This window comes from Adelges cooleyi, unplaced genomic scaffold, assembly GCF_023614345.1.
Source record: "Adelges cooleyi isolate 19-005CV unplaced genomic scaffold, UGA_ACOO_1.1 ACOO_flye_CR_arks_rails_tigmint_CR_PRNA_376, whole genome shotgun sequence".
In the NCBI taxonomy this organism is placed as follows: domain Eukaryota; kingdom Metazoa; phylum Arthropoda; class Insecta; order Hemiptera; family Adelgidae; genus Adelges; species Adelges cooleyi.
This window is the reverse complement of record NW_026096053.1, coordinates 569,935-1,138,985: the sequence shown is the minus strand read 5'-3', so window position 1 is coordinate 1,138,985 and position 569,051 is coordinate 569,935. Positions and strand designations below refer to the sequence as shown.

The window sequence follows — 569,051 nt, the reverse complement described above, 5'->3', positions numbered from 1 at the left end:
GTGTATAAATATTAATTACAGGCATTTGTAATAGATATTTACATATTTTACACAGATTAAGTGTAAATCCTTAATCGACAAAACGAATTAAATAGGGTTAACGAGTCAACACAAAAAAAAAAAATAATTTGGTCTGATCAGATATTGCCTATTAATAATACCGACGTTCGTGCGTAACACTACGCCTTATTCACTTGGCTCCACGGGCCCGAGTACTACGTTAAATAACTAATGTAAAAAAACATTTTAACTATTCAACTACATTATTTAGGGGAAAAAAACTATTTTGCTCACTTGTTGTCGTAGTATCAATCGGACGTGATGCCAATAAAGACCTCATAAATCTTAAAATTAAATAAATCGATACAATCAGTTTAAACTAAAAAGTTTAAAAAAAATCACAAGGTAAAATCATGAAAAAAATGTTGGCAATACATTTAATTATTACCACGAAATTTACACTCGATTTACTATTTTTATGTCCTTATCACGATGTAGATGAAAATTAGTGAAACTGTCGTTTAGCCATTTTTGCCTTTTACCAGTCTTATGTCTATGCATTAAAGGCTTATTCTGATAAGTATTTGGTATGTATGTTTACACAGCCATGGACGCTAAAACAAATATTGTATCATCTATAGCTACCTTTAGGCTCTCGAAAAATGCCAGCGACCATTTTGATTCAACCCTACGAGACAGTGGCGCCGAAGTCCATACTGAGGTCCACTTTTTCAAAAACTGTGCATTATATACATATATAAACGTTCATGCTGAGGACGCTAAGTTTTGGAATTGCCCGACCACATTTTTAAGACTTTGGCGCCACTGCTACGAGAAATGTTTTTCATTTTTACCGAAATTCTGAGATATTTTTAAATTGTCGCAACCTGCCTAACCCTCCCTCTCTAGTTGCGCTATTGGATAAATGTTTTTGATTTAAATGTTTTTTTTCAAGATAAACTGTCGCTTAAGACGTTTCGCTAAAAACGACACATCACAAATATGTATTCTATTAACACCCTCAGGAATTAGTAATCCGATACACGCAATGCACGGCCGACAGCTGACGTGCATACAGAACAGCTTGGTAATTACTGGTCGGTGCGCCTGTTCTCGATTCGTATCATAATATAATACCAAATGTATATTCGAGTATGGAAACGTTTGGACACGATTTCAAAGTAAAACAACCTGTCAACATACCTAACCGCGACGGTCCATAAATATTATTTCGGCGCAAGTAGGTATAATGATTATGGTAATAACATAATATGCAATTGGTTTTTCGACGGTATTTTTATCCGGTTTACACCGTGCATCTCATGGCGGACGTTTCCGCCGACCGTCGGGACACAGGTAGCGTTTTCTACATATTATTATTATAATATGAACATTTTGTTTCTGTCCGCAGAGAAAGCTCGAGACAAAGCCAAGCCGAAAATGTTGGATGCCTATACGAAACATAATATAATATATCGCGTTTCTCCGATATCGATGGAAACAAAGTACGAAATTAAATACAACAACGCCACTACATAGGTAGGTACTACTACCGCGGACAATAGACGGTGTTTACGGTTTGTTAGGGACTCATAATGGACGCCTGTTGTTCTTGGATCTTTGTTCGGCGGCCGGCGACGGCGAGGTTGGGTTATCCGAAAGTTGTCGATCCCAATTGATTCTCGGCTGACAAATGTGTCTTATTCAGTCGACCGACAAAAAATTAGCCCCGTTATTGTGCGCGCCAACTCCCACGTTTTTGGACATTGGGAATTTTTAATTTTGCGGCCAACGGGTCACGGCGTTACGTGAGTAGAAATACATTTCCGATATTAGTCAAATATATTATATTGTATAGATATATGTGTGTGTGTATGTTTTGTGTCCGTGTGTTGGTCGTTACCCGGCGAAAACGTTCGAGAACAATGTGCGACAATGATAATATTATTGTGTTGTTGTAATAAGAATTCAATCGTCGATGCACCACGCTGCATAATCCGTACGCGACTGATTCTATAAGCGGAATATAAAATTCAACATTGTATTTTAGCCTGGACGTCGGGCGCAGGAGTCAACCGGAATCGGACATTTAAAAATTAAATTTTATGTATAAAAAAAGTGGTTAATTCATTTTGAGACAAGAATTGAATTCAACAAATTAAATAGAATACAAAATTCTGTTTTAAATAAATTTTAGAAAATTATTATAATGCCCAAAACACGCTGAAACCGCATCACAAATTGGTATGTACAACTCTGGAGGCGATTTAAAAAATAACTAAACGTGCTCAAGAAAATGTGAAGACAGATTTAGAAAAATATCCAAAATAATAAATGTAAACAATTTGAATATTAAGATCTGGTCAGAAAATTTCCTAAAAATGGCCCAACTTAAAATATTTTTACAGGGCTAAGTCTATAGCACACTAACATATATTTACATATAAATTAAAAAAATATAAGGATTTAAGTATACATTTCAACTTCTTTATCCCAACTATCTAAATATAATTGATAAGAGTACCTATATACGTATGACACAGAGAGCATACTAATTCCATAATATATTCTATGGTGAAGTTGATGGTGTAATCGATGACCGTCGAATGTTGACAAATTTTGTGAACTATAAATTGTGATAAGCTGAATTCGATTTTTCAGTTGTTTTCGTCCTTGCAGTTAAGATTTTCCTTTTTTGACGTAGAAGTATGCGCGAACCATTATCATTATTTTTCTTAATAAACTTGTGTATTTTCAAATTTATAGAACTTCCTTTTGTATACTTTAACATCTTTGTGTATGTTTTAAAATCAATTTAGTAATTTAATAATAGTTGAACTAAATAATTTACACAATACAAGGGTTTCAATAATAAACAGAGAATGTCTACCATATAAATACAATTACGTGAAATGTAAGAATCTATTGTATTATTATTTTACAGTATTCGTTCTTAATTAATCAATTAACATTTTACCTTGGCTTATATTTTATAATAACTTGAGAAGTTTTTATTAAAAAGCGATAATAATTTGAGTTTGTAGAAAATATGTTTGTTTTAATAAAATAGACTGAAATATATGTTATTATTTTTGTAAAAAAACGTATTGATTTCAAATTGAGACGCATATAGTGTAACACAACAAAGACTATATAATTTCGAGTTGTCCATTTGCCAAAACAAAAACCTACATTTTTTATATAAAAAAAAAAGTTATAAAATCTCTTTTCAGTACTCCTATTAAAGTTGGGAACAGCCTATATGTTCTTAATTTGTAATTATAAAATGAAAAAAAAAGTTGTTTATAACTTATAACGCGTCTTAACTTAGAAAATGTGGACAATTGAAAATAACGCATTTAATAGTCACTTTTAAAGTATATAACTCATAAAAGCAATCGCCGTTTTCAGACTATTAAATAATACATAAATATGCTACATAAGGTTAATAGAATAATAAAGATACAATAAATACAATGCTAAACATAAAATGCCATATAATTACTATACGTTCAAAAAAAGTGAAACAAAAAAAAAGTTTCCACCCCTTCTAGGAGAAAGGTTTTTAGATATTTCTTTAGTTTATCAACAGACATCGAAAGTACTTTATCTAAAAAATATATTGTACACATTTTACTCTAATTGTACTTTTTTTTAAAAGTTTTAACGTATGGTTTTAAACAATATTTATTAGATACACTCTTTAAATAATGTATTATTTTGTGGTTCAGAAATTTTTGTTTTTATATTTTGAGTATGATTTTAATTTTAAAACGCTGTCCTTTTCACAAAAGAATCAACAGAAACACACTTATTATTTTTCGGCAGTCTCGGTGTGATACAGTAGCGCAAACAAAACACTAACATAATGTACTTCACATATTGTACTTTGTTGTAAAACTGTCTCTAAACATATTAGTTACTTGAAAAGAAGTATCGTTTTTGTATTATATTTGGCGATTGAATTTCAAACACGGGTGCGTCTCGTTATTTCTGAAGAAAATACTCAAACGTATTCACTGTACACGAAACTCCTAACTGCTCCGTATTATTCTGGGCTTTGTTCACAGATAACCGTAAACACTAGGTCGGTTCAAATAATATGGACCTAGGTCCCAGTCGGTTAGGTCAATTAAAAGTTAATGCCATTCGTAGTTAATATAACACTATATTATTATTATAGCTGGTACCTTTTGTCATAGCCGCATTGAGTCTTGAACGTTATATCTTCGACCGCCAATGTTGGAGTTAGGTTGGAACTTTATAATATTATTATAAAACTATTCGGATATTACTTTACATTATGTCCCGGTACCTAATGGTGATTGATGATAACTGTTCACAGTTCAACTGAATTCCATGTGATCATTAATGAATGTCGAAGCACCAACTTTAGACGATGCTGTGATAGACGCGGTAATGAATAGACATCGTTCATTGGTTTTCGTCGGGTTCTAGTTTACAGATAGGTAGGCGTTAATTAGGCTATTGAGTCTTCACGATAATAATTACTAGCTACCAAATTTTCTTTAGCCGACATAGCAACGTAACCGTATTTAGAAATTCATAGTTTTCTTAAGGTTTGTTCAAATAGACAATTATATGGGCGCCATTTATAATTTTGATGTACACCTAGATCAAGAGACGCAAAAGTCCAAAAATCATATTACACGAGTAGGGGTACGATAAAGGTAGGTTGGCTAGGTGGAAGTTGGGAGCCATCTCGTAAGAAAATAAAGAATTTAACTCTTGGTGCATTAGTCTCATATTATGATGTCGTACAAATATTGTAATTTCCTTCATGAAAAAAATCTATAGATTTATAATGTTTTTATATTCATCGTACTGATCACATGGTAAATGTTTTTTGTTTCCATTAAAAAAATCCATCTTACATAATTTATACTTACTTGATGATATAAAAAAAATTAACCGGTTAAAAAAAAACATGCATCAAATAAACATTCGATTGCATGTGTCAAGCAACTGTTTTATTTGAAAAGTAAACAGATAATTGCGATATTTTAAACATATGGTTTTAAAAAGTATTATTAGTTACGCTCATAATAGGGTATTTTTTTGTGGTTTAAAGGAAATTACAATTTTTGTACGACATCATAATATGAGACTATACTCACCAAGAGGTAAAGTCTTTGTTTTCTTACGAGATGGCTTCCCATAAAATAATAAGGACTTTACTAGTTGTCGCGAAAAATAGATAAAAAAGAACCTAAATATTCTATTATCATTTAATATATCCTATTTTACTTTTTTTTAATTACACGTTCGGTGCCTCTTCAAAGAATTATAGACAAAATTCGAGCAATACATTAAAAATGTTAAAGAGTACTCTAATCAAGTCCATATTAACTAGTAACTATGGATCCCAGGAATTCTAGGACCCAAACTCCAAATTTCTGAGGAGGCTCTCATCTCTGTCTCGAATTTGCCAATAAATTAAAACTTAACGCTGTCCAGAACCAAAGTTAGGGCTCTGTCTACATTAGCTTTAAATCAAGCACGGTTTTACATATTAGTTTATAGTGACTAAGGTACTAGGTTTAATTGTTTCAAACTAAACATGCGTCGATAATATAATAGTGAATAATTACATTGAAAAATATTTGTTTTTATTGTACAAGTAACGTTGTATACAAAATATACTTATAGTCTATTTAAAAAAACAATTTAACGTTTCGTCTGCAATTACATTTTCATCTTTCTTTTGTTCCGTGACATAAATAATAATATATTTGTAGCTTATAGATGCGCCTTCATTGATGAAAAAAAAGTTCTATTAAGTCATTATTAGTTAATTTCGAGTATTGTTTTAAAAACTGTAAGTAGTATTTTCTCTGGTGAATTTCAAAAATATATATATATATATTTTTTATCGTTAGATCTTCATTGTTTCATAAATTGGACATTATATTTTTCGCGCCTTACTATTGTTCATCCATTATAATTACTTACTATAAGATATTGTACCTACCGTCGGAATTAAAAAGCAAACTGTTGACTCTTTTGCTGAATCGCCCATTTAATTGATCCGAAAATCTGAGTGTTCTATTTAGGTCGAAGGCAAAAGTGAATGGAGCCGCCCAAAAATCCAATGTCACCATATTTCGAAATCATCTCGTGCAAAATGTGGTCGTTTTAATGCATAATTACAATATAGAAAGCACCAACAATAATCGCACACCGGCAATGAACAATATACGTACATATGTTGTCTATGAGCAAATTATAAAACCCTTTGATTGTGACGATTAAATCATAAAATTAGATACCATACAAAACGTGAAAGTACCACTGCCTAAGTATGCATATAAAAACCCCAAAAAACACAAACAAATGCGAAAGCTTAAAGAAACTTTTTTTTTTATAATGCTCGACAAAGTAAACTACTCATTTGTTCAAAATAATACTATCTACTTGATAGATTTCTTTTTTTGATTAGTAACATATTGTTGTTTTAATCGAAAGTTAAAAATTATCTCCCTTTAAAAATCGAAAATGAATTAATTATATAAGTTTCTATTTTGAATGATGATATTGCGTTATAAAAGATGTATTTGTTTTTGTTGAAAACATTTTTTTTATTAAACTAAAGGTAGATTTTAATTTAAATAAAACCCTACATTGGTTAGTGAAAAGTAATATATTTTTATTTTCAAGCGTATTAATAAGACCTTCAAGTGAAAAGTTAGACAAAAAAAAGTTTATTCCATACAGATCGTTTGCCATAATTTAATTTTTAAAAATACCGTCTGCAGTACAGTATTATTATCCACGGGCAAATATCTACATTTTTTATCTTTTATTTTTGCATACTTTTTTACAGCTAAACTTAATTAAGATTTACTACTTCTTTCAATAGCGTTGTTTATCAAAGGTTTAATAAATTACTATTTATAATTTATCGGTCTTAGGCATTTGAGGATACTATCGTTTTTTCCTCGTAATTACTTAATATATTAAATAATCTTGTCGATTAGTCTTCACATTTGTCTTCATTACTATCTACTCGAACAACTGACGTTTTAAAAGTACCATGAATAACGATTAAAACCAGAAAATAAACAAGCTGACTTATTTGTCCTGTTTATTATACTTATTACTTTAGTAAAATTGTTTAATTAAAACAGTACAAAATTATTTTACTGTCTATGTTTGTTTTATTTATTTTAATAAATGTAACAAAAAATTATAAAATTTAAATTTACCTAGTAAAAATATAATTCAAATGTTCTAATATAAAAATATTTTTAAAACGTGTTTTCGATATTTTGAAAAATTTATATTTTTCGTCTGAAAATATACAGACATATTGATTATTTTAATAGCATAGTTACATACGCATTAATTATATATTAGTGTAGCATACTGCATACTTTAAACTTGGCGATTTGCATATTGTTTATTGGCGTATAGAGTAAAATAAAGGTACAGTACACCCTGCGGAAGTATTTCTAATTCCATTATATCCAAAAGTATAGTTTTATTTTATTTTTTTAAATAAAAAAACAACTTTTAAAACACAATTAGCTCGTAAAAGTTTTAAGTAGTTTATAAATAATTAGGTCAAGTCTAAACGCATTAGACCCTATTAAATACAAAGTACAATTAATAGTTCAGGAGGGTCCACGACTATTATATTTATGTTAAGATTACTTAATGTAAAACAAATGTACTGTGCTTAAACAGTAAATATATTTTTATTTTTAATTTTAAGCAAAGCACGGACATTTTTGTTTCTGTGATATATTTTTTTTTTACTAACAACGATATAACTTGTGACAGTAAAACAAAATATTATTATTTGCGTATTTAGAGATAATTGTCTGTTACTTTTTTTAGTAATATCCAGTGAGATAGTACAGTATTTTATTCTTTATAATAGGGAATATGTAGTAAATAAAAAAATATACAGAATTTTCACTTTTTATGTAATCGTAGAGGTAAAGTTCTCTTGGTAATTACACTTTCTTAGTTAGTAATTAAATATTAGTGATACAATTATTACAAAGTTCATCAAATTTATTATCTCATATTGCATACAATGATATATTAGTAATACCTAAATTAATCATCCAAATAGTCAATAACGAATTACATTAGTTTACCTAAAATCTAATATTTATTTGATTTATTAATTAATCATAAACGTTGCTTAACACTACATATTTTGTTAATTAAAAAAATTCTTGATTTTAAAGAGCAAGAGGTAAATCCTTTCAACTTAATAAGTAATAACTCTTTCGGTGTTCGTTGAAGCAAATTGTTAGTTACAAAGTTTCAAATAAATAAAAATTAAAAAAAAAATCTGATTTACGATTTGTGATGTATTATTATATTTTTGTATATGGATCCACGATATCTTCTAAACCGATTTTTCATGTAGCACGTATAAAGATCAGAAATTGTCGTTTAAGTTCCAATATTGTCTGGAATGTTTTTTTGGATAGAGTACTAGCGATATACCTCGACAAATTAAAAAAATATCAAAAACCACCTTTCCCTAAAAACTTTTTCTTCATTTCACTTTGTTGGGCGTAGTTTTATGATTCAATATCTGAAAATTAGATTAAAGGTAAATCGAGAACGGGGTTATAACAATTTTCTCAAACGCCTGTAGTCAAACTTTTTTTATTACAAAAAAAAAAAAACAAATAAAAATAAAATATCACACGTGCCGTATAAAATGACCCTATTATGTGAATGTATTAACATTTTTGTTATATCATCGATAAACGATCAACCCTAATCGCTCATCGTTAATATTGCGGCGTATGGCTTATGTTGACTGGAGTAGGGTTAAGGTGTAAGGTCGGTCGCCTACAAGGAGGATGGTAGTCTGTCTCCCTAGACTGTTACCTGGCTAAAAAGAGAGTCCACCCTCCCTAATCGTACCACTCACACTGTTACTGAAATTACTATAATTTTAAGCACGCATAATTTCGATTTAAGCAGCATGATTTTATAAAATTTATAAATTTGTGTGTGTTTTTTTTTATAGATTACAACGAATTCGGTCACCAACTATCCGCCACGGTTATGCGCGCGCCAAGTTCAACCAGCACTTGTTGATGACGTTTAAGGTGATGGCGCTTGACGTACAGGTGTCAGTGGCGAGTGCAACATATGTATGTGTGTGTGTGTGCGTGCCGTGGCCACAGTGGCCATGCGCGGCCGCGCTCGCGTTTCCAACGGGTCGGTGGTCGGCGCCGTCGAAATGGCAGTGTGATTCTGTCGGCGTCGTCGTTGTCGTAACATGGTGCTGACGACAGGATGGGCCGTGTCCGCGTGGTTACTGCTGCTGCTGCTGCTGGTCGTGGCAGCGGCCCCGGAACCCGTCATCGAGTATAAGGTGGGAGTGCTAATGACGTCCAGACTGGACTCGCCGTTCGACCTGGAACGATGCGGGCCCGCCGTCGACCTGGCCATGGACATGGTCAACGAGAAGTTACTGTCCCGGCATAATGTTAAACTCAAAAAAGTCGAAAAAAGGTATACCACTAACGCTTGTAGGTTTTCATTAAAACGTATTACATATTATGGTACATTAGGGTGTTCCTCAATTGGATATGGCAGAAAAAATGTTGAAAATATGTTTCCCTAATTTGTTCACAGTTTTGTTTCATCCCCCGCGTCTTCCTGTTTTCACATCAAGCTCGTAATAGGAAAATATACTAATATGCATAAGTTTTCGATCGAGTACACTACTAGGATAACTCTTAGGCGTTTAGCATTTTTGTCACTGAAATCACACACGAATCTCCAATTGACTATACATATGCGACAAGTATTTATTTGTTTTTTAATCAAGTTATACTGGTAGTAAGCTTAATTTGAAACTTGTGTAAAATTGTATATTTTTCTAGATAATTTTAAATGTGACATGCCATCGGGGGATGAAATAAAAATCTGGAAACATTTGAAGCTGTTTGTTTCCTATTTAGGTACCCAACGTGGTATTTCTCAAAAAACAATATAAGGACCACCCTATTGTACATTATATAACAGCTATACTTTGGGTCTAAAAGGGCCAAAGCATGTATGGTCGGCCAAAACCGATTAGACCCCGTTTGAAGTGTAAATTAAAATACCTTTACTGTCGTGTACAAAAAAAAAACACGCTCGGAACCGAAAGGAAAATTAAAACTTTTAGCCCACTCGCCAAAAATTACAAATTTACTAATTGTGTACTAATTACAATTCGTACACAAACAAATGAAGGTTAAATGAACATTTTTAACGTTAACGCTTACAAAAAAAAAAATAAAACACAAAAAGTGTTTAATATACAATTTGTTCTATTTAAACAAACAGAACAAATTGTTTCAATTTACAAATTCAAAACTTGACATTAAGTCTTTGGAAGTGGATGTTATGTAATTATGTGCAAAACCCGTGTTAAGTTGTTCCAAAAAATGAATTTACATTTATGATTTTAACAATTTCTCTTTATGTTTTTTTTTTTTTTTTTTTTAATAGCCTTTATTTGCAATATGCTTTTTATGTTAAAGAAAAGAATTTTAACATTCAAAGTTAATCGTTTCGTTAACTTAAAGAATCTTTATATACTCTGGAATGTACTTTGGACATAATAATTTGAGCTGGCTGTAGCATTTTAACATCGGTTACATTTAACTATTCCTCGAGTAAAAGTTTTTAGAATGTATTTAGATAATCCGCGTTTTGGGTAACGTCAAAAACTTTTTGAAATCGTTTAACTCGTTCTACTGAGGTTTGTTAAATTTCAAACCTTTGTGATGTTATTTTTGTGAGTGCTTTCTTTGAATTTATAATTGGTTTTCGCAAATACTCGACTTATTGTTAAAAAATATTTAAAAACAAAATTTAGCATGACAATTTATCAAAGAAAATTCAACAATATATCAAGTTTTACCTTATTAATTTGTACTAATTTTTTAAACTGTCTACCTTGTAAACCGACATAAATGCAAGTTATTTTATATTTCTATCTGGACCCGCAATATCGTTTAAACCACAGAACTTATTTCTTGTGTATTTGTTTTATATATCTTGTATCTATAATTTTGTTCGGAAGTCGATCTTTAAAAGTGTGTGTTATTTGTTATACTTCTCGATTTTCGTTTAATGGGATTTATAACAACCAAAATATTGTTTGCATTAAAAGTTAGCAAGATTAAAGAAAAAAGCATCAAAAATATTATCTAATGGAAAAAGTTTTGAAAATATAAATTGAAAAATTATCTTCATAACTAAAATTGACATGTTTTCCTTTTAAAAACATTATTGCTAATAAATACAGCTTAGTGTTTTTTACAATTTTAAAGAGACTAAAATGAGTAACTTGATATTGATATTGGATCTATTCGCCATTTTGTAATGTTTATCTTCCCTCGGTAGTTGAAATGTATATTACATATAAGCTTTGTTTTCAAATACTAACGTTTATATTCAAATTTATGTCATTACTATAACATATAGATACAATAAAAACTGTAGACAAGTATGGAATTAGAGATAAATTTATGTATTGTACATTTATTATGGCAACAAGCAATAACACCAAAAGCCTATAATAATATATTGAATCGGTACCTAACCGTTATTTATCGGTTGACATATAATGGATTTTACGGCACTCCACTTATGCAATTTAACAGCTTTGATGTATAGAAACATTTTTTATCTGTTCTAATAAGCTACGTTGTTAATTCATTGCAGACATTAAATTCAATTAATTCTTATAATATATTACATAATTAAATATTTTTTTAAGAAATAATATATTAGAGAGTTTAGCTCCTATGCTAAGCTAAAAAGGTTTTAATTTTACAATGATGTCTTTTTTCTATTGTCAACCCATTTGCTATAACTTAGCGAAAAATGATCAGAATGATTAGAACTTTATAAAAAGTATTAATTATTAGGCATGCCACTATCTGATAATGGCCTGAAATCTAAGTTTTACTAAATTTCCTCCTTCACAGGGGTTGGCAAATTTTGTAGTTTATGTTTTTTTAGCGGATTAAAGAACAGTACAACTTTCTGTATGTGATTGTAAGCCAAAGGATGCGTTTTTATTATTTTTAACTAAAATATTGTGTACAATTCATATTTCTTTAGTTAAATGGTCTTGAACAATTTTTCAAAATGTGCATTTGACCGTGAAGAAGATAGAGGACAGAGAGGTATACTTATTTACCCTTTTACTTTTAATGGCACCTCAATTATTTCGGTGAAATGTATAATAAATCAACGTTGGAATTATTATTAAAAAAACTGAATTCTTATGTCTTTTTATAAACATCAAGCAAATTCTGCATTTCATTTTAGGGAGGTCTCTAAGACCATGGGGAGTGCAAATGTGTCAACAATTTAAATATAAACATTATACAGAAAACGCTAAGTTATTTATTGCTTTTACCAGGTAAAGCTTGGTATAAAACAAAAAAGTCGTTAGTCAATAAAATTATATTTTTATCATTTTAACCACTATAAAACTAAAACACATTTTATTATTACAACAAAGCATATCACTTTATCGTGATCGTTTTTAATACTTACAAATATTTTCTTTCAATTCTAAAAGTATACTTATTGTATTCTTCTTTACAATTATATTTATTATTATTCTTTACACCAATTGTTTTTGAATAAAGAGTCTTGTGTACTCAGCTTACTATGCCTCTTCCAGCTTTTCATTTACTGCTGCTTGGGTTAAAATTCGTTGTATACTAACCGAAAACCTAGGTATTTTTATTTAAGTCAATGCCCAATAGCCCTGGCTTAAGACCAGTTTTTTTTTCACACTTAAAGACTTTTTTAATAAAGTTATTTGCGCATCTACAAATGATAAATAATGATTGAACATTTTAGATTTTAAACGAAGATATCCTCCTATTGGCTACTTTGTAATCTTATAGAAAACCAAAACAATTGACAATGTTCTTTCGATAATATTGTTCCTCGATGTCAGAAATACGTAGCTTTACTATAGATAATCGGTTAAGTTAGGTTATGAAATACCGCTGATGATGCAAACTTATAACCAGTATAACTCAAATAAAATATTAGCTTTAGGCGCACAAATGTAATTTGTAATTTATTACAGTCCATCTGGGACAATGTTTGTCCAAATGGCCATTTCCATAATCCGCATTTAGTGACTGCGGCAACTTCATATCCCTTTAGCCATATTGTACGGTAGATATATATTGGGGTTTATTGGTGTAACAGTTAACAAAAACTTTTAAATTATACTCGCGTTAAAAAATTACCACGAAAGACTCAAGTTAAATTTGATTGGAGTTAAGGGGAAGTGATCGCCATTTTCTATTGTAATTATAAAAAAAATTAACTACGCCAATGTTGCTAAGTAATTTAAGTTACTGAAAATGCTCAACATTCCCTCTCCCTACCGAATAACCTAACTGCATCAGCCACTGATTGGATCTCCAGGATTTTGTATGGTTTATCGCTCGGAAGTTTTGCCGTAATGTCTGTGAAAAAAATGTAACCTCATCGAAAAAGTTTTGTCAACGATTTCGAATAAAAATACGCTGACGCCGTTGTGAGTTTAATTTAATTAGAAACTAAATGCAAATACGCAGCTTCGAAAATTTTGTTAACCGAATTTCATTTTGAATCCGTAAATAAAGACCTCGACGATTAAATTATTTTCGTCCGTTTGTAAATATACCAATATAATATGTACATATAATAGATTTACATATTTTGTGTTCAATTTATTTCACTTAACCTGCGTTCAGAACAGCGAGGGACATGTTGCAAATAAAATGCTAATAAATATTTTTTAAAAAAATGTTATATCGCCAATAATCAGTAAGTCATAATTGCTGTATTCAGCTTTAACATAATATTGTATTATTAATACGAAGAGGGTGAGCGGATTATATACAAAAGAAACAAAATGTAACGCAGTTTGATTATAGCGTCCTCCACAAACGAATAGCCTTCAATCGACCACTATATACCGTAGGAAACCAATGATTATAAAGCCAAAATCGCATAATTGTCATATTAAAGCTGTTCGTTCATATTATAATATATTGATGAATGTACGTATACACACATATATAATCACAATTTAAACAGTACGTACCGAACCCCTAAACACATAGGAATAGCATTGCACAGTCTACATAGATATGTAACCCCTATATATTATTTTTACCCATCCCGGTACGTTTTACACAGTTAACGCCCAGCGATTCAGCGAAAACTCCTCTTCAAGGATACCTACATCATATTATGTTTCTAATTAATTAATTTTTATGTTATTTCCCTTCTTCAATGCAATAAAGCACATTGTAAATTCTAACGGCACATCTGCGCCCTGTACCTAATTTAACGTAAAAATAATGTTATTATGAAAAGAGAAATTAAACCATACACATCTATCTGTGTTAAAAGGTTTTTTATTTTATTTTTAGTTTACAAATGACAAACCTTACTTGCTACTAAACTAGAACACAAAAAATATATAATACTAGATATTTTAATCGTTTTGATTGGTTATCTATTTAATTTGTTTATGTAAATGAAATATCGGGTTTTACGCAAAAATTTCTTTATACATTCAAAATTTGTGAAATGAAAATAAATTTAATTGCCGAGTAAAGTTGTCGCAGCTACTAAATAATTAAAGTAGTAATTATTTCAAATAGATTGCGCTGGAAACCAATTGAAAGTTAACAATTAATGGATTGTCGTTCACAATCTACTAAACTATTTAATGAACCGTTATTTAGTTCGTAATATAGGTTACCGTACATTTATTTGTCATTTTAAAAGAGTAGAATTATATTTTTTATAATTAAAATATCACAATATTAAAACTTAAATTATATATCAATTTTTTATTGATTTTCAAAAAAGATAAATTATTGACTGCTTTAAAATAAAAATTAAAACATTCATACAATCAAAAGAATCTTAAAATATTTTAATAATCAATATAATATCATCACTTCTTTGCGATAATTATAATAAAACATGTACGTCTAAATAATATTATTAACAAAAACGAGACAATTGGTTTTACTTTTTATTTTAACTTATTTTTGTTTGAACAGAGAAATGCTTTAGCTTTTATAAATTTCGACCAATATTACGGTTATCTTTTATTGCATTGTCTGTTAAAATTGGTAATTTTATTAACATTTTTATTGGTATTTTACCTCTCAAATCACTTCTATCGTTACAACGAAAAACATGACCACGCAAAGGAAAGAATGCGAAGTAGAAAACTTTTATGTAATCAAACCAGACCATTTTCTTTTATATATTTATACACTGTATACATACATATAAATCAAATAGAATAATTGTATAAATAAATACCATAATACAGAAAAATATATTTGTACTAACTTTTATTTTGTATGGAACGAGTAAAATTATAAATACATTATTTTAATTTATCAAAAACAAATACGCAAGCACTATTTTAATGTTACGCCTCGGTTTTAACGTTCAATACTATTATTTTATCATTTAGCCAACAAAATGTTAGTAATATTTTTTTTTACAATTTTTAGTTTTAAAAACAAAGTTGTTTTATTATCTTAAAAATAAAGTTTGAATATAATGTATATAAGCATCACGATGATGGATTTGTTCAGCTATTCAGTTTCAGTTTACGAATGAGTACTCAAAGTGTAATTTGATTACACAATTATAGTTGTTTCCATGTATAATTATCGAGGGGTAAATTAAATTTAAGAGTTCAAGATCAGTAAAATCGCGTGACCTTTCTTTGTGCTCGGTTTAACCACAAAAACTAACTAAAACAATAACTAAACCTCGTTATTCTATTACTTCTAGCGCATTGGCCTTGGTAGAGCGAACATACAAAGGCATCACATATCCTAACCCAGTTAGCCGTTAGAGCCTTAAGTAGCCTTTGCTGGTGTCGGTCACTAATGCTGTAGAATTTTTACATTATTGCAATGAAGGTAGAAATAATTTTTTAGCACAATATTGGATTATTTTATTTTGTACAGTACGTTTTTTTTTTCAAACACGTCTACCGTTAAACGTTATGTAATTTCGTCACCAGACCTTAATTGGTTGTTAATATTCAAAAGCTATGGGGTGTGCACCTGTTTTGCTCTATATTACAGTGGGCTTAATTAAATTTCCATCAAGAGTACAATAGCACTTTAGACGTGCGCTTATTCGAGTTTTGTTATTAAATTTCGTAAAACGGACAAGAGTTCTGGGTTTATAATCAAATTACATAAATTATGTATTATAAAAATGCATATTATAGTACAGTTATTCCGTAAGGACTTTGAGTATGTACTTAAAATCAAATAGTAGTAATAAGTTATCGTTTTGATTCGACACTAATCCAGTCGGTCAGACTTAGGTGAAGAAATATTACAAATTATTATACTCCCATTAGGGTGAAATCGGGTTCCTGGAAAAATTCTTGTATTCATCATTTTCGTGTCATAACTGTACTCTATTGTATTATAGAAACAGTAAAAAATGTTTAAGTCCACCATAGTATTATTAGAAATCACATACTTGAATAGTTTGTCAAAAACGTTTTACATCATTCTGTACATTGCAGTTGTAAAGAAACAACAAAATTGTATTGATTTTAAATGTAAACGAAATTATATTTGCATAACATGTTAATGTACGTAGCTACGGCATGAGAAATAATCTTTTTTTTATTCAATTTAGTTTGTGATGTAAGCTTTCCCTCGGCGATGAATCTAAATGACAGTTTATTTTTTTTATTTTTTTGTTAATCGCCCGATCTGCATTTAATGTTTATCCTGTATTATTATTTTACACATTATGTTATTTACGGATACTAGTAATGCATTTAGTATTTTAGCCATTTAAAAATCGTATAAATACTTATTATAAGTACAATATAAAGCTGTGTATAAAATGCGTTTTAATGGAAATGTAATATAACAACCAAAACAAATAATGGTTTTTTAATAATTAAACATTTATTTTTACATAAAACAAATATTGCTAATGATTTCAATTTTTAACAACCCCAAGGAAAAATAGTAAGCAGACTGTTTTATGTCTAAATTCTTATTTTATATAATTCATAAAAAATAATAAAAAAGTTAATAGTATTTGAATATACAGTAATCAATAATGCAATGTTATTTTACCTCAAACCACATTCCAATTGCAAAATTGATCAATATTAAAAATTACATTGTAACATTCACGTTTTTTGATACGTTGTTAAGAATGTATGTACTGTATATATATATATATATATATATGTATATTATATTTACGAATTGCGCCCAATTTATTAATAATATATTGTGTCAAATAAGTTCTATAAATCAGTTTGATAATAATATTAAGAATTCGTTTTTAATTTGTGAGTGATTTTACTTCGCCTTAAATATGATTTTTAAAATGCGACTTGAGATCTCACGTTGTGATTTTTTTTCATGTAATCAGTATACATGGATATTTTCTGTCAGTTTTTTTTACAGCATTTACGAAACCAACAAACTTCGTTACTAAATAAGAAATAATTGTATAAAAAAATATGTATATTTACATAAGAGTTCAGTCGAATTTTGATTAAATATATACTATTTATTAAATTTGTTTACCGCGTCGTCCATAGCACCAATATTAGTTTATTAAGGGTTTCACGTTTGCATGGATTATTTTCCTTACCAAACAAGTTTGGATACAGATTTGATTTGGCGAGGTGAAATTAACATTAGCTCTAGCAACCAATCGCCGAACAAACAAATTATTCGGGAACAAGATAGTGGCTATTTCTTAATTTATTATTCTTTGCCCGGATTCTTGACAGTTCTCCTTGTTCAGAAAATTATACCAGAGGCTAATTTTGCTTGGACTGAAGTCGTATTTCACCTGGCAATGGTATTTTTTATTACTTGAGAAGTTATCATTTTTACATTAATAAGTATAGTATCTTGTACATACGTTGGTCATATGTATATAGAAGATTTGTATGAATGACATCTCTTAGAGTGATCAGATTTAAATATGTATAAACAAATACTGATGGTTTTAATACAGCCAAAATATTGTGACACAAATGTTTTAATAATATTTCTAAAATATTGTACATATTTTAATAATTGTATATATTAATTATTTTCAAAAAAATATTACACTTCAAATATTTCCCATCTGACTCCTCATTACAATGTGTAGAGACAATTATTATTTTTTAGCTGCTTATTTTAAGCTTATTTTTTATGAGGTGGTCGCATGAATATTATATATTTTTGTAACATACAAAAAGTATAAATATTTAAAAAAGTTTATATAATAAATTAACGCGATTTCCAATATCCATTAATCATATTTGACTGATCCGAAAAGTATGATTGGTACGCTTTTTAGTATTAATGCGATTCTTTAATGAATAAATTCTGATCACAATAATGCCAATACATAATAAATCAAATAAATAATCATGACATGGTTTAGGTAGATACAATCAATTTATGCAAAAAGTGGCAAGGCAAATCATGTGGCAGGTATTTTATTACGACGGGTATTGTTTACCTATTACACAACGAAAGATTATTACTTAATTTTAAATTAAAGAATGTACTTATATTCATAAGAGTAATTATTTAAAAATATTATTACTCAACCGTTCGTGTATATAACATAAAATCAATAGAAATACTATAAAATATTCCAATTCCTTGGTTGTATATAAATTTGATTTGTGTGTTTCTTAAAAGAAGGTATAATTCACAATTTTCTCAGAAAATTAGGATAAGACGTGTAAAATACAATAGTAAGTTATTATAGTGATTTCAGAAATCCATGGCACTTTTTTTATATTCATCACTTTATCACAGTAAAGTGCATTTAGTAACATGAGGTTTTAGTAGTATTCAGAAACAACATATAAGTTAAAGAGTCGAATTGTTTTTTTATTTTATTGAAACCTAAATGAAATGGAACCTTGTACCCGTATGCCCATAAACGCGTGTGGTCCGCAAGCGAAATGTAATATGCTAAATCGTACGCCAACCTCAAAGTAATCAACCGTTTACCGAGTGTAAAGTCTAGGAATGAATTTGGTTGTTTCTTAGAGTTTGTTTTTCTTCTAGATCCTACAAAAAGCTGTGGTTTACGTTACCTCGAAAAAGTCGTTGAAATTCAATTTATCCAAAAGGAAAAAATAACAAAACCTTAAAATAAAAAACTAACTTGCGAGTTGCTGTAGAATACTATGTACACTGATTGTCCAATGCAGAAATGTTAATTAAAAATATATATAAGTACAAGTGTAATTCAGCAACACCATTTTTTTCCATACTATCATCGGCGTAACTGGGTGGGGGAGACTTAGCTCCTTAATCTTTATAATAGGGCCCTTTGTATGTGACTATTTGTCATTATATGTACATAATTGTTAAGATACAAGTAGAACAAAAAGCTGAAATTAAAAAACAAACAAGTGAGCATACAAAATAACGAATAGATCAATAATTAATGCGGTAGATGGGTCAATTCTAGAAGAATATATGATATTATTAATAATAGATTTTATACTATGTGAAGCAGTGAACATTTGTAAATTTTTTTTTTTTTAATGTCTGCTCAATTTTTTTTTTGGTATTTGAACAACCAAGACTTATGTCATTTGCTCAAATGCAGACCAATCGCAAGGGGAAAATACACAGGAAAAAAACAGCTATAGATTATATAAAAAAACAAAAACATTCATAATCATCTCGACATAGTTTGTAGCCAGACGACGGAGATATTTGCAATTCTTTTATTTTAGTAAACCGTCTCAACCTTCATTTGCACAATCTCAGACAGCCGAAGAGTGATGCGAATATTTTTATCGTATTATCAGTTATTTAAAGTATTATAATACTGAGAGCATAGTGAACATTTTGTTTTTTAGTATTTCACAAAGTTGAAATGTTTAACCCAACTTTAACTTGTTTGAAAAGTCTCAATTATATTATGTAAATTTACACTTAATAATCGTCATGCTGATTTAAAATGCAAAGTTCAAGGAAGTATAAATACTAAATAGTAAATTTCTAAACTATATTATACACGTACATTAGGGTGGTTCTTTTATGAGATTTTGGAGAATTTGTATAATAGAACTGTGTAACTATTTTAAATAAGTCACTCACGGACTCTTATAATATGCTGGGCCCAGTTTTATAGTGTGATCTAGGAAAACAGCATCTTTGTAACATTTTTACTAATTCTACATATTAATATGTTGATTTGAGTGCATATCAGGTTTATGACCCCGGTAACCGGTGTTGGTGTCATCGCAATAACGTTTACTCTGGGTGTAACTGAAAATGTAAAAGCAATATACGTTCCATAATGTACTTAGACGCGTATCCATGACGTGTGGTAACAGATGAACATATTATAATTGTACTTTCAAATCAGTCAACCCGGTAGTTATAAATTACCCTTGAGAGTTTAGAATTTACACACAACCCCCGTTTGTAACAGTTATCGTAGCTTAAAAATAATAAATTATATTTATAATATTTTATAATATACAAATGGAAATATAAGGAGGGTACGCCATACTATAATTTGGTATTCTTGAAATGAAAACGTCTTGTCGATTCGCTATTGTTTCTCACGGGTCGCTTTATCATTATTATTATTATATTTTTTTTTCGCGTTTTATTGATACCGAATAGGGCACGTGACGTTTTCGTGTCATAAATTTTTCCAAGAGCCTCATTTACTGGTCGAATTTATTAGCTCATTCAACTGTGGACGTTTGCAGGTTTACGATGTAAACCCACAGGTGACCTGTCGTTCCGTTCATATCTCGCAATATCATCTCGTTATTTATTTATTTTCCTTCAGGAGCGTCGAAATGAAAATCCGATGAAAAAAAACCAAGCAATGACGTTATAAAAAGTATAAAAAAAAAGGTTCGATTATATTATAAAAAATGTATACCCGGTGTAAAAAGCCTACGCGAAAATAGATGACTACCCTGTCAAAAGAATATGGCCTATGGGTATTATTGCGGTATTACTGGACCCGAATCCTCTTTGAAATTATTTTCGTTAATTTAATCAGAAATTTAATCAACCCGAATAAAACCGTACACATTTTTAAATCATTTATCAAACCGAATTGGCTGTATACAATGTACCGAATCGTTTTGTAACAAACTTTACCGCCAGCTGACCGTTGAGTAGCGTTTGTACAACAAATATCAACGTCAACATTTTTAAATACTTAAATATGTTTCAGTTATCCTTCATGTTCAGGTGCTCGAGCTCCGGGATTGGCTGCGGACATGTACTTTTACGATAACATCATAGCGTTTATAGGACCAGCCTGTGCGTTTGCCCTGGAACCGGTTGCCAGACTAGCAGCTTATTGGAACTTGCCGATTATAACTGGAATGGGAGATCAAGTAAGTGTAACGTTCATTGTTGTGTGTACGCGTTTAGCTGTTTCAATGACTCAAGAATATATTTTATATATAAGCTAATATTAAATGGTCTTAAATGTTTAGCCACCAGCAGAAGGGCAAGTTTCCGTGATGTCTGGAATACTCGGGAAGAAAAACGAATCGGTAACTTTTGACTTTTAATCATCAATAGATACAGTATTTGTATTTTAGAACTTGCACCAATAATTGTACCACATTGAATAAATATATAATATTGACTCCCCCACGCAAAATTAATAATATTATTTTTCCAAAAAATGTCCCAACCCCTGGCCGTTAATAAATCTAAATTTGAAGTCTAGAGTTGGGGCGAACGGTCAATACATTATAATATAGTGTTATATTAATTTTTGTGTTAAATTATGATACAGTTAAAAAAAAAACCCTCTAAAAGATTCTTACTTTATAATACAGCAGTGGCGTATCAGAAGCTATTTTTATTTATTAAATATATATATATTTTAAAACACGGGTCGAAAAAAAGCTATGTCAGTCCCAAAGGGATGGTATATTTCTTTCATAAAAGGTGTTGATGTTTTATGGATAGTGCATCACGTGTCGTCAAACGAATTTTTTTAAGTTAAAAAATCACAAAAACATATTTTTTTAGCTGAAAATTCAATTTATTTATATTCACGTCAGAGGGTTTCTTTGAACATAGCACTGTACTTTATTTTATTTTGTTGGCTAATATATTCATTTTATTTAAAAAAGTTACTTTATAAATATGCTTTAAAAAAATACAGTACAAAAATTCTAGCACAATAAAAAACTTGGACCAACAAATAACTTCAAAATTGTATAATTGCAAGCAAATAATTTTAAATAATTTAAAATCATTATTGCAGACTTTACTTGATTTTTTAAATCTATTTTGTTTGTTTTAATAATATAAAAAAAATATTACAAATGCTTACAGGGAATATTCAAGGACAAATCTGAGTTTCCAACACTAACGAGAATGTCATATTGCCAGTGTCGATTAAAATTAGTGTTTATAAGTATTTTCAAAAAGTTTCAATGGAATCATATAGCTCTAATACAAGATCGATCAGATTTATTTTCTCTGACAGTAGGTAAGTTGTTGACTTAATAGATAAAACAGTTGTTTCACGTTTTACTAAAAGAAAAAATGGGTAACTTAACAGAAATAAACCTCAATGTTTTCTTTTATCATATATTTATTTATATTTTATGCTATAGGGCTAAAATATAAACATTTAAATAAAAACGATTCAGGTCCATAATTATTATTAAAAACTTAAATTACTCTTGATTTATTTATATTTATATACATTATACATATTATACTATAATATCGCTGAAAAACTTTTTTGATTTTTTTAGGTAAAAATTTGGAAACTGGACTTCGGAAAGCTGGATTTTTAAGTTTTTTTCGTGAAATTGATGGGAACGATGAAGAACCTTGTGAAGCGTATCTTAAAGATGCTAGTATGTACGCGAGAGGTATGTCAGTCATAAACTTTCAATTTATACATTATAATAATCATTAAAATGTAGAATAAGAAGATCTGATCTCTTAAAAATACAGACCGTGAACTTTTGCTAAATACACTGTCTTTCGAGGAAGTAAATAAACAAAAATGCCTTCTCAGTTCGCATCAAAGCTAATATAATAAAAAAAAGATTTTTATCGAATATTTTTGATTCTATTACCGATATTATTTTTATATTTTCGAACAAGATACAATAATACACAAACACAAAAAAAAATGCATAATAACAATATTTCTTAATCTATTCGTAGAATCTATTGATTTTACAAGCTACTATGAGACAACATTTTTGAACAACCATAACTGAAAACCCTTTGCGGTGCAGTTTTATTTTATTAGCTACGTTTACAAAGTAAAATTGTTTATTTCTTGGAAAGTTTGGCAAACTATGCTTACTATAAATGATTATCGATTGTTGTTCGTTTACATACGCTATACATATTGCACTTATTTGGATTTGGTAAACTTCAAACAAAATAACTTACTATATTTCTAACGAGATAATAATGTAAAGTATAATCTGACAGTCACAGTTGTAAAGCATTACATACATATATAAGTAGTATAAACACAGTTTCCCACAAAAATTTGACATATTAAATAACTTTTGTTCCAGTGAATATTTTTAAGATTTTTTTTTAATTTGCGCTAGAAACACCACGTTTTTTATTGCACTTAACTGTTTTACTTTCTTTAATTTTCTTTTCAAGATGGCCATTCTATTTAAAATAATTTTCTGAACATTTTCACTGGTCGACAACCAGTTTTAGATAATTGATTTTAAAATGTTTTAAGTTTATTATAACTGGTTGTCGACCAGTCAAAATTTTCAGCAAATTATTCTTAATAAAATGGCTATCCTAAATTTTAAAAAAAGGTAACCAAAAAAATAATTTAAGAAAGTTAAAAAGTTAAGAGTGATTATAGCGCAAATTATTATTAATTTATTTTTAAAAAAAATCTTAAAAATATTCACTAGAACAAAAATTATTTCATTAGTCAAATCTTTATGGGACACCCTGTATATTTGTGAGAAGTTTTAATTGTTTAATCATTTTTTTATCGTATCTACGTGAACTGTGTGTTGCAGTTGTCATCTTATGCGTAAGAGGTACTTTGGTGCGAAAATGTATGTTGGCCGCTCACAAACTCGGTATGACCAAAGGCGAATGGGCGTTTTTGGACGTTGAACTAGATCAGGTAACGATAACGACTACACAAGTGCTGTGCTAGTGCACACTATTATATACATAATATGTATGAATTTAACCGTTTGAGTCCCACTGTGAGATCTAGCAAGTTTCCACACATCCCGGAGTTACCTTTCAATAGCATTGTCCCAACGGTTTATTTTGGAATTACAAACAATTATTTCAATCGATGACTCATAGGTATCAGCAATTTTTTAAGAATTTAAAGGGTCAAACAAATAACAAGGGTGTGAATCTTTTGGTGGAAAGACAGCGACAACATTATTATTGTTTTAACTGAAATTCCACTTGTTAGCTGTTAAATGTTAATACGTTTTTCACGGTTGTTCGAAAATGATTCTTTTCAAGGGTTCTTACTGGGGAGCGCACGGTTGGGCAGCCAACGACACTCAAGACGGTGCGGCTAGAAAAGCCTACGAATCGCTGCTGCGAGTGTCTTTACTGAAGCCGGGAAGTTCGCAGTTTCAAAACTTCTCTAAGCTCATCAAACAAAAGGCGTTGGAAAATTATAATTACACGCTGTCCGAGAACGAAGAAGTAAAGTTCCATTTCCATTGTAGATAATATTATAGATGGACTGAGATTTCCGACAATAACTGGAACCGGAGGACGCTTTACTTATTAAGTATATTTTTTTATTTTAGGAGAATTTTTTCGTCGGAGCGTTTTACGACGGCGTACACTTACTCGGCATGGCAATGAACGAAACTCTGACCAACAACAAAGACATTAGAGACGGCAAAGCAATTACCAGTCTGATGTGGAACAGAACATTTAACGGTAAGCTATTTCAAATCAAGTTCGGTATTTCGTTGAGCGTAAATTATACTATTAATTTAATAGTGGACACTATTAACCCGGGTTATTGTCATTTACACGGTGGTTGACAGCTAACTCGGATGATCAATGCTTTATTTAATACACAGACTTTGAAATTTAGTTATTTCAATTAATTTTGTTAGGATTCGGGAAACCGCCTTGCATAAAAGGATGTGTTTTCATCAACGTCAAAACACATTATTTTAAAAACTAAGATACAGTATAAGTCATACTCATATTTGGCTTCCAAAAAAATGTTGAGATTTTACCGATAATAAAGCTAAATAAGTAAATCGCCGAAAGATCTTCATGTTTATTACGACTAACGAAAATATTGAAGTTAATGTGATAATCTTCAAAAACAAAAACCTCAAACTAAAAAACCATAGACGAGCACTGGGTGCTAAAGTTCTAATTAAGCTTTGCCGACATTATTTTGTTGTTTGAATGTGATGAATGATAGTTTTCTCCTTGGAGACCATAAGTTTCGCATATGATAATATTAATTACTAATTTGTCCAACGTTGAGTCATAATGGGTCGGTGTCGCTTTTTGTACATATTATAACAAACGAGCTTTAAAGTTTTTTAGTTTTCATAACTTTTCAATTTTTATCCTGGTCACTACCACAGGATTAGTCGTCTAATACGTTTTCGTGAACAAGTGACGTTGGCCTAACCCGACTCGACCGAGTCACGGATAATTTGTATTCTGTCGGGTGCGATTTAAGTAATGCTCTGGTCCGGAGCAATATAGCATCTGGCAATTTGTACACCAGGGCCCCACCGTACCGCTGCGGACGGGTTATATTGTGTTCTTGTTATTATTATATTATTGCTATCATTATTCTTGTCGTGCACAGGTGTCACCGGTCGTGTGAGGATCGACGAGAACGGCGACAGGGACGCGGATTATGCGATATTAGACCTGGATCCCATCAACGGCCGCTTCGAGGTGGTCGCCAAGTACTACGGCGAGGCGAGGACTTACAGCCCGGTCGTGGGCAAACACATACACTGGCCCGGCGGCTGCGACGGACCCCCCAAAGATATACCGAAATGCGGATTCATAGGCAACGATCCGGTTTGCAATTCCGAAGGTAAAAACGGACGGTGCCGGTCGAGATTGATTTGATACTAGATTAGGTACCCCCCTCCCCGAATTTGCCCAGCTAACCGAATAAACCATTAACGACAATCGATTAACTATGTAATAGCCGTTTTAAGCAAATAGCGCGTGTCGCATTTACCCCGGATTAACTTCATAATTCGTAGATTATGGAAAAAGAGCGAATTTTTTCTGTTAACATAAACAGCTCGTTGTTGGCCATCAGTATTTCATATTTGGCGGTCAATCGGTTAGTCAAAGTCATACTACTCGTCACGTTTTGATTAAATGTAGTCAACTGAATATTTAATCATAAATCGTCCAACAAAAATTGCAATAATATACTATTACATTATACATTATTTACATAATTTACAGGCCACTACATCAGATTATTAGTTAATCAAAATTAAACCTACATATATAATACAAAAATAAAAGAATCAATTCTACAAAGGAACGAATAAAATTAACAAGTATCTAATTTTAAGTATAAAAATAAAAAATATATAGTACTACAGCTATTATGTGTTAATTTCGACCTAAGAAAAGTTATGCGAGACAAAATAAAAATAATAGTTTTTAAGGAACCGACAAAAAGAATATTATACTTGCCATGTTTCATTTCATTTGAATTTTTTGTTAAATTTAAATTAAAAAATTCTTCCGTGACCTTTGCTAAAAATAACGGTTTCTTCGAAAGCATAAGTATAAGATTATCTTTTTTTTGTTGCCAAAAGTGTCCCATTTTCATTACTCGGTACTTTTCAATTAAAGCTTAAGGAAGTTATTTTTAAAAAAATTTAAGACTAAAAAAAAACATAACGTTGATTTTTTTGTTTAGGTGCCTACTACATTACACTGTACGCGTCAATTGCATTTATTGTGATCATTTCGTTTGTGTGTGTGTTAGCGTTTCTTATTAACAGGTAATTTGTATTTTTTTTCTATAATAGTACAATTTATTGTTGATCGGTAATAATTAAAGTTAGTATAATGAATTGCAATTGATATAAATAAAATAATATAATATTTCGGTTATTTCTAAGACAATTAAAACTAGCAGCTGATCTAAATAATATGAGTTGGAAGGTGAGACCTGAAGAAGTTTTGATTGAAGTCAGCAAACCGTACTCATCACGATTAGCTTTACAAAAACCCACAGAGGTACCTAAACTATAATTTATATTAAAAAAAATTGGTTTTTTATCCTTATTTTCTTTGAACATATTTTTTTTTTCTTTGCTATTTAGATTTTAACACAATGACTGCTTGTATCTATTGCTTTTTTCATAATTTAGTTGGTCTTATGTATCGTTTAAAAAATACAAATGGAACCAATTATTATGATTTTTCTTAGAATACACAATAATTGAGATGGTTAAATTCATAAAATATGTTTTATTTAAATTGAATGCTAATTATAGCCGTGGAAATTGACGCTAAAAGAAAAACTTGCAATAATGGTTTGGTTAGTATGGACTTAATATGGACTTAGCACTTAGTATGGAATGCCTACTGCTCAATATTTTGTGTTATTTATGTTTTGGCTTCTGTTTTTTTATTTGCAATGTTTTATTAAATTATTATATTACGCTGTTAGAAATATTCATATTACAGATATTCGAGCCGGCCTTACAAGAAAAGTTGATCTGCCGAAGAAGATCTGACACGTCGAACTCATCGTTGCCACCAGCGCAAGTATATACAACCGTTGGTATCTATAAGGTGAGAGATAATGCTATTCAAATTAATCTTTTAATGTTTACCTATCTATGAAACGTAAGGGTTTATGATATTTGTATTTTGAAGGGCTCCAGAGTGGCGATAAAAAAAGTCGTGAAGAAAAAAGTGGATTTAAACAAAAAACTACTATGGGAAATCAAACAAGTAAGCTGCAACTTTTAAGTGCATAACATGTGTATTATTTTTATCATTGTATTAGACTATAATAAAAACAATATATTTTAATAATAGGTACGGGACGTAACACACGAGAACACAGTTCGCTTCATTGGCGCATGCATCCACTGTCCTACTGTATTAATAATGACTGAATACTGTCCCAAGGGTAGTTTAAAAGACGTGTTGGAAAACGAAGCCCTTCGCCTAGACTGGAATTTCAGGATGTCGTTAATTCATGACATAGTTAAGGTATTGCAGATTAAATCCGGCAAAACAATAATTGAAGCGTTTCAGAACAAAGTGATCTAAATGCCAAAAATTCGAAATTGGTTTTTTTTTCATGCAAAGTTAACTAGAAACAATGATAATGCTGTGCACTCTTATCCGAATTCATCAAACTTTTATTTATACTTTAAAAGTTAGCCGGTATATCGCCCTGGTATCAACAACCATAACGCATTTCCCTCAAAGTGATCTAAGTGCTACACACATATGAGGTGCATTTTATAAAAAATCGATCTGTTACTTAACAGTTTTTTCGTTTTTCCGCAAATTTGTTTTTTGCCACTTATATAGCTCTTTTACACTGGTACGCTTCGATTATACGTATGTACGCATATTGAATATGACTTACAAATGACCAAATATAATGATTTAAGGGCATGGCGTTCTTGCACAGTTGCGAAGTAGGAGTGCACGGTAAACTTCGTTCAAGTAACTGTCTGATCGACGGCCGATTTGTGCTCAAACTATCAAACTTCGGGTTGCGCACGCTTACCACACCATCGGAAGTCATCCGGGACAGTGTTTACTACCACAGTAAGTCGAAGTCTAGTTATTTAGATTAATTGATTTTTTGACATTATGGAAAATTATGTTTTTTTTAATTTGTTTGCTTTGCAAGAGTTATTATGGGTCGCTCCGGAGCTACTAGGGGAACACACGACGGCTGTGATACAGGCTACGCAGAAAGGAGATGTCTATAGCTTCGCTATTGTCTTAGAAGAAATAGTGGTGCGTGGTGGTCCATACGAGTTCGTTAAAAACGAAATGACAACCCAAGGTACACCGGACAATAGACTAACACTGTCGTTCATAAAATGTACAAGTTCTTTCCGTCCTCCTACTACTTGCCAATTGTTCCTGAAGAAAGTTTCAAAAACCATACCATGAGTATTATATTATACTAACGCTTGATTTTGAATTGATTTTCATTTAGAAATTCTCGAAAAGGTCGAAAAACGTGAAGAACCCTATTTCAGACCTGATATATCTGGACACGATTGCCCTGAGCCGTTGTCCGAACTTATGCAGAGATGTTGGAACGACGTACCAGAAGAAAGACCGGGATTCGATATAATGCGCAGTATTGTCCGGCAGATCACAAGGTAAATATTATTCGATAATAAAATATTTTAATTTCCATATATTCAGCACACCAGTAAACTATACGCCATGGGATACACTATATATTTAATAGCTCGCCTAACAAATCAAACGATATGACTCACTTAACATTTAGCCACCTTACATAAAAAAAATATATGCTGCGTTGTATTGAAAATAACTGAATACATTTTGCATTAAATTTCAGGGGTTATTGTGAAAATTTGATGGACGATTTGGTGTTGAGAATGGAACAGTACGCGAACAATTTGGAAGCGCTCGTCGAAGAAAAAACTGATCAGTTGAGCCAGGAAAAACGACGGTCGGAAGAATTATTGTTCCAAGTACTTCCCAGGTCATTATAATTGATTACGGTTTAGAAATTACTAAATTGAAATTGGCCATTACTCAGGGTTTTATAAATTTGGAAAATCTCAAAACAAAATGTTTTAAAAAAGAATTGTCTGGTTATGAAAATAGTTTTAAATTAGTTAAAAAATTGTAATTTGAGGATTTTTAACATTTTCTATGATGTCTTTGTTTACAGCATCTCAACATTTTCTCTATATTAAACTCTCTTAACCTGCTTACTGTTTAATTTTTTTTCAAAATGCTCCAACTTATTCATTCTATTCTCTATAATTTTCCCTGATATTTACGCCACTTTCAAATTCCTCTTATGTATATATATATATATATTAATCATTCCTTATTCTGTCAAGCCTAGTCACTCCACACAATAATTAATAGTTATCGTTTCGTTATTTAGACCGGTTGCACAACAGCTAATGGCCGGCGAAATGGTTAAACCCGAACAGTTCGAAAGCGTCACTGTATACTTTAGTGACATCGTAGGTTTTACTGCTCTCTGCGCACAAAGCTCTCCTATGCAGGTATGTCAGTACCATAGATTATTCATAGATCCCTTAATAACACTCAGGCTTGCAGGTGGTGAACCTTTTAAACGACTTGTATAGCACATTTGATCGAATAATAGGGTTCTACGACGTGTACAAGGTAAGATTTTCAAGAATACTTTTAATAACAGTATTGTTAAATATAAAATTACATAAATGTCGTCGGTACTCTACCGCCTACATAAAACTCCTACGGGTGCTTATTGTTACATTTTTCGACACTGATTGTGAGTGCAATAACAATTTTATTAAACTTAAATAAAAATAGTTATTAATACTATTACGGGCTCCCGCACGAAGTCATCCAATGGAACGCCATTTTCTTTTTGGATACGAAATAAATTCTTAAAAGGTATTGCATTTTTTTCTTTAAGAGTCAACAAGAAACACTGAAAATAGGTTATCATTTTTATAAATCATTTGGAAAATACATAAACAGTATATCGAATTTTACTCTGTAAGCTTGTTACATTGAATTTTGTTTAAAACCTAATTACATTTTCTTTTTTTATAAGCTGTAGAAATTCCATTGCAACGTCTTTATTATTATTTTAGAATCGTTCGAATTTCATGAAATCAAAAATCGATACTAAAAATTAATTATTACCACCAATGTTATTTTATTATATACAATATACAGGTCGAAACGATTGGCGATGCTTATATGGTAGTTTCTGGACTGCCGGAAAGGAACGGTGACAACCATGCTAAGGAAATAGCACTCATGTCCTTAGCTATATTAGACGCTGTTCAAATGTTTACTATTCAACATAAGCCCGACGCACAACTCAAAGTTCGCATTGGAATTCATACAGGTAAATAGAGTAGCAAAGTGTTAAGTATATAATACGTAAAATTGTATATATACATATAATTGATAAATAAATAAATAGATAAAAACAAAACGCTTCGCTGTAAGTTTGTCATATTTTGTTTTTTTAAAGTTTGAACAGAAAAATATGCGAACAATTTTATCGTAAATAATAACTAATAATAATAATCGGTTTGTTACAATAAACCTGTTTTATATACTTTTTTGGATCCGAGGGTAAACCACCACTGGTAATCAGTAAACACATTTTTGAAAATGTCTACTGATTTTTTTTTTTTAATCTCTGCGATAATGATTTACCCTGGGTGCTTTGGATAGTTAACAAGACTCGAGGGTGACGTTTACACACACACATTATGATTACAGGGCCCGTATGTGCTGGCGTAGTTGGCCAGAAGATGCCACACTATTGTCTGTTCGGAGACACTGTCAACACGGCGTCCAGAATGGAATCCACCGGAGAACGTAGGGCGACTTGCAAATTTTTGTAAAAAAAAATAATAACAAACCAGTATGAATGTCTGATTTTACATTATTTTCAGCTCTCCGCATTCACGTGAGCTGGGCGACCAAAAATATACTGGACACGTTCCAGACTTTCAAGTTGGAACTCAGAGGAGACGTGGAACTCAAGGGCAAAGGCGCAGTGGTAACATACTGGCTAGTCGGATGCACAGAACAGGATCCTCGACCCCCAACGCCTATAAGTACAGACACGCTGGACCCGAATAACCCTTATCCGTTGATATTCCCCGAGTTGAGCAAATAGTCCATGTTTAAATATTATAATAATATATTGCCCATTAAAAAGAAGTACATGTTTTCGTTGTTGATATATTTTTTTCGAACGATTTTTAAAATTGTATAATCGACGTCGTATGCCGAACCGTAAATGTAATAGTATATTTTATTGTGCATACCTACACCATGAAATTAAACAATAGCTTAAAATAGAAAGAAAAAAAAAAGAGGTTTTTTTTTATTATTATTTATTAGAAAGTGTGGAAACAATTTAATTAAAACGATAATTTGTTATGCCCAACTCTTGGCTATTAATAAATTATTTACTATTCAAAACGATTTACAACATTCTTGTCATTTCTGTGACCCGTATAATGTAGATGTATAATTTTAGTTACCTGTCTTAATATTTTGTCGAGTTTAAAATTAGTTATGTGGATAATTCTCGGATGTACCATGTCTTCAATTCTATTAAATTCATTTTTTCTCGATTTTTCGAAATTACAACAATTTTTGCTTATTATACTTAAAAGTAAGTTTCCGGTAAGTAAATATGCATCTATCACTCGCTCTATAATTTTTGTAAGTATTGAAAACACGTTTTTGTGGATAAATAATAACAAATTTATTTTTGAAAAAAAAAATATATTTCATAAGTAGGTCCTACCAAACAAAGACCAAAGCTTCTTTCAAATTCTTTGGTCTGAAACTAATTTGGTTCCAGACTAAGTCTATACAAATAGAAGTTAGAAAAATATTACTTACCTGAGCGACCGCTCCGAAGTAAATTCTCCATGGTAACAAAATCAACAAATATATATTTCATACTGTAACTGTAAAACCCAAAACAAAAAGTCGACTTCTTCTAAACACTAAGACATTTATTATATGATTATACTAAGTTTAAAACAAATTTACAAACCCGTATCTACGTAATTATGGCTAATAGTAAGTACCGACGTTTTTGTATAACGTAAAATTATTTCGCTTAGTCAAGTAATAAAGTATGTATGTATATACAAATGTAATATTGATATTATGGTTTTGTCAATGTCTGCATAGTAACCATTGAACTCCTGAGAAAACGCTGTGAACACAATGAAGGCGAAATAGGTACACTAGAAGAACTTTCATTACACCAGGAAGATTTAATCAAAATCGAACATTTGCAAAACTGGTGCAAAGGATTGAAAATATTACTCTTACAGTCCAATTTGATATTTAAAATAGGCAAGTTATTAAACTTAAAAATTACATTCGTGTAATATCATAAATACCAGTTTTAAAACATATTTGAAAACCTAATATTAATTTACCTCGTAAGAAGATAGGGTATTAGAAGAAGCGTATATTTTGACTCTTAATAAATAGCTGTTTCTGTTCTTCCAATAGTAATTTAGTTCCTGTAGTAAATGGCTTATACAGTATACTATCTATACTGATGGTATATTCTACACATTATGTACAAATATTGTAACTTAAAAGCTACTTTATCAATTGTTTGTTGTTAATGCAAACTTAATATATCAATGTTATACTACTCTACGTTTTAAAATTTATTTACACATTTCACATTTTGTAAAGGAATAGGTGTAATGTAAATGAATAATGTCTATAGTATTTTAATAATTACATAAACAAAAAATAAACATACACATAATAATACAAATATTTATTTTTAGATAGAGGTTTTCAGTTTTGCTAATGCACTCTCAAACGAATCTGTTGTCTGTACAACTTAGAATTTGAATCTTCGTCTACCGCGTTTTTGCTTTCGGCTGTAGAATTTTTAGATAAACCGGTATTTGACGCTAATAAAGGCTTTTTGGCTCAAAAATTAAATAATGGTTTTTCATCATTTTTTCCAAACGAGTTAAACAAAACCGAAGAAGTATTTGGTATAAAGTCCGATAAAATGATCGAGTTTGATTTTATTTTAGAACAATTGGTTGACGGTGAAGTTTTTTATCACTGGACTTTTGTTCTTTCATTAGCAGAAGGCGTTATCTGTAGATTGAATTTTAAATGTCTACTCATTTCAAATCCATTGAATGATGGAGGATCTATAGACTCGGTTTGCGCTAAGCGATTGGATTTATTTTCTTCTATAAGTGCATCTTCATTTTTTTCCGGCATACAATTCTCTTCTCCCGATCCGTTGCATAAAATACATTTAGAATTATTAACTGGACAAGTATTTCCGAAATGAAAAGATAATGCATATCTTGAATGCTTCTTGTCTCGAATACCGTCTGGAATACCTTTTTCAACCATTGCTGAGCCTTTATTTATTTCAATTATATTTTGAGATAAAGAAACGCGATGCGATTTTTTTGAAAATAATATCGAAGAATTCCGTACACAGGTTTTCTGACCTCTACAAGTAGTAAACTTACTTATATGTTTTTCATAATCTTCTAGAGTTGGTATGAAAACACAGTACGGATTTTTTTGTACAGCGTTGGTAATGAATTCGACAAATGCTCTGTTAAGTTTCATCACTTTCACTGGATCTATAAGGGTTCCATTTGATATTTTAATACCTGTATTAGTACTTTTTGGCAATTTTAAACTACTGGAAATCATTAGTGGATTAGTAGCGGATGCTAACGGATGAGAATCCGATACATTTGTTTTGCGACCGTTAAAAGCAATAAACTTGCTTATATGTTTTTTATAATCTTCAAGAGTTTGTGTAAAAACACAGTACGGATTTTTTTGTATAGCGTTGGTAATGAACTCGACAAATGCTCTGTTAAGTTTCGTCACTTTCGCAGGGTCTATAAGGGTTACTTTCGAGCTCAAAGTATTATTGCTTACTGGCAAACTACTGGAAGCCGTCAAAGAAAATGCAAACGGATCATGTTTACTTGAACTGGGAATAGAAGACGTTTCGTTGAATTTCCACGGAAAGGTAAATGCTTGTTTGGTGTTACTGTACGCAGATGGAAACCCGACAAAAGCAGAAAATATCGCTTTGGCCTCTCCATTATCATCCCGTCGCAATGTTCCAGCTTGGATTTTTTCCTCTCCTACGTCCCAACTGTCTTTATTGAGATAACTAGCCGCTCGCCGTTCGCTCGTCATACCGCACAAATAAAACGTATATGTGTTTAATAAATAACAAAATAATATAATAACAAAAATAATATTTCTCTAAAGTTTGAAAGATATCGGTTTAAAGGTATTTTCTCTGCTATCTAAATTATATAATTTTCCAATATTTATCATGATTTCTTCAATTATTATGATTTTTACGATTATTTTTTATTAGAACACATGGATAGAATACTCTTTATTTTTTTCAATACTTCAGCGCCATCTGTTAATTTGACCTGCAAACAAAATATAATCTAAAATCGTGTTGGTCACACTGTATTAAATGTTGTATCCGTTATGACCGCAGATGCTGCTGCTGCAACTGCTCCTGTGTGAAATGTTATCTTGACAATTAGCGATTACGAGTTTGTTTATGAATTGAACTTAGACTATCATGAACTCTAGTGTTTATCTCGTGAAGTCAATGTTAAATTTGACAGTTATTTCTCGTTCGGTTTCCGGTGTTTCTCTTGGCCGTGTACGAAATATATCGACCAAACTAAATAACATTAATATTTCCATTGTTAATACTTAATTATAACCGACTGTTCTAAAAGACCGTACGTGTTCGTATGGTGCATTTACTTAAGCTACTGCAGTTGTTGTACACAGTTGTATGTCGTCAACGTTTTATTTACATTATGTTTAAAAGTTGATGTTTTGTGTGTTGAAGTTACCGAAATAATATATATGTCCTGTTGATAAGTTACGATATTTGCATAGCGACAATGGAAGAAGACATCAAACCGGACATCAAGCCCGTCATAGAAGACCTACCCAAAGAGCCGGACGAAAAGAAAACCAACTTGTGTGTTGCTTTGAAAATTCTTAAGAAATATAACCTGAGTACGACTGCAGAAACATTAAAAAAAGAAGCTAATCTGACCGATGCTGCTTTCAACACGTCCGAGTTGGATGTCAACAACGCTCTTAATGTATATAAATCTCAAGGAGACCCGTCGGTCTACGAAAACGCTTACATAATACTGTCAAAATTTGTAGAGACATCTTTAGATATTTATAAACACGAATTGGGCTGTGTCCTTTACCCAGTGTTTGTCCACATGTATTTGGATCTCATTTCTAACAGGTACGAAGAGGAGGCCGTTAAATTTTTGAAAAAGTATGGGCCGGGACAAGAGTCATACTATCAAGACGATATTAGAAATTTATCAATGGTTACAAAAAAAGAAGAATTAAACGATAGCTCATTGGCGCAAAATTATAAATCAAACGAATTTGTTGTAAGAATGTCGAGGGACACTCTATCGCTTTTAAAACGCCATTTAAAAGAAAAGAAACAAACAGTTCTCCTAGACATAGTACAAGAGAACTTGTTCTTTGATGTCTACGAAGGAATAGCTAGAAATAAACAACAAATAGATGCGGTTGCCGGAGGAATGATCGGTGAAGGAGCCAGACAAGATAATAAGTCTAGGGTATACTATGGATTGATGAAAGAGCCCGATCTGCAAATTACAGCAGCAGTAGTAAACATGGACGAAGATGAAGAAGACACCCAAGAAAATGAAAAACCTAAGAAGAAAAAATCAAAAGGCAATCCTTTACTGTCGAAAAAAACAAAAATCGATCCAAATGCTCCACCCGTAGACCGAATGGCTCTACCACAATTAAGAGAGGTAAATTTGTATGTTTTAAAGTATTTGTACATAGTTTGCAAAACAATTATTTAATAAAAACACAACTATGTTTACTTGACCGGTTAAACTGAATAAGTGTAATTTGCGCTTAACTAATTCATTCTTATTTTGCTCAAATATAGAAAATGTATATATAAATTTAATTAAATAAAAATTAATAAATTATGACCTGATTGGTTGTAAAAGTATCATCTGTTTTTGACTCTTGCAATTAGTGTTTTTATCCAAATTTCAAAGGTAATAGCATTTGTTTAAACTGAAACACCACATTAATCGATTTATCAAGTATTTACTTACTTACCAATCATCTATTTAACTGATTTTTGGATTGGGGTAATATGATTTAATCCGGTCATGTAAAATATGGCGGTAGTTTTTTTATATGATATGTCTAAGCTGGTTGATTTTCTGTTTTTCAGATTGACAAAAAAATTAAAATTCAGGCAGTTTTAGATTCTGCCAAAAGAGTTGCTCTAAGCTCAGAAACATTACCTTCGATATGCTGTTATACTTTATTAAATTGTCCCAACGCTGTGAATTGTGCGACAATTAGCGATGACGCTTCAATGTTGGCTGTTGGTCTAGCTAACAGTAGAATACGTGTTTGGAGTTTGGTTCCTCAAAAATTACGGTCGATGAAAACTTCTGACCAGCTCCAGGATATCGACTTGGAAGCGGACGACGTGATGCATAGAATTTTAGACGATCGATCAGCAGAAACTACTCGTACATTACTCGGCCATTACGGTCCTGTGTATCAAGTTTCGTTTAGTCCAGACAAAACGTTATTGCTATCGTGTTCAGAAGACTGTACCATAAGACTATGGAGTTTATTATTGTGGTCTTGTCTAGTGGCATACAAAGGAAGCTATCATCCTGTATTTGACGTTAAATTTAGCCCACATGGTTACTATTTTGCTACAGCCAGCAGAGATCGAACGGCAAGACTTTGGGCCACAGACAATTATCATTCGTTACGATTTTTCAGTGGGCATTTTTCAGACGTAGACTGTTGTCAATTTCATCCAAATTCCAATTATATAGCTACTGGTTCAAGCGACAGAACCGTGAGGTTGTGGGACTGTGTTACCGGAGAACAGGTGCGGCTGATGACTGGGCATAAAGGAGAAATATTAACTTTATGCTTCTCGAACGAAGGTCGAGTCCTAGCATCGGCCGGTAACGATTGTAATGTTCTATTGTGGGATATTGCCCATGGACATCTGCTGGCCATGTTAACGGGGCATAAAGGACCTATTTATACGATAACGTTTAGCAGAGACAGTACAATATTGGCTTCAGGATCTCACGACTGTAAAATAATGCTCTGGGATTACTCGAAAATCGTAGAAGATCTGTCACTAGATGATATGAATGTACACAATCCGAATGTAATAGATGATAGTAATAAATATTTACTTAGAGCATTTGGTACAAAAAATTCACCAGTAGTTCATTTGTTTTTTTCGAGACGAAATATTATGTTTTGCATTTGTTCGTTTAATACATCTCAAGTCTAATTAAGAATACGTTTCAAGATTGAAAATTAAAATTGTTTTTTTTTTTTTATATATGAATTATATGTTGACTATTTTTGTAATTTAATACTCACAAGGAAATTATTTTATTTTCATAACAATATAATATTATGTATCACCAAATCTTTATCAAATAAATATGAGAAGGGTTACTTAATTATTAATTATCTAATAAATTTTATTTTGTACATAAGCGACTAGTTAAATAGTTCATAGGTAGTTATATATTATTTTCGGGTATTAATATAAAACTTAAGCAATTAAAATTTTTTTTATTACTTTTATATTTCCTTTGTTCCCATTGATTTAAATGTTGTTTAAAGTTCACGAGCCACTGTTTAAGCAACATTAAAGTATTGAACAATTTATTAAACATGTAATGGACATGGCGACATAGTTTGATACATGTTTTCGAATGTCTAGGACAACTGATAAAACACAAAGTGGAAACAATTTATGATGAATTAATTAGAAAACAGAAAAAATGTCAACACTGTCTTTTCCAACTTGGCATTAACTTGTTGATCTAACTAATTTTTTGATCTTTATATATATATAACAAATAACAAAACTTAAAAAATATTTTCAGAAAATTTAAATAAATTGAAACAGTTGGAGTATTTAAATTTGGCTCTGAACTGTGTTGAAAAAATAGAAAACTTGGACCGATGCGAATCGTTAAACAAACTAGATTTAACGATGAATTTCATAGGCGAATTAACTAGTGTGGAAACGTTAAAAAACAACATACATTTGAGAACGTTGTGAGTACATCAACAATAATAATTACAAGTTAAATTTTAAAACTAGAATACAGTAAAAAAACTTTTATATTAACTTTTTACTGTCAAACCGGTTGAAATAGTGTTTATAAAATTTTAAAAAGGAGTTTTTACTAATTCCAAATTTCGCTACATTTTAAAACCATTAATATTATTTTTATGGATGGACGTTTGAAAATGCATTAAATTGAGTTATTGTCAAATTATAAGGCAACGTGTACAAACATTTTTGTTTTAGGTTTCTAACGGGTAATCCTTGTACGGATTATGATGGATATCGACAGTATGTTATAGGCACGTTGCCTCAATTGGACACTCTCGACGGCGAAGAAATCACTCATTACGATAAATTAGTAGCCAAACAAATATTGCAAGACATCAAACAAAAGATAATCATCCAACAGTCAGAATACATTAGTTAGTATACAAAAATTAAAATACATGTATATGTACATAGAAATTGTTGCACGTCATTTCGTCATAAGATTTTTTTTACATTTAAATGGTTGATTAAACTGTTTGAACAATGTCTTTACTCGGAATAGGACGTCAAGAAGAAAAGCGTAAATCGTCAAATAAAAATCCTTTGAAAATTATCGAAGAGAACCTAACTACCGAAGTCGACGAGAACGCCGATAAAGAGTACATACAAACTACAATAATTTGTTTGTTTTAAATGTAGTAATTATATATTTTAAATATACTATAATTCAAGAGTTAGTCAAAAAACTAATAATTGGTAGGGTGAAAGTAAATATAAAAACAAAAATCATATTAACACTACTGTAAAATTAAAAAACACGTTATACTTGGGATTTTTAACATAGGTTTTACCCTTCATAAACACAATATTGTTCAGTATGTTAATAATTAATTATGTATTCAATAGCTTTAGTTAAAATTTTAATGAGAAATAACACAATTTTAAAATAACCATCTTGAAGAGTTTGAAATTTAAAAAAAAAAATTGTTGAATTATTAGTTTCTGTGGAATAAAAAAACTAAAAAACACGCTTAAATAGTAAAATAAACTAAAAAGTAGAAAATAATTTTCAATATAGAAATCAATTAATAAAAAATAAATAGTATTATTGTGAAAAAAGTGTGGGGCGCTTTTCAAGAACTGATATATGTAGCACCCCACGCTTTTTTCACAATAATACTATTTATTTTTTATTAATTGATTTCTATATTGAAAATTATTTTCTACTTTTTAGTTTACTTTACTATTTAAGCGTGTTTTTTAGTTTTTTTAAAACTATATTTATTTTCCACTTTTTAGTTCGATGTGCTTTAAAATCGTGTTTTTTTAATTCTAGTACATACGTGTCTCTATTACTTGAAAACTTCAGGTAAACAACAATGAATACACGCATGCACGTTCGGTTGCCTATCTCTTTTAGTTACATAGTTACATACAAACATACATACAAGTGAAGCTAATATAAGCGTGTTATAAAAATAAATAAATTTTATGAGGGGATTCTCTGTTTTAAGGAGTTTTGTATAGGCAATTTAAGAAATATTAGGATTTTAAACATTTTAATATTTTAAGATTTTAATAAATTTTGACCATGTCAATATTAATTCACCGGTCAATTTGTATAAGCTTCAATGTATTATTTTTAATTTAAATATTTTTTTCTATAAGTAAAAGCCATTTTGGTTTATTTTAGACCAAAACGCCAGACAAAATGTCGACTACATTGGATGGTCCAATTTCAATTCTGCAAAGATAAACGAGTTCTTTGGCTACTTTACTATGTTATGTAGCCGATTTTCATTTAAAAATTCCAGAGTACTCGGTATATCTTTACAGAAGTGAAATCGTACCATTCTAAGTAGACGACATTTTTTCTAGATTTATGGTCTAAAACGTCAAAAAAACAGACCGCGTGCAATCCCCTTTAAAATCAAAATGGCATTAGAGCCGTAAAACATTTTTGTTTTTTGAAGTTTTTGGAATAAACCGAGTGAAAACACACCGGAATGTCGAGTTGAAATGGCCATGCACACTAGAAGGGCTCAGCGAAGAAAAGAATCCAAGGAAACGGCCAAGGAAGTTAAATGGCAGCCTAAGTTATTCCGGGACAACGGTCGTCCTTACAATATCAATCAGGCAAAAGTGGGTTACGACATGGAAAACGAAGCGGATCAATACATTTTGACGGTTCAAGTTTACAAGTATGTTATATGTATTTTTATTTAATAATTGTGTTTAAAATTTATCATAGAATAGTGGATCGTGTTGTCGTACCTAATAAACAACTGAAATATGAACTTTATCATTGACCGTTTTTACAATATTTCATTTCAGATATTTGGACACAAGCGAATTAGATGTGGACGTTCAACCTAATTATGTGCGTGTCACGATCAGAAAGAAAATATTACAATTAGTGTTGGACGAAGAGGTTAAAACGGACGAATCCAGCGCAAAGCGTTTAGTGGGATCAAAATTACTTGAAATAACAATGCCAAAGGTAATTGTTGTCGGTTTTAAAAAAAAATTCTATTTTTCAACAAAGTCATGTTTGCAGGCAAAACCCATTATAAGACCAAACCAAAATAAATGCAAGAATATTGGCAAAGTCGTTAATAATATAAGGTAAATTTTTCTTTTTGCATATTGAATAACAGAGTTGGTAAAAATCAACAAGTGTTTATAGATACTCAAAAAAATCAATTTATTTTTATTTTTTTATAAGTAAAACGGTTCTACTGGACGATATGAAAGACAATAAGAAGCCTATCGAATTTTGGAATATTGTTGATGAAAAGAAAACCACAAATAAATTTCAAAACGCTAATGTTCTCGAAGATTTTATAGATAACTCTGAAGTACCACCTTTGGAATAAGAAGTCTTAGTTATAATCGTTAATACCATTTAACAATAACATTAGTTTATATTATATTTGTGATATGCAGTTAACATAAAATTTAGATTTATAAAAATGTGAAAAAGGAAAAGATTGTTAAAACTTACACATGTTCACAAGTTTGGTGATTTTTTTTCTATACAATTTCTATTATTACATTTAAGTCAATTTCACATCAACTAAAAATGGGATACCTATAATATATTGTTAAAAAAATAAAATAAAATTGTGTAATTATTATTTATGGTAATGACAAGAATATAATATAATATTGCTGTTACCTAACAATGTCGTTGGATTCGATTTAAGATTGTCGTTGACATCCTATTGGAATAAGTTCAACAAAAAAATAATATCATGTAGATATAATTATAATAGGGATAAACAAAAAAAATAATTGAATTGTATTTGTGAATACTTCCGTTCTTTTTAATGAATAAATTAACAAAAAAAAATATATATATATTATAGTGATAAAATACAAATAAAACATAATAACACTAAAAGCCGTATATTGAATACATTTTGACAGTGTTTTGTGTTTGGCTAATAGAATTATATTTTTATAAAATAATATTTGTATAAAAATATCTATAATAAGTAAATAGATAATTTATTTTTTTACAACACTGAGCTTAGGAGCTGTAAGCTTACAGATTATAACAACCCTACGAGCTCACTCGGTTTTCATTAAATTTGGCCAACAGGGACACAATTTTATTGTAGAAAAAAATAGTTAAAAATAATAATAATAAAGTATTAAAAAAAAAACTTCCACCGGACAACAACTAATAAAATTGTTCCATTAAAAGCCAATGAATATTAATTGCCCTTTGCGTTTTTTAAGGTAAATATAATGGTGACGTCATGATTTGCATTAGGTATTTTAAAATTATTATTAATGGTAACATAAATATTTACATTTATTTTTATACGATAAGGAACAGATTTACAGACGACAATTTTGCTAAGCATGGTTTTAGAATTTGAAAAACTGTATCTACTTGAACGGTTTAAAATCAAATTATCTAATTAAAATTATATAAAGGTACACAATATATATAAACATATTAGAGCTTAGCAAAACTGCGTCTCGAGATGTTTTATAAAATATCCGTCAATAAAATCTACTTTAAAATTGTCTTAATCGTCGGCCTAACTCAACAACAACGGTTTGACAATCTATCTGATTTTCTATCTATGTTGATTTTTTCCGGTACGTCTGTTGGCTCACGACCAGGCGTTTTGTTTAATATTGACAATGTGAGGTCCGTAAATGCCTTTTCAATATTGATATTGGCTTTTGCAGACGTCTCCAAGAATGATATTCCGTGTTCCCGGGCAATACCCTCCCCACGTGCCTTACTCACGACACGCTTGTCTTCCATATCACATTTGTTTCCCAAAATCATTTTTTCTACATCTTCATTGGCGTGCTAAAAAAAATAGAAAGAAATTTACAAATTTAAAAATAAAGATTAGTATGCACCCTCTTAGGGGGTGAAAGTACCTAATCATTTTTAGTTTTTTTAATGCAAATCGATAAAACAACCTAAAGAATATCCACAAAAATTTGTATCTAATTGACTATTCTTTATGAAGATATAATTTTTAGTTATTGGAATTGAAAAACTTTACATTTTTAGGGTATATATTTATCTATTTCAGGCCTTATAATATTACTGTACCTATTGGGTACAATTTCTGTTCTATAGACTTGCTACATTAAAAAAATAAGTCCAATGGATAAAAAGTTAATAATTTATCAGTTCTCTGCTGTAAATTGAAGCTTAAATAAATTGTATAATATTGTTAATCGAGTTCAAAATGGCCTCAACACAGACACAGCAGATAAAAGTAAATAGCTTAATTTTTGGAAATCGTTACAATCGGCATTTAAACGAGAAAATTCTAGATAATTTTTATAATAATATTAAATAACATTGAACATGAGGCTATTATTCAGATATTGATAAATATTGAATTAATAACAAATTTAAATGCACTGATATTAAAAATTATTATCAATGTATGGGCAAAACTAATTTATTTAATTATGACAGTGGTGGTATAATAATATATCGCAATTACATCGTAACTACTATGTTACAACAATTTGAATACCTTCAATTAACTTTGATATTATATATATATATATATATACATTTTTACTCGGTAGTATATTTATTTAAACATAAGCAGTTAAGCAAGACGAACAGAACAAAAACATTTGAACGGTCTAGAAAAAATAATAAGTTAGGAGAAGAAGGAAATATGTATTAACATTGATCAAAACTCAAAGACCGTGCAAGTACAATTAACAGTGTAACAAAATAATCAAAATTAATTGTTCCTTAATTGAAGATAATAGGGTTAAATTACTTTTAGGTTTGTGAAAATGTTACGTATATTTGACTTTTTTTTACTTCAGACATTTTTTTTTTTTAACTTTTCACGCCAAAACTTCTGTTTTTTTTATTTTTTGAACTCTAGCCAATATAATTTGTATTATTAATAGATGTTAAATTGCGTTTTCTTTTTTTATTATTATCTGACAACGTCAATAATCCATCGAGTATAATTTATAACTTTACACTCACCTCATTTATGTTACGTAACCATTTTACTATATTCTCAAAACTTTTTTCATTTGTTATGTCGTACACCAACATTATACCCATAGCTCCCCGATAGTACGAAGTTGTTATTGTATGGAATCTCTCCTGACCGGCCGTATCCCTAAAAAATATTTAAAAAATTAAATATACAATGAACAATATTAACAATATATAAAAATGTGATCTAATACTATATCGTTTAAAAAAAAAACGGATAGACATTGGTTAACTTAAATAGTATACTGCCCTAATACGAAAGAGCCGATTTTTCTTACACAGGCTCGTTCTATTATTATATACATTATACCCGTTACATAGTATATATCATCAGGTTGATTAACATAATGCTGCAAGTAAATTTTTGGCAAATAAAAAAGTTTACATTTCAACCGTTAGAAAAATAAAAATAAATGCTCTCTTGTAAAATCATACTTTTGTGCATACAAATTATTTTAATTAGGCCAATATACTAATTATTTCAATTAAAAGTATCTATTAACTATTATATTTTATTCTAATTAAAATTTGTTTTTTTCTTTATTATTATCTATTAACTAACCACAATTTAAACGCTTACCATATTTGAAGTTTAATTTTCTTTCCTTGGAGTTCAACAGTTTTAATTTTGAAATCAATTCCTAAAAAAAGAAAACACAAGAAATTTTAAACTTTTAAAAAAACATATATAGATTTTCAGTTTAAATTAACTCTAAAAGGTTTTATTCAATATGTAAGGGTTGTATTATTTTGATCTGGTTGAACATTTTCAAAAGTAGAATGCATATCTTAATAATTAAAATCAATGTGATATGAAGGAAAAATTATAATGTGTAAATTATAACTTACTTAACTAACATAGTTGTGTAATCTAATAAAATAGTAACTAATCTAATAAAAGTATGCGTGCCTTTCACAAATTAAACCTTGAAATAACAAGTTAATGAAATCATTCTCATTGTTTTTTTGTAATAATATCATCATCTCGCCTTTCGGTTTAGAAAACCAATTAGAAGCCATAACGCTGAGATCGGAAAATACCAAAATAAAATTATATTAATACGAGTCTCATTATCTGTTATTAACATTGGTAATAAATAATTTGAATTTTTTTTTTCTAAACAATTAATTTAACTTTAATTGCATTTTAATAGATGGGTGTATTTATTTGCAAGAGTTTTATCAATATGGAGATCAAACGTGACTGGTAGTGAGATAAATGCCAACGGCTTGCACACAAAGTAATAATTGATGCATATCAGATTAATCTGTAAATTGCATACGACACCTTTCACCGGCCTCGTTACCGGTTTTAGGCGTAAATGCATTGACACTCGTCACTTACAAGTAAACGCGTCACCAATTTTAGAATAATTGTTATGCATTTGTCTTTAAGCGGACTACTGCTACAGTCACACTGGGTTATAAAAAATTGTATTGAATTTTGTTGTTCCTTTTTCAAGTGAATCATCATCATCGTTTTTGATAAACAACAGCAGCTGTGCAAGACTAGAGCTGCAATATTTCGTCAATCCGGAAGGAGTGGGGAAGGCATTAATAGAATATAACATATAGAATATCTATTATAATTAATATTATTACTTATTATTATTATTATTAGTATTGTTAGGACAAATATATTTTGACGTTTTTAGGACGGCCGGCGGTGGCGGAAGAAGTGATAATAAAAATATTATAATAATACGCCGAGACGAATAACGATTATTATTATTAAATAAATCTACATAATGACGACGATAACGGCGGTAGCTTCCGTCGCTGTGTGCGTATGGACATAATAATAATAAGGGCGACTAAAAAAAAAAAAAAAGACAAAGGAAACGCGACGTCCTATCGCGAGTGTTTTTGTCGTGTACGTTTTTAAACGACGTTAGGTGTATTATTATTACAAACATGTTTTCCCTGTGCTCACCGATTGTCGATATGAACGTCGTGGTGAACGCGTCATCCGAAAACCTGAACAGTATACAAGTCTTGCCCACGCCCGAATCGCCGATCAGCAACAGTTTGAACAGCAGATCGTACGTCTTCTTTGCCATGTCTGAACGGTGTCGGTCGTCGTGTGGGTGTGTAAAAAGAGTTTACGATTAAACTATTTTATAGTACCCGTTGGGTTGTTTATGTCGACGGGAAATTTTCGCACGGACCGCGGACTCGTAATATTTGTTTATTAAATTTTTTTGGCACGTTTACGTGTTTTTTTTTTTAAGTTTATTTATTTTTATTAGCCCGAAAATATTACTAGTTACGGATAAACGACTACACAACTTAAGAGGCTGACGGATACGACTGGCACGGAATACGAATAGAAGTTAGAACGCACGGCTGAACGGAAGATCGCATTGTACCGTAATAAAATATATGCGACGGACCTCGGACGGCCGCGGTCGTGGTCATGATTAGTAAAATCGTGTTATCTCGGTACGACCAGCAGTGTGACCAACGGCGCGTTCTCGCGGCAACACTGTAACGGTTATTGAAACGGCGATCATAAAATATCTAACAGCGCAGCGGCTATAGTCATTAGTTATTAGTCAATAACGAACTTAATTATTATGAAATATAAAGATATTATAAAATACGTGGGTTCCCTGTATTTTCCTATTGGTAATTATTGGTCACATCCCTGTAGCCCACGAAGAAGAAGGGCGTTAATAATTAATGCATATTATTCTTGTCTATTTCTTTTCGGCTTTGCAGTTGATCTAGCTTTCGTTAGGTAGGTTTTTAACGTCCCGTAAGCATTATATGTGAAAAAAATCAATATTTTAACTGACATTACATAAAAACTTCAGTAACAAACGATCATAATTATAAAATAAATATCATTATTATATCAGTTATTAGTTATTACTTATTACAATTATATTAGGACGAATGCAACTAAACATTCTCCAAAATAAATTCTCGTCCACTTTCCTCTCCCCCCCCATGTCCCCCCAGAGATTAAATTAACATAAAATTTAGCACACTTCATGGACTACGATTACATGTATAACCGTTGATATTGCATATACAAACCAGTTTATATACAAAAAACAAACATGGGAAATTAATAAGTCAATTTGTTTTATATTAAAATTCTATAGGGGACTTTGAATATTTATAAATTCTAAAAGTTCAGTAAACTGAACTAAACCCAAACAAAAATTCTTTGTTTTTAAGTATTATGAGACAACTTAGACACCTCCATTGTGGAGCGCAATACCTATTAAAATATTATGTGTTGAGATAAAATAAAGCTGGAATTTCAAACAAATCCAACCCCCCCCCCCACATCGTTTATGTATTTGTCCCGGGAAATAAAAAAAAGTTACTTATTTTCTTGAGCTCGTATGACACTTGACAGCTCTTTCTTCTATTAGAACTTTTCCCTTCTTCGTTTTTGTAAAAAAAAAAATTCAAATAATATATTTAAAAATAATTGAAAATATATTTGTACCCTGTGACCTGTCCCTGCCCCTTTCCTTTTTCTAAATTTCGCTAAATTAACTTAGCAAAATGGAAAAAAGGAAAGTTCCTAAAATAGTTTGTATTTTCTTTTGCAGTTGTTATAAATTAAAAGTATTTTATTATAAAATTACAGCGAAGTCGTACAAACCATAAAATTAAGTGAGTATACATAGGTAAGGTATTCTTCCTGTAAAGTGAAAGTGAAAAGAACCATTGCAGCAGGTTGTTCCGATACCATAATTGATCTGTGTAACGGTTTTGTTTTTTTGTTTTCTGTATAACTCAGCGTGAATGAATATAGTTTTTGGTTATTTTTTTCTAAGATAGGTACCTAGTTTCAAAATGAAAATGGGCTACAAAAACGCATTACACCTAGTACGCCTATTCCTCGTGCACGGTATATACATGCAATATAATGTACATTACAATGAAATATAAACACAGAATACTCGGTTAAGCAATGTTTGGATCATATGAATATGCGAGGTCATTTACACTCGTTATATCACCGAAAAAATGTTGATTGTTGATGTTTACAATTTAAGAAATTATTTTGTTTTATTTTCGTTAACGACTGTTTTCTAAGAAAGAAGAAACTTACTGTACGCGATGAATATTAAGTTTTGTAATAATGTGAGTTTTCTTATTCGACGGTGGAACACCATTAACAAGTCTAGTTCGTTAATACAAATTCAAAAGAATAAAAATATGTTTTAAGTACACTTATTGATGTATCAGATTTACCATTTTATAGTTTAAGCTGGAAATGTCGTTTAACAGTTAAAGAAACGAATAACACAAACCATTTCCTATTAAATAAAAACATAGTAAAACGGGCAGAACGAATATAAACCATATTATGAGTTTTCATATAAATTAATAAATGTATTAAAAGAGAGAGAAGACGAAAAAGTGAGAGAGAGAATAGATAGAGAGGATTAAATTCGATATACTTGCCAGTTGCCGCTATGCTTGAAAACACACGAAATGGAAAAAAGAAATGGACTTGATTGTTGTCCGATCTTGGAGTGTATATAATTATTTTACTCACAGTCACTTTTGAAATGTTAATAACAAATTGAGTTTCGTAAAAATTCTTCAACCTTCGTGTTCATTAATCACTTAATAAGAAAGAGATTAAAGAGATAAAAATTACTCATATTATTGGCGGGATCCACCAAACAGTAACAAAATGTTTCATTAAAAAACTATAATGTCCCCTTTAGTTTTTTTAGATTCGGCAATTGTTTCTTGTAATAGACTTTTATTTACATTTCATAATCATTGTTGTTAAAACAAAATTGCAGAACTTTGGAACATTTTATTGGCCTTGCTGCTATGAACTTGGCGATTAAAGATACCTACATGATATTTTAATTGGATTTTCTTCACATTATATTAACTTACATAATTACATTAAGATTATTTTATGGTCTTTTACCGTCTAAAATTAGTTGTTCAACAGCTTTGCCACAATGGAATTCGACGTCATTCTTACAGTTTCTATAGTAATATTGTTGCATAGGATACCGCCGGGATAATGTTCGATAGTATTACAAGTACAATCGAATTCCATTCCTTTTTTCTCATTGTGTTCATCACGTTTAACATATTATACTGATTCCTTTTATCCCTTTTCCTGTGAATTATTTGATAATCTGTAAGGTAATATGATGTGTACAGGGTGTTCAATAAGTTTGGATATATAAATTAAATATTATATGTGTATATCAAACACTATAATATGATGTTTATGTAAAATATTGTCTTTTTTGTATCCCGCAGTGCTTTATCTAATGTAACTAATAAATGTGATTAAATTATTCGATTTCAATTTAACAAAAATAATGTTTATTAAACTAAAAAGTGTATACCTATACCTACTTGTTTAGTTATTACTTCTTATAATGGCCAAAGGATCCAAAGAAAGTACAACGATTTTATTAGCTCCAGGAGTTATTAATTTTGTTTTTACTTTCCAAATTGTATTTGTATACTATAATAATTCGTTTACGGTATACTAGTAAGTAGTATTGTTGATTCTTTTTGTAGGTAGTGTTAAACGGTTCTATGTTAGTAAAATTATTCTTATTATAAGTTCCACGGATCATATTTTTATAATGACATAAAACATTTTTTTTTTAGATAAGCTAATACAAACATAATTTGAGCTCTACTAAATGTAATTCATGAAATAATATGTAATAATATGAAACGTGCGGTGTTTTGTCCGTTGTCCATCGTATTTGTTTAAATAATCTGATAAAAAAAAGTCGATTATAAATAATCTATTGTCTTGAACGATTGTTTTCAATTAAAACATGGCTCGCCTCCCATTTTACTGGTTAATCGCAAATCGCTTTAATCTAACTCACTGTACATAATATACCTCTTCGCGTTGTACATTGATGATTTTTAATAACAAAATATTACATACTTTACTGAATAACTATTTAAAAAAAAAAAACAATAAAAAAATATATGTATTTGTATACAATTATTCTACATATAAATAATTTTATTATAAATACCGCCAAGTATAAAAAAATATGTTAATTGTTATAATATATAATAGATATCGAACATGCACATTAAACCAAATCGTGGACATACATAAATTTAGAACTATCAACATTCCCATCGTTGGATAAACATTGTTTGGTCAATATTAGATGACTTTTAATTAGTTTAATATAACGAAGAAGAAAGGCCATACGTCTATGAATAATTTATACATAGCGTACTCTTGTTATAGATATTTATAATTTATACGGTTTATTCTCGTTGGATATTTTGTCTTCTCGTCATTCACTCGTGTTTGTTTTAGTTAAGATTTTAAATTCAAAATTGTTACACGTCAACAGTTGGGTATTATATGTATTTAAGGAAATTTCCATTTTATGCAGCGTTTAACGTTCTCACTGGGACAAATATTGTAATCTGTTAATAACAGTATGCAGAACGCCAAAATAAAAAACTCGAGAAAATATCCATTGCCATTACTAATTAATTACCCACATATACTAACCGCTGTTCAATATGATATTTTTGCATATTATAGTGTTTGATACCAACTTCATCGATTTCTACTTACTATAAGCAAACTACGTGAAAACAGTGCATTTATAGATTTGCGACCCAATGTAATATATAAAGTCTCAAGTCTGAAAACGATTTTTATTTTGTTTATTAATAATATAATTATACTGCGGTTATTTTTAATTAATTTTTTTGACTATTTGGTCAAATCAAATGATACACAATGATATTTTTACTGTACAAATTAAAGACATACCCTACATTTGATCTATGTGTTTCTGAATGCAATTTCTGTGTACTTTTTCCAATAAAAAAACCATGGAGTGTTCATTATACTATAAAACATTATTATATCGATAACAATATAATGCAAAGAAAATGTTTAACGTAGGTACCTAATTAATTTACAGGAAAAATAATAATGGTTTATAGATTAAGAAATGGTCACAAGTCTATTATACTGCACAGTATTTTCGTTGATATCGAACGAGTCGTTTCTAGCCATTTTGCCTATTTCCTCCGAGACATAAATTATGAATGTCGTAGAACTTAGTAAAACTAACAATTTATTTGTATACATAGGTTATTATGCTAAACGCAAGGATTTAGAATTTGCATATGAGAGAGGCAAATCTGGATCAGACCATTGAAAACAATTTTTAAAAATATGCATTTTAATACCAAAAGTGAATAATAATTGTTTTTCGAAAAGTGACATCACGAGTATTATTACATTTTGTTTACATAGTCAGGCGGTTATCTATTATATTTTTTTAATTATTTATAGGTAATAAAACGTTTATTTTTTTTATCGTGACCATAATATGGGTAGCGCGGCTACAAGCTGATTCATGCCCCTGAAATAAACCGGTTGGCCGTCACATACATAACCTTTTTTACATATTAACTGCTATACGCGTAAGTGGATAAATATTATATAAAAAGAAACGTAGATTTAATATTTACATTCATACATATCCTACCGAATGAAAATAATATCGATAAACGATACTACACGAACTCGTCTAGTCTATGAAATCGGTGTAATATTTCAAAATCATTTGACCTTTCTCGATAGACCTTCAATAGTCAATAAGATATAATTTGTATTATATTTATAACATTATTTTGTCTTACAACAACTTTAAGAAATGGCTAATTAACCTAACCATACCTAACAAAGCTCAGTTGTTAATTTCAGAAAAAATCTACCTTCTTGAAAAATACTGATGAAAATTCACAGTTAAGTAGTGTCGTGAAAACGGAACAATAAAATTTAACATCGGAAATAATGTTAAAAATAAAATGTTTGCTCATTGATAACAAAAATTCATTAATTACATAACACGTAAAGTTCAATCACAAGCGTTTAATTAACTTCAAATAATATTATAATTTCATAATTTACATCTTCAATCAAATGAATTAATTACAAGGAAAACTATACAGTTATAACTTATAAATAACATGCGATAATCGTTTGACACTTATCAAGGGCGTAAATATCTTTGAAACTTGCATGGCTTTCAAGTTGATTACAATATAATCAATTTAAGAATTGATGGGAAACAACATGATTAATACTATAAACTATTACACTATTATTTGTAGTAACTGTGATAGGAAATAAACTTGGCTAAGTTTTAGAAGAGTTTAAGCAGAATTGTTCATTAGTCGAATAATTATTATATTTGTACTTCGATTCTAACGTTATTCGATTTGTTTTTAGTTGTTATTCGTTGTTTAATTACAAACTTCCCAATTTCGTGTTTAAGTAATTTGAAAATACATCTCTTTGATTAATTTACATAATTTATGATTCATAAATTACGGTAATTTGTTGGTATAAATACACCAGATTGACGTTTAGTTTTTTGATTGATATAATATAGTTGTAAAATTAATAAAATCAAGATTCCTCGAATTTCGATTTGTAAAATTTGAAAATAGCCAAAAAAAAGTAAACTTAATATATTTTATAGATGTTATTAATTAAATATTTAAACAAAAAATTCTAACTCTAAAAAAAAAATTTGATAAATAAAATATACGATTAAATTGATTAATACAACATAGAGGATAAACATTGGTAAATGGCTAAGGGACTAACATTAAGGAGAGTTTGATAAACTATGGAGACACGTTTTTATAAATGTTAATAAACAGGTAGAAAGACAGAACTACAAAAAAAACCTAATTCATTTGTTCTTACTTCAAGCTGAGTCGGTAAAGCTGCGAATGAAAAACGGAGGTGACCAAAATTAATCGACTGAAGTTTGGTCCAAAACATTTGACTAATTCACAAAAACCCGATGAACCTTTTATGTTTTTGATACATTTTACATGCTCCCTAAAATCGATAGTCTCCATTTAACCGCTTAAGACCCAAGTAGGAATAACATAAAAATAGCATGATATTGTATTGTTATTATATGCTTAACCTCGTAACAAAATTAACTATAAATATTATATTATTGAACTCGAGTTTATTTACGGCCATTAAAATATTTATTATAAATCAAAATTAGATAATTTTACTTCAGTAGTAAAAAAATAACATATAAATGTTGGGACAAAAACGTGGTTGATGCCGAACACGAAACTAAATAACTAGTTTCAGTAAACACATTTGTATCATCTATAAAAACACAATATGCCAGTTGTACTAACATTGCTTACTCGTGGTCGTATAACTTGTATCAGCGTACAAACTACTGTTAAATAAGTATCAATGACGGTGTAAAGTTGTACGACATTAATTTATTTCTAACACAAGCGGTCTTCTACAGTTTTCACGGCGCACCAACTAACACAAGTGACAAGTATAATAAACTTTTAATGTATAATTTTTCAGTAGTGTTCCAAAAACAATCGCACGTTCGCCGGTTCTTCTATTGAAATTTTATTTTTTTGTTAAGATACTTAAACGAATGGTTAATAAATAAATCGTTCAATAGAATAGTACAAAACCTATACCAAATTTGGACATTTTTTATTTAAATAGTAAATTTGAAATATTAATGTAAAAATAATGAGTTATTTAAAATACATTTTTTTAAAAAAAATTGTTTTTAATTTTAATTTTATTATTCGAATTAAAAAAAAACAATTAAATAATGTCCATCTTTGTTATGTAATGGTTACTAATGTTAGCATTAAGGCAATCTTTAATTAAATATCTTCAACTAATCAAAGGACGTACTCGATAACTTTATTTCAAAAATTTCATTTAATAATAACAACTCATAGACACTCTATTTTAAGTACAATGTATAGAAAATAATCACATGTTATATATAAAAAAGAAACAAAAACGTTATTGGAAATTGACTATTATTAGTAGTACAAAAAATAAATATAAAATTATCGTTTAGTTGCCGCTCATTTTGTATGGTAATGAACATTTTTTAAATATTTTATAATATTATGTTGATAAACTTATACACTATTTACAGGCAAAGTACACATCAATAATTAATTGTTATTATAATATAATTCTTATTATACTAAATATGTATCAGGGGTATTGCGACGGCTTAAGGTACCATATAATTTACAGAATACAGAATAACGGCGAGAAGTCGTTCGTTACAAGAGTGATCAAGAACAAAATAATATTATTTTATATGATCATCCTGTAAACTTTATTCGTTAGTTGTTAAAACGTTTGGAAGCAAGTAAGAAACAGATAGATCAGCCACAAAACGACGAATATTCCCACGGTCAAGTATCGTCCTTTTTGTGGGCCACCCAACTCGGCTTTGCCAAAGAATTCCATGTTTCTTCGGACCATCAACACGGACACAGCCAAAATGGCCATAATCGAATACAACACCACGTTGGTGCCGATTTGGTTGGACGGAACGTTGAACACACGGTCCTGGAAAAAAACATAAGTAAAAAAATTGAGTAAACACTATGAAAAAGTAAAAAATTACCCCTCAAAAAGTTGCTACTGTCTTACATATTATAACATAATGTTCATACTCCAAAAAAACGTGTCTTTTAAGGGAACTGGCAAAAGCTGATGTCATACTATCCTAATAGCAGAAACATTTTTAAAAAACACTACCACGAACGCTGTAATAAATAAATGTTGAATATCGTAATAATTACAATTTATCTATCCTTAAATTGTTTTTTTAGATAGGTACTATTAAAATTGTTTAGTAGCCATATTATGACATGAGAAAATTTTAATTCCGTCCATCGACAGGTTTGGCGACATGTTCTATAACACCTCAAAATCTACTTTTTGCACTTGCCTACATATTTTGGCCTTTGAACACAGAATTATATAAGTAGGTAATAAATATTAACAGGGTGTTTTTTTTATGGAGAAAACAATTATTATAAGATAGTCAGTTGACAAGAGACAGACAATCAACTGATCGTAAGTGATATTCATGATCTTATGTTTTGCCTTCAAGGGAAAAATTGTTTTTTTTTTTTTTTTGTGGGGGAGTTTGGTATATTTAAAGAATTTGCCGGGTATCTATATACGTGTGACCAATCCATACTCACGTGTTGATGGTGGTATAGTGCGGCTATAAACCAAGGTAGACCGACACCCATCAGGACCTTAACCGCTATCGAGCCGGCAATATGTATCATAGCCTCGTCAGCGTGGGTTTCCGCCCGCGTGACCATGCACGCTCCCAAGATATCCGGCAACGACATGCCCAAGGCCACGACCGTTATGGCTACAAAAACAAAACAAAAAACAATTAGGCACCTTAATTATCATCGTCAAAAACTGCTTTATAGCTCAAGTGTTAGTCATCGCATTTACACCGTCTCCGACGGTTCAAAAAATAAACATCAGTATTATTATTTCAGGTCATACTATGTTTTAAGCGCACTCTCCAATTAACTATCGCCCCCATGTACGTCGTGTCGCAGTCTAACAGTACATCAATTATTAGTCGAGAACTTACAACGCCAACAGTCAGCTATATCGCACTTGACACAGTGCCGAAGATATACAATAATTAAGGAATACAAAAGCGTGTGTTTGTATCGTAACACTTAAAAGAATGGAATTTTTTTTTACTGGTTACATTAAATAGTGATTGAACTCGGTTTTGTTATTAGTACTTGTAACATAACTTCGATTATACAGCAAAAGGTTAGCTTTGGAGTGAGGAGGAAACCGGATGACAGTCATATCAAACACAGTTTGTTAATTAAAAAGTTGAAAATGCCTATCCCTCCCACGTAAAAACCCGAAAATTATCTTTAACAAATTAGTACGACTATGTTTTTTACTTTGACACTCGACTACTTGAAAAAAAAAATCTGAAGAATTCCGAATTTACTTTACAGTACTCGCTTTAGAACAGTCCCCTATCATAGTACAGTAAAACAATAAGAGTGTATCTTACCCTACATCCCACTTCATTACAGTGTTGAAGTTTTTCCTTTATATTTTTTTATTTTAATATTACATTAATTATAATTATTTTTTCTACGCGTAGTTTTAGGACTTATGATCTGTAAAGTAGATCGTCTTGATGGGTACCAAGGTTAACCAGAAAAAATTTATATAAAAATATATGATAGTTTAAAAACATATTTCCCTCTCCCCTAGGGTATAAACAAAAAAACAAATTATAGGAGTTTGGTTTCTGAGTTATTGAGCTTAAATAGTCTAACCCACGATAAAAGTTATTCTTTAACTTATTTTTATATTCTTTTATTTATTTTATTAACGTTTTTTATAAACTACCAAAAAAGTTATTATTACTACTTTTTAAATAAATGTTTTTGGGATACTGGATACCAAATATTGTGTGGCTTTTGTCCAATCGCCGGCTTTTCTCTAAAGTCTTTAATACATCCGTGTGGCGTATAGCTTACTATAAGACCACAGCATAAATGAAATCAAAATTAAACCTATTGTGTAAACAAAAAATGGCGGCCATTTTCTCAGTGGAAAGAAACGAAAGTATAAAATAGATATAAGAATAAAAGAACAGCCACTGAGAAAATGACCGAAGGTCATAGATAATGCGTCATATATTTCTCATGTTAAATTATGTTTCTATTCGGATTTCACTTATTCCGTGGTAAGACATCGTTACAGTTAAGAGGACGCCACACAATTTTGGATGTAAAACTAGATATTTCTTACAGCCGTATTTTTTTGTAATAGCCGTACAGTCATTTTTTAAAACGTATAGAAAATTATTATGCATCAACATTTGTACAATCGATAGAGCAAAATTTTCAAAGTAGGCACATTCAATGCTTATTTTCCAATTAAGATGTTGACGAAAATTTTCCAAACAAACTAACCCCCCTCCTCCAAATAGTTTAAGATTCGGATCAAAAGCATTAATCATATTATACATGCTGCGATATATACCTGTCACGATGTCGTCCAAACCGATCAGGCAACCGAAAATAGTCGCTAAGTCACCGATCGTGGTGGCCATGATACCGATAAGTATCAACGAGCTGAAGAACCTTGGCCAGCCGTAGAATATGGTCGCTGGTGGTATAAACGAGAACAGCACTTTCCAGAAGAACGAGAAAAAATGCATCACGTAAGTGGCAGTAGTTGCGTTTTCCAAGTCGCCACCGTTTACTGTCATGGCTGCCTTTATCTGTTCCGCCCAAGTCTGTCGGTGCAACTCGATTGCATGAATATTGATATTGGTCAGCAACATCAAACGGTCCACTACCGAATCGAAGTCTGCAACAACCAAGAGTCATTTGACTACACAATGATCAACCTAGGTCATATCGAAGGTACGTCTAAATGTAAAAACAATAAGGAGTAAATGTGTATAGGAAACCTTGCGGATAAAAGCAACAGAATTGGGCATATAAGTTCTATTGAATGGATTTTAAAAATTCTAAACTTGGAATTTTGAATACACGTGTTTTTTTTTTATAGGAATTTGAACGATTATTTCAGTGTAACTGAGGTATAAATATTTTAAGTATAATACAGTATTCGATAGCACATTGGTTCTACATTTATTTAGTTGGCAAAAAAAAAAGCCAGTGGGTTTTTTATTTAAGCCCAGCAAATGTTTGGTATTTACCCGAAAGTATAGTTTTGTTGGGGGAGTTTATGTATACCTGTAAAAAATGGCCAAGTCGGACATTAAAAAAAAACCCGGTTTATAATTTTGATGTTCAATGATTAAAAGCTAACATGAGGGATTTATTAAACTGACCTGAAATATTTATTATTTTACTAAACGTTGTAACACATCATGTTCACACGATTAAACGCTTTTAATAAAAATGTATAGCCGTTGAACTAAACAAAATTTGCATTTACCTTAGTATCTTATAATATTGTAGATCATAAATATTCGAAATTTAATTTGTCTTTTATTAATTACCTTAGTAATTAGAATCGCAGTAAAATAATTAAATTTAAATTAGGCTGTAATTTTTTTCTGAAAAATTAGAATTTCGATTTTTTTTTAAATTATTTAAAAATTGCGTTGTTTTAATAAGCAATAAAAAAAATCACTACGACTTATTTAAGTCAGCTTAATTTTCCTAGAAATCCAATCTGCACATAGAAACTTTCCGTGTGCAAGTTTACAAAATGTCACTTCCTATTTAGTTTTGGGATTAAGGAAAACAATACCTAAACACAACAATAGTGTTAAAATTTAAACTTTAAATGAGTAACTTTTTGTACACTAAATGAGCGTCAAGTATATCAAACCTTAATATAAATCGTTATTGTATTATAATTTCATAAAGAACAGGGATGAAAATTCGGGAGGAGGGGATTTGGGTCCCCGAGCCAGGTTTTCTCTAGTTAACAAGTGAACTTGTCAGCGATTCGGATTAAAAGATAATGAAAATTTGCAAAACAATTGTTTTAAACCTACGGTAGTAGTAAAAACCGTGGTCCTTGAAGCTTTTAAAAAACAAAATAATTAAGTGATTTTTTTATGTGGCCTCGTGAAACTTTAAATGGCGTGGCTTCTAGAAATCTCGCAAGTATAACTGTGAATTGTTAAAGAATCCTTATTACTATAACATTATATTTTGTACGGTCTCTAATAATCTAGTTGCACCTTCTGCTTCCTGTGAACTGAGTTCTTAGTATGAACTCTAATTTCCTTAGACTGAATCAAATATAAATATTCTTATAATTATTAAAATACATTTTCGTAAAATGCGCAACACATAAAAATAGCGGAAATCCGGTTTTCCGTTACTTAAGGGAAGACAATTTAAATTATAAAAGCCAAATAAAATCAATTGTATTTGTATTTTATTTAAATCAATTATTATTCGAATGAAATATAATTTTTTTATTTCAATTTATACGTTATTCGATTGGTTTGTTTTAGTTGTTATTCGTTGTATATTTACATATTGCTCAACACTAGACGAAAAAATCCTATAAAATAAATGTTTTTTTGTTATTGTGTCATTTTAGTTTTGAAATATGACTGATAAGTGATAACGTTTAAAGTTGATAAATGTTTTACTCGACCTAGAAATTTTTAGAGTATTTGCGGTGCAGTAAGATTAGGTCACTGTACATACCTTTTTATGGATGTGCTAAACAGAGGGGAATAAGGTTATGATCTTACACGGTACACAAACAGCCATCGCTGTCACCCTTCTAGGAAAGGCTTTGCTACCCTATAAGTTTTTGAAAATGTAAAGATATCGTCACATTAATTATAAATACGTTTTTGTTACAGGACAATGGTCAGAGGCGAGCATATTTTATTAAGATAAAAACGGACTACCAAAGGTATACCTAGCAACTCTCACATGACGGGTCTGGATCAATAACTAAAAGCTATTGGCCGTTATTCTAATAGCCTATGACATTGCGTTTCGGACCGAGGACGAATAGAGGAGCAGATGGCAGAAAAATATATGCACATAAAAGAGCACTTACCATCGTCGCTGCTGATGGTGACAGCCGTTCTGTTGACGTTTCCTATTTTAGCACCTCCGGTAGCACCGTACAGTTCGATTTCGAAACATTCGTCTTTTTCCGGGCACATGTCGTTGATGATTTCGATTTTCAACACTTTGGCTACTTCTTTGTCTTTGAATATGATTTCTCCTTGGCCGCCCACATAGTCTCTTCCCGAAATGGCCGACTCGTCTATGGTCCTCCATTTGACCGTGACCTCACTGTCCGAACCGTGGGTTCTGACAATGGGAACTTCCACAAACCCTGCGCTTTCCTTGACCAATAGTCCTCGTTTGCCGAAACTGATGATACCCGGCTCTGTGCGGTAATGAATTATATTAAAATACAAATATGAACTATGATAATAATCAACAACACAATATTGTTACAAGGGCATACCGTCGTTGTCGATGATCGTTACTTCTATAATAGATATGCTACCGAGTTTCACGAACAGGTCTTTTTGGTGTACGACCGACAGTCTAAGGAAGAACACTTCGTCGGGTTCCCATTGGTTGTCGTCGAGGATTTTCACATTTATCTTTGAGTGATAACAAACCATAATGGTATTATTAATTTTATTAGTAATAGTGACATAAATCCGAGTTATCCAAAATACCAAAAAATCCAAATTTTGTATTTTAAAATAGAATTATAAGTTATTTCAAATAAAGTTTTATTTATAAAAAAAAAGATGTGTGCAACGTCATATTAATTATAAATTCAAAAATGTTTTATCTTAAGTTAGCATTTTTTTTTACAAAATATCAAATAACATAGATCCAATTTTAAAATTTTAAATTCTGATTTCGAAAAATTTCCGAGTTTTACCCATCACTATTATTAATACAAAATTAACGTCATTAGTTTCAAATCGAAATTAGCGTTATTCTGACCTGTTTTTCCTCTTCGTCTTCTTCGAACCTGACGATTTCTTTAACTTTGTCATAGTCTTCGCCTTCTTTGGCCGTTCCGTTGATACTGTCGACCCTGAAAAACGGCAAGAGTATCCCGACGTATTGTACAACTCGGTCACACAAATAAATTGTTGTTTATTCAATGCATTATTACCTGACGATAGATTTGGTTTTTAAATTTCCGTGTCTCCAAATGGTCACTGGAAAAGTGCCAATATTTTCTTTGACGGCAACATTGGGGGAATGAAATTCGACAATGGCAAATTTGTTGTCGACAGCAGGAACGGGCGGCAATGCGTCGAACGCTCCTCCTTTTTTATCGCTTTTTAGTACGGCATAAACCTTTTCAACAGAGATCACATTTTGAGTGAAAAAAAATTAATTTATAAAAAAACTGCTACGAAACAACAATATTTCACCTATCAAACCTAATCCGAGCACAGGAATTTTAATGAACTGCTTTGGACACAACTTAGTTTTTTTTCCCTCAAAACATGTTTTATGGGCAAAAAAAAATCAGTCTAGGAAGGGTCGTCCGTTTTTCCATTAAGTATTTTTTTAATCACCAAAACGACTAAAACTAATTAAAAACTTGAAAAAACCAACAGCTGTAAACACCCATAAGCTATTATAAATTACTCGGCGAAAACAAATCGACGCTACGTGATAAAATCTATTTAAATATACTTATTTTGTCCAATATTGCCCTTCAATAACGTACATTAAAACAACATTTAATACGATAAATACAATTTAAAGATAATCGTACAATTTAAAAATAATTCCTTGAGTGGGACTTATATAAGTTAAGATCATGTTTGAAGGAGAGACATGTGTTTACAGAATCCTAACCTTTGTTTTTGCAGCACAAAAAACGGCACGTGCGACGTGCTATTGAAATAAAAACTCCAGAAATAGTCTATTCATTCATTTTCCCGTATTTCGGGGGGAAGTAATTGACTATTTCAACTTTGAATTCCGAATGTATTTTCCGGATACAATCGAGATGCCGGTCGAGCTAACGGGTACAATGATATCGGTTACACAAATACAAACGCATCATTGAAAACCTTTGCATCGCTACTTTATCGTTGAAAAGATACCATTCATTACCTGCTTTAGATGTTCGGTGAGCACGGGTTCGATTTGCTTGCCACCTGTAAACCGTCGAACGGCGCCAATACGATACCACATGGCTCCGCGGTGAGACGAATCCAACAGCTTGGTAGCTGCCAATTTAGCCGCGTCCGCGTCGGTAATGCCGGGATACTTTTTCACGTTCCTCACGAAATTCAGTAGGTTTTCCTTGTCCAATTTGCCGTTGTTGAAAATCGGCTGAATGTGCGGTTTATCTGGTGCGCGGCAGAGCCGAACCAAAGGAAATCGAATGCTATAGTCCAGACATTTACACGCATACAATAACAATAATTGTAAAATATACTCACTCTGATTTTCCAACGTGACCAGGTCCATTTGGTGTTTGTTGTGTGCGACGCTTTTGCCGCACCATTTCGTGTCCGTCGCGTAAGCGAAAAACATAAGAATCGGAAACAACAAAAAAGTCATTGCCGCTTCCCATAGTTCGATCACGTTAGGCGAAATCACATCAATGATTAATAGCAGCCAGATATAGGCGAAAAAACTGAACGCCCCGATGACTAAAAATACCTAACAAAGACACTCGATTAATCTTTTCACCTTGACACTAGACAGTTTGTCACCCAAAAAATGTACATCTGATTACCAAATAAAGAAATACAATATACTTCACCGCGTCTAAAGTTATCAAGAAAAAAAATTTTACCTATTTAATTTAGCAAAAATTGATCCAACGAAGCAGCCTACCTAAGCGAAAGAGAAAAACTGATAAAACTACAATAATACTAACAATGATATAAAGAAACGAGTGTTGACCGTCGAATAAGAGGAATGAAAGGAAAATATAATTAACCGAAGTAAAAATAACAAGATAGAGTGACTAAAAAAATTATAAAAGAGATATTTTGGTAGATGCACCAAAAGCAAAACAATAAAATAGTAAAACGAGAGTAAAAGAATTGAGATATAGAGATAGATCGAAGAATAATAGGATAGATAGTGGATGTTAAACAATGGAATTGATTTAAGCAGATAATAAAATGTGGAAACTAGAATGGGACTAAGTCAAAAATATTTTAGTAACGATACCAATTTTAAGTTTTACTTTTTAATTTCTACTATTGTCATTGAATTTGTCGTTTGAAGAGTCTCAAATTAAGGTGACGGATTCGGATAGAATGCTTAAATTTATTCGCTTGAGTTCAATTTGGGTCTCAGCCCTTAGCATTACAATAAGAATGAAAAGAAAAAAATGTTAGTTCCGTTTTAAAAATATGAATCTTTTCGCATTTTAACTCTTTTTTTTCCCCTATTACACAAATCCAACATAATCGAAATTTATTTTTTAACCAGTGGGTGACAATTTGTTCGCGGTCAATTGGTTAATCGTAGAAACATTATTATTACTTTTAAGTCGTGTATTCTTCTCTTTTCGTCCAGTCCCAGCGTCAGTGTACACAGACTGGTAATGATCAACAAGTTGAAAGCAGCCGATCCAACGATGATGTTCGGCCCGAGTTTTCTGGCTTCGAAATGATGTCCGACCGTCTCGATAATAGACAGCAATATTTCGGGCGACGAAGTACCTATTATGTGAGTGGTGATAACATATTTAATACTATGCCCGTGTAAAATTCATACACACGAGCGCTTATTACTAACCCAAAGCCATTAGAGTGAGATTCGCTATTGTCGGGTTCCACACGCGGACCTCGATCACTTCGGGCTGGTCCGGTCTGAGAAAAGCGTTCGACCCGTTTTCCGTCAGTTCTTTGGCCAGGTAAATTTTTTTCGTATGACTAGTGATTTTATCAATGGCGATCATGAACACGTCCGTCACGATCGATATTCCCAACAGCGAATACATTAACGCTAGTATATAAATGACCACTCGTAATTTGATGGGCCATAGCCGTTCGTCGAAAATCGGCAGGATCAAACCACCCGGGCAAACGTCCTCTGGGCCCCAAGGATATGTGCTGGCGTTACCGTGACCCATCTTCTCAACTTTAAACACAACAATTTAAAACTATTAAAAAATGTACTAACACAAACGTTTTTTACAGATAAAAATATATGCATGTGTACACAATACATTTTGCATGTCACTGCATAAAGATAACACATACCGTGAGTTTTATTCAATGTCGGTTGTCATCACTAGGTCGACGATACCGAGAGGCGAGAACTTAGAAATAAATAATTTGGGCATTATGTCGTTGTTAAATTAGTGAAATTATTTCAATGGTTACAAATCATAAACAGTAAAAATGAAAATAACTCAGTCTTGTCTTTCTTGTTATCGATGGGAATTTTAAAAGAATTGGTTTCTTTTGTGTGCATCTTTCCTTAAAAAAACATTATTCTCCAATTAAATAAAACAAAAAATTGAAAGTTTTTTTATTTTTATAATCTCACACATGACACTGTGGCAGTTACATACAGCAAAGGGTTTGTGGGGAATCAGTTATCCTATGGTAATAATTATCCTTACCCAGACGCTCACGTATATTCAAGAAAGGGAGTACTAAATGCACTATTTTTGAAACCCTTTTAACAGTTAATACCTCCTCTTATAGTACTTAAATGGATTGAAACAAAAATGTATGTATAAAAGGAATGTTGACTGTAAATCCTAACAACCTCTGTTTTAATATATAAAAACATTTTTTTTAAGTCTGTTACAAAATAAATTGCTAAATTATTAATAAAATAATGTGATTTTAAAGCCGGGTTCACACGACTCGTCGAATATATAGCGAATACCGAATGTGTAGCATCCCTTTGACTTGTGTCGCATTTACCGGCAATCCGCGGGAAGAGGACGAATACCGAATATTCGGCGAATAGACGAACAGAGTCGTGTGAACCCAGCTTAAGACAAGTTCTTGTTTTATAAGTGCGTCCGGTTTAATGTACTTTTGGAGTGAAATTTGGTTAAATCGCCATTGAAATAATAATTTTCGTAAACTATCGTAACTACAGATACTAAATTTGTGTTTTTTTTTACACATTCCTTCAATAATAACTTTCATAAACCAACACTTATCTTGAATTTGGTTTTTTTAAAACTTGATTAAATTTGTATTTTATATCCAACCGATTTTTATAACCTAGTCATATCGGTAACGTACAATAAAATATGAGAGTTGGTAAATAAACCGCATTCGTAAGTATAATTTGTACGCACCTAATTTAAAAATATAGTTTTATCGCATCATCCCTCTAAATTATATACGAATCAGCAAAGGGTTACTACTTTAATAGGTTCTTTTTGCCTCTAAAAGTGTTAGAAGATCAAAAAAACACAAGACATTATAAAAACATTAGACTCTAATTTGATTCCTTTAAAATATTCAAATATATGTTTATAGTAATAAGAAAAAAAGGGTCCCTTCAGATTTATTTCTATCTTTCTACTACATCTTATAAACGAAATATGCAGAGTAATAAGTCACTGAAGAGTTATAAGTTAACTTCTTTAGTTTGAAAAAATATTTAAACAAATTATTCATAACAGAAGATTGAGAAGTTAAAACAGTTCACGTCACCATTACCAGTTGTGAATTGTGATTTGTGTGCACTACAAAACGCTTTCAAATAATATTTTAAATCTAAGCTGAAAGTTATTAGCAACTTGGTAACATCGCTTTATTAAAAGTTTCAAATAATCCATAATATAATTATATATTATGATTTATTAAAAGTTTAAATTACTTCTATATTGTAAAATATACCTATTATTCACCAAGTATGTCTGAAGTAAAACTTTTATACATTTATTTCTCATAACAGGATCAAAATACATATTGTATTACTACATTGTTAATGTAATTACAAATTTTCTTTAATTTTGATAGTCCTTGTTATTATTAAATTAACGTAGAAAAGATATAATATACCAACTAAAAAATATTTATGTAATTATTCCGCTTATATAACATGGTATAATAATGTATTTAATTTTTTTAACAAATACAAATTAACAAGGTTTGTTGTAATAATAACTAAAAACATGCGTTATCTACTAAAAGTACTTAGTTATACCAATTTCATTTTCATATAAAATTCAAATGATAAACTATAACAATTTAGTAATTAACATTTTAGTACAATTAAAATGTCCTTCTTAAGTATGTATAGAGTTTATCGCAGGATAATTTATAATACGTTTTAAAAACAAGAAAAACATACAAATTTAAATGATTTACATAAAAAGGCTATATTATTTATAACGAAAATAAATATGATAACGAAGAAGTCTTGAATTTTAAATATTTCTACTATTTCAAAAACCCTGTTTCCTGTACAAAAATATTAATTTATATTTATAAAGCGAAATAAAACTCGCATACCCGGGTTTCCGGATCATAAAATTAATGCATCTGGCTGTGTCTTTTAATAAATTCGCACGCCAAAAAGTCTTTCTTTGACAAATTTGAAGGAGACGATGCGATGGCCTTATAAATATTATCTTTACAAATTTTATTGGTCTACGAATATGCATGCGTTACTTTATAATAGCTATAATTAGAAGTTCAACCGTCAGATGAACGTAACCGACGGTAGCAGTTTATGAACATCAAACAAAATAATAAAATGTCTATTATAAGTTATAAGTTTTTGAAGTTTTCAACAAATTTAAAGTTTATTAGCATAATATGCATTTACGTGCCAAAGCGTTTGCTGAATTGTTGAATTAAAAACTTCTGAGCGTATTTTTATGATGACTATTAGAAAAATAGTTCATTTTCAATTGACGGATTTTGTCAATTAAAATAATAAAAGATTCCGCGTTTTGACTATTGAGTATTAAATTTCTGAAATTCTAAACGATGATAACGTATTAGCGTATATTGTTACTTTAGCTTAAGTTTTTACTAACAAAATATCTCTAAACTTTTTTTATGTAATTTGTACAAAGTCAAGAGTTTGGAAAACGGTTCACTTTTCTCGTCAGACGGATTTTACAAAAAACAGTATGTATGGGGGGGGGGAGAGTAGGTACAGCGTTATTTTACTAGAAGTATTATATTTCTGAAAACCTAAAGGCTAAACGACGATAATCGGACATATGCTGGAATAACTACAAGGAATCGTTGAAACAAAATTGTATATAGCCATCATCCTAAAAAAAGAGTGGTAAGAGGTTACTGGTTTTAATAAATATGAAAAAGTTTCAAAGTAATACTATCATTAATAACCAACAAAAAACGCTTTGGTGGGGAATCTGTATTATTTAATTCATGGGCATTCTTGAAGGGGACGTGGCAGGAACGACTCTCCTGGGATTTCTGTGTTTGTGTTTTTATTTATACTTCAAATTAATTAAAATCTATTATATATAATTATTGTATTTATCTTTATCTGAAACTTTATATTTTATACCAAACACAAGTATAAAATATATGTTATCATATTATTTATCAATTAATCATATTTAAACTTGATAAGCAAATATATAAAAGGAAGGTTCAGCTTTCATGGTGACAACATAATACTTTTACCCCAACTTGATGAGGTATATATGTATATGTTTATTGACACTTCATTGAGCTAAAAAATGTCGTTCCTCTTCCTGCATTTTTACAAATGAACGCCTGTGGGTTCTTTTCAATTATAAATCACTCCGTATAATCTTCAGACCGTAAATTCGAAAATTCCGAACATACATATTGACTAATAAAGAAAAATTCTATCCCTTTTGAAGTTAAAAGTTGATGATTTAGTTCTTGCGTTTACTGTCGTTCTGTGGCTATAATCATATCCAATGAAATTCTAATAACTATTAGTTTAATTGTATAGACTACATTATAAATTAATACATACAGACTAGTTACCTTCAGTACCTGTGATGAATGAACTATGGGCTGTGGTATATAAAGAACCGTTTGGAAAGTTAAAAAAATATCTTGGGTCCAGTTATAAAAAAAAGGCATAGCAAAACCGATACCTTTTCAGATTTGCTGTTAACGAAAAAAACTGATATTCAACGTAACATCAGCTTCTGTAAGTATTTGGGGAACAAAAATACCATTATGATAATACAGTTGACGTTTTTTGCCTCAATAAACCGTTTATTGATTACTATGTTGTGTCTATGGTTTAGTGATTTGTGAACCGTACAACGAAAGTCCAGCTAGTAATGCAATGAAACATTTTACTCTTACAATCTTCCTAACAGGGACTGTAACAACGGCGTTAAATCCTATCAACGAAATTTAAATAACTGATTTTCGTCAACGGGGAAATGGTATTAGCGATTAAGTACTTATGTTCGCACTTCGCAAGAATATTGTTATTTGTAGTAAATTCACTACGTATCTAATAATAATAAAATACATCATCACGTCATTATTATTTTTGCGGTGGACGACGCGCAAATGCATTTCTTTCTCTACGTGTATTAAGTTGGGATAAAGCGAAATTGCCAAAATTGGACAAGTAATAAATACGACACTCGAGTTGGAACTCAAGACGATAAATTGAAGGGAGTTTTGAAATGAAGAAAGCCGAAAATTATGGCAAGCCATTATATTTTTATTAATAACATTAGCCGCCTCTGTGAATCCTTGACGCACATATTATTATGATAGCCTCTGATGTCATGCCTAACAGTAACGCGCCTTCCTACTTGTTGCCATGTATATGTAAAAATATAAAACACCTTCCGACCCATAACTGGTTTTTTTTATCACTTTTTCAATAATGCTGAATTTAATCAAAACGTTAAACGTCGACTGCATTGAAATGTCGTATTGCTGCACTGCTATTTAATATGCGAACGATTCGGTAAAATTGTACGACCTTTCATTTGTCTACAAATATAAATATTTGAATAAAATATGTATATATTTTTTTTTTTTTGACAGATTTGTAATTTTTTAAATTATAACATATATTGTTTTAATTAAAAGTGGAACTATAGACATTAAAATCAATTGGTTCGGCCATTTCAAAAACGAATTTTTTTTTAACCTTCTAAATCCTTCAGATAAGCTGCTGGTTGTCTATTTACTTCATTATTATTTATTAATAATTAAATTTAAGAAACTTCTGTTACCTATAAATACATTTAATTTTTTTACTTAATTTTCAAATAATAAATTGCTATTTCTTGCAAAACTATATTTTTAAAACTATAAACTATGAATACCAAATCTTAAAAATGTAAAGGTATATTTAAGTTGCAAAATAAGTTTTATTACTGGAATAATCATTTTTGGTATAATCAAGTTATGTTTATAATTTCAGTTTTGTGAAATTCAGTCGTTAGCGCTGAAGATTGTTACATTGTTGCCGAAATACGTATACGCAGAAAGTGTATTATTTTATGGCTATAAGGGTTTTAAATATTAATTTCATTATTATAGATAACCATAATTTTGCTCAAGTTTTTTCTAGACTAACAGAAACATTTAGCAATGCACATCAGTGAAAACTGATTTTTCATGTAATCATGGAAACCACAACCCCGAGGAATAAGCGCATTTTTTTAAGATTTTCAACAAATTATGAATCTACTCAACGTGTATTTCATCAATATATAGTGTTAAATGAATTAGATGCGAGTGGTGTGTTCCTTCCCTAAATAATTAACATATAGCTGATAAGTGTGGAAATAAAATAGCCTATTTAATAATGGGATTCATGACACACACGATACGCAAAACGCCTATTAAATTACATTTTATCACGACACTATACCTAGAAAGGGTGTAATGTATATATTTTTTTTATAGACCTATACAGAATCTTCTCAATTAAATAATTTAGGTAAATTATTTTCTATAAAAAATTGTATTAGTTTAAATAAACATTTTACGAATTATCCGCGTTAAAACGGGGCTACGTTAGTTGTGGGACAAAATAGTTTTTATTTTTATAAAAATCCGTTTTTTTCTTATGCTTTTTTATTTTGTTTAAACATTTAAAAACAATTAAAGATTACTTTTTAAATCGTTTAATTTTTTTTTTTATTTGTACGTTATGAGTTGTATTTTAGTTTTAATTGTAATTTTTGATATATTTAAAGTATTAATTTTACATGACAAGTTCTTACTAATAATATTCATACAATAAACAATGTGTAAATCGATGGAGCATTTTGGTTTCTTTCATACTCGGGCAAATTTTACGGTTTTACCAACCCAAACTCGGACGATAAGGAGAGGGAGCATAACATATTTAATTAATGGTAGTTTAAAAATTAAACTTACATTTAAACAATATACATTTGTTTGATTTCAGCGATGGACCATGTCCTATAGAGTACAGACATAAAATATTACATGTAGTCTAATGTTTTATCATTGCCGAATCAGCTATGGGAATCAGCTAACTGCTAATGGTAATTCGTACATTATTTATTATTTGACAAATAACGCCAATAACTGTAAAAATAAATGTTCACATTTTTCAAAAATGCCGATTAAAAATAAAGTTCAAATTTAGACTGTAGATATAAATTACTTTTTTCCCTAAATGACACCGCTGGTAATAATTCTGAACACATAAAATAAATCACTCGAATACACCAGATATGTTTTATACATAGGTACTGGTGATATAGTAACGCCAATTGCAATTAGTTTTTATTTAAGTTTTCTCTGTATGAGTTATAAGTTGAAACATTGGTTTTATATAATAATATTTAAAAATATTGTTTTAATTATTTTATTTAACCTCGAATAGCCTCGTATAACCATACGTTTAAAGGTTATACGTTATATGTTTACCACAAATAGGTAAACTTCAACACTCGTGATATTATATAATAAAACAATATCCTTAACGCCACAATGTCAAAATTTGAACTTTCTCTCTCTATCTCTCTCTCACACATACATAGTCTCTCAAGAGAATAAACTAAGTTAATCTATTACATTATCTTATCTTATAATCGGTTTAGTGTTAAACAAATATTGAATTCGCTTCAATATTTTAAATCTCGCCTGATAATGGATGAGTTTTCCGATGAATATGCGGAAATTTAGGAAGACATCGTAAAGACGAAATATAACTACAACAAAATATCAGTATGACGTATTAAATCTATAATTATTATTAAAATTATTCTATAATAATAAAATGTATGATAGCAATTAAATGTTCTTATATTAATTATTAATATTATATTAATGTTATTATATTTTGATAATATACAACTATGTAAAGTTTATGTGCTTGTATTTATTTAATTAACAATGTGTAATAACGTATTATTATTTACTCATATTTGGATAAAATAATTATTCAAATAAATCATCTTAGGTTTGTAGAGTACAAAAATTATTCGTTATTCAAAAACCAAATGCTCATCACTGCTAATAACATGTGTTATCCGCCAATTCTAATTCGTTTGATTTTAATTGAAAGCTTTTTCTGAACAAAAAACACTAGTTACTTCATCGAAATATCCTAAGTTTTCCCCCAAAATAATAGAAACAATAAAATACAAATTATATAAATTTATATTTTTAGGAACTCTACTTAAATCTGATTTGCTCTGAATTATCTGTTTTTTTAATAACTTTTAATTTAAATTTAGAAGGTATTTTGCATGGGACATTGTCACGCTTCCACGCGAGTTCTTCCAGCGAGGCCCAGTAATTGTTATAAGATATAATTAAATAAAATAGCTCACAATGGATTTATAATTACTTTTTCTTACCTTGTAATAACTTATGTTATTTTCAACTTAACAAACTATTATATTTGGTTACTAATTTATGAAAATCGTTCAGCACAGAAGGAAATAAATGAAGAGTGATAACTTATATACCAATAATATTTGCTTAAAATAAAATGTCTTCTTTAAAAAACACAAAAAAAAAATGTTTTTATTTTAACTGATTTGTACATTTTATTGTATTTAATTGTTATTTGTTAATTGTGCTTAAAAATGTGTATAACATTTTTTCATAGTGACATTGTCATTGTCAAAGCCAACTTTCCAAACGTTAGTAATGCATAGTACTTTCATTGAAAACACATAAACCATATTATTCTAATATTATATTGTGTGAATGGTAATTACCCTTGGTTACAGTTTTAAAATAACTTTTGTACTTTTTCATGTTTATCGCTTATTATCAATTATTATATTATTTACTTAATTAAACGTTGGGAATTCTATTGAAATAGGGAAAGACGGGCAGTACTGTATGGTTAAGAGAAACCCGGATAATACGGTTGTGTCCCGTTTACGGATTTATCCTGTTTTCCCCTACTGTAATGTAATTTCAGTTCAAGTTATATACTTATACCTATTCATATATTATTTATGGCAAAATCAGTTTATGAAAGAGAGTGCACTTGTGAACACTAAATTAGCACTTTGTCAATAACAGGCCTATCTCAAGATATATTTTACCTGAGTAAGAGGAAACATACTCATATTCTAACAATATTATTATTTATTACAAGCATAATTTATGAACAATAACTTAAATATAATATGTTTTGCGTTGTTTCTTTCCTACGAACTTTTGGTTTATAATAAAAAAAAAACGAGAAATTAGAAATCTCTAACTTAAACTGTAAATAAAAATATTTTAGGTCATAAAAAAAAATGTATACTACAATAGCAGCTACATCAACATAATATATTTTTTTCCCTTGCAAAATCGAGTTCAAGTGTATTGTAGTATAATATATTGCAGATAACGCTAATTAGTAATTTTGTTCAAGGTAAATATCAACATGGCTGTCTTCTTCTTATTATTATTATTATTGAAAACGCTCGGTAAGCTCAAAAACTACTAACTCAAACGTAATTAATAGTAATTACACGTTGAAATTCCCAAACCCGAGTCTTATCAAGTTGTGTTTCATGGTTTCAAAATCGAAAATGTTGAAAAAATAATGCCAATAAATAGTATAAAATTTTGCGGTTAGCTAAAACCCAGTTCAACATAAAATAATAATAGGAAATTAACTCTGTAAACGGTTTGTCACTTATTACGGTTTACATTATCGTTTATCGCCGCAATAAATAATAATCGCCATTTGAACTTGTAAAGTGTAAACGCGATAAAAGGTTTGCCGCCCGAATTACAGTACACTCAAGTATTATTATATCTAAGCAAACACACGTTTAGATTGTCAGGGAAACTAATTCGAATTTTATTCACTGGAGAATCGCCAAGCATTGTTTTTTTTTTTTTATTGTGTTACTCTTGTTGTACAAACACATAACTACAGCATTGCGAGTGCACAATTATTTACTTTGGTCGCATCTAATTCGCGTACCTACTTGAATAATTTCTATATAAGTAACGGTTTTTGAAAAAAATAATCAAAATCAAATATCGTACGGTCCGCGTTTTGCCCGGCAAATGGCCGGTCGACACGATAGTATAATGCATGTATAATGATACTATGTAATATTCATTCGGCGTGTACCTACCTATTGTGTTTTTCCTTTAGAAATCTGCAATACGTTTTATCCGAACGAGACGCCTCCGCCGGTCTAGACAATCTTCTCTGGGCTTCTTTCGTCGACCACCAATTCGCCAACTTCGCAATTCGGTGCATACTGTTTTTTACATTTTTTAAAAATTTTATTTTGCTTCCGTTGCCCGTAACGAAAAAACAAACAGAACACGGCGATTTTCACTGACCAACGTAAACGACAACGTACATTCGCGGACTGGAATCCGGACAACGTCGTGCGGTATCCATCGAGTACGGAATTCGACTGGCACACGATAAACGGCCGACCGTATCGTTACCGCCGCCGGTACACGTTTCGACATGCACAGTGTGGAGGGGGTAAGGGGAAAGCACGCGGAGAAAGTGTAATGCTAGTATTATACATATATACATTGAATGTGTACAACTGACAGATCATACCACTCACACCACTTACCACGTATAATTGTATAAACCTATGCTCTAAATTCTAATAGTTAGTACAAGTTTGGGAACAGTGTTTTGTTTTTTTTAAATAATACTCTAGTATTTAAAACGCTTTTTAACTAAGTATTTCAGTACAATATTTGTCTACGTGTATTTAAATGCCTCTATTTAAAAAAAAACTCTAAAACATAGATTATCCACGTGCATATGAAACACGGCAACCGCGTAACGATACCGAAATGAGCGCAGCAAACACATGGTCAATATGGGTTTGCGTACATAATTGGGTTGCCGAAAAAGTATAATATGAAGTGATCTATCTATAAATGTTTAAATTAGAATTAAAATTGCGCTTTTCATCATCATTAATAACTCGATTCCACCCGATATTCCTCATCTCCTTTTGTAGTCGACCATGTTTCACATGCGTAAGTCGAAACTGGTAGTAGGAATCTTAAGTAGGTACTGACGTTCTCCTTTGATCGTCAGAAATTTTGACTTAAATAATTTTTCCAAAGGTTCTGTAGTACACATTGCTGAATCCACATTCCCGACAAGCTCATATTTTTTTTCCCTGACACCCATATTCCGACAACACAAAACGATTCCCTGGGCTGACACATTAGTTATTGCCAGTGCACAGTGGTGGATCCAGGATTTTATTTTGGAGGGGGCCCAAAATTCAATATATCGAATATGTATTACGTATTAAGTACATAGAAATTTAGTTACCATAAAAAATTATAAATAGTAATATTCCAAGCGTTTTGGTCTTGAGAGTGAACAGTTTAACAATCAAAAGTAAAACAATGGCGCAAATTATCGAAAAAGAATGATCATTGATGGGTTTATTTACGTTAAATCGCGGCAACGAAATACCCGTGTATATTAGGATTGCCAAACAGTAGGGTTTGGCGAATGTACTGCACGGGCAATAACAAATGCGGCAGCACGTAATGAAGACCCAGTAATGATTTTCAAAGGGCCTACCGAATCGCAGCATACACACCCGCCTAGTCAAAGCTTTGCCGAGCCGAAATCGTGATGGATAAAAACAAATGGATGAAGAATACAAACAAAATAACGACGAATTGGCTTTCTTACGAGTTATTGCTCACTCACAATATTGTTACTCGTAAATTAACTGATCCTCTTTTATTATCTTAATAAAAATAAATATAAATTGTCGGGAGTTGTCCATTCGGGAAAATGGGTGTCGGGGAAAATATTTCGGAGAAATGGCCTGTCAGGAATTTTACTTGTCGGGAATGCGGCTTCGGGAATCTGGTCCACTATACCTTTTCCAAAGCATAATAACCCTTGTTTTCGGCAGATATCCTGAATTCGAATTTATTTTGCATATAATTGTATTGATTTATATTCTACCAAAGATATTTTAAATATTTTACTTGCTGAAAGCTATAATTGTCTACTACCAGATCCGTTGCTCCACTATATAAGACTAAATACTTTATTTTGTCATGATTTACTTACAGACCCATTGGCTTAGCTGCTTTTAATAAATCATCAAATGTTGTCGCTAGAGGAAAGAATTTATAATTACGGCACTCTTATTGGTTTTTATTAGAGCGGACGATTCTACACGTGTAATTATAAATACACGTGTTGGACAAGGTTCATGTAGTTCGAACTGACGTGTAGAAGTTCGTGTAATTATAAATACAAGTGTATTTTAAATACATGTGTAGGACAAGTTCGTGTAGTTCGAATTCACGTGTAGAAGTTCGTGTATTTAATACAAAACACCTGAGATTCAACTAACTTGACCCAATGGCTATAATACTTCATCTTAGTGACAACCAATTTAGCCGATGAGTCTATGGCTGTCAATGTTTTAGTGTAATGGTGGTATTGGCTTATAAAACAAATAAATAACTTACGATAGTATTTTCTTTTTGTTTTTAACTCATATGTATTGATTTGTTTAAGACAATAGTGTGATTTAAAACTCAATACACCATCTAGTTATTTTATAATATATATTATATTATGTGAATATAAATAATGTAAATTTCATAAAGTGCCCGTTGAACGCGTCGCTTCGTCTCGAAATTAATTATTTTAATACTTTAAGTATATCAAAAAAACTAAACACTAAATTAAAATTCTGGTTCCACATTCTTCAGTGCAAAAAAACACAGAAAATACTTATAAGAAAAATTCAAAAATATAGTTTAAAGGTAGGTAATTTATCGTGTGAAGTGAGCAACCTTTACATGTGTAAAATTGGCAATTACGACAAGGTCGGGCTAATGACGTCACGTGGCTTTTTTCAGTTCCTCATAAGTCATAACTCATAACTCATTAAATAACATGAATAGAAACGTGAAACCTACACCATTATTCTTAGAATTGAACATATTTTCAAAGTAAAATAACTTATTTTTTTGTATTTTGTGCTCCGTCAAGGGTCGAAATAAAAGAAATATTTGACAAAAAATAAAATTCAATCAATTTCGACATTGATCTTATTTTTATACCAATTTAAGAATAAAATTACCAATAATAACCTATCCTTTTTGTTTACCAATTATAGCCATTACGACGATAAAAAAATAACTACGGGAATAGAGTTATTAGGGGTAATACCTCACCTCACATTGGATTTTGAAATTGTTTTCTTCTTGTTTGAAAGAGGAATGACTTTATCCTAAAATAAACCTACAATTTTTTTTTAATCGTCAAAAATTATAAAAATTAAGTTTAAAAAACAAAATAAAAATGGAAAATTCAAACACAACTACGACTTAAGTAGAAATTCAAAATTCAAATATCTTAGGACATTGCATTCTAAAAGAAGTTTTCCTCTTTCATACAAACAAATCCGATCACTTCGAGTCTTCATCCCTATTCCCGTAACTCGTAACTCGTAAGGCATGTTTTGAGGCAAAATAATGAGACCTCATCAGTTATGAGTGACTCATATCTTTTTATTTCAATTAATAATGTGTTCTTTGAAATGTTGCAGTCGTTATTCGTTATTTATTACTTTGTCCAACTCTTTTTAGAGTTAATTTTTTTAAATCGTAGCATTGTAGAATTGAGGAAACTAGTGGGTTTGGATGGAGCTATTTAATGAGTCACTCATAACTGATAAGGTCTCATTATTTTGCCTAAAAACATGCCTTTAGAATAAAAAAACGTGGCTAATACAAATTTAATCGAACAACATATTATTTTATTCTATCGACCAATACTTCAACTATAACTTGAGTAACAAAACACCCTGTATCCTTGTACACTTGCAATAACCGTTCCGCTGGAAGAACCGTATACTCCCTCCGGTTCGTGCCTTTCACAGCTATTATACTGAACGGATGTGTGTGTGTGAATGAGGTGGGGAACACCTGACCAAAACAAAAATCAGCGTTACGCTACGTCGGTGTTTTTTATTCATTATTATACATTTTTTTTTTTAGGGACGGGTAGACTTGAGCTAACCGGAAACGGTTTTAATGATGTTTTCTCGACAATAAAATCCGGTGTGAGACGTCCACACGAGAAGAATAACAAATTCGCATCTCGCTAGTAATAATATTATTGTTGGTTTTACTATACATATTATACTGACTATAGAATAACGATAAAAAAACCACAGTTTACTTTTTTTGTAACTACGAGATCAGCAGGTCAATCTGATACTGCGTGGGATGTCAAAAATATATCAAAATTATTATCAAGTATGATAAGTATGATAATAATATACAGTATAGGTATTATTTTATGCAATGTAGTGTTGTTATTCAGCGTATATTGTTTACTCTATTAAACATATGTATAAACTGACTACTGTAATGTAATATAAATCGAATTTCCATTGCATTCGATTCGAATGACGGATTCGTGTTTTTCAGTTTAAAAATTAAAATACAACAATCGACATATGTATGTACACTATACCTACATATTTTATAGCTTTTTATGTTTAAACCTCTATGCATGTTAAAATAATTATAGTCTAAATAAAATGTACCAAATGCATGGTACTATACACGGATCCAAGATCAGAAATAAGCTAAAGATTAAATGACCAATACTCTTGTCCAATACTTGTCTAATACTAATTAGAGTCAAACACCCGGGTTTGAATTGAAGGCAAACGCGTTGGGACAAATCACTTTTAATTGAAGTCACTCTAAAAAAAAACCGCTTCGATACGAATCTGTACATAGTACAAACATTAAATATCAATAAAACTGATTGGTAAGACAATAATATGCTTAAAATTGTTTGTTTAGTGTTAGGCTGGATACAATAGGAGGTAATCGTCTAAAAAAATTTGTTGCCGTTGTTATTCATATATTATCGTAATTAACAATATAATTAAAATATTTGTCTGATACATGTTGACTGTTAAGCGTATTCATTCAAACAAAGCTGTAAATTTAATACTGTGCGAGCGTGATTTTTCCTTTTGAGTAATTAACCTAGTCAAACATGAAAAACGAATCTCCCAAGCAACCTCTACAACTCGCACGTATGACTAATACGTAGTTGAATGCTTGAGTAACTTAATTATAAAACCATTTACATTTTATCTCGAAATTTTAATAATAGTTTGCCTATTATCTAGGAAAAATATTAGTCCAATTACTATATCACTAAAATGGTCTAGAAATACAATTGTGACATAATAACATATTTAATAGTTTTTATAATTGGAAAATGAAGTCGCAGTAAAATTAATTTTATATAGTAGTAGACGATTTTAATACTAAGCTATAATTGGAATTGGTGTTTTTGTGACTAAAGAGATGTTACTTTTTTTCATTTAGACCAATTTACTCGAGTAGGCTCTCGCATCAATCAGAAATTGCATGCGGTTTTTACTTTGGTGGTTAAAAAGATTAATATATGTAATTTAATCTACACCCTTACGTTTTACAAGAGTGAACGTGTTTTTGGTATTTGTTTTTTCACAAAAAATTTTATGATTTAAAGTAGAAAATTATACTAGATATTTTTAATGCACAGAGCTATATCGGTCATCTAATTTTTAGCTATTAATTCCAAAGTAGTTTATCGTGTTAAAGTAATGTAAATTATAAATTGAATCGGTGATTGTAAAAACCACACTTGTCACATTGAAAAAAAAATCTACATTATCCGTTAATTTATAATGTTTTTTTTTTTTAATTTGTATTTTAAGGAGGGAAAAAATAACATATTTTTATTTTTTATCTTATGACCTTTTGACTCTTGTAAGTATGAAGCAAATGGTCTAGCAGTGAAATAGTGACCGTAGGTCATAGTTTGTTTTGAGGTTCATAATATGAAAAGGAGCTTATGGGTGACAAGGGACGTGAGAAGCGACAAAACCTATTAATATATTGTCTTTTAAACTATTTCCCCAGAGAAAAATTGTAAGTATCAAATTCTCAATTTCAACCTTCTCTACACGCCCAGTTTTAGCTGTTAAATGGCTAGACAACGTTTGCGCTTTGAGGGGTCAAATACCAGCTGAGTTTCACTAGCATAGCACCAGGATTTTTTTTTAGTAATTATACTTATTGTTTGAGATAGTTTAATTGTATTTTAAAAATTCGAAATGGATTACATCGCAAAATCTCTACAGGTGGTTGTACAAACATTTAATCAATTTAATGGTTCATTAAAATTAAATGGACCGATTTACGAGGCACTTTTTTATGTTTAAGGGACCACTGAATGTTAAAAGATCCATTAAAGTAAAAAGTATAAACTTTTAACACAATATTTTTAATTATATTGTATTTTCCAAACCTCAATAAGATATCGCAATGTAGAATAAATGGTTTGTTTGGCTTACATGCTCTCCCATTTTCTCTCAGATCTTTTATCAACGTCTAAACCGATACTATCACAATTATTCATCTGGTTAGTTTGTAAATTATTGATATTGAAAATTAACATGTTCTTACTCCAATACTATAGATAAATTTATTCGCAAATTAAAATACACAAAATACATTATAGCTATAATAAGTACTGTACTAATTAGTGTAAATAGGTTGATTGGCGCAAGAAGAATCAATGTTAATTTAACCTAAAACAAGGTAGAAAACAATCTTTGTAGTAACATCTCATTGTCAGTTTGCAAAAAATTCGAATTTTTGATTTTATAAAAATTTAAAAAATTATTGTTAAGAATTATAATATGATACAATTCTTCAGTACAGTTAATACTAAAATAAAAAGTTTAATATATCAATAAATGTTTACACGCCAAAAATTGTATGGGACATTGCTAATACACAAGCTTTTGTACTTCAGATTTATTAAAAATACACTGTATAGGTATTCAAAACCGAATTATAAAAACAATTTAGGATTATTAATAAAATTTGTAAAATATATTCAACTAATAAAAATATAAAAAAAAAGAAATTTCTTTGTAAAATATTTATGGTTTTAATAATAAACTTTTAATTAATTAACTTGTTATTTTCTTTTCAAATAATTTTCAATTTACCACGTTAAAGTTTTTTTTGTAATTTTTAGATAATAAGTTTTTATTAAATTTAATATTAGATTTTTTTTTTACAAATCAACTAACTTCAAATCATTTTTAAAAAAAATTACTTTGCCCTTTGCTCTCACCTATGTCTTTTTGAAGGACACTAAATGTTATTGATTATGACTATATTATTACTCACATTTGTGAAAAATTAAACATACGTGCATAGGAAAATAACAGCAAAGTATAATTCATCTGTTAGTTCTGACAACAGTTTACTATAAATTATAATCATATTCATACTAGTTCTAATTTTGCATTGCCTGGCACTGTCAACTCCTGTGTATTTCCATTGCATACACAGCGATGTCGTATACTCTAATCGACCTCCAAAATCAGAATGACGTTGGTTCTTCGTAAACCATTAAAACTCGACTTGGCTGTCAGTTCCAGCCAATTTATTTAATTACTAACATTTTCAGCCCAACGCATCATTTTAATAATACATTTAAAACAAAAAAATAAATCTCATTTTTAAAATCTTTTTATCCCTATTAATATAATACAACTATATGCTACTGTCTACTTTGTTAGCTTTTGGCACGGTTTTTTTATTAGGGGGTCGGGTATGGTTTAATATTAATAATAAGTGCTATCAAAAAAAAAGTTGAACGTATACAAAGTATACAATAATTATAAAAAAAAGCATACTATAATGTACGTCTTAATACACAGTTTATATATTTTTATCAACTATAATTATACCAAAGTACTTAGGCTACCTAGGCGATTCAGATAAGCCTTTCTTCTTTTTCTTTTTTTTTAATTACAAGTCCATAAGAAGACAAGGGGGGGTCACCTTACAGTATTACTTACCCTGTGTTCCCGGCACCGTTTATTGATGACAAAATTAGAATACAATATTATACAATTTAAGTACAAAAAAGAGCGGACTCTATTCCACTAATCTTTGGCCTTCAGCCCACATTAAACTGCTAAATACTATACTATTTACACTTGGAAGCTCTAAGAATAAAACACAGACACGAGGTTTGCAGTACGCAAATGATATCATAATTTACACTGAATAGAAGAACACACACATAAGTATCTTCAAGTTCAGAACCAGTGCAAAAGTAATACAATATACTCTGCCGGTGTCGACAGAGAGCGTCATCCCGACATTACCGTTTCGGCGGCCAATAATAGTAAACATTGATACTATGCTGTGTCAGCATTATCAAACCGTATTACAACCATTGTAAATTGTTGGTCGTTATTGCTCAATATTTCTAGTACAAGTTGATTCTATTAAATGTAGTACATTTCATGGGACATAGTATATTTCAATGTTTTTCCCACTTGAAATTCTTCACAAAGCTCGTAGTACACACTCCTGGGACATCTTATACTGGGTAAGGGTAAGTTCATTGTACTGAATCTATTAGTACATAATATAATATTTGAATAAGCACAAGTTGTGCTGCACAACAGATTACACCACTCTTATACGACCAACACGCACACAAGAGCTACAGTTGTATAATATTATGCTCTTATGATCCCGTATGGGTCACTGCTATTTACAACATTATAAGGCGGCTTATATTTATAATAAAATTCTTGCCTATAAAGCTATTTTCGTTCGAAAGCTTAACATATTTTCACACAGTACACGTCTGGTTCTAAATTTTATTTATGATGATTGATGCAAGGTAAACATTGCTTCGACTATGATTTAATTTGTATACGCTAAGAATATGAATAAAAAATGCCTGCAAGGTCTTTTACATATGTTTTATTTTTATAGACGTTTAAAAAAACAATACTTAATTTTCTTATGTAAACACACAGATGAACTATCAGATATTTTATTGTAACGTTCAAGAAACTCTATATCTATATTTTATATATTATTATTCTATTATTCAGCCAACATAACCAATTTCCATTTTCAATTGTATATCACGAAATAGAATACAATAATAATTATGATTTCCTTTTTTTTATTGAAATAGCAAATAGTTGTTGTCCCATTAAATTGATAGAAGTTTCGCAAAAGTTAATCCGTAAAAAAATTACAAAATATACTCATTTAAGTAACATTGAAAGTTAGAACTTACGCCAGTGGCCTTAGTAAAAATATTATTTTAGCGTAGAACAATTAATTAAGAAGGATTAGTAAATGACGTTGTAACACACAGGCACTACGCGGTTATCTTTTTTCCTAACCAGCAAACCATCTGATAAACTTCTCATTTTGTAGAATAATAACTGGTTACAATACCTTACAATTACTAAAACAAGAGAGTATATACTACACTTTAAAGTCGAAGTGATAAATTGCTGTATTTAAAAATAAACGATGTCAAAAAAAAAATGTCCTTATGATTAATGACAACTAAATTGATATTAATTTGTTTGTCTGATGCTGAAATGCAAAATGATGATGGTTTTTTTTAAGGTGTTATCAATGAAGAAGTAGAACCGATTGTACACGGTAAAACTTGTAAGGTGTTCATTCAAATTTGAATATTAAGTACTTGGTTTATAGAAATTAAAGACGTAATACAAATATCATGTCACGTCGTAAATAGATATATTAAAGTAAAATATTATAGTAATGAATTCATTATTATTTTTTTAGTAGGTCAGATCAATCAGTATTGCTACCTATGGACCGTGGACTGTGAACTATGATACAAAATAGTTTCAATGGAAAATCAGATAAATACTTAAAGGCATTTGACTTTATCTCTGGTTCGGAAAAATGGAAATAGAATATAATTTATTATAGGTACTGTTTAAATATTAAACTATTTTATGTGTTTAAAATATCTTTCCATTAAGGGGTAATAGGTATTCCAGTGAAAAATATATTCCTAAAGTTTTAAATCGAAATTCTGAATATTCGTGTAATTATTATTGCTTAAATATAAGATAGCCTGAGGCTGTTTAATTTTAATTAACATTTTTGTTTATGCGGAAAAGACAGAGAAACCCCTATTTGACCATTTGATTTGCTTCTGATATTTATAAAAATAAAGTACAAATCTGCATTAAAAGAACCAAAAAATAATTTTATTTATTAATTTTTTAAACGCTGTTAAAAAAAAATTATCCCTATAACGTTAATTCCTCGTCATAATCATATTTTAACATTTTTTAATTCACTTAAAAAAACTATATTATAAGTAATAAAATATATTTTTTCTTAATCAAAAATTGAATGTTACATTGACTAAGCAATGATGTTAATTGCTAATATACCTACAACTTTGATCAAAATGATTATTTGTAATTACATACACATTTACAATTTAGATGTATAGTGTGTATACATTAAACTTGTGTTAAACTTTAAAAAACATAGACTAAAAATATTTTGTACGGAAAAAAGAACAAAATTTACATTTTTTAAGTTTGGTAAACCATGTCCAACTCAAGGCTAACTAACGACTAATATTGTATATTCATAGAGTTCACACAGTTTGGACAACAAATTATTCCATCAAATACAGTATCATAATATGTATTGAGAAATAAGAAAAAAAATTAATAAATAAAGCGATTTTTTTTTAATGCGTATGGTTAAGAAAAACTTTTGTAAGAACTTGAGTTGCTTTTACGGTGAAATACCGAATTTATCAGGCGTAAAATAAGCTGTTATGACAGCTTTGCCTGCGCGCCTTTGTGAGTTTTTACGCGACAAGTAGGGTTGTTTAATGTACTGTGTTGCACCATCAAAAAGCAGCGGTAATGACATACCTCATAAATTAGAGCATTACCATCTGGTTAAAAAATATTGACCAACTCACGCATATCGGTGACTGTGAACAGCTGTATAATGAGCTCAATTCAATAACCTACATCATAATTTGGCTACCTAATCGGAAAATCTACCATGTGCTAAAACCTGATTTTTTAAAGGAAACAAAATTCATTTGAAAAAAAATCTAAACAAAAAGCATAATAATTATGTTAATATTTAAGTATTAGCCAATGTTTAACCAAATTTTTCCTATCATAGGAGGTATTTCATAAACAAATTATTGTAGTAACACAAGAGAGGTTTTATTTTTTACTTATTCTACGATGATGAAAGCACATAAAAGATTTGGTTAGACTAAACCTTTTTTAAATCTAGAAGTACCATAACTTCAAAATCATAAATTTGACACAGGATGTTTTTTTTATGTCAACGACGATGTACAATTATTTATGTACAAAAAGCTATTATAATTATTGTTAACCTGTTTTTTTTTGTTTTTGTTGCTATTGATTATGGCATATTACAGAAAACAAGAGGATTGTATGTTATGTGACTGGGCACTTAATCTATGCCCTGTACGCGGTTAAACATTATAAGCTAATTGGCATTTGCCATCTAAAACAGACGATTTAACTATTTATTTACTTTATAAACAGCCACCACGAAACGGAACTTAAGCTCATTCATAAGGTTAAAGAATGCTTTATAACGTTGTCTTTGCTTTAAAGATATAAATCCGTAAGCAAATAATAATAGACAAAAAATCAACAAAATATATTTATTTTTATTGTAAACTACATTATACTCTCTGACACTATATAGGTACAAAATATTTTATGAACAAAATAAAAACTTTAGAGTGCACAGCATTATAATAAAATATACATTTGGATTTTACGACGTAACCATCGGTATTCAATTTGTACATCCAATATAATTTAAAGGAATGTTGGAGAAATTAATAAACATATTTTATAATACCCTTTCGATGTACATGGAGTATGCCTTGATGTGTGTTCATTTATCAATATCCACAAAATGCTGAAGGGCGATTGCCGTCCAGTTTGCATGCCAGGTGATGAGGCGGAATTCATCGCTTTCTTTCGAAAATATTTCTCTCTGTTCGTTAATTTTCGATGGAAAACCTTTGAACCAAGAAGAGATCTGTGAGGCCAGCTGTTGCTCGTTTGAAAATACAAGACCGTTTTCGTCGTGCCGGACCAGTTCGTGCAGACTGAACACGATATACACAGTAAGCAACAATGATAATAGTGATTAAAATTGGGATTAAAAAAAGGGAAACGAAGAGTGGAAGAATTTTTCTTCCTTTTCAGACTTCAAGGAGATACATATATTATATTATTACAACCCCCATTCCTCCAATCTAAGCTGAACATCTTACACGATTCACGTAGTTTATAATAAGAATGAGTGGTAAAGAAAAGTGAAGATAAGTAATAAGGAGGGAAAGGAAGGAGAAACGCTGGCCAAAACGTTGTAGGTGCAAATTTGGATCTCACTGAAATGTGGTACACGAATTTTGAACTAATCCCCAGGTCCCAGCTATAAAACATACGTATTTATGTTTAAACTATGACAATGACAATAATGATTGAAAACATTTGAAATTTGTTTACCATTTGAAATCGTATGCACACACCGGCAACCCAACGCCGAACATGTCTATCACCTTCATTGGCAAGTCGAGGCCGCTGGACGAGTCGTGCAGACAAACGCCTAGATCCGCGCTTGCTAGAAAAAACGAAATCATATCAAGCACTTATTAACTCCTCCAAAGCCAGAATATCAGAAAAACAATACCCAACACTGTTTGTAGAAATGTGATCTAAATGCCATCTGCCAAGTATAACATCGACACAATAATAATTCAAAATCGTCTCACACACGAAAACTACTTACAAACTTAGTTCTTATAAAAGTGTAACGAGGTAAGCAATAGTGTATGAAAGTGAGTATTAGTCTCCGAACAAGAGGAATGATCCAAAAGAGCTTTAATAGATTACTTTTAGTTAGGCAAACGAACTATAACTTTACATAAATATGTACATCTGTACAACATTGATTTAAAGTAAAAACCTAATCCTTTTATTTTTTTAGATTTTTCGATGAATCCGAATCAGATTCTTCAAAATTGATCAGCACGTTTAGTTATCTTTTTAATTGCCTCCATTTTTTTTTTTTTTTTTTAACCCGTTTTTATGTATTTCCACAACGTGTTTTGAAAGATGATTACAACTTTGGAGGCGATTATAAAACATGCTAGAACAATTCTGAGGCCTTACTTGGATTCAGCAAAAAAATAAAAGTACATTGGTTTTTATTAAAAAGAAACGGTTTTAATGTTAACGGTATAATCAACAAGTAGACTTGAGAGTACACTATACAAGCCATACAAATGTTGACGTCTCGATTTCAATTTAAAAAACGCCATGTGTCATGACACAAGCTAATTTGTAATTCACAACAGAAGTGCCATTTGGCACTTAGGATTTATAAACATCTTCAATCACTTTTTTTTTCCGTCAGATAACATGCTGGATTAAAAAAAAAGTAAAGTTGACTGGACCAATCAACAGTCGAGGGAACACTAAATAAATACGTTAAACTTTTAATGAACGTTGATGAAATCTGGAGTAAATATTTTACAAAAAATCGTGTGCTAGTTAAAAAATGAGTGCCCCGTCATCCTTAAATAAGCCAATAAATAACAATACATAAGTTATGACTAATTAATAATTGAATATTTACCCAGTAAAACCGGATACTCTTCGTTTTCCAGCCACGGTGTGACTATGGTAACTTTTTTCCATGAGAATTTCAATATGGTTTGCTGATAGTGATTTTTCATTGGCCCTTTGCCTGTTATAACGCACACAAGTTTCGGATGGGTGTTATCAGTCTCATCATACTCTGCGACAACACAATAGGAATGATTTTTTTTATTAAATAGCATGTTCGAACGACATTGAATGCGCTCTGTAATATTAGTTTCCGAAGCCCTTAATTGGTGGAATCCCTTTTCCCGTTTTCTCTTACATGTTTTAATAGTATAAGCAAACATTTACTTTGCAAGGCTCCCAGAAGAATGGCAAAATCTTCGTCGGGTGTCCAACTAGTACTGGACACAAGCATTCCTGGTCTGTCCTCTTTCAACTGTACGTCTCCCGTTTTGGTGACTTCGGCAAAGTCCGTCAAACCTAACTTATCCAGCACTCTATTCTTATCGGCTAAGGTGAATTTGTTGCTGAACTGCGGTCCCGGTCGGTCGTACAGAGTGGTGGCCCTAGACAGCAACATCACGTTATTTAGTTATGCAAATTTCTTTATGGTAGTCTAATGCTCTCCCTTCATGAATATGTTTTATAGCTAGGGGGGTTGTCAAAAATGTGCGTGACTTTTGTGATACACAGAGAAGGAGGAAGTAAGAGAAATGAAATAATAAAGGAATGAGAAAGGGAAATAATAGTGAGATGGGGGTAGGATGGTAATAAAGGAAAATTGATAATTCTGGATAACTAATAAAAGAATCAGTCGATAAGAGACCGAAAATCAGCTGATCATAAGACATTTTTATGTACCACTTTATTGACGTCGCTTTTAAAGAATATTAATGTTTAACTCGAACATCTAACTAAATCAAATCATAGACTACAACTTTCCTTATTTTATGAGTCACGTGAATTTTTCGAATTTCACACTTGTTATAAATAATTTAACACGCATAAAAATAACAAAACATAGCGTTTCCTGGTTATGAAGCTAAAAGTTTAAAATTTGGAAATTTGATGTGATATATTAAATGTAGAATTTTAAGATGTAAGCAAATCTAATGTGGTGGTAATGTCTAACGATAGATTGAAAACTAAATTTTAAAACAAAAATAATATTCATCAAATAACCTTAAAAGTCTTAAGGATTCAAAAGCAAGTAACATTTTCAATTCGTCTGGAATCGATACACGAAATTTTTGAAACTCTCGTTGCAAGGGGTGCACGACAAGTAAGTACCAGAACTGACCTCTACCCTCATATATAACCTTATGGGACTGCTCTTGCTGTTATACAACAATTGTATCATGAATGTGCATATTGATGTGGTTTCTCGTTGGTTTCCGTACTAAAGGAGTGTTTTTTTTTTCCATACGATTTCTCAGAGAAAGTAAAGTCGTCCCTGATTTAATTTTATGATTTATGTACTTGATATTCCAGTTGGCAGCCAAGTCTTCTCGCATTGCTTTGGTGACGCAAAAATTGGCGTCGGCCAACTTGCCAAAAACCTTCTCGTACAGCATCGAAAGCTTGACCAGAGGAGCTTTCCGGCCCACGGTCAAAGCTAGCACCGTGTAAGCGTAGTTGTGCCAGTCGATCACGAATTTAGAGTTGACCAGCAAACAATAAAACCAGCAGACAGCCAACGTGGGAATTGCCGGAGGGTTTTGTACCAACACGACTTCGGATTTACGTTTAGCCAAGATGGCCCAAAACAACGTTAACGCCTGCCAAAAGACTTTTAGCACGAATGCTAAGGTCCTTGGTACGTCTATAAAACAATCAACCAAAACCAGGCTCGTGAGTACATTTTTTTATTTTTTATTTTTAGAACTAAAGTTCACAAATATCTTCTACTCCTCTTTGGCCAGATGCGAATTCAGGAGGGGGAGGGAGCGTCTAGGAAAGTTCAGATCCTTCAAAGCTCTCCAAGCTTTCGCGAAATTCGCAGATAAAAAAATCCTTAATAAGGGGCTATGCTGGTTAAGTTGCTGGTATTTTTCGGGAGCCTTGTACCCGCGCCTGCCTTTGACGATCAATTAAAACCACCCTTAACTATATGAACCTAATAGCAGTAAACACTGAAATATTATAGACACACTAACCCTGAGGATAGCTAACTCTTAGTGATATTACTGTCATAAAAATTACTCAAGTTAAATGTTTTTAGTACCTACATCAATGTTTTATACGAAACTCAGAATTAGTTCTCTGAGTTGCCAAACTAACATTTCACGCCAATGCTTTAAAGCAAATATAAACTTTTTTATCGTAATATATCCAAAATATTATGTAATACAGTGTCTAAAAAGTGATAATGAACAAAAAAAATTTTAATTAAACAAATATAAATAATAAATACTATCTATATAAGAAAAATATATTATAACTAATAACTTAGGTTAGACATGGTTTTAATTGAAGTAACTAGTAATTAATTAATGATTTTTTTTAAAAAAATGGAGATTATATTGTTTCTTGTAATTTTTATAATATATATTTTCTATTCATATCAAATAAATATTAGACATTTTTGTGGTTTACAGTTTTAAGGTTTTTACTTACCTAAAAAAGTTGATTCCATATCACATTTTAATTAAGTAAAAAAATAATTAATAATAATAATTATTAAAATGTATTACAGCATTAAAACCAAAAACTATATAAATGTACCGTGATAAAAAGATTAAGCAAAAATTCTAAAATTAAAAAAACTGCAATTAGCATGTCGAACAACCGTCAGCCTAGGAGGAAAAGTAACAAATTGAGAATAATTTAATTATTAATTATGTAACATTGTAATTGTATACCTCTTTTCTATGTTAATAACCATCAGGATCATTATCCTGATTTCAGATGACAATTCAACCTTTTTAAAACGTGGGTTACCTACTCTAAAATCTAAAGGGAATTACTCCATACATCTAATTTTAGAAGTCTGCATTGATCGTTATAATATTTAATAATACTTTTCTTTAAGTAGTTACAATACTTACGTCTATCAAATGGGGGTGGTTTCTTCAAATTAATAATTTTTGCTTTTTCTTGCAGATCGTTCAATACCGGACTGTCCAAATATCCAATAATATCCACATCAAATCCTTCGCGCAACAAAGATTGTGCATGGTATTGCATCCGTGGGCTTCTGCCTATGTCGCCCAAAACTATTACACAAACGTTTTTCTTTTTGTCCGTCATATTTTTTCTACTCAAAAATATCAAATAATATACAATGTGATAACATGTAAACTAAAAGTCGGAATAATACATTATCATAGTAGAAGAAACATATACATGATATAATTACTCATCAAATAGCAATAATAAAACAAAATAAAAAGCGAACAACATCAATTTTGAACTTGTCTTGGTCGTTTTGAATTTTAGTTTGATTCGTGTGATAACATCTAAAATGTTATCATTTCGATTCGTCTATTAATGGAAGAGATTGCGACTTATTAATATTTTCTTCCACGGAAATTATTATAAAAACTCGCCAATTGATAACACTGATGAAGTTATCATTTCTCAACATTCAAGTCCATGCCAAGTTTTTTTTTCAAAAATATTTTTATTTTTTATGATAGATAGAAATAATAAAAAATATGAAATAAGAATTTACTTATTAAAATACCAACTAGCTTACTCGTCGATACTCCAACATTAATTTAATCATTTAAGTGAAATGGTAATTCTTGTGTATGGTAAATAATAAAATTGTCTTGTATTTTTAAAAACAATTTTTTTCAAATAGGCTTCCGCCAGTAAAAATTACGAGGGAAACGAAGAGAAAGAACTTAGTGAGAATTTATCCAACGTAAATATTGATCAGGACAGTTCTGAAGAATATACCAATTCAGATGATGACAGCGGTTAGTTAAAAACGGAAAATTTACAAAACATAATGACTATTTTCTGAAAAATCAGTTCATATTTTGGTTTCTGCATACCTTTTTTAAAATAAAATTAATTTTTACAATTTGCTTTTAGATAGTGACACATCAGTAGAATTGGAAGTACCGTTTAAAGTTGGCATGTGGGATTTAAAACAATGTGATCCTAAACGGTGTACTGGTAGAAAATTAATGAGAATGGATATGATCGATAAACTTGGAATGTCGGCAATGTTCAATGGCATTGTCCTATCACCCGTAGCTACTGAAGTAAAAATTTAGTACACAAATCATGTATTCAAATTCTAATTGTAGTGTTTGTAGAGCGTATCGGCTAAAGACAGTACCATTTTATCAAAATATGGAGTGGCTGTTGTCGACTGTTCATGGGCACGTCTTCAGGAAACACCATTTCACAAATTACAGCATAGAAAAGCCAAGAAAAATCTCAGGCTATTGCCGTATTTAGTTGCCGCTAATCCGGTGAACTATGGGCATCCAAGTAAACTGTCTTGCGTAGAAGCATTGGCTGCAGCCATGTATATAGCCGGGTTTAAAGAAATCGGAGATTTATACATGTCTAAATTTAATTGGGGACCAACATTTATACGACTAAACCAAGAGTTGTTAGATGGCTATGCCAAATGCCAGGATGGCAAAGAAATTGTTCTATTTCAAAATCAATATTTAGATACACTTGGCAAGTATTGTTCATATTTTTCATATATTGATATAAACAATTTAAACTGTACAAATTAACATTCGTTGGCTGTTATGAAATAATTAATATAATACAAGACTAGTAGGGTTATACGATTGTTTTTTATCTGATCAATTCCGATTTTACGTAATATATTGAAAAAAAATGTGATTAATCAGAAGACAATAAAGAAATTATAAAATAATCAGTTTTTTTAAATAATCCTTATATTAACAATAGTTGATCATGCTACAATTAATCTATTTTTCTTAACTCTGTAAATTTAATTAAATTATCGATTAACTCGCATGGTTTTCAATGGATTGTAAAAATGGCATTTTAAAACTACATATTTTAATTTCAGATAACGGACGCCAATATTCCGACAGCAGTTCATCCAGCGAGTCTAGCGATGACTGAACTACTGACTACTACTACATAAACTTTTTATATTATATCGTTTATAATATCATTTAAAATTGTTTAGGTTTAGTACAACTTACACAGACAAAGACTGATTTGTGAACTCAATATTTTATAAAAAAAAGTTTGTATGAGGGGTTCTGTTCAACAAAAGAAAATTAAGTATAAAAAAAGTTTTACTTTGTAACTTTTAACAAAACGTATAATTTTTACTTTGCCAACTAGTATTCTAAAAACAAAAAAATAATGCATTTTTTAGTTTCAAATATAAAATACCAATTTAAGACAGTACTATTTACCATTAATGTCACAATTATTTACCTATTTTAGGATATATATAAAATAATAAAAATTTTTTGAGTTGATTGGACGGACTGCTTATAGAAACTGTATATATTTGATAAATATTGGTACTCTTTTCATAAAAATGAATGCCCATAGTAGATCTTATTATTAATAAATATAGACAATTTTTAATGCATCCAATGTATAAGCGGAAAAATTACCTTATTTCAGATTACAATGGTTTTAATAATTATAAAATATGTATATATATATCATTAATGGTAATGTGTTAAAAAACACAATTTACTTAATAAAATATGAACTAATCTAAATATTACAAAAATTCAAAGATAATCATGTTGAAGCTAGTCGACAATTTCACACACAATCAGTATTTTTAATTATATAAATGGTGTAGGTAACCAATACTAATTACAAATGATTCATGTGCTAGTATTTGAATGCAAAAATAAAACAGATAAAATAATTATTACAAATTATTAATGTCAATACAAAATGAAAAGGTAGATTACTAATTAATGTAAAAAAAAATGAATTAAAACACAAAATGTAAGGGAACAGTCGTACTCTTAATTATTTCACAATATATATATGTATATACTACTTTACGCTTCATCTTGTTCTTCGTCCTCCTCCTCACCTTCTTCTTCTCCGTCTTCTTCCTCCTCTTCATCCTCATCCTCCTCTTCATCTTCTTCTTCGCCAGCAGCCAGTTCAGCTTCTTCATCTTCCAATTCTTTTTTAGCTGCTGCTTCTACTTCAGGATCTCTAAAAATTTTAATTTATTAGTTAGATACAGTAATATCATGTTGAAAAACTGACTTACTTTTCTATTTTATCTTTGTAAAATTCTATTATGTGTTCTTTACGAGTTTGCTGTATAAATGATACCGGAGCAGAATAGTATTGCTCTTTAACATTGGATCCCCATCCGGAATACTGAAATTTTTTAAGTACATTTTCCAATTGTTATTGTATAGTACAATATAAATTATAAAAACAAAATAATAAATACTTACAACAGATGTGTTTTTGTACAACGTTTTACCATCTTGTTCAAAAGGTATATATTTTTGTAATAATGCTTTGCCATCAATTTTCCAAACTGGGGGGTTACCTTCACCGATCATGTCAGTTTTCAGAACAACAAAAGCTCCAGACTGAAATTCAGTATGAATAATTAAAAAACTGTTCAGGAAAAATTGATTTCTAAACATAAGGCGAGGGTGCATATTATAGAGTATATGCAAGATACATATTATAGTAAAGTTAGATAGAATTAAAAAAAAAAAAATCTGTTAATGACTATTACACAACATAAAATAAAATAATATTAGTCCTAATTCATTTTGGCTGTAGGCACAAAAATATGTTTGGTATAACAATATATTAAATATTATTTAAATGTAGTAATAATGATTTACCGTAAACTCTTTGGCGGGTTTTGCATTTGGCCCTTGATTAAGTTCTTCTTCTTCTTCCTCTTCGTCATCTTCATCTAATTCTTCTTCATCCTCGATTTCTTCTTCTTCTTCTGGCTCTTCTTCTTCCTTTTTAGATTTCCTGGCTGCTCTACCTCGCTTTGAAGGCGTTTGTGTTTTAGGTTTTGGGCCTCTTTTCTTTTTTGGAAGCACTTCTTCTTCTTCCTCTTCCTCATCTTCATCAGTACTCCTAGTTTTAGCCTTCTTTCTAGCAGCTACAGCTCTAGTTGGTCGTCCTCGCTTACCTGGTGATTTTGCCTATAAATATTTGATAGCAATTAAAGAACTGAAATGTTATATCAGATTATAATGGTCAACTTACTGCAGCACTGGGGGCCCATTCATCATCGGAATGATCATCAACTTCTTCAGGTTCGTCAACGTCAAATTCATTTTCTGAGTCACCAGCAACAATGTCCTTACTTTTCATTTTAACTATAAATAAAAATAAACAAATTTATTTAATTTCTGGATATCATCAGACTTTATTATTTTAATATTTTGTATGGAGTCCATTAAGGGAGGATTTTGTCAACATGCCATAAAGTGACCACCCTAGTCCAGTTGTTCATAAAAAACAATAATTTATTTTTAAATCTTCAAATTTTTTTTAAGATGGAGATATAATATAAACACTATTTGGGGGGAACAAGCATATTTTTTGAATACTTGTGCTTACCAAAATTCGCATGTTAAAAAGTAGTGATTGTAGATAATAATAAAAGAATACTGTTGTTGATCAAAAATGAACACTTTCCTTTTAAAATTAACAGTGCACATAATATTGTTCGTTTCGGAACAACACTTTAAATAGACTGAGAAAAATTGTATTATTTGTCTTTAGCTAATACAATTAAAATAAAGTGTATAAATGTAAAACCTAACCAAAGTTGAGTGGACGAAGGGGTTAATTACTTTTAATCGAAGAATGCTAGAGGTGAGGGGGGAGAGGTTCGGAAAACCTATGGAAAATCCACGTATTGTGAATTGGAGCGCAATTTATAATTTATCCGGCAGATCATCAAATTAGATACCGACCGACGATGACACTATGACAATAATAATAATGAAATGTGCGGGTTCCTTTTTTTGATCTAAAAACCGAATAATCGTCTTCCGACAGCGGCGTGTACGCCGGCCAATACGACGTGCCCGGCCGGCGGTGACGGTGACTTGAGATTTAAAAATATTTGTTGAATCGCGGGCACTTACCGTTCGAAGAATCTTGTAAGTATATGCCGAGTTTAACGGGTAAATTTGGACTATGTGGTCAAAAGACACTTCGGTCGACAGCAACAACAATATAATAATTAGTGAAAATCGCAAAAACGACGCCGAACAGCAATAAAACGCACTCGGAGTAACCTGACGGTATATAATATAATATAGTAAAGTGACTGTAACGTAACTCACACAACAACCGCACGCTAGGTATGTAACGTTGAACCGCACACGGCTCAACACAAACAAACCGCGAGCAGTGCGCGCCAATTGCACTCTAGTTGGTTACCCTGTACGCCGGAACCGCGGTCGTGGTATACACACACCGTCCGACGGTATACCAAGGAGTATATTATTATAATGTTATGGAACATGTCATTGGGCTCGTCCGCACACCGCGACGATACGGAGGTAATCCGCCTCCGCAGCAGCACTACGGTAATATTGGCAATGCGGCTCGAGCCTCAGACCGTCAGTTCGGTGGTCGGTCGTATGATAACATTGTTGTTTTTATTGAGAATTTTAATAATAATAAAAATTTGTGATTCTGTAAATTCTTGTGTATCGATTTTGCGGTACGGGATACATTGCATTTAATTATTATCGTGCGAATATCTTGTTGATTTGGGTTTTAATTATAAAACGATACTCCGTCGACTTCGTTCCGCGATTTGTTTTGAACTTTTCGTCCGTGAAAACATTGTTTTACGTTGTGCTTTTTATGTTTTTAGTTTTGGTAAGTCCATAGCGAAATGGACAATTTCGTATTCAAATACCTATGGTTCTTAACTTATATTTATAAATGGCCAATTCAGGACGTGACGAATAACTTTATATAAGCGCCAGCTACTAAACTAAAACCGATGGAACGGTGTCTGAGCGGTTCTGTTGAACACACACAACTGCAAAGAAGGTTTTTTTAAACTAGTCAACAATGTGGTTTTTTTATTCCGTTGTTTTGTGGGGAACCCATTCAATCTATACATATAATAATAAATAACAGATACAATCCTACTACATAGCTGTTACTTGAATAATAGCTGACTGATACTGCCGCTTGATGATAAACGATCTCTTATCTGAATAGTTAAATGTATATTTTTTCCTTATGATCCTTTTATTTTAATACAATGAAATAATCGGTTGTTCAATTTAACTAGTGGTTATACACCTGTAAAGGTTAAAGATATTACTAAAAATACATAAATAAATAGTGCAATAATAAAAGTATAAAGATAATACCTTCTTTTATTTTTTTTATTATTTAGAAAAAACCAACTATTTATTTACTATTTGAGTTGTATGAACAGTTAACTTAAAGCATTGCTTAAAAAAGTAAATTTTACAGATGACTGATGTATTAAATGTTTGATTAAATCTTATGAATGCTGTATAAGGCTATGATTAAGCAAGATTTATCAAGTCTTATTTCTAATATACTAGTTCACCGACACAATGTTATTGTTTTCATAGTTATGCAATGGACGAAGATTCGATTAGTGTTCACGGTTCTACTGCTGATTCAATAGAAGCATTCGACGATCTAGAAGTTCTCGATGAAATCACCGAGGAAACTGATAACATAGAAGAGGAAGAACAACAACAAATCGAAGAATATGATACTAGAAGTGAAGCCAGTTCCAGTTCAATTGACACTTCTTCTAATCGCCCAAAAGTGAATGTTGACAGACATATAACAATAGATGGTGGATTACCATCGGATAAAAAAAAACCATCTAAAGAGTACATAAATCAATTAAGATTCTTGTTCAAAGATGCTCGGTTTTTTGTCATAAAAAGTAATAATTCGGAGAATATTGAGTTGGCCAAAGTCAAGAACTGCTGGTCTACTAGACCTTGGAACGAAACGAAACTAAATCAAGCATTTAGAACATGTAAAAATGTAATTTTAATATTTTCAGTTAAAGAGAGCGGCAAGTTTACGGGTAAGTAATTATTTGTATTACTCGTCTTATTATTTTTCATAATAACATTTGTGATAATTTATTTTAGGATTTGCTAGAATATCTGAACCAGCTAGATATGATTTGTCGCCTGTCGGTTGGGTACTACTCGGTGGCCGTAACTTCTCTGGTGTGTTCAAAATAGATTGGATATCGAAAAAGGATTTAGATTTTAGCGACACTTCTCATCTGTTCAATGGATATAATGAAGGAAAAACAGTGAAAATTGCCCGTGACGGACAATCAATAGATCCCAAAACTGGCTCAAGATTATGTTCAATGTTTCCAGAAGATGAAACAATTGATTTACAATATATTTTAAACAAATCTATAAATCACCAACCTTCAATCAGTACAGCAGAGTTACGACAACGACGCCGAGTCCTTGGGTTACCTGATGATGGTCCAACTACTAAGGCTTATATAAACACTTATAGATTGGGAATACCATTCAAACAGACTAGGATGATGTCCCATCCTTATTATGTGCGTCCATCTGTATACCCATCTTACCAGTATAATATGGGTAGATCAGCGATGGTTCCACGTTATTACAATGATGTGCCGCTTACACCTTTACGGGTTCCTGTTCAAGTACCTGATACTTATACGAGACCCATTGAAGGTTACTACAAGAGAGAAAGACTAGGTAATCTAAGAAATCATCATAAAGACCACAGACGCGATAAAGATAGACCCAGACAGCGTTACAATTAAATTCAACTTCTGTTCAATCATAATCCTCATAAAAGTTACTGATGTTTAATATTAGTATCAAATTGACTAGTCTTTAATAGTAATTTTATTTCATATGAAATAAATTTAATCATTTAATGGTTGATAAACGACTGGATTTATGTTCATTCTGTTTTTAAAATTGGAGTATAAATTAGGTAATAATTATTCAATTTTTGTGATTTAAATAATGTTGCCTTTGATGCATCCTTCATTTTTGTTTGTTCTTAAAATGAAGTATAATTTATAAAATTATTTGAACTTCAACTTTATACGATTTTTTTGTAAATAAACTTCAAAAATTACATTTGTAAGCAAAATTCAATATAAATATTGGATTGGTTATAAGAAAAAATTTTCATTGTTGCCATTGTATAAATAAAATTAGTAACTCTACAAAGCATACTTTAAACTTGAAAAAATGTTTTGATGCTTCTTAAGTATGAAAAATTATGTATAAATAAATAATTTGATAATTTTTTTTATATAAACCATTTTGCAGGAACTTGATTAAATAATGGAAATTGTTTGAAAAATAACATTAGTCATTTGTTAATTTTTCATACTCTTCTTTTTTTTTATGGTACCATAATTTAAATTTAGAGCTATATTTAAAATTAAGTATATTGTTTTGAACAGTGTATTTCGAAACAATAATGAATTCAAATTTAGTTAATTTTTAAACGTTTATAGAATCTTTGTCCTATTAAATCGTCTTACTTTTATGATAATGATTTAAAAATATAATACTATACTAAACAGGGCTGTGGCAACGGTTTTGGATGCCTTGGGAAAAATACTTCTGGGGTCCCAAATACAGCATTATTATGGCCCTTTTCTGACATGTTGCTCATGCTTGATGCAGTCTTAAATCCTGATATTAGTTGGTTACATGGTAATCTAGCACCCCCAACATTATTCTTCCAATGGTATGATTATTTTTGGTTGATAATAATTTTTAATATTTATATTCCAATAATGCGGTTTCCAATTACTAGAAGTTAATGGTGAATACTGAAAAATAATTTATGAAATAATTGTATTTCAAGTATAGTTTAGATAATACAAAAAAATGACAAATGAAATTCATTTTTGTAACTTGTCCCCAAGTTCTAACAAAACTAACCACAGAAGTGACTACAGTCCAGTGCAAACCTATGATTAAATTTTTGTTTGTGGGTAATTTTGAAAATATTTTTGCCTGGTATACTATTTTATTAATTAACATGCATTGCGTTCCATTTGTAATATCAAACGACAATGAAGTTGTATGAAACAAATAAAAGACTGTGGGTACTATGTATTATTCAATATTATTTTATTAGAGTCTACTGTTATTTGCTAACGTGATTTTTAATAATAACAAATCTAGCTTTACCATAGAAATTTTATATTATCAAGTCTATGAGCATTATGACCTAATGAAACGATATGTAAATATTATTTGGGAAAATCATTTCTGATGAGAATATCGATTGAAATTTAAAATATTTTATTATATTATAATATTAATTACATTACAAATTATATTATGAGTTATCACAACACTGGGCGCCGGTATCACTATTTGAATTTTGATAAGATAATTTATAAACAAAAGTGGAATTAATAAAAAACACTATTGAAAATTTAAACCTTTTAAATTAATGTTATAGAATACCTCTTGTTCTTCTTAGCCAATATCCACAATTTATTTAATATTTTAAATTAAATTTATATTATTATTATATTCCTTATGAGTATAATACAACATCGTTCAGCTTTATGTTTAGCTGGTAAGTGTTTGTCTTCTCTTTATTTTAAAATTTAGTTGAAATATGTGTAAGTATTTTTAATTGTTGACAGAAAATGTTTCACTGTAGGATTATAAATTAGTGTGTTATAAATATATAATATGTAAATATTTATTAACTATTACTATTATTAACTACTATGTACATTAGGATTCAATACCACTCTTTGTGGTAAGCAAGAATTAAATTCTTCTATGCTTGAAATATTGTTATGTACTGATTGAGTATAATAATATATTCTGATTAGTAATGTTATTTTTGCAGGTCAACCTTAATGTAAAAAATCTACAACCAATATGAATATCACCAATCGTATAGTAGTAACTCCATTGGGAGCTGGTCAAGATGTTGGCCGTAGTTGTATTTTGATAACAATTGGTGGTCGCAATATTATGCTTGACTGTGGAATGCATATGGGCTACCAAGATGAGCGAAAATTTCCTGATTTCTCGTACATTACTACAGATGGTAATATTACTGATATTATTGATTGTGTGATTATTTCACATTTTCATTTGGATCACTGTGGTGCGCTGTCATACCTTACCGAACATCTTGGTTATCATGGGCCAATTTATATGACACACCCTACTAAAGCTATTGCACCAATTTTGTTGGAAGACATGCGTAAACATTTAGTGGAATATGAAGAAGAAGCAAAGTATTTTACATCGAGTGCAATTAGAGACTGTATGAAAAAAGTAACTGCGGTGAATTTACACGAAGTCGTAACTGTGAAAGATGATATTGAATTGAAAGCATATTACGCAGGACATGTTTTAGGAGCTGCCATGTTTTATATAAAAGTAGGTACCGATTCCGTAGTATATACTGGAGATTTTTCTATGACACCAGATCGTCATTTAGGAGCTGCATGGATCGACAAATGCAGGCCATCTTTGCTCATAACCGAATCGACTTATGCTACAACTATAAGAGATTCCAAGAGGTGCAGAGAAAGAGATTTTTTAAAAAACGTTCACGAGTGTATAGATAGAGGTGGCAAAGTTTTAATACCAATATTTGCGCTGGGAAGAGCCCAAGAACTTTGTATCCTCATTGACACATATTGGGATCGTATGGGACTGAAGGTTCCTGTTTATTTCGCTGCCGGACTTACTGAAAAAGCTAATAGTTATTACAAGATGTTTATAACTTGGACAAATCAAAAAGTCCGACAGACATTCGTACAACGAAATATGTTCGATTTTAAACACATCAAACCATTTGATAAAACCTATATGCATAATCCGGGTCCGATGGTTGTGTTTGCGACACCTGGTATGTTACACGCAGGGTTGTCTTTAAATATATTTAAAAAATGGGCTCCTGATGAGAAAAATATGTTAATTGTACCTGGTTATTGTGTATCAGGGACAGTTGGCAATAAAGTGTTAAGTGGAGCGAAGAAAATTGAAGCCGAACCAAATAAATTTATAGACGTGAAAATGTCCGTAGAATATTTATCGTTTTCAGCTCATGCCGATGGAAAAGGTATTATACAGTTGATAAAAAATTGTGAACCACAGAACGTCCTATTAGTGCACGGAGAAGAAGAAAAAATGAAATTTTTAAAAGCAAAAATTATGCAAGAATTTAATATAAATTGTTACATGCCTGCCAATGGAGAAACTGTTGAAATCGAAACTGCAAATGTACATACATTTAACATGAGTACAAAACTCATTAAAGAATTACTAGATGATCCAACTAATAATTTGGGAAATGGAAAACGTTTAGTTCATGGGGCATTTCTTTTAAGAAAAGGAGTCCCAAACTTAGATGCTATGAGTGTAAAGGACACGTTTAAAGAATTAGACATCCAACGTCACACGCTAAGGTTTGTTTGTGTTTATGATAGTTTATTACTACATTTTTTAAATATGTATTACATAAATATTTACTCTTAGGCAGTAGTGGACTGGGCAGATGAGTGAGAGAGTGATCAGAGTTAATTCTGCCCTGCTAGCAAAGAAGGCAGTGTATGCCATATTGATAGTTTTGAGTAAAAATTATAGTGACTAGAATATAAACAATACTATAATTTTACAAAGAATCTATGGCAGATCAATCATTTTGCTAAGGACATAAAAGTTGCGTCTTTAAATTCTGAATATTTTTTGTATAAAAATCTCATTTTATGATGTTTGATATTTAGACTTACTGCCTTCTTTGCTAGCAGGGCAGATTTTTATATTAATAGGAGGTCAAATTGTATAATCATCTGAAATATTTCCTCTGTCTCTTATAGTATTGTATTAAAGGTAACATAATAATAATACATGTGTATTTTTAGATTTACGTGTACACTGGAAATTAATGAATCGTCTACAGTCCAAAAGACCAAGTCAAAACTCTATTCTTTGTTGGAGACCAAATTACCGTTGTTCAAAAATAAACTTGCCATGTCTGATGGGTCAATATCTTTGGCGTCAATTTTGATCAACGTCGAAGATGGTAATGATAGCAGCACTAAAAAAATTGTTATTTCATGGGCTAATGAGGATGAACCGTTAGGAGATAGTGTTGTCGATATGGTGCAAAATTTGAATACACTGTGTACATCTTAGGAATAAAAAAAAGAGATTTTATAGTGTCAAAAATCCTATAGAAAAAATAATTATGTTAATATTTTGTATATTTGTATAAATTTAAATATCAAAATGCTTTAGATTTTTGTTTAAATGAGTTTGTCTTTATTTTAATTGTAAATTATAAATACAACTGTTGTAATACGGTGCCATCGTGGACTTCCAAGGTTCACACTCAGTTCAAATCACAATGATCGAAGTTATCTCTGAACATATCAGAACAAAATTAACTGGAATCAGATGAAGGTAAAAATGACTTTACTCTCCAATCTCTATATTATATTATGATTACAATTAAAATTTTTAAAGTCTCAAGTTTATTATCGTAATAATTGTTCAAATGTTTTACACTTTAATTATTTTATTGACATAAATCAAAAATCTTCTTTACTTATAATATTAATATCTTCGTGTGTTATCTCATTTTCTTTGAATATATCGGTAATATTGTGTTCCATCATTTTATCAATTATTGGTGGAATTCTTTGTTGAATTTTTTCTTGAACGTTGACCTTATCTAAAATGTCTTGTATTCTCTTTTTTATTGGTAGTTCCATAGCATCTACAATTTGATTCCTCAAAATGTTTGGTATGATATTAATTAGCGCTTCTGCTAAGTAATCCAGAGATCCCGCTCCATCCATACGTAACTGGATGTTTCCTACTGACAGTCCCATCTCATTTAAGTATGGTGCTAATCTCGTGTCCATCGGCTGAGTTACGTTGGCCTCTACTCGTATGTAATCAATTGAAAAACTCATAAAACCGGTGGTTTTCAAAATGCCCGCTGCCCCGATTTTCCAATGACAATGTCCTTCCAATTCTTGTGTTCCAATGTGATACACTGATATAATAGTTCTATTTTGTATACTGACGTTAATATCTCCTAGTCTATATATACTGGACAATCCTGTTATCCATATGTTATTCACATCTAAACTGAAGATGTTGAAATTAAACGCATTGACAACATCTTCTATTCGCCATGGATCAAATCCCAGAGATTTTATTTGTTGACGGCTCTCGGCAATCAAAAGATCTACTGGCGGAATTGTATTTGGGAACCTCTTGAAATGTTTCATTTTCTCGTTGAGTTCGTCCTTAATCATTATGTTGACCAGTTTCATAATAATCGGCTTGATTGTCTCGACAACAAAATTAGTGAAGGTGTTCACAAATGTTTCGTATAAAGGAATATTTTTATTTACCTTATCTGAATCTATGTGCAGACTTTTGTAGTTCATATTCATATTTATTTTATTGGTTTCAAGATGTCCCGAGTCGCCTACTTTTAAACTTACATGCCCGTCAATATGCAAGTCGACCAGCGTCACATTGTAGTATCCCCGGTACGTGTGAATTACTTGCCATGTTGAATAATTGCCCACCACTTCTAATGTATCGATTGATATTCCAAACTCTAACTGTTAAAATAGTATTTTTTATTAATTTGAAGGTTTAACATAAATGAAGTTAGTGTTTAATGCTTACTTGTAAGTCGACTATATTCAGGTATAGTTGTTTGAGTCTAAATTTCGAATGGCCTCTCATTGTAGAGTTGTATATATTCCATCCCATGTTATCCGTGTCGGGTATAGGTTCGGGATCTGAGTATGGCGGTGTAATTGCTTTAGGTAACCCAACCGGATCGGGATTTTGATAATGCTCAAGAACATTTTTAGTCAGCAACGTCAAATTAATTAAACGTTCATCAGCCTCCGATAACGTTGGTCCATCATCGTCGAATGCATAATGCACTTAATTAAACAAGAACAAAGTTAATCATAGGATACATAAATTAAAAACAATTTAGATTTAATCAATTAAATATTAAATAAACACTCACATTGACAGTCGACGTTGAAAATCAGTAAAAAAACTATACTGTACAATATTAACACACTCATTTTAACATAGTTTACCTTAACTATAACAATGTTAATATTTGATTCTAGATTAACCTACTATTACCACTACTATTTGTTAGTATTAATTATTATTTGTTACCTCTTTTACCTTTGACCTGTTGAATATTTTTATAATCAGTAATTTGATAAAAATTATGCCTTAAGAAACATGACATGCATTGTTGATATAGCAATTTTACATTGTTAGGTATAAAAAATGACTAAGAAATAAATACCTAATTATACAATCAAGTAAACAAAATGCTGAGCTACGTTTTAGACACCATGTGTATATATATATATAAATTGTTGGATTTCAAAATCCTAACAGTGAGTTTTTATTTCAGGGTTAACAGCATTTTCAATTGTTAATTTTATAAGATATTTACTAGGCAATCGATTTCATCCATTAATTTTATCTTTTTAACATGCTCACTATTCACGACTTCCGAGTAAAAAGGGTAGGAAGTATATTTTATAACTAATATTTTTATCAATGTTATTATTTCCAATTGTATAAGCATACACAATAAATTATTTGCACTCCTTGTAATCAAACCTGAGCATTATTTTATTTTTATTTGATCAAATTTAAATAACAAATAAGTAATAAGTACATTTTTACAACTTTATATATCTATTTTATCTCTAAAGATTTTTTCATGTGGGAAATAAATGATTTAAATAAAAGTAAAGCATTTTTAAAATTTTAAGTAACAGGTTATTTGAAACAGTCAAATAAATGTATTTAAAGAAAATAATACTTGAAATTATACGTACAAAATTATTTTAGATAATTTATTTGAAAACAGTTAAATGCAAATGTGTTTCAAATATAAATTTATTTCAAATAATTGGTCGTTATTTAGATAAGAAAAGCCCAGGTTTAGATGTAATATATAATATGGTGGGCTATTTATACCAGGCTTCACCAGGGTTAATAAATTCTGGTTAACAGAGGTGATACATTTTTATTATTTGTTTTGTATAGATATAAAAATGTGTACGCTTTGGATACATTGGACGTGACCCTTTTACTTTAATTTGTTCTGTGCTAAACCAACGCCAACAAAAAAATAATACCGCACTCCATCGTAACGTCCACACCAGCCGACTACGGATTGTTTTTCTGACTTCAAACTTTTTTTTTAACAAAGTATCTACATATTATACACCTAAACCTTGCTCGTGAAATACTTTATCCATTAGTAAAAACTGAAATTAGATGTGTTAAGTAGTTACTGAGAAAATTATTCATAACAGTAAACAAATTAATTTTATACTAAGAGATACATGTTTAATTATTTAACAGTTTTGATTTGAAGAAAAGATATAAATATATACATATATACATACTAGTTTTAAATATTGTTTATTAGGTAAAAAAAGGTATAAAAAAATAAAAATAAGTACAGTGAAATTAAACTTAATATGTTAGGTCAAATTCATATTTGGACATCACAGAATGTATGATTTACAAGTTCAATAAATATCTCGATAAATAATTGAATGATTAATATTATCACAGGGATTAATGTTTTGCTAAGTATAAGCATTCGAGTGAAAATAATTAATATTGTTTTTTTGTTAATAAAATTTATGTTTTGCAGTAAAACTTTTTGTTCAATAAAAATAGTAATAAATTAACGTTGACCTTGGCCGTACCAAATATATCCATTATTGTTGCTCCTTCAAATTGGCGACGCAGTAAGTCCTAAATATAATAATACGGAAATGAAGGTACATTAATATGTCAACTGTAAATAACTTACCTGTATGTCAATGTTAACAGTTTCCATTTCTACACCCATAAATTTTCCTTTGACTAAAAATATACCGTGATCATCAGTCGGACTTATTTCAAATTGAGCATTTTTGAATTGTCCGTCAGGAAGTCCTTCCACTTCAATTAATACACCCTTGTCTCGTAATTTTGCGGCAGAATAACGTATACTTTTTTTAGTTTTCAGTTGTTTACCTTTTGATGGCCGAGACGAACCTTTTGATTTCCTTAATTATATCAAAATATTATTTTTCTATTGTAAAAGAATACGCCAATGAAAATTACAATAGTAAATATCATTACTTTTGTCCAGTGTTTTGTTTGTCTAAACACGTCTGTATATATTGTTCATAAGATTTTATTTTCTCGTCTAAATATTTAATCTTATCGTCCAATCTTTGTTTTGTAGATTTTACCATTTGTAATTCCTAAAAATAATAATTAAAATTAAATACAGGCATAAATATTTTTCTTCCCCCCCTCCCAATTCAATTTTAGTTTACTTTAATTTGTATTTGACGATATTTGTTTCGATTGCAAATATCTTTTGCTACTGATGTAATGATTCCTTGATAACCATCGTCTTTTGACACAATGCCTTCGTCTTCTAATATTTTTAAGTTTTTTCTCAATTTCACTTTAATATCTCTCAACGTTCCACTACAAAATAAAATATACGTATTTATCAATTAATTTTATATCAAACCTATAACTTCTGAAAAAATATTTGAATTACTACCAAACTTGGGTGGAATATTTTTTTAGACAGTACTACTAGATATAGAACTGACCTGACCGATATGTTACAATTTTTCAGCATATAGTAGTTTTTACCATTTACATTGTCACATCACACTCATCAGTGTTTATTAAATAGTGATTCTATCACTTACAGTTATATTAATTCTTACAGACCTGTGACCCATTTCCACTATATCTTACTGTGTTGGTTATTTTTTACTTTGTTATAATAAAAACTTTAAATTTATTATCAGGTAAAAGTTGTAAACACAAAGAAGGTACCAATCATTATTTTGTTGGTCAGTAAAACAATAAAATATTAAATTTATCCGACTTACGTTTCATAGTCAGTACATTTACCAGAATCCATTATCTTTGCCTCTCTATCTGCAAATCGGAGTTCTTCGTCGGGAGTAGAATCAATTCTTAGAGCTCCGGGCAACGTATGGCCGCTGAGATATGGCAGTACTCTAATTAACAACTCCTTTGTTCTAAAATAATAATAAATACATGAATTTCTTAACAAACATAATTAAAGGTTTTTTTAATATTTACTTGATAAACAGTTTAGTAATAGACGCTGTTTTTGTATTGGGCTCAAACTTGTCAGACAACGTAAGACAAACTTGAACAGTAGCAATACGCCTTTGAACCATAACGTCTTCATCGTCAGCTTAACATACATACATATATGATGATTTCATAACAGTTAAAAATAGAATATAGTTTCAATAATATATACTTACATCCATAAAGTTGTGAAATCGTTGGTGCCGAAGGACCTAATTCGTCTAACAATTGGTGAATGGGGTCAAAAGGATCAGGTGCAACTTGATCGATATTATCCAACAGGAGAGAATGTGTTTCTTGTATTTCCTGTTAGCATATAAGAGCGTGTGTTTAATGCTGAATAATACAATGTTTTGTATTTTATAATAATAACCTGTAGAGTTATATTTATTGTTGGTTTGGTTAATAGAGTAACATCTGTAAACTCGTTTATGTTGTAATATACTTCGGGATCGTCTACATTGCAGCAATTGTTGAAAAACAATTTTAACTTATTATAACAGTCCAAAATGAACGGATTCATACACTTCAAGTGGATTTCTTCTTTGTACTAAAAAATATATTAATTTAACAACAATATTACAATTTAATAAACAATTTTAATTTTAAAAGAATGTTTACTCCTTTTTTATTTGACGCGTATTGTAGAATTTTCGCAACACTGGCCAAATTATGACGTTGACGATAAGTTATTCCTTCTTCAATTTTAGGTTCGAATATACCATATATTTCAGGAGTGATGATTGCCGGATTCATGTACAAATTATAAACAAAATAACCAATAATCTAAACAAATACATTTTTTTTTATAAAAATAATTTTAGCCACTTATGATATAAGTTTACAATGATAAATTTATGGTATGGTCAGTTTACCTTGTAAATCTCATTGTCTCTAGTATCCGGAAACAGTTCTTGTATTGTTTCACGCAATACACGTGCCGTATACAATATAGTATAAGGTATTAAGGGTTTAGAATCTAAGATTTTGTTTAAGAACTCTCCAGTTACGTTTTGAAGCTGTTCTAAATTATGTGCCAATCGTTTCTGGACCTCTTCGTATGTCAAAGCCGTTTGTTGATCGACTGAACTTGGTAAATCTCTTTAAATACAAAATTGTTATTATTATTATTTTTCATATGATTTAACTTTCTTACGAAATTTCTCCAGTGTTAGTTTCCTGCTCGTTTCGCCATGATCTATAAATAGTCACCGGATTGGTATCGATAAACAATGTGTTTCTGTAGTGGATCAACTAAATTTTAGACATGCCATTAGAATAATACATAAATATTTTCATACGGTTATAGACAAAATAATATACCTTTTCTACGACTGACTTGAAAATAGTCTTTAAACGTTTTTGATTATCAAAACATCTGGCTTGGTCTACAATGGCTTTTAGAACGTTAAGGTTTGAAGTTTTGATTTCTGCTACTTTTGTACAATTTATTTTTATCTCTTCTTTTAAAGCCAAAGTTAATAACTTTAACATAAAATAAGCGTCACGACTATTGCTACCGGCATTGAAAACAGACATTAAAGTTTGTTCCAAAAACCTAAAAGTATATTTCAATTGAAAATTGGAGAAATTCTAACGATATTAATTTTTTAAAGAGTATCATTTGGTTAAAAATTTTATAATAAATAACATTACTTGGAAATGTGACGAACTGAATATGGTAAACAAAATACAAGTTTGCTTAAATAATGCGGTTTTGTTTGAAGCATGTAGAACAAATGTTGGTAACATTCTAAAAGATGTTTGCTATTTTTATTAAGCGACATTAAACTGATTGAATTTTGAGTGTTATTCGGTTGTTGTATTTTGTTAATGTCCTCATTGTTTTTTGTTTTATGACCAATCACATCCTAATTGTGTGAATAAATTAATTAAACAAAAATAACGAATAAATATTTATTTTTGTTTATACCTGTAAGGAAATTCTATTTTGAATGAGGAGACCAATTTTGATGTCTAGTTCGTCAGCTTTGTGAGACATTTCATTACTTTGACGAATTAGTTGAGTAATTTGACTGCGATGGTTCTAAAAAATAATAACAATTATTTTAATAACTGAATTAATAGACATTTTTCATTAATATTTTTAATAATAAATGGTCGACCTACCTGAAGTTCTATTTCTCTTCGATAGTCTTCTAAATTAAAATTCAACAAACGAGAGAAATGTTTCACTATCTTGTAAGGTGGATTTGTCGAGTGAAACAAATGATAAAAGTGCTTACGCACCATTTTACCACGCCACAAAGCTTGTAATTTTATTATTGTTCTGACCTGAAAATCAGTTTGAATTTAGTTCAACTTATAGACAGTTTGAAAATATAATTATTACTTACTTCTTTATTAGTGTACACTCGCTGTGATGGTTTTAATTTTTTCCTCATTTCTTTAACAAAACACTGCCATTGTCTTTGAAATATTATGCACCTCCACCATTTCTGAAAAAAATAAGAATGGCGTAATAAATGTATTTAACCAATTTATAGTTTAGGCAGCCCATTGAAGCCTCTTTTGAAGAGATGGTTTCCTAGCAGATTTGACTCATTTTCACTACATGATAGTATTAATTAATAATCAATGACCATAGTAAACAATAGTGACTGAATATTGAACCGGTCAATTAGGTTAAGTATTAAAAATACCTAACCTTTTAATATAAATATATTTGCATATTATAAATTACTAAAAAAATATAATTTGGTGACTTACTTGTATTTTAATAGCAAATAATTCTTGTTGGCTACAACATTGTTTTTGGTTCTTTATTTCACGACGAACTAAATAACCACGAATATGTGCTTGTAGCTGGATAATAATTTTTTCGAGCTCTTCGTTTTCTTTACGGTGTTGGTAGCTTTTTTTCATGTTCATTATTATAGTCTATAATAAGTTCGACAGGTTTTTTTTATACATTGATTAAAAAATGTACAAGCACTTTTAATGATTTACCTGAATTTCCTCCATGTTGATATATTTTGGAGTAGAAAAAAAAGTAGGTTTCTCCCAAGAATAATCTAACGTGTCTAGATTCAAATAAACGCAGCGACCATATGGAGATTCGTGTGTAATCCATGGGCCTCTATTCTTTAACTGGAAACAAATAAAAATAAGAAAACGATTACAAAAGAGATAGTGCAGTCGCCAATGTTCACAGGTCTTCAGGAATTATAGCTAAAAGTGAATTTACCAGTTTCCAAAACTACTTGGAGAACTGTTAAATATAAAAACAAATACATTTTTTTAAGGATAAATGTGTATCAATCGTGTAATTTGATTTTTCTCAACAAAAAAAAAAATATATATACATTTTTGGAACTGTTTTAATCAGTAATCAGATGTTATTAAGAGGACGCTACCCACCCGTAATTTATCCGCAAAAAATGGCTTTGCGGGGGACAAGAATGTGAAGGCGGTATTTACAGTAGCCGTATACAATTTTTACAATGAATAGAGAAGAACTTTATTTACGGGGTAGCAATTTTAGTTTTTTGATAACTTAATCACAATTAAAATTATTTCTTCGTGAAGATTCTATTTTTTTTTCAATTTTTATTTGCTTATAAAAAAATATTAAGTATAGATATCAAACAAATAAAATCGCTACCCCGTAGATAAAGTTCTTCTCTATACATTGTGAAAATTTGGTAAATCTACTGTTAATACTGCCCTCGCATTCTTGTCCCACCAAAGCAGTTTTGATGGGGAAAAAATTGTAATTTATCCTATAGAAGTGACTGTGATAGTCTGACGAAAAAAATGGCAATCAATAAAGTATCCTCATTACTGTATTAATAAGTATATAATATAGTTCAAACTCGAAAAATTGCCTATACTTTACTCCTTAAAAATGGCCTGGGTAGCGTCCTCTTAATAAATTTTATTATTTAATATAATTGTTTTATGATATTATTGAAGATTTTTTTTCTTCTTTTATAACAACATACCTTTGATTCTGCTACATGTAATAAGGTGACAAAACTTTCTTGTTGTTCTGACTCGTTCATTGGGACAAGTTTAAGTAGTTCTTTTATAACTTTCCGTCTTTCATTTTTTATTAATGACACATTTACAGATAAAAGCCATTCAGCGCCTGCACAAATATTTATAAGTTAACATATAAATACTTCAATCCACTACTGCACTTACTTCTTTGAATACTGTCCACTTCATCAATAACTCTTTTAAAAACGTCTTCAACGTCGTCTTTCCATATTTCTACACCATCTTCAGAGTCATTCTGTCGGTTCTGCTCAATTAAATTACGGTTTTAAAATAAACGTTTAAAAAAAAAATCAAAAGCCTCAAAAGCGATTTTATTGTTATACTTTCTGTTCATACCAATAACAATTCATATGCATACTGCAAATCTTTGGCTTTAACGGGATATTCCAGTTGCAATACTGGATTGGTAATGCACTGCTTGACAATGTTCAATTTTCGAGATTTTAGTGCATCATTTAATTTTTGTAAAACATTTATAACTGAAAATATTTATTGTTAGCATGAATAATAATTTAACAATGTAACATTTTAAAGTGTTGATTTACAAACCTTCTTTGTTTTGTTCCAACTGATTGTGAACAATATCCACACAATCTTTAATATTCATAAACGTCAGTATTCCGAAACTTGCTTTACTTCTAATTTTAAATTGTCTACAAGCATCGAGAGCACTCCAATATTGTAACTTTAATCCAGCATCGAGTTCTTGGTCCTATATAAAATGTAACATTAACCTGTCTCAAAAATTAAATTCTTCCAGGAAAATTTTAATTACCGAAAAAAACTTCTTCAGCTTTGAAAGACGATCCCAGGTCGTATCAATATTTTCCGATAGAACTGCTTTAGTGACCTCAGCTATGGGATTCAAAACTTGTAAGCTTTGAACAACGTCAAAATATGTCAAGTCTTGCTGTAGGGAAAAAAATTTATATTTAAATATAATAATCTAGTTTTACATTTATTATCGTCACACACTTACGTTGACATCATTTCTATCGTCTTTCAGTTCTTCGAAATACAAAGGAATAGCAAATTCGTTAACCAGATGGTTTAAATTTAACATAGGTTCTTTAAGAATACACGAAAAACCATCCATGTCATCAGTTAACAATGTGTCATTTAATTTTTTAATCAAACTTTCTCCTGAAGGAAAAATAAAATTTCATTAAAACTCTCTGCATAAACTTTCAATGTAAACTATTTAAGTTGCATGCTAACTTTTTTTGTCTGTTAATGCTAGTTGATTGCCACCGTTAATGACTCGTTGTAAAAATGCTTTTTTGTCAACAGAATTAAAATTTTTTGATTGAATTGCCATTGATAAATTTTTAAATTCAGATGCGTAATATCTTGATTTTTTTTCATTCACGTCCTAATAAAGTTTAATTTTTATAAGTAACTACAGAACTATTTAATTAATAGAATTATAATACATACCATCAATGAAATACATTTTGATTTTAAGATATTAACAATTCCCTCATCGGTTTCCGCTTTACACAGTTCATTCCACTTTTGATCGACTGCAAAGAAAAAGAAAATTACCGTAAAACATTTATCAAAAATCCTAAAATAAATCGTTTTTAAAAATCAATTATTCATACTATTAACAGTAGAAATATATCCTTGTATTTCATTTTGCGTTAAAATTTCATCAAAAACGTCCGGTTCAAAACTTTCGCTTAAAGACTAAACCAAATTGTAGAATCATATTATTATTGATAATAAAAATATTGTAAAAGACATAAATATTTTTAAATTTAATATTAACAAATTATTTTTATACTGCCAAATCATATTATATCAAATAAAATTATTTCACATAGTTATATATTTCCATAAGAATACCTTATTCATAGTAGATTCTTCTTTAGCCTGTTTAGCATCACGTAAGATTTCTAGATATTTTTCTATATAATCCAAATTAATAAATTGTAATTGTGCAACTCTGTTAGTAAGACATTTTGTAAAATGATTCATGTCCTAAAATTTTAAAATGTACACACTTAGTTTGAAGTAGAGTAGCCATTTTTCTTTTTGGTAATAATGAAATAAAAAATTATGGAACCTTTGAAATGATTGCATTATTTATTTCGACGATAGCATCATATAATGTATTCGAGTCTCCTTTTGTTCCTTCTGATAAAAGTCCTGCGATTTTTTGGAACTTAGGTAGTTCAACACCACTTTCAGCCAATTCTTTTCTCGTTGCAGTGATTGTCTCGGCTTAACAAAAAACAATATTATTAAAACTATATTGTTGTATATTATTTTTATTTATTATGAATATTACCAGAGAAATTAACTTTTCCGTATAGATCTAGAATTAAAGGAGCTTCACCACGTTTAAACAAATGAGTACTTAAAGCATGAAGACAATAAATTACTTTTGGCATGTTTTTCTTATCATAAACATCAGTGGTTTCCGGATGAAAAATCTAAACAACACAATTCCAGGAATTAATTTAATGGATGATTTAATTCAAAAAATATTGATGCTCTAAATTTACAACGAAAAGAGTAAATTAAAGTATGTTTTAATAGTTTTGATTTTTTTTATCAAAATTTTTTGTTATAACTCAATATTATTCATATTATGTTATCTGAACTTAAATAACATAAAATCATACCTTGGGTAGATTTACAGCATTCAACGATTTCAACCAATAATTTATATTGTCTGTATGGCGATATTGAAGACCAGCAGACTTGTAACGTCTCTCATCGCGATCATAGATACAAGATAGTGATACAATAGATGGAGCTATAAAATTTCCCAATTTCGCTAGTAACACTCCATTTCGTAATCTATCTTCTAATTCCATAACATTTGGAAGAGTCATTTTCAAACAAGATTCTAACCATCTAAAATATTGTAATCAGTTTATTTTACACAGTACTGTTTAAAAACGTTAATAAAACTTACACTTTGGTTTCTTCTAAATGACATAAATACTCGTAAGCTAGATTATCTTGCCTTAGGATGTCAGCTTCAATTAGTCCACCATCTAATATCTCTTGTGCACTACCATTAGAAAATAATCAAACCACCAATTTAGGTAAAATATATTAATTTATGTGTTTAAAATACTAGAATCAGTTAATGAACATTACAAGTATGTCAAGTATAAAAACTTATTATTTATAATAATCAATTCATGTTAATTTAAATCGCGTAAATTGTATTTTTCTAAACAGAAATAACAGTTATAATAAATGTTTCGCTACTTCAAATCACTTAAATATTTTCTGGAATTGTTAAACTATATTATGACAAACTGTACTAAATTGTCAACGTTAGTGAAATTAATAAAATTTAACCCAAACGTAATATCATATAGATAAAATAAGTTTACTAATGCCACTAGTTGTCACAATCTTATACACAACACATCACACTTACTACTTATTAAATATGATCCATGTTTAATAGTAACTAGCTTGTAGTTATGTTAGTTTACGTACAATGAATAGTAAGTATAATATTACCTATTAGCGAGCGCCATGATTTTGGAATATTACACTTTTCTAAATAATATGACAGAAAATTTTTAAAAAACAAAAATTGTTATCGTGTTAAAAGTAAAACGCAAAATAATACACAATAAAAACATATAATATACATGTATATATGTGACTGGAATGTCAATAAGGAGGATTATTATGTTATAACTAAAAGTATATATATATTATGAACTGTAAATTATAATATTAAGTACTAAGTGCGGAAATTAATTTAACGGTCGGCAAATCAACACACGTTATCAGCAACAACACAGGGTATTGTTATCTTACCGCCAAAATGTCTTAACCTCAAAATATATTTTAATATTAGTTGAAAGAAATTTTTGTATTTTGAAATGTTTTAAAAATTATTGAACGACAGTGATAATTTAATCAATTTTCAAGAAATTTTTAGGGAATGGACGTTTTTTTGCGAGATTTTTACTTTTTCCAAGGAGTCAGTTGTCGGGACAGCAAAATTGTTGGTCACACCTGTGCGTTTCACCCGTAGTGAAATGGTCAGTGGACTGTGGAGGGGAGAAAATCCGTTAAACATTTAATTTTCCCTGTGGCAACAGAACTAATGTCATATTCATACAAAGCAACTCACAAGTCTCACCATACGATATTTCATTCCGTTACATTATTTTTATTTCATTATTACAATTACATTCCTTTTTGTTACTTTATCGTAATTCTCCAAACGTCAAATACTTGTTTTCTATTTTTATAGACATTACACATTGGTTTTCCAAAACTATTTTTGTTTTCACACTGTATATTTACATTACGCTGTCGTCCGTTCAGAAGACTCGAAAACTCATCCAAGACAAGTTTAAACAAAACGGACGACTACAAATTTTTTTTCTCGAGCACAAAAATTATTGTTATCAACTGCTGAAAAAATGGCAACTGGAATTAGACGTGACATTCATTTGGTAAGATACAATTTTTGTTTAAACACTAACGATATTTGTAAAAATGTTAACACGGTTGTTAGCTGTTTTCATATTCTCTAGTGTCTCGCTTAATCTTATGATATACTATTATAGTATGATGCGTTTTTATTTCATGCAATGTCTTGGCAAAATCTTACTTATTCCTGGTTAGTATGTGAAGAAATTTAGAAAATTACCATAATTCGTTTTCGTTATAACCTCTTTATAGATATCTGAACATCGAGAATTGCAGCTACATATTTACCTACTGGTTCTGGTAACTTGACGAGCCACTATATACTTCCAAGGCCTCAGGGAAATAAGAAACTTCAAGGGCTAACCTAAAAGCGCCATTGATACCGTTATACCATTTAATTTAAACTAAAGTAAATTTACCTACTTAAGGTACTCATTGAGACTGTATTTTTTTGTTAGAAAATTGACTGTAATGTAGTATATAACATTATAACTTATACTCTAGAACAATCATGAAATAAAGTATAAGTGTATAGCAGTAAGTAATATTTTTTTTAGATGATTTTACCATATTTTTTTACAAAAGAATTACATTTAAAAAAAAAAAAACATTTTATATCTATCATCCCTCTTACTGCTTAACTCTTTGATGAGCAATGACATTTAGATACGTTTTTACTGCCAATTTGTTTTTGTTTTCTCTATTTCATAGGATGTTTTTTGATTAACCGTCGTTATAAAATTCAGGGCAAATTATGTGCTTTACTATGATCTGATATGAGCTATAATTTGAACTATGTTAAAGATGAGACATTTAAAATATAAGTACAAAATTTTAATTAACATTGCATTTAAAAAAAAAAAAATCCATTCCTTATCCCGCTCTGAGTAGCATCTGTGTATTCTTAATTCGCTTGTGAAAGGGTTAAATAAGCAGAACTTATGGAGGCAGATAACACCTGTTATGCAATGTTGTGGTAATCAAACACAATACCTTTAATACCAAGTTGCACTCCTTTTTCACTGCTTCAAACCCGTTACATGTTTGTACTTACATTACATACCTAGAAAATAAGCCAAGTATGCAGTCAATTATACTGGTTTTTTTTTTCATGATGGCAATATTGTCTAGGTGTATTCTATTAGTTTTTATTTCATCTAAATAATGTGAGTACTTAAATAAAATTATAAAACGTTTAAATACAACTTATATTATTCAAGATTTTTTTGTATGATTAAATCTGGATTCAAACCGTAACCTAATACATTGATTATTAATACAATATATTAATCAATGCCAAAAATATATAGGATCAAAATGAAATTATATTGTTCTCCATGTAAATTTAGTAACATTTTTAATCCCTATTTTTTAAATATTTATTTGATTATTATATTTACTTAATTTTTTTTTTTTAATAGCCAAAAACTAATTAATTAACGAAAATATATGTTACAGAGACAAGATAAAGTACTCTCTGAAAACATTTCTCGGGGAGCCAAAGATTTGAAAAGCGGTATAACAGCCCCAAGAAGACCCGTGTTAAATGATATTAGCAGTAATTTGCAACCAACCCAAAATGCTAATCAAAAGGGTAAAATCGCCGTTCCTAAACCATCTACTAGACTTACGGCCAAGTATGTATCTTTAATTATTGATTCCTCTGGTTATTGAAATTTAAATAATACAAAATTGCTCTTCATGCATAGTTTAAACCGTACAACAACAACCTTGACAGCACCAAAACTTAACTCAACCAAAACTGTAGTTAAAGTCAGTTCTACTCTCAAAGAAAATGTATCAAGCATTCCTAAAGCTATTATTAAGCCTAGGCTCACTAGCATGGTTAGACCCTACAAAGGAACGTTGACCAGGAGTTCATCACTTCGTAGCAAATCGGTAAGCATCAATCTACCTACTATTGAGATTTTTTACATTTATTTAATATCGCTTTTTTTTTTTAAGATTAATTCCTTAACTGAAGTTCAAAAGAAAGAACAAGAATGGCTTGCTGCTTGTAAAGTGGATGCTGTCGATAAGAATGATGAACATGACCCTTTCCTTGTTGGAATTTACTCGAAATCTATATTTGAATACTTATTGACTTTAGAAGTAAATCATTTGTTTTACATCTAATATTTAAAATTTTAAAAAAATATTTTATATTATTTCACTATTACAGGACAAGTACATGATTTCGCCAGATTATTTAGCCAATCACAAATATATAACTCCTTCCAATCGTAGTGTGGTAGTGGACTGGCTCGTTGAAGTGCAACAAGAATTCCAACTTATGCAGGAATCGCTTTATACTGCTGTCGGGATTCTAGATCGCTATTTACAAGTAATAATCTATTAAATATTAGTTACATTCTGAAACATAGAAATTCATTGTGTGATTACATTTTCTAAACTGCCTTTGTCTAAAGTATGATTTTGGTGTTATGAACGTAGGATAATGTAAATGTTCCACGAAACAAGCTACAATTAATTGGAGCCACAAGTCTTCTTCTTGGATGCAAATATGAAGAAATTTACGTACCTGAAATCAATGACTTTGTCTACTTATCGGACAATGCATTCACTAAAGAAGAAGTCAAATCTAGTCTGGTAGACGTTTTTCGTGTTTTAAACTACTCGCTTTCCAGACCGTTTTCTTTAACCTTTTTAAGAAGGTTTAGCAAAGTCTCTGGTGTAAGTATAACTCTTGAGTTGTGCTGTGTTACTGAAAATGTAGGAATTATAATATTCTTGTGTTTCATGTGTTTAGGCTCGATCATCACAACACTCTTTAGCTAAATACTTTTTGGAATTATCGTTAGTTGACTACAATCTGGTACATGTCAAACCGTCTGAAATGGCAGCAGCTGGTTTGTTGTTAGCAATTGTGATTACTAATGATCCTCAATTGGAAGATGAACCTGAAGATGTCCATTCACTGTTATCATTATACTGGACAGAAGTATTAAGAAAACACTCAACCTATAAAATTAATGATATTATTCCTACCGTTCAAGCACTTGCTAAATTAGCTCTGAATGCTCCTGAATGGAAATACAAAGTATGTACAATTATTAATACTGCCCATTTACCGCTTAGGCGTTATGTATTAAGTATTATTGTGATTGAGGTATTAACAGCAGATATTTTTATATTAATTTACAGGCTGTCTACAAAAAATATCAAAGTGCGAAAATGGGAAGAATAACAGGAAGTTCCTTGCTATGTTCACCGGCTATGAGGTTTATTGCGCAGATGAGTTAATTATGTTTTTTTTTTTTTTTTAACTTAATTGGCCTCTTAATAATTTTTTTATTATTTTTTTTTTTTATATATATTGTTTCTATCGAGTGTGGTTACACCACGTTTTTTTGTTTTTTTTTTTTTTTCACAAGATTTTTGCATTATGATAACAACAATAACTCTTTTTTTATATAATTAAAAATTTTACGCATTAATTATGCTTGTACATATTAATGGTTTTTTATTATTATTAAACAAAATATTCCTATAATAATTATGATACAAAAAAAAAAAATTTAGGTTTGTTATGTATTGTGAGTGTTTTGATATATAACCATTGTAAATGTATTTATAAGTAACAATTATTTAACTAAATTAAATGAAAGAATAATCATTTTACTATTTTAATTGAATCCAAATTTATCGCTTTGAAGCGATTCAACATATACTTCACATTGTTATGTTTCAGTTCTGTAAATATTTACTTCTGTGGCGTATACATTAATTTTATTTAAATTTAAGAATGTTTTAAATTATACTTAACAACAATTGACTGAAATATGTTCGATTTATACAAAAAATATGAATTTTATATTGTCTATATACCGTAATCAGTATGACTTTAAAATTGTTACTGTTTTAACTTGCATAAGTAATTCTTGTACTGGTATTTCATGCTGATTTTTATATGTGTATGCGTTCAATTGATTGTATTTTATTTAACAAGGTAACTAATAAAATGATTTGTAATTTTGATAACTGTTTTTCATTATTTTTTTTCTTTGCCTAATAATCTCCTTTTTTATTTTATAAATAATTACACTAAATAATATTTATTTTGTTTCCGTGGCTATAAGTAAGTTAATGCTGCATTAATTTTATGTGCTAATCCTGGTCTATCTTCTACCTAATTGTACTGAAAAGTTCCAGTTATCTTCTCAACTTCCTGGAATAAATAGGGGCTGTGATCTTAAAAATGTACAACTCTTATATTGTTTATTGGTTTTCCTAGATATACCTACTTTCACTTGCTATATGTTCTCAAAGCAATTTTTCACTACATAGTGACATTACCCACTCAGTTTACTTAACTGTAAAGCATGATGTACTATTTTTAACTACAAAATCTATTTTTTTTTATTAACTACCCCTAGTGTCTTCTCGTTTCTCTAATTTTTCCTGATCCTTTAAGCTCGGTCCACACCTATTATAAAAATATAAGCTGTGGCCAGACTAAAGATAAAATTTTTAAGTACATTTTACTAAAAACAAAAAAAAATTTGCTTTGAATTCACTAGGGAGTCGAATATGTTGACTATTTTGGGTTATTTGGAAATTTTAATAATGCCTAAGCTTGGTTTTTCACAATTTGAGATTTTATTTTATTTTAAAAATGAGTTATATAGTTACCGAATTTAGCAAAACTACTCTTTGTACAAGGTCAAGGAGTCGCATCATTTTTTTTTAGAATTGTATGACGTATCCTATTAGCCCCAGCACTAAAAAAATCAACACCATTAGAGAATTGATTGGCTCTTAAACATTTTATTATAAGCGAAGAGGAGGAATGACATTTTAAAAATTGATTTGGTTTTAAGAAGGCCAAAAAGTACGGTGTCTGAGTGTAACCTGTTTAGAATATACTATATTACTCCACTAACACATATAAGTTATTAATTCAATAAATTAAACATTTGTCTTCTTATAATTATAAAACGAAATCATATTCAAAACATATGTCTTCTAATATATGAGAAATCATATAATAATTAAAATACAGAAAAAAAATGATCATGTGATTGTTATTATTTATTTGTTTAGTAATATTAGACCATTCAAGTTGTGTCAGAGATCCCAAAATAATGTAAAATGAATTGTTATAATTCGCAAGAATTTGCTAGTCCACTTTTTTCTAAATATGTTCAGAATCATATTAAAATACAATTTACTTCAAATTTAATTTACAATTTGGAAATTTACAAAATGGGCAAAATATTTTCTACTTTTTTGTTCCTTAGTTAGATATACCTACCTTTTAATTTATTACACGGGGACCGATAGTTTGTATGAATAATTGGTCAATAATTATTTTTATCCATTTATATAATATAATATAATAATAATAATATAATATAATAAAAATCAACGTTTTGTTTTAGTTTTGAAAAGTTGTTAATTTTAAGATGCTATTGGAAGTTTATCAAACTTTTTTTTAATTACCTACTTAATTGAGACCAGAAACTATACGATGAATAATGGATGTTGAATGAATAGAAAAGACACATAAGGTATTAGCTGATCATCTGAATGGGGTATGTAGCGTACATTAAAATTATTATCGCTATTACTTTTTTATAAAATTATTATTAACATCTAATATAATTATTATATTTCGTGTCGGTATCTAACACACACTATTATGCTTCGATTTACGATTTTCTACTAATAATAAGATAATGTACATCAGAAAGGACCCGATTATGTATTTTACTTAACTATTTGTTCATTGGAAAAAGCTACATGAAGTATATTATTATGGTAATAATTTGAAAAAGCCCATATATTCTATAAATGTTTTTAAGGTCATAACTATTTTAATACATTTGTTACGATTATTAAAGTAAAAATTTTTTACGATAAAAGTATTGAAACATTTTATTTGGATACTTCTCAAAGCCGTCATTTTGCATCCTTTGTCCGGAGAACGCCTCAATATTTGTCTGAACCAATAATAACCAATAGATATAATATTTCTATTCTTTGTTTGTCGTATGTTTTACGTATGTTATGTCACCCTGTATAACATTTTTTTCCGTTGGCTCGTAGGAAAATCAAATGTTAATAAATTAGATAAATCATATTAGGTACTGTATTTTATTATTATTCGCTTACAAACATTTGTTATGTATATCCAGGCAACGTGTAAACAAATTGTTTATAATACATTGTGAATAATTTTCCATCATATATTAAACATATATTTAATTTTTGTTTTTTTTAATTTTATTGTGCTACAAATATTATGAGTTGAACACATTGTATTTTGTTTTATTTATTCGTACGATATTATTATCCTTTGTAGACTTTACGAGAATAAGTATCAGTATCATCTACTGATCCAAGAACCAGTTACCAATGATGATACAAGAGGATCCCGAAAATGTATAGTTGTTGCAGGGTTGTGAAAATTGAAACAAAATGTGTCTTTTAAAGGTAGGTAAAAACTTTTTCAAAACTATAATATAGTGAGGCCAACAATGGCGAATAGCAATTTAGTGTTTTGCATTAGTTACTAATTATACAAAAAATGTAGGTTTTTCATAGAGACTAGTGTATAATTGAATATAATGTATGTATATATAAAGGAATATATATATTTATATTCCTATACATAGGTCCAGAACTTGGATATTTTAAATTCATATAAATTAAATTTGGAAAAAAAAATGGTTTTTCTAAATTTATTTCCATTACTCATTTGTAACTAGTTAAATTTACTAGTTGTATACTAGTTAAATAAATGAATAATATACATTAACAGTTTATTCGTGTAATAATATATAACATTTTTTGTATAGTCGTTTGATTTTTTAAGTATTAATATCGATGTTTATATTTGTTGCACTCATTATGGATTTTCTTGATGAAAAAATGTTTTACATAAAACCCGTTTCATTATTATCTATGATATAATACATGACCTTAACGACCAATCAACTTCTGTTAACTCAAACATATTATAAATAAATAATTTGATTGTTTAAAAAAAAATTGTTGACGGTTGCTTAGTAAATTATTGATTGTTTTTTAGTAGTACAATCGGTGAAAATCAACGTTTTGAAAAGTTGTTAATTTTTAACATGAAAAGACGCGATTGATTCTCCAATTGGAAGTTTATCAAACTTTTTTTTTAATTACCGACTTAATTGAAACCAGAAACTAGATGATGAATGATGGGTGTTGGATGGATAGAAGAGACACCTAAGTAACTAGCTAATCATCTGAACGGGGTAAGTAGCGTACATTAAAACTACCTATGTTTGTTATCGACTATCGTTATTACTTTTTTATAAAATTATTATAAGCATCTAGTATTATTATTAGTGTTATTTATTACGATAATCTATTTTATTAGTGGCGAAACGTCCTAGAAGACTATGCCCACTTGTATTTAATTTAAATATCAAATATTTGCTTACAAATTTTTAACACCATATTTTTTAATCGTTTTCCCGAAGACATATACTTACTCCTGTTTATATATTACTTTTTTTCTATACAAACATATTTTATTCCAGTATATAAGGGTATAACTCGTTGAGGTCCCGGCTTGAGATTGTCGACAGTTCGTAGAGGACCGTGTGATGAACGTGCGAGGTGTTATGTGAAGTAAGACTTTATGACCGAAAAATTTTGTGTCGCGCGGAAGCGGGTAACCGCTTGTGGAACGCGATATCGGAAAAGAGTAGTAGGAATTATCGCCTGAAAAGCTGACTCTTGCACAGAATCCGGATATCTCGAACGACTGACGCTCAAGTTCGGCTGGCTTTCGACGTTATAGACCGGACTATGCTGGAATCAAATATGGTATAATAAACACAACAGGTTAGGTCATAGCTATGACAAGAATAGCGAAGACGTCTATGACATTAACGTGCAAGAGGTTCAGTTAGGAAGTTTGGATATGGAAATTGGAATACCAAGCTGCTTGCGCAATAGCACCACAACAAATAGATAATAATAATTTTAGGATAAACATAATTTTAGTTTAGACCTGAGAGTACTTTAACGGATCGGCGGACGATGAAGACTGATAAATACAATAATAAGAGCAATGATCAATCTCAGTGGCTGTAACAATAATTAGGTACTATAATAACCAGAAGGTTGGAACTTGGAAAGGAAGCGAAGGGGAGGTATGGGAATCATCAAATGACAAATTGACAAGCCACAGTCTTCAGTAGAATCAAGATGTAAAGGTAGCTTATAAATATTATTATAATTTAGTAAAGGGACTCGAATTACACCAGTCCAAATTTTAATTTTACTATATATTTATTTATATAAGTTGTCCTGTATATATTATAGTATACTTATTGTGTTTTAACTTTTGTGTAAAAATATTAATTGCTTATTTATATGTACAATAAAATGTTTACTAGATGATTGACTTTTTTCACTTAAGTGCTTGACTCGGAAAATTCATAAAAATTTAGTCGTCTTAATGAACATTTATTTTTCATAATGTTATTAACTGTCCATAATAATTCGTGTATTTATATTGTTTAAAAGAAATCTAAAAATTAGGTTTGGGTACCTTCTCATATGTCTTTTTGTTGCGCATTATGCCTCCAAGTCAAGTACTCGTGGATTAGGTCTGTGTATGATGATGTAGTTAGGTCCTGCAATTTGAAATGAACATTTTTGTTTACTAGGTACTTATCCTCCATTGAAGTAATCACAAAACTAACCATTTATTTAATATTATTACTATGTATTCACACTACTCGTTTATTTACAATATTTTTCCCCCGTTAACAATCAGTTGCGCATTAAACGTTTAAACATATCCTTGTAAAATTTACAAATATTTCATTATTTTGAAAAGACAAGCTTTTCTATACAAATATATTTTATGCCAGTATATAAGGGTATAACTCGTTGAGGTCCCGGCTTGAGATTGTCGACAGTTCGTAGAGGACCGTGTGATGAACGTGCGAGGTGTTATGTGAAGTAAGACTTTATGACCGAAAAATTTTGTGTCGCGCGGAAGCGGGTAACCGCTTGTGGAACGCGATATCGGAAAAGAGTAGTAGGAATTATTGTCTGAAAAGCTGACTCTTGCACAGAATCCGGATATCTCGAACGACTGACGCTTAAGTCCGGCTGGCTTTCGACGTTATAGACCGGACTATGGTGGAATCAAATATAATTCGCACATTAGTTCACGTATAATTTTACTTTTTCACTAATTCTGTCACATAAACTACTTCCATATATTTGTTATGGGTAGTAGTGGACTTAGGTACTTATGTCTCGACTGTTCATAGAAGCGCATATGATGAATGTGCGAGATGTGCTATATAAGACCAGCGAGTACATATGGTACATATGCGGTCTGAATAGCTTACCCCACAGACATCGTATGCCCGTTGTATGAACGTCTGATGATATTATACCTAAGTTAATTTATCTACTAAAGACACCTCCACTATACATACCATTGAGTTTTCTCTACCACAATAATTAGAAACATCATCATACATGGAGATACCACGTTAAAAAAAACGAGCCAAATACTCTACCTCATGGGTGGTTTGGAAATGAGTATGTATAAATAAAAAATTATGTTATTCTAACGTCAAATAATAGATATCTATATATACCTACTCATTGACATTTTTTTTTATATTAACTTGATAATTAATATAATATCATAGATCTTAATTCAAGAAATTCTACCCAAAAATATTTTTACAAAATAAATTATTTTATAATTTTAATGACAGTAGTTAATGATTTACAATACAAATTTAAGCAATTAAAAACATTTCAATTTTTTCAAATCGTTTTAGTACATATTTTATACTTTAAAAATATATTATAAGACTTTAAAAAAACATAATTATAATAATTGATTTAACATTATTATAATATAAAACTGAATTAAATATTTAATTTTAATTTCGGCTTTCGCTATAAACAAAAACCGCAGGATAATAAACAGCTGTTTCATGTTACGGTGATGTTAGTAAAATTACAGAATAGATTAGAATAGAATTTAGATTTAATAAAACCTATAAGTTTTAACTAGATTTATTCGATAAATTAAAAAGGTAAAAATTATAGATTACACGTTTTACAACCAACCGTAATTTATGGTCTAAATATAATATACCCATTCCGTTTTAAATGACCAAGAGGCCGGTGGTGTTATGTTTTAACAGACACTCTTTGGAATCATTATTTAATAAACGCATACTCTTTGGTCAGAACAATTAGTTAATACATTCTTATCTATATTTTGTACTATATAAGAAATAATCAAGAATTTGTTTGAATTTTGTATTCTGATTTCTGCAGAATCATTTAGACTTCAGTAGTTACTACTTTTCAATACTAATAATATTATACTATAATTATTTTCATCTTTCGTACTTACCATTTTCCGTGTTATAATACCAAAATTACGGACCTGTTTTGGGCGCAACTTAATTCCGTTCAAAATGAGTGCTGAATTGGGAACAGAAGCTTTTCCAGTTTCGGCTTTGGTGCCTAAAAAGGAAACTGGAGTGACCAACTTCCTAACAAAATATCCAACTTATGACGGTCGTGATGTTACAATAGCCGTATTTGACTCTGGCGTTGATCCTGGAGCCCCAGGTCTTAGGGTAAGATTTTTTCATTTTAAGGAACTAATTTAAAATATATAATATGATTTACATAAATTATGTTTAAATAGGTAACAAGTGAGGGAAAACCAAAAGTTATTGCCAGATACGATTGCAGTGGTGCTGGTGACGTCGATACATCGACTGTTGTTAAACCCGAGGGCAAAGAAATAAAAGGGCTCAGTGGACGAACCCTTGTTGTAAATTAACAAATCAATACTTGTACTTTTAATAAACAATTTTTTTTTAAAGCGAAACTACTTTTATAGATTCCGAGCGATTGGAAAAATCCTAGTGGAGAATATCATATTGGTATCAAAAATGCCTATGAGCTGTATACAAAAGGCGTGCAAAAACGGATCGAGGAAGAAAAAAAGGAAAAAGATTGGGATCCGACTCACAAGCCGCTTGTATCAAAATCAATACTTGAACAAACTAAATTTAACAACGTAAGGAACATTCTACTTAATATGTTAAGTGTCATATATTATTATTTGCTATATTGTTTTCTCTCATTTGTTATAAAAACAATAAATACTAACTAATAATAATAATATAATATTAATAATAATTACTATATTATATACTCTTTCTTTTATGTTATCTGTATTTAAGGAAAATGATGGTTCTAAAGTTCCATTATCGAGAAGCCAAAAACTAACCAAAGATGATTTGGATAATACCGTAGAAGCTTTGCAAAATTTAGAGAAGAAATATAAATCTATTACCCCGGTTTACGATTGTGTTGTTTTTTATAATGGAAAGCAATGGGTGTAAGTTTTTGTATTTATTTATGTATCGACGTCAGTTATAAAATATTAAAGTTTTTCCCAAAAAGTATGTTGATCTTAGAAAAGTCTTAGAAAGGATCTTAGGAACCACAAACAATTTGGCCCAATATAATGTATAAAGTATTACATTTCACGGGAAAGAATGAAACTTACTACTTCTTGTAACGGGTCAATTGATCCTAAAATTTAAATATTATACACTATTGAATATCACCTGTATTATCATGCATTGTAAATATAATCAAGTACATAACTTTAAAATACATATTTTCTTTAGTGCTTGTTTAGATACATCAGAAAAAGGTGATTTAGCTCAATGTAAACTCATGGGAGAATTTAGTGAAGACCCTTTGAATAATTACGATTACATTACTGAGTCTGACTGTATGAGTTATTCGTTCAATATATATAATGATGGAAATTTACTTGAAATTGTATCTCTTGGTTGTAAGTACTAGTTGTATTCTATAAATTATCATACAAATTATAATTAGCTTAAATGTATGGGTTAAGATATAAAATGATGTGATATAAACTCTTTTAGCGTCTCATGGGACCCATGTTTCTGCAATTGCGGCTGGATGTTATCCCGATGAGCCAGAAAAGAATGGAATAGCGCCTGGAGCTCAAATTGTCTCGCTGACAATAGGCGATAGTCGTCTAGAAACTATGGAAACTGGTACGGCGATAGTTAGAGCTATGATTAAAGTAATGGAACTGCGGAAGAAATTCAACATTGAAGTGATTAATATGAGCTATGGAGAACATTCAAATTGGTCTAATGCAGGGTAAGCTGGCCTCAATTTTGTTTAATTTTAAATTGTTAATCTGCGAAAAAAGGGGTGGCAATTTTTTAGTACAACAATTACATATTTTAAATAAATTTGTAAGCTTTATAGGATTGTTTATTTTAAGTAAGTCACTCCCAACTCTTGGTTCTTTCATACACCTCTTATGAATTTGAAACTAGCTAGCTGCAAGTTTCAATCCGTATCCTTCTCCTAGATGTAAAATGTTATATTATTACATTCTATTACACCAAATTGAAAAACGGGTGTAATAATGTGCAAATGTAAAATGGGACTAAAATATTGATTTTCACGCACGTCCATAAAAAAAATTTTGTTTTGAATTTTTTAGGAGAATTGGTGACTTGATGAATGAGGTTGTTGATAAGCACGGTGTTACATGGGTCGCATCGGCTGGAAATCATGGTCCAGCGTTGTGCACTATCGGAGCTCCGCCAGACATTTCCAAAACAACAATTATAGGTATAAAATATTTCCCCCGATGAATGATTATTTGATTTTTTGATATACGATTATTTGTTTAAGGTGTTGGAGCTTATGTATCACCAGAAATGATGGCTGCAGATTATTCGCTGTTGAATAAACTACCTGGGTCTACCTATACGTGGTCGTCCAGGGGTCCCACTATCGATGGTGGCCGAGGTGTGAGCGTTTGTGCACCTGGAGGCGCAATTGCTTCTGTTCCAGGTTATTTGTTAAGAGGTACTCAACTAATGAGTGGAACTAGTATGGCTTGTCCTCATGTAACTGGCTCAGTGGGTAAGTGATGATCTTTTTTTTTAGTTTTGACAATGTGTCATTTATAATCAACTATTTTCAGCTCTTCTAATTTCTGGACTTAAGAGTAAAGAAATCGAAACATGTCCGTATTTTATAAAAAGAGCATTAGAAAATACTGCACAATATCAAGACAAAGTAGATTATTTCTCTCAAGGGCATGGACTATTAAAAGTAAATAAAATTCTGTATTCACATCCATAACATCTTTATTATTACAAGTATAATACACCGTTATGTAAACAAAAAAATAAATATATACACTTTAATTATCATTAAATAAATGGGTTTTTATGGAATCTTAAATATATTATTAGGTGATAACAATAACTTTTATATATTAATGATCATGTTACACTACATCTTACAAATATAATAAAATATTTTGATAATAATTACAAGTAGTTTACTATTTCTAATTTTGTAGTTGAAAAAAAATTGTTTTATATAATACTATATGCGGTATTCAATTTTAGGTTGAAAAGTCGTTCGAGTATTTATGTGGAAATTATGAAGAACAAGAATCATATGTTAAATTTATAGTATCTTGCGGAGCCGAGGGCAAAAAAGGAATTCACATGAGGAACGCAATAGAAAACATAACAACCGAGCATTCTGTAAATGTGGAACCCATATTTTTAAATGAAACCGAAGTTGGTAAGTAATATTTTAGATGTGATGCACATTAATTTAATATTGTTAACATAGATTTCATAATAATATTAAAAATAATGAACAAATATAGTTTTAACTATTAACTATAAAGTATAAAGAAAAGGTGGAGTCAATTTTATCGAGCCTAATATTTATAAATATAATTATTTACAAGTTTGATTCAAATTATCTCAGGTCCATTGATATCCTTTTGATGTATTTTTTTCATATTTGGCTCCTTCGAGTTTGTCCCACATGACAACGAGTTTGACTCCATGAATTTTTTCACCTAAATGAGTAAACAATTATATTAAATAATAGGAAAATTGCATAAAATAAAATATATATATTTTTATCCATGTTGAGTTTTAGGCAAATTTTGCACAACCATGTTACAAATAAATTATTTTTGGTCGAAATCCTAATTTTGAAAGGTTACGTTTGTTAGATGTTATAACTTTTTATTTTCATGTAAGAAAAAAGGCTTCCTTTTTTGTTTTATGATAAATGGTTTATCTTATCTAGTCATATTACATGTGCATAATTTTTAAAAAAAAATGTTACATTATTTTCTCTATCCAATGAAAAACTTATTAAACAAAAAAGTATAATGTAACTATGTGCTTACCGTCAAGGCTTTTCCGTACGAGATCAGCATACTCGTGTCTAGTGAACTCTATTCGAGCACAAGTGTTTTTTTTCCTGATAAATGATATATTTTCTCTGTCAACATATTTAACTAGATAATTAATTAAATCTGCTTCCGTCGTTCGAGCGTTCATGTTTTTAACATGTAATTTTTTCATCTGAAAAAATAATGTTTATTTTCATTTAAGTGCATTTGAATTTAATTTTTTTTTTTTTACTAATAAGAATAACTTACTCGTGATAAGACTGAATGACTAAATACCGGTTCACTGGACGCCCACTGAATTGTAATTGATGCTCCATCTAGAAATAGTGGATTTTCTGCCATCGATCGTCGAGCCAATGCAGCACTTCGATGGTCCTTAAATATAACAAAACAGAATTCCCTATTTTGGGTGGGGTCATGTTCATCATTAAACACTCGAACTTTCTTTACACCTTCAACTCTGTTTTCAAATTCCATTTGTAACTGTTCCTCTGTCAAGTCCTTTGGTATAGACCGAGCAAATAGCGTTCTGTTATCGGTAGACATGTTGACCGATAACTGACTTTTTATACCGGGCAAACGAAATTCGTTTAGCTTTACAAGAGCTTCCTCCGCTTGAACAGGATTGTTCATCATAACATATCCATAGCCACGATTAGAACCCGTAAAATGCATCATTAGGCGAATCTGGTGAATCTCTCCAAACTAAAATAATATAAAACATGTATTTTTTATTAGTAAACATCATAACGAAAAATTTGCTAATAAAATATACTTGAGAGAATATCGCATATAAAAATCCTTCCAAACAGGATTTTGGCAAAGCCACGTATAATTCACTACCCCGTTTTGGTTCTTCTTTCACAGTTGGCAATAATGTTTTTTGACCGTTGTTTTGGAACACATGCCTATTGTCCGAAGAAATCAAATATTGACCGAACTCTTCTATTTCAGCAATACTTTTAGCATTCGCAATTGTTAGTCTGATAATATCCTTGCGAGTTGGCTGAAATTATTATACAAAATAAGTTGCATAACAATTATATTTGTAATTATTTAAAAAATACTTTAAATTGAAATAAACACTACTAACAATATAAGATTCTCGTGGATCTGGAAATTTGAAAACATTGTTGTTGAGTGTCATGTCCTGAGATTGAGATATAATTGAGGTTGTGTACGGTGAAGAAAGTGATGAATAAGGTGACAGTGTACTTGACATGTACGATGATTGAGTATAAGGTGACAGCGGATATGGAGAATCTGGCAGCTATATACACATGATAATACAATTATTTATCACATCAATAAATAATAAATTGTTATATTAGAACAGAAATATTAATTAATTCCTATATTACACATTAGGTGAACAGACAGAAAAAACCTCTTTCCAATCACCCTTAAATTATTTTTAATGAACCACCTTTTTCCTGATAGTTTTTTTAAAAAAATGTTTAGCAAATCGTTTTTTTTTAGTTAAATCACTAATAAAATGATATTAAATAAACAAGTATTTAAAATTGTTAATGATGATTATTTAAAGAATACAAACCATGTAATAATCATTGTATGCACAATCTTGTTGAGTCATGTATCTTAAATCCATGTTTCTAATCTGTACTTAATTCGTAGACAGATGTGTTTATTATTTGTCTTACCCTCCTACTGAAAAAATACAAAATAGTTATTAGTAAATTTATTGATTTAAAATACTTGAATAAAAAGTAATAGTTTCTTTTAAAAGACCAAATGCAGCCCTTAATTATATTCGAGAAACCCAAGTGTATTGAAATACCTTGCAAAATATTTAAGCATTTGAATTCATAGCGCTTTTAAATACTTTAATTTGTTTTTCTTGTTTCATTAATTTTTGTTCGAAATAATAATAATAAATTTGCACTATTAAACAATTTTGAGTTCAAATAATTTAATAAATAATTTTCATTAATTTGTTTACAAATTTATTATACATAGAAGTGTGTAAAAACTTTTTATAATAAAAAAAAAACTAATTTTGTTAGTGAAAATTATTCAAAAATTATCAGACATAATCAACTTCTGAAATTTTACTTATATCAACAACATAAACTGGTTGTTTATTATTAGTTTTTTTTTGGAATAATAACAGATAACAATACATATCAGGAAATCATAAATAAGGTGAAGGAACCAATTAATATATCTGAAGATAATTTAATAAATCTGTTGAAATACAAAAGTAGGTACTACCTATTATCTAACAATAATTGAATAATCGGAAATTAACACTACCTAAATATAAACCTTCTCATCAACAAAATTATTTTATGATAAATATTTATATTCTATAATGTGTATACATTCCATCATATATTATGATAGGCCGTAAGAAAATAATAGCAACACAAGATAAGTCAAATGAGGTTTTTCAGTTAAAAAAAAAATCTTCCGAATTACCGAGGTTTAAAGTTCAAACTAGGTATCTTTTTTAATAACATTACGCATAAATAAAATTATTAGATAAAATCAAAATTGTGTATTTTTTTAAAACCCAACCAAAAATGAAAACTGGTGTTGTGCAAGGCAACCCTTTCGTTTAAATTAAAAAAAAAATTATACCTAAATCGTATCAAATTTTGTTGAAAATAAAAATAAATGATATCTAGAAAAATAAATTCGCACGAAATTACTCATAAATAATAAAAGTAGGATTAAAATTATTATTATTCATTAATGGACTTAAAAGCAGGTTTTGTTAAAAACTATATAAACGTCTTGATCTTTCGCATTATAAGACAGGATAGACTAGTTAGGGGTATTATAATTAAAATTAGATCTATCTTGTAAGAGAAATAGTTATACAAAAAATAAGTTATTAAGACGACCCGGATTAAATTTTACAATCGTATATAACTTTATAACGCTCACGATGTCTATATGCACATGTACATGTGTATAATATATATTGTTAAATAATAAAGTAAAAAATGATCATGTTAAATATGCAATCAGAAGAGAATACAACGAGGAATGACGTATTTAAAACGATAATAAATATCTTAAAAGGGACCGTGAACGCGCATTTTTTGATTTCAAGTGCGCGCACAATGTTTCCTAGTGTGGACCCGGCTTAAAGTAACAAAAATACTGTACCGATTTAATTGTGATATACTATGCAGAGAATCCGAAAAAAAAATGTTATAAAAAAAGTATGTTTAAAAAATCATTGTGGGTTTCATTGTAGTAAACGGACGAACACTTGTGACTTTTTATTATAATAATTAATCAACGGCGCTAAGAAAAAACAAATTTTTAACACATTATTGGTATTAATATATAGCTTTTAATATTTACAATATTAAAATGTATACAGTTGGCTATTATGAAAAAAAAAAAAAGAATAAATAATTATTATTATCTTCTTTATTACATTTTTACAAAATTTAATTTATTTTTTAAAGGGAAAAATTTGATTCGTAAAGTTATGTTGAATAACGATATTCAAAATTAAATCGGATAGTGAAGAAACAAAAACACAAATAATGCAATAACTTACTTATAATGAAATTATTAATGTCTACTGGTGGTGGAGGAGATTCGGCTATAGTGTTTTCGCGTTAATTCGATACAACGATCTTCTGCGACCAGCGTCGACTAAAGCCAAAACATTAATAACGTCTACCGAGTGCAGCTACACACAATATGACATAGGTCACACTTCTCAGACCACGGCGACAAGACGTATCATGTACCTCGACCCGACGGCCGGCGTGGCTCGTGCACGGCCGATAACATTTTTCTAGGAATATCACATTTTGATCAGGGGGGGTGAAGCGTCGCAGGGGCCAATAATTGTTTTATTTATTTCCAGTTTGGCAGTTTATACAGATTACAGACACCACAAAAGCCGCAGGTGCGTGAATCGCGCGCGGACCACCCTAACCCGTCCCGTCATGTCGTTTATTTTTAAAAAAATATTTAATATCGAATCTGTTACAGACATAAATCATAATATTGAATAATATTATATAATTTGTTACCACGGGGATCTGTCTAAGGACTAGAGTAATCGTGTAGTCCGAATACATACTTTCAATGCACGATTAAAATCGTCAAATTAATTTTAATTAGCTTTCAACTTGATTAACGATTAAAATTAAACAACTGAATAGCAACAGCATATGTATATTCGACAAATTTAAATTTAAGATTTGAATTTTTGTGCACTTAACAAAAAAAAAACACGATATCTACCCAATTGATTTTTTGTTTTTGTTTATCCCAGTTAACGTTTGATGTTCATTCGAAAATAGTGTTTTATTGTGTTTAAGTGTACTTCCGATATGGATAGGCGGAAAAAAAGCCCCTGGTTATACCTAGTCTAATTTATTATCATTACATGTATTTATTCACCGAAAATGAACGATTATGCATGAAAAATAGTGATTATATATTATGCGATTTTAACTAAAAATAAGTGAATCATTTTTTTTTAAACGATATAAAGATAAAACTTCTGTTTTCTGAATTTTTACGAAAAATGTATACTATGATAAGTAGGAACGAGACCATATAAATTCAAATTTTCACAAAAACCGTTATATCCAGACATGTTAAATTCTTACTAATTTTGATTTTAGATACAATTTAATTTATTATTTATTAATCTTGATTTTAGATCAAATTTACGAATATGTATACAAAATTAAAACATTTGCTTTAAATTTAAAAATAAATCAAAACCAAGTATTTAGATTTTTATATTTTACTAATAAATTTAAAAAACTTGAAAAGATATTAAGAAACAACAATATGAGAATATACATAATATATTTGTACTTAAATCTGTTGGTCCTCACAATAATTCAAAATAATCAAATTCAAATTATTTTATTAATAAAACAAAGGGAAAAAGTTAAGTAAAATAAACGCTAATATAATAATTTCCCTAATTAAGTTTATGATTCCACGCATTATTTAAATAAGAATTGCTTTTATTAGTTGATGCACATAAGTATATTTTTTTTATTCTGATTAGCAATTCATTTATTTTTGGACGTGCTTTGGTTATTACTTATTGAAAATATCATAATTTATGGAATGGTCAATTGTCGTTATTATTTATGTGTCCAAATTTTATAGTTCGTCGAACTAAGTTCGACATAGGGGTTTCCAGGACTTTGGCGAAACAACAAGTAGTGTTATTGAATAGTGGTTAGAAAAAATTACTAGTTCAGACGAATTTCCTAGAATTTCTTTTGGGGCACGATTGACCTTTGGACCATAAAAGTTATAATTAAATAAGTACCGCTGATTCTATTGGCGAAAACGTCCATAGACAAACGTAATAATGATTTTTGGATTTTCTATATTATTTATTTTTGTACAACTGATGTTGCACTTTGGTTTTTTAGCCTTAATCTCGTTAGATATGAATAGGCAGGCCGCGAGGCAGGTAGAAAACCCATCACGTACTAGAAATTTAATATTGCTCAATATTGAGTTAATAGTTCATATTCTACCGTAGCGTGACAAATTTTATTTAACGCGCAAAATATATTATGGCAATTATTACTTGTTGACTTTGTGATGTTATTAAATATTGTTTTAATATCTTATTGAGATGAAAGATACCAAATTAATAGTTACTCGTGTAAACATAAAAAAATACTATTGATTAAAAAAAAATATATTAAATAAAATAATATATAAATTGTATAGTATATAATTAGTAATATATATTTTTCCCCTTTTATTAATGCATCATGTCAAATAAGATTTGTTCATTTTGTAGAAAAAAATTACTGGAATGGTACTAAAACGAATTTATTCTCTAATTTTATATTTGGAATTATTAAAAAATCGTATTATTAATACTTAATTGGACATGGTTTTTAGACGCTCAGAAAAAAATCAACTTCCAAATAAGTTTATGTTTGGTGTGCGACGCTCCTTGGGTACAAGTCCCCACGCACTTGGAACTAATGTACATGTCACGAAACTTCAGCGTTAAAGTCACTCCCAGCGGATTGCCCGACGGAGTTCACACATCCACGTGAGACCAATAACATAAATAAATTACAAAAAAAAGCACAATATATTCAGTAGGCAAAAATAACTCAGTTACATAATCCAATAAAACAAACCCCTAAGGGTTTTTTTTATGTCAACAGAATATTGACACGATGTAACTTTGTGAGCTGGCTTGACTCTAATGTATTGTGGTTATTTTCAGAGTAAGGGCTTACGACACTAATAATACACGTAAAGGTCCGGTGTTTACTTTTGAAGTGACCGTGGTTCGTCCCACAGTGCCAGATCGTTCAGGAGAAATGCTTTTTGAAAATGTTCCATTCGAAGTGGGCACCATAAAGAGGCATTTTATCTTAGTGCCCAGAGACGTCACTTGGGCCTGTAAGTGTTCGGTTATATTCCAAAAGAAACACAATCGATCCGCTTACTATTTTTTTTTGTTTTATTCTAAGCTGTGCACGTGAAAAACTCAAATGTCGACACCAGCGCCAATTTCTGGATGCATGCCGTTCAACTGTTGCCTCAAAAATCGTGCAAGGCAAGGGAGTGCTATAAAATGTTCAACATGAAATCCAACGACTTCCAGGCCCAATTTATCGTTGAGGTATGATTCGAACATTGCTATTAGAAAATAATATTATTGAAAAAAACTGAAATAACTTAGCATTTATCTCCAAAATGTATTTTTAAAGAGTAACGAATAGCAACTAGAACAATATTAATAGAATAACTTTTATGAATTGTTGAAACAAAAACAATATTTGGTCGAACATTTTCTTCAAACAAATAAATAAGATAATTCGAAAATAAAATGTATTTGGATAATTCAAATATACACACATATTTTGTAGTGTTTGTTATGATAACAGTTACCTAATTTAAAACAGTGCAATTTAAAATTACAAACAACATTATTAGATTGAAATTTGTAATCGATAAATTAAAAATGTTTGAATGCCCATTTTTGTAGCTTTCTGTAATGATATTTTATAATTGAACTGAAGCAAACAAATCATTATTGTTAATATTAATATGGCGGAAGTCTAAACCGTTTAAAATCGATAATCACAGGACATTTTTTTTAAATTAGTGACTGAACACCACACTGGAAAACAAAACGACAAATCGTTCCTTTATTATTTCCCAACAAATATATATTTTTTAAAATTCCATTTAAATATGTTACATGGATAAGGAGGGCGCTTAAGATTTTAGCGAAATTGCTTTCTTGAACACTCGAAACGTATCGGAAGTAAAGATAATGCGTTTAAACTATTTGGAATATTTTTTATGTAGTGGAAAAATTTATTAACTGCATTTCCGTATAATTATCACTCCGTATCGATATGAGATTTTATGATATTGCGTTTCAATCGATTAATACGAACACATAATGCTACCTTTATTGTGTTCGTTATGGATAACGACATTTTATAATTTACGGGTCAATTCGTCGTCGCACAATAAGGTCCTTGATATCGTAAGAGTTATGATATTTCCACGTGATGGTAATATAATAAAAAAAAAAAAATAATAACAATACAACCATCATCGGTATACAAGCGAACGACCGGCAGAAAAAAAAAATTTAAAAATAGAAATATCTTTTTACTTTGTCCCTCACACACAATTTATTGAGACGACCACAAAACCGGATTCTATTTGTTTTTGTTATTCGAGTTCAGTTGGATGACAGGCCGGTAGGGTACAGAGTACAGTTTTTAAAATAAAAAACATAAGCACCCAATGGCCAACGTTATCGATGAAAACGACAACCGACAATTAGATTACAAAACTGAAAATATCTGCCCTTGAAAGTGTACACTGCAGATTTATGAAATATTGAATAAAAATATATCGTGGCAAAAATATAAACTCATAATAAATTAATATAGCATTACAATATTGTAACAGGAATAGCCAATAGGGTAAACCGAAAAGGCAAATGGTAATAAAATAATTAACGGTTTATAATTTTAATAGAATGCTTTTAACTATGAGAATTTTAAATGTACACAGAACATTGTAGGATTTCCTATACTAAAATAATTTAATTTACATTGTCACCATACTTTGCTTAATCCTAATTAAAATTTTAATTTATTTTTAGTTAATTAAAAATTATTAATTTAGCACAATTTATGGCATAAAAGTATAATAGACAACAGTGTAATACCGAGTTGCTAATTTCAAATGTATTTTGTTTTTTATGGTCGATCGTGGACGCTATTTGCGTTCGCTTTTTGTAGAAATTTCCCATCTAAGGAAACGTAATTAAGAAAAAACCTCCATCCATTCAAGGTGTTAAAGCTTATGATAAATTTTTGGTTTTTTTGGGAGGGGAAATTTCTGTTGTTTTTTACCCGAAAACTTGACGTTGGAGGCTTTGCCCCCTCCCCTAAACTTACATTGTGCAACCGAGCATCAAGAAATAACTATACATAGGTATCCTATTGGTTTAAATTTTTAATTTATAAACTTAGAACGTATATTAGATTAATTTATTATATAACCATGTCATTAATACCTACATACATATTCTGTCAAGACAATGAATATTGTATTTTTGTATCCCAAAAAATTAGTTAATAACCTATAATAAAGCTGTTAGCCTCCCCCCTCTTAAATAAGCTTATGCAGCTTAAGTCTAAATTCGATAAAATATTTGTTTTGATTTTTTCTATACATTTCTATACATTTTATACCTTTAGGAAGATATCGAATAAAATAATCTTATTTTTTCATTAAAAAAGAAATCTATGTAACAGGCATTTTTTGTTTTTTAGGAAGATGTTGTGCTGGAGTTTGTATTGGCAAAGTATTGGTCGAGTTCTTCAAATATGAATCTCACGTACAAATTGAATTTCCGAGGTGTTGTTCCTTTAGCCAGAAGTTTGACGTTGTACCACGGAATGGGACTTCAATCATTAATGTTGAGGCCAGGCTTAAGAAATGAAGAAATCCAACCGTCAATTTCATTGAAACACCTCTCTACTGTTCTTAAGTAAACAAATTTGTCTATTATATATCATGTAAATTATTCAATAGTTTTTTTCCAATAGAAAAATTAAAGATTTTCTTTTTAGTTAAACTGTTGTTCTGAATGAAAATTTATAGGAATTGGTTGTAATAATGAGTTATTTTAATAAATTGTAATTTAGTAATAAATTTAACTAATGTGAGCTCGTTTTAAACATTTTCTAGGCCGACCGAGGGAAAAATAACCGTTCTGTCTTTACGTGATATCATTCCACCTCAAAGACCAATCTATCAGCTGAATTTGTCTTATACATTCTCATTGATAAAAGCTACTGACGTTTATGTGACCTGTGGATTGTTCGGTGATCTCTTGTACGAATGCGAGTACGAATCTCAATTATGGATGATTTTCGATGCTAACAAACAGTATATCACTTCTGGTGATGCCTATTCTAGTCGAGTAAGTCACTTGAAAGTTTCTTTTTAATAGATCATGCCATAGGCGAATAGGCCTACCGGAATACTGGCAAAATTCTCGTAGCCCATTTCTCATAAGCCTTTTTTGGTATGCTTTTTTATATTTATTTATAATACTGTATAGTATTACACTGTTCGCTACTCAACACATGCAAAAAATATATGCAATGACCCAATCAATTGTAACACCTATCAATAAAAACTAATTTATATATTTCTCTTTAGTCGAAAGAGAAAAGAATAACTAAATATAACAATATATAGAATGTATATTTATAGGTTTGTAAAATACAGGATTTACACTTTTTATATTTATTTTAATATTTATTACATTTTACATTTTCAAGGTTAAAAAAAATCAAATTTTAATAAAAATTAAAAATAATGTTTTTAATGTGTATGTTATAAATAATATAAAGGAATACATTTTGTATAATGTATAAAAGAAGAAGGTGTGCAGAGCTGAGTCCCTAATTTTATATTTTCCCAATAACAAAAATTTTGCCTCTGGGTCATGAAGTAGTTTTCCTCAATAATCCTTAAGTAATATGATTTTGTAAATTTCTAGCATGTGTATAAACTAGATAAAGGAGAATATAACATAAAAATGCATGTACGACATGAACGTAAAGAACTTTTGGATAAAATTTCCGAGCTACAAATCCTATTAGTACAAAAACTGCAGAATTCGTTAACATTAGATGTATACAGTAATCATTATCAAGCATCTATTTTTGGGAAGAAGTGCTCAACATTTGTGATGACTCCCAGTAATGATTTGGTACCGCTGTACTTTGGATGTATTCCCAACGAAAAGTATGGTGGCCGAATAGTATTTATCATTTTACTTTCAGAACTTTATCATAAATGTTTTATAATTTCAGATTAGTTTCATTAAAGTTGACTGCCGGACAATGTCTAAATGGTAATATTGTTTTCGTCAAAGATGAAAATGGAAAAAAAGTAGTATGTATTCATAATATAATAAAAAATAATTATTCTGATAAAAAATATATATTTTACTTACTAAAATATATGGGATTTAAAGGATTACTATACTGTTAAATACGTAATTACGGATACGATAAAATCAAAACCGGGACCAAAACCAATCGATGAAAACAAGTCAAAATTAGAAGAGTTTAAAGAAGCCGTTTGTGATGTAAAAGCAAATTGGTTAACCAAATTCGGTATGTGTTATTTCTGTAGTTGGGCATTGTTTGAATATTATTTTTATCTAGATGAAGTGATGAAGTTTATTACGTGAACGCAGTATAAGTACTTAAAGTGATAAAGTAATAGATTATTATTTTTATTTTAAATTAATAATCTGAAATCATCCAAGATGGTTTTTTATGAATCTAATGAATAAACTACTTATATTTTATTCATTGTGATATGAATAATGTTATTCACAAATAAAATTATCTATTGTCTATCAATTTATTAAATATTTATTATCTAGTTCAAATTTTACTCAACTTTGGTTATTTATTACAAATAAATATATTTGTTTTTCATTAATAAGTATTCAAAATGTTAGATTTAAGAATTGAACTTTAACCATTATTAAATATTTTTTAATATATTTTTTTTGACAGAATATGGTCCTGAGTCAATTAGTTTATACGATAGTCTAGCTAAGAAATTTGGAGATAAAAACTCATCTGTACACACTTCGTGGATTCAATGTATCGAGCCCGATGACAAACGAAAGTTTCCGAACTGTTCTGCCAAAGATTTAGATTGTGATAAGTTAAACCTTATAGTCTCGGCAGCAGACCGGGTTTTATCCATTGTTAACCAGAACGAACTTCTGGCATACTATGGAATAAAATCTGACCAAAGAACTGAAGCCTTTAAATTTAAAACGTAAGAGAAAACATTTAAAGAAAGTTTTAAGCTACAAATATAAAAATATGTAATAATATTGTATAAATATACAATTTGTTAAATTCGTAAATTTCAGGGCCAATGATAAACTGAAAAACAATTTGGTCGAGGCGCTCTGTCGCAAAGGAACAGCACTATGTCAATTATATTATGCCGATAACAAGCAGTTGGTGGAAAGTAAACAAACGTTAGAAGATATCAGCTTAGAAGCCATTGACGACATTTGGCTTCAAGTCACTCGGTTCATTTCACCGGATTCCGATTTAAAGGTTTAAATTATTAAATATTTATGTTTTAATTGTGTTTACAATATTTTTGTGGTTTGTTTGTTGTAGAGTTTCAATTACTTTAATTTGTGGCACGGAGCTGTTTACAAACACTATGGGCGCGTTATGAAAATACTTTTGAAGATGTTGGACGATAAGAACATTAAAGAAATCGAACAGTGTTTGCTGTGGGCTGTAAAAGAGCAGTTTGGTGAAAATCGGTCTAAACACTTAGTCGATGCAATTTCAAGTGCTCTCATCGTGCATTACCCAAAAGCGTATCGTCCATTTTGACTCTAGCAAATTTTAACAATGGTTTAACTTGTTTTTTTTATTTTTGTAAGCCTCGACTTACTTATTATTATATTTCGTATTAATATGACTGTGTTAAAGAAAAAAAAACCACAATAATTGTAAAACATTTTTGTGTTATTAATATTTTTTTGGAATTATTCAATTTTTAAATACACATTTTTTCCCCCAATACTGCAGTTATTACTAACATTTTTAGTTTTATTATGTATATATTTATATTATTATATTTACATTATGGTTTATATAAATAATTTTGTCTACTATTAATGATATATCAATTATATAGTAATGATTTAATGGGTTTAAAAAACATTTTATATGTTACACAGTATTTATGGTGTAAAATATTTTAGGAATTCAATTGTCAAACCAAAAATAGGTTAAGTAGTAAAATTATAACAATAATGTAATTTATTAAACATTATTTTAAAAATATTATTTAGAGTAGTTAATACATTATACATGGTTATCTTTGTATTATTTTAAGTTACAAAAGACATTTTCGTCAGAATAATGTTTATTTACAATATGCTTATTTTTTTAGCTTCAGCGTGACTCTAAAAAAATGCTTATGATTTTACAATAGTTTTTAAAACTTTAAAGTGAAGGACATGATTCCTTTCTATAGATAACTTTGTCAACATGATAAAACTGGACTTGTCCACTTCTGCATTATTTTTTCCAGCAATTCATTTATACAACTGTCGTATTGATAATTTTTTTAAAACTTTAAATGTTGTTTTATAGCTGTTAATAATACAGTTATTATTGAATTCTTAGTGTTAGTTTCATTGTATTTAACAAAAAAAAAAAATTTAATATATTGGGGTGAGAGAATTTTGTTTTTCCAAATAAGCTACCTAATCATCTACTCCACATAAAAAACAAACTGTTAATATGCATTTCTGCAAGTATAATATTAAACAATAAACAGTTATAAACAGTTTTTTTTAGTATAAATAATAAAAAAAATAAAGCAGATTAATGTACAAATTTTATTGAATAACTTAAGTATTTTCAATTTAAAATCATTCATTTAATACAATTAGGCTGTAACTTTTTCTACTGTGTTAGCATACTGAAAATCGGAGCAATTTTCATACTCGCACATATCCAAAGCTACCTCGCAACTTTCTTTTACTACTACTTTTTGGTCGTCGAGGTATTTCTTTAATATTTCATAACAGTCGTCTGTGGCGATTGCGCCCAACGCTTCGGCACATTCATGTCTGACCATGTCATTTTGAGTTTCGTCCATAAGAGATTCTTTTAGATATGGTACACTGAGGGGTGACTGTAGTTGTCCCAAGACGAAGGCAATTTCGTGTTTGAATAGGGCACTGCCATAAGATAGCGCTGAAATAACACAAAAATGTCTGAAAATTTTTATCCATTTGTACAATAAGAGAAATGTTTACCTTTAGAAAGCACAGTTATGCTCTCGGGTGATGCAATATCTCTTAATGAAAACATTGCTCGATATCTATTAAAAAGGTTCTCGTTTTCATCATTCAGAATTTTTTCTAGTTCTTCTACACTTTTAACCTCCGAAGGCGGTGCTGGATCGACAGATCCATAGATATTTTCTACATTGGCTTTGTTTTTAGGTAACAATAGTCTTCCTAGGGCTAACTGACATGTTTCAGCGAGTTCTTGAACGGGATCATTCTTATATTCGTCAAGAATTGGAATGACATCAGGCTTGCCGATAGCTCCTAAAGCCTCAGCTAGACATTCAAAAGTAAAAACATTTATTTATTTTAATAGTTGCTTATTATAGAATTTACATTTATTGTGCAATGTAGTCAAATTTATATTTTTTATTTACGTCTAAAGATCATTCTCACCAGGTTTAAGACAATAGTAGAAAATAGTTCAAAATTGTAAATCAATAATTTTAGAAGCTGTCAATTTTATAAACATTAATTAATATGTAGAAAATGATCACTGTACAATTTTTGTTTTACATAAGAGTAAATTTTCATTTGACTAGTTTTTATAACACTATCAGATCATATTATACTTTTTTAGCAATTACAAGAAAAATAAGAGGATTTTTTGTAATCTTACGACTGATTTCCAACCATTAATATTGTTATTTGAAACTCAATATATATCATACATATAGTGTTACCCATTTACACCCTGTGCCATAACTGTAGATCGCCAGTTTTTAATTTCTATACCAATATTATTTAAATTTATTTATCAAATTAGTATATTATATTATATATACCTTTGGGCATAAATGGGTTGAATAAATGTGTATCACATGGGGTTTTACTGTTGTGTTTTAGCAAATTATATTGGACATAACTCGCATCCTAGTCGATTTAAAAATTACATTTTATTTATACTTATTATTTTATAGGACTGCTTTTGTACCAAATTAATCAATTAACAAATATAAGAACGGTTTTCTTGTACCTGCTTCATGTCGTACCATAGGTTCTTGTTTAACGTCTTTGAGCACTTCTATTAGATACGGAATAGCGTATTCGTCTCTCATCTGCCCCAAACAATAGGCCAGCTCATGTTTCAATAGACAAGACTTGTCTGTAAAACATTTAGCTATGTTGTCTATTGCCAGATCACCGCCTATATTTTTTAATGTAAAAAGTGCTCGAAAACGTTCTTTCATCGGCAACGCCGTGTCCGCCAACACTGTGCCGATTTGACAGATTGTTTCTTTTGAGGTAGCAGCCATCATAATATATTATGTTAAGCAAAAATCGACAAACCGTCAGACAACTAACTCACTAATAAGTAATAAATCAAAAATTGCATTAGCGTAATTGAATTTAAAAATAATAAATACATGTGTGTGTGCATGTATTTCTCTATCATCAATCGTGTTATCAGACACGTTGACGAGCCGTCAGCGCAAAATGGAATTTCCCTTTTTTTCGAAATTAAACCCTTTTGCCATGTTGGTAATAATAGTCTATTGATTTTTTTAATGTAATTCGCCCGAAAATGTACATTGGAAACTGGTCAAAAGAAAACACAGTAACGCCTATATTTTAGTGCTGTTAGGGGTTGATTGTGTTCTTTTTAATCACGTCTTGTTTCCGTACTAGGGCCAACACACAGCCAAAACTCCCGTCAATTTCGCTCAGTTTTCAAACATTCTATTATCTAACTTTGAACAATTTAACTTTTGGGTGTGTCCGTTTCGTATCAGTGTTCAGATGTTATCGAAAACAAATGATCATACTGTTAACAAGGTCTCTTTCGGTTTAGGCGTGTTCCAGTTCAGAAACTGTCCACTTAATTAATAAGAAAATTTGCCTCTAAAGCTCATTTTTTCGACTTGAAAGTAAGTGCATTTTGTTTTAGTAACGTTAAGGGCGTTGGCCTTTGTGTTTTGGCGATCGGGTTTGGTCAGCTGTCGGATAAAACACAAAAATCCAATCTCGACCCTGCCCTTTTTTTTTTTCGTTACACATCATTTTTTAGTGTCCCGTTTGCCAGAGTATTTTATAAAGCGTTGTTAGTATTTCTAGTTATTTGGAAAAAATGACTGAATACTGGCTAATATCGGCACCCGGCGACAAGACCTGCCAGCAGACTTGGGAGACGCTCAACAACGTCACCAGCAAACAGAACAGTCTGTCGATTAACTACAAGTTCCACATACCAGACCTGAAAGTGGGTACTTTAGATCAATTGGTCGGCTTGTCTGACGACCTGGGAAAATTGGACAGTTTCGTTGATACTGTTACCCATAAGGTAGCGTCTTATTTAGGCGAAGTCCTGGAAGACCAACGGGATAAGCTGCAAGAGAATTTGATGGCCAATAACGGTATGTATCACATTAAGAATGGTTTTTTTCCCCCCATCCCATTGAATAACAATGACGATATCCGACGTAGTTCATGTGACTTGTCTCTGTAGTGTACCTACCTTGTCCTACCTACATTTTGAAACATTATTATTTTATTTCCTGGATTTTTATTGGTCATTTTAGTTGAGTTTTTCCTTTACCCTTTGCATCCATGTGCCAACATAACTATACAATAAAACTGTATACTTATTTAACATTTATACTATTGGAAAAACCATAAAAAGCTAAAAAGGCCAAACAAATATTACATATATTTATAATATATATTTATTATCTTTTAATTAATACATTAATGTGTATTATTTAAATTATGGTACTAAGTAATTAAAAAAAAACAAATTAAATTAGATTAAAAAAAAAAGGTTAATATTATAATTATGGGCTTGTGTAAAAAAAAAAAATGCCAAAGTGAAGAACTAAATGCATCCTGTGATTCCATGTTTGCGTGATTTAATCATTTATTTTTACAAATATCAAACATTTAAAAAATTTCTGAAATATTCTAATATTTTTTTCTTTTTCTACAGCTAATTTTGTATTACTATTATTTAACTATCTTTAATGTTATAATTTTTTTTATTTTACCTTTTTATCGGTCACAAAGAAAAGTGCTTGCAACATTTACATTTATTAACATATTTAATTCATACATGATTTAACATTTTCAATGCACATTCAAATAATAAAATGCGGATCCAATTTTAATCTTGTTCATACTTTTTTTGTCACGTAGTGTGTGCAATTGGTAGTTCTTCTTTTGGTGGACCATGAATATAAAAAATACGCTAGTTAATGTCTTTAAATGTTGGTACTTTGTTAATCATTATTAATCAGTATAACTGGGGATGCTGGAAAATTAATTAGATTTGTAACGTGGTTTGTTCGTCATGAGCTTGTGGATTATGATGGATTAAAAAAAAATGATATCAGCATAAATGTCAGATGTCTGTTGTTTAATTATATTATTGCAATGATAGTGTAATTAAATACAAATAGATTCTTTCATTTTTGTACCTTTATATTTATTATTTAATTTGTCATAAGTGCCTATGGTTCTAATGAACTAACCACGACAAAGTCTAAAATTTACTTCCTTTTTATTTTAGCGATCGTTTAAAGAAAGTATCAATCAATAATTAGCAAAAATATATAAATATACATTTACGTATATATATTTTTTTAAATAACTATTTAATACATTTTGTTGATTTTGTATTTACCAAGAGTTAGTTAAGATTTAACTAGGACAGACATGGCATCTCAACTTATAAAATTACAACATATAATAAATAGATGGCCATTTAATTTAATTTCTTTTTTGCATAAAATATATTGGCATACATTTTTTTTTCTTTAAAGGCCAGAAATAATAATTGACTCGAATACTCTATTAGCTATAAAACTGTTCAACACGCTATATCATAATTTTATTACATTAGGGTGGTCCTTATATTGCGTTCAGAGGAATTTGAATAGTTACACCCCAATAGGTTCTTACTGATAAAAATTAGACAACCAAAATTTGTAGGTCTTAATTTCTTTGTTAAGAGTATCCCTAAAACGCTAAAAGTCAGGTAAAAGGTAAACTTTTACCTGAATGTAGAGGCATTAAATTAAGAATGTTCTGAAATTAATATTGCACTATATCGGGTCATAATTTAAAGGGAGAGCTAAGTAAATATATTTAGAATTTGTTTTTCCGTCTCATCAATTTTATATTTTATTTCAATTTATTAAGGAAAATAATGACTTATAAAAAAAGTAAAGTATTCTAGAATGTTTCTTGAAAAATCGTTTTTGCAAATTAATGTGTCTCTCAACATTTAAAACATTTTATTTTTTAAAATGTCTGTGAATTTTCAAAATGTTGAGTGACATGTTAATTTGCAAAAGGACTTAGCAGCAAATATCATGGAATAATTAATTTAATGATTACATCATTATTTTATAAAATACACTAAATTTTGACTTGAAACACATGTTAACATACAAATTAGAACCTGAAATTTTTGGTGGCTTATTTTTTTTAAAATCTATTTTGAACCAGTTTATAAGTGTACCCATTAAAATTCTATAAAAGGCAAAATAAGAACCACCCTATTATTAAAGAAAAAAAAACTTTTATAGATGTTTTGCTTAGTTTAGACATATAATTTAAAAGGATACTTCATGATGTTTTACTATAATAATAAATTTAGCATTTTTTAAACAGCCCTAGTAAAGCCTAGATATTTAGAGAGAGGCCCAATATATTATGATTGGTCTACACATAGTGCCATGTAGCCATAGGTTTAGTGAGGTAGGCCTATGACTTTTTTTCTGTTGGCGATTGCAAAAAGTAAAAGCTTTGTTATGGGTTTGTTGTGTGTGGCGTTGGACACAGCATTGTCTTGAGAGTCGTGGGCCGTGTGCTGGGAAGAGCCCGCCTTGAGCTATTCAAAGTCCAGATGGCCGACAGGCGTGTGTCTAACGTCCCAAGGTAAGCGGCTGCTTTTAGTAGGATGCTTCATGCAGTGTTGGCTTGTGGTTTCATTTTTCAATATTGTAGTTTCCATTTATTATCGTTTTTGAATGTATGTATATTATCTCCTGAAATTGGCATTTTTACGTTTATTATTTTTTATTAATTTATTTGGCCATTGGTGTTCAATGGTTATATTTTCACTATAAAATAATTTTGCTGGCAAGCTCAACTCTATTGATAATTTTTCATTTATGGTAATTACTAACATCATATATATGTATACACATATACACATAAGTATTATAAACTGGAGTTAACATAATAATTATGACTTTTCACGAGAATCTAACTATGTAGAATAGTTTAAATTTTCTAGCCATTACCTTATTACATTTTATAGCGATTGGAGAAAAGTTATGTATTTTTATATAAAATAAGTAAAGTAAACTCATGTAGAACAGATATAGTTATTTTTTACCATTGATTTTTAATATTGTTATAATGTTAGGGGTAAAAGAACCTATAGCTATATTAATAAGGAATAATTGAAAATAACAAAACTATTATAATTTATTGTTTTTAATAATAATAACAATTTGTTTGATAATTATTTATAAAGATAAATCATCAAAAAGTACTTGAGCTTGTAATTCAAATTTATATTTTTATGTATTTATTCTGTATGTTTTTTTTAAACAATTGACCACATTGAACTGATGACAGTAACTTCTCATTATTCATATTATATTTAGTAGATTTTTGTTGTTCCCTACTTTGTTAATTCCCTTACTATTTTAAATATTTAATATATATATTTTAATCAATTGTACATTGGTAAATATAATCAATAATTGTAGAATAAGTATAATCTGTAAAATTTGATTTACTTAGTTTAAACTTAAATTTATTCCGGTCAAAAACTTGTTTGAAAAAAAAATTATCAAAAATAAAAGCAGCTTTATTGCTAAAAGTTAATTAGTAGGTACGTTGATTTGATATGCACACTAGGCTTATGCACATAATACTGTTTGTATAACCACAAAAGTTAATTTTACATTTTACACGTGATTTTTTTATTTTGCCTTTTTTATTTTGAGTACATATATAGTGTATGTTATTTTTAAATTTAACGTAAGAGAAAAGAAAAATAACTAAACAATTCCTATATATATATATATATATATATATATATATATTCATATATTAAATATACACAAATATTGCTCAATTTTAATAAATTATCGTGAATAATGTCTGATACTTCACAGCAAGCTTATGTTATTACGGTTAGCATTTAAATCATAATAATTTATTCTCTAAGTAATTGGCGATGTATTGCCATTTTTTATTTGAAGGGGGGGGGGATTTTTTCACGTTATTATTATAATATTATAACACTCATATTTAATGTAAAAATTGACTAAGATGAATATTTAATCATATTAAACTAAATTTAACGACCATAACTATAACTAACTGTATAATATAAAATAAAATGGTAACATTTTCAATGCATCTGTAACAGGGCATGGAACAGTTTTCTATTGTTTTTTTTCAATTTGGACTTTCAAAAGTTACTTAAAATTATCCTTAAAACTTAACAGTATTGTCTATTCTAAAATAAATATCTACTTTAATTCTAAGAACTTGTAATTGTTTTCAGATATTTTTTTATACTAAAAAGGGTCAGGTAGTTAAATAAATACTACTAATATAATGTTAATAATAAATAATAATAACAAGTTTTCACTTAAAACATATTGTTTTGTATAATACAACTATTTAATTTTGACGTTTATAAATAATGTAAGAACATTATAATTTTTATAACAAATGAAAAATGGTAGTAAGATTAATTTGATCAGTTACGAATAATGTTTGCTTTAAGTAGCTTTTGAATAATGAAAGTTTTATTAATGTAAAACAATGAATGTATATATTATACAGATATGAATTAATGTTGATTTTTGATAATAATACAATTATTATTTATTGCCCAATAATAACAGTTTTCAATGTAAATGTTTTGTTTACCAGTAAATGAAGAAACTTAATTTAATTAAATCGCCAGTGACAAAAGGGATAAATGTATTAAATGCTACATTATTTTAATTTTTCTTTTTTTTTCTTCATTGTTACGATTTGTGTCTGTTTCATGCTCTGCATCAGTTGATTATATTGTTGTCAAAAACAAAAAACATAAAGTGTATAGCAAATAATCACTTGCGGCTGAGTATAAATTATTGTTGTTTTAGGAGACCTTGCCGTCTACTTAACCCATTTTCAATGGGACATGGCTAAATATCCAATCAAGCAATCGTTGCGTAATATAGCTGACATAATCAGCAAACAGGTTGGGCAGATCGATGCAGATCTTAAAACCAAATCGTCCGTTTACAATAATCTCAAGAGCAGCTTGCAAAACATGGAAAAGAAACAAACAGGTAGTTTGTTGACAAGAAACTTGGCCGACATAGTGCGCAAAGAGCATTTCATACAAGATTCAGAGTATCTGACCACTTTGCTTGTAGTTGTGCCCAAGTAATGCAGTTTTTCTACATTAATTTAACACTGTATTCTCTGTCATACACTACAATGATTAGTGTTCTTGTACTCATTAGATCTGCTTTTTCCGATTGGAATCAGAATTATGAAAAACTGACGGACATGATTGTACCGCGTTCCAGTCAGTTGGTTAGTCAAGACAACGATTACGGTTTGTACACCATAACCTTGTTCAAAAAAGTGGCAGAGGAGTTCAAGCATCATGCAAGGGAAAAGAAGTAAGTACAACTTATTTTCTAAAAATGCAGTATGTACCATTTGACTATTTTACAGTGGTGAATTGTTAAGTTTTTCCTTTAATTTGCTTACAGTATTGAATGCATTTTTTCCTGCATAGATTATTTTATTTACCACGTTTATGAAAAAAAAAACTTTCTATTTTCATCAACTTATACAGTAAACCCAAAATTGTACTTGCAACATATTTTAGTTGAGCTGTCGACACCAAAATCAAATAGCTAAAGGCCATATGTTTTAGAAGTATAATTCCAAGATTTTATAAGTGATTATATTAACACCTCTTATAGAAATGAACACAATATTCTTTTTTTGATAAATACTAAAACATTAGTTTTTTTCTGACAAAAACCAATTGCCTTAACTTCTTTACAAAGACTAGCACATTTTGTTTTATTTTGACAAGGATAATATGTTTGCTTTTTTCCATAAAAAACCATCACTTATTTTTATCTTTGTCTGTAAAATCCAAATTTGCTGTTTATGTGCTAGTTTTTGTAAGATCAATTGATATTAAAACTTATTATTAAATCCCTCCGCTTAAAAAAAGATTAAAATTAACCATTTTTTGTTTATTTATACATTATTTTTTTAATTTAATTTTTAGGTTTATAGTTCGTGATTTTACCTATAACGAAGTTGAACTCGCTGCTGGCAAAAATGAAATAACCAAGCTTGTTACTGACAAGAAAAAACAATTTGTAAGTACATTTTACGTATACTATTGTTATTAAATACTTATCTGTATTATTAAATGTAAACAATTTTTTTGTGTATTAGGGGCCGTTGGTTAGATGGTTAAAAGTCAATTTTAGCGAATGTTTTTGTGCCTGGATACATGTTAAAGCTCTTCGCGTGTTTGTTGAATCTGTGTTGAGGTAATCAAACTCGATTAAACTTAATAAGCCGGTCCCATACGACTGGTAGTACTAAGGGAAGTTTCACTTGAACAATTGTAGGCCTTTACCGATTGATTTTGGGTAAACTTGTTACAAGTCATAGCAACGCCAATGTTGGCCAAATAAACCAGTAGCAGTGGACCGGGTTTAAACAAAATATCTAATCAGGGTTCTTGGAATACTAAAATTGATTGTTGTTATGTTTTTACAGATACGGTCTACCTGTAAATTTTCAAGCCATGTTATTGCACCCGAATAAAAAAAACACTAAACGGCTCCGTGACGTTTTGCACCAATTATACGGCCATTTGGACAGTAGTGCTCAACAAGGTGGTGCTCCTGGTACACACGATGTATGTTGTAATATGCTATGTATGTGCGATTTAAATTTCTGTTTAATCGTCCTTTGTTTGATTTCAGAGTGTCGACATACCCGGACTTGGTTTTGGACAAGCCGAGTACTTCCCGTATGTCTACTACAAAATCAATATAGATATGGTAGACGCTAAAGCGTAAGGTTTATTTATTTTTAATTAAAAATCATCCCATCATTTTAATGATTTTAAACCATTACATTTTTTTATAAAAACTTGCACAATATAAGAAATAATTATTATCGATAATTTTTTTTTCGCTGTCGGAATTACATTTAGTTTGTTGTAAAATGTTTTCCATCCATTCGGTCTATCTTCATGTTTAATATTTAGCCTATCTGTATACATTCCTTTACCATGCTATTAATTTTTTAATTAATTATTATTTTTAAAAGCAATATTTTCTAAACATGTTTTAGTACTGTTACGTTGTTTGTTGTTTTTTTTTTTGAGTTGTTGGAAAATAATATTTTATATTATTGAATTTAAGAGAAAAAAAATGTATTTATTTTAATAAGTAAAAATAGGTTAATGAAACTAAAAATATTTTAATTATTCAACCGTAGTAAATAAACATGATTTGAAATTATTGTATTTTGTAAATATAATTCATTCATTATCCTTTAGTAGTACTGACATTGTAGATATCGCTCTTGTTGGAGACTGTACACCTAATTTACTTATATTAGTATATAAGATTTATTGAGGGTTTCAGAGGTACAATTCATTTATAATATCCCCTTTTCATAATATTGTTGATTTATACGCTTAAAGTTTGCAATTAAAGCTTTAAAACATATTTCAAGAGTTTTGTTTAGTTTAACATACTACGGATAACGGAATGATAGTACACAATTTGGATAGCTTCATAAATGTGTGTATTGTAATGTTGTTTAGTAATACGTTATTTGATATTATCTCACTGCCAATTATTATTTTTTCATTCACTTGTTAAATTCAACGCATATTTACTAAGTTCTACGACAAATAAATGATTGTTAAAAGAAAAAATTGCTAATTTAGCATTACTAATAGCATTACTAATTTAAAGGAACCAAATTTCATTTCAGTATTTCCATCGGTAGTAGGTTTGATCCCACCATTGGCCGTAGTAAATTTTGTGTATTGTTTTGTGTGAAATAATTATGCAAATCAATGTGATACTTTTTTAGTTCTACAAAACGAATAAAAGAAAAAAGATTTTACTATAGTCATTTGAAATAAATCACCTTTTTTTATTATTGTAACTGAAAAAAAAAATGTTTTTCAACAATATTCTTTCACATTGCAAACACAATTCAAATAAACTACTCGAAAATGACTCTGCTTCTGATTCCCTCTAATGTTATTATTGTATGCAAGTGATTGTTTTTATTATAAATTATTATTATTATTATTATATAATTAAGATAAGTTCATAAGTATTAACAATTATTTGGGTTTATATTTATAATAATAATAATAATAGTGACGTGTTATAACATTCCTACGAGCTACAACTTTTTAGAACATTAAAACCAAGTGATAGCTTTGTGTTGTACATTGTGGTTTATTATTATTATTTTTTTTTTGTTGAATTGTGTAATAAACTATTTAAAATGAACAAATTGCTTATAAACGTTGAACTATTATAACAGGGTTATTGTTTACACATAAAATTTAATATTTCATTGAAAAATCTAATTGGATTTTAAAACTAAAAATTCAAAGAGCGTAGCAAGTTGTAACGAAAATAATAATATTAGTTTTAACACATTTGTAACTTCTCGTAGTGTTTCTGACTACTACTTCAAAAGCTTATAGCTTGTGCTAAAAATATAAATTTAATTAAATAATGTATGTAATACAAATTAAGTAAAAAAAAAAACACTTTTATATAATATTTATACAAACGGTACATAAATTAATTTATTATTGCCAAAAATGCGGCGATTCTAAAAAAATTAACTAGTTCATTATTCTGTTTAAATGTGTTAAAATTATTGTCCTCACAGACTGCTATCTTTATCACTTATTTTGAATGTTTTCATGCACAAAATTGTAAAAAAAAATAATAATAATCAAGTGTTTATTTTAGACTTTTAATGGTAAAATATAATAAAATTGTTAATTATTTTGTATAAGCATTTTTAAAATCAAATTAGGTACACTCAATACATAATATGTATTATTTAAAAATTGTTTTTCTCTCATAAACTGTTTAAAAACAATAAATTGTGATTTAACATCTAGTTCTTATCGTTTGTGTTTTATTGATATATATATATATTTTTATAAGTGTTCCAGGCACCTAGCAATAATTGGTATTTATATTATGGTTATAGTTTGAAATTTAAAATTTCAGGTTAACTAAAATTTTATTGTTTGGATTAAAATTTTTGTATTTTTTTGCTATTTTAAGGCAGACTTACTAATATATACTACTTACACGGTCAGAACGAAACCTAAATCGCAATTATTATGTTTTCAAAAGTAAAGGTTAGGTTACCTGCATGTGTTATTTAAATATTATTGCCGATTAATTTTTTAGAGTAACTTGATTTTTGTTAATTAAAAATGGAAAATTGTACCAGATTTCTAGAGGGGTTTTTTTTGTTGCGAATATCTACTTTGGTGTGTACGAACAAATCGTCGAGTTGCTAAAATGGTACACTTATGCGATTTTATTAATCATTTTGATGGCTGAAAATGGACGAGATACCGTTAAAAAGTCATCCAGACACAAAGAAATAACTAAAACCAATACATTCTGAGATCCACGTGGAAGTTTAGAGGCGTCTATTGGTTCATATCCTTGAAACAGTTTGCTATGAACTTTCTTTGTAAAAAGTTTCTTTGTAAAATTGTTTTATTTTAACGAAGAAGTAGTGACGAACAGTCTGCTATTAATTTCGTTCCAGGCTTGATTTTTCGGAAATTTAAACACACTTGAATAGTTTCATTGTTATTTCGAATGCCGTACTCGGAATATACCTACTTTGAAGTCTCGATAATTTGAATTCACTCGTCCCTAATTATTATACAAAGGCATCGAGTAATTAATATTTATGAGATGAATTCCTGTTGAACCGAATGTCTCGAGACCACGGGCCAACAGCTCCAGGGCAGATGGGATTCAATAATAATCAAATGACCCCAAATTTGGTAATTATATTAATTATATTATCCGCTTGTGATGTGTAAACGGACCGGGCAAACCGCTCGCACCGGCTTTAATAATATAATGTAATTGCTTGTCCGAGATTTAATTAATTTGAGTTGGGTCATTTGTGGAATCTCGATTGGGTTTGGTATAGCACGAACAAGAAACAAAAAAAACAAAAAAACAAAACCTTAACCGCATTATCGCGGTGTGACGTATTGAAAGTGTCTACCCCCACGTTCAGGCACTTAAATTATTTTAAATACTTCAGATGACTTATCGTTTATCGTAACCGTAATCTCGAATGCTCGGACAGAATCGCGCAAACCACTGTGTGCCCCTGGAAAGCTATATAAATAATGTTATAATTTATTTTTAAGAATTTGATCGTCGATTGTAGTTTAAACGTTTGTGTAAACCGGGTTGGCGAAAAACGTTTGGTATTTGCTCAAAACTTGGAGGTTTTCAATTTTCAAGGCTTATTCAAACCTAATGACACTTAACTGGGTCAGAACCCTAGGTTTTTTGCAAACTCGATTTATTATGATTAGCGTTGGTGTGGCACGGCACGTTCAAAAAATATTGGTTCCCTTTAATGCACCTTCTTGGCGCAAATGACAGCCCACCAAACATTCCAACTTTGAGTTGTAGTTTTCCTTATATGTATTTTCACCCTTATCGTTTGAGTTTTAATCGTTCAAATACCAAACATAATTGCCCAGTGCCACGCTAGGTCGGTAGTAAGTCTGCTGCAACATCTACCTATATATTATAGTCTTTGTTGAGTTAAAAAATGCTAAATGGATGCTTAGGTATTTCCATAGGCGCAATTTCGCCAAAATAAGTGGGGTACTTTATTACTGGATATATATTATAAATTCATCTCTCCATACTATTAATGGTAAGAACACAAACAGTTGTAGGGGTGTTATTTATGCCCAAGCTCCCTTCAAATTGCGTTTAGTTTATTTCTTAGTTCTAACAGAATAAACAGAAACGCAATTTTACTTAAAGAAAAATTCGAGTGTTTAATCAGTAACGATATTATATAGTAAACGATATTATAAATTTAATTTTAAGTATTAAGGGAACGTTGACCTAACTACTTCTAACTGTATGCACGAAAAAAAAACCAAGAAAATATTAGTCAAAATTATCTACATAAAATATAGAAACTATAAACGGTCTGCTATGTACTTTACAGTGGTCTTACTGGTTTTTACTGTGAAAAAAATCGCACTTGATGTTTAGAAAACATATTTTCATATAAATTAATTAATTTAATATGTATTTATATAATGACAAAAATTAATTATGTTTTTACCTACATTTTTAAAAATGTAAAATGTTTGTATCCGCACAATCCCGAACACCGGGAAGTTGCCCTCTGGCATTTCCTGGATTCGGTGGGAATTATTAATGCTATATATTTACATTGCACTCAGTAGGTGTATTTGTGTAGCTTTTACACAAGCGCCCGTTGGCATTTCAAATGTTACCGGAATACTAAACGGTTTAGATTTAATTTTCAGTGTAAATAATACATGATCAGGTAGGTAGGTAACCAAATGAAGTTAAACGTTTTCATTTACGCCTACTTACTATTGATCGTTATAAAATTTCACGTTTACACAATTCGCCCGAATCCTGTACAATCTCGCAACCGAAATATGTTTTAATTAGTTTATTGCTAATTTCATTAATTTATTCAATAGCTGTTGAATTCCAACTAAAACTAAACGAACCTGATTCGGAATTCCCTATCTAAATACACAGGGACACATTCTTGAGAGAGGGCTACACCAGCATATTTATTTAAGGGTCCGGGATAGGCAATTTGTTTTGTACAATTTTAGTTTTAACGTAATAGTAACTATAGTGTGTAGTGTGTATTTATTAGTACATCAATGACAATTCTTGTTTGGTAATAAAATTGTTTTACCAGATTTTAGCAGTGGTGGCCATACCGTTTTTAAATATTTGTGAAAAAAATTGAGTACATAAGCAGCTGATGATGGTCGCGTTGTTATCCAAATATTATAAAATAATATAATATATATATATGGCCTACTATTTATTATATATAAATAGCTATAACTCCGTTACTAAATACAAATTCGAAAATTCGCTAACGTACAGCCCTTAAAAATTACTGTACTGTAAGATTTATTATTAGGTGATTTTTACTGTAATACAGAATACTATTCGAAATTCAATACAACACTGATGTGCGTGCCCATGTGTTTTACGTACAATTTAGGTAAGCGATTTCAGAAATAGTGATACTAATTCCAGAAAAATATCATTTTTATACCTACTAAAAACTTTTTATTATAGTATTGGTTTTCGATTTCGGGCGTTGTTTTAGAAAACCGAAAATAGACAGTCAATGTATTATAAGTAACAACACAATGGATCCCGTTTTAAAAAGCTTGCGAAAGGTTGCATTTGAACCGTGTACGAGCAAAATTGTCCGTTTTAGAAAAATGTTGTTCGTACACCGTTGAGCCCCACACACTACATTGTTTTCCGGTGTTAATAAAACGGTGACCGTTTTATTCGTACACCGAGTCATCCACACACTACGTTACCATTAGTTTCAAAAGTTGTTATAAAAATAATTAATTTTAGAGGGAGGTAAAACAAAATTTTTTTTAAAAATTGAGATCGGATTGTATAAAAACTTTATGCAAACAATTTTTTTATATTAAACCTTATGGGCTATGATGTAACGAGTGGTTTACGATAAAATGATCACCCTGTATAAGATATTTGTAATAATGTATCTTAGTTCAGCTAGTTTCTTACGTTATTGTCAGACCAATATTTAGTATGCAATTTGTATACATTTGTATGACAATATTCAGAATTTGTACGATTTTGGTTTATAAGGAAAAACGAGAAAATCATGGCAGGAGCTGGAAAAACGTTTCTCTACCCCCTCCCCCAATACAAATACCAAGATAATAATATTTCTTTTGACAGTGATAATTACACAATTTGTATACATTTTTATGACCATTTTGGTATATATTATTATATAATTTTGGCATAGATACTGTTATCGATCAATAGGTTTAACTCCTTTCCCAATTTTAAAGCATATTTTTTTAGCTTATGTTTTCAAAAGTTCTTAACTATATTTTCTACTTTTTTTTCTTGTTGTTATCAGTTATGCTCTATAAATTTGTATTATTTATTCTCATTTGATAATAGGTACATGTACAGGTGTACTTGTAGGAATAATACGCAGCATACAATCTACATAATACCACCTTTAGGGATTGATAATATTGTAAGTGCGACTTTTTGGACTTAGTGAAAAAAAACAACGCTCAGACGTTTTTAATAATGAATTTTTAATTATAAAAAAACATAGCAAACTAAAAAAACTACTATAGTATATTATTATTTTATTAATGCCGTTTTCTTATCTGTTTTTGTTGCTCGGAGCGCTAAAGAACGGAGAATAAATTAATTTTAAGAGTTTTAGCCAAAGTGTTTTTAAGTGTAACCTCTCCATCCCCTCCCGTGTTCCTATTATTTTCAAATATCATTATTATTATGTACCTACAAATAAAATACAATCGTTTTCTTACATTAATAACAATTTTTCAACCCCCTTCCCCACCCAAAAATACAACTCTGGATACGCCACTGTACTCTGGAGTTTGTTTTTTAATTTTTCCATTACATGGCCCGATCATCGACAACAAGTATGTGCGTTTAATAAATTTATGCTAAACCCAGTGCTGAAGTTCACCGAAGAAGAATACTTGTAGACAAACTCGGGTCAGTTATATTTATTAGGTATTATCATTATTATTGTTATTTGGTACCCATAAAAGCGCACCCCGATATAAAAGTCTGGCGCACACGGTGTACGGTGTTTTCGTCCGTTTTAAAACCCACACACTATCCGCGTACGGTGTTCGAACTTCGAACTACACCGTACACGGTTCACCGAGGAATACAACTGTAGTGTGTGGCCACCTTTAGATAATGTAGTATAAGGTTTGTAACATTGTTTTGTTTAATTATTATTGTCCATGTTTTATAATTTGTAATAAGATGTAAAAATGTTGTATATGAAAATTAAATGTGTATAAAAATTAAAAAGATATTTTGTAAAATATGTTATAGTTTTGTTTATTAACTATTGTTAATGTTTCCTGTGTTATTATACCTAATTTGTATATTACATGTGTACATTTTAATATACAAATGTATACATTTTAATAAAATCAATGTATTATTTAAGCAAATTATTCATTATTCAATTAATATAATAAATCGTGTCTATTATTATGTAGATCATGTGAATATTATTTAGAGATTATTTAAATACAATTATAAGCTGACACCTAAAAACTGCACATTAGAAATATGCATACATATATTTTGTAATACTTCGATTATTATTAAAACGGATAGTGATAAAATTACTCTTAAAAAAAACTCATCGACGATAATTTTTAGATGGTAGAACAATTTGTAAAAGCAATAATTGGGGCAGATGCGATTAGGCGGTTAGTCGTTTGTCTAGTTGTCACTTATGTATCATAATTCATAAACAATAATGAACATATTTTTCAGATACTTATTGACTGTTGAAGAATATCAAAATTTTAAATAACACAAAAAATATGTTATATATCAGAACATCTGGTAACATCCGGTAATCTGGTTGCATGTATTGCCTACTCGATAATCTGGAGAAAAGGACGCGAATAAGCGACATTAAGGAATACACCTTCGACTTTTGTGTCGACATGCTTGAGAGAAACGATTGTGGTGGCCGATGAGATGGAGTGAATGGCTTACACACATTATACGTTATTTATGAATAATTATTCGCCAGGGGTAAAGCGGAGCCTAATCTCAATATAATTGATGGTCTTAATAAGTTCTAACTCTGTCGACAACTTTTCATACATAATATTTCTGTTTAACTTTTACTCAAATCTATATCTCTGTGTTTATGCTTTAAGAAGTTGAGCTCGTTAACAGTAAATTTAAACTTATACGCGCGTATAGAAAATGAAAACTTTAACGCTTATTAGGCAAAAGTTATTAAATATGAATTCGGCCTTTAGAGACCCACGATACAGATATGTTCGGATAATATCGTCGAGAGTGCAAAGCTGAAATATTTGATTATTCGACAACACAATAACATATATATATATATTATATTAGCAGCCGAATTTTCACTATGAAAGTGAGTGTAAAGAGTAAAAACTGAATAATGATAATTATACAGTATATTATTATTATTATACAAGTTGATACTTTTTCCAAAAAAAAAAAAATGTATTTTTCTTGACATTTATACAATTAATAAGTTTTTAGTATGTATTACAATATTAGTAAATTGAACACACATAAATTACAAGGAAATTGTATAATTAATGTATCAACTTGTTTTTCTGTCAAAGTAATATTCTACTTGTTTAATTGTGGATGGTAAATATCTAATAAATAAATTTACTGTTTTTAATTTTTCCCGTAGTTCGTTCTTGAATGTCAGTAAACATTTGTAATTTGTTAAGAAAACTGTGTTGGCTCTTTTAGCTGTATTCGTTATATATAAATAAATATGAAACTATAATGTTCATTCTATGAAGGGTGTCCTAAAAATAGCGCAACCATGTTAAAAGTTGCGCTATTTTTGGGACACCCTATAGCTGGGCTGTAGGAATAAGATGGACTAAGTTTTTTTTTAAATAAACATTTACTGTACTTGAAATGATTATCAAGTGTATCGTTTATTATAGGGTTCAAATAAAAAAAAAACCAAAGCCATTATTGGCGAGGTTGTAAAAAACGTCTTAGGCGACCACAAAAATTAGCTTCTGATTGCGATGTATATGATCAGCACTGGTTTAAGTCGAGAAATATTTTTTTGAGCCAACGGCAAAAAATAATCACAACTTTATGGTTTTTCTAAAGTGAAATAAAACGGAACCCGTAGTGCTTGTCCGGTTTTTATAATTATTAAAGACACAATAATGTATTACTGCTTTTAACAGCAGTAGTATCAAAAATATTTAACGATTTTCATTTTTGAAATTAATGCGATTAACTTGGTCTGGCTAAACAATTTCTGGCGTTGTCGCATTTTATTACACACTCTTCGGATATAATCGACAGTGAAAACAATAAACAAGCGAGTAATAAAGTGCCCGACCGAGTTTCTTTTAGTAAATTATGATCTTAGTATACACACCAGCAGTCCGAGGTTTTTAAATCAGGAATATATAAATATTTCCAAATAATATAGTACCTACAGCAATTACGGTTTTGCTTTTTAATTTAAAAGCTTTTATGTACGCAATATATAATATGCACTTCTTCTTTCCTGAAACTTTGCACGTCGTATCTACTTTAATGATGTCAAATTGTCCTTAGACCGCGCGCTTTTTTCGAAAACTTTACTCATTTAATCCGAAGGAGTGTAAAAATAACGATAAACTTTTTAGAGCGCATCAAAGGGCCTATTGAAATAAGCGATATAAAAGCGAGCTAGCCAAATGCCCATCGAAAATAAACGATTATTTTCAAACGGTATCTAAACTGATCATATCGGTATCAAAAGAAATAAAAAAAACCCACCTTAAAACCACTTTATTGTTAATTAATTTGATCAGATTGTTAAGATAAAATATCAACATATTGGAATTTGCATTACAAACTTACAGACTTCTTCGCCTTATCCTAACTTATGGGATTGACCATACTTTCCTCTCTCTCGATCGTTATCTACGAACAATTACATAGTTTTCTTCGGTATTACAGTGTCTATGAGGCTAAGTCCCCGTCCCAACAGTGTGAAGATAATTAAAACACTGATTCAATTTAACCTAGTCGTTTCACCCATTCTCAACATTCTCATTTCAGCCCCTCTTTTAACATTTACACCATTGCTTGCTTAACTATAGTTCTATAATAATTTCCTTATACCCTAACCGACGCCTTATGATCACACAACATTCGACTCTTTCCAACTGAACCGACCGCATTTTATTTTGCGGCTAATTTTTCAAAGATCATGTAATTATGATATAAAATTTAGAACGTATGTAGTCTAAGAAATTACCAAACAACGTATGTATAACGTTCAATCGTTACAACCTTACATATTTACCTCACAATAATATCACTTATAAATGTATTTCTGCACGCCTTACTTTTATTTTTAACGATTTGTATTATTCTAAAATATCCTACTTAGGTGAAACAATGGATATTATACATAAATATTGTGTATCTATAAATACTAACGTTAACCTTTGTCTGCTGCACACATTGTCATTTAGCACCACACACGTACGTTGATTGTCGTCGTCGTCGTCGATATTGAAAACCGTGAACGGATTTAAACATTGTTCACATAAAAGAAGTAATTTTAATCATTTTTTTCGTTAAAAAAAATCTATAGGTATAATTATAAAAAAGAGGAGGATCGGATGGAAAATAACAAATTAGTTAATTGAATAAACTCTGAAAACCGTAGTCTGCGGGCCTTAGACGGGTAGTGTATTTTAAAGTTGTCGGAATGTCACGGAAAATATCACCGTTGATTTTTTTTTTAGCCTTTGGATATTGTATACATTGAAAGCGTAATCAGGTCTCTTGTCGCTCATTTGACGGGGATAACGAAATTACTTTTGAGATGATGGAAAATCTGGCGGCCGACTTGAAATAATATTTATACATCATCGCGTTGGCCAAAAGAAAATGTGTGCTGTATAAGTAAACCAGCCGCGTTGCCGGCGTGTAATCGAATGACGGCCGACGAATTCATCATTCTGGATAAGCAAGTTCAAAACTTACAAACAACAAATTCCGGTTGTAATGACAAAAAGTTGTTTTTTGCGTGCGAACTGCCAACACTTTTGCCAAGTCTTCTCACAACTCGCCGAGAACAATGCGGAAAACATTAACAGATATGAACTTACACGTCTTGACGAATAATGCGCTTCGACGGCATTTCTCAGTTACATTTTGGTGTATAATTTTAAAACTTTTTGCTTGATTTTAAAGTACTATACATTTACCGCTAACGCACCAAACGGCATTCGTCCCGCAAAGGTAATTTGTTACACCAATATGGTATTACTTTTCTTACTACGTCGGTAAGTTTGCACGGTTTGAAGGGTTCGGTGAAATTTAAGTGAAACGTTGTTTTCTTTTTTTTTTTTTGTTATAGAACGCAAATTACCCTTAATTAAAAGTTTTTATTAAATTCTAATGCTTTGCATAAAAGTTTTAACTTTTAACGGACGGGTTTAACGAAAAATATATATTTTTGATCTGTTTTTTGTTAGTTTTTTGAAAAATGTTTACGTTTTGTGTAAACAAATAATTTGAACAGTTCAATACGGGTGAGGATAGGGTATTAAATTACAAATCTATACTTCTCCAGAGAAATGTTTAGTCTGATCAAAATAATAATAATAATATAACAAGCGTTCGTTAGAATATCTTATTATGTCTGATCAAACTACAAGAATGATTGGAGGTTGCAGCATAGAAATAGTTAGCAAAGGAATATTTTAAGTGGTAACACAATTACCCCCTAGCTATGAAATATGGCTTATCACAACAATAATAGAACAAAGTCCTTTGAAAACAAGATACTGCGAACGATTTGCGACCCTGTCTTTGACACGGGCAATTGATCGTAACCACAAGAGAAGAAGACGAAAAGAAATTATGAGAGTTGGCAGACGTGAATGGGTAATGGAAAGCGAGGAGGAGATACGGAAAGGAAAAAAGTAATCTTTTTCAGAAAACTGGCTTCGATCTAAAGGAGAAAAAAAATCGATGATTATTAAAAGTAAAAAACGCATAAAAATATGGAAGAAATGGAAAAAACGGCTTTAGACAAATGCACCCGAGACAGTGATAGGTAAAAGAGTTTCGTAAAGTAAAAGTTCTTAACCAAAAAAAATATACTATTTGGCCAACCACAGCTGTAAAATACAATTTCAAAATGATAACAAATTAGGTTTTTTTCTTTACATTATAAAGTACATTTAGCCAAATTCTGCACGCCACAAAAAAAAATGTACAAGAGAGCCACTTAATTTTTTCAAATCGCTGTGGTTTTTTTTCTACATGCATAGCATAACATGTACCTAGTATTGAGAAGTAATATATTGTCCCACAATAATAAATCGTATGTGATGATTTTAAAATAAAAATTGGAAAAAAGAATAATAGACATGTTATGGATACAAATTGTATTTCTTACCACAGACAAGTATTATACTAAATCCATTTTATTGTCTATACATTTTAATGTATATTTTAAATTTGGGTTTAATGTAATTTTTCGGATATTATGTTATACATAATCTAAAACCATTTTATATATGTTTAGTACATTGTATATCACATTTGCTTATTTTTTGTTCACTCTTTTATTTACTTAAATTTGTCATATGTTATGACTCATATGAAATACCAAAGGTCAAAAGTATTGTGTAAAAATAATGGTGTTATTAGCAGCGTTTATATAGAAATTGTAAATGTAATATTATGTAAATTTGACCTGCGGGACTACCTTTGATGTAACTTAATGCATGTAACGTAGACAAATTTGGGGTTGCTTGTGTCAAAATTGGGGGTGCTAAGCACATCCAATCCTCCCCCTCCCCAAATGTTGCCCAAGAACGTAAGACTTAAACGCAACTAGGAAGTCATTTTCCAATTAATTACACCAAAAATCGGCCTTTTAGCTCCCATAGAGAAAGTCATAAACTTCTCATAAAATAAAAAAAAATAAAAAATGATATCCGTTTAAAAGATACGGTAGAAATACTTCTACAACAGTAATTTTTGTATCAAACTTTTGCCATAATACCTACTCGGAAAAAAAAAACTAAAATCTGGGCAACTAGAAAAACTTAATATTCGTTTACACTTACGTTTGGCACATAAATTGGCTCCTAGAGTAATTTATGTCAAACATTTTTCTATCTTTTGCTCTTTACTAAATTACTATTTCCGTAACCCTTAAAAGTGAATTGCTTCAAACATATCATTGCAAAACCAATATACTTTCAGGTGTTTATTGAAATTTTATAAATAAACAGATAGACAGAGGCGGATAGATAGTAAACAAACCGTAAAACACAGAGAACCTCTGGTTTTGCGTTTTCGCGCCGCCGGTGCTGTGCCAAGTTATCTGGCAACGATTGTACTTTTTATTGCGCCCAGGCCGCCGTGTTTCGTTGCAGTTGCAGTGCCGAAGAACGAATGGAAGGGGGGGGGGAGAGGAGCGATGATGAGGTTGAGCGACGATGAGGTTTTAGCCGAGAAGTGTGTGGGTGTGTATGTCTCTGTACGTAGAGAAGTGACTATGTGAGTGCTGTTGTTGTGTCGCTGTTGAACGCATACAGTCGAACGAGCGGAGGGTGTCTGCAGTACTCGCACCGACAGTGTTGGCAAAGCGTATCATTGTCGCGCGCGTATATGATGTACGCTAGTCCGTGGCGGCCGTACCATTGTTATGGGAAAACACCGATTGGCCGCCGGTACACGCAGCGGAGAGTGAGAGAGCGAAAAGCGGCCGCCGTGAGTCGTACCGAGTTTGTTATTATTATTATTATTATTATATTGTACAGAGATGATGTTGACGAGGGAGAGAGAGAGAGAGAGAGAAAATGATAGGGCGGGGAAGGAGGGAGAGGCCGCTAAAATAGGTCGAGTGCGAATAAAGGCCGACGGTGGCGATCGCATCCCTTGCCGTCACCCGTTCGCCGTTGGGAGCCAGGTGCTCGGCGGCGTCAGCGGCAATGACGCACACGCCGGTTGTGCCGCCGCCACCGCCGCAGAGTAGCAACGCCGGGTCGACGAGACGGTGCTGCGTCCCGGCGGCTAAAACCGGCAGCTTTCCCCTATCCCTAGGCGCCAGGGGCGGCTATAGCGCATGACCCGGCACAGCCGGCGTATCCCCCTGTCGCTTAACGGAACGGTCGCCGCCGCTGCCGCTAACGTTTGCAGACGCAGATCGGCGAACCGTACGCTGTGCATCGCTGCTGTGTTGCCGCGCCGTCCCAATCACTTCCGCGGTATTACGTTACAGACTCGAAATAATTTTTGTTTTTTGAACGTAAGCGAAAAAAAAATTAACATATTTTCGTTGTAAAAAAAAAAAAAAAAAAATAGTAAAAAAAAAAAAAAACCACCGCACCGCAATTATTTATTATTATCGTTATTAATTTTTTTTTTTACGCGTACACGAGTCATACGGTCACTCGCGGGGCTAAGGGGGGACCCGTACGATCCGCGGCCGCCGTCGGCTACACGATGGTACGTATGTGGTGCGGTACGTGCGGTGACGGCGTATGATAACCGCGCCCGGTGAGGTATCGACGACGCGTGCCAACGTCAACGATGGTGGTCGGCGGTCATGTGCGCTGCAAATGAGCCATGCTGTCGTCGTACGTGCGGCTGGGTGTCCTGCTGTTGTGCGTCACGACCGCGCCGCCGGCCGGCCGAGCTGTTACGTCGTCCAACGTGCACAACAAACGAGGTACGTGGTTTTTTATGTTCTTATCGGCCGACTCGTAGTAAGTTTGTAGTCGAGCCGATCGTGTACCTGGCACGCCTTCGGGACATCGCGGCGGCGGCCAACCGACACGTGCGTGTGTGACCGATTCCTCCGGAGATTTCAATTCCGCCGGTTCGCCGCCGCCACCGCTCACGAGTTACGACGAGCTAGAGTGGTCTCCGGGGACAGCAACTTTTGACGAGTTACAAAAGTTGTTGGCACCGGTGAGTTTCGATCTAGGCTATTTATAAATAATTGAAATGCTTAGAAAAGTCCAAGTGTCCTTGGCTTATTAGCTAAGGTTTATTTAATACAGGTTCCCTGTGAAACTACTTGTACCCCATGGTTTTAAGGCCCCAAATTATTTAAGGGTCAAGTGGATAAGGTGTAGGCGACAATTTAAAAGAATATATATTTTTATTAAAGTACAATAGTAAAATATGTTAATTAGCAAAGTGTTAGACCGATTAAATTTATTGTTAACTTCTCCTCAACGTTTCTGAAAATGTCACTTAACACCCTATTCTACTTGACCTGTCAATTATTATTACATTACCAAACAGGTGAGAACATACAGGTCAAGTACCTTTTTTAATGAGTTTCTGACCAGACAATTTCCAATAAAACTTATTTTTCTGTATTATGTTTCCAATTAAATGATTTGTCATCGGTTTCTAAAAAGATTTACATTGAACAAATAACTATAAAAAATATCACTGAAAAATAGGTATTAATTTTACACTCATGTACTATTTAAAAAAAAAAAAAAATCATTTATATATCCTTCTGGTCTTACAATATCATTAACAAATTACAACAATAACTAAGAAAATCAGTGTAAAAGTATTAACCCATTGATACCTGTTGATAATATCAATTACATTAAATCGTGTTAGTCTGATGACATACCTAATATGTATTAAGATTTACCTAATGTGTTTATTTGTGTTTAACAATCCCTCTTTTGCCTTACACATGTCATGAAAATTCAACTGACAAAAAAAAATATTCAGTCAACTGTGACCGTCTTAATAATGTTTTTTTGTGGCTGTCTATTATTTATAAATATCAAATCGGGAGCCGGTATTTTTGAAAATTAAAGAACGTATTGCTGCCAATTTTACTTTTTTTCTTATGAATTAAATACCGTTCGAAGACGACTGAAATAAATTATTAAAAAAAAAAAACGATGAGATTATTAATTGGAAGCTTGTAATTGGATTGCAGCGTTACACAAAGAGATGCTATTAATACTCGGACCGGCTTTAATAACAATACCATGTCAAATAAACAACCCTATTTCCAAAGATCTTAATAAACCATAGAATTTCACTGCTCGCATCGAATATTCTGGTAATTTCGGCTTCTGTGTATTAAATTAAATTGTTTGTCTTGAAATTTATTTTCGTTCTACCGTATTTCATGTTAGATTGTACATTTAAGAGGGTTATTTTTAACACTAGCCGTTATAATGAAAAGGGTTTGTTCACTTGTTAAAATAATGCAATAATAGCATAGCAAATACAAACAAGTACCTCCAATATTTAGTCAATTATTAAACAGCAATTCATCAAAGTTCAACTGCGTTTTAAATAATATATTTTGTAGACAATTTATTACAGAAAATCATTGTTGTCGTTTCGTTGGTTTTATTCGAGAAATTCTGTTATTCGTCTTTCGGACAGCAAAGACAGAGAGAGAAGAGAGAGGGATAGAGATACATCAGAATCGACGACCTGTCAGACGCAATCGCGTCAAATGTTTGTTAAAGTGACGATTAGAAAAATATCGGCTAAAAAATGTATATATATATATATATATATATATATATATATATATTTATGATGTAACGCCAAATAGATTTATTAAAAACACACTGTGAACATGGCAATCGACGCGCATAAAAATAACCAGCATACATTAAGCCTGACTGAAGTGCTTGCTATTATGTAAAAAACTATCGGATTGTAATACAGCTGTTGTGCATCGACTTTAGATTCTTTTTTTAAATATATTTTACACAAAAATGTATAGTAGTCTTCGTCTAGCTATCGCTCGCTCCTACGGCGTCCGATGGTTAAACATATTCGTTGTTTTAACACAACACAAGTATTCACGAGATATGGTTTAGCTCTTTAAATCTTGCAAAGTTACAATGATTGTATTTTCATATTTTTTTTTTTTGAATGTTTGAATGTTAATAGTTTATACACACGGTTCAGATTTGCTCTACAAATTACCGCTCGTAAAAGTATGTTTATTGGATGTGTACATAAATTAGCCATGTACATATATAAGCCATAGGGAAATTCACCCCCCCCCCAACCTAAAAAAAACCTTATTGACTTATAATTTAATAACTATATTTGTACAGCATCAAACACGTAAAAAATGTTTTTATGTCAAACATGACATACTGTTATTTTTTTTTTTCACCATAAACGGTTATTAACGTTAATATTATACTTCAGATGAATAAAACCGAGTAACATAATGTCGGTCTCTTTTTATTTGTATAAAATAAGCGTAATGCATAATTATTTATCCGGTGTTTTAAGGACTGTCCTTAGAAAATGTAATGTAAACCCTGCGGTACGATTGATAGTATCTGTAATATATAAACTAGTTGTTTACAAATTTAATACACTAAAATGTTACAATCACTAAATAGATAATATTGTCACAAAATTCAACAAATATAAAACGTGTATCTGAAATTGTATTTGTTGCTTACCTAAAGAGTACACTAGAAATGAACACACATATGATACAAGTAGTTATCTATCTAATACAGCTTGTTTACACACCCGAGGTTTTGTATTTACAAAATATATACTTATGTGGATAGGTATCACAAAATAATATGTCCACAGGACCGTTTAATTGTTTGGACCTCAATTCGGACAATCGCCGGTCTCGCGTGTCAACGGAGCTCGCAGGAAATTTAACAATAATTACATTAATGATTACATAAACTCAGGGGGAACAAATGTTTTTCACATTTTTCCACATTAGTCGGGGCGACCTGGTTTAGGTTGCAAGTATTATAAAAAGTAATTTTAGGGTTTACCCGCCGGCGCTGGCCGTGTAAACGTTTGGTTCGTTTTGGCCAAATGAAATTGAGCTGGGAATACAAATACCGCACACACACACACAGACATACACACATTTACCTCTCTGCTGGTTTGTGTCACCGTTAATTAGTGTGATTGTGATTTGTGCGTTGTCAAATGTTTACACGACTAGATAATGTACGGCAATAACACTGGCTCTAATATAATTACTATTATTGTAGACGGTATATTATTAAATATAAATCATCGTCGTGACCCTGTTTTTATGACGGTCGAACGCATACGTTTAGGAGAGAGGAGGAGGAGGAGGTGAGAGGGACAACAACTATAAAATGAAATATATTTATTATAAAATGTTAATAATTTTACATATACACGACAAACGTTTATATATATAATATATTATGCATAAATATAAACGGTCCAATATGCGGCCACGGTTCGGGGACGGGGTCGACTGTATAACAACGGTCAGAATAAATAGAATGTCCAGATTTTTTGTTCGGCGCACATAAAAAAACACCAAGAGAACCACCGCTGCCGTTAAAACAACATACTTGGAAAATTATACCAAAATATTGTACACCGTGACAAGACGTTTTTCTATCTACTTCCGGACGACCATCTACCCTTTTATTAACTGTTATTATTATTTTTCGTTTAAAGTATGACGGCAGTTGCCTAACCTAGCCCGAGGACCTTATGCGAATATATATATATATATATTATTATTATTGTATAATATTTTCGAGGGGAGAGCGAAAAAAAAAACCACCGTTGTTCGCCACCACCGAGGATATACGTCAGTATTTTTGCGGTCGTCCATTGATCGCCGTTCCGGGGGTTGATTATGATGTATGATGACAAACACAATATACATGCAATACCTTGTGGGTGGGTGCGGTACACTAGTCTGTGGGTCTCGGTACACGGTGACTTCACATGGGTCCCGGAGAAAACAATGAAATAAATGCCTAAAAACAATATTAATTTCGGTTCACTCGGATGGGCGCGAAAATAAACATGTCCAGCGTATTGTTTCTAGACTACTTACATTCGACGTTGAATGAAAAATCCGATTTTTTGTTTTTTCGATATTAATATAGTTGCTGCCAAACAAAGACGAGTCGTTCTGACTTAGTAGCAAATATTGCAAGTATAATATGCTCTATACTTGACAATGGTGTCAATTAGAAGATGCAAGACATTTTTGTCGTTACAACGCTGTGAATGATGCTAGCAATCTGCAATATCAATACTATGCTTGAAGCGTTGGGAATAACTGTAACCAAGCGGGTTGGGTAAAATATTAAAATTCGCCACACTTCAAAAATGTAAACATAAGTGCAATAGTGGCATTCATTTACCCACTTGGTTGTCATCATTTACCGAGACTCCTCTGTAATCTAATTTGTTTAGTTTATATGGGTTATCTGGCCAAAATAAATGAATAAATATGAGTAATAAATTGTCGATTTTTGGCAACAATGTTTCTTCCAATCCGCAATACCTTCGGTCTGTCTTGACCATTCGTTGGACATTTATGCAAAACAAAACAATATAACATTTTAACAACCCTTTGCCCTGACGTGGCTTGCATTGTTGTTATTGCACTGGTATTTCCGCGACCATTAGCGCGTTCGGTTGAAGGTCTCTTCTTATTTCTACCACGTTTGATTAGAAATGATTACGAATCGCTGGATAAATGTTTGCGTCGTCGGTCGAACGGGCAGAAAGGGACAAAATCCATCCGAGTCGGACAAAACGAAAACGTTATAAGTATTAAAACACACGGATTGTCCGGAACGAGAAAAAAAACAACAACACACGACTCGAGGTGGCGACGTAGAGGGTAGGAAAATAAGCAGTAATATCTCAAGTGGTATTGTTTTGTATTTTTTTTTTTCGTCGAACACAATAAAATCCCAATGGGATAACATTTCGTTACACAATCGAAACGACTCGTTGTGTGTGTGTGTGAAGTACTCGAAGGAGATGTTTTGTTTTGGAGAAAGGGCCTCTTCTCCGTCTGCTCCGGGCCGTGTGGCTCTGAAAAGCTCTCGTGGCCAATCCTTGTGTCCGAAACACTAATGGAACGCTAATGGAAAACATAATCCCATATTTCAACCGACCCCTCCGCCACCGCCGCCGCTACAGTTTCCTCGTCCCCACCCTCTCCTCGTCACCAAATCCACTAAACCTAGTTCATTAAACGTTAAACGCAAAACTCTCGTTATTTCGTTTTTCTTCTTAAAACGCGCACAGTCGTTTTCGTTTAAATTATCGTTATCGTCATTTTGTATTATTATTTATCATTATTGTTTTTGATCCTGTCGTTTGTACGTACGATCTGTATATATATATATATATATATATATATATATACATACGAATGCGCCTACTCCAGACACACGCCGTGCTTGCACCGCCACCATTATAGGCGTTATCATAAATCATCGGTTCATTAGACGTCCAAATAATGCTCGGAGATCTGTCACTCAAGAATGTCGTGGCGTGCGCAAGAAAGGTGAACGTTCAACACACACACACCTATCATACATGCGAGCACTTATGTAGGTATTGTAGTTTTGCTGCCATTCCTCGAGTTTTCCCGTATAATGGTCTTTTCGCACGAACGAGGGTAATAATTCTCTCGAGAACTATTTAGTGTAAAAAATGTACATAATATATTTGCCAACTAATAATGTGTAATCATTAAATAACTATAATATATTATTATCAACCCAAAGCGGTACGCATGCGTTGCCGTAGCTATATTGCCTACGCTAAACGCCGTATCATACATACTTACATGATTTCCTCCCATTACATTACTATCTCTTTAATTAATATGTTTAAAGGTGTTCGCCGGAAACGACGCCCTAACTTGTATTTTAACTGAAAACAATTATAACATACTTTTACTATTTTATCAATTATCTTCAATTGTTTAATTATTGTACTAAACAGCAAACATATCGCATATTATACATTTTCTCTAATAGTTCAACCCGCGTTCGTATACCAGAATGAATATAATATATGTGTGACGTTAAAATTTGTCTTAAGAGGTTTTCGATGTGAACATTTGTATTTTTGTACTTATGAGTTTTTTGTTGTTCTCGATTGGCGTTCAAAACATTTGAAAATTTTAGTTCAAGAGCGAGTGAATCGCCGCCAAGTCTCGTGTTGACAATATTGTTTCCTGGAGAACTGTTTTTGCTGTCGCCTTTCGTTTTGTCTTTTACGCGCCGCCTACATGGTGTTTGCGTTGTCTTGAAGCGAATAATTTTGTTTTCAACGGTGTTTGTAATTAATGTTGGGTTCTGGGTAGAATTCCGTTTGAAAGGCTGTCTACACGTAGGTTCGATAGCCGTGAAAATACCCAAAATTCCATACTGTTTCTCATTAGCCGTATTCCGTCTCTTTTTAGCCTTTTCCGAGAAATTAATAATAATTATAATTCCTGTTTGCTACGACTTACTGTTTGTCAAATTGGCGGGGAGGGAGAAATACATAACGGCCAGGAGAGCTGAAATAAGACGTTATAGGTCTGGAACTGTGTAGTCTGGAACGAAAGAGCAACAACGACAGCAGGAAACGACGAAAATTATTACAAAAGGGGATTAGGTGAAAGTTTTATAAGCGAATAAATTATGAAAGATTATGTAGGCAAATTCAATTTCGCCGGTAACTTTTTTTAGTTTTTGTTTTTACCCTTCTTCTAATCCTGTCATTAAAACTATCGCAGTTTGTGTTTAACGAGTTCCGACACTGCGCGTTGTTAGTATTATACTATACTTTCAAAGGTAAGAAAACGACGATTTGTTTGCACTTTGCACGCCAAGTTATTAACCGAGAACCTCGTGCGTATCACTATTATTGTAATCATCACCGACGCCCGGGCTGCTCAATTACCGAGCAATACAACTGCGGCCCCCGTACATCAAACAAACATCATCATCATCATCATCATTATTATTATTATTATTAACATATACGAGCGAGGAAAGTGCAGTTTTTAATCAACCCGGCTATTGTTCGCCACGCAGAAGACACGTTATAACACATAGGAAGAAAGGAATCGTCGGCTCCGATGCGAACGCCGAGAAAGTCTGTTATTATCATCCCGAAACGTGCTCGTCGGTGCCGTCGAGCTGCGTTCGTCTTCGGATTTGAATAGTTTTCCCGAGACAATGCAAACTTGTCTTGTAGGTGCTGTCGACGGAATATGTATGTAATATTTTAAACAGAATGTAGCTGTGGTGACTTGTGGCGGCGGAGTCTAAGTACACACGTATACAGCTGATGGCGGCGGGCGTGGGAGTCGTCGGAAGATTCATATAATACTATACCGTATCGCACCTCCTTGTAAGCGTGGTACCGAGTTCAACGGTACTACTTCAACCCCAGTCCGTCCGTGTTTTCTCCGCAGTGTAATTTATTCTGTTTCGGTAATGTGTGCATATAGCAACAACAATGGTAGTACTTACCGGGGAATACGGAGGGCGTGCATCGGGGTTCGAGTAAAAATTTGAATTTCTAATGGCTTCAGCAGTCATTGCCGCCACCTCGTTCGTTAGCGGCGACCACCGAATCTATTTTCTCTCATCTCGACCGGTTTTACATTAATTGATGCCATAGGCCATACACCGTCGCCGTTTTGTAGTTTCCTACAACACTTCCCCCATCGGCGCGAGCGAATATCGGTCCGCCACAAGCTGCGGTTTTCCCAGGATTAAGATTGATTCTATTCGTGAATAATTCAACGGCACCGCTGCCGCCTTTGCCGATTGTAGCTCATAAACATTAAAAATAATTCTAGACGTCCACTGGGATCTCGCATGTATGCGAGTGTTGGCTAATCTATGAGAGACTTAACCAAATTGGGTTTCGTCCCAATATACATATGTCCCACCACATTCTGCAACATTAATAGTATTTGGTGTATCATCAATATTTATCATGCGGTTTCTAATAGGTCTTAGATGGACGTGGATCGCATAGAGGCCGTTAATAGTCGTTACGTTATCACCGATACAAAATGAATTAATAAAATAGCGCTGAACTTGAAGCAAAAGCGGTTTTATCGAAAATAAGACGTTTGACCGAAGCCGTTCCGACGATAACGTTTCAACGATGTCGTTTTGGCGAATGACGTTTGGGAGATGTACCAGAATATGGGCGAAAAACAACTTATCGGCGATAAAAACATATAACTGAAAAACCCCCTACTTTATTTATTAGTAGATAATACACCAATGAGTGTGTAATTAAAAATGTTATTAATGTAATAATTGTAATTGTAATAATGTTGTCGTATATCTTTAGTAATGGTACATTTACCCGAATAATAATATAATTTTTTTTATAAAAACAAATTAAATAGTGATTTAGTATTCAATGAAATGTTCTTCAAATTTAATTACCTTTAAACATTAATGATTAACGTGATCATAAATATTACACGGGGTTGAAGGTAAATAAAATCTTGGTGCTTAAATATATTCAACGGTTAACCGTTGAAAGTCACGGTCCCTATCTATTATCTAGCTATTATTAAAAAAACGTATTTAAAGCCGTTTACTCTAAATAAGGGTTTATAAGCATACAGGAAATTTGATATACGTACTATAGTAAGCCCTTGGGAAATAAGCGGCCTCAATTTTCACACCAAGTAATTGAAGTAATGAGAACCAAAAAGGGAGGATACAAGTAACAACTTTTTTCGACTTCTAGATCGGCGAGTATATTTAACTTAACAAACACGACTGTAAGTAAGTGTCAATACAATCGGGAACGGTTTAATAAACACATGTCATGCTATTACAGGTATTTCGTTAAGAACCTAACCTGGTATATGGACTGCGTGATAAGTATGTACCAACGCGTAACGTGGAAGTGCAGTGATGTTTTTTTTATCCGTATCTTAATTATTTGAGGGCGAAACGTATAATTTAATGGTATGACATGAATGAATGTGTACCGGTCGCCTGGGGACCGTTTTATTATCCGGGACAGTTTTGAGCGTGCGCGAGCAAAATAAAAAAAAAAGGCATGATAAAATACGGCTGTGGGACGAAAACGCGTACTCCTAACGAGAGGGAAATATAAAAAAAAAAAAGTAGCTAAAAAAATATCATAAAGAACTATAACGTGACAACGAAACAAAATTATGAAAACCCAAGCACAACAAAAAAAAAAATATATATATATATATATATATAATGCGTATGCGTTATGCGAGGAGAAACGTGTATGGAAATTCGCTGACTGAATTATATTATTTTACATTAACATATTGTGCTCTTAACACGGCATAAGAAACTGCTCAGGTTGTAAAAACAAAAATTACTCACAGCATTCTTTTACGGAGTTAGTTCAACCGTTTGAACGAGAATAACATACAAATATTTGGAATGCTTTTTAATTATTTTTCCCTCCTCGGAATTTCCAACCAAACTATTTATATTAATATAATAATTGACCAATATTGATTACCATAAAGACGTAGTATCTCGTTGTTTATAATAATAATTCCTCCAAACTTATTTCTCGTATAGTTTGTTAAACTTCTCTAACAAGTTTCCATATAAAACAACATACCTACTTTACGCAGTGAAAAGTTATTGGTTTTTTTTTTTGTGTTTTTTTTTTAATCGAAACAAGTATTATATTCATTTTTTTTTCGTTCGGTAAAAAAATAGCGGGAGGAAAACGTTTTTGGAACCGAGTTTGTTGTAAATCACGATTCACGTCTAGTAATAAACTTGTAGGAGACGAGGAAAAATCTATCGGTGAGATAAATTATAATGATGTACAATATTTATGGCAGTTCGAAAGCTCTCAGAGCATGCCAAAGCAGATGATAATAATTTTAACGCGGTTCCCCGGCATGCGTGGAATTTTTCTGCCGTTTGTATTTTTGCTTTATAAAAAAAAAAAATATATTTCCCGGGCACAATAGTAAATGTAATAATAATAATAATTCAGACAGTGGACGACATTGCTTTATGATGTTTTAACGAGTGATGTCGCGACCGTGTTAATTATACTTTTTCGGGTATCGGCCGACGCACAAATTTTGCTCATCCGTCATTCAGAAAAGTATTACATTATATTATAAAAAAAAAAAAATGATAAATGCGAACAAAACGCGCGACACGTTGTGGTGTTTGTAAATTTCCATAAACCAGTCGTTTATTCCGTCTGTCAGTTTATAAATCCTCTTCGCCCCGGCCCCGGTGTCTTCTTATTTTTTCGTCGAGACGTTACCGCACAAAAAACAACACACACACATACTAAAGTAAAAACAAATCTCGGAGGTTCCGCACTTGAACTTATCCCGTGGATTGACGACCGTAACCGAGTTGTATAGTAATTTCGGGATAAAGTAAATTGACTTTTCAAGTGTACATTAAATACCCGTATAAATATCCTATGCGTTGGGTCTCGAGCACACACATTGTATTGCATTGTCAATCCGACCACGTATGAATCCACCAGGAAAATCGAAAATCTATTACATCGATATTGAAACTAAATAACACATAATACGCACACATGCGGACAAACAGCCGTCCTCGAAGGGACGAAACACAAAAAAAAAAAAAAACGGTCGCCGCCGATGGAAATTTATCGACGAAATTGAATTTGCCGTGTTCGAATGAGAGAATTGCGTTGAGCTTTAAGTCGTCCGGATGAAAAAACAAATCGCCGTTCAAGATTTGGTCAATAATCATTGGGGATTATTTATAATTGGACTTGGCGGCTAAGGTTTTAGTCACAGCTAAAACCGCAGATATCTATGTGTTACGCGCTGTGATCGTTGAAACGACAGTATCGGTTTGCTGAGGTTAAGTTATTTTAGTATTTAGTAGTTTCAATGATTGCGACGGGAAAAAATATATAGTTAGACGAACTAAAATTACGATTAATATAGCGACACCATAAACGTACAGTTGGAATAACTAATTAGATAAATAGTTCGGCCAACTATTCAAAGCAACTATTTATTAAGTTATTCCAACTATACATGTATTGTGTCCCTATATTAAACAGGAAGCGTTCATCAGAAGATTATATTGAAGAATAACAAATGGATTACCAATTTCAACTTACCACTATCCTTTCGGTCTTTACAATGATCCAATTTTTAATTTGATTATTACCGATAAATTAAAGCGTTTAAGAATAAGACAAAAACCATTTTCTTTGACTGAAATAATTATGAATCTGAAAGAATTAAGTTTTTAAATGTTATATAATCAAATTAAATGTGTACAATAGAGATTTGTATTATGTTATTATTGGAAAGTAATACTGCAACAGAAATTTGGAATATTCTTTTTTTGAGAAAAATTCATAAAAGCAGAATGCCCTTTTTGCCGAAATTGTATCGACGAATTCGTATTTTATTTAAACGGAGTTTATACCGCGAATATCTTTCACTCTGTTTCTCTCTCGATTGAAAGCTTTCTTGGGCGTGACAATTTAATGGGTTTCGGTTGTTTGCTGAGTTATTTATAAGCGAACGAACACGGTACAGCCGATTGTTCAAATTGAAAAGTGTTCTGCATAATAATAATAATAAATCCTGTAACATTATCACCTGCATTATTGCAGCAGCACTTAGAGGTTTCTTTACACCATATTCCTTCGGCGTCGACGCCACTGCTCGGTATTATTATTATTTATTTATTTATTCACTCCCAACAGAAATCATTTGCCGGAAACCGTATATTCAATTGAAATACACTCTGCGGCGACGAGTACTTGTAATTACGAACAAAACGAGAGCTTTTAGGTGCGGGGGTAAACGACCGGGACGTGGAGCAGGAGAAAAATCAATTAGCATTTTGATATTGGCAATATTATAATATATGACTGCGCCATGCCAGTGTGTGTTTGCAGTTGGCGTTTGCGCGTGCGAGCCACAGTGGGTTCAAATTTGAAATTCCCGTTTAATTCGATACCGTTTAATTTATGTTCGCCCAGAAATTAGTATTCCGCCGGTGTCGTGCAAACGAATAGGGCAGTATGCAGATCGATCCGGATTGAAAGTTTTGCCTTTTTTTTTTTACATAAAACACTAACTGTGGTGTTCTATGCAGAAATAACGCATCTGTAGTGTGGCTAGACACGCGATACAGTTGGTACGCTATAATATAGTATTATATTGCAAAATAACTTTCCTATTATACGAAGATGAGATACCACGGACGAGTCATAGTCTATTATCTAAGGACATTTGTCTAGACAACGCCTTCAATTTTAACAATTCAAACATACCTATACGAGCAAGTAGGGTGGTGCCTGTTTATGTAACACACATTACACACTTTACTACTTGTAACGTTCTTTGGAGGGATTGAGAAAATATTAATGTATATCAAATACATAAGCCGTCAACTGTAGGCGCTCAAGTCACCTACTCGTTTAAAGTGAATATTTTTTATGAATAGGGCTTTTATTTAAGAATACATATCACGTGCTTATCAAATATAAACTGTACGCTCAACTAACGCGTTAAATAGCCTTTCTTTCATTAGAAGTGGTCGAGAAAGCTTTAGGTGTCCCACAAAAATGACTGTTACAACAGTTGATGACATACAACAAAACCTATGTAAATCTCAGACTAGTCCGGTAATGATTTGTCAATGAATGAAAGTAATTGTAAGGCAACAAACAAGAGACACGAAAGGAGGATTCTCGAAATGAACGTTAATGAAATCAGTGTGTTGAGAGACTAGGTTAAGTGTATAAGAGGTAATTTGGGAGTTGCGCCAAAGGAGGTGAAATTAGAGGGATGAGATTGATATGGTTTGGGATTTGATTTGGGAACGAAACATATATTGAGAAACGGTAGAGGAAGACTGAACTAGAATTATCGCGTGACCGTGAGTGGATCGGAGGTGGATGTTAGAGAAACGTGGAAAGAGATGATTAGGGCGACCGACCCTCGCTTACACGGGACAAGTCAAAGAACAAGGAGATCAGAGATGTGTAGCGTTATCGCTGTTAAACGTTTTAATTGAAGCGTCATACCGGCTACGTCCGGAACGTTTATAATGTAATAGTTATGTGCAGACTACCAATAAAACGAGTTTGTCGTGTTGAATTATTTGTCTGTCGCGCATGTCGTCGAGGACGGTGAAAACGCAATTATCAAAAAGTTACCGCCGACACGTCTGTGACATTTTCCGGTGGTTTCCCTTTCGAGACATATAATAATTATCTGGGCCGTTGAAAACTCGATGACAGCGCCGGATCGTGGGTCGGCCCCCCCACAGGTGTACACACGCGGCAGTGACGTTCCCTTACAACTTCTATGTAGTTTGTGTTTAATTACGGCGGGCCATGTGACGGACGTTGGAATAATAATGACGAGGGGTCGAGACGTAAAACCCACCGCCCGATAAGGCCTACGCAGCGTGCTGAGAAAGGGTTAACCAGATTTCGCCGAAAATTCGGCGACGGACCGCCGTATTACTTCTAGAGCAATATTATATTAGTCGCCAACGCCCGTCTCTGTAGAATTACAACGTGTCCATTATTTTATCAATTCCGTTTTTGAAATAAATCCGTCTCACGGCCCTGGGGGTCTGTCGAAAATTGCTTTTGTGACACAAAGTTGAGGGGACGGACGCAGGGTAAGGTTAAAAGGATGGGACAGCGATAAGTGTGGACGAGGTGGGGCGATGGAATGGTGGCGATGAAGAGAATCGATAATTTCTGGATAACCGTCAGAAAATCAGCTCATCGTATTAAGACACATTCGCGATCCAATGTCCTTCCTTCAGGGGGAAAGATTAAATATTTTTATTACCATTATCGTCTTGGTTTTTGTTTCAGTTAACACGCATGGGTGTAATTTGGTAAAAAAAGGGCGGGTAATTGATTAAAGCGAGCAAAATGTATCGTTATGCCCCGTCTAGTTTCTAAGTTGTCTACGATAAATTATCATCAGACTAACCATCCGCCCCGGTATATAAACGGTTAAGAAATAGTTATTATAAGTTTTACCTTAGCTATTATAGGTGTTAATGGACATGTTATATGGATCGAATTATAATTAAATACTAAAATAAAAATTTACCCAATTATTGTTAGTAAAATGATGTTGTTTTTGTTTGCAGGTGAGTTGAAATCAGACTATTCAAACGTCGAACGGCGAACGGTCCATAAAATACAATCTGGTAACTTTTATTACTTTTTAGTTTCCATCTGTGTTGACCAACTGCAATGCTTGCATGTACTGTACTTATATCTGAAGCGTCGGTTAAGTAAACACTGATATCGCGACATTAAGATCTTGATCATGTGTTAGCTTATCCCGGATAATTATGCTTAGTAATAATATACAGTAATAATTCTCGGCGTGAAATTACAGACGGAACTGGTTGATATCTTAGCGTTAAGTTTAGCTTAAACAACTAATCATGGCTTTTATATTCCTGATGACTCTGTGGTTTTTTAACTACCGTATAATAATTTTATAGCCGTTAAAGTTGCTTACATTAACATTACTTTATTATGTATTTGTTTTTATGGCCGCGCTTGAGCGGGTAACGTGAATTTATTATTTTAGGAATTAAACGATAATAATTTATAAATTTAGGTTTTAACGCGCTTTTGCTCACTTGATAACCCTATTATTATGATTATCTACTAACATATTCACGAGGCCGTTTACTGTTTTTGTTATTAATTTTGGATTGGACTTTTTAGTACCTACCGCTACGGATGAAGTAATTATGTTTATATTGCGGTCAACTTTTGATAGCTCATAATATTTTTTTTAACGTTCAACAATCGTTTTTTTCTCTCAAATTAATATGAAAGTTGAAGTATACGAATAACGCTTGAAGTTTATGTGATTTAAGTATCCGTGTAAGTGCACTTTGAACGCGTCGACGCTACTTACAAACTACACAGAGAAGTATTAATAATTTATTTTCTGTGATAATTTGAATGTCTGTCACGGCAAAAGTAATTAACGGCAACAGACAGCAGAAACTTTGATTCGTTCGAAAGCGCGTAGTCCGGAATAACCAGGCGGCGTATAACGGGAAATGGATAATTGGAGAAGTTTTCGTTCCTGACAGTATTTAGAACTTTATCATAGTCACTAACAACGATGGCATTTAAAGCAAGTGTATTTTATTCGGAATGTATGTTGCGTACAGTAGTAGACATAGATTTCTGTCGCTCGCAGAACGAGATTAAGATAAGTGGCACCCCTAGAAATGGTGTAAACTCAATCTTTTCTCACCCGGTCGTCTCCCCCCTCCCGAAACGCATCCTCTACTAGATTTTTGGAACGGAACTGAATTGGGCCAAATAAACAAAACTTTTACATGCAGAGTTGTATGTAACTTTCTGCTACTTCGGCTGAGCAGCTTGGCGGAACAACCAATTCAACGGGAAAACTTAATTTTTGTTTTAATCTCGAACATTGTATATAAGCTACACTCGTGTAATGCGAGATGATTTACTGTTATCAGTTAAATGATACCGTCTTTAGTACGCCCCGCATTATTCTGTAGAATAGAAAAACATTGTTTTTATTGTTGTATAGAAGTAAAAATAAAACAATCTAATAAATATTAATAACTAAGCTTAAAGAGTTTAAACAAACACAATTCGATCAAGCCAAACTACCAGATTGCTCTAAAAAAAAAGCAAAACGAACATCGGATACTTATTCCAAAATTGCAATACATATTAAACATGGCAAATAGACAGCGGAGATTAACTTGTCTGTGATTAGAATAAGACAGAAGTTTAAGAAAAACCAATATGTTTTTTGATTCGCGGTAAACCGCCTTTTATTAAATAACCAATATACTCTCAGCTTAGCATCGAATCTAAAAAAAAAATGCTCGTCTCTCCCCAATAATGTCGTTTCATCCCTTCAGTCGGACGTGGAAGGCCGGTAATTTGTTGCACATTTAATCATCAGAGGGAAGTTTTTGAATTGACTTTAGCATTTTGGCGCTCACTGTGTAACATACTAAATTGACACAAAAGTTTCCCGGTTCCATAGTTTGTAAATTGTTTTGTGTCGGGTAATTTATTGACATAATTGTCGTTGAATGCCCTTTTATTGATTAATGTTAATTATATTATTATAAATTTGTATATTTTAATTTGTCAACGGGTAAATCGAAATAATTACAACATAATTAGGCGTGTTAATAAAAATGTTGATCTATGCATATTTAACTAAATAGAGAGCACTCTAAAATTAGGAGTCTCGGTTAACACATGTTGACTGAATGTAACATCAGCACCATCAGTCGATCCGATACTCAGAAAATCTTGTTTAATTTCTTTAGAGTTGTTCTACAGCTTGTAACAAATCACCAACGTTCATCCACGGTAGTTTTATACGGTATTCCGGACAATATGGCGATATCCTTTACTCAATGACCATAACCACGTCTAAACTAACTGAATACCTGTTTTATCATCTTCAGACCCGGTAATATATTTTTTTTAATGTTTCATATGCAATGAAATTAATTCTAAAGTGCTTTCAATGATAAGACTCACATTTGAATTGACTTATCAAGGATACACTATAGTGACCAGGAGGTTTGGAAAGGATAAATGCCAGTTATCATATTTGTATAGCGTGGGGATATGACGTTATATATATTTCCTAACCATTTTTATTAACGGCAGGAACATTTGTAGTTGTAGTCATATTACAGTAATATTTATATCCATATAATATTGCAGGCGCACAAAGCATTAATATTATACATTATTCTCTTTCGTTTTTACTCCCAATGCCAAAGTATTTTCTTTTTTATTCTTGGTTATAAACAAAATTACTCGGCATTAGCCGACTCTGCTAGAAATTTAAATATTACATTTTATATTCAAGTTAAAAAGGTAGCAATCGTTGAAAACGTATGAATTTCAATTTTCGCCACCCTCGCGGTCTCTTTAGACTGTTGATTATGGAAACGCGATAAAAAAAACACTCCATAATGACTTTCCGCTACAAAATACTATAAGAATGCCAAGGTTTGTATTAAAATAGAAATACTGTATAACTTTTGTGCTTCCACCGCGCCGAGCGTTCCTTTTCGTTGCACTAATGTAGTATTTAAAGTTCAGATAAATACTTATTAATACCCGCAGTCCCTCTTTTACTGTCAGTTTTTTTCGTTCTCTAGTTATGTTTTATTAATAACTAGCTGCCTGTGTACCCGGCTTCGCTCGGGTTAAGAAATACAATTGCAACAAAGTACTCTCCTCCCTAGCTTCTCTGCAAGTTAAAAAAAATATATCCAAAACTCGCAAAATCCATTACATAATCATGGCCTTCCCCCCTGAATTTTTACCTGCGGGTGCCCTTATAGACACTCGATAATAACTATTATGAATACAATTTGTAAATGCCAAAACCTTTAAAACAATTAAATACAAACGTGTTTAGCAGATGTTGTTCAGCTTCGATGCGAATTTGAGGAGGTATAGAAAGAAGGCAAGATTATATACTTAATTAATCGGTACTTAGACTTAATTTTAAATCGCATTTAAAATTAAACTAAAAAAGAAGGTTAGCGATTTACAGATATCATACTATATAATACAGTTAATACTTATCTGCATGGTCAGTCCGATTGTTTTAGTACATTGAAATTCACTAGACTTTTCTTCTTAATCACTAAAGAACGAAAATCCTTAAACGGTAAAAACGTGTAGTCGTTCCTATATAAGTCAAGATTCCTTTTTTTTTATTGTTATTTGTCTATATATAATGTTTGTTTTATTGGTTTTGTTAATTATTTGCTTACCTTTTTCCCTAATATTTATCTTCTATTTTTATTAAATATAAGTTCGCATAGTAGCGGCAACTCTAAGTATTATTAATAAATCTCAAAAAAATATCGTTTTCGTACAGTTTTCAAAGGTTGTAGTCAAGCTCGCTGCGAGTTTACAGCTTGATCAGAGATGCAGATGCTTTCGAATAAATAATAATAATAATGTGGGGGAAATAAAAAAGGCCTATAAACCAAATGCCCGTACAACGGTAAATACCCTATACCGTTCTTATGAGCGTGTAAAAATTATCGGGTTTCCGATTAAAACTGTAAAAAAACAAATTTTAAACGGCCTGTATACAATTGCAATCCCAGTTACGAAAAAAAAAACACCACAAATTTATAATAAATAAAAATTAACCAAAAGTAATGATCACCTCCGATGGTATAAAACATGAATATTGTATGATTACGATTTCCGATTGTCATTGTGGATGTATTATATTCTTCGAGCCATCAGAATTGCCAGGTATTAAATAAATAAAGGCGTTTAATATTTTATACGTTTTTTTCTCACGCGGTACTTGCCGGTTGGAGAGTACGGGCTTTTCGAAACGCCAACACTTCGCCGGGGGTTGTCGGCAAGATGTGATTTCTTTTTTGCGGAAATTGTTTATTTCCAGGCGGCTGTAAATCTCACGGCGGTGTGGTTAATGTTTCATAGTCGCAGGTTTAGGGGATGGTCGACAAAAAAAAAAAAACATAAATATTTCGAAGAAAAGAACCATCCCGGCAAGGTGAATAATTTATGAAAACGAAATGCCAGTTTTTAGAGCTTTGTGCTCAGGTGCGACCTTTTCACAATGAATCTGCGCGCTTGGCGACGTGTGGAACAGGTAAGGAGAGGGCCAGGTAAGGAAGAGGGCCGTTTGCGCCCGAGCTGGAGGCTTTTAAGGCGTTATTTACGGCGTGTTTCCACCCTCCTGCAAACCGGGTCTTATTATTTATATAAAACGCCACCCGGGGAGAGTGCGGCGGCTGTTCCTTAACCCGTTATTTACCGCCGGACCTAACGGCCTGTTTATGTAGTAGGTAACAACCTTCCGCGTTTTACACACATGCACTACACGCACTAAACGGTCTTGGGCTTACCGACGAAAAAAATAAATGAGCAAAGGTCAAAGGGTAACGCGCGGCAACACCTATTGTACACTATATTATATACATCCAACACCGTAAGTGCTGCGTGAAATTTTGTAGCTTCCACGGCGCGTCGGTTTAGTGGGTTTTTAGGGCGCCTGAGGGATGGCGAGGCAGATGGAGAGAGAGAAACAAAGCTAAAATATCATCAAGTGCTTCTTTTGTGCGACCTAATACGACATTGGGTGAATTGAAAACGACTATACTTGCGGCAGTGCGCAGAGATCGGGCGTAGGACTTTTGACGTTCATTTCCTTCGGTCCGAGACACAGTGTGACGGGGGATGAGAGGCGGAGACGGAAAGCTAGTGAGCGAGTAAGCGAGAAAAGGAGGATAGTCATAAAGTAATAGAGGAGAAAAAAAAGGGACCGGAGACTGAAAGGTGGAATAAAGCGCAGAGTGCGGAAAAAACGTTATTTCGCGAGAAATACGGTTAGATTGGTTTCTTTCTATTGCGTATTGATTTGTTTGCCAAACAGTCCTTTCGGGCGACGGATTAATGCAGCCCTGGGAATAGTTTTGTGGAAAGAAAGTATGTTATTGGGGGTTGCGAGGTGCGGTGAAGACGCCACCGGAAAGTCTATTCCAGCTAGATCTCGTACTAATTAAACGCTTCTCCCGTACATGCCAACGCCAACGACGGTGTCTGCGTTTTATACCCTATTGGCCGAGTGGTCGTGGAAAGTTTGACTTAAAGCACAGCTTAAACTCAAAATAACCGTATTAATCAGTTAAAACGACTCATACAAACTCTAGCTTAACCAACGTCTATCACATGTCTAGCTAATCTAAGTCGAATACAAAATCTAAAAAGTCTTAACTTCGTGGGTTTCGTTTTAATTGTAAGTAGGTATAGTATATAATATCTAAATGCTACATTAAACACGGGTTTTTCTCGTAAAACGATAGGTCGTTTAAAACAATTTCTCACTCACATCAGTAAATACTTGCGGTTATTTTTAATATAACCAAGAATAATCTTCCGCTCAAACGCTCACACTGTTCATTGTTATGTTAGTGCGTCTAAGGAAATTAAAAAATATGTTTCGAGTAACTTAAAGGTTTTTAGAGAAAAAATTGCGCAACAATATTATCATGTTTTATTTGTACACCAATTACCGGTGAGGGAAAACGTGAAAAGCACAAAATAACTTTTTTTTTAAAAGCGGTATTTTAAACTAAATTCAGATACATTTTTAATGTTTATTTTATAATATAATATACCGCAGAGAATATTAAGAAACTATATTCATTTGTATTTTTTAGGTTATTTGGTTATACGAAATTTATGGAGTTTACAGCTTTGAACTCAACGTAGTAAATATGTTTTTTTCTTATAATAATAATGAATTGATTTCATCTATTTCCTTTAATCATAATAATATATTTGTTATAATACATGTTGGCTGAACCTAACCAATGCGAATGATCATAGTTTCTTAATAATTCTTCAATGAATCAAAACGCTACTTTAAACTGTTCTGTTTTGTTTTTAAATAAAGATTTGTTCAGTTTATACGTGTAAGTGGTAAGTTCTGTATCTTTTCGAGATAATTTTGAAGAGATTTTTACTTCGTTAAAATGTCCATTTTTGGCTACTTGCGCACGATGGATCTTAAGTTTACAACAAATATTTAGAACCTTTTATTTCAAGTGGGATCATTAGCTTTGACACTCGATAACGTTCTTCGTTCTTGACTTAAATCCACTTACCACTCTTCAAATAACCTCAACGAGCATTCCATTGAGAGGTTTTGGTTTTTTGTACGTTTTGGCTATAATAACAACTAATTTTACAACCGTCAATCGATTTAAGCCTTACTTAACGGATTGCTCCCGCAGATAATATAAATAGTAAACACCCATTTATAACCACTGTTTTAAAACTTTTTAAACCATCGTTAAGTCTGTAAACAGGCTCTCGTTAAAATATATGTATCCTTATTTCCTTTATAATAACATTGTTGATGTTAAAAAAATACTTTTAAAACATTATCACGATATTTTTAAAAAAATATATTAATTTCATAATTTTGTTGTCTGAGAATAAGACAAAGGCGGGCGAATAATAATTTTGTTTGTAATAGGAAGTAGTTAACCGTCCTCAGACTAGATTATTTCATTTACACGGTCAGGTTAGGTCGCTGATATACGTATAATAGTATTAGTATTAAGTGAATACTTGTAAACATAATTTTTTTTCGTAGTGATATTATTTTAAATTATCGACACAAAATAACAGTACAAGGGCAGTTAAAATAGACCTACGGCAATCATTTTATAACTGAAAATTTGTTTTACTTGTTTGTCTTGACTCAAAACTAAGGTCACAAAAAAGTGCGTCTGTTTCTATATTATATGTATAGGACTTTTTTTTTTTTGAAATGCATTAGGAAACGTCTCGAGGCCCATTTCCTAGTATGTGTTTATAATGCAGTATTAGTCGGGAAAAAACTTTTCTCCCAAACTTTTCCTTCTGCGTCATCAAATTTTTACTTTTATAACCGATTAGGGCTGATTTTTGGACGACCAAACTTTTATTCTTCGTCGACGTGCGTGCGACATCTCTGAACTTGCCACGTAAGAAGTTTTTAGTGTATCGCACGACTTGCCATCGACGTAGCATAATGACTGTGGGGATGTATTGACTCGGACATGACTTGGTAATAAAATATAAAAATGAAGAGGCTTTTTTTTTTTCAAACTGTTCGAGATGCTCTCTGAGCAATATTAGGAAGATCGTTTGCAAGAACTGAATATCTGAACTATTTTCTTTAATATTTTAACGTACCTCAACTTCTGTCTTTTACTTTTTAATAACAACCCATTCGACACTAAAACAAAAAACAAAATCATTATTCCATTATTCCCATTAGAGTTACTACAGTTGTTGTATATTTGACCAATGATCGTTATCACACAGTATTTATTTATTACACAAGTGGGTAACTATAGGCTACAGAGATGATGAATAATCTGAATTTGTTTTTATGCTAGTCCACCGCAGACACAAGCACATTTTCGTTTTGTCATATTTTTTGTGGCGGGCAGCAACGCCGCTATATCGCTGAAAAAAACATTGTAGTTGACATAGTGACATCGGCATTGCCATCGGGGTTTCTTGTCGTAACCACAGTTGGTTATTGTTATACGGCTTTTCCCCTACATGTGTGCGTGTCGGTGTTAACTGCGCTTGACACTGACGCATTGTGGCTGTAAAGCGCGGGTTTTCTCTGCCCTCTACTCCGTTGCACTGGGTACTCGTGGCTGTTTGATAGACGTGGAAAAAAAATACAAAAAAAAAAAACAACTATTGAATTTTTATTCATCGACAAACGCGGCGAACGAGACTTTTTTGGTCGAGGTGTGAGTGGTAGGGGGACATGGAGAAAAAAAACGCCGGCAAACTAGAAAACAGCATGGGGCACACGGGAGGCAACGGACCCGCTGCAAATCATTGGAAACACGAACGAAAACTCGGAGCCAAATTAACGCTGTGAAGTTGAATCGTAGCCAAGGGAATATAAAGCCGCGGGTTCCCCCTGTAAAGGGGGACAGAGGGCGGAGACGGAAGAGTGGTAGGAACATGTGGTAGGACAGGAAGGGAACGTCGGGTGAGGGGCGGGTTCGATTTATTGCACTCGGAAAATCCGGCTACGGCGGCGGTGCTCTGTTTTGAGAGCCCCGTCGGGGCTGCACACACGGCATTGTGTGATATTATAATAATATAATATTATCATGTAAACGGCCTTGTACAACAAGAGCTTTCCGTATATATTATGTCATTATCGGTGTACAATAATATATATATATATATTATCATTACGGTTGTTGGTGTACGAGGTAGGGGCGGGGGCGGAGGCGGAGGTCGCAGGGGTGTTACAGTGGTCGGAGAGCCGGCGAAGGTGTATCATGTTTTTACAATTTGCACTCGACGACAAACTGAGGGTCGAAACTCGACTTTGGCAACACCGGACGGCTATTACCGTCACGTGTCTCCACGGTCGTACACGCAGTAGCTTCTGCTTTGGGTCGTAACAACTGTAACGGTTTCACCTCTCTCCGTGTAAATAGATTTAGAGCACGGCTGGGATGTTGCGGATACGTATAGCATCCCTATCAAAATAGGATTTATAGTTAAACACCACCGGTGGCTGCACGTGGTTTCATCCTGGTCTTAACTTCGCCCGGCGTAACGAGAATAACATTGCTAATTGATCGGGTTTTAAAAGGATATATGTATATATATATTTTTTTTTTGTTGTTATGCTTTTTCTCTTTTCCGCCATCCGTACATTATGGCTCTAGTCGACACCTGCGGTTATTATAGGACCTACGGGGTACCCAACGAAATAATTATTTTTAACGACGGCAATTTTAGCCGTGCGTTAGCGGTGATACAAAAATCAATAAGTGTATTTGTATTTTCTTCTCAGCTCTGACAACGGTCCCGCGGGATTCGACAAATCCGTCCAATCGCCTTATGTTTTAATTGAAACTCGAACGTATATATAGAATGAAAACATCCCGGTTCAATTATTTTATACCCACTAACCGCACGGAAGATTCTTGGGAACTTGAACGTGAAACGGAATTTAAGCATCTTTTACCGCACGCCTAAGCGTCTATTATCTTGCAATCAACTGCTAATATGCTTACAATTTCTGTCATCCTTTGCCGTGTATCGCCGGGTATTAAGTGCTGCGCGCTTGTACAGGTGTACAGCGGCTTCGCTCCGCGTTTACGTTGGATTATGCGATGCGTTTTTATTTTTAATTGCAATGTTATTAGCAACACGACCGCGTTATCGGCACAAAGTCCTCTGTGGACGCGATCGGTTGGCGGAAAAGGTTTTTTTTTTTTTTTAAAGCTATTTGTAAAACCTCTGTGTGTGGTATGGCTTTTACCGAATATATAAATAAAAAAAAAAATCCTCTCTCGATAAATCCGTTAAAAAAAAAAATCAAATTCCCATGGTATAGTGGCGTTCGGTAATCTCTGATCCCAATGCGTTGGCAAATATATGTATGTGATATTATTGTACAAACGCTGCGGATACCTTTAAATCGGCTAAACTCATTGCATGCGGATTGCGGGCATCATTACTCGGTGGACGGCAATAGTACACATACAGTAGTTGTGCGCTGAATAAAAATATATATCCGGGGTTGACTGCGCGTATCGGCCGAGGACGTGATCGGCAATCGCAATCGGAAACCATTTTCGTTTAATGAATATTATTACTGCGTTTGTAATGTTTGTTTTCATTATCTGCCAGCGGCAGTGGCTGTGGCAGGTGACGGCAGGAAATTGCCCGGAATCGCCTTGGTCCCTCCGCACTGGTCACCGGCCCTTCGTCCTTTACCTTTATGTAATATATTATGAAAACGCCAACGGGCAATGCTTATATCAATTTACTTAATTCTCTTCCCGATCCCCTAGTTTTGTCCGCCGTCTCGTCACTTAATATCCCACCGCGTATACGGGCCGATTCCGACTAAGATTTACAATAGGAAAATAATTTTAAAAAAAGTCAGGTCAAATGCAGACGCAGTATACTCAGGATCGAGACGTCTCTAGATATTTTCTAGTAATTAACGTGGTTGAAAGCGATAGAATCGCTCGCTGACGATAAAACGCATAAAATCATTATTATAGCGCTTTGTTAACATTATTTATAACCGTGTCATTATTAATGATTTTGGCGAAAAAAAACACACACATTTTTTTTTTAAACATTTACAGATAAGATTCTTGTTGAAGGTAAAAAATATTTTCCCCTCAGAGCACAAGGTGCAGAGTGTACTCGACCAATTTTAAATCGTTTTGATGATAGGTACCGTATTTGCTATTTATTAAAGTCGACAGTGCGTTTCCTCTTAGACGGGTTCACTTTTAAGGGCGTCTTTATTTTTCTGTTATTTTCCCAGTCGTTATTTGTTTAACACCGGTGCGTATTTATTTTTATTTTTTGTCGACTCCGACGAAACGAGGACTTCTGTAAGCCTTTAGCGTTTAATGAACTCGCAAATACATTTAAACTAGGTGTGCGAATTCATACCTACCTACCACTGCTGTGTATTTTATAGTTTCAAAAGTGGGATTAAATGCGCAAATAAATCCCCTTTTTCCGATTGAACAGGCAAATTAATTCGGATTTCTATTGATTTTCTCGATACTCCCAAGGACGTTGCTTAGATATAAGCAATTAAAATACAATGTATAATCTTCACTTTTATACACGTATATCAACATAGGCAGTAGTAGTTTTACGCTTATTCGTCGAACGTCGTTACAGTGTTCAATGGCAAAAAGCTAGTAAACAAAAATGTGCAAATTTTTCTTATTATTCTTGTTTTTAATTAATATTAAACCTAACCGTTAGACACACAAATACAAAAATACATTCACTACTATTTACTGATCAAGTAATTTACTATGCTGTCTCAAATGTTCTGAAAAATTGGCCTCTCTGTTTTCGTGAGTCGTTGAAAACATACGTTTTATTGTTTCTTAGACTAGGTAATCCACACCGGATTGCACCAGCAGAATGAATTGTGTTAATCGTCCAATAACTTGTTAAGTAAAGCAATTACAGTTAATGAATTGCCTCTAAACAACAACAACGTCGAGCGCAAAGGTTTGATGTAAGTTTTACAAATAACGTTTGTCGTTTTTAGTAATTGACTAAACTAAACACTTAATAATTACTGCTCGAAGTTACAATTGCATCGAAGGTATTCAGTATAGTATATAAGTTTTTCTTATACTATAAGGTACAAAAGCGGACTCCTTGTTATCAGTAAGTCAACTCTTTTCAATAATTCATCCTTTATCCGATCTGATTTTCATCAATGGATCACCCCATTGAAGAACACCATTCTTTATAGGCTATTCTACTACATTGATGGAACTGTAGTTTAAAAATTCAAAACCTAACCATATTCTGTTAGTTTTATAGCGTTTACAATTGGAGCTGCCGAGATTTTTGCACATGAACTCGACAACGCGGTATTCAGATTACCGGGCAAAGTCGGCAGAGCAACATTGGAGTAGAAATCTACTGTTGGGAAAGCGGAACACGTTGGTTTTGCATAATATAGCAGAGGTCGTTCGTAGATTTTGTAATGCGGCAAAATACTTGTACGTGCCGATTAGACATTTATGAAAACTTTGTCGGTCTATGATGAAATTTAGTACGGCGGTGCCGGTTCTAGTTTTGATAAATTCTACTCGTTAAAAATAATTCACTAACTGATCTTAAGTCCGACACCTTGTATAGGTTGAGGATCCGATGCACTAATGTGATTAACTTCTATAGAAAATCAAAAACACCCGTCAAAAGCCAACCTCGAAAACTTTTGAAAACTATTAACTGGACTAATTCAGTTAATGTTCGATAATACATTTTACTGAATGGTTACATAAGTACTTGTTGCTATATGGGCGCAACGTATATGCCATTTTTTTGGGGGCTGTAGTTTTTATGATAAGTCGGTTTATACCGCACCCTCAACGTGATAATATATCTACCAACCAATAAATAATAGTTTGTTTCTATTATAAACGATAACCATTTTTAGAGTTGCAGTTATTAATATAGTTAATTTCGATTAGAATAGTAAATTAAAAATTTCAAATCTGATTGATGTTTGAAATATACTAAAATGATTTTTTTTTGTTTTTTACAGGTAAGTTAAAATTGTGAAAAATGTAAGTTTCATACGTTGACAGAATGAGATGAAAATCATGTACTTCGATGTTGGGATCGGTAAGACGTTTATTTTAATCACAATTAAAAAAAAAATCATTAGTTTTGTTTCTCGCGTTATTATTGAAGTGTATTATAAAAATTAAAGTTTTTAGAAATGCAAACTCTCCGGTATTGCGCTGATTATTGTCTAGTAATTTTGCTGAAGAGGATAAATCGTCGAGGGGCTTTAGGGAAACGTAACATACCTAGCCTAAGTTTAAATTTACATAATTTCAATTAAAAAACAAATCTTTTCCTAGTGGTGTGTTCACTATTGATTGGTTCACTCTTTTACAAAATAATATTAATATGGATTCTGGAAAGTGATATTTATGTAATTTAATAATTATTAGGGACGAGGATATTCATATTACTCACTCGTGTATAATGTATATGGAATTCAGTTGTTTGATCATGCTTATTTTATGTTTAATTACCATTCTGTTGTTTCGTGCGATTTAGTTTCTATTGCACTGATTGCACCGAAGTAGAATTAATTCGAAAATAAGTTTATATTCTCTTGTTTGTATATACTTAGAACACAATCAGTTATACATAAGGGATTTTTCAGTTCCCTCACACATGACTTTTCATAAAATTTACATTTTATGATAACAGATTTTTTACAAACTATAGTATGCGTTCTTACCCCTTAACATTTCTATAGTTTAATTATTTTTACACTGTGTGTAACTTTGTAACTAACAGCTAACTTCAGTAAGTATACCGTGATAGTTATAGTGTTAATCGATTTCGTTAAGCGAAGTTCAATACAATAATATTAGTTGATCATTAGTTTATTTTTTCAGCTACTGGTATTTTTTTTTTAACTTTTAATTGAACTTTTGAAATTTATTGTAAATTTAATTCAATTTGAACACGTCGCTCAATTAATAAAAACTTTTTTCCGCTAACGTTTTCATACTCTTAAACAATGTGCTAAAAACGTTTGCATCGTCGAGCCCGATCATTCTGTTGGGCATGCAAACGACCGTATGATATAATAACTATATATATATATATATATATATATATATATATATATATATATATATATATTATGTGTGTGCTTTTTCATTCACACACACACACACTCTCTCTCTCTGTCTACGGCTCGTGTGTCGCATACGCTTTTGCTTGGATAACGGTCGGATGACAGTAGCAGGGTTACCCGTTTTGCCGAGGATAACGAGGCCCGGAGGCGACGTGTGATTGGGTGACGCCTTTCCCCGTGTATAATTCAATTGCCCGCTGTTTACATGCAATGTACGCAATCGTGAAACAACAACGATTCCAGCTCCAGGCTATGCATAGAGCCGATCGTTGTACAACGTGTAAAACACACGTACGTTTCACTATCACTTGTTGTACGCAAATTATATGCAATCAGGATCATAATGATCGTTTAAACAGCCAGCCTCCTCCCTCTATCCTGGAAACGGCCGAGAGTTGAAAGAAATAACACCGGAGTGGGTAAAGTATATGATTTAGAAACGAGGGTAGGTAAACTGACTGATACTGACTGATATCGATCAGAATGTTGGTGAACTGATGACTACTTAGGAATTGGAATATCAAAATACCGTAGCTACGGAGAAGACTGAATGGGTGAGTTGGTCAGGTGTTTTGTATGATAAGCCGAGAACAAAATGTGAGTGTAAGCTAGAGAGAGGACAACTAAGGCAACGAGCATGTAAACGGTAAACTAAGCGTGGCCCTAATTGTAGAAAATATAAATAGGAACTTCGGTATCGACATGCTACGGAGAGAGAAAATAACAATGAAGGTGTAAAGGTGGGAGTAGGAGAGGTAGCGTAATATACCTCCAAAAAGTAGGCTATTTACACAGTCGTTACAGTTGGTTATTTTTTGTTAGAATAGACACCTACTTGAAACCTTTTTGGACATGGATTTTGGACTAACCTAATCGTTTTCAATTGTACGGTTTAGCAATTTTAAGACAGTAGTTTTTAGTTTTAATCGATCAGCATTCGAGTTGAGCATCTGTATCCGGTAAACAACCCCAAAAACAGTAACTACTATATGTATTTTTTTGCGGGGTTTTACCACTTTTAAAACAACGCCCGTTCATAAAATATAAACATGCGTTGGTAAAAGCAATACATTGCTGTAACGTTCCGGAAAATCATGGCGCCACTATATTTTTGCCTATCTCATCTTGTGTGCGCTCACTGCTTTCTAAAATGGAAGTATTTTGCGTTCTTATAACGTTTTGCCTTTTAGATGTTCAAACACGCACTCTGCCGTTTACTCAAAGAAGAACTGTTAGCTACTCTTAGAAATATATTTACAAGTACAAATGTTAATGTAAATACAAACATGGGCGGTGCGATATTTTGATTACTTCATACGTAGGTTTAACTCTGTGTTAAAATAAAAATCAACAACATTGTTTTTATGTCGATTCCATAAACATATAATGTAGACCTAAGGAAAATGTCTGGTACTTACTTCTGAACTCATTAGGTAAAAATCATCTGTGGTTTACAAAGTTTACAGACAAAATCATCATGCGTTTTTTTTAATTTTCTGAAAAAAACTCATTTACAGGGTGGAAACTTTTAAAATTATGTATATACATATATAAAGCTACTATTATCTAGTTACTTAAAAATATGTCTTTATACACTGTTCCTTAAAGACAGAGTAAAAACAGTGATTTTAATTAAATTTTTGTTGGTAATTTTATATCATATTAATTAATTTAGAGTCGTTAATAAAATGTGCTCAACCTTGTGAAAGATATTTTCCCAGTAAATACAAAATATCCTATGTACTTTACCTGTTATAGAGTCGGTAAGTTTATTTTGGAAAACGAGAGAAGTTCCAAACATGTATAGAGAAGATTTTGATTTAAAACCGAGATAAAAATACGCTCTCTTTTGATGTTCACCAAACTTTGACTAATTTACCAGTGGCCAGAGGTTTGTTTTTAATTAAATCTCGCCGACTCCAAAATATTCAACGCCACGTCTTGTAAGTTGCTATCTGACGTTGTTCTGTCTTAGCAGCTATTCTCGTCAGTTTACAAACACAACAAAATAGTTGTAATTAAAGTCGGCCGTTAAACTTTTTTGGAACGGTTCGTAAGCATACATACGTGTATTTACCTAAACATTTTGTTTTCGTTTTTTTTTTGTTTGTAGTTTAAAATACCAGATCAAATAAACAAATAAGAGTCATTTGGTTTTTTGCTTCTAGACGATTAAACGCGGTATCGATATGACAGTATAAGTAGGCTAAGAAATAATAATAGATTGAAACCAAGCGAGCAAATTCAAAGATCCAAGTCAAATAAAGTCACTTTTTATCGAATATATTGGCCATTAATAGAATCGGTAAAGATTAATGGTATGACCATCGAGCTTAGACTGATTCCGTGTCCTGTGGTTATAATATATATATAAATAACAACAATAGTTTTTATACGATATGATTGAAATCGGTTGACTGGTACGTATGGACGCCATCTAGCTAAATTTTAAAGAAAGCGTTAAACGTTGCGTACAAAGATAAAATGTCGGAGTAAAACTGTTCAAAAGAAAATCGCTAGAGTTTGTCTTTGGGGCAAAATTAACTTATGTTTCCCTTGCACTGAGTTGAACCGGGATCCCTAGGGAGTAGGGACGCCGCCTCAACCTCTCATTACGTGCCGCACAAACGTTTAAACAGTTGTTTGTCCTTAAAGTCATTTCATCAGTCAACCTTGCCATTACCCAAAAACCGACGGGCTTACTTTGATGAAAATAATTTCGGTCTTTAATCAACTAATTCGATTTCACGCATGGTTTCAGACGGCTCGTGGTTTTTCTTAGGTATTGCCTTCGACAAACTTATGCCTATTGATAAGTTGCCAGTTGCGGCGTTTCTTGTACGGTGAACCCGCGTGAAACTCTAAGTAAGGTGGCAATTTCTTTGAACATACATCCAGATTAATCATTACACATAGCCTAAAGGTACCGTTACACAGGTCGTTTGTAATGTGAGAAAACCAGAGAAATTCAAATCTTGTACTGCAATATTGCCTTCTCTACTTGTCATAGCATAACACGCGGAATTCCATTGGCATCCCTTACGAGTTACGACAGCTTCCCCGAGGAGACCCAATGATTTACCGATTTGTAATTCCCTTTAGAGGAGTACAGCAGGTTATGATAAACATAGGCCTCTCTGTGTATTGTAGGCGCCACGACTTTGTGTACGCGGAAGTCTTATTTTACACATTTTAGGGAAACTTATGAAACGGTCCCACAGGACTTAATCGGTCAGACACTTTTCTGACAAATTGCCTACCCTGCTGCGGAACACTTAAAACCGAATGGCCACGGACGTATAAAACGGGACGGACAAGCAGCAAGGTTTCGCAGTAAAACGGTAAGTTGACAGTGGCTAAGAAGAAGGGTGAGGGGGAAAAAGTATAATCAAAGAGGAGTTCACGCTCGGATTGCGTGACCCGCACCGTTATCGCCGCATTTTATCGACTGTTGTCCCCTGGCGACAACTCGCCACCTACGCCTATGTGCTCTTCTCTTCTCTTCTCTCCGCCAACGCATCCGTCCATCGAGCCATTTCCAACGAGGTCGGTCTGCACACCGCTGAAGTGATGGCAAACGGCTGTGACGTCAACGTTGCGCGTGCAAACAACACACGGCGGTGGAGATTATTTAATTAAAAATCCAATCGTCGCCACGGAGAAAATTTTCCCGGGTACGGTTAATTTGTTTAACCACGTCGCGCCGCCTTCGATAACCGTAATTTTTCTACACTATTATTATTATTATTATTATTATTACTACTGTCATTGGTGTTATTACAGTAATCGCCGTTACCGCGTCTGGCTTGTGTCGTCGACAAACGCACACCGTGCACGCTTGTACACGTCACGTCAGTTATTATCACGTGGTATTTCGCAAGCGAATGGTGTTTCAACAGAACAACACTGTATCGTTGGCTATTACAAGTGAAATACATTTCAGTTTTTTGGTTTTTCTGGTGGTCTAAAATATTGTAATCTTTAGACTGGCGACACCCGTTAAGTCACATCTCTATTATTGACTTAATGTATTTCACTTGTGAGCCAACGATATTATATTGTTTAAAAATCGATGTAAATTATCGCGGGACAACGGTACGGAGAGAGCATACCGATTGACTTGGTTTAACCAATAAACTTGGCTCCTAGAAGGGTTCAAAACCGGATTGTTTGACTTATTTTAATTTAAAACCCTAAAGCCTCACCCCCTCTAAATTACTACGCCTTGTACGAGATGAAGGCAAACAACGTCTGTTCGAACTTGTCGCACAGTGGTAATTGTTTTGGAATTAAGATTAGAGCCTAACTATATTATGTTTTGCTTTAACCCAAACAGAGTGATCGGCTACCCTAATCTATATCCAATCTACTATCTTATAACTAATCTACATTTCTAAATCGGCATAAAGAGACCAATAGAAATAATTCCTTTGCATCCTTTATAAAATATTATCACCAATTGTACCATTTCCTCTCTAAAAGTGTAAGTGTTTACTTTTAAAACTATTGGATATAATTAAAAACATTATTTGTAGTAATACTGTACGCTACCGCTTGTCAAATATTGCTACAATACATATTATGTAAATTGAAATGTTTTTATTTACAAGAAAGTTTGTTATAATTTAAAACAAAAATCCTGAGTGTTTTAATAGGACCTTCGAGGTTTTGTATAATTAAAACAGCGTCCTATGTTATTATTAAGTGGTAAACCAGTTAATGAATCCTTAAATAGGTAACAATGAAACAAGGGACTAATAATAATTGTAATTATTATCCGCGTAAGTCTGTCCTTTGCATTGGCGTTGTCGCCGACGGGTTTTATTAAAAAACATGAGTAAACTGTAAAACCGAAACTAATTTCCAGAAGTAAGTTTTAATTTAGACGGAAAATTGAATTAACAGCGACGACGGACAATAAATATTTATAAACCGTAGACATTTTCCATTTCAAGTAACTCAAATCTTACCAACTGTCGAGTTAAAAAATTATAAGAAAATTAACACGGTTTAAGTGATTTTGACGATTAACATTTAAAATTAACCGTTCGAATCGGCGGAGTTTGCAAAATGACTACATATACATGCATCTTGCATAACGACTATATAGTTGTAATTGTTTTATTGGCTGGTTCGTTTGCCTAACGAGGGCTCTCCGTTGCTCTTTAATACAAGAACACGCAAATGCCAACGGTGTAAATGTGTATTTTTCCTGGTGTTCACGCTTATATTCGTACTTAATGTAAATTAATACATATTTATATATTATGATAAATACAGACGAGAATGGTTTTTGACGATTTACATTTTGTATTGTTTAGACAGAGCACAATTTGTCCGTGCATAATAAACGAGAAGGCACGTTGTTGTTTAATAATAATTGGACAAACACAATTCGTGCAAAGAAAACTCGGAGAATTCTAATGTATATATATTTACTTAAAAAAGGTCCATTGTAGATGACGTTTACAGGAAACGAAAGGGCAACGCCGCTATGGTGGCGGAACTGGGTTGCGCTCTTTAAACCTCTGCGCCCTGACCCGGTCGCCACCACCTCTAGAGGGCGAGCTTTTCGGGCACCTGTACATGTTATTAGGGTGTAGAGGTACACACGAGCGAGGGCGTGCTTTGTCAAGTACAACAATGCGATGATATATGTATATAGTATATATATATACATATATTTTTTGGTCGTTTCATTGTCATTAGGTCGGACGGTTAGCATGAGAAAAAACGGTTATTTTCGGTGTGTTGGCGTCGCCCACCCGCACACGTGTCGAGACGACCTTTTGCGTTTCAATTATACAAGTTATATATTACAGTAATAATAATTATCATCACACACGCCGACACCTTTTTATACATATATGGATTTATAATAACTGTACAAATGTATAAATCCGCCTAATAATGTTTCTGAGAGAATTTTTTTTTTTAAATACCCCATGCTATTTTTTCTTTGGAGAGATAAGAGACGAACTTAACTAATACTGATGGAAAAAAGAAGTGAAATCACTGAATGGGCCATTTTTGTCGGAGGCACGAGCTTAGCTCACTAATCAAATGTATACAATATGGCGTTATAAGTTATAATTATTTAAATACCAGTAAAATGATTTACCATCACTGCGCATACGGTCTTTCCAATGGTGGCTTCTATGTATGCCACAGTGGTCATGTCTATTGAGTTTTAATTTTAGATCTGCACGTTAAAGGGTTAAAAACATTGAACTGTGTGTCTGGGAGTCGCGATGGTTTATTTCTTTCCAGGGAATTGGTGTCCACTAAATCGAATAAAGTTTTAGATTTAACTCTGTCGGGCAAGTCGACGTACATCCCTTAAGGGTTACCTAGAAACCCAAACCAGCTTTATAAACGTCGCATCGTCCGTTACGTCCATCGTTGAGAATTGAGATTAGCCAGAGGTCGTTTGTTTTTCTTGATTTAAGTACCGTGAACATCTTGGAATGAGTAGGAAAACCGGAGTCCATTTCCTGCAGTGGCGGTCCGCCGAGCACGAAATCTAATCAATCTAAACTTTCAAAAGGATTTAGATTCTTGTGTTTAATAGCACGTAGCGGTAATCGCAAATGTCCATAATGAGTCAAAACCGTTTCCTTTGTACATTTTACAATGCTACTTGCCAATTGATCGTTGTTTTTATCGATTTGTCTTATGCACAATATTTGCTACAATCTGATTATTATTGTCACCATAATCCCAAAATACCTCACGACCTTCCAAATACGATCAATTATCCTCTTAATACAAACCTATTTCTACCTCGAATATGTATAACAGTTCGAAAAAATATATATATTATTTTCAGTACTTTTTTTTTAAATTTGAAATGCTAGTATACAAAGGCCTAGTGTAAAATAATTTTACAGACTTTATTTGGTAAACTGTAAACCAAATTTGTTTTTAAACTTATATATTAATGGTAAAAATTTGTTCGATCAACCTAGAAATGTACACTTTTAGCTACCGTACTATTTTTTTATTTATGATACACTACACCATAACAGATTTAGCAACTTAGCCATTAGCTGCATTGAAGAGCTTTTAGAAATTAAATTCCAAAACGTGTTTGTAAATAACAACAAAAGAAAAACAAAACTTAAGAAATTCATAGAACTAAAAACAGTTTTTATGCTTAATTTCGTTTTTTATTATTTTTTATACTGGTACACGTGGGAGGTTGAGGGACCTCTGCACGGTTTTAGGGTTAGTCGTGCCACGTGTTGTTACAGTTGAAATTTGAATTTAAATTAGATAGTATTTTCGTGTATTCTTCTGTAGGTATTGAAAGCCCTCATCACGGATAAGTCATTACAAAAATCATATTTTATTATAAGTTTTTAAAAGCTAAAAGGCGGTTTGTAACAACCGGAAATTCAAAGATATAAACTTGTAGATTGAGTGGCTTCATTCGCCTTCGGTTTACGACTTACGGCCGAACGATTCGGAAACAATTTTCATTTTAAATACTTTTATTGACACGGGAACATATATTATAACTATAGTATAGAAACTGTGCAGGACTTACACAATATTAAGTATAGTCGACGGACATAAGGGATAGCCGCCTATTCATTTTACAACCAAAAACCATAAATGCATGGTTTCCTCGGTAAATATCTAGTGCTTTGAGTGGTGTACAATGATAATTTGGATACCGTGAACATAACGGTACTTTGTTTACCAAACGGTAGTCGGTTTTCTCTGTAGGCGCCAATAAAGTCGTTAGGGAGAGGCTGGCTTATGATGTCGTGTTTGACGTGGTACCATTTTTGCCGGACCAACGCAGTAATACATTGTATTGACTGGCTATTACCGATTGGGACCAATCATCTTGCTTATTGGGTAGACTTATCGTCACTCGAATTTCGATTTGACAACAGTATAATGTAACCAGCAGACGTGTGCTTTACGAAACTGTTTTACGATATATATATATATTTTTTTTCCCGGCTTCACTATCCATTGAGGATCTTTACCGCCAAAACTACCTCCTCCCATTTCTCACTATCTTGTGCTATAACTTGCCAATCCGTCCCAACTTCTTGGGCTACCGCATTCCATATCTCATTTACGCTGTCTATCCATCTTCTTCGTGGTCTTCCCCTTTGTCTCCTCCCCGCTAACGTCCAAGTTATTATTTCTTTTATCAGGCATCCGTCCGCTCGCCACGCATGTCCGGCCCATTGCATTCTTATTATTATTCAATATTTTCTCTTTTGTATAGATTCCCCAGTTGGGAATTCGATCTTAATTCCCATTGTTGGGTTTCGGTATTAAATACTGGACCATGTATTCTTCTAAAGATTTTCCTTTCAAATAGTAAGTAGTAGTCCTCTATCAAGTGACCAGGCGTCCCCGTTTGACATTTCTCGGACCACACTTTCCAATGCCATTTTACGATATATATACATAAATATATGTTTAAGAAACGAGCGGGACCTTATTTTTTATTTATATCACTCGCGCGACGGATGTCACGTGTTTTGTATACAAACGATATAGGACCGAGGCGCTTAAAATAATTTGATAGGTGTGTATACTAAAATATATGTACTTTGGATAATTTAAGCGACCTTTAAATTGTGAAAAATAATATGATAAACCGTTTTGTAAACATATTTAACTGGTCTTATGGAAAATACAAACTGTAAAGCTCATTTTCCAAAAGTTACAATACGTGTGACTGGCCCTTTTTTTACCATAGTACATAATACATGTATATCTAATATATTTTGACAACTGTAAGAAAGTGCAATTTATTATACTCTCGCCGATGGTTGTTTCCTCGTATCCCGGTCCCTTACCAAGTACTAATTGCGCATTAAACGCAAATAGGTTAGGCACCCGGGCCGACGACTGTCTTGTAAAATAATTACATTTTGAACAACGGATCCGTAACAATTAATATACATTTAGCCTCCGATGCAAATGGTTTACCGAATTACGAACCAATATTCACTCGGCTAAGACTCGTTTGCCATCCATCGGTAGTTGAATACCGTTGAAAAAAAATAACAATTCTTATTCTAATTTAAATAAATATACAGCTTTATCAAAAAGTCAAACGGATGATAGAACCATGGTTTTATAAAAACCAATTTTATAGGGTCTTACCGATGAAGTTTATTAACTGGTACACAAATCGGGATAATAATTTTTTTTGAAATTGTTTTTTTTACATAAATAAACTGTAAAAAAACAATTTCAGTGTCAAAATCATGTTTAAATAATTACCATGCAGAAATAAGTGTATGCATAATGCAAACCTCATGAACATCGACGATATTTTGAATATTTTTGATATTGATTTACCATCATCAGGTTATACAGTAAACCGTCGTCTTGTTTTTTTAACCTATTGAGCTTTCATACACATTACAGCTGTATATGGTAAACATTTAGATTTAAAGAGCCACGTGTTGAATTATTAGCTGCCGTTTCGGATCCAGAGTAGAATTTCACTTGTCATTAGGTACTCTTTTCTCATGCCACCCGTCGTTGCAATATTATTTTATAGGCAGTCGCATAATGTGTTCGTTAACCGAGGGATCCGTAACGTCAATAACTATTATAGAAACGCATATGGATATAATCGTATTATAATATTTGACTATATTACTGAAGATTAAATAACAGTAGCGTGAATACTTAAAGGCGTTCAGCTGCAATGATTGTCGTATTTTATACATATTATATTCGTTGAATAATTATCAACGAGGTGTGCTCCGAGATCGATATTATGTCTGAAGTCTCTCGCGTGCGGCTGTGAGTACTTCATAACGCAATAACAACATTATTGTTTCCAACGGGTGTGCTCGAACGAAATATGCCATTCAAAACGGATAACGCTCAACAATAATTGAAAGCTCCTTTGTTGCCCGAATCAAAATCACAGCCGTTTTCGTCGTCTGCAGCAGGATTATAATATAATGTATATATATATATATATATATATATACATATATATGTACGTAGAAACTAATAATATGCCTGCAACCCCCCGTCTTAGCCTGGAGGGCGCGTTAACACCCGCACCCTTTTTACCTGTCACCTATCACGTTCCAGAATTATTATTGTTCTCGTCGGTTCTTGACGTTGATTTAAATGGATACACGCTCTGCTGCCGGCTAACAACTCCAATATAACAATAACAATTACTACTACTGTGTTAACGACACGACTGAGTTACTCGAATCCGAAATTCCTTCAACATCCACACGACGGCCAGAGAGAGGCCGGGAGTTTTTAATTTTTTATTTGATTTAGTTTTCCAACAGAGGCATTTATAATTGGAATAAATTTAATAGGTACGGACAATGCCGTCCGTATAGAGAACCGCACTGATGGAAACTAACGAGACCCAACGCACAAAATTAATTATAAACGAGAGCGTACATTACAATAGTGCACGCGTTAATGAGATTTCAAAAGGAGAGCGTATGAGCATTTTTTTTTTTTTTTTTTTTTTTTTTATATCGATTTCGAGAGGCTGTCGTGAGAGGCTTTACTAGTCGGTACACGGTCAAATTGAATTTATATTGTAGCCGACCAGTGGCAGTGCACAATTGGAAAAAAATAGCCAAGGAACGCAAATAAGTAAAAAAAAAAAAAGGAGGTTTCGAAAACATCTTTTTCACCCCGTCGTATTGTTGTGAAGACTACATACTTTTTCTTATACCCACTACATGGCACGAGTCTATGCCAATATACTACACGTGTGTTTGCCCGGAGTGCAAGTTGTGAATGGGGGTTAGGAAAAATTTAAGCATTTTTAAGCAAACCTGCAAAGGAATAAAAAAATTGAAAAGTATATGCAGCGAGTATAATGAGGTGTAATTAAACGAGAAAAGAAGAAGCGACGGTTGTGGTGTGGTGTAAATACAAAATTAGGTTCAAAGGATTTTTATTTTTAAATAAACTGTGTTTGCTTGTGTGTGTTGGACACTGAAAAAGATAAATTTGAAGTAACTGAAATAAGAATTTGGAGATAGACGTGTTGAATGTTATGCGTCCATGGCAGAAAATAAGAGAGAGAATGGGTTGCGTTGGTTTGAACGAAAATTCAAAATAAGGAAAGGAAACAAAATAATAAAACTGGTTATAGAGATTAGAGTAGAGTAATTTAGAACTAAAGGTAAAGATAAGAAAACAGAGTTGGTAAATTTAGATCTCTCGAAAATATAACACTAACGAGCGTTGGAGTTTTATTCAATTACACAAAAGTATTCTGTCGCTTTTCCAAACTAACTTACACTCCTAAATTATTGGTACTATAACATTAATTGAAATATATTATACTATCTATACTCAACGGTTCTACGTCGACTGTCATCGAATATAAACTACTTTATAATTACTTTACGGTTAAATGCAATAATTTAATATTAATGTCCTCGCAAAAGAGAATATTTTTAACTTTTCCATTCAAAGAGCAAACGGTCTGCGCGCTAATGTCTGTACATTTCTGTTTTTCCTTTGTTCTGAAACACTTTATGAATTTATAAAACGAGATACAATCTTTTTTTTTTCATAAGCCGTTTTTTTTTAAAGTAAAATTTTTGTTCTGTATTTTTAATTTAATTTGTATAATTTATATTTTTATGTACTTGTATTTAATAAATAAATTTAAAACGATTCTAGTCAGAGAACATTTTAAATCGAATTAAATTGAAAATAATTACTAATCCCTGTTGTTCGGGTATAATATCACAGAAATTCTACGAAACAGATAATATAATGAGATTAAGTGGGATACATCTCCTTTGTTATCCCCTTATATAATAGATAGTTTAACAGGTTTGTTGTAACGAGATTTCAGTTCTTAATACGTCGTGTTAACTATACCAAATCGTATTACACTTAAACCACTTGCCCGCTCAGGCCGTAGACAGCGTATATACACATATTATATATTAGTGTGTATATATATACACACTGGTGTAGAATAAGTTTGACATCATACAATATTGTAATAGGGGAAATAAAACGAATAAGAAAAAAAGGAAAAAGGTGACGTTTCTCCGAAAGCTATAAATGCTTTTTGTATAAAAAACTGAATATTATTTTTGTGGAAATCTTAAAAGATGGAAACAATACTGTTTCTAAGTAGTATTAGTTCTCTAGCGAAATTTAAAGCAAAGAGTAAAGTATAAAGGTGTCGTTAGTTTGATGCTTTGGTATGTTTTTGTATGATTCAAAGGAAAATACTTAATAATACAAATAAAGAAATAATGAAAAAGAATAATATCGAAAGATCTTATTAGCTGTTGTTGACGGTGTTCGGTTAACGTCTTCAGCAGGAACAATGTTTAATTTTCACAACGCCAGATGTTTGCTATATTATTATATACTGCTGAATATTGATTTTTTTTTTTTTTACAAGAAAGGAGTTTCGTTGCTTAATGGTACTTTTACCTGGAAAAAATTATTTGTTTAGAGTTTTGAATTACTATAGCTGAGTGTTATTTATTTTCTGAAAATATCATATAGGTTAGTACAAGTGCAATAAATAAATACAATCGTTTCTTTCTGAAAAATATCCATTAGGGACAAAATGTAATGGAACTTCTTGGAAATGCATACATATATCAGAATTTCTCTATACGTTAAAAAAAATGTTATAAGAAATGTACAAGTATAGAGCTTCAATATATATATACAAATTGGCAGGTTAAATGTTTGGTGTACCAGAAAAACAAATAGAGTGTGAATGAAATAAACGAAATACTTTTATAAATGTTGTCACTAAGTGAGTAAGGGTAGGGCAAGCTAATCAATTCAAATACAGTCCATCTGGCTGGTCTTTGCTCTCCTCGTGTCTTAGAAATGGAAACAAGTGTATGTAAACAATCCTACCTTAATCTAACCTTATCTTTCCCGCTGTCAACCCACGCGAGTTTAATTATTAATTACAAACGGTATTATAAAGTTCATAACATTACTAATTAGCTGTGGAGATCCCTTGAACGTTATTTTCTAGGGCCCAGAATTCATAGCCCAGCCTAACCTAACCTACCATTTGTAGAATTGTGATTCGCGTTACGTTATAACATTGGCTGTAATATTTATATAAAACATTTTTCAACATTTTTCGTTACACCTCATAAACGCCTGCAAAAATTAACCTGCTCATCGAAAAAAAATGTAAACACAACGCAATAGAAAGTTTTTGTGCTAAGAGTGCTCTGAGTTAAACCGTATCACGTTGTAATCGTTTTACGAGTTTTATTAACGATAAGTTTAAAAGTTAAAATGGAAATTATTATTGTTGTAAATCTTACTCCAGATTGAGATACAAAATAAAAAAAAGAAAAGAAATAAAACTTTTTTTTTTTGCTAAAAGCCTTTTAGTTTTATGGTCGAACCTACGACGATATATAGCGGGGTTTTCAGATAAAAACTCCGACTATTTAGTTGGAAAACAATTCTAACTGGTGAGTGGTGGTGAATTAAGTTTAAAAGCAAAAAGTTAGTCGACTTAAACTTATATTGTTGTGTTAAAAAAACATAATGTCTTATAAACGCCGTTGTTTGTGAACATCGGGCCGTGTGAAACAGTCGATTTACTCTAATAGTGCTCCGACTTCGTATGAGTACTTTAAACTTAAATATTAATATAACCATTAATCGCTAGTGAATCAGACGGGACAACTTAACAACTGTGCAAGCTGTGCCTTAGCGTAGAAATTCCCGCCAGAGTGTGCTCTTAAATCCAAACTTGTTATTTAAATTCAGAACTAATATATTAGGAATATAATAATATATTTTATAATTAGGACGTGCGTTGTATAATATCATACTAACTTACTTGTGCTAGAAACATTGAAAACGTATATTAAGGGTCTGAAAGTTTGACAACGCTATTAATACTTGTTAAAAACGAGGTCCACTAACGGCATTGTATTTAGGATTCCATTTATTTTGTATCTAGAATATTTTGTTGTAATAAAAGTATTAAAATTTGTCGTGCACAAAGAACTTTCACGTTAGATCTTTTTTTGGTTCGTTTTCTAATAGTAATACCAAGAACTCTGAACAACGACACACACCGCGTTTTGTACCAGACTTAATACTTTCCACGCGAGCACTGAAAAGTAGACGTACTTAGTTTTCTTTTGCCAAAAATCTTTCTTGACAGAAGCAGTTTTCCACAACAATTATTGTGTGTATATGTGTGTGTACACGTGTGTTGTGTACTTATTTATTTATAGTATATTGTTTACAGAAATAAAATACATTTCGAGGGTTTGGTGTTTTATTAAATAAATGCGGGCTGTATTAAAGAAACGACTCGAGGGCTTGACTTTGTTCGGGTTGAGCTGCACACGACATAATAATATCGCTTCGAGGTAAGCCGTCGTAAACGGTGTAACGTCTCCTTTGATGTATAAACGTAAATATAGTTTTATAGAGGCTCATCTCGTTCTGAGCCGGGGTTTCTTATCGGCAATCAAAGACAGGTACACCGACGAAAATAACATATTATATAAATTCAATCTCGCTTAATGCTGGAAATTCAATTTTTTTAGAAACGATTACTTTTGTACGCCAATCGCGGCGGGAGGAGTCGAGCCCACAGCATGGTAGAGCCGGGTCGAGGTGTACGGTATATAGACAAAGGAAACGACGAGCTGGTCATGTGTGTGTGTGATCTCCTAGTATCATACGGACACGTACGTTTATATATTTATATATATACATGGTGTGTGTGGTCACTACCCGGAGCCATTAAAAACAGTTTAGCCGCGGCCGCCGCCACCGCCGCCGACCAATTGAATGAAAGTCAATTTTTCAAAAGCACTCGGTCGGTCGGAGTATATAAGAGTATATTCGCAGGAACGTCCATTTTCCTAATTATATCCGAGGACCTTCGGGTGGTTCCTTTCTCGGCCTCACCGGCCCCCGGTCTCGTGTTAAGGGAAACTGGCAAGCTGGCACGTTTATGTCGGACACCCGTCCGAAATAAATTAAATCGAAATTCCCGATAGACCGGATAGGAGGATTGTCCGGGCGGCGGTGGCGGTCCAACGTTGATTGATAACCAAGCCGCGAGGATTGATTGATAGTCAACCGTCCGTGAAAAATGAAAGTAGAGCAATATATATATATGTATAGATTTTTTTATTTTTCCTTCTGCCTTACTCTTGGCCGCGCGTTTCCCAATAAAGGGGACATTGCATTTTCTTCGTAATAATATTATCCCAACAATTATTATTGCTACTGTATACGAAGCCCACTGCAGCCATCACCGGTGGACATATATGGTGGAGCCTCTTTTTAGAAACCTGATCGAAATACCACTTTTGCTTTTTCGTGGAATAAAATGACTTTACCTCAAGAGACCGGATGCCGGTTGTAAAAAGTTAAGTAATAATCAAAAACGATAAACAATATTTCTAAAAGCCATGACTGTCAGTGGGTTCAGAGCTGTGGTAACCGCGTAGCACTTATTATATTATGTCTGATAGTGATATGTCAAATGCTTAGATAGTGAAAATCTTTCGAGTGAAATCTTTGTCGACTTCAGAGCCGTATTTGTCCTTACTATAGCTCCGGTTTTCTTATTTTATACGATTCTCTATTTCACCTTTTTATGTTTTTCCACCATCCTATTTATTTTATTTTATTTTTTTACCTCCCTATTTCGGGCTTTTCCTATTCATGGCGATTTCGCGTAACGTCCGTGACGCCAATCAATACACCGAGGCTTTGGTAAACACATATTTTCTATGTCAAACCGATTCCAAGGGAAAATGCGTTTTTGCGACTGGCCTCTGTCGAACGCACTCATGCCGAGACACCACTCGCTTTATTTATCCGACTGCATAATAATATTATTATCTCCAAGTGGGCAAGCGGTATTGTCCAGCGTGCGGGGTACCGTTAAAATTATTATAAAACAACAACACCGTAGGACAAATTTATACGGCTCACACGGTGTATGTAGAGGAGATGTTCTCCTCTTAACGTACACTGTTTTTGGCGTTTCGGTCGCCGGCAAAACAAAAGCCATTGTGTGTATGTGTAGGGTGCGGCAGCGAAGAGTAGATCGAACCCATTGCAAAACGATGGCGGCGGCGGCGATGCCAGCGCATCCGGATTAAAGGTCTATGTGGATAATTCATAACGAATGTGTACGTCGACCGGACCAGATTAAACGCGAGTTTGCATACGTAATGATTTCGTTTGGCTGAAATGCGCACACACGTACTGAGTGAAGGAACAAAAGAGAGAGAGAGAGAGAGAGAGAGATAGGTATAGGGACGTGAAGTGATGAGTGTACAAAAAACAAAGCTAAATTGAAACTGTACACGAACGTTAATCTAATAATACAAAACGGTCGACATTTTGCCTGGTTGTAGTTTTGTCTGTGGATAATTCGCGTTTCCCAATAAAATGTAACGTACCATAATATACCTAGTTGATCGAATTCTGTACATGTTGAAGCGGCTGTATTGGAAATCATTGATTACCCTGTAGACTTATATTGAGTGACTAATGTGTTAAGTGATTTTTTTTTTTTTATTGATTGCTATTCTTTTATATATTCAACAAGAGTTGAGTAATAAAGTTATTGTTTAGGTTTAGTTTGCCTATTTTAACATTAATCGATAAAATCATTGTCTCGGGAGGTAAAATCATAAAATCAAGAACAAAATAAAATATATTAATATCAGCTTTGGTATTTCGTTTGGAAATCGATGCCCTCGGGCTTGGCCTGCCGACATTATGGACTGGTTGGTGGGGGAAGGAAGAGGTTTACAAGTCAAACACGTAGTAGCGGGTATGAAACGCAGGTAGTATACATGGCTTTCCTCATACTCAGGTTAAAATGCTTTAACCGCGTTTTACGTATGAAAGCAAAATCCACACGCACCCACAATTTTCAAATTCATTACCTCTGCGAAAGTCTATACATATGTATATAATATATATATATATATATAGAGAGGGGAGGGAGAGGAAGAGAAACGTGGACGAGGATTTCGATAGAAGTCGGGGAGAGTGAAGGACTCTATTTCTTGGTTAGCTATTCTCTATACTGGTTAACGTCTCTCCTCTGTCAGGTCTGACATCGTCTCATTTGTTTGCCAGCGTATCGTTCACCAAACTGATTCTCCCTTCTGAGTTTTCCGCATTACCGCGTTCACCATACGTCACGCGGATAGCAATACCTGTCGTTCTGCCCACCCACCATAGTTTGACTTTGTGTTGTTGTCAATCATATAAAGTATACATCTCTCCCTATCTATCTTACACTTATCTTACTATTGGATATCGGATAGGCATTAGACCAGAATTAGATAGTGAGGTGGGTTGGTTTATCAATGTAGTTATTTGGCTGCCGAGTAATCTAACAGGCAACTGATGTTTTCGACTGACGTCGTTCGCACGGTATATCCATTAAATTCTATTATCTTACCTGGATCACTATCTGACTCATCGTTGTGTATAAAGACCTGGCATTATTGAAACTTGTAGAGATAAAGACAACTGACTAATTACCACAAAAGCTATTTTCCTTATTTATTCGCCTAAGTTGTATCATGAATGTTTATTCTATAATGCTAGGAATGAGCGTTCCTAAAGTCGTCTCTCAGAAACGACGAGAATATCATTTCACATTATTTTTTATTAGCGTAGTAAATAAGCTATGGGTCATATTATATATGATTTGCATTTCTAGATGTTTGCTAGAAATCTAGAAATGTGCTCACTCGGTGGTTCAGCTTTACCTCATTATCCATTCAGTTAATGTATTTCATTGCATTTCGCTAGCCAATACCATAATTTTTTCAATGCGACCCTATGTAGACTTCTTGTATTATATTGTACCGACTTAACCTTCACTCACAAAAAAACACGATTGTATTGATTACATCATTTTCTCGAGTCCTCAGCTTTGGTTTTAGCATTTTACGCGTTGATTCGCGGTGTCTGCCGATATTATGTGCTATTGTGCTTGGACCGTTATTACATAAGTCTATTTGTGCGGCTCGGCGAGCAACATTATTGCGTTAGTTACGGTTTTGGGAACGGTTTTGTCGATTTGAAATTTTGATATTTTATAGAGGCGAACCCACCGGTGTAATTTACAATATCAGCAGGAATGCACTGCAGTGATTATGGTAATATGGCCCGGCTGAGGTGTGACTTACCGCCAGGCTCGAGGGCGAGAAACGGCGGAGGACCCCCCGTGACGACCTTATTTGTATACGCTCTAAACGTAAGGATCGCTTTCCTTCCCTCGTCCGCCCACGCACCAGCTATGTACATCTTATACGTATATATATAATGAGCAGTAATGCCGTTATACGGGGATTTGGAGATACACGGCCAGAGGAGAGAGTGCTTGCTTTTAAACGACCTAGAATTATGCGAAACGTCCACATGGAAACGTTGTCGCCTAGAGCTTTAGCTAAGTACTGTCTCAAACAATGCATTGTGTGGGCGTTTGAAAGAGCAAAACTAGCGTATCTAGTAGTACGAAGGTCGGAAAAATAAATTAAATTAGGCCCAAACTTATGTTTTGATAAATCGTTTAAGAAATCGCTGACGTCTTACGAGATATAATCTCGTTTTTACGGTACGGACTATCTCCATTAAACGGTTTTTTGGCCAAGTAGAGGGTTGAAACAAAAAAAAAAAAAATCCGATATTAATCGAGTACTTAACTCTGAGTTATTTGTGGTCTCTCACCCTCTTTGGAGTTTTAGCGCAGGTCATTAATTATTATCGCACCCCCCCGATGCGGCAAGACGTTTATGAAGTTTCTCGCGCCAGTGTAGATCATGTAACCGTAGCATGCGGTAAATAAACTTCACGCTGCTGACCAGAGAGTTTATACAAACAACACTTTACGAATTTAACTAATTCAATAAAAACACAAAATTTGCTATCTGAATCGATACGAACATTCGACCGCATTAGAACGAATCTAAGATCAGTTACTATGAATGTAGCTATTGATAGATTCACCAGAGCTGATAACAATAGTTGTTTGGTTGAATACGATTCAAATTCAGATTAACACACGAAAATTTCCACATGATTACTATTGAAAACACGGATAATGAAAAAGCGTTCAACTGAGTCATAGACGATTGATTTGATTTAGAATAACTGTTGAGTTATCATATGATTAGACGAATACATATCTGTACTTCAACATCAATGATTACCGTGGCGTTGTTGTTTAAGAGATTCTAAACCACATTTTAAGAAGCTCATGCAAATGCTTCCGTACATTACTTCCGCATTCTTAATAGATCACAAGCAAACTTGCGCCAATATTATTATAATAATTTAATCATTACCAGTGTTGGACAAAGCTGGGTTTGATAGAGTTTTGAAATACCAAACCAAAAAGCTTTAAATATAAATTTTTGGTTAAAAAAATATATTTCGATTTTCAAAATCCCAAAAATCTAGATTTTGGCCAATTTTTTTATTTTGTCTTTATTATTACCTATAGGCATGTCTTGTTAAGCTCTATCGGTTGCTTAACATTAATATTCATATTTTTTACAATAGTGTGTCAACCAGAAGATGCTATTTCTCTCTGACGGCCTTACCCCTTCCCATGTATACATTATTATATATTACCAATACAATTTACTATCGCATTAGGTATATTTTTGTAACTAATCAGAAAAGTAAAAAACTAACCCTATATATTTTTAACAGGTAATTAAAATGCTTAGCGTTGTTTTTCCGTCCATGATTGTTAATTACAGTTGGTTTAATGGACGCATTAAAAGTTATCACTGTACAGATCCTCCTGAGAAGCTTAGACGAAATCTCGACTTTACAAACATAATAATTGCTTTTCTTGTATTAATTCTCAAATGGTAAATAGTTATTAATGCGACTCGTTATTCGGAACGTAAGACAAAATGTTTTGTTTTTGTTTCACAAGAAATAAATTATTTTTTTAAAATAAATTATAAAATGTGTTTCATACATACAAAGTATTTCTAGTAGTACATAATTATACGGTATACGGCTTTAATATAATGTATTATTTTTTTAGTAGCTTTTCATAATATAAAAGAGGAAGTATTCGAAATTTTGTATTATTTCAAACATCAAATAATTATTACAATCGTTTTTTTTTACTTTCTGTAAACTTGGATACAAATAATAACGAGAGAAATATTAATCACGACACTAAAAAAACAAAAAAGTTTATTCCTTCTTTTTTTTTTGTGTTCTTATTATTATGATTACTTTTTTGTTACCGAACAATGTTCTCTTCAGTAAATCTGAAGAGAAATACTATAAAAAACTACAAAAGAATAAAATATATTTCGGTGTTCAAAAGACACGATTTAACATTATTATTATTGCTTGTTTGTATTTTATTGTCATCCACTTGGGTTAAATAATCATTGTGTCTCGTATTCAATACTGCGAAATTTTCACTACGTTAAAACACAATACAAATCAGTAAATAACCGCACATTACAAAAATAAATGTAGTCAACACAACGTGATCAAGGAATTTGTTTTTTGAAAAAAAAATACTGTAAAATTAAATGTCTATTTTTGGTTTTAGTTGCAAAATGTTCTTGTGAAGACTGAAGTATCATTAGTAGTAAAATGTCTAGTATCTCCAACGATGCTATGTATTTCTATTTTCTGTCCCCAATATATATATTTTTTTACTTTATGGATCTAGAAAAATTTAAAAAAAAGTTTCAGTAGCATTAAATTTTATATAAACAAATTGCAGGCGATTTCGTAAAAGTATTTATTTTTATTCTGTAACAATATAATACCAGAATTGTGAATAATAACGTAAAATAAATAATAATAATAACTTATATTTTGTTCATTGCAGATAATTTAGCTTTATAATATAATTCAAATATTCCATTTATATTTTGCATGTGATACAAACGATAATATTTGTATTTAATAAATAAAAATAACACACAATAAATATAAATGATTTAAGATACACAATGTCTTTGTTAAGAGATCGCAGTTTTAATTTTCTTCAATAAGCTATAAGTATTATGAGGGTACTCTCGATATATTATAAAGGTGGTTTTTTTAAGACACAAGTGCTCTTGCTTATAAGTTGAATTTTACTTTTAAGACGAGTCTAAGGCACTAAAAGACATGATCCGTGTACTTAAAATTATTTCAATAAACAATTATGTTGTTGAAGTGAAGATCAATTCACTCGCAGTACTATTTCGGTTAACTCTCGATTGGATTATTCGATTTCAAGTACATTGGCATGGCAATTGACTTGTTGCTACAGCACAGATGCCTCAAATTAAATTATATTCGTTTTATGAACAGGTGGGCTCTGTTTTAGAAGCTTAGAACTGTATTCTATTAATATAAATAAACAATGAACTAGAAAAATATGCGTTCAAACTTATGCCGTTGAAGTGTTCATCAAAGATAATTTTAAAATACACTTTTTATAGTAGTAGATATATTTTTTTAATTTCTATAGAATTAATTCAGTTAAGCTCAGCTTAAAAATAAATTACATAAATCTTATTGTACTTTTGATTTGATGGTTTGGGTTTTAACTTCTAAGCATTATTGTTGGCCGCTATTAATAATGCAAACATTTTGTATGGGTTCTCTGCTAACATATTGATAACAGCTGTAAGTAGAACTTTTTTGCAACGAAAGCCAATCTTTACATTATAACATTATTGAATATAATTTAGTGGGAGGTTTAAAACAAATTAGGTTTTAAATTTTACTATACAAATATGCTTTACTCTGACCGTGTGATTCTGACATGATTTCCGATATGTTGCGTTTCTAACTTAGAAATAGAACTTGTCGTCTGCAATAACTATAATACTTGTTTACCAATTGTTGGTTACTATTTTAATACATTTATTTTGTAAAAGTTTTAAATTCAGTTGTACTGTTTAGTGTTTAATTTCTTATAATGTAGAGTTTGATAAGGGATCATAGTGTTATTTCAGTGTAGGATCGATAAATTATTCTAGGGTGGGATTATCGAACAAATTGTTTTGAATATTAATTTTTTTTAGCAGTGTTTAACGGCTGATCCGATTAAAATATTAACACGTTTTGTATTTTGCTCGAGTTAATAATTCAGCGAGGACCCGAGTTATAATAAAGTATAAGTGAAATTCTTCGTATAAAATAATCATAACAACGCGAGCGGAATGTAGCAGCTTATGGCTTCTTTTATCAAGATACAAAAATAACATAAAACATTTTTGACTCGACAGCATTGCGTACCTAATGGAAAATAGAATATAAACAACGACAAGTCCATAATAATAAGACGATGCGATTATGTTGTTTAACAAAAGCGTCAATTTTCTTTTAAGCTAGACAATGGAAAGACAATTATTCAATCGAAAATTATAGTTTTAGCGTACCATCGAGCGAAGTTTGAAATTTTCTGTACTTGAAGTAGAAATAATAAACAAACTAATGTGTAAATAGCTACAATAATCTGTTTAATAGCAAACTAGTTGTACATTTATTTACTGTATCCTTAAAACTGTTAGACAGGTTATTCCATTTAGGCGTATGTATTTAAGACGGCGTTTAGTGTAGGCAATTCAGTCACGCCAATGCAAACGTGGCGAATAAAATAATATAATAAATTACCGTGTGGGCGTTAAAGCGACACTATGTAACACCGGGACAATTTTTCCTAGAATTTACAGGAAAGCCAAGACAAAAGAAAACACAGTGTCTTTTCTCGTGGGCAAAATACAGAATTGAATGGTCCGACAGCGTTATTAAAGACGATGTTATAGGTACTGCGAAAAATTCAATTTCGCAAATATGCGACTTAGCGGCGTTCATTCGAGCGCCCACCGCGTTTATCGGTGTGGGCGGTTAGGGTTTTGTTGTTGTTATAAATAGTAGGTTTTTTCTCTCCAAAGTCAGCTTTACGTTTTTTTTTTTTTTTTTAATCGGTATCGTTTAATTATTGTTATTCATTGCGCGTGGACCGGCTCACGTGGAAAAGTCCTGGAAAAAAAAATCGCCTTGTCTCGATTATGCGCAGGCGTTTTTCGTTGTTGTTGTACACTTTTGCAAATATTATGTCAGTTAATCCGTCACGACTTGTCTTATCGTCTCCAGAAGAAGTTTAAGCGACAGCGGTACCTAAACTTTGCTGCAGCAGTGGCAAAGAGGGGTGGGAGGGGGGGGGGTTGTCGATGATTTATTCAACGGCATGCGATTCAATCGATCCTGTCTGACACCGCCCAACAGCGGGTCGTGCGATAGTACTTGATTATAATATAATATACATTTTATCATCGTATTATAGCCGTTGGTACTGTGGAATAATATTATTGTTACACAATAGCCTATATTTGCCGAACTGTGGAGAGCACAACAAACAAAATATATTGCGCACATTAATAAATATATATATATATATAGACTAGTCGAAAACACGATTATAATAATACCTTTTACTAGTACTAGTAGAATTAATAACAACAATTATAATAATAATGGTATTAACGTTAATGGAAATGTCAGTGCAGACGGGTGGCAAAGTCGAACGGCCGTTCGCAGGGTCGTTCCGGTAGTGTAATTGAAAACGAATAACAATAATAATAATAGTATAATAATAACCACAATATTAATAATATGGCGCACAAACCGTACGCGACAATGCTTTTTTAATTACTATTCATGTCGAATAAACAACAAACAACGAATTGTTTGAAATATAATTTTCCGGTAAGATAATCAAGTGCGACACTCGACCCGATTTAACGCTAGGACCGATTTATTAATTTTTTTTTTTTAAATCCGCAGTTCATATAAAAAAAAGAAACCAATTAAAGGATTTTGTTAAACTCTATTACTGTGTGTTTATGTGGCGTCTCTTCGTGGAAAGTCCTAGAGGTTTACTTTGAGATTTTTTACGGCTCGTGTTGGTAAAAATAATAATTAATAGTAATAAAAAATAAAAGATTTTTAAACGCCGACATAGTAAAATAAAAAAATTTGACGGCATACGGATTTAAGTGTGTTTGTGATAACTTAACCTTTTTATGGGCACGTGCCGTTTTGGTCGTGTTATGCTTACTTTATATTACCGTTTATACATTGCAAAACTACATGTGTGTTTAAAACAGTAGAGACGTCATAGACATAGACATATTGAGAACCGGTTACGCTTAGAGCAATGCATAAAAAAAGAAACCATTAAGTGAGAGACACCTGATGAGTATAATATAATATCGTAAAATCATAATAAAACAAACGCTTCTCTGATAACAACAAATTATAGCAATGTCAATGACAGGTCCCTTATAGTATTAGAGGGCCAGTGAGATTTAAAGTTAAACATTTTTACCCATCTGATAGGCTTGTATTGTTTAATTCTGGATTTGACAATAATATAAAATAACATGGAAATTCAGAAGTAGAGCGCTAAAGTAATGAGTCATCGTAGTCAGTCGTTTACGAGACTAAAAAATGCAATATTATTATAACTACTTTTATTTACTGTTATTAATTTAATACAAATTACAGAAAAGAGACTTTAATGACTTAAAGTGAAACTCACTAACTTATCGGTATAACGTACATTGTCGGGAGAATAGTGGGAAAGCCAAGGTATTTTCAAGAGAAAAACATGACCCTATGTAATTTTTAATAGCTGAAACCCTCCAGTTTCCATTTCTCCTCTCTTACTCAATGGTCAATTTCGTCCTCTCTCCTAACGCGCCAGTTAGTACATATTACATCATATGGCCTCATCTGTGTTTTATCGATACAAAGTATTATATAGACCGGAGGAGCTGAGTTATAATGCATGTATACGTTTTGAGTAGGGGATTTTTTTATGAAAGAAATCATGACTTTACGACGTGTAATTTATATAGTTTTAAAATCCTATTATCGTTGCTTCGATCGCAGTAAGATGGACGGATTTCGTGCCTAAATAATTATATTGTCGGGTGAACGAAAGAGGGGTGGATAAGGTGAGCGTGGCGTGGACCCGGGGCGGGTAGTCGGCGACCACCGAATGAGTGACGGGAGGACTTATTTGCAACGAACGACGGTGGTGGCCGGAGAGGGTGGTTTGCCCATTCAACAACGGCAATGGCAGAGCGTCGTCGGTGTGTTGTATGGGAGACGAACCGATATGCTTCCACGTTGCGCCACCGGCCCAACCGGCAAATCAATAACGGCGACGGACGAGGCACACGCTGCTGAGGTGGTCGCTCTCCCTGCCCGATCCCCGGTCGTTGGTCGCCCTCGTCCCGGATGCACACACTGTATATTGTAATGTGTACAGGGTACTCGCCAACTATCTACCGGTGCGTGTGATTTACATATAAAGGTCCTCCCCCTCCCCCCACACCGCCGCTGTCTCGTTGCCGGACTAAACCACCCTACCCGTCAAAATCTATAATCAGGTTATCGAATACCGTCGCTATTTACTTCATAAAAAAAAAAAGAAAAAGAGGAGCGATGGACATTGATCAAGGAGGACGTTAAATTGGTGTATACGGGTTATGCAATTAGCGAGTAAAGCTAAAACGTATAACAATTTTGCGTGGGATTGGTATTGGTTTTTTTCACGGGCGTCAGGTGTAGTGTGTATGTAAGCACATTCCATTTGTAGATTGAAGAGTACGTCCATACGGTAATTAATTTGATCCGGAGCGTTGGAGGGTGATGAAGAAAGTGAAACGACCGACGACAAGTTACTTAGAGGTTTGTAAGTAGACATAATTGGTTTAGACGACACGAGCATGGTGTGTATGAACAGACGACGACAACGAGGCTGGAAAGGCGGTGACAGAGATAAATGTGGACGCGGAAAGACGGGAAAACAAAGACGCTGAAAAGATGCTCGAAAGTAATAATTGACGATGATGTCCCGAGTGGAAGTCGTGGAGTGAATAGCCGAATCCGAAATTGGCTTTGCACGATTTTTAGCTTTCTGTGTCACTGCTCGGTAGTTATCGGTGAATTGGCCATTGTTATTCAAGTGCAAATCGGTCGCATTATGCGCGAAGACTATTGGCGTTATTGTTATGGTCGTCCAAACGAGTATTGCGAACAGCGTTCCATATATTATTATGCAAATATAACTGTCGTCGACGTGTTACATAATGTGTACGGTTGTTAGGGGTTGAGCGAGACACAAAAATTAGTCGTTTTATGTATATATAAAAAAAATTATATACATATATCAAGTTAATATAACCGGGTGGTTGTTCACGGCGACTATTAAACCCGGACGCGAGGTCGCCTTGTAACGGATAAACCGTACCTGAAATAAAAGCCCAGAGCTATATTGTTATTAATGTCGTCGAAACCGCTATATGTGTCGGCTGGAGGTGTTATTATTATTTTTTTGTACGCTATTACGCCGCCAACATGTTGTAGATATTGCAAGACGATTAGTAAAAGAGATACAAAAGAAAAGAGGAAGATAAAAGTGGAATTCCTACGTGTCTCGTCTATGGCGCTGTCGGGCCGTTTACGAAAACTCACTCTGTCGCCTGCACGTTATTGGCATATTTACTGTTGCGGAAAAAGAACGGCGGCAAAGGAGAGGAGAGGCGCTTTGAAGAAGTATGACGGCGGGAGAAGGCGGTGTAAAATTGGAAATATAACCGTGTACGATTTGACGACGCTGTTCCGGAAATCTCATTAGTTCACTATACCTATAGGTACCGATGGCAACAATATTACCGGAGTGCCGATACAACACACAGACGACCTTTATGCACCGGTACATTCTGTTCTATAAGCTCATCACGTCGACACACAGCTCTAATCAATCGCTCAACCCGAGTGCCACGCGGTAGTTGTTCCTCCGTGGCTAGGTGTATATATATATATGTGTGTGTGTAATACATCTCTTATATATAGTATCAATAGGACACGGAAATGTGTCAAATGAAAATAAAAAACTACGCCGACAACTTTAGCGGGCGGGCCTATATGTCAAACGTCTTTTTCGCTCCACGCCAAAGGATCGGCGTAATTGCTCGTTTCTTATAAGACGGCGGCCGCACTTTTTATTTTTGACGCGTGGCAAACATTTTTAAGGGTGTTCCTTAGAAACGTGTAAGCCGAATCGCGTGGCAAATGATCACGAACACGCACAATATTAGCACGTTGACAAAATCATATATATTTCAAATTTACTATACGTTATCTGTGTACAAATGCAACTTCTAGCTATTGATGATTTGGTACGTTTGGTAATTACCATTTACATGTCAAAAGGAGTACAACGGTATTATAATATGTGCATACTTTCATGTTAAATCCGAACACCTCCTATTCCGCTTTTGATCACCATATATAGACATGTTTCTGAACAACACTAGCTCGACAACTGTTCGCGTTGGAAACAAATTGATATTAATTACCAAATGATGTTTGTTTTTGTTTTTTTCCACAGTATACATAAGTCACGTTTTATCGAGAAAAAGGGTCGGTATACCGGTCGCGTCCCCTTAACTTGTTCATTAAGTTTACTCGATACACAACAAAAAAACAAACAACATGCGTTTCGTTACCTTTAAATTTTAGGGTTGACTTCATTAGTCCTTTAGAATATTGTCGAACAATTAAATTTAAATTTTGTTGTTATATGTATTTTAATACTAGATTACATACTGAATTAGGTACTTATACTTTTGTGATTATTGTATAAAAACAAATCTCCATATTCATAATTAAATATTTAATTTGTTTATCAAGAAAACATAGTTTTAATCCATTATAAAATTGCTAAAATGTTACCACAAATAATTTTCGAAAAGTTTCGGTAATTTATTCATCCATTTTATACATAAAAAATACTTTTTCTCACATTGTTTATCTCGAATTTTTATTATTTATAGTTCGTAGTAATCTTAAGAAGGCTGTATATACAGACAGGAAAAAATTACAAATAAAACATTTTCGGAAATGAATATTTTTAGATAACAGTACGCATTGAATAAATTTAAAATAATTTTGGAACTTTTTTTACCAACTAAAAATATAATAAAAGTCCGATAGGGCTAAATTTAAAATATTATACTTATAGGATAGGAATAGTTTAAAATAATAAACTACGGTGTATTCTTTAGTCTTAAAAATATTTTAACTTTGACATTAACCGATTCAGAATAGACTTTACAAACTCCTATATCTATGTAAAAATGCATGTATTTGATAGAATTCCATTCATGGGCTTTGTTAAGTCCATTTATAAATTCGGTAGCTAAGTACCTATGCTTGTTAATCAAAAATGTCAATTTGCATATACAAATAAAAAACCGTTCACAGAGCACGTCATTAATCTCTGGTAAATAGTACCCACATTTACCATAAAGAATCATTGTGAAAATAATGATAAAAAAATAATATAGTTTTATAATTGTTTTTCGTGTGTTTAAATCGAATGTTTACTACTGTTCTTGTTCGGTTCTTTAACGTTAATATTTTTATTGGAGTAAGTTCATAATTTTTGTGTGGATGTAATTATAATTAAGAAAGTAGAAACACGCTAGCATATTTTTATGGGGGACCGCCACGTAAAACTTTTCTCTCTAACGACAACTGTAAATGTAAAAATTTGTATGATATAAACATTAATTAACAATCCGTACAGTGAGTTCAGTTGGTTTTGGCACAACAATTGAAACAAATTAACATCTAACTTGAGATTTTATTCGCTAACTAGTTGGTTTCTATAGATCTTCGAGAACAGTTGTATTTCCTTTTATGTCAAGTTGCTTTGTATTTGGATACTGTATATAAGCGTTTGGGTACATGGACAGTATTAAAATGAATAGTTTGCCGTTAGGCGCTGTCGAGTGACAAATGCGATGTTGTCATGCCGAGTTCATAGCGATTTTCCGTGTACAAGAGATTATGTCGTCTTGTAACGGTAAATATCTAACGCGGTTCGTGAAATTAAAACTGCAATCGCATATTGTTATTGTTATTATTGTTGTTTACATTGCTGTAAACTTTACTAATGACCGCGAGTAAGTCGTTTGTCGCCAAAAGGGAAACAACGCACAAACAAAACGCACTCAGATGACCGGAAGCACAAATTTTCGTAGTATGGATTTTTAAGACTCTATTATTTTTGATTCGCAAGGCTATTAGCAAGTCGTCGTATGGCAGTAATTTAGTTAGTGTTATTAAATTATTTTTTTGTAAATGGTCTGAATTTATGCTGTAAAGAATAACTAGGTTTGAACAGAGAATTAGATTCGTGCGGCAGAGAGTGTTGTAATTTTTAGGACCGTTAAAGTTACAACGAATCTTATCCCTAGCTAAGCAGACATTTTATACTTATAATTTTTGATTATAAATAGACTGAATTTGATGGGTTACTTTGTCCATCGAATGCCACGAGATCAGTGTTGAGTTTTGGTCAAGATAGTGATTTTGTAAATGCTATCGAGTGACCTGTTTTCTAGAGGTACTTCTTGTAGCTGGAATACGATTTTGTGTCCTGTATGTGATCAGAAGTATTATTAACTCGTTCTAAACAGTGTTTTAATGTAGCTTCATTGTAGGAGAGGTTTTTCTCATGCATAACACAACACACTATCCGACAGCGAGTATTATTTAAACGCAGCTGTTTGTTTTTCCCAGGTCGTACAAGTGAATATTGTATTAACCGAAAAGACGGTCTCGCACGCATAATAATAATATGTAATATAGGATTACGCGGGGTATTGTTGCCGCCGCCGAAGGATTCCAGAGAGTATAATAATATGTGTGTATACTACATGTATAGGCTCCAAATCTCGCGGAGACGTTTTACACGATTGATTTCGTCGTTTTGCCAGCTAATAGACGTGCCCCGCCGAGTCTGAACGTTTAAGAAAAACACATCCCGGCCGGTCCGGGATGTACGAGGTCTGGAGCGGGTTTCCTTCAAATCCGTTGAGCACGCCTTTTTGGCCCGAGCAAAATAATAATATAGCACGAAGATACCGGCCGAGTTGAAGAAAAAAATCGGTTCCATTAAAGACCTCGGGGGGAGGGGCGTGTGTGCCCCGAGCTTTAGAAACTCTCGGCTGTTCGGTGACAGTCGTCATTATTTCAAATACTCGTATAAATCTTTGACGTTAAAAATAAGGAAGATGGGCGTCACTTATCCCACACCCGGCATATGTGTTTCCCTATATATTATATATATATACACACCACGTCCCACGGACTGGTCCAAAGTTGATATTGAAGAGCTTTCGCCAAAATACCTTCCGACGTGTGCGCCAGACGATAAGGACCGAAAAAAGTACAGTCTACTCGGTACGTCCTAAATTAAATATGGCCAACGAACAACTGAAGAGAAAGGACTGTTTACAAAAATAGATAAAAATCCTAAAACCGAATAATTGTACACAATAGTAACACACCTGAACCAACACGAAGCACATCTGTTGAAAATATTTTCTATTACCCGCAACTTGTTATTTATTGCGAGAAAGATTTCTAGATTATTTTATTTTTTTGTGGGGTTTTTCCCGGGAATATTATAATAATATTATACCTACGCACTTTCCGGAACTTTACTTCGACGTCGGCTTAAAAAGTTTGATTATAAAAGCCAGACGACAACTTAATTGTCGGATAAGACCGTTAAGGGGAGGAAAAAAATATGTATATACATATATAAATTCAGAGATATGTTGCGAGGGCGAAGGGGTGTAACGAGTGGCGCTTAAGGCCAAGAAAATTTTGCGGAATTTGATTTTTTTTTCTTCTAAGTAACCGATACGGGGGCAAAGAAAATATAAGAAAAAAACTTGCCATCGCCGCCGTTAACGAATTACGCCTGGCCTTTTTATTATAATGGAAAGCTTAAACGCATTTCATCCGTCTAAAGCGGTAATGAGAAAACTACTGGACCGAAATATTCATGGAATTTTTAACAAGGTGCCGAGTACGGATGATAAACAAACAATTAATTGTATTTTAACAAGTTGTTGAACAGCTAACGTGCGTCAACGGGTTTGCGCAGTCACTGGTCCATAAAATATGTGCAGACGTGTACGTGCCGTCGGGTGACATCATCAGCATTCTTCCACGTGAGAAAAGTTTCACCTGGATGTCTTTGCATAGGATTATCATTTTAATATGTTCGATTCATTTCTGATGTCTTAGGAACGAAATGATATTTCGTTGTACAAGCAATGTATAACATTAATATAAGTATCGTTATTGTTTTTGTTGCAGGTGAGTTACGCATTTGAAATATCTGTTTTTACATAAAATCACAACGAAGCGACTGTTGGGAATATGGTGAGTTAAATTTTAGAAAAAATTCTGCAGATGTATTATATTGTGGACGCGATAAGATGGGTATAATAATAACGTTACATACTATATAGGTGCGCATACACGCGGTGGTAAACATAAATTACGGTGATTCATTCGAACTTACTGTATAAGACTAATTACTAGTGTTTGTGTTAACGTTGTTTTACAACGAAGCGAGTTGCCTGGCGGTTTGATCGGTTATAATTAACTTAAGTATTCAGACGTACGGCGTCTTATGTGTACGTATATTACATTATAATACGAGAGACGGGAGCCGAGTTAAACAACATACGACCTAGTCAAACTAGAAAATATTATAATACCCGTTTTAACGAACACCTCGAGCAGCTTTACACAAAACGTCTTGAACCGACCGTCTGAAAATTATTACAATTATTTACCCTCGTGTGGGTTTTTATCGAGTAGTTTATAGCACCGTACTTTACATCCAGCTGCGCCCATAATTGCCTTGCAGCCGCAATTACCATGTGAATTGTGATAACACTTGTTAGGTAGAGTAAAAGTTCAGCGTCCAGAGGTTTTTAATTAATTTCGCAGCGAGTGGGACCTATATTTTAATGAACACATCAATGGAAAAATCCATCCATAACTGTCGGTGTGTGTAAAATGTAAATATACGACAAATAGCTATATATATATATATATATATACGTTTGGCCGAATTAGGTTTCCAAGGCGACAACGCTGTCAATTAATAATTTCAAAACGAGTATCCCAGTGGTAGCTGATTGGTAATTGACAGGAGTAGACCATATCTGCTGAGTCGACACATATTATGAGAGCCACAAAACTGTTAATATTGACGCACCGAAATTTTCATTTCAATATCATTACAATGACGGTTGTCCAGAATCGTTAGTTGCTTATTCAATTGTATTTACTTGCATGTTTCAGGTCGGTAGTCGTTTACCAATTCAATTAAATTCTACCACCCTTTTAAAGGTGTTTGCATAGAAAATACTGTCGGTATTTCAACCTTCGCGACTTTAATTATAATATATTTTTTTTTTTAAATGTGCTAGAAAATAAAAATTATCACACAATTAAAAATTATTTATATCAAAGAATATAAGGTCCTGCTTTACAAGTACAGTTAAACAAACAAATTAGATAAAATATAATTGCTTCGCTCTTTTTGACCTAAGGAACTTGGACCGTGCGCTATCGAAGATCTTTTTCAACATTTACAATGCAAAGAGATCATCATTTAAGTATAGTTGGCGAGTGTTGGACATAGAATAAAATAAGTTAAATATGGTAAATTACCAACAAGTATATGTGAGTAAGAGTAGTTTGAGATTTGCATCAATATGATAATTATGAGAAGTGGTTTCAGAATGTTAAAAGAAGGTCGAGGGATTACAGGAAGCCAAGTGGAGTAGCTGGCTGATCAACCTAATTTGAATGGGGTATGGTAAGAAAGTTTAAATCAGAATTTTTATCGAAGAAATTCTTTTTTATTCTTTACTTGGTAGTTGGTGCTAAAAAAATGTTGTCATGTTAAAAGTAGTCTCTTCAAAGAGAGTGATCTTGAATAGAAAAATATATTGTTTATGACAGCCTTATAGCTCATATTACACTCAAAATAATGTTTTTTTTCACGCATGTGAACATAATGTCAGTCTGTTATTTTACACCTACAGATTGCACGAGCTCTCTTCAAATCAAAATTAGTTGTCAGAGTTACAGTGATTTGTAAAGATTTCATAGTAAAATTCTGTAAGTTATAAGATTCTTACCGCGGAGATGGCCGACATAAATCTTTATAGTACAAAAATTGGTCCTTTCTCTCAGAGTGACAGCGAGTGTAGATACTGATCGATAGGAAGCGACGCGCAGAGAAGGTAAACTGCACGGTGTTTGTGTCGGATAGGCTCTAAAATTCGGTATTCTGCTAACTCTAAAAAAAAAAACACATACATAGTACATGCGTTCGAGGCCTACCCTTTGGGGACCGAAAATCCCCCAGGGCTCGTAGGAATTAATCGTTTTTACCGACCAGCAACAAAGGCATAACGAGTTGTTATTGTGCGCGTCTGGCAACATTTCCCTACGCCGAACAAACGTCAAAATCAGAATGCCACGATTGTCACGTTATTATAATATATTTATTTTTGCTCCTCTTCTTACTTTTTTTTCGGAGAAAAAAAAAACGACTGTTAGACATGCGACTGTCGATTATGTTGCAAACGTAGGTATTATTATTATTATCATTATTTCTATGTGTATGGTAAGAAAAAAACGCCAACATGTATTTTCATCCGAATCGATTCTGCAGAAACGGTTGTCATGTGTAAGTTTAATCGGATCGGTCGCCCGTTGTTTTGTTAAAATTGGATTTCGACAGGACTGTCTCTCCGTTGGTGGTATATCTATATTTTCAAGACGCTGTACATTGTTATGGACGACATTAAATCACATTTCACCCCATGGTCGCCTGACAGTGTTTTATTATTATATATAAATATATATAAAAAAAAACAATACTTTCTCAGCCTTGCATCGAAGCCAACATAGACTCAATAATGAGGATAACGAGTCCAGCTATTAGTCAGAGGATAAAAATTGAAATTAATTTGACTAATTGATTGTTCAATGGTACACTTTAGCCGTGTCGACTGGATATTTGTTTTCATGCATCGAGTTGTTTTTTTAAACTTTTATTTTCTTCTTACTCTTAGCTCGCGTTATTTATTTAAAAATATCGAGGGAATTTTATGGTGTGTGTTACCTTAAATCTCCGTGTAATAGCAAATTCATGGAAATATCAAGGCGCCGCCGTAGATTTAATATTTATATACCGTTAAATCCTATTTCCCAATGTTATTTAAAGGAAATTCGTATTATTCAAAATCTTTTCGATAAGCGTTGGAATATTGTTAATATTCATGATAAGTGCACGTTTTCAAAAATAAAAAAAAGTTTTTGAATTTTTATATTTTATAGATTGTACAAGGTATAATAGGTATCTTATTTTAACAGCATTCGCTCAGTATTCAATCACTGCGTAATTGTTTTCTTGGCGAACATTTATGTAATTAAGACCTAACAATGCTTGGTATGAGCAATGGTACTTTTGCATTACAAAATTTGAAAATAAAGCATTGTTAAACCGATCCATATGTGGGTCGTTTGTCGTAATTCTTGACCAGAACTCATTTTCTTTGTCGGGTGACCTCAACCTAACCTTTCATGATACACACTTGTGGGTGTCTCTTGGTCATTGCAATATCTAGTCTGTATTTTCCACTACTTCTCATCCTTCTGTTCCGATTTATTCGTTTTGAATATTTTATTTTAGGCATAATTTTCCAACCAACTCAAGATTGCTATAATTTTCATTTGACAACAATTTACTTACACCACTGTTAGGACACTTTTATTTTTTTATTTATCAAAGAGCGAACGATGGCAAAATATCATCAACCATTTGTACGGATTGTCCCTGAGATGCACTAAACATTAACCAATGTTTTTTCAGAGTGCTCCCGAGTGCTTCGAGTTGTTGTCCGGCTTACCAAACAATTTACGACGCATACAAGGCGTGTTCGAATAGCGTTTCCCCAGTGTACACACTCTTGTGGCTTTTAAGGGGTTTGTTTTTGGAATACTTCTCACCTAAACGTTGCTGGACCTCCTGTAGGTCATTCTGTGTACTAGTATGACTCCAAATGCGAAAACATGGCCAAGATCTCTGCATTTGATAGACCTTTTGTCGGTTTATTTATAGCTCACAAGGTTCTATTTGAGTGTTGGTTGTGATTAAGAACGATTTATATTAAATGCATGATATTCACACAACATTTTATGCAAAATCTCATTACATCATGTCGGGGTATCACTTTTTAGTTGTTTTCGCAGTTGGTATTTTAAGACTACCTTATAACTATTGTTCAAACGCTGACGCCATACAATAATGAATGTTTTTTCCTATTAAAATTACAATTAATCATAACTGCTCTCGAGCCAACAGGGACTCTTGTTAATTTTGATTTTCAAACGGTAATATTATCTCCTTATACGTTTTTTATATAAACATGTAGAAGCGTTGCAGCGCCGCGAAACGTCGTCTCACACATTTTATGGCTCTCGTATAAATCTAACATAAAAATATATTGTAAGATTATCCTGCCTTGATCCGATTTGGAGATGTTCGTTTAGGTCTTAGCATTTGTTTGGAGCAGAAGGTATATTGTTATGTTATTGTTTCCTACAATTATTAATTTTAGATTTAAAATAAAAGTAAGGCAAGAAAACGGCGAGCAGAATGCAAAAATTGAGCAATAACGTTAATGTTTATATTTTTTTATTATATATATATATATATTATTATAGTATTCGTATTTACCGTTAATGTTGCTGTATTTTATCAATGTTGTGTATTGTGTTTGGTAATCAGCTAATACTTGAACTTGTGTGTATTTCAGAACGTTAATTTAATCCTCGATCTACTTATAGCAAAAAAAAATGTTGTGAACTTGATTTGATGATTTGACTCTACTGGTCTGTCTTTATATAATAAACGCTAGTCGCTACACCATTGACGTTAAATTCAAGATGTAGTTCTTCGGGCGGAACAAAGTGATATCCAATTAAAATTGTATTGTTAATAATTTTTATATGTGTACAATTTTTCGTACTTTATTTAATAACGTTCGGTTAATTAATTTTAAGTCATTCTATTGACGTAGAAGTTTGAGAAGATTTCTTCGAAACTTGTTTACGAGCTACTTGGTATTAATATAAAATTCAAATTACTGTTTTAACACACAAAGTGCGTTCAATTATGGCGTTTCTTAAACAAAACTTGAGCAAGTCGGTTATATGAAATTAACATAATTCAACGGGCGCATAATAAAATATTCCCGTAATGACGTTAGGTCAGTGAGTGGGTAGACGTCAAATGAGATTTACTTTCGCGGACGAATATTGCATTAATTTGCTTTACTTGTTGTTTATGAAATTCAAAAGTATTCTGTAATTATGATCAGTGTTTTGAAGTTAAATATCCAACGGGAAATATTATTAGTACTGGCCCAAAAATGTGTTGTGTATATGTATGAAGTATACAGTGACAATAAGTTGGATATATTTAAGTTAAAAACTAAATGTTTCCAGGCTTACAGAGGAGTGAACGATTGATGGACTTTGTTACATAAGAGTAGCATACAGATGAATGACTAACGAGTGCTAAATAATGAAATACCTGTGGTAGTTGTAATATGCGATATTGACTTGAAGACCGCGATGGAATTCTCTAGGGAACATTATTTACATAGAGAAATATTACTTTCATTATAACGTATAGTTAACGGCATAATTTATCACCGACATAAATTAATTTATACAAAGTAGAAGCTTTCTGACAGATGAAAATATTAAAAGAAATAAATATACTAATACTGAGGCTGTGTTTTGTAGATGACATAGCGGTAATAGCTAAGAGGGGCAAATAGGACTTGGCAACCTTTTTTTGAGCAAATTATGATAAATATAGGTAAAACAACCTATATAGGCTTAAAACTTAATGGAGCACATAAGAGGAAAACCAAAATAGTAATTTAACCTAATCAAGTATTGGAAAAATGTGTTCTTTTATTTAAAACATTATTAAACTATCAATTAAAAAGTACAATATATTATCATCTAGGCAAATACTAATATTCATAATAATTGTATAAAACTACTCGGAGAGAGTTAGTAAGAAACTTATACTTTTATTGTTGTTTAAGTCAGTTGCTTTAAACTCTCCGGCCAACAATAACTTGTTATTATTATTATCATCGTTGAAAGCCAATATCTTACAGTGGTGCGGTGTGTATTGTATAATCCTTGCTTATACTTTTTTAATGTTATTTACAAGCCATGAAATTCTCGGCATTAACGACTGCAAGATTAATCATTTCTGCTTTTAACAAACTTGTTGGTACGATGGTTAATGGTATTATTTACGTACAGCTTTTATAACTCTATTAATTATTTACTTGCACGGTGTTTCCAATGTCGAGAGAAACTAATCTGACGCGATTGATATAAATAAAAACGCGTGCAGACAATAAATGCACAAAAAGGTTCGGTCGTCCTTCCTATTGTTCGTCTCTTTCTGTCAAACAATAATAATTGGTCATCACGACGCGACTGGTACGGTTTAAACTACATATGGTAATATTATGGAATACATAAACACATAATAATTGCACCGTGAAAAATTGTAGCTACAACACTGCAAGTTCCAGTCGCAATTATCGCGACTTTTATATTTCAAAGGGGGAAAAAGTCGTTTTAGTAGAACGCTCCGGCTGTTTTTTGAATACCACTTAGGCTGTCTGCAATCACTGCAACTGAAACGCAGCAACGGTTGTTGCTCGATTTCTGACTGTATATAGTTGCTCCCTTGGGTCGTAAAACCAACGACGACGGCGGTGGCAACGATCATTTCCCTTCATATTTCCATTTACACCTTAAGAGTCGACCCGAATCGAGTCGGTCGTGTCTGGGTTTAAATGCATTTTGTTTGCCGCGCGTTTGACCTTTTTTTTGAAATAATAAAACGAAAACATGTTTTGGTGTATACCACTGTCTATAATAACTATATAGTTGGATAAACGTTCCAAATAATTATTCATTAATTATAATAATTTTTAGTTTAATTAAATTACCGCGCAGTATGACTTATTTATCAAAATAGTCGAAATAGTTCCAAATTTGTGTAGAACATTCTTTAGCTATAATACTATCGACATATCAAAATAATACCAAAAACTTTTTCTATTTCATTTTATCCAGAGTAGTTTTGGGACTTAAGGTCTGAATTAAATTAGACTCACGGTGTACGTCATTGAAAAATATTCGTTCAATTTTGTTCGTGGACGCCCCCCCCCCCCCCAAAGATGAAAAAGCCTCTTTGACCGTATTAAATTTCTAGGTCGCTATGTGAGATTGAATCAACAGTCAACGGGTATCAGAAAATATGTTCATTATACATTGTTAATTACGTTACTCGAGTAACAACGGCAACAAATTATTATAGACAAGCGATCAACCCTAATCGCTTCCATCATACTACTAAAAATGCAATTTCAAGCACATTACTACTTTAAGATTGACTTTTACCGATATTTTGTACCATCTATACAGATTAGCATTGAAGCGTTTATTTTCTTATCACTTTCAGATAGAATAACTCTTGTGACCTCCCCCGCCCCAATTTGCTACGTCCCCGCTATGCTCCGGCCAGTGGGTTCAGCTTTTTATAGATATTATTATCACGGTCATGAGAATCGGAATAGGGACAATTTGTCGTCGGAGTTTGAAGACGAAAATGCGTTGTACGATTAAGTTTTCTCTTTGGGATTCTTGTGGATTATTTTTACCTTTGATGCGAAGCGCAGAAGGCATTTTTTTATTGGCGGCCGTTAGATACGGTACACGGTGTACATATATATATATATAAAGCGGACGATAGAACTTACGCTTGGAAAAACTACTACGACGCCGTCGCCCCGTCGGATACCAGTCGCAGATTTAGTAGCACTCTATAGGGCACATGCACGCCTGAGTGTATGTGTGTGTGTGCAAATGATCGATCCTCTTTTCCTACCACCACCACTACCGTTATCCACAACAAGCTCAGTCGGCCTCGGCCAGGTTACAACCCTATCCCTCTCCTCGCGAAGTCCCAGGGTTGGTTTTTATACGGTCGAGGGATGCGGTCGTCGCTGTCGCCATTTATCCACCCCCAAGTCCTCGTGACTTGGAGACACACTTTACTGCCAAATTTCCGTCCCGGGACTTTTCCGCTCTCCCCTTGCCGTACATCTCTCATGTACATTCGTTCGTCCGTTCTAGATTTGTAGTACACCGTGTTTTTTTAATACTATATACATTTTTTTATTCATAAACGTTCAGCACGCCCGTATCGATTTTTATGGCCGGCCGTCGGTGGCAAGAAAGAAATAAAAGACTTAACGTCAGAAAAGTTTTCCATCACTTTTTGTTTGTGTTCGTCTTGTACTCTTTGCACCACCAACAGCCACGTTAAAAATATGATACTCGTCCAACAACAACTTTCTGGTAGCGGTTTATTTTTTTTGCACAGTCGGTCTGGGCTTTCGGACGAAACAAGTTACGCCGGCATACAATAACAAAAGTAATAATATTAATAAGCAACGAACGGTACGATTACGGTAGACGACGGAACGAGGGTATTTATTTCCCTTCCCGGACACTCGACAAGAAAATAAACTCTGGGTTATTTTTATGTTTAATTTAGAGACCCAAACGGAAAAAAAATAATAATAATAGAGGAAAAAGTATAATTCATTACCTTAGTTCTTTTTATTGTTATTACAATACTTAAAGTGATGTTTTGCCGAGGTAAAAAGTTCCAATTTCGGCTGTCGCAAGAACTGGCGACCACCGTTAAAGTCGTCCCGAGACGTTTCATGACAATTTATTATTTCTATACGATGAACCGCACAAAAGCAATACAATTTATTATCGTGGGACAATTGTGGCAACGAGTAGACAAAAAACGAATTATATAATATACATATATATTTTACAGTATAAAGAAATAAATAATCGACTAACGTATTTTTAACGAGCTTCCGGACCGGAGAACAACTGTTTTCTCGATAATTGGCGACCGCCGACAAAATATATTATGATTATTCCGTGTTCTTTTCCCTCGCTAACCGTACACGCACGGTTAAACATAAACGCAGTCACCAAGTTTCGCCGAATATTGCTTAGACACAACACAAGTATTATAATAATTTAACAAAAAAAAAAAAATCAGCTAGACAAATGTCTGGCGTAACTGGCCAAGTATATGTTTCAAAAGTTTCCAGACTAGTAAAAAAAAAAAAAAAATTAACTTATGCAGCTCAATCCAGCTTGGGTTGCACAAACTTTATTTGTTCTGTGAACCCTCAATAAAAGTTTTGCGATTCGTCCAAATACGGTTTATGAAACAAATAAAGTTTTGTGTGTGCCAGTATTATAGTTATTAGACTTGATTGTTGTTTGTACCGACAATCAGTATTTGTCGATTGATAATGAGTGACGGGTTTTAAAATCAATACATTTTTTGTCGATTAGTGTTATATTATTAGTATATTATTAGTAACAATAAAATTTTGCGTTAATACCGACCAAATTTTTCTTAAAATAGGGCGCCCGTCTTTGTCCAAATTGGACTAGAAAAACTATCAAGAACTTGGTGAATTTTTTGTCCATCGGTTATAGGAAGTAGTAACATACTAATTTGAGGTGATAAAAAGACCTGTTCAGAAACTCATATATATACAAATTATATCGAAATAAATATAAATAGATATAAATTATATCGAATTTATTAGTTTGGTCGTCTGCATTGCAATTCAACGGTTCGTCAACTTATTGTGAAAAAAAGTTGTGAATGATTTTGTTCAATGGTACACATTATTTTCTTAAATTGTCTTCCCGAAGCCGAAGGAACAATGCATATAGGCATTTAAAGTAACAAAGGTCTCAAAGAAGGCGTGACATTTAAGTGAGGATGATTTAATAAAACCTTGTCCTCGAGGAAAGTTAAAATTTTGAATACTGATTTGGCTAAGGTGTTAAATGTGAATCGACCTTTTTAGATTGTTGGTTTAGAAGAAATATCTAAGCTGTGTAGTGTGTACCCAATGAACATATAGCAACTCCCATAATGTGCACATAGCTGTGTGGATGAGGAACGCTAACCGAATAAGATTGGATTTGAACGATGCAATGTCAACTTGGATAAATGAGAAAGTAATAGATTTGCACACATGTGCACGTGGCTCGGAAAGTAAATATTATACGACATTTCCAAATTCACCAGAAATTCAACGAAATCGACCGTTAAGGAGTTTATCGAAAGCTCGTTAACGTAGATTTTCAACAGGTACAGACCCCTCTTGTAAAAATATTGGGCGAATAAAAAGAAAATTACTATAGCTTTTTGCAACTCTTACGTTTACTCGTAAATATTACAACAGATAGAATACGCACAAGGAACACATTTCATGCCGTATGTTTTATAACACGGTGTGTGTCTGTACCTGATGTATTCACTCAATGGTGTGAAGAACCGATAGGAATTAGGAATACAGGCTTCGTTGTCACGTTTCTAATATCTTTGGTGGGATCTCGTTGATTGCAATTTTTATAATATGGGTTGGCATGTACAAACAGGTTCTTGATTTCTTTTTGAACACCGTTAGGTTAAGAAAAACGCGGTATGCGGTATGGTAATACAAGAAGCAATAAAAGTTCTACCGGAGGAGGTGGAGGAGGAGGGGAAATAATAAAATTCGTGATAAACTTTTATATGAACGTTAATTAAGTTTAAAACTTTTGTCGAACTCTTCATTGGCCGTTGTAAAAGTCGACTACTGCACATGTATAGGTATAGGGCTCGCCTGCCCCCGTGTCAGGGGTTGTACGGCAAACAGCCGCTTTAGTACCGCCAAAATGCCGGGCAATTAACCATTAACGTGCCGCCGTAATTCGATTTCTTAACACCGTTCGGAATAAAGAACATTAAACTCGTTTCGGATACTCTGCCGATACAGCTAAATGCGAATCAATTAGCCGCAATGGAAACTCCAAAGCCCGCTGTATAAAAGTAGAAAGTTTCCCCATTCCTCTTGTCCGCCAGACGTTTCACGTTAAACGGTTTTCCACACGGGCCGCGTCCGTTCGCTTCTTTTTCAATTAGGCTAAACACATTACTATTATTGTTATTAAACGATAAAATGTAATATTATTATACAGACTTGGTATTTGGCAAAATCGTTAACAAGATAATAAATAATAAAATAATTTAACGCTAAATGTACATGTAGGTATATAGGACGAACGATAGAAAGTTTTTCGTTCTGAAATAACATTTCTTATAACTCAATAAATTAAAGATAATAAATGTATTTTGATGGATTATTTGGTAAAATAAATGTTTTTCTTAGAGAAAACGTATTGTATTATTTTTCTTAAATTAGTAATAAAAATAAGTACTGTAATAATTATGTATACATTATGTTTAGTTTACCATTTACTCTACTGCGATTTCTGTTCAAGTGTAGACCTTTAATGGTTCATTAGCGCGTTCTATGGTGGTTAAGCATTCATACTTACAAAACTATTTAAGAGACTTCAACAAAACGATGGTAGATGCAATCCGGACTAGATAACAAGTTTATGAATTTGCACCATGCATGTAACTACTAATAGGTATTATCATTTATTCTGTCAATAATATGTACACAAGGGACACACGACTCAACATTCAAACGTCATGCAACGTATTAAGATTTATACTAAACGGTTGATTTAAGTCATAAAACCATCCGGTTTAATTTATAATTATTGTATATCGGCATAGAATAGAATAGCTGTCAATAAAAGTTGTTTCAACTAACATATATTTGTTATTTTTTTGTGTTTCAAGTAATAAAAGACTTGTAAAAAAAAATGTAAAAAATTCAAAAATGAATCTGTTGGTAATAGCATTTCCGATCTGTGTCAGAATTGTTACTAAGGAAATCAGAGTCCTAGTCAACAGCTATGTAGACCTATTGCCCCGCGGCTCAGGTTGTTTATTCTGATTGATTTAAGCTATTTAAACAAATGAAATGATTATATTTTGTACAATTCTAAAACTAGAACCCGGATTAACGCTAGAGTAGGCCTTTTTTTCCATTATAAAATATCATTTTTATAATTTAAGTATAATTAAATGAGTATATTATCTAGTAGAAGTTAGTAGTTATAACTTTAATATTATTTCTACTTTAGCAGTATGATTGATCATACTGAAAAAGTTCCAATTGAGTTAAATAAGTTAAACGAAATAGAAGAGATGTTAAAGACTTTTGCATTAAAAAAAAAAACAATTTTTTTTAAAATTACTTTTATTATTATTTTTTTTATAAAAATAAAATATTAATATGAAGGTAATAATGCTTGGGTACAATAATAATATAAAAACACTATAATCATTTTAATAGTCAAACGGGGTATTGAAATATTATTGCACGGATATGGCCATTCAGCAATAGCAGCGTTTTTACTTTACTATTATTGCATATTATAATGTATTAAAACGCATAAGTATTATTAATTGTCGTGTTTGTGTTATACGGTCATCGACAATGTGGCAAGCAGAATTTGTGAAATTACACATGTACTGTGCTATAGCTACCGGTTATAGCCCTGTAATTCACAGATTGGAACCGTCATTATTATTGATGTATAAAAGGTATATATTATATTATTTTATTATTATTTATTACTTATGTACTAATGTATTATTTATGTTAAATAGTAAATAATATATAAATTTAAAAAAAATGTATTTATACATTATACGTCACAGTTATTATTAAAAAGTTATTAATTATACTTTTGAAAACCAATTAGCAAGTTTTTGTTCGTCGTTGCCGACAGTCGTGTGTACCTATGGCGTCAAGGCTGTTTTTATTGAAATAATTGACTTGTCAGAAAAAGCGGGTATTTCTAGAAGAAAATGTCAGAATTGGCGAGATGTCAACAATGCGATATGAGATTTCAACGGTGTTTTATTACTATATAATACTTATAAAGTGGAAGTATATTTTCTTGTCATTCGTCCACTAGCCGGCCAATTATTTTAATGGCGTTTTAGAACGTTTTAGAACCGAAGAAACGCTGAGATATACTACTCGCTCACGTTCTCTGCAATTTTCCGACCCGTCTGGTTTTCTAAAATATAGTATCTCTAAAAGTGAAAATACAATATTATATAGTTCTTGTTTTTATGACACATTAATCAGGTAAATGACGGGACGCAGTCCAAAAACACCAGACTTTCATTTTAGTCCCAATTTGTTTTTCAACCTCACTGCGCACTGATCCAGACTAGAGTTGTCTTTTGGTATTGTTTTTTTTTTTACAGTTTAACGAACAATGCCATTCTGAACTTTAATAATACTAATGTAATAAGTTATAATATCAATAGGAATTTCGATTATTTTTTATTCGTCCGATTTATCACCGAGATCCAATGTTGTTGTTAATAATAGTAAAGCCATTTTTTTTTAACGGTTAACGCTTTAGACTGATCTCTCCAATCGATTCTCGGTGACCTTTAGTTGAGCCAAACCGCCTACTTTACAATATGATAGATAACGTCTATTCTTCTCACATTCCAAAAACATTGAGATAGACAGAGACGGAGATTGAAAACAATTACAACTTTTTGTATTCTGCAATTAAAGGGCTAATGAGTTGCCACGAACGGCGCTATATTATTCAAATTAATAATCCGTTTTAAATACAAGACGGCGCTCGACTCGGCTTTTGTTGTATTATATATTGTCTCAAATCCGTTCATTATTCGCGGTTCACGCATCTTAATAATATTCTAATCAACTGCAGGTATAGAGTATAATAGTATATGGTATAAGTAAAACTAACTTTGAGTAGGACAGCTCAAGCGAAACAAAATTTAATTCAATAATAACACAATATATTCGTAAAATGTTTTTTTATTTATCAGTATAGTTAAATAACGATAATTCTTGTATTTTTGTAGAGTAAAAGAAAAATGTTAAGCTTGAACGGTGAAGTAAAACAGTTGTTTATTTCAAACTAACTCGATTTTATATGTGTACATTAAATGCTATCATATTTTAACTCTTTTCTTAAGTAACTTTAACATTATCATAATTAATATTATTATTATTAATATATTATACTTCATTCAAATTATAATCAGTAACTTCATAACCATTTTTGGCTATGGTTGGCCATGATTATCGACTTCTGTTTGGCCGATCTGATTTGGGATAATTTTAGAAACCATTTTTAATAGTATAAAATATGCAAAAAACATATTATAGTACACCGAAGCGATAAATTCGACTTTATTCGGGTAAAAGCCACGTCGGAACGCAGACACCGTAAAATCGTTTTACTCTGATGTAGCAGCCCTGCTTGTCACTCAATAACCGAATCTTTTCAAAGATTACCAGTCGGATCAGACGGCTGTAAACGGAAATCATTTTTTCCTCCTCGGTAATACATTACAATGCAACATATTATATTTGATGATTGTTTTTATAATTAAATTTTTTTTTAAATATTACATGTATTTGCTATAATAAAAAAAGTACATTGTTGTTTTCTATAGTTTATATTCGCTATTAAAATAATTAAAATTTAATAAAAATAATATACAAACACTGAACTTATTTTTGCCGGAGCTACACATATCATGGGTGTACAGGCTTTGTACGTACCTACATACTGTTGACGACAAGGGTGAGATTATTTGAACAAGGGGAGTTAGTACCGTCGATTTACGAGCTCTAATTGTTATTATATAATTAAACATTTTGTGCTGATGAACGGACGACGATCAAGTTTCCACTCACCCCTATTGTTGACCACATGTCCGCGAGCACCTCATTTATAAACCCTTGACCTTTTGTGGGGTTTCTGTACTGCCTTTGATAATTAATCACTTTAAATTTATGGGTTTCCTACGTTGTTACCTAAACTCATTTATACGATTGTCTAATCAATTATACCCCCTGTATGTTATCACCTTTAAGAGAAGATACATGACTCTTACCCTCCTAGGAAACTCGGTGAGGTACGCGCACAAATGATAGATACATCTAGCGAAAATTAAGCCTCAAACCTGGTTTGAAGTTGGGTAACTAACTGAATGCTTGGTACCTCTGCAGTAACTGCAGTAGCAAAACACATGCAAATATCAGTAACATTATAACTTTTAAGTTAATTGTCTCGTTAGTGGGTTATAACTCAATGAGTCCTATTAAGAACTGATGAGAAGAGTGTTTGAAACTGCTAAAGAGTGGCGCGATGAATGGAATAGCTCTTCTATATTATATAAAAACCTAGTGCTAGATCCAAATCAAAAGGAGTTAAAGGAATGGAACTGTCTAGAAAGGAATGGTCCGTACTAAACCAGCCACGACCGCTGTGGGGACATGATGTACAAATGGTGGTTTAGAGATAGCCCAGAACGTGACTGCGGCAACGAAAGACAAACTCATATTATAGCGGTATGTCAGGAAAGAAAATGTAGTCAGGGTACCGAAAGTATTAATGTAATTACACCAGAAGCATTAAAATAGATCAAGGATTTGGACCTGTGTTTGTGAATTAAACCTATATATATATATATATATATATATATGTACATTAAAATATTTTAGTTACCATTACTTATTACTAGCTGATTAAGAGTTAAATTTTATATATTTTCTAAATTTGTATTATCATTTAATTCAGCATTAGACCCTGTTGTAACGTTGATTTGCTTATAAGCCATACGAACAAATAAATAGAGTTTGTGTATCTATTAATTTTGAAGTAGCATACTTGAGCATTGACTTAGATCTCCATACACGTGGGGATTGAACGTAATCTAACAGCTGTGTTACGAATAACCGGATTAGATTTGTTAATTTTTTGTCTGCGGTGAACTTACACAGTATTATACAGCTTCGCCGTGTGTCCTATACGACGATGGGTTGTGGCGGTACGATCTGTCCACAAGTATTACTGTTAAACGAAAAACGCGAAAATGGAGCGGAATTTAACGTGCAATATTGCAAACTGTCATTAAAATTCTGAGTGCGCGTTGGCCTTTGTGTGGTTTGTGTATGTGTTGTTTCCAATGTCTGTCTCGACACACACGAGCGTGACGCGGCAAAACTTCTGTTCGCCGGGGAAAGGAAAGAAATACTTAAACGAATGAGAAGGGGTTCGAGAAGTCGCAGGGTAGGTGCGTGGGGACGCCTAAGTAAATTTGAACAATACAAGTCGTTCCGGTGCGTAAATCGCGAGCGGTCTGGAATTTCGCCTAACTGAATTGGTCCCACGAGTTTCGCGGCATATGTGTGTGTGTGTGTGTGTTTTGATATCAGGCTTTTTTGGAAATTGTGATTTCTGTTCCGAATCAAATTGTCGTATTTCGTCCTTTTTCACACCCTTGTTTGACTTTTACCTTCCACTTTATACACACACGTGTTCAAAACGAATTTCGTGTTACGTCGAAAAATCCGCCGATAAATCTTTGTGTACTTACCCGAAGAATTGAAAAACCATTTTGACTTGTTCTCGAGTCGTTTTCGCAGTAAAAGTCCTCCCGGCGATAGTAAATCCACAAAAAAACGGAAACGACTCAAAGTCCTTGACTTTAACCGACAGGCCGAGATAGCCGTCGTTGATGAAAAAGCCCGTAAAAAATTGTACACATTTTTATAATAGAAATCGTGCCAAAAATCATTGGCACACCAAGCAAATCGACCCAGTTAGGTCTGGTATATAATATACATATTATTGGTTGTGTAAATTTTCGACCAACCGTGGCGTACCGTTTTAGAAAAGACGTTCTTGTTGAACAGGCCTATTATTATACGTTGTGCTCGTTTACTATGGGAGATCACAAAGCATCGTCGTCGGGCTCTATGATTGATACGTCGTAGCTTTTGTGGAGTATTAATAATTAATAACTTCCCCCGGGCCACTGCGGCTTTGTTAATTATATAAAACGTTTCATGGGATTTAACCGACAACCCCTTCTTCTCGCCGCACTTAAAACTCCCACGCCGCCGTCAAAGTTTGTCACTCCGCTCGATAAGTTCATTTGTTATTCACACGACTATTCAACGATGAAAATATTATCATCTTAACCTTTTCCCGGTTACGAAAATCCAATAGTTTTAAAATCGGTGTTCGTAGCACTCAAGAGCCTAATAACAGTTACTTGGTAAACAACCAGTACTTAATAACGTTAGGTACCTATACTGATAACATTTGCCGTAATTATGTACTCCGATCAAAGCATTTTAATCGCATTATCGAATGTGCTAACAAAATAATAATTACATCAGTTAGTACAATGTAGTCCTATAACGTAATCTTAGTAGGCAACCCGACAAGTTCTGTGGGATTACATTGACAAACCATATAAGTAGATACATCAACTGTTCTGACGTATAAGAGGTTAGTATTGTTTAATGGTACATTTAAGACGCTTCTCTATAATCTCGGGGTCCTCTGTTTTTTCTTACACTTTTTTTTTATAAACACTATGGGTTCTAATATTTTGCAAAATTAACGTTGTGTAGTCGAACCAAACTTGTTGACAGCTGTTATTTTACGGTTCTCGAGAGTGTAAAGTTTTGTAAGGAACAATAGTGCATTGTCAATAATATTGTCTACAAGAAAATCTTACTCTCCTGTATTAACCCGTCGTTTATATATTTTGAGACGAAATAATTATTTAAAATTAATTATCATAAAAGTTTTATTATTATTTATAGAATTACCAAAATTCTATAGTTAAAAAATATTAGTATAAAAAAAAATGTAATTTAAATGTATTTGTGATTGAATTGCGTTATCCGAAAATTGATGTCGGTATTTTTATCCTTTTAAGTTATTTTTACATATTGGGTTGGCTGTGATAATATTAAAAAATACTAACGTTTCTTTTGTGTTCTGTTTCAGGTAAGTTAAAAACCACAAAATCAGGTTATTCAATCAAATATTAGATTGAGCAAGAGGTGGTAAGTCATAACAATATTTTAACCGTATAGCTAATTTCAAGGTTGGACAAATTTAAATAAAAAACTAATACAATTTAAAAAAGTCGAATGAAATGGAGTTCGGGCATCAAGGCGTTGTGAGCAAAATGTGCAGATGCTGTATTTTATGATCGGTAGTTATATATTGTTTTTCTGTATATGTATATGTATTGAAAAAACATTCAAAATGTTTTAAGAGATAGAGATAATTTTTTTAAAATTATGTTAGGTGCAACGGAATAATAGAAAACGACACGATTTAAATCAATCCGGGTAATCAGAAAATCAAAAACTGAGATCACTCGATGTAACTCGGGAAAAAAACACTGAACACTTACTCCATTTAGTTTAGTTGATCGTTTTTATTATTTTACATTACCGACTGTCCATGGTGTCTGGAAATTATACTTATAACGGGAAAATGACGTTCAGACATGACAACAAACTATGAGGACGGTATTTTTTCATAGTGACGCGACGGTAAAAAAACATCCGCTATAATTTTTTGGTCGGAAAACATTTTGGATAAAGTAAATAATCAAATAACGTTTGATTGGAATTTTTATTTGAATTTAAACCATTTTTTACAACAAACTAACAAATTGTGTACTTCGCGGAAACTCGTTTGCTAGTAAAAAGCTTAAATGTTATTCGATTCTTGTGAAGTCACTGAGAGTTGAAATTGCTTTTTTTTATGTCTTTTATAAAATCCCAACAAGATTATAATTTCGTTTTTAGTTAATTGAAGTGGAAAAACGTTATATACATTTTTTATTTTGGTTTTTCGCCGAGTACGATTGGCGTTAATAAATAAGTTAATGATTGATCTACTTCAATAAAGTACAATTTTTAAAAAATAAATTGAACCCTCTCGTTGTTAATAGTATTTTCGATATTCAAAGCAATCCGGACACTTAACATTGTTTATCCAATAACAGCACTGTTCAACGGGTTCTAAAAGTGTCAATCGCTTATCCAATGTTATGGCGACTTACAGGAATTGAGCGTAAAAGTTTTTCAATTTCAATTTCTGTGTGTTTTTTTTTTTTAATTTATAACAACTTAAGTCTGACAGATGTGTGCTTTTAGTTTTGCTACGACGTTCTGTAGGTAACCGTATGCATGGGAAATAGCGTTAAATTTTAGAAATTACTTTTAGCGCACTTTAAGTACAAAATGCGTAATTTGTATCACTTGGCCAACACGAGTATAATAATATAATACGTATCGTGTTTACTTTTTATTGTCTCTTAAACCGTGTAAGTGTGAACGAAACAACCGTGCGTTAGGCGATGCCATTCACATAATATTATATTATTGTACTGCAGCTGGTCGTTTCGTCGCCGGTACAATAAAAACCTAGTCCGACCGAAATTACACGCCAATGTTTGTCCCTATAACAACAACAACGACCATGTGACGAACGAATGGCGTTTCCATTTCCATCGCATTTCCATTGTTAAAAGCATACCGGGATTAACATTAAAATCCTTCGGGAGCGTTACCCGGCCCTCGGCATCTTCGGCGACAGCCCCGGCAGCTTACCCCCCCCCCCTTTGGTCTGGGTTTAACTAAATTTTTAACGCGACACCTGCACCGTTTCTCGCGTGTCTATTCACAGCCATTCCCTCCCTACCTCCCCTTAAGAACACTTACCTGACGTCGTCCGGTCCACGCGCTCGTACTTGAGAAACTGCGAGCAATCGAGCGCCGCTCCCGTGTAGGATTTTATCGTTTTACGGTCACCCGGATAAAAGGATTCGGTGCTAATAAAAACATTTTCGGGATTGAGATATAAAGTAAAAAGACATAAAAGTGTGAACAAAAAAAAAAAAAAAAATACAGCAAAAACACGCATAATGCGCGTACCGTACACTAGACCCTTTCGCCACTCGAGGATGCCGCATGGGAAGCGAGGGTGACGGGCGGGTTTACCCTCCCCCCCCTCGACAACCGTATAATAAAATAGAATAAAACGTTGCGCGCATTCGGAGAGGCGAAAATTATCGAGCCCGTTTTCGTCGCCCCCGCAGATAATAAAATCCAATCTATTCGCTACCATTTTTGCCCACCCCGAAGGCACCCCTTCCCCTACTTGGCTGATCGCCCATCGGGTAAATATTATATCCGGACCGATGAATATTTCTCGCCTCGAGATTTCCTACATAAACGATGCTCGAAAACGCTATTTATACGTCGACGCGAAAAATACACGCAAAATATATGTAAGTACACACCGCCTCCGCACCCCCCCCCCTTTCCTCTACAGTTTTTACCATAAAAATCTTTCAATATTGTTCTTCTCCCTCGCGTAGGTATCCAGTAAGCCGCGGCAGTCGTTGTTCGTATTCATCCGTGTAATAGACCCATAACGTTTCCCCCGAGAATCGTCAAATCTACCTACGCTTTGCCGAGGGGGAGGGAGATTTGTTCGGAATAGATAACTATACATATTGTTATGGGACTGCGAGCATTTAGCATAATATAACGTTATTACGACGAAACGCGGTACAACCCAAGTATAACTACTCGCGCACGACCGTCACGTGGCCGGGATAGCGTTCAAACCTGAAATCACAATGTTTTTCTTGTCGCTAATCTCCTACGGGCAAGTATTTTCGACATTTTCGGCGAATGGAAAAGAAAACCCGGGCTCATTCGCAGTTGTCTGTTGGCGGTCGAGGTCAAAGGAAATTGTCTGTGGCGAAAACCGTTTCGTCGCACGCAAACGGAATGCTTATGTAGATAAGAACAACAAGTGTGTGCGTGTGTGTGTGCGCGTCTTAACTTGGTGATACCGTTCTCGCCGCCGAATGACCCGGGGGACAGGTATGGAAAGAAAAAGACCACTCACTTTATTTCCACGGCCAAGCTATTGCCATTTGTCATCATGTATACGGTGTATGTATTTATTCGGCGGAAACAAATCACCGTATCAACCGCGCAAAGCCGGGGGCGGACAGCCGCGTGTACGCCGATGTCGTCGCTGGAGACGGTCGTTGTATGCATACGAAATGTAATGCGGATGAATGATAGCGAAAAGTCTAATAAATGCCGAAGGAAATTACACCGGCGCGGCCGTCCACGTTATTGATCACCGTTTGTAGTCGGGCTTTTTCTTTTTAGGTTTTACCTGCAGTCGCGTTCATCGCGTTTTGAAGATCACGGAACATCGTTTGAAAACCTGTAAACCTGTGTATGGTTGTTGTTGATAATTTATATTATATACAAACTATAGTACAGTTCGGTATTCGGGCGCCCATCATCGTGGATTTACTACACAGCGTGTAAACGTTGAAACCGCCTAAATCCAGTGGCGCATCACCCAAAAGTGCCATGTCCGCGACTTAAGCCCCGAACAATCCTCCGGACAAGGTTTGGAAATTAACATGCCGTAAACAAATGACCGCAACGGCCGACCCGTGCATAATACTAAAATACAGCGTGTATACTTAGTGAACCGTAAGCCGTAGAGCCAGTTTTACACGCTAAGTGCTACAGCACACTATATCTGTATATTTTACTCGATTGGAAAACAAATCTGGAAGAGACAGCGCGATGAATTAATTTTGGTTGTGAAGTCGTTCGTCAATTTGTCACATGCAATGTGAACAAAAGAAAAGTGAGTTAACAAACGCGAGAGAGTAGGGACAGATTAATATTATGGTTTATACATTTTAAAAACAAAATAAAAAGTAAATGAATACCGAGAGAGAATGAGATGTGAATGATGAGATGAGAGTGAATCGCATATAGGTAGACATGGACTGAATAAAAAGTGTTGAGATATTAAAAATAACGTCATGGAGGTATATGCGGAGTGTCGAATAGCTAAAGAAATGTTAAGTACGACAGATAATAGTGAAGAATCTTCCTTATTCTCTTAACGAGGAGGTCTTATATGCTTAGGTATAAAATGAAAAAAAAAATACTTTTGCGATTATTTAAAATCGCATTTTACAAACGACAATAGAAAAATGCAGTATTAAGTGGCATTTGTTAAGTAGGTACCTCATAAGAATAAAACAGTTTTCGAGGTTTCAAAATTGGATAACACAACGGTAATGGGCAAGTTAAAAAAATGTATTTTTTATATACACATAAAATGTTCATCACACCACATATTATACAAGTACATAAATTTCATTGTGTCACTGTAGTGTTTTGTACGGTAAACTAATTGTTTTCGAAACGAGCAGACCAAAGTTTTCGCGTAAAATTAATTAAAATTCTGTACCGACAAGTGTGTATAATTTTGGTTTATTAAAAACACCATGCGCCGTGACGTATCATTGCCAGTTTATTCTCATGGTTTTCAATCTAAAATATTAATTACTTATGGCAACTTTGCGACGTGGTTAGGGAGAAGGGGGGGAGGGGGCGGCGACGTGACGCGAACACTACCGTCTTTCCCAGAGTTCCTAAAGTTGCTCGAACTGATTCTAAACGGTTATAAATTATTATCATTATCATTGCACCGGGTGCAACCTGCGTTCAAACGAGAAGAGCTACTACGGTGTTCTTTTTTTTTTCAAACGGAATATAATACATAATCCGTCTTATGTAATAATAATGTACACGTTGTGTGTTCTACAATATATCCGATTGTGTGTAATACGCGCCGAGACGGTTTCCGGCCGTACATATAATATTATTATAGTAAATAGTGTTCTTAGCAGTGTATACAACTGGGACGAGATGGAGAGGAGGTGGAGAGGGCAGGGTGAACGGCGGGGGGTTGGGGGTAGGGAGGGTTAAATGAACTCGGTCGGTCGGTCGGTCGGTTTATTTCGCATAATAGAGACCGAAGCTGTTACACAATGCGACAACGGGGGCGGGTATTGTGTTTTGCAATAACTTAATAGTATATAGGAAGCTTTTCGGAGTAGCTACCATTATTATTATCATTAATTGTGTATTGTTAAAAGATCAAAAGACAAGACGTACGGAAACAAGATTAGAATTCGTTTTGTCGAAATACTATCAATTGTCCACACCGCCGTCACCCTTCGCCCGTCCGCCCGGCTTAACAATATTTAAACGAATTATTATTTTGTTACCAATATAAACGTGCCACTGTAAAATCTCTCTTCTTGTAAGCGCACGACATATTATTATTATACACATTGTGCTGAACACGAACACGCACGGTACATTAGTAAATTATTATGTTACTCTTTAGACACCATTGTCTGAACGTACTGGCAAATGCAAACCTTTCTCGTGATAATAATTATGTACATATTATGTATATAAGACTTACTGTTTCGGCGTACACGTTAAAAGAATAGCTTAACGTCCCGAGAAAACGATATTTTATAATTTAAACAAAAGGTTTATTTTTTAATAAAAAAAATTGTTTAATTACAATTTACAACTCGAGTTTAAACGCGTTATTCGTCGAGTATCGCGCATTGTGTGCATTGTCTGATAAAATAAATTAATACATTTTAATAAACGCAATAATTTAATTATAAGAGTATGGTACTAAAATTGTTACGGTAAACTTGGTTGAATTATCACTGTGTAATGGCAATTGGTAACAAATAGGTGGAATATTCATGATATTGGAGGTTATTATAATTGAAATTCTTTTAATATTATAACAAATGATGTTATTAAAATTTAATATTCGGGTAGAAATATTCTAGGAAATGCGTTCATTTATTTGAAAACAATTCCCATGTCAAATTGTTGACTTGAAAAATATGTTATGCCAACAAATAATTTCTTGGAGGAACAGCGAGTTATCCTCTTTCCAATATTGGAATTACATTCACCAAGGAATTCAGTGTAACTGGCTTACAAGCGCAGAATTATGAGGGCATATATTTTTATATAATACATCAACGAGCATTCCATAATAAATTATTATTTTTTGATATTTAAACACAATATACTGACATTAAGTACAATAAAGTTTTAAGGCAACAGACCAATAATTATGTTCAAATAATCATTGTCAATAAATACATCTACAAAATATGGTTGTTAGGGATGCAACCAAACCACCTGTTAACGCAACAATATATTTTGCTCATTTAGCCCCTAACAAATAGACCAATGAAGTAACAGCGTTGTACAACAATACTTTAGGTACCTATGCTTATGATTGTTGTATAAACGTTCATTTTACAGAATTATCAAACACTTCATTTTGCGGGGCAATAGGTACTAGTTCTTTGGTTCTAATAAAAACTAATAGCGCGTTTACTATTGAAAAGTTGGTACTAATATCGTATTATTTGCGGTATGTGCTTACATACTTAAGTTGTCGTCAGAAAGTTTTGCTCGTTACGCTGCAACAATAATTTCGGTTTTATATATTTTACAAAGTGCCTGGTATCGTCATCAAAAACTTTTCCGTGTAAGCCGTCGGTGTACAATTGCCATTAAAATGAGATCTACATTTTTTCCCGTAAAACAATTTAATAAAACGTTGAAGTTGTGCGAACAATCTGTAAACGTTTCGTCTCTCGAAACGTACTTTGGAAAAGTTTATTATTATTTTTTTTTTATTACAGTTTAAAATGCAGTTCGCAACGGCTTAATGGTGCTGTTAGCTGTTTCACGGTTATTACTCGGTCGAATCGTTTCCATTGTCCATTCGATATTAATTATTTTATTTCGACCGCGTGACGCAAACAGACATACATTCACAATATGACAAATTATTAACATAGGTCAATCGTGTAAAAAAAACTATCTGATGTACTGTAAAAAAAACAACTACTTATTATTGGACTGTAGTAATGAGCGATTAAAAGGGCCGAGGGTATAGTTAGTACTGATAGGATTACGTTGGGGGGACAACATACCGCCGTAAGACGACGGGTTTGACGAACCCGACGGGGTCTTATCAAAAGCACATTATAACAAAATGGAAACTCGAAAGCACCGAGAAAACCAATTATTGCTGCGACTAAACAGAACGGTTAGTCGGCGGCGGACAGCGGTACAAAGGGCGGGGGGGGGGGAGCGGGTTAAGTCTCAAATGGGTAAGGAGAAGGTTTTCAATTTGTACAAGGTAGTCGTAATTATTTTCCTTGTCGGAGAGAAGGGGTGGTATGACGTAAGCGGTTTGACGACAAAAGGTGCGTAAAGGAGGTATGTGTATATATATATATATACATATATGAGCATATAGGAGCAGAACAGGAGGGCACACGTTAAGGTGGCAAGGTGGAACCGCGCTGTGTTGTCGACGAAAAGACCTGTGCGTTCAAATTACTGCCGCCGATACGTGTTTAACGTGATTTATATTGGTTTCGCCGAGAAGAAGCCCCGGGGGTGGTGGTGGTGGTGGTAGTGATGGGGTAGGTGATAGGGTAGGGCAGAACAAATAAGTGAAACCGCCGCCTTAGTCGGACATATTGCGAATTCACGTGTACAGATTAAAATAACATGGTTGGATTTAACGCCGAAAACGAATACACTTAATAACTAAATGCTTCTTCGGATTCGCGTCAAGACCGAAATAAGTTACCGGCCGGCTTTGATTTGCTTACACAAAAGTAACTCAATTGGCTGTTGTCTTCAATTCAGACCAAGCGTTTGAGGCGAATTTTATAACGATAAAAGTAACCCAGTTAAATATCTACTATAAAATAGGTTTGGAACGATTCCACCTTAATTGTTATTTCCTCAACTTGGTTAGATCTATACTTACACAGCCTACACTCTCCAATTTTACCACACAACTGTGTGATAAGTAAGACCTAACTGTAATGGGTGGATAAAACCGTATTTAGTATTTACTACTTATAATTACGGTTTTCATTTTTGCACGATAAGTAAGTACTCCAACACTATTGCCTAGTAGCTACTGTAAAAAAGGAATAATGCAATCGATACGTATTTAACGTGTTGTGTCAATAAATATTTTTTACATTGTGCCTACACTGTTTTTACCGGACTGCGGGAGAAGGAGGGTAACGTGTTTGTTGGTTATAATAATGACTAATCAATCGCGACCAGCCTTACGCGTTATAGATTTTCGAATACACGAACGATACCGATTTGATCAGCTCTAAAAATAATATTTAAGTTGACGACTATAATATAAGTTAGATACTCGAAAAACGTTTTATTGGAAAAGTGTGTTTACGACAACGATATTAAACTATACACAGCACATAACAAATTTAATAAAAAAAAAAAACCCTCGCAGTCACTTTGTCAATAAAATGTATATATATATATATATGTATACAAACTCAATTTTCTTCGGTACCAAAAAGACTTTTCCGCTAAAGATTGTATTTTTTTTTTTAAACACTGCGATGGATCTTTTACACCAGCGGTTCCCAAACTGTACACCGCGGTGCCCTTAGGGTACATTCAAAAATAAAAAAATATGAAATTTTACAATTGTGTGCGCGCTATTCTAAAATGTAATGTAGACGTTCGATAAAATTATTTGAACTGGTCATTATCAATGTGAAATAGTGTTCTCGCTGCTCGTGGTATTCACAGCGGGGCACCACGGTTGAATTTAGACAAAAAAAAAAGGGGGCACTGCTGACCAAAAAGTTTGGGAACCGCTCTTGTCCTTCTTGCTTTATTTAGATAGGATTTTTTTCAATGCCCTTTCGCTTCACGAATATACCACAAAAATAACGGTATATTATGTATTCTCGCCAATGTAATTGTGTTTTTTTTTTTTTTTTTTTAAAAGATTTTAATTCTCTACATATACGCTATAGGGTGTTACAATGTTTTTCTCCTATACCGGCCATATATATATGTATTATATATAGTAGAGGACACCGATTAAAAACCTCGCCCGGAGCGTATAAATGATAAACTCCTATCCGCGTCAACGGGCCAGACGATGAGGTGTGGAGACACCCCCCCGGGAGTGGCGGCAGCACACTCTGAATTTTCACGGCTCGCCGGACACGTCCACACCGATTGCACTGGCGGCGATGAGAAATTCGATTTAAAACCCTGACTTACGTTTTCGTTCTGTGTCCGCCTTCCTCTTTTCTTCTCTCGGACGAAAAAAAAAAAAAAAATACACCCCGAGAATTTATTAAAAAAAAAACCCCCCGCCGATAGAAATAAATAAGTTTTCCAGAGACGCTATCCTCGTGCGGTACCTGTCGATAAATTAGGTTAACCTGCACTTTAACATTTTATTACTTTTGGCGGTCCCCTAAATGCGAATTCGACGGCCGTAGGCTCATTATAAATTTCTATTACACCCCCTTTGGTAATAATATCCGTATGCACGTTATATGGTAGTATTATAAAACTGGGAACGTGCACAATATAAGGTACCTACGTCCTACACATAATATGAAACGCTCGTATAATACGCATTAGATGTAGGTACATGTTCGTTTCTTGTAAATGTGATTTATCCAATCCGGGAAAATACCAATGTAATTTTTTTACCCATTTATTCGCTTTGTCGTTGCCACGCACACAAACTTCATTTTACTGACTTCTGGCGGTAATGACTGTAATAATGTAAATCGCCATAACGGTGTTGGGTATTTTTGTGGGAATTTCAAATAAAACACATAGGAAATAGTAGAGATTTAATTTTTTGTTGCATAAAAATAAAAGTAACACTGCGTCGTTATGAAGAACTATTTTCTATCGCTTGCTTTTACCGTCTAGAGACTCAATACTATAAAAAAAAAACAAGTTTCCTATTTTAAAAATGTCATTAAAACATTTCTAACGGTTTATGGAAACAAATTAGTTTTAACGATATTATAGTATATTTTTTCATTATCAATTTATATGTACTTCTCTGTCTGGATTAGCTGCATCACACACTTCCTTCACTTATCTATGTTCAACGTCACTCCCAATAATCGTATCTCTAGATTTTCTTCGAGAACTATACTTGCTCACAGTGGTAAGTCGTTTCACCCTCATTCCTCCTGCGCCATAGACACGCATAAGTCATCATGTCATTACTTGTTAGCACTTTATAGAATGTTGTTTTGATGTAATTTTAAATATTATATCGCCGCCCCGGTAGAACAATGTCACAACTGCAATAATTGAAATTTTACAGGAGACCAAATTATTTTTCACTAAAATGTTAATAAATCATGAATGCAGAATTAATTATTACAACTACAGTTCCGTCGTTTTTCCACCTTATGCGTTCACTATATCTAAACACATTGAAAAATTTAGTCCATTTTACCAAATTTTGCAGTTGTGTCATTGTTCTACCGGGGCGGCGATATTAGGTATGGCTGAAACTTGCGCCGTTACAATGGTAGAAATGGGTAGTGATCCCTTTTCTAACTGTTTTATTATGGTAGTCAAATAATTGTAATTTTTCTAATAACACGATATATAAAAAAAACTCAATAGGTAAATGCTCCATACTTTTGTTGGTACTATATCACATCATTTATATAACTGACAAAAAAATTCAGATAGGTATGTGATAGTTTTTAATTGTGAAAAGTTAGAGTTTAGTTTAAAGAAGTATTTTATATTAACGGTAATTGTTGCCAATATAAAAGTTATAAGTCTGATACCATCAGTGCAATTTTTTTATAATGTTTGACAAGTATTGAAAAGTACTAACTTAATTAAAAAAGTTACTGAATAGCACATATCCAATATTGTATCTATACAAAATATATGTGCGCTTATTCTGTAATCAAACAAAAATTGAAACTTAAATGATTGGATACATTTTATTTGGCGGAGTTATATAATAATATATTATTATTTAATAATCGATTTGAACTTCAACTAAGGTAACGTATCAAGGTCTGATAATTTAAACTTAATTTTTAATAACATTTTATTTTACTTAATTAATTACTTAATGGAAATAATTTATGTCTTGATGTTTAAAAAGGTGACGCAACTACTGAACAGGTGATATAACAATTACTTGAGTGTATGTATAATGTTAAAGATGGCGTCAAATAAATTAATATAAGGTCTTACAGTTATATTATGCATACTGTAAAACATAAATCATAATAAATTGTAACTTAATATATTATATTATTATGTATACCGTGTAGATTACAAATGCACCGACACTGTAGTTTGTAGCGGAGGCCTTTTAAGCTATAATTGAATCTATTATGGGGAGAGTATTAAGATAAAACGAACGGTTTTGTTTGTAAAACGCTGTGACTGCATTGGGAGGGAGAACGTTTTTTTTCTTTCGAGTTTATGTTTTTATGGTGTACTAAAAGCTATAAAAAAAAACGTCTTAACGGTACAAAAAAAAAACCATCGGTTACTTAAGCGTTTGGCAATCGTTTAAGATGATTTCGACGGGGAGGGGGCGCTAACATTTGACTAATTTCGCGGAATGATGATGCATTGGGAACCAATGGTTTGGATGGTAATCGACCCAGGCGTGCGTTCAAAAATAGGACGCCCAAACATTTTGGCCCTCCCCCCCCCTTGAATGCGGTTGTCTCCCTGCGACCGACCGCTGATAATGCGCGGTCCCTAATCGATATGGACGTCTTGAGTGTCGTCCCCGGTGTAATGTAATTCCCAAAGGCTCGACGTGTATATGTACGTATGTGTACGTATGTGCGGTGTATACAATATAATACACACACAACTCGCACTGTCCACTCGATATCTCCGCAGCCGGTCCAGTAAGTTGTATACACATAAAATTTGACAGCGTTATCGACTTTGTCTGTTAATTGGCAAAATCTGTTCTCCCTCTCCGGTTTTTACCGTAATTGAGGTCACGTTTAACGTCCGGCCACGGTCGCAAAGGATTCCCCGGGCACCAACCGCTTCCGGTCGGCAGTGCATGGCCCGGTAACAACTTTCATGTCCATCCCCAAAGAGATCATAACCGATACGTAGGTATATAATGTACTCGCATTAGGTCTCTTTAAAAAGGAAACATTAATTGACCGCGTCCGCGTTACGGCTCTTCTCCGACGTTGGAGGCTTGCTTTTTTTCCCACGTTGAACTTCCGTTCTACTCGGACGTTTCCACTATATCGGATATCCGCCGGCAAATATGCCATGAACGTACAGGGGGGGGGATTAACCGTAATAACCCCGGAGATAGGGTGTGTGTATGCAAGAGAAAAATCTATTGACGCGCGTCCGCTTGTTAATTTGCCTGCCTCCCCTGCGCAGTTTGGAAACGCAATACGGGCACTAATGTTTTGTTAATATAATATATGCGCGTATACACATGCTGCACGGTTAATCTTATTATCCCAACGTCGGAACACTAGATAAAAAAAAACTATCACAATGTGCAGCTCCACGTTGATCTCACATTGAACTATGATCCGCTAAGCAGTTCCGTTGAAACATCATACAACAAAACAATACAAATAAGTGGTAACTCGATAATTCCTGGATAACTGATGAGAGACAGGATTGTCTTTTGTTTAAGGGAATCCTTTTTTTCAGACACACAGGTCGTATCTGAATGAAATGCCACACTGATGTGAAGGGAGTTTTTTTTTTTAATAACTTTTATTGTCTTTTAAACACAATTTACAATATATGCACAATAAACGTGTTGTATCTGATTGGGACATTTTTTTTTACGGTTACGGGGAGAGATCTTGTGTTTCTTCAAATGCCACAGGCCAATAATAGATCGTCGAGTTCGGTCTCGGAGTTTTCTCGGGTTTTTGTCCAACAAAATATAATAAATGTGTAGGTAATAAACGTTGATTAGTTTTCTTAAAGTTGTAATTTATTCCGACCTTACGTACCACGCGGGTGTTCTTGAGGGCGGTCGACCTCCCGCGGAATGTGTTTACAACAACAACAGTGGTATGGCACTTAAAAAAAAAAATTCAATTGCTGAACCGAGGAGTTTGAGGTATTTAAGCGTTTACCCTGATGCCTGTGGATGGTTATTGCACTCGGTACATATACCCGCGAGAAGTCTGCAGTCACTGAACTGAATACATGGAACGCGTCTTAGACCTAAACGCTTGTCCTACCCTATGATGCAGCCGTTTTGAGTCTGTTACACACGGAACAAAAAATTCATATTACAACGTTTTAGACAAAATACTATAATAATCAACCGAAACTTCACTATATTTTACATACATTATTTAGAATTAGCTGGGGTTTTAAATAAATGTTAAATGTACAATTAAAAATATAGAAAAATGAAACAAATATGGGTAATGATTAAAATATTTGTTATTTCTAAGTTTTGCGATAAAAATTAATTTATCAACGCAAATAATTCACGGAGACACTTTTCAATACTGAAATCATGCACATGTATTCGGTTCAGTGTTTGCAGTATGTCGTTTAGAAATCACTGCGGTCCGTCACGAACCGTGCATCTCGTTTTGGATTTTATTTGCATAAAGCACGCGGAATGCATACCGTCCCTCGGAAAGCATATACCGTGCGTGTATAGCCATTTTACACACGTTGATAGGTGTGTTTTATGATATTAAAATTAAAACGGACATCGCTGTACACCGGAACACGATTTCGCTTTGAATAATTAAACGAATTTCCATTTTTTTTTTGTCCGGTCCGTTTTTATTAACACAACTACTACGACTGTTTTTCCGATTCGGACACAGATATCAATTAATCATAGAAATATATTATTATTATTAGTGTTATACATATTTTTTGTCAACAGAAGTCCCGTTACGATACGCTGTTACGTTGTACTTGATTTAACATATTATAATTATTATTGTTGAACAAATACAAATAACTCATTTGTGATTTACCCGGTTTAATTTATTTTACAATATCATAAAAAACAAAACCAGTAGATTATTACACACATGTATTGTGTTGTAGTTTCTATACGACGCGACGGGGATACATAATCATTATAACAACAATTGACTTTTGAGCATACCGTGTTAATAGACCTGTCATAAAATGCACCGCTTTTGTTGTATTATAAACTTGTGTATTATACACTTTATGATCACAAGTATCATATATATATTTTTTTAATAATTCATTTTTAATAACCTGTTTTTTATGAACGTGTAGTGTGTATAATAATAGTCGATTAAATACTTTCTTTTTTATTCGTGTATCTACTCTTCATCAATTAATTATTCAAGATGTAGTGTGAAAAAAGGCTAAAGGTTTATTCTAACCACTATATTATGTCCGCGCGCTTATTTTTTCACAGTCATTATACTAATGACTAAACAAAAAAATATTTCAATTTCTTTGAAAACTACTTAAGCGATATTGTCAGTGAGGCGTTGGTCGATCATTTTTAAATAAACATGTTTTTAAAAGAAAATTAGTTTTTTTTTTAAATGATCATTTTTATTTATAATTGGTCTTTTAAGCAACTTGTTACTTGTTAAGACACGAGAAAAAATGTTTTAAAAATATTACAAACCCGATAAATATGGTAACACGAATTTATTATATTTTAATTGTTTGTCTTCTTATGATTCAACGTACCAAAAAGTGTGCTCCGAAATTATGACAAAATTCTGCCTTTCAGTCTTTCTCAGCTTACATATGTGTAGCACTTATCAGCTCCATGAGTCATTAAAGTATTGAACACGATTCTAAATGGTGAACTAGAGATGTTACAACGTTAAAATGCCTCATTAAAACTTTAAAACCCATCTCAAACCTTCTTGGTCTTTGCTTGGCTTCTCGGACACTATTCAAATATAATTTCTAATGTGATTTAACCGTTTTAACTTTATCTTTCATTGAATGATTTCAAAGAAAATACTATTCTGTTTGTATGTTTATTTTCTATTATTACTGTCGTTACGTTTGCTTAATAAATTATGTACACAAACGTGTACAAACTGTAATTGTTTTTTAGCTTAATAAAAACAAAAATGTTTTTGAAAGAAGAAATAAACTGTCACTTCCTGTACTCTTAGCTTACCGTCTGAATAAGATGACAAATAACAGTTTAAGTTACACCATTCCATGGCTTCAGTGTGAAAACGGTGGCAAAGGGTTTTTACAAAAATCAAAAGACACGGCACGATTAAAAAGGTCCGCGTGGGGCCGAAGCGCTTTGTTAACAGTTTTTGTTTTCTTCAATGGAAATGACAAACCGTCGTGTTAGCTGCATAGCGGACTTTTCGCTCTGTTTGGGTAACATAATTATTATTCACAGTCTACCGGGGAATGACTGCGGTTGACAGATTATATATAGTTGTTTTTTTTTTCGTTCCTTACACGTTTTCCAAGTGGGTGGGTAAATCTTGCACAGCGCAAAAGCCAGCGCCAATTAAAACCCGGCAATTATATTATATAAGTGTTTGAATCTTGTAAATCAATTTAAGAAATTAAACCGGAGCGCATTGCTTAATTCCGAAGACTGCCACCCTCTCGATGCTTAAGGGGGGAGGGGGAAGGCGGGTGACACAGACTACCAGAATTTAAGGGGTAGGGGTGGGGCGGTACTGGCCTGCGTTTGTTTTGTAATAAATCTTAGAGAACACATGCGCCGTGATAGGAGCGACCTTTGGGGTTTGGGGAAGGGTAGCGGGGAGAGGACAAGTCCAACTCCGTGCACGGATTATCGACGATCAAGAGGCAATTTTTTTTGCCCCGGCTTTGTTTACCCGTCAAAATAAATATTAAAAAAAAAAAACAGAAACGGAACTAATTTAATTGTGCGATTTCACCATCGATCCGTCGTTTTAATTAAACAACTTTTTTTTTCTCCTCACTCGTTCAAGTTGAAAAAAACCAATCCGATCAGGTCATTTTCGATTATTCAGATAATTCAAGCGGCATTTTGTTACCTACTCGAAAGTCAAAACGTCAATATCAATATAAACATTAAATAACTATACAGCTGTACTGGTAATAAATTATCAATGGATTGTGCTAAGTGAAGATTACTAATGTATTTTAAAACTCCATTCGCTGTACTCTGTTCAGAATGACAGTTTACCGAGTTAACAGCAGCTAACAGGGAGATCACTTAATGTTTCAAAGTTATGCCTGGATTAAGCTATAAAACATTAACAGTGTGCTTACGACACCAAAATAATAAAAACTTGTTCGATGAGTTTCGATCCGAAGTCCGGTAAAATACTAGCACGGTAAAAAGTAGTACATTAACAGTAAGTAAAACTTTAACAATGGCGAAGAGCATAAATAATATATATCATTTATCAAGCTAACATTATGGATATTTGTGTCGGAGATACTAAATTTGCCTATCTCTGTTTATATATTAAAAAACCAAAATACATTTTATCAAAAATGAGTGCCAATTCAAAAAAATAAAATGTTTGTTTGTAAATTTGACGTCTAAATCGTGTTGGTCCATTTGCCATTTTTTTTCAAAAATCTGCTTCGATGCGGGTCTGAGAAGGTAATGGTTTTACAATACTTTGCGTTTTTAATTCAAGTACACTGAAACTTTTATACTTGACCGAATAACTCAATACACATCTAAGATTACAAATGTATCTAGTTGGTACTTTTAGGGATAAAAGTTGAAAAAGTTTATTTCATCGCTTTTAAAATCGGGAGAAACCAAAAAAAATACAATTCGACGATTAGAGATTTATTTTTGTGGTTAAGGGATATTTCATTATTTTATTTCTTTACTATAAATACCACAAGTGCTTAGGTTTTTTTCTTAATTTGACCGATATTTTAACTTTGACTCGCAACAAATTATTATAAAATCAGATCGAGTTGAAATTTTAAAAAAATATTTAATGTATGTATTTTTTGTTCTTTTGCAGGTGAGTTTGAGTCAGAGTATTATCGATCCTCCGACGTCGGGTGGCAAACGGTTCATAATCTACAATCTGGTGATGTTTTATTACTTATAGTTTCCATTTGTGTACCAAAAAAAGCTTACATAAACTGTAGTTATATCTAGAGCACTCATACCGGGACAATATTGTTTTAGTAATGGTCACCTCGTTACCTCGGACGATTATAGTAATGGTATGATCGTTGTTTGTATCAAAAAACTAACATATTTAATTTTTTTTCTTATAAATATTGCAAAACAATCAATTAAAACAAAGTTGTATTTTAACCGTCGTAAAATACAAGGTCAACTTATATTGTATATAAATTACATGTCTTATAACTTGCCATCTCCTGTACTAAAAATACCTGTAATGCTTTAGAACCAAACCGGAAATACATAACACACGATGCTAATAGATTTTCTAAATAATAAAAAACAAATACACTTGTATCGTGTAACTGTCGTCAAGCGATTTAAGAAATTTTAGTTAAACTAAATTACATTTTGCGACAAAGTTCTGCGATATCAATCACCAATAAGTGTTTATTGTTTATAAAATATATAAGACAAACTTTATTTTTACGCATGATAATAATTTAATATTTTATACTCAATATAATGCGTTAGTTTTATTGGAAATTGACTAATATTATTATGTATTTATCATATTAAATCCGGGATTTCAGCGTTTTTGACTTATCAGACGGTTTTGTGTACTAAAATCCAAACGATAAACTGGTAGTTTGGAAAGTTACTGCGATTGAAAGTTTTTCGAATAAAAGCGAGGTCGATGCCTTTGTTCGCCAGTATTGCAGTTAATACTTATTACTTAACCGCAACCGTCCTGTACACTGCTGGTTGCCCGCAGCTGTACATAAACTAATTATACGATATTGGATCAATATACATATACATCAAAGCGATCGGGACGTACTCTTTGTATATTATTACACAACAGTGATGTAGAAATTCGGTTTATTAAAATATTAAACGACACGTCTGGCCGGTTGTTTTGTGTGTCCGGATTTCATTAATGAAAACCCACTGAGTAGGTAAAATATAATTACCGAAAGTCAGGCTATATTATTATTATTATTATTATTATTTATCAATTATTGGATTATCATGGCATAAGGCGTGCGAAGAACAACAAAACAGATGTCTGCGATTTGTTCTCAGTGCAATTTAATAAAGAATTCCGTCTAGAAAGTATAATAAGAACAACGGTATAATAATTATTTTCCGGTCGGCTGACGCGACAGAATGTTCAGACCACTGCGTGACACGCTCCAGTACAACGGTATTATATAATAATATGAATATGAATAATATATCACGAGCTGGTCCATCTAAGTATAGATAATAGATAATATTATATTACATGTCAAGATATGTCGCGAGTGTAATATTTCAACCGTTAACATTTTTATGTACTACGTGATAACATTTGTGTTATGCGATCCAAACGCACGCAGCGACGCCATTACAATAATAATTATTATTATTATCGGCTATTGGTAATAATTATTTTCGGATCCCGTGGAAAAGCTGCCGGCAATGAAAACAACGGTTTGGGTTTTATGAGCTTTACCGTTTAATCGGACACGGTCGGTAGAATATATGTATGTATGTTATGGTTTACCGTTGTCGTTGTTATTATTATTGTGATGGTAATGCGTTCTCACTACGGACCGTTTCAAGCATAAAAAATAAATTAACTCTTTTATTTTTTATCGCTTTATACCACCTACCTATACGGTAGGTACCTACATACTATCGTGTCGTATAAACGTTTACGGCAGCTCAATCGATTCAGATCGGCAACTGTAGGATTTTCGGCACTAAATATGCAAATTCGAACCCTGGAAATTCATAAAACCGTCCTCTGAGTATGGTTTGCTTTGCTACGCTGAAACTGTACGCCCTGTTTTCAGAGTGTATCAGTTCAGTGCCAATTGACGTCACTCTCTGACATAATGGCCGCTGCTTTAAAAAAAAAAATCATGTCTTTTATGCCTATGCCTAGTGTACAATATGTTATTACTAAAAGTTAGTCTAACCTAAATCTAAGCAAAATTCTTGATTGTCCTACGGTAAAATAAAACGGCTCGCCCGTTTTATAGAGAACTACAAAAATAGAAAAAATCATCATATTCTAATAAACAAAAGCACTGAATACCACACAATGGTGATTCGGAAGCTTTTCGTAACGGTCGGTCGGCCAGCCGAATGTGACACGTGTGATACAGTGTAACATTATAATCTTAGCTTATGTCTCCAAGGAGGCGTCACAGACATCCGTCTGGTTGGATGCTCTCTTATATGCACACGTCATATTACAAGCGCACACGTATCATATTGCATATTATTATTATACAGAAAATAATATATTATAACATTGTCAGTCTGTCTGTTGCATTCGCTCTCCGCAATACGCACATGTATCGATATTGCCTACCTAATGCGCCGCCACCGTAAACGACTTGTATAATAATATGAGATCTTTCGGTACTGAATATTGTTACTATTACTACAACGGTGTGGGAAACCCGAACCGACAGCTTATTCAACTGTCACAGTACCCTCGAGGATAGAGAAAAATAATTATCGGTCCAAAATCGATTTTGTCAATAGCTTTTCGGCACCTACAAACCGTTAAACGTCACACCTAAATGACAACCTAATATGACAACCGTGTTTTGGTCTCGTTACTAAACGTAGACTTACATTTTGTCCCAGCGAATCACTATGGTACGCTAACTATGTATGCGGAAGACACAAAGTCGACCACAGTAAGTTTCGTTCTAATATTGCAATATTGCTAATTTATGCATCATGTTCCGCGTGCCATTGCCGCCCGAAAAACTATAAAAAAATAATATTATTTTATCATTGTGCAAATAATATTTTTGCATAAAACTCTAGAAACCAACACACAAGTTAACGAAAATAACATTTAACAAGCAGAGTTTTCCAGTTAAAAGTTGAATTCACATTACTTTAAGTAAACGAAAATAATAATATAACTTTTAACAATTCTTGCGCTGTACTTATTTTCGATCACTTCAAACTAATCTCTAAACGTTAAGATTATTCATATTGTATGCAAGTAAATCAACGTCACTTTACATTTCTTTATTTCCGTTTGAGTCTAAAAATAGGGGGGGGGGCTGTGTTCTTTTTTCCAGCCCAAAATTATGAAATTTTCGGTTTATTTAAAAAATAATTATGTAAACAAAAAATTAATTATTTCGTGATATTTCCTGTGAAATAATCCTCTTACTGATGTCACTCGACAACAATGTTAATTGCCAATTACTGAGAATAATGGGTATTTTTTGTCAAACATTTATTTTCTCAAAGAAAACATAATTTTTTATTTAGCGTAAAAAAATAGTATCAAATAATGTTTTTCCTTTTGAGGAACAATATATATGTTATCACGTTAATTTACCTACGGTACACCATGTGTACAAAAGTATATATTATGAACAATTAAACTTTATTTTACTCTGATAAATTAAGATCACGCAGTTAATTTTTTTTCACTCCATACAATGTCTTACCTGAAAAAATCTCACGCCTCTAAGTGAGGTTTGTTTTTGATAGTTTTGTTTTTTGTTTGAAAGAAGAAGACTCCATAGGATACATTAATCTTCGATTCTCCAAATTACAGTTCTGAACGCCATATTGTATAGAAGTTTAACTACGAACATATTATTTAAAAGGTCTAAATAATATTATTTGTATTAAAGCAAATCAAAGTATATTTTTTTTGGCACCGTTTATTAAAATATTAACTTACTTCTCCAGCTCTTCTTCCTATTTCTCCTTAAAGGGAGTACCTAAATGGACCACTTAAGCTTATTCCATTGATAAACTTACTTTATTCTAGAGCCTAGACGATAATCTTACAAAATCTAATGATTTATTTTATATTATCATAATATTAGAAAAGCAAAAAACAATTTCGCTATTGTCCTTATCTCGTAGACTTCACGGTTCCTTATCAGAGCAAGAACAACCGAGATAAGCCTACCGACACGATTAATTCAGATTTCAGTTTCTGTCGGGAGTGCACGATAGGTATGTAGACGTGTGAAGAGCCAGTTATTATTTTAATGGGAATTTCTCGTTCATAACGGTCTACTTAAATAATTAGCACTAGCAATATTATTTTTAGCGACCTTCTACTTGACAGTAATGGGTTAATCCGTTTCGCACGAAGCATATCGGAGTAGGGGATCCAAAATTCACTGAAAGGGGTAGAATTCTCAATATCTTTTCCTACCTATACGATCAAATTATAAATAAAATATAACGAAACTTGTGGCAATGTAGTTATGTACAACGGCTGGCCTTTACCCGAATGCCGCCCACGTGTTTTGTGTGCGAGTGTGTGTCCTTAAATCGACTTAAGAGACTCGCGGCGATTAAGAAAAACGATTTTTATTTTGTTTTTGGGGCGTGGGTAATCGCAAAAGGGTGGCCGGCAGCAGTACGGCCTCTGAATACGCATGTAAGGTGTGCCGACCAGGAAGACGGGGTTAACGACAGTAGGCGCAAACAAAGAACAAAGGGATGAAAGTCGGAGGAAAAAAACAACAAAAACTAATTCCTTATTTGTCGCAGTCGTCACGGGACACGGTGACGTGGGCACATCCCTGTTTGTCGTACCTACGTGCTGAGCATGGAAAACCGACCAGAAGTCCGTGGACCGAATAAACGATATAAGGATTTCGTTTAATCGCGTGATTGTAAGACGGATACATCAGCAATAATACCATAATGCTAATATGCTACTGTTCGCTGTTTTGTTCTCCATTCGTGTGGGCCTCGACCATTGAAATTCCGCCGTTTTACCAGAATTCGATGGTATTTTTTCTTCGCCGTTGTTGTATGGCCACAATTCTGCGTGATGCTCGAAGGCGCAAATCACTATTACTAATTATTACAGTAATATATACAACGTGGCATATGATGTAGGACAGTGTCTTTCTATTATGTATGTACTCCTCCAGCTGGAGACCCGGAATATGGAGAACTGAAAAAAAGAAAGTATATATTATGTATATGTATATTGTATACATTATACATGCTAATCGATTTAACGCAAAATCATTATTTGATCATTCAACGTGTATAGTCACAAAATGTACATAATGAAATCGATGGGTCGTGCAATTTTCTTCATCGGTGCACAAACAGAATAATACCGTTACCTGTTACAGTAATAAGGAACGACGGTTGTATTTTATATTTTAACCAATTCCAGATCTCATAAGCTTAATTAAAAATAATAATTTTCATAATTACTATCATCCAAAACGTCAAAAGTTATAGGAAGAGACGTTGAAATTTTGAAAAAGAAACACTGTTATGTCGGTTAAGTTTTCCAGAAAGAAAATAAAATATGACATCTAATAAATTCGATTGATAATAATAACATTAAAAATTAAATTTAAAGTTGTTAATAAAATAAAAACTAAAATTGAAAACAACCAGCGTAGTATTATAGAACTCTTCAACAAACATAATCGCTTCTCCTTCTGACCCGTAATAATTGATTTACATAACATATGATATTACATTTAACTATTTCTCACAAGATCGTTTGTCGTTATTATATTATGATAGGGTACGTCGGATTGAGGGTAATTTATTACTGGTCGATAAAACACCAGTAACATATAACAATTAAATACAGCCTGTCCTACAATTTGAATGGAATTGCTCTAGTGTAATTTAAACCCTTCCATTAACTCTTATCTCCCTAAAATAATATATGTATTGCTAGTCGTACTGCAGTATTCTAATAGAGCTGTAGTGTGTGTGTGTGTTGGTTCACCGTGATCCTCGTGGCTATACAACGTTATATTTTTACGGCCCATAAACAGTATAGTAAACATGTAAATATGTACATTCCCATGGTCATTTTGCTCGGGTGTTGGTTTGAAATAAAAATTGCCAACGGCGACCACACTTGTTATTTTGGACATAATACATTTTGAAAATTGATGACAGCTGCTCAATTTAATGTTTGAGAACGAGAAAATAAAAGCTTAGACTTTTCATACAAAAATGTATGGGCGTGATACTCATTGTTTATTCAAGAAACCGGATGTCGAATCAGTAAGTGAGAGCTGTACAAATATTGCAAGCCGTTTTTCTTCCGATATTAAAAGTTATAAAATATTGAACGATGAATGTAACTATTTAAAACTTATAATCTCCACTAAAGATTCCATTGATTAATCGTGTAGAATGCTATTAGATAAAAAAAAAAACATTACTTTGAAATTATCCCTAACCTGGTCCTGGTGGTTTTGATAATTTACTTGTCTACTACACTTAAAACTCGTACAGGAAAATGTTCTTTCAAAGCTTGGATTATTCCGATATAATAACCGAATTTGCCATCAGGAATTCCAGAAAGCCAATTGACAATTATTTTTTATTTTTAAAATAATTAATAAAAAATACCAGTTACTAATTACAGTTTTTTTTCCTTGTTTTTATTGTACTTTGTTTTTATACACTTTGTTCATGTAATAAAAATGTACGTTAAAAAAAAATGAAAAAAAGAAAATTGCAAGCGAGCTGCACAGGAAATTGAGTATGTGTATGTGAGGCCATGAGGAAAAAACCTTCTCGTTCCTTGTTCATGAAGAAAAAATTAATAATGAGGGCGCCCCGAACGTCTTAATCCGGCACTGTTCACATGATGTGTCCACGTGTACGGTTTTACGCTGACGTTTCCTACTATAATTGCAGATTCTGCAGACAATATGGTATAACTGTATAGACTGTATATAGCGACTGTTGTTCTGAGACAATCTTTGCAATTAGTTCAGCAAACACGTGCGAGTGTCTGAAAGTGAATTGGTACCAATTTTCGATTGGCGGCCTTACATAACTATTTTTATATACCTATTAAATTGACTTGTGGTGCTATTTCTATCTTTCTCGCAGTATATTATGTCAGGTGTACTAATTACATATTCTTTTCAGAAAACACGCCAGCAAATCGATTTTTGCCGTTTAAAACACCGCTGTATTATTAATTTGTTTTTTATTCGATTACACAACGAGCACAGTAACACTGTTACCTCAATACTATTTCGATATTTTAATATAAGGTGTACTTATCTGAATTCAATATCTCACTGTATTATCAATAATATGTCATACTCTGTGCGGTAAATAAAAAATGCCGAGCATCAAAAACATGAAACGGAGTTAAATCAAAATGTTCATAATATTAAAGTAAGTTGATATAATTTTGACTTAACTGAGTAAACTAAACTCATTAATTAAACGGAAATTGTGTAACTCGATTAATAATATTTAATTTGGCTCGGCATAATTGAAATTGCTCGGGCCCTGTAAATTAAATAAAGACCCGACAAGACGGTTTTAATTTAGGATTTTCCGAATTTCCCATCAAATAATAGCGTGCGAAAAATGGGTCTTGTAAGACGGTAGCCATAATAGTCGAAGTGGAAACGCATTTTTCGCGTCAACAACAGTCGCTCCCGTTCATGCACGTTTCTTTTCTTTATTTTTTATTTTTTTTTTGGTTTTGTAAACTTTACAAGTACGCAATGGGAATTTAAATGTTTCTTATGCACAAGCGCGTGTAGCATAATATATTATTGTAATTTTTGTTTTTGGGCATGTGTATTCAATATATTTTTAACTTCGATGCGGTTGGTTTTTTAGCGTTTAATCCGACGTTTGACGAGTGAAAACGGCGATACCCGTCAATTGGTAGGTTCGAACACACCCTGTATACAATGACAAACCCGGCGGAATCCGAGTGTTTATCGGCGTTTTTTAATGCACTGAAATGCCGGTACGTTCCGCGGCGGTGGCGGACGACAAATTGCTTTATTGGAGGATGCGTTTATCTCGTTTTGCCGGGCCTTTATTGCCGAGTCGTACATATATTATCTGTAACGGTCGTAATTTATGTAATTTCAGTGTGTGTGTATTTTTTTTTTTTTTTTTTACCTCTCCGGGGCCCACGTTCGCCCACCACCGCGGGTTACACACAAGGCTTGTATAGGTCCCGGGCACACGCTAATGTGTTTATAATGAGTTTCGAATACACGGGGTCGTGTTTTCGGTCTCGTTACGACCGTGTTTAATACTTTTCGTTCTCTCTGTGTACCTACTTTTTTCCTACCACCAACCCCCGGTGCATCCATGACTAGTTTGGGTTTCGGGGTTTTTCCACGATTTTGTGCAAGGAAGTTGTAGTCCACGGTAGACACGGGAGCCGGCCGTCGAAAGAATAATAATAACAGTAAAAATATGTTAACGAGACCCGCTCGGGGTAAAAATAATAAACTCGAAAACACCATAGCCCGCGTTGCGTGTCGTGTCGGCCGTAGAAAAACATCGGATAAATCAACAAAGTATTTCGCCATTAAGCTCTGGGTCCGGCGAGGTTAGGTGTCGGTATATCCGTCGTTATGAAAACGATTTGAGAACGCCGACAGCTGTTAAAAAACAAACAAAGGGCGGGAAAAAAATGTAAAAAAAAAAACCGTTTCCTTCATTTTGTTTTGTTCGGGGGGGGGGGTTCTCCTCCCCCTTCCACCTCTGCCGGTATCGCTTACATAGTATTATACTCCACTCTTCTTGTGGATGCGACCTCGAGCCGGTGCCGAAGAAATCTCTTAAGCCGAATCCAATAATGTCCCACATAAATAACACCACCCCGTGTAATATTTCCTGTACAAGAGCCCGTACTTGTTCGCCGGTGTACAGTTACCGGTCTGTGTAAGCGTACACTACCGAGTGCTGCTCGACGAAATCGATTTCAATGCGAAAATATAAAGTATGATTTTTTTTTTTTTTTTAATAAAGGTTTGGAAGAAATTGCACTGTCTTACGAATTAACCGACGACAATTGACCAGTATAAGTTTAGTTACTCGCGAGAAAAGAAATTTAAAAAAATCCTAAGCAACTTTGTCGTTTCATATTGTTGTAACTCGGTTCATTTATCGATGCCATTATTGCTTAGGTATTTTGTGTTACCGTAGAAAAGCCATTATTTGGTGTAAAACGATTAAACGCATAACTTACGTTAACGTTTAGAAACTCACTCGTTCATTAACTACAAGTTTAGTTTCTATTAAGAGTTGAGAAAATCGCAAGATCATAATATTTTATAAAAATATTTCAATTAGACCCGACTAATCCATGTCATATTAAATGTAAATTAATTAAAACATATTTTTTTAGAGGTTATTCAATTCTCAAAATATGCTTGACAATAAAGTACACATAACAATCAGTTAAAGAAAGTTTACAAAATCTGTACTTTTTTTTAAACTGCATAGGTACCTATTAACAGGTGATTACCTGTTATTAAAATATATTGAAATAAATATAGAATACATAAAAATTAAATTTAATAATAATTATTGTAAGTATTATTTTTTTTCTTAAAAAAATAATTTGTTGTTATTTTTTAAACTTAATTATTTTAATTGTGATTACAGTGATTTTTACTGTTAGTAATATTTTATTAAAATACAATGGGTTACCCATGTATAAATGTTTTTTAACAACTTTAAAAATAATAAATATTTTTAAAACGATGGCAACATTTTTACTTCGGAAATACAATATAATATTATAGGTAAACAATAAAATTATTCATTTTTTTTTTTAAGTGACCAACATATTTTGTTTGATAAGATACTAGTAAAATTAATGTATTTCAAAACATGTTTTCCTCTCGTTTAGATTCTCGCCGCAATAACACACACATACGCTGTGCTCACACTTCCAACTCTACACTGAACGCCTTTATAAAATGTTTATTTACACAGGAAATAACAACATATTAAAGTAAACGCGTGAAAGTCTTTGTTATTTTCACACCGGACTCGTACGAACTCGCACAATACAACCTTGAACCTAATTGGGTGTTGTAGGACTCCCCGGGCCTTAAATTGATAATGAAAAGCAAATATGTTTTGGTGGTTTCCGCCGAATATAACAAAACGCCTTACCGCAGTCGAGTGTGTGTGTCGGTATAATTTATACTACATTATTTTATGTATGTATATATACATATTTTGTTGTGGGCGTGTATGGATACATGTGAGGAGCGTTGTACGATTATTTGTCAGCTGTCGTAAACCGAAAAGAATTCATTATAGATGTATTCCCGGACGAACCTTGAGGTATAATGAAAAAACAATATCCTGAATCCTCCCGCAGGATAAACTTGCCGGTCAAATCATCTTGCTACTATATACTTTGTATCTGCCCGTTATTGTCGTCTTCTGTATATATTTAGTATACATAAGTATAGTCCATAGTAATATAATTATGTAGTTTATTCCAAGTCAAACGGCTTGTCGATTTATTTATTTCCAAGTCTCCACTTAAGCTCACAGCGACAATATTATTATATTATTGTGATACGGTTTACGGTCCTAACCCGTATTATATATTTTCAACGTTCTTCTTATTTGTCCTTTTTACCAAAACCGTGTGTTTTGACTATGCAGCACTCGCATACAATACATACGGTGGTGGACTTTTACACGGTTCTGTAATTACTACTTTTATCAACTGACTCTATGCCAGCTGCCGCGTTGTCTGAAAGCAGAATGTTTGCGCTCCCAAAAACAATAATAAAATATTATAAAATAAATATAACTGCTGTACAATAATTTTGTGTTTACAACAACACTTACCGAACATCTGTTGGGAATGTCGACCGAGTGCCAGTGTTGTCCACATTTAACAACAGCTTCATTGGCTGTTTTGCCTAACACACACACACACACACAGGAAACAACAGTCGAATTACATACAATAAACGGATGCTTATATTGCTTACACAAGTATTCGCCAGATGCGGACTTATAAGCGAGTAACAAATTATTATGTTCTGAAATGGAAAAAAAAAGTTGCTCTAATCTGGCCATAACCACGGTTACTTACTCATCTCGATGTAACTAACTATATAATGAAAATGTTTAATATGAACTTTGTTTGAAACATTATCATCCTGGTCCCTGAGTATATCTCGTCGTTTTGCGGTGTATAGATGAGCTGTTTCAATTTTGCTTTCTCAAGTATGTCTCCTCTCATTGCACAACCGTACCTTGTATATTATGATGTACCTGTAGATGACAAATATGTACATAATAGGATTTCTTTTTTAAATTACTTTTCGACGAAATACTCAAGTATTACTCAACTAGACAATTTATGTAGAGTATTTGTATTTGTTGCTGACAATGTGACATTAAGTCGAAGAATTCGGTTTAAATAATTATTCCCCATTTCCATTATGGTTTCGAAGATTAAGAATCTGTGACGTGTCTATTTAAGTGGGTCGCAGATGTTGATGTATATATATTTTTTTCATTCTTAAGTATGTATGTATTATATATATACGTATAAGCCTGTGAGTAATAAAATTGACAAGCGGACCGTTGTTTACTTAAATAATTATTTCAGTAGAAACGACCCGATAACGGTGTTTATTCTGTTAAATGGAAAAACGATTGTCTGCCGCCATTGCGCTGGTATTAGGTGTTTGTTTACTCAAGTGTGCCGCCGTCTTGCGGTAAATTGAAAAAAAAAATGTTTATCACTGCACCCGTGCTTATTGCAGCATGCCCGTATTTTATGTGTTATATTATACCAAAGTAAATTAAATTATCTTGTATGAAATAAGATTAATCGAATAGCAACAAAAAAAAAATATAAAGAATTTTCTATGCAGTAACTTTAAATAATAATTATGTGAAAACTACAAGTATGCTTGACATTTCACTATAGAAAATACAATGTGGTTGGAACTATATACGGAAAATCAAATAATAATAAAAAAAAACAATTTCCTCTAACCGATTTAATGTATCCTGTTCAGATTTTTATCGTGTCGACATTCGAGCTCTTAACATTTGTGTTTAAAATAAAAATAAAAATATAAAAGAGAACTAAACAAAAAAGTCTAAAATTACAAGCTCTAAATTTTAAACGATTATTATTACGGTTACAGTTCTATTTAAAACACAAATACGGTTGTTGAATCTTTAGTAATTTTTTTTTCGTTTGTTGTTTAAAATAAATCACTTATCTTCAACACGTGTAAATTTGTAATTTTATTGGATGGTTTTTTTTTTATAATTAAATTATTAATAAATGTGTTGAAGTTTCTCGGATTTACAACTGTTAGTCACATCGTTTGCGTTGCATTAAAATTGTTTAGTAATAAACTTTCTTTTTAATGTGTCCACGTATTCAGTCCGCGCAGACGTTTCAGACCCAATTAAACCGTCAATCTTCAGAACGTGCAGGTGCCGATTTACTGCTGAATTGAAATGTTTGCATTCGACTTTTGCAAACACTTGGATGCATTAATTTATTGCAGTTCACTCCTGAATTATAATTATTGTACTTCTTATGAACATTAAAAATACAATGAAATCAAAAAGTATTAACAACTTTTCGTCAAGAAACATACAAATGGCGTTAAAAAAAAAAATCCTAAAAAACAATAACACCTACCTATACGCAATTCCGTATGATGATAAGTTCGTTGTCTACGTTTACAACGCGTCGCCTTGTTACCGTCGGGTTGGAATAATAATAATAATTATGGTTTAATTTATGGGAATACTAACGAAAGCCAAGGGACGGATGGGAACGAGCCTCCGTCAAGGTTTTCGGTGTAGTTATGCGTTCTCGTGGCGTGTGTGTACACATAAGACCTTGCGCTTATTATAATTACAACTGGTATCGAGGGTGAAGGCGGTCTGCTCGGTAAATCACTGTACAAACATACGTATTAAATTATTATATTATATAGGCTGCCCCTTCGGTCGTCTTCCCGCCCCCGCAGACTTGCTCCCGCGGGCCACTCGTCTATCCCCGTCAGCGATACGATACATGTAATTAGAACGTTTCGCCGCCTTTGGCAAGGGTGCGGAAAACGCTGTACACAGTTGCGCGGGCGGCAGACGTTCGCTTCTCGCTGTGTACACCAGCACACAATACATACAACACTTATGTAATTTAATAATTATAATAATAATGTACACCCCGCGTATGACGTGTACATATTCATGCGGAGTTTTTTTTTCGCCATCCCTTCGGTTTGTCCCCACGCGTTTCTCTCCTCTGCCGGCACGGCGGATGACCGTTTTGCTTGGTCGTTCGACGAGAGACCTTTTGATTCTTTGCAGCAGCCAGCCACACCGCTTTTCTGTTGGACTCGGGTTTTGTCGGCAAACGCAGTCCGGTCACGTCCGTCGAAACGACCGGCATAACGAAATTGTTATCTCTGTGCACCGCCCTTTGACACTGTCCGCGGTCGTCCTTTTTTGCGGCCAAACTCCATTCGGGTTTGGCCGCACGCCGACTCCTCTTTGATTTGAAAAGCCCGTCTTCGGTTAGCAGCTAGCTAGTATCTAGGAATCTAACAGAAACGAGACTGTCGATACGAATACAAGTAGAGTAGGTACAGTGATGAGTAGGTAGTACCTTTTCGAAATGGTTTCAATGAATGCGATAGAGTAGATATGAGAAGTGTAAATAGACTGGATTAGGTTAAGCGAGATCACTTTTGTGAAATAAAACGAAAACTAATTGAATGATCCCACGCAAGAAGAGTAGTGTGCTAGTAAATTATTTATCATTTTCATATTTTGGCGGTTTCTAGATGCTGAGAGAAAAAAGGACATTATACGCATAACAGCATTACACTAGAAAGCTGATACTCGTTTTTGTATTTCATGCGAAAAGGTAATTTAATCCTTTGATTTTTTTTTCACAAAATATATTTCGGTAAACTGATGCTCTTCTTGCACGAGACAATTCAGCTGACGTGATGAGTTGAATGTGTACGTTCGAATTCATAGTTTCAACGTATTTTTCTATTAAATTTAATTCTATTAAATCTAACAAAAGTACTGTAGCTATAGATAGCCTATACATCCTGATCCTATTGTTTGATACCGTGTTTGAATAGCATACTGACTACTTGTGTAGCAACGACGATTATAATATTCTTAAATTTGGTAGCTTATATTCTAAGTTATGACACAAAATGGCTCTAACAATTACTGCGGTATCATGAACATGCTCACTATGTTTTGTGTTGTAGGCATTCTCGTGGTTATCTTGATTGTTCTCCGATTTCCCATGCGTAAATGTCTTAGAATTTCTCAGTAAGCGTTTACGCTGTTGCATTGACGACCTATACCTAAACAATTGTCATTTCCACATTTTACTGTTCTTTAATGAATTCGGTTGAATTATTATTATAATTATATTATATATAAATTTCAACTACTATATTATAATGATTATTGCGTTACCTATACGAGAGAGAAAATAAAATAAAACGACGGATGGCGTGACAAGTGGAGGTTATCGATGGGAGGTGAGTACATGTAGACTGTATAGTAAATACAGAAATGCCGTTGGATCGAGACCCTGGCATAGAGTGGCCAACCCCAATCGTGCTGGACAAGGCGAACAAAACGAAGCATAAACTTATTACTAACATCTCTGCAGTGATTTTGGCATATTTTACTAAATGCTTCGTTTTGCATTTGCATTTTTTTATTTCAGTGCGACGATCCATGGATGAACTCGCTCTGGTGAAAAACGGTAACCTATGCATTTAGTTTAATTTTATTTTTGTGTGCCTCGGCGTTATCACATAGTCCTTATTAGTTATCACCGCAGAGACCTCGATAAGAGCCGTGATCGCGACGCACCAATTAGGTAGTTTTTAACTGTCAATGACGGTTGGCATGATAAATGTTTTAGTTATAAAATAAAGTTGGTTGCAAAACATACCGAGTGTGTCTAATATTATTTTAAAAAGTAAGAAACTATGAAATACATAATATTGACATTAAAGTAGTTTTTTTATATAACTGTTATTTTTGTTAATAGAAAGTGCAACTAGTATTACTATTTGGGCTTTGGCCACATTTAATCGCCTGGTTTAAAGTTGTTCCGTCGTCAGTTTTTAAAGTAAACATACATTTATATCACATATATTAAAGTTAAAACGAATGCGTTATATATTTTTCTAATTTTTTTTTTTTGCAGTTTAAGAGGTTTTTTTTGGAACACGAATTTGATTTGTTTGTATACAATAATATCATCGTGTACACACAAGCAATAATAATATAACCATTTTATAAAACATGTAAATCGTTTTCATCGGATTCCGCTCTCCGGCCGTTTAATAAAAACTTTTTAGATTAATCGCATAACATTATTATGGTAAAATAATAATATGTAAATATATTACTCATGTGTATATATACATTCGACCGATACCGATACAACAGTGTACATTATAATATTATAACATTCAACAACCGATTCGGCGGGATGGCGCACACGTAATAATATATGTTTGGCGGAGCTTATCGCTTTAAATAAATTTAATATATTTATTATGCCGTCTAGGCCCGGGCTAGCGCTGAGAAGCGGCAACGATGACCGCTATAAGTTACATTTTGTTTTTTCGGCTAACGGCTTTTATCGGATTTGCGAAAGTAGTTCCGTTTGTTTCCTTAACAAAATACAGCGCCATATATCATTCCACCACACTTATCCCGGTGCGCGTTACGCTAACTTTGGTTATTCAATGAGAAACGGCCCCATAACTTTTGTTATAAATATATATACATATATACGTGTATATTTCTTTTTGTTTCGTAGTCCAGCGTTATTTTGAATTGCCTGAACAAAAAACGTTTTTCCGGTATTAAAATATAATGTGATAAACGCGTACCGTGTTCCTTTGTCTCCGGACCCGGGCGGCCGTTTGAAAATTTAAATCATTATAATAATTTTTTTTGTTAATTATATTTTTGCTTAATATTATTCAACAATACATTTGAGAAATATACCCAATAGAATTAGAGCTAGAGAGAGAGAAATGCACGGATACGCTGTATAATATTATAGTCGATAAATCGAATTATTGTAATAGTATATTAATTATTAAGTATAGTGTATTATTATCGTATAGAGTTCACTGGAAACAGCATTGTTACATTGTAGTAATTATTAGTTTAATAAACAAACACAACCAGACACGCGCGGTATTTGATGTACAATGCAAACTTTATACAAACCAATGTAGAATTTAACCATTTGTGATATTTGCAAACGTACTCGCGTGTTCTGTTTCCCGTTTAGTTTTGATCGCCGAGTCCATCTTCAGCTGAGCTAGTCGAAAAGTGTAATATTGTAGTCACATCAGTCGGAGACAGACCTACCAACTATCAAGTTGATGTTGTTCACTGATTTTAGTGTAACAAACGGCTGAAGACGTGTGGATACACCTGAAACCGTTGAAAACAAAATTCATAATAGGTCATTCAATCCTAAATAGTAATTTCGCTGTCAAATACCGCCTGATATATTATTATATAACAACTGCCAGCACTCGGATACAGTATTTTGTATGCTTACGTTGAATTTTAAAATATTCAAACATCACTTGAAATATCCGCATAAGTCGTGTAAACATAAACATACATAAAGTTTTAAATTATAAACGGGAATTTATACCTAGGAATTGTAGGCACTATACAATATGTATAGGTATAATAATGTAAATACATAGTTTTTGTTTACAACAACAAAAACGTAATGACGTTTTGGGTTGTTTGACTAAGCGTTTAGGCGCACACGTGTCGCCATAAACAGTTCTTTTATTCCCAGTTCTGCGACACATGTAAACACTCGAGTGTCGATAAGTGTTTTTCGGCAGAAAAGATGTTTTTTAAAAAGTTTTCGAGACCAAAGTGTCACGGCGTCCTGGAAAATTTAAGGGTTTCATCTCCGGTCGTGTTAGGATTTTCCTACTTTTTCCCAAACAGCACTTTAAGCGCCACGAGTTTTTTTACGTTCTCGTGTACGCGTTTCCGGCGAAGAAGTTCAAGGGGTCTTACTGCCGTGCACGGACCACGGTTCAAAAGCAAAACGTCCGCGGCACCACCACCGTTAACTTTTAGCCCGGATCGTCCCCATTATTGTGTGGGCAAAAAAATAACAATAATAGCAGTAATAGTAATAGAAAAAAAAGATCTCCCCGAGGGCCGCACGGAAAATAAACCTATGGAATTTTTCACACATATATATACGTATTTATTTATTTACTTTTTATTTTTATTGGGGGGTTCGCCCAGCATCTAACGCTTAGGGCCAAAGGGCACATCATCTTTGGCCGCCAGCCGTCGCGTTTACCGAATAGAGTTTTTCATCTGCTGAAAAATACCATGCCGACGTGACTCTTGCAAAGGTTCCTTTTGAATTTTCCCCTTTTTCCAGTTAACCGTGTGTGTGTGTTTGCGTGACATTGTGTACTCACATTGATTAAAACGGTCGCCGCTGATGGTTAAAGGTTTATAAAGAGAATAAAATATTTCTCGCCCTCTGGATTTTTATGGCAGAAAATAGGGTTTTTATAGGTACAATAGAAAATATGACTTGCAGTCATGCGGAACCACCGAGTGTGTTGAGCGCGTTATGAAAAAAACGACCTTTCCCTTTAAAAAAAAACTCCCTTAATCTACCGGCCATACCGTTATAATATATTTTGATATCATCTTAAGTGTAGGTACTTCAACGTGGAACCCAGACGGTAAAAGTTATAAAATTATCAACAATATTATGTTTTTGTATTAGTGTTCAAGTCTGCCGTCTGCGGTTCCTATTAACTATTTATAACTATTTTCAGAAGTACTTATAAAAGTACTTCTGATATACTTCCGAATATACTCGAGAACCCATAGACGGTATCGTGACGATCATCTTTTATACTTAATAACAATATGAATTCTCTTAATCAAAAATCCCATTAAGACAGTTCTGCAGTTAAACGGTTGCCAGTTCCCACTAAAATTATGTAGATATTTAATTGTAAACATTTTTTTAAATACAATTTTAATATGTATTAACTTGATAACGTCAATGGTCATGTTTATGTAGAAATAAGATATACCTAGGTAAATATTAGATTGATACAAAACTCAATTTTCTAAAATAAATAGCAGTATTTAAATTCAAATCCTAAAATATATTTCGATACCTATTAATGAATCAGTAATAAGTTTTAAAATACACGATTTAAAAAAATATTTTTTAAAAAATGCCCTATTTAATTTAAATTTATATAACACAAATAACATACAATAGTATAATATACTTACAACTAGTATACATTCGTTGTTGGTAACTAATAACTATACATATAATCAAAGAAAATGTTGAGAAAAAAGGGGGGGTATAACCCCCCCCCCCAACGTCTATGCATTATTAAACCTATTTTGGTGTTTTTGTAAACTCATTTTTGACTAAATATGGTAAAAATTATCTCGACTTTCATCTAGCCGAAATAGCTCAGTTGGGAGAGCGTTAGACTGAAGATCTAAAGGTCCCTGGTTCGATCCCTGGTTTCGGCATAACTTTTTACTTTTTTTCAGATTTGTTGTTGTTAATATTTCATTTTGTTTTATAAAAATTGTTGATTATTATTCAGACCTAATTTTCATTTATTATTGAAATATTACTGAATTGAAATAATAAGTAAACTTTAAACTTTTTTCAATGATCAAAGTATATTTCTATTATTTTATAATAACTGAAAAAGCTCTAATAAAGAGCTAATTTACGAGTTTTTTGAAAGTAAGTTAGTAAATTCTGGTAAATTTGATTCCATATTGTTACACCTTTATGTGTCATTATTACGGTATACTTTTAAACGTGCCAACAATGTATATTAAGTACCAAAAAAGTATTTTTTGCATTACAAAAACAAAAATGGTTTTGGCACGTGTGAAGGATAACCAAATATTTTTCGGTTAAATTGAATTAGGACCACCTGTCTGGCTATCTGTTTATCTTTGCCTGTGGAATATTTTAAGGTCTTATATTTGTTCTTTTTTTTTCAAATAGTATCATACATGAACTTTACTCACAAAACGTCTATTTCACGTCTTAAAAAGAAAAACTGTGTACAAATATAATGTTGGATACCGGAAGTCGTTATAAATCTCGTAGACGTTTTGCCTTTTATGCGAAGAAAAATAAAAACTTAAACAAGAAATAACTCGCTTGGACCCAGATGTTTTTTTTTGAAGATGCGCAAACCCAGTACCGTTAAAATATATACAACATATGTACGTGCAACCCGATTCGTGCTTAGAACCAACGGTAGACTATCTTGTGAGAAATGTTTATTATTTTCTACAACCCTTTTTTTCTAAGTGTAATTTATTCAATACGCATTTATAAGCAATGCCTGTTCAAGCTGCATGCTCTCATTATGTGTTAAATTAAAAATGTTCATGTCTTATTAGTATGGATTGAATGCAAGTAGACGACTATAGACTCTATATAGTATACTGTTGCTGGCTGAACCTATCGCTTTTTCATTATATTATAAATAATCATTATTATTAAAAACCTATGCTAATTTTATGAAAGTTTTTATTAGTTTTCCCACATCTTCGGATGTGTCCCCACATGTTCAGCTTGTATTTAATCAAGCATAATGTACAGACAGTGTTTGTCCATACTGTCGATGTAGCCTTAATGAGTGACTTAAGATGCTCTAAAGCTGATCTCTAAATTAAGTCCGGTCAATTAAAGTAAAATCCACCCCCCCCCCCTCTCCTGTAAATACGCCACTGACCCACGACCGGACTTATTATAAGCAATCTGCGGTGTGTGTGTTTATTTTTCACTCTTATCTGTCATTAGAGTAATAAGAATAGTCGTTTCAAGCATTTTATCATATTTTATGCACCTTTTATGTTATTGCACATTATTATTACCAGTCGTTTAATTCAAATTGAGTGTGGATAACGGTGTAGTAATTCGTTATAAAACGAAGTCGTTTAGTTTTATGACCGCACGTAGGTACCTGACCTCTTCATGTATACAATATGTAATAATATACTATAATAAGAATGTTATACTAAAAATAACAAGTACCGTGTTAAACACAATGTACACACGTTCCAAACTCAACCGTTTAAAATTATTCACCAATAATTTAATAACTATATACTATAATATTTCAATAATATATATTTGTGTGCTATTACAAATATTTGAACTGACGCGTTATTAATATTCTGCAGTCTGCACATTGCAATTTGCAGTAATGACACTAAACATATGTGGAAAAATATACTTTTTTACTATTATTTCATTTAATAGTAATAATATTTTCTTTTCAATATTATTACCTTATGTTTCTCAAATTTTAATTACGCATTTTTTTAATTATAACTCAGATATTATAAATTAAAATGTTATAATACTTTTCACCAAACTTCACCAACAATATTTAGAAAATATCAGTTTTATTCAGTGCAGTGTTTGGGATGAATGTTTATTGGCTACACAAATCTCATTCGCTTTGTTTTAAATAATCGTTAACTATTTAAAAGAAAAAAACATTTTTATTTAAAACAAACAAACGGTTTATGTACTAATTACACGGTGTTTCAAAAAATTGAATTAAGCCGTCCAGTATAAACTCCATCTGGTTTTTTTTTTTGTAACGCTAACAAAGGAATATTTTCAAAACGCCAGTATTCAAGTAAAATTAATACCGTAAATTATAATTATTAATTTAAAGTATACATTTCTAATTAACGTTATCTCTGTCCGGGAGATAATAATTTTGCAGTAGGTACACCGTACAAGAAATATTTAGCTATTTTTGTAAAAAAACAAAACGTTATGGTCCAAGGACTTTTTTTTTTTGATAACAAAGATAAAGATAATAAATAACGACATCGGACTATTCAGAGCGGTATTTTTTTATTATCGTACAAAAGTCAAGTTGATAAAACAGATTTGGCCGAGACGCCGTGAACTACTCGACCACAAAGTCGAACAACCAAAAAGCAAACAAATCAAGATGAGCTTATTGTCGTTGTTGTCTTTTCAAAAATAACGTTTCTCTCGGTAGTCTCGACACGACAATAAAAGTTTATCAATACATTTTTGTCTCGACCATCGTGACTACATATATCTAATAAAATATATTTAATCTATATTGTTTTTTATTTTCGTAGCTCTTTGTTAAAAAAAAAATTGCCGTAATCAAATAGACGAGAGGGATGACGAGATTGGTGCTATTATATCTCTCTATAATTTTTTAGTGTTTTTTATTATTATTATATATTTTTTTTTTATTGGATTTTCGGTTCACTTTATAAAAAATATTACTTCACAGCGTGCGTCCAAAGTCTGACGAAATTATTGTGTCCGGCGTTTGGATTTTTTTTTATGCGTAGGTTGAATAGGATTCGTAACGAGTCAAATGTTTTCTGGACTGTGTTGGGCGGAGTAGGGGAGAGGTAGCAGCAAACACCGGCCGGCGGCGGAGGAGACGGCAGTTGCCAAAATTAAATATCTCGAGCTCGATCGATTTTTGATTCGTTTCTCTTTTGTGAGGTGCGAGACTAAAAACGGCTGGCAAAGGGGAAAATGTATAAAGTATAAACGACGGTTAGTATGACGAGAACGAGAGAGAGTCGAAGACGGAGACTGAGAGACAGACGTCGTCGAACACCGGCCGGCCACCTTAACGAGGGGCAACGACGTCGAATGTAATTTCCTTTCGAAACAATGATAAAAGAAACAAAAAAGATTTGCATACTTAACAAGCAGAAACGAGGCCGTGGCGCAAATGAACAGTTGCCAGCTGTAATAATTATGTTTATTAAACACCGTCACTGCTAGTAGCCACTGCGGGGTATAGATTTTTCCGTTACAGGTAGTGTGCTATATAAATATAAATATTTATAGATATATTTTTTTTATACCACATTTTAACGGTCCTCAATAATAAGTAATATCGCGCTTATTGATACTCGAGTCGAACGGAGGTTAGTCGACCACATGGTGTGCAAAGTTACTGAATGAAGTTAGCGTTCTTTTACAATAATTGTTCATTAGAACGCGAGAAAAAGCAAAAGCTAACCTACCAAACTTCATTGTTATGCTTTTGAGTTTAGACCTAATGTAAGTTCTAAAAATGGGCAAAGAGAGTCCCTTTATTTCTAAGTTCTTTGACGGTAAACTGTATCCTGCCAGCGTGATACCTTCATTGTATATACGGATATCTTGTTCGAATTAAATAGCTAATATAGGTTAATATGTTGTCTAAAGATAAGCATTTTTTTTATGGATTTGATATTAACTTGCTAATAAGGATTGCCTGTAATCTCGATGATCTTTGTGTTTACATTTTTTAGACAAGTTGAAGTTTTACATATTATTTTTCACGACCGACATTATCCCTAACGTCATGTTAACGTTGGTCTATGCGATGGTAATAATAATTATATTCAACCTAACCTGGTCTATACTGCGGTACCGGTCGATTTGCTAAAGCCGAGGGCGCACAGCGGTCGTCTTAAGCTTGGTGCCCCGATTGTATTAATTTACATCTCATCCGCGGCCGACCATTTCGTAAGCTCTCTCCCTCCCTATATTATGTGTTAATTAGGATTCAGCTTAGCTGCGGCGGTTGACCCAATTTCGACCATATTTAACTTGGCTGTAAGCAAAACAGGAAACTAACTTTGAATATTTTAACCACAACACTGGCTATAGACGATCAACTTGTTTAACGCCAAAGGGATTGCGATATTATAAGTCACGAGTTAAGATGTTCAAGATCCGCAGCGCTACTTTATAATAGATGAAAAACTATGATAACTGATAATTACATCAAATGACAATCACTAGGTTCACTCAAGATTGTTCACGTTGATCCTTAAATAACATCAGCATTTCATACTTCAACTATGTAAGACTCGTTGTGCATTCTGCTCATCTTAATTCAAGATGTATGGATATCATCATGTACAGTAAAATGCCAATAATAAATACTTAGTAGGATTGTAGGAATATAATCATCTAGCCCCTCGCACGGTTTAATCGTAATCACATTAAAATATAGTTTTGCCAAAAGGGCACATATTGTACATTTAAAGCTCACTGACTGGAAATTGTGTACGGATTGCTCATCTAACCGGTAACGGAGCCGAGCCTGTAGATTTCCTTTATGGCGTCGCACTCCTGATACTTCATCGAAGCAATTACACGTGTCACTCGGCACGAATGCACTCGCACGAGGCACATACGTTATGTTCGGGAGACGGTCGAATGATTCGCATCCCTCTGGATATCCCTATAACCTTATTCATGACACATTGCGAAAGCTCACGACAGCTGTATGCTCTTGCAAAATTCATAACCGAATGGATGCCATTAACCTTATTGTATAATAATGTTTGCCATCGGGATTCGCTAATAACTGTGACGACGCTCACAATAACGATGGATGTTTTTTTTATTTATCCAAATCATTTTCCAACCCTGGGTTTTGGCCAGCCAGAAACGTTAGTGAATAAAAATCATCTTCCATTCGAATAAGCGCATCGCATATTATTATATTATAGCTAAATTTAAGCTTGAATAGTTCTAGAAGCCCTTTTGGAATCCTCTTAAGGTAAACACCGCACCGGTTGAATAAACTCGGTTGTCTGTATGTTTTTGGGGATTTTTAGAAAAAAATATTTTAAAAACCATCTGTCGACTTCTTTGTGAACTTTTCGCGAACACTTGACAATAATGTAAACTACCAAAATCTTACAGCTCGTTGAACTCTATCGTTGTATTTTCTATTGTAACAGCTTGAGTGTGTGTCACATATTTTAGTTTAAAAATCAAAATGGTGTGCGATGCGGTAAAACCTAAGGTGGTGACTGCTTTAACTCTATATGCGGCTTTTAGGATTGACTCTTACGGAGGAGTGGAAAAGAGTCGAAATGGGTTTTGTAAACGTATTCCGCCGAGATAGATTAATGATTCTTCCGGAATACATATATCTCTGTTAGCCTATTCTGACCGCCGTCTATGGCGGTGTGAAGAATTAATGTGGTGGCGACGAGGGGTTTGGCGAAATCAGTCGGAAAAGTATAGCCGTGGCCAGTGAATATTTAATGCTGGCCAATGTAAATTTATCACGACCAAGGAGTCGTTTAATTTAGTTTGCACATCCGGGTTGAAAAAAAATCTCCAACGTATATACACGTTCGTGCATATTTTATATTATGTTCGAGTCGACGTTTTCGTGAAATATATGCACGGCTATCTGGTTTTAATCTCGCTTAGGGTAAAAAAAATGTAGCGATAAGGTTCGTTGCGGGTACCGAAATAATTTTTATTTATGTTACCGAACTTGCAATGGGCGCTTACAAGTCGTGGGAAAATGTTTATAACTGGAACAGTTGTTTGGTAGTTGAGGAGAAAATTAGAGCTTTGGAGTTGTCTCAAATTCAATACTAGTCTAAGGGGGAATAAGTTGAACTTCAACTATATAACGATAATATGTGTCTTGTAGCCGACAAATGGGGCAAAACTTGTTTCTTTCAATTAACTTATCAAGTAATATGCTTAACAATTGCTAAGTTATCAGCATATTTTTGCGAATAATTGGATTTATTTAGTTGTTGCCTCGTCAAGAAATGGACGTATCCAGTGAGAGGAACACGGTTCTTGGTCGAGTAAGACAATTAGATATTACTTCTTATTCTGTTAATTGAGGAACAGCCATAGGAATTACAAATAATTTATCCGTTAGAATTGTTCCATAATAGAATCTTACTTGCTCTATGTTCATTCCAAGTTAACTTAAGGCAAAGCACGAGTATTGTGCAGTCTACGTGGTGACGCATAGCGAATTTTTCCTTAGTGTTTCAAGGAAAAAACCTTATTTCGCTAAACACGGACTTGCACTGGGCCCAAATTGATTTATCCCTCTCGACTGTTGTTTGTTCGGAGCGATCGTAGTATGATGCCTCACATACGATGTACGTTTTCGTTTAATGTTTAGGCAAACAGAATTACTGAAGGCCAGACGGTGCCGGGCGTGCGTTATAATTAAATCACTGGCAGAGTAACAAAAGCAAAGGCCGGATACTTAATGGCCGCGCACGTACTCGTTGAGCAGAATAGCACACACACACAGTCACAAGCAGACAAGTCGGTTTAAGAACAAACTATAAGATGCCTTTAAGTTGGCGACGCCGAGCAAAAGGGTACATAGAGTAAAGGCCGAAGACGTGCAGCCTACCGTAAACGCCTACTGCGAACAGGGTTTATTCGTGTATGTATACCTATACACATAATGGTATTTTTATTCTACTGGAAAACTTGAACCGAGCCTAGCAACGTGCGCTGTACCTATAAAGCATATGTCGTTTTCCGATTAAAAAAAAATATATTAATTACTTATGCAGTGAAAATAATATCGTATCAGGGCATCCTAACTTCAACAACAGATATGTGGTGTGGTTGTCAAAATCAGAATTTCGTTGGGAGTTTCAATTTCTTATAATAGAAACAGACAGAACGTATCAGGCCTGGAAATATATTGTGTAGCATTTAACGTTTAACGCAACAAAAATAAATAATTCATCGGCAGACACATTCGTTTCGACAGTGCGGAATGTGGCGCTGCGCAGTGACAAGATAATAATTTTTTTTCCTTTTACATTGCGGGGAATTCAAACAATGTTCGATAGCCGGGATAACTCAATGCTCGAACTCGGCTGTCTTATATATTTTATTCTACACATTTATGTATGTTTACATTACAATTCATTTCATTTTTTTGGTTCCTCGGTCGTTTTCTTCTTAACGGTTGATTTAACGGCGGAGAAGCTCGTCTCTATCTCCCTGCTAGTACTCGGGACCGAATAGAAGTAATAACAGTGTGTATTTTTTTTGCAAAAATACACATCCAACCGCAAGAAAATAGAAACTTTTTTGAAAAAAATCGTCAACGGTTAACGCTGTGGTAATGCTAAATTTTTTTTACACGCATGTAAATACATAATAATAATTTTCTATGTGCAATGATTTTGGTGTCTGCTACTTTTGCCTCTCTGACATATATAGTAAAACTAATCTTTCAGCTAAAAAAAAAATACAAACAAGATTTGATGGTTTTAGATATTGCAAATACGAATATAAAATCGCATTTAAATTCAAGGTGTGTACAGCGTTGATTTCTAAAAATGATTTGACATGTTTGTGATTATTTTTTTACATCAGTATAATATAATATTTTCATAAACCGCCAGATGGAATATAAAACAGCAACAGCTATAGTTTGTTGTCACAGTTTTGACGGGAATTTTCATCAAATACACACTCCGGTGATGATCGATTGGAATAATATCGTTTCGAATGGGAATTTACTTTTACAAAAAATAATATATATAATACAACAGCTGTCTAATTATTGCGCGAAACACAGACGGTGTCAGTATATTTTACCTAAATCAGCGTTATGATGACAGAAATCAAATTTGTTTCGAGACTAATGTACTATACTATAATATTATTATGTTCTTAATTTTAGAGATTTGACGATCGCCCGAAGTAACCTTTACTCCTGCTGGAACATTCTGCTTGCACATTAATGGATGTTAAGTGTTTTGCCCGTGTCGCTTATAAAGCACGACACGTACATCAGTCGGCCATGGCAGTTTTTCATATTAATTTTTAATAATTCAAGCTATAAAGAACAGTAGGTACCTAGTTGTACCGCGTGTCGTTATTATTATTACTACACCATAGTCATACATGTTTGATTGCGAGTTGGGCGTTTAATAATTCTCGGAATAATTTCATCGTTTTAAAAAGCTTGGAACTTTTTTTTTGTTACGACATTTAAGCGCGCATTACATTGTTTGTCACAATGTAAAAATAAAATAAAAGACGTATTATTCCCTAACGCACAATAGAACCAAAAAGACACTGAACTACCGTCACTTATATAAGCGGTTTTAAGATGAAAAAACTGACTACACTTTAAAAGTATTAAAGTAAAGTAGGTATATTCGTACCTACCTTACTTTAATACTTTCAAAGTGTAGTCTGCGCATATTATTTTCATAAGTCATTCGAACTATTTTGATGAATATTAAATTAGCGTGCCGTATGCATTTTAAAAGGTCGCGCACTTGCCTCGTTTTTATTATCAGACTTCATTTCTAATAAACTTCCACGGTTATTGAACACTCTATTGTACACAAATATCGTGTACAATATCAGTTGCAAACATTTTTGTTCATTGCATAAGTGTATGTCTAAAAAAGCAACATTGTTGAGTGCGCTAGACCGCGAGTTTTAGCTTTTATGCTATATCTTTAAATTTGTCTTCATGATTTTATAAAAAGCTTAAAAATATTATTGCGTCAACTTAATTCCATTTTTTAATGATAAAAGAATTCCAAGCAAATTACTTAAAAATAATAAATAAAAGCTGCGTTTCGCCGAATCAATTTATGTTTACAGATAAATTGTACATTTATTCAGCAAATAATTTGTGTTGGTGTTCAATGTTTATAATATAATATAAATTACTAACATTTTTATTAAAATATTTTACGTCTCCTTTGTAGTAAGGAAAGTGCTGATCAGCTGACGGGCAAACAAAATAAATTATTTACCGAAGTTTACCTAAGTTTATCGATATTATTCAACATCTATACTGGTCGAAGTCGTTAATATCTAAGGATTAAGTATACTTAATTTTCACTTAATCAACATTTTTCTTGGTTATATTTTAAACATAACAAAATACATATTACTCAGATTATAAATATCAATCAGAATATCAATCAGTGGCATATTAACTTCAACTGTAATAATATATTTACCGACACAATATAATATTATAATGATATATTATATTTTTATGAAACATAAACAACATATTTGTATACGACTTTGTAGATGATAATATGGCGTGTATACGGAATGTACGTATTTATTGGAATGGATTTAGATAGAAACACTCTTTTTTGAATAATATCCGGCGTTTCCATAATAGTAAAATATACAAAAAAAAAAAGAAACTGCATGGACGGCGTTTCCCTTTTCGGCACAAAGCGATCGACGGCCACCGATTTACAAATCCTTTGAGGGAGGCAGCCGGGGGGAGGAGAAGGGGAGGGCGTTGGAAAGGAAATGAAAAATCCGGTGCTTTGCATGAGGCTTTATAAAAATAAACATATATGTATACATGTCTAGGAACCAGCGGGCGTTAGAGGGGTTAAGAGGAAACGGTTGCGGTGGGGCCGAAGCTCAGACTTGTATACTCTTGTGTTCACCGCAATATTTTCCCCGTCACCGATAGTAGTATTGGGTCGCCTCGGCGCCAACGGGATATTGTTAATAATAATTTACAAGCAATGTACATACAGGCGGACCGCACGATATAACATATTTGTCGTACAAACGGCGTACGCTTAACCTGCTGTGTGGAGGCTCGGCGATCCGGACAGGTAATATGTTTTGCGGTCTCTAGATTTCAGACACGACCCGTCTGAATATTGATACACGGTGTATAACATAAAAGTAGAATATATATGTATATATATATATATATATATATATATATATTATATACGTACAAGATTCGATCAAAACACGCACTACCGGCCGGGCTTTGTTCCAAGTTGGTCAAAGAAGAAGAGAACGGCGACGTCGACGATAAAGCAGCGGTAATACATCCCATTGCGGTAGACGGATTTTCATAGATCGAATAAAAAACCCAGACGTACGCATGTTGTATAATATTTGTTTTTTATAGTTTGTCTGAAGGTTATTATTATGTTTTTTTTTTTTCACACACACAGGCCACAGCACATAGACTTCAGTCGAGACAGAGTCACGGATACGGCCGAGCGTTTGATATTAGAATTCCTACGCTTTACCGTGCGTTATCTTCGGCAAAGCGTTCGAATCCTAAAACCAAACCCCGGCACGTTTAACGTCATAACAAAGACGTTTGGATGACGGCGTAAACCACATTTTTTGTGCAGACCGCGAAACAACTCAAACCTTTTTTTTTTTATGTAAATTATAATTGCGTTTTACGTACACGTGTTTCAAAAGTGACACCAGTAAAAAAAAAAATTGTGTTTTTCAGTTTGGGTAAACAATTCTCTAAAAAAAAAATCATATTTTTTAATATTTGTTTATTTTCTGACTTGTGTCACTTTTAAAACATACGGGCGTTTAGTTATGTATTAAATAAAATCACATTGTATTAAACACCATCAACGGCTATGGTGTCTAATACTCTTGATAATGTTAAGCATTTCTTTTTCTTGGATTCAAAATTATATAGAATAATCGTTAATATCGTTAATATGATGTACTATTATATAGATGAATATTATCAGAAGTAATGAAAATCTAAAGGGTATAAGTGATTTTAAATTTTATAAAATTTCACCGAAGAGAATTTATGAAAAAATATTCGTTCAACTTGTTCTTGTGGTTAAAGTTTATTAGTTTATTTCAAAAATCTATGACAAATTATAGAATTAAAACATATATAAATATGTCTCATTAATTAATACCGTATGACTAAAAATGATTTTTGTTTTGATGTCACTTGTACCTTTTCGGTCTTATTCCTTCATTTAAATATTAAATTTATTTTAATTTAATGAACTTATTTTGTTAAAAGTTTCTTTGTTTACTATGTAGATTATTAAACTTAATTAGTTGAGTGTTAAAAAATATTATGTACCTATACTAAAAACTATTTGTTTCTTTTACTAAAACAAAGTACCCATACGTACCCATAAAAGATGTATTCAAAAAATTAACGTAATCCAATCTTTAAAGTGTACTATCTAGTATGTACTGTATGGAATGTACTTCTGAAAACTATTTGCGGTAGAGACCTTAACAATAACATTTTGTTTGACATAACTGACTGTATGCATGGAAAAATCTGTATGAGAAAAAAAATTATAAAACATATTATGCAGTAATAATAAAGACATCAAAATATACAACCTACATATATGTATATGCGTTCTCAGCTTCGTATTGAAGTTTAAACGATTAGGTTCCGTGCCTTACCGAGAGCAATAAAAAAAATATGTTTCTAAAATTCTATTATAATATACAAGCCGATTGGAAAATAATAATGCAACAAGAAAGATTTGAATAAAATCGTTTTGTCGAACGATTTGGATGCCAAGTGGTTCTTTTTGGTGTTTTTAATGATTTCTTATTTGAAATATATTGGTTTCTCAATAAAATTGGACGGCGAAAAGGCGTTTTAAGAACTCAATTATTTGTTGTATATATTAAAAATGAAAACGAAATAATCTGATGGAATTCGAGTTTGAATATATATATATATATATTTATTTATAAGTGTTTTTTTATAAGCCACCAAACGAACAAAGAATACGATTATTAATGTATGTATAGATTTTTTTCTGGCTCTTTAAATAAATATATATATATACACATTTATATTCATTTATTTGTAAAAAAAAAAAATAATAATAATAAAATATTTCAAAACGGCGTTTCGGGGAAAAACGAGTACCGATAACTGATAATAGCAGGTAAAACGGTTTTTTTTTATTTATTTTTTCAATCGATTGCAACGGATGCCGTGCCTTCGGAGAAAATACAACTTCGGGCAGGCGAGAATAACGCGTTAGGTTAAACCCGTATTCGGCCTGACCGAATCGGGTAAAAGCCTTTGAACGTGGGAATTGTGTTCAAAACCGACCTTGCCAACTTAACAAACGTCACAAACCGATCGACTGCGCCATTTCTCTCGTCCAAACGAATCGAGTCGAGTCGGTGCGGACGCTTAAAGGGAAAACCTACACGTACACCAAGCGAGAGCCACACAGGAACCGAAGAATCGCATTATTCGCTATATCCGAGTTGATGGTTTTGTCTGTTTGTATGGAACTTGCTATGCATTTAGAATATATACACATGTAAATATATGTATATAAATTCGTGCGTGTATGTGCGTTTTAAGTGAGAACGCCATTTGTCTCCGGAGCCGTCACAACTGGTGACACCGATTCGAACATATCCTGCAATTACCACACACACAACGTCGTCTGGCTTTTTGTCTCTCCGTCGGTGTTAGTGTTCGATACAAATCCACAGAAGGCTCTTGTCGTCCGTCCGTTTTCATTGTGATTTTAAATAGCGTATCGTCACCAAACCCTCCTCTACTTTTCCCATTCTGCAGAAACCGCGCAAACGTACTACTTGTCTTTCCCGATTTTTTACCTTCCCCTCGACCAACGACATTGTTAAGTATAACATAACGTTGTTATCGTGGCGCTAATAATGTGTAATGTAATATATACATAGATATGATGTGCGCACGTTAATCTCCGGGCACCGCGTTTATTAGGTGCACCACTAATACACGACTCGACGTGTGATTGACAGTTATGACTGAATAACGATTAATTTCCACTGCATGTGTTCGCCATGTACCGCGGTACATGATTGATTGTTATTTAGCGTTTTGTGGCGAACCGTGTCTTTTGTAAATTATTGCATTACCGCGGAAAACAAAAGATCGTCGAAGGCTTATAAGTGGGCGAGCACGATCATTTCAAACACAACAATTATATTATTAAAAACGCGCGATTAGTGTACGAGATAAAAAGAAAACTATAAACAACTAAGTCGACTCAATATTACACGATACGCGTTTATAAGTAAGGTTTTCGTTTAGGTTTCACACTCAAATGTAGACTCTATGCAAGTTTAAAAGAATTCGCCAACTCTAGTATGAATGGCTCTCGACATACTTTGAGCGGCAGCTGCTTTTGAAAAGAACATAATATATTGTTTCTAATTTTCTACAATATATATATATGTTTTATGTAAACTCGACCGTATGACGTGTTTTTGTAATTAGGTCGAATCAATTTTCTTTTTTTTGTGACAAAAAAGAACATCAAACACCTTAAAAAATTGATTTAGAGCGCGGGTACTTGACATGAATATACACTGTACAGTTTGGCAACAATTAGGTTGATTAATTTGAAATATATCAGCACAAGACAGCGTTTTTCTAAACTGTACAGCCACCGAAGATTTATAAGATAATCACGCCATTTTTTTTTTTTTGCCTTGGATACCACTGGCCAATTGATGTGATCGTATTGCTGTAAACTAACAAAGGCATTCGGAACTTATTTTGTTTTGTTTGGTTTTGTTCTACTACTATTTTTTAGAACGCTCGATACGTCCATACATAATTCATGAATACCTATGTGTACGGAAATATAAATCCTCGCTTTTCTTGTTGAATACAAAACGCTGTTTGCCCGTTTAATATAAAATATTTGGACACGCACATATTTTCTTTAACCTAAAGGCCGACGAGGAGTTTGAGGGGGCCGCGTTGGCTGGTTTTCCGGTTGTATCGCAATATCTATCAATATTTTTGTTATAATTTCCATTGTCATAAATTCTAATATTATGAGCCATGTATTATTATGCTGGGCAGCTCCTATGTTTACGACCTCCCGAACATGCCATAGTATCTCATAGTCTTGTAACTGTTAACGTGTACGCACTAGATTTGCCTACCCGACGCGCCGTTTAATCAGTACAGGACTGTCACAATTATGTCCGGTATACAAGTAGTTGATAAATATTTCACTTATTAAAATAATTTGTTATTACTGTATTACTATACGACTATAAACAGTCGGCGAAATGAATAGTATGTTGAGAGATAACAACTTCCACAAAATATAATTATTTGTATGAAACATGAACACTGCAGTTATGACATGATGCATTGTAAAGGTATATCTGGATCGAATAACACAGTATATTTTACCTACATATAAGCATTATATTGGACAAATAATTTTTGTTTTTGTGAATTTGATACTTAAAATTTGGTTTTTAATATTGATTATTTATCTATAAATAAATAAAATACATTCTACGATGTCTCCTATGCAAAGTTTTACACACGAATTGACATAATATGACACCCAAGGTAGATATTTTTATTTTCTTGTTATTACAATTTAAATAAGTGTACGCGCGTGTACGGAAACGAATTTCGTTCTACACGGAATTAAAGAAATACCGCTAGTATTGTTGTTATACAGCGTTGGGCGAATTTATCTAGATTAATTTATTTAGATTTAATAAATAAATAACTGAAATACCGGACATTTGTTCGTATATAATATACGACTCCGTGCTAGCGAAGATAAATATGTAAAGAAACGGAATGTCCGAGCTATGCGAATAAAATATTCATAACATACTAGTAATGATTTGTTTGTCCACAATCGTGTATAGGTATGTCCAACTAACTTGGGTTGGAATAGCTGTTATTCGACATGGTATTTGCCTACATGCACGTTACACGGCTATTGTAATAATTAGCGATATTGTTTAATATTAAAATATGCAACATTAGCTAACCGAGTCGTATCTGGTTTGTGTTTCAGAAGCTGACTACACGCTGGACGACTCGTACTGGAACGAAGAGAGCCCCGTCGGTGAGTTTCAGCCAATGTATTTTATTGTACATATTACTATACAAAATTTGCATAGGGCGCGCGTTTGGTCGGGTTTTTTTTTTCACTCGGTCCATTTCGGTATTTTAATAAATTTCTTTTCCGTTTTTTTTTTTTTTTTACTGCGACGATTATTGTAGGAATAAAAAAATATATAAATTAAAACCGCGTCTCCCGTCCGTCCGTTATAGTGTATGTGTTTTGTATATATTATATGTTTTTTGCCGTGTTTACTCGTGTCGACCCGTTCACCCTTCGACCCCCGTCCCCCCTTGCCGTCGCTAATTTATGCGTTCAAATTACTACTGACGCCGGCTCCTCTTGGCTATTAATTCATTTCGCTCCATAAATGTGTGTTGTGCGTATGTGTGCATTACATATATATATATATATATATATATAAATATACATACACACATACAGGGTGTTCCAGCATAATACAACGCTCATCTATCTGTTCTGGCGACGCGTATCTATGTGTTAAAAACGTATTAAGCTCTCTCGCACAGTAGATGTACATATTTTATAGTGCGCGCTTAGGTACGAGATGTGTGTTTACAGTAACCGCATATACACGGGTATAAGTATATATCGTTGGCAATTAGTGCTTTGGGTAGTAGTCCGGTCGTGGCTTTGTATTTTTTTTTTTTTGGAGGGGGGGGGAAGGAGATGTGGTACTCTTCCTTTGACAAATGACAAACTACAAGGCGATATTTCCTCTTGGCGTGCGCCGCTTTTTCGGCAATCGAACCCGTCGGATACGCTTATCATAATGTTCAGTTGGCTGACGTTATTAAGTCGGATTTCCTATTGTATATACATATATATATATATTACTGTTCGTATAATCGATTGCCCGGACGTTCGTCGTGGAACTTGCACAGTGGAAGGTCGCCCCTCAGCCCCCCTTCTAGTTTCGCCTCTACTTTCAACTGCGATGGCGGCAAAGACATTTGAACCGAAATACACATATAAGACTAATATGACCGTTTCCGGGTCGATTGGCCATTTGTTTTGACAGCGAGAGCACTAAATGGGGAGACCGCGGATCGGACGGTGCCGGAGATGACGGGCACTTTCGGACAGCACAATATTGTTCGGTCGATGGAAAAACCCATGAAAAAAAAAACAATTGGGAAAAACAATTTTCCTCTTTCGACCGGCGTTCCTGACCACGTTGTTCGTATAACGCCAATACACACAAGCCGGCACAATAATACATTCTGTCAATGCGTTCCATTGATCTAAACTACGGTATAGGCAGAGAGATCACGAGCGAGGGGCTTGGGTATTTTTAATTATCTTTAATATTGAAATTAGTGTTGAAATAAATGCAATTTAACTCCCGAGAGCTTATCAATTTTTCAAAGGCTTTCATAAACCTAAGACGGTTTAGCCTCCCCGAGCCCGGGAGAATTATCCGCCAATGGCAAATCGATTCATCCAAACGTATATAACATTATTGCAGTAATTCTAATAATTTAATACGCGGTAATTTCTTACATTTTTATGTGGAGACCTTACGCTGGTATTGTGGAAATATCAACTGTTGCGCGTAAAATCACGTTGGGGTTTCTCTATCGTCTCCCTTTCCCCCTCCCTTTGCGTCTAATCTTTAAAGAAAGCTATTGTAATGAAGTATAATAGTATTACACGTTCGATTAGCTTATTTTGCTCATTTGTAAAGTATTCGTTACAGAAGCAAAAAGTAATTCAACTTGCGTTTTTCTCCCTCGAGTCCTCGTCTAATATGTACATACACCGTGGCGGTCAAAAGTTTCAGCGGATTTGTTCTGTCGCTTTTAGAAGCCAATTTTGTTCGTTACAATAGGAAATCCGACAGATTTGAAACGTATAATTTATTTTACCTCCCTTCGATTTACTTATGTATAATAATATATTATTTTTTTCGACGGTTCGGCATTGTCGTGTAAGTTCGCGTCTGAACGCACGCACAGGTATGTATAGAATAAGGAATGATAGGACAACCGAGCGTGAGGGTGGAAACTTGTGCATTGAATTCCGCGACAGCGTGGCACTTGCTGATAAGAAATTTGATTCTCCGGCAACGGCGACGACAAAGGGCGAATCGCATGTGCAATACTACTTTGAAAAGTTTGCCACACAGATAACGATAAGGTGGTAGCCTGACTCCGTGATTCGGGGCGCTCATGCGTTTGCCGCCAAAGTTGTGTCTTCTTCTTAAACACCAAACGGCGAAAAATGTATATAAGGCGGCGATATGCGCCGTTTCTGTGTACATACCTATATATATATTATGGGTACGGTTTACGATTGATGTATTTTCGCTCGTCTTGTGAACACCGGGCTGCCAAATCGGGCTCCCTTTGAATTCCGTTTAGTAAACTTTTGCACGAAAACGCTTAAATTTAGTTTGATATGATTTTTTTCTAACGCTCAAAACGACAACGACCGCGTTTCGCGTCGAATCGATACGTACCTACCTATATAGCTACCTACAGATAGATTTAACGAATCCTTTAAAGGCCGCCGGGGCCCTTTAAGCGTTTTAGTAGGTGCTCGAGCTCATTGCGGTCAACAAGTATAGTATACAGACGGCAAGCGTTGAATCAAATGGGCCGTAAAATAAGGGGGGAAATAAATAAATAAACGAAAACGTACAGCTACGTCGAAAGCAAGCAAAAGATTCACTCCTCCGTTTCAATCACAACGGTGTCCATCTTCATCGTCCAAAAAATAAATCAAATTAATATAGTTGGATATAAATAGTAGTTTTCGTTCAAATGCCAAAACCTTTAGTCTGTACATAGTTAATATTTAATACAATGCAGCAGCTCGCCCATAGTATCATTATATCAACCAGTTTGGTTGATATAATGATACTCTGGGCTAGTTTAGCATACAAATCTCAAAACAAATACACGTTTGACCATTGTTTTACCTACTTATTAACCAAGTGGGAACGACGTCATTTGACATTTCCCCGACGGGGTAACATTTTTAAAATTGTTTTAAAATAGTTTTCGTACAAAAATATTTCTAAACACTAGAATAACCATGGCAAAACTAAAGAGGCAGATTACCCCATTTCTTTGCTTTCTGTGTATAAAAAACCGCTATTGTAATATAATATTTTGTTTATTTTTTTCTTAAAATAAGATCTCTAGTCTTATTGATGGCACGTTCGGCGACCGCCGGCTGAACAAAATAATAATTATTATTTATAATACGTTATATTGTTTTTCGGCTGGTGCGATAACGCAGCTTGAAGACTTAACGTTTAAATTAAAAAAAAAAAATAAAGGCTCCCGTTCAACTGCTCTCGGGGGCAAACGTTGGCACGTATAAATCCCGTTTTTAATTATGTTTTCTCGTAAAATTAAAAAAAAAAAACGGCATCCTGTTTACACGGAAATCTTTTTTTTTTTTTAACTAATGTATTATTAATTTCGTGTTTAACGCTGGTAATCAAACAACGGCGCTGTTTGTTACTTTATTTAATTTAGCTCGTTGCCGACAACAACGGTCGTCGAGACAAATAAAGATTAAAACGAGTGCTCCAATATGAATTTTTAACGAGACTATCCAGAACGGCTACACTTACTACTACAACTACTACTACTACTTGCTCTGACTTTACACAAGCCGAGCAAAATAACATCTACCGAGCGGACTTCTGAATACTTAATGGCTTCTTAATTATATTACTACGTTGTTGGACGCGTCACAATAGTCAACTATTAGTTAACGACTGTGCGAAAACCTGATATATTATTAATGAATAGTTGAGTCTGTGAATTTACTTTTGATATTTCCCGGACGACTTAATTTATAATACGGGATAAGGTATACCTAACTGAAAGAAAATTACAATGTACCCAGTACCAACTATAATTATTATGCTGTATAAATGTTTTTTTTCCACACAAGTATTTACTATAATATTTTATAAGGTTACTATATGAACTTATAAATTACACAATATTATTATGAAATGAAATATAGTCAATAATTACATCTTGAGATTGGTTTGATCAAAAATCGAACATGATCCTTTTAGATCCGAGGTTCGTGAATTTAACTTAACATACATTTGCTTCCGTTTTTTTGTCAGTTATTTTGCACACCGAATTTGAGAAGTGTTTTTTTTTATTAAGATAACCGTGTTTGTAAAATGTTTTCAGTATTTTATTTTTTAACAATTGAAAACGGACAATTTATAAAAGTACTCGATGAACAGATACAATTGTTATACTTTGATCTAATACCAAAAGTAGTAAATCGAACGTTCAATTGAAAATCATTGAGGGTCATTATCTGTACTTTATAAGAGAGCTGTATACAATACATAAAATATACATACTTTACATCCTTATAATTATTAGTTTTTTAAATATTTTTTTATTTATTTATAACAAGTTCAAAGAAGTTGTACGCGTACCGTGTAAAGATACCATTGTGAACTATGACAAAGCAAAATTAATTTAAAAGCAAAATTAAATAATTCTTAAATGCAATTCGAACGCCAAAGACATATTGAAAATTATCCAAGAACGGTAACGATATACATATCGTACAATTGCCGGCCATGCGTCAACTCTTATAGGCAAGCATCTCGTTAATGGCTTATCTAGTCGAGCGTGTATCAACCGTAAATATAACGTCGTTGAAGTAAAGTAATGAAAAAAAAATATATATATATGTCTATTGAATCCCTAGACTAATGTAAAGTCGGCTGTTTTTTCTTTTAAATCAAATAAATCGGATGTACCCGTGCGTTTGGCGTGGCGAGTATATGGATAAAAGTAAGTAATGAAAACGACTGATGTTCACTTAGTAATATATGGTCGTGGATACGAGTGAAAAGCGAATCGTTTGACTAGTTCTAACGGAATTCCGCTGTTTTATATTATATTTAATAATATTATACTTGGTACACACATGTATATAAAACCTAGTATGTTTTTTATTTGAAAAAAAACCCCAGCACAGTTAGGGTCGAAGCATAGTGGAGTATATAGGGGCCGGGAGGTCATGAGTCTTGAGGAATTATTATTACTAAATGTGATAGACTTACTTTCGAATAAACGTTTCAATGCGAAACTGTAGATAGTAGAACTATTAAATGTCGATAAAAGCGTTGCAAAAGCCATAATTTGCAACACTGTATTTTTACTATTTGGATGGATCAGGACTGATTTAATAATGTACAGTGGCACCATGCTCATGATTCATACACAAATAGCAACTTGGAAATTTAAGAAGTGAAAAGTACGATTTCCCCATTTTTTTTTGGTAAGTCGTACATTTTATAGTCTCACATGTCTTCAGTCTAATTTTTAGCCCTTAAGCTTTTGAGTTTCGGTCGAAAAAAAAATTTAAAAAAAAAATGTTTCCACCAGTTCCGGGAAAAAATGTTTTGATACTTTTTTCGGTTTGTCAATGTTCATGTCGAATTTTCAGTTGATAAATATGTACATTTTTTTTTTTTTTGGGTGTTTTTTCTCGATTTTGAAAGAGAAGGGGTTATGTTAAAAACACATACTATGTTAAAACAATACCACACAGCTCCGAAGCTAAAATATATATTTATATGTATGTCTTGCATGTGTGTAAGTGACGAGTGACGGCGTGCGGTATTTATGTACTCGAGAGAAAGAAAGGCGGAGAGAGAGAGAGGGAAGGAACGACGGCTGCGGCGGTCAAAGAGCTCTCGACCCGGCGAAATTTCGCCCTCCCCTCTGCCGGAAACAACATGACTGTACGGCCTAGCCGACGGTTGTACACACTCGTGACATTTTCAACAATACAGGAAGTCGAGTGGAGTGCCGTTGGTGGTTTGGGTCGGGCGCGGACGGAGTTAAGAACATAAAGAAAAACGATACTCAGCCTCGGACTTTGGGTGTAGCAGTCGTGGCGCTGGCACTTGACTGTTATATTACACATATAAGACAATGGTGTCGCACCACAAAATCGTGTGACCGCACTGCCGACCCGACCCGACCCGACCTACTATTGTTATGGCGAACAACGAACGAGAGCATTTTGTAGATTGTACGTATATGACCTTTTCAACGGGCCCAAAGAGCTTGAAGAGTCCGCTCGGTCGAGCACCGGCCGAGTGTCTTCGGAGGTGCCTCTTATGCCGTACCTTAGGTTTTTGGGAGTAGCCCCTACACGCTGACCCCTATGAATGTTGTTCGAAATTCGGCTGCAGAAAACAACACTTGGACACAGGGCGAGAGTGTAAGAAGAAAAAAAACGTCTATTTTATTCGGATATTTTTTATAGCATTACGGGTTCGCAAAACCACCACTGTTCATTGTTTCAACGTGATTGCAATGATTCAATACAAACTTAAGCTATAAACAGTTATAGGTCAACGTTTATTTCGTTTTTAAGTTATTGAACTATACGAAAGAAATGCTCACGTTGTATAGACTAATTGTCGGTTTAGGTATTTCTGTGGTATTGAATGGTTTTGAAAAAAATACTTACATTTAAAAATAAAATAAATCCGTTAATTATCATAATGGAAATTTATACTTGAATGGCTCAATTCAAATTTGTTGTAAGTACAGTTTTGGCCAAAACGTGTTTCTTCTTCTTGCTAGTTGTTCGGTTTCGAAAGTCGTGACTTCCATGCAAATATAGTGGTCCGTTTGTAATGTAAATACCTACTGTATAATCTTATAAAGAATAGAAACGTTTCTTGATGCAAAAACGTAATAAATGAATTAGTCGGCTATTTCAATCAAAAAACTTTAAAATGCTTTCCTGTAAAATCATCATTTCGTACGCACAACATTTTTTAATTAACCTATCGGTTTTGTTATAAAAAAGAAATAGTTAAAGCTTTTGTGGATAGTTTGAAAATTTCAGTGATATCCAAAACCCATCCAAGTCTGCTATGTAATGATTGCAAAATCTATCGATTATCGACTAATACGAACCTAAACGAGCATTTTCTAAATTATGATTAACATTTTACATTCGATAGGAAGATAAGATTTGATACAAATTCTTCTATTCGGCGTTCTATGTAATAATAAATTAACAGTAGCTTCCGATTAAATTTCACCTGGCTGTTACATTAATGGTAAAAATGTTGATTTTAAAATAGTTGTGGATCCTACACAAAATTATATTATTGTTTATTAAGTGGTTCGCTAGTACCTTATATATATTTTGCTTTATATATATCAGAAACGGGGAATAATATCAAGTATATTTAAAAAATAAAAAGTGCTGATATCGCTTACACGACCCAGTGCGTAAGGTTAGGTCGATTAAAAACCAAAAGGAAATATTTTTTTATATCTGTTTTTTTATGTTGTCTAAATCGTTAATCTGATTTTTTTATTTTTACAGAAAAACGTTGTACATATTTAGTAAACAAATGATTTTGAAAAATTCTAACATTTCCGCCTGTCATCGTTAACATTATTAGTGTAAATATATTATTTTAAGTGCTAGTGATAATTTGATTTTGGGAGAATTTTTCATCTACAAGCTATAATCTGTTATTAATCAGACGCTTTTGCTTTTAAATAAATTGCGTTGGCCGTGTTTACTTATGGACTGTTCCCCGTGTAAGTATAGTTTTATCACTTTCCATTTGAATATATCAAAATATTTCTATATCGCTAAACATTTTTCACAATTCCATATAATATATTATATATATGTTGTTGTTGCTGCCAGTGGAGTATTTTTTTCCTCGAATCGAACTATGTATCTTACTTCCACTGAACGCCGTCCATCAATATTGTGGTCTGAGAGGAATTCAGAAAACTAAAAGTGTATATAGCTTCCGTTATTTATGTGATAGTTCCTCTATCAATTGTTATAAGTCACATCACGATAGTTATTAGATAAACACAATTCAATTTGCTCTTCTGCTGATGATACTGGTCGACTAGCTGGGGAGCGGTTAGGCAAATTCCCCCCTTGGCTGCTCCCATTTTAAGACATGTGGTTTTTTTTTAATTTTAAGGACCGCTTTTAACCTATTCCACCGGCTCGTACACCGTCCAGCCAGACACTATTATTAGTATCTGCTCTTTGCGGGCAACACTTACTTATATACACAAATTGACAAAGAAAACAATTCTCGGTTGGTTATGTGTTTTTTTTAATCATGCGAAATTTACCATCGCCCCATAAGAATATATTTTTATTGTTGTGTTGTTTATAGGACATATTTGGTATCGCGGGCTTAAAACGCTAAATCTTGGAAGTTTCTCCATAAAATTGGCGGAGTACTTATACGTATACTTGGCAGACAAAAGTAAAAAATAATAAATGTGTTCGGTCGGTGGCAAGTATGAAAAAAAAATCTACATATATATATATATATATATATATATACTTGAGTAGTTTATTTTATGTTTAAAGTATTCGTGGAGAGAAAAAAAGTGCGAGTAAAGTTCGGATGAAATCGGGGAATGTATATCTCATCTCAGAAACAGCAGTTGCCGGCGGCGTTATTAATACGCTTAAGTTTGGTAAAAATAATGTATTGGCATGAGCAGATATAGATACTGGTGGTCGTTAAATACCGGATTTGGCACGCTGGCTAATTCGGCGGCAACCGAATCCAAATTATAAATTATATTGTATACTTATTGTTGTTGTTGTTGTTCTTCTTCTCCTCCGAGTCATATCTATCGAACCGATCAAACCCCCTTATCGCCGCGGCGTCCACGGTGTTGCTCTTTTTTGGCATTAAGCGAGATCCCGATGCATCGCTAATTACTAGTAGCCATTAACTCGTTTATATAAGTAAATAATATCCGGAGTAATATCATAAAATACGTTTCGAACAATATTCCAATCTGATGTCCGAAAACCGCACGGCATCGCTGCCACGTCTATATACCGAGGGGACGATGAGATTTAGAGGGTAATTTCTCGACTCAATAGCTGCTGCTGCTACTACACCACACTGTACTACAGGGACTCGCCTCGCTCGGATTTTAGGACGTGTGGAAGGAAAGAAAAAAAACGTTGTTGCCTAATAAAAGTGTCCCGGGAGGCCGATTGACGTTGTATTCGAGGTGATATGTGTACCTTAACGCAGAAACACGGCCATATTATATGTTTATATATATATATATATATATTATATTATATTACCGCGTTATCTGTACCTCGCAAAACGAATGATTAATGCTCACCGCCTAATAGTGTGTTGTAAAAAAATATATAAAAAATAATGTTTATTTGAATATAGAACGATTGAATTTTTTCATCCACCGTTAACGCGGTTTTGGGATCTCGTCCAAAAACTGGGCTGTAAGTCACTTGCTACACGATTTAACATCTAACTACGAGTAGGTCGGTGCGCTCAAACCAGGGAATAATGTAGTGCGATATCCCTCATGACTCTATTGGAAATCAAATTTTTTGTACAAACATATTTATATATTTTATTATTTTATTTATATATCATTGAAATAGAAATATCATTATGATATCCATTTACAACATATTTTTATCATTATTGTGTTTATAACTTGAGTTAAGTTACAACACTTAAATATAAACTTATTACTTAAGCAACAATAAATTATAAATAAAAATTATATTATTTGCCTGAATATAAATTTTTGAAAAAAAGGTTGTCGCGATAAACTAAATCAAGAATCAAGAGAATGCGACCCTACATTTTGGTAGTCACCAAAAGCATTGGCCATTAACCCAACTAATGGGTGTACAAAAATGATTTATACATTTGTGTAATTATATTGTAGTTTTTATATATTGTATGTTATGCGCCTATATTTTATGTTTTTATTCGAATAATGATCAACATTATATACATATATGTAAATACAATGTACATTGTACGTTAAATTATAATGAATACATTCGACCCTTCTCAGGTTCTTATCGTCCGATAAATATATCAATGTTATCAAGTACTCATAAAGATGAACTTTAGGCTGAAGCCTCGTTTTAACCCCTTAGGAGTGACTAATCAAATTTTAATTTTAAATATTAATTTAAATATATTCTGTCAAAATGTTACTATGTGTAAGAAATTTAAGGAAAGTGACGCTTGTTGCCTCAATGTAATGCTGATATTCCACAAAAATCCTGATATATTTCTTAATATTAATTTATAGCATCCATTGGACAATAATGTAGCTCTGATCAGTAAAACCATTTTGTTGACTGAACTGTATAACAGTAAAAAATATTAATATTCCCAAAATGTTATCAAATAAATAGGTTAATATTTAAAAATTGCGTTTTGGTAAGAGATAAAATGTTTTTAAACTATTATTTACAAAACATTGTTAAATTATTATAAAAATTGTTGTAATGTATTTTGAATATTATGATAATATTTTCCACATTTTAACTCAACATATACATAAATAACATAGTATAACGGTTTTTAATGTTTTACCTGTATTAAATATTATGATAATATTTTCTATACTTGAACTGAGCATAATATACAATATCAAAAACATTTACTTTACCGACAAACCTTGATTTTATAATATTTTTAATTTATTAACCAACTTTTTGAAATTATTAATGTTTTTTGGCTGTCCGGGAAAGATTTCTGCAGGACCTTACAACAGACGGACTTTATCTAAAATCTAATAAAAAAATTGAATCGCTTATAGTATAAATTCGGCACTACATGGCACGTGGAGGAATACGAATATATATTCAACAGTCTTGTTAACGGTGTTTCGCGCCCGCGTTATTATCGCGAGAAATTCAATTTGCATTCGTAAAACATGTACTCGTGTAAATGGATTTCGGTAACTTTATGTTTTGCCCACGTACCTATGTACATATACACATAATGTAATTTGTACCCTTATGATCCCGAACCCTCCGAATGACCGCGAGAACGCAGTAAAAACTGATGGGTCACGTCGTTTTTTGATAAATTTCTCAAGAGACCGTACGCAGCAGCCTTTGTATGTACGGCCAAAGGACGGGTCGATTGGCTGTGTAGGAATGCACGTGGTAGGCTGACGCTTCGATTGGACTCCAATCGAACTGAGAGCGTTGTTCTCCGCGCACCCCTTGCCTGACTATATGGTACGATAAACAGTCACTTAGACGATCCAGTCAGGTCAGGTCCCGCTTTGAAAATACCATAAGGTAGGGGAAATGAAAAGAGATGGGGTGGGGGAGTAAAGGAAGGGCAGGGGAAGGGGAAAATACGATTCCTGGACAACCTGGATTTCACGCTGATTTTATCCGATTCTAATGTATGTATGTCTTAAAAAACAGCATCGAGTGTGCACTCGAGATGCACACGTGTAAGAGCACATCATGCACTGCCTTCAGTCGGTGGAACATTTATGACGAACGTTCGGGAAGGTAAAACAAACCCCCCCCCCACCCACAAAATGTATCACCAACTAAATAGCGTCAAACCGAGAGTCGACCTTTATCTCTCTCTATTGCTTTAATTGCGCCACTGCCTTCAACCGTGTAGGTAATGCCGGCCAAACGGGGACGGAGGCTAAGGCACTGCGCGCGGTCAACTCGACCCACCACGGTTGCACTACTACAGCCCGTATATATCGTGTAGTCCGTGTAATATCTAGAACACCAGGTGCTGTGTCGGTCCGTCAAAAAGGTTTAAACGGCACGAATTTGTATAATTCGGAAAAAGTAAGTTTGCGTACACTTTGACCGGGTCCGGCTGCCAAAACTTTGCGGTTCGCCAACGGGGCTGTTGCAGTATTAAACGACAAACTTAGCGGTTCAAACGGGGTGCGTGCGTCACGAATTCTTTACGGGAAACCCCTTAAAACGTTTTCAGGACCAACGCAAGTCATCGAGTCACCCGGACATTGTTTGCCACGACACAACGCGGCCAATAACAATAATAATATGCTATGTTCGTCGGTGGTGTAGGTATAATAATAATAATAATAATAATAATTTAAAACGACTCAGGGCCCAGGTCTACTATTAGCATAAAAAAAATGAAAAACCTTGAGTATAATTTCCAATTATGGCAGCCGAGACATAGCACCTCTTAAAAATCGTCATTTACACACGACGCGCGTTTCTTCGGTGTTCAATCAATACCGATCGGGTGGTGTATCCGAAACGACACCCCCGGGATCGCTATGCCGGCTAAAAGTTTTCCACGCAAATTAATAATACCAAGAAAACCGTACGTTTACAAACGGATATTCAAAGACAAACATAAGTTTGAAATCCCACACTAAGAAAAAAAACGGTTCGACTACTATAGAAATACGTTTGTACGAGATGGAATTGAATTCTAGCAATCGTCTCCTTTGCTGATTTCTCAATTTCTAGAACTGAAATCATTAGTTAATAACCATACCATAACCAAAGCAATAATATAACTGCACTGCATTCGTATTGTATTCACAGAAAAAATAACTTAAACCAAATATATGTAGTTACTTTTAAAATGCAATGTGAATGACAATTTTTTTTAAGCAGAGGTCGATCGCCCTTATCGCCCCCCTAAAGTATCGCTTATGTAATTTAACCGCGAATGGGCGGAATTAAAAAAAAATATCTGCACGTGTTTGTCACTGTTTCACTTCTACCCGCTGCGACTCAGTACGGAATTGACTGTAAAATAATTCCATACTGAACAAGTGCATCTGTAAATATTATACATTATAATATAATAAAAAAAAACCAGTAAGGGTTTAACAACTTTTTGATATCAGAATAATTTTCACGGTGGATTATAGTATAATATTTTATTATAATTCATTATAATTAATGTGTGTTGTGATAAAAACAAAATAAATTATACAGCTTTGTTATTGCGAAAAATAATCTGTTTATGTAAATGTTTAAATAGGTCGCAGGAAATTATCTTATTACGGGTTGAACGAGTATTTGAATTGAGTTCTAAAGTCATTTTTTTCTCCGACGTCATCCTTTTTTAATACATTATAAAAGACCCCAAGAGTAATATTCTAATATCCGCCAAGTGCTTTTTACGACTAAATAAACGAGTTACCTTGACTTTAAGATTATAAGTTACTGTGACGGCTAGGACATTTACCGTGCGATATTTAAATTTTATAGTTTTCACTGTAAACTACTGCATATACTTACTATACGTACTGTCGCAGGAGGAAAATATTGTTTAGTAATGGGGGCTATTTTTAACAATAGACTTAAATGCTTTCGTATTTCGAACACGCGCTCGTTTTTAAATGGTACGTCCGAAATTATTACATTGGCTATTGGCCACTACAACGACGGCAAAATAATAGAGGATAGGTTTTATTATTTCTTCTTATCTCCTAACTTTTCCGGGGAAACAAAATTACTGTTTGGAAACCATAATAATATAATATAAACGACCCTTAGTATAGGGTCCCTATAATAAAAAACACTGAAATAAATGTTCGTGACTAAAAAAATATGAGTGGCCCATAAAGACGGACTTTTGAAAACACCCATTGATTTTCGAGTTAAGTGTAAAGACAAAGCCAGCGCGCGCATTAGCTGATGTCTTACATTGCAAACAACTCTGATGACTTTTGAGTTTAGCCAATGCTTAATTCCTTTTTTTTATTTATATCCGTACATTGTAGGGTCTACATAAATAACCAAGTATAACGTACATACATTATGAAAATGTAATTTGAAATATCTACTCGGATTCCCATCGAAGATAATAAAAAAAAAACTTAAAATCTCGCGTACGTTGTAATTATATTATAAAAATGTGACTAGATCATTTCAATTTATTTTGTTGTTAAATTATATTTTCATTTAAGCACTCTTCTACGGATTGAAAAAAAATTATAATATATTTTACAGATGTTTATATCATAAATGAAAGTCGGATTTTTCAAGTCCCATCTCTAACATTTATTTTTTCAAGTGCTGATAATTGTTTAACGCGTTTCGCCACAGACCTACAAACACCGGGCAAGGGTCGGGCGGGTCGGCGAATGAGTTTTATAATATTTTCTTAACACACAATAATGGTAATAAAAACGGTCCGTATGAATATTATATCTGTATACGTGTATGTTGCCGCCTTTACAATACCGACGACTGTGAGCGCGTGTGTTATAACACGGCTGTGATTTATAGCAAAGTCCTAAGCTCTGCGCCCGACAGCCTAAGTGTGCGTATAAATCTCCTAGCGACGGTGGCGTGTGCCTTGTCTTGAAAGCGACAGTCCGGAAAACAATACTACACACATACAATTCAAAGGCAAGGAGAGGGCAGTTTCTATGTTAATAATCTGGAAAAGGCGTACAACGACAACAAAAAAAAAAAAACAAAACGAAACGAAACGTAACGCGGCGCCGAAATAATATAATATACATTACAATATACTTGGACGATATAATTTATACGCAAGTAAACAAAAAATAATAGTAATAAAAACTAAACCGAACGTTTAACGCCCGGATAAATTATAGTCCAGCTTTGCCGCTTAGAGGTTTTTCACCCGAACGCGCCACGTCAGTGTTGCGATTAGCGAGAGACGATAAAAGAAGTACCGCCCCAAAAATATAAAGATATGGATTAGTTTTTTTAAGACAATACAAATATTTACACGGTCCTCGAAGTAGAAATTGGTTCACACCACAACCAGTGCGGTGTGGCGGCGTATAAACTTCTTATTGTGCGTTACGTTTACTCTACAAACAAACCACATATGTATAATTTATCTGCCTAAAAGGGCCAATTTCGCGAATAGCAAAAGTAAGTAAATAAGCATTACACACATTCGCACGGGTACCGAAAAATAGCAATAGAATTGTATAGCAACATGGACCATTAGGAATATTATACAACGCTGCATACGAGAAAAACATCAAATTCAAAATGCCAATGACTGTACTCCGTGGAGATATTGGACTTGTGTTAGACAATGCAATACAGAATACAACCGATAACCGAGAGATTGATTACAATATTGTATAGGTCACATGCATGTCATTAGGGTTCTGTAAAATGTGTTTTCTGGGTCACACCGAAATCGCCATACAGCAATGCAAGTACAGCTGATGCAGAGAGCTATTGTTATTATTATATTATTGTACGACGACGATGACGATAAAAATGACCAATTATTTTTATTATTATTTAGATTTACCCGTCAATTTCGTATGAGAAAATAAATCATTTACAAAGAAGCGATCTCGTTGTAAAGCATATAGTATTTCATTATTTATGATGACAGCCAATTTGAATATTTGTGTATATAATATAAACTACATTGTAAGTAATCCAATGAAAATACAATGTTTGAAAAAGCTATTTATTATATTAGCCGACTACCGGAAAAAAAAGGAAAAATACATCCAAAATTATAATAATAATTCCTTGAAAACGAAACAATTATTTAAATAAAAAAAAAAATGTAATAGAATTAAAAATCAAAATACTTGTTATAATTCTATCATTCTTGCTACATCCATTTATTATATTTTAAAACGTTTAGACTAATTAGAATCGAGAGGGTTTACAACATTGAACAATGTTGTCGTTTTCTGTAGAAACAATTTGCCCTAAAAGCATTTTAAATTAAACAACGGTAATATGATAAAACGGAGAAATTAAATTTTTCTCGTGAAAACTTAAGGATTACTTGAACTTTGACGTTACTACAAATACATCAACATTTCAAGCAAAATCGGTATGCTAATGCTGAACAATTTTTATGTTATTTAGACTAGTTTCCCGAAAAAAAGTTTGCATTTTAGCTCTACGAGTTGCTTACTAGTTAACTTATGACTTAACTATCCAGTCAAAATAATTATTATGTCCACTGCGCGCGAAAACAGAGTAGTTACATGATTATGGCGTTGCTGTGGTCGTTATAGTGATCTAAAATATAACATGTACATTTTGTTTGAAGATCGTTTCAAACAAATACTCCATAGAGTAGCTGTAGTATTTGAGTTGTATACTGTTTTTATTTTGTATTAGTACATTGAAGTTACATATTACATTGTCGTCGAGGAATTAATATCGAAATGGACTTTATTGGCAATTTATACGATTGATTTAACGGTTTTGTTGTTAAAACGAATTAAATTTTATATCATCGATCAAAATACTCGTATGTCAGATGCAAGATGTCTATTCGTCCAATTGGTAACTACCGCCTAATAAAATCAACTCCAACTGTATCACATAAACGTTTATTATTATTATTTTTTTAGTTGGGCTAGTGATTTAGTACGGCATGTACCTGTTTTTTTTATACGGATCAATATATACACAACTCATCCGGCTCGTTGTACTTTTTTTTTTGTTATTGAGCACAATAAAGGACTGGTTGTTCTCAAATTATTCTTCTCGTAAACATACCATTCGACCCCCCCCCCCCAAAAAAAAAAAATCTGTAGTTACAATACGTTGTTATTTGACCGGAAAACTTGTACGTATATAGAACGAACCGCCAACATCCTAAGGCGAATACGAAACCCGCAACCACAATGATAACTTGTCGCGTAATAACTTCCCAGAAGTACGCGACGGCGGGAAGTATTTTTGGATTTATTTATTCCAGTCGATCGAGACGCGAATGCAAAATGAGCGCCGACGGTGGTGGGAAAAAAAAAATGTTACCGGCGCGAATCTACCCAAAAAAATTTGCATTCGCCTTCCGGGAAAACTTACACACGAATCGATATTGTTTTTTTACTTTTTCTTTTGACTCGGCATTAGAGGTCAAAGTGAAAACCTGGGTCCGATTTTGCGCCCTCCCCTCACCCCCCGTGTGTGCGGACGACTTCTCCCTGGAGACACATAAATTCAGAGGCGGATCGGTAACAGAGGATTTCTTTTTTGGCCATACCGCCCAGGCTCGGGCAAGATTGAGTGGTCGTCTTGCCAGATAACCCGCAATAAATACCGAATCATACAACCATAAATAATCCCTTGTTCCCTCATTCATGTCGCCTCTACCTCCCCTTCCTACTCCACGACGTTTCTCGTTTCCGAAATTCCATGTAAAATTGTAGTCTTTAAAAAAAAAAAAATTGTTTTTGGTTCGTGAACCCAATCAAGACACTTTTACACTAGACGTCAAAGTCTATTGTGTTGTTCCTCTCATTTTGCTTTTTCTCGTTTCTATTGTATATTATAAAGCCCGTGTCACGATAGGCCAACGGAGTTATTGTCAGGATTTTCTTTCTTCTTTTCATATTATTATTATTATTTTTTTTTTTTATCATTAAAATCCAAGATTAGTTTTCAAGAAAATGTACAGTCATTTTCTTGGGAACTAATCAATATCCAATATACCTATATCCACGCCCACAGCTGTACGTCGGTTTTCTTTTTCATGTTTTCGCCGACTCTTTCTCTCAGCCGGAACGCGTTATGAAAACTATTTCTCGACTGTCTGTCTAACATAATAATATACAAAAATGACAAGGTATTATTTTGCACTTAATTCTTTCATAAAAACGCAGCAATTAAATGTCGCGGAGGTCTTCTTTTGAATCGCTAATATATTCAATTTTTTAAAATAAAAACAATACTAAAATCTGAACATGAACTCGTTGGCATGCAGGCTACAATGTTTTTAATATATAAATGTTAAAATACAGAAAGTGCTATTGGTAGACATTATAATTTGTAAAATAGTTACACAAGAGGATTACACAATATTATATCATCAGTGTCGATGGACTTTGAAACTTTTTGTTCGATTTCATATTAATTAATTAACCATACAGACATATTTTCAAGTTTTGCCATTTCATGTTTGTATATTGATTATATACAGATATTTTAATGTTAGTCTAGTACAATAACTAATGTTTTACCATTAAAAATTATTGTATCATGTACATATATATATATATATATATATTTATGTTTTTCCTTTGATCTGTATGTTAATTATATATGATTTCAGCAGTAGTAATTAAATTATTCGTTACATCAAATTTTAATGGAGGATCCAAAAATAAATATTTAGAAGAGAGAATATACAGAATAATATGGGTTAAATGCAACTTGTTGGAAATTAAATAGCTATGAGTGGGAAGTGCATTTGAATGTCAATCAAAGAGCATAATATAGTAGAGTGGCAATTTGAAATTGAAATTTTGAAATAATATGACTAGGGATTATGTGCCCAGAATTAAGTGGCGAAATTCGTTGGGAGATTTACCCAATAGTCGGGTTACATTTTCTGACTGTTTTTTCTAAAGAAAGGCTAGAAATCAGCCAAGGCCAACGAGCAAAGGCGATAAGGGTCAAAGTATCGCAACGATTGCGTTATATAAAAACGGTTCATATCTGACCAGGAATATATTTAAACGTGAACTAAATCATCAATAAGTTAATGATCCTAAAACATTACAATATTTACGGTATTGGTAACTTCTCATTTCAGCATGTTTTTTGATTTTTTTGTAAAGTCATCTTATTTAAAACTAATACGATATTGAATTCGTTTAATCCCCCCATATGCGTATAAAAAAATCTCAGCCAATATTACAGCTTAAAATGTCGACGGTATACGCGTTTTTTTGGAATCGATTTTGGGTATTAGACTTACACAGTCGTATCTACACTCGTTTTATTCTTCATGATATGGATATTACAGGCAAAGTATATTATTTTCAGGTAGATATGACCGACCAAAGCTATTTTGGTCCGAAAATGCTAATATAAAATTGCGAATGTACCGAAGAAGAGATTATATATTTGGTCTTGGGGAAAAAAATACACTCGTGAAGCATTTTCTGGTAATACATTTTTATTTTTGAAAATCCACCCGTTGGTATACACACACACACACAATATGTATATAATATTTTGTTCTCATGCTACACTAGTTGCGCTGAAATTATAATATTTCACAGGTCACATGGCACGAATGCACAGATGCGCACAAATAACATTTTATGGGCACTGCACACTATGGCTATTATTTCAGCCGTTTTACTTAATGTTCGAAATAAATTGTACACGTTAAATCGTTAATGTATAGCATTCGCTAACGTTGTAAATTCTCAGAATACGGTTTTGTCTTTGGCGAGACTAATTTTTTCATCATCAAAAAACGTGCAGATATTATTTCCTTAATCCATAAAAGAGAACCGGCGAGTGTCATTAAAAAGTTTGAAAATGATTGATGTAAAATATTTTTACCACTGAAAAAACGTTTGGTAATCCAATATAAAATATATTATTATGATATTACGTTTTCCATACAGCTAGCGTTAACCACGGACATAAAATTACCGTTATTACAGTTTTAAAACTAAACATATTGATGTATTACCGAGTGTCATGGTAGAAAATACCCGTTTAATATTTTTTTGCTGTCTGTTATTTGGCAAATAAACTTTATACATATATATAGATTTTTTTTTCACTGTCATATAATGAACTGTATTTTATATTATTATTATTAATATTTGGCTGTTCGAAAAGTAATTTCGAGTTGAACATTTTAAAGTAATTACTTTAAATTCTCAATTGAATTAGTAGATGAGATTTTTAAAATTATGGAAATCGAGTTCTTACAAAGCTATACGGTATACCTCATGCAAGATCATGGCCATCGCATGAACGATAAACGTTATTAGCTCAAAGAGAGAAAAAGTTCTATACAGGACAACGACCAGATTTTAGAAACACCCAAGGTAGCTAAAATCTTGTAAATTCATGTTTAAGCCTACGCATGAAACAGAAGTGATTTTTTAGTAAAGGTAAATACTAATTGTTTTGGAGACATTAAAAGTTGACCGATAACGTAAACCCTTGACTTAGTGAAAAACGATGTGTCATATTGAAAGACCAAAGTTAGTTATTTTCGGTCTTTTAAATTATAATTTATAAATCATATTATATTTATGTATAGAGAGAGATAAAGCATATGTTACACGTAACTATGCATGCATGTGTGTTTACCAAACGACTATTTATTATGTGGGTGGCTCAGGTGCTGCTATAGGCTTATGTGTTTAACGCGAAGAAACAATGGTAAAGTGCAGTTTATATTAAAGTTTATAGGTGACATAATATTATGTATGTATATTAGTAATTCATCTAGTTTGAATTTCAGGAGGGTTCGATTGCGCCTGCTTGGATTTTATAACCGTATTATTTATAAAATCAAAGACTATAGGTACAAAGATATCCGTCCAAAAAATAAAAACAATTTGAATAATAGACTATAGTTCCTTAAAATGGGTTTGAAAAAATATAATCCCCCTTCCTTAATTAATTCAATTATAATAAGCATACTAATAAATGTATTGACCTAATTATCAGTTGTTTAAATCCGTTCCAGTTGTATATGTTACATGAAGAATAGTATCGCTATTTGTGACATTCACATTTTTTGTGATTTACGACTAATAAATTGTAATATGGTTTTAGTTTCCATCCATACTATTATGTTACTTGCATACTTATTACAAACAAACAAATGTAATACTATACAACATGGAAAATATAACTACTTCTAACTAAACTCGTGTTGCTGTATTAAACTGCCATATGAATGGGTAGCTGTTTAATAAACCATTTGGTAGACGGCTGCAAAGAAACACGTGTAATCGATAAACACCGTCCATGTTACCTTGGATGTAGTTTAATTACGACAAATAAAACCTTAAACATCCGTCTAAACTTTTATAATTAAATCTACTCTTATACATTACGGTACTTTAAGTTTGCAAAAGCAATAAGTCATAAATTCGTTTCTCTAATGTTTAGTAGTTGTCTACAAATAAATTGAGTATCTTAAAAAAAATATAATTTTTTAAATTGTTACCACTGGTGTTATTCAAAATTAATTTTGCCTTAGCAAATTATCAACAATATTATTATGTAAAGTATTATTGGCACAATTTCCTAAATAGAGAGCCGGCGATTAGTCGCTTTTTGAGTTAAGTATCAATTGAAACAATTACTGAAGCAGTATTTTTGAAACCATTTGCAATTCTGCGTACCTACTATGTAAAAAAAAAACAGATCCTAAATTTATTTTAATTATCTAGGGTTATGAATGCGCAGATAATATCTCCATTCTAGTGTTGACGCTTGAAGTTTTAAAATATTATACTAAAACGGCCGTCTCAAGACCGATCGGTTCATTTATTTTCGCCATCGCACCGCACCGCGACAGTAGACACAAACTGATCGACGTCGTGGTCGCTTAAAAAAAAGGGGTAAAGACTAAAGACGGGGAGGGGGCGAGGGTAATTATAATTAATATTCCTCTCGGAGTGTTCGGTTTTCGCGGGTCATCGATTAAATACAATACATAGTGTTTTGCAATATTTGTTTATTTATTAAATTGCGGGCGCTCCTGAAACGGGAAAATTATAGGGTCATTGATAAAAATAAATGCTTTAATTTATTAGTAATCCGAGTATGATCTCGCGGGGAAGCAAATTTTAAGCCCCGCAATAAATTATGACCGCCACCGTGTAATCATACCGAAATCTAGATCTTGTTATAAATTATGACCTCATTTATCTGTTTTTCGTTTAATTCTAAAGTATTCGGTAATAAAACACGCCCGTCTGTGTTTACAGCGAAATATCGGATGTCCGCCCTCAGGTACACGGCCGGAATATTTTATTTAAAAATGACATGTCAAAAATATAACAGCTGATACTCGTACTTCGCATATACACTTGCGAAACATGCGACGCTTACACGTGCGGTCAATACACAAAACAGAACAATACTGTTTGCCGAGCATGAAATACTATTCGTTTAACGTACACGTTTTGTTTTTCATCCTTATTAGTAATTGTGTATCGAAGGACCGAAATACCGATCAGGATGTATTGGTCTCATAGTATATGAAATTCTATATCAGAACTTTGCACTTTTCCAATTTGTTTAGTAAACATCTCTATCGAGTATCGATCACTTGCTCCAGACTACTCATTGTCAGTATGAACTATCGGACTTGGGACACCGCACGTTTAACGCTATGGTTTTATTTTTAAATTAAATTAAATGCAAACCTCATGTTGATAATAAACGCAATAACCGGATAATAGGATTCTATAAAATGAAAAAAATGTGTTTTCATTAAACAAAGAGGATACCCGTACATAATTAAATTGAGAGCACTTTTAAAAGTTATTGATCATATTATTATTATATTACAAGAAGTGAGTGACGGTACTCGTAAAACATTATTTACATTGTTTCCAGTACACTATAGTGACTTCATCATCATATGATACCATCGTGTCTGTGCTTTTGTGTTCGGGCAACCTCTAAAATGATTTTTTTTTTTTGTGCCACAAAGAATATTATTATACTACACCTGCAAATTTTGTAACTTGCGTATTTACAATAAAATATAATAGTTAATAAATTGCTTCTCGTTGTTTGCAGACAAAAGGCACAAACTAACACCGCGTCGTTGATGCGATTATTGTATTTTTTGCCGTGCTCATTTCGTGGCCAAGGCAATTATTTATCATTTTTACATTTATAAAATAAAAAATAAAAACCGTATTTTAGCGTTTTGAGATTATATCAGCGGTAATTTTAAGTGCCATTTTGCTCGGTTTTTAATAACACGGTCGGCGAATCAACCGCTACGCGGGCATGTATATCCGAAAATAACGAACCAAATATTATATTATAGTAACATCATGGTATAAAAAGCACTGCCCCTCGAAGTCGTAAAAAACATCATAATTATTTGATTAACCTTCCAAAGCGCACTTGATTAAATATTTTTGATTAACGCCGACACCGTGACGCCGTTAAAATAATACACGTTATAATGATAATAATATGATCGCCGTTACGGCAGACCGATTAAACCCACTCTAGAGCTGCTTCAAAACGCTTTTTAATGTCCAACACACTGATTACAATATCGTAATAAACACAATATTATTTCTATTGACACGATCAAATAATATATAGGCACATTTATTATAAATCGAGTAATTTATTTTTTATACCATCTGTACACTTTCGAAGGTGTTGTTGTTTGCAAGAGTTTTGAAATTGTTATATAATCCCTGAAGGCCTGTGGTCCGACCCAATTTTAGCTGATTTTTTTTTTTTTCAGTTTTCTAAATTAATTATAATCTCGAAATTATTATCCACGGTCAGACCGCCGCCGTCTATGTCGTACGGTTCGGTTCTGACAAAAAAAAAAAAAACAGCTAATAATTGCCAAACGCCCGAGGCTCGAGGTTCGGCGGTGCACTTCAAACGGACCAGACCCTCCCCGGAGACACGTGTGGCTTGACAAAGGCCGAACCGGCGTTGTTTAACAATATGTAAATGCCACGATTCTATTACAGAATAATATAACCCTTTTATGTGGGCGCCATTGGCGACCGGCGAGAAAACTCAAATAGAACATTTTAAATAGCTCCGGGCAAACGCGCCGTGCTTGGCTCTGTTATTTAACTAATCCAAAACGGGCGTGTACCCTATATTAGATTTCGCAGGGTTTGTCGAATAGTGCGCCTGTGTGTCAGTACAAGTAAGTCCCGGCAGCGGTATCGTATGGTGTATATGCATGATAATAATAATATATACATATAGGAGATGCGGAAAGCGGGCGCTATTAGATTTTTCCCGATCGGATTTCAAAAGATATGCCCGACATTGTACTCGAATATTACCATAATAATGTAACAATGTATAAAATATGGCGGTGGTAGTGTAGAAATAATGCACATTGCACTTTAATCAATGAGGTATTTTTCTTTTTTTTGGTTTTCGTCCATCTTGTATGTTTAGTTTATTTATTTATTCATTTTATTTTTTTTGTTATATTGCCCTCCTAAAAAAAAGATAGCATGTTCATTTATTTTTGACTTATACAAAATGTATAACTTCCCCTATTGCTGTTACCCACAGTCGACCGCTGATAACTCGAGTGCCTTCTTCGAGGAAAATCTTACATGCATTCTTTGTGTCGTTCGCTTCCACAGGGGTGATAATAATAATCTAACATTTTTTATTTAATCCGCTATTATTTTCTATAGTTATTTTATTCCCTGGAGTACCAGACTTAAATTATTTCTAAACGGTAACGACGCAAATCCCCTAGATAATGCTTAATACTTTTTATCATTTTATTAAATCTTAATTATTCAAACATCTATAGACATACGTCGTATGATCTATTACGATTAAATAACCCATTAACCCATCAATGTTTTTTTTTTTTTAATTGAAATTTGACAAACGTTTGTTGCATGCTTTCAGTAATTGTTTATGCTATTCAATTATAATAAGAAATTGAGGAATTCGCAGTACTTTTAAAGTTATTATAACTGAAAGCTAAAGCGGGTCTAGACAAGGATAATATCGAAAAAAACTCTAAAAGTATTAACGGGTTTTTTAATATTAATAAATAAAGAGTTTTTATACTTTTTATAGTTTATTAGAGTAAATCATTTTAATTCGAAGAAAATATAGTTATTCATTTAATAAATAAATATAAGTTTTTTGGTTTTTATCACACTTTTTATAGTTTATTAGATAACTGAAAACATAACAGTTAAACACCCGAATTAAAATATCGCCGTTCAATAACCATTAAAAACTCTTAATTGCTTACAACACCTCGGAAAAAAACAAAAGCCAAAAAATATATTTCTGTTCAAAGCTCTGATTAAGCCACACCATTATAAAACTTATACCTTATCCCCGCTTGCATTGAAGCTGAAAAAATCGCCGAGCCGCCGATGTCTGGTCTATTGAAACTTTGTCGATAAAACTGCTAGAATGAACCGGTGAGAGAGTCTTGAAGATGCTGCAATACCAATTTGTGAAAATCGTCGAGGGGTAGACAAATTACAGTCGTCTCCTTGTACGCGATAATCAACACAAAAGATATATTTATAGATATATACGAAGGCAAAGAACAAATGATTCTTTTGACAAAAATAATTCGCAACTGTTCATCCAGTAGTAGTAGGCCGATGAGAAAAAACAATTAATACACATGTGCCGGCGCGTGAGTCTATTCTATCCTGTTGGGACTAATGAGACTAAATCTCTTTGGGTCTTTGTGTGTATACATATATATATATGTGTGTGTGTGTGCATTACACTTAGTTTTGTCTCGTTTCATCTGGTTTCGCTTTGACAGCAAATGAAATTATCCGAAAAACGCCGATCAAATTACTATTTTTTTGAAACGCATCGGACGTGACAAACCTAATATAATAACTGACGAGTTTAACGGGACATTCTCTCAAAGTAAAACACAAAATCGTTATTAATTCCATCTTTTTATTGGTGTTTGAAAATGTTAACGACCGCGAGTATTGTTTCCTCGAGGGTAAGAAGAAAGAAGCGAGAAACAAATAGCCAAACTTCTAACACGCGGCCTACGGTCAACAGTATAAACTGGCAAACCGCACTTTAACTCATCCGCCGGGTGCATAATAATCCCTTAACGACCGCTGCAGAAACAGTTTTCAGAAATTATTCTAAGGTATGCCGCATAATAATATTTGGAGATAAAAATCATAAGCCAACGTGTTCGTACAAAGCAAGGGTCAGCGTAAACACTATCCAATAAATTTAGATATTATGTTTTGTTTAAAATAATCACAATATGTTTAACCATCGTCAATAAAGTCGGTTCGGTCAATTTTAAAAAACTCACTATATTATATTTTAGTATGACTTCAAAAAACAATTTGACTTTTTTTCTTTTTTTTTTTTTAAACTATTAAATATGATATTTCAATTTTAATGCTTTACTTTTCTTATATTATAACTTAGGTATAACTATAAAATATAGTAAACATTTACACAAAAACATATTTAAAATGCATTGATAGGAACCTTTACAATACATGATATAATATACTTTACAAGTCCAGGAAATTGTAATAAAATTGTCTATGATGTTATATGCAACTACTTAAAATAGGTATTGACTCCATTCTAAATGTTTCTATTGTTGTTTCTTGCTGGTTTTTGAAATGTCTTCTGACAGTGATTACCATGCATCCTGTTTAAGTATACCTAACATTGTGTATAATCAATGATAGTAATAGGTATATAATATTACACTGTTACATTATTCGCATTATTATTATATTTTAGGGGAACAAACGGTGCGCAATAAATTTATGGAATTTCCTCGCCTCAATTATATTTTATCGAGCGTGTAGAACCTTCTTGGACAATAAAAATATTATTCCTGTACATATCAATATATATTTTTTTTTTTAATCATAAAAAACCTCAACCGAGAACCAGTAGCATTAGTTAACGCGAATTTTTTCCAATAGATAATTGTTTTAATTTTATCTGTAGCTACCTCAGTGCTACAAAGACTGAGGAGAGAGTTTTCATCCAGATAGGTCGCCACCACCGACGGGCAAATCGATAATAGTCCGTTATTTTTGGGGCGCACGTGCTTTGAAGAAGAATAAAATATTCCATTTTTTTTTTTTATACTGGCTTGGTGTTTTACGATTTTCATTATTATTTATTATATAAATATATATATTTTGTGTTTTTTTTTACAGGAGAAGTGGAGAGGCTCCTGCGGGACTATCGGCAGAACCAAGAGCTGGTGCGGAACATCGGAGCCAATTACTATCAGATCATCTACCCAGTGCAAATCAGACATCATGACAAAATGGGCATCTCTACCCGAGAGGTAGGGTCGCAGAAGGTAAGCTTAAAGGAGAGCAAAAAAAAAAATCGACCTTGTCGTATATGGATGTATGTATTCGTTTGCCGTGCTACTACAAAGTGTATATAAATGTGTATATTGGTGTGTGTTATATTTATGTGTTCTATCCTTTGACGTACAAACGGCGTGTATTTGCTTTTTACGATTATTTTTCCACACATCCTGCGTACATGTATTTCTGTTGCATTTCCAATATTTGTTTATCGTGTCAACTCGTTTGCTGAGATTTGTATTCTCGTTTCCTACATACTCACAAACAAAAAAGAAACCCAGACTGAAAAAAAATGTCAATTGCCATTACCGGCACGGAAAAATTGTTGTCCATGTAAAACTAAAAGTAATATACTGAAGTAGGAGGAAGGGGGTGGTATTTTTATCGGCAATTAAATAATTTCAAAAAAACTACTCTCTTATGTGAGAATTTTCGTTTTTTTAAGTATTTTCTTTTTAATTTGTAAATTTGAAAATTGCCAATAAGAGCATAACGACAAACTTCCGGAAAGGTAAAAACAAAACCTTTTTATCTTTAAACTTCAATAATATATGTACAAAAATATAAGATATACAACACACAAAATTAAACTTAAAAAAAACATGTTACTAGTTGTTGCAGTTTATAATCTGCTACTTAACCTCTTTATAAATAAATGTCAGAAAAAATGAATAGCATTAGTGACTAAACTTTTTATAAAACATTTTACTACTTCATGTTCAAGTAATATATTATACAACTAAATCATTAGAAAAATATTAAGATTTTTTTTGTTTTGTCATTAAAAGCACTAGAAAGAGTAAAAGTCTACACTACCATTAAAATACCTGTATTATATTATTATAACTTAACAAATACAGCCAAAAATGTTACTAGTGTTATGTACATTTTGATAATTCTGAGGTAATGTTTTCAATTCTTGCTTAATAGAAGATTATGTTTTTAATAATTATAATAAATATAGTGTTGTTTTAAAGCGACGAAATGTGTAATTATTTGATTTTTACAGTTTCCCAACATGGGACCGCACGGATCCAATGACGGATACTCTTCCGGTGGATCTTTCCGGTCAAAATCTCGGGCAAGTATTAAAAAATTCATTTTTTTTTTCAGTTTATTACCAACTCGCTTGTGCCTATTTATATACATTTTTATGTATGTATATATATATAATATTATAATGTAATATATACGTGCTCGCTTTTGTGTGTGTTTTTGTGCGATGTGTCCCAAGTTCTATTACAAAATGAATGTCACCCCTAGCCCTTTATATTATCAGCCAGCGGGGGTGCGGCGTTATATAGATAACGGGCCAAAGGTCTCCAGAAAGGATAAATCGCACCTGTCCAACGGTTGGCATGTGTTGGCGATAGCGTCTACTCAGCATGGGGCTAGGCAATGAAAGTAACGAAACGACCGCCATTTTATGGATCAGGGATGTACTGGAAAAGAAAAAAGAAAGTAGAAGATATATCGCTTATATGTATAAGAGTGTAATAAATTTTACTTTTTTTTTATCCCTTAGCTTTATTCGAAATACTTAAAAGTCAATTTCAAGGATAACTATACGTATATACTATGTGTGCGAGTCGTAGACTACTCACATCAGCCAAGGGATACTATACAGGACCTAACACGAATAATAGGGACTGACATTATAAGAAAATAAAAATAAAAATCATTAAGCAAATACTATGAAGTTTAAACACAGACGCTGGTTAATTATTTTATAATCACTGGGTTCGAGTTTGCTTTGAGAAAAATGTCTGTTTGTGTGTGCCCTGCTAACCTTTTTGACATTAGCATCTGCTTTTAACATGCTAATCGTATCTCATAAATGTTTATAAACTAATTAACGTAACGACATTTGTCAAACTCGTTCCAAAAGTAATTAAAATGATTCCACTTTTTTTTTTTTAAATACCAAGAATTTTAATCAATGTAACCAAATATATACTTTATATTGGTTACATGATTTACATGATAAATATTATTATAAATTGGCGAATAACAAAACTTTACTTCATATCATATTTTACTGAATTAATGTCACGAGAAGAAATATGATATCACACACAATTGTAATTGCTGGTTTTATATTTTAATACAAAAAAGAGTTATATTGACTGTAGATTTTCAGTATAAGATGCAACATAGATATCTATGTTTTATTCTTCTTCGAAGGAAATACATTTTTTCTTAATGAGAAATTTCAATTATTTAGTAGATCAAATATAGTATAGGATATAAATAAAATGTCTGTTATTTTATCTTATTTTAAAAACTGTAAATAGTTTCAATTTTTTAATTACTAACCCACAAAAAAAAACTTTTCGGGGAATGTATTTTGTAATAAATATATATTTTAAAAATCAATTTATTAGTGGCGCAATACTATAATTAGAAAGTTAATGGTAATCCAAGAGTATTCGATTTTGGAACTTGGCTGGCTTTTGGCGTATACTCATACATCATGAAAACGTGATCCCGTGAAGAAAATATACTTACTTCTTTTGAATAAGATTATTACACGTGCCGACCTTAGGGTATGCCAACGTTTTTCATACTGTATTACGCCCTTTTCATCGTCGCACCGGCCACTGTATATAATAACCTCTCGTATTATATTATTACTATAATAGCCCATCATCGACTTTATTTTCATCTACAGAATATTCCATTCCAAATCAGTATATTTATTATATACTTTTTTTTTCATACCACACAATGTGTTTGTCTATTTTGGGGAGGTCGAGCCGTGCAGTATACTTGAACGGACAAAAACAAAAGTCAACACCGACCGGTGTATTTTTTATTTACTCGCGCGGTATTTTTTTTCTCTCGAAATTGTCCGAACAAAAAAATAAACACTAAACCGAAAACCGAGCTGCACTACGGTGGTATATAATAATAATAATGACGACGCTTTTAGTAACGGTAATCATTAGAACAAGCGAACCGGCGTAATGTGAGGCTTTGGAGCAAACAAAAACGGATGCGCACACCCTTTGATACTATCTGTATTCAGATTAGTCATTGTCGACGATTTCAACCTTTTGCGGGAAACAGAAAAACTGCGTCTGTATGACCGCATATTTGTCTTCGGCCTTCGGTACGCCATTGTTAAGTCCGACGAGTGGAGAGGTAAATCCTGATAAATTACTGGCGTTTGCTAACTTACTACTATTGCCCGGTCCGGACCGTATACCGACGGGCCAAGCACAGCTCCCGGTCGCTTTATATATATATATATATATATATAATCCACGCTATTTTCTTAAAAGTTTTATTCGGCTTCGGGATAAACAGATCCGAGTGTGTGTGTTGAGCGTAGAGGATTGTTCGGACTACATTGACTTAATGCTCTGGCACATCGATGCAAAAAAAAAAAAAAAATAAGATAAAGAGCGAAAAACCGAGAGTAACCGTTTTTTGTACTTTTGTTTTCGCGTCATTTGTTTTCCGAGTGTTTCAGTCGAACGCTAACAATAATAATCAACCGTTTCAGCATGCTCAATATAAAAACGTCGCAGTTAAGTTTTAAGAGACCCGTTTGAATTGTCGACGCAGATTAGGTGATCCGGTTTGTCCTTAGCTCCGACAAAATTACACTTAACCCTCCACTGCATGATTTTTTTTTTCATTAATTTCTCCATTCGCTGTATGATTTTTTACTTTTGTTCAAAGTGTGCTTTGAATATTCATACTTAAACTACTTGAAAAAAAAATGTTTTTTTTTAGTTTTAGTTTCGTGGAAAACGCCAAATTTTTAATTGTTCCAAATAAGGCAAACATTGTGCAGTGAAGGGTTAAGCGTTTAGCTAATAATATACCGATTTAAAAATACACGTCTTTACGCGCGTTTTTCAGTGCTAAATCTAAAACCACTTGGATATCATCCAACGAAAGGGTTCGGATTGAGCGTTTTGTAATTAGTGCGTTCACCGTGCCAACTGTTGTAGTTTTTTTTTTTATCAAGCGTTGCTCGTGACTGGTTTTACTTGATTTATTCTAGCCGTGCGTATTCTGCAAAGCGATTCTTTTACCTACATCAGAATTTCATATATTGGCCGGGTTTAAATGTAAAAAACAAAGGAACACTAGTACGCGACAGCCGTCGCCGCCACATACATCAATAGTATTGTCTGACAACAACACGAAAGGCCTAGTATTTGATCGTTAGGCACCATGTCCATATTTTTTTCATGCACTGCCAATGATGGATTCGCTTAAAAAACGGAGCACCGTGTATATTTTGTCCCCTACGCAAATGGCGTTCTCCTCGGCTGTTCTAGTTTCGCCGTTTTTCATAGACAAATCCACATTAGTGGTTTCGCGAAATTCATTTTAAGCACCGAGGTGGTTAATATTGACGTTTCGGAAGCTACTTGCTGACCTAACGGCGCGGCTATTCAAAACCATTCTTCTCTCGTGTAGAATTTTCGCATCTTAGTGAATTGCTAAGTAAACGGCTAAACAATACACCGAGTATAAGCTAAACTGCGCTGCTTGAATGGTATGCCACACTGGTTAGAACGGCCTAGATGTTTGCACGTGTTCAGTTGTTCTCGACTTTCCGAGTTCGTCTTCAGAGCGAAACATAAAATATCGGCTAGGTAAACTATCCACGATGGCTTTTAACACATTCATAGTGTTTTCTCATTCTTCGGCAACATTCATGGCCGTTATTTCGACGAGCAACACTCAGAACAGGAGAACACGGCATCGCCGCCTTCGGCTGTTGTTGCTTTGGTTGTAAACCGAACCCAAGTCTCTGCCGCGGTTAAGAGAAAAAGTCGAGGCGCTGTGCTCGGGGGGGGGACTCGACAAGCCACTTAAATCGGTCGTCTGGACGAATTAAATAGTTTACGGTTTCTCCGTTCTTTTTGCCACTATATACGAGACATGAACGTTTTGCTCCTCTCGTCCTCTGCCAGCGTTTCGGGACCGGCCGGCACAAAAGTTTTAATTGAAAACACTTGGAAGTGTTTTGCGCATAAGCCGCAGACACGGTCGCACATAACACCGACAAACAGGCCGAAATCGCCTTGCCGACGTGCCGCAGTGATTATACATTCTGTGTATGTATTATAAATAGTGATTTCGGCGAATAATGTAAATCCGGTCTATGCCCGGATCCGACCACTCGACGTGGCCCGCCGAAGAGGAGGATACGGCTAAGACAAATAGGGTAAACCGAATAATCAATCGCCTCACTCCCATTGGCGCTATTAAAAGCATATTCTGTAAACCCATTAATGTCGTCGTCGTCGCACAACAATAATACTACAGCCATTGTCTTCGCGGTGTGTATAACTTGCTTCTTCTATAGTTGCCGTCAGCTCAAATCGGATATCCGGGGGCTAAAGAGTTCAAATTATATATTTCATATGGTCCACATATGGAAGCATGCGATCTCGAAAGATGTAAGTTTGACATTATCCCTCGGATTGAAAATCGCCGACAGTCGGAACTAGTTCCGACTGGAATTTTTTTTTATATCAGACAATAGGTCGAATTTATAAAAAATTATTTAAATATTATTCTTGCCAACCGTTCAATAAACGTTTGGGGCATTACAGCCTACAACTGGCCACTCTTTATTGTTGAACATCATTATGTAGTCGCCGAGGGCCATGACCATCGCCAAATCCTACTACGTTGACACTGTCTGACTGGCTAACATAAGGGTGGAAAGTGTATGGCATGTGCATTTGACACAGGTCGTTTAATCGTCAGACCTCGGCCTTTCCTCTTTTTTTTCTTTAAATTTCGACGCCAGTTTATGATTTTATAGTACTTCTGTCCTCCGTTAAAATTACAAAATCATTATTACTATACATTTTATTAATGAAATACGTATACTTTTCTAATTAAACGTCCATTATATTTTTTCAAAAGCAAATCTTACCTGTTAAGTGTTGTAAGTTACCAATATAATAATATTAGGTACACTCTATGGGGCTTTGCTTTTGCGTAGTTTTATGTATATGTGTATGGTAGATTGACTAATAATATCACTAATGTTTCTGAAATAAAAAATTAAAACATATTAAATTTAAGTTCCAAGTAATATCAAAACCATAAATTGTTGTCGACACTAACAATAACCTACGATTACCACCGAAAAACGTTTTAGTTTCTATGATAAAATAACGATATTAAAATGTTTATTCAACAATATGGTTTGTCTAAGCTTTTAGTAGTTAAACTATAGCATTCTAGTTCAAAGCTAATGTAAATTTTGGCGTTTTATAGTTAGTAAAAAAAAGAACACTTAATTCGGCAGTTAAGTATAAAAAGTTTAAGAAAACGACTGAAGAAGTATCAATAAATTCAAGCAATTTTATACACCCATAAAAATGTTTGAAAAGATAGACGGCCACATTTTATATATAATTATACAACCTATTTCGAAAAACAAAAAACTTTGTATTATGTTATGCTTTATAGTAGAAGGTTTATGTAGATAACTTATGTAATAGTTATATTTATTACTATCATAAAATTTAGAATAATATTTGTATGATCTATATTTAAATCAACCTAAATATATAAACCTAAATATGCTTTGTCGCAAAACTCTGAAGGTATTGCTTTTACAATAACGTTTTTTTTTCAATTTTGTTTCAGAACATTGTTCTTATTTAACTAAACAGAAATCACATATACGCGATTCCTTGACACTAAAAATACATTAATAAACACTTTGCTTTGTATCATAATGAACGACATGTATCCTTCGAAAGTACAAAATAGATTCGATACAAACACTTTTAAAATAAATCGGTTCGACGGTTAAAATGTTTGACCCATCAGATACAAAAAAAAAACCACACAATATTAAAACCAATAGAGGTCCAAACCGTAACCCAAAAAAATATCTCTGTCGTCTAGTTATATAGGCTTTGACAATATAAATTTAAACAGTTTTTCAGTAATGCAAGTCGAGTGAACATAAAACCCAATCGCATTTTTTCCAAACAGTTTTCAAACTGTAGTTGTACTAAGTGTATTACTTTGAATTTTCCCCCCTTTGAAATATTAACAATGATGAGAATTGGGTCATTTCGGTGAATATCGGTTGCCTCCTTTCGAGTTTTATGCGGTAAATTATTATAATAAACACTGTTTTACACAATTTAGTTTTATCACTTTGTAAAAGTTGAAAATCGTTTTCAGCCGAAACGGCTATTGACAAGTAGTTCTTAGTAATATTACATTATGCTCCGCCAACAGCTATTGTGTACAGTGCAGTTCTCGGAAAAACGTTTTTGTAAAGTTTGGAAAATCTGTTTCGATTCTTTCAATAACATCATTCATATAATTATTAAAATCTTGGTCGTTGGTTCGTTATTCCTACCCACGCAGCCGTGTCTCGTGCCCATAAATGAGTCGATGCACAAACGACCAGGTATAATATTTTCAAATAATATATTTTATACCGGCGACGCCATAATGAACCTTTGTAGAAAATAGTATGCTACTTTAATTCAATTCGTCTGCAACAAATAAAAGGGTTGGATACGAAAACGCGCTCAACGAAGAAAACTTTTTCCCCTCTTTCTAGTTGATCATTGCTCCGTTATTATCCCTCGTGTCTGACTCGAACTTACATTTTTTTTTTCATTTGTTCTATTCCACCAAGGTTCAATCCTCTTTTAAACACACACATGCTCAAAACGCTACAGTGCTATCTGAAATCATTTTTATTTTATTTTAATAAAAACTTTACATGAATAAAATAATATAAAATATCATCGCACGCATAAAAATTAGAAATTTTATGAAAACACACTTTTACCCTTTGGTTAAGTACCACTTTACAGACATTATTGAACAGTATACGCATAGAAGAAAAAATCTTCTTCGACAAACTATCGAAACTAGTATGCAGGTCTAAAAACTTTTCTCATTACCAATTTTAAAAATAATACAAATCCTCCTTATTCTTGAAACGCCAGGATGTCAAACGTTTTTTTTTTTTTTTTTGGAAATGTTTTACAATAGCGATATTTTGAGATTTACTAATAGCCGTACTTGAGTATTATCAAAGTTTCAAACTGGCTAATTTAGATAGCCTCTTGTACAGTGAAATGGTTATTAGATTCGACCACTCTTTTTAACGATTATGTTAGTTCCTAATTAGTTTGTACAATTTCAACGATTATCTGTTCTCCGGAATTCTGTTGAAGTTTCAAAGGTGTTCGCTACCATTTAACAACCGTCTCGTTTAAGCTGAACCAGCTACGAATAATTTAAATATTAAATTATCATTATCGCAGCGATAAAGCGTACCCGGTTAAGTGCTAAAACGTTGTTGGGTCAGGTTCGAATTGAATTCAGTGTAGACCCAAACGATACTCATACGGTGACGGAAAAAAAAGAGAGAGAGAGACTAAATCGGAACGGGAAGCGATAATATTTTATTGTCATGACTATGGGAAATACCGGTTAGAATAATGAGAAATTAGAAAATTATTGCGGAAGTTATCCTTTAGAAAAAGAAAAACTTAACTTTAGTTCTAAAGACGTCGTGGGACAAGGATCAAAGCATAACGGTATAAATATATATGGAAAAATACAATTTACTTTACTCTGAAGTCTGAAGGGAAAAAACTATAACTATATATTATATACATTTATATTATACACATTAATAGAAAATGAAAGGGAGAAATAAATCGTGAACCGCTTTTAGAGCGTTCAGGCCTTGGCCGTTCTCCTATGATTTATTATGAAACTAAAATACCGACCGATTCGCCAAATATGATCCGGTTTAAATCTCTTAAGATCCAAAATAACAATATTTAATTAAATTTTTTTCCATTACTTTCACGAAAGTATCAGTTTTCCGATAATTTATGTAAAGGCACGTCCATCGTGTTTCCGAAAGTAATTTTATTTGAATATTAAAAGCTGACACAAAAACACTATAACTAAAAAGTAAAACTAATTAGGCGGTCGATAACCAGTTTTAGCTTCAAAGTAATTATTTCTCAAATTAAAACGAACTTTAAAAGGGAAATGTAGTGAATTGTTTTAATACTGTTTTGTTTTTCTACCTACGCGCAATATTATACCGAGCGCTTAAACTAAATACTTTCAGCCTAAACTTCAAATTAATTATAAATCTAGAATATTATTTGCCACGAATTATAATCGACTGGTAGTTATTTTTACAAGGTAGTCAAAATCATTCAAAGGTTATTATAATATTCGATGTCAGGGTGTACACAAAATCGTGAACTTTTAACATTTTTAGAATTAAGTGTATACATAGCGTTTACCTTTCAAACAATTCCTTGATAAAAAAAAAGTACCATTAATAATATTAAGACAATTTATAAATTGTACTAACGTTTCACCTGGTTTCGATAATTATTATTTTCTTAATTCTAGCCAATTACAGAATACGGTTTTTTTTTTAATTTACTTATAATATTCTCAGAGTTTCCTTTTCTTAGAGCTGCACAGTTCTTTCTAACCTGCAATGGATAAATGTATGTTTTTTTTTTTTTGCTTTCTTTTTAATCTCGGTCCCGCGTTAAAGTTTTGTTTCATGTTAGCGCATACATTTAGCTTATCTGCGGACCAAGGGACGATCTTCATACTTTTCTTGCGCATAACCTATAAATCCGTTGCCCGTGATTTATTAGTCTTGATTTTCGCGCAAAAGTTTTGACATTCTTTTCTCAAATCGTGTAGCGAACGTGAAAGTCCCGAGAAAAACTTTTCGGATTGGGTGACAACAAAGACTTTGAATTCAAATTGAACGCAATTTTCGTAACAGAAAAAATATACTCTAAATAACTGGGTACACACGGCAAAATAGCGCTGAAAATAAGAAAAAAAGCATCTACACTCGACGTGGTTCTTTGATGTTTAAACTTTATTAGAAATTTTAATATAACAAAAAAAATCCCAATGAAGTCGAATTTAAATGGAAATAGTTCTTTTCCTGTGTAAAAAAAAAAAAATGAATCTCTGCTCCGGTTGAAGGTGTGTTGTGTTTTTTTTTTTAATTTTTCTTCTTAGTCGATTCGAAATGCATTATAATAATATTTCAGAGGTTCGTTTGAAACAGCGTCTCGAGAAAAACATGGCATTCACAAAACGCGCAATAACTGGAATTATAACGACCGAACACGAGACATGATAAAAACGTCTGAAGTAAATCATTTTCTCACTAATTGGCATTTGCTATTAGCTGTGTGGAATATATGTTTAAACGTACCACTTGAAGCTTTTGCCTCGATCAAAATTAACATGTCAATTGTCAATATTATGAAGGAAGCACACAACTCCAACTTAAGTTAATGATTACACATTCAAATTAGTCATTTGCGATTGCGGTGGCACCATAATATCATTTAAACGTTTTACGGCTGCGCGTGTACTTTGTTTATGAGCCTTTTCAACCGATAAAAGATGTCGGTTAGACGATATAGACTTTTTTTTTTAATCCTCTGGAAGTTTAAAAAAATTCAATTAGCTCTCCAGAGACGATAGACCTACTTGTTTTCATTTTATCTGTATAACTTGTATAGTAAAATCAAAATATCAAACACTTGGCCTCATGCCAATATTAGCGGTTTATAAAAATAATAATTTACACATAAATTTTGAACATTCATTTATAATAACAATAATAAGTGGGTATAGGAAGATCTTTTCGCTGGACGATAAGTCTCGATAACGTTATATAGGGCCTTTGTGCGTTTAAAAAAAAAAAACATCAAAGAGCGGCAAGAGAAGTGTGGGAAAAAAGAACAACAACAAAATCATTTTTAAACAAAAAACAGGCCATTTTGTTTCTCTTACAACCGTCTCTTACAGCCTACTCTACACGTGGTGTGCGACTCGAGTAGAGTATTGTTCATAGAAAGTTTGCCGTGCGTTGCTAAAGGCCACTTAAGCTTTGTCACATGATCAAAGCTGTCTTTTACAGATGACTATGTGCGTTTCCGGGTTACATTATTCGCCCTTTGAGAATAGTCAATAAACTGTGCACGGCAAATGTCAATTAGAGTCTCCCCATAGAATTGAACTGTTCCCGTTCTCTTTACACAAGTGTAATATAACAATGTGTAGTCCGGTCATATAAATTATATTTATCTTATATATAATATATACACATCGTCGAACTCGGTAAACCCGTCCGTCTGAAGCTTTTAGCGAATTCCAATTCGCATTGTATGGCCAATTTTATAGTTACAAACTACTAGTCGGTTGTGTTTAGGTACAATCATATTATATGCGCGCTTGTACTTATGTGTGTTGTAAATTATATGGCGAGCTTTAAACCGTAATACGTGTATCGCCGTATTAAACATTATTGCTATTGTTGTTGTTGTCATTATAACGTTGTTTTTTTGTTTTGCAGATGGGGAAACATTTTCACAGAACTTCAATACTAATAAAAGCGTTCAACCATAAATTTCGTCTCGACCTGGAGCTCAACACGTAAGTAAAATAAATACTACTATAGTAAATCCTATAGTAATTCATATGCGATGCGGAAAGAGAAAAAGAACCTCTTTTCGGCATTTCCCAAAATTATGTTACTGCTATTTTCTGATAGTTCATTGATTTTCAAACAATTTGATACCTGGTACATCTTTGTAGCCAAAACAAAACTGACAATGTTATTACACTTTGAAGTTTGCTAATGTTTTGCCGTTTCTCTCGACATCGACGTTACCGGCAAGAAGTCCCATTTCGCTTTCCGCATCACATATAATATATCTAGTATACATTTTTTAGGAAATTCAGCTTTTCTATCAACAACGTATAAACGTTATAAAAAAACGACATATGATTACATAAGTCTTAAAAATATGAAATATTTAGTTTTATAATAATCGTTTGTTTTAAAGAAAAATATCTAAAAAAAAAAAACGCTTAACCATAAAAGCAATGATACACATTAACGTGTTTGCGTATTTCGGTAGCAATGCTATTATCATCAGCGCTCACAACAGACTTAGACCGATTACGGTTAAACAACCTCCTATTATACCTTTATAGCACCGGCATATCGGAAGTAATGACTCATCGTCAATAAGTGTATTTACAAATTTTAGTAAAATATTTTGTAATTGATTAAGTCCCGGTTAAACATTTTTTTCTTATTTTTTAACATTTCTATTGTCCTTTAATATAATAAGTTTTTTAAAACTATTTGTTTATCTTAAGTAATTTCCCTGATTTTATGCTATGGTTAGTATCCGCTCTTGATTTGTATGTTCCTTATAATAATTATGTTCTTTGAAGCTGTATTCGTTTTGTCTGACCTGCATAACATTTACCACACTCTTCACATTGCATTTTATAAATCCACGATTTATATCCTTGCTCTATTTTATCTTTGTTGAATTCCTTGTGATAACTGGAAAAAAACCGTAATCGAATTTAAAATGTTTTCTTCGCCCCTCTTACAAGCGTGGTTGCTGTCCTGACTTCCCTTAGCTCAAAGCACTACAGCAGGTGTTTTCATTGATCAATTTAGTTGAAATTTGGCATGCTCGCGGTCTTAAGGATAGTAAAGAAATCTATGAGATGCCAGGGGCAAAAAATAAAATTCGGACTACCCCGGTGTACATATGCCGACCTATGGCCGATCGCCACTTGACCTCACCATAATATTATCGATGACAGTCTTTGCAGACCAATCTCGATTCATAATTTTACGATTAAAAAAAATGTTGCCAACAGCAGTTTCCTATCTTGTAATATTCTGATGTCGGATTACAAATAACTGTTATTATATTTTATCCTACTTGGCAACGTTGAAAATCACAACAACTGATTATCATGTTCATATTTCGTGAGAAACGGTAACTGCGTATTCTTTTATATTATTTTATACGCTTAGGTTATTGTTTTTTTTTTTTCAAATTAACGTTAACAATGGTCTGTACCCTATATAGTTGTTAAACAGCTCAAGAAACGCGCGTTGATCATCCGGTACGGTATGCTGGGACAATAGCATTAACGTGTACAATGTCTTAAAAGCAGTTCCGTTACCGAGCCGAAGAATATAAAGAGGGGGAAAAGATGTATATGTATAATATGTATATATATATATATATATGTGTGTGTGTGTGTGTGTGTGTAGGTATGCGCCGTTTTCTTTTTTTTTTCACTGTTTCCTCTCCCCTCTTTTGTTCCATACACTCTTGCCGGAACTTTTAACATATATATATATATACATATAATTCTGCCGACAATTTCCCTCCGTTCAGAGTAACGGACGGCGACGGTGCAAATGAGAGAACGAGGCTGGTGCTGAATTAAAAACGCAGTGCAGCCGATAACGATCAAATCATTGTGTCTAGGTTGAAAAGAGCAGTAGGATTTTAAAATGCGAAACGTTGAAATTTATGCGTCACTTTGGAATTACCATATTTTTCATTTTTTTTTCGCCTCACGCCCTACCGGCCGTTTGTTCCCTTTATATTTGGCCGTTCGTTATACACATATATATATATAAATAAATGTACACACTCTTTCATAATGATTATTTATGTATTCCAAACGTATTTCGGCACTGCAACTGTTGGGGGATAAAAGAGAAATTACGTGTTATCCGAACGGCTAAGAGTGAGACGAAGAAAGAGAGGAGAGACTTACCTACAAAAAACTTAACTTTAAACCGCGAAATCCTGTATAGCGAAGTCATAAAGTCTGATTATTTTATTATTCCCCATTAGCTTATTTCGATTTCCCCGTTGGATTTTCTTCGCCGACTAAATACATCGAATGCGTTTTTTTTTTTGTTAACTAGAAATGCGGATATAAAAAGTTAAACGTTACCAAAACTGTAAATCACCCGACAAACTCGGGATTGGCCATTTCGGAAAATAAAATATGTGCCAATATTACCAGTTACAATAATAGTTGTAACTTTGATAATTACAAATTTTAATGGGTTAGGTTAGGTTAGGCTATATAAAAAAACACCCTATATATAAATACATAACTGGTGTAACTAATACATATTTTATTGTGTAGTTAAATAAATCACCGTTTATGTGTTTTTTAGCGTTTTAATTTTGAAAAATTATCATTGTCGATTTTTATTAACATTTTTGGACATTCGTCAAATGACAAATCCTAATAGTAGATGTGTACTCGTATTTTCTATTGAACGCATTTTTTATACATTTTTTTTTTAGTATGTATTAGTACGTTCGTATGAATATTGCATGACATTTACGGAGAACGGTCGCATTGCTCGGTTTGATGGATAAAAAAGAGAAATATTCCTATCCTCATGTTTTAAACAAAACTATTTCATGACGATTCTAGTTTATAAGCAGCTGCGATTTTTCTTTTACATGCATCATAAGAGAGACACATTTTTATTGTCTTTCGTTTTGAACGGCTTCGTTATTTCTTCAAGTTCTCCACACGGATATTTTCTACGGCGCGGCGATCCATTTAAATAATTAAATATTTTCCAGTTATAGGTATCACCATTTTGAAGTCGTTGTTTTAATGAGGTTTGCTTAACTAAAATTAAAATTAAAAAACATTAATAAGTTTTTACAGAAATTGTTAATTTTTCTTATTAAATTTAACTTTATGAAAAAATATTATAAGCACAGATTTACAAAATAATTATATACCTTTATATACATTTTATTGTATAAAAATCATATATTTTTTTTTTTTTTAAGTAAAAACATACTTAGACCATTAATGTAGAATTTAACATATTGAACTATCTTTTTCAATTCCATCTAGTATTACTTATTTAATTAAATGACCGTTACGGTTTATTATTTAATGAAACTACCATACGCTAAACAAATAATATTTAATTAAGATAAATATAGAGACCGAAAAATTTAATAATAATTATGGCAACTCCCAAACCATATTTTACTATTTAAAATGTTTGAATATCTATTCAGATTTTTGTTCTACAAATTTAAACACACACTAACAACTATCAAAAAAAATATATTTGAAAACCCGTCATGACGTCAAGACAGAATGGGACTAGGATGTTATTATAAATAGTATGTTAGAGATATAATAGGTATTCGGGATAAAGGTAGTGTTTTTGCTTAAAAAAAGGCAAATCGTTTTTTAGAATTCATTAAAAACCGTCAGAGTTAAAAAAGAAGAGTAAATAGTTGGTTACTTATCACGAAAAAATGTTCTTTCCAGCTCAAAGCTCGTTGCTAGCAGCTGTCGTCCGGTTTTTCTTTCACTGGCAAACCGACATTATGCACATGTCGCTCTCGGTAAAAAAGTAATTCTCGTTTCCCTTTTTTACCATTTTTTTTTCCTTTTGCGTCCGAATCTTAGTCGCAATATTCGTTTTATTATTACGGGATCACGTACGCACACGTCGGGAGGTGCGTTAGGAATTCTCAATCAGGTCACATAGCGGTAGAGGAAAAAAAAATAATAATATTAAAAGGAAATCCATTAATCGTATAGGTCGCGTCATCGTTTTGCATGCATTCCAAATGACAGTTGTATTATTATATACATATAGTTAAAAATAGCACTTTTGCCAGTATATCGACAGACACACGGCCGCCAACACAACAATATCTTATTTCTTCCAAGTGCCACATACACTTATATATATAATGCATCATAATGGATAACCGGCAACATCTCTGAAGGAAACGCACGCCGCCGACGGGTTTCTTTCATTAGTCTTGCGTGTGTTACGAGCGGTAGGGGAGGGCAGAAGTTCGGACAGAAGGGGTAATCAATCATCGTTCTAGAATTGTCGCTTATAACTACCGACGAGAGAATGGCATTAGCGAGTGCGAAGTTCCCCCATCCCGCCGACCTCTCCTACCTTCTCCTTTGTCCGACTCGTCTCTATATCCTGACCCGCCGCACGGCCCTTTGACATGTAAAACATAATAATGGCTTTGTCATCCCTCCCGTCCGTCCGTCGACCCTATTCTCTCTCTCTCTTCTCTCTCTCTGCCTGATATGGAAATAGGTGTTCATTTTCTGACACACACACACAAAAAACCCATTCTCGACCGAGGCTTTTCAATAGCAAAAGGGTTTCCCGGGAACACACACACACACACACACAAAGTGTTTAACCCGTCTGTCCGCGATTCCATTCAAATTTGATCAAATTTATGGCGCGTGAAAAGCAAAGGAATTTAAAATATATTATACGCATTCCGCGTACGGTACTTTATTATATTATCGTCGTTTCTTTTTATTTATTTTTTTGCCGGCGTCGACTTAACGCTCTCGTATACATAATTTACACGCAAATCGCCTTTGATCACCGCAAACATTATTATATATACCGGAGGAAAGAGGGAGGGCTTCATAAACAACACTCGAACGCAAATACTTGTACAGGCCGGAACGATATTAATTCGACTTCCGGACTGTGTCACCGACAGTACACATACTACATAAATATATAATATATATGTATATATATATATATATATATACACGCACACGCATACATACCATATACGCACGACCCTGTAAATCCAAAAAGTTTGCCTTGTTTGCTCGTGTTCATAATATAAATATATATATATATACATACATTATGCGCACAAGTCAAACGTAACACGAGTAAATTTGCCCGTCTTTGTTTAACAACTCGTAAAGTAGAATTACACCGTGTAAATAATCTTGTCTTCAATGAGTTTGTTATTATTTTAAGACGATACGTATATTATTATACAAATATTAGACCCAAAGAGGATAAAAACTTTTTGATCTTCAATTACACGCGGGTTTCGGTAAATCACACCGGTGTTCCCGCACAGAAATTGACAAATTTTTCGCTTCTTCTTTTTTTCGCATCATTAGTTAATCGACGCCCCCCCCCCCCCCCGAATTACTTACGGTTCAAGAATTTATAAAAAGAAAATATATTAAAATTATTAAGTAATGGCCATCATGCACAAATAATTTGTTAGTAGACTACCATTATTAGTCATTTACAGTGATAAGGAGTGTAAATATGTGTAGAGCGTCATTTACTATTCTCAGATAAACACGTACTACAAAATCACTTTAGACACTGTGGACCTGTGGAATATCTAAAGCGGATTGAATTTGATTCTTTATTGTAACTCTCTAACCACTCTGCCATTCTAGACACGTGTCTGCCAGTCTGCAACGTGTGACCAACTAAACTAAACTAAACGTTTCTTTTTCGAATTTAACGCGATATACAGAAATATTAGCTGGAGTTTAATAAATAAAAAAAAACAGTCTGATCAACAGTAATATTTATTATCCGAGACAACTAATATTGACGTGTATCGGAATGATAAAAGCTTTTTTGGTTTTCGTTGTTTTCTTGTCACTAATAATATCGTTAAATCGCTTCTCCTGTAAGTACGTATTCCTGTAACGTGCATTAACCGTAAAACGATAATATATATTGTATCACGTTAGATACCTGTATGTCTAGAAGATGCGAGGAATTTTGACGTTTTCGATTACGCGAGCATTACGATGCCGAAAGCTGAGCGTTTTATTGATTTCCATTTGAGTGTGCAATAATACATTATAAAAAAGTAATAATAAAAAAAAAAAGATCAGCCGTTTTTCCATGCGTTTTGTTTTTTCCCCCGCTGTTAGCACGTCGTGTATGCGTAAGCTCTTTTTTGGCCAACGTCACTACCACTGTCGATCAAAAATTATTTTGCTCATTAAAAATAATACTATATATTTACCAACAGTACGCGTGTACCTATGTGCGATTCAGCAACGACGTTAAAGATATATATATATATATATTTTTTTTACCCCCAAACTTCCTTACGGTCGTCAGTCTGTCTGCCAGAAAGAAAGAGCTCATAAAATATAATATGTTATCCATCAGGATTGAACGAATAAATCCTATTATTTGTAGACCGATGTATTAGTAATCTGACATGGCAGCCCAGGATTATTCTCCTCCGGCTTCCTTGTTCTTTTCCTGCCTATAGACAGTTAGCTCGAAATCTCTTACTGCCGTCTAATGACGGATTATATATTTATTTATTTGCTTCACTTTTACTCCCGTTTTTTCTCCTTTTGGTCGGCCGCCGTCAGAAACCAAGAAGACTGGGACGACAGTATAGCTACGACTCGAGTCGTTCTTTACATTGTATATATACAATATATTGAATCCACTTCTAGCAGGTACGCTTTTTCGATTTGCTGAAAATCAATGTATAGATATAAAGCGCAGTGGGCAATCGGGTTGTCGTTGTAATGGGGATTTAATTGTTTTCAAAGGTCGTCGAAAATAAATTGCACGAAATCGCGTTATAGTTATTTGAACAAATCACTTCCAGCAAAGGGCAAAAGTAAAAATAAAAATCTCGCCCATAAATAAAGTAAATACGCCTGTAATGAAATAAAATACATTTTTTTGATGTCCTATCAAACCAAAAACGCGCGTAAGATTAAGCAGACTTTCTGTAAATCCAAAGAGTGCTCACCCTATATTAAATTTAATTGAATTATCTATTGTATAATGTGTATTAACTTATTGGTAATTTGTAAATTATGTAAGTATTAACTATTAATCATAAAATAGTATTTATTGTTTCATTTTATCGTCTTGTAACTACATTAAAATACAATTTTTTCTTTTTTTTCAGTCAATTACTAGCACCGAATTTAGTACAGAAACATTTTTTACCTCACGGAGCTGAACAGGTGTCCAAACAAGTATGTATATCATTATACCAAAACAATTTTTAAATATATTATAATGTATTTATAAAAGCAAAAATCTAAGTATTTGATGTATATTATGCGATCGTTTGGTCATAAGCTATTTTACCAACGTACGTCGATAGTACTATATATTATAAATAAATCACAAAAAAGTTGAATTAAAACACGTTATTGTACGAACAATAACTTGTCAGCGTAGCTAAAATCTAACGAGATACAAATTTCATTTAAAAAATATAAACTGCAGTTTGAAAATATTGGAGGAGTTATTTCATTAAAACATTTAATCTAACCAAACCCTTTTTATATTATTATGGATTATTTATTATAACTGCAAACTTTTATTAGTGGTGACTTTTCAATCGAGTATGCGATACTTGAAAACGTTTAAACTGCACAACGGTTTAATCGGTATAATGAAAAGCCTCTTGACAGGTAATCGCTGTTCTCTAACGTTGTATTATATTTTTTTGTATCTAGGAAATTGAACATTGCTATTATCACGGTACAGTGAAGGACATACCGGGTGCCACGGCTGCGTTCCACACGTGCAACGGTGTCGCCGGAGTGATACACATAGGCAATGAGACGTTCATTATACATCCGTTCTACGGTGGAGACTTGTCGGTCAGTATCGCCATGTTACACAGTATATTATTAACAATATTATTATAGTACCAAAAATCATTTGCGTTTCATCAATTAATTCCCCGGATTTTGCCGCTTATTCGAAACATTAACGTGGGAATTCGTGGAAAATCTATAAAATGTAATTACCTTATATAAATGGGTTTTAACGCCCGTTATTAAACAATTTTTATGGTACAATCAAGATCTCGTTATTACCGTGTTTGACGTCTAATTAAAATACCAATAATAAAACGCATAATTACTTTGGTGCTCGAGTTACATACATTACTTGAGTTCCTCTTGTTTTTTATTTAAGCCGGACAATTTTTTTATTTACCAATTAAACAGTAAGCAAGATTTACTTATGTGTAATGTCAAATGAAGTAATTGTAAACAACTACAACAGAATTACAAAAAAAACTGTCGATTACTTTTTCCTCGTTCGTTTACAACTACCTCACTTCCCAAACCTTATATTTTGAAAATACTTTAAAGCCTGTTATTTAACGTTAAATTTTACCAAATTTTGTTTAAACATTTTTTAATGTAATTTTTACAAAATGTATAATAATAATATTTATATGTTTATAATGTTGCCGACTAACAAATTGCAAATAATAATTTTGGCTTAATTTTTTTCTTTAATCCTTTGAAAGCATTATAAAAAATAATATCACTTTACCTTTTTTGCATTTGGATTTTTTCGGGAGAGAAGAATTTTTTTTTTTATCTTCTTTATCATGTCCAGTTTTTATTCATTAATCGGTAGACTTATCGTAACACGGAGTAACGATTAGGCAATTTAGGGGCATGCGCGCGTATCTGTCTCACGGCCGATGGACAGTGGAAAAAGTAAAATGGAATCTTAAAACGCTATATAATATTCTTTTGTCATTTTATTGACCTAAAACGTACCTCCTACTCGATGACGTGAACTGAGCGAACTCTTTCACCTTGTATTATATGGTCGGGTCTGAGACGACGGTTCATAAAATAGATATAACACTTCACTGTGTACAGAATGGAGTGGACGTGCAGGTGATGGCTATAAATACCGGAATCCCGGAGCGTTTCACTTTTGAAGAAGAGCACCGCCGTCGCTATCGTCTTTTTTCTGCCCCAGAGGAAATCTTGCCCACCATTATACGCCTAGTATATCCACGGCCATTAATCATATCCATACTGACAGTCCCCGTGGGAAGAAAACATTATTCGGTCGACATTTCTGCCATATATATATGCGTGTGTTTAACAAATAAATGGCCACTTGGACAGTGTGTGTGGTGTAAAGTATAAACTGTGCTAGCCCGTCGGATTGTAGCGCTGCAACTTTTTACTTTTTTTTAAATTCATAACGACACCGAAAGTCTTGAAAAAAAAAAAAATATTTGTTGAAAAGAAGCAATACGTAAAATATACATGTAAATAAACCATTCAATGACTACAATGATGAGCTTTTGATTTGCTATATTCAGATGCCTTCGATTGAATGGAGAACTTAATCAACCGCAAAGAATAGACGACTATAGGTCCAGTTTATAGATTTTTTTTAATCCATCTTAATATTCACCTATTTCTGTATACTTTTACAAAAAAAATCCAACGTTTAGTAATTATTATAATTTGTGTAGGTTATGTATAATTAAAAAAGGTTAATTGGTCAATTTAAATGTATTATGCGAGAAAAATAAAATGAAAACTAAAACATGTTACTTTTATTGATAATATGACAGCAATATAACGCGACATTTCATTTTATTCCACTGAAATTTGACTGCATAAATATTACTTGACATTATTTTATTGAATAATGGATATTTTTATTCATTATAGCTATTACTATATTGTTTTTACATTAAAAGTAAATAATATGATTACTAGTGATATAATAGTTGTCGGCATATTGGGATAGTTAAACGGTTGCCTTAAATAAATACAAAAAAATTGTATATAAAGTATATCGGCTTAAAAATGTTTTAAATTATTTTCGTCGTATAACGTGATAATAAGTTATAACGACGTAGTGCGCCTAACACTTTCCTATAATTATATAAAGGGTTTAAAAATAATAACGTAGGAAAAATAATTTGAAACAAAATTAAATATACTCGGCTAGTCACAACTTACACTTTGTTCGTTATATCTTGTGACATTTCCAAGCACACAAAAGTGGATAATGGTTTTTATACTCTGACGTTTATACACTTATGACGGGAATAAGATGAGAGGTTAAGAAAACACATTAACTATAAACGATTTCCCCGTGAGATCGAAATGGCCCCCGGCGAGATCGTTTTATATCCATTTCGCGGAATAAATTGCAACAGAAGCTGCAGAAGAAGTTTTGACATTTCTAATTTTAGTACCGAAGGCAAGGCGAAGAGAAAACAAAACTGAAATAAAATCGCTCTCGTGTAACTCAAATTCCGATATTATATGAATGCTTCTGCCTTTGTCTCTTTAAAAGCTTACACGTGTATTTCTCCTCACGTGACGTTATTAAGCAAAAAAACACACATGAGAGAAAATATATATATATATATAACACAGTCTTTTTTTGGGAAAAGGAACATGCCATTCAATAACAAGATGTTATTTTTATAGTGAAACTGACACATTTCCAACGAAAGAGTGGGCGTTCAGCATAGCGCCCATACTTGTAGGCACATATTGTATCTTTGTGTTGTTTAAGTTTTACTATCGTTAATATGTTGTATTCTATATTTAAATTTGTATCGGTAACACTTTTTACCAGCGTAAAATATGAATTTTATCTAAAAGTTATTGGCCAATTACAGCGGGTAAAAATGGGTAGCAGCTAGTATGATAACAATATACATTTAAGTGTTTAAAACGATGCCCGTTTATGGTTAGCAGAAACATCCTCATGTGATATTCGAGGCCAGGGACAAGGCGAAACGCGGATGTGCCAATGAGTCGAAACTCGACCGGAAGAGCAAATACGTCAACGGATTCATGGGCGGCAGGTTCCGGAAAAAGAGGCGGCTGAAACGAGACGTCCGGGAAGTGACCAAGTACATAGAAACCGCTCTGGTTTTGGACAAAGCCATGGTGAGTACATTCGGCCCTACACATCTGTAAAAACAATCAACCAAATAATTGTTTTCAGTTCGAAATGAGAAACGGCAGTACCAGATCAGAAGTGATCACCGATGCCATCCAAATAGCCAACATAGCCGATTTGGTAATTTGGAAATACTCTTAATACGATATTAATAGCAAATATGAAAAATCAATTTAGCTGCTAAACAAATATTGTGGGCTCAGACAAAAAGTATAATATGGTTCTTACTTCTTTATACCAACACCCAATAAGTTCTTAGCTCTGCATCGAAACTATAGTGAACAATAAACACAACTATTTGAAGTTATGTAACTAAAGATTCGTTAAATGAATTGGCAGTCGTCTTATTGATTCGCCAAACAATGCATTATGGTGTAACCGTTAAGATGTATCTATAAGGGTTTTGCCTTTAGTCCCGAAAACCTTGTTTACTTTTACTAAGTCGCTATAAAAGGTAAGAAAATGATGGATGCGAGACCACTTGAACACTTTTTGGTCTATTTGATTTATTGACACTTACAGCGTCGCTTAACTTCATAACACTATTAGTATACGACCTATATTATGGCCTTAACTCTTCTGAAGGGTGACTTCCATGTCCACTTTTATCCCCCACTCAGATTTTATTTAATATTTATAAATTTATCAAATCCATTGATATTGTCACGGTTAGCGTTATCACAAAATATTAAATTATGTCTTTGATAGGCTAAAATGGATTCTGTACAATTATATTGTTTTTTTTTTAAATACCTAATATGTATATAATTAGTTCATTATGCTCTTTTTTTTTTATCAATTCCCCCAGTATTTTCGAACGATAAACACCCGAGTGTCGGTGGTGTATATCGAAACGTGGCAAGGAGCCAACCAGACGCCCATTGACAAAAACCAAGAAATCAGCGCCGCACTGCTCAATTTCAACGAATATTCAACGCGAGGGCTGTTTAACATTGGCAAAGACACGGCTCAATTGCTCTCGTAAGTAAAACCCTATAAACCGTAGCTTTCAAAACGAAAAGGAAACCCAATCGATTGTAAACGGAATTTCCCCTATGGTTTTCGCGGTGTCCGTATCGCGTTTCGTTGATTACCGCGTAACTCGCGTAGATCCGGTAGAACTTGGGGCTTAGTATTTATTTAAGAATAATAATATGTACATGTTAGAAAATATCTCGCTGTCATAAACTGACAAGCGCAATCTCTGCGCAGGAATTCCCGTCGGGGCGGCCGTCTTCGCTCAGGTTTTATCTGTTGGCGTGCGCTTTCTAAGAAACTACTCTTTCGATTTCCCGTCGCTCCCCATCAATCAAACACACGGGTTCCACCGGTGTCGCTCCTGTGCTGCATATCTCCCGTCCGTCCAAACTACCACTCGAGTTCTCTGCTGCGACACTCATCCATCACTAAATGAAACGGGCCGCCCTGTTACGGCTGCAAACGTGCGTCCCATGCACTTAAACATTTTTTCTACCCCGCCTCTTAGTCCGCTCTTTCATGCGTCATCATCTGCACATAACATGCAAAACATGCGATATCGCTTGCCTCTACCACGCCGGCAACCCTCCCCTTCTGTCGCTCCCCCGTGACCGCGACTGGCCAAAATCTCTTTTGACCGTACCTGTCCGTTTTTGTTTTCTCAGGGGCGAATACTTTGTTGGCGGCGAAACCGGCATGGCCATACACGGTACGGTTTGCACCGCGAGATCCGTGGGTATCAGCGTGGACGTGAACGCGTACGAGCCGCACATCATAGCCGGTTCGATGGCTCACATGATCGGACACAACGTGGGAATGGGCCACGACGACAAAAGTGAGTATATACGGATTAGGTCGAACTGGATCTGCATTGTAGGGGTGCTAGGACGTTCGGTCCAAAAGCAGTTATAACATTATATTATCAATGATTTCGACGTGTACTCTTTCAAATCAACACAAACAAGCGGGACAGTATCGCTCCCACCCTTAAAATTCAAACTCAAGAGCAAAACTGCCGTTCCAACACCTCGCCGGCCATTCGGCGTAAGGTCGTTTGTTTATATCTAAATTACCAAAACAGAACAGGCAACTCAGCGGCATATATATATATATAAAAGGCCCCGAGAGAGTTTTTAGGGTGTTCGGCGAATGACCTTACCCGGGGATTTAGAGCTAGCCATGTAATAATACTAATAAGTGCGATGATTACGCTTAACGAGCACAAGACACTTAACGGCGGTGGTTAGGTTAGAAAACGACCCGACCGTCGACGGGCGGAGCTCAAGGCTTTTAATTAATTACGAGAAAAATAAAGAAAAAGAGGAGAACTAAAGCTTTGAAATTAAATCACGACCACGAGGCACAAACATTGTACAGTAATTAAAAACTGCTAACATCGGATAGCTGAACGTAATGAAGTCCTCGGTATTCCACGTATATATCTCTTGATATCTTAAAATTTCCGTTTTAAGCCTTTCGGTTTCTCCGTCACTTTAATTATAATTTTAAGAATAAACCGCCATTTCACGGTGTACCCGTGAATTACAATAGTAACACATAGTAGACATTTAACGCTATCAAGAATGTTTAACTTACAAAACAGGAAAGATTTTAAATTAAGTAAAATTGTATTCAAAAAACAAATGTTGTGTTTTCAGTAATTTCGTATAGTGGATCAATCCTATTGTAATTAATAACGGACGTGTGTATTTCTTTTTCGTTATTTGTCTTACATCAATAGCTAATCAACAAAGTTATAAATTATTACTCAATTGTTATAATGTAGACGAAAAATAAAAATCATCACATCCCCTATAAAATTGTATAGACATAGATTAAACATATTATTATTATTATGTATTTGTAATTGTTATTGATGTAAAATTAATGTATGCTTATAGATAATAGATTATATATTTTAAAGAGGGTATTATTGAATAATTTTAGACTTGACAGTGTTTTATGTATATTACTTAATAGTTATTAATGTGTTTAATAGATATTCATAGATATTACTATAACGCTGTATAACAAAACAAAACTTATCTTTGGAAAAAAATTACAATTCACAAGTTGTATTATATATAAATGGCATGCGGTAACTCGGAGATGATGTAGTTTCAAAATAAACGATGCAAACGTAATCTCTTTTCCGCATCAAATCTCGAACTGCATATTTTTATTTTATAGAATGAATAATCTCATGCATGTCAATTGAGCTACTATCTCTTGGCCTCGATGTTCGTTTCTGAACCGCATTATAAAAAGCAGACTGCATTATCCATTTGAAAAGTATATAGAATATAGATATCGAACAAAAACATATTTAACCATAACAACAAACCCTCGTTGGAATGTATACATTTGTAAACGACTTCCATTGAATCTTTGACATTACTATTAAATCACATTCTATAAAATACTATTTGTGAAAAATGTCATAGTTTACAGACTTTTATTATCGACTATATAAACATGATACCGTTATTAATCTCAAATCTAAAGTTATAAACTGAGAATCCGGCCTTTTTTTCACACAATTTTAATTGACCATAAAATATAGGGTACAAAGAATGTTAATGATTTTTAAATTTGTTTTCAATAGACTAAACATAACCGTTTTGAAAGTTGACACCGTCCGTATTTTACAGTGATAGAATATTGCAACGATAATATGTATATAGGTTGAAGTCAATGGTTAAGGGTGAAAATTAATTGTACTATTTTAAATTAAATTTAGAATGAATAAAAGCTGTAGTAAATTAATTAAACCTATAATATTTATTTATTAATATATTCGATACTACAAAATATTTACGATATTTTAAAACTTTGAATTCTTTATTAAAAGTATCTATATATAATGGGTTTATTATTATTTCTTTTTTTTTATAGGCGTAATAAAAAAAGAAATATATACTTTGAATAACGTTTTATATCTGAGGCCAATAAAACGCTAAGAGCTTCATGGCTCGTATATTATTACTCCATCAAGATGTTAGAACCTATTTTATTTCAAATAATAATATGATCTCTATACGATATAAAATCCTTTCGTCGTAAAACTATAAAATTAACTGCGAAAATTATCGCTTTTCAAATAATACCTTTCCGTATATCATATCAAAAGAAGTTTTTGAATTGCTTGTAACAAATTATAACTTATTAGTTATTACTTACAACTTATGTACTTTCATTCTTAATGCACTATGAATGTTTTTATTGTGTAAACAATGTCTTGCTATGGTGTAACTAAAAGTGTTGTACAATGTTTGTTATTCAGGAGAGGAATGTGTCTGTCGGGATTGGCACGGGTGTATTATGCAACAGTCCATCGTGGGCATGGAGAACATACAACCGTACAAATTCAGCGAATGCAGCCTTAACGACTATATAAACGAATTCCGGGACACGAGAAACATGTGCTTGCTCAATAAACCCAACGAGGTAAGGGATTCAAAACGGATTTCGTTGCAGCTATTTTTTCATTATCCCGACCATACACGCGACGATAAACCGACTTCTAAACGCGGTTTCATCACAACAATATTAACAATAATAACGTATTGAATTATATTTTACATTTCCGTATGACCGCGAACAGGTCGCCAATCTGCAACAGAAATGTGGCAACAACATAGTAGAGGAGAACGAGGAATGCGATTGCGGAGGGTTCGACAACTGCCAGAAGAACGACCCCTGTTGCGATCCGATCACGTGCAAGTTAATCAAAGAAGCCGAGTGTTCGGCGACCGGCACGTGTTGCAAAGACTGCAAGGTAACCGAATTTCCTAGCATAAACTCATCCTACCGTTGGTATCAAGTCGGGCCAACGGAGGGGTGTTCGATGAAAAATGGAAACAACATGCTAGTTTTTACATTCAGCACTGGAGATAGAAATAAAGTAGAGTAGTTTGTCGGAAGGCGAACTGGCCAAGTAGAACATAGAGCAATTTCCCATTGGGCGTTATGATGAAATAAAAGAGTTTTGCTGTTTTAACATTCTTCCGGATAAAGATCAACAGGCCAACGAATTCTATTGTATCGTTATTCGTTTATTACCTGTGTGCCGTACATATTTTCGAACAATGTATTTCTGACTATAGAATTCCGTCTTGTGCAAATTCTATTACATTCCGTCGCCGAAATTTACTTAATGGTATTTGTTATTACTATTTCGAATTCAACAAACTTGACATTATTTTGTATGTTCCGCAAAACAAGGCGTCTACATCTCTCTCGAGACTTCAAAATTCCAATTGCCCGCAGCAATCCGTCAGGTAAACAGGATGATCCTTCGGCGAAGCACATCGTTCAATTAGGAGTTTAGAATATATTATGTATTCAAAGTTTTGCAGAATAACAAAATATGACAAGTTATTCGGATTCCTTAGGGAAATCCTCGTTGGAAAATGTTTTGAACGCTTCAAATACCGACGGACTCTGCGGTCGCAATACTATAATAGTAATTTCGTTTTGATATTTCGACAAATGAAGCATTTCTAGGCATAGCGGTCCAAAACCAAACAAACTGTAGCCCATTGCCATCCAAGCGATCCAAGTGTCTTAGTGTACTTTCAAACAATATCATAATATGTTGTTTTTTTTTTGTCAACCATAACGAGTTTTTTCATTAGAGATACTCTATTACTGAACCGTCAGGGTAGGTTATCGTTTTCCCGCAAATCCGTCCACGTGTATTAATACAAGCTATTTTGCGCGCATTTGTATTTCAGCTCTTGTCCAGCGGCACCCTGTGCAGATCGTCCAGCAGCGAGTGCGATCTGCCCGAGTTCTGCGCCGGCGACAACGGGGAGTGTCCGGCCGACGTGTACAAAAAGAACGGCAGCCCTTGCGGTATGGACGGCGGATTCTGTTACATGGGCGAATGCCCCACGCTCAACAGTCAGTGCGAACAAATCTGGGGATACGGTGAGTACCATACAACAATTGCAACTGCGGTCGTATGTATTGTATTACACGCAATTCACATACATAAGCCTGGTCGCTGAATTATTTAATCAAGTATTCGTCGTCCACACATGTCATACCCACCCTCTGCTCTCTCTCTCTCTCACCCTATGTAAACAACGACGTCATTAGTATAACCGTGTTTGGCGGGCCGCACGATAATATACCAACCAGAAGTTCGGTCGGCCGAAACTTTTACGTCGGCACGAATCAACCGTATTTAGATTCAGCACAGACTTTTCAACTTTGCGTGTAAACAGCGTCGGAATAACGCGAATGTGTTTAGATGTTTTGAATTGGTTAAAAAAAAAGTCTAGGGCTTGGACTTTTACGCGACGATTCCAGTCCGTTCAATAGTAGGTCGAATTTGTAATTTTGTTGTTCGGCTAAAAACTTGTATTTTTGCTATTAGCTGGTCCTATACAAGTAAGGTTAGAGGTAATAAGACTATTAAAAAAAAAATTATAGGGCCCCATAATTTCAAGTTGAAAATATGTGCGTTTTTGGGTGGCTTTCTCGATTTTACAGGGAAAGGTGGGAAATTTTTAAATGTTTGGCCCCTCAGAGTACCTTTAAGGAACGTTATCTGGTCTATAGACTTGCTACATGAATAAATTGATACTGTGGCTTAGGAGGTATCGTTTTAATATTTTTAAAAAAACACAATATCTTTGTAAATATAATACAATTTCAGCTAAAAAAAAATTATAAAAATTCGACAATTCTACGAACCCTGACGCCTATTTCCGTGGACCGTGTTTCAGAGTAACTAAGACGAAGGCACCGGGCGCCTTAACGTTAAATGTTAAACTCATATATTCCGAGGCTTAATGAACTCCCCTTCGTGTGTGGGCCCGATTCAATTTCCTCCGGACCGTTATCTGACTTTCGAGTAACTTTTAATTATTGCCTTATGCCATTGCCGTTTACTCGACTTACAATGAACGAGGTCAGCCGAAAGACTATTGCCAGCACGGAAACGCTTTGTAAATAAATATAATCTATTTTACGCCTCGCACATATAAATCATACCGCACCGTGGCCGTAGGGGAGCGATTTATTTATTACACGTGCTCCCGTATACCTACGTGTGAAAAGTAAATTAATATTAGTGTTAACATAACGCGAATTGAGTGCAGTTTATATGCGTGATAGAGCACAAATCCTGTGGCCCCCCTTTACCCGTCGAGATGAGACAACTAGTCGCTCAAGTTTCGGTTTGGAATTTTCTTCCCGCCTCCCCCTCCCCCCCCCCCCCGACAGCTGGTATGTTTGCTTAATGTCATTTGTCATTTATTCCTAGCAAACTGTGGCAACACCAAAACCACCATTGTGTTTCTACAATGTGCAATTTATCTTAATCAAGTTAGCACCTAGGAAAAAACTTGAAGGTACTATAAGATACGATTACCTCAAATAGTGGCCCAACATAGTTATTGATTTAAATTACACCTCTATTATAAAAAAGCTAAAAAATATTACAATACCCGTTGAGTTTTATTGATAATAAAATCGAATTTAATTATTAAGAACGCACGTAAAAATTTCAACTATTATAAACTTTTTTCAACATATTAAAACGCTTAAGTTAGTCTTCATCTCGAATTAATTACACTTTTATATATTTTATAGCACAACGGCATCATAATAAAACTGTTAATTTAATCATATTGTTACCTCTGGCTTTACTTAAAGGTATTTGAAGAAATCAAGTGTGTAAACAAAAACTTGAAAAAGTAAACCATGTTTATCGTATTAAAAGTTAATTAAACTACACCCAAATATTAAGACCTCAACATTTTCAAACTTAATTTCAAGCTAATTTGCATAGCGGATTAAATTTTCATACACTTCGATACTATAAGTTTTTGAACCAAGTCAAAACTAATTATTCACAAAAGTATTAAAAAAATACTTAATACGCATTAACAATATTACTTACTGATACTTAAATTAAAAAAGTAAAAAAAAATTAACACGTTTTTATTACTAATTTTTCAACCAAGTAATATTTTCTCCGTCTAAGATTTTTTTGTGTTTTTTTTTATTTACAAATGTTTTGTAAATATTTTGTTTTCAGCGAACTAAAACCATTTATATCTAATCTTAAATTTATTATCTTATTTTAGAAAAAAATAATTTTTTTAATTGTAATTAGTGTTATTTTATCGTTTTACTTTTAGAACTCTCGTCTAAAGTATATAGCAAATAAAAAGTTAGTTAATTAATACGGTTAAATAGAAAAATATAACGAATAGTCAATTGAGTTAAAAAATAAATTGTGTTTTTACAAAATGTGTTCTCGCCAAAATATAGTAATGTAAATATTCAGAATACACTCAAAATGAAACTCATCCGCACATGTCACTCCATACTGTACTTATATATATATATACGAAAATACAAAGTAATGATATCTCATCCGTGACACTTGAATTTTAAGTCAGAAAATTGAAAAAGTTTTTAGTAAATTCTTAAAAGCGGAAAGTTTTAAAGGAATAATATTATTATAATGATGACAAGCACAGGCTTTGCGAAGCCGCAGCTTTGACGAAGGAAAACGAATAAAATTTTAAACAAATCCAAACATTATATTAAAACACCGTCTAAAAACATAGGACATATTATATATATATATATATATATATATATGTTTCTAAAACCAATTAATCGAATTTTGGTATTGTTTTACAGGCGGAGTGTCGTCGGACAAACAGTGTTATGACGAGTTCAACACCAAAGGATCGATGAGCGGTCATTGCGGTATGGTGGTCGATGAAACGGGCGCCACGTCGTACCTGAAATGCGACATTAAGTCAGTATAGACCGCTAGGAAATACCCAATACACTAATATACTATTATTATGGTATTATATGAGCTGTACACCATGAGAATAATAAAGTGGACGGGTGTTATGGCTAGATAGATGGAACAAAACGAGCAATGAATGTGTGCGGAATGAGTGACAGAGGAAGGACACAAACAATATTGATAACGACTGGTGCAAACGGTTGTAGAGGACCTTTTGGGAGAAGTGGGAGGGGGGGAGTTATTGAAATCAGTAGAGTAAAGAAACCTGGACAGTCGAGACTCGGTAGGGATAACGGCTAGGTGAACTAATAAAAAGACTAATGTTGTTACATGCGATTTGTCCCACTCGCTTAACCCCGTTGTGTTTTATTTTTGCGCAGGAACGTGTACTGCGGATCACTTCAGTGCCAAAAGGGTAACAAGTATCCCGAGAGCGGTCTCACCCAAAGACACACCAAAACGGTGATTTCCATACACACGATGGATTACGAGTGCAAGTAAGTACAATATGCACGTTAAACGTATACGGCATAGCATTCGCCTAATGGTAAATTCTACCTGCAAAGTGCAACCGTCTCGTTGAATCCACGCCAGTGGTGTGTGTTTTTGAATTTGATCTGAAATATTTAACGATTAACTCGTGTACGTATTATTCGTCAACTTGTTTTTGGATCGAATAATGAAAAGTAGAAACTGGTAGTTTTTGACTAAATAATCTAACTAGCTGCCCGTGTACCTGACATTGCCCGGCTTCATAAACACATTTGCAACTCATCTCTTATCAGTGACCCTTATAAACCATCCTATGCCCATCCCTCCACATTACCTCCCTCCCAATTTTCTCTTCATCAATACTAATAAACTGAACTAATATACTGTTAGTTTAGTAAATGTGCAACTTAATACAGTAAACGATAAATTTGATTTTTATAGTTTATCTAATATTTGATCGTAAATGGACGTATTATAGATCACTAATCAGAAATACACTCCATACTCAAACTTCAGATGTACAACTCGGCCGGGTAACCCTTAGAGATACGTAGGGCAGGGTGGTGAGACAATTGGATACTTACACGGCCGTGCATTTAATGAAACCACTGTGTGCGATCATCACGGTCGCAATGCGGTGATTCAATAAGCAAATATACATTTTTTGGCTTAACACGAGACCGGCCAAGTTTTAATTGCACTTTAGCGTTCGTTAAGGGACCTGTGTGGACTTTTGACGTCGGAATTTCCCCTCCCTGGCCTCACCCCCACTCGATGATCTCGAGCTTCCCCATCCCTTCCAGAGCTATTCCCCGAGTATACCGGTTAAAATAATTACAGCACGTGTTCGGTAGGATGTTGGCACGAAATTCGTTAAAGAGTTTTAGAAAGTTCATAATTTATGCAATGGGAATTTAAAACTTTACCACAACATTATCTTTGTATGTATCACTTATGTATTATATATATTACATAGGTATGTGTTACTACCCGGTGGCGATACCGTACGTAAACACGGTTCAATTACACATTTTGTTTGAATTGTTACGGTTTATATGAAAAACAAATTGTACGCATTTTGTTCATGTCCCAAAATCAAGGTTGTACAGGATTATGAAAAAAACCAATCATTGTGTTTCAAATACCGTCAACTTTCGCCCAACCACTTCATAAAAAAAAAATGTCCTCTTCAAGGAGTAACATATGGTTCACGAACATGTTTATAATTATCACCGATGTAGCCCGGTCTTTCCCTCTTCATGGTTGTACAATCTATTTGATAAAAATCTAACCTGCGTACGACCGACTGTTGTTCGAGTTTAATTATTTATTTATAAAACCGCACAACTTTCGGTAATGTTATACGATGAGTTTCTTAAATGCGCGCAGATTTGGCTTAACACGTTAAATAATTCATTTAAAAGGTAAAAATACAGTGCCTTATAATAATCCAACAAGTTAGTATGCCGTTGTGATAAGAAAAACTTTTTTAAGTAACTTTTTAATATTTAAATTATAAAAATGTACACTCGAACCCGTAAACAAAAATAACAGTCAATGTACTTTTAAAATATGGACAATACCAGAAACATTTTTTTAAAGGAAAAATTCACATTTTGAGAAAATAACAGTTTTAATTTTTTCTAACTTCACTCGCATGGTCTTCTAAATAAGAAACCTATTTACCTAAAAATTATAAATTGGTCTTTAAATATGTAAGTAATTATAACATTATGTATGCTCATTCTGTAACTAAGTAATCTTTTAGAGAATTTTCATTCATTTTTCTTGTCTAAAATAAGCGTTTTTATTTATAGTTTCCAGTTATATTTTATTTCTAAGACCCTGCATCCCCCCCCCCCAAAATAAAATAAACAAGAGATTATGTTTGAGAGGAAGAACTTTTATTTCACAGTCTTTAGGAATCCGGTACCTCTTAGTCTAACCTATTAAGAAGTTGCATTCAATGTACCAGCAGTGTTTAGAAAAAACCTCAAAACTAAATTAATCAAATTTTGTTTCAGATCAACGAGTGGGTCCAAGAAATTTAGTTTAGTTCAAGACGGGACCCCGTGTGGTGAAAACATGGTATGAAATATATCAGCTAAAAAATACATTCTTCACGTCTAATCTCAAAAGATATAGAAATTCACTAAATCAATTATTTTTTTACAGATTTGCATCAATCAAACGTGTACTAATATGAATCCGTTCGTGGAACATGGCAAATGCCCTAGTAATCATAACAGTTTAGAATGTTCCTCGCACGGGGTAAGTCGGCGAACTTGAGTATTTTTCTTGTATCTCTAATGCGTTTTTCTTTTTTTTTTTTACAAAAGATTTGCTCAAACTTAAACCAGTGTTTCTGTGATAACGGCTGGACGGGAATGGACTGTTCTATCCAGTTAGAAATTTCGCCCACTTCGTCCCACCCGACCGGTGAAGTGACGCTGTCGCCAGAGGATGCGAAAAAGGCCAAAAGTGACCTGGAAAAGAAAATGATAATGAAAGAAACCCCATACGGTAAGACGGCGTAATTAAGTGTTTTTACAAGATGGATGATTTTCCGACTTGTATTATAACCTCTAAAATCTAAAATAATATACAGTCTATCCGTACTCGAAAAATCTAATAGTACATGCCGCCAACAAATGACATAATGAGATTTATTTGACAATTTAAAGATATTATAAAGTTATTTCATAAACTTAATGGCAGCGTATACACGAATATATATATATATAGCCATATGACGACAATTTATTAAGGGATCAGCTTAGTATTCAATTAACTTTTTACAAAAAACTTAATTGAAGAATCGGAATTCGACTTGTAAAGACGACGGAGATATTATTTCCTGCAACTGCAGGAAGTCAAATAAATTGATATGATAAAGCTGCCGCCGATGTGCTTTTTCCTACGGATTCGGCGGAAGGCCGAACGCGGGCCATTGAACTGTATTCTTGTGTACCAATAAACATGGATATAAATATAATGCAGGTTATATAGGATACCGCACATGTCGGTATACGTATACATAATATTATACAGGTCATATTAAATATAAATATGGGGGAGTTTCGAACATTTTATCTGAAAGGGTATTACCCGAGGGATGGCAAAAGTTTGAATTGGAATGCTTTTAGATACTATATCTTTTTGTATTATACAGGTATGGGATCTGTATTTTATTTCATTTTTTTTCCCGTTAGCATTACGGAAATTCGTGATCTTTGCACATACTATTAAAACACGAGTTACGTACGTTGTGTTTTTTTTTTCGATGATCCGCAAACATCACTTGAAACCCATAACAATAGCGGTTTACAAGTTGAACACTGTTTGCATCCGCCATCACTTGGTGAAACAAGAAATATACATATATTTATTTATATTATATATGTATACATAATGAAGTATTTTCAGTGCTTTGTTTCCTCAGCAGGGGACGTGCGTGTCCACTGTACAGTGCCAGGGTTTATACATACTATAGTGTAGATATATTCGAGTACAGTAATAATAATATACATGCGTTTCCCTAGTTTTATTGCTTTTGGGTCTACAATTTTCCGGACATTTCCCATCGAAATTCCCCCGCCGTTATCAAATATACCTTTTGTATTATGACCATCACGACAAACACATAAATTACTAATAGTACTAATGGCTCCAAAATACTGTTTCGCTTTTAGGCCCTGGCTGGCGTACGACTTCCGAGAGCGACTCTGCTGTTTGTCGATTATTAATTTAATCCATAGGTAAATGTTGGCAATAAATTTTCATATATTATTGCCCACCCGTTCAACTCGATAAACATATTAGTAATATGTTGTTCATCATTTAAATTGAAATTAAATACAAATCGTAAAGAAGCGCATCTAAACGACGCCAACCGAAAAATAAAGACCTATATTTTAGTGTTAGAAAATAATGCAGTCGAATTCCGCGGAAATTCCTCGAACGCCATTTGTTTTTTAAACGAGTGCGTTCATGATTGCAGTACGTATTTTTAGTAAATATCACACATCAGTGCATTCCTGTTTGAGTAGAATGCGAATGCATATTTTTAAAAAATCAACTCTATTCCCACTTTCTCAAGTATTCCTGTGATATTTGTTTTTTTGTCAACTGCCACTTTTGCCCTCAAATTTTAATTACGCAATGACTAACAAGAACCGTTTATGACCTAAAACTAAAGCTTAACAGTCTAAAAATAAATAAAGGTACAATACGGTAATTATGGAGATAGGAGCGTAGTATATGAAGTTGCGTTACTTATTGGTAAGCTCATAATTACTGCGGTCGTTTACTATACTGTACAATATCCTTTGACCCTTTCGTTACTGACATCCTCGTACGAGGATTTAACTTTAAAATCGAATAAAATATTAACAACGCACGATCATTATCAAAAATGTCTTTAAACACAAGTTCTAGTATAGATTGATGATAAAAAAATCGACACAGCTATATTGATAATCAATATCAGTCCGATACGTAAAAAAATTGTTGATTTTTTTTCGAGAAAAAAAAAGTCCCAGGAACGAAAGGGTTAAATGACTCGCGAAAATTCTATTGTAAAACGTACTGAGTCCTTGTGCCACTTAAAAGCCGCAAAACCGTTTTCATTGAAATTATTTATTTTTATTCGATTTACTGCTGACAAACACCGTGAAGAAAATGTATATGGCGCGGGAAACCTCGTTATTTTCCACGCTAGGGTCTATAGTTTACTTTGCCAACGGTTTTTACGGGCAAGGAAAAAATCTCTATTGGCTTCGCGCCCAGCTCCGCCGATGCCAGGCCATGTCCTCGAATCCGTGCAATAGAACAAATCGATTTACATACAGCACCAATTAATTTGTCCATGAATAACGGTACTCTGCCGCTAAACCCGAACCCTCCCCGTCTCCCCCCCCCCTCCATTACCACCTCTATCGGCCCTCTGGAACTTAACGTTCTCGCATTGCCGCCGGACACCGGTATTGAGACTTTGATCGAGTATCGTTGTGTGGAAATGACGGAACGAGTATCAGCAGCAGACCAAATTTACCTACGTCAAATCAACGGACACAAACACGGTCGGTTGTTAATAGTATGTGAACAAGAAAAATCAATATACCGGCTGTGTCTCTCGCCGAGACCGGTGCACTTTGAATACAGTGTCCGCGTAGGGGGTCTGTACCTTTCCATCCGAGAGCGGGGAAATCTGATTGAAAAAGAAAAACCCTTTTACGCGCGAAAACATCCTAACGTCGCAGACTTTATCAGCTATATATATAGTCCTATACCGGGGCTTATCCCGAGCTACTACTCGTCGACACCGTAATAGAAAAATGTATTAAACCTAGAAGACAGCGTCCAAGGAAATGTCTAGAAACTAGTAAAACAATCGCTTTAAGGTTAACGCGCAAAAAAAAAAAATAATGTATTTTTAGATCCGCGGCTAGAAAGGTATAAAAGACATAATAACTGATTATTGTTTAATGTAATATATTTTATTCGTTTGTTGTATACGCCAAATGAGTTTGTATAAATAATATTTACAGGCCCGAATGTGTAAGCTAGAGCTAAGTTTCTACTTTCCATTTTCTCTGTTTATTTAATCGAGGCCAGACCCGCTGGGCTCGCGTACACTCCGGTTTAATCCATTATGGAGATTACCATTCCGCCAGCGCTCACAACCACCCCGGCCCCTCCGATAACCGAATTTTCTTCGTTTACCTCTCGACGTACTATAAAACCTCTTTATTAAGTCAACCTAGGAGATACCCACCATAGTGTTGTGACTCCATTGAACCGAGCGCGCGTTCCTTGCCGTTTAAGCGATTGTCTTGCCGCCGTTTATCTCCAGATCTCTCCCATTGTGTCGTCATATACTCTCTTCGCACTTAACCGGTGACATCTACCCGTGGACTTTAAAACAAACTTTGCCCGGTCGCGGACGTCGCTTCCGGCGTACAGCGCCGCAATAAACATGCCCCGGTGCTCTTGCTTAAAATACAATATCCGGAAACGACGGCAGTTTCCATCCGTTAATGTTGTTTAAAAGAAATATAATAAAAAAAACTAAACCAACATAAATCTTCCACGCGAATAAATTACCGGGGGCAAGCCCGAACGGACGTCGCGTCGATGGAAAATAGCATAAGCCGTAATTAACGAACGGATTACACGTTTAATAATTATTTTAGATAAGATCCACGAGGACGAACGGTAAATACTGACTTTTCATTGAAAAGATTCCTTGCGAAGTGACACATCTGGCAGATGTTTGCTGCAGTGCGTCTCGTGTTAGCGCACATACACTAATCCATTGCTTCTTGTTTTTATTATGTGCCGTTTATTTTTCTAACATGATTTTTACTAAACGAGAAAAACAACCAAACGAATAATTTCCAGATGCACAATCGGAACATATCAGCACATTAGGAATGGTCGTGATATTATCGTTCGCAGTAAAGTTCGTCTTCATAAGTTTTGCTTGCCTAGCCATTTGCTACAGGTAGCCAAATAAACATAAAACGAAAGCAATGCAATTTTGTTTTTGGGTTTTGATGTATTTTTTTTTTAAACTATTGTTATTATGTTTTATTTTCACGAGTTTACTTATTAACATATTTTAATTTGAGGTGTGCAAATTTGGTGTTCTGTTTGTTTTGTTTCGAGCACGCATCGTAATACTGTTTTTTTTTAACAAAAGTACGTTTTACGTTTAACCAAAAAAAAAAAAAATAAAAATAAAAAACAAGCTCGATTTAACTAAATTCGTAATAATAATTTAAAACAAATTAACAATACTAATGATAATACCCGTCCCCGATTAACTAGTAATTAGTAATTAACTAAGTAATTAAACCTTCAAATATAAACTAAACAATAACAATTCCATCTACTACAAGACGGCTACTTACAATAATAATTATAATTTTTACAAAAACCAAACATACAACGCTTAAGTTTTATTTGTTTTGTGTTTGATTTTGTGCATGGTGGATGATTCATCTTCACCTCGCCTGTGTGGAACCTGTAATTGCTGTTCATTAGTAAACGCTCACAGCACCAACACGGGTGTATTGGTCATGATACTCATGACCGCGGTCGGAGTGGTGTTTCTGATTTTCACATGTTCTGCTTTGTGCTATCGTCACGTGGTTGTATACAAAAAGAACCCGTGTTTTTGCTTCAGGTTAGTCAAAAGATCTGATTATACAATATAATAATAATAATAATAATAATAATAATATCGGTCACAATTTGTATAGAACTCTCATAAACAATCGTTTAGCCTTACAACATAATTATTATTATTGAAAATAAAAAAAAACATACAAAAAATACATCTTGACAATAACTTTACTACATAATATTAACCGTATACACTACCTATGTAAAATCGGGTTTAGATTTTTTTAAATATAAGTTCATATACTATCACATATACATAATTTTAATAAATAAAATTACCCGGACTTCGACGCACCTATAAAGCGCATGTTATCTATTTTGTAGTTTTTTTTTCTTTTTGACCGGCTCAAAGTATGACACTTAAATATATATATATATATAATTACATATTACCTTATATTTTTGCTTTGTAAAAACGCTTAATAATTGATTTCATTCTATTATCTGTGCCACCTGTATCTAGAAATATCTCGATTGTTTGTCGTTGTAGCGGTTGATTTAAAAATTAAACAATTACATATTAATAAATAATTAAGTAGAAAAAAAAGAGTTTAATCAAAATTAAAAACATCAACGTTTACACTAAGATTGATTTTGTATTATTTCTGCATCCTTAAAATAATTATTGATTTTTAGTTTAGCCAAATGAGAATATTAAATGCAAAAATATGTTTTTTATTATTCTGTAGTGATGTTTACAAAAACTAATTAAATGTACATAATTTTAATCAATCTATTTTTTTTTTTCAATTTTAATCAAATAATATGACGGTACATTAGTGAATTATAACAACGTAGTTTGTTGCAGTTAGTGATTAGTTGAAAAACTCCGTTTATACACACTTAACATAATATAATTTTAGAAAAAGATTAAAAAAAAAAAATAAAAACCAATTAAATTTTCCAAATATTATCCGTTTAACTATCTTTGAATTAATTGTAAATATTTGAACAGTCCGCGGCTAATGTTTTAATGAAACCGAATGCATGAATTGTTGCTTAGTTGTTTCTTGTAATTTACTTTTTGTATTTATCTGCTTTTGTTTGTTGTCTTTTTTTTTATACTACAATATAAAATATAATAAATCCTATAAATATTCAATAGTATTATTAACTAGATTTTTGTGTTTGGAAAAAAATAATAGAAGGGGTAGTGAAAAGCAAGGAACAGACAAACAGAAGCCGTCGACCAGCACAACACCTTTATCGAAGCCGTCGAGATTCGACGCACCTTCCGAAGATTCGGTCGAAGAAATGGCAATGGTTAACATGAATAGAATGCCAAAATACGGAAACCAGTCCCCTTACAGGTAAGCTAATTTGTTACTATAATAATAATATAATATGTGTTCGTGTCGCGCACTAATTGAAAGTTTGACACTAAACAAAATTCTTCTCGTTAAATGAATACGAATATAACTGTTCTAATTAGTCATAACTAAAATCAAATAACTGCATCATAAATCATAATACAAAAGCATCATAGTACAAATGCATGCAAATTACCATACAGTATTCGAAATGCCCCTCAATGTATTATATTGCACTATGGTTTATTAGCTAATGTAATCACAAGCGCTACGATAATAATAAATAACAAGTAACAACCCACAAAATTCTCAAAAACACTCTACTTCAACTTATCGCGTACAAATCACAATGATTTGTCGCTAATGTTTTCTGGTCATTTTAATGCTTAATAAAAAATAATCTTAAAATCAATATCCTTTCGATTATGCGTGGAATATATAACTTGATTTAACCTTATAAGAGACGCCATGATTTATTAATTACTTATTTGTTTTCAGCCGTTCGGAAACCGGCTCCCATAAAATGCTCTTCCATTCAAATAATCACTTATCACCGAGCACTTCTGGTATTTCAATGTAAGTTACAGGCTATAATACAATACGAGTTTAATATTTTTTATTTTGTTCTATTTATCATACACTTCATATATATAATTATATTCTACAGGGACCACAAGCCTCACAATTTGTCCAGGCTAGGTTTGTGTACCGACGACGATGATATGAATATTCCAGGTGCGTTTATTATCGTTTAAAGCTTTTCAATACCTTGACTTTTTCAATTTATTCATATTTTGGTGTACATAATATGCTCTTTTCATGAATGTGTAAAACACACAGATCATAATGGGCTACACGGTTACAGCTATAAACTTATATTCATTGAATACATTACAAGATAACAGTGCGTTTTGCACAACGTGTATGATCTTACGAACTCGTTTGTTTTTAAGATAATCATCATATGGACGGCCGTGGAAGTAGCTGCGGATTACAACCGGGATGTGTGAACATATCCGAAGTAGAAAGAAAGATAAAATCGTTAGATGGGTACACCGGAGACTTGTTGGAGAAACTTATGACTGCCGCGCACAGTCAGAAGTCTTCTTCGGGTGCTAGGTCGAGTAGCGAAGAGTTGTTATGGCGTACGTTGGCCGAATCTACCTACAACGGTCGTGTGGCTGCCAGCCAAGAAAGACTTTGCGAAGACCGTAAGTAAACTATCTTTAGACAAGATAACTAAACGAATCCTTTATGCACAATGATTAGAGCAACTTTGCTAACATATTTTAGATTTTTCCATAGCAATCGTTTTTTAAATACTTTTAGTCACTCATTTCACGACATTTCAAAAACTTATTATTGTTAGTGGAAAGTCTCTGCGCTAATAATTTTTTTTAGGTCCAAATATTTAATAGTTTTGCGTCTTCAATAATATTTTCCTGATATTATGTAGACTATGATGTTAAATGAAATAAAGATACGTTAGGTATTCTTTTGCGCTACCGTTGTTTAAACCCAACAACATGCTGTTCACAGGACACGGTCTACCGCAGAGCAATACCGTACTGTCTGAATCTGGAGCACCCACGTGTCATAGACATCCCCATCGACGGCCCAGCAGGCGTTCGGATATCGGTAAGATTCGGATCGTTTGTACAAACAATAGACGAATAACACGTTGATAATGTTATAACGGTAATCGTTGGGTGACAGGCCTGGAAGACGACGACGGGACGAACAAGGAACCGCCGATCCGCATACGAAATCTCGAAGACCTGTTCAAACGAATCGAAGAATACACGGTTAGACACAATAGTCCTACCGGGTCAGACGACAACCGGACGTCGGAGCCAGAAGTGGATAGGCATTTCAGGCACGATTCGCACGCCGGGTAAACTTATACGCCGCTTTTGTTTTCGCTATTACAATAATTATTATAATATTATACGGACCCGAGCACACTTGAACGAAACTCGGTGCAAGTCCGAGTACTCACCAACAGTGTGTCTGAACTCTTGGCCGCACTTGTCCTTTTGTTAAAACTTTCATTGACAATATATTATTATATTACACACACACACACACACAACAGCGAAATTTCATCAGGGAGACAAACAGATCCGTGTAGACCACGCCCCGTGTTCAGACCATTGATTAGCGCCCGTCAAACTTACCAACAACAGGAGGGAGAGGGTGCCGGCGTAATAATAATTGTCTAAGAGGGTGCTTTAACCGAAAATCTATTCCTGCAACACCATTTCCTAGGTTAAACTATGTGGACTCACGCGTGTACAACCGTTAAGCCGAAAAGTTATTACTTCGGCGTGAACCGACCACCGCTCCCGCCGTTGATTGAAAAAACCCGGATCAAGGAATTCTCAGTTGTACATCACGAACTACTTCATCGAAAATCGTCGATAACCATGTTTATTACGCAAGCTTTTACACGCCGAGATTTTTTATTCGAAATGTGTTATTAAATAATCCCCAGTCAATCTCGTTACTCGAGATCTAGAAAATAGCCTGAGCAAATCACTCGTGGTATGTGTTTTATATTTGACTTTGTTCTGTAATTCGGGATTTTACCATAATGTGTTTTAATTTTTTTTATGAAATTATTATTACACAATACAGATACAATGCCCCAAATATACAATACGTTTTTACAATAAGAACGAGAAATAAGGGGTCAGTATAAGAGTTACGTTTGTGTAAGACTTATGATAACTTTTTTAACCTCCGGGCCAATTTAATTCACAGATTTTTTAAAAGGATTTCATCACTTTGTTAAAAAATAACTGACATTTGAGAAATCCCAGACTCGACTGTGCTGGCTTTTTTATTTATTTTTTCTATTAGCATGCGTGAACTTGAATGAAAAATGTACTTAGCCAAAAATTCGTGTACATTGGTCTCGACAGCACCATTTTAATGGATTTTTGCTTACAGTTCTTGTTGTTATCTGAATGCTCAAGTTTGTTGTTATTCGTTTTATAGTTGCGAAGAACCGAGATTCGTGAGAGGCTGGTACAGGCCAGCAAGCAGGGCGACCAGCGGTTCGGCTTCCCCTTACCTACAGTCGGCCGCCCGGGCGTCGACGACGGCCGCCGTCCACGCGACAACAGGTGAGGAAAGCATCTATGAATCGGCAGACCACCCGCCCTCCTGTCGGAACGCGTGTAATACCCCCGACAGCGAAAGGTATGCACCAAATGCACCAAACCCGTCGCTAATAATAATTAGTTCCCGTAAATAGTTTAGTCGACAATTTATTTTTATCAATATGTATTATTTAAGCGCATACGCAAAGTGTACGACACGGCTATTTGAATATAATTGCAAAAAGGGTTCCCCCAAAACTTAAGTCGAATCTTATAGAAGAGCAATATAAAACTGAGAACGTGAAAACCTAACCTAACCTAACCGGGTAAGGCCTGCCAACGAATGACTATATTTCACAAGCCGTGCCGTACACCTTGTGTGTATTAGTCTATAGCTGTTCCTTCATACAAAGCGGTTCTTTTACAATAATACATTATAAAGAGTACGATTAACAGTACATTTTTTTTTCCAAAGAAAACGTCATCTACTACGCCCGAGACAAATAAATCTTAATCTTAAATAACAGATTAATCTTTATGATTTCTAACTCACGACAGCCAGTATTATCAGCCCATTGAAATCAGTAATAACTTATTTACAGTAACGTAACTTTTGATACATATTTTGAAGAGAGCTAGCTAGAAAAAATACTTTTTTATTTTATTCCTAGAGATTGGAGGTTTTCTGGAGAACATAGTAATGCCAATTTTAAATTTACCATCAACTCACTTTGATAGTTACTAGATACTGTTAACCCAAGGCAATTTTTTTCTAGCCGTTGTAGTTTTCACTTATTTAATCTATTTTTCTTCCTATGGTCACAATTTTCCAAGCTCAAAAAAGTCCTATACACTTTTACATGATCAATAACCTTTTTTTTTTTTGTATAGTATCTTTCACAGTTATAATATTATTTCATATCATAGTAAAAGGATCGCTGTTAGGCTTAGCGTTTGGGTCTAGAAACAAGTCGCAAAAAACGAATGTATATACTTAATGTAATAACAATGTGTACCTATTGATGAACGCGTAATAGAACTGCGCTTACAATAGAAACGACCGTTCGATTGCGTTTGTTTTAGACCCAAAGATGGAACGCTAAAAACTAACAAGTTGATTACTGTTGATTGTATACAATTGTAATGGACAAATATTAGACTGTAGAATACACACACGATGACACGACCTGTTGACTTATTAATATTATGGACTACTAAAAAAATGAAAAAAATCCTATAATAGCGTTTTAAGACGCCGCGAAGCATACCCTAAAAAAAGAGTATGCTCTGCTAAAGTATTGATTGTTTTCTTGTTTTTTTACTTACTCTGGATATAATGTCTTAATCGCAGTTCATAAATAATTAACATAAGTCGACGGCTTTGCCGTTGTTATAATAATAATTAATAGTTATAGTGGCGTATATTATAATACAATAATAATAATCAACGCTATTTCGGATTTGTTTGTACGTGTCAAGCTCATCGTCCAATAGCGCGGTCGGCTAGCTTAGACACACCGGCGGCGGCCACAGCAAACGGCGGCGTCCAAAAGTCGGTGCCAGTGGCGAAAGCGGCGACCAGGGCGTGCAACAGCGCCAGGAGCAGCCGCCGGACGCACTGCGGCCAACCGTCGCCCCAGCGTCACCGCCGGAGCAGCGCCACCGACAGCAGCAGCAACGACGCCACCGCCACCGGTATCACCGCCATCGCCGTCAACGGACGGCCTGCACTGCTCAACAACAAATTTCCCGAGTACAAACACTAACAGCATAAAACCTCCTAGTCGTCGATTCCTAGCTCCTCGTTCTCCGTCGCCATAGTGCCATCGCCACTTAAAATTATGTTTCATTATAATACTATTGTTCTACTACCTACAGTGTACTATTATTATGTATGTACTATTTAACTGATTTGTCCTAATATTGTGCCCGAGGCAACGTTGTGTTTTTCGATTTTTATAAAAAATAAAAAATGTTTAAAAAAAAATATATCGTCCCGTTACTAAATCGCGTGCTATCAATATTTAACAACGTTCTCGTTGTAACGTTTCTAAAAAAAAGAATATGTTATGTAAAACAATGCACCATGCCCAGACTTAAATATTTTACATTGCCAAATGATCGCAAGAGGTAGCAGTGGCGTATCTAGTTTTATAACTATTTCAATGGGTCTTAAAACAACTTACGCATCCCTGGTTACGCCACTAAGCCAAACTGCCTTTGTCGAAGTAGAATTATTTCAATTTACTTTTTTAAGGCCGTTACAATACGCGTTCGCCTAAGTAGTACTTCCAAGCTTAGGCGCCGACGACAGAAAGAAGATATGAGAACGTCATAGTTTCACCGAATTTTCTAAAACACATTTTTTTCACGCTAAAACTTTCTTAAATCTTGTTCTGTAATTTTTAAAGGTTTTACAGGCGTTTTTTTTTCTATTTCCAAAATACTATGTCTATAGCTACGAAAAGCGAAAACTGGCACGAACAATAAAATAATTTGATTAACGTAACAATTAGTGTAATTGAATTGATACAATTAATTCGTTTTAGATCGGTCGACCGCAATTATTGTACCCGTCCAACGGAATTTCTAACTTGTTTAGTCTGTAGGTCTTATATACTGTCCGTTAAATATTCATCTGATTATATTATATGTTATTAACGCAATACCCTCGACCTCCAACCTTTCACCCGCATTTCCGCACAATTATTTGTCTCTCGGGTCTACAATTATTATTATTCTACTCGTTCAATATAATATGTTTACGTCGGTTTCAGTATATTGCCATTTTTTGAGCGAAACCACAACGAAACCTTTTCAATATTTCGGATCTCAGCTCTCTAGACGAGCAACATGACAACAACAAAGTTATAATAGTTTAAAATATACAATAATAAATAATTAATAACAATAACAATACTACTAATAATAATAATAACAACAATAATAGTAAATAACATTTTATTGCGACTATTGATATAATATAAGGTATTACTGTACATTTAAATAATATGATATACATTAAAAAATAATGTTATACGTCTTTGTGCTGCAATAAGTATACAATTCATCGTTGTTATAATATTATAATAGTAATTTTCGTTTTCGTGTACATATTTTATCAGGGTTATTTTTTAAATATACCAACTAATATACTAATACTATCTATACTATACGAATGTAATATTGTAAATAATATTAAACAATAAAATATGTCCGCGTTATGAGTGATATACGATACGTTTTGTTTTTGACTATTTTAAATAATCACCTGTATACAATATTTTCTCCGCGTAGAAACATAATATTTATGATTTTGTATTAAAATATACAAAAACGAAAAACTTACTAATTGTAATAGCCCGTAGCTATGAAAATTTCATTATAATAGAAAACAGTAATTTGAAAAAAAAAAATCGTTATCGTCACCCAAAGCCGTTGCGGTGACTTTGTGAGAATATAAATAAAATATATTGTTAGATATACAACGTTTTATAATAAAACATGTGTTTTGTTTTATAATAAAATGTTACGTAACCGAAAATTTGTTATTAGTTACTTGTTGTCATGTCCACGCGTTAAAAATGTTTCTCATTTAATTAATACCGAAACATATAATATTGGCTAATGGTTTTCAAATTAAATCTCTTCTCGGTATCGACAGTTTAAATTGTATTAGTAAGCGATTATTCTAATTATTATTATAAACTCGACCCAAAAACATTATATTGTTTTCTTGTCCTCGGTAATTATTTCAATATTCAAATGTGTTTTATTGTTACTGATTATAATTTATAATATTTTTTTGTTGTACATATTAACACCTATATGTTTATGACACATGTACTTATATTGAGGAAATAAATTCTAAATTTCAGTTAACTACTTTCGTATTATCGTATTATGAAGTCGTGTTTTAATTGTAAATTGTGGTTATGTTTGTGATTTTTTTTTTTTTTATTATTATTATTAATACCCGCAGCATCTGAGGCTATTGGGTCACAGGTTTGTAATTATTATTATTTGTATTATTATTATTGTTATTATTATTATTACCTATTCAAATGCCATTTTGAATTTATTTCAAAAATGATTATTATATTCCAATCGAATTTGCTTATAATGCAAGTATATATATTTTATATATATATATATATATATTTGCTATATAGAGTATAAAATATGTTTAATTCTTTTTCTGATTTGCAACAATATTTAGGTATTGTGCGTTATTCAAATGTATAATTTTAGTTATTATTATTATGATATTTGAAACACATTATTGTTATTTCTCGAACATGTGTCATTTACGTCATATTGTTATCGTTTCTTTGTTTTTTTTAGTTTCTACACTACGACCACTAGGGGTGTGTCAATACTACCCCGTCCAGTGACTTTTTGATATACAATTTATTACCCATTTTACCTACTATCCATTACTTTGAACTAATTAAATTTTGTGTTCACTATTATTTCTATATTATACATTGTTGTTTCCATATTATATTCGTGTTAAATAAATATAAATCATTTTAATTTTACTCGTAGTCTTGTGCAGGGTATTTACATAAAAGATACTTTAACTCGTGTTGGGGGTAATTTGGATTTCCTGCATAATCCAATCACATAATATTTGGCACCAAAATATTTAGTATAAAGCGGCTCAGTCGAAACGCATTTCTATTGCAAAACCAATTCATACATACATTATATTTATATATTTACTCATAATTACAATACAATCATTCGTTAATAATTGTTATTGTGAAATCTATAGTTCATACAATTTCTTTATCATTTCAATACGCCTGCCTAACTACTAAGTATACATATTTTTGTTTAGTATTTACTACTTAAATCATTTTAGTACTGCGAGTAATTTATATGCATTTAAATGTGTAGATATTGTGTATAAAATCTTTATTGTTTATTGTAATTTTTGTTTCACCACACCAAATAACCGTGGCGTGTAGAGTTATCAACGAGTATATTGTTATGAGTCGTTATCGTATAAATATGTAATACCGATTAATATTTTAAGCGGATAATGCTGTATCCACTGAATGAAATATATTATTATAATGTATTGTATTATATTAGTCATAATATCGTTGTAAATTAAAATTACCAGTATTGACTATTGAGTAATGGAAGCTCAAAATTATTTTAGCTATCTAAGCTATAATATAATTAATATCTCTTTTTATAGAAAAATGTTTTAGTAACTGTAATATTAATATAAATTATAATAAATATTACGATTATTATTATAATTTATATTAATCATTACAAATTGAATATATATATATATGTATGTATGTGTGTGTATGTATATGTATATATATATCCCTATACATACAAATTGTAAATAATAAATTAAATGAACATCTCATCCGGAGATAATTGTATAACATACAATACTTGTCTTGTGATGTAAAGAAGAAAAATTAAAGTTGAAATTAAAAATTGTGTTGTTTATTCAATCATGTTGCCTTATAATAATCGTAATATTAAACTATACGTGACCTCTAGATTCTCCAAACCTTCTGATGCAAAAAAAATATCACTGCTGATTATTTACCTATTTTAAGTTACTGAGAACATTGCAATGTGTATTTGATGAGCTGAGGAGGTATTCGTTTTATACCTACTAATAAGTTTTTTCGGTGGTCCGATTTACTTGAGTAGCATCTCTTTTAATCCGAAATTATACGCAATTGGTACTTCGAAAATGGGTAAATCTTCTACTACAAAATCGTAAAAGTTACCTCAATAAAAATGTACAAATTTGTCATCTAAATTATATTCATCTTAATTATAAAAATTGCAATAAGCTATTACTTTTTAAAAGTAGTCTAGCTACTTGTAAACTTATATGGGATATTCTTAGACATACTACTGATCAGGGGTGTGCCGAGGAGGTGGTTTTAACCACTCCCAAATTGACTGGCTTTTTTATTTTTTCAATCTATGTCATTACAAAATCTGTTTTGTTTTTAAAATTAATATAGTATATACTTACATTTATTTGAATGTTATTATTCTAAGTTTTGATGTTTAACTTTAAAAATTTAAGGTTTCGCTAAACCACCCCTAAAAAGAAATCCTGGGCACGCCCCTGCTACTGGTATACAGTGAAAAACCAAATAAATATCATTATCATTTTTCTCTAGAAAGAGTCAAAGTTTCTTTGTGTTTCATATGTGTGAATTAACAGCAAAAACGTAATTATCAGTAAAAATTGTTTATTATATTATTGTTGATTGAGATCTATGAGAAAACAACGATAACCACAACCTAACCGAATCCACCTTAATATTAAAAAATATACAATTTTGCCTAAGCACATTTGTTTAACAAATGTCTATAGATAGTATGTATAATTGTGTTGATAATTTTTAATTTTTTTAATTAATTGAAATGATTCGGGTAGAAATAATCACCTAACGTATAATTACTTCGAAAATAATTGAAAAAAATTTAAGTATTTTAGATAGTTTCATAGAGTGTTACACGCGTACAACAAACTTTTGGTGTCTGTATACGCTGTAACTTTTTTTAACACTGGACCAATTTTTTTAAGTAGCAACTTTATAAGTAACAAATTTCATCTAATTGATACTTAAGAGGGGGTAAAAGTTAAATAAATCTACTTCTTCACCCTTAAAATTTGGAAAAACAAATAAAAAACCATACTAGTTTTAAAGTTCCAACTGGCTATAATTTCAAAAAAAAAGAGTCAGGTCGAGTTGAAATCTACGAGGAATATTTATTTGGTATGCCCCTATACGTCAATAGCCTCAAATTTAAATTAAACCCATTCCCCCCTCCACGGGAGGTGCAAGTTTTTTGTGTTTTTTAGCCGTAATTTTAGGACTATTTACTCACATGATTACATAACATATTAAACGAAGACAAAATTCGAGACTGCAGAAACGATGATAAATATATCACAATATAAATAACAATTATTGAGTACTGAGCAAATAGGAGCAGGTAACGTTCATTTAGATAAACTAAATTCCTTCAAGTACATTGAACAAATTTTTCCCTTTTCAAATTATCGTATTTTTTTCTATAAACAACAAAAATATTACATATAATGTAAGAAATCGGTATTTATTTGAAAGGAAAAAGTGATTTTGGAGTCATACAAGTCGTTTAGAAGTATTGTAATTTGAAACATTTCTTTTAAAAACATTTTTTAAAAAAAAATTTTAACGTATTATTATTATTATACTAATCGGAAAAAAACTCTTCTTTGTCATCGCCGGTCCAATATTAAACATAGTCCCATGTTATGCTAAGAAATCTGGTAATTCCTTTGTTGACGCTGTATCTATCCTTTTTTTAACATAGTCTTCTACTGATACGATTTTTCTCTCGCAAACGTATTTTAAAAAGTCCCCATATCGTTCTACATTTAAAGTCACTAAAACAAAAAAATTGAATTAAATATAAATAATATATGTTATTATAGGGGCGTGGTGTGGTGCATTGGTCACCTCAGCTGCCACGTGACACCTGAGGTTAAGCTGTGTCCGTTGCTGCTTGATCCCGGATGGGTGACCCGGGATTTTTAGCGGCGACCCACACCATTAACCCCGGCTATGCATGGCAGAAATGCCAAGCGTGGATGCGCCCACCCAGGCGACCGAATAGGCATTGTTACCTATAAAGTCCCTAATCCCGGTCAATACGCCATACGAATATTTATTTATTTAAAGATAAAAACATATTATGAAATGGTACATAACGTATATTATAATTAATGTTTACCGTAATCATGAACGTTTTTATTTGGATGATCTTCAAAGTAATCAAGCAAGATAAATTGAATTTCTTCTGAGTTGTTACCCATATAAACAATAAAATGAGTCAAATCAATTTCCATAGTTTCTTTGTCTTGGACAGTATATTTGATCCACCTTAAACAATCATTGAACGAATCTTCTATAGCCTGAAATTGTTTTAATCAATACAAGGTTAAATTCCATAAAAACTTTTATTATAAAATTTAAATACGTATTGACTTAAATATGCGTGCTAATTAACAAGCAAACAAAAATGTATTTTTATTATTATTATTATCATTTATTATTATTTATTACAAGAACTTTACTTGCAAGACTTTATGTTATAATAATAATAATTTCCTAGATAAGAATGACTATTTAGGAAATCTTTAACCTTTATATTATAAATAATTCAGCAAAATATCGACATAAACCTAATAGTTTTAAAGTAATAGTATAAATTACCTTAGCTTCAGCTATCTCTATCTCATTTTTCAGTTCGGCTATAGTTTCCTGTATAAGTGAAGCTGAACTAAAATCTTCATTTTTATGTTTTTTAAGCTCCAAGTCTTTAAGCTAAAATAATAATAGTTTCCTAGATAAGAATGACTATTTAGGAAATCTTTAACCTTTTCATTATAAATAATTCAGCAAAATATCGACAAAAACCTAATAGTTTTAAAGTAATAGTATAAATTACCTTAGCTTCAGCTATCTTTAACTCAATTTTCAGTTGGGCTACAGTTTTCTGTTCAGATGGAGCTGAATTAGAATCTTCATTGTTAGGTTTTTTAATCTAAAATAATAATAATTTCCTAGATAAGAATGACTATTTGGGAAATCTTTAACCTTTTCACTAAAAAAAATTCAGCAAAATATTGACAAAATCCTAATAGTTTGAAAGTAATAGTATTCATTACCTGAGGTTCAGTCTCAAATTCCAGTTCGGTTATAGATTTTTGTTCAAGTGAAGTTGAACCAGAATCTTTATTTTGATGTTTATTAAGCTCTAAGACTTTAAGCTAAAATAATAATAGTTTCCTTGATAAGAATGACTATTTAAGAAAACTTTAACCTTTACATTATAAATAATTCAGCAAAATATTGACAAAAATTAAATAGTTTTAAAATAATAGTATAAAATACCTCAGCCTCAGCTTTCTCTAACAGCTCATTTTCTAATTGGGCTTTAGTTTTCTGTTTAGGTGAATCTGAAGCTTCATTTGTTTGTTTTTTAGTATTTATTTCTGGTAACCAATAAAAAAAAAGTATTACTAATAATAATAATAATTATTATTATTATTATTATGATGATGTTTCGAACCAAACTTTTAGGGTTTTTACTCATTATTAGGTGATTGTACATTTGCCTATACATATCTGTTATTTGTTATTAATTACTGCTTTTAAATAATTTTCAACTTATAACATTATTTCGCTCCAATTTGTTATTTTTTCTGTGTTTGTGTGAGCACTTATTATAATAGCTTATAAAATCGAAGGTTACACTATGATATATTATCATAAGTTTAAAAAAAAATTCATCTGGAATAAAAATTGCATTTATGTCTCAAATTTAAATAAAATACATTATTATATGTCTGCTTAATCAAATAACATGTTTTCAAACAAAGCCCAAGTCTGTTTCAAGTAACTAATCTGTTGAGTATTTTGTTACATAATATTTAAATTAAATTTATTTTAAATGTTTTTTTTCCTAACCATCAACTAAACTATATTTAATTACCATTTTCCGGTGACCCATTACCGCCACACCTGAAAAGTAAACGTTCATTTTTCAATGTGTATTTTACACACCGAAATTCTAGGTTTGGTTACATTTTTTATACAAATTTGAAACCAAAAATAATGTTTAAAAAAATACTTACAAAGCATACGCTGCTAGACTAAGTAAAAGAATAATCTTGATATTCTTCATATTTAATATCATACCGGTAAAATGCTCAAATATTATAATAAACTGTTTAACTCGTTTGTAATATCATACTGTGTGTTACTACAGTATTCGTAAGGCCAATTGTAATTATTATTCTACACTTTTTTGAAAAAGTCATTTTAAGTTTGTTTTTGGGTTTGTATACGCAAGTGTGTTATGTTTTTATTTCTATTGCGCTATATCACTTGATTATTTACAAAACAAAATATATCAAACTTTTCATAAAACCCGTGTAAAACGTTGTTATCTGCCTTGTCCTATAAATTTTTTTGAGTACCATTGGTTCCTGGAACGTATTAGGTGTGTCCCAAGAAGTTTCCACCCATCCCAGAGTCCTCTCAATAACGTTAGTATAATAGTTTAAAAACAAATTTCAAAAATAAAAGTACAAATCATAATACAATTTAAATACCTATAAGTATATAATTTATAATATAAATAATATTAAATATAATATAAAATATGCTTTTTTTGGACAGTTCATTTTTTTATTTATGCTACATTAGAAAAATTATAGCATTTAGGTATGTATCTAAAAAAAAGCCAGAGTGTGATGTGACTATTATACATTTTATTCTGACTACTACTACATACTGACTAGTCAATAAAGAAGACATGATCAAAACGAGTTAAATGACTATAATTATATTTAATAGCTGTATTATTATTTTTTTATTACATCAAATAGGTTTTATATTCTATATAGGTCCTTAGTCTCAAGAGGAGGAATCTGTTTTTTATATTTGTCATTGTAAAGCAGAACAATGTGTTAAATCTTTAATAAGAATTTTATTTTTTTTAATAAAACTCGTATTTTGTTAAAATCAACCAAGTCATAATGTTCAGTTCATGTACAAACTGTATAAACATTGTATTCGAATTTAGAACTTGAAAAACATAAATAATACAACAGTAAAATAACTTAAAAAACATATTTAAAATCTTAAATAACAAAATATGGTTTTTGAAATGACTTGTGTTAGACAAAAAATCAGCACCTTTGTTTTTCGTACTTGTGCTTAACTGTACAAATAAAGTCTGTTTTTAACATGTATTTCAAGTCATGAACATCGCAACACTCGCATTGTTTACTGATTCAGTATTATTTGTTTTTGAACCAAATCAACTTAGGCACAAAAATAAAAAAAACAAGAAACAGATCTTCTAGTTGTAACAAGTTATATTTTTCTGTACCCAAAACATTTGGCTTTAATGACTATATTTTTGTAATACATACTGTGAAACCCTTCTATCTTACGGAAGAGTAAGATATTACTTTTTTTTAAAAAACAACAACAATTTTATTATTTGTTTTTAACCTAAACATTAAGACGAAAACAAAACTTGACCTATATTGTTATATCCATATGTTATTTACTTAACTGACTTCGCTAAATTTACACTTAATGTATTTTTTCGAAGATAAACCTGCATCGATTTTAGAAGCTGATATTTAAAAATTATTTATTCTTAACATCACGTTAAAAATATGAAGGTTAATTATATTAACGGTTATTTTTTTGTAACCAAACCTTTTGGATCAGACGACTTAAATATATTATATTTAAAAATTATAACTTTAAATACCTTTTAATACAGTTAAACCTTATTACGTACCTATAAGTATATTAGAAAAAAAAGTTCAATATTTTAAAAATGTTTATTAAGAAGATTGCCTTTTTGGTTGCATATTGCAAAAGTACTAATATTAATAACATAAAATTCAATTATATTATACATACATAATATACGATACCTTAATTATAAATAAAGAATTTATTTATTTATTATAAATAGCCACCCGAATACATAAGTAACAGTGTACTATAAAATATACATGGATATAATCAATAATTGAAATAAAATTACGTTTACACAAACTAATTGGTAACAAACAAATTGCAAAAATAAAGTACAAAACATAATAAAATTAATATACCTATACATATTAATTTATAAAATTAAATAGAATGCCAACCCGAATATTATGTCTGACTTTATAAGAAATATCAACATTGTTGAAATTATTACATGAGGCTAATGACCTGTTTGGGGGGGGGGTGGAGTAACCATAGAGGTTCTTATGTTTAGAAAGATGGAATTAAATCGGAAAATTTCTAAAGTTATAGGAACGAGCGTATAGAAACATTAGTCTTAAAAGAAAATAATAATAGATATATGTAGCTAAAAAAAGCCAGGGTGATGTGACTATTATTAAAAAAATTAAATTAATACGACAAGAGGATTAAAAGTGGTGTTTTTTTAAATATTGTTTTTAATCTCATAACTAACTATAATATCCGCAACCAACTTTTCTGATATTACTTTTGTTAAACTATTTTTAGTTTTTAATTATTTTATTTTTTTATTTTTAGGCCTTTTAAACTTTTTCGAAAGATACAATATCTACAGATTTTAGACAATTTCTAGTAGAAATTAGAATTGAAATACTTTCTAAAAATGCCTATGGAAAAAAGTGGAATTTGTTCACCATTTTTTGAAGCTATGCTTTTTATGGAACGCCGCACTTGGGCGCTGGAGTTCAACGAAGAAAAACCGTAACGTACGTACGCCGTATGTCTGTTTGGTTGTCCTTAACGCATTACTATTATTATACACCATTCGTCCGATCGCCATGAAACTTTGGAAAGTTGTTGAGTACCCTCCCGGGAAGGTTTCCGGCATAAAACTTTTTGAAAATTCCACCCCTAAGGGTAGCCTTATTTAGTTGCTAACCCAAAATAAACAATTGGTTTGTAACCATGGCAACCCCGGCAACCATAGTAACCGTATGATTCGCATAGCTTCTGCCGAGGGTCCCGTGACCCACACAGCATTTGGTTACTACTTACTAAGCAATATAATTCACCCCGTCAAACGAAATAAAACTTACATACCGTAGTTTACTTTGTTAATAATTTTGATGTACACAACTAATTTACCATTTTCATAATATTTCACAAGCATTACGCTTACATTTATTTGTATATACACTTAATATTTTGTATAAGTACTGTTAAGATAACTTATAGTTAAATCGTATTAATAACATAAGAGACTACCGAAAGAATTTTCTCTACAAACCTATATTCAATCATGTTTAAGTAATTATTTCCAAATGAATTACAATTATTCATCATACTAAGACGGTATATTGTTTATATTTTTTGTTTAAACTACAGAACTGAATGCGTTGATATCAAAACGGAACCGCTTGATAATGAAAGCGATGATGTGTCGAATGCGTCGTATAAAAGGTACGTACCTGCTATTATGTCATTAATATTTGATAATTGTTATTAGTTATCCCATTGTAAGACTTTGTTTTAACATTGAATTTCGACTTAGGTCTATATGATGATAGATCTAAAAATAGGTTTTTTTTTAGAAAATCCAAAAAAACTATAGCCATTTTTTATTAACTAATTAATTGATTAACGTTATTGTAACAACGTAATTTAAATAATTCATATTTTTCCTATCTATTGTTTCGCATCTGCAAATGATTCGCAAATGTTTTGTCCTAATGTAATACATGTTATAGGTATACAAATATACAATATATTTTTTATGCATACTAATTACTTACACTAGGTTTATCTATATAACCATCGTCCATCGTCCTAAATAGTTTCACGAAGCGTGTAAATATAATAAACGAAGTTTCACTATAATAAGTAGAACAATAACTAATAATGTAGACAAACGATTAAAATATTAAAATAAATAATCGCAGTGGTTGCTCGTGTAGTATTTTTGGTAGTACTCATTAAAAAAAAGTCCATAGATAACATATGAGGGGCCTAGAACACACGGGGTATAAGTGACATTTTTACAAAATCTGAGTGAAGTCCACAGCTAAACTAATCTAAATTTATGGTTGTTCAAATTTGTAAGCGGCACTTCGGCGAACTATATTCAAAATACTTCATTTTTTGTACAGTAAAAAGCATTAAAAAAAAGTTCTTTATTATAAGTTTTTACCAGCTTGTGATTATTGTGGTCTTATAAAATAGGTTAACAGTGGAAGTTATTGTCTACATCTAGATTAAGTGGGGGAATTAGCATAGTCACTATCATTTGTTCGTTCGTAAAACATAATTTCAGATTCGATCTAAAGAAAAACAATTCGATGTTTTTACTAAAAAATAAGTTTTTCACGCAAAGTGTACAATAATAAAAAATTATAAGTATGCTAAAAATTACAAATATTAGTACTTAATCATGTTTTTATTTTGTGAGGTTACAATTATGATCCTGTAACTTCATTTGTTTTCAATTTAATTGATTTAAAAAGTTGTAAATTCTTATACTTTCGGTTTCGTACTTGGCCCTTTTTCAAATAACCGATTCATTTTCATTTTAATCAATAGTAGTTAGTTAATGTATGTCTAAAATCGAAATATTTTTAATTTATAGTTCGCATTTGAACAACAATGCGGAAGTAGCGGAAGTCAAGCATATCAAATCTGTAAATTACTTCTACCCGGAAAATCAAGCTAAATTACTCTTACAAAGTGACAAGTCAGTATAATTTTATCCGCGGGAAAAATGAGTTTTCTAAAATAGTTTGGACGTTAAAGAAATATAGGAATAATATTGTGATACTCATGAGGTTGAAAAACTTTGGCAATAGAATTGTACCACTGTGGTTTTTTTTTTTTTTAGAAGTAATTGTGTAGGTATTAGACTGGTGCTTACGAATTGGGTAGATTGAATAAACGGTACAATGTCCTTATAGGTTTCTTAGGTCCTTACTGATTTGTATAATATACTTTGTTTGTACAGTACGTATAATGAGACAACCTATGGAAACATTGGTGGTTTATATCCGACGGCAATGGCAACCGACTCGTTACACAACTTCGACAACGGACACGACGACGACGATTCCAGCAACACGAGTCTTGACTTGCACGTGTGCCAGTCTGATAACTGCGAAAAGTCTCTGCTGGGTAGATTCAAACTATCCACGTACGACGGCGGTTGCAGTACAGGGCGAAGACAGTGTTGCAACGTCAAGACGTCTCCGAAACTCTACAAGTGCCAACATTGCATTAGGGAATTTCATCAAATTGCCAATCTCAACAGCCATTTGAAGTACACGCACAAAGCCGACTTTAACCGCTGCGACGAAAAACTCCGGAATCCCGAATCGTCCATGAAGACTAGAGTCGGCAATAAGTATCAGTGCAACGTAAGTGAACAGTTCCGTAGGTACTTTAATATAAGTCCAAAGGCGCTGTTTACACGATTGAGTGTACGCACTACCCTTTGAATCGATTTTATTTGTCGAAAAGAAGACATGTTTAAAATTTTAACCTTCCAAGACAACTCTAAGTAGTGCTCACTACAACTCTTAGTGGTGAGCCAGATATTCCCCTTTTGATTAACACCTAAACAATTTATAATTTATTAAAATCGTCATAGCTTCAAAACTTATGAATCTTTTTAAAATTAAAAACAAAAATTCTGAAAGTTCAAACTTACACCTTCAAAATACTTTACTAGACATTTGATGTTGTTAATTTTTACTGATATAAACAATGGCTTAATGATACATTTTCAGTAATTGTTTATTGTTAAACTGCCTAACTGTAAGTAATTAAAAAACGGACAAAAAACAATAAATGTATTTATCAATATTTTAAAGGTACATACTGATACTATGTCAGCTTTCCGAATCTTTTTTTAAATTTTAAACATATTTAGAAGTTTTGAAGTTCTGACGATTTTAATGAAAAATATATGTTTTGTGTTAATCATATATGGGCAAATATGACTCCACTTAGATTTGAGAAGACTAAAATTTTAAGTATTGACAAACAAAATCTATAGAGGGGGGGGGGAGCAACAATTTTAAAACATTTTTAATTCAGTCAATTATTGCAAAATATATTGTTTTCAGGTGTGTTCGAAACTATTGTGTTCAGCCTATGTACTCACCGAACACATGCGACTACATACGGGAGAAAAACCGTATAAGTGTAAACTGTGTCCAAAGCAGTATACTAAATCGTCGACGCTGACCAATCATTTGAAAATAGTACACCGTTTAATCAAACGGAATGTCGCCCAGTATCATCCGACTTGCAAAGAAAAAATCTGATGTCCAAAAACCCCGTGTTTATAATATGGCTGTGTTTATGTATTTTTTGTTTCAATCCTTATTTCATTCCCTTTGTTGTGTTTTAGCTCTTTCAAAATAGGTATTTTGAAAGAGGAATAAATTCGAGACAGCACTAAAAGGTAAAAGGTTGTCCTATATTCTGTCCTTTATCTTCTTTTTCTATGAACCAATTCATATATATCATTGTATAAATTATTATATTAAAATCAACTTAATTTAAAACAGATGTGTGAAATAAAATATTATTAAGATTAAAATTAAATTGCATAATTATGTTTTGTTTTATCATTGATTATACATATAAAATATTATTTATAATCAATGGTTTTTTATTACGTACAAAGCGGTCTGCGTGTTAAATAAAGCTGAAATATCAAACTTTTCCAAGCAGCCGAAATAGCTCAGTTGGGAGAGCGTTAGACTGAAGATCTAAAGGTCCCTGGTTCGATCCCTGGTTTCGGCATAACTTTTTGCAATTTTTTCTAATTTATTAATTGATTTTATAATTAGGTATAATTAATAAATATTAAAACATTTTAATTTTTGACAAAAATTAAAAAAGTTGAGAAGTTTTCTAAAATACCCATTTAACGCGAACTCTTAAAAAGTAGGTATAAAAAAATAAAACTTAAAAGCTCATTTGTCAAAAATCACAAGTGAAAATCGTTTGTTTAGTCCAACGTAAAAAAGATTAGGTAAAGAAGTCTGATTCAAAAAAATATATTGATACAAATGTACTCCATATACATTTATATCTATCAATAATATATTGTTATTTATAATCTTCGTGTTTTTGTACTTTGTTTTTCTCGGTAAAAAAAAAGCTTCAAAACATATTTATATAATTTTTTACCTACATTTTTAAAAATACGCTAGATATACGCATAATTGATATTTTCGACCATAAATCTAAAATTGCGAAACAAAATGTAATAGAAGCTGTAATAATTATTCGTCAAACAAGTTTTTTTTTCATATTAGGTACGTAAGTAAAATACTGTGTACCTGAATAACTAATAATAGTTGATACCTGATATTTTCTTTAAGATTAAATCTGTTCTCATCCGGTTAATATTACGTACTAGTTTTCAATATGAAAAACAAATTGCACAGAATACGTCACTTCCCTTTTCACATGTAAATTGGCTGCTGACCTCAAAAACTCAAACATACATTTTCTATGGATTTATTTCTGAGATATAAATTATTTCTTTTTGGCGTTTTTTTCAGAAGTAGTCTTACATTTTAGTAAATATCTCAAATTAAAATCAACCAATCTAGCCACACGAGCTGTGAGCTGACAAATCCAAGGTAATTGAACTACCGCAAACACATAATAGTTTTCAAACGGTTCAGATGATAATAAAATGCAATTGATCGAAATATGTGGAAAAAATAATTTTTTCTTACACAAATACAAATCGTAAATTTACTGTATCAAATTTTAATATGTTTTTCGAGGTCAGCAAACAAATTAAATTTAAAAAAAATTGCAAAAATTTTAAATATTTGTTAAATTAAAACTAACCATATGCATATTCTAAATTAACCAATTGATGCATGATATGGTTCCCACGAATTATTTAAGCTCTGAAGCTCCAATTTTTTTTCTATTTTTGTGATTCTGGTTTCATTTTATAAACCCACGGACCGATATTTCATGTAGTAGGTCTACCTTTATATTAACAGAAACTAGAAAGCTAGTTTATTGGGCCAACAATTTTAAATATTCACCGCTTCCCCTTTAAATTCGAGAAAATTATTTGAAACGATTATTAAAAATATTATACCTATTCTTTAGATATAGTACCACCAGTGTACCAGTGAAAACCCAAAGAAAATACTATTAACCTTTTTTGTCCATGAAGGATGGGACTATACCCCCTGTGCTATTTTTTTTTTAAAGTAAATTAAATATGAATTATGTAAGAAAATTGTATGTAAACGAAAACAGGAAATAAATACAATATGTTTGCAGTATGATCAATAAAAAAAATGTTTAACATTTTTAACACAAAACATTTATTTTTTATGGCATCATAATACCATGCGATCTCACACCACAGACCCGAAGAGGTTAACTATAAAAAATGTGATGAGTAATACCTTGCATCTGTATTGACTTATGCAATAGGCTGTGTGAAATTGGATCCCATATCCAGTAACCACGATGTTAAACGATCGTTGACTGCTGCTAAAAAACAATAACCATTCAGTAATATTTAATTTGTGTATGTACACTGGCACATAATCGATTCAGAACTTTGGCAACACTGTAAAACGCTATCAAATTCTCTATATACGTTTTGTTATTGTTATTAGGCAATAGATTATTATCAAAAAATATCAATTTACAATTAAGTTGTCTGTAGTCGATGTCGATTGTCGACGACGCGACGGGCTGTTATATTAACGTTATATTTTATGCATGCAGTTGTTAAATTTTAAGGTAATTATTTGATCGATATTCAGTCATGTTGTTTGTTCACTGAGTTATGTTAATGTAGAAGTAAACAGTCTAGTTTTGGTAATTATTATGAACGAAAATGATGTTTTAATTTTAAAAGTAAGTGTGTTGTTTTATACCAACAAATGTAATATAATAAATTACTTCAGCCAACTTAAAAAAAAAAATTGATGATAACATTTAAATGTTTTCGTATTGAGTTTAATATTAAGAATAATATACTAAATACAAATACTCGTAATGTATTAATGCAAAAATAATTTATTCCAATTGAATATTTTTTAAAGCAACTTCTCAGTATAATCTCAAAAAATAAAATACTATAGCTAAAGTCCCCCTCCTCTAAAAATCCAATTAGTTTGCTTAATTTAACTGTTAAATATTTACCAACATAAAATAATGTAGATAACCCAAATTGTATGCATTATATTGTTATTCATAATTCAGATTATAAACTAGAATATAATAAGCTAGTGTTCATAAATCGTTTTTTCATTTACATTCTTACTAAATTTAATTAATTACTTTGAATGAGTGTTGAGTGACATGTTAATATAAAAGTGTACTCTAACCATACTTAGAGACTAAAAAAAACTATTTGAGTGATAAATAAATAGGTATCTATAACTAAAAAAATATGTTAACGATTTTACGTTATTGAAATATAATAATTTATTATTTTATAGAAAAAATAATTGATTTCTATACGTTTGACTTAGAAACTTGTTTAAATAAAATATGATGATTAAATCCGCTGGATTTTTTTTTTAACTATAGAATATAGCTTTAGGTCCCGTAAATTGTAGCATAAACCATAATAATATTTGTTTTGACTATTGCGTTTTATTTTATAATGTGATAATAATGTAAAACAAAGTCTTTGAGTGTTGTATACTTTTTTAGGTAACTTCTATGACGGTTTAAGTCTTATAAATAAGTACACTGAACTCATTCAGTGGTGATCTTTATCTTCACAGTATAAATAAATAAAATATGTCATGTTAATTATTTTTATCAATACATTGTGTATAACTTGATGATTAATAATTTTTTTTACGAAACTAGTAGTTATTCAATAAAATGTTGTACCAGTCTAAGACATTGTTTTTACAAAATAGCCATAATATATATATATATATTTTTTATTTATACATTTTTCTTATTTTTTATTGTTTTTTTAAGAAACCAAAGGTATATCTAGTCATGAAGTCCATCAATAATTTGGCGATCCTGGCGATTGTTTCGGAAACTCTACAATGTATGGTCTAATATTTTTATACTATAATATATGCCACAATTAGATGAACGCTTCTCTTCTGGTGTCGGGGAAACAATCTTTTTAAACTATTAAGTACAAATATAGTAATAGATACAGATGAATTAGAATAAATAACAATTTAACTGTAAGAAAGATACTGTAAGCATGAGTAACACATTTAACAGTTAATCACAGTGCACGTTTGCAACATTCGTCATGGGAGTGGTAAAAAAAAATAAAACTGTGGTTAGAAAAAGTCCCAGGCAACATCAGTGCAAATTCTGTTATAAGGTATTCCCTTTTCCCAATGTATTAAAAAAGCATTACAGAGTACACACTGGTGAAAGACCGTACGAATGCGATTTGTGCGGTAACAGATTCACCCACCAAAATACTCTACGCAATCACAAGTTGTGCATTCATAACTGCGGCCGAGATGAAGACTTTACGTGTGGTCATTGCGACAAAAAATTCCCTATGAAGGAACGTCTTATTGAACATGTGCGCATTCATACAGGATATTATCCTCACAGGTATATATTTCACTTATTAATTGCAAAGTTATATTTTGACAATATGAAACAACTTGTTTTACGGAATTTTATTAATTCCGTTTAATGAATAATTCAGAAAATAAATGTAAATGTTATTCATTAGTTTTAAAAAATATTATTTAAAACTTGATGGAGTATAATTAATAATTTATAACCAGAGTTGGCGATAACCTAGTTTAAAAAAAAAAGTCTTTAGCCATTAGGTTTTTTTGGGTATAAATACAACATAACTCATAGTTTTTAGTGAATACCAAATATTTGTTGGGCTTACACTAAAAATAAAACCAGTTGGGTTTTGTTTGCTGACTTTGCTTATAATGTATACCTTAAAATTGTACTTGCTACATAGATAATGTTTAATTATATTATACTAGTTCAGTTTTATCATATAAATTGTCATTGATTCATTTATCATTTCATTTTTTGAAAACATCTACCTAAAATACTATCGGTGTCTTCCATTCAATACTCGATTGATCATTAAATATTTGTTTACAATTTGTTTTAATTTTTTATTTCACATATTTTATCTTAAAGTTTCATACATTTTCTAGATGTGACAAATGTTTAAAAACATTCACACGAGCCAGTCAGTTATGGCAACATGCGCGATCACATAATAAACAGTATACATTAGAATGTGCCATATGCCATCAGTTGTTTGCCTGCCGTTCCGTGCTACGAGGTCACATGAAAAGACATATGGGTCAAAATGATTTTGTGTGTGAAGTTTGCGGAAAAGCTTTTTTACGTAGGGATGGTTTAACGAAACATTTATCGAGCTATCATAACAATATCAGAGCTTTTACGTGTAAAATTTGCCACAAGCAATTTAAAGGTCACATGATACAACACTTAAGAACACACAGACATGAAAAGCCGTACGAGTGCAAAAGCTGTGATGCTCGTTTTGTTCAGCGATCTCAACTGACAGTCCACGAAAGAAGGCACAGTGGGGAGAAACCGTATCCGTGTCCGGTTTGTAAAGTTTCTTTTGCGCATTCGACGGCAATGAAAATGCACGTACGACGACATACTGGGGAAAAACCCTTTAAGTGCCTGGTGTGTATGAATACGGCGTTTACGCAACTACCACATTTAAAAAAGCACATGTTGACCATACACAAAACAGACAAGCCATATTTATGTGTAAAATGTAATGCATACTTCAAAACCAAAACCCAAATATTAACTCATGAAGAGTCGTGTTCTCCGAAACAAGAATCAAAAGAAATAATTGCTCCAAGCATGGCTCTAGATCGTATGCGTATGTTGTTGGCTGTTTTGTTAATTCGCATATCGACTACCGAAAGGTTAAACGCACTAGGATTTGGTAAAAGATTAATAGATTTAGTGTTATGCGACTCCATTGAGAACTCGGGACGTAGTCCATATCGTGACGTTAAGCTTAGTGAAAACGATTTATTAAAAAAAAATATAGAAATACTATTGGATTGGACCATCCCAAAAGTTTATATGGATCGGTTCAAGAGCGAACGGCGCACGACTGAAGAAATTTTAGAGGAACTAACGTCATGATTTTTTTTTTCAATTTATATAGCATGCTATTACTTGTAACCTTTCCCTGTATCATATTTTTAAGAGACATTCTTATCACAAAAATGTTTATTATTGTTTTGACAAACATTAAATTTCTTGTGAAACACCAGACTTTGATGGTGTTGTATTCTTATTCTTTAAAACTATTATTTAATCTTTAATTTTACGATGATGATAATACACGTTTTTGTGGTAGAAGAATCAATATAGGCAATGTTCTACTATTATTTTTATACTGTAATCTGCTATTATTTATTAGCTCCTTGTTCTTCTGCAGCTATCTTGTAATCGCAAAACTTAAAATATTTATGAAAGCTCATAAACGGTGGTGGTTGAGTTTTATTTGATATATACCTCTGTATCTAATATTGTAAATAATCCGTTAAAGCCAGTTGTAGACAAAATTTTAGACATTTTTCATTGAAATATTTACAAGAGAAAATTAAGAAAATGTACTGATAAATTATTTGCTTTTCTTGAATATATTTCAATAGGTAAAGGACTATATCTATCTATAACTTTGATATTAAATTGGTGTTGGTTTTCACAAATGTTAATATTATTATATATTACTATATACTTGCTTTTCGCTGTAACCAAATCATATTTTATAGTTTAATAATGTAAAATATCTAGTTAAATTTTTTTAATTTATTGAGGTTAAATTAATTGTTTTTTTAGGTGTTGCGTTAACAAACTGGACGCCAAAGTAAAGTTGTAATTTTATATTAATTTGTTCTCTTTTTTTAAATATATTTTAATCCCATTATAAACCAAAGACTCAAAGCGGATTACCAAAGAATAAGATTCTAGTCACGCCAGAAGAATGGTAAGAACCGCTAAATAAAATATTTCTTTATAGTTAAAAAATAATATATTGACATTAAAAAATATGTAATAATATAAATTTAAAATAGTCATTATATTTTTTTAATTTACATAAAAAAGTGACTCAGCTATAATATTTTACCTAACTATTGTGCCATTTTATTATTTAAATTTCATTATCCTATCCACTTCGAATTAGCAATGCCCCGAAACTAGTTTTTTTTAAGATGTAATTAACTCTCGAGTATGACATTGTAGTTAACTCGACCTAAATTGTATTTTCTATAAGATTCTATAATTTTGTTATTTTATTTTAGTTAATAGTTAATAATAATTATCTTATAATTAATGTTGTGTTCAATCATTTAATCAAATTATTACATTATTAATAATTTTCTATACAAGAAATTGTGTAAAAATGATAGTGTGAAGTTAGTGAATTGGATTTTTATCTATATTATTGTGTTTTTATTGTTTAGTTTGTTTTTTTAATTGGGTTACCAATAAAAAGGCTAATTCAGAATAAATAAAACAATTTTTAGGGAAAATTATGTTATTGTGTGTCTTATTGTTTGAATATTATAAAATTATTTCATTTGAGATACTATACACTGTGTTTTTTATTTACTTCTATGCTTCTATTTGTATTGACTCCACATGTATACTGTTTAAAAATTAATTATTTATTTTATTTTATAAAATTCAGTGAATTTAACATACCGTTTCACTAAATTGAGTAAATATGAATTAAAATTTATTGAACACGGAATAATATGTTTTTGCCAGAAAGAACACAAGAGCCAAAACTAATAGGCTGTTCTGAGTGATCATTAAATTTGTATAATTTATTTTTTTTTCTAATGTACGATTCAAACGTTGTCGACGGACTGTTTTACACAAGTAATTTTTTATTTTACACAGCTTATAGAATCAACAGTGTAGTAATAATATACATGGTTATGTATTATGTATATTAAACTTTAGTCTGGAATATTTTAAAAGCTAAATTATCATATTAGTAACTTCTGTTATAAGTAAACATTGAAATTTTTATTTTCTAATAAGTTTGTAAAATTGTTTACAAACCTATTCATAATTCGTTCATAATATTTTTATTTATAAATACGAATTGTTTGGAAACGAGTACATAAAACAAATTATATTATACAGTAGTTACATATTTGAATTTTGTCTAATTATGATTGGCAGGGTCACACTAACATTAAAGGTAATCACTATATTTTACTTTGTGTTACAGAACATACTTCCTAGAATTGTTAATCAAAATACTAAAATTATTATGGGTTGTCAGGAATTTAAATTTTCTTTAACAATCATTTTAAGGCTACATCATTTTTTAAAAACGTTTTATTAGAAACTTAAATACTTAATAAGTAAATTAATTGTCAAATTCATTGCTAACATTCCATTTTTGTGATACAGCTTTTTTTTTAATTTGAATACTAGATTTTAATTTTTTCTTTTGATTGCCATTAGATACACTTTTTCGTTTAACTTTTTGTAAAGTTTCTGGTTTTTTCACACCAACCACTATGACTTCTGGTTTATCTTCAATTTCTTCTTCGGATTCACTCTTAACATCTTCTTTTTTGCTATAAAATAAAATATATTTTTTTTAAATTTATTATAGAAATAATTGTAAATCACCGCTTTGAGACTACTTGAGAATAGTTTAGAAACCAGTAAACAATATGTCTCCGAATTGTTTTTATAATATTGATACAAGAATATATTATATATATATATTGTTATAACATGGATATGTTTTTGGGCTGGATACACAACCGAAAATTTTGTGTCACGAAAGAGACGTGTGAGCTGAGTTGGGTGTGTTTAGTGCAACCGATGTATGGTTAAACCATGAATGTGAATCTAAAGTTTTTGGATTTTTTGACTGGTTATTCTCGAATTATTAACTAAAATTATCTCTTATAATAATACTGAATGTAGATTGCAAGTCATTGATTACATGATGTTTATTTAGGCAGGAGGCTACATAAAGAAGCTAACCAAAAACATATCCATAATTCAATGTTTTACTGTGTAGCGAAGAAAATGAATGTTTTTACGAATTTTAACTTGCCTTGGAGACTTGCTGGAGGTCATACAAGTGACTCTACAATCCAAAAAAATGGAACAATTTTTAACAGGTTCTTCATCGCTCTTCAGATCCCATAACGTAATATGACCATCACTAAGTGCAGTTATAAGCCATTCATCGACTTTACTCAAACATTTGACTCTTACATCTCCTATTTTCATGTTCCATACAAGTTCTTTATTAATTATATCATAACATTTAATAGATCCGTTTTCTGTACCAAAACAAACTAAATGTTCCTAAAATAACATTGATTAAATAATAAATCTAGTGAAATTGAATGGATTATACAAAACAATTACCGACAAAAACGTGATTCCATGAACTTTCTGATCACATTCAATTGTAAAAGCAATGCCTGCCGTTTCTACACTGTAAATAATCAGTTTCGTATTGAGAGGCAAAGCATAAAACTGTCCGATGGGAGACCATATGATTCTTTCAAAAAAATAATATGCGCCCAAACTAAAACAAAACAAATAGTACAAACATAAATACTTATTGCAGATAAATTATAATTGTATTGTGTTTGGTTTACTCACCTTGAATGATTGGTCGTATATGCCGGTCTACCTTTAACTAAATTCCAAGTTCTTAAAGTTTTGTCTTTACCAACAGATAAAGCTAATTTTCCACTTGGGTGTACAGCTAAGCAAGATACACCTATAATAATGGAATTCTTTAAATAAACTTTGTTTCGTTCATAAGGTCAATTGTAGCACAATTTTTTAAACTTAATTCTAACCTGATCCTTTGTGTGCTTTATCCCAAAGTTTTTTTATTTTCCAAGTCCCTGTTTCATATATTGCAATTGAACCATCATCGCTAGTGCTAATTAAATGAGATTCGTCAGGAGTAAAAGACAATGACGTTACCGTGCCAGTATGCTGCAAAATAGTATGTATGTGGCAGCGCTTGACCATATTATATACTTCAATAGTCTCGTCTGTACTACTGGATACCATATATTTTGATGAGCATGATACGGCTCGAATACTGGCTTGATGTACGTGATCATTAAACGATTGAACGAGTTCCAATTCTTTTGACTTCTTAATGGTAGAACAGATAAAAAAATGATAGATGTTAAAATATGTGTATAAATTTAAATTTAAAAAAAAGTAACTACCTCATTTTTAACGCGGCATTTTACTCCTATGACAAACGATTCGTAACAACCAAGTATAATTTCAAAAACATCCATTATATTGCGCGTGAAATTATAAGTAACTCAATTAAATAGAATGTATTTAAAATTAAAGCACGTTTATTTTCTTTAGTAAATTTAAATTTAGTTGAAGCATGTTCACAACAACATTCGAATTCAGTATTGACTATCAGGAATCATGTGCTTACTTAATTTATTAATACTGATTACTGATAAGACAACAAGTGATAACAATAACAAATTTATTACACATTTGGATTAATACACGATGTAGAGAAGATAAGGTGACGCCACTCCAACCAAATCAGTGGGTCAAGAAATTACGGCATTTTGGTAGTACAATTTTGTCACGTAGATAGCGCAACCATTCGCCTGGAGGCCGACTTTTACATGGAGCTAATAGGATTTTTAACATATTATTATACGTTACTGTCATTTTTATTGCTAAATAAAAATATATTACATGTAATTTTATTTTATTACAGGACTATAGATTATATATTATTTAAAAAACCACAATATTATTTATTCTAATTCCTATTCCACAAAAGACGTTTATAGTCGAACGATGACTATCCTTTTATAACAATATATATAATATATAATAACACATATTATGTACAAGAAAAAAATTGTCCTCAACCCCTCCCCCCTCCTATATCGAATTTTAAGCACCAGAGAAGTTTTTTCAAATTGAGTTTATAGTTGTTGAAGGTCTAAAGAATTCATTATAAAGAATAACGAACATTTCTTTAGAAAAATGTAGTTTCCTATAAAACCATAACTGAAACTAGAAATGTTTGTAAGATAAAGCTTATTCTATGGTAACTAAAGGGACTTATAAAGTAGGGTATATTAAAACAGGGATCGCATAGATAATATCGGCTTCCGGGCGAATGGTGGCGCCGCCTGTACAGCGAAGCTGAACTACCAAAATGCTTGAAGCATACAACCCCAGATTTTTACTGATAAGAAGTTTAGTGGTGTCACCTTGTCTTCTCTACATCGTGATACGAATAAATAAATAATGGTATTGTTATGATTTCTATTATCACATTCAGATAAGCCTTTGATAGTTTACATTAAGATCCGAAATCTGTTAATTAATCATGTATTTCAATTTTTGTTAGTATCCATTATATTCTTCAAATATAGTATTTTTTTAAAAAAATGTTTTCAAATATATATTGTTGACGTTGCTAAAGGAAAAATTTCGTTCTTAGAAATGTCTAATCTTCACACGAAAACTGCACTAACGGAGTTTACTCCGTTAAGCCCCGAAGAAGAACATTCATCAGTCAGTTCTTTTTTTGCAAAAGTCTTTAGTTTTAAATCAAGTACAACAGAGAATGAAGAGATTAAAAACGAAAACCCAGTCAATCATCCCGTCATCGATAATAATGTAAATACATTTTCTTAATTATGTCTAATACTTATTTTTTTAATATTATGCTCAAAATTGTATACAATTCATAATTTTTTTTTGTTACCCAGGAACAAATTGAAAAAGATAATACTACACAAGCCTTAATGACCATAGATGCTAGAAATTTACCTAACTTACTCAAAAGAGTTGGCAGTTTATTACCAGTTTATTCTGGCGTAAGTTATTGTTTAATTTTAATTACTAAACAATATTTAACTATGCCGTTTGAAATCCATTTACCAATGTGTTTTACTGGTGTATAGGATTATAATCCTTCATATAAAAATACAGATTTGAAACAATATTGGATGCCCGATTCGGTAAGTAAAGAATGTTACGACTGTTGTGAGAAATTTACAACCTTTCGTCGTCGTCACCATTGTCGTGTTTGTGGTCAGATATTTTGCTCTAAATGTTGTTACCAAGAAATACCAGGCAAAATAATGGGATACTCGGGTGAGAAAATAATTTCAGTAGTTTTTAATATAAATATTTAAATTTAAAAAAAAAACATTTTCTTTTAGGCGATCTTAGGGTTTGTTCATATTGTAGCAAAGTGGTATTATCGTATTTACAGTCTGCACCTGATGGTGTGGTACTTTCCCCAGATTTAGTAGCATTAAGAAATGAATTGCAGTCAAAATTTGGCTTCAGTGATGTTATAAAAAATACGAGTACTAGTTTAAAATACGTCGAAAATACTACAGAACCGTCTAAATCTCCTAGTAGAAAAATATCTGTTGGATATCAAGAAGAAAACTTTGCTCTATCAAGGTATCTATTAGACGTATTTAAAAATTACAATAATTTGCATAGTAGAGAGGCATTTAATTAAAAATTTTTTACTTTCATTAGATCGAATACATTAAATAATTTGTCTCCTATTGCGTCTGCAGAAGATCCCTACGCTGCTTGTAATTTGATCAGTTTATTTGAAGAAATGACTAAAATCAATTGTGGATTAAATCTTAAAACTCATCGATATCGTCTAAGAAATTATCATTCATGTTTTCTCGGACATAATCTTATCGATTGGTTGTTGAGTCATGGAAAGGTGACGAGCCGGTAAAATTCATGAACTTCAGTGTATATTATAAATAGATTATTTGTTCAACTGTAATTTGGTGTTTAGAATGCACGGTACAGCAATTGGTCAAGTGCTTTTAGATGCCGGATATATAGAAGACGTCATGGAAAATCAAGGAGACTTTCTTGATGGACATTCTTTGTACAGGTTTTGTTCTGTACTACCAAATTATTCCAATACAAACTTAAAAAACACTAGTGTCACACCAAAGATTTATGGTAATTTATTGTCGTACTTAATTACCGTTATTGTTATTCTTTTTATATTTTAATAATACTTGTACATTTTGTTTTCTAGAAAAACAAAATTCAAATGTTTCTAACGGAAGCTTTAAACTCGACTTAGATCTACATAATAATACTGTTCAAATATCGAAACCAAGTTCTCAAAAAATGAAACAAAGTTTAGGTACAATTGTAAATATTTTTTTATTATTGTCTAATTTGTTTATTTGAAATGTATTTTAAATAGCTGCCGAGTCACGTCCAGTAGATATATTGATCCAAAAGCTTTTAGCTGACATAACAAAAACATATAATGTTACAAATTTTGGAGCCATGAAAAATTGGAGTGCTCCTAAACATTTAAGTGATGAAAATAATGAAACGAAAGTATTCAACGATTTAATGTTAGTACCACTATGTTTAACAAAATTTATGTTGTATAAACTATTTTTAAAAGTCAATGTGTCTAAATGCTATATTAAACTTTTTTATTTATAGGGATATTTTCGAAAATCATAAAACAAAATTTGTTATACAATCATTAAAAAAAAATGGACTCTCTGAAAATTGGGTCGATACTTTGATACCTTTGGCTAATTTGGTTGTCAACGAAGTGTCTCCAGATCTATCTGCTAATTCTGAAAATATGAATATTTGCGAGTAAGAAATTTAAATTGCACTATTAGTACAGTGACACCGATCTAAGACAGACCCTGAACAAACCAAGAGCTGTATTGAACGTAATTTTAAATGTTATAACGTAATAACAAGTGTTACAGTAATTGAGATTGGCTTTTTTTAGATTTAAGATACAGATATATTTTCAATTTTTTTTTATTTCAGTTTTTTTTACTTCAGAACTTTAGTGGGATATTCTTTTAATATGTTATTACCGAAATACTGTGATAAACCAATAATTTTATTCATGTATATTACTTTTTACCATCTTTAATTTCACATCAATGCGTTTATTTGAATGTGATTTAATCACTTTCAGTGAACGATTTCTTCATTTAGCAAATTTATGAGAAATTTTATCCAAAAGGTACTTTATTGGTCCAAAAATTCAAAAAGTTCACTCCTTCCTCTTTAAAATTAAGAAAAAATCTTAAACAATGCTTTTTATAATACTATTTTATTTATAACATAATTTAAACATAAAACTTCAATTAGGTATGTACAGGTCAAAAAATTAGAAGGAGGTGAAAGTAGCGATAGTTGCATTGTTAGCGGTATTGTGTGTTCCAAAAATATTTCAAATAAGGCTATGGCGTCAAGGATTTCTGGTCCTAAAATTTTATTACTTCAATGTTCAATTATTTATCAGAGAGTCGAAGGAAAATTATTATCCTTAGAACCAGTTATAATGCAAGTAAGTATTATGCAATACCTATGCTCAACCAATATCGTTCTTTAATTTTCACCTTAAATATAACTTTGTATGTAATGAATGTTTAGGAACATGATTACTTTAAAAATATTGTATGCCGGATTGTGTCGATGAAACCAGATTTAGTTCTAGTACAAAAAAGTGTTTCGCGAATCGCACAAGAACTTTTTAATCAAATGGGAGTAACGCTTGTATTAAATGTCAAAACATCCATTTTAGAGCGTATTGCCAGATGTACCGGTGCTGAAATACTAACTTCAGTCGACGCACACATGGGGAAACCGGTGTTAGGCACTTGTCAACAATTTTATGTGGAACATTTTGGTGTAAAATCACTTATGTTTTTTGAAGGCTGTCCCGTACCAGAACTTGGTTGTTCAGTTTTACTCCGAGGAAGTTCTGTTAAACAGTTAAAAAAATTAAAAATTATCCTCAAACAACTAATACTGATGATTTACAATTGGAAATTTGAAAAATCGTATATCATGGACCAGTTTGCCACTCCACAAATAAGTAATGAACAATTAAATAGTTCAAATAGTGAACAACCGACATCAAAATTATTAAATGAGAGTTTGAGTATTGACAGCTCAGATATAAGTACTCATTTAGACGTATCGGATGTAAATAGTTCAGAAATATTATCCGACACTAACAAAAACGAAATCAATTTGTTTCAACAGATGTTAGATAATTCACTTCTTACATTATCACCACTTGTTAACGTAAGTGATCAAAGTAACTGAAATATTGAATTTATATTATTATATTTTACCTCCCAAACAAAACAAAAATTCCTGTTTAATATTATATAATAATGCTGTTTTGGCATGAATTTGCTGTTACAAAAATGTTTAAAATAATATAAATATTTCAATAACATTTTTGAAACATTAAATTTTGTGTCTAAACATCATCATAATTATAATATAATTTAAAAATATTGAAAACATGCTTGGCATTTTGAAAATATTTACACATTTTCACTGTATGGGATTTTTATAAGATATTTATTTATTTATTCAGTTAATTTAAACAACGAAAATAATGATTCATAATGTTGGTATTTTTTATAAATTTAGTTTTAAATTCTAGTTTACAGTACCGTACTTGGAATCAGACGTTGGAAAACTGTGTAAATTAAGAAAATATTTTTCAAAACAAATATATGTGTCAAAAATGCTGAATAATATGAAATCAACAGACTATATTAAACAACAAGAAAAAATTGAATCTGAAATTAATGTAAATTAATCCCATTTATGATATATTTTTTCATTAGGTTAATTTATTACTAATTTTTTTTTTTTCTAATATTTTCTAACAGCTAAAACCTAAACACAATTTTATAACATCTAAACTCACCGAAGACATTAGCAGTAACAAAGTACAAACCATGTTAGCTTTGTTTCGTGCTCAAGGTGGCCGTGTACAAATTACCTCGTCAAAAAAGTCATTGATAAAACCTAAAAAATCCGTTACGAAAAAAGATAAACTAATTGATGTTTTTGATTCCGTCAACCACCAAAGATTGCCTATGATGTTCTATAGCTTTTGTCAGGAGTCAAACAATGCTCCATCGTTTTGCGTAGAGCCTAGGTGTGTTATAGGATACAATATTTGAAGAATAATGCCTACATTAAAACTATAACCTAATGTATTTATTTTTGTACACTTAGGTTTGTATTTATGGAGTTTTACGGAATTAACGACATATGTTTAGGCAAATTTTTAGAAAGATATTGTTTTCGTGACACTTATGAATGTCCTTCCGAATCGTGTGACAGTCCGATGGTTTTGCATGAACGTCGCTTTATACATGACAAAGGCTGTGTTCGATTAATTCTATCTAAGATTAAAGGACGTTTGATTGAACCTCCATATAACGAAAATTTAATTTACACCTGGTCATATTGTAAAAAATGTATGCTGGTAAGTGTAAAATTGAAAAATCTATGTACTTAAATTCCAATCAAACTCAATGTTTAGTTGTATGATTCAGAATTTTACCTGGGAAAAAAATTGCAATTGTTTATCGTATTTGTAATAATTTTAATTTGGGTTAGGTTCGACATGAACAAAATCAAGGATTGCCACATCGCTGTTTATTAAGTATTTATTATTTCTAGATATCTCCCGTGGTACCAATTTCCAATGATACTTGGTCCATGTCGTTTGCCAAATACTTGGAGTTAAAGTTTCACTTTCAGCCTTCTTTGTGTCGAGCACTACAACATTGCACTCATTGTCTTAACCGTGATTTTATACAATTTTTTGTTTACAATAAAACAATAGCATCTTTTGAGTAAGTCTTTTACAACAGTTTAACTCAGATTTTATTTGTTTTATATTTTTTTCTAAATTTGTTGTTTAGATATTCGGACATTAAACTGTGGGAAATTAAGTTACCGAGTCTGAAATTGAAAATAGTATCCATGAAAGTAAGTAGCTATCGGCCAGATGTATTGGAAGAAGTTAAGCAATGGGCGTTGATGGGACATGAAGTGTTCAATGCGGTTATGACAAAAATTTGTTCTTTGTCTTCAGAAAACAGCGGTAAATAAGTGTTTATTTATGGGAAAAAAACAATTTAATTTACATAATACATATAACAAACCCGGGTATTTTTTATTTAAATAACAAATAAGTTTACCTGTTTAGCTTTCATGATGATGGTATGAATTATTATTTCCATTCTTTTTTTAATAAACAATTTTTAATTGAAATTAAAAATATATTTAAATTAGTTTTTTATTTTTTAAATACGCTAAAATAAAAAATTATTAAAAAAAACTTATTTTTCATTTAATAATTTTTTGTTTATTGTTTAAATAAAAATGAAATGTTATTTATTACTTATGTTATCATTTAAATAATGCCCAAGATTTTTTACATAATAGTTTTTAAATTTATTTTTAAAAAAACCCACAGCCAATTTTTTGCCGTTAAAACAACAGTTACAAAAGGACCAAGGGACATTTAAGCAACGAGTTGATGACATTCAACTGAAAATAACATCTCCATCATTAATCGACAAAGATTCAAACTATGGTAATTTTTATAGTTATTATTTTTCAATTATAAGATACAATATGATTTATGTGAATAACATTTTTTTTTTTAATTTTACTAGCCACAATATTAAGTACAATGTGGCGGTTGGACGATTCGATAGTACTATTGAAAAAAGCCGTGTGCGAAGCAATTTTAAATTGGAATTCTAGGTTGTTGAAAATAGATGCAGCTATTAAAAAAGAAGATAAATCGCAGAGAAAGAGTGAAACAAAGTCATCAAACATGTCTGATATTTTAGAAGAGGTAATGAACTTTGAGAATGCCACTTCTCAGTTATGTGTTGACGTCGAAGAATATGGAGTTGCATGTCATACCAGTCAACAGTCATTAGCGTCAGAGTCGGAAATAGCTGCCGACCATGATTTCGACAATATTCAAGATGGGGATACCATTCGTGGCGACAAATGCTTTTTGTCTGTACCACAAGCACAAAGTGATATTACTACCGATAGTGACAGTGACGCTGTCGATGATTGTCAGTAAAGTATAAATTAGTGTATTGACTTAAGAAATTAAACTAAAATTAACATATTCACAGATGATAATAATCTACACAACGAACCCAAGTCACAGTCGTCCATGTCACAATCTGATAAGAAAAGCGTGAAAACCATTCTTTCTCAGTTTTTACCGTCGTCTGCTCCGCCTACCATTATACCAGTATGTTGAAACAAGTATTATTTTAATTGCTCATAGAAAATGTTGTAAGATCTTTTAATTTTACAGAATCCAGTAGAATGTACAGAACATCATGTTTTAAATATCAACTGTCGCATACCAATTTCTGTTTATGAAAAAGAACCTAGTTCGATTATTGCTTTTACTCTGAGCACAACGTTGTATCAAGAAAGTTTATCTAATTCTGAATCAATGTAATTTTATTAATATGTTAAGATAAGTAGTTATTATATTTTTTTTTTTTTTTTAAGATCAAATTTTGAACAAATCGAGCAAGACAATATTGATCAGAAAGAAATTGATGATAAATCAAAAAACAAACACCATATAGAGGTCAGTACTATGAACATTTATAAATAAAATAAGTGTTTTAAAATATAACTTTATTTTCTTATAGTTAAGTTTTTCTGATTCTACGACAAATTTTTTTGTCAAAGTGTATTTTGCTAAAGAATTTGCAAAATTAAGAAGTACATTTTTTGTATCCGGAGAAGAAATGTACATTCGTTCACTAGCAAGGTGTATTTCTTGGTCGGCAAGAGGTGGCAAATCAGGTTCCAACTTTTGTAAAACAAAAGGTAGAGACACGATTCACATATATTTTTTATTACTATTTTAACAATGACAATCACTTTGCTAATAACTATGATTGTAATTCATAGACGACAGATTTGTGTTGAAAGAAATGTCTCGCTTGGAAATTCAACCTTTTTTGGAATTTGCACCGCAGTATTTTAATCACATACATTCTTGTCAATCCAAAGCACGGCCAACATTGTTATGCAAAATTGTCGGGGTGTACAAAGTTAGATATCGTAACTCTATCAAAGGGTCGTCGTTCAACTCAAATTTATTGGTCATGGAAAATCTGTTCTATAACAAAAATATTTCTCATATTTTTGACCTTAAAGGATCGGTTAGAAACAGATTAGTTGACCCAAACTCACAAGACGGAGAAATTGTCTTGTTAGACGAGAATCTTATAAAAAGTAATTATAACAAAATTGAGTTTGTCAACATTAAAGCCGGGTACATATCTATGCGGTTTTCCCTAGCTGGCTTGCCTCGGTGTTATTTTCTGCGATCGGGTAGTTGAGCGGCCTGATCAAAGGAAAGCCGTATTGGTATGAAGATCCGACTATAAAAAAATAAAGTTTACACAATACCTGTTTTTAAATAATAATATCTATTTTTATATTTCTTAGTGTCATGTGAATCGCCAATATACGTTTTTCCACATTCAAAAATAATTTTGAATCAAGCGATCAACGATGACGCAGAGTTTCTCACTAAACAACTCGTAATGGACTATTCACTACTAGTCGGACTCGATGAGGATTCCGGAGAATTGGTTTTGGGTATAATAGGTAAATTGTTAAAGAAACATTTCTCACTATATAATTGAATTAGGGTGTTTAAAAAAATCTTTTCTTTAAAAATATGTTTGCAGCACTCCTCCCCCCACCCGTTTTTTTGATGATATAAAAAAATTTTCTGTGAAAATTTGGATTCGATTACTCAATCACTTCACATGCTCTATTGGGGTTGAAGTTTAGCCAAAAAGGGTAGTTTTTTAGAAAAAAAATGGAGAGGGGTGCTGCAAACAAAATATTAAAATAAGGATTTTTAAACCATCCCAATATATTATATCTGATGTTAAATATTATCTTATAGATTACATTCGTACGTTTACGTGGGACAAAAGGTTAGAAACTATGGTTAAGAAATCGGGACTTCTTGGTGGTCAGGGCAAGTTACCAACTATAATATCTCCGGAAGAGTACAAAAATCGTTTCGTAGCTGCAATGAATTTGTACTTCTTGTCTGTACCAAACCGATGGACAGGCATGGCTAAAGGTTTTGAGTATCATTTTTAAGCATTCGTTCTATTATCCTATTTACTGTGATATTATTGAATGATTATTGTTATTTTTTTTATGTTATTTTTTATTAACAAGTTGAAAATTTCTTATTATTATTGAATATGTATATATATTTATCTATTATCATTAATACGATAGTAACTGGAACAATTTTTTAAATAAATAACTACTATTGTTATATAGAAAAACTATAATTATTACTATAACTACAAATAAGAAATTATAAAATATTTATATTTATTCCTGTTTTTACAGATTGGTATTTTTCTTAAAGCTTGATTTTATTTATCTATCAATTAATTTATTACTTATTTCTAATCTGTAGCTTGTCCGACCCTATTACAGTAAATTCCTTTGATGTGATAATGTTTATAACATGTCTACATTTTCGATTGTAACCCTCAAAAAGACATCTAACAAATTAACAAACTTATATTACTAGAATTATATGGTTTGAACTCGGAATTTCAAACATCTTATAACTTATAAGTACTGTGTAATTGGGCTTAACAAATCAAAAATGTTCACAACTATTATAGTTTTTATAGTATTCAAAAAATAAGTTTGTTTGTGTGTACACATTAAAATACAAGTCTTGTAGATTAGAATTGTTTAAAAATACATTTGAAGTGTCCTTGAAACTTTTTAAAAAATACTTATGTAGCGTACAGACATTTTCCTATAGTATGAAATTTTCATTTTTATAACAATAAACAGATTATATAAAAAAATATAAAATTAATAATTTATTAGTAAATAGAATTCAGTTATTTACAAAACATTTGTAATATACTTTAATAGTAAAAATAAAATGGCGCAGGTACAGTGAAAAAGTAATATCAAAATACAAAATAGGCTGTTCACAAACATACAAAAAAAAAATCAAAAATAAAGCTAAAATTATGAAAATTATGTTTAAACTGTTAAATTAATTAATGGCCAAATGTATTACAATGAAAAATATTGGACTATTTTGCTATTACTGAGGTTGTCTCTTACGTTTTCTGACGACTTTCTTGTACGCTTTTTCCCATTTTGTACTCTCTTTGTCATCTGTACCAGGTGGATGAAGACGCATCTGCAAAAAAATACTCGCTAAACCTCATATTCATGTAAATCAATTAACAAGATGATTTGTTAACTGTAAAGAACAATAAGCTTGTGAAAATATTATAGTAAAGTGTATGAAGGGTATAAGAATATTCCTTTGAACAGCCGTCGCTAAACTTAAGCTCAAATCACAATTGTTAATAAGATAATATTTAAAGTTAAGTTGGTTGCTTTAAAAACATAACCGTAGTAGTTATAATTAACCTTCTGTTAACTATAACTGATAATTTGTTACAATAACGAATTGTTAACAGATAAGATATTATATGATTACATTAGTGGTATCTCTATTTGATTAAAATTCTCTATTTATTAATACAATTTTTTTATTTTTGCATGAGTTTGAAGTGGAAAAAACGCGAATAAGTAGAATTTATCTGTAGTAAAAAAAAAAAAAGAATCAATTTATCATTAATACCTAATAGAATCAATATATTTCTGCAGACACTACAATTTAAAATTATTTTATTTTTAATTAGGCCAAGTCTAAGCGTTACTTTAGAGTTTTTAAGCAAAGCGAGGAAGCTATTTGTTATAATATGTTTTGCTTTACGGTGTTTTTCTGTTATTAATTCGAATCCTCAAAAAACTTTTCAGTACAAGATGTGCATTAAATGTTATTGAAAACCATAATATTATAGATGATAGTGAAGATTTTGTGACCATGCATAATATGACTGTTTAAATTGTTGTCAACGCCAAGGCTAAAGAAATTATTTTTGACACGAAATGTTTAAGACGTTAATGTATCCGCAAGGATTATATTAAAAAAAAAAATCCATTAGGATTATCCAACCTCTTTACATTATTTTGTTAGCACTCTTATATTATTCTAGTCGTTATTTCCGAATAAACTATCCAATTGTTTCTTCGTCAATCTTTTCTGAAAGTTATAAATTATTATTACATTAATATGTTATGTATATAGTTAATACGATTTTGAGTAACGTATTTTTTTGTCTTAATCATATACAAAGGCATCTAAATTAAAGTTAATGCTTTTTATTTTATATGTATATATTATTATATATATTATGATTAAGTATTCAGTGTTGATTCAATTTTGAACTTCGTCTCGGTATTCGGCTTTACCATTATTCTGTATTTTTCTTTGCACGCATATTCCGTCTCGTCTACATCTTGGAAACAGTCCGACTTGTAATCTTCAGGCAAAGGTTTACCGTCAAATTCACATAATTTTTTCAACGGTCTCGAATTCACGTACAGTTTATCAAATCCTAAAACGTGTAAAAAAAAATCGTGGTTAAAAAAACAATTATTATTAACATAGTCGTAGCGTTATGCCTAGTGACGTGTTCACAATACAGCTTATGCTTTAAATAGGCATAATTATAATTGAGAAATTACCGGTGGGTTTGTTCAACGGACAATAAAATACATTAGGCGTTTTTTTATCGTACACAATTGATTTCCTCATCATGTCGCCCGCCAAAACTCCACTCTAAGACACACAAAAAAAAAAATATTATTTATAAAACCCGTTCTGAGCAGACTTGAAGCGTTTCGAATTTATTTTAGATTTAAGTAATATTAAGGACATTCTAATTTATAGGTATACCGTAAATGAAATACAATACTGTTATAACAAAACATTACCTATTTATTCAGAGGTAAATAAATATATATATATTTTTTATATTAATTAAATAAATGACTCATATCGGAAAACTACAAGATCTGCTCATTTTTCATATGCTACAATTGTTGCCTTATTATTTTTCTGTCGTAAGAAAAGACTTTCTCTGCTCCTGTATTCTATGTCTAAAAATGTTTGTATTGAAGTGCCTTTTAAAATATTGAAATTATAAAAACACCTTAAAAGCTAAATCTTAAAAAAATTATGTTAGGATGACCTAAATATTAGCAGTAAAGAAGAAAAAATGAATTAACAACACGACTTCGTAATAATTAAGTGTTGTAATAAGTAATGAAATCACACCCGTATTTCCACTCAAGTCTCAACCATACAGGTACAACTACCATCAGGAAAAAACCTTAACCAGTAAGTATCTAGTTTCACTCAGTATGGACACTGGTTTTAAAATGATATAAAAACACTACTTGTAAATTATAAATGATTGCACACATGATTTTGAACAATTTTTTTTCAATTTGGAAACTATTTAGTGATGTATTGATAGACGTATATACCTACAAATGCGTAATTTGGTTGTATTTGGCAAACATAGTTTTTAAAAATTGTTTATTTTTCTTACCATATAAATATAACGGTAAAGAGACTTTATACTTTCAGTATATTATTAAGTATTCCCACTTTTTTTTAGCGAAATGGCGATCCTGCATCTAATACAATACTAATTATTCATTGGTAGCCTATTTCGATATAATAATTAGCTAATTATTATGTATTTTATGTACATACCAACACCGAGAGCAGTATGAGCAGAATCCGCATACTTGGAGATAAATCTATAAAAAAACAATTAACAAATAATTAAATAGCTAAAACATGTACTACAATGTATTTAGCGAAAAAAAACATAATTGTCCAACAAATTAATGTTACATGAGTTAACTCATGTTAGTAGAGTATATAATTATACAATATATACTCAATGTGAATTTATACATGTAGATAGATATAATATATTCGATGTGTAAGAATAGCTTTATTATTTAACTTGGATTACAAAAATAAAAAACAAGTCCGATATCGGATACCACATAGGTACTTTAGAATTCCTGTTTTCAGTCTTATATCCGTAGCTATTATATTATACATTCGTACTTTTTTAAAAATGCTCACGTTCTATAATCTCTTGTACATAATATACAGAAAGCACACAAGGGAAATTGATGGGATAAGCTCTATAATAACTTGTTTTTTTTATTATTCAAACGTTAACTTTTAGTTTCGAAAGAGTATTACAATATTTTATTCATACCACATATTTTTGTTCGAGCTGCCTCTCACAAGTTTTATTTCAATACAAATTTCCGTCTACATGCAAATGGAGAGTTATACAAATTAAAATCAACTTACCATTTGAATTAGTCTCCTTACAAATAATACATTTGTTTTATGCGTATAAGAACTAAAAGGTATGTTATATTATTTTTCTAAAGTCAGTTTAAAAAATATATTTATTTAAATTGTGAACCTAAATATTCGCCGACTAATGCTAAATGTAATATTTAAATTTAAAATCACTGCGCCCAGAGTACCTAATAGTTAGTTATTATATGCATTGCATTTGAAACAGATGTATGTGTGTAGGAGGTATATTTTTTAACAATTTACACATTACGCAATTTTTGCAAATAATTTTAAGAAACAAAAACTAACGTCCTTGTATAGTATCCGTTGCATTATGCACATAATATCGCATTTGTATTGACTAATGTTGTAATTATTTTTTCTCTATAACTGTTTTATAACAAGTCGTTACTCCTTCGCCTCTCTGTCTTGCGGAAAGTACGTATGAACAATAAACTTCAAATAAATATTGTTCTGTACCATACTGGCGGTCATGGGAGAATTAATATTAAAATTATAATTTCAGTAAGTATACGTTGGGTGTATATAATATGTAACCAAATGAACGTAACAGCTCATAAGCTATATAAGGTCATCGCGGTGCTCAACGTACCTACCTATATAATATTTTGTATATATGTCAATATTATGTTCTCGGTGGTGTTGTACTTATTATTAAAATTACAATACTCTAGTAAGTCGGTTTTACTTACCCATGGCTTATGTTATCCTAGTGTACCTATACTTATATAATGATATACACACGGAGTAGTTTTTAATCGGTATCGAGCATCACACGGGTGTCGCACAACTCGATGGTGAAAGGACACTAAACGGCTAAGCCAAGACGAGAACGTAGTACCTAAAAAGTAGACGCTTCCACATAATGACATCACATAGAGGTATTTGTGAATTGTGGGCGTTAACCCCTACGCTAGCCGAGTGAAAAACCAGTTCTTCTTACGCGCAATACTGTGTGGACAGGAAGAATAGAGGGGATATTCTAACTGATTCTTGGGTTCACTGATTGTGCTCAAAACAAAATAGGTAGCTCAACAGTGTGCGCCGCCAACACAACGGACTGGTCCGCTCAATGTTTACTCGACGGTACCATAGGTCTGATCAAAAAGGTTATAGCTACTGTATTGTGTCTAGTTAGGTACTAATTTGTTTGCAGCGCGATTTTCTCGACTCTATAGACTCAATTGAAAATGTAATTTTATTTGCCTCTGGTACGGAATTGAAAATATATAATGCGGGGTTTTAACCTTTCCGTTTACCCACCGGGACATAAGGCAAGTTTCCACGCTTCCCAGAGACTATCAGTTGATTTCAAACAACGTTGACAACATGACCTAATGATTCATTTAGAAATAATAAACAATGATTTTAATTGACGGTACTTAAGCTCTTAGGCAGCAGCAGTTTTCGAAATAAGAGATTATACTTAAAGGGTTAAATTATTTTTTTTTTTTTATGTTTTCACATAGTAAGTCTATGAACTACCAATCCTTAATTCAAAACTATGTATAGTGTTGATAAAGTCACTACTCTCCTCTCGAAAATTGAGTAATACCGATTACGTCCTTAAAATATACACAGTTTTCAAATTTCAACTTTAAAAAACGAAGAGTAAACTATTCTTGGTAGTCAGTGTAGATACTAGATAAATTTTTTCAAATCTCAAATATCTGATAATCTTAAGTGATAGTTATACATTTCTGGTAATGTTGTGTAAAACATAATACGACACCGATTTTCAGTCTAAAACTAATAAAATAAATAAATCACTTTTCCCCAAAGTCTTGAAAATTATATAAGTCAGTTTTTTTGGAGAATAGGCAATTTTTTAATGTAGTGCCTGAAAATTGGCCTAACGGTAGGCTTAACGACTAACATTAGAGTATCCTGTACTGAACAATTGTAAAGTTATTATTGTGTGGATACTAATCAGTGGCATCCATACTTAGTAGCACCGATAATTTTGACAAACATTTAAAAACATTACCTAAATTATAAAATATTATTCAATTTTGACTAGTTGTGCAAATATACTCGATTATCGCAGACAGACATCGTATACGTAGATATGAATATACTTAGGACAAGAAAAATATGAATGTTAGATACAATAACAACAGAATTACAAATGTATTGTAATTTTCTTTTTTAAAACTCACAATACAACAGTTAATTTAAACGAAATAAACGAATAGCTAACGAATATTTTGAGACATTTTCATCGGTGCGATTTAAGCCCGCTCAAAAACAAAAATATACAAATTTGATTTTAAAATTGTATAAAATGTTCAAACGTGTTTTATGCGTAGTAGGAATAAGATATAAAAAAAGTACGCTGACCAATCTCAAGTAAACTTCATGACGAATTCAAATCTGTTTTCAGATTACTTATCGGAACACTGGTTCAGTCTGTGCGATGGAAAAAAAATGTACTATTATTTTAACTAAAATGGCTTTTACTCATAGACAAAATTATTTAAACTAAAAATAATACCATGAAGCTTATATAAATTAACCGGTAAATTAATTAACATGGTCGAAATTTATTAAAATCACTTTTTTCTTAAATATTGTCTATACAAAACTCCTTAAAAATGGTCGGTATCCAGGGGCCTTAATAGGTCATTGCGTACTGCGTAGTCCGTGATAGGGGTTTTTTTGGAGGGGGGGAGGTTGGGGCTCGGTTTTTTCTCTAGACATTTCTAGATACGTGCAGTTTAAATATATTTTTTAAATAAAATACGTCTAGACACTAGACAGTTATCTGTAATTATTTTGTAAGTACCTGTATTATCAGGTCGCTGTACATTTTCTGTCTGTTCTGTTAACAGCTTACTCGTCGTTTTTCCGGTCAGATTTCTCATAAAATTTCTTTTTTCTTTTTCGTCTTATACTTTCTTTTTTTTCGTCACTGTTGCTGGCCACGGTTATCCCTGTGGACAGGGGAAAAAGAATTCTTCCAAGGGTCTCACACCTGTCGTAAAAGGCAACTAAAGTGACGCCTAAGGCCAAGTGGCCTTTCTACAGGACCACTTCACTTGAGACACACCTTCCCCAGCCCGCAATTAGGGCCCAGCAATACTAGTCGGTCCGCGGTCGTAGGGGAGCACTTCGGGGTGAACCACTAAAGCCAAGGGTACGCCTGTCAAGTCAAACATCTGGACAAGTCGCAATCATAGACCTATTAACTAGTTAATAAGTCTAGGTCTATGGTCGCAATGATATAGAATAGACGAGGTAGAACAAATATTTACAACATAAAAAACCATTAAATTCGTAAAACATTGGCTATTATCTTGATTATATTGCCATTTCCACAAATACCTAGACCACGTCACGTAATAAGATTGAGTTTAAATTGTGCAACATGAAAAAATTAGGTAAAATTAAGCATACAACCCTGAACACACCTCAAAAGAGAGAATGTCAATCGGAATATAGTCTTTAGATACGGCATGTGGTTACACGCTCTATGGTTTGAAACTAACTGTAATTTTTTTAATGAAAACTCTAGAACTGCATGAGTTTAAAGGATACCTAAAAATGCACAGTTACATGCATTTTCCTTTTGTTAATTATTTATTGAGTGCTATTTTCGGTTGAACCAACACAAATATCCGACTTCGACAGTAATAACTTCTACGCCTACAATACCTAACGCACTGATTACAGTGTTCTCGAATAGCACGCAGCATTTATTATCTTGTGTGTAAATTAATAAAAGTGATCTTATTAGAAAACCATATTATCTAATATTTGGATACTAAAAAGAATACGGTTTTATTTATACCAAACAAGGTACACTAGACCAACTATTATAGCGTTAGATTAACGAATTCCTACCCATAGACCACTCACATACAGTGTACGTCAAACGGCGGTTTTATGAACTATTAATTTCAGAATAACTAATAATATCACCATTCTTGTTATCCACCTACTTAAAACGTAATAGCTATGACAATACCTAACAATTTTTTAGTATTATGTTATATGTAAAATGCAAAGTGACTAAAACTTTCTTTCCTCCGTATATAAAATGCTAAAATGAATAATTGCTTCCAAATCATTTTTGAGCTTTCAAAAATCTATAAATTCGAACTATAAAATTGGAGGTTAACAAAATGAAACAAAACGGCAAGTTTATTACCGTATTGTATTATCACATAAAAGATCAGTTTCTAAGGTCATATTGTATTTATTTATTATTATATAGTAGTATAACTTATATTACCATAGAAAAGATTCAATTTAATATATTTTCATCTATATTCTACTCTGTGCACGCCACACGGCCTTAGAAGAAGCCAGAACGGCTAAGGCCATGATTTTGTGTTATCAGTTTGATATTTTTGAGGTTATATTTTTCCGGTATACGAACAGCAGCTTGTAAAATAAATAATAATAACTAATAGGTGATATGAAAACATATTTGAGTTAGACTTAAGTTTCGTATTATTATTTATTAAATAGAAGAGAAATTCATCTAATTCAAATTAGAATGACGTCATTTACTAACAAATCTGTCTTAAATTTACTTAGAAATTTACCTAGAATATCGATTTCCAATCTAAAAAATAATGATGGTGCTGTAAAAAAGGTAATTTTTAATAACTACAAAGTAAACAATTCCAAGTATTTTCATTTGTACTTAATCATTTTTGTTTATCCTACACGTAACTCTTTTTAATCATCAATATCATCATATAGCTTAACTGGCCATGAAGGCCCAACGCTGCCATCATGAGATCATGAACTCTTAAAAAACGAACCAAACTTCAATTATTTTTATTTTTTAATTAGAACAAACGCGGACGAGCACAACACGGTGGTGATAAACATGGTGCCGGTAATAAAGGTTCAAAAGCTAGGCAAAATTTCATGAGACCTGGTTATGAAACCGGAAACAACCCGTTTTATATGAAATTTCCTCGAGAACAATATTATAGAGATCATCAGTATGTATTAATTTGTGCAAAAATAAACTTGAAATGTATTTTATACAATTTTTACTTAAAATATTTAATCATATAAAAATAGAAAATAATGTGTGCGTTGAAATATTAATAGTTGATAAATATGTACATTTTTAATTTATAGAGTCAGAAGACAATATCCACCATTATCACTGTACAGTTTACAAAAAATGATTGACTTGAATCGCATAGATGTTTCTAAACCTATCGATTTATCTACTTTATGTAACAGTGGTTTGTATAATATTAAGCCAGAAGACAAACATTTCGGAGTAAATTTAACCGATGAAGTGAGTTTTTTAAATATATAATATTTATAACATTTGAGTTGTCATTAAAAACTTATATCTATTACATTTCTTTTAAAATCAATTTTAGGGCGCCGATGTATTTAAGGCGAAAATTAACATTGAAGTTCAGTGGGCTAGTGAACCAACCATAGCAGCCATAGAAAGAAATGGGGGAGTCATTACAACCTCATTTTTCGATGTTAATAGTCTGTTCATTTTGATAAATCCATTAAAATTTTTCCAAAGAGGTAATTAAATAAAAACATATACAGTTATATTATATTATGTAATACAATGGTAATCAATAAAAACAATTTTAATAAAAAGTAATTTTTTATTGAGGAAAATACTGAGAAACAATTTATTAAGTTAAACACTTTGTTTTGTCTTCATTAAATAAAATATGGCAAAAAATATGAACCTCATGCAATGAACTGAAAAGTTAATTACTTTTATTATAAAATAATTGTTTGGTATTTACCTTTATAAATCATTGCATATTTTTTAATTTATTCTTTAATGGAAAAAAAAATATTGCAATATTTCAAATTGATATCAATATTGTAAATTACTGATAGAAGTGGCAATTTTAGTATTATATCATAATATCAATATTGTTGAAGACTGAGAGTCCTCTAATAGTTTTTGTTCAGCTAATGTATAAAATAAGACCACAAAAACTTTATGAAACTATTTATTTATTTAAAAAAAAACTACTAACTTTTGATGTTGAATATATTTTAAAAATTATTTTTAAGGTGAAGCAATTCCGAGACGTATGATTCCGCCCGAGGATGTAATATTGTATTATACAAGTGCCGCAAACCGCGGATACTTGGCAGATCCTGAAAAAGTATCTTGGGAACGATTTGTTTTAGCTCAAAAGTATGGCTATGAACTTCCGAAAATTGAAGAAGATCCTGACTATGAAATGCTCATTGCCAGAAAAGATCAGAGACAAATTTTTCATGGTCTTGAACCTGGATGGGTTGTTAATCTAAAAGACAAAACTATACTTAAGCCAACCGATCCTGAACTTCAAGAATTTTACAGAAGTTAAAATGGCAATCTACAATTAATAAGTTATTTGCTTTTAGTTTGTTTTTATGTTATAAAACAATATTGGCTAGAAATTATATTGTTATTTTTCGTGTATAGTTATAGTGTACAAAATAATAAGCAAATAATTATAATCGAAATATAATAATTTTATAATTATTGTACATTAAATATCTAACATTCTTTCGTAAGGAAATAATCATACAATTGTAATTCTACTTTACTTACTACTTTTAAAGTTATTCAGTGTCTCCCAAAAAAACAAACTAAAAAAATTGTAATAATTGTAATATTACTTTTTAGATAAAATGAAGCGTCTTACAAGTACTCTCAGCTGGGGCATTACCATAGACTTGGGTAATTTGGAGAATTCTTGAACTTTACGAGATGTCGGTAACAATTATTGGCCATAATAGGTCAACTTGTATTTCAACATTTTTCTCTTAATGCATAGTTTGAATTATAAAATATGTTGGCAAAGAAAACTTCTAGTTCAAACCATTAATTTTATGTAATTATATTTATGGCCGTTCCCAAGTTTAGTCTTTTTGAGGATAACTTGTGGCGTGTGTTTAATATTTTAGAAAATCTTATTTTAAGCTTATTAAGGCCATTTTGTGGTAAAATGTATAAGAACAATAATTTTACACATGAGACTTAAAGAGTACTTAGAGATTTTATGTCTATGATACTAACTCCACAGATTAGATAATACCAGATGGAGAACTTTGTCATTTACTAATAAAACAATTTACAATCATTTTGTGTAGCGTTATTATGTAAAATTAAATTTGTATAATATATTGATGATAAAAATCTGATTCATGTTTCTTCAGTTCAGTCTAGCTCTGAAGGTATAAGTTATTATTACTTCATGACTCATATAAATCATAACATATTTTTTTTACATTATTTACATAACATTAAAACGATGTGTGTAGAGTGAATAAATATATTTATATATGCATATATAGTATTTGGTGTAAACTGCAAACCAATTTTACCATAACCAAATGGCAAATAATTATTTTATCTTTTATGTGCTATATTATAAATTATAATCACGGTTATCTACAGATATAATCTTCGGATAACCGTGATTATAATACATGATATTAAATTAAATAATAGTTGATAGAGGACGCTACAGGCAGAATTAGGTAAATCAGCTGATTTTAAAAGATTGACTCGCGGGCAACCCATTTCTTTCATGAATCATTAAATAGATAACAAAATATACTGCTTTGTGTCATGATTATATTTTTACTTCTGTCGAAGATAAACATTACAATTTATTTACATATACATTCTAAAGCCCTAGAAGAGCCTTACCTTAACTATTGTGTTGTGTTGATAAATTATAATAATAATAGTCGTAATTGTCAGTTCGCACTTCGCAGTCGTAAGATAACAAGACTCAGAAGTGTGGAAACGAGGAGAATCACCAATCGGTAGATTTCTGTTAGTGTTATTAATATATTACATAACAACTATTGCATTTATTGATTTCCAAAATCTAGCGAACAGTCAAATTACACTCTTTAAACGGTATTAAAAGAAACGTTTTATCGAAATGGACAGCTTTTATGGGAATTCGTACCAAAGCAATGGAAGTGAGAAAGATTTCCAAACATTGGCCCAGTCGATCGGCACTAATATCCAGAAGATATCTCAAAATGGTAACTTTTAAGTGGATTTTATTTCTTATATCTAAGTGAAATTATTTATCTCAAACGTTTTTGATGGCTTCGTACAATTATGTACTAGTTTGTAGGTTTGTCCAAAGGCTGGTACCCAAAGGGTCTCGGATTTTTAATTTCTAAAGGGCCCCCAAAAATATTGTAATATTTGTATAAAATGTATAGATAAAATTGCATTGTATATATATAACACAAATATTACAGTTGTTTTACTCTAATAAATCTCACATATTGAGTTAAATGACCGGGCCCAATGCGTTTGAGGCTTTTAGGTTCTCGACATGGCTGGAAACCCACCCTAGCCAGGCCGACCCTAAATTTGTCATTTTGTTTTTGAGCTAATTATTCATTTATTTTTATAAAGTCTGATTCATAATAATTTTTTGTAAACAGAAATATAATAATGTCATTTCTACATTTTTTTTTTTTTAATTACCACAAGTGCCTATTGATTTTTTTTGCATAAAAATGTTTATAGTGAATTTGTTATGGTAAACAGAGCACATTTAATACTTCATAGTGTAATTTTTTCTACTTCCTATGTTTTTTTTTTGGTATACAACTAAACGGGATTATCATATTTTATTTTCATAAATTCTAGTATTTGAATAAAGTTGTTCAGTTGTTGTAACTTGTAACACTTGTGTGATGTTCTTGTACAAATGATCTCTTTATATTGAACTATTCATAAGAAGCTTTAAAAAAAAATGTCTCTAGATAATTTCTTTTGTTCCATATGTGTAAAACCTACAATGTTTCAATTTAATATCATATGGTTCTAATGAAAAAATTACTTTATTTTTATAGTATCGTCAATGAATAGAATGGTTAATCAGTTGAGTACTATGCAAGATGCTACCGAAGTTAGAAAGCAATTGTAAGTTTTTTTTCTACTAAAAAAATGAGTTAACATTGAACATAATTTAATTATTTTTGTTAGATTTGTAAAATGGTACTTTACACTGATTATGAATAATTATATAATAAAATACATTTCTTTCATGTAAAACAACTAAGTTTAATACAAACAAGGTTAAAAATAAATAAAAATTACGGTGAAGGGTTATTTTTAAATTAAACATTAAGAAGTTTTTTAAATTATTAATATTGTTTTGAAATGTATTAAAAAAATGTTGTGTTCTTGTCAGGCATCAAATATCGCATTACACTCAGCAGTTGTCCAAGGATACTAGCCACAATTTAAAAGAACTAAATGAAATACGTAACTACAATTCTCAAACTGACCAAGTGAGTTTGTATATTTATTGAAAAACATAAATTAAAATACCGTGTGAATTTACTATCGAGTTATTTCTTAATAAATGTAGAGACAGTTAAAAATCCAGAAAGAGCGTCTAGCAGAATCGTTTACATCAGCGTTAAACGCGTTTCAAACCATTCAACGAAAAGCTTACGATAAAGAAAATGCGGAACTTCTGAAACGTACCACTAAAGCTGCAACGGGAATAAATTTACCTCCGCCACCTGGCTCAAAACACACAAATGGTTGTGTATATATTTTAATGTATTTTTTTGATAAAGTGTTATTATAATATATATATTTACTTAATAGGTTACGCACAGCCATCGGACAACCAGAACGATCAAGCGCAATTGCAAATATTGGATGAAGTGAATTTACAAGTGGTTGAACAAGAACAAGCCATTAGGCAACTTGAGGTTAGTAAAGGTTACATTAAAACGGCAACTGTACAGCAAGTTTATTCAATAAAATTAGCCTTCGTTTTTGTCTTGTATTTTTATTATATTCCGTTTGGCGAAAGAAGACTTTCCAATTACATAATTTCTACTTATAGCCAAGTCTCAAACTGTATTGTTGAACAAGCGGGACTGGTGCAATCATTGGTAAACGTTGCGAAAATCCAGTCGCTGCCACAAAGTCTTGAATGTTTAAAGTTTAAATGGAGTGTACAAATTAACATTCATTAAATGAATTGTTGAATTTTTAAGTTATCTGTATTTAAAAAAAAAAAACGACTGTGTCTCAATTTACTTTAAATAAAAATAAAAAATGTTTTTTCGGTTCTTTAATTCTGTTTTCAGCCACAATACTTCTTGTATTATTTCAGCTTAATCATTTTTAACAACTTTTTTGTTTATCTAGAATGATATAAGTGATGTGAATCAAATCTTCAAAGAATTAGGCACTTTAGTTCACAATCAAGGTGAGATAATTGACAGTATTGAAGCCAATGTTCAAATTACAAATGTGTCGGTTCAAGAGGGAGCCAGTCAACTCAGAAGAGCAACGGAGTACACTGTAAGTTTACAAAGAGAATTTAAAAAAAACAATAGTAATACATTTTGAACACTATTATTGTAATTGTTTACAGAACAAGCTAAGAAGAAAACGATGCTATTTGCTAACCATTTGTTCCGTGATATTATTTATTATTGTTTTGACAATTTATTGGGGGGCTAATTAGTATTTAATATATTTTTATTGTACCCAAGTTATTCCATTTCGCCAGTTTGTACTATGTATAGGTTAATATGTATTTTATGAAAAGTGTGCAGTATGTTTTAATAATAATATTGCTAAAATTGTATTGTACACACACACAAATACATATGTAAATGTTATTAAACAATATTTTATAGATTGTAATAATTACTGTATTTATACCATTTTTTAAATTAAAAAAAAAAAGTGTTATTTTAAATTAATTGTAGTAATTTGCTTATGATACATACAATTTAATTTTACTTATAATATCTTTATATTATATATTAAATATTTATGTAAATAATGTGATTTATAACTTTACATTACAATACTATCTAATACGAGAAAACATATATTTAACAGAGATCATATTTTATTAAACTATTGAATTATGTTATTTATTATTGTTTGCAACTATTGTTATGTCTAAAACCGTTGGATAAAATATAATATACTTAAAGTTAAACTATTGTTATTCAATCAATTATATAGGATTACTATAATCATTCAATGAGGCATCTACGTTGTTTATAATTTTTTAATCCAAGTTTAATGAATACTTAATTTAAAAATATAATTAAATAGTTTAACTAGTATTACCAGTATATTGTAGATTAAACTTTTAAAAATGTTCGAAAAAAAACAAATTGTATGGTTTGTCAACTAGAAAGGTAATTAAAAAATTGTTATCAACTCTTTGTACACATCTGGTATTTATGAATGCATTCAAACTAACAGAACAGTTGAAACTGAGTTTATTTTGGATAATAAAATACATTGACTAATATGCATTTCTAAGTTAAATTAAAGGAATATGCAAGAATAATATGAGGTATGCAATAAAATACATTTTTCAAAAATAAAACAAGTATATTATATAAACAACAATAAGAACCAAAAGAAAAAAACATCAACATTTTTACTTTTCTTTTTTTAAAGGCTCCAAAACATCGGTGTGGGTGTTGTACTTGAAACTCTTGATCGGCTCTTTACCGATCTGAGAACTTTTCATACGATCTAAATGTTCTCTTTCTTCGAGCTCTTTTACAATTTGTATATTTTTCCACGCTAAATTAAAAAAAACATATTTCCATGTATATATTATATATAAATATCAATAAAATGTAAACGGCATTGGCCGAAATATGTAACTCATACAATCTTTAAAATCGTCGACAAAACCTTTTTGCAAAATTGGTTTTGCAATTTTCACATCATCTTCAATATTAAAATAATGTCGTACGTTTGGAATTTTCAAAAACATTACTTGACCAAGTGTTATAATATTAGTCGATGCCCAATATAAACAGACAGCCTGAGAAAAATATTGTAAATACTAAGTACACAGTGCTACTTTACTTAAACATATATTTTAATTCAAATTCTACTTACAGCCGGGAAGTTCATAATAAACGGGAAAACAATAAATGGTAACACTCGAAATCCGTATTTTATAAATTTTCCAAAACCAATAGTTGAATTAAGTTTGCTGACGTCGACTCCAAACTAAGACAAGACCAAAAAAGAACAGTAAAAACAATTTTACTTTGCAAGTTTTTTACAATTTATTATACTTCTAATGTGATGGCAAGGGTGACAGAGGTTATGATTGGCAATACAAAATACGGATCAGGTATTGAGAGATCAGAGAACCAATGAAGTCCACCGTACGTCAAACTTTCTAGAGGTAGCATAGCCATTCCTCGCAAGCCCCAAAACATGCTTAGAAATATAGGTAACTGAAAATAAAATTAAAAAATAAAAGTATGAAAAATATTTGTTTTATACATATGAAAAATTAAAATACCTGAACGAGTGGTAAAATCATACCATTTAATGGATTTACTTGATGTTTTTTCATATATAACATGAATTCTTGCGACGTTTTGGACACTATTCATAAAATTGTATGTTAAGATGTGTTGGGTAGGTTACATTTGAACAGTAATAAAATGTAGTAACTCCCTAGAATATCTCTCATTGAAAAAAAATCACTTTTTGTTTCTATTTGTAGAAGAGATAAAGCAAAAAGGTACAGCTAAAAATAATATTTAAACTTATAATATTTTCTACTAATACTTATTATACCTAGTGAATAATTTTTCAGTGTTTTTAAAAAAAATGTAGGTATTATGTTGTGAAATTACTGATTAAAATTAAATGCGATAAATTAATTATTGAATATTTGAATTATGCTACTTTTATGTAGTGTTGGGCAAAACTTAAATTAATAATAAATATACAGTATTAATTGGTAACTTGATAGATTATAAAATATATGGTTATTTATAGAAAATATACATCTTTGTTAATTTAAAACGATTTTAAAATACATTTTCATAGATAATAAATAATTGGAAACAACTTAGTCAGCCTATGTAGAGACATTACTGCCTCCTCTTAGGGAGGAATTTTCCTGACAGATTTGCTACACAGGACAAGTCATTAGTCCACCACTGGAGTAGGGATGGCATCTACTTTTAATCAGACGATATGGCAACAAATGGAGCACCAGTGACTGAGTATCAAACCAGCGACAGTGAACATCAAACATACAGATGCCTTACTCACTCAACCACTTGTTCGCCTTAATAATAATTAAAACATATTTTTGAGATAAAGATTGATAGAAATTTTAAACATGATTTAATGTAATTTAAAATAATTAGACATTCAAACATAAAAAAATGTACCTATTCGTAAATAAAAAATAAACTGTTGATGGAATAATAAGTCATGAGTAACAAAACATTTTGTCTAAAAAATGGAATAATAATTGAATGAATAAAAGATAAAATTGTTATTCACCCCTTCATCTAGATAAAATAAAAAATGTTTAGATGAATGTTTAACTCTACCCTAAGTTACATAAAAAGTAATTGCATTATAGTAACGAGTAATTTGCTCTACATTACTACCAAACAACGCCAATGAATAATAAAAAATAACAATTATCAATAACTTTACTTTCATAAGGATTGCCTTGCATTCTGTACTCAGTTATTTTTTGTTGGTATGCTTGAATATGAGGCAAATGATTGTTCATTTTTACAGAATTACGTTGTGATGCGATGACTAAAGGGAACATCAACAAACGCAAAACTACAGTACCTAGAAGAATGAAACAGTTGGAAAATTAATATATTTTATTAAAGATCATTGACATAATAATACCTGCTACTATTGTTAGCCACCATGGCATATCAAATGTCACGTGTACTAATTGTAACGCGTTTTGAACTAATCCAGCAGGAGTCCAAGAACCTAATCCTGCACTTTGTAATGTTTCTTCTCCTAATACATTCTATAATATTTGAAATTTTTAATTTAAATATGACTTATGTCAAAAAACTATAGGTAGGTTAATAAAATAAGCATATTGGACATGAATACTTGCCAACAATTTTTCGGTGGTTACGCTGATAGATTCAACAGGTAAATCTGGAAGCTTAGAAAATAATTCTTCAGTTAAATCTTCTTTTCCACTATTTATGTCCAAAACAGGCTGGTTTTGAAGATTTTCTCGAGCATTACTATTATGACGAACAAAAGTGATACAAGCAGCACTTAAATTTTCAATTTTATGTTTACTAAATGCATTATATTTCCATAAGACACTATGCTTGGCAGTTTTTAGGGTATGAAAACTGGATTTTTGTCCAATCTATAAAATATGATAATATTTGTACAGTAATAATAGATTTTATTGAAAATATATTATTTAAAAAACTCACATTATGTTTCCGAAGTAACTGCAGTACTCCTGATCTGTTCATTCTGGAGGACCACATAACCGAAACTTTTTTTTAAATTCAGATGTTAATAAAGGACTAACAACCAAGATTTATTATGATTTCTAGATGTTCAATTTAAACCTTTCAAAACAACTACATACTAAAAACAGAGAACTTAGAAAAAAATAATTATACTCATTAATATAGAGTAATAGTACCTAAATAGTATCTTTATACTTAGATTACAGTCTTAAAAACCAAGTCTACAATATTAAATGATTTATATTTTTAAAATGTCGGCACATCGCATAAGCCATCCTTCAATGATAAACCTATTGGCAATCACCCGAACAATATTTGGAAAAAATAAAATTGATAACAGTTATCATTGTTATCATTTATTTGTAAAAAATATGCTCGGTTAGTCTATCATCATGGTTAATAAAAATAAAAATAATGTTTTAACTATCTGTCTATCATATCCCTTTAACGGACAGAAGTTTCCCAGTTCCCACTTAGGCTGCTCAACACGTACTAAGTTAGATCCAGACTCCAGTACCGACTGCAAAAAATTCGGGACCCAACCTTTTTAATTTTTCTTTTGTTCATCTGTTTTTAACAAACATTTTAGTGTATTTTTTCATAATACTTCTATCATCTATAAATAAATACGAATTGTAAATCTTTTTACAGATAAAAACATTATTCCTTAGATTGTACCTATCTACCTTATTAAGTTTTTGGTAATTCCCCTTATGCGTAAGACGCGTTTTAAACGTAAATATTTTTATTTAATTATTATTTATTAATAATAATAATGTGTAGCCTGTAGGTACATATGTACAGTAAAGGCCAAAAGTTTGAATACACACGTGAAAACAATAGTTTTTTTAGTTTCATAATTTATTTTACGAAAACAAATTATTTATTTACATAATTTTGGTGTGTACATTTTCTGATAATTCTCAATGAATTTTATAGAAATCTAATGAAACAAATTAAAAAAAAAAAGGAAGTGTTACTTAAGCTGATTTTTTTGAAAGTGGGGGTGAAAACCACCATTTGCTTTAATGATTTTGGTACAATTTTTGTCATTTTTTCGACAAGTTTCAACATTTAAATATATTAAACACCTTTTTATAATAGTTTGACAAATATCGATTTCATCAATGATGTTATCGATGGTACAACATTACCCTAAATCTGGTTACTCTACTAAATCTGGCAGTTAAATTGAATGGAACCTAGTTAGTAAATTACTACAATCTACATGATACAATCAATGTAATAAAAAATTGAAACGTTCAAATCGTATTTGTACAGCTTATCTGCAACAATTGATTACGATTACTCGTTATGGAAAGCCACTCTAAAAATACCTCTCGTTCACGTGCCACTCTTCCAACAGGAAAAGGATTCTTAGACACGCAGTGAACGAAGAAAGCTGAAGTATACGCGTTACGTCGCAAACGTGTACATCAACTAAACGACATCACTTCTGAACTTGAAAGTGTGCAATGTCCACAAGAGAAATCATACGGGCCTTCAAATCACTTGTAGTAGCCCCGGGCTACTAGCCCGTAAAATTGATACCAACATCAACCCGAAAAAAAACTATTAAAAAGCTGCCTAAGAAGGTCCTACGCACATCTTCTTCGACGTCATCTTGCGAAAGGAATTCGTTTTTGAGTAATAGAAAAGACCCCGAGTAATCATGTTGCTCAAACCCGAGTACCAAAAAACCGCTTGAACAAGCCTCCTTTTATCGACCGATATCACTTCTTCAAAGTAGGTCTATACTATTCGATAAACTTCTTAAACGTCTAAACACCCGCTGACTAAAAAAAACCTCTACCAGATCACCATTTTGGATTTTGTAATAAACACTCGACCATCGACCAAGTTCATTGTATTACGAATGTAATCAGCAAGTCGTTGAAAGAGAAGGAGTATTGCTGTGGAGTATTCCTTGTGATATAATATATCCCAAGCTTTTGACAATGGTTGTCAGTTGTGACAAAGGTCTACAATTGACACTACATGAGAAACATCCACATACGTGGTACGTCTTCTCAAATCCTATCTGACTAAATGTCAGTTTAGCGTCATGCACGAAGAAAAAATAACTATCTGGAAGAATACAAGGAAGTATCCTCGGACCTATCTTGCACCTACTCTACACAGCTGATATTTCAACTAATGGCGACTCAGTGATAGCTGTTTGCCGACGACGTGGGAATATTATTAATTATTATCAACCTGAGAAGGACCAAGCTGCAACTAACATTTTACAAGTAACAATCACGTATACGATTGGACAAAAAATAAAATTAATGGGGACAAGTCGGTGCATGTTGACTACACGTTACGTAAACCAAAACATATCAGTCACGCTGAATCAACAAATTATCCTACAAAATGATTTAGCCAAATACCTGGGAATGCACCTTGGCCAATGGCCTATTTGTAAACATCATATTGTACGCCAGAAAAAGTTGCAAAGAAAAGAAAAAAACCCCAAACTTTATTGGCCAATAGACGATGCGCTGAACAAGTGGCGTAGCTACCGTGGATGCAGAAGGGTGAGCTGCCCCCGGGCGCATTCTATTTTAGGGCGGTTTTGCACGGTCTACTATAAAAGTAAAAAGTTACATGTAACACAGAGCGAAAAAAAATGTCTTGCACCTGGACGCTTTAGTCTCTAGTTACGCCATTGTCTCTGAACTAGACCTAACAAGCAAACATCTTTTGTGCAGATAAATCGCTGAACCGCTTTGAATCTATGGTGTACAACTATGGGTTTATATTAGTAAGTCCAATATCGAGACCACGTAACGTTGACAAAACATCGTCCTTCGTTCTATTATCAAAGCATATCGGTATGATAGGAATCATAGTCAATCTTATTACACGATTTATTATTATTATCTTAAATCTTGGTAATAAGTAACATTAAGTTATAACAAAAGTTGTGTCACCACAAATATTTACTAATTACCGTATTAAAATTGGTTTATCTAAAGTGACTGCACCATAAAGAGGAGTAACTTGTCGAACAAAGTTGTTGACTGAACGGCTTCTCTACAACGCTCAATGATCCAGTTCGGTCATGGTGCTGCCAACATTTTGCTTTCGTCTCTCTCGCGCGACACCCTGTCAAGCTTATTTAAATTTAGTATTGATCGCCTTTCGTTCAATTATATAGTGTACATAATATAGTTTGACCTATAAAAACAGCAGTTGGTTAATGTTTCAGCGCCACAAGTTATTACTTACTGGTCAAGCTTCGAAGTCAGAAGAGCCTCCGCCATTGTATGTCACTAATAATTTTAGTCGACCAATAAGGTATTTAACAAGTATTCATCTACAGAGAATATCATACTGTCAAAAGTAAGTAGGCAATTACACTTAAATTGTAAATTGTACCAGATTGAACGTCGTAAGATGGCGAGTGGCTTTGGGAACATAAAAACAAACTCACCAGAATCTCTTTTCTTTTTGTGCTTAAAGTATTTAGCCGGCAATTTAGACGTTCTGTGTCAAAAAACCCGCGAAGGGTACGCGCTGCGTGAAAATGTTGCTGTGCCCAGTGTTTTTTGGAAATTGATTATCGAAACCTGTCAAAAGAACGGCATGGATATTAATGACTCTTTTGCAAACATATTCAAAAACGACACAAAAACCAAATTTAAATCGTTAAGCCTGCGTAATTCTAGCATCAGCATAAACGGTCTCGAATTGTTTTTGCGTCATAATTTGTACGAGCTAACATTAATAGACTGTGACAGTCTATCGTACGAGATGTTTAATATACTATTTGATTATGCTCACAACCTAGAGATGTTGAACATAGATGCTGGTATAATAACCACTAAGCACTCGGAAAACAGTTCAAAACGATTGTGTCGTATAGTTCAAAATATCAATCTAAAAGCGCCAAACCTTAAACATCTGGTTTTAAGAAAACTTGTTATTTCACCTTACTTTTCTCTGGACAACACAAAATTAAATCATGAGTTCAGAGTGCTGATGATGAAACTTGAAATATTAGATTTTTCATACAGTTTGGGAATTGATTGTTTTTATTACAACATGTGTAATCCTACTAATTTGCATACATTAATTCTATTTAATGCACAGAATTTGGAAAAAAATGATACTATTCTTCATATTTGTACATTGAAGACATTAGTGTAAGTAGAACACCAATATTTAAATTCATGTAGATATTAATCAATTATGGAATTCCAAGTGTTTTAGATATTTCACAAAGTAATTATTCTCCGAATCGTGGTATATTCAAAGATGAAAATAAAACACTAGAACATATTGTAAAAAGTCTTCCTGAACTCATGTCATTAGATATATCCGGTACAAACTTGGCTGGAAAAGGTAATTTTTAAATTTAAATAATTTAATATTATTTTCACATATTATCTTTATAATAAATGAACATTTATTTGGGACTGATTATAGACTATAGTCCATATCATTATTAAAATAGTCTTAAAGTCAAAATAAAAATCATTCAATTTAATGTAAAACATTTTTTGATATAAAGTATTTACGCAAATATTATGTAGGTAATACAAGACATTTTTTTTTGTTACAGTATATTGTGTAAAATAAGTATTTTAAAATTCAATATGATTACAGGTATTGCAGAAAATCCAGTTCATGAATCGTTGAATGGAACTCATGGAAAACTATATGATATTCCTGGCTTACGAACGCGAGCTAACAAGCCATTCGAATTTCTAGGCCTTTATCATACAATGTATAATGCTTGTCGTCGACAATTAATTCCAGCAAAAACTGTATTATAAAATAAAACATTAGTTTTGTTTTCCTACATTTCCCTCCATAAATTATGATTTATTACTATTTTAGATAAGCGGTAATGCTAACGAAGAACAATTATTAATAGCAGCTGGTTTGTATATGGATAGACCAAGTCAAATTAAAAACATTCTTTATGATGTCAAATGTTTAGTAAAGGAACAACAGTGGACAAAAATTGATGAAGTTTTGGATATCGTTCTAGAAGTTTTCACAAGATATACAAATAAAAAATCAATTCAAATGTTGTGCATGTAAGTAAAAAACTTTTATTTTAACATTCATTTTTTTAGACATGGAATTAATTTAAATTGAATTTTTTTCTAGTATTACAATTAACGACATTGTGGTATTCTATAAAAACTCTTTACTTTTAAATAACATACATGTACAAAATAAAATCATTAGAGCATTGTTAACGGGAATAAATTGTTATAACTACAGTAATGATTTGATTCGCCAAGGAACTATGACTTTTCTTCTATCATTGGGATTAGGTTAGTATAATTAATAAGATAGAAGCATGGATTAGATACAATTTGTATAACCTTTTTAATATAATATTATCGACTATAATTTATCTTTTATTTTGATTCCTTAAAATTTTGCCTCTTTCCACCTTCATCAACTACAACCAGGCCTACAAAGAACATTTTTTTATTTTTCATTTGTTTCTTATCTGTTAACAAAGCTATTCACCACTATCGTTTTTCTTTTTTGCACAACTTGTTAACTTCACTTCTAAATTTGTACACCAATAATAATAGTGTGTGTATGTGTGTTCGTGTGTGAGATGTATGAGTCTAACAGTTACTGCACAAATCACAATCATACATTTTACCAACATTTATCACTTTTTTCTGAATGCAGTTACATGGAATTTATACAATAAGCAGAAAAATGAACTAAAAAATTGTAGAGTCATTAAGGTATCAATTAAAGTAATTTATTTACTCCAGTGTTCAAATTAAAAGGGTTACAGAGGATAGGTTAGGTTCTAAATCAATATTTTTGACACAATACTATTTGACATTGAAATCACTTCTGTTTTACAATATTAATAAGAAATCCAAGAGAAAGTACAAAAGCTATTGAGTCTAATTTTAGCAAACTGTCATCACAGATCTCAGAAATACAAAACATAATATATTGTGTTAAAAACTATTATTATCAAGTACTATTTTTTAAACTCCTAATATTATATATTTAACTCTTAATTGGCATACAACTTATTTACAAGATGCATATACTACGTTGTTACTTGTTTTTTAATAGTAATTTAATCGTTAGTATATCATTATCTAATTTTAAAAGTTTCAACAACTAACTTGCATTGAAGAATGATAAGGAAGTATAAAACTTCTTTTTACATATTTTATCTCGCTTAAAAACAACCTCTGCTTAAAAAAAAAAAAGTATGTTATTTCTGTCTCAATTTTAACAAATTAATAACTTTTTTTTATCTAGCACATAATGGCAATAATATAAAACAGACTGGAACAAGATATGTATGATGACGCTCTTAAAGTAGTGTGGTCTATACTGTTGAATATAATGGATGAAGTACTGATCAATTGTAAAAGGTTTCTTGATAGAAATGTCATTAAGGTCTTCTTTAGATGCTTAAGGATTTGTTTAATAACTAATTTAGTGACAAAGTAAATTATAATATTCTTCTACTTTTGTAGGCCATTGAAGGCACAATTTGTATTTTTATCTTCTTCTTTATCTTCCCCCTACACTCCCAACTACATGGGGTCGGCCAAATTTGTATTTTTATCTAATTTAAAAATTCATATATTTTTATGCTCAATAAAAAGTTGAACTAACATTGAAGTTGGTTTATAAATTATGCAAGATTTACTCAATGATAATGATAGTATGACCAATCAGCCTGGTATAATATACCGCTAGCTCAAAGAATCATTAATCTATGTCTCATATACAATATAAACTGATGTAGATAAATCTGCTAAGTGAAATCGGTAAGAACTTTTTTCCTTACTCATATTTTGGATAATAAGAGATTTGTATCTCTTTATTTATTTTTTACTTTGATTCCTTAAAATTTTACTTCTTTCAAGCTTATACAACCAAGTCTACCAACAACATATTTTCTTTCCTTTATTTTTGTCTATTTATACCACTATCTGTGAACTTTTTGCACATTCTTGTAAACTTCTCTTTTAGTTGTAACTGATAATTAATTTTCAGTATTTTAAGCATCAATAGTCCTTAAAATTTGTGCAATGATTGGAGTGTTCACAAATAAAGAAAGCATTCAATTTTAAATGTGTTTCTTCGTAACACTGATATTGTTATTAACTATTTCATTTTGATTAATGATTATGTAAGATTTTCTTTAGCATATAATTCTTGTAAATTTATTTTTAAATCATGTTTCAACTTTTAGTAATTGAGTTTTATAAGTATGTACTCATATAAATATTAAAAATAATTAAAACGTATAGTCATTACTATTAACTCAAAAATGTATAAGTTACATATATAGTTGTGTATTTATAGTAATATTATATTAGTGCTATATAGTCTATATGTGTAGTACGTTTTACCTATCTTTATACTTTTACTTATCTATTACTTACAACGTGTGAGTCATGTAATGGTGAATAGAATTGAACATAGTACTACTATTTGTGTAATGTTTGAAAAATATTTTATGTACCCATATAATTTTTTAACTTATAATATTTAGAAAAAAATTATTCAAATAATGTTTGTGTTATAATTTCCTGTTAAAACTATACCTCTTATTAAAACTATAACTATGATGTAATTATATTCTGGTAATATTAATAATGTTGTAACAATTATTATTAAATATTTCTGTTTTTCGTAGTGTAATATATTATACAAGTTTACTTTAATATAATAAATGTTAACAATAGAAATTGCGGTGTGAGGTAGAACCGTAAACCTTATACTAGCTTTAACCTATTATACTATGTTATGGATAGAACTAGTCTAGTAGTGTAGGCAACTACTATTTAGTGTATAGCTGTTAAAATGATATTACTATCTAGTTATAATATTATACATTGTTATTAAAATTAAAACTGTGGATTTAACACATTAATTATTTATCATAGTGTGAGCAATAACATGTATATGTTGATTTAAATTTTAAACTAATAGTTTGCATGGTTCAAAAGTAATACAATTATGTATTATACATTAAAAACTATATAAATTTACCCAACTACATATTTATATTACATAAATGATAAAATAAATAAATAGAATAATATGTATGGATATATCTTATTTATTAATTTTACATTTTAATGAGTCGGTGAATTATATTGTAACAAAATTTTTAATTAAGTATTTACCTAATTATTATACAACATAGAATTTAAAATTAATTAAAAAATAATAATTATTACTCAGAATATTACATTTCTTACGCATAGAATACTTACAGTTGTACTTAAAAGAATATTACAGTGTTATCATTAAATAAAATTTAACTGTTACGTACATACAAAACTGCAAATATTTATTTATGCATGTTATAAGTTCACTATCGCAAATCAAAACCTTTAATTCCTATTTCATTACCAGGTTATCTTGCCACCTAAGACTCTTACAACGCTAAGAAGAATGATTTATGTTAATGCTAAAAAATTAAATTATATTTTGTAATTAAAGATTTATTGTGTTGTTTAAATTTCGTTTTATCAATCTATTATCATATATAATACCCTAAAATTTAGCTTTATACATCTTGATTCAGTTTTAAGAGGAAAAAACAATGAAGTATGTATACTTGCTTCATCCCATTAGAGACATTAACAATGAACTATTTTATATTAAAACTATCGTATATCACCCTATTTACTAAACAAGTTGCATTAAAAAAATTGTATATGGATGCATTATACAGCGTAGAGTCTATAAATAGTATAAAATGTAATATTACCTATACTATATTATCACTGATAACTGATAAGTTCATGTTCTATAACCTATTTTTTAATTTAAACGGTTAAGTACTGGTTATCTAATGTCAAACAAAAATAATAATTGTAATTGGTTTGAGATAATTAGCTACCTAATTATACATACAACGAAAAGTCCATGACGTGTTATTATATTGACAGCATATATTTTTAACAATAATGATTACCTAGGTAAAAATCTACCTAAGTTGTAAGTACTCACACTAGTAAGTGAATTTTATTTTTGATAGGTTTTTACTTTTCAATATTGCATTCTGTATGCATGTGCCTACTTACACATATATTGTATAATATTTATTCGCATATTGTACTTGTTTTTAAACAATAAAATACAAATTGGATTATCATGGACCACTCTTTTTTTAGGAAGTTTTAACCTTGCACTAGTAATAGATGATGGTCATGTAATAAAAAAAGAAACCCAGTTTAGGTATATTAATATAGGAAGGGTTTTAATAATTAATAATTAAAACTTTATAAACTAAAAACATTTGTATTCAATTTGAACGAAGCCAATAATGAAACGTTTATAGCGTATAAAAAATAATTATTGTCATATTTAATCGCAGGCGTTTAATTTATTAGAAGTATTCAAAATTTATGACATTTTTTAAGTATGTATGACATGAAGTATGTCGTAGACGTTAGAATAATTGTAAATGCTATGATTAAATATGGGTAAAAAAAAATATGGTAAGATTAGGTAAAAATTTTAATTTTTGAAATTAGTGTTTTAAGAAGTGAAATAATTCAGTTATTAGCCAAATGACAAACAGTACCGCGTGACGCGTTTATTTCAAATTTTCCCGCCATTGAACAAAATGACTAACGTAGTAGTCCGGCAATGTACGTGTTGTTTAAGCGGGGTTGGTTGTACAGTGCTACCTTGTCAGCGATATCGCAAACTATTTGATTGTATTTCATATTATAATGTCTACACATCAACATACTTACCTAATATTCTTCTTCAATTATAACTAAAATCAATGCTAGGTACAATCGTAAATTAGCCGTTTTAAGATATGTTTGACCATATAGCATAGATAGTCTATCGTATAATAATTACCAGTAATTTAATCGGTGGCAGTACTGTATACAGCTGATAGTTGGATGTTATAACTTAAATATAAAAATCAATAAAGTACGAGGTCGCAGGATGTGGTTAATGTCCAATGGTGTGTTACGTTTTCTCTCGTTTTGACCGTGAGTAGTGAAGATTCAAGATTTATATTACAAACAGTCACTGTTCAGTGTTGTAGCAGCGGTTCGCGACCGTCGAAGACATACAACAGGGCATTCAACCTAACCATATTTACGTGAAAAACGGGCAATACGTCGAAACGGCAATATTTGTAGTAAGATAATTAGAGGCGTACATACTGTTGAAAAGTACGAGATAAATTTTTTTTAGAACGGATCTTATTTTAAAATAATAATAACAATGAAACAGTTTCCGACTACTCTGTTTAGTTTGTGTTTAGAGTCTTTAGCCTCTAATTTGAACATCTTGGGTACTTACAGTAGCGAAGGATATACTCTGCACAAGGGGTTGTTTTTGCATAGATTTATTTGTGAAGAATTTTTAAAGGCCTACCAGGACAGCGGCAAAGATATTAATGACTCCGTGGCACATCTTTTCAAAGATGTTACTAAAACCTCCCTTAAATCGGTAAACATACATGATTCTAGCATCACTGGCGCCGGCCTTAAGTATTTTTTGCGTCACAATTTGTATGAACTAAATTTGAAAAACTGTACAAATTTTGATTCCAAGATGTTTGCACGTATATTTAAATACTCCAAAAACTTACAGTCGCTAGTTATTGGTCCGCGCGTCCACATAACTGGCCCATTACCTTCTTACAATTTAATATTCAGAAAGTTGTCAAAAGTAGTTAGTTTAGGCGGCAACAGACCGCCGAGCCTCAAGCTCTTGGCTCTAAAAGGGATGAAAAAAAAGGACACAAGCAACGTAACTTGGTTTTTTAGGTGCAACGACTTATCACAACTTAATACACTAGATTTTTCGTATTCTAAAATCGTAATTTGTCTTCAGTACACAAAACAGCTACCCAACTTGCATACATTAATTCTGTTCGAAGTACCAACACGTAGTATGGAACAAAATAAAACTGTTCTTCATGTTTGTGAATTGAAGTCCTTGGTGTAAGTAAAACGTAAATAATTTTACAACATTTGCTCTTTTAGCTATAAATTAATTGTGGACTTTCAGTGTTTTAGACTTATCAAGATGTTCGTCTACTCAAGAACAAAGGTTTAAGAATATGTTTAGGGACGAATATACGTTAGCACTCATCGTAAAAAGCCTTCCTAATCTTATGTCATTAGATATATCCGGTACAAATTTAGCTGGAAGAGGTAATTTTGAATTTTTATATTATATTATTCCATTATACACGATCCATCTTTCATTCCGTTTTACCAGATCAATTCAACTCAACAATTAATTATGTGCAAGAAGGATCGTCACATATATTTATGCTTGCTTTTTACAGTTAATTCAGTTTTGTTTCTTTTTTTCTCCGGTTATTGTTATTCGTTATATAATTTATACAAACAAAAATCTAATTATATTTTTTCGTTTTACGGATGAACATTGAAACATGGCTATGTTTTTGGGCTGTAACGAGGTGTAAACATACCCCGTAGTTCCGTAGACTAAGCGAGGAAAATACGATTTTTGACGATTTCTATGACGCAAAAACTTGTCCCGAAATTCCGAAAACTCGTAAAAATGATGTACCTACTAGTTGCCTGAGAAATAATCTTCGAAACGCCTCCGCTGACCTATATTTGTTATCTTAACATTTTGGTTTAAAAAGAACTAGTTGTCTTCCGTGTCAGGTAGTCAATATTTTTAATCCGAGTTACATCCCAAGGATATTCGATTTTCGAATTCCTTTTAGTGATCTTTATTACCTTTTACTCCGATAAAAAATATTGACACACTGGCATGGAAAGCCACTATATAGTAGTTTATGACCGTAAAAGTTGCGATAAGAAAGGGAGGCAAATCGTATGCGCCCACAAAATGTATGACACAAATTAATTTTGTTCATAAAGTCCAAAAACATAGCTAAGTTAAAAGTTATATTGTCAAAATGTTTATAGTAATAGCTTAACAATGATATTTTACCAAGAGTAGTCAATGTGTGGTTTGTTCATCGTCAAATATGAATAAGTATATAGTCTGCAGAGCCAAACCAAGTCAGCCAACGTGATGAATACAAATTTATATTATTGAATTTAACGAAAACTATGTTTTTCTTGCTCTTTATAATTTTAATAAATATAATATTTCAGATGATTAGTTTTAAGTTAAGTTCGGATGGCTATGAAATTGCATTTTACTTATATTAATCTAATTCAAAACCTAACCTTGATACATAGAGAATAATTCTGTTTTTATTTAATTTAAATACATAGCTTTAGAAATCTATACATTTTAAAAATTATAGGAAAACTAATACGATTAGTTTTGAAATTTTTTTATAACAGACAAATGCCCAAAACCCAGGTTGCCAATATTTTTACAAACATTTTTTGATTGTTGTGAGAGTGCAAAATCAGAGTTATTTTCTTCGAATCATCCTTATTCATGTTGTAAAATATTTTTTTTTTATTTAGTTAAATTTTTATACTTATTTCAAAATTCCAACAGTTTTTTACTGTTTTTAATTATTTTTTGTTTTTATCCGAATGCCTTTTTATTAAAATGGCTTCGTCCGTTGGTTCCTGTTTAAGTAGAGCATATAATAATGCAATACACTTTTCGTAGCTTAATTTACTTATATATATTAAAATACAATATTGTTATAGGTCCTGCAAATAGTCAAGATCTAGGTGAATCCTCGAATGGATTTTCGAATGGAAAGCAGTGTGACATCCCCGGTTTAGAATCTCGAGTTGAAAATCCATTGGAATATCTTGGCCTTTATCATACAATGTATGACGCTTGTAATCGGGAACATATTCCAGCAAAAACTGTAAAAATTTAAATTATTTTTGTCCATAATCTAACGTGATTTCAATTAATCTCTATTTGATATGTTTATAGATAAGTGGAAATGCTAACGAAGAACAATTGATCACTGCATTTAATTCATTTATGCACGATAAACCTGAACTGCTAGCAGAAGTTCTTAATGATATAACAAATTTTATTGAACAAAACAGGTTTACACAACTCGAGAAGGCAGTTCACATGGTTATAGATGCAATCACAACAAATATAGACAGTGATGAAGTCCAAAAATCAGGAATGTTAGTAGTCAAAATAGCTTTTTTTTGTGCGAGTTGTTAAATAATTATAATTTATTTATTCTAGTTCCGCCCTTTTCCGACTCATGTATAAATTTGAATTAACTTCGCTTGATATACCTGCCAGAAGACAACTCTACCACGTACTGGAAACTGGAATAGGCTTAAACATTTACGATGACGATGTAAATTATAAGCTAGAAGAAATTGTAGCTGCTCTAAACTTAGAATAATCCGATAAAATGCTTATTAAGCTTAATTCTTAGTACCCAATTTAAAATAATTTATATTTAATAGATTTTAAGTCAGGATCAACATTATTTAAATATATTATTAAAATTAAACCTGTCTATAATGGAATCATTAAAAACGGAAAGAAATACTCCTTAATATGCAGTTATTATTCAGTGTATTAACATGATATAATAACTATAAGTAGTAGTAAGTACTCATACTTATATGGAAAATAATTTGTACAGAAAGTATTATCTAAGTATATTTAAGATTTGTTATCTTCCGTATTTTTAGCACTAATAGTCGTAAAATGTCGCGTTGTGTTCAGATTGTTCACTTATAAAGAAAGCGTTCAATTTTGAATGCGTTTCTGCATGACACTGATATTATTATATTATTTTTCCTATTAAATAATCAATTGCTGTATAATATTAGAAGTTACATTTTGAAGTTTTCACTCGACGACAAAACTCTTTTAATGTATTAATTCAAAATAACCTAAGTTAATGATATAGATAATAATTAATTATTTAATTTATATTAAAGTATATAAGATTATAATGTGTCAATAATTGAGTTTTTTTTTATAAGTGAATACTTATAAAAAAAAACTAATTCATACTTGAATAAAAAAAAAAAATAGTTATTATAATTAATAGCATAGTATATAAGTTATTTATAGAGTGTGTAATTGTATTAGTGTTCTAAACTCTATGTGTGACAAGTATTACCTGTGTTTACTTATAGTTTTGATTTCCATAATTACTAATGATGGTTTAGAATTACGGAAATCAATTTACTATAGCTATTTACTATAGCAATTGCTTATAGTTGTTAAAATATATACCTAGTTCACATGCTTCGAAAATATTAATACAATTAATAATCCACTTTATTATATTAGTATAATTTTTCTTACACAATACGTGTTGTATACTTAAAGAACGAAATATTTTTACCCGACTATATTCACATAATTAATTTATCTTATATAAAAATAAAGATATTACCATTATTAAATACAATTATTTAATTAGTAATGTAGTTCAAAATAATTAACAATTTAATTTTAATACCTTATGATAATTATAAAACAAAATTATAGTTAATTTTTGTAAATTAACATTATATTATAATTAAACTACCTATTATATAATCTATATATATATAGTACTTATTATTATATAATATAGTTAATAATAAAAAAAACAGTATTATTACTTTTACCTTTAATAGAATAGTTTTTCTGATCTTTGGTATAAATAATTTACTATTTAGATACTTGGCTTATTATAATGCTATTAATGTACGTGTGTATTGTGTTATTTTCTTCTATATTAACTTCCATATTTCCATGTTAACCATTTTTTAAAAAATCTACACATTTGTAAGTGTTCATATAGATTGAAAATGTGTAGTCTTATAAAATTAATATATGGTTACATTTAACTCTTACTTGAGTGTATTTTATTGCTATCACTTTTTCCAAATAATCCTTGTGCCACTATAGCACCTAACAATTAAAAATTTCAAATAAAAGTTGGACTTACTAAGTCTTAGTCTAAATGATGAAAAGACTTTGAAAAGTACCTACTGTAGTAATAAAAAGAAAAGGGGTAAGCAGGATAAAGGGTTTGAAATAATATGCCTAAGATGGTGATAGGTGCAATTAAAATATCCTAATTCCTTTCGTTTCTATTATTACAATAATTATGTTGTGCTTATTAGAATTCCACGTACCTTGTAGTTGTCGTGTCCAACGACGATCTTTTGGAGTAGCAGCTTTGTATTTTAAGTCGATTTACCACTTAGATGTTTTAAAAGAGACACTGAATCTACTCTGAATCAGTCATCCTTTTTAGTCGCTGAATGTAATGACAAAATTTATATACCTTGGTTTGAGATAAACTCAGTACACATGTATGTGTAATATTTTAATGTGTTATAATGTGTATGTGATACCTTGATTAAATAACCACTTATGTGTAAATATTTCGGTTAACGGATATCCTCGTCACAACAATTTTAATTTTATGTCGAGGACTACTCGTAACTCGTCTATAATAAATTATTCAAACTTTGAACCCACACATAGCTTTGGATTATAGTAAATCTTTCATCACTTCGTTCCGGGAGGACCGCCTGAATAAGTTTATTATAGACACCTTATTATAATTATTTAACTAACACATAATATTCAACAGTACTCAGTGTGCTTCAGAGTTGCCCCAATTGACTTCCCATGAAGACACAACACAGTAACTCGAATTGAACTATTAAAGAGAATCAGACTTCAATTGATCTTAAGTATCCAACTGTATATAGTACGCTCTTGGACTGCCTCTCAGTTATCCAAGAAACCGTAACATATACGAGTATAACTCTAATTGGACTATTAAGACGAACTAAGCTTCGATTGTCCCAATTATTCAACTGTATCGGTGCGCGTTTGATGTTGTCATAATATACCCAAAAAGGGTTCACGCTTAAATAGCTCGTATCGAACTTTTTGATTATAGAAACTAAAAATATATTATTTAAAAAAAAAGAAATAATTGAATACAGTTTTTTAACTTGTGCAGACAAAATATTAATATGTATGCTGAGTTAAACCAAAACAGAGAGAGCACTAGTAGAATGTTTAGTTGTAGATACTTGCCCCAAAGATTTGAGTTGCAAGCATAACAACTGAAAGACTGGGCTTAGGAAATTGTCGTCGGACCAAACGCGTTCCCACTGACCAATAGGCCATCAAGGGTGTCAACGCTCAGTCGACGACTATTTCGAATGAGTGGCTATAGAGAACTGGTTGAAGTGGCTGACTGTCTTGTTATAATAGGTTATAAAAGGGAGAGCTAGGCGCTTTTGTCCAGCGTTCGTAGGTGGAACTATTTTGTACGTCACTTTGTGCCCTTCTGATTGGCTGACCCGCAGTATATACATATATACATGTTTTGTTTTATTTTATAAAATTTGCATAATACATGTCATATGTGGTGCAGGTATTATTGTTTGCGTACAATATCAATGAGTCATATACATTTAATAATTATATGCATGAATACTATTGAGTTCATACAATCCTACTATGTAGTTAATATAAATATATTACAATACTCTTATTTATAAAGATAAAATTGATAGTTTTAAAATCATAAATTAAACTATTTATAAAATTATAAATATTTTAGCCGACAATTTAAAAATTCACCCCTTTCTCTTTTCTATCGAAAAAAATATATTATTTTTAACTTGAAATCACGGTGCATTAACGTTAAAAATGTGTATGAATTATTATTTAGATATTCTGCTATCAATCAATACACCAAAAACATCATAAACCTATTCCCTTATAAAGGGTAGACAATTTTTCTTTATTTAATTTTTTTAGGGCTTAAGGTCTGAAAATTAGAGAAGGTAGTTCTAGAATGGCCTATACGTATACAATTTTAAAAAATCTGTAATAAAACTTTTTTCTTTATTAAGGAAAAACCAAAAACACAAGGAGAAAATTACTCTTTTACTGTAGTTAGCTCATAGGTTCCTACGTGTGAGTAAATCAACAGTCAACAGGTAAAAAAAAAATATTATTTTGTAATTTACGGTATATGGCTAAAAACAGGAATGAACTGTTATAAGCAGATGATCAACCCTAATCGTATCCACCCTAGTACTAAAAAAATAATTTTAAGCACATTTTTCGCAATAATGTTGTATGTATCTACAGATACGCATCGAAGCGTTTCAATATGTAAAAAAATCTTTACGCTATCTTAACTACAACAACCAACAACAAGTGGTACAATTCGTAGTACAGAAAGATTTGTTGTTACAAAACTTCCAAAAACGCATAATTTATGCTTCACCTACAACGGAAAGGCATTCCAATCGCCAATTATCACTAGGTTTGTATCTATTATACTTTGATTGGCTTTTATAGACATTTTATTAAATGGACCGCGCATAAAAACAAAGTTATGTTACCAAGATTTATATTTTCGAATGGGACATAGAGCGGTCAATTGTATTATCAAGTCTAAAGAACTTCAGGAGAAGAAGGCTGTCCATAATCATAGTCGAAAGTGTCAAAATATTGTTTTTTTAATAGACTGAATAGGTATCTACTAATAATGAACATGTTGTTTTTTTTTTGAGGAGGGGGGAGTTCGCTCTATCGTTTATTTTCTTTCCTTTGTTAATAAAGTGATTTTGAAACAGGTTAAAGTAAAAGAAATATACTCCGTTTTTGCTTGAATTCTGACTGCGATATCAGAATTAATGATTGTATTTCTTTAATGAATAAAATAAAATAAAATGACTCCGTTTTTTATTTTGTAAGTTGCTTACAAATTTTAAGGAAATTATAAGGCTAGATTCGGATATTCGGACTTGAAAGCATACGGAGGAATCGTTAAACAATTCAGTCGAAGCTGAATCACCCCATCAATTTAAACATCATCATCATCATATACAGCTTAAGGGACCATTAAGGTCCAACGCTGCCGCCACAAACTTATTCCATTCTTCTCTATTGTACGCCATGTCTATTTGAGCCATTTCTTGAATTACTCTTAGATCCTTCACGACTGAGTTCCTCAGTATCTTGTTCTGGGCCTGCCCAGAGGTCTTTTACCTCTCATTTCGGCCATCTGCCCTCCATACATGTCCTAACTATTCAAGTATTTTGCTTCTCGTATATGAAAGAATAATTGGTCTTCCGTATAGCTCTTGTAATTCGTTATTATGTCTTCTTTCAAATTGTTCTGTTTTTCTGTTATAAAGAGGGTCATACATTTTTCTTAATATTTTTTTCTTAAAAGTAATTAGGCTCTGGTGGTTTCCCTTGGTAGTTGACCATGTCTCACACCCATATGTTAAGATCGGTCTAAGGTAACTGATGTATAGGATTTTCTTTGATTCATAATATAGATTTTTTTATTTAAGTAAGTTTAATAAACTAAAATAGCACATGTTAGCATTTGTTAACCTATTTTTTATTGCATCATGCATAATATTTGCACTGTCTATGTTTACTCCGAGGTACGTGAATTGATTAACTTTTTCGAAAGTAAGATTATCTACCTTTAGATCTGAGTTATCTGCCTCTGTTTGCGATATACACATATATTTGGTTTTCTGTTGGTTCACCTCTAGTCCCATCCTTTTGCTCGACTTCAGCAATTTTCGAGTGGTTTGTATAACATCATCTCTTGAGTTTCCCATTATGACTATGTCATCAGCATATGCCAGTAGTATTGTTTTCCATAGTTCTTTCCTGCTTATTGAATCGTATGCTTGTTTAAAATCTACAAATACCAAGTGCAGATCTTTTTTATATTCATAACAACATATAAACAGATCATCGGAAAGCTATTTGAATAGTTTTTAGTTTTTACCTTATAGATCATAAAACATAATATAGTATTTGACAAAAAAATAGATTATATCTATTTAAAAAAAAACTTCAGAAAAATAGTATCATAGAACAATATGTTTACTGGTTATCTCCTACAAACCACTTCAGTTGAACTAATTAGTATTTAGAAGGCGCGGCGTGGACTCGTTAATTAGGCAAGGGATTAAAAACGTTTTGTAAACTGCCGGCTGATACACCTATATCTTAGTTACACTAGTCGAAAACTGTGAGGTCTCTGTATATTACTAACAATAGTGTCGTGGGTGACATCATTACAATTTACAATATATTATATTAGTATATATCAATTAAAATGTGATGTCTTAGATAGTACTGCTCGCGTTATTAGATCAAAACTAAGAGTTGCCGAGTACAATAAACAGTACACTTTAAAAAACAATAAGAAAAATTGCAGTGGGGGTGGTCTGTACAGTGTACTACAACTAACAGTAAGATTTCAAGCAAAATAGGTCATTCGACTATTTGAGTATCGAATGGAAAAATGTAGAGAAAAGTAATGTAAAGAAAAATGTATACGCCGACCAATCATCAGAGCGCATTAGCGGGTTGACCGCTCTCTTATTATGTAGGCTACCCAGACAAATGGCATTAAGAGGATGCTACGGGCTACCCAGTACCCATCCATTAATTAAGGAGTAAAGTATAGACAATTATACGCAAAATTTAGAGCTTAAACAATATAGAGTATACTTATGTAGTTATACAGTAATGAGAATTAATTATTGGTTGTTAATTTTTTGTCAGACTATCACAGTCATTTCTATAAACAAAATTACAATTAATTTCCATCAAAATTGATTTACGCGAATCAAAACCAAACTCGTCGTTTAAAGTGCAACAGTGCATAACTCAGATTTTGAATGTTTACATGAGAAGCAAAAAACACATTTTTATCAATTACAGTGTAACCATTAATATGACAGACATTTTCTGTCTTACTTAAATTGTTGGCAACAGCTCACTTTATCAATGTTGACAATAAACCCATTTTATCAAATTTTGAGATAATATGCAGTATGCACTGTTGCATTTTAAACGACGCAATGTGTCTTGGAATTGTAAAATCACCAAATTTTCACAGTAGCTAGAAGAAAACATTATCTGTCCTTAAGCGTTTTTTAATTTTCTATACTCAATGCACACATTTTTAATAATTTATTCAAAAAATCTAAATTTTTAACATTTACAGAAAAAAGAAATTTGATCTATCAAAAATAGCCACGCTTAAGCACAGATATATAAATATATAATATTATTCTCCTCTATTTTGCTATGCAATTTGGGTAATTCTAGTACCTACTACAGACAAGTCAGTAGTCACCTTTAAAAATTGAAACTTTGCTGGCATTACATTCATTTTGACGTACTGCATATCTTTAAACATGTATTTTCTTTTTCTTAGATTTAAAAAAGGTGATTTTTTGCTGTACCATTCGTATGTGATAACTGATAACAACGAACTATTGTTATCAAAGTTAATTTCTTAACATTTCATAGTTTCACATTTTATATTCACTCTGAGTGATCCCGTTTGTGATTGAGTTTAAATTGAAATTTTGAGTAATTTAATTTATCATATTGAGTACGACTTACACAAATGCATACTGGAGAGTTGGCATTTGACCATTTAAATTACAAATATTCCCGGCATGAATATTGATAACTGTATCCGGGCTGAGCGGTTTGTGGCCCGTTCATTCGGTGCTCTCTTGACGGCTACACTGTCACCGTCATTGATAATAGGTCAGCTGATAAATTGTTATTGTTCGACGTTCATGAATGTTCGCATTTTATTAATAAAAACACATTCAATAATTTCGTTGTGTTTTGCAATTTTGCCGTACTGTCCGAGAGTAGTGACATCGGCCGTCCGAAATAGTTTACTTAAACATATTATTAGCATTTATTTGGGTGACGACATCCAAATTTGGCATTTACCCGTCAAGCAAAAGGTCGCTGTTGCGAGAGCATTTAACGGCCGCCGCTGTTGCCGTTCATATTTTAATATTTTATAGACTTGAGTAAGATTTGTCGTTCAACCGCGAGGCATTGAAACGACGTTCCGTTTCTTCATCAGACAGTAGTCGCCGAAATGACATACACTCGTAATGCGATGATCGGTGGCGCACCATTCGACTTACAAAAGGTGCAGAGATCATAAGCTCTCGCAGTAAGTAATTGTTCCTACTATGTACCAGACTGACCATCGTAGAATACCGATCAAATTCAGGCACAAAGAAAAACGGGTGCCAGAGTCTCTGTTTTGTTTATGTTTAAAGTATGTAGCCAGCCATTTAGACCTTTTGTGTAAAGAAACACTTGAAGGGTACACTCTGCACGAAGGGCTAGCATTGCCCAGTGAAATTTGTGAACCGTTTATCGAAACATACCAGAACAATGGAAATGAGATTTACGACTGTTTCGCACATCTATTTGAGGACGTCACCAAAACGAACTTGCGATCGGTACACATACGCAACTCGAGCATTACCGATGATGGCCTTGAATACCTTCTGCGTCACGACTTGTATGAACTTACACTAACCAATTGCCATTACCTAACACATAAGACGTATAAAAATATATTTAAACACGCTAATAACCTACGGTCGCTGACTATCGGGCCTAATGTACAAATAACACCTTATAACAAGTTAACCAATTGTTCATTGTCATTGGATGATGTACCTATACGTATCAACAAAAAAGCACCAAACCTCAAACACCTGGTTCTTAGAGCGATTGCGGAATCTCCCTACAGCAGTGATAACATATTTTTGGGTGTTATGCTGGATAAGTTGTTACAGCTTAGAGTATTAGATTTATCATATTGTTTGGGTGTTGGCAGTCTCCGATATTTGTGTAAACTTACCAATTTGCATACATTAATTCTATTTGATGTACCTCATTTGCAAGATAATGAAGCCATTCTACATATATGTACATTGCAATCACTAGTGTAAGTAACATAAATCATTAACATTCGTGTACAGTTTTTAATGAATGACGGACTTCTAGTGTTTTAGATATATCACAAACCGAGTCTTATCCAGAACAAGGCGTATACAAGGATGAAAATAAAACGTTAGCGCTTATTGTAAAAAGTCTTCCTAATCTTATGTCATTGGATATATCTGGTACAAATTTGGCTGGAAAAGGTAATTTAAAATTTTTGTCACATCTTGTAGTATTGTGACTAATTTTCCTTTCTTTTCTTTGAATTTATTTACCCAACTATTCACCTGTCCCTGAAAACTTCAAGGTTTGGACACCTTTTAGTAAGAGATTATTAGAGTTGTTAATTTAAAATAATAAATGTCATTAAAATGTTATGAAAATTAACTTGATCTAATTTTACATCTCTTGGTCTGTTTACTAATTTTTTGTATACAACTAAACCGCGTTACTTTTACTATGATAAATTTACTAAGACGAGTAGTTAGTCTCTCTCTACACTTTTAGTTTAACCATAGAGATTCAGTTAAGGTCTGTTTATGTAACAGGTGCCTTGTTATATAATAGAAATAATTAATTTTAATAATATTGGAAAAAGCCAGAATTGAATGGTGTATAACAATAGAAGATTTAATTAATATTTTGGATATTAATAATTGAATATTATAGCTATTTAACTGAATTTTTGTATTGTAATTTAAATAACTTTATAGTTAAAATTAGGTTATTACATTCTTGTTGTATATTCTATATTAAGTTTTAATTAACAGCAATTTTTTTCAAACAAAGCATTCAAAAAATGTTTTATTTGAGTACAAAATATTTAGCTGTGTGTTGAATACTTGTTTTAATATGTTACATTTTTTTTTTTTACTTAATACATATTTTTTAAATTCAATATTGTTACAGGCACGGCAGAACACCCAGTTGGTGAATCATTGAGTGGAAAACAATCAGACATTCCTGGTTTAGAATCTCGAGTTGATAATCCATTAGAATTTCTAGGCCTTTATCATACAATGCATAATGCTTGTCGACGGCATGATATTCCTGCAAAAATTGTAATAGAAAAACTAATGTTATCTATATAATTATTAACATTTTATTTTATTTTCCATAGATAAGTGGTGATGCTACTGAGGAACAAATATTTAATGCAGCCGCTTCTTGTATGGATAAACCAAAACTACTACAAAACATTCTTAACGATCTTTATCATTTGTTGAGGTATGACCAGTGTACACAAATAGACCAAGCTTTGGATATAGTTTTAGAGGCACTAACAAGATATGTTAAAGAAAAATTAATTCAAATTTCGGGCAGGTCGGTAATCATTTTACTTGTTTACTTTACGTTATGTTATACTTATGGTATTAATTATAATTATGTTTTTTCTAGTGCTACTCTTTTCTATATCGTAAAAAATAAAGAAAGGCCTTTACTTTTAAATGATATAACTGTAAAGAGGAGAATCATTAGCACATTGTTAACTGGAATGGATTTTCATAATTATGATGAAACTATGATGCGCAACGGATGTCTCACTCTTTGTCAATTGAGAATTCCTCAAGACGTGGTTAGTACAATTAAAAAATGCCCAAATTAAATAAGATTCATGCATATTAGAGGTTAATCAGTTTGAATTTTTATGCAAACAATTTCATTAAAATCTTAAAAAATCAGGTAGGTAACAATTGAATGAAGAAAACACTATTAAGAGGGCATCGCACCGGTGATTTTCAGTGGTAAAAACATGTTTAAGCAGACTGAAAATAACTCGCTTAGTTTTGGTCTTAGAGTAAAAGCACCCATTATAAAATTAAAAGAAAACAATATTCCAGAGGGCAAGACGGTTTTAAAAAAAATTCATTTTTTGAAAAGTTACAGTCATTTAAAAATGTTAAAATAGTCGTTATTTCTAAACTATGTATGTATTGAGCATTTTACTTGGAATAATGAAAAAAACGCACCGTCTTGCCCTCTGGAATATTGTTTTCTTTTAATTTTATAATGGATGCTTTTACTCTAAATCCAAAATTAAACGAGTTATTTTCAGTTTGCTTAAAGAAGTAGAGATAAAAAAACATGTTTAAATCGCTTTCAAGGATGCTGTGATAGTCTAAAAAATAAATTAACTACCAAAATAGAGTCTTAGTTATTGAACTAATAATTACACATCATAGTTTAACCTTTAAATTTAGATTTTTTAAAAAATTGCCTATACTTTACTCCTTAAAAATGGGCGGTGCGACCACCTCTTAACAGTAGTAATAACTGAAAATGATATATTAGTGACCTTAATCTATTTAGTGGGAACTAAATGAAAAAGAAAAAAAATTGCATTTTAAAATAAAATTATAATACTTTTTTATTAGATTAATAATAATTAACTAAACTATATAGTAAATAATATTGTCATGACATGTTAAGTCTTAATTCAGAAGTTTGAACCTACTGCATTACATTCTGTACTTTGACTCAATAATTATTTGAATTATAATCCAATGTCGGGGACTAGAATGTTAATTACCATAATAAATACAGCATACAAAAATACACCAGCAACATATCTCTAAATTAGGGCACTACTATTTAATTGAAATGTAAGATTGTATTTATACAATAGAAAGTATTAAACAATTTTTGTTTGTTTTTTATGTTATGTTGTAAAAATAACCGGGCAAATGATTGGATTTTGTCTGACTTGGCCATTATGTTGAACTAAATATAATTTCCAGCCAAATTGATATGCTTATCACAAAATAAAAAATCTAAAAAAATTTGATTCATAATTTTGTTTGTTACGACCCATACTCTTGGCTCGTTGGCTTCCAACTTTCAAGCTTAAGAAAAAAAACACTGTATGAAAAGATTAGGTTGAAATTGCAATTAATGTTTTCATTTTTATGACATTTTCATTAAATCTAAATCTATTTTCATTAAATAATTTATGTTAAAAGCTATTGACTATTAAAAAAACTTATAATATTCCCAACAAAAAATACTAGAAAAATATATGTGAAAACAGATAACTGCTTATTTATGTATAACAATATTCTTAATAATGATTATATATGTATATATTTGTAGATGTTCGAGTTTAAACGATTAGTACAAATGTTGCTGCACATAGTGTCGACAAGTGATCAAGAAGGGTTTGTTCAAAGAATCGGCATTTATTTATTGAACTCAGTTGCATGTCAAGTTAACAATAAGCAGAAAAACGAACTAGGAGATGCTGGTGCCATTAAGGTATATGTCGTTTAATTTGTGATACTATTTCTGGTTTACAATTTGTGTATTTTATATATTGTTATCTAGAAAATGATGGCTATAATAAAAGATAGACTTCATCGGCGAGTATGTGATGATGTTCTTGAAGTGGCGTGGTCTACAATGTGGAATGTAACGGATGAAGCGCCAACCAACTGTAAAAGGTTCCTAGACGGAAATGGCATGAAGTACTTCCTAGGATGTTTAACAGTATGTTTAAAACTAATTTTATTTTAATGTATATAAATACTAATTTTGTACATTTTTATTACATAGACCTTTCCAGACAAAAATGAACTGATGCGTAATATGATGGGTTTATTGGGTAACGTCGCAGAAGTAAAAGAATTGCGACCTAGGCTAATGCAAGGTCATTTTCTCAAAGTATTTTCTGACCTGTTATTTTCCACCCAAGATGGAATTGAAGTAAGTGATAGTAGATTGTTTAAACTGATTTACCCTACTTATTAAAAAAAAAAAAAAATTAGGTCAGCTATAATGCTGCTGGAGTGATTGCTCATTTAGCCTCGGATGGCAAAAAAGCATGGATCGTAAAAACTCCACCCAGAGAAAAAGTGTTAGAACGAATGACTCAAGCTATACAAAACTGGAATCTAGATGCCGATCGTAACATTAACTATCGCTCTTTTGAGCCGATATTGCAGCTCGCTCAAGTCAGACACACGCCTCAGTGTTCTCATTGGGCAGCTTGGGCTTTAGCAAATCTCACTAAAGTATACCGTAAGTTTGAACAATATATTTATTATTCTTCTTAGACACTTATGGTGTACAATGTATGCTTAAATAATGATACTCAATTTCACAACCCTCTCAGAACGGCCAATGTATGTAAGCCATCCTAAAAGGATGAATTGGTTAAGTTTATTATAAATATTGGTAAAAAGAGTTTACAAAGTTTTAAAAAACAGTTAACAACCAAAAAACATTTTTTTTTAAATTTTAGCTGAAAAATATTGTTCTATCGTCATAGCTGAAGGTGGTTTGAGAATCATGGAAGAACTGCTTGACGACAACGATAGTATGATCAGTCAACCCGGAGTAATACACAGTTTGGCCCAAACGGTCATTAATCAATGCCTGATGTATATGAAAACCACTGTAGACGAAACAGCGCAGTGACGTCAGTGAGAACTATATTTTCCTTTTTTTATTACCTTAAATGGTTTTACCAAAACTGTTATTTAATTTATGCCAAAATCCCTCCTAAAAACATATTGTAATGAGGGTTCTGGTTTGGTTTTTGTGAGATATTTATTATTATTGTTTGTATTACTATTTTAAGATATTTTCTGAGTAATATTGTACATGACGATGACCCAGATAAATAAAATGAGAACCAATTACTAACTAAATAAAATAGGCGAAATTAAACAAAAATGTTTCTTTTTTTAAGCATATAAATTATTACCATTGGTCGATAACAATATTATACAACAGTGTGAATGATGTTTATTTTGAATTTAATGTTATTTGTTAAATGTTTATATGTGTTATATATATATATATACATGCATATCTACATATGTGTGTTTATATATATATATATAAATATGTCATATTATTACTATTTTATAATACACCATGTCCTTTACCTAGGTATATAGTCTAACTTTTGAATATTGTTTATTATTTTTTTTTTAAATCTAAAATTTTATGTTTATTATTATTATTACTCAAATGTATTAACTTGTTTTATATGATTTAAGTCATTATGAATCACATGAAATCTCAAACAAATAATTTTGCATTTCAAAACATAGAGGAATGTTAAATAACTCGCAGTAACATTGTAATGTTTTCCAAAACGAATTTTGCTTATAACTTTGTTATAAAAAATAAAACTATAATTGATTTTTAAGCAAAATTTGTATGAATGTTAATTTATATTTGTTGAAGTACCCAAACAAGCATCATCGAAATATTGAAAATTTACTGTGTTTTTTTTAGAGTTGAAAAAAAATGATATAATACTTTAATCTATCTGTAGCATCAGGTGATAGGATCATGATTTACTATTATAATACAAGTTATTAAAATTCGTTTTGGATGTTACAAGTTATCACATAATTTAAATGCCTTCCTCAAGAGCTGTGTTATCATCCTTTCCTCACGTATTGTTCAGTTATCAAAAAATTTAGACATTGTATTACATTCCAGCACAGATATTTTAGTAGCAAATTACCAATCTAATTTTCTGTGTTTTCTGTATTTTGCTTTAACGGCTGTTGTTGTACTTCGTATAGTTTTTCTATTGCAGATGATGCGTCACTAATGGAAAATATTAATCTTTTAATGAAAAATATTATTTTCTTTTTGTAAAACGTGCCCGTTCATGCTATTCAGATGAATACTATTTGTTGTTGCCACTGTCAGCTGTCATCAAACTGTTCTGTGAACTTGATTATACGTAGTACATTATATTTTATACAAATTTTAATGTTAATGTATTACAGAGGTGCCCAGCATTTGTGTCGTTACAGCTTTAAATATTGATAATAGTATGTAATATATTACCAGTAATGGAAAAATGTCGAATCGCTTTTATTTATTTTTGTTTATAAATGTTAAAATAACAAGAAAACATACAGCTGTTTAATGAAGTATTGTCTTAATAAAACTTCACAAAGTCATTTATGTTTTATTAAAATTTAATTATAATGCATAATAGGAATTGACCTGAAACACTTTTTTTCTGCTTACCGTTTTCTAGTAATATTATTGCAAATGTATAGTTTTTTTGGATTATATTATATTTTCTTAAGTATGTGCTTTACAAATATACACAAATATCTTTTGAAGACCTATCTGCTTTTAAAATTTAAAAAACTACTATCAAGTAAGATGTTTCAAAAAAAAACTGTTGCGTTGCAATTATTTTTAGAGGAAACAACTTTCATATAGATAAAATGGATCACCCTGTTAGCTGGCATATACATAAATATGTATTATAAAATTTTGTATATCTCATTATTTTTGTACCTACACAGGTTTAAACAATGGAATGTCTGTATTCTATAATATATAAAAATGAAATATCTGCGACAATAATTTGTATTATCCATTTTTTTAAATTTGATTACTACTTTTAAATGCTAGAAAATATAACATTGAGAAATAAGTATTGAATACTAACAGTTATCAAATCAAATTAACATTTTTTTTTAGCTCCAATATACATTTGAGATTGCATGAGTCCTACAGTTATGGGAGTGCTACGTTAATTTGAACGTGCAGTATATCTATTGAATTAAAATCTGTAAAAGTCTTCTATTCCACTTCCCACCCTAGATCTTATTAACGACCTAAAAAATGTATAGTTTTAAAATGTGATTTTGACATGTTATCTCTAGTAGGTTAAGAAATAAGAAATATTGTGCTATATCTATTTATGTAGGAGAATCCAAACGTCAAAAAAATATGTACACAGGCACACAAAATTTTTTTGGATAAGCAAACCAGCTCATGTTTTTATCAATGAATGAATTAATTTAATTATTTATAAATTGCGTATATTATTTTAATGAATATGAGATACTAAACGTCAGCTGATCGCATAGTGTTCATTTGATAAGAATGTGGTGGGAAAAATTAATTTAAATGTTAAGATCATTAATAATAATATTATTATTTTTCGAGCTTTAAGATTATATTTTATAATATATAATAATCAAAATAAAGCAATTACAGATAAAAAAAAATACGTATACTAAATTATTTTGTTATAAAACAGCAAATTTGTACATTTAATTTTTAGTAGTCACACAATTTATTTTAGTAGATACTTACAAAGGTACTGGTGTATTATACGACACCCCCTATTCTTTACAATGTAATAGGGTAATTAGATAAAATAATTCACACTACACATTAATATAGTAACTAATGAAGCGATTACTTGACCCTACCTCACTATAGCCCTTTATTGGACGACAGGACACCCAGTGTTTTGGCACTCGCTCACTTTGCTTCGCTAAACTAAATAATGCTAGGTTTGCAGACTACTAGGAGTAAGTCACAGGTTTAACTTAATGATAATGATACTTCAAATGCCTCGACTGGACTCTAGGACGTAGACGACAAAATCAATCGGGTCATCGAAAATCTCCAGGCAAGAGAAATGAAAATTAATTTCGCCAGTATTTGTGTTATATAAATTTAACACTGACGCATATTTCCCCACGCTTTAGGTTCGCGACCATAACGTTCATGTGCGTAGGTACACGTGAATATGAATTAATATATTGAGTATATTATATTATATATATATATATATATATATATATATATATAATTAATTATATAAATACATTCATTTATGTTTAATAATTATTATCATAACCGGAAAACCGCCGAACAGTTAAAACACAATCATAACAACATATTACATAATAAAATTGATTTAGCGGTGATTTGACATGGCAGGGGGTTGTCCCATTAAAATTGGTTTAACGAAAATTCCTATAGTTATTGGGATAAGTCACGGTATCGCATTCAGACATAATAATTATTACATACCGTACATTATTTTGTATTATATACAGCACTCAGTAATACCAAGTCATGTGAATATAATAAACAATATTGTTTTTATCCTTGAAATCCAAAGAAAATATGTTTGCGCTGCAATCTCGTGTACCTACCTACCGACTTACGTCACGTCAACGCGACTTTGAAATAAGTAAAATAATAATAATAATAAAAAAAAAAAAGAGAAAAATACAGTCACCGAATATATAATATTTTTTCTAAACCGCGACTGATGGGACTTGGTAGTTTTAAGTGTTGTGTCTTGTGGATCATAGTCCAGAGTAGAGTATGATGCATAATATATATAGTATATATTTATATAAAAAAAAAAAATATATATATATATACTACGCTACCGTTCGACAGAGATAGTTATCTGCACTGAACCCAATTATTAAATTTATATACTTTATACATAATTTTATAATTTAATGTTTGTTTTCGCAAGCGCCTCGTGATACGAACTAGGTGCAAAGTCCGATTGGTACCTAGTACAGTTGTATGTCGATTTTAATGAAATTTTTTTTTTTACTTAACACCGATCGCCGATAGGTAGTTGAAAAAAAACAATCCTTTTCGCAATCTTAGTAATTTTAGAGAAATATAATAATTATAAAAAATAAAATGATAAAAAATTATGTAGACCGTTGATACCTATATACATCGTTTCCGGGAAGAATAAAATAGTAGTGCCCATTAGCTAAACCATTAGTGTGTGTGTAATGTGAAAACCAAACAACAGATTTATAATACTGTTGGCAAAAAAAAACGTTTATGCAAAATCTTATATTATAATATCTTGCCAGGAACCAGCGGTCTTAAATTTGCCAGAAAATGTATTAAGAGGGCCGCAGCATGGGCTTTATAAACAAATATTAAGTAGAGAAATCAAAAAAATAAAAACGCCACCACATAGATAAAGTTTTTCTCTATACATTGTGAGAATTTGGTAAATTTACCCCTTAAGGGGGTCGGAGCACAATTAGTTTTCATGCGTTTTGACCAATAAGCGGTGCTAAATTAGACATACTTCCCAATGTTAGATATTAATTTATTGTAAAAACAAGATTATGTTGAAACAATTAAAGTATAATAAATAAAAAAAAAAGATATTAATTGTTTTAGTATGTATGCATTAATTGTTAACAAATTTTCTAGGTTTCTTAGGAAGGTGATTTTCAATTTTCTCTTTTGAAGACCTTCAAAATTATTTTTTATTACTTTTTAAAATTCAGTGATAATTCCCAAATTACATTTGAGTTTATTTTAGGCATACCAAATTTCAAATCGAAAATCGTCTTCCTAAGGAACCTAGACAATTTGTCAGCAAATCCATTCATACTTCAAAAATTAATATCCAACATTGGGAAGTAAGTCTAATTTAGCACTGCTTATTGGTCTAAAACGCATAAAAACTAGTTGTGCTTCGACCCCCTGAAGCGGTTGATTTACCAAAATTCTTAAAATGTATAGAGAACAATTTTATCAATGGGGTGGCGTTTTTATTATTTTTATATCTATAGGTACTTAAAATTTTTTTGTAAAAACCATGCTGCAACCCCCTTAAGCTTGAACTACTTGAACTACCCAATAGACGATAAAAGAATATTAGTGCTGATGACGTTTTAAAAAGTACTTATAATACGTAATAGTAGTAAAAGTACTAATTAAATACGTTATTTTGAAGTAATCAATATATACAGGTTTATTAAAATTCCAAGTTATAGTCATTTTTTCTATGACATAATAATTGGTTTAGCTAAAAAAGTTTCAGACATAATCCTTATTATAATGATCAAAAATTGTATCTTAAATGGTGATTTTTAAAAGAAAATATCTACCTATGTATCTAATCGGTTTACCAATGAAAAGCAAACTGATATAGATACCTAATGAGTAATGAAAATAATGAGTAGTTAATATTATAAACTTGATAACAGTTTTAGATACATACTTTTTGTGTTATAAGCATTTAAAAGTATAGACTGCTGACTGCACAAATCAACCCTACTTCCTTACTTGCCTAAACTTTAAATGCTAATAACTAAAAAAATTACTTATTGAAAGCTGGTTAACGGCCATTCATTGTTTCCATTAAATCATATTGCTTCTAATAGATAATTAAAATATTTGCTGTTTGACTTTTAACAATTATATTTAAAAAAATACCTTTCGAAACATTTTTTTATCATAAAACACACAATTATTTTATTGAACTTTGTAATATAATATTTGGATAACACTGTACGTTTTACATCTCGGATAAAAAGTCGAATTCAGCACAATTTACTTTAGACCGTATCAGAGAGAAAAAAATTTCGTGTAATTTACTACTGACCTAATTATTTCTGCTCAATCATTTCAAATTGCCTGTTTTTGTGTATGTTATTTAGGGGTTAAGTCTATGAACAAGTATTCAAGTAAGTATCTAATCCACCAGGATTACTTTTTTTCAGTATAAATAATAAGAACCTTTTTGAATTGTTGAACGTTGCGATATAAAAAAAATGAAACCAATGAAAAAAATTAACACTATTACAGTGTGATCGGAGTACATGACCGTATACAGAGCCCTATTGTAAACATTTAAGAAAATATATGCTTAGTGCTTACATGCCAGATATAACTTCAGTTTAATTTTTAGCCACAAAAAAAGAGAAATAATGTTTTTACCCCATATGGGTGAACTGATAAGATTTACTGAAAAGAATACCTTGATCGATTTTAGAACTATTTTAAGTGTAGTATTTTAAAGTTTTAAAACATGCTTGGTGTTAGGTTTATTTAATGCGAAGATTCTACTATATCAATTTTTAGACTCTTATAATTAAGTAATTTCTGCGTAGTATAGGATTCGGTTCTATAGTCTGGTATATGAAACAATTAGACTGGATGTAGGTTTAATTGCGATTTTAATAGAAAACATTCGGGTATTAATGTATATTTAAAAAAGGCAATTTTCATGATAATAATTTTCTATTTTAGCTCAATATTACAGTATAACATCCCAATTAATAATTTTTAATCAGATCAAAGTGACCTACAGTGTGAATCTCATATTTTAAATCATTTACCTATTAATTTCTATGAAATAATTTTGTGTTCTATTGTAATTAGTAATTATGAATTTCGTCATTCGTCAATAATCGGCACATATTTTAAATCCTACAATAATAGAAATTGCAATTGATCTTCCATAGATATTTAGACTTGGCCAGAGTTTCCATCTTTTTTTTTATAAAACTATGGTATGTAAAATAGAAGAAATTTAAAAAAATACTCAGGTAATAGCTTTTCAGAATTTAGAAACATGCATCCTGACATGTTTTGCACTCCAAAGAACAGTAGTGACAGGTGAAACGCTCTCTTAAGTTTTAATAAAGTAAGTACAATAATTATTTTTTAATGTTTTTGACATAAGAAATATTATCTTATTTTATAACCATTTAGTAAATAAATTTATTTTTAATTATTTAGACTAGATTATAAAGTTGTGTATTAAGTATTACTTTCAATAATTTTGTAATGTCTCGTTTAGAACATAATGTTTTAAACTTAATAAACCCTAATCAATTTTAAGAGCAATATTATAAGTTTATAGTAGTTAACATATCAAAGTTATATTCAGTGAAAATTCAATAAATTAAAAATTTATTTTATTATTCAAAAAATTGTAATATACCTATTTATTATTATTGATAATCAGGGCAGTCATATTAATATTATTAATTTACGTTTGATATTTGTTTTTTACACTAGTTACTGATTGCCAGTTATCATATAATAAATAAATATATAAATAGATGATTTAGGCTGGGTTTGCCGACAAGCGTTTTGCTGACAACTTTTTTCACCTACACGCAAACCGGATTATAAGTAACACAGTAAAAAAAAACATTTAAATATTTAATAATACTAAAATATTTTGATTGATAGAAAAGCATTCTCCTCATAGTTGAAAACTATCAACAGTTTTAAAATTGACGAAAGTTGAGGGGGCTGGACTAGGATATTTCAATTTTTTTTAAAAACGTTCAGGCTTTAAAAAAATGTGAGCTACCAATCAGTTTTTTCTAAAAAAATTGAACTTCCATAGCCCCCATCTTGCGGCGCCATTGAGCTTTTTTCACTTGTAGCATTTGAAAATGGAATAACTAAAATTCGTCTGTTTACTTCTTCAAGTTCTAAAAACGATACTGCCATGCCTTTATTAACCTGTAAATTTCCTTAGAATAAGATTCTAAATGATTTTATACAACGTCTGGCTTACTAACAAACATTATATACTCAAAAAGCTTTTCATTTAAAACTGATTGTCGGCGAACCGGGGTGACACCATATAGATGTAAACATCGGTTAGGACATGAAAGGCATGGTTTTTTTTGTTGTACAATTTTTTTTCTTTAAGGAAAAAATTTAAATTGATAAAAACAAATTATACCTACACTTATTCGACAATTATACAAACAATTCTGTTATATAACTAGGGTTTAATAAAAATCATGGATTTAAATAAAATGTAGTTAATTGCACATGCATGATCGTCATTTTGTTTAGAGAATAAAAACAGGGTTTATTATGGAGTAAGAGTTCCCTATGAAAAAAATCCATTGTCTATGTGACAAAATGTCCATACTCTATATTATAAATAATTATCATATCAGCCTTTCGTTTCCAAACCTTTTAATCGATTTTTGCATACTAAGTTTGAACTACTTACTTGTGGGAACGTTATAAATAAAAATACATCAAATAATATGTAAACATTTCCTTTTAGATAGCTGTATGATCGCTTTAGAGGACGTCGCCTATTTGTTATAGAGGTTAAGCCTTTATTGAACAAACATGTCCAGAGATGTTTGTACTGTCTTATGGAAATATGCCAAATTAAATCCGTCGTTTTCATGTACAATTTTTTATTAATTTGTTAATAGTTTTTTAATTTTAAAGAAATCATAACAATATTATGTCGTTTTACTGCGGTGGCGGTTTTCAGTTAAGTTTCACGTTGACCGTTGTTGTTATTACAATAATAATTGAGAATGAAAAGAGAATAATAATAACAATAATATAATATTTATTATGTTTGTGATCAAACGCACATCCCGTATACGTGCATAATAGGCTGCGCGTTATCTCTACACACAAGACGGTATAAAACATTATTGTATAATAAAATCTGTATTATTATTGCCGCTGCGTACTTTACAGGGTGGTCGTATTGCCGCAGACCATCGTGGATTTCTGAAGTCCCGCTGGAACGTAAAAGTGTCCACTGATGTATCTTTTAGAAATATTAATTTTATTGAGCGTTAAAATTGTTGCCTATACTGTTTACCCGGTTTGCCCGTGTCGAGAAGAATTGCTGAATTTAGATAGTTATCGAATTTGCCGTCCATCAACGAACGGTGTATGTCGATTCTCTCCAGCTATTGCAGGCCAAGTGAAACTTGTGACCATACTCGACCACACTTTGGCTGTGAGATCGAATCCTTTTGCATGGCACGACGACCCGTAGAAACGAAACGGGACCGGGGCTTGGTGCAAAATGTATCACGTCTGGTATCACCCTGTACATGGTAATCTCGTGTGTATGTGTCTATGTGTCGTCTCCCTCTCTTGGGTCCGCGCCGTTTTCGGTTAGCGTTAACGGTTGGCTCATCTTAGCGGTCGCTTCCTTTGGTGCCGCCGGTCGCGCGGTCAGTCGTTACATATCATTTGCCGCGCGCGTTCAACGTTCAAATTGTTACCGCACACGGTCAATAGTTGTACATGCAAACCGACTTGATGTAACCGATTATTAAAAAAAAATATATATAAATCATTACAACGTCAAATATATGTAGTGCGTGCCGTGGTTTTATTTTCGTTCGGTATTGTTGTCGTTGCGTTAATCGGTTAGCTTGACAGTACCGTATCTAGTAGTACCTATCAGCAGCGGCCGCGATTTTCCAGTGTATCTATATGTATATAGATTATATATCGTCTACCCGTTGATAGTGTAGACTAAGGGTACTTTTAAATCGTTTAAACGTCTTTCGAATACAACCGAAGAGCCCCCTCTACCCTCGTCGGCGGACCTAGATTTGAGGGGCAACGGATCCGAACAGGGAACTCGCTTTTTCCCCCTTGGCCGTACATCATCGCCACCACCGCGGCCGTCGCCGCCGCAACCGAATGACGTGCAGTAAGTTTGGAAATTCGTTATTATTTTCAAATTATAATAGTCAACAATTTATACTAATTACACTTTTGAGTTTTGACGGTTATTAAACGGCACGATTTCAACAGGCACTTCGACACGTGCCTGTACATCATGTATACGATTCCCATTTGCAGTATAATACAACATTTTCGGTTTTACTTACTTTAATAATAATAAAAAAAAAACATTAATGAGATATACGGTTACAACAACCGTATTTAATTATTGCTACTTTATGCGCAACGGTCAGTGTTTCCAAGTATAATATTTTGTTGTTACCCACCGCTCGCTTTAGCTATTATAATATATAATATTATTATGATAACTATTAGTATAGGTACTACAATAATATTATAGGTACCGATCAGGTTGCCTCGACGCGATAACAAATGAATTTTTCCTCTGTTTTTAGCACGTGATCTAGAAGCGGCGTTTACACATCCGTCCGTTTCATCGCCTCCGTGGTTTTATATTATTATTTAATAATAGTGTACAACAATTTACCTATCGAGTTGCCGTACTGACTTGGCGCGATTACGCCGATATCATAACAATCCGTTGAAAGTCTTGAATGTCGGGTGCTGTTATCATAACGTCATGCAAAGTTTTTCTAAACAAAAAATTGCACACACACACGAGATAAGACATAAGAAAAAAATAATCGAAATCGACCGGTGGTCGTTGGGCAGCTTGTTAGGGAGCGTTTGATTATGTAACTTTGGCCGTGCGTCCTTTGTGCAGCTCCTTGCGACTAAGCGAATTCTGTAGATTAATAATTGTGCGATTTGCAATGTAGTACGCCATGTTTTTCTCTTTGGACTTGTTTAGTATTGCCATCTGAACAAAAATACACTCACGCTGTACTAATAACTATCATGAATGTTAAGAACACTTCATTCCGTCTATTTTATTAAGAAGAACAAGATGTAGAAAATTGTTCGATAAAATTTGACTTGAAGCTAAAATTTATATTGATACTTATGTTTCGTACACGATACGTAAGGATCAATTTATATATTTTATAGCGTAGTTGTCCGGTAGTTTTGTCTCGGGAGGTGTAAGTTTCTGCAAAACAGAGCAGTTTTAGCCACTAACAAAACTAAAAAGGAAAAGTTAGTCTACAATTGTTGAGATAGGTGTTTTCGATAATATTATACTGCTGAGGAAATTGAATTTTGGATTTACCAAAACTATTTATACAGGGTGATTCTTTTACCACGAATCTGTCAATATCTCACTGGGTTTAATTAATAATTTTTTTCCATAATGTTTTTATACAATGTGATCTCAATTTCTCCTATTTTTTTTTTGGTTTTTACTCTCCTCTCAACTTGGTTTTTTTGATAGCAACTTTTGAAATTTAAATGGTAATGCCAGTTTTGGATAACTATTTTTGAAGTTATTGAAGTTTCAAGTTTTGGGCAGGAGGAAAGGCGGAGTGTAGTATTATTTTTATCTGCGCGCATTTTCTAACCGCACTTCACCCTCCCATCCTAACTTTTAAACTATTTTAACTTTAAAAATAGTTGTCCGAAACTAGTTATCGACCAGTCAAAATTTTAAGTACATTATTCTCAATTTAAAAAGTTAATGAAATGTATCCATTACCATTTAAGTTTCAAAAATTGCTATCAAAAAAACCAAGTTAGGAGGGGAGTAAAAACAAAAAAAATTGTGAGAAATTGAGATCACATTGTATAAAAACATTATGGAAAAAAAAATTCAATTATTAATTAAATCCAGTGAGATATTGACTGGTTCATGATAAAAGAATCACCCTGTATTCATTAAAAAATATTTTATCGAAAAACCGCTTCTGTAAAAATTTTAATTTGAAAATTAGTTAACATAAGCTATACCCAATTGCTCAGTTTTACAGAAACGTGCAACTCCGGTAGCATTTTGCTCTCCAAAAGCTAGGTAGTGGTATAAAATCCTATTAAGGACGTTGTTGGTCTTTTTTGTAAACCAATTATTACTTTGTTTTCTTAGTTTTATTTTCGATACAAATTGGTTTTTGTAATAAACACAAGTCCCGACTACTAATTACGCTTATGTTTTTTTTTATCATTAATTTATTCCCTGTTGGTTTTCATAAAAATAATTGTTTTTATTTAAATTTTAGTTACAAAGGAAGAAGATGAGGAAATATTTTAATTTTGTTTTTACATTTTACAATTGTATTCTAAATACGTTTGAGAAAAGTACAATTTTAATAAACACATGATTTTGTAGCGAAAATAATACGTTTGTATTTTAAGTGCAACGAAATCTTCAATAAACATAAACACATATAATAGTACAGTTTGAAAGGTGATAAGTTCTACTCTGTTTAGTTGGAATTCGATTACGATAATTGTAATTATTTTCTATCTTATATGCAAATAAATATTACTATATATTATAATATATTTGATAAGCTGTAATGCTCGCTTTTTAGTATTATTTCCAACAAAACATTATTGGACATCTTCATCTTTCAAATGGTAAAATCTTTTTTGCCTTTTATTCACTTAATACTTTACTATATTTCAACTACGAAAAATGATCTTATGGAAAATAGTTGTGATTTTCGCTATAGAAATTACTCATGATTGTGATAGTCTGACAAAAAAAAAATAACAACCAATAAGGAATCCTTTATTATTGTATTAAAAAATTTAAAAAAAAACACCAATGCATTACTCCTTAATATTAATACTATGGTGGTTTGGCGTTTTCTTAATAAATAATAAGTTCACGGTTATAATTGATTAATATCTGTACGGGGTACTATTATTATACAAGATTTTTTTTCGTTATAATTGAAAACATGACATCATCACGAAATAATATAAGCCTTCATCAAAGTATTGATATTGTCGGTTTATTGCAATGGAAAACTTAAATGTTGTTATAGTACTTGTCATATTCTTGCAAATCAGTCCACTTCGAACTATTATTTGATTGAGTTAATATTTATGGGTCCAAACAAAATGTTTCTTATTTAATATCAGTACATCAGTAATGAGTAGTATGCAAACTCAACGTTAATGATAATATATTTGTAAATCAATAGATATTAAAGACATTGTAAATTATATATTTTATATTTATATACTAATGTACTCATAAACCACCTTTTTTTATATTTTTATATTTAGGCTCTAAAAAAGAGTGTCAGAAAGTACTTTATTTATTCGATCTACTTGTAAACATAGATACACTTGTTTAAACATTTTTTCAAGACCAAAGTGATTTTAATACATTGTGTACAGAATGTATTATCCATGTGCAATGATAATAATAATAGTTAATTATAACAAAAAAATATTCGTATTTACCTTGATCATTTTGACCCCAGCGACCCGTGCAAATACATGGTATCCTTAGGACATCCATAATATCATGTTATGGACAGAGTTGTGCAAATTCTTATTCGAATAATTATTTCACAATTCATTTGAATAAAAAATTGTCTTTCTATGTATTATATATTGGTTTTATATAAATTTTAAATATAGTAGATAGATATTACGTTATACATTCGATTTAAAAAAATATAGTTTTAAACTATAACTACTTGAAAAAAGCACTTACAAATTATTTAAATAATATTTTTAAAAATAATTCGAATAATTATGTTTGGAATTATTCAGATAACTTTTACTTGAATAATGTGTTATCTACAGATAATATAGATAGTTATAGATGATTATTTCGAATAATGCACAGGTCTTGTTACGGACAGACATTATCGTCGTTTTTAGAATGGTAAGTTCATCCGACTCGTGATATAATTTTTTTGTTCGCCTTTTGTTGAATAGCTGATGTTGTTATTTATTTTAAAAACATCTATTATTTTAAAAATTATTTAACTCTATGTGGTTTCAAGAATAAAATCATAATAGTACAAATAATAATAATAATATTGTTGTAATTATATTATATTTCCTCTGCTAGGAATTATCTAGCTTTTTAGGGAAAATGTGCGTGGCCGGTTAATAGTTTAATTAACTCATTTTATTACACTCGGTTAGATTGTAAACGACCTAATATGATTTAATGCGGACTAATGAACGTAAAAACACATTATCATAGTTATAAAAAAAAAACAAAGTTTATTGGCAGCAAGTCCAATGTAGAGAATACAATTTTCCCGGAATTTTTTCATTCACGTTGATGATAACACAAATTATAATTCGAATTAGAACAATAATAATAATTTTTAATCTTACTACCTGTACCTAAATATTATCGTTGACGTTAATTATAATTATTGACCTGTGTGTTTTATAATACTTTTAATTGATGATATACAATAGAAAAAACCTAGAAAATAGATAATAACTAAATGTTAAATAACGTGTACAATATTTTCATATAGCGAAAAAAAAAATATTTATTTTATTTTAACGTATAAAATTAAGAAATAAAACTTGGTAACCAAAAAATATTTTCATGATGTTATTGAAATGTAAAATTGATTTATGAAAAAATATATGCCCCTATTTATTAAAGTTAGGTATAGACAATTTTTTTGAAAAATTTTAATTTAAAGCTTAAATTGTAATGTGTAATTATTAGTTTAGCAATTAGAATTCTTTTTTTGGTAAAGTATTTATTTTCGGTCAACCACAGCATCTTTGTCAGAGATTAAAAATATTTGTATTATTTAAACATAGTACTTTACTTAAGAGGGCGTCGCACCGCCTATTTTTAAGGAGTAAAGTATAGGCAATTTTTCACAAAATCTTAATTTAGAGGTTAAACTGTGATGTGTAATTATTAGTTCAATAACTAAGACTCTATTTTGGTAGTAAATTTATTTTTCGGACTATCACAGCATCCTTGAAAGCGATTTAAAAATGTTTTTTCATCTCTACATGTTTAAGCAGACTGAAAATAACTCGCTTAATTTTGGTTTTAGAGTAAAAGCACCCATTATAAAATTAAAAGAGAACAATATTCCGGAGGGCAAAACGGTGCGTTTTTTTCATTATTCCAAGTATAACGCTCAATACATACATAGTTTAGAAATAACGACTATTTTAACATTTTTTAATGACTGTAACTTTTCAAAAAATGAATTTTTTTTAAAACCGTCTTGCCCTCCGGAATATTGTTTTCTTTTAATTTTATAATGGGTGCTTTTACTCTAAAACCAAAACTAAGCGAGTTATTTTCAGTCTGCTTAAACATGTTGTTACCACTGAAAATCACTGGTGCGACGCCCTCTTAAACTTAAGTGTAAAACGTAAGTTAGATATTGCCATTAAAAATGATTGAAAAATAAAATTAAAACGAGTTTTTTTTTTGAAAGTTTGATCTGTCGGACAGTTGAGTTCATTTGTCAACTGTAAATTATTCTTTCAAAAAATAAATTACAAAATTGTATTAAAATATTTTACGGCTTTTTAAATGTTCAAAAATAAAATATTTCAAAGTTAAGCTTGCACGTTAAATATTTCATACTGGTATCCTTAAATATACCTAAAGAGTAAGTGCCTTAGAAAAATTAAGAACTATTTTGACTATTTTTCTGTTAGGCTTTTTTAGATGAAAATATATTTACTTTTATGTTGTTTTTCGAATTTAAAAGGAAAGTACTGAATTTTTTAAGTTTTGACTAGCATGTATAGCTCTTTAATCTTTCGTTGTTTGATTTATGAAGAAATTAGTAGTAAAATAATTTGTGGGTAGTATAAATATATTGTAATTTATTTATGTATAAAAAATCGAATTTGTTAGACCTATCTAATGTTAGACCGTATAATAAATGGTTAACATTTTATATAATCTGTTTTTATTGAGACGTTCTCTCAAATGGGAAGTACGAACAAATTCAAAGCCTCATAATGACAAGACTTTTTTTGTCGTATGTTCAAAGAAACAAGTGGCCAATTATGTTCAATAATCATTTTTATAATAAGTGTCGACCGTCGTTAAAATTTGTAATAGTACTTTATATATCAATTATGGGTATATCCAGTCTGCTTCCCCTAAAACGAGCCTCAAATCCGTTTCGGTCGTCGGGACGATGGATATGTGTACACTGTACAGTTTACACTCTACACATGGCAAGCGGACAAATATTCCAACGAAACACAATAACAAGTACTGGTGATAAGTATTGATAATATCATATGTGTAATAGGTCAGGGCGAACGATTTTAAAAATACACTCAATTTAATTTTAATTATTTTTTCATTATGCGAACATTAAACACCTAAAGTATTATGACCTTTACGTAACTCTAAACGACCGTTGTGCTACCGTTAATAGTTTTTTTTTTGCTATCACACCCATTTAACCGCGAATGAATTTATTGACATTGCATCGATTTTACCCGTTTGCAGTGTTACATAAAACTGTAAAATGGATATCCCCTTAAAAAGATGCCACACACCCAGTAGATTAAGGCGTAAGATCTTAAAACTCAAATATGACCCGAATTAAGTAAAACTGATTAAACCAGATTAACAAAATGTTCAGGTACATTTTCTAACTCTAAAAGTGTGCAATTAACGGGTTATGCCAAGCGTGTAAGCGCATTATTAAGTTCGATTAATCGATGTATACATGTTGAATGCTTGCATATAAAATAAGTACATAGAGGACATACATAGTCCACACATTACACTAATTCGGTTTTGACTGTGCGTGTAAACATCAGTAATAACTAATTGCCATTGAAAATGTATAAAATACAAAATAATAAGTATAGTCTCGTGATTCTATCACGACTCACGAGAATCGATTAACGCAAGACCAATACCTATTTGCATGTATTTTACAATTATCAGTAAACATTATAGGCAAATAAAATATTATGTTTCCATACGTAATGAAATTATCACAACATGGTTGGTAAACGTCGATGAATACACAATTTGTGTAAATGACATAGTCCAATATTCATAAACGGCTATAGCCTTGGTTTAGCAAATAGTATGAGAACTCGCGAATACGCGAATACAAAATAGTTTCGTTATTAAAAAATGTAAAAAAAAAAAAACACTTATGTTGTTGCCTGTTCTGACAACTTTATCTGATATTTTATGCTTTTGCAGTAATTATCATTTGGGGAATGGTGTGGCAATTGGATTGAGTCAGTGCAATGGTTTCAAGCATTGTTGCGTCGGCTAAACGGTGGCCACTAGAATTTAATTCTTAACTATATCTATTCTCTGGAAATACATGGTTTTTTTTAACATGTATTATGAAGACTAATGGAAAATTAGTAAATAGATATAAAGGTACGTTAACTAAATTATTTGAGATTCTTCAGTCTCATCGTCAGTGATGGGTCTCAAATAGTTAAGCTAACCTACTTTTGTAACTATATTTACTAATTTTTCATTAGTCTTCATTATACTTAAAGTTGCTTAACCCTTAATGAATTTTTTTAATTTTATGTAAAAATTAGGAATGATTGATATTATAATAAAAATATGTAGTATGCCATTATTATGGATTTACTACACAGTACACTATAATGATAAAAATCGTAACAAAATAAATATTACCCATAATCAATAAACGATATCAATACAAATAATCTAATGCATACATGCAGTGAAGGTTTAAAATAACATGTATTTAGTTGATAGAGTTAGAAAATCTTAACCCCGCATCCATTATTTCAAGAAGAATTAAATTATAATTTTTTGTATGCTATTATTAAAATAGCATTAAAAAAAAAAAAAAAAGTTCGGCCACTTAGTGGATAAGTTTATTTTTAGGTTTTTGTCAGTTTGGTTTGGAAATATTATATTATGCTAAAATATTTGATGTAATAAAATCAAATTAATTTTTTTCTGGCGCTATGCGTCTCATATGACGTCAATCAGCGGATAATAATACATATATTAAATAATCCAAATGAAACTCGTCAGCATTTGAAATGTGAAATTTGATTATAATCGCTTAACATTTAATAAGATAACACAATTATTTCTATAATTCTATGGATATAAATATTCTTTATGTTTGTCAATCAGTAATTGCATAATCAGCATTTCTGGCTTCTGCAGTGTAGCAATTGAGATTTATATTAATACTCATATATAAAGATTTACACACATACGTTATTGTCATTAGACAATAATAATATGTTCTTATGTTGGTTGGAATTGCGTTATTCAATTGGTCGTGTGCTCTCTATTTATTAACTAATGCCGAACACTTTTTGGGTTCGCTTGACCGTAGACAACAACAATAGTCAATAAATTGTTTGAAGTTTAAATTACCGTTACATCAACTATTTGAAGTCTTATTCAACATTAGTATGTACAATTTTGTGTTAAAACTATTTATTTTTATTAATTAATAATAATATAATTTATTTGTGTGCCAAAATTTAACCATATATTCATTTAGCCGACGTTAAAATAAACCGTGTAGGTTTTGAAAAACCGTTATCGTGACGTTTAGGAATGATAGTTAAGGAAAAACCACAAACTAGGAAAACTGAAAACGATAATAATTTGCTACGCTCGGCAACTGGCGTTTAGGGTAAAACACAGCTGTGTCTATGCGAAAAATAATCGGGATCAACGGGATCTCGATGATATGCTAGGTTAATTTTATCTAAAGATAGAAAAGTCGACTGCCGGTGCGGCAACACGACGTTTCTGCTTGCAAATAGTACAATACACATTTTTTTCGCAGTTTTTTCACAACATCCGTCCGGCGCGCGTCACGCAATGCTACGATAACTCCCCGGCGGGTTACGCCGTCATCTTGGCCAGACTTACCGGGTATTGTTTATCACACGAGCGCGTCTGTTGTGACGGAGAGGGCAGAGAAGGGGCAAAAGAAATTAGTATAGTGCGTGTGCGGTGTGTGTTAAGAGCAAGACGTTTGTATTCAAGCGATCCGACGTGCGTGGAGAGGTTGTGCTCTGCGGGGCCGACGAATAGGAGTGACGGTTGTCGTGTACTTGACCCGACGGGCTAGCGTCGCCGTCGGTGTCAAATCGATCAATATAATATTGTAGAAATAATAGTAATAATAATAAAAACTGTTCTTGTCGACTGTTAATTAACAACTCAATGAATTGGTGCCTCGTGTGTTGCAGCAGGGATGCGGGGTACAACCGTGACGTCACCATCAGTAACATCAGCATCCCAAGCACCAGCACCAGCAGCAGCAGTACCCACAGCATCGTCTGTATAGCTGCAGCAACGACCACGTATTTTAATACGCAGCCTCCCTCTTCATCTCTTCAATCTCTCTGCCTCTGTCGCTCATTTCCGTCGATACTCAGTCGGCGATACCGTAGGCGACGTGAAAGTCTTGCGACCGCCGCGAGCTTCGAACCTTCAGAGCTTCAGAAAAGTGTTGTGTGCTGACATTCGCGACCACTTCACGTAGTCGGGTCGCAGCGCAGGTCGCCATGAACTGGTTATACGTGTGCCTCGTAACCGCCACCACGCTGATCGTGGGCGGCGTTTGTGGCCCGTTCTCGCTGGACGACACGCCGCTACACTGTTCAGTCCGGCGGAGCATATCGCCATGCACGTGCAGCTACTACACGGCCATGGTCAAGCCCCGGATCCTGGTGGTGTGCCAGAAAATGGAGTCGTTCCAGAGCGTCATCGAAGCCCTGCAGAACAAGTTCGACGCACTGTTCGACTACGTGCTCAACATCGAGTACTCGGAACTGCACGACCTCGATTCCAGGAAGTTCAACGAGCTGGGAATTCCCATTGTCGACCTCAAGCTCAACAACAACAATCTCAGGTGAGCCGGGTTATCCCCATCGCTTAGACGTCACTGGCTTTCAATGTAACGTAATCGATAACAAATAATCAGAAATCCTTGTCAAACGATATCCCTAATATATCCTACTTCGGTGCGCGCAACTAGGCGGGAAGGTGGTTGGGATCCCTCTACCCCCAAAAAATGTTTTGCTTTTGTTGTTAATTTAGTTGTACAATAAGCGGATACAATTGTTCGACTCGTTGATGGTTGGAAAATAATAATAATGAAAAAAAAATGTTGATGGAAAATACCCCCCCCCCCCCTATCGACAGTTAAGCGATCATTCCTAACGTATGAGTGCCTCATGTCTAGCGCTCCTCCCCTCCAAATAAGCAGAGATATGTGATCTGGAGGCAGTCAACTTCTATTACGAAGATGTATTGTGTGGCCTTTAGAATATGGGGTTTATTTGAAAATTAAATAACAAATATTAGGGGTAGATTATAAAGGACGATACTGGAAGCTGGACGTCTTCATGTTTTTCAAAGTAATTTAAATTAGGGCTTCCAATTTGTAGTTTGTATTTAATTTAGTATGGTCTCAGAATCCTATTATATATGATCATATAATTATTTTTACCTTAATTTGCACTTTAATACATTATTTTATTTTAACTAACATTGATTGGTACCGTTTCAAAATAGCTGGCTATGTTAACGTGCTAAACTTTATTAAGTATAGTTAAAATCGTAAATCTTATGATTGTAATTTCCAATACAACTTATTATAATTTAGTAGGGGTTTAATCATTTGTTGTACTTATAACTTAATTGGTATAAAAAAAAAACGATTTGTTATGTTGATATAAGTATAATATATTTTCTTGGATTTAAATTATGGGATCGACTTCCTTTAAGTACACTATACATTTTTAAATTAGCAAACAGTAGCTGTCGTTTAACTAATAGTATATAAAATTAAAGAACAAAAAATAGATTATGATATTAGTTTTTGTGTTGGGAGGAGGAGGAGGAAGAGGGGTATAAGTTTGATAGATTGTACAATCATTAGGAGTGGTGTGTAAACTTATAAACTATAATTAACGACAAAATAAAGAATTGATCAAAAATATGATTTACGTGTAATCTATGTTCAATAATTAGTGCCTCGATAAATAACAAATAAATGAAATGAGGGGCCTCTGTTATTTGATCAAAAACGAAGCAATCAAATATTCAAATCCGTTTATCATTGCTAATATCACATTAGGCATTAATTCAGTTAAAGTTTTATTTGAAAATAAGTTATATTAGTCATATTTTGATGAGTCACAGTTAAACCTTAAATGTATTCTTATCGTATCAAACTAGGCAATCTTGTTTTTTTAACTTTTATCTTTCCTATAGTTGTATTTTTAAGATATTTTATCAAATCGTATACGTCTATATGAGATCAATTATTATTCAGACGTGTTTGCTCGCATGAATTTCATATACACAATTATTATTACCTCTGTTATTTGTATGTGATTGAATTCATTAGCTGATGCGTCGACGTTGCGTTCTTTCTATTGAGGTCATTAAGAGTCTTTCTATTTGTGCGCATTAACAACGTGTTTCTGGCGGATAAAATTCCATTTTACAATGAAAATCGTTCATAGCACAGTAGAGTTGTTATTTTTTTGATAACGAACATAATTAGTCGCGCGAAAAATCGCATTCTCTCCATTAACGGCTATTAAGAAGTACACTTCATCTCTATAAAAAATTAACCGTAATGGAGCAGATAATGTTTAAGTTTTTTTCAACGATTAGGTTCAATTATGAAAATTACTTGTACAAATGATTGCAGTTAAATGATAAACAACGTTTAGACTAGCCGTTTTTAAAGAGTTACTTATTCACTGAAAATTCCCACGTTTTGACATTAAAATGAGGACAGGTTGTAAGTAAATTATTAGTAATTTTACAAAAAAAAAAAACTCGAACGCTTGTACAAATAATTTAAAATTGTGTTCTTGTACCTATCCCCTAGACAATTTTACTTTACAGTAACACGTTAAGGCCATAATGGCTTGTATAATATTCATAATAATTTTTCAGTTCCCTGCCGGAACAAGCGTTCATTGGTATGAAGAGGATAAGAATACTATACTTGTCAGACAATCGACTGACCGAGGTGCCCACTCAGATATTCAAGCACATGACCAGCATTGAGGTGCTCAACTTAGCCAGGAATTCCATACACAGCGTCACGTCTGGAGATTTTCAGGTACGTAAGAAAACAAAGGCTCCGAGGTTCCGGCTGAACACTTTTCACTATTTCAGAACAGTTTTTTTTATCGCTTTAAAATGTTTTCCGTTCCATGATTAGGCAGAAATATATTATATTTAATTTTAAGGCTGGAGTTTCAAGGTAGGCTAAACAAGGTATGATCCATCCAATGATTGTTTTGATAATAAGTAATCATTTCAAAAAAACGAATCGAGAACTTTTGGTATGAAAGGCACAAGTGCGTTACATACCGTACAATTTATAGTCAATATATTTATATACCTTACCCCTATAATTTCGTCGATCGGTTTCAAGAAGTATTACATTAATTTACCGGGTGTCATGTACTTGCAGAGTCTGTCGCTGATGAACACGTTCGTGATGGCCACAAATAACTTGACCGATATCACTAACGGATCGTTCCCAACGACTTTGAGAAAAGTGCAGCTAACCGCCAACAACTTGACCGAACTGAACGGGAATCTAAGGTAAATATATAATCTATTAGAAATAGATAGGATAAATCGTTTTCCGTAAGATGTTTGACAGTTTACATTTTTTTTTTACCGTTAACGTAGAAGTATTTCAATGTCTCTCCTGCCATTTTAAAATGTCAATAACGCCGCGGTTCGAAACAAAGTTCATGTTGATAATGAAAACACATCACTGATAAAATTAAAGTTACAGTCGCTTGTGTAATTTATTATTATTAAATAAAAACTCTATCCACAAAAATATTCACGAATACGTCTTTCGGCGACTATGTTGCCTTCTACAGCGCTAACAGCAGACAATAACGATAACGTCCGGTATCATACATTATTGTAACATAATATAGTTTACAGTGAATTTCTCAAGGACTGTTATTCATGTATTGTAATCGATCGCAGCGTTAGAAAATTATTATAGGTACTATTATCGCTATTGTCGTTTGTTGGAATAGGAATCAAAAGGGTTTGGAATGGCTGTTCCTGGACAACAACCGGATAAGGTCTCTGGACGGCGAACTGCCAGAGGATAACGACAGCCTGATGTCATTGGCGGTTACCAACAACATGCTGGACCACCTGCCCCCCGAAATGAGCAGTCTGAAAGCGTTGAGATATTTGTACTGTTCTGGCAACCAACTGACGAGTTTAAACAACACCCTGTCTAGGTCGAAAAAGCTCGTATGGCTCGAGTTGGCCGGCAACATGATAGAAGAGGTAAGACGTTATGATTTTGGCGTACGTGATTTTGCAGTTTAATAATAATGTAGGTATTCATCATAACAACGACCATTGCAGTTGTCACCAAACGAGTTTCTGGAGGCCACGCAGATGGCCACGTTGGAGCTGAGCCACAATCGCATCAGGCACCTGAACAAGTCGCTGTTGCCCCTCAGCATGCTGTCCGAACTGAACTTGTCCCATAACAACATGACGGAATTTTCGTTTGCCGAAATCAAAGGGCTCAAGGATCTCAAGACGGTCGATTTGTCGAACAATAAAATATCAAAACTCACCGGACACACCGAGGTCAGTCCGTCCGGCCGAGAGTGTCTTCTCCACAAAATAGCGCGTCTCCGATTTGTCATGATTACTTATCCGTGTTACTCGTTTGCAGATACTGAGTGAACCGGTCACTGGCGCGGAACACTTGAAGTTGGACCAAAACGAGTTGACGTCGCTGGGCGGCACGTTGTTGGGCATCACGACGCTCAAGAAACTCAACATAAGTCACAATAAGTTCACCGAATTGTCGCCGTACGACCTGACAGGATTGAATTTGGAGGTGCTGGACGTTTCGCATAACCTTTTGCACGTGCTCCCGGACTCGTCTCAGGTACGTAGCTGTATGCCCGGCCCGCTGGACTGTAGGTAATGATATTGGTTTTATAGATCCATTTACCGGCTCTCGAGACGTTGGTGGCATCGTACAACTCTTTGACCAGCCTGCACAAAGAATTCCACGGATATCCGGTGCTCTGCCACGCTGATCTCGAGTACAACAGTATAATGACCATACGCGAAGAATTGGTCGACATGACTCAGTGCAAATTGCACGGAGTTAACAGCACGTTGAGAATTTATCTAGAAGGTAAATATGACTTGGTCGAGACGCCAGGTCTGCGGTTGGGTTGTATCAATTATCGCAATCGAACATGATAAGATATGCAGATAGTAATTTGATATACTGATCGTTTACGGCGGTAGAGATACGGAAGGGTTGTAGACAATGTAAAATATGATTGTAAACGCTAAATAGTTTGGTCCTGTATCTATTAAATACGTTTTCTAATTAATACTTAAATAGTAAAAAATAAAAATAATCGAATAAAATTACGTCATATTCACTAAATAATGCGTAACAAAGTTCACGTTATGATTTCGCTTAAACTATTATGAACGTCATAATCGATGATTTGTATGTTGTAACAAAATAATAATTTGTTACCTATTGTTGTTGTTGTTCAAACACAGACAGAATATCTCCGACGCGTTATCGTTCTACATTTTTTTTGTTTCTGTGTCCAATTGTCGATTTTAGGTTGCTGTACTCACCAGTTAGCACATTTAGTACGATTACCGTGTGCTGTAATATGTTTACTGCGTGAGTCACAGGATTGGCAGTTAGACTTGAGTGTCGACTACCACTATATAGTATATTGGTGCAGTTGTTTCCGAATAACATCATCAGCATAGTTAGCAATGAGCATAACTCCAAAATACCAAATTTCACACTAAAAGGAAGAAAACGTTTAAGTTATTCTACCTATTTATTTCAATAACAATTGCTTACTGTTTATCACACATTTGACGGAAAAAAACACTGAAATGTAACAATTATTAGACGCAGTTTTTTTTATCTATCCAAATAGTGTAATATACCGAAAATTGATTTTTTTGAGATACGTCCTTTGCTAAATAGGCTGACGATACATTATGATGATTAGTGATCACTAGTGATCATCAGATTTTGGTTATAGCCACTAAAAAACGTTGACTATTGCAGTGAATATAGTAACCTATAATCTGGACTTTTTGTTGTGTTTACATAGGCAATCCCGTGCTGTGCGACGACGGCACGAAAATCATAACGAACGCAATGGAACAAAAGCACAACGCTGAGGTAAGCGGCAAGGCCTCGCCCAAGTGCGCTTTGGTCACCAACGACATCAAATCCAACTTGACCGACATCGACACGTCCGGCATCGCCGTGATCGTCGCCTGATCCAACGCGTATTATCCCTCAAGAGTTATTAATATAATTAAATAATAATAATAACGATAAATATATACAATATTTATATATATTATATTACGATAGTATATATATAAAGTTTACCGTGTTAATACTAGAATTATTATTATTATTGTTTATAGACATACACTACTTATATTTCTATATATTTATTTGTTTTTACCTACCTGTTAATAATGATAGTTTTTTTTGTTTTCGTTTTTTATTTTAGTGTTTTTTTTTTTTTGTTCTCATCATTGTCTTTTAGACCATGTAAGTCATTTCCCTGTGACCTTATAACTATATATATATATAAAAATTAAAAACAAAGAACACCTTTTTGTCTTGTACCTATAAACATCTATAAGCACGACGTAACGCTTAGCTTTAATATAATATAAATTTAAATATAATAGAATATAATAAATGTAATAAACGGTCTAGTCTAGATTGCATCGCGACGGTATATGATTTTATACGATATAAATTATAATATATAGATATATAATATACGATAATTATTATTGTTGATAGGATACCACGTGTGTGTGAAAATATTTATGTTTGTTAAAATAATAATACATATTATTATTATTATTATTATTACACATTTTTTCATTGTTATCAAAAAGATAGAACTTGAAAAACGCGTTGGATTGTTGTCGGTTTATATACAGTTTGAACGACGAGGAATTTGACGGATGTGTTTGGAAGCGGATGAGCGGACGTTGAGACAATTATGTCGAACACAATATTATGATAACGATTAATATACACTTCAATGCAACACCACATACACACAACAACTATACTTATACTCCGTGTGCCGAACGCAGTAAATAGTATAATAAGGACTATTTTTTTGTTGTTAAATTTTCATTTTATTTGTACCCCTGTAAAAAAATACCATTGTCTAGTTTCTAAAAAACACTACGAAAATTATATATTAGCTTAAGCCAAATATTAAACGCTAAAAATTGTTTTATACATGACAGTTTTTTTTTTACAGAATATATGTGACCCAAGTGTGTTTTTTTTTGTGTCATTTTGATGATGCACGGATGTAGTTTAATGCAAATAATAATAAAAAATAACAATGAATCTTTTATCCGTCTGTTGTTTACAAAAGTATTGTTCATTTTTTTGTTCGTTTTTGTGTGGCATCCAATTATTCGAACAAACTTCATCTTGGCTAATACGTTGTACATCTGTTCAGTTGCTGTTCCAGTGCTAAGACGATCCGCCTGGTCTGTTTAAAAACATTTTTGTTTTCGCCTCGGCGCACAGACTTAACGAGCGACTACTCTCCTCTGATCGGCGAGCAGAAAATATTCGCTTTATTTATTTTTTTTTAAAGTTTTATTTTTCTCCGAATAATAATGGTGCTCTTAAAAAAAAAGGGTGGCCAAAGCGGAGGAAAGTCCTCTGCGATATGGCTTTTCTCGCTTGGCCTACATCTTCTCAACGGACGAACAAAGCCGTTTGGAGAGTGCAAAAATAATGATCAATTTATCAAAGAATGTTCTTTCTCTCTATCTCAGCACGCTCTTTAATAGCACCAGAGGTTCATCAGAGCGAATTGTCCAGTCTCCTCTTTTTGTCGCAACGTTTACTTACAGTTTGAGGGTGAAAATACTTTCCACTAATATATAGTGAAATTTTAACCCACCAAAAAAGGTTTTTTTAACGTTGTTTTATTTGAATTAATTATATTGAAATGCGCAGCAGTAAAACGTCTACAAATAAATGGCATACTATTTTAGCTAATAATACTATATTTCAGCAGGGGAAAAATCAAATACCATCTAATTTACTACGCTCTACGCTTCTATGTTTTAGACAGCACCAGAGGCGGGTAGGCTAAATTTTTGTTACCGGGAAAATATAATATAAAATTAGGCCGAAGCTACACGAGACCGACTCATAGGACATTTTTTTACAAACACCTTCACCTTACACAAAAGGTATTTGTTTTTATTGTTTTTATCATGCACACCTCATACATTTTTTTTCGATTGAAATTGAAATTATAAAATTAAAGATTTTTTGTATTAAACCTTAGAAATGTAATTATTAATACATATACCCTGTTCGCCGAGAGAGCATGCCGCGACCCGACGAAAATTAGCCGTTCTGCGCATCCCCCGCGGCACCCAGTGTGACTAGCATTCCCCCCGAAGTCCGCCCTGTCTGCTAGCCTTAGTCTTGCTACTTAGTCTTCAGTCTACATGCGCAAACCTGGCATACTCTCTCAGCGAACAGGGTATATAAAAACTGTAAATCCCTTATTTATAAATATAAACATACATTAAAAAAAAAAAAATTATAAGCTAATTAATAATAATTTATAGATAACTGTAGTTATTTAATTTTAATTTTTTTTTTTTGAATCAGAGGAAATATTTAAAATTATGCTTTATTAATAGGTATTGCGATTGGTTGGGTCCATGTGTATACATGTTATGAGCATATTATAAATATAGAACAATCCTACCAAGAAAAGGGCCTACCGGCATTTGCTGGGTATCCCGGTGGACTTATTCGCTTATGGACAGCTCGCTTTAATTTTAATAAAGTTTATTTTTTACATGCTATGTACAATTAAAAATTAAATACGTTTGACTAAACGAAAAAAAGCCTGACCGAAATAAATCCTTAAATGTGATAATTTTTTAAGAAAGCCAAGTTGAATGTACCGATACGTAGAGGGCGTGGCCATAAAGGAAGTATAGTTTTTGTTCGTATCTTTTCAAGTAAAATGACGTTTGCCGTTATTTATAAGACATGAGTAGCAAACCGAAAAGGAGCTTTCAAGCGGCGTGTCCAATGTGTGTGAACTGAAGCGTGGTGACTGGTGAGTATACAAATTGCTAGCGTTTTCGCTCAGTTTATTCTAAAAACCATTTGTTTTAGATGCAATACTAAGCGTTCTAGGCCGGTCCGTTTCATGGGTCATTGCTGCGCGTACGGTAAGGCACATTTATCAAATTTGTTCGCTTTGATTTATATGATATTAAAAAACTATACAAACGCCACGTCGTTAATTCGGTTTTTTCGAGTCTTTACAATTTTTGTTGTTTTTTTTTTCATACAATATTTAACACAATAATTAGGAACGAACATGGAACAAATACATATTACACTGAACGCAACCGCAGTCGGTGTATACTATTTCTTGCATGTAGCTTGTAATCGTTCTGAGATATCTGTAGCCGAGCAATGTTATTTTAACGAATTAAAAAAATAACACAAATTCCCATTACGACTATATTGTAATATATCTTTTTTTATCGAAATTAATCTGCTTTGACGTTTTAGGAGCAGACTATAATAAATAACCATCAACGTTGTACACAGTACACACATACAATTTTGTTTATTTTATTTTAATTTTTTATAAGGAATATTAAAATAATTATACTCACAGTGTATTTTTATTTAGCGGTTAAATCTATTTTCAATATAACATCTGTTGTAGTAATATTTTAATTACTTTAACTTAAATACTCATACATTATAGATGTTTTTTTTTAATGTAGGTATGTGAGTCATTTTATATATATCGTTATATATGCTTCGATTTATTAAATAAAATAAATAATAAACAAATACAATAAAAAAAAAAAATTATTTTGAATCCATTTAACATTCAATAATAAATAACACTAAAAAATTAAGAGATAATCAACATTTCGTAGTTATTCGTTAAATGCATGTTTTGTTAATAGACATTTAGTTAAATTAGTTCCTTGGAATAAATGTTAGACGGGATATACTGTAAAATACTTGATTGGCACTTAAATCAACCAATTTTTTCTAAATACCACCAAATTCCTTATGCAGAGAACCGGCGTGGTGCCGACGGGACGCGATCTTGTAGTTTTGCAATATGTGTGAAGTACACACTTTGTTTAAGTACTGGATGTCTCACCTCTATGTCTGACTGAGCGTAGTCGACAATTAATGTTCATGAAAGTTCTGCGGGCATGACCAAAACATGCAAATGTTATGCGAGAGATGTTTAACCCAAAAATTGGTTCTCAGGTCGTAAAATATTGTTACACCGCGATAAGTAACGAAATTAATGGTCTGTACTCATATACGGTTTATAGCAATAAAATGTATTATAATAATTATGGTATAAGGAACTATAAAATAAAACCCAAAACACATAGTATACTATATCTACGTCCAGAAATCACCAGTAATTAAAAACTTACCCAGCGCGTTTGCCTAGAGTTAAATAGCCGTTATACACTGTCCCCATAGAAAAAAGAAATGGTTTGACAAGAGAGATAAAACCGGAACAGAAACGTAAACTCGCGTCCGGTAATTAATCATTACGATATTATATGCATGCCTTACAGTCCAAGAGAATTTTTTTTACGGTTCTGTTATTTTAGTGTTAATATAAATTAATTTTCACGCGCTGCCCTCGTAAAAACAGGACTCCCGGTTCCGGCTTTTTTTTATCAAGGAGCAAAAATTTAGCTGATATTTGGAAGAAACATTTATTGTAAAGAAGTTCTATTGCCTTTAAGTTAATTTGTATTATATATATTTGGCGATAAAAATTACTAGTGTAACGAGGCGTCTAGTTGAGAGATCGGATAATCCATCTTATCTCCTATTTTCAAGGATTGAACCGCAGAAGTTCCTTCTTTTTCTTATATATTGCCTATATAAAACGCCTTAAAACCCGCCCGGTTCCCAATGCCCCATAATACATTTCTGTGCTCTATTTTCTTAAATCGTTTTGGAAACGGCTTTTGGCCCCGGCTGTGTGTGTTATTATATTGCATTGTGTTATCCTTACCTATACATAACAGGGTACACCGGTTTAACGGCGAGTATATAATATAAAAAAAAAAAAACAAACAATGGAGACGGTTTTACGCCGTTCGGGCTTCGACGGTTATGTTCTTACAACAGACAGAACTAAAATAAACTACCGAGCAGTGTGGCTTCTACGGATTATATAGATTGTAGACACACTATACAATATCGGCTGTAATATATTAGTGTGTAAGTACGATATCGGAAGAGCACGGTGGGATGGGGGAGAGAGGGGAGGGTGGGAAGAAGACACTGGAATCCGAGGAAACCGCCGAAAACGCATAACACGGTAATCGATACCGGTGATCAGTATGAGGAGAAGACGGTCGGAATTTCTTCCCAATTAACAAACGGATAATTACAACGTCGTATGGGACAAAAGCGCCAGTCGACCCTCGTGTGTCACACGGTTGCCGTTTATCTACCGTCCGCATCGCACACGTATAGCGTTATATTGTTCTATTATAATAATATGCAACCGTGAATATATTATATATTATGATAATAATATTAACACACTGTACCTATCTATCGTGAGCGCGTTCCTTATTGTTTAACGCAGGAACACGGTTGATTTGTAGCCATTTGTTTTTACTGCGTTTGTACTTTGTGTGTATTTTAGCTTAGATGCGAAGCTGAGAGGATATTGTTTTTTTTTTTGTATGAAATGTATTTCACTATACAAACTACCGTACTCGTACATGGGATCCCAGAAGTTTATAATTTTGGAAAGGGTTGATGAGTCAACAATGTTTTATTAGGTAAGCTTATGGTTCGATGGGTAACGGGATTGCCAGTTATTGGGGTCGCTTTGAAATATACTGTCGTTAAAAATAGTTACGTCTCAACTGATGCACGCCTTGGTACGGTAGCTGTGTACTAGATCAGCCTAAATGATCTTTGAAAAATAGGAATGTATTTACGGTTTTTTTTAAAGGACAGTTAACCATTTTTTCAATGTTAAAAGACGTGTGCCGTTCACGACAGTGGTGTTCGCTCGTTGTGAATCGTTATTTTGATTTTTTTTTCATCTTGGGGAGGACGTGACAAATGTGTCCGGTCATTTACAAGATCCGCCATACGACTGTTTTTAGACACACGCACCGGTCGTTGTTAGGTCTGTAGAATAAAATAACTCTGTTGTTAATAGGAACGGGAGGAGGATGGAAAAATAAATCTGAAACATATTTTTTACTCGTAATTACAATCTCCGGAATAGAATATTTTCTTTATATTTATAAATTATATACATATTTTTTTTTTGCACCTTGTCTATAATATCTACTTCTTGTTTCTTCTTTAAGTATCCCGCCTCTCGTACAATGTGTCAACAAGATACGAATATAATGTATAATGAACGCATATATTAAAATATATTATAATCGAAATAAATTACATACTTAATCGATTACCTTAGATTATATTTTAATGTAATTCGCCTAAATATGTGTACGTTTCTATAATGATTTTTAAAGCGGTTATTTGTGTTTTTGTATTGATTAACTCTCATGCAAATGTTTTAGTAGCAATAAAAAATAATAGATCATCGCAGTAGTATAATTTTTCAAACAAATCATTAGGTTATCAATAGTGAATCTGACGTTATTAAAACGATTTAGCGATTACCTGTTATTCACAGCAAACGTATATATTGGGTACTGGTTTTCAATGTCGATATTTATCTACAGTGTGAATTAGATTATAAGCGTAAAACCCTTTTCAAACACCAAACAACGGTTGTAAACCTGTGATTTTCTGATAAAGCATAACTAGACGACTTATACACCTCATTACAATATCTACAATATAAAAACAACCTACCACATACAAAAGCAAAAAAAACTATATTTTTAATAGACAAAATATTCTAATCATAATATTTTGGCTTTTATTCAAATATGTTCTGTATAAATATCCTATAGTAAATAATTATATGTATATGTATACATTATAATTATACAATTTTCAATACCCGCAAGTAAGTTATACTTGCGGTAGACAGTGTATAATAATTATTAATATTATGACCAACGAATATATAAAATTAAAATACATATCTCTTACAATACCTACATTAGAAGTTTATGTATAATAAAAGAATATATTATAATATATATTCCCATTATGTTATGGTTTTAATAACAAAGTCATATATTTGTAAGAAATAACTTTTGAAAATTACAGTTTTAATTAACTACTATACCTACGGGATTTAGCAAGCTACTGATTTGATTATTACAATGACGACTTATGACGGGTTATCTGAGTTTAAAAAAGTTATTTTTAAATGAAATAAAACCAGATAACTATGTGTATTAAATCTATAACATTGATCAATGATTGATAATGTTTTTTCGAATTATTGCTATTTGAAAGTCTAAAATTATTTTAGTGTATCACATGACCTAGTTCTTAAAATATTAAGTGCATAGAGATTGAACAGTTTTTCTTTTTTCTCAGAACTTTTTTAAAGTACGCATATACCTAATTAGCTTTTATTTATCTTGATGTCGTCAGTTTTAATTTGTTTATAAACTTTATTGACTATAAAAATATCGCATAAATAAACGGATAAAACTATAAATAAATAAATATTAATCTTTATGAGATGTGACTGCTTAGGCTATTGGCAACTTAATGTTGTTTACATTAAATCGAGTTCGGTTTTTTCGAGTAGTTTTGGCAATTCCTGCTTCGAGTGCTGATGATAATTTTATAACATAAAACATAATGTTATACCGGTAATTAACAATAATAATTATTGTTCGCTAAATGTCTTTAACCAATCCGAACCGTATAGTTCCGTTTCAGGGCACGTTAGTATTAATTATCCCAACAAGAACGCTTCGTTATCTCTGTGTAAATGGTCACTAAGTAATAAAAATAAACAAAAGTGTTTTAACACGAGCGGCGAGCATCATAAGATGTGATATAATGTGGGAACTATGTTAAAATACCAGTACGTGATCTAAATAGTATATACCGTTGCCGACACATGAAATTTGTGTAAATACCTTTACCAATGAATAGCGTCATAATAATATGTACATATTAAAACAGCCGTGTAAAAATATCGAACTTCAGATTAAACTCGCGGCCGTTTTTTTAATTAATGAAGTAACTTGTTTGATTGATACACATTCACCGATGCGTGTACCTACTTATCGATATCAACTGATACATTTTTTTTTGTATCAAAAAATATTTCCATCTCTGAAGAAAATACATACATTATCTACGGCCGGTTGTATAAAACTATATAATATTATTGTATCTGTGTTCTTAGAAATTTCGTTTGCACCGTCATCGTCGTTCGAGACGATTTCAATATAGGCACGTTTTGCGTGAAAAAAAAAACACATATACAGGTATAATATTAACGACTACTATTATTATTATTATATTTTGTAAATACAAAAAAAAAAGAGTATTTTTGTTTGTTACCGGTAGGCCGCCGGGGCGGGTCGTACGACACACCCTCGGCCCTTGTGCCGGATAGAAAAAAAATGATAATAATTACAATTATATTATTATTATTATACAATCGGAAAGGTACATAATATTATACGAATGGGTACAAATCATTATGTTATTTTCTATGTACAAATACCTATACAATATAATATTATAGCTGTTGTGTGCAGAGATACCGAAGACGGAGGCGCCCTGTAATTCACACTTGACCTAACCGTGGTCGGGCTCCCGGGCAATGCAACCCAACGCACGCGGGCGCATCGATTGAAGCCGATTCGGCGCGAGATAACGACATTGTTACAACGGCTCGTAGTCGGTATATAATATAATATATAATAATAATAGTAGTCTAATGACGGCCGACCGTGTATATAAAAAATGAAAAAAAATTATATTTCGTCGAGTCATTTTACACAATGAAAATAACAACTTTACACCGTCGTCGGCATAGATTCGTATATATTTTTATTATGATTATTATTATACACACACACAAACGTCTTCATCGTTGATTTGAATAAAGGCGTCCGCCGCCAGTGTGTACATATTATTGTGCCTACTGCGCCAGTCACGGCTTCCAGGCGAAAATTATAGGAATTATCTCTTTCCATAGACACACACACACACAATTGACAGCCGGCGTATCGTTTGTTTTCGTGTGTTGTACCAGCTGAGAATCGCTTTGAAAATCAACCGACCCGTCACACGTTATATAGAAATAATATAATGATGATGATGATGATAATAATAATCGTATAATATTAAGAACCCGCCACCGCGGCCAAGCAGGCGACGTAGATTTTATATTATTGATTAAGATACACATTCACTACACACTCAATCCAGTTTTTTTACCTACTTTATCGGATCCCTAAGCGGATTAGACGGCGCTATGGTACCCGTATAAGGAAGAGATGTGTAAAATCATAAAATGTGTTAATTGACAATTTGCTATTTAAATTAAACATATGTACTACGCGGGATTAAGATATGATATTTGAAGAGTCGAATTTTTCAAAATGCCACTGTAAATAACTTTTCTCTTAGAAAAACGTCGTAGAAAAAATCTGCTGCTCTATAAAATTGATCGTCAATGTTTATAGCGTAATGAATTCTCAAAAACGCACCAAGAGAAAAGACTACAACACTTAACATTATATTTTTGAAGGACGTTTTTACTTAAAAAAAAAAAAAATCAAATTCAAGAATTGTTTTCTTATTTTTAAGCGCCCTAACTGGGTTTTTAAAGAAATGTCATAGATAAATTTAATTATAATATATAATAATTAATATATAAATTAAGTACAATTTTTTTTTAAAATTTTTTTTCATAATATTTATAGCTTGTTTTTACTTTGAGGTACATAAATTCACAGCCAAGGTCATAAGTATTTTTATAAGTTGCTTGCATAATTATCGCACGTGGAACACAATGTTCTTAAGCACTTTACCCTGACGCAATTTAAATAGAATAACAAACCAAAATCCACAAAATAAATATTTTAAAAATAACATTTTAAGTATGAGTTTACACAGCAATAATATGTGTGTAAAATTGTTGTGGCCTGTGTGTGAGTACTTAAAATATGTTTACCTTCAATAGAAACGTTGCGTTGTTCTGCAAATAATAATAATAATCGTACAGTAATAATTTATTTAATATTATAACAATAATTAACTAAAAAAAAAAAAAATGTCAATTCATGCCCAATAGCTAGTTTGTACCTATTTGAAAAAGTTTATTTCACTTATATTATAGATACTATAGTTTAAATAAATATTGCAAATGTTATTTTTTAGGAAGAACAACCTATGGAGTACGGAAGGGAGGGAGAGTTTTCAATATAGTAATGAAACTATTAACAGTACATATTAGGTCGTAGGTGCAAGCAGGCATACCAAAAGTGGCACACAATGAATCAAAATAGTGTTGTAAATAGCACTACAGAAATATGTTTTATAGTCCGTATGGCAATGTTCTTTTAACCTATTGGACACGGCTAATTATAAAAATGTATAATAATTATTATATTATCATTATATGTGAATTGTCTAGATCGTTTCAACGGGATCAGAGGCGTAACCGGGTGCGGACTTGACAGACCTCGGACCGAAAGACAAATTGTAACTAAAAAAAAGTCTCTTCTTGTTTTATTTTAGAACCGGCTCCAATAAATTAATTTGCTGTAATTTAGCGACCCTATAAATTAAAGCGAGTGCGGGTCTAACGCGGGCATAGTTTGCTCTCCTGTCACGTAGCCTACACTCGGTTGTGTTGTGCAATATTATAATATTATGTGTTCCAAAAAACTCAAACTCTCTTTTGCACTAGCCAAAGATAGATTGTTGCACACCCTGCGATAAGGCCGTATGTGTACTCTCGAGATTATCAAATCATTTGTAGCGTATGAAAAATGTGTTTCTTTTATGCGTTTCACGTCTCGAGTTCGGTTTCACACGACCGTTGCGGTGAAATAACACGTTATAGTACTATTTTATTATATTGTACAATTTAATAATCGCATAATAAATGCATTTATTGAAGAACTCGCTCGCGCTTAAGTACTGCGACGGTGTTTAGTCGACGCCCGTTCACTTGCCTTTTGTTTATACGCCAGACAGTGCCGCTTCATTATAATATGAAACGGCGCGGCGGCCGATAACGTTTTTTCGCAACACCTTGGTCTTATATATATAAATATATATATATATATATGTATAGGTAAAGTCTACTTAAAGGGTTCACACGGAAAATCACGTACGGGGGCGCAGCAGTGTATATATATATATGAATATATATACTTGTAATATGTTTGATGCACGCGCTCAACAGCCGACCACTCGATGCACAATATGAACGTACATAATCGTATTATGCTGAAAGGGAATCGAGAAGAGGTTTTCATAACAGCGTATACTCATATATAGCCATGTATGGGATTATTATAATTTTGTACGTCATAAGCGGTTTTGGACTTTGGGTCCCCGAGTTTGGGAATAGAACAAGTCGGACACCGCTGACTTGAAATAAGCCGATAGTTGTATTTGCCGTTAATATGTTTTGATTTGAGTAATAATGTAATAAAAATAATAATTATAATCGGATCGTCGCTCTCGCGCAAATATGGATCCGAAGTGGAAAATGTGACTAAGCGTAACACAAATTTCGAATTACCTACTTATAAATATTATGATCGTTATAATAAGCAGTACCTAATGGCGGCAAAAAGATTCAATAAGTCAAGTTGAACGATTATCCAAAATATTGATGGATATTGTCATTGTAAATGTAAATAATAAAAATATCAAGACTTAATTGCATAGGTGCTTATGTTTTATGGGTGCATCGAGATTTTTTTCTCCAAATTATCGTTGCTTACTGTTGATTATATAGTTAAGTGAACATGAGTAATGTTCGATTATAAAATGTTGAAAAGAATAAGCTTACCTAGTAAAGGCGAACCTTGGGAAAAATGTCTTTCACAAATGAATGGTAAAATATAACAAGTATGCATTTTTCTATTGGACATATTATATTGAAAGCAATGGATAAAATAAGAAAATAAAACAAAACAATACAATACAAATAATAGGTAATAATAATAATAATAATCATTAAAAAAAAAAAAAAGCAATTTGCTATTTTGTTTTACAATAAAACACAGTTTTTAATAATATACTTTTAACATCGAGTTTTACATTATACTATAATATTAGGTACAGTAATAACCATAATATAGATGTTCATTTTTATTTCTTTGTTGATGTCGCGTTTAAAAATCCAACAAAATACGCGTTTGTACAATCACGCATAGCTAATATAATTATAATATAATTATTTCAACTAATACACACATCAATATTTTGTCTACGTATATCTATACTATTAATAAATAGTAACCTTAATATAATAAATAATAATTTGACTAGAACGTGACAAGATCAATATAACATAGCGTTGTGGACAGAAAAAGTTTGTAGAATATTTTGACGAGAGAGCTTTTGAAGACGTGTGTACTCAGATGCAATAATAGACAGCAGTTCCTCATTTACTGATCTCAACAATTTTTTTTTTAAATAAAACAATTATAATAATATAACTACTGGAAATTTATCCGTTTCCCCTAACCCTCAACACGACTCCGACAGTAAAGCAGTGGCGTAATTACGGCTTTAGCGCCATGATACAAAACATAGACTTACGACCTAGGCAAGTGTCCCAGGTGTAAATGTTTTGATTTCGTTACAGGTACGATTTGTGAAATACAAAAACTATATGTGGCATAATTTTCTTAAGCTTTTAATACAACGCATAATCTTTGGTTTAACGCCCAACTCATCGTTGAGTCTCGACAATATAGGTACCTACCTACTATTGTTCCGGCAATACATAATAATGCTAAGATGTAAGAAAATATGATATCGATTTAAACATTACAGAAGCTCTTTATTTGTAATAATAATAACTATAAATCCTAGAAACAAACCATACGGTGGAGTAAAACTGTTATACCGCCAAAACAAAAGCTCTCTCCCATTACGGACAGGATATATAGGTAATAGTATATAGTATAAGTATAATATTTGTTCGAAAGATATGTGCCAAAAACATACCGCGCATAAATCTGTACGCTCTGTTCCGTTTCTTATAGCACAGAGGTGCACGAGTCACGATAGTAAGAATATAGTTTTAAATTAAAGTAGTAATAACAATAATTATTTATGTAGAGGACAAGTGGTTTCTCGTTTGAGGAACACTATACTTTTACGTGTTTTGTCGCGCTAATAGGATCTATTTAATATAATATTTGGTAAGCGTATTGGGTTTTCTCTCCTAAGGTTTTTTGAATATTATTGTATTGTTACAAAATTGAAATACAAGAAATCGCCGTTCGGACAAAGACGGTTTCAAAACAGATCAACAAAATTGAGACCCTGCGAACCCTGAGTGTGTCCCCGGATGAGGTCGGGATCGGATGGCGTCGATTGATTTTGCCCGGAAATGGAACTGGCCACCAGTTGATTGTTCTCCTGCCTTGTGATGTTTCTCCGCCATTTGGCTCTGGCGTTTTGGAACCACACCTAGATCATAAAACAACAACAGTCATTGACTAGTATAAAAAAAAAATATTTGTAATGCAAAGTTTTCAAAATAATTCAATCACATCGTACACAAATCTGTATCAAATAATGACCAACCGCTACTCGAAATTGGATATTTTAATTAATATTAAAAAAAAATTCTTTGTTTTAAAAACATTAAGATTTTGATGATACCGCTGGGCGCTGGCCAAAGAAATACTGTACGCCAGAGCTAGATATTTTTGTATGTTTTTCTTGAATATACGGTTTGAAAACGAAATTGAAAATGAACTTGTATGCGTAAAATAAATTAAAGAACGACAAACTGTGTTGCAATTTTATAAGAACTATATTATTTTTAGTGATAGAAAATCACAAATAATACATTTTTTTTTGTAGTTTTTTTCATCAAACCTACATAGTAGCACTGAAGTGTATTTTCAGTCAAAATAACATCCCTGGTCTTCTTACACAAACTTTTTATTTAAATATGGTACATTTTTAACAACCTTTTATACTTGTTTTATATTGTTTTTTTTCTGGGCTTTTAAAACAAATTACACGGGTCTTTTTGAAACGCTCAGACGCCGGTGTACATGATATATAATTATTATTTTATATAAATGTATGGATATAGGTGCTGTGTTTTTATCAGCGTATAGTTCGTGTACCTGTAGTACTCGTTTGGACAAGCCGGTCTTTTGGGCCAGCTGTTTCAGGTCTTTGGCGTCGGGGTTCTGGTTGATGTTGAAGTACGACTTCATAGTGCGCAGCTGGTGGTGTTTGAACGAAGTACGCATACGCTTAGTACGGCCCTGCTGCTGCTGGTGGTGTTGCTGTGACATTGCGCCGGCCGTCGACGGATTGGTCGGCGAAGACAAGCTGGACGTCTCGTATGTCAACGACTCCATCGACGACGATAGGTCCGTGGCTTGCATGACTTCTGCGATTTAATAATAACGATTATTATTTTTAAAGCGACTACAAACAAAAAATTGCAGATTATTAAACATTTTATTGTTCGTATATTATTATCGGCGACCGCCTTTAGAACGGCGTACGACTAGTCTGAAACTAGTCTCGAACTAACAACTAGTTCAAACGGACATATTGTTATCCATAAAATGTACACTAGAAGAAGACCTATTGTCATTCAGTCAATATTGTTGACTATTATTTTTATTGATTATTATTATTGCTCCTAACTGCCCGACACGGTCGGGCAGTTAGGAGCAAGTCTTGTAAAAGATTATAAAGTTTTCCGGCAGGTCTGATGTTGCTTTTCCATACTTCTCTACTCTACTGAATTATTGTTATAACAATTATGTTGTTATAATGTAGAGTTATATAGAACCCTATTTTATTTCACTTCAAACTGCTGATGGTAATAAATTATAAGGGTGATCTATAAAATATAAAAATACTGGAGAAATGGACTAAAGCTTTTACCACCTCTGGTTGCAGTTTATCGTCCCGAAAAATTTAATGTTGCTTAAAATTAGGGGTGGGACTTTCTAAAACTTTCTCTAAGTCTTTCTTGAAAATTCTATTTTGAATAGTAGTTCTATATAAAATACACATTTTTAATTTTTACACCACATTTTCATCCCTGATTTGGTATTTTTTAAATTATTTTTCACGAACGATTGAACGGTAATTTTTTTCTTATTCCAGTTGTTCAATCTAATTGCATAAGAAAGGGTTCTTTCTCTCAAACAATTGGTAAATAAAATACATAATATTATGTTTGTATACTTATATTCTGCGATGTCACAACGTTCAGCGACATGGTATATAATATTGTACGATGGACATCAAATAAACGTGAGTTAAAATTTTAATTATAATTTTTATTAAAAATCGGCCGGATGCCCATGCGTGTATATTGCTACATTGTCGCCAAAAACACCTTGTGTGCGTACATTGCCTTTCCGCATAGCCTTTGCACATATATATTATAATTATGCAAACTTTATTGCAGTACCAGAATTGAGCGTGTTGAACAAAAAAAAAAAATGTCTCCATATATTTTAAATTAAAAATACAGGTTTCATATAAATTTTTAATTTGCATGAGCAAATTTGTAACTTTTTTTTGACATCAATATTTTGACGAAAAAAAAAAGTAACATAAGAATTATAACAAGTATTAATATTACGGCATAGAGTAGGATACCGTGTATAATGCGAAATTCAATTCAGGTACACTATATAATATGTATACCGGTTCTATAATACTTACAGCTGATGTCTATCTGTAATTTGTAACATTTGAAAATATAATTTATGCGGTCTGTCGAATTTATGTTGTAAATGCTCATATCGGAGTCTTGCAGGAAACGTCATTTAAACGGTCGCACATGGCCACCGTGTATGTAACTAGTTCCTATACTATTATGCCGAGTGTGTACTCGGTGGTATTCCCTCCCCATCCCTTTTCTCCGGCAAACCTAGTATCGACATCTGGATGGCACGGGGGCGTCCATTGTTCGCCAGAATGCGTGTATGTATTAAATTGTATATACATTTCTCTTCCTCTCTCTCTCTCTCACACACTCTCCAAGTTCTTTTCACTGGCAACAACAAACGTAAGAGTTATACTCATATGTGTGTGTGTGTATACAATATTTTCACACTGGTTACGAAAACGTATACACAGCGTGCTTTTGTGACGAATGACGGACAGGTCCCCCTTCCACCGTGAGCCCTGTAGTATAGTATAGCCGCTGGTGAAAATATTATAATCCAATGTAAACAATGCTCGCGCGCCAAAAGTGTGCTTGGGAAAGAAAACATTTGTTAGGCGACGGTACAAACAGCAACGGGGTCGGGCCGGCTAATGGGCCCCGGACAGACTACACGGCTATACAATATGACTAGCACAAATACACATAAGAAACACCGAACAAATGGAAAAACAGTGCTAAGGGTAGGGCAAAGGTTTCAAAGGGAAAAAATGGTATTTTCAAGGTTTTTTTTTCAATGACATCTCGTTATGGAAATCGTTCGGAGGTGGTGTTTTCTGTTTTACATGTCAACTCCTTTGCTCGTTGACGGCTCCCTACGCTCTTCGGCACTTTCGCCCGTGTATAATTTATGTGTCTCCACAGCGTTATTGTTGCGTTATGTCGATTTGAATCGCCTACGACCGCGTTATGAATGCTTGCGAGTTTGCACAACGGCAAATATTGGACTTGCTCGGGCCACAAGAAGGGTGTGGACGAGAACAGTTCAAAGCCACGTCTCGTTAGTTTCATAACTACGAACAATATTTGTTATGCGTACATGAACGGTTATAGTGTAATGTAGGAGAAGAAAAATGAGCAAACACCATTTATGACGATAATATTATATACGGCCTGTGACGGTTTATTTATTGAAATCCACACGAGCGGCGCAACACTATGGTGCAAAACTATTATGGTGATTTGTAAAAGGATAATTGCGTTGACTAAAGTATAGGCACGTTAAATGTCAAAAAGAATGCGACAGCTCGTGCAAATTTCGAGTTTTACAATATTGTATTGTGTTTTTGTATACTTTAAATGAAAATCCGGGCAAGTTTTTTTTTGGCAATTTTACTTATGCGTGCCTGAGAATTAGACCTAAGGTATATCTAATTAGTACATTCCGTCTTGGATTGCATAGAGGCAGTGGCGTAAGTACATTTTTTTCTGGATGGGAGGGGGGTGGTTAAAAATGTATAGTTGTGTATTCAAAGAATTTATAACTTTATAGTATATCACAGGCGTAGTAAATGAGATCTAAGAGAGCATTACTCTTCCAACATTTTCTTAAGCCCCAACAATTTTTCTTTTTAGTAGTAAAGTATAAATATTTTTATGGGAATTATGTATAATAAACATGTTTATTATACTATATACTTAATAGATTGTTTTTTTTTGGTTTTTTTTAACGCACTTATTTATCATTTCCAAATTAAATTACCTATACATACGTGGTATTAATGTATATCATTTTATCACTGTAATATAACTACTTTGGATTTTATAAATTCCACAAAAAAGTTCATTAAATTATTTAGTTTAATAATATTATTAAAATCGTTAATTCTAATTCGATAATAAAATACAAAGTATACTTCATAGGTGCGATAATATTATTAGCTTGCTTTATCATTTTGTATATTAATTTTAAATCAATCATATTCTCCTGATGTACGCGTTGAACTGTATGCCAAACGAGCACTTTATACATTTTGGTTTTGTGTGAAAAATACCTACTATTGTAACGGATCATAAACCTTAAAGTATTTACACACCTAATTACCATTTCATATAGGCTTACATTTTATGGCATTAACCGTGCCACTATACTCGTTTAAATATTATTATAATTTAAAACAGAGACGGATCACCTTCCGCGATAATAGTATATTTATTGAGTTATTTAACGCGGACGGTCGGGTTCGGCGTGTGAGAATATCAAGATTTCGGATTTTGGTACATTATAATTATATTGTTATGTTTTATACTATATCGTTACCCGCGGTAGCCCATCTACACCGTAATATTGTAATGTATTTGAATAAAAAGGTATAAATGTTCATGTGGGTTTTTTAATTGGTCCTACTAAAAAAAAAGGTCCGAGAGGCCTGATTTATAAAAAGAAAAAAAAACACGGGTAGTGCTATAGCCTATAATAATATTATTATTATAGGGCTCGCCGCGAGGGATGAGAACGAACGGTGTATACTAAAAGTGATAACAATATTATTACCGTATGGGCAAGTATATAAATATACTATTTAAATTTTAAAACGAGGGGTTGCGGTGGCCGGCTACCGACCAAGACGATCGGCATACAGTCGATAAGGCGACTGTCTTGGGTGGCCGTATCGCGCGGGTGTGCCCGGCCGTCCAATTAGAGGCGCGACAACACCACTCTCATCTCGCACACACACACACAAGCTGGCATTATAAAATATTTATCCCCGTTGAATTTCTCCTATATATATATATATACATATACATATAAATGAAAAGTAAAAAAAAAATCTATGTGTGTGTGTTTATGGTGTGCTCGCATATAAATCGTGTGTGTCTCCCGGAGTAGCGACACGGTTTGTATCTTAGCCACCGTTGTGTGTGTGTGTTTTTTTTTTTTACCTCAGTTTAGTATTTTTTTTAAATAAAAAATATACTGACACATATATATATATTTACATGTACCTATATATTGTTATACCTCTCTTCTTATTCTACTTAAATCTAACTCCGTTTATATTATATGTATACATACCGGCAGTTGTGTGTGGGTATTTATCGCCACCCAACGTCCGTCCTCGGCCAGCGGCGAGCACACGATATCCGAGTCTTTTATATACATATACATATACACGAGTTTCAGAGCGTTAAATTATTCCCAACGTCCGTCCTCGGTGATTTATAATATGCCAGCGTGTGAGTGTGTATATTATGGAGCATATAGACGGAGGGAGAGAAAGAGTTAAAGAGAGATAATCAAAAAAGGATGTTTCTGTTTTTGCGGTTTGCTCATTCGGCCAATGCTTTCCGACACTGGCATGGGTGGTAGGAATATACTGTACTATCAATTAGTCGTTTGTCGCCAAGCCAACAAATTGCATTCGATGCTTTAGTGTCATTCGCCCGTTGGTCTGACTCGACCGCTTTTAAAGCCCGATAAATTATTATGTACGCGAGTCAATTATTGTTAAGTCTGATAAATTACCGTTCCGAGTGCGTTTGCGTTTCGTCTAAATAATAAATATAATATAACACTATTTGAAAATGTATTCGTTTAACGCGTTTTATAATTATATATTTTACAAAGGGATAACGCGATCTAGTCGTGTAGAAAATCTTGGTTTTTTTTTAGTTCAAATAATACTAGATAATAAAATACTGAAACTATTTTCTATCGAGCTTCTACAACATAATATCTTACATCCAAATACCATTGTACAGACATTATTACTATTAAATAATAATTGTTTCTAACAAAAAAACACCTCAGATAAAATCACTAATAAATAAAAATTATCAAAAATTGTTTTTAACGCTCGAGTAAAAAAGTTATTTTAAAAAGGGTAGTTTTAGGGGTAAATTTAAAAAAAACTAACAGTAACCTTCAGGCAAATTGCCTATTAAAAGTAGAATTATATACGACTGGTCGATAACCAAATTTCAATAAATAATTATTACGTTAATTAAATAAATGGTGTTTTGGTGAGGTAAACTGTAATGTTACATCGCATGGCTAACAACAGATAAAATATAGGTTGCTATGATTTAAATTAAAATATCCTTATAAAAAACTATACTTCAATTATAAATATTAGATATAGGTTTGGACTGTTTAATATGATCAATTATTATTTTAACAACAAGTAAAACATGTATCAAATCCATTATTATTAATTTATAAATTGTAGGTCAATTATTTATTATATATTATAATGATTTTATTAACATGGTATTTTTACACATAATTTATCATAGGTACTACTTTTATTATCAATAAATAAACTTGTTATGACAGTGCTGTTAACTATATACAGTTAACTACATATACAGATATTTATTGATGTAGATACATAATGCATAATAGTATAGTAGGAACATAATTAATATTTATTATGCCATTGATTTTAAAATAGGTACATATATTTTTTAAGTTATAGAAACAACATTAAGCTTATATTACAAGCGAATAATATTATTCTTTTTTAGCACTTGTAAGCACATGATTCAGGTAACATTATTTTGTGAGTATTTGATTATTTTATTGTTCAGTTAATATTTGATGAAGTTGTTTCAAAGTTTTTTTTTAACTTTATAACGATTATAATTTATACAATTATTGTAGTAGTAAAAATTAAAATTTTAACCAAATTATTTAAATGAACTAGTATTAAATCGTTAAAATGAAAAGCCGTGGCTAGATATAAAAAATGAAGGTATCTATTTTATATTTTTTTAATACACTTAAATTAATTTTATTATACACTAAACAATATATATTTATACATTTATAAATGGTGATTGCTAAATAAATGTCTAAGGACTGCCAGCGGGTGGTGTGTTTAAATTTATTTGCAACATTTAATAATGGAATATATTCAACAAAAACCACAATTACAAATTTATTAAAACATTTATAATATTTTTTTAAGTATGATTTTATTATTATGCAAAAATTTTTGTTTTATGACTAATTATTTGTAACAAGCAAAATATTTGTCAAATTAATAGTTTTAATTTTACACATTTTAGCTACTATATTATTTTTGTGTAATAGTTTTTAATAAAATTATACATAATTATATAACTATTATTTTTACACATAATTTTATCATCTTGAAAATATTATTATATTTTTGTCTTTTATCAAGGTATGTTTTCGTCAAAATCATTTGTTAGTTTGAAAAACCAATAGGGATTATTAATAATTAAAATTTGGTTTTTTGTCAAACTGCATTTCTACAGGTGCATTACGATTAATTTCCATAGTAGCGATATTTGTAAACTAATATAATATCAAATCGTCCTTTGGCCTCTGATCGGCCTTCAAACTGCGGTAAATCGATTGCAATAAAACTGGCTAAGATCTATTTCAACTGTTAAACCCGATTTATCTGTATTTTTATTTTTATTTTTGGAATACTGCCAAACAAAGTGATTTATGTATGTGAGCTGACATAGCATAGTAACACTGGAATTAATTTTGGGAAAAGTACCTGCTAGGATTTTTATCATTGTATCGGTTTTAAGTATCGCCGTTAAAAAAAACAATTTGACTGCAGTTAAACTGTGGTAGATTTATTCGTAATAATAATTAAAAGCGTCTCGACTTCAAATTGAACGTAGTTTCAACAATTACGAAGAAAATGTAAATGATTAGGATGTTATAAGAACAAACAACACCAGTGAGTTGATCAGACCGCCATTAAAGATGCTTCCGAGTACACGGGCAGGTAAATACAGATGGTCATTATGATTTGCCGTCGCAGGTAAATAATAATATATACTTTAGGCAACCTAATCTGTCGAATGCAAATTGATTTTTTTAAGGTAAAACGTGTTTTTCCTTATATACTGGCTTCCATCGGTAAACTATAAACGCAGATGACGATCTGTTCGAAGCGTCGGTTTTGATCGTTTCGACTTGAATCATAATGCTGCAACTACCGCCCTGGTAGAATAATTATTCAAATGTGGCCATGATAAAATTAAAACTAATTCTCTCGATTTACAGTTGTTGCAGTCTTATTTGTAATAATTTGTCTAATTCGCGGTCCGCATGAATATTTATACTCTTTTAATGACCGCCGAAAACCGATTATTATTAATAAATAGGTTTAATTGATTTTAATTTACACAAATTATGAAAATTATAATAACACTATGTTGTGCGAGTTTTCTTTGGAACGGTAATGTAGTAGTTTCAATGAGTAATAATTTTCGCATAATGATATTCTATATCTAATTATGAACTACTTTACGTGTAAGGTTTAAACAGATTTTGCTTAATCTAAATGAGTTAGCTCCCGGATTCTGGAGTTCAATTCGTGTAAGCACTTATTAAACCAAGTAAAAGAAATTTAGTTTTAACTATTTCGGTAATGGTTAAATACTCTACTGTTTTAACCATATAAATATATTTTTTAATTTTATTAGAATGTATTATAATTTATCAAGAATTGTTCCATAAGCATAATGAGATACATATCTTACGATCAAATGATCATACTACGAAACGTATAATGCTTCGTTGTGTATTAAAGCTAGTATTTTCCATACTGTATGGGTTAGGTAGAAAGTACATAAATAAATTTACCCAGAGTGGATTGCGGTATCCTTAGGACATTGAGTTCGGTGAGACCGTTGCACTCGGTAGTCATCGGTGACAGCTGGACGTTTCTTTTTTTCCGAGGCCTCCCCTTGTGAGCGGCCGGCCAGTGGTGACCCGCGGCTCGGGGTGGGCTGCACATAGGCTCCAGTTCGCACAAGTCCCTGTGCTTAAGTCGCTCATAGTCCAACCGGCAGTACACGGCTCCATCGCGGATCCCGTAATAGTCGCCTTTGCACAGTATTGCACCGCACGCGTAACAGGCGAAACACTCGACGTGGTACACGAGGTCCCTGGCTCGCATCACCAGGTCGCAGGCGCTGATGCCAGCCAGACAGCGGGCACAGCGTTTCATCGAAAAGAGTCTGAAAAAGGCACGTTAAAAGATAATTAATGTCAAAAATAAACGATGTAGTTGGTGATTTCTTAGGCTTGTCATATTTGTTCTATGCACACCATTCAGGTTTCCCATTTATATATATGGGTATAGCCTGTATATATATATTTACCTATAAAATTGGTTTCTGTTGGTTATGTAGGTACCTAGAGGGATGTATTATGAACACCTGTATGGTCGCGGTTACTGTGCCTAACTAGATTTTCTTTTGTCAATAGCAATTACTCATAAAAGTCGGCCTTTTGTCTCCCCGCGCACCCTTATTGATACATCCAGGAATCGACGACCGCCGCTTTTGGAGATTATCTAGCCAAAAATCATTTGGACAGGACGCGCGTGGCGAGTGGGCACCTGGTAGATCCGTGGTCGGACTCTTCCCGTTCGGCCGATGTAAGTCGTTGTGGGATTGATATCGAACAACAATGGGCCCCCGCGGACACGTGCAGCGGACCCAGGTGCACGCGGTGCCGCTCTCCTCCGCCACCGTCGTTTAAGTCCTTGTTAGTAAGGCCGGCAGGTACACGGGCGACGCGTGCCCTGCTCTATGGGATTATAAGTATCGCGTCATAAACTATACGTACATATCATGACAATAGTCGCCGTATAATATACCGTGAATTATGATGTATACGACACGCGCACGTCGAGTTATTGTGCCCGTTCAAACCACCGTGATTGCAACGGGTCGCGACCAAACGACCTGCGCTGTTTCCGGATTTACATTTTGACTGGGATCGCCTATGCGGTTAGCGAAATCACGCTCTTTTACAACAAAGCAAGGCTGAACATCAAAGCATCACGTTTACCGAGTTTTTGAGCGGTTTTATCGACCCAAGGTGAGCGAATCTTTGTTACGAATAACAGTAAGAAAAAAAAAATATAGAAATAAATAATTCGTTACTTAAGTAAATACCTGTTAGTATTAATTAATGACCGTTTGTGCCATCTATATGTAAAGTTCAAGTAGAATTGACGCGCAAATGGCAACGGCCGTATGTAGTTTATCAAGCCTTCGACATTTACTGAATTCACGATATTTTATTTTATAATTTAATATAAATCGTTAACTTGCCCAGCCTTGTAATAAATTATGATTTGTGCTCGAGGAAAATAGTATTATATTAGGAATTAGTTTAAAATTGCATATGGATTAGAATTCTCCAATATGTCAATAACTAGGTGTGGAGGTGTCGAAAACTTCATAACTTGTTTCATCCATTTAAGAATATCATTTTCAGGTTTTTTTCAATTAGATCTATAAGACTAGACTGCATTTACAACTGTAAGCGAAAAACATTTTTCGAAAGTCCTTAATAGTATAGTTTTAAGTTCTCGTCGAAAAGGCTTAAGTTCACCATGTAGTTACCTATTACCCTTAGACAACTTGAAATGATTTGCACCTAAACTACACAATATGTATTGTATTCCCGTTGAACGAGTCGTTAAGCCCGTGCACGCGCCATGTTCTTCAAAATTGGTACGATCGCAGGAATCCGATTAGTCTCGAGTATCCCGTGTATCATAGTGTTATCATAGTGGGTTTGATCGCTTATTATATTTATATTGTCGGCCAGGTCAGACCTGTTGAACCGTCGTTCACCCGAAGACAAATAATTATTATACGTACTCGGTTTCTGTAACCGATACGATGTAATTATATCATAGTACGTTTTGTACATTTTTTCCCCTCCTTATCTTAAATTGAATCTTTTCCGTCATTTATTTAACGTCGGCATTACGAGAATAGTAGATGGGTACTATAATTGCCAGGTTCCTCACACACACATATAAACAGGCAGTACTCGACCGGAACTCGGAGCCGTGGTAAATAATTAGAGTGGTCGAGTATAGCGCTTCCGAACAATGCGTACAATAATTATTGTTATTATCGCATCCAGTAGTCATGTTGGAGTACTTAAAATCGGTTAGGGCACCGTAATTGTTGTTGTGTAGCGCGTCTCGCGTGCATTTACATACAAAGTATATCTCGTTGATTATTATTGTTGCTGTTGTTATTGCCATTATACTTTTTTCGTTTTCAGTCTACCTAAAACGTGGAGGGAACGCGCGGAAGCAAACAATTGGTCAAACGCTCGGTACGGACGAATCGGTCGTGGATAAATAAACAGTATGACTTAAGTTTGGAAGAGGGCGGATAAACCAAGTTGTGATATCACGGAATCATTTTTTTCAAATGTTTACCTGAAGTAATCCTGTTTGCAGTAAATGTTGCCGTGCCTCGAGTAGCACGTCAGTTCGGCATCCAGCGGCACCTTGCATTCGGCACACTGCAAGCAACCCATATGCCAGCACATGTCCACGGCAGACAGATAGTACCGGTCGTCGATGGATCTGCCACAACCGGCGCAACAAGCACCACCGTTGCCGTGCTCCGACCCGGACTCCAATCCCGGACTACGGATCTCCTTCAGCATATTAACCGGCCACAGCGCATGACCTACACAACAGCAAGAACAATAAATTTAATTTTGTAAATCCGTATATGGTCAATGATCGTCAGCGCGGATTATTTATTTATTTTCGTATGGTTTAAATCCAACACTAACAACATAAATAGATACCACAACAACAACAAATATTACAATAAATGATATAGATTATATGAATATAATATATATATAAATTGATAAAATGTAGGATCCTATACAGTAATAATTAGTTAAGTAGATAAAATATATGTATAATGATTGAATAATGAAGTCGGGTTAGTGTTTACATTGTCTTAAATTCTAATGTCCAGATTGGTTAGCCAGTTTGTTGCCGTTGCTGTGGCCTTATGAAGATGTTTCATTCCGCCTTGTATTTTTCGTACTGGACATTCTTCCACGATGTGATTGGCTGTCTGAGTGTCATGTCCGCAGTCGCATTGTGGTGTATCTCTAAGTCCCCATTTATAAAGCATTATTCCCGTTTTTCCGTGGCCAGTCCTAAGTCTATTTAGGGTCATCCATTCCTTCCGGGGTAGTTGGAACCCCGAAACCCTTTCTATAGGTTCTTCAATGATGTTAAATTTGTCGGGATTATTTAGTCTCCATTCATCAGTCCATTTAGAGTTAAGGTTATAGTTTTCGTTAATTAAGTTTTGAGCCAGCTTCCAGGGGGGCTTGCGAGATTTTAATCACTTAAAACACTTTCAAAAATGTTCGATATAGGAACACATTGAAAATATGGTTCTATTTTTTTCTCCCGTAAAACTGAATTAACAACACTTTAGCCCTTTTTGGTTCTCACCACTTTAATCGATGACGTTTAATTTATTATGCACCGATACGTATTACAAAATATCAATAACAATGGTATTTATGAAATAAAATTACAAATACAAATAAAAATATCAGCATTAAAACTATTGGAAATGAGTAAAATGTATTCTGAAAATATTTATTTATAAGATTTATATACATTGTACATTAGATACACAGTATGACCAAAAAAAAAAAATGTCTAAGACGGTTTGAAATTTAAAAGAAGTTTTAAGATGAATACATAGTGTAAAATTAAAATAGTTGAGGTGACAAATATTTTATATTTTTATTAGGTAACACATTAATCATAAATCTATTATAAAAATTACCATAACCAGTAACGACAAAAATTAAAATATAGTTTTCATAATTCCCATTTCTAGCGTATAATATAATAGGTATATATTATTAACGTTATTTTTTCTAGGGAAAAATGTAAAAATTATTTATTTGATTGTGTTAACCTGTTTATGGACAATTAAGTATAATGTTTTCAATAAATTACGTCTCAATTATAAGTTAAATATCGTCATTTATTTAAAAGATAATTATTATTTTTAATAATAACTATTGAAGTGTTTATAGTGTATTCGCGTTTTTTTAGAAAGTCCAATAAGGCGCATTCTAGTTTTTGAATTCACTCTAATGTCATTTAGTGTTATGGATTAGAAACTAAGATATGTAATATAATCTTCATCAGGTCAAATTTATCAAGTTTTCATCTTAGGATATTGAACTTGTCATTCCCAGGCATAAGTTAACCTTCTAGTAGCTATACAAGGTGTTTATTGGATACCTATGCGCGGGTCTTAATACTATTAAAAATCGTAACCTGTACAAGCTATTTAACTGTTATCTACTAAATAATATGTTATGTAGTTAATTAAATTCTAATACCTATCCCTGTGTGGTACGTATTAACACACGTTTGTTAGTTTCAAGAACTAGTCTTATAATTAGCGGTCACTATTAAGATTATTGAAGACTATTAAATTTGTAGGATTTAAAATATTAATGCGCAGCCTACTCCGGTTTTACATCAACAGTTATTATGTAGTTTCAGGAATATAAGCGAATAACAGCTAATAAAAAAATAAAAGACATCACGCTATTCTAGCCAATTATACCTAATAAGACCCTCTAATTCGGATGGCGCATTTTTTTTATACGAGATCTTTTTACATGTGTGTTAATTATATTCGTTCTAGGTCCGAGTTCTATAAGAGGGCACCTCGCATCGGTAATTTTTAAAGTAAAACTAGTTATTTCTTTAATCTTCTTGTTTTATTTGTAATAGTCGAAAGCTTTAACATTTTGGAAACGCTTAGAAAATAGTATTGTACACAAAAACTTACGACAAATGATTTATTTTAGTTTGAATAACTAAATGTTTAGTAGGGCCAACTATTAATTTAGTTATTCCAAATAGAAATGTATTGTGTCCTTATATTAACTATAATTTTAGTTGGACCAACTATGTATTTTTTTCCGTGTAGCGCCAGAAGTGTTTAATCCACAAATCCATTATTTCAAGTAAAAGCCAATATTATATTTTTCAAAGTTTTGTCATAGTTTTTTTTTTAGGGTTGGAATCAGAAATATTCTAGGTTCTATTCTGAGATGTCTAATGTAATAAAACGAAATTTAATTATCCGCGCGTCATACTCTGGCTTGTGCTATGCACTTCATATTGTGATGGTGTGGTACCTCTTAATGACATAAGATTACAGAAACCAGTAAAGCTGCGGTACTTAATTGTGCATCTAACGTAATCTTTGATTACATATGTAATAATATTACAAACATTCGTCTAACCACATCTAACCAGCATTTGTAGCTCTACTAAAATCGCATCCTGTATAGCTGCACACAAGTCGAGCAAACTACCACTTTAACGGCCACAGGTTTTCTTATAAAAATATTTTTCCGTTGCGCCCTCGCGTCTCTTACAATCGGAACCTGACAGCGACGAGTCATTTATTCTAGATAGAAAAAAGTTCTTGCTTTTTTAGTCCCTTCTCGACGTGTGCATGTATTTTGGCCACGGTTCAAAAATAAAAACGAAAACCCTCCGTGTAACGCGATTGTCAGAAGGCGAGTGAGAAAGACGAGAAAGAGTGAGCGAGTGAGAGACGGCTTTCTAATTACACGTATCATTTGGCGTGATGCGTTTAAAAAAAATTATAAAGGCGCGCGTGATACAAGCAAACAGTAGAAAGAAATAATATTATAATTACCGACGACCTCGCTCACCCTCGCACGGGGCGTTATGGTATACATCAGTAATTTGACGTTATATGTGTTTCGGTTCCCCACTTATGTTTTTTCGTCGCCACCGAACCTGTTGGTTTTTTAAAAACCGACAACGCCGCTGGGCTATAAATAACGCACACGGTTAATGGTGCCCGCGAAACACTCATAATGATAATAATTTAAATAAATAAATAAACCGCTAAGAATATAGTGGGGAAAAACATGAAGTTTATAGTGTTTTCTTATATTTTATTTTTGTTTCAATAGTGACAAGGGACTACCTTCAGACAAACGTGTTAAATCTGCCCTAAAGCAATAAGCACTCCGGTAGGTGTTTTTTGCTTGTACACAAAACAAAGTAATAAAATAATCTTCTTCGTGTTTTCCCGTACAAGTAGGGTTGGCAATCGTTTCCTTAATCTCGGTCCCAAATTAATTAGGCTGGATTTTTTTCTTTTCTGATAATATGCTGCAATGGAGGTATTTTAGGTATTCTGCGGAGGTATATGTTTTAACGGTGGAAAATTGTATGTATAACATCCTCTTAAGCCTGAAAGAATTGTAGTAGATTTAGAGTTAAGCGAAATTAATGTTATAAATAGAATTTTTAGTGGAGTCGAGATTCAGGATTGTTTCTTCCATTTATGGCAGTCTATATGAAGACAACTTCAACAACTTAGATTAGCAAAATTCTACAAAGAAAACGAAAAAATTTTCAAAGATTGTAAAATGTTACTTCATTGGCATTTTTACCTAGTAACGACATTTTAATTGAAATTTATCATGCGTATAACCTCTCATTTTATACTTTGACAGAAATTATATAATTTACTTAACCAGAATGAAGAAAGAAAATTAATTAATTACAAATTTTTAAATTCTATTGTAATTTTAAATTGTAGTACTGTGATCAGTAAATATTTATACATTTTTTTGAATCTATAATTCAAATTTTAATAATAGTATTTGTACAAACTTTCAATAAAATCGGACCGTACAAAGCGTCCGCGTTTTGCATTTTTAATTCACGACCGTACAAAGTGACATAGAACCTTATAATATATTATTTTATATAAAATTATAAATTATGGTTAATAAATTATAAGTTATGATCATTCAAATCGGACTAGTCGATAAATTTATACAAAATAGACAACTATAGAGTAGATCAAAACTGGACGAAATACTGTTACATAAGAGCTGTGCCAACCGGTATACAAAATAACCCGGCCACTGTGTGTACCTATACTAGAAAAGTGAGGATCCGGATCACAGACTAACGAGTATTCGGTTGAGAACTTTATAATTCTATTCAGGTGCGAACAGTGTCATCTTTACGCTAATGGCACGTGGGGGCCTCGAATAATAAAATGTATATTTTGTTTTGGTGGAGGGGGGGTTCTTAAAGGATCTCCAAACTCTGTGTGCCCAAGGGCCTAAGACGGCCCTGAGTACGATCACGGGCAAATAACCAGCTACAAAACCGGTGTATATTATATATTATACCTCCGACTTATAGTAATAATATAATTATATTAATTACAACATCAAACAACAACACCTTTCCGGACTAACGCTTTAGCCGGTGCACGCACGTTTAGATTATACCGTTCTGTTTAATTATAATATATAAATTTAGCATATAACTGTAATATAATATTGTTACTTACAGTGTAGCTTCTTGATGAACGTTGAAGCCGATATCTACTATTATGTTGTGGCGTATCAAGCGATTCAATGAAAGTCCTATTAAGAGGGTCATAACTTATAATATAATGTGTAGTGTATGTATTTAGTATTGTGTGTGCTCGAGAATTGATAATATTAATATTGTTATTATTATCATATATTATAATAAATAAATATTGTACATAAAAGCGGTATCTCTTAAGTCATGTAAATAAACTACAAAACAATATGGTGGCGAATAAATAGGTACAATCGAAAGGCGGTGCCCCACGTGTGTCATATTGTATTTGCATAATATATTATATTGTTTATTGTTATTATTATTTTTATTATTATTGGTCCGCCGTCGTTCTTTATCTTGTACATCATGTACCGTTGTCGTCGTCCTGTTCCTCTTCGCCTGCACGGCGACTCGCATATGCCTACATATAATACAATAGTAAAAGGGTTTCTCGGCATAAACTTTTTTCTTCTGTTTTTTATCGTTTCTATTTTATTATGCATGTAAAACCGCCTTGTGCGTGGACCCGACCGAGCGGCTCGTTTCGTCATACATACCCGCCGAGCACGCATATAATAATATACGGCCTAGGATATAATAATACATTTATATTGTAAGGGGAAAAAAACTTTTGCGCAGGTGAAACGACCGCCGTACGAAGACGGCGTGTATAGGTACTCACAATACAAACATACCTATACTCACACACATGTACACACTATAGTAGAGACAGAACCAGTCTTGACCAATAAAAGCCATTGTTGCGGCTGTGTATATAATATATATAATATGGATGGGCAAGCGCGGTCATTGCGGTCTGGATTCCTCGCGGCGACCGGTTTCGACTTATTTGGAAAATTCGATGACACAGCCACAGCGGACTCGGACAGAAAAACCGCTCACTCGTGTATAGGTAGGTATAGCATGTACGTTTTTATGCGCACAATGTAATGCTATTGTATCGGATCGGCGAGAAACAAAAGAAACATAAGCCAGTGTATGTATAAGACTCGCGCGGAGTGCGGACAGCAGACGATTTCTTCTAAACGGTTCATACCCTTAACCCGCCCACCTGACTTTTTTCCTGATTTTTTTTTCTTTCAAAATACAAGAGCCATGCGCCGGCGATGGCGGCCACGTCTACTGACGGAAATGACTGCGACGGAAACGCACAATTTGTATATACGGACCGTGTGGAATTTCAAAGAGCCGGCAAATATCCAATATACCAGTCAATAGTATTATTATGTCGTAGCTCATAAGTTGTATTTTATTAAATTGTAAATATATAATTTCTATTCGAATTGATAACACAGTGCCGATTAAAAGTCCCTCATATATGATGTGCGTTATATGGTTCAGTGCGGCTTACATTACACACAATACCAGAATACTTGTACCGAATTTGCCTTCTATATTTTTTTTTTGGATTTATATTATGTGATAAGTCTATTCAACATAGAAGTGTACAAGCTGTAAGCAACTATTTTATCCTAGTATAAATGGTAGATAAATTATATTGAGTTGTACAAGTCTACATAATAAGTACCGGTACTTTATTAGACATAATGTAAACATTGTGTAAAAATAACAGGTGACAATTATTTCTAGACTTTTACTAAGCAGATCAAAGTCAAAACTCAAAACAAGAATAATTTTTTAAATCATAGGTAAATTGTAATGAAAAAGTGATTTCTCTAATTGACAAATTGTCGATGCGCATACCGATAGTTTATTTACAGTTTAATATAGGTAGTTTTAATGTTAATATATTATACGTCATATCAGAGACGTATAATGTATTGTTTTTACTTTTTACCTCGCGTCGTCGCCGGTGTAATAGTAATTAAAACCGACAATTCATTAAGACGCGACGCTCGGCGCAATTTGTCGAAGTGATTAATTTTTTCATCCTATTCTAAGTATTTGCCGCATATAAAGAACTAATTCATAAAATGTACGCCTCTCCATTGTGGACTTGTCGGTAGCGACGGACTCGCCGAGCACGCGATGTAGCGGAATCCATAATTGCTGGTCGTTTCAATTATAGTATATAAAAAAATAAAGAGCAATAATATACTTACTCTAGAAGCATACGGAATGAGCATGTATACAGTACAAAACTAGTATTGCCTGCGGCGACGGACAATAACAGCTATAGCTGTTCTTCGACCGATGATCAAGTCCTATATACCACACGAAGGTCGATTCCAAAAATATATTGACGACAGCAAGTACAAAGATATATTGTTTTCATCGACAACCCCTGGACGATTAAGAAAAAAACAAGATTATTGAAGAATCAAGAATCCGTTTGTCGTTTCGCAGTATGTTAATTATTCAATAGTAAAACATTTTTATACAGTTTAGATTGGGCAGATCAGATGTAAACGCAATATTGTATCTGAACCCGGTTGTTGGACGTAGTAATTTTACATACATAAACTTATAATATTGTTTTGTTGTATAACATTATATTATTAATTTTCACAACAGATACATTGACATGTTATTCTTGGGAAAATTCTCAGAAACGATTTATTGCGTATTTTTGTTTTGTGACGTCTAAACGTATCTTTTAGGGCGACCAAAAGAGGCTAGGTTAGATGCTTAAATAGTTAAATGTCCCATTAGGCACTACGGGACCAGCGTGCAGTTCCAAAGATAGCCCTAGAATGGTCTTTGGGAAACGACTGCACGCGTTTTTCCACTTAGAATATAATGAAAAAACGTTTTTCACGAAGGAAATCTGACTTGAAAAAAAATATTATATTACCTATATTAAATCGTTCGGTTCGTGGAAGTTCTCAAAAAGGTATACGACGATTATCTTTCATCCGAGTTTAGAAAATATTATCGTAGAGTACATACACATACCTATATTTCCTGACTGCTTTGCGCAGTTGCATTGTATTATACTTAGAAATAGACTTGGGGGACCAATTAGCGCACGCCGTTTACGTTTTCACCGACTTATTTTTCTATAATATCTCTCGTATTCATCACATCCGCTTGTCAAAAAAAAAAATTAAGGTTCCTTTCACGTTGACAAATCATATCTGTACTTGCATGACTTCTCAGTCACTGCATTCACGCAATAGTTGTCATCGCGTCTAAACTACGGTTTACAATATAAATAAGACAAACCCGATCTGAAATTAGTGATTCGCAACAAAACGTTTGAATCGATAATGAATCTCATGAAACGCGTTGCCCTGATCTTAAAACTGACGTGTACAAATGGATTTAATACAATTTACTCTTATCTGAATTTTGTTTTGTTTAATGTGTATGCGAAATATGACTCATGCCGACAACGTTAGTGACATTTATCGATTTTATATACTGTTATTCTTTATCGTTGTAATTACACGCAAGTGTTTTCGGCTATGGGTTTGTAACAATATTGTAGTTATATGTCACCAGACAAACTATAATTACGTAATATGTCTTTTATACATTACACGGAGCTCTTAAACAATTACATTTAAATAATTAATAATCGGTCCGCAAATAGAACAATGGCTTACAAGAATCATAATACAATTTTTGTTTGATCGCTTGCTGTCCGATATGGCACTATTGGATTAATATAAATAAATATGTTTACAATATATATAGCCGATACAAGTACGATATAGAAAAAAGGGCGTAGCCCCACGCCCCCGTGTAAAATCGCTGGTCGAGTCTACAAGCCGCCTGCGCCCTATCGTTTGGGTTTTTTTCGAAATTAAATCAAGTTCGTTTAGACCGAGGGACGAGGGAGATTAGTGTTGTATGTTGTAAACTACAAATAGCCTGACTTAATTGTTAGCGGTTAATGATACCGGTTTGGACTTATTTACTTTTGACTGAAATTTTGGAAAAGATCAAGTAATTTATAAATACTTCTTTGTTTGTATAAAAGTTAGTCGCCACAACTGAAGTGTTATACGTCACCTATTAATAAGTGGAAACTCTCAATAGTGAACACACATCATTCACTTTATCTTCAACATTGTCTTTATAAAAAATAATGTTTTTTTACGCTTGTAGAAAGGGCTAAACTAGAGAGAAAATGAATGGAAATGAGAAACTGGTTAAATGTAATCTGGACTTGAGCCGAAGTAGGGTTACCCGTTTGGTTAACGTGGTAGACGGTAGTCCACTTAACGTTGCTGTTTAGTTGACTCAAATAAAGTGTTTAGGGGTTTTATAGCGTAGTATCATCATATAAACGCCAATGTGTTCATAAAATATAATATATATTTATTAAAACCTCTACCCACGGCCATGTTTATTTTTAAATGTGGACCAGAGTTGAGTTCAAACATCTAAAACAAAGTACCAAATGCGCCACCAAAATATAAAAAATTAAAAAAAAAACAAAATGAAACGTCATCAAACGCAATACCCAAATCAAAGAAACTCGATTTCTGCTAAAGACCTGTTTACCCATAACACGTTTTTTGAATAATTTTAACTTCTAATGCTACCTTATGGTTAACGTATTACATTGTGTTAAAATTGCAAATTTTTCGTTGATACTAAATACCTAAAGACCCAACGTTTATTTAAAAATAGCAAATAAATTATATATATATATATTTATTAATTTATATATTGTACACAATTTAAAACATGAGCTGGTTTGCTTATCCAAAAAAAAATCTCTAATAATTTACTATTTAAGTTTGAATATAATATATATATATATATATATATAACTTAATATGTCAGTTTGTTCCAAAAATTAATAATTTTATCAGCTCATTAAAATTGAACAGTCCAATCGCTATAGTATGATTTCTATGTTAACAACTAAATGTTAAATTCGTTAAAGTCATAAATTGACATCCGTCATTTGTACACTTGATTCAACATTTTTAAAAGTAAGAAGAAAAAGTAAAATTTTGAATTAGGATAATAAGGATAATGTATATTATTAAATCTTTAACGGGTTTGTTATGAGGAAAAGTCTAATGTGGCGCTAACATACATGTACGAGTAATACATATTTCATTATAATTTTAAAATCCCTTGTCGTAATCTGCGTATCGTTCGTAGAGCTCATACTTACTATTGAGTTAATATTGGAAGTAAGCATAGAAAAATGTATTCTCAAAAAGTTCGTTAACGCAGTACCGAATTCTATCCAACAAGTGTATATTCTTATATCAAAATTACAAAATCCTAAACAAAACACATTGTTGGTAGTGTGTCCATAGTTGGGCTGCGCTTTAATGTTATAACGTTATATACTTCAAAACATAATATGATAAGATATTATTGAGATTTAAATGTAAACCCTGTTCTGAGCTGTTCTAGTCACATTTTAGCAACAGTTAAGCGAGAAGAGAAAAAGATGGAGATTATGAATTTGAACGCGCGAATAAAAAAACAATTATCGTCTTACCACGGTGTCCTTATTTTAGTTGCAATTGCCGCCGGGCTTCGACCGATAAGCATATATAGGCTCTATTGCGGGACCGTCGGCGTTTGGTCAGTTGCACAACACAAACAATATCGGATCCTATTTATATTTATTGCGGCCGCGATCCCGGTGTACAGCGCCGGGAGACAGATACGGCGATCGCGTATGATCGGTTGTGATATTATAACGGAACGGAACGACGACGACGGCGGCGGCGGCGTCCCGGAACCGCGACGGCGTTGGACGCGAAACGCACGCACACACTCACAAACGCGCACGGTCTGTCGAAAGCGGTGGCGGCGGCGAAAAACAAGTGTGCGCTAAGCGACGGCTGCGCGGGTGGTGGGTGTGCACGAAAAAATGAAAATACGTCGTACGCCGCCTAACGTCCGTACGTATTGCACGTGAAATATTATTCTATATTATTCTATAGTAGCAGTGGCGGCGGCGCCGCGAGGAGATGATGCTGCGCGCCTGTCGCGGCCGCGGCCGCCGTTTGAAGGGGAGGAGTGGTTAAAGGAGAAATGGACCACGCCTCCTTCACTCCCTCCGTACACGTCCACCGACTAGTAGACGCCCCCCTCTCTCCCCGTCGTCAACCGCGCCGCGAGCCGCCTAACTCATTCCACATATTGTACACTATAATAATATATCGATTCTACAGACCGAACCGCATACGTGCATATAGCTAGCCTATAGCTCCGACAAAGTACCAATATTTACGACTTGTAAGTATAACTCGCCACCCGGCGGACTAAATCAGGTGGATGGGCTGGAAAATGATTCTGTAATAGGCATACATGCGCAATTTGGATGGAAGCTTGGATGGGCTTAGCACCCCTAGTTTTGAAATTAGACCACAAAATTGTTTGTGTTTCACACGGCATAAGGTGAGGGGATTTTCTAATATTTCCAGTCCTACCCACCGTTATAGGGTCGATATTGAAATATTATACTCTTCGTGTCTCGCGGGCCAGTTCTAAAAGTAATAAAATAGCGTTTTTTTTTTATTGTGGGCCTCCTGTAAATTAACCCACTGGGCCCGGCCAGATCCTGTTCAGTCCTCCTCCCATGCTTAAGGAAATTTTTTTATTTTCACTGTCGTTTTAAGATTCTTAAAAATCAACTGATCGAAAATCTTCTTGGGAATTTTTTTTTAAATATAATGCGTTCGTTTATTGTTATTATAAATATTTAGGTACGTTGTTTTTGTGATTTTTTAGTTTAAATAATTTTGTTAATACATAAAAGGTGTTTGAAATACCGTGTTTTCAATTTTGTACCTATAATGGTGTATATGTACCTTTTTCTCGGTTTTGTCTATTTTACACTGATAATATATGATAAGATTTTTTTCAACAAAAAGCAAGTTTTGGCTTTGGTTTTTTGGTGATAACGGTTGACAAGTGTTTTTACACGCTTGTCGAATACAGAATGTAAGCACGCGCGAAAACTAGTACGATCATAATACAATAGTATCATATTATATACAACAATACATGCACTAATCATTATAATAATACAATATATAGTTGTCGCATTGTATTAATAGAATTTATAGATCACAATAACATGATAATCATCTCGATTATCGAAGAATTGCCGTTATCTTATATTGTACTTGAAAACACTTAAAGTCTCCATCAACATTAACTTTAATTCTTATGATAATCATTTTTTGTGCTTCTATAATTTGGTGGTTAACATTTTTCAACGTGTAAATGTCAATAAAAATTGAGTTACAACATATTATAATATTATGTTGGCTATCACTGTGCAAACACTAACACATTAAACACATATACTAAAATAATTACTTTTCAGGACAATGGACATTTTTTGAATTTCTGATAAAGTTAAAAAAAAAAATAAGCGACCGGACCGCCATAACCATTTAAGTATGTTTATACAATCTAGGGAAAACTTTTTTTGTCGAGTTAGTACGTTTTAATTCAGAAAAGTGCATAATTTGTACTCGTTTAGGAAACGCTATGCTGTTATTATTAGATACAATTATCATATAATAATATAGTACTTAATGCGCACTACGGGTTGTGTACACTAATTAGTAATTACTAATTATACACATTTGTTGAGAACGGTTATCCGGTACAGTAATAATTTCACTTGATACGTGTATGATGTATTTTATATATGTGAAGCGGAAAGCGAAAAGCGACCTCTTGCCGGCATAGTTGAATTCGAGAAAAATCAACACCGGTTAAGGTCGAATGTGTCGATTTTTTCCTATAAGTACTAATAGTTGTACCTTGGAGTCTCTATAGTCTATAGGATACCGACAATGATCGAAACGTTTGGTTAATATCCGTTTTGTTACTTGCCATCTCATAATTACTGAGATTTTCAATATAGCCTAAACCCTGGAGCGATAACTACACAACCGTTATTTATATTTTATTAGTGATTGTCTTAGAACAGATCAAAGTGATACTATGTGCAGGTTTCGGTGTTCTCAAAGGGATGACATTTGTAGTAACAGTTAAATAAATACATAATCTTTATATATCGCTAACAAGTTTGACTAAATTAGCATCATTAATTTTTTTTAGATTATTTTCCCATGATTGAGATTATCCGAGCTAATTAATTATTATTTTATCTGTTGTATGCTTCGTTCGCTGTTCTGTTTATTATTATTTCTTTTATTATATCATTTGTTCGAGAGAGAAAAAAATGTAACCGACATAATAAGCTCTTGACTAAAATAATAATAATACTTGACAGAAATTCGGAGAACGGGTGCTCCGTGTGATTAGATGAGTCATTAAAATAATATAATACTTCAACGTCCGGTAATGATCACTGCTAGGACCACAGAAGGATTTCGAAAGCGTACCGATGAACTGAGCTTGTGTATAGCTTTCTGCTATTAAAAAAATAAAAATAACAATAATAAATGCACTTTCTAAGTAGAGTAAGGGCACAAGTCGTTATGTCAAAATAAAGTATCTAAAATATATAATATATAGACACACCTTAAGGGCCGAAAATTCAATTCGGGTAAGTGATGGCGTTGTGCGTTTCCAAGCCGTGTCTTAGATTAAAACTCATCTTATATACGCCAGCACGTTTTTTTATTAATAGTTATTATTCTTCTGTCTATAAACTAATAGAAAAATAAATACATGCGGTTGTTAGCATACAGTGCCGGTTTAGAGAATTACAACAATCCGAGTTTCAAAAAAAAGTATATTACAATTTAAAATATATTACTTGTGTGTGTGGGACACATTCTATCATACAATATTGTATTAGAAACTATGTACATCTAAGCAGGAACGGTTGTCGTTGCTTTTTTGATATTTTAGACTGGAGTCGATAAAAAATGCCCTCGAGCAAAAGAGTCATAATGCCACATAGTACTGGCCTTGACCGGGCCATGAACAAATTAAGTGTTAACAAACGCATTAAGACGATTTATGAGACGTTGTATATACATATTAATATATATGTATAATATAGTGGTACACTGCTGTTGAAATATTAAGTATGTACCCTCACAAAATATGTATATTATTTGATTTGTCTGGTCATGTTTTCAAAAGCCAAAACAACAGCAATATTTTTTTCTTATAATTCTAATTGTATGCCTCAGTGGCAGTCGCACAACGTTACAGTAAAGGTATATTTTATAGATAATATAGACATGATATTTTTTAAAACTCTTATCGGTTCTAATATATCTCAAGTCATGAGACGGGTGGTCATCAATTATAACATCAAAAATCACCGGCGGATTTAATTTGTCTACCGACCTCGCCGTTTCTACATAATATTATTATGCAAATGTACAATTTTTTTTTTATAAATATATAATACGTAGGTATATAATATTAACACACGAAGAGTATTCTTTTCTCACGCGTACGGTATACCTACGTACAAAACGAGTCTTCGTTAATCGACTCGATTAATATTACATACAAAACAAGTGTAACTCAATCTTATGTTATATTTCTTATGTTTGGTGTTGTAACGAGGCGGCGATTGTACCAGTTAAAGTGTTTTGTTGAATACCAATTCTGTCATTGCGGTCAACCGTCGATTTTCTAAGACTATACTAAAAACTATTATGAGGTCCGGTAGACGCCCGCTCATAGCGTTGAACTGTATTTGAGAGATTCGAGTTCAAGATGAAAGGTTTTATCGATTGATCTTGGTGCCATGGGAAATCGTATAGGTATCGAACATTTTGAAACCACAAAAAAACCGAGTTTTTCAATGTTACCGAGAAATGGAATTGAAAAAAAAAACCATGTTAAAAACTAATATGGGTATAAATTATAATATAAATATATAAACCAATCAACAAATCTTAAGGCGATTGGAATACAAATGAAAGCAGTATATATTGTTAACGGCTTACAGTGTTTGACACTGTGTTTGTGTATGGATGACTTTATAGTAGGTAGCACAACATATTCAACACAGATAAGCGGTAAAGCCTACATTGCATACTGAAATGGCAACAGAAAGAAGAATCGTTGCCGCCCTCGGTTTTTGGATGCGGTCTATTTGTTTTTTAGCTCTTTAACTAATCGCGGCTCTCCCCCAACATCACGGTTTTTGGCAATCCAGGCCTAAAACCGGAGGGGACCGTCGAGTTTAAGCTGATTAAAGCCATTTCGGAAACGGTAAAACCCGTTTCGTTTTGCGCATAAACAATTCTGTATATACCGACTGGCGTTTATCGCAGTAGGTGCATTATAATAACATAAAACAAACATATTATTTGCGAATCCCTCCGGTCCAACGCTGCATCAGTACCTAATAATAATATTTATTGTTAAATAAACATTATGATATCGCATGACGCGTATTATGGGGTACATCCGGAGGGGAACCTGTCGGAAGAGGATTGTACGTTTGGTTAAGTAATTGTTTTTGTTCAACCCCTCCCCCTTATTTGTATTCCTTCTCTACTCGTCCGTCGTTTTTGTATTTGTTTTATACTAACCGGCCAATGTTTGTTTTAATACAGACATAATTTTTTGTTTATAATAATATTATATAATGTATTAATATATGTCCATAGCTCACAATTTTTTCCTGTGCACAGTTGTAGCATTTTCATATTCACATTTACAATGTGTATTATACGATATATAATATGTAAAAATATGCATCGTCACTGATAGTACATCTGTACATGTAATGTTAATGAAATTATAGGATGATTGGTCAATGATGAAATTATTGGTCTTAGTTATAAGTGCTCAGGAAAAATATTATTGACCTATTGTTTATATCAGAGTCGGGGCTCACTGAGCCACTACCGTTTTAGGTTTCGGGCTGATTCAATAAAATAGCTAATTTTTGTAGACTACCGTTTAATTTTCCTGCCGGACCTGTCCAGCGCGTCTCCGGTTTATACAATATTTACTGTTATACTTTCTAACTGTATACAATAAAAATGTATTATAGTTTTTGGCGCAGGTGCCATTAAAGGCATTACCAACGGTCGTGTTACACAGTACTGTTAAACTGCATTATCTTAGTAGGTATAGTGTATAACTAAGTACTGCTTGTCGTTATTATTTGACCTTATGATCGCGGCTCGTGTCCGCGACGATGACTACTTGTGTGTCTTGTGCTCTGCACTGTATGTACACAGTCTACTGATATCCGTAGTGTGTATATAATGTATAATACAGAAATAATAATAAAATATCCACCTGTCCCCTTGTTGGCGCGTGCGATGAATATATTAATAAACGGACGACACGAATGACAGAGGCAATGATAATGTATTGTAACGTGCGCGTTTGTCTCTCGTGTCATAGTCTAAGACTTATGTGGGATCATCGCGCTGAATCATTGAATGCTGTTGTATAAACACTGTTGTAACTCAATTAATATTTAATAATATTTTTTTTATTTGCCCGTCTATTATTATAATAACTGTTGAGGTTTATACGGGACATAAACAAAGAACGTGGTTTGTGTCATGAGCAACTTTTGCTTGTTTTTTATTTACACTTGTACCACCGGATGGTACATGAAAGGTGAGAGGCCCAGAAAAATTAGGCAAATTCATAATGAAAAGCCAAGACTACCGTCTTGCACGCACAGATTCGATTCTTTATTCACCCCTGTGCATCGAGCGAACGACCGGTAAAAATATAATTGGCTCAATAATGATTGTGTTAAAGCATTATTAAACGCAATGGAGCGAATGAACGCGCCGAGTCTGCCGTATGAAGAGGGAGAAATATGCTCATTGTGTATATTCATAATCGCTATAACTTTGAGTTTATAATAATTAAGACTCGAACAACTTACGCAGTATTTATTTGGTTCAGGCGTTATTGTTTCCGTCTGAATGATTCATAGGATCATACAGTCCCCGTTAAAATACTAATCTTTAGTGGATCTCACTTTCAAGAGTTAACAAGTTGAAGAGCTAAGCTTCTTCTTTAGAAAAAAATATGATTTAACCAAATAAATCTAACTAAGTATGAATTGAAATAAAATCCTGGTACATAATACAAATTTGTAATGAACACATTTTAGTAAAATAGTTTACCACGGTTATTATTGCAGTGTAACAGGAATCCGTGAAAGAAGGCAACGAGGCTTTGAGATAAATATTTTCCTCGCGCATAGAATTATAGAAAATATGTTTTTTTACTCACTTGATAAACGTTTGTTCAACTACTAAAGTGTCCGAACGCCTGACATTTTCTATTAAAACAATAACATTTATCCTTTTAACTAGGTTGAAACTTGAAACCAATTTTTTTTTCTTGGAATAACAAAAACCTATATGCTCATATGATCAGTGTGTTTTTGTATACACCTCTATAACACACTTACTTGCCGTGTATACACAAGTCACTATGCATGTATATTTTTGTGTATTTTATTATAGACAAGAGGCTTTTCAACGTTGGCTCGCCCAAATGAAGGGTTAAATGGGGTAGTTGTGAGAATCGTGTTTGCGTGCTGTCCAATATGTTTTATACAGCTGTTAAGGTTTTCCGAGAAAAACTCTCATTAAGAATGGCACGCGCTAACGAGGAAGCGTCTTTCTGTTAGGGGCCGTTTGGCAACAGTCAACAAATGTTTAAAATACAATAATAATATTATAATAACATTTGAAACGGATTATTTTACCTACTGCGCCATAAAACAATTTCTTGAAAGTTCATATATGATACAGAGTGATCCATTTAACGTAAGATACTAAATTGTTTTTAAAGTAATTGCAATTTTGTGGCTGATTTTCTTTATGAACAAAATTGTACTAATGTTTTTTGACAATATTACAAAATTAGGAAATATTTTCCTTATTTAGTATTGTCTTCACGCGCTACCAAATTTTGAAATTTAATAGATAACGTCTATATTTAATACAATTTTTATAATAAGAATAATTCTCTGAATATTTCGACTGGTCGATAACCAACTTTGAATAATTACTTTTAAGTTATAAAAGATAGAAGGTGTAAAGGTAGAGTACAGTTGAGATCACAATAAATCATTCCCCTCACCCTTTATTCCATTCTAAGCTTTATACTCTAATCAATTAAAAAAATCCTTCAAAACTGGTTAACGAGTCAATATCTTTGCTAAACTATTCTTAATTTGGATAATTAATTAAATATATGATTTATGAACGTTAACATTTGTTTAAGTTTTAAAAGTTGATAAAGCTCTGGAAAATATAAAAAATAAATAAAGTTTGTATACTTTAAAATAACATCAACTTAACATTTTGTTTTAAGAATAAAGATAGTTAAATCATAATCAAAGAAAATGGGTGTTAAATTGATCACTCTGTATTCGAGGGAACACATTTTTAACGTACAATTTATTACAAGAATTTAACATACACGTGTTTTTTTCCGAAGCATGATTCCAACGATTCTAATAATATTACCGTTGATATACAAATATGTGTTATACACAAAAATTTGATTGGCTATACACGTATGCGTACTGTGCAAAGGGTAAATAATTTTTTTAAGACCCCGACTCGTGCATGTATTAGCTGCATGTATTACTGCGGTATAGGTCACAGACTCGGGAGTGTCGGGAGTATGAGAAAACAGAGAGAGCTGGCCGGGCGGGAGGGGAAATATATAATAGGAATTGTGCTTTAGAAAAAAACAATTGAGTATAAAAAACCCACACGCGTCGTACCATTGCACAAACGATAGCGCGGTTTGTGCTCGACCGACCGCGAAAACCGTACGGTTCGATAAATTGATATTTGCCATATGCCGGGGCGGCCACTCGTGTGTTTAACGCGCCTTGGGGGTACAATAATTCCACCCTCGCACCGAAATACGTACACACATCCACATAAAAGAGGGGAAGTAGGGGAAGTGCGGGGAAACGCGAATTTTTATTCATGTGCAGTATCCGCCGTCCGGAACGCCTACGCGGCAGTCGACGGCAAAAAGTGCTTGCGTTTCAGTTTATGTATATAATTGGTTCCCGAGGGACCCGTCAATGATATTATACACCGACCGCGTACGTCGTTACACTACAAGTATAACAATATATACATATATATATATATATATATATATATCAGGATTTATGTTTTATTTTAGCCGCAATAAATAAGTTGTATCTACCTACAACGAAGAGTGCGCGTGGGGGGGGGGGGCAGAAGCTACGGATCAATTTTATTCTCCTTCGAAATTTACCGACTGTTCATTGTAATAGTTACCTATTTTTACTTAACGCAAACGACTATGACGCAAAAACGTTTTCACGTATTTTATACAACTTAAATAACTAAGATTAAGTGTGTCCATTAGTCATACAACCTGGTTATTATAACCTGTATTTTCAATGTTGAAATAAAGTGACATGCTGTCGTTTTCTAAATTTACAAGTTCAGTCTAATACTCTAATCGTTAAAAAAAACAATGGCTTGTGGTTTGTACGTGTTATACCGTCGCTTTTCGGGGAAACTATCACGTTCGGTTGACAAACGAAAAACAACATTTCATCCCGTTGTTACTTAAGCTGAAATGTTCTTTTCCGTTGGCCAATTGAAAATTGCTAGTTTTCAAAAACGTCGGTGTTATAATATATTAATTGGTTTGATGTATAACATTTTTGCATTTCGTTTATATACCCACGATGACTTTACAATCACTGAGTCTGTGTCTAAACTGGTAATCCTACACAAAAGGTACTTTAGAGATTTGAAGCCCAAACTAGTAAAAATTGGCCCGTTCCCTTTCAAAATTGAGGAGAATCTGTTGTTAATCAGATTAACGATCATTCGCGTTGAATAGCCGTGTATAACACGAGTGGGAAGTGTTTTTTACCTTTCGCGGGTCACACTCGTGATTCATGAGTTTTTTGTTTATACATGCATAAATCAAAAGTATTTTTTTTTTAGAATTCATGTTATGTTAATACTTATACTTAACCATGAGTAAAATAAGAAACACATTTAAACTACAAGTACAACTATTTTAATTAAAAACATACCTAAAAGCGTATAAAAAAATTAAAATATCATAAACTAAATGTTTTTTTATTTTAATAGTTAGTATAAAAAAGCAAATTAATTTACCTGTATTAAAACTTATTAAAACATAGTAGGTTAATTTTAAACACTTGTGGTAATTTTATAATAGATAGAAATTGTCAACAAAACAGCTTTTTACCCGAATATAAAACTATAAATCTTAGTATGTTGGAGAATTATAAAATATAATATAACTTGAATAAAAAGAAGAAATTGTTTATATACATTTGCTCCGGTTGTGTGCGAGTGCCTCAAAAGTAGAGTCAATTAGTTGCCATACGAATAAATAAATTAAACCTCAAGTAGAGTACTATTTATTTGGATGAGGTGGAGCTCTAAATCTTAATAAACATTACATGCATAGTTTATATCTGTACCTTGCATCAAAGTCAAATAAAAATATAGTCAAATAAAGATGTTATGTAATGCATGGTATAAATGATTATTAACTTTGTAAATCAAATATCAATTTGTATCGCATAAGTTTTATTAGGTACCAAGAGATCAATTTTGGTTGACAAATATGACTGTTTGTTTTATGAAACTATGGCTTTCACTGTTCCATTGGTGTTAAAAATTACTGTATGAGAAACACGGACGATCTAAGGGTAATAAAATAAGCTAAAAAAAAACCATATACCGGTCTCTTTTCCCCGAATATCCGTTTTGTCCATTGACAGCATCTGTGTACTTACATTAATTAGTGACGTGACACTCTCGAGTCTCGGTGTTTAGTAACAAAACATTTTGACTGTCATTTGATAGACCTAGGATTTTTTAGTTGCCGCTGCAATCTCTATAACAGTTTTAAATTTGTTTACTGTCGAGTAAAATATACACTCAATTAGAGAACGCTCTTTTTGTATTCTAGATTTGTTTGGTTATTTTTTTTTTTCATACTCTCACGGGCCACGGCAAAATAGGTACGTGTCGCCATCCCCAATTTCTTTTGAGAAAAATCAACTCTCCCCTTTACTTAGTCTCTTTGGGCTGCCGCCGCTGCCTTGTTATTACACACGGTTTTTTTTTCTTCGCTTTTGCCGCGCCGTTGTCGTTTTTGTTGGTTTATCGCGCGAGCCCGGCAAGGCGGCGAACATCTGCCCGTTGCGGTATCCGGTTACTGTCAAATTAGAAGGACTAAAAAAAAAAAATATATACTCTTGTGTAGGTATACCTTTGCTGTATAAGTGTATACACGGCACGCAGACGGAACGCCGCCGCCGCTAAGTCAACAAAAAAGAAGAGGACGCGCACAAAAAAAAAAAAAAATAATAAGAACTTTTTCCGTTCCGGGAGTATCCACGAACAAACAAATCCGAATTTATAATATTTTAACGAAGGCGTGAGCACAGGACACGATGGCCCCGGTGAGATATGCGCAAGCTCTTGATAACAATATGTAAGTAATATAATAATAATATAACCGTCGGTCCAATTAAGTCGTAACGAACGGTGAAAAGACCGCCGTCGTCTTCTTCTGCCGTCGTTTCGGCACCTACAAGTACACGCAGATGGCAGATTATAACATTCGGACAGTACCTACCTATGTAATGTAAGTATAGTACAACCGAGAAACGGTCCTATTAGCGAGTGATCACGTCTCTCGAGACTGTCCCCGATGGTAATCGCGCGAAGGTCGGTGACAAAAAAAAAACCAAACTTAACTAAAAAAGTTGACAGACATCTCTCACATCAGCTTCACAAGCACCCTGCGGTGGCGGCGAAAATACCAAACGTGAGCTCGATCGGTCCGACCGCGATAATAATATAATAATAATAATAATAATACAAACGCTTTTTTTCACCGCCGCCGCTTTTGACGGTAATCATTCATATTATTTTCGTTTTCATTTTTTTTTTTTATATTTTAATAATATTATAACAACGCAATTGTAATAATTGGATCCTCGGATCATATTACACCGCGCATCGGCAAGCTCACCGCGCGACGGTAGTGTAAACCGGCCGCCTGATAATAATATCATCTTATTTACTTTTATTATATTATGATATTAAATTATTTCTTTTCTTTTTTTTTTTGTTTCCAGAAGGAATGGATGTAATTTTGGTTTTCACGTCAACTCCCGCGGCGCAACATCAAAGCCGAGTCGCACCGACTGTTATTTCACTTAATTTAATATATAACATTATCATCGTGTGGACCAATACCTTCTCTAAATATAAAAGAAAATACCGTTGGTACGGTGTGACTAGAAAATGTTAACGTCTCACCGTAGATTCTGTACGGTATACTAGTTATTACCATAATATTATAATAATAACATATAAAAATGAATGCGATGCCCGACTTTAAAATCTAGTTCTAGCCAAGGGAAGACTGTAATGATATTATTAGAATAAACAAAAATTCACTAAACGCGACGATTAAATGATAAAAGTAAAATTTACTAAATATTATACCTAAACTGCACCTCTGATAATCATTTTACAGCTGATGTGACCACGATTGCAGTTGTTTAGGCCGTGCAGAAACGGCACTTAGCGTTACTCGGGGTGTTCCTCTTTTTTAGCTCCACTTTGGTTAATATTTCAGACATTTTTATAAAATAACCTGCACGTGCAATAGTTTAAACGATAACAACAACGCGAAATTGCATGTCATTATTATTTTTTTTAATGATTTATGTACCTATAGGTAAGCGTACATTGAATGAAATAAGAAATGATCATTTAAAAAGTTAGAAAACTGTTAGTCTATTCCGTTTTATATTTATACGAACCGAAAATAACTATGTACCTACTAGATTTCTTTTTCTTTTTAAAGGCATAATTTTAATTTTCTAAATTTTTTTATTTTTCGATACAGCTTATTTAAGATGATTTTTTCAGGGTTTTTAAGTCACAAGTATAGAGTTATAGACAAAAAATTTTAGAAAATATTGTCATTTTTAAAAATTGTTCGATTGAATGGAAACGAACCCATGTGTTTATTTACATTATTTGTAAGCTTTTTTACGCTTAGGGTCTTGTTTTTTTCCAATCCAGCACAATGTGTGCTCTGCAAAAAAGAAAATGCCAATGTCTATAGATTCTTTATAGGTAATAGCTCCAAAAAAAGGAATTGCGATCCATTTTTCAATTTTTTCTAATGCATAATGTTACTTATATAATTTCAAATATTTGTACACATATTGCCATAACGAGTCTCGATACGAACTTTGTGTTTAAAGTCGAAGATTCTATGTATATACCTAATATATTTATTAAGTAACGTAGGTGAATGTCTGTCGACGTTTAACTTCATTTAGTATTCAAGAAATAGATAATATATTCAACAGTAGTTTATTTTGTTAACAGAGTTAAGGTAGTTTGTATAAAATTAATAAATGGCTTTTTAATAATGTATTTTTAGAGTAGCGAAGACAATTTATACTGACTAATCAAGTGGTGAGAACAGTCATTTTAATTTTGAAGGTCGATGTGCAACTTATAGTATTATAATATATGAATCACTGACTGAAAAACTATGTATTCAAATTTAAATATACGACAAATTAGTAAATAACTTAGTGCAAATAATATTATTCATATGTCATTGTACATAATAATCTGTATATAAAAACTATTTACATAATATATTCTATATGTATGAACATAACACACAAGATCGTCATTAATACACACATACTAATATGTAAATTCGATACGAAACTGAAAAGGTATTATATTTTCTAATTCCGACAAACAAGTGTTTTTTTTTCTGTCTGTTCACATGCTATTTTAGATTTGATGTCTAGCTCTAACGCTTTCCTAAATAAGCAGTTCTTGTGTATATATAATTTTTTTTTTCTACGTAAAAATAAATAATTCAAACAATTGGTGTACAATTTTTGTATATATATTATATATTTTATGAACATGAATGCATGTTATACTTACAGCATACATTATGTAAGTCGACGCGACTCGATTGTTTCCAAAATAAATAAATAAAATCAACAACCGACAACGGGTACTGTGGGGTACCACGGCCCGCCGTGGTCCAATATCTTTTATGTAAAAGAATGAAGAAAAAAAATTAAAGAAACGTTAGTGAAATGTAGTTGCGGCGTGTGTTTTTTCGGGATCGACACAGTTTCGAGGCGAGTAGTTTTTTTTTGCTCGTTTGGAGTTCACCTTGTCATCCCGGCCGTGTATTGTATTCCCATTCGAGAACTGGTTCAAACAATAGACTACCGTTTTGCGAAAACTTGGAGAAGAAAAAATAAACATGGACTCCGCGCTGGCAACGATTCGTGTGCGTCTGTAACCGCTGGCTAAACCCGTTCGGAGACAATGGGACAATCCGTATTGTATAATAATAATATAGTCTTGCCATATGCAAGTGCTCACTCGCTCGGTTTTGTAACGCCATACAACAATACCTACGACCAATAGGTAGACGTATTTGGAAATATAATGTTATTTTTTTTCTTCAAATTATATTGTATACCTTACAAAAATGTGCGACATCGCGTTTTACTAAATTCGACAATTTCGCCTCTCTCGACAAGCGGAATGACTTGCGTTTTGTCCGTTTTGTGCGCCGAGTTTTTAGCTATTACACAGCATTTCTGCATGTAATATATAATATATAATTATCGTGTATGCCTTCTATATTATACATATATTAGTGTTACTGTTTACATAAATTGGACCTAGTAAATTTAATAAATTAACAATTATTGTCCAGCTATAGGTATTAACTTTAGAATTTTATATATATTTATATAAAATTCACAGCAACTTGACAATATTAATATTTCCGAAATATTTGCTGTAGTTTGAAGTAAATATTTTAAGTATCATATTTATTGTAACGAATAATATGTTTATTTTGTCGATGGGAGTTCGTGAAAGTGATACAATATACCTGGACTCATAATACAATTATTTTGGTTCGCTCTATCAAGTTAATGCATACGATGGGGGGATAGCAAATATATTTTCTATATTTAGTTTATATAAAAGTTACCTAAACAACACTTTTTCAACATGAATATTCGTGAGATTCTTTTTCGTTCGCTATATCTCCCTTTCTGTTACAAACCCATCCCACTCTTCCCCTCTCCTTCTCTCCTCTAATAAAGTTAAACGTGCTTCTAAATATGTTCTAGCTTTAGTTAAAAATCTCGACTTTGATTTGGATTGAGTTTCAATGAAAGGTATAAAAAAAAATTACTGAAAAACCCGCCTCGCGACGTCATTAAATTATTGCTATTCATATTATAGAAGAAAAAAAATAATATTGTAATTATAATTATTTCAACAGGAATAATTGTCATAAACGCCATTAAAACGAAACGACTGTGCGAATAAAAAAAAAAAAAGGAAAAAAACTTCTGCTACTCGACGGTGGTCCCACGTCGCTCTCGACTTAAACGACCGTTTGCGTGATAATTTGTTTTTTTCCCAAATAAAAAAAAAAACACCGACAAATTGTTATTGCCGTCGTTAAACAACGTTCGCAAAGGCGGCGCTCCGCAGGGATTCTAACGGGCGCGCGCTTGTGTGCGAGTGTACAATAATTATAATATACACACACAAACACACCACTTGTACTAAATAACATGTACACGTATACATATCTAATATACATACGTAGGAACTAAATACACTCTGGCCGCGTTTATTATTTCCATTGTCGGTAGCAGTACCTATATATATATATATATATGATATTACACCATGAGAGTTCAGACCCTTTGGACCGCCGTCCGCCACCGGATCGCGACGCTGCTGTTGGTGGCACGTGACCTGTCAGCGCTTGTACTTGCGGCCTAAAAAACAACACAAAAAAAAAACCGGGGGGAAGAAAAATCAAAACTCCCGGGGATAAAGAAAAGGCGGACGGAGAGAAAAAAAATGCCGGGATTTTCGGATTTATTAAAATCGTGTTGCGTCGCGTGCGCTCGTTATTACGGCCCTTTAGGTTTGTGCCGAACCGGCGGCCGTCGATCATTAACGGCCGTGGCTATCCCGTTTCACCGTATTATAGTATTACACACACGCCGTGGAGCACGTACAATAATAATAATATACAATAAAATAAATAATAGAACGGTACACACTACACGGACAAGTTCGTCAATGGTCACGGGGCGCAGCAGAGCACGTCATAACAGCAGCGGTCTAAAAAAAAGCCAAAGGTTATAATGTATTATATTGGTTTCCACTTTCCACCGTATCTTGACCTCTGTGCCACTGTGCCCTACCGACTGCATTGTACAGCAAGTGTACCCGAGTGCCCCGAGTACCACCTATCGATGGACTTGGCTTTGTAGTTCACCGTAGAGCGATGCATTTTTGTTTCATCTATCAAATTGTACTATTAACGAAACAAGGCCCTGCGGCGTACGTCGTATACATAATAAGCTGTTTTTACAAGCGGAGCCAAAACGTTTGCTTCTGCGACCACTATACGCGAGCATAATTGAACAGTTAATATCATATTGACCAATAATAATCGAGAACAAATTGTGAAAACGGACGCTATGATAGTGTTTCCAAGCAAACTAATTCCATAAGAATTGCACTAGTAACAGTCACTAAGTATGCATTATTAAAATTAAAATTATTATTACAAAAATTGCCTATACCTAACCCCTTAATAAATACATTTTTTTTTAGCAAATGTCCTTTTAAGTAATAAGCTAATGGCTCTCGTAATAAATTCAGCGGTTTTAAGTTTACAATTAATACAAATAATTAACCTAGTACCGTACTAAAAAAAACCAGCACGTCTAAAATGTCTTTAGTATTATAACAAATTAGTTACTATATGTATTAGATTACTGCAAAACAAATAATTGGGTGTGGTTTAATAGTTATTATTTTATAGCTAACATAACCCCTCTAAATTCTGTATGATATTGGTAAAGGTACACAAATTGTAAAATGTGATACACGATTATAATGCTAAATTTAGTTGCTACGTAATGGAGTCTACATTTTCGTTGTTTCATAACATTATCAAAAAAATAAAACGTTCATAATGAAAACTGCTAATTAATATTGATGCCGACGCCACTTAATTTTGAATATGTTTAATGGTTTATTAAAAACTTTGGCGTCATGTGCATGTTCAGCTTTATCGTGCAGGAAAAAATACATGTAAACCGGCTGTATATAATAAGAACCGATCGTAGACGTTTAATCGTTTTCGGGTACGACGTTTGCCGGTGGTAATATTATAGTTATTTTTATAATATGTATATTTGAGATGAATAAAAATATATATAAAAAACCGTGCGCGGGACCTGTCAAATGTGAAAATTGAAATGATACATCTTTATCGTCGTTTTACTATTTTAACCGGTTAAGCTCGCAGACGCGTTAAACCACTCGTTATTATTGCTAAAAGATATTACGTTACATGTCTACTATAAAAATCATTATTATATTTAATTATTTTGTTAAGAAGTAAAATAGTATGTAATAAGACGAATCTAAAAACGGAACAGTTACCAGTAAAAAAAAATGTTTTTAACAACTAGTCAAGCTTGAGATACATTTAATTCCGATTAATTAGTTTTTATTTTAGTATTATATGATACACCTACCCGTTTAATGATATAATTAGACAAAAAACTGTCACCGTGTTACTTGTCGGTTTAAACAAATCATTTTGACCGAACAAAAATCGTGTCCGCCAATTATAATTTAAAACTAGTAGCGTACAGCAACAAACGTATACACTAGTAAGTAGCATTTACGTGAACGTTTAGCAGTTCATAAATTATGTATACATAATTGGTATAGAGGCTTAAATTTCCTGTATTAAAGGTGATCCGTGATTTGTTACATGTTTCGTTAAGCCGAATTGAATATGACGAAATCTCGCTATGATACGAATTTGTATTTATGATTGATTTTTATGTAAAGATGATGAAATCTAACTAGCGCGTTTCCAACAGCCGGAATAGGACCATTAACAAGTCTGAATATTTTAAACATTATTGTATAGGTAGTGTTGAATTATCGCAGCAGTAAAATGAACCGTGGCGCTAAACACATTTTTGAGTTAGTGCATTTGCACTATTTGAAAATTTCACTATAGGCGAGTTGTTCAAAGTATTAGTGTTCTAGTCAACCCGGACGGTCTATTTCATTTGTTTACAACGTAAGACATATATTTTTCATAGTAAATTATTTAACAAAAGGGATACTCGGATTTCGAACTATTTGGGTCGCATGAGAGTTTTGTCGGTGCACAGAAAGTGGTTAAAAATTATAGTTTGGCCAACACAGAGCACAACAACACCGGTCGATAGGAACTCGAACGGACATTGTTGTATGCTTAAGTGTATGAGAAGAAGATGGTTTTTTTTTTTTTTGCTTTGGTTCTACTCAGAACCGTTACGCCGTCTGACAAATAGTGACGTGCTGCCGTTTCTCGCGCGATGACCAGCTAACAAGCTATATTTCGACAGCCAAGTCGTCTATTGGAAATCCTTTCACATGTCAAAATAATCATCAACAGCGTGTAGTTATAATAATAATAATAATAATAACTGTGCGCGGTAGACCCGTTGACTGATGGCCAAAACAAATATTTCCCGTCGCTTCACCCAGCTATCTGTTTGACGACTCATTACAAGTTTAGATCCTTCGGCAACCCGCAACATGAACAACGGCAATCCATAAAACCCGACGTTGTCCTTGCACGTGAAGTTTGACCTTTGCACAAAACACAAATCCTTAGTAATGTTATGTAAATAACTCGAATGGTTTTTAATTTGATTTGATTGAAAATTTGTCGTATTAACTGAACACTAATTGTGAAAATCGTACACTTGCGCGATAGCTGTATAATGTTTTTTTGTATCAGTCTGTGCAATGTATATAAGTCGTACAGTCTATTTTAAAAGAAATGTACTGCGAATGATGCAAATGTTAAGACACACCCGTAATTTATCGGCGAAAAATGGTTTTGCGGAGGACAAGAATGTGAGGGTGGTATTTACATTAACCGTTTACAGTGGATTTACAGTTTACAGTTTACAGTTTTTACAATGAATAGAGAAGAATTTTATCTACGGGGCAGCGTTTTTAGTTTTTTTATAACTTAAGCACGATCAAAATTATCCATTCGTAAAAATTCATTGTTTTCCTTTGCTTATAAAAAAAATATTAAGTATAAATATAAAAAAGAAAAAAAACGCTACACCATTTATAAAGTTATTTTTTATACATTGTGAAAATTTAGTAAATCTACTGTTAATACTGGCCTCACATACCTACTTGTCCCGCGCAAAGCAGTTTTGATGGGAAACAAATTGTAATTTATCCTATAGAAATAACTGTGATAGTCTGACAAAAAAAAATGTCAATCCACAAAGTATCCTCATTACTGTATTAATAAGTATACATAATAGTTCAAACTCTAAATTAAGATTTTTCGAAAAATTGTCTATAGAAATGGCCTGTGAACTGTGTAGCGTCCTATTAATAATACACATTTTTAGGTACACTTTGTAGTTAAGTATATGAAACATATTATGCTACACAAATCATATAATAATTAATATATGATTTGATGATTGCAGAAACGACACTAGTCAGTTTTTAAAATATATATTTTTTATACACTCGACGTAAAGAAACACATGATTAGAACGTGTTTTATTCTAAAAACTAAATTTCATAAAAAAAAAAAAATCTACTTGTGTCGTTTCTGCCATCATCGATCAACATATAATTAAATTGTGATTATTCTGCCTTTTGACACGGTCGAACACGTTTTATCATAATATGTGCGTCCATATTTTAAGTATAAGCAAATTAAGTAAAACGAAACTGTGTAATTATCTGTTTAGTTTTGGCTAATACGACGCACACTACTACACTAACTGGGTATTAATAATCATTGTAATTGATACATATATATATACAATCGAATAACATTATACGTTTCGTATAACATATTATATCCTATACACACGGATTTTTTGTCCGGTCGACGTTGTTTATTATATACTATGTCTTCTATAATGTATATACTATGTGCACACCTCGCAAAATTATACAACTTAAAACAACATGACACCGCCGGTGGCCGCGTGTACGGTTCTCTTTGGGGGGGTTACGCCGTTTCGGAACTAACGACCCGACAGCTACCGGGCCGTGTACACTCCACCTCCTCGCCGTCATCGTCGTCCGAAAAAGGATCATTACAGAGGATTATATTATTATTATGATTATTATTACAGCCATAGAACGTGTTTGACTGCAGCGTGCGCATGGCTATATTGTACAGTGTAAATTAAGTGGACATACCGCGTCCGTGTGCGGTACATATACATGTATACAATATAAGGCGACTCTTCGATACATCCCTGCGGGTGGGCCTCGGGGGTCAACACGTGCCCAAAACGCCTACGACAAGGGTTGCCTTGCTACAAAATACCGCCGTCGTGTCCTGCCGACCGCGCCGTATTAGCGCCATCGCCGCCACCGGCCCCCGTTTGTGAAATGTGACACTGCCGCCGACCGTCCCAGTCCTGTGCAAATATAAAACAGCTACGATATTGGTATACACAAAAAAATCATTGAATTATTTTTGTACAATCCATTAGCGCGTAGATTAGCGCATAATACACAATATATTTTAAAGCGGCGATCGTACAATTATTATTATAGCCTACATCGACGTTATTGAAACGCATCCAATGATGGCTATTATAATATTAACATTACATCCAACGCGAATGAAACCAACATTAGATTGCACAAAAATAGCAAAGTTGTTGATATCGAAAATTGCTTTCGATTCGACCAAGACACTGATTACACGATTCAATTGCGAATATACTTGCCGAATGATTGGTTTTTAAACGTCCACCACCCTTAACCGCGTTATAAATATTAAATAGTAATCGTCATTTGAAGTCATAATATTTTGTTCGATCGATATGGTGTTAAATGATCTAGAAAGAGACGTGGAAAATTAAACTGAATAAATGCATTGAGCGCTAAATAAGATATGTACAAAATGTAGGGGCTCTATAAATACACGTCACTAGTCTATAGATTTTTAAAAATTTTACAACAGGAATAACATTACAGAAAATATTTAATCTTAAATATTTTAGGTATCTTGGGTAATGCAATAAATGCGACATTATCATTTTACAAAATACAAATAATTAAATAAAAATAGTTTTAGAAACTTACCACCGAGTACCATCGATATATATATCAAAGTATCGTGTATAGGCACAAGATCAAGTCATACATTTAAAAAAGAAACTTCTTAGATATCGAGTGATTTACGGTTTTGTAGACTGGCATTTCGTACCTTCAACGTAGATGTTAGAAGATAACCTACTAAGTGGCCCCCAAATTTTATTTTATTTTTTCGCTATTAAGATATGAGTTGCAAATTTTTTCTAAATTGGTCGCGATTAGTTGCAAATAAGTTGCTCAATATTAGCAAAAATCCGGAGTTGATCGGACAAAGTGGGGGGGCCAACTTCACATACGTCGAGGGCTCCGTGAATTTGATCCCCCGAAAGAGTATTTTGGTTATAAAGCCGATAAAATGATTTACAAATTCTGAAAACCAATTTACAAATATTTACAATTAATTTACAAAAGTTTGACACTAATTTGGAATTGATTGGATAATGTAGGGGGCCAACTTCATGTACATACATTTTTTTAGGATATTTAGATTGTGAAAAGTTAATACAAGCGAACTTAACTCGTTAAATGTTTAGGCAATAATATTATAATATCGATGTAATACAATAATATAAAGTACTATGCAATAACTGTCGAATTCTCGTTTTTTTTCAATAATATAATTAAGTTAATGACAATAATATATAATACTATACTATAATATTATTATAGTATTTATAATCAATACTATAAACACATACACAGATTAAAATAGAAGCCATTTTAAACAATTATTGTTTTATCATTACTTTTGATAATAAACGTATATACAAGTTAACGGTTATAATTTGTCAAATGTTAACGTACCACTCGTGTTTTTGTTTAGTTCCAAGTTCTGGAAGGACCCCAAACAACTATTTTCTAGCCATATAAAAGTGATACATTAGTACTAATTCTGGATAAAATTTTCAATATGTAAATTAAAACTATTTATTGAATAAGTGACTAAAAAGCTAAAACTGCATGCGAGCATCAGTTAGTTATAGCTAAGTGTATTTTTAAATGTTCGTGCTTAAATGAAATAATAATAATTGCTATTATTCGTAGATATTTGAAATTTCTCTAGATCGTGATAATGTAGTGCTTGATCAGGAGTGAACGGACGTTAGTTGTTTTACAGCGTTATTAATAAAGAATGCTGTTAAAACACCAGCAAACTATCTTACGGATGAATTCCACTGGAAACCCCTTAGATAGGTTAGGATAGTCGGAATATGTTAAATCCCAAAAGTATTTATTATTCAAAAATAAATTATTATTTCGGGGGCAACTCGACTATCATCTGATTAAAGGAGCACATTCGTTATATATACTATTCGTGTACAACTAATTCTTTTCTATCGCTTGTTCATGAAAGCATGGGAATTCAATTTATTATGCTTATGAAATTGATGTTTTTTTATTTTAAACTGGAATTGTTCCAAACAATGTTGTTTTCCCGTTCACAATATTTTGTCTTTGTGACATGTTTGTTGTAATTATTAACAACATTGCCAAGGTTTTCACGTGAAGTTTGTTTATAATTAATAATTAATAAATTAATATGAATTATAATGTGTTAAGCGTTTTATGATATGATTAGTTTTTATAAAAACCAAACGGGTTTTTAGTATTTTTTTAAATATTAACTAACAGCAACAATTCCAAATTTTACTACATTGTATTCCTGTTTATGTATATAACAGCTACTACAACGAAATCGATATAAATCTACTAACAACAGTTAAGTGCGTTTAAATGTATAGCACAATTTTAGATTTTCTGAATACCTGAAAGTATATTGGTTTTACAGTTATGTGTTTTAATTAAATTATCATTTTTTTGTTGGCCCGATTTACTTGAGTAATAACTCTACTGAAAAGAAATTGTATGCGGTTCATACTTTGGTCAGAACGAACCTCTATAAAATATCCGTTTTAATGACGTATTATCGACTAAATATTTGATGTTAAAAATACATTTTTAAAAACTTGCAACTTTTTTTGAAAATATGTTTAAAAACGAAAATGGCATTCTCTTAAAAAAAATCATGTATTTATTTACTTTGAACCAATCTTAAAGCAAATAAAATGCATCCTGTCCAGTACGTCAGGAGCTAGAGATTTTATTATAAATATTAAATAGCATTTAACTTAATATCGTTGCTGGTACGAATTTGAACATGAGTGGTGAGTACATCTACTATATAAGAGTTAAGACTAGAAGAGAGTAAAATCAGCGAAGGCTCTAAATGAGTTATATAGAAGCTAAAGAAGAATACATTCTAAAATGTAATTCGTTCTTATGTAAAGTGTACTCGAAAATTTGTAGAAAAACTGTATTGCATACAAACTGTTGCATATAACAATAATTTAAATGCTGCTTTAATAATAATTTTAAAAAATACGAACAAAGTATATTTTGACCAAACCTTAATTATCTTTGGGCAACGTCAAACGCGGTGCCGGCGGTCAATAATTGTATTTGATGACTATTTTTGCGAAACAGGTGTGTCACATGTGCAAAATCTCATAGTGAAATATGGCCTATTGGAATTGCACTAATGATCTAAAAAAATCTTGTATGCGGCGGCGGCGACGATGGCACAAGAGCGAGACTCTACGGCCAAGACTGTAGAGCCCAAAATCGGTCGCAGAAAATATGATAAATAGCTCATTTCTTTCTGTATGCCAGAGGTCGATAAAACAATATGATATGATAAATTGTTTTTCTTGAGTACTTCAAGCACCGGGTCGAGATAATTATTTCTTTTTTTTTTTGCAAAATAAATCACTCGTAACGTATCTGATAGCGCGTTTGAAGTCTCAAATATCGGTTGCGTTTTTATATTTATAACGTGTCTGCGTTTTCCCTTCAAAAGTTCTATGTATCGCTTCAAACCATAATCGAACTAGTGAGAAGTACATTATTCTAAACGCTGTATTAGACAAGTCTGAGTATTTAAAATAACTGTCTGTAGAACTAATTTTTCTCGGAAAACATAAGTTTTCGTGCAAGTCCAAAGGTGTTCTACTTTCTCGATGGACTTATGACCCTCCTCGCATAAGCCAATTCGTTTAGTTCTAATATCTTGGTATAAAAAGTATAGCGTTATGACAATATAATATATTAAACTATACACTATATGGCATTGCTTTGGCGTCCAAGGGTGGTACACAATTCGCACGACGGTAATGACCTAAGATACTATAACAGTATATTATTATGATGATTTTCGTTTTATTATTTTAAGAACGGTTTTTTTTTCTGTATGAAACAACAAATATAGTAATAATATTATTATATTTACATTTGAGGCACGCACCTACGGTTTATCATGTACAAAACGAAACGCCCGCCAGCAGCATCGTGATTTACGAGCATCTTATGAAATCCAATTACTTAGTGTATGTATAAACATATTTATGTAGCTATTTGTGTGCGTTTCGCCCGGACGCGGTACGTCCAGTAAATAATATAATATGATATGTACCCGCTTGTATCATCATAGTAATATATAACATGGTGTGCTTTGGGTGTATGTTTTTCTCTAGTTTTGTTGTTTTTTTTTTTTTTTACTTCTTCATATATTTTCATAACGTGACCGAAATGTGGTCGTTTCCTCGTGAGATCGCGTTAACAATTATAATATGTTACACGCGTTTAGTATGCATAGGTATAATAATAATAATATAAAATAGTACTCGGCCGGCTCAGAATGATTTATACCGTACAATTATCTATTAACACCCTCGCAATGTACATACAGTAATAATATTCTTACGGAATAACATCATTTTATATCATTATATTAGGATGTACTGTTCAACAACCATATGCGTTCTTTTATTTAATTGTTATACTTTGCTCTTTCAAAAATCCTTTACATAGTTTTATTTAGTCTCTAATCAAGTTATATAAAACACATTCGTGGTTGTCAAACTTTCCTGTCTAAAAACCGGGGGTAGTAACTACATTGAGGGTAGTAAATTGTATTGTAATATGATTTTGAACATATTTAGTGGACTTACTAACAGTGTATCGGGATAATAATTTATCTAGAAAAATGGCTCTGGGAGGAAGGGAGCTTACTTGCAAGGTCTAAAAGTAGAATTGCAAATTATTGTTGAGTTTATAACAGTTTACTGGGCTACATGAAGTTGGCATTTTGATTTTTGTAAAAAAAAAAAAGAATAACAGCAACGACGGCGGTAATAAACAATCAAGATCCAAAAGTCGACGCAAAGCTTAGCCGGCAACAATAAGGGGGGACCGGACCACTGCTCGCAATTACGGACACCGTCAATGATATTAAAATATAAACTTTACAACCACTTGACTCGATTATTATGGATGTGATACACATCTACCCGTGTAAGTGTGTTTGTGTGTGTGTGTAGTATACGGTTTACCCGTTTCGATTTTTGTTTAACGACTCACCGCGAGGCAATAAAGTTTGTTTACCATTATTTTTATGATATTCGACGGCCGACCGTTGTGTAGATTTTATTCACCTGTTCGAGATATCATAATACCTTTACAATACAGTTGCGGGCGCGGCGTTTACATTTCCTATTGTATAGTACGCTATTATAGATATTTAAGTACCTATGAAAATGCCTTTCGAACACTGTTCATCCAGCACAACAGGGGAAACTTATCTACGTAGTATGACAACAGTTAGTAGGTATAGGTAATAGTATGAAAGATTAATAACATGCAAATCAATTATTTATTTACTTACTAACGGAAGTTCAAATTCTTGCGATCGTTTTAATGTAATCAACTGTATTTATTCGTTTACATGAAATTCTACATAATCTTAATTTTCTAATTGTATAGAATATTGCATTATTCTTTGAAAACAGTTTTTTATTGTTATTTATGTACTAATTAACAAAATACAACGTACAGGTCGAATAACCAACCCCATACATCACAACATACAGTCTTGTCTAAATATGTTTATTGTAAATTGCGTTTACAATGGTCTAGCATGTTGTTACACAATATGTCTGTGCGCTGTACAGCAACAAGGACGTTATAACATTTTATTTGACGATTAATTCGTCTTTCGTGGAGATCAGTTTAACGTTAAGAAAAACAGGAGCTGGCTTTTTTAAAGCCTTAACTAATTAAAAATTGTAAAATATTATATAATGTATTTTTTCTTCGTTAAACTTAAAAGGTAATACATTTAATAAAAAAAATTATATGTTATTACAGTTCAACTACCCATTGGCGCCGCCATACCAGTAACAATTTCAATTAAATGTTTCTCAGGAAAATGTATAATTATGCATAGATTAAGTATTTTTACATGAATCTGTAAAAAAGAAACATTAAATAAGATTAAATTGGCGCAATGTTATGTGATTATAATATTTTTTAGTTGCTATATTATTACTATTAATATCGATTCTGTTATTCTGCGAGGTTTAATGTCACCAACAATATTAACGAGGTTACCCATTAAAACTACTTACATGTACAAGCTTAACGGCTTAAAATATTAAGTTTTTATTTTGTTGTTTATTTCAATTATTATGATAGTTATCGTTTTTTACGTTATCGACCGTGTACTTATTTTTTACGCTTCAACATTAAAGCAATTAGGTATATAAAAAAAAAAATTGTATCTTACACGGGTAATGTTTTAGACATCCTTGCAAATTTTAATTATATTTACGTATAGCGATTCCGTAGCGGATGTTTAACAAATTACCATAAAAAAGAAGCAAAAATTTGCCGGGAAAAGACTATGCGGTTAAAACCGACAATGGGATAATAAAATAATTATTTATTTTTCTAGACAAACAAATTGTAATATATTGCGTTTATCTAACAAGATCTACAATGTTCATGTTATACACTAATACACATTAAACCACACATTGTTGCGTTTTAATTTCTTCTCTGACCAGCGAATTTCAAACGCAGTCCACCGCAAGAACGATTACTGCTGGTTGTTAGCATAATAACGCTATATTATAATATTGTGTCAAACGTTTATGAAATATATTAATTATCATTTTTTTTCTTTGATAATAAGAACTATGATAAAAAATATTTACAAGAGCATTTAATAGACGTAGCAATAATATATTATCAGTTTCATTTCAAACGATGACGAAGAACAAACACCAAATATTTTGCGGGTCTTGGTTTAGTAGTAGGTAACAGCCAATAGTTTATAAACGTATGCGGGGAGTCGGTCAGAAATACAATATAATAATTATATTCCACGGTAGACTTCGGCGCCTAAGTTGAACATTTTTACTGTTAAGTAAACGAGTCGTTTTTTTATAGCTGTATCATAACTTTACGTCGTCCATGAAGTTTATAATTGTTTTCCAAAACTTTGGTATTTGTGACTTATAGGTACTCTTTCTCAAATCTTTCTCGGATTCGATTATCCTTTGTTGGATGAACACTAAACAGTTTGATAAATTGCATGGAAATGCTATTAGGCATTAGCTATAAGCTATAATTTAAAAAATCACCTAGGATCAAAACATGTTGAATAACAAGCTATAGGTACAAAAAACTCTAATTGGGTAAAGTCGTTTTTGACACTATGTTAAATATAATATTAAAATCCACTTATTATACTAATTGGATTATTCCTTGAGAGGCAGTTTTTTTGGTTAATTTGTGGAAAACAAAATAAAAAATATGAAAATTGTTAACCAAAAAAAAAAAAATCATTCACAGCGGTTTTTGATTCAATAAGTCTTAAAAATTCAAAGTTATACATAATATAATACTGACTTGATTTACTGGTTTACTAATTTATGATAATATAAATGAAATTGTTTTTTAATTTTAATGGCAAACACTTTCAAACTAATTAATGTTATCAAATGAGTTTAGGTTTCTTTATAGAAAACTTATTATTACATTTACCTATAACATGTGCAAAAAAATATGTAGTAAACATTTTTTTTTTTTAAATGAAAAAACCCAAAAAGTAACAAACTCTTAATATACATTTTGAAGACTATAATGGGTTTAAGAACTTGAAATTTAGTATACGCCAAATGAAATTAAAAAATTGTAACGTTAAAAATAATATTATGTAACTTATTTCTTCGTGTATTTTCGATATTTTTTTAATAACATTTATTTATTTTTAACATTTTGGATGTCATAAAAAGTGACAAACGCGTTCGCATGGGATAGCATAGAAACTGGTTGGCTGATAAAAATAAACGGACTAATGCCATAGCTACACGTTCAACACATCTTTCAAAATAACACGGATTATCTGGTAAGCTTAACTGTGGTACACAAAAAACGTTCAAAAATAATATGTAAATATATTTGAATTGTCAATCTCTCAGACTAAACAGTGAATACTAATAATAATACATGGTTACGATACACAAGTGACATTTATAAATAGTATATAAATATAGTATTTTTTAAACACAGTACACGGTTACTCAACAAATAACAGTGTGACCGATGATCGAGTCTAACTTTGGTCGAGGGTATTCTGCTAACCAAAAAACCTAACGAGGGGTCGACTCGTTTTAACACAGCCATCAATCATTTCGGCGTGACCCGTGTGTCGTATAATACTATTATGATGCTTTTATATAGAGCGTGTACCCGCGTTTCTAAGGCACCGCCGAGGTTGCGAATGCACGAGTTTTAGTTTTCGAATCCGTGCAATTTTTTTTGTTTTTTTACACTCACGATTTCAAGTCGATAGGGTTTATAACGTCGCGGTTTATGTCCCAAATAAAACGGGCAAGACCCTATAGACTCGCGTCTCTGAGCGCCCGCCACGATATATAGTAATAATATATTATGCACGCGTCAGATGTATAATATGTGTTTTTATTAGACCCTAATAAGGGCTAAGCGGACGGAAGAGCGAGCCGGTTGTGTAGTATAGGTACACACACACACACACTTTAATCGTAGAATGGAAAATAACGCAAGAAAAACTTTGAATTCCTTTGGCAATAAAACAATTATTATTATAGGAGGCGGCCCGGCGGCTCGTGGTGTATGTTGTAAAGCACTAAAAACCAAAACACTCCGGCCCGGTGCTCGGTCGACACCTCTAAGACGCTATAAGCATTTTTTTTTTCCGCATCGCTTCTTCTCCCGAGTTTTATTGGACGTGATATAAAAACATTAAAAATTATTTAAATAAAAAAAATAACAATATCTGCCGCCCTAGTCGAAACGTTTGTGTTTACTACAAGTGTAATGTTATTATTATTATTGTTATATTGTGATTCCAAACGGATATTTATTGCGTTCGACGGGTGTTTACAGTTCAATTTAAATGCAAAACCGCGTACCTTTTGTTTGTATCTCCCCCACCTTATCGCTTAAACGACGGCGGGTGATAAACGTGCGTGTGTGTGTTTTCCATACACAAAACGCACACTAAGAAGAATAAGAAAAACCAATTATAGGTGGTACCTCGGCCGCAGCCCAAATGCGGTTTTTGAATTCAATCGAACGGCATGCGTGTGTGTTAATGTTGGTTTATTATTTATTTTTATTTTTTTTTAAATAAATAGTTTCGGGCGATTGGTTTCTGAAAAGGAAAATAACGTATGAATCCGTTTTGTTTTATTATTTATGATGTCGTTTCGGATGTGTGTGTGTGTATGTGTAAAGGGTTAATATAATTTTTCAACGCGTTATTACCATTATAATACACGCGTATCATACCTGTGTATAGCATGTACACACAAATGGTTGTGTGCGTTTGTACTGTAGATACTTAATGGACCGAGCGTGTATAATATTATGTGAATCGATAATCGACATTAGTATTGGTTAATCGCCGTTGGTCATGACGGTCAGTGTGTCTATATTGAGTGTGTGTGCTCGGAGAGCGACCGGTAGATTTCATGAATAATAGCTTATTTTTCCTCCCCCGCGGTATAATAATATTCATCAAAAATATCACAGAAAACTCGCTTCTTCAGCCAAGTTAGCTGTACATACCTACCTGGTCAAAGCTGGTGCGCATTAGGTTAACTGAGTGTGTCGTTAACTAAGGTTAATTTAAGTGTGTCGTTTAAGTATTACTGGTTAAGATTATAAAAACTGTTGGTTTCCGCTACACAAATCGTGGCGCCTCAATATCGAGGCAATACGACTGAATTAATACAATATTATGCATAATATTTTGCATTTCGACTGGACCACTGAATATATTATTGCCCGTGTACGGTTAAGTGTTATAATATGTTATCTTAGCGGTCAATAAATAGGTAATATTATTGATGATTGCCGAACAAAATTTAATATCCAGACTTCTCAATATTATTTTGCACTGTGCATCTACTCCAGATGATATAATATTGTGCAACATTATTGATCGTGTTGACTGTTGAGCCTGTTTTATTCGAACGCTTCATTATTGTTTTTATATTTTGTGTTACTATTATTCATTACTAATATTATTGTTATTGGCCTCTTCGCCGTACTAATTATTAATTTGTTTTTTATTCTACGTCTCAAGCGTCAATTACATTGAGCGAGTTTACAAGCTGCTAGTTGAAAAATTTACCAGCTGCTAGTAAACTCGCCTAGTGTAATCATGTTCACTAGCCAACTAGCAGGTTGTAAACTATCTGCGAGTAAAGTTGAAAGCTGGGCTACTTTACTAGCCGACCGCCCGCTTGTAAACTCGTCAACTAGCAGCTTGTAAACTCGTTCAATGTAATCGATGATTTACCATTATGCTACACGGGTGTTAACTATACTAACTTGACAGTAGACGTGCAATTTTTATTTTTTAACCTTAAAGATTATTTGCTAATAGCTGGATAATAAGTAGCGAACAAAAATTCTCCATAAACCATAAGCGACTGCGAATACGACGCGACGGTCGGTATCTACACATAAGAAAATAGATCATTCACAAACATAGTATAAGTACAGGCTGTTGGAGACTATAAATCCTGCTCACAAAAAGTCATTATGCAATATCCTCCGAAATAATAAATCATAGTACAATGCACACTCGACCGCACCCTCTATATATTGTATGACAAGACTTTTATATGTCTGTAACGTTTGGTCATAATACACAGAATGGATATGAATTCACCCAAATACATAATATTTTTTTATTGTTATTGCTTTGCGTACAATGATTATTATATTTCATAACCAAACCAGCGGACATATTAACTGTGTATAACTAAAAATTAATAGCTTACGGTATAGGCGATAAATTAACATTTATACTATAGCACACGGACACATAATAATATAATAAATACATATATCATAGTAAATAGTGTAGAAACATAAGTAACAGTTGAAAGATTGAGTGCGTTATTAATGTAAACTTGTAGTCAAATGAATGTTCGATACTTGTAGCAAAATGCAATAACACCTTTTGTCGTGTTGTCCTGTATATGACAATAATGATTCAGTACATTTGTCCATTTTTTATCTCTACGGTAAAATATAATATATTTTGTCTCTCGTTACAAAAATATTTTGCTAAAACGTTCATGGTTACAATGTTACCTATGACTTTCAATAAAAAAATAGTTACATATTTTATCCAGTTAGCCCTTCAATAGTATTGCTATACCATGGTACTTTTAGTACCATTATATATGTATAATTTCATAAAAGTACCACGCTTTTATAAAAATTCATTGCAAATATATTTTAAACCTTCTTGAATGTGTATTTTATTAGTAACATAAACTTGACAATTAATCATTTAATAAAACGGCTCAATGACGGGTTTGAATATATTTGTATTGAGGTTATTGATTCTAACGGCCGTTGGTCACTCATCACACAGTCCACAGATATAAATAAAACTTGATTGCTGAAGTTAGCAAACTAGTTACTTAATGCTAATTACTAATTATTGTAATACGGTCGACGGAAGCCGCCGATCAGCTACTTTTGTGAAGATGTGTAGTTTATCGCGTAACGAATGCTCATCAAATTCACGTTAATTTACTACTTCTATTTCAAGATGCCGGTTGCCGGACCAAAACTAAATCTGTTTGAATGGCCTTAATTTTCATAAAATATTTCCGGGTTCAATGAACATACATTTAAACCATTTCAAAACTACTCTAAAAACAATTGTTTTGCCATTAAAATGTTGAGAAGCGGTTTTTCTCACAAAATAAATATGATAAAATGATAAAAATCTATTGCAAACTCTATAGTTTGCAAAACAGTACAGTAGCTAAAACTTAAATTAATTAGCATGTATAAAATTGAACTGGAATTTCATGCAATCATGTATCAATTAAAAAAAAATACAAATTTTCTCTCTTATTAATATAATTTTTTTTGTTATAATTTAAAATAAAACTGTTGTGATTTTTTTGTATTTTTAAAAATAAACATTCCATTTTTCAATCCAATCTTTAATTTTAAGTAAATACATATTTTATTTTAATTTATCAACAATTATACTATAATTATACTCATAAATTCTTGAGTTATTTAAAGAAATGTTATAAAATTTGTATTATATTATAGAATAATTAATACTTCTATGAAATAGTAATTATATATCATAAATTTACATGCATTAATCAAATGCCACACATGTGAGCAAAAATAAATGTTTACTTTTTTTAAATGTTTTAGTTCTAAGTTAACAATATAACGGAAAAATGATCCAACATTTATCTGAGAAAAATATATTTGGGTTCTTCTATACAACACAAGATAATACAGGAGAATGGATGCCTATATGGAGACATTTGTCTATATTGGTTGTTTAGTTTTACGTAACTGCCCTTAAGAAAAATGAAAATCTACACGGAAAAAAATACATAGTTTGATCAATTAAAATTGTGGATAATATTGGGACACAATACAGTTATAGTTGAAATAACTAAATAAATAGTTAGACTAACCTAATGTATTTGTTTCCGTGTAACATACAAATTATAAGGAAGTTTTCGTTTCAGCAGACAACGAGTCATGGAAAATGTATGAATACACGCCGCGCAAAACTTGAATAATAGTATATTTCACGGTATAATAATAATATGTAATGGTTTTAATGTTTACCGACCGAGCGAGTGCACGGTGTTTATTCGGTTGCGTTACTGATGGTTCTTTTGTTTTACTATTTAGGGAGCCCGCGGTATTATAAAATGTACATAAATATCGAAACGAGGACGTTTGTATTAAAATATAGTTTTATAGTTTACGGTCACGAACGGACCAACGAAAAAATGAGATTATAAAAAGATGAAAATTATAAAAAAAAAACAAAATATACCGGGACGACGACAACGCGGCAATAATGAAGCCATCGGAAACCTGTCGGGCGGAAAATTTGGAATGAATTATACTCAGTCGATATTTTAACCGTTTACAAGCGTTTGAATATTGACTGCCATCATCATCATCATCATCATCGTTCATTTCAACTACTGATTGTCTTTTGGTCTGCCTTCCGTCCGTCCGCCGGGTGCGATTCATTCCGGTCGGCCGCCAAGACCAGGACTTGTCGCCCCCGGGCACCACAGCTGTGTGCCGGTAGAAAAATGACACGGAAAATATTGTTGTTATACCATACAGTATATAATATAAGCACAGACAAACAAACAAATACTCGGCCGGCCGTTATGATTATTATTAATACATTGCAGTGGAAGAACTTCGTGACGGCAGCGTGTCTCGGGGGGGACTCGACTGTATTGCGGCGGTAAACGTACCTACATATTATAATTATTATTATGTAGACGCACACGAAAATAAAGATATTTCATGCGCCGGTTGTAAATATCGCGTAAAAATGTATACACATCGAATACTTAAACGGAATTAATAGTGCCCCCATAAATAACGCGTCTGACCCGGGACATACTATCCAAGGCCCGAACGCTTCTATACAGCACACGGGACGGTCATAATACAGCTGTTCTGGACTGACAGGTATAAAGTTCAGCTGATACGAGTTTGCTGCCAACAGTTAGTTTTCATCGCTAGATCCGAATCATAGTACTGAGACTACTAGTAGTAACAACAGTGCGAGCTTAGTATATCAATGGAAACCCATTTTATTTACAAACCGCAAGCAAACAGTATTAATAAGTAGCTAGAACTATAGCTTGTGTAAGCAACTAGGCATTAAAATATTAAGGTTAATGATTATATTTTCAGTGGTTGAGGATAAAAAGTATGAGATAATATCAAATTTTAAATTTCAGCCTACCGAAGATGTGATTTTTTAAAAAAAAAACCTATTTATAAAATTTACAAAACTAGACTCTTGGCTAAAAAAAATAAACATTAACCAGCGAGAGGAGCGTGCATACTCCTACATGGATAGATTCATCCCCTTAATCCTCTTTTCTGTTTAGTCTGCACAGTGCACACGTATTGATTTACTCGAACACTGTGTACATTGGAGAGGTTTAAGCCAAGAAAATGATAAAATTAGACGCCGCGCTGGTTCGCCGTTATGATAACCGATTTGCATGTAGTTATTGACATAATACGTCTGTTATTGGAAAGTATTTCGCGTTATTGGAATTTCGGGTGCCCCGAGGACCGTCATGATCGTTAAACTAAATAACGACGCATTTATCGTCACTAAGTTTTCGAAATCCAGCCAAACGTTCGCCTGTCTCGGTTGCCAGTAATCCACTATACAGTCACGACCAATCTCTTTGCGCCATTCGTCACGGTTCATCCAGAAGTTACAAAGACATTTTCATCGCTCGCAGTAAACGTCAAAAACATAGCAAACGAGACGCTGCTTCCACGGTAATGATCTCTAGACGTGTCACTTATATAGCAGCTATAGCCATATAAGCGTCTGTGCGTTTTTTTTTCTTTTGCACAAAAAATAACATCCTGCTAGAACGCACAGGGAAAAAAATCTCACCCTTATACGACTTACCCTACGTTATGCGCAGAACTACTATCAAAGTAAGTGTCACTCACCATAAAGATTTTTTTTAAGACAGTATGAACTAAAAATAAAGGTTGAGCGCAAACGACCTACACGCATTGGCCAACAAGTTATACTTTTTACAATTAAAACACCCTGCGACCGCAAAATAAAAATATATTTTGTTTTAGGCCAAATTAAATGTTTCATTGTATTACACCTATGTAACAATAATATTATGCAACTTGCCTAACGCATTAATTATATATTATATTTAAACAATATTTAATTTCCTACTATGTCCAAAAGAAATCATTCACAATTTGTCTTTTTACACTCTAGCTCTAGTGAAATTTTGAAAATGTCACGTCTGTGATAATTAATCATTATTATAATTAAAACATGTTGTATTTGAGTACAGTCTAGGCATACTTGAGTCATTATATTTACTAGACTAATACTAGGTAGTCAGGGTCTACCGACCATTGTTTTTGGCGCACCGGTTGATTTCTGTAAATACCGCCGACACGTATGGATGAAAACGCTAAACTTGTCGGAGCTGTCACCGAGATACATTTTAACGAGGGTAATTCGTGCGCCCTAACCGCATTTGACTTGTGACGCGTTGACGTTTCAAAATCCGACCTATTCCCTATTACAGTACAAGACCAGACGGCATACATGCGCCACAAGTTACAGTGTTCAAGCTACGATTGTTAGGTAAAATAATATATATATATATATATATATATTTTAAACTAATTCTCAGCCCCAAAATAAATTAAATTGTGCCGAGGCCTGTCCTGTATACAACATTAAATTTGGCTAAAAAACAAGAGCCTCTAAGGTACGAGGAATGAATAACTTAAGACTGTAAAAAAAAAAAAAAAAATCATAGTGGCATATAAATATAATAAATAATAATATCAAAAAAATATTGACAACTTGAATATTTTAAAGACTAAGATGATAAATTCACCTGGTAATTATACAAGCTGGAAAAAAAGTAATAATAATTTTCAGGCTTGAGAGTTATATATTATTTCATCGTGTCGTCTTTAGACTCAATATTGTGATTTTAAGAAAATATGAATTATGATTTACTGCAAAATTTCCTGTTTTTATGTGTTGTCAAAAAAAACATGTTTTTTTATTCAGTATTACCATTTTAAGCCGACCACAGCTAATTGTGCATAAAAACTACATATTAGAAACGAGTTGTGGGATATTTAGTGTTTGAAGCAATGAAAACCATTGTAAAAATCGTTTAAATTCCTGTTAATACACAAAGCGTTTATTAGATCCTTAATCCATATTCTAGTCGTTTATTGCTCAAGTGTTTTAAGATCATGTTCTCAAAATAGTGTTTTTAATAGAACATCATTGGTGGATTTGTTACTCATTTGCATAATGTAATGCATTATTTATATATGCCTTGTGCAACTTTAACGACAAATCGATTTATTAAACTAAATTAAACGGTTATCTGTTATTTTAATGCTGTCATCATTAAAGGGTGTTTTATATTTCCACTGCGTATTAGCTATAATCGATTTTAGAAAATTGATTTTGTATGCAAAATGCTATAAAATTTTAATTAACATCTACCTAAATTTACCTGAATATAAATTGTAAACTTAATTTTTTTTCTTCTTCTTCAAACAAAATTATGATACGATTTCTTAGCGATTAAAAATTAATTTCATTATTTCGAATAAACGTCTGATAAGGTATAATATTATCATTGATTTCTAACAGGCTTAACAGCTCTTCGTAGTGGACAATTTTAAAACGGCCTCCCTTCCTAATTTCTATGTGCTACGGATTGACTGGCCTTTTTTTCGTGTCGCGTATTACTCCAGAGCTGCTTTAACATAAAACAATTTTTGTAATATATAAATAATTCATAGAACTAAATCTAAATACTGTACTAAGGGATTTTCGAATTACCTCTTCAGACCAATAAGTTACTAAAAGATGGGTGGTAAATACATTTTATTAGGTTCTTAAGGTTTAAATACTACTTTCAGTAGATAGTATAAAAATATAAAACTGTGATTTATTTTAGATTGGTGTGTAAAGGCGTATATGGAAAAATGAGCCAAACAACAAATCTGCATTGTCTCCTCACCTGAAGGGAATTTTTTTTTTGCTTGAGCTATTCCTGGACTCCCCTTCCTATGGTCCTTCAAATGGGAGGCATTTTTAAATTGACCCAAAGTGTTGCAGCACGCTTAACCCGATCGCACAATATATAATATTTGAAGAAATCGGTCTGGCGATTTCACGACGGTATGCAATTTCTGAGACATGTACATATTATGTGTGTAGCGTGCAGTGTACTACATATACATATATATATGTATCATTGTAAACTCAATACCTTTGCATCTCGGCCGGACAGTCAATATCGCGGTTATTAAACACGTGTAAGCATGGTTTTTTTTTTTTGCAAATGCGCCAAAGAAACCGTCGGCGTCGGTGCGTAAGAGCAAAATGTCTAGAGTCGTCTCCGCCTCGTTCCGGGCGTTACCTGTGATTTATGATCCGTTTGCATATGTATAATATTTGCGTGTGTGTGTGTGTGTTTGTGCGAGGAAGTCGTCATACGCAATGATATATGTGGTATATATATATATAGGTATGGTTAAGTAAACGTGGTCGTACATAATATATTATTATGTGCACAAGCGATCCCTTTGCATCGGCGCGCCACGACCCGATGGCGCCCCGAAGGATCGGTTTACACACGTGCACTTATAATATTCGCGAAAATGTATGTGTGTGTGTGTGTGTGATTTCTGATCTCCTCCAGTCCGGGGGCGTTCGCAAGCAGACCTCCTAAGTATAATAATGTAATAAACGCGGTTATTTGTGTATCGAGAAAGGGTCGGTTTCCGTTTTTAATGACCCAGCATCCTCATCGCTTCGTTCTTTAGCCACCAAACGATACATACCGCCGCCGCCATTGTGCGCCCACCCGTCCAAGTTCACCAAGTGTGCAGACGCATCCAGCGCGTTGGCGATGCGAAATTATTAAAGGATGTAAAAATATATAAATAATAATAATGATAATATTATGTACAAGACGGTCGAGCACGACAGGTTATGGCGGGCGCACATCGGTAATGGAGCGAAGCGAGGATGTAAAAAAAAAAAAACACCCACCATTTCTCATAAGTATTAAGCAGGGTTATAATTTTTTTTCTCACTTCCGCCGCCGCCGAGACATTCTCTTTTCGAAAGCCAATAAAAGGATTTCTTATATTTTTTTTTCACCGTTTGTTTATTTACACTTTAGACGCGTTATTATTAATAATTATTTGTACAAGCATCCGAACCGTTCGACGAGCCGATTCCAATCGGGCGCCAAGCGCTCGAGCACGTTTTTACCTTAACGGATGTGCACACAGTTTTAACCCCGAAAAACAAACCCAAAATACAGTATAATCGTTGAGCCATAACGCACTGTGTACACTACCATACTGGCATGGCAGGCGCAAACGCAGGATTTGATTTTGGGAAACACTATACTCCCGATATGTGGTACTATGTGGCCTGTATCGTTAAAACAAATTGGTTTTCTCAAATTTAACATGTTAGTTATATTGCATAACTAAATTTAGGTAAACATCCGTAGTTTATCCGCGAAAAATGGTTTTGCGGGAGACAAGAATGTGAGGGCGGTAAATACAGTAACCGTATACAGTTTTTATAATGGATCCATAAGCACTTTATCTACGGGGTAGCGCTTTTAGTTTTTTTATAACTTAAGCACGATCAAAATTATTCATCCGTAAAGATTTCATTTTTCCTTTTTTCATTTGCTTATAAAAATAAATATTAAGTATAAATAAAAAATAAAAAAACGCTACCTCATAGATGGTATCAAGAAAGTATCCTCATTACTGTATTAATAAGTATAAATTATAGTTTAAACTCTAAATTAAGATTTTTCGAAAAATTGCCTATTTATCATATTATATTTATTATTACTCCCTCAAAATGGCCTGAGTAACGTCCTCTTTAAATGTCCAGACACCGACTGTTATAGGATGTCAAATAATAGTTTCTAAGAGGTTTGTGATTGTTTTATTTGAATACCTCCACAAAGAATACCGTGTCACACTTGGATAAGTCGAGCCAGGGGAGGAATATATAAACGCTATTATATCTATGACTATTATTTAGTTCAGCGCTTCTGTGTCGATATCATATCATAAAAATCGTTGTGAATATAATAATTGTTTTCATTACAGACTTCAGAATATTGAGTATCAACCTTCATGATATTTGGACCGGATCGACCAGATGTTGGTCAATAAACTTTCTTCCGAACCCAATGCAGAGCTCTGTAAAAATCTACATCGCGTGCGCCGTGTACAAACTTATTTGATAATTATTTTACAAAACGGTTCCTCTATACTTACCGACATTTTGGTTTGGAGTCAGGTCGCCGCTAAATTATTATAATTTGTCATTTCAAACCAGTATCGCCTATAAATCCACCAAGTAAATCATTCCAAATATTATTTGTCGTTGATATTTCGGTAACGCAATTAACTATTTTGGAAAACTGTATATATATTTTTAGCTCACTATGGCTTATAAATATATTGGTTTTATGTTACATAACAATATTTCAATATCTAATAGTAAAGATTTTATTATTCGTGATCACGCATCCTAAACAAGTTGTCGGGAGATATTTCATTATCTTGTTTTAAATAGATAACAACATTGGCGGTTACCGGCTGTTAACCTATAGGAAAGAAAAAATAAATGTCTACGAGTTTTTTTTTTTTTTTTTAATTGCAGCACGGTGGGAAAAACTTTGTTAAACGAAAACTAGTATTTTTTTTATGTAAATAAAGATGATAGCGTTTATTATATTACTATTGGTTGTTTGCCGAATTACCCACTATTTGTAGTTTTAATTTTAAAATATTCTAAACGAGACATTATTTAATCGCCAATTTTTTATTAAACCACATTAATTTACGATACAAATTTTTGTTCTCATGCATAATAATGGAACTATTAATAAATTATATTATACACGTTAGATTGTCGATAGTAATTATATGCATGGTCTAACCTAATTTATTTCCAAGCGACTCGTCACATTTCTATGTGGCTATCTTAGTTGGGAGTTCAAAATATTAATTCATATTTATTTTGTAATAAATCGTGTTATATATTTTCAAAAAACATTTTAAATATCAAATGTCATACCATAACAATTGTCACCGCGTTTATAAACCTAACCTAACGCGTTTATACTAATATATAATTAGAGGTCATTTTTCTATATATTAAATAAATGACATTATATATGATAGCCAGTCATTATTTTGAAAAATAGTTTTAGTAAACAATAATTTCAATATTTGTTGACAACCGCCTAAACAGAAAATCATAAGGCCATCGACTTTAGATGTTCAAAATACTACAAAAATACGTATATCACTCATAAAAACGAGAATTAATTATCTAAAAAATAATAACTTGTTGATAACCTGTTTGGTTAGGTTAGGTTTTGTTAAATAGTTAACTAGATTTTGATTAGCATAATTTTTTTGAGTTAAAATTTAAGACACAATTTGTGATAAGTATAACTTAATATATTATGCTACCTTTGGAGATTTAGCCAATTTATATAATCTATTTTTTTTTTTTTTAACAAAGTTTTAAATGTGTATTTAATTTCTCCAATATATTGATATTATGTTGTTTATAAATAAGAAAAATTACAATGTTATAATAATCATTTAAGACATGAGTTTTTTTAATACGTTAAACCATTGAATTATAAGACCCAAATTAATGCCGTAGGTCTGCAATTCCTCCAACACTCTAAGCCCTGCGATTGTAGTTCTTATTGGTCAACCCGCGCTTGACATTTAGATTTTGTTCTGCGTTAACAAATAATAATAACTTCTCATTAGACAATATGGCTGACAAAAGCTTTGTATCTGCGATTAGATAGTCTGAAACTAACAGAATTGGGTTAGTAAATTGCATAAATAGCTTTAGAAGCATGGCGAAAATTTAGAACGATTTATTGCGGTAATTGCATAAATTACTATGGAAATCTTGTTCCGTGAGAAGCGCCTAAAGTACAAGTATGTAAAATTGATTTTTAAAATAATAATAAATAGTCTCATTAATACGAGTTCATTAATTATAATGAACTGATGAAAAATACAGTAATAAATGTTCTAATTAAAAAATACTAAAGTCTAAGTTGCTTCATAAAGACTTATAAAAAAATATATACCTAAATTAAAAAATTAAAACTATGATCGTATTTTTTTTCTATCAAAATATTATATTATGTATATCATATTTTTAAAAATACAAATTTAGATTTTCAGAAGCAGAATTACAGGTTTTACCAATATAGTTGCGTGGACACGTAGAAATGTAGATATTTTAAGCTATTACAGTATTACAGTGATTTATATTTTTGTTTTATTTTCGTTATTTAAGTCGGTGGCAGCCCCATAAAAATGTATTTTTTTATACTTGACAAAGAGCTTAGTATAATAATTTGGAGAACCACTAACTACTTATGTCCCCTCCTTTTTTAACATTGAGCATGAACAAAAAGTGACGTCAGGTCCTCTTAAATTCTAGTATCAACGAAGAATGTTTTTTTGCTAATTAGGATTAGTAGACCAAATATAATAAAAAACCAATTTCTAATTTTTAATATGGATATGGTTATTGCTGGCTAATAGAAATTTCGAGTCGCCAATTTTGTGCCATAAAACTACACCTTAAAGGCTCACTATAAGAGATAATATCTGTAACAACTGTGAATAAGTGTGTTAGTAGAATTTTGGTCAAAATTGACTAAGTACGCTAGGATGTAGTCCGAGGCGTCTAGCACACCTTGAATAAAGTTGGACCAACAAGGAAACCTTGATAGAGATGTGAGTTATTGGCTAAGTAGGAATTTATGGCAGCTGGTCAAAGTTTAAAATCGCTCCTTTGTAAAATTACTGAAATGATTTATACACTTATTCACAGTTGTTACAGATATATACATAATTCAAAATTTGTTTGTGAAGCAGAGAATGAAACTGTTTATTTTTTTTAAATTTTACACATTTTTTTTTATTATGTATACTTATTTTGTGACTATATAACAGGTCATATACTAAATTTCAAGTTTGTAAACCAGTAATAGTATTCAAAATCCACGTTTTTAGTATTTGTCACTTTTTGGGTTTTTACATTACAAAAAAAACTTCAAACTCCTTGGGGGGGGGGGGGGTGTCGAAATTAGGATTTGAGACAATGCGTGGATAAATGGAAATGTTGACTTGATCCTACTGTTTTTTTGGGAAGATATAGCAAATCAAAGTTAACGATTGAAAATCGGCTTAAAAGTTGTTTTCGGGTTTCCCGGTTTTGAGGATAAAGGAATTGTTTTTTCCACTTTTGTCCAAAGTACCTACCGCATACGATTTCGGATTTATAGACGTGCAACTCGAGTAAATCAGTCCACAGGAAAAAAGTTGTGGTGACTCCAGACACAAAAAAACACATCTTGACAAAACCAATACCTTCTAAGATATCGTGCCGAAACTAATAATGAATATTGTAGTAATCGCAAATATCTTCTTATGTTACTCACGGATTCGTATCGAAGCGCTTTTATAGAGACAGTTAATAACTATTAAAAACCATTTCTTTTGAAAGAACGTAGTTTTAATAAAATATAATATTCAATTTAAGATTGTATTATTTTATAAAACTATGTTTAATGGATGTCCATACAAATGTCTACTCTGACCGATATCCTCTTTGTAAAGTTGTGAACTGGCAAATTTGGCGGTATTATAAAAATCAGCGAGGTTTACAAAGAAAAGAGAAAAACAAAATTAATGTTATAACTTTAGATAAACCTATAAACCCGGTCGGCAGAGTTCAAAAATAATTATTATAATCCATATGGATCCTCTCGCGATTGTCTCGACTGAAAATTAAACTAATTTAGGGGCGTCAACTGCGTACTCCTTTCTATATACTATATTATATGTATACTGCGAAAAAAATATAATTTCCTGAGCGACTTTTGGATCCGTTCCTAACATCAAGCTCTGACGGACAGCCTCGGTTCAATTGAACCGTCGCCGAGAAATAGTCATTTAAGTTTTATAGTGTACTATTTTTAATATAATATATAATTTTAAATCTGAGCAAGCTGTCTCTTACACGGTACGACGCAATATAAATATTATTACCTACTATAATCTATATACATGTTTGAACATAAAAAATTACGATCACTGAAGCCAAACGTTTAGCTAAATATAGATGTTGTATAATATAGTTTAAATATTAATATTATCATTATTACAAATCAGTAGTCGCAAGTAATGACCATGTTCTTTTATTGTCAAGTCTCTAAAACAACTATGTTCTTTAACTACAGTAATTAATTTATAAGGACGAAGATGGTTGCGAAGAAGACCTTTTAAAACTTTTTTATGCCCATACAGGATCTAATAATTAAATTTGTATGCCGTAGATTTGAGTAACTTCTGGATATTTTTGGTTATTTATAGCTATTTATAAGTAAAACTTTGTTATTTTAATATTATTTTCTAGGTAGAAATATTACATAACTAATAATAACCTATAAAAAATACTATACAGATGATAAAAAATGCGCGTATATTTTATCCTACATCAACGACAGTTTTGTTTAGCGGTTATAGCCAGACTTTTCTGAATACTTATTTATGTACACAAACATAAAAACAATGTTGCAACAAAACGTTATCTATTTTAAGGGGTTATATCGTGCGTCTGGCTAAAACGCTTTGTCGACAAACCCGAAAAAAGGATTACAAGGGTAAGCCGCTTAACGGCGGCCAGAGGGGACCGCTCATGGGTTTTGCCAAGAGGGCACAACAGTTTTACCTAATTAATATGGATTACTCATACAGCATCATAAGGATTAATAGGAAGGTTAATAGGGATGACGCTGAACTGAAGCAAAACAATAATTAATTACTTCCCAAAATGATTTTCAACACCGAAAAAAACACTAAAAACTGTACACATTCGATAGTTAATATTTTAAGTGTAAGCATAATTAGGAAAAAGATCCAATGGATGATCACTGTTAGTATAATACTTGAAAATTATAATTTAAGCGTAAACATAGTAATACGCGGTAAAAAATTATACACATCAAAAACTAACCATATTCTAACCAAATGAAAAGAAGATTTTTATCGATACAACTTAATAATACCGAGAACCGTGATTTTTGTTCCAGGGGTTTCCTCTGGTAACATTAAATCATAAACGTAGACAACCCAACAATGTTCAACGCGGTAAAGCGTTACCAATAAAGAATTGTTAATTAAACACATTGTGTATTATTCCGGACGGAATAATAAAAAAGAACAATTTAAAAAAAACTTTGTGCACTCAACCCTCAACGCTCGAGTCTTTTTACACAGTATAACACACGGTCATTGTTGTGTGTGTATTTCGGACAATGTATAATAAATAATAATTACGGTTAATTGTATTTAACTTTTTTCGCCGGCTAACGCCAATTCGCGATAGCGATCCCTCGACGGACGATTATTATTATCATCATAAGAGTGAAAACGTGTGTTATTTTTTTTTTCATATTTTTTGTTACATTATATTGTTATCCGGGGACTTCTCGTCAACGGCATTCGACTCGGTCATTACGACGACCGACCGGTTGATTCCGCCGAGGGATATAAGGGAACGGGTGAAAAATAAAAGAGTCAATTATATCGGTTTGATGCGTTGGCGGAAAATCCCTTTCGGGATGATGAATATGAACGATAACCGTGAAATATGCGAGTTGCCGGTAGCAGGTGCACGTATAATGAGTGTGTGTGTGTGTGTGTGTATACACATACATACTAACCACCCTCCTGTCACTTTGTGATATCATAATTGATACGGCGCATTACCATAAAAAAACGGTGTATACACACACAATATGTCCGACGACCCTTTCGGTCAAATGTATAATATGCACACACAAAAACGCTTCAACCAGCTTTCCGCGCACACTGCATTGTCATCGATTTATCACCGTAATAGTGTATAACATATTTTATTATACATGTGTTTTTTCGGCCGCGAACCTATAAGGATCAGTAGCTGCCCCCGCCGGCGACCCTACCCCAAGTTGCCGGCGACCCTCCCCGAAGTTGCCGCCGACGTTCATGTTATAATACGCTGTCGGTGGCGTATCCTTCCTTCCTGCTCGGCTCTTCCTATTCGGTTTCCGAACTTGTTCATTATCGTTTCCGGTCAGTCAGTCGACCCTCTCTTGTCGCGCATTGTCCGCCGACATGAATCCATACACAAGCACAAACCGTTATTAATAGGCGCGGCTAAAGCTTATGCACTTTGCACTAGTCCATTACAAGCTACGGTACACCCACCGTGTGCAATTGGTGCAAGCAATACGTTTACTATGTAGTATAATAACAGTATTATTATTATGTACACCCGCATGACGACCATGACGATGCTCAATATTAGTCTCTTTATGTCCTTTTCATATAGCATTAATACACCGGATACGTTTTTACACGGTACACTTATCAAACTCACCGTGAGGCCTTCTATATAAATGGCCAAGTCAATCGGCGTTGGTACGTTTAGTACAAGCCATTCTTCTCTTTACAAATGAATCCCCGCCTGCATGTGAAATCAACACAACAATTTTCACTTTAATTCCGAATTTTTCCAAAACGTTAAATGTATATTATTAACGCTATTAAAAATCTTTTTGGCACCTCACAATTCCCTATAGAATATATTTATGTGCACATAAGTTTCATTGAAATATATTATTTATTAATCCAAAAAAGTCAAGTACAAAATAGCGCTGTGCCATTTTTCTAATGCAATAATATACCTACTACTAGAATAGACTAGGTTAGATAACAATAATTATTGTTCGATTATCACCTAGCATGTTTAGGTTGAATTTGGGGTTTCATTGTCAAAAGTGACTGCAGATACAACTGGGGACTTGGTTCAGCTATCTGATCAGGATCTCCCTGTAGTCTTAAAGAGAACGCACTGCTTTGCGGTGTATCGTTGTCTAACGTCGTTCCGGTTATCAAATAACGGCGGTCCAAAACGTCTCGACGGATCATAAAACAATATCACCGACAGGACGTTTGTCACTGTGCGTACAGAAGAGAGCCGACCTATTGAAAATCGTATTAGGTAGCGATGATATTGTTATTGCCAATACCGCAACGTGTAAGCGCGGTATAAACAAATAATAATTGGTAGACGACCTGTCTGGCCGTGTAGCTGTGGAGCTGCAACGTTTACACCCCCGTGCGTTTGCTTGCGGGGTCAGACTTCCTGTCTGCGTTTTGTGCTTAATTGGGTGCCCGGTCGTGTCGTCGATAATGATGACCCGAAGTTGTTTTTCCACGACGACACATGTGCTACTAATTAATTTTGGACACACTGTACACACACACACACACACGCGGGAAACCGCAGCAACCTACCCGTCGCGGCTACGGTGGCGCATACTTTTTGGTTCTCGTGTTTTTGTGAAAATCGACACGGTGTACATGATTATTATTATCAACATCTAAACGACACATATTGTGTGTGTTGCCCGTAAATCAATAGTCGAATGAACCGCTGCGGTGGCGACCAATAGAAAATCGCCCCCGAGGGTCGTAAACGCGCACATAGTCGTCGGGGGACGCAATTATGAGTTTTCTCTCCGAAAAAACAGAGAGACTATTTATCATAAGACGGCCGAGTTCGGGCGAGACGGCCTGTGCCCTAAAGTGCTGGTAATTTACACTGTACGCGTCACTGCGTCGTTTGTAGTATGTTTTGGATGCTAAAAAAAAAAAAGAAAAGAAAATAGATTGTAACCGATAAATCATGAACGGAAATTGTTTTATTTTCTACCGTTTCGTGTGAACCGCGGCTAACATATATAATTTTTATGTACATACTATACACTATATGTGTACAATAGTGCGTGGATTGTGGACATAGAGATTTACATAATATTAACGTTATAGTCAACTTGAGTATAGTGCGTGACAAACCGAGACATATCCAACAACCGTAAACGTCGTGACCACCCGAGAAAACTTGCCGAACGCCTAAGTTATGATACTGGAGTAGCAAGCTATACAATTAATATACTGTATAATTATTCAATTATAATCGTATAATAATAAATATTATAATTTGTATGGTACGTCGATAAAAACAAAATCACACGACGTGTCCAAAGCGAAAAAATTATAATTCAATAAATTACTCACTTTATACGTATTATATGTAAATAAATATCAGTTCTTCGTATTTAATTATACCTATACATTACTCTAAATAATTCGATAGACAAAAAGTTAAGTAGTTTTATTCATATTATTATATTATAGTTATTTTATACGTTTCGGACCTCCCCGCGTGGTTTTCAAATAACAATATAATCGTTTTACCTAATAGTCACCATTGTTCGTTTGTCTCATCGTAGCACTTCATTAATTTCTGTGAATGCCATTCATGACTAGCTCTTATCTCGATCGACATTCCTTGATCTTTAACGTTTTTCAGCGATTTATCCTAGATTCTTTTTAAACTATGATTTATATGTAATACTTTTTTTTATACAAAATACTCGATAGTACATTCGCAAATCTTTAATTTCGTTAAAGTTAAGTATAACGTTGTAGTTTCCAACGTTTAGTTGGTAAGAATAAATTATGATGCGTTCGGTTTTTACGTGATAGAGGGTTTGAAAATTATTTTTCGACGACGGCGTGTAAAATAATATTAATAAAGGCTGTTATTTTATAACTGTGTTACATTTCCCAAAGTATATTTGATTATTATAAAACTGACTCGAACGTGACGGCATATGAACGGGTTAAATTGTATGACATTGTCTCTGATCTGTTCCTTTTTTTTTTGTCATTTCACCGACGGCACGTGGGTTTGAGAGCCTGCGCCAAATTTGCTGACAGCCCTTTGACACAGCAACTCCAAACGGGGACGCACCGGATCCCGGTACGCGCTGCCGAGTATATAAGGATATAGTAAAAGGTATAGTACTCCCCTACAACAACCCTTTGTGCACGTGCATATACCCTCTCTTTCACGGTCGAAATCCAAACGTGGATTTTCTAAACGAAGCTTATCACAGCACAAAGTGGTCGGACCTTTCTTTAGACTTGTTACTGTAAATTTGTGTGTGTGGGAAGAGCTCCCCATTATATTATTATTACCAATCTATACATTTGCAGATTTTGAAAAAGCCTAGACGCACAGAAAAAAAATACATAATTGGTCCAACTAAAGTTATGGTTAATATAGGGGACACAATACATTTCTAGTTGGAATAACTAAATAAATAGTTGGCCAGATTAAATTTATAGTTAAAGCAACTAAATGTTTAGTTGGGCCTACTTTTTATAACGTTTTTATGAACTCACAATCTTGTTTGTTATTTATTTATTCCAACTAGATACTTATTGTATCCTAACTATATAGTTGGGACAACCATAATTATGGTTAATATAAGACACAATAAATATTCTAGTTGGAATAACTAAATAAATAGTTGGACCAACTATATTTATAGTAAATGCAACTATACATTTAGCTGGGTCAACTATTTATTTAGTTATTCCAACTAGAATATTTATTGTGTCTTATATTAACCATAATTATGGTTGTCCCAACTAAATAGTTTTTTCGTGAATATTAACCATACATTTAGTTGGATCAACTATATATTATTTTTCATGCGCTTTGATATAATTTGTATAGCACAAAACAAACATTAATATTTTTCAAGTAAAAATGTTTTGAATTATTGATAACTAAAAATACTTTAAAATAATTTTCAGATATTTTGTTAATTTATGTTTAATACGTATTATTATGGTTTTCCAAAGACATCTTATAACAACCACCATTTAGAGATTATATTGAAATACTATACAAATTAGCCATACGATAAATAAATAATAAAATAGGTGATCGTTGTATGGGTGTTTTGAGATATTTAATTGAATCTCTTCGCCTTCTGGTTTGAGCCTATACCTATAAGAGATTAAAAATTATTATAAAATATTTTTTTTTATTTCAAGAGAATTGTTATAATGGAAAGTGAATAATAGCATACTTGACTTTTAAATCACAAGAAAACATTTAGTTTTCATACTTAAATGCATGGTTGAAATATACTGGTTATTGCACATCGTCTCGAATTATTGTTATCTTTAGTAATAAAAAGACAGCATAACGGGATATTAATTTTACTATGTACTTAATTATTTCTATAATATATTTTACTGTGTATTTTATATACTTTATTTTGATTGGGTGCCGTTACGCTGACATTTTGATTTTTTCATCGAAAATTTGATAAAGATGTGCAATAACCTTGTTTATTTCAATCATGCTTAAACGCAATAACTTTTTTCACTCAAACGGAGAGACAAAGATATTTAAACAAAGATCTCAACAAATTAGAGTGTTTTTTGTTTTACTCATTTAGAATCTCTCTGCATGGAGTTAAAAATAACGACTACCTTAATATGTATTTATACAGTAGTTTATACTACATATGACTCGATAAACCTGTATTTATTCTCTCAAAAGTATTAATTGTGTTCACTGGATAGAACGGAGATGAGTGAAGAGTCTGATAATATAAGAATATTTTGCATATTATCATTGATTTGTTATATAGTATTCTGTATTTTAAAATTAATGACATTACTTATTTGAGACCACTCACTACATTTAATTATATTTTAATGTAATGTTGATGTTAATCCGATGTACGTTTAATTGAACTGGAAATTAAACGTTAATATTTTTTTTTATGTCTCCAAAGGGTGTAGATAACGCGAATAAGTTTTTTTACCGAAAGCTTTTTAGTCTTTATTTAAACTTGTTTTCACACACGTCCATTAAACTGTCGTTATCTATACAATATTATAAACATAAATATTGTATTTGAATTTAGCATACAACATGTAATATATACATATATATATATTATATATTTTATCGTTAAACACTTATCATGAAACACGTTGCTACTTATAGATGTAAATGTAAACTTCAATATTTTAATGATTGATAACTGTTGTATTACCAATATATTCAAGTGCGCAAGCCGTGTGAATGAAACTGTGTAACGACTAATATTCTTATTTAGATAATGCTGCTCGTTTTGATCACACGGTATTCTGGTTTCTAATTTGTCATGTGCACTCATCGATTCACAACACCAGCAGTGGTGCTACATTTAACCATGTTATTTAGAAAACTGGTTATCAGCCAGATTATAACTCCAACAGATTATTGTCAAGACAATCGACCAATCAATCAAGAAGGAGAACTTGATTGATTTTGCTTTATTAATTTTTTTTGGTAATTTATTAGTGCGTTAACTCTTTGTAGATAAATTCGAAAAAAATGACCAGCACTGTTAAGTAAAATCAGAATACGCCATATTTTTAATAACTTGAATTTGGTAGTATTTGCTAGCCATATTTCAAACAAGAGATTTTAAAAATCAAGTCACAAAATAAATTATTGAGGAAATGTCAGCGCCGGCAAATGTCTAATGACATTAAATAAAATGTTCACATTTCTGTTAGGGATTTGCTATATTTTCGTGAACTTGTACAATAAAGTTGTTTAAAAGTTACAGTTAAACAAATATACAATCACATACAAAAACGTTAATATAACTTTCACAGTCCTATCGGTGCTAACTTGACCGAAATCGAAAAGTGCTATTTAAACAACAAACGTAGGTAATGCTAACTAATTGTACTTAATATTAACTATAGAATAATTATACACATGCATAAATAAATTGCAAAACTATAGGTACAAGCTGATAAGGTTAACAATTTGTATTATTATAAGTGCGTCTTAATTAAACGTTACAATTTGCAATTTTTTTATTTTAATGATGTTATCACTTTTTTTTATCCCATTGCGTTTTACAAATTAACGAATATTATTATGCTATGTGTTTACTCAACATAATACAGACGAAATGTTTGTTGTTGTTCTTACAAGGTTTTTATACTATCTTGTTATTAGCCATGTGTAGTAGCGCTATTTAATTGTAACATTTATTGTAAATGCAAGTCATTCCTATGTATATTATATATATTTTAAAAATTATTTTAATTTATTTTTCATTCGTCCTGTTTGTGGGACGGAAAACGCTATAAAATTAAATAACTCAACAAGAATTCATTCTCGACAGAAAACAAGTAATTAATACTTAAATAAAGTAGCCTTTATGCATGTATCAGTAATAAGTTGATAATTGATTATGCAAATGCAATAATAATTTGTTCGAGCCGCACAATTCATAATATCTATATGTGTATGGTGATTAATTAAAATTACTCGTTTGTGTATGTTTGCGTTGGATTGTCAAGCATAGCATTCATTTGTATCCGGAAAATAGTTCATTAAATTACCATTCTGTTATATTATGTATGCCCCTATATTATAAATGATTGCTCATAGTACAGCATTTGTTGATTATTCGATGGCGTTATAGTTTAATATAGGTACGTTTTTGATACTTCAATTTTTAAGAACAATTGCGATTTTTGGACCATTTGACATTTTTTCAATATAATTTGCATGTAGTGTTGAAAAGTCAAACATTTAGATAGTTAAACATTGTAAAAGACACATTGTTTATTCACACCCGTTGGTTGGTAATACATAAATAATGATATTTTTTGTCCGGATCCAAGTCAATACCTACAGTGTATACATATTATACACCTACAACATAATATATAATTGCGTTTTCACATGATTTCATATTACTTTATGCTTCACATAAATTATCTATAAATTAGAATTAATGTGCACAATATTTGCATTTCATCATTCCGCTACAGCTCTCACAGTCGTGCCTTCTTGTTGCCCCGTTTGGCCCCAATTTCCGCTCTTACTATAGCTATATACAATACACATAAATGTACAATAACTAAGCGTTATGATAATATATTAATATTTGTTCAAATCTGGGTATCCCACAAAATTGTAAAACAAACGGTTATATATTATTATTCTAGATAATACATATTATTATGTACTTAAGCGCGAACGCCGATAAGAATGGAAAAGTTTTTGCTCGATTGAGTAAAAATATAAGATTGTCTAAGACTCGTGCAAAACGTTGTCTTAGTTTCGGCTGACTTTTCGACGGTACTTACACTTAACTGTGCGCGCACATTGTTGGTGTGCGGGGTACAAGCATCGAGATAAATCGAACTGTGCTTTGTTACATGTAGGTAATTTATTCCTAGATAATAAGTATACAAAATAAACGTTAACAAATACAATACAGCATTATTTTTTATTATGATTATGTGTGTGTGTGTGTGTGTTTAAAATTACACTAGCGCAACAAACAATAATATTATACGACCCCAGATGTGTTTATGCTGTGTATTATTTATGACACGGCACACACACTAACGGCCTAGAGGCCTTCTTATACGAATAGGTCTCGAAAACCAATTCAACGTGTGTCGTTTAAACTCGTTCGTTTATAAATCATTCGTTGACAGGCCGTGTTGTAATTAATTGCGCCTGCAAGTCTATTTTACATAGTACACATTGGTAAACGCATTGCGTGTATTTCGGTTAGGCCCGACCGTTTCGATTCGTTTTCGTTGTATCTAACCTCCTAACGCGCGTTATTGTCCGTCATATGAACTATATTATGCAAGTAAACGTTTTCGAACAACAGCCCCGGCGAGTAAAATTATAAATTAGTAAATTAATGTACCAAGTTCGTAGATTTTATTTTAAAAAAAAATGTCCGACGAGTCGCTTTGCTACAACCGTATAAGCTCTGATATATATATATATATATATATATCCCATAATATTATCCCTATTCTCAGGAATTCTCAAAATCGCAAGCCTGCTATATTTTGGATAAGTATTATATGATGGTTACTGTGTATCCGGCTCACTCGGTAAGCTTCTTGTCAAAAGCCTCTCACAACCCTCTTGGCACTCGACTGGCACGTGGAATACACAACAAATGTATTGTCTATCGATTCGAATTTCACCTGGTCAATATGCGGTTATTATAAACCTAAAATAGTAATACTGTTGTTATCATTACAACGAAATAGTCTGTTGTGTTATACTATTTTTTATGAACTCGGTATAATTCGTTTATTATTATAGTTTAAGATTTAACAGAGAAAATAATATAATCCAAGTTATCGCACCAGAGAGGAGCGGCCCATAAAATTAGTTTCAATTAAGGTTTTCAACAAATATAAAAACAATAATAATAATGATAATAAATTATTAGTTATTTCTTTTAAAACGACTAACGAGACTATTGAATTTGTTTCCATAAACCAAATTATCACGTGAACAAAACAATAGCCGCGTCTTTAATCGAATATTTCAAAACAGTTTTTTTCCATTCATCTTAACATTAACATATTATATTACTACAATGAAAACAATAGACAAATCTAAATCGTACAAAACTTGTAGTTTTTGTTAACAAATAATTACTTGATATTCTGACTATTAGGTAGCTACCGTCCATCATTATATATTTATTGTTGTAACGTGCCTGCTTGTTTAGTTGGCTATTCTAAACAATGCTATAAATATGAACGTTACGGAGCGAAGCGATGAAAAGGTTACTAAATTAATATGTCAAAACATAAATTCTTTGAGAAATAAAAAGTCATCTCTTTCAAGAAATTTTACAAATCGCAAGCAATCATCAAGTATATGTTTTTTACGAGCAATCGACATGCTGCTAACGCCTCTGAACCGTTTTTCGCAATGATGAAAAACGAGAAACTATTTTTTATCGAGCCATGACTTTCAGGTACACGTATTATCCACTAACGACGTCTAAGCTGGCTGTGCCGTGTATAAGCTGACGTCTAACGATGTCATTGATGCGCATTCCTATTCATTTTCTCCCCCCGTCAAAATTTAAATAACATTTTTTCCCGCTGATAAATTAAGATCAATAACAATACACCAAAGATTCGAACAAATCAGTGAGGTTTGTTTAACTCAAAAAGAATTAATTACCATTAATTGATTCGTATTCGTCAGTATTTCTTCATAGTAAATTTGTAATAATGCAAGTTGGCTATAAGCTTGAGTGTAACGGATAATGGTGTTATTTCTATAGACAAAGTGTAACCACTAGTTATTCATAGTAATGAAGTTCTACACGTTTAACAAGTGGCAGCTATCCTACAAAATGTAAGTGTATCATACATTTTTTAACTTATTATAATATTATGCTATAATAATATATTATTTTAGGTATTTAAAGAACTAGTGCTAGCTAGAGAACCATAAGCATTTGTAAACATTATTTAATCTGGCTCGTCAGTAGTCTGCTTTAGGTAAATTATGTTTAAGAGTCTTTAAGTAACACAACCCTGTTGCCCACGTGGTAAGAATGGATCTACAGTCTGTCTGTTGGGTCCGCACGCTCTGGTGAACGTGTTCAGCTTCGGGCAATTAAAGAAAAATAATCTCAGAAGTCCTACCTAAAAAAAAAAAATGTTTGTCTTTTTTTTAGCAGCGGTAATAGTTGTATTGTTTCTGTGACAGACAGTGTGCTTTCACGGCCCATTAAAGGTTTTCTCTGGCTGTTAATAAAAATATATACGTACACATAAAAACACATTTGTTCGTCTATTAATCGCGTTTGAGGGACGTTTTGTCTTATAATGAAAAAAAAAAGGAGCTGAGAATACTTTCTAAGCGCCGTGCGAGCCGTCTAGACTAAATCTAACCGAATAACATGGTGACCGTTTAATAGACCTATTCTGTAAAAAGCTACACTAATAATAGATTATTAACAACCAAGTTATTTTAGCTTTAATATGGAAAAGAAGATGGTATTGGTTTTATATAATGTGTTTTTTTTAGTTTCTCGAATTTACAGTCTATTGATCAGAAATAAACATTGGAAGAACTTTAAGAGAAAGTAGAAAAAAGTACCATTTTCTCTTCAAAAGCGAAAAACCCCCTAGAGGTCGACATTTAACTGTCAAAGTAGGTATACATTGAAAAGTTTGTGAATTTTATACGAAAAATTAAATTTATTATTAGAGATAAGCTTTTTTTTACACATTGCCAGTTATTATAAAATCTTCCCTCACATACAGTTGTTATTTATGTATTTTTTTTTTAATGCATTTGAAAATACTAGATTTCTAGAAATACATTAGTTTGTTTTAAAATTATATTGTGATAAGATAAAAAGTATTTATTTTATTATGCGGCTACCTAATAAACGCATTGATATATTCTAGCATTGAATTTTATATAGATGTTGTTAATATGAAAGTCCGGATAGGTTATCTGATTTGAATATCTACATTTTAATAGATAGCGTGTGATTATTAAACATTACTAGAACACGTGCTGTACAAATTAAATACAATTAGCAATAAGGTTTTAGATATAAGTCGAACTTTTTAAGTGTATGATTGAACATATTGCAGCTGTTGACCAGAAACCAAAAAAACTCACCATTTCCAAAACTTAAGGACGCCAAACTAAGCTATACTTATCTAAAAATGTTTAAGAGTTCGTCGCCTCAACAACTATTATCCCTAAAGCCACTGTTATAGAAACTGTGTAATTGATTTACTATCATAATTTTCATTACTTATCATTTTATTTCATCATCATTTCATTACTTGATTTACTAGCAAAATTATATTAAAAAAAAAAATTACACTAAGACATGTTTTAGTATTTCACAACGAACATAAAATATAATTATCGCCAAAAAATACGTTTTACGGTATAATATGAATAATATTATTTTAAGTTTTCGTCACAATTTTCCTGTTCTTTGTTTTTTTTATCCCACACAAGTCGCCTTGCCGTTTTATATTATTCTTAATAATTATTGTTGTATTAATTTATTTTTAATAGTTAACATAAAAAAGAAACACGAAGATTGTTGAAAACTATAACTTATAATATTGTTGAATCTAAATTGTTTGTACGTGTAAGTGTAAAAAAAAAAATTATAATATTAATGCCATTATTATAATATACATTTTTTAATAATCGATATAAATAATCTTATAATTATAATACACAATTTTATATACCGAAAACTATGTATAGAACACACTAATCATTTACAAGACTTTGAATAGTAGGTATTTTTTTTAGATATCAACGAATAAAAAACTACTAATTTTACGATTTAAAGTGTCCTTTATGTAGTTGACACATGCAACGATGACGACATGCATAAATTAAACTCTAATAATATTATGTGCGAGTCTTTGTGAGAGCCAATTGAATGTTCCAACGTTAGCGACTTAATAGCTTTCGTACTGACCACCATAATCTGGTACTCGTTTGAAGAAATACAAGACGTGTAATAATCGATGTGTTCAATTTGACCGTCTGGAAAAATGAGCAAAGTCACAACGCGTTTATAGTATAAGTACGGTCGTTAAGAATGCTATCAATTTGGTTTTTTTTTCAGTATGTAATTTTGTTAGTTTTTTTAGCTTCTAATATGCGGAGCTGAGAATGTATTGCATTTATGTGTTTCTATTATTACTTTTTTATTTGGGTATCTTTTTTTTTATTATTCATAAAAAAAAGATAAGGCTTCGGCAGCTAGGTCATCATTAGCCATGTAATTTACATAATTTTGTTAATTCCCACGTATTTTTATTTAAATGTCCCACCAACGAAAACAACGGCATTTTTTGTAAAATTGTTAACAAATTATAAGAGAAAATTTGCCGTATAAACCGAACAATTGTTGTGAAAATCGTACAATCAAGTGATGGCTGATTAATGTTCTTTCGTATCTGTCTGCAATGTATACAGGTAAGTCGTACAGTCTATTTTAAATGACATGTGCAAATGGTAAAAGGACGCTACACACCTGTAATTTATCGGCGAAAAATGGTGTTGTAAGGGACAAGAATGTGAGGGCGGTTTTACAGTAACCGTATACAATTTTTACAATGGGTAGAGAAGAACTTTATCTACGGGATAGCGTTTTTTAGTTTTTTGATATCTATACTTAATATTTTCACAGAAAAGTTATCAAAAAAAAACGCTACCCCATAAATAAAGTTCTTCTTTAAACATTGCGAATATTTGGTAAATCTACTGTTAATACAAGTCTCGCATACTTGTCCCGCGCAAAGCAGTTTGTTAGTGAAAAAATTGCTATTTATCCTATAGATATAGATTTAGTCTGACAATAAAAATAGCAATGAATAAAGTATGCTCATTACAGTATTAAACAAGACGTATATAATATTATAGTTTTAAATTAAGATTTTTTGAAAAATTGCCTATACGTTACTCCTTAGAAATGACCTAGCTAGCGTAATTGCTCGCATCGCCCAAATGGGTAGTTTACATTGACACCTCCATACCCGCATAATCTCCACTATTATACTAGAGTACACAAAAATATATAAATATATATAATTTTTTTTTTTTGAAAAATAACCGAATTCTTTTTAAAGTATTGCACCCTGCGTCGTCGCTTGAAATCATCCGCGGTATTTTTATCGCCCCAAACACTCATATTTTCGTCTTGTATACACATTGGTATATTATTATGTTATATTTATGTGAACAATGAATGGCCACCTCATTAAGAATGTAAAAAAAATTATAAAGATACATCTGCTATAAAATGTAACGAGTATTTAGCCACTGACACGTCTCGTAAATATAATAATATTTTTTAAAATAAAAAAAACTAATCGTCGCATACGAAGAATTTCGTTCCCCCGCCCCCTCCCCTTTCACCGTGTTACTGTTATCATGGTTATATATTTTTTTTTTGTCGATTTTCTCAGTGTCTGCGATGATGCCGGCGTGATAAGTATCTTCGCGCGCGTTCCCCGTGCGATTGCGCCACCAAAGTAGTTGCATATATTTACATAAACATTACGAGTTATATATTATTATTACAGTCGCCGCGCGACAGTGTTACTCTAAAAACCGGTATGGAAATTAATACGGAATTATTTTATACATATATATATCTATACATATATTTGTTTTTTTTTATTGTGTTTTACAACGGGTAATCCTCTAATATTCACGCAACCGATGACAGCAGCCGTATACAGAGAGCTGTATAATAATAATAATAATATAGTGCAGCGCGGTCTCACGTTAAACGACGCGAAACCGAAAACCAGCTTGATTTACGCATAAACCTATACACTATAATATTGCCACCGAAGCTCACCGTTTTTTTTTCTTCAATACTGTAACATTTATTTTAGTATTTTTATCAAGCTGCCACCATCATTTTTGTCTTATATTATTGGGTTCCCATCGTATCGATAATTACCAACCGCATTAAATGGTTAATCGCAATGTTAAACGGTCTTATACTAATGTGTATACCTACCTACACACGGTAACAAACACCGTACACCGCCGTCGAGTACACAACCGAGGAAGGGCGGCAATGAGTCATGATAGCACACACACACACAATGGGACAGTAATTATTATCTCTCGTTGCCGCAGCATCGACGGTAGCCGCCGTCGAGATTAATTGCCGGGTAATTGGTTTTACGCATGTGCCTATATGTATATAGTTGACGAGATGCTGTTCGAAGACAATTTGTAAGCGACTCCGCGTACGCACGCGCTTTTCTTTTATATGATTATACCCACACGCCGGCCCTCGTACGTTAATATTATAATAGTTGTAATCCGCAACGTTCTATCGCAGAATAGATAAAAGCGGTAGGGTCACTTTCAATGTAACCAAACAAGTGACGACCATTTTGTAAACACAAAATGGTTTAATTTTGGCACAATTAGTTGTTTATACACAACTAAAAATATTAATGTATACATAGATATAACGTTATAGTGGCGTAGCGTTAAGAAGATGGCCGCCGCGTTTTTGTGTGATAAGTATCTTCCCCGTGTTAATTTAGAAACAGTGTCCGGGCCCCGGGGCCTGCGGTTCTATCACTGCTCTGTCCTATATTCGGTACTCAATGTCTCCGAGCACAAGTGCGGAGACTTTCGTGGACCAAACAAACCATATCGTTGCAACGGAGATATAAAGATGAGCCGATTGCCCATAAGTTGCCGAGTTATCGAGATATTCGCTCAGAATTTAGTGATTGATTTTATCCGATATGATATTGCTTTTTGATGACTTCAAAGCTAAAGCATAATTCATTTTACTTTAATGTATTTTTGTGTTTTTTTTTAGCTACAAGCAAATTAGTTGTGTAATAAAATATGATAATCAAGAAATTACACACTTATCGAAGGAAAGTTGATTTAACTAAACAAATAATATTGATGAGGTTAAAATCGACTTTTTCAACAATCTTAATTTGTTTTTGTTCAACATAATATTACTCGGCCGCTGTGAGAACGCAAATGCCTGTCGGTATACTTTTGCGACATTTGTCCACCGTTGCCCTATATATAATATATTATTATGTATTGTTGCGGGTTAAATACACTACTGTGCCGTTTCACAGTACCCATCTAACCGCTAACGCTTACCAATAACAAACGCATGTACTCGCATTACCAATTCCAGGCGCATATGAACGCATATATATTAATATAAATTGTACAATCCAAGTTAGACTCGAACGCTGTCGAATATGGGTATAATAGTATAAGTGCATAGGGTCGGCTTCGACACAATATTATTATTATTTTATTGACGTCGACTTGACAAAACGGCAATACTCGTTTGGCACACGTGGTTTGAAAAACAACCGAAAAAAAAAAAGATAACAAGAAAAAAAAATAAGAAAAATCCATTATTCACGCGCTAAAACGCACACAGACTCAAGGCATTACAAGCTTTATGTGACGTTCTAAAAACGTTACGGTAAAGTGCATTATTGTTTTATTATATTTTTCTCCACGTAAATGTATTTATAATAATTATTGTCAGCATACCGCGTGTCAGACTCAGGCCTTCTATGTAATGACTTTATACACGCAGACCACGGCACACGTTTTTCTACACCGACGGACACCATTAATTTATCGCGGTTTATTATTTTATACCGTTTGGAGAAGACATTTTTTTCCACGCCAGTCTGAATCGACGTCCAACTATAATTTTTTGCCGCTATACCGACTTTTTACACAACATAATATCGTGTAGTCGACGAGAGTTGAAAAAGTTCCCCCTTTTTCCCTAGTAAAATGCTAGCATTCCAAAAACACAGAACAGATTGTTAAACAGTTTGCACAGACGAGCATGGCTTGGAAAGTCACATGATCATCACAAGATCTTACATTCGCTCACCGGCCTTGTGCACCCTAAATCACACGTGTGATGATTGAAAATTGAAATCCTCAACTCAATACACAAGTAGATGAACGAAATATTATCATTATGCGTTTACACGTACTTAAACATGTACAAGAGCCAACTGCAAAATGGAAATCAATTCCTAGATAAATATGTCATTCGGCCCCCGAACTTATTTAAAAATAAAACCATACGACATGTACATTATCGGTATTATTTTTACATCATTGATGAAGTATATTACTTCTATGGCGTTCAACAATAACGAATTCGATAAAAAATTATACATTGTTCGACCATTTAGAGTTGGTTCATTCAAATGTATAGTATTCATTACAAAAATCATCAGCCAATAATGTTCAAGCTACGACGCTATCCAAACCTTAAACTTTGTCCTAAACGATTTAATATTGTTACACAAACAGTCAATAATATATAATACACAATCTTACCTGGAATATAATATATTAAAGGAATTCACGCAATATACAATAAACAATATTAGTAATTATGTATTATTATTTGTCGGATATAATTTTGTACATAATAATACTATAAAATGTGACATTATAATATTTAACTGAATATTATTGCATAATCAATTGACACATGTTATTTGTCGCTTGAAAAATGGTGCACGTGTTCATAACATATAAAAACAACACGTCATTGTAAAATTTTCAGCTCCACACACACACACACAGACTTCAACTTCAGTTAATAGTCAAACCTGTGTAGTCACATTATTTTTTTATTGAGCAAAACTCATTAAAAAAATTGCTATAATATAATAATAATTAAATCTATGTACACCTACAATAACAAGAGCAATTTTTTTTTGTTTATTATTTTATTTGTTGGTGATGAAAATATAATTTTTACAAATAATATGGGTTCTGCACGTGATGTCATAGTTTTCAAATAGCCTGTACAGGTATTTTAAACTTTTAGAGGGCGTGCAAAGCTCTGCACTATCAGCTTAACGCGGTTCAATTTTTTTTTCCTTTTTCTTCTTCGGCTCAATATATTATAAATGATTTTGTCTCGAGCTGTCTCTCACACACGCTCATACGTAACGGACGCACATACCGAATGAGTTATTACGGGGGCAACATACCGAATTTGGACATGCCCATACCTATATATTATACGGTATTTGTATTTGTATTATATATTGTATTTGCCCTGTATGTGTGTGTGTGTTGTATGAAATGTTGCGACGGTGAAAGTTATAATGACCATGTACGGTTCGTACACTGCCAACAGTCACGCGCTCGTCAAAACCCCTGCCCGCATACAATACCCAAGTCGTTCTGGGTATTCCTTGCTTATAACATAATAATATTCGAAGCTTTTTCCTCCTCGTTGAGCGCATATGTCACACGACTACAGTGCAACGATTACCGACAGAGCGAAAGAAAATAAAGAGGTTATCGTCGATATTATTATGGCGAAAAACAATCCCAAGCGAAAAATGATTATCATCAAAGTTATTATGTACACAATACTATCCTTTCAAGTAGGTACCATTACCCAAGTGGGGTTTTGTGTATCATGTGAAGGTTCAAAGTGAATAACAACGGACGGGCACCTCTCCCCGGTCATATAGCCACGCCGTGGACGCACAAATGTCGAATATTATTACAATAATAATAATAATATTATAATGCAATACATACGTGGAAAAGTTCCCTTCACTCTTATTGCACAATACCGATATTTATTTACGCCGTACGGTAGCTTAATCGATACACCAACAGCTATATATCAGAGCATACAAACGGGCCGTATACTTTATTAACTTAAACCATTGATTATAAATACAATTGTATTTATAATCAATTCTTAAACGTACTTTGAATTAACCGCGATGAGAAATAAACACGGTTAAATTACAATATAAAGTTCTCGACGAGTCGATTGTCATAATAGTATTTTCCTATTAATATTTGTAAATCATTTTTCACTATAATCTGCGGTTGTATATGTAATATGTATGTAGATATTTTTTGTTTTTGGTGCCGTATGGGTGTAAATATCATAACATAATATTAAGTATATAAATGCAAAGTTTAGACCCTGAACTTTAGACGACACCTAAAAACAAGATTGTCCTTCTTGCCCTGTTAATAATTTAAATTGTAATATTTAAAAGTATTTTTGTATTTTTATTTTAAAGCACATATACCTATTAAAATACAGTCACAATTTTAGTTATCGATTGTTTTCAGTAAAAAATTAATTAATTGAGAGATCATTGGGATACTTAAAACTCTTAAAACTTAAAATTAGCGCTTTTCAAAATACCTACGTTTATTTTCCAGTGAGAGATTTGTTGTAATCAAAATAAACGTAGCACTAATTTTATTAAGTTTAAATATGTTTAGAATCCCAAGACCCCCCCCCCCCGATCTCCGCCAATGGTGTCTAGAATTTTAAAAAATCTAGTTTCCGAACGAGAGCACGAGTAACATTAATTTAAATTATTACTATTATTTTAGTAAATATTATTACAATAAAAATATGTAGGTAATATGATTGTTGACCAAATATGATAATATATGTAACGCAAGTTATGCGTTTCCGCGTTCGATTGACAGTGATTTCGTGCGACGGCCATGTTGGTTTTGTCTGTATGTGTGTGTGTGTGTGTTCTATATAGTACATCCGTATTCCGTATACTACACGCGTTGATATATTATTATTATACACAGTTATCCGTGGCTGTATGTATATACTGTTATTCGGTAAATTTGTTGGCGCATGTGTTGCGCATATGCCACCGGGCGGCCGCGGGACCCCACAACGACCGCCGAAAATCCCCCTCGCGCCCGAAACGGGTGAACGAAATCGTCATAATATACTCCATGTATCACACACATACACTTCCCACAAATCTCATCTTCATTACCATGACCATAGCCATTATGTTCCATTACACGGACGGACGTATGCATGCGCAACCCGGTAAATCCACACACACACGTCGCTTATACTGTTTATTTGTTGTAATAATATACTAAACTATTAACTATCCGTATAGATATATAATAATCATGACATATTATAACATCTTCACTCTGAACGCCAAATACAATAAGTTCAGTATATCAGTTGCGGTTCCGGTCGGTTTGGCCTAAGTCAAGGTGTACGACTTGAGCATTTCAAGTGTTGTGAAAACAGATGTAACCATGGTTGAAATATACAGGTTATTTCGCATCGTATCGAATTGTATTATCTTCAGAAATAAAATGGCAGCGTAAGGGCATATCAATTTTACTAATACTATATATTTTACAGTGTACATATTATTACACTTGATTTTGGCTCCCATCACGCTGACATATTTGTTTTTAGCATCGAATAATTATCGAAGAAGGGGTATATGTGCAATAACCTTGTATATTCCAATCATGGCTGTAACATTGTCGTGGAAATGGGTATATGTATGATACACGGCAAACTACCCAATCTGTAAATTTTTAAAATTGTAAAATTCTTCTTCTTGCTTTACCCAAATTTGTCGAGGTATTTATATACGACGAATTCCCAAGGCTAAACATTTATGAGTTATAAATAGTTAAACGTTTTATTTGAACGCATTTTGTTGGGCAACTTTGTTTAGCTCGATAGTCGGTTATTTTTTTTTTACATTTTCCGTCACGTATTTATTCATTTTTAATCCTTTTTGAATTGGTCGGTTCTGATTCTATATCTTTAGGATGGACCAACAAAATACTTACATATTTAAATGAGAGAATTCTTATATATGTTACCACCGTGACTGGAATGTTGAAGCATAGTCAAAACTATCTTGAAATTTTTGTTTGTCCATTAAGCATTGAGAAGACACGTTGTACGTCTTATAAAGTAACGTAATTAATAATATTGTGGTAATTACAAATATTATTAATCTCGTACAATATGAACGATGAACGTTTAACGCGTGTAATGAGAATTTAACAAATTTCGCAATGCTGTCTTATGGTTTGGCACCGACTGCATAAATACGCTTGTAACATAACTAAAAAACACTATAAATATTATTTAGTTTTCTACACTAAGCTTTTAATTTTATATACATACATTTATTATATTTGTATCCATCGGCTATGTATGCAATGCCTTACCGAGGAAATTATACTAGCCAAAGTATTTATAATGTATCTCTATTAAGTTGTCGCATTATGAAATAAATAATACTTTCTGCGGTATTAACATTTGATAAGTAGCTCACATCGACTTTTAGAGATTTCCTAATAAGTAGAAGTAGTCAAGGAACAAAAATGATAAACTACAAATATTTAACGCAATTTAGTGGCTTTAAAACAATTACAATTTTTAATTTTTTAGTAATCCAAATTTTCAAAGGACACTCACTATAGTAGCCAATTAGGTATATATATATACTATTCAGCATTCATTTTTTGGTGTTTATTTTGGAGAACTTTTGAACAATGATCACTTAACACGCAGATTTGTAATCCTAAACATGAACACCATAATATGTACTGTTGCTACTTAGCGGTGACTCATTATTGACTCATTATTTACAATCACCACAGTAAAGGATACAGCCAGTTAAGATAACATTGTTACCAATACTAAAATACACGGTTATAGTTCTGACAAAAGTGACATAATTATTTTACCCAACAAAAATATACAATATCAGAGTTGAAAATTGTGCGTGTACCTATACACCTTATATAGCTTTTTATATCTATTGTGTGTACCTATGTGTGTGTGATATAGCGTTATTAAACCAGTGCGGTCACCTTGAGTCAAAATATCACAATTGTTTACGTCATGATACTTAAAGCAGCAGTAACTGCAACCGACAAAATATATATTAGTCGATACCATCATGCGAGTCTTTCGTTCGGTAAATAAAGACCAAACATAAGTAAATGTGTAAATCATATGTATATGATATAAAAATATAAGTACACGCAGTGTTTACCTACTTATTTTTGTATTACACACATTACACAGTCAAATGGCATAGCAATTTCAATAATTATTGTGGTTACATTGAGTACATTTTATTTCACTTGACATTACCGACAAGCTATATTATAAATCATCAGCTAGTCTACAAGTTTATTATGCGGCTATGGATTATCACTATTAATCCGTAGGTATGAATAAATAACCCGTCTTATATTTATAACAAATTATGCGTGTAGGTACTATCAAACGTTTGTAAAGTCTTAATGTAAAATACGTATGCGTGTAACAGCTAATAAATGCGTATATTACCTTGTTCCAAAAGTGTTCAAAAATGTAAAACTGTTAGTTGACTCGAACCGATAATATATTTAAAGTCTCTATGTATTTATTATTTGATTGATTATATTTTGTGAAACTCGCCGCGATTAAAGAAATCCCATATGTGTTTACTTCTTA

At 32.3% G+C, this 569,051-nt stretch overlaps 31 protein-coding genes and 2 non-coding genes across 57 annotated transcripts; 20 read left to right on the top strand and 13 right to left on the bottom strand.

The window, feature by feature from the left end:
• The first annotated feature begins 9,268 nt into the window (after nucleotides 1–9,268).
• On the top strand, nucleotides 9,269–32,107 carry LOC126841077 (atrial natriuretic peptide receptor 1). 3 transcript variants are annotated; one of them, XM_050577327.1, is made up of 23 exons: nucleotides 9,269–9,510; nucleotides 21,271–21,436; nucleotides 21,539–21,598; nucleotides 22,395–22,551; nucleotides 22,823–22,942; nucleotides 24,083–24,192; nucleotides 24,552–24,740; nucleotides 24,848–24,983; nucleotides 25,885–26,121; nucleotides 26,974–27,058; nucleotides 27,179–27,296; nucleotides 27,750–27,857; nucleotides 27,942–28,019; nucleotides 28,107–28,283; nucleotides 28,694–28,853; nucleotides 28,939–29,097; nucleotides 29,254–29,422; nucleotides 29,629–29,775; nucleotides 30,190–30,313; nucleotides 30,369–30,437; nucleotides 30,978–31,152; nucleotides 31,536–31,634; nucleotides 31,712–32,107. In XM_050577327.1, exons 1-23 carry the CDS (start codon nucleotides 9,275–9,277, stop codon nucleotides 31,936–31,938), a joined length of 3,306 nt encoding a protein of 1,101 aa, XP_050433284.1. In that variant the 5' UTR covers nucleotides 9,269–9,274; the 3' UTR covers nucleotides 31,939–32,107. The 3 variants fall into 3 exon arrangements, with proteins under 3 accessions (XP_050433284.1, XP_050433285.1, XP_050433286.1); XM_050577328.1 differs by having other exon boundaries at nucleotides 9,382–9,510; nucleotides 21,288–21,436; XM_050577329.1 differs by lacking the exons at nucleotides 9,269–9,510; nucleotides 21,271–21,436 and having other exon boundaries at nucleotides 22,395–22,547.
• A 688-nt stretch (nucleotides 32,108–32,795) lies between these two features.
• Nucleotides 32,796–41,918, top strand: LOC126841088 (protein tilB-like). The gene is made up of 9 exons (XM_050577344.1): nucleotides 32,796–32,858; nucleotides 32,973–33,140; nucleotides 38,798–38,972; nucleotides 39,229–39,407; nucleotides 39,536–39,632; nucleotides 40,947–41,174; nucleotides 41,308–41,473; nucleotides 41,531–41,598; nucleotides 41,699–41,918. Exons 1-9 carry the CDS (start codon nucleotides 32,849–32,851, stop codon nucleotides 41,847–41,849), a joined length of 1,242 nt encoding a protein of 413 aa, XP_050433301.1. The 5' UTR covers nucleotides 32,796–32,848; the 3' UTR covers nucleotides 41,850–41,918.
• On the top strand, nucleotides 35,367–38,432 carry LOC126841080 (transcription initiation factor TFIID subunit 5). Its single transcript, XM_050577334.1, has 2 exons — nucleotides 35,367–36,649; nucleotides 37,090–38,432. Exons 1-2 carry the CDS (start codon nucleotides 35,738–35,740, stop codon nucleotides 38,188–38,190), a joined length of 2,013 nt encoding a protein of 670 aa, XP_050433291.1. The 5' UTR covers nucleotides 35,367–35,737; the 3' UTR covers nucleotides 38,191–38,432.
• A 299-nt stretch (nucleotides 41,919–42,217) lies between the features above and the next one.
• LOC126841087 (ras-related protein Rab-10) lies at nucleotides 42,218–46,867 on the bottom strand. The gene is made up of 4 exons (XM_050577343.1): nucleotides 46,419–46,867; nucleotides 45,066–45,126; nucleotides 44,471–44,609; nucleotides 42,218–43,306 (listed from the first exon to the last, which is right to left on the bottom strand). The coding sequence occupies exons 1-4, from the start codon at nucleotides 46,543–46,545 to the stop codon at nucleotides 43,031–43,033; spliced, it is 603 nt and encodes a 200-aa protein (XP_050433300.1). The 5' UTR covers nucleotides 46,546–46,867; the 3' UTR covers nucleotides 42,218–43,030.
• A 7,341-nt stretch (nucleotides 46,868–54,208) lies between these two features.
• On the bottom strand, nucleotides 54,209–73,623 carry LOC126840539 (sodium/calcium exchanger 1). Its single transcript, XM_050576365.1, has 12 exons — nucleotides 73,338–73,623; nucleotides 63,590–63,934; nucleotides 63,335–63,513; nucleotides 62,275–62,497; nucleotides 61,943–62,181; nucleotides 60,984–61,171; nucleotides 60,809–60,902; nucleotides 60,312–60,453; nucleotides 59,892–60,230; nucleotides 57,366–57,695; nucleotides 55,523–55,701; nucleotides 54,209–54,878 (listed from the first exon to the last, which is right to left on the bottom strand). The coding sequence occupies exons 2-12, from the start codon at nucleotides 63,924–63,926 to the stop codon at nucleotides 54,657–54,659; spliced, it is 2,472 nt and encodes an 823-aa protein (XP_050432322.1). The 5' UTR covers nucleotides 63,927–63,934; nucleotides 73,338–73,623; the 3' UTR covers nucleotides 54,209–54,656.
• An 11,159-nt stretch (nucleotides 73,624–84,782) lies between these two features.
• LOC126840961 (chitobiosyldiphosphodolichol beta-mannosyltransferase) lies at nucleotides 84,783–90,192 on the bottom strand. Of its 2 annotated transcripts, none has more exons than XM_050577066.1 (7): nucleotides 90,102–90,192; nucleotides 89,804–90,012; nucleotides 88,236–88,578; nucleotides 87,105–87,322; nucleotides 86,788–86,949; nucleotides 85,656–85,770; nucleotides 84,783–85,252 (listed from the first exon to the last, which is right to left on the bottom strand). In XM_050577066.1, the coding sequence occupies exons 1-7, from the start codon at nucleotides 90,116–90,118 to the stop codon at nucleotides 85,036–85,038; spliced, it is 1,281 nt and encodes a 426-aa protein (XP_050433023.1). In that variant the 5' UTR covers nucleotides 90,119–90,192; the 3' UTR covers nucleotides 84,783–85,035. The 2 variants fall into 2 exon arrangements, with proteins under 2 accessions (XP_050433023.1, XP_050433024.1); XM_050577067.1 differs by having other exon boundaries at nucleotides 90,076–90,188.
• A 159-nt stretch (nucleotides 90,193–90,351) lies between these two features.
• Nucleotides 90,352–93,068, top strand: LOC126840385 (18S rRNA aminocarboxypropyltransferase). The gene is made up of 5 exons (XM_050576071.1): nucleotides 90,352–90,495; nucleotides 90,562–90,679; nucleotides 90,798–90,970; nucleotides 91,025–91,400; nucleotides 91,765–93,068. Exons 1-5 carry the CDS (start codon nucleotides 90,493–90,495, stop codon nucleotides 91,818–91,820), a joined length of 726 nt encoding a protein of 241 aa, XP_050432028.1. The 5' UTR covers nucleotides 90,352–90,492; the 3' UTR covers nucleotides 91,821–93,068.
• On the bottom strand, nucleotides 92,165–94,865 carry LOC126840387 (nucleolin-like). Its single transcript, XM_050576072.1, has 6 exons — nucleotides 94,823–94,865; nucleotides 93,933–94,045; nucleotides 93,554–93,868; nucleotides 93,149–93,289; nucleotides 92,956–93,068; nucleotides 92,165–92,897 (listed from the first exon to the last, which is right to left on the bottom strand). Exons 2-6 carry the CDS (start codon nucleotides 94,038–94,040, stop codon nucleotides 92,735–92,737), a joined length of 840 nt encoding a protein of 279 aa, XP_050432029.1. The 5' UTR covers nucleotides 94,041–94,045; nucleotides 94,823–94,865; the 3' UTR covers nucleotides 92,165–92,734.
• A 403-nt stretch (nucleotides 94,866–95,268) lies between these two features.
• LOC126840384 (YTH domain-containing protein 1-like) lies at nucleotides 95,269–97,778 on the top strand. Of its 3 annotated transcripts, none has more exons than XM_050576068.1 (3): nucleotides 95,269–95,744; nucleotides 96,305–96,777; nucleotides 96,845–97,778. In XM_050576068.1, the coding sequence occupies exons 1-3, from the start codon at nucleotides 95,695–95,697 to the stop codon at nucleotides 97,510–97,512; spliced, it is 1,191 nt and encodes a 396-aa protein (XP_050432025.1). In that variant the 5' UTR covers nucleotides 95,269–95,694; the 3' UTR covers nucleotides 97,513–97,778. The 3 variants fall into 3 exon arrangements, with proteins under 3 accessions (XP_050432025.1, XP_050432027.1, XP_050432026.1); XM_050576070.1 differs by having other exon boundaries at nucleotides 95,270–95,924; nucleotides 96,845–97,775; XM_050576069.1 differs by having other exon boundaries at nucleotides 95,270–95,567; nucleotides 96,845–97,758.
• Nucleotides 97,779–99,148: 1,370 nt separating this feature from the next.
• Nucleotides 99,149–102,383, top strand: LOC126840833 (integrator complex subunit 11). The gene is made up of 3 exons (XM_050576796.1): nucleotides 99,149–99,305; nucleotides 99,588–101,163; nucleotides 101,620–102,383. Exons 2-3 carry the CDS (start codon nucleotides 99,620–99,622, stop codon nucleotides 101,891–101,893), a joined length of 1,818 nt encoding a protein of 605 aa, XP_050432753.1. The 5' UTR covers nucleotides 99,149–99,305; nucleotides 99,588–99,619; the 3' UTR covers nucleotides 101,894–102,383.
• LOC126840835 (uncharacterized) lies at nucleotides 101,997–103,962 on the bottom strand. Its single transcript, XM_050576797.1, has 3 exons — nucleotides 103,761–103,962; nucleotides 103,406–103,671; nucleotides 101,997–103,338 (listed from the first exon to the last, which is right to left on the bottom strand). The coding sequence occupies exons 1-3, from the start codon at nucleotides 103,819–103,821 to the stop codon at nucleotides 102,289–102,291; spliced, it is 1,377 nt and encodes a 458-aa protein (XP_050432754.1). The 5' UTR covers nucleotides 103,822–103,962; the 3' UTR covers nucleotides 101,997–102,288.
• Nucleotides 103,963–105,215: 1,253 nt separating this feature from the next.
• On the bottom strand, nucleotides 105,216–114,652 carry LOC126840913 (ras GTPase-activating-like protein IQGAP1). The gene is made up of 33 exons (XM_050576925.1): nucleotides 114,428–114,652; nucleotides 113,865–113,963; nucleotides 113,569–113,803; nucleotides 113,232–113,376; nucleotides 113,007–113,164; nucleotides 112,787–112,921; nucleotides 112,543–112,627; nucleotides 112,376–112,461; nucleotides 112,157–112,310; nucleotides 111,918–112,081; nucleotides 111,714–111,848; nucleotides 111,488–111,650; nucleotides 111,275–111,417; nucleotides 111,083–111,182; nucleotides 110,881–111,026; nucleotides 109,886–110,026; nucleotides 109,646–109,816; nucleotides 109,273–109,374; nucleotides 109,046–109,210; nucleotides 108,849–108,962; nucleotides 108,572–108,786; nucleotides 108,239–108,473; nucleotides 108,072–108,169; nucleotides 107,791–108,016; nucleotides 107,537–107,701; nucleotides 107,289–107,465; nucleotides 107,092–107,221; nucleotides 106,901–107,018; nucleotides 106,684–106,836; nucleotides 106,108–106,264; nucleotides 105,908–106,032; nucleotides 105,594–105,831; nucleotides 105,216–105,535 (listed from the first exon to the last, which is right to left on the bottom strand). The coding sequence occupies exons 1-33, from the start codon at nucleotides 114,442–114,444 to the stop codon at nucleotides 105,419–105,421; spliced, it is 4,812 nt and encodes a 1,603-aa protein (XP_050432882.1). The 5' UTR covers nucleotides 114,445–114,652; the 3' UTR covers nucleotides 105,216–105,418.
• A 368-nt stretch (nucleotides 114,653–115,020) lies between these two features.
• LOC126840430 (G2/mitotic-specific cyclin-B) lies at nucleotides 115,021–118,707 on the top strand. The gene is made up of 8 exons (XM_050576153.1): nucleotides 115,021–115,380; nucleotides 116,816–116,994; nucleotides 117,067–117,256; nucleotides 117,323–117,469; nucleotides 117,540–117,701; nucleotides 117,812–118,051; nucleotides 118,128–118,418; nucleotides 118,523–118,707. The coding sequence occupies exons 1-8, from the start codon at nucleotides 115,348–115,350 to the stop codon at nucleotides 118,619–118,621; spliced, it is 1,341 nt and encodes a 446-aa protein (XP_050432110.1). The 5' UTR covers nucleotides 115,021–115,347; the 3' UTR covers nucleotides 118,622–118,707.
• A 6,940-nt stretch (nucleotides 118,708–125,647) lies between these two features.
• Nucleotides 125,648–141,805, top strand: LOC126840450 (tripeptidyl-peptidase 2). Its single transcript, XM_050576197.1, has 21 exons — nucleotides 125,648–125,991; nucleotides 126,063–126,191; nucleotides 126,261–126,440; nucleotides 126,607–126,764; nucleotides 127,060–127,229; nucleotides 127,327–127,570; nucleotides 127,923–128,053; nucleotides 128,117–128,350; nucleotides 128,412–128,542; nucleotides 128,845–129,025; nucleotides 135,537–135,693; nucleotides 135,874–136,052; nucleotides 136,124–136,275; nucleotides 138,458–138,675; nucleotides 138,876–139,110; nucleotides 139,696–139,943; nucleotides 140,012–140,093; nucleotides 140,176–140,317; nucleotides 140,729–140,999; nucleotides 141,097–141,289; nucleotides 141,356–141,805. The coding sequence occupies exons 1-21, from the start codon at nucleotides 125,827–125,829 to the stop codon at nucleotides 141,578–141,580; spliced, it is 3,825 nt and encodes a 1,274-aa protein (XP_050432154.1). The 5' UTR covers nucleotides 125,648–125,826; the 3' UTR covers nucleotides 141,581–141,805.
• Nucleotides 128,667–133,386, bottom strand: LOC126840451 (probable RNA-binding protein 46). Its single transcript, XM_050576198.1, has 7 exons — nucleotides 133,195–133,386; nucleotides 131,212–131,324; nucleotides 130,750–130,926; nucleotides 130,432–130,662; nucleotides 129,906–130,361; nucleotides 129,651–129,828; nucleotides 128,667–129,311 (listed from the first exon to the last, which is right to left on the bottom strand). The coding sequence occupies exons 2-7, from the start codon at nucleotides 131,263–131,265 to the stop codon at nucleotides 129,214–129,216; spliced, it is 1,194 nt and encodes a 397-aa protein (XP_050432155.1). The 5' UTR covers nucleotides 131,266–131,324; nucleotides 133,195–133,386; the 3' UTR covers nucleotides 128,667–129,213.
• A 686-nt stretch (nucleotides 141,806–142,491) lies between the features above and the next one.
• LOC126840267 (deoxyhypusine hydroxylase) lies at nucleotides 142,492–144,449 on the bottom strand. The gene is made up of 3 exons (XM_050575897.1): nucleotides 144,029–144,449; nucleotides 143,020–143,328; nucleotides 142,492–142,957 (listed from the first exon to the last, which is right to left on the bottom strand). Exons 1-3 carry the CDS (start codon nucleotides 144,309–144,311, stop codon nucleotides 142,647–142,649), a joined length of 903 nt encoding a protein of 300 aa, XP_050431854.1. The 5' UTR covers nucleotides 144,312–144,449; the 3' UTR covers nucleotides 142,492–142,646.
• A 119-nt stretch (nucleotides 144,450–144,568) lies between these two features.
• On the top strand, nucleotides 144,569–154,026 carry LOC126840265 (V-type proton ATPase subunit C). 2 transcript variants are annotated; one of them, XM_050575896.1, is made up of 8 exons: nucleotides 144,569–144,920; nucleotides 145,108–145,406; nucleotides 150,168–150,453; nucleotides 150,534–150,695; nucleotides 151,322–151,415; nucleotides 151,495–151,592; nucleotides 151,825–151,966; nucleotides 152,034–154,026. In XM_050575896.1, the coding sequence occupies exons 2-8, from the start codon at nucleotides 145,121–145,123 to the stop codon at nucleotides 152,127–152,129; spliced, it is 1,164 nt and encodes a 387-aa protein (XP_050431853.1). In that variant the 5' UTR covers nucleotides 144,569–144,920; nucleotides 145,108–145,120; the 3' UTR covers nucleotides 152,130–154,026. The 2 variants fall into 2 exon arrangements, with proteins under 2 accessions (XP_050431853.1, XP_050431852.1); XM_050575895.1 differs by having other exon boundaries at nucleotides 145,099–145,406.
• Nucleotides 154,027–166,165: 12,139 nt separating this feature from the next.
• On the top strand, nucleotides 166,166–366,647 carry LOC126840903 (disintegrin and metalloproteinase domain-containing protein 11). Of its 5 annotated transcripts, none has more exons than XM_050576905.1 (28): nucleotides 166,166–166,674; nucleotides 293,581–293,631; nucleotides 320,106–320,254; nucleotides 321,277–321,348; nucleotides 331,654–331,733; nucleotides 338,885–338,954; nucleotides 339,444–339,590; nucleotides 342,471–342,665; nucleotides 342,724–342,798; nucleotides 343,487–343,659; nucleotides 344,322–344,491; nucleotides 346,940–347,103; nucleotides 347,261–347,434; nucleotides 348,393–348,588; nucleotides 351,322–351,442; nucleotides 351,820–351,936; nucleotides 353,956–354,019; nucleotides 354,107–354,202; nucleotides 354,271–354,454; nucleotides 358,979–359,120; nucleotides 360,265–360,429; nucleotides 360,928–361,005; nucleotides 361,097–361,164; nucleotides 361,383–361,640; nucleotides 361,969–362,067; nucleotides 362,146–362,323; nucleotides 363,430–363,557; nucleotides 365,013–366,647. In XM_050576905.1, exons 1-28 carry the CDS (start codon nucleotides 166,572–166,574, stop codon nucleotides 365,297–365,299), a joined length of 3,804 nt encoding a protein of 1,267 aa, XP_050432862.1. In that variant the 5' UTR covers nucleotides 166,166–166,571; the 3' UTR covers nucleotides 365,300–366,647. The 5 variants fall into 5 exon arrangements, with proteins under 5 accessions (XP_050432862.1, XP_050432861.1, XP_050432863.1 ...); XM_050576904.1 differs by having other exon boundaries at nucleotides 342,468–342,665; XM_050576906.1 differs by lacking the exon at nucleotides 358,979–359,120 and adding an exon at nucleotides 358,334–358,436 and having other exon boundaries at nucleotides 342,468–342,665.
• Trnaf-gaa (transfer RNA phenylalanine (anticodon GAA)) lies at nucleotides 278,598–278,670 on the top strand. Its single transcript has one exon. It is a non-coding gene; the product is annotated as a tRNA-Phe (tRNA).
• A 5,060-nt stretch (nucleotides 366,648–371,707) lies between the features above and the next one.
• Nucleotides 371,708–372,703, bottom strand: LOC126840657 (uncharacterized). The gene is made up of 6 exons (XM_050576539.1): nucleotides 372,659–372,703; nucleotides 372,476–372,576; nucleotides 372,250–372,351; nucleotides 372,030–372,125; nucleotides 371,795–371,905; nucleotides 371,708–371,716 (listed from the first exon to the last, which is right to left on the bottom strand). The coding sequence occupies exons 1-6, from the start codon at nucleotides 372,693–372,695 to the stop codon at nucleotides 371,708–371,710; spliced, it is 456 nt and encodes a 151-aa protein (XP_050432496.1). The 5' UTR covers nucleotides 372,696–372,703.
• A 3,377-nt stretch (nucleotides 372,704–376,080) lies between these two features.
• On the top strand, nucleotides 376,081–379,636 carry LOC126840907 (zinc finger protein 492-like). Of its 2 annotated transcripts, XM_050576915.1 has the most exons (5): nucleotides 376,081–376,390; nucleotides 376,469–376,543; nucleotides 377,706–377,810; nucleotides 378,075–378,483; nucleotides 379,195–379,636. In XM_050576915.1, exons 1-5 carry the CDS (start codon nucleotides 376,383–376,385, stop codon nucleotides 379,393–379,395), a joined length of 798 nt encoding a protein of 265 aa, XP_050432872.1. In that variant the 5' UTR covers nucleotides 376,081–376,382; the 3' UTR covers nucleotides 379,396–379,636. The 2 variants fall into 2 exon arrangements, with proteins under 2 accessions (XP_050432872.1, XP_050432873.1); XM_050576916.1 differs by lacking the exon at nucleotides 377,706–377,810.
• Nucleotides 379,637–379,806: 170 nt separating this feature from the next.
• On the top strand, nucleotides 379,807–379,879 carry Trnaf-gaa (transfer RNA phenylalanine (anticodon GAA)). The gene has a single exon. It is a non-coding gene; the product is annotated as a tRNA-Phe (tRNA).
• A 1,801-nt stretch (nucleotides 379,880–381,680) lies between these two features.
• On the top strand, nucleotides 381,681–386,640 carry LOC126840905 (zinc finger protein OZF-like). Of its 4 annotated transcripts, XR_007686110.1 has the most exons (4): nucleotides 381,681–381,982; nucleotides 383,066–383,141; nucleotides 385,937–385,964; nucleotides 386,035–386,640. XR_007686110.1 is itself a non-coding variant. In XM_050576911.1 (3 exons), the coding sequence occupies exons 2-3, from the start codon at nucleotides 383,358–383,360 to the stop codon at nucleotides 385,232–385,234; spliced, it is 1,302 nt and encodes a 433-aa protein (XP_050432868.1). In that variant the 5' UTR covers nucleotides 381,739–381,865; nucleotides 383,066–383,357; the 3' UTR covers nucleotides 385,235–385,912. The 4 variants fall into 4 exon arrangements, 2 of the variants coding, with proteins under 2 accessions (XP_050432868.1, XP_050432867.1); XR_007686109.1 differs by having other exon boundaries at nucleotides 381,698–381,982; nucleotides 385,937–386,640; XM_050576911.1 differs by lacking the exons at nucleotides 385,937–385,964; nucleotides 386,035–386,640 and adding an exon at nucleotides 384,250–385,912 and having other exon boundaries at nucleotides 381,739–381,865; nucleotides 383,066–383,674.
• Nucleotides 386,641–387,433: 793 nt separating this feature from the next.
• Nucleotides 387,434–389,562, bottom strand: LOC126840906 (p21-activated protein kinase-interacting protein 1-like). 2 transcript variants are annotated; one of them, XM_050576912.1, is made up of 6 exons: nucleotides 389,335–389,562; nucleotides 388,951–389,257; nucleotides 388,748–388,868; nucleotides 388,508–388,670; nucleotides 388,188–388,444; nucleotides 387,434–387,696 (listed from the first exon to the last, which is right to left on the bottom strand). In XM_050576912.1, exons 1-6 carry the CDS (start codon nucleotides 389,407–389,409, stop codon nucleotides 387,483–387,485), a joined length of 1,137 nt encoding a protein of 378 aa, XP_050432869.1. In that variant the 5' UTR covers nucleotides 389,410–389,562; the 3' UTR covers nucleotides 387,434–387,482. The 2 variants fall into 2 exon arrangements, with proteins under 2 accessions (XP_050432869.1, XP_050432870.1); XM_050576913.1 differs by having other exon boundaries at nucleotides 388,951–389,254.
• An 892-nt stretch (nucleotides 389,563–390,454) lies between these two features.
• Nucleotides 390,455–399,333, top strand: LOC126840902 (putative 1-phosphatidylinositol 3-phosphate 5-kinase). 2 transcript variants are annotated; one of them, XM_050576902.1, is made up of 25 exons: nucleotides 390,455–390,775; nucleotides 390,868–390,975; nucleotides 391,063–391,255; nucleotides 391,324–391,573; nucleotides 391,655–391,864; nucleotides 391,932–392,104; nucleotides 392,184–392,294; nucleotides 392,358–392,514; nucleotides 392,609–392,770; nucleotides 393,284–393,482; nucleotides 393,569–394,225; nucleotides 394,596–394,745; nucleotides 394,828–395,099; nucleotides 395,180–395,432; nucleotides 395,630–395,805; nucleotides 395,875–396,056; nucleotides 396,432–396,551; nucleotides 396,634–397,050; nucleotides 397,114–397,235; nucleotides 397,302–397,447; nucleotides 397,505–397,586; nucleotides 397,651–397,831; nucleotides 397,916–398,242; nucleotides 398,459–398,620; nucleotides 398,928–399,333. In XM_050576902.1, the coding sequence occupies exons 1-25, from the start codon at nucleotides 390,599–390,601 to the stop codon at nucleotides 399,128–399,130; spliced, it is 5,190 nt and encodes a 1,729-aa protein (XP_050432859.1). In that variant the 5' UTR covers nucleotides 390,455–390,598; the 3' UTR covers nucleotides 399,131–399,333. The 2 variants fall into 2 exon arrangements, with proteins under 2 accessions (XP_050432859.1, XP_050432860.1); XM_050576903.1 differs by lacking the exons at nucleotides 390,455–390,775; nucleotides 390,868–390,975; nucleotides 391,063–391,255; nucleotides 391,324–391,573 and having other exon boundaries at nucleotides 391,739–391,853.
• A 534-nt stretch (nucleotides 399,334–399,867) lies between these two features.
• LOC126840908 (uncharacterized) lies at nucleotides 399,868–404,121 on the bottom strand. 3 transcript variants are annotated; one of them, XM_050576918.1, is made up of 6 exons: nucleotides 403,979–404,121; nucleotides 402,651–402,697; nucleotides 401,615–401,708; nucleotides 401,339–401,484; nucleotides 401,043–401,129; nucleotides 399,868–400,214 (listed from the first exon to the last, which is right to left on the bottom strand). In XM_050576918.1, the coding sequence occupies exons 1-5, from the start codon at nucleotides 403,980–403,982 to the stop codon at nucleotides 401,079–401,081; spliced, it is 342 nt and encodes a 113-aa protein (XP_050432875.1). In that variant the 5' UTR covers nucleotides 403,983–404,121; the 3' UTR covers nucleotides 399,868–400,214; nucleotides 401,043–401,078. The 3 variants fall into 3 exon arrangements, with proteins under 3 accessions (XP_050432875.1, XP_050432876.1, XP_050432874.1); XM_050576919.1 differs by having other exon boundaries at nucleotides 401,051–401,129; XM_050576917.1 differs by lacking the exon at nucleotides 401,043–401,129.
• Nucleotides 404,122–407,675: 3,554 nt separating this feature from the next.
• LOC126840457 (39S ribosomal protein L15, mitochondrial) lies at nucleotides 407,676–409,634 on the top strand. Its single transcript, XM_050576207.1, has 5 exons — nucleotides 407,676–407,886; nucleotides 408,090–408,244; nucleotides 408,387–408,552; nucleotides 408,641–408,800; nucleotides 409,311–409,634. The coding sequence occupies exons 1-5, from the start codon at nucleotides 407,788–407,790 to the stop codon at nucleotides 409,610–409,612; spliced, it is 882 nt and encodes a 293-aa protein (XP_050432164.1). The 5' UTR covers nucleotides 407,676–407,787; the 3' UTR covers nucleotides 409,613–409,634.
• Nucleotides 409,635–410,846: 1,212 nt separating this feature from the next.
• On the top strand, nucleotides 410,847–413,960 carry LOC126840502 (syntaxin-12-like). Of its 2 annotated transcripts, none has more exons than XM_050576290.1 (8): nucleotides 410,847–411,062; nucleotides 411,132–411,290; nucleotides 412,119–412,188; nucleotides 412,460–412,559; nucleotides 412,640–412,817; nucleotides 412,885–412,991; nucleotides 413,437–413,592; nucleotides 413,666–413,960. In XM_050576290.1, exons 2-8 carry the CDS (start codon nucleotides 411,185–411,187, stop codon nucleotides 413,756–413,758), a joined length of 810 nt encoding a protein of 269 aa, XP_050432247.1. In that variant the 5' UTR covers nucleotides 410,847–411,062; nucleotides 411,132–411,184; the 3' UTR covers nucleotides 413,759–413,960. The 2 variants fall into 2 exon arrangements, with proteins under 2 accessions (XP_050432247.1, XP_050432246.1); XM_050576289.1 differs by having other exon boundaries at nucleotides 410,847–411,072.
• A 667-nt stretch (nucleotides 413,961–414,627) lies between these two features.
• LOC126840476 (mitochondrial inner membrane protein OXA1L-like) lies at nucleotides 414,628–417,845 on the bottom strand. The gene is made up of 9 exons (XM_050576238.1): nucleotides 417,513–417,845; nucleotides 417,176–417,442; nucleotides 416,953–417,082; nucleotides 416,746–416,889; nucleotides 415,586–415,671; nucleotides 415,353–415,517; nucleotides 415,171–415,284; nucleotides 414,937–415,093; nucleotides 414,628–414,846 (listed from the first exon to the last, which is right to left on the bottom strand). Exons 1-9 carry the CDS (start codon nucleotides 417,567–417,569, stop codon nucleotides 414,698–414,700), a joined length of 1,269 nt encoding a protein of 422 aa, XP_050432195.1. The 5' UTR covers nucleotides 417,570–417,845; the 3' UTR covers nucleotides 414,628–414,697.
• Nucleotides 417,846–420,498: 2,653 nt separating this feature from the next.
• Nucleotides 420,499–431,069, top strand: LOC126840520 (protein zer-1 homolog). Of its 5 annotated transcripts, XM_050576327.1 has the most exons (7): nucleotides 420,499–420,902; nucleotides 421,023–421,705; nucleotides 421,765–421,904; nucleotides 422,169–422,329; nucleotides 422,403–422,605; nucleotides 422,679–422,848; nucleotides 423,819–424,371. In XM_050576327.1, the coding sequence occupies exons 2-7, from the start codon at nucleotides 421,146–421,148 to the stop codon at nucleotides 423,863–423,865; spliced, it is 1,281 nt and encodes a 426-aa protein (XP_050432284.1). In that variant the 5' UTR covers nucleotides 420,499–420,902; nucleotides 421,023–421,145; the 3' UTR covers nucleotides 423,866–424,371. The 5 variants fall into 5 exon arrangements, with proteins under 5 accessions (XP_050432284.1, XP_050432281.1, XP_050432282.1 ...); XM_050576324.1 differs by having other exon boundaries at nucleotides 420,499–421,705; XM_050576325.1 differs by lacking the exons at nucleotides 422,403–422,605; nucleotides 422,679–422,848; nucleotides 423,819–424,371 and adding exons at nucleotides 430,413–430,618; nucleotides 430,683–431,069 and having other exon boundaries at nucleotides 420,499–421,705.
• Nucleotides 431,070–438,051: 6,982 nt separating this feature from the next.
• On the top strand, nucleotides 438,052–444,112 carry LOC126840880 (protein zer-1 homolog). The gene is made up of 10 exons (XM_050576869.1): nucleotides 438,052–439,245; nucleotides 439,305–439,444; nucleotides 440,151–440,302; nucleotides 440,362–440,564; nucleotides 440,640–440,817; nucleotides 442,332–442,493; nucleotides 442,563–442,724; nucleotides 442,791–442,940; nucleotides 443,003–443,255; nucleotides 443,479–444,112. Exons 1-10 carry the CDS (start codon nucleotides 438,476–438,478, stop codon nucleotides 443,652–443,654), a joined length of 2,346 nt encoding a protein of 781 aa, XP_050432826.1. The 5' UTR covers nucleotides 438,052–438,475; the 3' UTR covers nucleotides 443,655–444,112.
• An 8,624-nt stretch (nucleotides 444,113–452,736) lies between these two features.
• On the top strand, nucleotides 452,737–468,665 carry LOC126840819 (chaoptin-like). Of its 2 annotated transcripts, none has more exons than XM_050576775.1 (9): nucleotides 452,737–453,249; nucleotides 462,333–462,994; nucleotides 465,058–465,226; nucleotides 465,584–465,717; nucleotides 466,173–466,434; nucleotides 466,516–466,746; nucleotides 466,835–467,053; nucleotides 467,110–467,308; nucleotides 468,270–468,665. In XM_050576775.1, the coding sequence occupies exons 2-9, from the start codon at nucleotides 462,648–462,650 to the stop codon at nucleotides 468,440–468,442; spliced, it is 1,734 nt and encodes a 577-aa protein (XP_050432732.1). In that variant the 5' UTR covers nucleotides 452,737–453,249; nucleotides 462,333–462,647; the 3' UTR covers nucleotides 468,443–468,665. The 2 variants fall into 2 exon arrangements, with proteins under 2 accessions (XP_050432732.1, XP_050432731.1); XM_050576774.1 differs by having other exon boundaries at nucleotides 462,330–462,994.
• An 11,774-nt stretch (nucleotides 468,666–480,439) lies between these two features.
• LOC126840307 (LIM/homeobox protein Lhx2-like) lies at nucleotides 480,440–503,980 on the bottom strand. The gene is made up of 5 exons (XM_050575961.1): nucleotides 503,676–503,980; nucleotides 493,274–493,529; nucleotides 490,663–491,039; nucleotides 482,515–482,786; nucleotides 480,440–481,843 (listed from the first exon to the last, which is right to left on the bottom strand). The coding sequence occupies exons 2-5, from the start codon at nucleotides 493,504–493,506 to the stop codon at nucleotides 481,670–481,672; spliced, it is 1,056 nt and encodes a 351-aa protein (XP_050431918.1). The 5' UTR covers nucleotides 493,507–493,529; nucleotides 503,676–503,980; the 3' UTR covers nucleotides 480,440–481,669.
• Between the last annotated feature and the right edge of the window lie 65,071 nt (nucleotides 503,981–569,051).

What these genes read in the sequence shown, in the direction of transcription:
- LOC126841077 (XM_050577327.1), top strand. Translation starts at nt 9,275, where the DNA reads ATGGTGCTGACGACAGGATGGGCCGTGTCCGCGTGGTTACTGCTGCTG. An exon ending in TCCGGTTTGCAATTCCGAAG is followed by an intron (nt 26,122 to 26,973) that starts GTAAAAACGGAC and finishes TTTTTTGTTTAG; the next exon opens with GTGCCTACTACATTACACTG. An exon ending in TCGCATTGGAATTCATACAG is followed by an intron (nt 31,153 to 31,535) that starts GTAAATAGAGTA and finishes TTATGATTACAG; the next exon opens with GGCCCGTATGTGCTGGCGTA.
- LOC126841088 (XM_050577344.1), top strand. An exon ending in CAATTTGATATTTAAAATAG is followed by an intron (nt 33,141 to 38,797) that starts GCAAGTTATTAA and finishes AAATATTTTCAG; the next exon opens with AAAATTTAAATAAATTGAAA. An exon ending in AAAGTCGTTAATAATATAAG is followed by an intron (nt 41,599 to 41,698) that starts GTAAATTTTTCT and finishes TTTTTTTATAAG; the next exon opens with TAAAACGGTTCTACTGGACG.
- LOC126841080 (XM_050577334.1), top strand. Translation starts at nt 35,738, where the DNA reads ATGGAAGAAGACATCAAACCGGACATCAAGCCCGTCATAGAAGACCTA. An exon ending in CTCTACCACAATTAAGAGAG is followed by an intron (nt 36,650 to 37,089) that starts GTAAATTTGTAT and finishes TCTGTTTTTCAG; the next exon opens with ATTGACAAAAAAATTAAAAT.
- LOC126841087 (XM_050577343.1), bottom strand. Translation starts at nt 46,545, where the DNA reads ATGGCAAAGAAGACGTACGATCTGCTGTTCAAACTGTTGCTGATCGGC. An exon ending in AAAATTAAACTTCAAATATG is followed by an intron (nt 44,610 to 45,065) that starts GTAAGCGTTTAA and finishes AATATTTTTTAG; the next exon opens with GGATACGGCCGGTCAGGAGA. An exon ending in GGTTACGTAACATAAATGAG is followed by an intron (nt 43,307 to 44,470) that starts GTGAGTGTAAAG and finishes TATTTTTTTTAG; the next exon opens with CACGCCAATGAAGATGTAGA.
- LOC126840539 (XM_050576365.1), bottom strand. Translation starts at nt 63,926, where the DNA reads ATGGGTCACGGTAACGCCAGCACATATCCTTGGGGCCCAGAGGACGTT. An exon ending in TCACCGAACATCTAAAGCAG is followed by an intron (nt 61,172 to 61,942) that starts GTAATGAATGGT and finishes TCTGTTGAAAAG; the next exon opens with GTTTATGCCGTACTAAAAAG. An exon ending in AAGACGAAGAGGAAAAACAG is followed by an intron (nt 60,454 to 60,808) that starts GTCAGAATAACG and finishes TATCACTCAAAG; the next exon opens with ATAAATGTGAAAATCCTCGA.
- LOC126840961 (XM_050577066.1), bottom strand. An exon ending in ACCACCCCCATTTGATAGAC is followed by an intron (nt 88,579 to 89,803) that starts GTAAGTATTGTA and finishes ATTGTTTTATAG; the next exon opens with ACGTACCAAGGACCTTAGCA. An exon ending in TGTGCATACGATTTCAAATG is followed by an intron (nt 85,253 to 85,655) that starts GTAAACAAATTT and finishes TATCGTGTTCAG; the next exon opens with TCTGCACGAACTGGTCCGGC.
- LOC126840385 (XM_050576071.1), top strand. An exon ending in TATCACCCGTAGCTACTGAA is followed by an intron (nt 90,971 to 91,024) that starts GTAAAAATTTAG and finishes TAGTGTTTGTAG; the next exon opens with AGCGTATCGGCTAAAGACAG. An exon ending in TCAATATTTAGATACACTTG is followed by an intron (nt 91,401 to 91,764) that starts GCAAGTATTGTT and finishes TTTTAATTTCAG; the next exon opens with ATAACGGACGCCAATATTCC.
- LOC126840387 (XM_050576072.1), bottom strand. Translation starts at nt 94,040, where the DNA reads ATGAAAAGTAAGGACATTGTTGCTGGTGACTCAGAAAATGAATTTGAC. An exon ending in AATGGGCCCCCAGTGCTGCA is followed by an intron (nt 93,869 to 93,932) that starts GTAAGTTGACCA and finishes AAATATTTATAG; the next exon opens with GCAAAATCACCAGGTAAGCG. An exon ending in TACAAAGATAAAATAGAAAA is followed by an intron (nt 92,898 to 92,955) that starts GTAAGTCAGTTT and finishes TAAAATTTTTAG; the next exon opens with AGATCCTGAAGTAGAAGCAG.
- LOC126840384 (XM_050576068.1), top strand. Translation starts at nt 95,695, where the DNA reads ATGGAACGGTGTCTGAGCGGTTCTGTTGAACACACACAACTGCAAAGA. An exon ending in CACACACAACTGCAAAGAAG is followed by an intron (nt 95,745 to 96,304) that starts GTTTTTTTAAAC and finishes TTGTTTTCATAG; the next exon opens with TTATGCAATGGACGAAGATT. An exon ending in AGAGAGCGGCAAGTTTACGG is followed by an intron (nt 96,778 to 96,844) that starts GTAAGTAATTAT and finishes AATTTATTTTAG; the next exon opens with GATTTGCTAGAATATCTGAA.
- LOC126840833 (XM_050576796.1), top strand. Translation starts at nt 99,620, where the DNA reads ATGAATATCACCAATCGTATAGTAGTAACTCCATTGGGAGCTGGTCAA. An exon ending in ATCCAACGTCACACGCTAAG is followed by an intron (nt 101,164 to 101,619) that starts GTTTGTTTGTGT and finishes GTGTATTTTTAG; the next exon opens with ATTTACGTGTACACTGGAAA.
- LOC126840835 (XM_050576797.1), bottom strand. Translation starts at nt 103,821, where the DNA reads ATGAGTGTGTTAATATTGTACAGTATAGTTTTTTTACTGATTTTCAAC. An exon ending in TTTCAACGTCGACTGTCAAT is followed by an intron (nt 103,672 to 103,760) that starts GTGAGTGTTTAT and finishes TGTTTAATTAAG; the next exon opens with TGCATTATGCATTCGACGAT. An exon ending in TGAATATAGTCGACTTACAA is followed by an intron (nt 103,339 to 103,405) that starts GTAAGCATTAAA and finishes CTATTTTAACAG; the next exon opens with TTAGAGTTTGGAATATCAAT.
- LOC126840913 (XM_050576925.1), bottom strand. An exon ending in ATAATGCAATCATTTCAAAG is followed by an intron (nt 112,922 to 113,006) that starts GTTCCATAATTT and finishes TTAAAATTTTAG; the next exon opens with GACATGAATCATTTTACAAA. An exon ending in ATTACTAAACTGTTTATCAA is followed by an intron (nt 106,837 to 106,900) that starts GTAAATATTAAA and finishes TTATTATTTTAG; the next exon opens with AACAAAGGAGTTGTTAATTA.
- LOC126840430 (XM_050576153.1), top strand. Translation starts at nt 115,348, where the DNA reads ATGGCAACTGGAATTAGACGTGACATTCATTTG. An exon ending in TTAGACGTGACATTCATTTG is followed by an intron (nt 115,381 to 116,815) that starts GTAAGATACAAT and finishes TATATGTTACAG; the next exon opens with AGACAAGATAAAGTACTCTC. An exon ending in AATACTTATTGACTTTAGAA is followed by an intron (nt 117,470 to 117,539) that starts GTAAATCATTTG and finishes TCACTATTACAG; the next exon opens with GACAAGTACATGATTTCGCC.
- LOC126840450 (XM_050576197.1), top strand. Translation starts at nt 125,827, where the DNA reads ATGAGTGCTGAATTGGGAACAGAAGCTTTTCCAGTTTCGGCTTTGGTG. An exon ending in CACCTCTCTACTGTTCTTAA is followed by an intron (nt 138,676 to 138,875) that starts GTAAACAAATTT and finishes AACATTTTCTAG; the next exon opens with GCCGACCGAGGGAAAAATAA. An exon ending in GGATGTATTCCCAACGAAAA is followed by an intron (nt 139,944 to 140,011) that starts GTATGGTGGCCG and finishes TTATAATTTCAG; the next exon opens with ATTAGTTTCATTAAAGTTGA.
- LOC126840451 (XM_050576198.1), bottom strand. Translation starts at nt 131,265, where the DNA reads ATGGATTTAAGATACATGACTCAACAAGATTGTGCATACAATGATTAT. An exon ending in CATACAATGATTATTACATG is followed by an intron (nt 130,927 to 131,211) that starts GTTTGTATTCTT and finishes ATGTGTATATAG; the next exon opens with CTGCCAGATTCTCCATATCC. An exon ending in CGTACGGAAAAGCCTTGACG is followed by an intron (nt 129,312 to 129,650) that starts GTAAGCACATAG and finishes TTACTCATTTAG; the next exon opens with GTGAAAAAATTCATGGAGTC.
- LOC126840267 (XM_050575897.1), bottom strand. Translation starts at nt 144,311, where the DNA reads ATGATGGCTGCTACCTCAAAAGAAACAATCTGTCAAATCGGCACAGTG. An exon ending in TATGGTACGACATGAAGCAG is followed by an intron (nt 143,329 to 144,028) that starts GTACAAGAAAAC and finishes TTGAATGTCTAG; the next exon opens with CTGAGGCTTTAGGAGCTATC. An exon ending in CATAACTGTGCTTTCTAAAG is followed by an intron (nt 142,958 to 143,019) that starts GTAAACATTTCT and finishes GTGTTATTTCAG; the next exon opens with CGCTATCTTATGGCAGTGCC.
- LOC126840265 (XM_050575896.1), top strand. Translation starts at nt 145,121, where the DNA reads ATGACTGAATACTGGCTAATATCGGCACCCGGCGACAAGACCTGCCAG. An exon ending in TTGCTTGTAGTTGTGCCCAA is followed by an intron (nt 150,454 to 150,533) that starts GTAATGCAGTTT and finishes TGTACTCATTAG; the next exon opens with ATCTGCTTTTTCCGATTGGA. An exon ending in GTGCTCCTGGTACACACGAT is followed by an intron (nt 151,967 to 152,033) that starts GTATGTTGTAAT and finishes GTTTGATTTCAG; the next exon opens with AGTGTCGACATACCCGGACT.
- LOC126840903 (XM_050576904.1), top strand. Translation starts at nt 166,572, where the DNA reads ATGCTGTCGTCGTACGTGCGGCTGGGTGTCCTGCTGTTGTGCGTCACG. An exon ending in TAGAATGTTCCTCGCACGGG is followed by an intron (nt 354,203 to 354,270) that starts GTAAGTCGGCGA and finishes TTTTTACAAAAG; the next exon opens with ATTTGCTCAAACTTAAACCA. An exon ending in CGATGATATGAATATTCCAG is followed by an intron (nt 361,165 to 361,382) that starts GTGCGTTTATTA and finishes TTTGTTTTTAAG; the next exon opens with ATAATCATCATATGGACGGC.
- LOC126840657 (XM_050576539.1), bottom strand. Translation starts at nt 372,695, where the DNA reads ATGTACAATCACCTAATAATGAGTAAAAACCCTAAAA. An exon ending in TAGAGAAAGCTGAGGCTGAG is followed by an intron (nt 372,352 to 372,475) that starts GTATTTTATACT and finishes TTATTATTTTAG; the next exon opens with CTTAAAGTCTTAGAGCTTAA. An exon ending in AATTTGAGACTGAACCTCAG is followed by an intron (nt 372,126 to 372,249) that starts GTAATGAATACT and finishes TTATTATTTTAG; the next exon opens with ATTAAAAAACCTAACAATGA.
- LOC126840907 (XM_050576915.1), top strand. An exon ending in TTACTCTTACAAAGTGACAA is followed by an intron (nt 377,811 to 378,074) that starts GTCAGTATAATT and finishes TTGTTTGTACAG; the next exon opens with TACGTATAATGAGACAACCT. An exon ending in GCAATAAGTATCAGTGCAAC is followed by an intron (nt 378,484 to 379,194) that starts GTAAGTGAACAG and finishes TATTGTTTTCAG; the next exon opens with GTGTGTTCGAAACTATTGTG.
- LOC126840905 (XM_050576911.1), top strand. Translation starts at nt 383,358, where the DNA reads ATGGGAGTGGTAAAAAAAAATAAAACTGTGGTTAGAAAAAGTCCCAGG. An exon ending in ACAGGATATTATCCTCACAG is followed by an intron (nt 383,675 to 384,249) that starts GTATATATTTCA and finishes TACATTTTCTAG; the next exon opens with ATGTGACAAATGTTTAAAAA.
- LOC126840906 (XM_050576912.1), bottom strand. Translation starts at nt 389,409, where the DNA reads ATGGATGTTTTTGAAATTATACTTGGTTGTTACGAATCGTTTGTCATA. An exon ending in TAAAGCACACAAAGGATCAG is followed by an intron (nt 388,869 to 388,950) that starts GTTAGAATTAAG and finishes CCATTATTATAG; the next exon opens with GTGTATCTTGCTTAGCTGTA. An exon ending in TATACGACCAATCATTCAAG is followed by an intron (nt 388,671 to 388,747) that starts GTGAGTAAACCA and finishes GTTTTGTTTTAG; the next exon opens with TTTGGGCGCATATTATTTTT.
- LOC126840902 (XM_050576902.1), top strand. Translation starts at nt 390,599, where the DNA reads ATGTCTAATCTTCACACGAAAACTGCACTAACGGAGTTTACTCCGTTA. An exon ending in CATGGAAAGGTGACGAGCCG is followed by an intron (nt 391,865 to 391,931) that starts GTAAAATTCATG and finishes TTTGGTGTTTAG; the next exon opens with AATGCACGGTACAGCAATTG. An exon ending in TGTCACACCAAAGATTTATG is followed by an intron (nt 392,105 to 392,183) that starts GTAATTTATTGT and finishes TTTGTTTTCTAG; the next exon opens with AAAAACAAAATTCAAATGTT.
- LOC126840908 (XM_050576917.1), bottom strand. An exon ending in TCATACTGCTCTCGGTGTTG is followed by an intron (nt 401,709 to 402,650) that starts GTATGTACATAA and finishes TGTGTGTCTTAG; the next exon opens with AGTGGAGTTTTGGCGGGCGA. An exon ending in TCCGTTGAACAAACCCACCG is followed by an intron (nt 401,485 to 401,614) that starts GTAATTTCTCAA and finishes TACACGTTTTAG; the next exon opens with GATTTGATAAACTGTACGTG.
- LOC126840457 (XM_050576207.1), top strand. Translation starts at nt 407,788, where the DNA reads ATGACGTCATTTACTAACAAATCTGTCTTAAATTTACTTAGAAATTTA. An exon ending in GAGTAAATTTAACCGATGAA is followed by an intron (nt 408,553 to 408,640) that starts GTGAGTTTTTTA and finishes AATCAATTTTAG; the next exon opens with GGCGCCGATGTATTTAAGGC. An exon ending in ATTAAAATTTTTCCAAAGAG is followed by an intron (nt 408,801 to 409,310) that starts GTAATTAAATAA and finishes ATTATTTTTAAG; the next exon opens with GTGAAGCAATTCCGAGACGT.
- LOC126840502 (XM_050576290.1), top strand. Translation starts at nt 411,185, where the DNA reads ATGGACAGCTTTTATGGGAATTCGTACCAAAGCAATGGAAGTGAGAAA. An exon ending in CCAGAAGATATCTCAAAATG is followed by an intron (nt 411,291 to 412,118) that starts GTAACTTTTAAG and finishes TTATTTTTATAG; the next exon opens with TATCGTCAATGAATAGAATG. An exon ending in GAAGAGCAACGGAGTACACT is followed by an intron (nt 413,593 to 413,665) that starts GTAAGTTTACAA and finishes AATTGTTTACAG; the next exon opens with AACAAGCTAAGAAGAAAACG.
- LOC126840476 (XM_050576238.1), bottom strand. Translation starts at nt 417,569, where the DNA reads ATGTGGTCCTCCAGAATGAACAGATCAGGAGTACTGCAGTTACTTCGG. An exon ending in GCAAGGCAATCCTTATGAAA is followed by an intron (nt 415,672 to 416,745) that starts GTAAAGTTATTG and finishes TTTTATGAATAG; the next exon opens with TGTCCAAAACGTCGCAAGAA. An exon ending in TGTCGACGATTTTAAAGATT is followed by an intron (nt 414,847 to 414,936) that starts GTATGAGTTACA and finishes TTTTTAATTTAG; the next exon opens with CGTGGAAAAATATACAAATT.
- LOC126840520 (XM_050576324.1), top strand. Translation starts at nt 420,957, where the DNA reads ATGGCGAGTGGCTTTGGGAACATAAAAACAAACTCACCAGAATCTCTT. An exon ending in TACAAACTTGGCTGGAAAAG is followed by an intron (nt 421,905 to 422,168) that starts GTAATTTTTAAA and finishes ATATGATTACAG; the next exon opens with GTATTGCAGAAAATCCAGTT. An exon ending in AATTAATTCCAGCAAAAACT is followed by an intron (nt 422,330 to 422,402) that starts GTATTATAAAAT and finishes TTACTATTTTAG; the next exon opens with ATAAGCGGTAATGCTAACGA.
- LOC126840880 (XM_050576869.1), top strand. Translation starts at nt 438,476, where the DNA reads ATGTACCAGACTGACCATCGTAGAATACCGATCAAATTCAGGCACAAA. An exon ending in TGTACATTGCAATCACTAGT is followed by an intron (nt 439,246 to 439,304) that starts GTAAGTAACATA and finishes ACGGACTTCTAG; the next exon opens with TGTTTTAGATATATCACAAA. An exon ending in TGAGAATTCCTCAAGACGTG is followed by an intron (nt 440,818 to 442,331) that starts GTTAGTACAATT and finishes ATATATTTGTAG; the next exon opens with ATGTTCGAGTTTAAACGATT.
- LOC126840819 (XM_050576775.1), top strand. Translation starts at nt 462,648, where the DNA reads ATGAACTGGTTATACGTGTGCCTCGTAACCGCCACCACGCTGATCGTG. An exon ending in TCACGTCTGGAGATTTTCAG is followed by an intron (nt 465,227 to 465,583) that starts GTACGTAAGAAA and finishes ATGTACTTGCAG; the next exon opens with AGTCTGTCGCTGATGAACAC. An exon ending in GAACTGAACGGGAATCTAAG is followed by an intron (nt 465,718 to 466,172) that starts GTAAATATATAA and finishes TTGTTGGAATAG; the next exon opens with GAATCAAAAGGGTTTGGAAT.
- LOC126840307 (XM_050575961.1), bottom strand. Translation starts at nt 493,506, where the DNA reads ATGCTGAAGGAGATCCGTAGTCCGGGATTGGAGTCCGGGTCGGAGCAC. An exon ending in TGCAAACAGGATTACTTCAG is followed by an intron (nt 491,040 to 493,273) that starts GTAAACATTTGA and finishes TGCCTTTTTCAG; the next exon opens with ACTCTTTTCGATGAAACGCT. An exon ending in GATACCGCAATCCACTCTGG is followed by an intron (nt 482,787 to 490,662) that starts GTAAATTTATTT and finishes ATTAAATCGCAG; the next exon opens with AAGTCATGCAAGCCACGGAC.